General features: G+C 40.0%; 2 protein-coding genes across 11 annotated transcripts; one reads left to right on the top strand and one right to left on the bottom strand.

The window, feature by feature from the left end:
• Positions 1 to 82,390: 82,390 nt before the first annotated feature.
• LOC122552831 (N-lysine methyltransferase SMYD2) lies at positions 82,391 to 142,133 on the top strand. 4 transcript variants are annotated; one of them, XR_015758435.1, is made up of 12 exons: positions 82,391 to 82,719; positions 89,837 to 89,900; positions 100,670 to 100,780; positions 104,427 to 104,487; positions 111,306 to 111,430; positions 123,803 to 123,870; positions 126,326 to 126,428; positions 129,031 to 129,141; positions 131,962 to 132,082; positions 135,201 to 135,375; positions 136,382 to 136,496; positions 138,823 to 138,931. XR_015758435.1 is itself a non-coding variant. In XM_043695833.2 (12 exons), exons 1-12 carry the CDS (start codon positions 82,571 to 82,573, stop codon positions 141,922 to 141,924), a joined length of 1,278 nt encoding a protein of 425 aa, XP_043551768.1. In that variant the 5' UTR covers positions 82,391 to 82,570; the 3' UTR covers positions 141,925 to 142,133. The 4 variants fall into 4 exon arrangements, 2 of the variants coding, with proteins under 2 accessions (XP_043551768.1, XP_043551767.1); XR_015758434.1 differs by having other exon boundaries at positions 138,820 to 138,931; XM_043695833.2 differs by lacking the exon at positions 136,382 to 136,496 and adding an exon at positions 141,844 to 142,133.
• A 2,074-nt stretch (positions 142,134 to 144,207) lies between these two features.
• LOC122552829 (tyrosine-protein phosphatase non-receptor type 14-like) lies at positions 144,208 to 416,246 on the bottom strand. Of its 7 annotated transcripts, XM_087991330.1 has the most exons (21): positions 415,774 to 416,246; positions 410,410 to 410,534; positions 316,100 to 316,409; positions 283,464 to 283,633; positions 248,267 to 248,364; positions 237,756 to 237,823; positions 213,336 to 213,406; positions 208,132 to 208,219; positions 204,589 to 204,677; positions 204,005 to 204,092; positions 193,678 to 193,760; positions 187,508 to 187,567; positions 184,366 to 184,429; positions 182,168 to 182,246; positions 179,091 to 180,562; positions 178,230 to 178,379; positions 167,473 to 167,691; positions 164,035 to 164,163; positions 160,115 to 160,349; positions 156,695 to 156,858; positions 144,208 to 152,600 (listed from the first exon to the last, which is right to left on the bottom strand). In XM_087991330.1, exons 3-21 carry the CDS (start codon positions 316,271 to 316,273, stop codon positions 152,472 to 152,474), a joined length of 3,630 nt encoding a protein of 1,209 aa, XP_087847456.1. In that variant the 5' UTR covers positions 316,274 to 316,409; positions 410,410 to 410,534; positions 415,774 to 416,246; the 3' UTR covers positions 144,208 to 152,471. The 7 variants fall into 7 exon arrangements, with proteins under 7 accessions (XP_087847456.1, XP_043551756.1, XP_087847459.1 ...); XM_043695821.2 differs by lacking the exon at positions 410,410 to 410,534; XM_087991333.1 differs by lacking the exons at positions 410,410 to 410,534; positions 415,774 to 416,246 and adding an exon at positions 413,921 to 413,937.
• Between the last annotated feature and the right edge of the window lie 6,395 nt (positions 416,247 to 422,641).

Genomic DNA, 422,641 nt, shown 5'->3' with positions numbered 1-422,641 from the left:
TTACAGAGAAGTGCACTCAGTTCAAAACTCCAGAAATAGAAAATAGGTATGAATTTTTACAATTTTTGATCATCTATTTAGAAAAGGTCGGAAATGAGTTCAATTTAAGTTGTATCTTTCAAATAACATCAACTTAACATGCTCTTTCGATATATGTACTGTAGCAGCCGAGACAAAATCGAGTTCAAGTTACCGAATCAGGCATTGACTGAGCTTACACAATAACTCAGGCTCTTATAACATGCACTCTTCTCATTTAGAGTCATCATCATAGCGCTGTTCAGCATGGAAACACACCCTTCCGACCAACTCGTAAATGTCAACCAGATATCTTAAATTAATCTAGTCCCATTTGCCAGCATTTAACCCATTCCCCCTCTACCCTTTCTATCCAAATTTTTTTTTTAATGTTGCAATTGTACCAGCCTCCATCGCTTCCTCTGGCAGTTCATTCCTTACTCTCACCACTTTCTGGTTTCCCCTCTCGCCTTAAATCCATGTCCCCTAGTTTTGGAGCCACCTACCCTAGAGAAAAGACCTTGGCTCTTCACTTTATCCATTCTCCTTGTGATTTTATAAACCTCTATAAGGTCACCCCTGAGCCTAATGAACACTGCCTGAGATGTTGGTTTTAAAAAAAATTCTTGTGGGGGTAACATGGAAGATGTCCAGGCAAAGCACACCATTCCCTACAGTCAAATAATTTGAGAAATACAATGTTTAAGATCAATTAGTGTGGTAAGGTGTTGGATGTTTGCTCAGATATCAAAGGAAAATTCACAATGTCAGCAATAATCAAAGGTGATCAGGAGAATGTTCATTAATTTGAGATTCAGAACTACTGCCTCAAATATCTTATTTTCCTTAATAAGGAGGTATTTGAAATTGATATGAATTTATATTCTTATTATGTACCATCCCTTGTGTGGCTAACTATTCATATCTGGCATCATCATATAAGAATATTTTCAACCAACTACTGAAAGATTGGAATAGAGAAGATGGGAGGACGAATGAAAGGCAAGTTTACAAGATGCTGTAGTCCCCACTCTTCCACTTTCCACTGAGCTAAAAAGTCAAGATGGTGGCTGCTGACACTCCCCAGCTGCCATGTATTAATGAAATGGCCAGATGGCCATTAGGTGAATTGAGGCAGGACTTCAGCTCCTCAGGAGCAAGAAGTGCCACCACACATGGGTGCTGGCAAAACCACCAGCTGCTGGTGTACCAGTAAGGGCCTGACACATTTAGGACTTGCTGGATGTTTGGAGGTGTAACAGCAAAGAAGGTTGCATGATCAGAATTTGAGGCCAAAAAGGTTGAAGGCAAGAAGATGATGATACCTGCACCCATTACCATCCCTCCCTATTAGCATCAGACTTACCACAGAGGAGGACACAAGATACCAACACATGGTGCGAAGTATGGTCATAGAGACATCTGTAAATAAGAAGGTGAATTTTAAGTACCATGACCTGGAAATGCCCCAATGTGAGCCACTAGTTCGATTTCCTTTTCCATGCCCTTCAGCTCCAGTAATTTTCCATTGCAAATTGCTGGAAGTGCAAGTTGATAATATGGCAAGGACAACAGGCCATTTGGAATGATGAGACTAACCATTTATCTGCTAATCACATATAATTTAAGGATAAAAAAGAAACTAAGGGGATAGCAAAGAAAGAAATGGGATGAATTAGAGTCATAGAGTTGTACAGCATGGAAGCAGACCCTTTGGTCCAACGCATCCATGCCATGCGACAAAGAACCAGAACTAGGTCACAGAAACTTAGGATTTAGGAAAAGACAGGAATGACCAGTAAGAAAAATAAAAAATCACTAAGAACCATTTACTAATTATAGAAATGAGATTTGGTACTTTCAAATGTTTTCTTTCAAAACTAGAATAGCATTACAGGACAATTAATTATTCCAGGAAGAAGCTTCTTATAACATGAAAAAGAAGTCCTCGTGTTCTGTGGTGAGTTTGATTGGTATTTACACCACAAACTTAGCATTTTCCTGAAACTCAGGGAGGTTCATGGGAAGGTGCCATGAGCTTTGAATTGCCCCAAGTTGCAATCATTTGGCAATTTATGGTGATTCACAATACACGTAACATTTTTGATACAAATTGTTGTTTACATACTAGTAATAGTGTGCATTGTAAACTATTAATTTTCTACTGAAGTCTGAGTTGATCCATTGGAGGACCAGAAGCTATTGGAGAGCTGTGAAAATGGAGGAAAGTGATGACAGCAGCATCTGAAGTATTATCTGTTAGATGCAGTTGAATTGTGAACAAATTCTTTGCCTCTGTTAGTATTTCAAACTATTAGTTTTAAATAATGTCAACACCAATGCTCTAACTCGTTACATTTTCACCAAAATGCTTCATCTGTTTTCAATAAGTTATTTGAAATCAAAACCTGTTTCGTGAGCCAAACTGTTTACCTTGATAATTGTGAAGACAGGATTGACTTGATGTACTCATACTTTCATATAGGTACAGTGCCTTCTTACTCAGCAGACATCAAAACAGGTTACTGAAGACATAATGATCAGAACAGTTACAATACAATTTCTTCTCACCGTCAGGGGCTTGAAGGGATTTTGTGAGCTGATTTTCTTTTCTTCTTTCTTCTTAAAAATAGCTGGTCAAGTACAAGACTGATGCTAGTATGTTTTTAAAATATGCAATTACAGTTAACAATGGAGGAGGGATTCTAGAGTAATTAATTATTTAAGTAGTGAAAATGCAATGGCAGTTCAAGTAATGTGTTGCTATTACAGCATATGGGAGCTGCTGGACGCCAAGGTGAACCAAGGTGTAAACACCTGTGACAACTGGTGTTGAGGTGGTGAAGTCTGTGTTGTAGACATTGTGCTATATCAGGGATGGGGGCAGATTTACAAGGACACTTTGCTCAAGGGAGCGGTCGCACCCCTCAGACTGGGTAATTTATATTCAAATTTGGTCTCTGATCAAGAACAAGAGGGCCACTGTGGCAATGCACATGGGAGCTGAGGGAGCAGCAGTCAAGGGGCCTCCATCTACAATTGTCCAACAGTAGTAGGTACGGTCTTACAAGCTCTCTGAATGAGAGTTGGGATAACAGGGAGATTGAGCGAACTGACCTGCAGCACCTTGGTACAGAGAGCTACTCAAGTGGGGAAGAGGGGATAGGGACGTACTAGGGATAAGGGATAGTATAGTTAAGAGAATATACACATAGTTCTCTGCAGCCTTAAGTTTGCATTCTGAAGCTTATTGTTCTGTGCCCAGTGTCAGAGTAAGAAGCCTGGGTCAGTAAGAACTGTGCTAACCTTAAATGAGGATATTCTCAAAGGAATGAGGGCAGACCTGACTGGAGTGGACTGCGAAAGGAGTTTAACAACAAAGGCCAATAAGAAACAATGGCAGACATTCAAGAAAATTGTTCATGAGTCATAGCAAAGATGTGTCCCAGTGAAGAAGGATTCTAGGAAAGTAATAGTATGATCATAGTTAACCAGAGAAGGTAAGATCAAATTGTAAAAGAAAAGACAGCATAGCAGGTTAGTGGTAAGCCAGGGGATTGTAAAAGTTTGAAAATCCAACAAACGATGACTTAAAAGGTAATAAAAAGGGAGGAAACAAATTTTGAGGGTATATTATCAAAATAGACAGCAAGGGTTTCTTTAAATATATAAAAAAGGAAGAGATGGCCCAAAGTGAACATAGGCCTCTTAGGAATTGAGGTGAGGGATATAATGGGGAACCAGGAAATTGCAGAGGAATTGAATAATATTTTGCATCAGTTGTTAAAAGCATTCCAAATGTACTAAAGAATCTAGCTGAAAGGAAATAAACGTAATAACTATCACTCGACAAAAATACTAGGGACCTGATAGAGTGCACCCAAACATATTAAAGAAAGTATCAACAAAGATAATGATTGCACTTGTAGTAATCTTCTAAGAATCCTTAAATTCTGAAAAGACCCAAAGGATTAGAAAACTGATCAAGATAATACTCTTTCAAAAGAGAAGGCGACAAAAAAACAATAACTATAGGCCAGTTAGCCTAACCTCTGTCATTGGGAAAAGGTTAGAGTCTATTATAAACGGTGTAATAGCAGAGTATTTAGAAATAATATTGGGTAATTAAGCAGATTTAATATGGCTTCATGAAGGGAAACTCATGTCTGACAAATTCAGCAGAATTCTTTAAGGTTGGAACAAGCAGAATAGTGAAAAGAGAACCAGCAGATGTAAAATATTTGTATTTCTGTGTATTTGATAAGGTACCTGACAATATACAACTCCATAAGGTAAAATCACTTGGTGTTGGAGGTAATACATTAGCATGGACAGACAATTGGTTAATTATTAGAAGACAGTGAATTGAGATAAGGGGGGGAATAAGATTTTCAGGATGACAAGCTGGAACTCGTGAAGTTCCAGTGCCACAGGGTTCAGTGGTATGACCACAATTATTTACAGTACATATTAATGACTGAGATTGAAGGAGGCAGGGTGGTCATTGTTATTCAGGTCAGGGGTAGGATCAATTAGCGGGTTGGGGACAGTGATACTGTTATTGGGTTGGGGTTGGGGATATGTATATGGGTCTGTTTTCTAGATTATTCCCTTCCTTTCTAGATGTATATTCTGTCTTTCAGGCTGAGCTTGAGGGCAGCTTGGACTTTAGTTGATGGATGCTGAATTGGTTTTATACTCTCATCATCTTCAAGATGAAATTCTCCTTAATCCTTAATCTTCTTAATCTTCAAGATAACATCCTAAATCTGAAAACACAGTCTTGTATGCTTTGATATGTTCCACAGTAAATGATTTTCTGTTCTGTGACACATTGCAAATCTCTTGGGATATTGAAGTTTCTCGTTCCAAGGTTTTGACTTGCTCCAGCTAGGATGCGTGTCTTCTGCTTTCAATCTTCAACTCCAGATCTTCATTCTGTCATTGAACTGGGCTGTCAGAATCATCTTTCCTCTCAGCATAACTATGTCATTATGAAAGCAAAATACTACAAATGCTGGAAATCTAAAACAAACACAGTGGAGAAACTCAGCAGGTCTGGCAGCATCTGTGGAAAGTGAAACAGAGTTAATATTTCTAGTTCATATGACTATTCTTCAGAAGACGGTTCCCTCTCCACAAATGCTGTCAGATTAGCTGAGTTTCTCAACCACTCTCCATGTTTGTTATGGTTCCATCATACAGCCTCAATCCTACTTTGGAGGCTTTCATTTCTGGAATCAGTTATTGATTCACTTCACACATGTCTGTGAAGTTAATGATATTGAATTATGCGTTGGTATCTACCTAATACTTTGTGTGAACATATTGGTCTTCTTCTGCAGTCAACACTCCAATAGTAACAAAATATTCATCACCAATCAGCCTGACTAAATAAACTTGGTGTAGAATGATTTGTCAGAATCCTCAGCTGATATCTCTCCAGAAGCTGTCTGTCTGTTTGTGTTCTTTTAGTCAATACTTGTGCACAAAGTGACTAGCTTTTTTGCAGTGAGAACATTGCTTTCCCCTTGTTCGGCTTTGAACGTTTATCAGCATAATGCAAGGCCTGGTCGGTCTGCCATGAATGTGCTCTAGCTGATGATTTACAACTTCAGCATTTTTGTACATATTGATCGCTTTGCTGAGAATACATTTCTCCTGTCACAGTAAATGTCTTCTCAGTATGGGATTTGTTCTCCCTCATACAATCCAGTCTTTAATTAGATCATCTTTTAGTTGTGCAAATTCTTAGTATTCTGCTAACTGTGCTAATGCAGTCACATATTGATTAAAAGACTTTTTCATCTTGGACACTACTATTGGAAAAATACTTTTCACAATATGTTCGCTCAAGATGTACAAATTGTGCTGTCAAGGCTTCCAAAATACTGGCTGCCCAATTTCTACTTCATTCTTCAGTGAGAGTTAAGGTAAAAAAAATTGCAACAATCTCTCCCCAGCAGTGATAAAAATATCACCACCTGTGGCTACTTTGGTTTGTTAACTAAATTTGTCACAATTCTGTTTTGTATCATGTTTCATTTGACCGGTGTCATGAGAAGAAAATTCAAAATCATTTTGACTTACCCAATTTCTGTTTCCTTGGTCTATTTCTTTGTTTTTTCTCTGCTGCTTTCAGCAGCTGTTAGTAACTCTGAAAATTGCTGTGTTCCTCTCTTAGTAGCTATACTTCTGTACAGCATTTTGACACTCGATCTCACTCTGACAGCATGTTACAAGCTCACTTTGTATAGTCTTTGTTGAATTGATTGTAAGATAGATGTCTGCAGAGAGTGCTTAGAATAGAGATCACATACCACAGCATAAGGAGGTACATTTGTACAGTATTATAATTTAATCTCTAACAGTACTGATCTGAGGAGAAAAAACACAAATGTTAGTAAAGCTTGTGTCCTAATATGGATGTTTGGAATGATCTCTTAATGATAAAATAATAGCTTAACATAATAGAGTTCAAGCAGCTTTTGAAGGAGGAATAAATACTGCATCAGTATGATCTTCATATGTAAATATTTTAATTAAACAGACTCACTCTTATAGATGAACATGATTATGTTTTCTCCTGGTTCATACACTACGTATACATTTGTTGATTAATGGTCATTATGTAAGAGAAAACCCCTGATGATAAATACGTAAATAATTTCACCCATGTTCTGAGCTTAAATTAATACTATTACATAAATTTAAAGCCAATCTAAATGGGTATCTCTTCCTTCCAGAGAAGGGAAATCAGAAGATTATTAGTGTAATTGAATACATTATTCTCAAAAAGTTTCATTGTTATCATGCAATTTTTTAAAAAAATCTCTATTACATGGGGAATTTAAAATGATAATGTTCTTTTACTTAGAAATGTGTGTGAGGCATTCATGGTGATACAAACATTGAGGCAAGGAATAGATGAAGCTATTGGATTCCTCAAGCCTACTCTACATTCAATAACCTCAAATCCACATTCCCCCCCCCCCACCCCCGACATTCCTGATAACCTTTCACCCCATGCTTAACAAAAATCTATCAACTTTAAAAATATTCAGGAACTTACTTCCATCACCTTTTCAGGAAGAAACTCCCACAGCTTCACAAGCTTCTGGAGAATGAAACCACCACATCTCAGATTTAAGCGGGAAATCCCTTATTTTTAAACACTGACTCCCATAAGAGGAAACATCCCTTTCACTTCCAATCTATCAAGGCTCCCTCAGGTTCTTACATGCTTCAATCAAGTCATCTCTTACATCTCTAAACTTCAGTCAATTCAATGCCTAGCCTCTCAACTTCTTGTTGTAAAACAACCTGCCCATTCCTGAAATTATTCTGGTAAACTTGGTTTGAACTGCTTCCAATGCATGTACATCCTTCCTTAAGGAAGGTGACCAGAACTGTACACAATACTTCACGTGCTTTCATCAGTATCCTGTACAACTGAAACATAATCTCAGTCCCATTTGCAATAAATTATAACATTCTATCAGCTTTCTTAATTACTTGCTGTAGCTGCATACTAATCGGTTGCAACTCATGCACTAGGACATCTGGATTCCTCATCATCTTGGAGCTCTGTAATCTCTGACCATTTAGATAGCATACTTGTACTTTATTCTTCCTGTCAAAATGGGCAATGTCACATTTTTCCATATTAAATTCCATTTTCTGCATCCTTGCCTATTCACTTGATCTATCCATATTTTCTTGTAGGTTACTTTACAACCTTATTAACTTACATCCAAAATTTATCTAAATAGTAAACTGTTGAGGTTGAGTGCCAATCCTTGTAGTACTAGAGGTTATTTGGAAACAATAGTAAAGGTTACAAATTTAAATGTTGATATTGTAGTATCTCACTACTGCTTTTAAATATGAACGAATGCTTGCTGGTGTCAAATGCATGAAAATTCTTCAGTGCTTAAAAACAGAGCTAAACATTTCCCATTTCCAAAGTATACTAAATTCACTATTTCTTTATAGAAGGTAATGACCTAGGAATAGTTTTGATTGATAGTTCCATAAACCACCAGGCAAAACATGAATATAAACAAGACAGTTATCATGTTCAGGTTTCTGCCCAATGAACTCTAACAACATGGGTGGCACGGTGGCACAGTGGTTAGCACTGTTGCCTCACAGCGCCAGAGACCCGGGTTCAATTCCCGCCTCAGGCGACTGACTGTGTAGAGTTTGCACATTCTCCCCGTGCCTGCGTGGGTTTCCTCCGGGTGCTCTGGTTTCCTCCCACAGTCCGAAAATGTGCAAGTTAGGTGAATTGGCCATGCTAAATTGCCCGTAGTGTTAGGTGAAGGGGTGAAATGTAGGGGAATGGGTCTGGGTGGGTTGCGCTTCGCCGGGTTGGTGTGGACTTGTTGGGCCGAAGGGCCTGTTTCCACACTGTAAGTAATCTAAACAAACCATCCCTTCAAAAGATAATTTAATAAACAAAGTTTACTGGGAGTCAGAAAGGGTTAATTTTTCAAATAATTGCATTTCAAAGAACATGGTTCCCTTTGGTTTTTTTTTAAAGCAGATTTGCTCACAAGGAGAGAATCACCTTTTCATTTGCGAAAGGACAAAATACAAATCTGTCTTTTTTTAAATTTAAAACACGAATCATGGCAAAATAAATAGTAGTAAACCTTCAAATCTGTTAAAAATATCAACATGACAGCCACCAATAATAGAAAAAAAGCTACAGAACATGATAAATTGTATGGAGGTTTATATTGTCTGTGTGATAATTCTGTTGCAATTCGGTAATATGCCAGAGTTATGTCATGATCTCGAGCAGTCATGTGGCACTCTTCCTCCTGTTTCATTTGTCCACCAATGTAAAAAGCACTTACATAAACCAAATGACATAAAAACAAGCACATATCAATGATCAGACCTTGTTCTCATACTGAAATTAAAAATTATATATTGTCGTATAATATTTAAATTTAGGAGATCTGAACTTCAGAAAATTGAATTTTTTTTATTACAATAAGCACTGCTTAAAACTCACCCCAATTAAAACTTTAACCTGCTGCTATAGTAATGCCAGCACAATTAATATAATATCTGAATCCAGTCCAGTCCTGTTATTTAAGGATTATGAGATCTCTTCATTCCCTGGAGAGAATCAACATCCCACTGCTGCCTAATAGATAGAAAATAGATATAATAGATTTTTATCTGTATGAATACACATTATGATAATGTCTGATTGAAATCTGAAGAAAGGCCATTCTCAATTTCTCTCCAGCCTGCTGCCATCTCAATTACCAATGGTCCCTTTCACTCCAAATTCAAATTTAAATCTAAATTGGAGAAGTACCTTGTAAACAGAGCTATTGACGCCATGGGTGAATTTAGTGTCACTGTCAAACACAGCAGCCAGAAGCAGACAGTTTGAAACGACACCACCACTGGAACCACCTGCTTTCTAAATTTCTCTGAAATCTTTTCTACTACCACTATCTGAAGCGCCTCATGTATGGCTGAAGCAGCATCTTTGTATTATACGAACAGTCTGCTCCATAATCAAATACCATCTGTCGCTACATCTGAACCTAGTTTTAACATCTGTGCTTTCTGGTTTTAACAAAGCTTTAAAAACCAATTCACAAGTTTCACAGTCCACTGCCTGGATACAAAATTGCAAACTCAAATGTGTGTTTTCAAAAATTTGTTAATGTATTCTTGCACTAGACTTTGCAAATCGTCGAGGTGTTCGCTCTCCGAGGTATTTGCGAGATTAAATACTATTCGCCTCAGCTTGGCCAGCCAAGTGTAAAGGAACAACACTTGTTCCTGGGAGCTGCAGCAACCTTTGCCTGTGCCAATGGAATTTGCACATGCCAATTGAGAAGCGGCAAGTTGATCAGCACTGCAACCCTCTCATTTTGAATATGACTATAAATGCAATCATGATGGGGCAGTACTAATTGTTGCAACTACTTTATAGGACTGAACCACAGAATAAATGGAAATGTAAAATCTACTGAAAATTCTCTGAAGGCTGTCACAATTGAAAGCCTTTTATTTTTGTAGCTGGTACTTTATTCCTTGTTTATTCCCTTGTGCATACCAATCCCCATTTCTGTGCAGTCCTTCAGCAGATGTGACTGATTGTAAGTTGACCAGCAGGAGGCTGAACAAGTCAGATAGAAGAGAATGGAAAAAAACAATGGCTACAATATTAGGTTATAGCATGCACATTTGTTTTATCAGTTCAAATCCCAAAATGACATCTGTGTCACACATGCACATTTCTGGTACAGGTGGAATTTTGGGATCGGTCTTAGGTTTGGTCATCCCAGAGTCCAAACTAAAGAATGCAGAATTGACAAACTATATTCCTAGCCAGTGTGTAACATTGACTTAACCTTAGGGATGTGATTTTAACTTCATGCATTACATAGTGATAAAATCTGATTCTAGCAAAACACTCTAGTTAATGCCCCCTGTATCACAGAGCTGTGTATGTAGTAAGTAACAGGAACACCACATCTCCCAGCACTATTTCAAGGAATTATCAAATACTTTCAACCTATTTGACAGTGAATTTCTATTGAGAATTCCTCAATCATTCAAAATATTTAGAAGATTGTACTTCACATTGATGAATGTCAGAAGGTAAAGAAAGACTAAAATTGCCAGAGAACCATTCGGCTGCTCTCTCATTAGAGAGAGAAACGGCAGTGATGATTTAACCTGAGGATCATCACACTTCAGGCAAGGGATAAAGTCTGGAAGGTGGGACCTTCATGGTGACCTCAGCCAATGTGGAAATTGAACCCATGATATTGGTGACTTCTACATCATAAACCAGACATTGGGGGAATGATGTGGCATCTGGTGAAGGCCTTGCTTCTCAATTTAAAGGTTCTGCTCCGATGCAATTCCAGCTCCCACCCCACTCCCCAGCCTACCACACGACAGGGACAAAGAGTAGGGGTGGCACAGAAAACAACAAGCTGATCCAAGAGGGCAGAGAGGGGAAGAAAGGATACCAGCAGGATCTACCTCCATGCAGTGGCTTCAATTCCCCTAAATCAAAGGAATGCAACATCTCCATTTCACTCACTGAAACCTGCTATCTGTGGCAGGCAGCATTGCAGCCTTAGAGCCAGGTATTGTCAGGATTTGTCAATGCAAATGTAGCCATCAATCTTTTCATGTCCGGCTCCTTTCAGGCTTGGACAAGTGATATTTCCAAAATCTCACCATCCAGAGCTACATAAGGGACATCATTGAGGCTGTGTAGATACTTAAAGGACACTTAATTTCCTCTTGCCAGATAGAAGCAGGAAGAGCCAACATATAGCTTTGCCGGAAAGCAGGATTCATGATGACATTATTGGTTATACCACACGTCGTTGCGGTCCAGCAATATTCAGTGACTCATTCTTGTCAATGCCCGGTATCTTGGCAACCATCAGGATGTCTTTATTTTGCAGCAGTCCACCATACCTTCAATGTTTGTGCCACCACAAGTAACCAGAGGGTACCTACTGGAAGACAGGGATTAACCTAGCTCATGGCTTCATTGTGCTATCCACAGTTTTGCGCAGTAGCATATAATAAGAGCCATGTCGCAATTTGGAATGTCATTCAACAGTTCATTGTGTGCTTCTAATGCTTGGACCACTCTGAAGGAACCCTAACAATAACCTCCGGAGTTACGTATCAAGATTTGACCTGGTCTGCTCTAGCCTGAATTACCTTGCTATTATGAAGACATATTAGCACTCTCAGCGATGTGTTGCAGGACTGAATGCTAGATCTGAGAGACTCTGGATGACTTCTGCAAATATTGCAGTTTGAAAGATTAGACACCAGTGATCAGATAATGCATGGGTTGTTGTATTATGGACCATATGTTTGGCATTGGATTTGGCGACAATCTGCATGCTGGGAAGGATGTACTCAACCTCTGAACACCATCCTGAAACACCAGTTTTCTGGCAGATCTGCTAATGCATTGAACAATTCTGTGTCCATATCCACCATCCAGTCAAAGTCCTCATCCGAATCCTCTGCACAGAACATACTTGCAACCTTGTCCTGCCTTTAGGTGGCATAGATTTACCCTCTCCCTCTTTCTGCAGATGCTGCAGGCTACTTTTGACCAGGGTTTCACTACATGTACATCCTGCCAGTGTGCTACCCTTGAAAGTACAGTGTTAGAAACTTAGAAGGGGACTGCGAGTGTGAGATCGAATAACTGTGTTTCATTAGTATCAATTACTTCTTCCTCTTCTACTTCTTGTCCCTGAAATAAAGCCTTGTCAGATTCTAGCTCTTTGGGAAGGGGAAAAAAAACATAAGTGTAAATTGGTAATGAGGGCAGCATTTTCACCATTGCTTACATCACTTGCAATTCTTAAATCAAGAGAGGTTGTGGGATGAGGAGGAGATGGGATGTGAGAAACAGGATTAGATATGAGCAATCACCATCAGCAAATGGTTCAAACCTTGTTGCTGGCCACAGCCTGAGTTGTGGCAGTTCCAATGATCGTGAACACTCTCCTCCCTCTGACTGAGGGCATCCTGCCGTGCCTGTCCTCTATTGGCTCATTAATGCTCACTGAAGTTTGTGCATCACCTCATCGTGCAAGGGACCAGCACGTCCATCAGTGCTATGTGTTTGGGTGATAAACTTTTCATTGTTTGTTCTCTCTGGTAGTGTGTGCAATCCTATCCTCTGTGATTGGTGAACATCTCTCTTCCTCATCACATCCTGCTCCAAGGTCTCCCAATGCTGCGCTGTAGCACCTTGAAGCCTGCTTTCTGCTTTTAAAGACTTTAAAGTCTTTCTCAGATAAGACCCACATTTAAAATGACTTCCAGCATGCGTTACAGTCAAAGTGAGTCTCTAAAGGTGAAGGCTGGCTTTAAATGGTACTGAGTTGTGAGTTTGAGATTTGCAGCAGGATTACACATGTAAAGGTGAGGTGATGAATGTGAAGTATGAATCTTCGTTGATAGAGATTGTTGGTATCTGAGTGATGGAGATGTGGTGCATTCAGCATTTTCTGAGGCCACTGATGCTATTGGTGGAAATTTGATGATGCATTCCTGACTCTTACGAAACCATTGAAACTCTTTATCCAGGTCATAGACATTTAAAGCATAGAAAGAGACCCTTCAGCCTACTGTGTCTGTGCCAGTCATCAAGCACCTATGGACTCTAATCCCATTTCCCAGCACTCAACCAGCAGCCTTGTATGCAATGTTTTTTCAAGTATTGATCTAAATATTTCTTAAATGTCGTGATTGTTCCCACCTGTACACCTTTCAGGCAGTGAGTTCCACATATCCACCACCTGCTTGATGGAACTGTTCCCTCTTCAATTCCCTCTAAACTTCCTGCCCTTTATCGTAAGTCTATGCTCCACAGGCATATATTGCTACATTGACCACCATGGTTATCTACTTCTATTGCCTCCACAGTATCTGTCTGGAGGGCTTCCTATCCTCTGTGATTGGTGAACATCTCTCTTCCTCATCACATCCTGCTCCAAGGTCTCCCAATGCTGCGCTGTAGCACCTTGAAGCCTGCTTTCTGCTTTTAAAGACTTTAAAGTCTTTCTCAGATAAGACCCACATTTAAAATGACTTCCAGCATGCGTTACAGTCAAAGTGAGTCTCTAAAGGTGAAGGCTGGCTTTAAATGGTACTGATTTCTTGAACCCATGCTAGCATCTCACAATTTCATATCTCCTGCTCAAGTGTACAGCCACTCAACAGCACACTTTGACTTGTCTGCATGTGACAATTTTATAAATGAACACACAGCATAATGTTTCTTGCTGCCTGCATCAGAAAGAGCCCATTTTCAAGAAGTATTCAATATTTTGTCCATTGTTAAGTTGCAGGTGCCATGGTTAAACTTCAACTCTCATAAGGTTCAAGATGAGACAAGCTCAAAGCCTCTGAGGGCCACAGTAAAAACCTTTGTCATCGATTCTGACCAGCTTCTTGTCAGTTGTTTGCCATCAGTTGTATAATATGAAACCTGCCCTTAGTTTCAGGTCACCTTGATTAAATACCAGCAGAAGGATACCTAATTTGATTAAATGAAGTCTATACGTGTAATAAGCAGCCACATGCTCATAAAGAAACAGCCACTGATAAAATTTATAAGCACATGGAATATGTAACTAACTTTAGGTTTCTCCATTTAAATAAAGCCAAGATTATTCTTTAATATATCCTTGTTACATTTAAGTCATAATTTCAATATGTTTTGTGTGGTTTGAACAAAGACTTGTCTTATTATACCAGTTCAATTCAATTGGAAAAATGACCATCTTGTGATGGTACTCTGGTTAAATGTTCATAACTTAGGTTTAGATGGACAAAACTTTCACCCTCTCAATCTCATGCTTTGAGGAGACCAGTTCTCCCATTTTCCAGTTACTGCATCTAACTGTTGCTCAGAATATTCTAGCCTCTTGGTCTCAAATTCACTTTATAATGATCCATTCCAGCTGTTGACCAACCTGTAAAAACAAATACTCATGAAAATCTGTTCCAAATTTGCTCTTTGCAATAGTGGAACTAATTCCCTTATTAGTTAACCCAACTTGAACTGTCCAAAATGCTTATCCTGTATTTACTTTATCTGTCTTATATTCACCTATAACCCCTTTATAAGACATCACTTTTTGAGGGTGAAGATCCTGAGCTTATCAAATTACTTCCATTGGCTGTTACTTTAAAACACAAACAATCAATTTTACTGTTTTTACACTACTTGTAGATAATAGGTAAGCCTTTAATTTAAAATGCCTGAAATGGTCCACAATAATCAAGGTGCAATTCTAAAATGGTTCTGGAGATTTGAATTCTATTGGCAATATAGAATGAGGACAAGCTGTTTCATCGTTCATAATATCAGAAGGATCACCATTAATCAGGACTTTACGCTGCCAAGGAATGAAGGAATAGCACGGAATTGCTGAAAATGAGTCCACTCTATGGTAAGACAAATAATAAAGTACAACAGCATCTGAGATTTTAAAAAAACTAGTAAACACTCTTTGATAGCGAATACTACAAACTTTAAATGGTCATATCCACTCTTTTATCATCAAAGGAAGGCATGCAAGGAAATATGTATTCAATGAATGTTGTGCATATTAAATACATTGTCTAAAGACCAGGTTTCCTTTAGTAGCACAAGGGTTTAAAAAGTGCAACAGCTGCCCCAGAATTGAATCAGACTTGTGAACATCTATTGAATAAGACGATGGAAGACGGGAGGAGAATTGATACACAAGGACCTTTTTAAAAAACATCCGTCAAAACTGACAGCCGAGAGGGCAGACTAACTGACAGAAAAACAGCAGATTGAGAAGCAAGGAATACAAAGAGCAACAAGTCACAAAAGGAAATGTGAAGTGAAAGATTTGATTAGACTTTTAACATCATTATTTTCAAACTGATGGAAAGTGTACTTACAAATAGAGGGTAACAGCTATCTCAAAATAAACAAGTGAAAAAGGTTTCATCACCACAGATGTCCCTTTGTGCTGACTGTTGCTGAAGTCCGATCATTCTCAAACAAAATCTGCCATTTAATTTCCAATTGTTGCAGTTCTCATAATTAATTTAATTTGGAAAATCATATGCAGATAAATACTACGCCCTCTTTAAGCTTACTTGTTTAAATGGAAGTGAACAGGGAGTGCATGTGACTTGTTATAAAGGGCTTGGACAGTTCACTTCATAGCTACAATTATAATTCTTAAAGGTTTCACTCATCCTTTATTTAGCTTTCTTAACTCTGGAGTGTTTGAGGTCTCATCTTAACCTAAATAAAATATTTATAAGCTAGTCTGATCTTGTATTTCGATTTCCACTGGTGAGCTATAACCTGGGAGTGAAAGAACAGTATTTTCTGTGGAAGAAATCTTTTTAGCTGTCCTTGATTTCTCTTTCAAGTACAAGTATGATTGTTATTGTATTTTCCAAAGGATAACCGTAATCATGTAATTTAACACAGTGTGGAACTTGTTATTATGTCCATAACTTCAGTGTGATTTAAGATACTCTGTAGCTTACTGTCTCCAATATTAGCATATGAAAACAACACATTTATGAGGCAATACTCTTCTAAATAAATTGGCACCAAAATTAAAGTATCAGGCATGCAAATATCAAACAAACATATTAGGAGCCTCTGTGCTAAGGCCATAAACATTAATTTCGAAGCTAATAATAAAAACCAGATAATAAATTGGAATTATTTGCATCAATTTCTTTAGGTGCTACAGTGCCTATAGAATTGCAAAATGGCAGCTACAGCCTTTGTGCACAATTGTGCAGAAAATTGTGCCAGATGCCAAGTTGGTGACAGTCTTGGCACACACAGTAAACATTCACCAGAATAACGCAAAGCAGGCAAACCATGGCATCAATTAACAATGCTTCATCCGGAGGCTCAGTGATGATGTTACCAAGTAGGGTGACGCAACATCTGAAAACAAACCTTCCAGCTCAGTGAGCAAACCTACATCCAGAACCTCAACCTGAGCTATAAATCTTCTCAAAACTCGCTAACCACTGATTTGTCACTAATAGTGCTATTTTGGAAACCAATGCTCCAGTCAGTGTCCTCTCCTAACCATGAACAATGAGCATGTGTTCAGAAGCCAGTGGAACACCTAACCAGTCAAATTTAATGGGATCAACAATTACTTAAAGATTAGTTACTGCTTGATTTCTTCTATCTGTTACTTCAGATTTACCTTTGTTTGTTGCTTTCCAAAGCTAAAGTTAAAACTGCAAAAGCCTACAGGGAGTGGTCAGGCAGTTGAAGGTGTTATGCTGACTTGTAGGCTTATAGACTAAGCATAGATGTAGGTGCTGTACTAGTCATTCCTCTTGTGATACAACATGACTTGAAAAATCAACTGAGGTCATACAGCATAGGACAAGCTGCTTGAAGAGGGAGGAGAAAAAAGGGGAAGAGGGCTCATTGTTTAAAATTCATTCATGGAATGTGGGCATTGCTGACTGGCCAGTATTTATTGCCCATTCTGAGTTGCCTTTGAGAAGGTAGAGGTGAGCTGTCTTCTTGAACCATTGCAGTCCTTACAATCCAGGTGTCCATCTTATCAAGTATTGAAATCATATCAGCCCAGAGTGGTCAGGACAAATTTTTCTACTTGACTTCAGCTAGAAATAATCTCTGAGATGTCTGCACTTCAGTGAGGGTGTTTGCACTGAAATCTGGCCCTTGTTGTGCTACAACTGAAACTTCAGAGCAGAACAAAGACCACATTGTCAGTGGCTATGCAGGTGACTGTTGCAATGGATTTCTATGCAAATAGCTGCTTCTGAATTAAATCTGCAGATCTTGGCAACATGTTGCAGATTCTTGTCGACTAGAATGTGGAAAATTGTTGGGAGGTAAGCTTTTTTGGGTATCAGGATTACAACAGCGACTCAGATTATCAGCACAGTTGGCAGAATATGTCATTAGAATATTAATTTACTGACCCTAACAATTCATGTAAGCCTCTGAAGCTCTTGTGATCCTGCACTCAGCTCCTCACAATTAGATTCCCAACACTGACAGTACAGCTTTTTCCTTTCACTGTCTACTGAACATGTTTCTGAAGGGTCTCCTGTCCCCACCCCCATGTGGTCAGGAAATCTCTCCTCCTTTCCCTCTCCTCCACAAAGACCCATAGCAGTGTGTTGGAAAGCCTGCCAGGCTTCCCCTTATTATTATGCCATTATTCACGGTTGCCCAGGGTCAGAGTTACATTCTACTTGACCATCAACACCTGATCCAGCTACAAAACACCTCCCATTTTCAAGGAGTAGGCTGGCTTTAAACAGTGTAGGCTAGCTCCAAGTGGTGCTAACCACTCATGATGTTGTATTGTCTGCTGGTACCTTCAACCAATCATCAGCGACATTAGCGTTGGCCTGACATGAAATAATTCAGATGATTAGGCAGAGCAAAGGTGATGTGCTATCTGCAGGCATGAGTAATTCACACAATGACCATGTCATTTTCAGAAGTTACCATTTCAATGCGGCAGTCATCGCAAAGCATGTTTTTGCATTATCATGGATCCATAAATAATATGGGTGTTATATTTTAAGGTATTTAACAGCACATGGCTATTAGTGTTAATGTCAACATAAAATAGAGAATGTAGAGGGACAGAAATGTTTTTGAATTCTCAATGAGTTGATCATTATTTCCAAAAAGCTAAAAAGGAGTGCAAAATGCCTTTGGTTTCACACAATTCAAACTCTTCCAGCTAAACCCAGAGTCAAAGTATCCAAGGACAATCTCTTGTTCCATTTATTTATGTCCAGAAAGTAAATAATGTTATTTGTTTAGTTTAAATATGAATTTGAAAATCAAAACATAATTTTGTGAAAGCGTTTGATACCAGTAAACAAATTGTATTTTACTTAAACCAAAGTGGGTTTTGAGGAATAAAATTAAACCAAGACCATGAGTAACAATGGGAATGAACTTGCTGAGAAAGTCTTTATTTATTCATAAATTACTACTTCCTTAATTAAAACACCATTGACAATAAATGAGGTGGAAAACGACAATAACAACAACAAAAAATGCTAGTATAGAATTCTCCTCTAAAACAAGGCATTAACTTTTAGAGCTAAGTTTTCATCTTAGAATAAGGTGGAGGCAAAATATTCCCAGCATCTATTCTTCACTTTTGGAATGATTTTAGAAGTTACATTAGCTAATTTCACAGTGAGTTCCAGAACTCCATTATCTAAGCTATTTAGAGAAAGGAATCGTTCAAAAATTTGTACTAATCATGCCCCCATTATGATGCGAATGTTTTCCATTTACGTTTCACTGTCTTTATTTGCAGTGCACTGTTGAGGGCAATAATAAAATCCAATCTGGTGTATTAAGCAGAGTCACAATGAATGTGCAAAGCAACCTTTTTTGTTTTTATAGGTCAGGAAACATAGATAGTGCCACATCTTGCATGAATTACAATTAGAGACAGATGTTGGCTGCTTAAGGATATATAGGTGACAATGTGACAGTGCTGGTAGAGTGAACATGTTGTTAGTCAGACAACAGATGTTTCTCAGTTTCTGCTCCAGAATCATAGACCTGACTTTGCCATAACCTTATGCCGGGGTATAAAAGTCTACTGTTATGTCAAAACTGTTAACATGCTTCCTAATTCTGCACCATGCAGTCTTAAATGTAAAAAATAATAAGTAGTGCTTACAGTTGAATTTGTTTTGAACCACATCTGAATTGTTGGTCTGTTCATTTTGATTGATAAATAAAGCACAAGCTCACATTAAGATAATGATCTTCATAATGCCAGAATGCCCCAAAATGTAATTGCAGAGATGACAAATGTTAAATATAATGTAAATGAGTTTTGGTAGTTCAAAAATAGGCAGGAACTTGCTGAAAAGTGCCAATATACTGCTGAGTTTTAAAAGACAGCTATATGGTCATGCATTTGTATGAAGTTTCCCTATGTTGCAACAATACCCCCCTTTCAAAACATTCAGATGAACATGCTGATATAGTTAAGGGGCAGCAATGGCCTATTGGTATTATCACAGAACTGTTAACCCAGAGACCCAGATAATGGGCCTGGGTTTGAATCCTGCCACAGCAGGTGGTGGAATTTGAACTCAATTTTTTTTTTATAAAAATCTGGAATTAAGAGTCTAAAGGATGTCAGTAAAAACTCATCTTATTCACTAATGCCCTTTAGGGAAGGAAATCTGCCATCCTCACCTGATCTGATCTACATGTGACTCGAGACCCACAGCAATGGTGGTTGACTTAACTGCCCTCTGATAAATTAGGAATGGGCAATACCTAGTGACATCCTCATCCTGTGAATGAATATTAGAAGTTGGAAAATATGCTGAATTGCAACAGAGACTCTTATATCTTCAGATACTATCTTTGATACAGGCTATGAAAGTAGCATCAGTAACTGGCTATTAAGGTAATTCTAACACTTTTAATTTCTGTTATAGCTCTTTAGATTGTCCTGAAGCACTTTGAGACTTTTTATAAAAGCGGTGTTATTTTTTCCTCAGTATTCAATAATGAACACCCATTAGACTGTCAACTGGGGCTAGAATTTATGTCCACAAACTCGACCTGGTAAAACCCTCCTCCCACCCCATCTCCACATTCCCAAGCCCACCCAACCACCACTACCATATACCACCACAGAGTTCAACAGTGGCAAAATTGACGCCAATTTGCCAATGCAAAGTCATCACATCAGTATCCAATATTGCAGGTGAGCAGACGTGGAAATTGGCAACCTATCTGCCATTTTGAAATCACTAATTAACAAGCTATAAACCTCTGTTAACAATCTAACTTTCATGGCACACTACATTTTTTGGGTGACAGCTGTGAAAACATTGGGAGAATTTTAAGTCAACTATGATGCGACGCCAGAGTGACTGGTGACCGAGACCATAGTTAAATGTAGCATTAGACTCTGCTGGGGAAGATGGCAGCATCTACATGTTCGCTTTTAAAAGCTATCTTAAGCCTATAACAAAAACAAAAGCCTGAAAATTCTGGCCAGCAGCAATGTTGCACACATTGATACAGGTTGTTCTGCTATAACACAACAGTTGTGTTCCTCTACAACCCCGTGCTATAGAAATTCACACTGTAGATGATCACTATAGAAAATTGATATACCATTCAGCAGAAAGTTAACGATATCTAAACAGCATCCACATTTCGTCAGTCATGTTATAGCCCAATTCGCGTTGATGAAATGCACATAATACCAGAAAGACCTGTATTCCCGACTTGGCATTATCACTCAATTTTTCTGCGATCTTCCTATCTCAAGTACAGCAGAAATTAGTAGCACAGTGCCTTCCATATAAGTCAAATGGATCACAGTAGAGCTAGGGGAAGGAGAGAAGATGCATCTTTTTAATGGAACTATACCCAGAATTAAATGTCCTTGAACAATCACACAGAATCAAAGAATTGTTGTTTCAGGGGCAGGCCATTCAGTCCATTGAGTCTGCACCAGGTCTTTAAAAGCATTTTGAATTGGTGCTATTTGCCTACCTTTTCCCCCCATAGACTTGCATATTGCTTCTACTCAAACAATTTTCCAATGCCCTCATGAATGCCTCAATTGACTACCTTCATGTCTCAGCCAGACACGCAGACCACTCACTGTGTGAAAAAGGCTTTTCTGATGTCACATTTGCTACTTTTGTACAACACTTTCAATCTGTGCCCTCTCATTCATAAAACTTTATGAGCCAGAACTGTTTCTCCTAATCTACTCTATCCAGCCTCCTTACGATTTTGAAACCTATTCAAATCTCTTAGCTTTTTTTCCCCCAACAAGGAGAACAGTTTTAACCTCTCCGATCTAACCTTATACCTGAAGTTTCTCATTCCTGGAAACGTCCCTACAGGTCCTAAACCCCCTATTGATGTACTCAGAAAAGTTTGGGGTTCCTCTTTACTTATGTGCGGTTTCAATTCAATAAGAAATGGCAACAGGAACAGGCCCATCAACTCCTCAAGAGCTCCGCTATTCAGTAGGATCACAGCTGATCCAACTTTCCCCACATCAACTTTCCTGCATTTTCCCCATAACCACAAATTCCACTACTGATCAACAATCTACTTCCGCCTTAAATATGCACAAGGATTTATTAATATCATTAAATGTGCTTGCCATCAGCTTCCATCGTTAGATTTGAATCCAAGTCCCCACAGCATTAATGGGGGTCTCTGGATTACTAGTCTAGTGATGTTAACACTACACTACCTTCTTCCCTGGTCTTTGAGACTGGGAGAGTGAGTGACTGTATAGATGACAAGCTGTCATGGCAGGGACAGAAACAAGTGGTTCTGCCTCCCTTACTGCATTGCAAAATGTCAAATTCAGCCTACACAACAAATTAAATTGATTGGTGAAAAACTGACCTCACAAGAAATCATTTCATTAGCAACTGCTGAAAGGCAGTATTCAAGTTATAAATTGGTAGCATTTTCAAAAATAATTTGAATTTTGGAGATGTGTACATAAACTAACAAAATTCAGCAATGCGTTTGTATGAAAACGATTGACCATGAATAGAATATCTAACACAATGACATTTATTAAATCATTGGTAAACTTAAGAATTTACAGCCTTCTGAACTCAAACCTGAGTTCAACAACTTTACGTCATAACCTCTGAATCTCTTTTATTCTTTTTTTTTTCTTTTTTTGTTCTTTGGCTTGATGCTGTTCTTTGTTTTCCTTCAATGTCTTATTTCAGATTTTTTTCATTATGTAGCCTCATTTGGACACAACCTTTGTATCTTCACCTTTATTCCTACCACTCGCTTTGAATGTTGCATTATGAAATCTTATGTTTCTTCTTTCACCCTGTGGTCTACCCTATCACAGACCTTCCCCTTTGTTCTTCCTGCCAACCAGGACCATCCCCTCCCCTATCCCACCTCCATCCAACCACCTTCACTGTCTTAAAACCTTTTACATTTCTTTCTTCAGTTTTCAGGAGAGGTCACTGACTTGAAACTTAACTCCATTTCTTTCCAGATGCTGCTGATCTGCTGAGCTTTTCCAACATTTCTGTTCTTATTTCTGATTTCTAGCATTTGCAGTATTTTGATTTTGAATTAGGCCATGAGTCTGTTCCAAAACAGGATTCTCAGTTCGACTAATGTGATCACCAGCTTTTCCACTGAAATAATATAATGAGAGTCAATGTCTGAAAAGATACCCTCTATACATATTTTCAGGCCTTTACATCCTCGTGTTTCAGCTCATGCCTGTTGTGTACTTGATGTTCCATAAACTGCCAGTAGACAAAGATGACGCTGTTGTTTTGCACACTGACTGCCACTTATCAGAAACTGTCAAATCACTGAAACCTACCTTCTTCCCCGGACCATGACAGACATCACCATTTCAAACCAGAAACTTTCATCCTGTTTGCTGACAAACATCTATCCTTCCCTCACCTAGTCAAATGGTCCAGTTGCAACTCTTCCCTTCCACTAATTCCATAATATCTCCATCTCAAATTCTGGAGATAAGTTATCAACAAATATTCACTATAAACCCATTTACTTGCACATCGAACTTGATTACACTTCTTCCAATTCTGCTTCCTGCAATGACTCTATTCCATTCTTCCAGAGTTTGTTTCTGTCATATTTGTTGTGATAATATCCATATCAATGCTCCTGATAGGTCTTCTTTTCCTCTCAATTGGGAAATCATCACCATTATAGTTTATTGGTTCCTTGACTGTGTTCCATTTCCTGAATGTGTGCTCTCACCCTTCACTCTCACTTCCAGTTTCATGACAGGATTCCCCTTGTCTTTCACTTCCACCCTCAATCCAATCTATCAAGTTACTCCCAACATTAGTGACAACCGCATATCTCTCAGGACTGTACCCACAACACTAGATGGATCATCCTCTGCCATTTCTACCACCTAAGATATTGTCACAGAATGAGATTCATGTAAATCGTGGTGACATGACTCTGACATCAGTAAGACAGAAGATACCGGTCTAGAACAAGCAAGTAAAGAGAGAAATCTTAGTGCAGTAGATGGCTGTATTTGAGAACCTACCATGTACAGATGTAAGTGTTACAGTACATAAGGAATTAAAGACCCTTACATAATGATAAGGAACAAACAGTCTTAGGGACAGTTAATATCTAGGCCTACATAGCCCAGATACTCTAGATTGACATCTCAATATACAGGTAGCAGGACCTCCTTAAAACACAAATAAACCTGATGTGTTCCCTTACCCTTTCCGGAAAAAGATATTTCTGAAACATCTTGTTCCACTCCGCACTCAATCCCAAAGTCTCCTCCACTTCCCACTCGGGTAAGTGCGGAGAAGATTGTAGCAAACAGCTAGTGCAAATGGACTAGTAGTGTCAGGTGGGTTAATCTCCTGGCGTCATGGATTCAAGTGTGGAAGCTGGCAGACTTTTAACCTCATAAATAAATCTGGAATTGAAAGCTGGTGTCATCAACTGAAATCGTGTCCCCAGTGAACCCGAGTGGGAAAATTGGAGAGGTGGTACCGATTCTCAAATCATTTTAAATTTCATCTGGATTGCAGATAACAAATATCAAGCCAGAATCCTTAATTCTTCACCTTGAAAAATAATAATTGCAATAACTATAAAAAGCAATGACTTTTAAATTCCTTTTTATATATTTACTTCTGATCATTTGACCATAATTAGCATATTTTGTCAATATCAGTGATAGATAACTACTTCCACTTTGGTTCCAAAATCTAAAGCAAGGCAGTACCCGTGCTGCTAAAGGGCAGTTCAGGCCTACATGACAATATAATTCTCCTCCAGTCTCAGACTCAGTTCCAGGAATAATATTTTAACACATTTTAGGGCAATAGATTTAGAACAGGGAACATGTTTTGATTTTGAGGAAACCATATCAAACTATGACAATACCCTAATAAAAGTAAGATACTCTGGATGCCAGAGATCTGAAAGAAAACCAGGAAGTGCTGGAGAAATTCAGCAGGTCAGGCAGCATCTGTGGAGAGAGAAACAGATTTAACATTTGGACTATTCCAAACAATTGTCATTAGACCCAAAATATTAAATCTGTTTCTCTCTTCACTGATGCTTTCAGACCTGCTGAGTTTCTCCAGCACATTCTGTTTTCATGACAATATCCTGCCTAGAAGTGAAATAGTAGGTTTGAATTCAGTTTGGAGAACTTGGTTATGCTCCTCAATAACATCCTTTGGATAGTGAGGAGATTTACATGATCAATATGTGGATCCAAACACAGTTCTTAAATGCACTTACATAAGAACCTGTGGTCCAGAATGGAAGGATGCCAACTTCATTTTGAATTTTAAAATGCATAATCCACTCTAATTACCAAACTACAAACTAAATAAATTATAATCGGAATTTTAAAAAAATTCTTACATAGCACATGGACATCACTGACAAGACCAGCATTTTTTATCCATTTCAAAATGCCCTTGAGCTGGTTGACTGTCTCAGGCCATTAACCACATTTCTGTGGGTCACATTCCAGCCAGACCAAGTGAGTATGGCAGATTTCCTTCCCTAAAAGCCATTAGTACACTAGACGGGGCTCTTTATGACAATGACATATTACATGGTCACAATTAGATAAGCTTTTTTTACAGTTTCATTTCTTATTGAATACAAATTCCATTATCTGTCATGGTGAGATCTGAACCTATGCCTCCAGAGCATTAATCTGGGAGCTCTGAATTAGAAGTTTACCAACAATGTCACTAAACTGCCATCTCTCCCAATAACATACATAATCCAACTGAGGGAACCAAATAATTTCAAAACTTCCCAATTACGTTCTCAGAAAATTCCATCCTTGATTGAACTTGGCACACACTTCTCACATAAAACTCACTATAATATATTGATAAACAATTATAGCCATGGGTTTTTCCAGAGGCCTAGCTATGATAACAGGTGATGTCCTGCCCAAATATTGGTGCAACAAATCCTCACTATGACGACTAGCTGAATTCAAAGATCACTATCAAATAATCACATCAGTGCTCATCTTGGTTTTACTGAGCAAGTTTTTTGATTTGATTTATCATTGTCACACGTACCGAAATACAGTGAGAAGTGCTGTTTTGCATGCTCTACAGGCTGATCATACCATAGAAAGTGCATCAGAACAGAGTGCAGAATACAGTATCACAGCCGCTGTAAAAATGCAGAGAGAGAGAGAGATCGAAATTAATGTTTGTGAGGTCTATTCAAAAGACTGATAACAGTGGGGAAGAAGCTTGAATCTGTTCATATGTGTATTCAATCTTTTTTATCTTCTGCCTGATGGAAGAGGGTAGAAGAGAGTATAGTATCTATGGAGACAGAAAAACAATGTTACAATTTCAGTATGTGAAAGGTCATCAATCTGAAATGCTAACTCTGTTTCTCTCTCCTACAGGGTTGTCAGATCCATTGTTTGCTTGCACTCCTTTAAGCTTTTACTTCAGATTTGCAACATTCTCAGTATTTTGCTTTTGTGTCTTCTTAGTTCTAAATGGGTTTCATAGATAAACAGAAATGCATAATATTTGTAGGTTTCAGTTCTGCACAACAGACTGCGTTCTCAGGGACTATCCCAGGAATTTTTTTTCTCTTTTAAAGGAGAAGTGGTAACTCATTATATTTGACAGCGGATCTCACCCAAGTAATTTGCATGCCTGTAATGACTCACAGGAAGTGATTTCCCAGTGATTTATTAACTTTACTGAGTAATGGGCTGAGCTAGATGGATAAGGTCTGTGTCGGTTTTGCTTATTTCAACTGGAATGGGCTGAAGAAAGTTACCATTGTCACATTTACTTGGCAGAAAACAATTGACTGGAATTTCTGTGCCACAGCCACGGACCTGGAGGAGGAGGTGATGACATTGTGGTAATTTCAATGGATCCAGAAGTCCAGGCTGTTAAGCTGGAATTGAGAACTATCTTCAGTAATCTTCAGTCATGAATTATTGTAAAGACCCATCTAGCTTACTGAATGGTCCACCCTGGGAAAGAAAATCTGCCACCCTTGCCTGGTTTCACTTACATGTGGCTCCTGACCCGTAGCAATGTGTTTGACTCTTAAATGTCCTCTGGGCAATTAGGGATAGACAATAAATGCTCGCCTAGCGAGCATATGCCCTCAGCCCACGCATGAATAAAAAAGCTCACAGCAATATGGTTGCCATTTGAAATGGCTTTTATTCCATGTTAAAGTAGTCAGACAACAATCAGTGCCAAAGTTCACGCATTATCAAAGGTCACTTTGGACAGATAACACAAGGCATTGTCCATCGCATGGACACATTTCCAAAAAAGAACTAATACTCTTGCAGACCCATTTAGAACAGCGTTGACAGAGGGGGGGAAAAAATAAAGAATAGAATTCTCATGCAATTCTCACTGTTTTCCATGGAACTACTGCCTGTGAATTTTCCGCTGAGGATTCAGTGAAGAAGATAAAGGATACATCGGCATGTGTTGCAAACAAGAGCACACAGTGGAAAACATTGATATCAGACATGCCATTTTTAAAGGGCTTTCATCTTCAGGATAAATATTTTGAGACACCAGTTGAGGTTCAGATAAGGCAAGAGCCATATTGTGAGACCAACTCGCAACCAAACCAGACTGTCATGGGAACAAAGCAACAGAGGCAAAGAACTTGCCCACAGGTTTGGGGAGATGGGTCAAGTGAATTGAGCTAGCTATCAGGAACTTCTGATTTTCTAAAGTGCTAAATTGAGTGGGCCTTTTGCAATCCAGTTCCTAAGGTGTGTGAATCTATATTAGACAACAAGTCACAATTCAGCAGAACATGTCAAAAAATTTGCCCTTGCATGGAAAAAAGTCACAATGTTTTTACTGGTACAGTAAGGACTGCTCTTATAAGGTTGAGATTAGGACAGATGGAGGTTTAATTTGCATCTGGTCCAAGCTACCCAACCTAAGAATATTTGTTGTGGGCCTTAAATGCCCAATGTAAGTATCAGTTAGGCTTGCATCAGCTGCAGTTTTATTCATGTAAAAAATACTTGGCACCCCTTCTTCACAGTCAGTTCCAAGATACTTAGGTTTACTCAGGGAGAATATGATTTGGGAACAGTGGAGTAAGCTAACTCCGTCTGATACAGCTCAAATAATGCAAAGGCTGTTTGATCAATTTGAGGAAGAGGGAGTGAATCTCCTTGGGGTTTCTTCTGCTTCAGCTGCATACCTTCAGCAGAAATTAAGCAGAAACCTGGTTTGCATGTGTAAGTGGGAGTTTGGCCAAAATACAGCCGCAGAACATGAGAGGCTCAAAGTAAATTTTACCCTGGTCTCAGACTGTTGGAATAGTATCAAAATCATCCGGAAAGCTTTGAAATATACTTTATAGTATACGTGAGAGATACATGTCATTGCCTTTCAATGAGGTTTTGATGCTAATAAAAAATACAACCTCAATCATGTGAAATTTCCTGTGCATTTGCACCCTCAAAGAAAGATGTCTGAATATAAAACAAATACTCGGGTAAACATGATCAAGGAAACTTGGCCCTTGTATGATGCAGGTAAGAATGCAGCACCCAAATTTCCTTGATCTGCTGTGCGTGTCTATTGATCACAACGCCTGAATGCTCTGAACTCATGACTGTACTCCAGAGCTAAAGAGGCAAAGGCGTCAATTTCCTGCAATTACACAGCTTCAAAACAGATGTAAAATTACATCCAGAATTTTAGACACAGCAGGAAACAAAATGATTTTTCTGATGTCATATTATGATCTTTTAAAAATGTTGTTTTAAAATTTTCTCACTGAGACCTGCACTGCATTTTCTATTTCTTTGAATGTTTTTTTCAAGGCTTCAAAATGAACCACATTAAAGTGTTAGAAGCTTCGATGATTGCATGTTCTTGAACATGCTGTGCTTAATGTGCATGAATGATGGTTAGCTGGCTTGAAACTTTAATTTTCATACTTAAAGAAGGAATATATCGCCTGATTTCTGCATTTTCCTTCAGCCCCAATTGTCTGTATTGAATGCCATCACTGAATACCAAATTTTATCTTCCAGCGTATGCTAATGAGAAGGGGGAAATTTAGGCAAAAATCATTATTGGCACATGAATTGGTGTAACTTTGTGTGGAATTTCCCAATTATAAACTCATTGGAAATTCATGCCAGAAGACTGAACTTCACAAACACTTTTCAAGGCTCACAATACTGCATAGACAGACAAGCAGCGCAGAGGGGTCTGCTGGAGGTTTAGGTAAGACAACAGTGATCCTTGACCAGATGCTGGCTACAGTAGACCTGGAGCTGAAGACTCCTGATAAAGGCGTAAGATGTATGGATACCCAGCAAAAACATACTGTACAGTGCAACATGCAGGCAGAGTGCAACAAAGAAAAGTTAGAAAGAACATCAAAGTGTGGGTGATGATACTATTTGAGAATATGATGATCTGTCATGATGTTGGTTAACAATGCTATTCTCCAGACATTGAGTTCCTGATCTCAGCTACGCTCTTGGGAGAGAGAACCAGTCCAGAGGGAGAGAAGTAAATCACCTGGGCCTAAGGTCTCTGAACAGTTGGCTCAGAACCAGCATCGGCAGAGGCCTGGGAAACATCACCTGCAGAACAGCTCAGTCTAAGGATGGGAGGTGCACGCATTTAAAATTGGGCAAAACATTTTGTACTGGCCACTGCCTGCAGTAAGTAGCACGCTTTACCTTGAAGACAGGAAGTTCCACAGTCTGCAGACGTCCGCTAATTGCAGAATACTCTGTTGGTTAGTCAAGAAGTGCATTGATTGGCTCACCCACCACTTAGGAATAAAGGAAACTGCAAGGAAACGTTAAACCTTTGTGGAAAGACCATGGGAAATTGAAACAAGAAATAGTATTATTATCATAATCTTAAACAAGATGGAAATATTCACACTAACCTATAACTCCCATTAAATATTCTTTATGCATTTGTTCCGTGTAAATGTTCATGTTAAGCAATTTTCAAGAAGCTTTCGTGTATAGTGATTTTTTTTACTGAAAACAATACAACTCCATTCTCTCCAACTCAGGAACAGATGAAGCTCACTTCTAACTTTTTGCTGCCATCATGTGGTTAGTTGGGAGAATGATGATGATACTTGCAAGCAGTGTTCAGCTGTTAAAAATGCAGCTTGCTTTCTGTCTCTTAAAGTTTGCCGTTTTTGTTTTGATCTGTGGACTGATCCCTGGCTGTCTGTACAAACAAGTATGTGGACTGCGATGAACATTTCAGGTGCAGTGGCTTCAGAGCATTTTATTTGGTTTTCATTCGTTTCCGGTAGGAATCTTGAAAGGATCCTGTCAATCAGATCAAGCAAGAACGAGAGAAAAAAAGCTGATCCTAATTGAATTAGACCAACGTGTCTTCTGATATTATGTATAAGTGGAGTGTCAAGGGCAATCAGAAAAAATCAGTAACTTCTCAAGAGTGTTTGAGAAATCAAATCATAACATTTTTTTTAATGAAGTCACAGCCCAAGAGAAACAAGAAGGTGACCTTTAATTTCAGCTGGCAGTCCATCTTCATGCTAATAAAGATATGCAAACAAGAAAGCATTTACGTTAGAGAATGCCTATCAGGTTTAACCTTCCATGGTTCCATGAGCTCCAACTGCTTCCTCATGACACATTCCAAACTGACAATCCCAGAGTTAGAAGCAATTTGAATGAGTGTGTTTTGGTAATCAAAGTAAATACTCATTGAACTTCTGTGGTGTTGCTCACTGTGAGTTGGACGAAATGCTGATTGGTAACTAACAATCAATCCCTAACAATGCCAGAGCACACTGGGACAGAAAGATTTCTCTCGATTACCACTATCTGCAAACCCCCAACTCCACCCCTCTTTCCATTCAGCGTGTGAGAGAGAGGGGCAGAGATTCTCACTCTCTGTTCCAGCAGCCTCTCAGTGTTTTCCCCTTCCACGGGTTGCCTCCACAACTGAATATTGTGATTGATGATGTTCTGTCCTTTAGATGTAAGCCAACATTCTGCACCAATTCAACATGTTGCCCCTGTTGCTAATAATTGACAAATATTTGAGCCACTTCATTTCCATTGTTCCTTGTTGATCTGTAAATATTTTAGCCTGATATTGCACCTTGAACCTTTGCCCTCTCTCCAGGAATCATGAAGTACAAAGGGATAAGGCTCAGCTGGGGGCAGACTTAACATTGATACTGTCCAAGTCCTCCCCTCAACAGAGAAGACAGCTGTCCCAGCTGTCAGCATGGCATCAGCAGCCTTTACTTATGTACACATAGCCTTGTTGTGGTCAGCAGCCTATTCTTTTTACCTGGCAAAATTGCTTAACTGTCAAATTACTCCTTCCTTCACAGTACCACATATATATCAAGGCTACTCCTAAAGGTGTTGGGGGTGCACTGCAGACTTTTCAGCCAGTGTGTCAGCACAATTGGTGTTAAACATATGCTATTGGTGTCCAAGAGTCGCGAAGCTGTTGGTGGCACTTTGCTCTTGACAAACAATTTCTCCTCCTGCTCTCAAGCTGCTGTCCTCAATTGGCATGTTGGAACCTGTGGTTTCATATAGGGATGGTTCAATATGACAGATCTCAATTTCTTAATTTTATTTGTATGCCAAAACTACAAACAGGATTCAAATGCAAGAAAATAACGTGAGCTATTAAAAATAATCAAAATGATGCAACAAAGTCTCCACAAAGAACACTATTATATGATTGTCGCAGAGGTTAAAAACAGTAGCAGAAATCAGGTGTACCAATCATTAAAAATGGTGAGAATAGATAAAATGTAAACATTTGGTCTATCTGCTGTTTGAGGTGTTTGCAGAAAGGAGAAAGTGAGGACTGCAGATGCTGGAGATCAGAGTTGAAAACTGTGTTGCTGGAAAAGCGCAGCAGGTCAGGCAGCATCCAAGGAGCAGGAGAATCGACGTTTCAGGCAGGAATCCTGAAGAAGGGCCTATGCCTGAAACGTCGATTCTCCTGCTCCTTGGATGCTGCCTGACCTGCTGCGTTTTTCCAGCAACACAGTTTGCAGAAAGGAGGCAGCTCTAATGGAGCTAAGCTTGTATAGTGGGTGCTATCTATGGACTAATTTATATAGTGTAAACCCTTTGAGCATATCTATAATGTCAAGACATTCTTCCCTTCAAACCAAAGTACCTTTTATAAACTATCATCTTTGAAAGAAACATTGAAAGGACAAAATGTGGATTTGGAGAGCCAGCCAGGACCAGCAGCTAAGGTGCCAGAGCATACACAAACAGACAACGGTGCAGGGTGACTCCATTAGGAAATGGAAGACACAAAAACAATGCACAAGATAACCTAATTAAGAAATGGGGAAGGCCATTGTCAGTGGTTTACCCTGTGAAGCTTTTATGCAGGATATACACATATTCTTTACTGTCTCCAAAAAGAACAACACCAAAACCCTGCAATGCAATTGACTACACAGGAACATAATTATTTCCCACCAGAGCCATTTGTGTTGTTGCCTTCATCTACTTAATACGTTAACTTGTAGTTGATAATGAAAACATACATAAACTATGCTCATTTGAACCTCAGTGGAGAAGCACCTGGAATGTCCAGTGATGGCTCCCTGCATGCTTAATAAAGACAGCACTTGAACATTGCAACTAGACTTCGAGTGTTGAAATTTTACTGAAACTTTGGGAGCAATTTTAACCCTCACCCAGCTGCCAGAAGAATGAATGGTCAGTTCAAATTGTCTGAGCATTTACTCTCAGCTGTTGGAATCTGACAGTTCCCATTTCTAAAATACTCAACTGAAGCTGATAGTTAATTCCTTACAATTGCACTTTTGAGTTCTGATGACTGGTCAGAGCAGGAAGCCACATTGACATTATCATTAGGTAACAGGAAGAGCGGGAAAGAGGATCGAGGTCTGAACAGGCCAGATTGATATCTTCTTGCAACTTTAATTAATGAATGGAGAAACATGAACACTTACCTGAGCCCCAGCAGGGATGCTTAAGTCATCACCTGCTCCCAACCTCAATATCTAGATTGGAAGAAGAAAGACAGAGATGGCCTAGGAAGGCTCTTACTCAAACCAGACCTGAGAAACAGAAAAGACTGAAGAAATGTTGCGATAGAAGCGTGCTATATTTCATCCTGCTACCTCTTCGAAGAAGGGAAGTAAATTACGCAATAGCAAGCACAGGGAATACTGGAGTAACTCAGCAGCTTTGACAATATCTGTGGAGAGAGAAACAGCGCTAACATTTCAAATCTGTTCTGACTCTTCTTCAAAATTGGAATGGTGTTCTCTCTACACAGATGCTACCAAATTTGCTGAGTTTCCCCGGTAATTTTACTATTTGTTTCAGATTTCTAGCATTCACAGTATTTTGCCTTTATTCAAATGATGCAATAATTTGGTTGCTGCCAATATGACATATTTGCATATTTTGGCAGTAGAATGGTGGGGATATTGATTCCATGACTGCACAGGTAATACAATTACTAAGATCCTGCCAAATGGTAGTTATTGAATCTAAACTAAATGTTATTGACCACTCTATATTTCAGTAGTGAAGAATATCTGCAATAACAATGGATGCCATCATTCTGCAGCAATGAGACTGATACTGGGTGTACCTCAGATTATTTTTAACCATGTCAATTATTATTTGGTAAAACAGTAAGATTAGCCTGAAATCAAACACTAGGATAGTATACTATGTATCCTTTCATATATGCCAAGATAATAATTTAAGCAATTCAAAGAAAGAATCAACAATGCTGGAAAGACTTGAGAATGTTAAAAACACGATGTTGGTTCAAGTATTAATAAATTTATTTTAGTTACTAAAGCCCCTCCAATTGTAATGTGTACGTAAAGTATAGTTACTATTTTATAGTTACCATTTAATTACCAATACCTATGTCACTTCAAAGGGTTTACAAATTTATTTTAAACCAATGGCTTTTCACATTAGGTAGGAGCAGGATTTTTATACAGTCATAGAGTCATACAGGACAGAAACAGACCCTTCGGTCCCCTCATCCATGTCGACCAGGTAACCTAAACTGAACTAATCCCACTTGCTTGTCTTTGGCCCATATACCTTAATAGAAAGATCAGAACATAAGAACTAGGGGCAGGAATAGGCAATTCAGCTACTTGAGCCTACTCCACCATTCAATATGTTCATGGCTGATCTCATCTCGGCCTCAACTCCACTTTTCTGCCTCTGTCTATAATTCCTTAACCCACTACTATTTAAAAATCTGTCTAAATCCTCCTTAAATTTATTCAGGACCATTTATAAAAGATGCAATAATTGATATTTTGTCATCGTAGATTGTTGTCTCCGCACTATCATTGACCACACCTCCTGCTATGTTTATCCTATACTGATCCAAGGAAGTATCCCTCCCCTCTACCTTATCTGTAGTGTTGCCCCTCAGTTACATCATCCAAAAACACTGTGTCAATTTCCATATGTTCACTAATGACTGCCAACAGTACCTCACCATTACCTCTGCCAACCCATCCACTGCCTCTAAGTTGTCAGGCTGCTTGTCGGGCTTACCATACTGGGTGAGAAAAAAAAAGCTTTCCCCAACTAACTATGGGGAAAATGAAGCTAATGCTTAAGGCTCCTGCCATAAATTCCATTCCATAGATGCCTGTTTCCTGCCTAGCATCTATCTAAAGTGGAACCAGACTGGTGTTATATTTGACCCTGATTTAAACTTCCAGCCTTATAATCTTTCCCTCATTAATACTTCCGATTTCCAACTCTGTAATGTTGATCAATTCTGACTCTGCCTCAATTTATCCGCCATTGAAAAACCTCATCTATGTTTCAATCACCTCTGGATTTGATTGTTCTAATGCACCCTCAGTCAGTCTGGCACATTCCACTGTTTTTAAACTTGTGATTATCCAAAACCCTGTTGTCCATTTCCTAGCTGTCACTAAGTGCTATCAACCTTTCTGCTCATTGACCTACATTGCCTCCTGGTTGAATAACACCTTAAATATAAAATTTTCAATTTTGTTTGCAAAGTTCACAACGCTTTTTTTTTCCTTATCTCTGTAATTGCTGAACAACCCTCAGGGATATCTATATTCCTCTAATTCTGGCATCTCCAGCATTCCTGATTCCCACTGATGGTGCTCCTTCAGCTGCCAAACACCAAAGGTCTGGAATTCTCTCCCTACATCTCTCTGCCTCTCAAATTTCTTACCCCTTTAAAATCTACACCTGCACTAATCTCTCCTTGTGACACTTGGTGTCAGATTTTGTTTAATAATGTCCTGTGAAGTTACTACTTCCCTATCAACCGCTCTCTGGGGAAATACCAGACCTCTGCTAAGTGAGTTACTGTAACAGTCAGACTGTGAGATCAAACAACGACTGTTGAAATTACTCAAACCATTCCATTCCATGGTAGTGCTTTGTCACTAGACACTAGGGCCTTGATTTTCTGCTTGACTTTCTGGGTATTAATCCCACATGGACACACATTCCAGAGAAGAGTAGAACTCAAGGAGGATTGAACTTATCTGATGGAGAGTGCCATGCTTTCTGCAGGATGTTTCTGACCAAGAAATATTAAATGTTTAGGCATTAAAAATCAACATGTAGCCCAATACATTTTTCAGAAGGAATATTCTTAATAAGTTCAGGGGAATTTTACAAGTACGCAAGGCTGTCCTTTTCATCCATACTTCTAGCAACTCCAGCTAAATATTTGGCCTTAGAATTATCCTGTTCTTTGGGTCTTATGCCACTAAAACCTAGCTGAGCTCTTTGAGCAGCTATGTGGTATTTGATGTATAATTAGGAAAATAATATTTGAACATGTATCCTGTTTCTCATCCAATCAATGGGAAATGGAACCTTATGACTTGGGACTTTTGCTTATGATTTCACCTGTGAATCGATACTTCATGGAGGGGGAACCAGCTTACAGTTAGAGAATTGAAAGTACCTGTCTGACTTCAAACAAATCATTGATGTTGGTTTGGAAATATGTTGCACAGTATAAAACGATCCTGTTTATGTGGAGTGTACTGAAATTGTACACTCCTAACATGGAGTCCAGCCATGTTTCTTGTTTGATAATGGTCTGCACGTGAGCTGGGAGTTTCTATATGAAAATTCTAAGGGTCTTAATATGCTCTATATGCCACATTCTTTGACTTGTCCTAAGTTATGATTGTTTGAATCAGTTACTTGTTTCTCTTCAGATCTGAAGTGGTGACTGGGCAGTTACAACTCTGTAATGTAGTGGATGATAGCAGGTGTTGAAGAGACAGGAATATGCATGTGTCACCACATGACAACCCTTACAGGGATGGCATTTGCACCAGGCATGAAAGTGGGATGGGCACAGCAAGCTGACATATTCCCACCTCCAGGGGCATTCTTGCTCAAAGTGGAGCATTACCAACAGCATCTAATCAGCTGGCATGGACACATAGTCAGTTTGAATCACAGAATCATAGAAGCCTGACAATGCAGATAGAGGCCATTCAGCCCATTGAGTGTGCGTTGACCCGCTGAAGAGTATCCCAACCAGACCCAGCTCCCCTACACTGCAATTCCCATTGCTAATCCACCTTACCTGGACTCCCTGGACTGTGGGAGAAAACCAGAGCATCCAGAGGAAGTCCATGCAGAAACAGGGAGAATGTGCAAACTCCACACAGACAGTCACCTAAGTCTGGAATTAAACCCTAGTCCCTGGCGCTGCGAGGCAGCAGTGCTGATCACTGTGCCACTGTGCCATCCATTTGAATAATTAACTGGCCATTTTTCCATATGTTATTCAACCTATTGAGGAATGTTATGGCACATCTCTGAAACAAATGGAACTTGAACCTGTGCCTCCAGGTTCAGAGATAGGGACATTACCACTGCACCACAAACACCCTACAACAAAATATATCTTGAATCAACCTCTTCTGGCATATTGTTTTTTTAGATTAGATTACTTACAGTGTGGAAACAGGCCCTTCGGCCCAACAAGTCCACACCGACCCGCCGAAGCGTAACCCACCCATACCCCTACATTTACCCCTTTACCTAACACTACGGGCAATTTAGCATGGCCAATTCACCTGACTTGCACATCTTTGGACTGTGGGAGGAAACCGGAGCCCCCGGAGGAAACCCACGCAGACACGGGGAGAACGTGCAAACTCCACACAGTCAGTCGCCTGAGTCGGGAATTGAACCCGGGTCTCTGGCGCTGCGAGGCAGCAGTGCTAACCACTGTGCCACCGTGCCGCCCCAATGGCCTCTATCTGCATTGTGATATATTGAGCTGATTGAGAAGTCACCCGGATCTTCCAGGCAGTGAGCAGGTCCTCTATATCTAGCAGCTATCTGGAGATGGCTTGTCTACAGAGGTCTCATGTACTGAACGAACACACACACAGCATAATGTTTAAAATTTACAAATCTATTTGGAGGACAGTCCCAATCTGGCAACAACCTCCGATTGGACGCTCAGCCTCACATAACCATCTTTGTCCACAGTTGGGTGGTGAAGCCCGAAATAGCCATTTTGGAGGCTACCTTTTAGAAGATAATGCTGGTGGGTGCTTAGGGTCAGGCCCTGGAATTGGATCCTGGCCCAAAATTATTTTTACAGGTGACAAGATTCCACCTACTGATCCCCAGTCTAACTGGATTCGACTGAAGTGTTATCACGGTAATAGTAAGGAAGTCGAGACCTTTGGCCACTGGGATCGAACTAAACACAGCATGACAGTCTGAAAAAATGTTCAGATTTTTAAAGAAACTGATTTTCTTGAGTTTCCGTGAAATATGTGAAAAATGTGAAAGAATCAGCTGAGTCATCCTAACCAGAAAGACATCAGGCTGCAAAAGTGGACAAGGCTATGATAATAAATGCTAAGATCATAAGTTAAACTCAAAATTAGTTAATAAGTAAGAGTGTTGAGTCTTATAACATAAGATTGCTTTCAAGAAGTGCAGTTCCAGCTAAAACACTCTGACCCCAAAACATCAGCAGAGCACACTCTAATCACAGGAGATGTACTCTGCTAAGCCCAGCCCTCATCAGCTGTGCAGACCCATTGTAATGAATATGAAAATTAAATCCTTTTCAGCTTTGAGACCAAGAATATTTTCATCTTTGGCCTGAAGGGAAAGCTTCAGACAGTGGCAGGATTACAAGGTGAATTCACAGGTCACAGGAAAACCATTCCTTTTCTCATCAAGGAAATCAATTTCAGAGCTCAAGTCTTTTAAAATAATACATTCTTCCAACTCATGCACAGCTTTTATTCATATCTGGTATGGAAAAAAAATAAGCTTGCAGAAGATGTAAAGAGGATCAGAGGTGGGGATGGAATATTATTATAATCTGCCACACTCACACATCAGCCTTTTACTGAGTAATCACAGATAAATTGAGGATTTACATATTTAAGAGAGAGAGAGAACTGCTGTATAAAAAATTTTAATTCAAAGATCAGTTTCCAAGACTTTAACTCTTGCCATCCCTAGTCATCTCAAGCTCTTTTTACCAATGTGACAATGGGCAATTTCCCTCCTGTGCCTGAATAAAATTTCTAACCATCTTTTTTCAAACAAAATAGGAATTTCGCTTTAGTAATTTTCTTAACTGAGGCAATCATTTAAAATGCCATCATCGAACATTCACTTCAGGTTTGTCCTTTTGAGATGCAGCATCCTGTACATTAGAGTCTGCCTGTCAATTTCAGGCCTTTGTAATAAATTTAGACTCAAATGAGCAGTTGCCTCTCTGCCCTTAGATGTTGTGTGGGACTAACAGCAGGTGACTTCTGCTGTGAAAAATCCACAGATGCAGAAAGGCAATTAGTTGGAATGCACTACTGATGTAACAGATGATTCAAGGATGCACATAATCAAAGATGAAAATCAAGAACATGATGCACTGCCAACAGAGTTAATACAATGGTCAAAAGTAACAGTGGCTCAATCACTTACTTATTTTAATTCCACTTATTTCTTTTTAAACCCCATGTTATAAATACTATGGTCATTAAAAGGCATTTACATTGGTTTCTAAAGCAACATTGCCAGAGGCACGTCTGTCTATATTTTCTGAAAATTTACTCATGTAAAATAAGTGCAAATCAGCAAGATCAAGTGGGGCCTAAGAATAAAATGATAATCATAAGCCAGCTTCCTTCTTTTGGTCCCTCCTGATAATATTATGAAAATTAAATTGGAAGCCATCACTTATACACATTAAGCACAGCATGCATAATAAAATACAACATGTAGGCTTTACTTTTATAAGGTAACAAATTGTAATGCCTTGAATATGCATTCATAGAAAATACACTGCTGGTCTGAGTAAAGGGAATAAAGAGATCCCTATAAGATATCACAAGAACAGTCTCTTCAGATTTGAATAAATATAAAATCTGAATCACAGAAGAATTACAGCACTGAAGGAGACCATTCAGCCCATTGTGTCTGCACTGGCTCTTCATATGAGTGTCATTATCTGCTGCTAACCTCCTGCTTTTTCCCTATACCCTTGCAAATTGTAAGTAATCACCATTGCCTTTGAGTGCCTCAGTTGAATCTGCCTCAGCCACACTTCAAGACAGTGGACTCCATACCCTAACTACTTGCTACGTGAAAAGGTTTGTTCCTCATCTTGCATTTGCCCTTTTTGCAAATCATTTTAAATCTGTACCCTCTGGTTCTTGATCCTTTTCTGAGTGGTGGCGGTTTCTCCCGATCTATTATATCCTGCCTGATCATGATTTTGAACCCCACCATCCCCCAATTTTTCTTTGTCTTCTTCTCTCCTACGATAACAATCTGAACATCTGCAATCTTTCTTCATAACTGAATTTCCACACCACATCATTCTTGCACTCCACTTCTGCACACACTCAGTGTGTTCACACCCTTCCTCTCATGTGATACCCAGAACTGTACACAATATTCCACCTGAAGTCTAACAAGTACTTTTTCAAGTTCAACATTGCCTTCTTGCTCTTGTACTCTATGCACCTATGCAAAGTATGTGCTACAACCTATTAACTGATCTCTCAACCTCTTCTGCTTATTTCAGTGATTTGTGCACAGATAAACCCAGGTGCCTTTGGTCCTGCCCCTTTTATAATTGCATGACATTGTAACTTTCTAGAAATGTTTCCTCAGTGAGACTTACTCCTGGCTGAGATTTCTGGAAGCTTGATATCCAGAAATGCTCACTTTTCTTGTCACCATTGTTTCAACAATTGTTTAATCCTGCTGATGCCTTGTGCCATGGTTAGTTCTGGTGTTACCAGTCCTGTCACAGATACTTTTGATGCTCCTGTGTACCATCTCCAGTCCTTACAGATCGTACACACCTCATTCACTACAGACTCCACCCATGTGGATTCTATATAACTTGCACAACCACCTCCAGATTCATCCCTGAGGTACCGTGCCCAACTGTCTCACTCCACACCTGACAAATGTCACCCTTTTACCAGCTGGCTGCAAATTGCAGAAACTGTGCCAGTACTGCAAAACCCTAAGGCCCTTCCATAATGCTCTCAGACTCTAAGAGCTGAAAATTACATTCTTTCCTTTTGGCTAAGTGGAGAGGAAACCCAGAGATGCAGCTGATCCAGTTGATGAACTGGGTGCGTGTCCCTGAGTGCACTGTATCCTTACAGCAGTATTACATTGATAAGTGCTGTTGCACCCCCAAAGTGCAGTATCAATCCTGTAACTAAATCAGAAATATGCCATTATGGTTCTTAGAGGCTGGCATGTGATGGATGCCAATGTCCATGGATATGAAGTGTACATGGCTAGCGTCTATGAGGCATGTTCTAAGAGTTTTATCCAATATGGAAATTCTTCAGTGCAAGGGGCAAGCTGAACTTGCCAGTACTTGCTTTGAGGTACATTCCATGTCAAGAATTTTTAGTTCTAGTTTGCTTGTAGCAGTTATCAGTAGGAGGGAACTCCATACTAATGAGGTGAGATGTGCAGTTTTAAAGGTTGTTAACAAACAATAATTCCCCTTAAAATGCCACTTGCCTCTGCCTACCGAAAATTTTGCCTTCATGCCTGGAACTTGGTTAAAATATGCAGCAAGTTGTATCCGTGTTAGGATAGGCCTCACTGGATTTCTGAGCACTTCTGTCTCAGTTTTCACTCAAGCCCACGGCATTCTGGCCTCTAACCAATTCTGCTTTACATTTCTGTTTTTCCATTGCTACCAAATACTCCTTAGTACCTCAGGGTTTTTTAAAAAAAATCTGTTGTTTGGTGAATAAACCAAATTCTTGAGGAGGTTAGACATTGAAATTTCGAAAACAGGCCCTTAACAAACATCAACCAACTTTCACAAATTTGGGATATTTAAAAACAAACCCCATGAAATTTATAGCAGGATTGACCCCTCCACCTATTGACAGCAGGAAATCCCACAGCAGAATTTATATTTTTAGGGTGAAAAACAGGAGCAACACACCAAGGTCTTCCCAGTACAGCAATAAAAATTAAAACATTCATCTTGTTTTCCTCAACATTCAAGCGCTGTAAAAATAATAGGAAGTGCCTGAAAAGGCAAAATAAATTATGTGCATGACACACAAATGATAGCTTGCTTCTGACCTCACAGCATGAGTTTACATAAAGCTCCAACAGTGATGTGTAAAGGTTTATTAGTATCATGTTTTAGAGCAGGGTGATGAGCTCTGAAGGAGGCCACATTTTGAGAGAATTACAGGAACAAATTTAGCCTTAATGAAATATATATAACCCTTTGGTTAAAGGGCATTAGTTCACTTTCACTGGAATTATCAAATCTGTTCAGGAAACCTTCATTATGATATTAAACAAGACTTAATAAGGGAAAGTGACTTGTAGTGATAATCATGAAAATTAATCAAACGAGCTTCTGTCTCTCCCCCTCCAACATGTTCAGTGCATTACTGTAAACCTCTTGCATATTAGGATTTCTTAAAGCGAATTTTTAATGAATTACACACATTTAATGAAGAAAGGGCAGCTATTTTAAAGTGATTTAATTTCAGATTGTGAAACCTAATTCTATTCTTGGCATTCTATTCTCTTCACTAAACTGGAGTCGAAACTGCACAATGATCCCTTTGTTTCTCAGGCAGGAAACAGGTAAAACAGCGACAAATTTAGCAGTGCAATGGTCTAGGGCTCATTTGTGCATGTCCCAGGGCCAATGCTGAACAATTCATGTTCAGATGTTTTAGGCAGCCCCCCCCAAGGATGCCTATAAAGAAATCAGCATTGGTTTATATATTAATGTAATGGACCTGAGAGTGAATGAGGACTTGTATGCTAAATACATAAGAAGAAATACCTGATTCATTGAGCTGCAGCAACATGTTTTCAGGCTTGCTGGGGCAGGCGGGGAGGGGGGGGGGGGGGGGGGGTCCACTCTATTTTACCTATTTTTCTAATCACCCTGTTCAGAGATGTTATGACACACCACTGGAAGAATTGGCTCTTGAACTCAGGTCTCTGGTCCAGGAGTAGGAATACTATCAATGCACCACAGGAGCCCATTTCCACTTTATTTTCATTGTAGCATCTCAGTTAATTGCAATTATAAACTGAGTTTGAGACAGCCAATCTAAAGGTTTTCGCGTCCTGATGAGAACCTCTGGGTACAAGTAACTTTCTCAGAGTTTTCCCATAATTGGTTAAGTTTAGAATAAATACAAAATAAATGTGTTAATAGCTAGTGCTTCCAAATAAACCTGTTGGACTATAACCTGGTGTTGTGTGATTTTTAACTTTGTTGACCCCAGTCCAACATCGGCATCTCCAAATCAATATTAAGACAGTGGTTATCAATTAGTTTCATCAAAACACCAGTATGTCACTACTGGCTGACTGGGTACAGCACAGAATCATACAGTACAGATGACATTCTTCAGTTCATGGACAGCACCAACAAAAAACATTATCCTAAATCTCCAAATATCATACCTTACATTAAGGGGACTAGCTGATTTCAACCCTCCCTGTCCATGCCCTTCATAATCCTATGCACTTCAGACAGGTCCTCTTGCAGTCTTCCCTGCTCTAAAGAAAGTAATCTGAGCTTTTCCAGCCTCTCCTCATGGCTAAACTGCTCCATCCTGGTGAATATCGTGTGCACGCTGTCCAGTACAATCACATCTTTCCTATAATGCAGTGACCAGAACTGCAAACAGAACTCCAGCTGTGATCAAAACAACTACCAAACTATTCTAAACCATTACCCAGCACTTTGCCCATTGCCTTGTATGCCTTGGCACCACAAGTAGACATCTAAATATTTCTTAAACGTTACAAGGGTTTCTGCCTTTACCACCCTTACAGGCAATGGGTTCCTGTCTCCTGCTATGCTCTGGAAGAAAAACATTTTCCTCACATCCCCTCTAAACCTCCTGCCCCTTTCTGTAAGTCTATGCCCCCGGTCATCTTTCCCTCCACCAAGAGGAAAAGTTCCTGCCTGTCTATCTTTTCTCATAATTTTCTACATCACAATCAGCCTCCTATGCTCCAAGGAAAACAATCCCGGTCCATCCAATTCCCCTTCATAACTAAAACTCTCCAGTCCATGTAATGTAAGAATTATGAACAGGAGTAGGCAATTCTGCCCCTCGAGCCTGCTCTGCTATTCAACATAATCATGGATGATCGCATCACGGCCTCAACTCCACTTTCCTGTCTACTCTCCATAACTAATTAAAAATCTGTCTCTCTCCTTCTTAAATTTACTCAATATTCCAGTATCCACTGCACTCTGTGATGTGAATTCCACAGATTCACAACCTTTTGACAGCAGTCACTTCTCCTCATCCGTTTTTTAAATCTGCTACTCTTTATCCTAAAACTATGACTTGTTCCAGATTGCCCCACATGAGAAAACATCCTTTCTATATCTACTGTGTCAATCACCTTATTTACTTCAAATAAATCTCTTCTAATTCTTCTAAACGTAAGGGTGTATAGGCCTAAACTGCTCAATCTCTCTTCATAAGACAAACCGCTCATAGAGTCAGAGATGTACAGCACGGAAACAGATCCTTTGGTCCAACTTGTCTATGCCAACCAGATATCCTAAGTTAAGCTAGTCGCATTTGCCAGCACTTGGCCCATATCCCTTTAAACCCTTCCTATTTTTATACCTATCCAGATGCCTTTTAACTGTTACAATTGTACCAGCCTCCACCACTTCCTCTAGTAGCTCATTCCAGACATGTACCACCCTCTGTGCGAAAAAGTTGTCCCTTAGGCTCTTTTAAATTTTTCCCCTCTCACTCCAAACCTATGCCCTTCAGTGCTGGACTCCCCCAATCCAGAGAAAAGATCTTGACTATTTACCCTATCCATGCCCCTCATGATTTTATAAACCTCTGTAAAGGTGACCCCTCAGCCTCTGACACTCCAGAGAAAACAGCCCCAGCCTATTCAGCCTCTCTCTAAAGCTCAAACTCTCCAACCTTATCTTTGGAATCAATCTAGAGAACTGTTCAAGTAAAGGGACCATAATTGTACTTTACTACTCGAGATGTAGCTTCACTAATACCAAGTAAAGTTACAGTAATACCGCGCTATTTTTATAATCTGTTCCTTTAGCAACAAATGCCAAAATTCTATTTGCCTCCTTATAACTTGCTGTGTCTACATGCTAGCTTTCCATGATCAATGCATGAGGAGACCCAGATCCCTCTGCACAGAGCATTCTTAACTTACTCTCTATTTAGCTCCCTTTCCATTCCTCCAATGAAAATAGATGATGTCACACATCCACATTAAACTTTAACTGTTGTCCCATTCACTAACTTACTCATATTGATTCTTAAATTTCCTATTTGTTCATTGCAATTTACTTTTCTACCTATTTTAGTGCCATCTGTAAATACAACCCTTTCTATCTCTGCATCCAAGTCATTAACATAGATTGTAAATAGTTAGGGTCTGCGGAAAGAACCCTGTGATGCCCCATTAGATACAGATTGCCAACCAGAAAAAAAACATTTATTCCCCTAAAATTCAGTATGGAATCTGTCTTTTATTCCATCTTACAGTAATGTGGCAATGGAATTTTCTGTGTCTACTTTGCACACCCATTGATCCCAATACCTGTACAATATTTATGGGTGCCCTTATTAAGATGATGCACATGAATGCCTAAAACTGCTGGAAGTACCTTTTGTTCTATTGGGCTCAGGGTACCAACCGTTGTCAACCCGTAGTTGGGATAGTTCACTGTCACCAATGCTCCTTTCTATGCTGAGTCTAAGGGCTTGCCCAGGCATCGGTGGTGGAGGATAAACCACTGCTGGGTCTTTAAAAACAAACTGAGCACCTGTCTTACATAAGAAGTGTAATTTGCAATAGGTATAATTCACATTAACTAGTTTGTCATAATTACAGTTATCAGGAGCCAGAGATGACATATCTAACTCATCAAGACCTTATGCTAGACTGTTTGATTCTCCATCTAAACACACTAACAAATCAGGGCGAATGTGAATACTGCAGATGCTGGAGATTACAGTCGCGAGTGTAGTGCTGGAAAAGCACAGCAGGTCAGGCAGCATCTGAGGAGCAGGAAAATTGATGTTTCGGGCAAAAGCCCTTCATCTGGAAATTTTGCTTTGAGAAACAAAGAATTGAAATGCCCCTGGATGATGAAAAGAATGGAATAAAACTCCACTAGTCCTGTACATCCTATGACTTCTTTCCCGTTGATAGTATGAAACAATTCTCCTAAGCCAAGGTAGGTACTCTCAATAGATTCTTTCCTTTTTTTGGGTTCCGCCATGAATCTAGGAAGCCTAATGAAATTTTCTACCAGCTATTCCTTGACTGGCTGTTTGACAGTGATTTGTTTCAGAACTAAATGTTTTTGAGGAACTCAACGAACTGCTACTTCTGTAAGGATGTTCAGGCCAATGTATGCATGCACTCAAAAGTGAGGAATATTGATTGTGAACCACATGAATATTTCTAACTCTTGTGCACTGTTTGTGTTGCAATGTTACTTGGACCATATCTTTAATTTTAGTAATTGTTCCATCTGGCCCACATAGCTCCATGTTTGTCAACTGTTTTTTCTGTTTCTTCAGCTACGGTATCTGATCATACAGCAGAATGACACACATTCCTGTAGAACCTTAAAATTAACATGGTATGTATTGACATAGATAAGTTCTCTGAAAGTCCATTTGGATGGAATCACTAATCCCCCTCCCCAAGAATGCCTCTGATATCTCTTTTAATGGAAGCAATATTGCTAATGAAGCATGGAATCATATATAGAATCTCCACTGTGCAGAAACAGGCCATTCGACCCAACAACTCCACACTGACCCTCTGAAGAGCATCCCACCCAGATCCATCTCCCTACTCTATCCCTGTAACCCTGTATTTTCCCATAGCTCATGCACCTAACCTATATATCCCTGAACACTGTGGTTAATTTAGCATGGCCAATCCACATAATGTATATATCTTTGGACTATGGAAGCAAACTGGAGCATCTGGCAGAAACCCAGGATTCTAAAAGAGGGGTTCTGTTGCATTAACCTCTTTTTATGAACAAGCATTTTGCTTTTGATGGAGTGAAAAGGTGTCCTACTTCTGCACATCATTTGGATCTCACCTATAATTTAAACGTTGTAACTTGCTTTTGTCATGGCTATGTCTCTTAGGCTTTATTGTTCCACAGCATTGACATATCTGCTATTTGGTTGATTCTCTGTTGTTTTTTTGTAGGGTTGTTCTTTTCTCCTCAAGACATATCTGTGAGATTTGCTGATCTCTCTGCCCTCTACTTTGAAACCAATTTGAAAAGCATTCTCTGAAGGTAAGTTTTCCTTAGGCTTAGGAAATCTCAAAAAGATTCAATGATTCTGACAACTATTCGGTTTCTTATGAAACAAGAACAGAAAATGTTTTAGAAACCCAACAGGTTTGGCAGAGCTCTGAACAGGAGTCATACTGGATTCAAAATATTAACTCTGTTTGTCTTTCTACAGATGCTGCCTCATCTACTGAATTTCTCCAGAAGTTTCTGTGTTTATGTCAGATATCCAGCATCCACAGTACTTTGCTTTTATTTGTCTCTGATGAATTCTGATCTCAAATCTCTTTAATCATAGTTCTCCACTAATCTGTAGAGGTTGTTGATTAATTACGCAGCTTCCTCTTCTGTTAAATCTTAGTAATTCAAAAACATAGTGTTATCAGTTTGAAATCAAAAGCTGTTAGAACTTCTTCAAAAATATCTGTGCCTTCTTATATATATTGGCAATTTATAATATAATTTGTTATAGGGCCTTTTGAATACAATAGTGTATTAGCATGTTCAGCTTCACAGTGGCCTTTAATTTTGAAGGAATTCTGTATCTTAAGAATTGCCATCTCCAAGATGCCCAGTCCTGTTTTGTATTTGACCCACTTCTGACATCAAATCATTACAGCAATATTATTTCTCCTGCTCTTTCTTGTTTCTTAATTTATTCCAACTCTTTTAAAACTGTAACATCTCAATGCTGTTTGTAATTATCTGTCATCAGGCTTCAAATCTTGCATTAAATCAATGCTGTTTTAATTCTACTGTCTTAAAGTTTCTTCAAACTTTTAAACTATATAACGCGGTATATTAAATTGTTGTAAGCTTTTAAATTCTGCATTTTGGCAATACTGTACAAAACTCTTTCAATAAGCCTTTAAACTCTGTTAGCCAGCAATCTCCATTGTATCACTTAGTTCAAATTTTAAATGGTGTTAAATGATAATAGTGTATCTCTGTACTGCTTATTTGGGTTAAATCAGCATTTTTAAAAATATCAACATAGTGGTTTCTGGTCTTCTGGAAGGTCTTCCAACCTTCTGCTGCCAAGATGGAGGTTTCCCATTTTTTTACAGGTGAAATGGATTTTTTTTGTCCTGTCTCTCACTGTGCAATACGTAATGCATGCCCCTTTGTAAATCTTTAAAAATAAACTTGTTTGTTTGCCACTTTAATAGATCTTGCTGTCAAAATCATGGTTTAAATTGTGAGTGTCTGATTTCCAAAAATCATGAAATTCTTCTAAATTTCTTTTTCTGTTAGAACCTACCTTGTTAACTTGTATTTTATCCTTCAAATAAATTGTCAATTTTCTGATATATGTTATAAATCACTGCAGTCACTATGCATCATGGTGTCTACGTTCGTTGTAGTGGCCATGATTGTTTTGAAGGGTAATTACTCCCTTTCACTTCTTTCCTGACTGGTTTCTTGCAACTTTAATATAAAGTGTTTTCTCCCTTGTCCTCTGTAGTCTCTAATTTTACTTCCAGAGCTGTAACAGAAGGTTTCTGTCTCTTTTCCATGGCTAGCTTTTACTCTGCCTGCACCTCTCACCGGCTCTGAGATGAAAATATCTTTCTGGAGTGCTACTTCCACCCCGTTGCTGCTCTAACAACTGCTGCTGACTGTTGGCTAGTTTTGGCATTTCAGTTGCTGACTAAACTGCCTGTATCTTCTTGAAGTGGCAGTGTACTTAAAGTGGTAAACTTAATTTTCTTCTAATTGTGTTTTTTTTTCCCTTGGGTTGAATGGATTTGCTCCACCATTGTTACTTGAGGGAATTTCACCAATGGTGCCTACCCCAATTACCATAACATAATGGAATCTGGTAATCAGTGGCTTGTGGATGGGATAATTTACTGCAACTAATTCTCCTTTCAATGCTGAGTATAAGGGCTATCTATCATTGGTAGAAGATGATCCACTAGAGAATCTTAATGTGTAGAGGCAGTTGTCTGACATAACAAGATGTTGTTTATTTCATGATAGCAGCCCGTACAATTCACATTAACTAGTTAGGTCCGACTACAAGTATCAGAGCTAGAGATGACGGTATCTGTTGTATTGAGCTCTTGTGATTGATTGTTTGATTCTCCACCTAAGGACTGTGGTACATCATCAGATTTGAGTGAGCAAATTCATCTGCAACATTAACACTTTCAGAACCATCAGGTCAAGCTGTTGGGATTCTTCAGATCCATGGGAGTTGTGATTCCCATCCTTACACTCCTCCATGAAAAACTGCAAACCCTCCCACCCCAACCTCCAAAAGCCCACACCTCCTATATTTCAGCCCCATGGAGTTCTGATGGCTGTAACTAGGCCTTCAATTGCCCAGATATATCCTCTATCTAGATAAGTTTGCTAAAAGTAAGGTTGCCTGAATCCTTGATGTGGTGAGCAGTGAAAATGATAAAGTTGACAATGCTACATGAAACACAGTACTGTTATTTACTCATAGCTTTCCATCTTCCTTTAAATATGTGTGTTCCCCAGTAACTGCATCCATTTACTGCAGCTTGTAAACGTCACGCTGACTTTGAAATAAAACAATCCTCTTAGTACACACCTCACACAGCAGCACATCCATTTTTCCAGCTGTGAGCCAAGGCACCTCTCCACCACTTACCCAGATTTAATATTATGCTTAGTTTTATTCCTTTATTTCAATACACTGTGCTGTTAACTAGATTAGTACCAACACCTAGAGACAAACCTACATTTAGTCCTGTCCACAAATTTGATCTTTATATCGACCTCTATTATTTAACAGTCAAAAAGTAACAGGCACAATTAATCAAATTATCACAGTCTTCATAATGTCACAAATAAAATCTCAGAACAGCATGTGTGATGGACACAACCTTATATAATTATTGTTTTGATATGTCCAGAAATAATTATTCATAAGTGTAGCGTATTGTTATTTTTGATCCTTATGATTTTCAAATAATGATTCTCTAATTTTCTCATATAATTTTTCATGTGCTGATTTATGCATATGATAGGTTCAAAATGGGTCAATCAATCCTGTGACAGATGCAAGTCATTTTGGCATCCAAAGCCTCACCATTGGCAGCCAGCCTAGATCAAGCATTTAATTTAACAACGTTTATGAATGTCTGAATATTTCAGTAATTTCTCACTGAAGGTCAAATAACAACAATCCAATATCTATTCTGGTTTCTCTGTAAAGTTGCAGGAAGAAAATGCAATTTGCTGAGAACAGTAACACAAGCAGACAATTCACTGTGTTATTGCTTGTTAAAATGTCATCAGAAAATAAGGAAAGCAACTGAATTTCTACATGTTTAGTCATTGAGGACAATAATGTGAACTTGTCCAGTCTTTCTTAGTTGCACAGTTTAATGATGTTGACAAAATATGGACAACTGATTTATGAATTTCACCCTCTAAAATCAATATGTTGGAATTCTATGCACTAAAACAGTTTTCAACAAGGGACAAAACACTGACTTAACATGAACACAGCAAACACCTCACTACACAGGTTAGTCAAAATTCATGAAACCAATGTGAAATAAATTAAACCACCTGACCTGAAATTAAAAACTATCAAAAGGCCCTGAAACTAGTCGATCCAGTCAGTCATAAAGAGATCCTCATTTCTTGATTTGATTTACACAATTACGGGAAATTTTGATAATGGAGACGGAACCTCAACTAGAATTAGCAAACTTAAAAACAAAACCTCAGCAGACAGAACATACAAAACAAGTTTGCATTTCAAGCTGGAGGAATCATTCTCATGACCTCTCAAGAAAGTAAAGTGCCTGGTGACAGTACTGACTGGACAGAAGCATCAGAGAACTTGAGAACTGAGAAATTGAAAAGTATCTCTGCAATTTTCAAAACTGCTGATGACTCTTCACAGGTTAAAATCTTATGCTTTAAAGATATCCTAAGGACTTCAAACTGGATATTCCTTTCATCGTCCTTTTGTACTAGAACCATTCCTTTTTAATTTTCTTTATTGATTCACAGGATGAGGCTGTCATTGTCTAGGCCAGCATTTATTACCCATCCTTATTTGCCCAGAGTTCAATTAAGTGTCAACCATATTGCTGTGTGTATGCATGCATTCTAGATATCGTAACTTTGTCATTTTTCTTGGGATTAGCAGGAAATAAAATTGTTCTTGCCTTTACTCAAGGAAACCTTGTAATTGGCTCCTTATTGTTTCTGGTTGAGGCAGTTAACTCCATTTTAATTGCCAAGAAGTGTAGCCTCACACTCTAAAGAACACGAATCTTTGCTAAGGATGAAAAGAGATAACCAATTCAACCGCCATCTTGGCATAACAAAAGTAAAAGAAAAAGTGATTATTTTATTCTACATAAGGACTGAAGTTAGTCTTAATTAAACAATCGTCTGAAACTCAGGACAAAATGGGTGACTTGTTCCAGTTGTGTACTTGTTTATGCATGCTTTGCATGAAATAAGCAAATCTTCTTTGGCAGCTTGCCTACCCATTTGAGGGCGAGGGGAGGAGAAGAACATTGGATGTCAGTACAGTATATTAAAGAATGCACTGTGCATTGTGTCTGCACAAGGCTAACTTACACACAACTACCAGCAGAGGGAGTCTGGAGAAAATAAAGGCAACATTAACAGCGCATACACTTTTGATATGAATGCATCTTACTGTTTCATCTCACTCAGTTCAAGACAGCGATGAGGTGAGAAATAACAAAACCAAATTGCTTTTAGATATGAAACTTTTGGAAGGAATTTGTCTATTTTCTGCTGGCAGCATTTTAAGTTGGAGATTTAGGGAACCTGTGTTAGTTGCACAAGAGACGCTCAAACTTCTGAGTAACTATCAGGAAAGCTTGTGCATTATGAATGCAAACACTGATCTCATCAAAATAACCATCCAATAACCATCCAACTGCTCTTGATCATCACAGAGCAGTTTTCCGTTAAAAGGAACGTGTTCCTGGTTCCTTGATCATACGCTACCACTGTATTGTTGATCAAGGTGACAGTGTTTCTGCCCAATCTAATGCCTTTTGATGTGCTTTCAGGGCCATCATCTCTATTTTCAGATCACCAAAAGCGGCTGCAGAGTTTCAAAGCATGTGCAGTGTTTGCAATAATAGATGGCAAATCAGAAAAGGCCTTACTTCCCCACTACAGAAGTGAAGAATTATAAGATATTCTTGGGACATTTCTGTCTGAGAAAAATAATTTAGGGCTGAAAATTCCCATTTTGACTTAAATTGTTTCATCGAGTTTAATTCATGGTGCCTTGTCTGTCATGGCTCAGACTGACTCTTCTCACACAATATTCTGCATTTTAATCTCATTAACTATGTTCATTAATTACCTCATTGAAAGAGGCTTTTAGGTTAAAGTAAAAAGCACAAAAAAGGGGAAGGCAGTAGTTGGGTGTTTACTGTAGGTCACCAAAACAGTCATAGAGTCATAGAGATGTACAGCACAGAAACAGACCCCTCAATTCATCCATGCTGACCAGATATCCCAACCTAATCTAGTCCCACTTGCCAGCACTTGCCCCATATCCTATTCGTATACTCATCCAAATGCCTTTTAGATCTTGTAATTGTACCAACCTCCATCACTTCCTCTGGCAGCTCATTCCATACATATACCAACCTCTACATGAAAAGATTGCCCCTCATGTCCCTTTTAAATTTTTCCCCTCTCAACCTAAACCTATGCTTTTTGTTCTGGACTCCCCCAACCAAGGGAAAAGACCTTGTCTATTTACTGTATCCATGTCCCTCATGATTTTATAAAGCTCTATAAGGTCACCCCTCAGCCTCCAATGCTCCAGGGAAAACAGCCCCAGCCTATTCAACTTCTCCCTATAGCTCAAATCCTCCAACCCTGGCACCATCCTTGTAAATCTTTTTTGAACCATTTCAAGCTTCACAATATCCTTCCAATAGCAGGGAGACCAGAACTGCACACAATATTCCAACAGTGGCCCAACCAAAGTCCTGTACAGACGCAATATGACCTCCGAACTCCTATACTCGATGCTCTGACCAATAAAGGAAAGCATACCAAACACCTTCTTCACTATCCTATCTACCTGTGACTCCACTTTCAAGGAATTATGAACCTGCCCTCCAAGGTCTCTTTGTCAGCAATACTCCCCAGGACCTGACCATCAAGTGTATAAGTCCTACCCTGATTTGCCTTTCCAAAATGCAGCACCTCACATTTATCCAAATTAACTACATCTACCCCTCCTCAGTTCATTGGCCCATTTAATCCAGATCTCAATGTACTCTTGGATAACCTTCTTTACTGTCCATTACACCTCCAATTTTGGTGTCATCTGCAAACTTACAAACTATACCACCTATGTTCACATTCAAAACATTTATATAAATGATGAAAAACAATGGACCCAGAACCAATCCTTGTGGCACTCTCCTTATGAAAGGCAACCCTCCAACACTACCTCTGTCTCCTACATTTCAGCCAATTCTGTATCCAAATGGCTAGTTCTCCCTGTATTCCTTGTGATCTAACTTAACTAAACAGTCTACCATGAGGAACCTTGTCAAACGCCTTACTGAAGTCCATATAGATCACATCCTCCGCTCTGCCTTCATCTATCCTCTTTGTTACTTGTTCAAAAAACTCAGTTGAGTCAGAGAGAGATCAAATGTATTAACATATTTCAAAAATATCTAAGAAAAATAAATGCTATAGTAAACGCAGTGGGGGATTTTAATTACCCAACTATTAACTGAGATAGTTTTAGAGTGCAAAGTAGGGAGGGAATAGCACTCTTAAATTTCATCCAGAAGACCGTTTTTTTAGCCAATACATGGAAAGCCAAAAGGAGGGAGGAGGCAGATAGAAGGCGGAGGAAGGCCTCAACCAGAGGAGTATTAGGTAGGCCCAGATTCATGAGTAATGTCCTCCGTTGGCCCACTGATGTTAACATAGACAGTTTCACTGAGAATTAGTGAACATGAAAGCTGCAACTCTCAATCAGTTTTGTAAGAGTAGGTAGATTGGTGCAGATACATGTGAGAAGTTTCGACAAATAATATTGCTGGAGGTTTCTTCAGAAGCACCTGTCTTACAAAACATGAAGGTTTCTGAAGGTCTAAATAATTAACAGCAAACCTGGCCCAACTGACTATATCCGCAAATAAAAAATCCACTAAATGTATCTGCAAACATTTCTGTTCCTGTCTAACAATAGCTGTGGGAAAATGTCTTAACAAACTCTAGGTCAATAGAGAGACCAATGCAAAGTATGCCATCTGATGCTAGGATATCTGTAATAACATCCAGCAAAATTGCAATAAGTTAACTGTGGTTTCTCATCTGTTTTCACACCATTCAGGACCTGTTGGATAGCTGACTTATGGAAATCTAATATTATATAGGGATAGATAGTAGAAGTTGGGACTGTTCTCCTTGGAGACAGGAAGGCTGAGAGGAGATTTGATAAATGTTTTCAAAATCATGAACGGTTGGATTGAGAAGATAGGGTGAAGCTGTACCTGCTTGTAAAAGGGGAAAAGAACAAGAGGGCATAGATTTAAAATAACATGCAAAAGAGAAAAGGGTGATGTGATGAAAAATGTTTTCAAACAAAGGAAAATTAGGATTTGGAATATAGTGCCTGGAAATGTGATGAAGGCAGATTCAACTGAGAACATTCAAGAGAGCATTGGATCATTATTTGGATAGAAATCATGTACAAGGATAAAGAGGAATGGCTGGAGGTTGGCACTAGATAACAACACTTATTTGAAGAATTGATGCAGGCATGATGGGCCAAGTAGCCTCCTTCAGTGCTGCAACAATTCTATGATTCCATGATACTAGATGACCAATCAGTCCACTCTATTCACAACAAGGGAGAATCGTTGTCCCTTGATGTTTAATGACATTACCATTGCTGAATTCCTAACTACTACATCCCAAGAACTATCAGAAACTGAAGTAGTCAATATTGTGGCTTACAACAGTAGGTTAGGGGCTAGTAGTTATGTGGTGTATAATTCACCTGTTTCCCCAAAGCCTGTCCACCAAGGCACAAATCAGGAATGTGAAGGAATATTCCATATTGAGCTATAGATGAATTTAGCTCCAACAACCATTAAAAAGCTGGACACCCTGAAGAAGAAAGCAGTCCACTTGAACGGTACCACATTCACCACCTTTACACCCTTCACTATTGATGCACATTGGCAGTACTGTGTACCATCTACAACATGCATTGCAGTTTTACTCCAAGGTTCCTTGGACAGTTCTTTCCAAGTCAATTCATTCTACCAGCCAGAAGCACAAGGGCAGCAGATACATGTGAACACCACCACCTACAGGTTCCCCTTCAAGCCACATACCATCCAGACTTGAAATTATATCATTGTTCTTTCACTGTGTGAGTCAAAATCCTGGAACTCCCTTTGTGACAACATCGTGGGTGTCCACACACCTGAAGGACTGCAGTAGTTCAGGAAGACAGCTCACCACCACCTTCGCCAGGACACTTAAGGATGAGCAATAAATGCTAGCCCAACGAGTGACACCTACATTCCATAAACGAGTATTAACAAAAAAAAAAACCATGGTTCACTGTCACTTCCGCAGCCATTAAACAGGGGAGTTGGTTCTTGCCTCCTCCATTACATCGCTGCAAACTCATGTTTTTGAGTTTCCTTCAGTTTTATTTACTCTTGTCATTTTTCTGCCTCTAGCCTCAAAACACACTGTCAGTAGTTTGAAATACTTTTTGAACCTTTCTAAAGACTTGTAAGAATTTAAACCCCTTGTTCCTAGAATTTCCCTTTAATTATCCATATCCCTTTAATTTGCAGCTGTCTGCAATTTTCCACCATTACTGCAACTGTGCTCCTTTACCCATCCAAATCTGTACATGGAGCTGTGCATAATTTTGAGACTATAGTGACCATTGGAATTAAAGTTATTTGAACACATTATCATTCTGCCAGGAGTCGTGCCCTTCAATCCGAAATAGCTTCATTATGTTCCATGAAGTATTTCATCACCTTTGTGTATACTTATCTCTACTGTTCTCCTTTTGAAGTAGTTAATGTGAATTCTTTTTCTTGAAAGATTTTTTTCTGCATATCCACCACATGTAATTAGACTCAGAGCTAAACTATTTCCTTCAGTCATAGTGGAGCAGATCAAACAAGATACCACCTTATTAGCATTCACTTGATAAGAAACCATTCGGCCTGCAAGTAACGTGACTTCCAGGCAGCTGTTTTATACTGGTCTGATTCAAGAGGTACGGTAGCATGAAGCCTACAGCTGGAGAATCCATTTTCTGTGCCAGTACAACTTGCAAGGGAATACTCTGGCAGAGGTTGCAGCTTACATCTGACTCTGGAATTGGATCTCTATAATATAGCAGTATCAGTATTTATCCAGGCAAGTATCAAAAATTACTTCTTGTAAGTGAAAATGTGTTGGTACTGCAAACTGATTGATCAAACATTTATAGGCTGTCATTCAATATGCAGGAATGAAGGGCTTATGCCTGAAACGTCGATTCTCCTGCTCCTCGGATGTTGCCTGACCTGCTGTGCTGTTCCAGCACCACACTCTCGACTCTGATCTCCAGCATCTGCAGTCCTCACTTTCTCTTGTCATATTATATGTACTGGTTCATACAGGAGTTCAATGAAAAAAATCATGCATCACAGTGAGACCCAACAGCAATGTCTTGCCCTTAATATGACTGGTATAATGTAAAATGTCAAGGTACTGTTGGTGGGCAACCGTCCTTACAAAGACAAGAGGGACATTGGCTAGGTCAAGGTGGGGTCATGCAGGTTTTCAAAATCCAGCATTAATTAACTTCAGGGCCAAAACAATGCTGAATCCAACCAGTGTCAGCACTCCTACAGCATGGAGATGGCCCAAGGTGTAGAATGATTAGTGAGGAATGAGAGTTGAATGACTTGGAAGCTGCCCCTGCACAAGACAATGATTTACCAAGGGGCAGCAAACTGGATCCACTTTTGTTTGTCATTCGTACAGTTTGAATGAGAATATAGAAAAGATGGTGAGCAAGTTCGCAGATGACACCAAAATTAGTGATATAATTGGACAGTGAAGAAAGAAATCTAAGATTACAAAGACATCTTGATCAATTTGTTTCATTTGATTTGTTTTATTATTGTCATGTACCTAAGTACAGTGGAAAGTTTTGTTTTATGTGCAGTACAGGCAGATCATAATATGCAAGGACATACAGATCATACGGTGATTAAACACAGCAAGGCATACAAAGTTACAGCTGCACAGAGGATGTACAAAAAGCAAGATCAACTTTAGATTTGAAATCTGAGAGGTCCATTCAGCAGTCTAATAAAAGCGGGGAAGAAGCAGTTCTTGAACAGTTGACACATATGTTTAAGCCTGATGGAAGAGATTGGAAGAGATTATAACCGGGATGAGAGGGGTCTTTGATAATGTTGGCAGTCTTTCGCGGTAATAAGAAATGTAGATGGAATCAATGGATGGGAGGTTGGCTTGTATAATAATCTAGCTGTGTTCATAACTTGGGCCAATGGGCTGAGGAGTGGCAGATGGAGTTTAATTTGGATAAACGCAAGGTATTGCATTTTAGTAAAACAAACAAGGGTAGGACTTATGCAATTAATGTTATTGCCCTCGTTCGTGTTGTAGATCAGTGAGATCTAAGGGTTCATGTATATAATACTTTGAAATTTGCATCACAGTTTGACAGGTGGTTAAGAAGGTATTTAGCACACATGTTTTCATTGCTCAGACCATTGAGTATATGAGTTAGAACATTACGCTGAGCTTGTATATGACATTGATGAGGATTTCTGGAGTACCGTGGGCAGTTTTGGTCATCCTGTTATAAGAAGGATATTATTAAATTGAAGAGGATTCACAGAAGATTTACCAACATGTTGTTGGGAATGGAGAGTTTGAGTTATAAAAATAGGCTGGGACTGTTTTCACTGGAGGTGGTTGAGGGGTGACTTTACAGACATTTATAAAATCAGGGGGACATAGATAAGGTGAATAGCAAGGTCTTTTCCCTAGGGTAGGCGAGTTCAAAACTAGAGGACATCTTTTTTAAGGTGAGAGGAAAATGTTTTAAAAAAGGACATGAGGGACAAAATTTTTACAAAGAGAGTGCTTTGTGTATGGAATGAACTGCCAGAGGAAGTAATAGATGCAGGCACATTTTGAACATTTAAAAGACATATGAATAAGTTCATGAATAGGAAAGGTTTGGAAGGGCATGGGCCAAGTGCAGACAAGTGGGACTAGTTAATCTTGGAAACATGGTTGGTGTGGACTAGTTAAACAGAAGGGTCTGTTTCCATGCTGTATGACTCTAAGAAAAGGACAATAGTGTTATATTCTCAGAAAGCTGTGTGACTATGCAGGGAAATAATGAGAAACAATTATTGGTGGTGTGCACAAGGCGGCCACTTGTCCTATTGGTGTCTGCTCTCGCTCCTGAGCGTTTCAATTTAGTGCTGTCACCACTTGACCACTGAGCCAATTATCTGTCTTTTCCTCATATTTTCTATTTAGATAATCATCCTATTTCCCCTAGCAATTGAACCAGCCTCCACCATTCTTCTAGACAGTGTACTTGCTTTGTGAAAAATATTTTTAATCACCTTCGTGATCTTTGTACCAAAATGTATTACCTCAACATCTCCACATTAAACTTCATCTGCCAACTATCCATCCACTCCACCAACTTGTCAATACCTTCTTGAAGTGCTATACTGCCCTCCTCACTGTTTACAATTTTAGCAGCTGTAAATTGAAGAGATATGAATAAAATTAAAATTGTCCCCTGCACGTGAAGATCTGGATTATTTACATAAATCAGGAAATGCAAGGGTCCCAACATTGACTCCTCAGGAACTCAGCAACCTTTCTTCCAGTCCAAAAAGCATCCATTAACAATCCTTCAGCCAATTTTGTATTTGTGCTGCTTCCATCCCCTTTATTCTATGACCTATAACTTGCCTCACAAGCATGCTGTTCAACTTTGTACCAAGTGCCTTTTGGAAGTCCATATATAACATCAACAACCTTCCCCTTATCAGCTTACCATCACTTCTTACAAAAGAAAACTCCAGCAAGTTAGTTGGAGTTAATTTTCACTTATGAAATCCATGCTGACTCTTCAGAACCAACTCATATTTTTCCATATGACTATTAATTCAGTTTCAAATAACTGTTTCCTGATATTCTGTCACCACTGAAGTTAAACTGACTGGTTTATAATTACTGAACCAACCTTTGCAACTTTTTTGAAGTTCCTGACTATTATGTCAAGTTCATATTTGACTAAGTAAAACAGAAATTGCATAACTACAGTCCAATGGGACCTGGTGACAGAGGATGTGCAATATAGGAGGAGGTCTCAATCATTCACATCCAATGGTGCTGATAGATCAAAGAGAACAGGTAGGAATAAGATATTATTGGGTGATGCATTAAAGTGTAATATGCAACCTTCTAGATGCTATTATGAATAGTTGGGAATGAATGAACTTTCACTGAGCAGAAGCAGACACTGATCAGATGGGCCGATAGGCTGAGAAGTGGCAGATGGAGTTTAGTTCAGATAAATATGAGTGTTGCATTTTGGTAAGGCATACCAGACTGTAACTTATTCACTTAATTGTAGCGTTCTGGGGAGTGGTGCTGAATGAAGAGACCTTGGGATATAGGTTCATAGTTCTTTGAAAGTGGAGTCACAGGCAGACAGGGTAGTGAAGGTGTTTGGTAGACTTGTCTTTATTGATCAGTGCATTAAGAATTGGAGTTGTGGTGTTACAGGGCATTGGATGGCCCCTTTTGGAATACTGTGGTCAATTCTGGTCTCCCTGCTGAACTTGTTAAACTTGAAAGGGTGCAGAAAAGATTTACAAGAATGTTGTCAGAATTTGAAGGTTTGAGCTATAGAGAGCAGCTGAATAAGCGGTGGGGGCTATTTTCCCTGGAGATTCGGAGATTGAGGGGTAACCTTACAGAGGTTTATAAAATCATGAGGGGCATAAATAGGGATGAATAGCCAAGGTCTTTTTCCCAGGATAGGGGAGTCCAAAACTAGACAGCACAGATTTAAGGTGAGAGGGGAAAGATATAAAAGGGACCTAAGGGCCGTCTTTTTCATGTAGAGTGTGGTGCGTGTATGGAATAAGCTGCCAGAGGAAGTGGTGGAGGCTGGTACAATTACAACATTTAAAAGGCATCTGAATTGTACATGAATAGGAAAGGTTGAGAGAGATAATGGCTAGTAAAAGGGACTAGATTAACTTGTGAAGTGACAGGAAATATTTAGAAAATGAAGGAAAATCTAAATGGTTTCAAGTTTTAAAATTTTTGATACGAGTTTTCACATCATTGTGATTAAAGTATTGTGAAGTTATGTTCAGCTCACGAGGAATTAAGTTACTGGTAGAACTTCCACTTCTGAATCATATAGTCATGTAGCAGAGAGTAAACATGTAATCTAGGCTGACACTTCACTGAAGGGTGAAAGGCTGTGCTTTATGTCTGGATGTGCTGTCTTTCAAATCAGATTTTAGACTGAGGCCTCTCTGCTGGATCCCATGGTATTACAATCGAGGGTTTTTTTAAAAATCAACTAAGATGAAAATTGAATGAAATGTATAATGAGATGGCTAATCTGGCAATGCCCAGTTTAAAACTACCCCAATATTGTACTCTTGTTTTTTGAAATATTACAATAAAATACATCCACAAGTTCATTTACAATCACCTCATTTCGTTTGTGGATTATATACACTGTGGAGGATATGATGAACGTTAGATATCTAAATTTGTAGATGTGGTAAAGATTGACATCATTCTAAATAATGCAGATGGAAGAATAAATAATAACAATAACTTTTATTGCTAGAAGATTTGCAGGAATAAAGATATCTTCCTAAAATTCTAGACGTGGGTTTTTCATAGAGGTTGGCATCCTTACCGAATGAAGGATAAACTTGCAATAGAGGGACCACTATGAAGGTTCACCAGACTGGTTCCTGGAATGACAGGTCTCTCCTGGGAAGGCAAGCCCTGTATCATGTCCAGTTTAGAAGAATGAGAGGTGACCTCATTAAAAACACATAATTCTTACAGGGTTTGACAAGGTAGCTGCAGGAAAGATGTTTCCCCAGGTATGTTTAGAACCAAGGAACACAGCCTCAGAATAAGAGGTAGGTCATTAAGAACTGAGATGAGGAGGAATTTCTTCAATCTGAAAGTGGTAAGTCTTTGGAATTCTCTACCCCAGAGGATTGTAAACACCCTGTCACTGAGTACATTCCAGACAGAGATCAATCAATTTTTATCTAAAAATAGCCATGAAGGATATGGGTTACAGAAGGAAAACAGTGTGGAAATGGAAGGTCAGCCATAATCATTAAAATGCCATGAACTTAGATTAGATAATCAAAAAGTCCATTGGATTGCTGGCCTTTATAACTAAAGGACTAAGAAAAAAAGGCCTAGAAGACATGTTTCAACTATACGAAGTGCTGGTTGGAAATATCTGGAGTACTACAAATAGTTCTGGATACTATTCGTTAGGAAGGAGACATTGGCTTTGGAAGAAATCTAGCAAAACTACACTAGAATGATATTTGAACTTTGATGGCTAAATTAAGAGGTAAGATTACACTAACTAGGGTTATATTTCTGGAATTTGGCAAGTTACTGAGTTACTTGATTGACACTTCCAGGATATTAAGGGAAGCAGACAATCTAAATGAAGAGAAACTCTTCCTATTGGTTCCAGAGATTAGAATTGGGGAGGTATTCTCGAAAAGAATTAGAGCCAGATCTTTCAGGAGTGAAAATAGGAAATACATTGAGACCAATGAGTTGTGGGAAGATTGGAATACTCTTCTACAAATTTTAAGTCTGAGATTGATAGGTTTTAGTTATCAATAGATATTAAGAAATATCAGGCAAAGGCAAGTATTGAGATTCTGGTCACAGATCAGCCATGATCTAATTTAGGTGGTGGAATAGGTTTGAGGGGCAAAATGGCCTCCTTCTGTTCCTATGTTTCAAAGACCACCTTCAGAAGATATGAAAACTTATCTTCAGGTCAATGCAAGATTACATCATTCTGTTCACATATTAAGAGTGTTCATGTAGTATACATGTAGCACATATCATCCGATAAACTAAATGTTAGGTCATAAAGGATGGGGTGTGACAAAGTCTTGAATCGGACAAATGAGCAGCTTTCCTTGTTTATTCTACTGACGACCAGTAGATGGCAGTGAATTAACACTAATCCTCCTGTGAACTCCCAGCTAAATCATCCCAATGAAATGAGGAGCTGGGATGAGTTCCTCAAGATAATTTAACTCATTGTTGTGGCAAACTGTTCAACTGATGCACAGCTTGCATTGGACAATGATGTGTCGTAAATTTGATGTTGAATGCAGTGTTACAGGACTGCTACCTATTGTAATGAGACCTGTTTTTCGATGGTGCAGACAGCTATTAATCCAGTGGAGATAAAAAATTTCACATCGGGTTCCTATGGAATCTGCATCACAGAAGACTCTAAGGGGACTGCCCTGGAAATTGAAGATTCCGCTAAGCAATTCCTCTACTCATGAAAGTCTGTATTTAACTCAGAGAATCTGATGAAATTAAATAACTTCAGGAAAAGTTGGACTATTTAACCATATAGTCTAATTAAGGAGTAACTATTCAACTAACCCCATGACTACACACACACACACACACCCCCAGTTACACCTACTCCAGACTCTGACCAGACACCACCTCTCTCCCCATATTTCAACACCTGGACCCACTCTGCACCTGGCATCTCCTCTCACCTATTCCCACTTGATCTCCCCTTCCACTTTCCCAGGATCGGACCCAGCTTGCTCCTGACCCTACCTTCATTCCTCAGCAGCAAACCTGACCTCCCCTCTTCCTGCCACCACCTCTCCCTTCCTTGGGACCGAGTCAGCCTCTGTCACTCCCTGTCAGGGCCACAGCCTGACACCTCCTACCCTCCTGGTACACTAACCTCATACTCATGAACTTTGACAGCAGCTGTGACAGTGGCTGAATGTGGTTGCCACCCTTTTAATTCCAGAATACAGCAACTTCCTGTTGTGAAAGGAGGGCATGGTTTGGCTTCCCCCACAGTTGTGTGCTGCATAAGAATTGTCAGAATGAAGCATGACTCTGCATTCCTGAAGGCGTCCTGAATGAAATTTCCTGTCAGAAATGAGGAGCTCTCTACTTCCATAAAGACAAAGGACTGGGAGTGGCAATCTGTATCTACACAGGGATTGGTGCTGGGTCTACTTTTGTTTATAATTTATAGAAGTGATTTAAATGAGAATATAGCAGACATGGTTAGTTTACAGATGACACCAAAATTGGTGGTATAGTGGACAGTGAAGAAGGTTATCTAAGATTATAAAGAGATATTGATCAATTGGGTCAATGGGCTAAGGAGTGGTAAATTGTGTTTAATTAGGATAAATGTGAGATATCGCATTTGGTAAAACAAACTAGGGCAGGACTTGTACAATTAAAAGTAGGGTCTTGGGTAGCGTTATAGAACAGAGAGACCTACAGATTCAGATACATAATTCTTTGAAGTTTGCATCATATATAGACAACATGGTTAAGAAGGCGTTTACCATAATTGCCTTCAATGATCAGACCTTTGAGTATAGGAGGTGGGACATCATTTCGAAGTTGCTGGTGAGGCCTCTTCTGGAGTACTATGTGCAGTTCTGGTCATCCTGTTAGAGGAAGGATATTATTAAGCTTGAGAGAGTTCAGAAGGAATTTACCAGCATGTTACCAGGTCAGAAGAGTTTGAATTGTAGGAAAAAGCTAGATAGGCTGGTATGTTTTTTTCACTGGAATACAAGAGGTTGAGGAGTGACCTTATCAAGGTTTATAACATCATGAGGGGTCTAGATAAGGTTAATGGCAGGTGTCTTTTCCTTAGGGTGGATGATTTCAAGACCAGGGAGAATTTTTTAAGGTGAGAGGAGAGAGATTTAGAAAAGACAATTTGTTTACACAGAGAGTGGTTTGTGTGTGGAATGAACCTCCAGAGGAAGTGGTGGTGGATGTGGGCACAGTTATGACATTTAACAGAAATTTGGATAAGTACATGAATAAGAAATGTTTGGAGGTCAAGCGCAGATAGGTGGGGCCTAGTTTTGTTTAGCATTATGGTCGACATGGACTGATTGGGCTGAAGGATCTGTTTCTGTGCTGTATGACTCTTCTCACTCAGAACCAGAACGATCATTGCTTAAGCTCCAAACAGAGCTTGAGCAAAAAACCAAGTCTGGCACTCCAGTACAATTCTGAGTGAGCATTGCACTGTCAGACCTGCTATCTTTCACATGAGACATTAAAATGTCTGCTTGGGTGATCTTTTACTGTGGCACTCTGGTAAGAGCTTAACCATATACTATTAAAGTCACCTACATTAACTCAACATTCACTACCCCTTCTCCAGCAACTCAGAAACTTTAACAACTTTCTGCAAATAATGAAAGTTCTGAAAATGCCAGTTTAAAATGTACTGAAGTGGCTTTAGGTTTACAGGAAAGAAAAACACACAAATACCAGATCTGTACTTTGTGCCAATGTTCGCATACGTCATGGTGAGGCAAGGTGACCAGGAGAACTTAATATCCTACAATGAGGATATCAGTACATTGTGTTTTACAGGAATCTGAAAGAGTTAACATTTACTCACGCCATAAGCACCACCCATTGCAATAATGACAGTTGAACTCTTGGGCAGAACAGTTTAGGATTGAAGGAGTAAGCCCAAATAGCTGATCCTCCTCAAGGTCTCTGGAACAGTATCACAGAAATGTTACCTTGCAGAAGTAACCCATCTGTCCTTTCAAATCTGCACTGGCTCCCTGAGCATTTTTACTTACTGCCACTCACCTGCCTTTTCCCCATAATAGAGTCATAGATTGTTAATAGCGTCATACAGCACGGAAACAGATCCTTTGGTCCAACCAGTCATGCCAACCATGTTCCCAAACTAATCCCACCTGGCTGGTATCCTTTCCAAGATCTGATCCCTATTTCTGGCCTGGCCGGGCCTGGGAAACAAGATTCTCCTATCTGTCTCATCCTGGATGTTTCTATCAGATCTGCTGTCAATTTTCTAAATGCTGGAAAATATGGGCCTATTGTACATCACTGCCTCTTTAGAGAGCTCTCTTAACTCAGGATCTATTCCAATCAAATTCAGTTGTTGCACATTGCTTCGGTTTTGATAATCACTCTCAGGCTGCGCTTCTTGCACAACAACAACTCATATGTGGAAAGTTTTGTCTCACTTCACATTAATTTCTTCTTCAAAACACATTAAAACTGCGCCCTCCAGTTCTCAATCTATTTAAAAGTGGGAAAAGTTTCACCCTATCTGCTCTGTCCAAACCCCTCATGATTTTAAAATATTCTATCAAATCTCCTCTTGGCCTCTCCTTTCTAAGGATAACTGCCCCAAGTTGTCCAGCCTTTTCTTATAGCTAAAGTGTCTCATTCCTGGCACCACTCCCATAAACCTTGACTGTTCTTTCTCCAGTGAAATCATCCTTCCTAAAGTGTGGCACCCAGATCTGTACACAACATTCCAGCTAGGAAAAGATGCAAATTTGAGAGCTCCATTCTTTAAGAATCCCACCAAAATCCTGCCAGAGACACTGAAAGAGCAGGGAAACACTACTTCAGCCATTTTGAAATGCTCCCAAAATAACTCATCCCAGAGCAGAAGGCCCAGCAGGGGGTGCCAAACATTTTCTCTTTCAATCAACTTTACAGATCCAAAAATGCATTTAGAAAAGAAAGTCTGAAATATGCTTCCAACAAGTAAAGAATGCACAGAAGCAAAAATAAATAAATTGAAACTTAAGATTTCTTAGTGAAATAAAAAAATAACCATCAGAAGTTCTGGTTGGTAGAACTGGAAGTTAAAGGATCCTGGAGACAATTCTAACTTGACACAGGGGCTCGAGTCTGACTTGGAATAGCTGTATGAAGTCAAGATGCAGCCACCCAAATTAAAACATCAAAGGCCAGGAGGCACAGTCCTCACATTCAAGGGCCAGATCACTATAACCATCCAACTCAAAGGCAAGGAGATTAATTAATCTCACAGAAGCAGTAAAAATCCTGCTCAGGCAGGAAGTGGGCTTGAATCCATGGATGGAGCTTTCCTCACCCTGGTGTGGAGTGAGTAATGGTGAGGAAAGACCGAAAATACATTGAGAATTCTCAACATCAAGAAAAAGTTTCCCAAATTTCCCCTCTCGCCTTAAATGGTGACTTCAGAATCTCGTCATTGAGCAACCATTTCATTATTTTCAAATATTTGCATCTCATTAAAATTCCAACTTGCCTTACTTGTACTCCATTTCCAATTGACCTCTCCTCCTCTGAGAAACCAGATGACTTGAATTCCTGAGCATGTACCCAACAGCTACAGCTCACTGAATGCTTACGCTGTTCATGATGCAATGGCTTCTTCTGCACAACATCGCAGCATGCTCCATGCCACCAGCCACCTCAACCCTTTAGCCATACAAGTCAACACTGGAAAACTACCAACCTCACCACATCCTCAAGCCTGTTCTCAGAGCAACTCTGACATTGCTTCAGCCCTTCAACACTTGAATTTGGTGTTCGGGGTAACTTTGTGCCAGGTGAATTTGTGAGCACTTATATAAAATACTTTGACATTGATAACATCACACATCACATGGTCCTCAGCTTGTTTTTTTTCAGCACTCACATACTTTGCTGCTTTCTTGGAAGCTTCCAAGCTCTGTGTACTTCATAGGACATAGAACATAGAAAAGTACTGCACAGAACAGGCCCTTTGGCCCACAATGTTGTGCTGAGGTTTAATCCAAATATAAAATATAATAACATAACCTACGAACCCCTCAATTCACTGCTATCCATGTGCATGCTCAGCAGTCGCTTAAATGTTCCTAATGACTCTGCTTTCACCACCACCGCTGACAACACATTCCATGCATTCACAACTCTCTGTAAAGAAGAGGCGGGATAGACTGGGAATTTGCCTCGGAGGTTGAGTGGTGACCTTATAGAGGTTTACAAAATTATGAGGGGCAGAAATAAGGTGAATAGCAATTGCTTTCTTAGCCTACGCCAGCACTACCTTACAGGCTGCCCATCTCTATGTGATTCTCATTGCCTTCTTGGCAGATAAGATCTTTAACACTCAACTACAGGCTGCCTGCCCTCTGTGGCTTGGATTGTCTTTCAGTGCAGAGGAAGAGACAAGCAGATTGTGGCAGTAGACATCACTGAACATGAATCTGCCACTTTTGGAGTACTGCGTACAATTCAAAAGGCCATCCTGCTACAGGATGGATGTTTTTAAATTGGAAAGGGTACAGAAAGGATATACAAGGATGCTACCAGGACTGGGAGGTTTGAGTTATAAGGAGAGGTTGGATCGACTAGGAATTTGCCTCAGAGGTTGAGTGGTGACCTTACAGAGGTTTACAAAATCATGAGGGGCAGAGGTACGTGAATGGCAAAGGTTTTTTTCACTTGGTTTGGGAGTTCAAAACTAGACGCTATAAGTTTAAGGTGAGGGGGAAAGTTTAAAATGGACCTGTGGACAACTTTTTCACACAGAGGGTGCTTCGCATGTGGGATGAACTCCCAGAGGAAATGGTAGATGCAGGTACAGTTACAACACTTAAAAGACATTTGGACAGGTTTAGAGAGATATGGACCAAATGCTGACTAATGGGACTAGTTTAATTTGGGAAACTTGGTCGGCATGGTTGGAGGATCTGTTTCTGTGCTGTATGACTATGACTCTGTTAGTCAGACAGGGGGTTGACATGTCACTATTCTGAACTGTATTATGTCAACATCAGACGACAGTGTGTGACACCGATCAAACAAATGGAATATATTTGAAGCAATGATGATGTGTGAAATCCAAAGGGGAGCAGTCATTCACAGGGCAAAGAGAGACTATAGTCAGTCACGGAGTATTGGCACAGTCAGTCAAGGGGTTTGTCCAGGAACACTACAGGGAGTTGGTCATAGTCAGTCAGGCACTTGGTCCTCCTCGAGTCTGGGAATCCCATTGATCTATGTTCTTGGCGTCCAGGAATGGTCGGCGTGGTCAGTTCTGCAGGTCAAATACAGGCAGGGATTACAAGCCGGTCAATCAGGATGCTGTACAGTCCGGACGCTGGGTTCTGGTCATTAGGGGATGTCTTGCCAAATCAATCTTCCGGGGGTAATGGTGGGCCACGGTTAATCCTGAGGGATTGGCAATGAAAGTCAGGAGGCTGCCCAGTGGCAGTGCATGGAGTACTGTGAAATGCAGCAATTCAAGGCTGGGGATATGCTTCAGTGTATGGGTCTTTGTGGGAATGATACCAGTGAAAGAGGGAATTAATGATCATACAGTCAGACCTCCGAGAGAATGGGGAAGAGAATGAGAGCTCTCGGAGGAGGGTTCAAACAGGACCAGTCACTCTGGTCTCTACATGAGGATTGTGCAGGACCAACAAGGACTCGAGAATTTCCAGAGTCATGGACGCTGGGGGGTTTAAGGTCAGTACATTGATAGTTATGTAAAGGATTCACCTCAATGGCTGGAGACCGAAAGGACTACAGGGCATAGATACAGCAATAGAAAGGGGAATGTGAAAGAGATAAATTCATGGGTCACACCTGAGCTTGCAAACCACTCACACTAACACAAATTTGGAATCTTGCTGTGTCTGATCAAAAGTCAACCACACAATAACTACCCAGAATGGCTGTGACCATATACAGAGTGGATGGAGTAAGATACTGTATATTTGGGGGAGGAGTATGGCATAAACCTTGGATTTTGAGCCCCTGTTAGGGACAATTATACTAACCATGCATCAAACAGAGTTGTGGAGTCATAGAGATGTTTAGCACGGAAACAGACCTTTGGTCCAACTCATCCATGCCAACCAAATATCCTAAATTAATCTGGTCCCATTTGCCAGCACTTGGCTCATATCCCTCTAATGTCTTGCTATCCATAAACCCATCCAAATGCCTTTTAAATGTTGCAATTGTACCAGCCTCCACCAATTCCTCTGGCAGCTCATTCCATACACGCACCACCCTCTGCGTGAAAAAGTTGCCCCTTATGTTCCTTCTAAATTTTTCCCCTCTCACCCTAAACCTATGCCCTCTAGCTCTGGACTCCATGACCCCAGGGAAAATGCCTTGTCTATTTACCCTATCCATGCCCCTCATGATTTTATAAACCTCTATAAGGTCACCCCCTCACTGTCTGACCCTCCAGGGAAAACAGCCCCAGCCTATTCAGCCTCTCCCTGTAGCTCAAACCCTCCAACCCTGTCAACATCCTTGTAATTGATTAGACCTTGGGTGGCACAGTGGCACAGTGGTTAGCATTGCTGCCTCACAGTGCCAGAGACCCGGGTTCAATACCCGCCTCAGGCGACTGACTGTGTGGAGTTTGCACGTTCTCCACGTGTCTGCGTGGGTTTCCTCCGGGTGCTCCGGTTTCCTCCCACAGTCCAAAGATGTGCAGGTCAGGTGAATTGGCCATGCTAAATTGCCCGTAGTGTTAGGTAAGGGGTAAATGTAGGGGTATGGGTGGGTTGCGCTTTGGCGGGGCGGTGTGGACTTGTTGGGCCGAAGGGCCTGTTTCCACACTGTAAGTAATCTAATCTAATCTAATCTAAAACATCCTTCCTATCCTCACAATTTGTTTTCTTGTTGCTGGTTGTTATCACTCAACATTACATTTGTCATCTTTGGAGTGTTTTTCTCACCTGTCTTTGTTCATGATTAGTGTGTAGCTTTGCCAGTGCATCCTCTGTACGATCAGTAGCTTTCTCCTCAGAGGTGGAAGTGGAACATAGAGTCTCCTTTTTGTCTGTGTCACTTTCCTTTCTTCCAAATACAGACAATTTTACATGCCCCTTTGCCTTTAAATTATTGCAGGTGTCATGTCCAGGTCATGATGATCTCAGCTAATTCCCACATGCAGTAGCTGTGAATACAGCTGACCTTCCAAGAAAACCTTGTATTACTTAATTAAATTAGATTTTTAAAGAACTCCTATTTTCGTTGTTGCAATTGCCATTTCTTTGCTTTGTTCTTGCTTTTTGCTTGTTTTGCAGTTCCTAAATTTAACCATTTTTAGATTAGATTCCCCACAGTATAGAAACAGGCCCTTCGGCATAACAAGTCCACACTGACCCTCCGAACAGTAGCCGACCCAGACCCATTCCCCTACCCAATATTAACCCCGACTAATGCACCTAACTAATGAATTGGCAATTTAGCATGGCCAATTCATCTGACCTGCACATCGTTGGATTGTGGGAGAAAACTAGAACACCCAGAGGAAACCCATGCAGACACAGGGAGAATGTGCAAACTCCACACAGACAGTTACCGGAGGTGGGAATTGAACCCAGGTCCCTAGTACTGTGAGGTCGCAGTGCTAACCACTGAGCCACATGCCAACCTTTTTGTTTCCCTCTTATTATTTCTGCTTGTTAGCTTTAAATTTACTGAAAATCTGGAACTCTTTAATGTTCATCTCCTCTATTTAGATCATTATGATCTAATCCCCCAAGGTCTAATCAATTAATTAAACAGTAAGTAATTAAAACACTAATAACTTATATATATTTGACTTGGTGAGAAAATAAATTAATCACATATCCAAGTTGCTTGGGCTCCTATTCTGAAGCACTTCTTCAAATTTAGAATTTTTTCCAGAATGTTTCCAGTGTCACAAAGCCTGAATCTTACCAGAAATCAGGTAGGTGTCTTATTCATTGTGGAGAAAGTGAGGTCTGCAGATGCTGGACATCAGAGCTGGAAATGTGTTGCTGGAAAAGCGCAGCAGGTCAGGCAGCATCCAGGGAACAGGGCTTTCCTGAAGAAGGGCTTATGCCCGAAACGTCGATTCTCCTGTTCCCTGGATGCTGTCTTATTCATTGTATTTCATAGGGAGTTTCTCTCACGTATTTACTCATATTATCATCCCAAATTCATCTCGTTAACTAGATGCCATGCCCTTATGGTGCCCTGCTCATCCAAGGTTAGCCTAATGCTCCTACTCACTGTAGGTGGGAATACTCACCAATGCTTTGGCGATCCTGGGGTACCTGGCACTGGCACCATATTTTAAAAGGCCATCACGTACTCAATAACTGGCAGTTCAGAGCTGTCCTGCATGGTTTGAGACATTCTTCCCCTGGTACACGGCAGACAACTGGAAATGGGTGCCATGCTTTGCGGATAGAGACCGTGAGGTGCTAGTGGATGGGGTGGTGAAGGGGAGGGTTGTCCTCGTCACTCCAGGATTGTCGGAGATGGCCCCAATCGGGGTCTGAGGCTGTCAGCTGGATCAGTGCAGTAGTAGACATTGGGAGGAATACCCAGGAATACCCAGCAATGCTGCACCAAGGTGATGATCCTCTTCACTCCATCAGGAATGCCACTATCTTCTCACTGCTACCTCAAACTCACTCAATCTCTGCTACTGGACTGACCTCCTACCAAAGTTCATACTCTACCACTCTCACTATTTCATGCAGAATTTTCCCTCACTGGCACTCTCCTAGCCAAAACCCCCTCACACTAACAATTTTAAAAATCACACAACACCAGGTTATAGTCCACCAGGTTTATTTGGAAGCACTAGCTTTCGGACAGCGCTGCTCTTTCTTCAGGTGGTTGTAGGAAGAAGGAACAGTGCTCCGAAAGCTAGTGCTTCCAAATAAACCTGTTGGACTATAACCTGGTGTTGTGAGATTTTTAGCTTTGTCCACTCCAGTCCAACACTGGCACCTCCACATCATAACTAATAATTTTGTATGCTTTCTGCAATGCCTACTCACTCATTCAAGTCACCTCTGCACCCAGTCCAGCACAGTGGCTCAGGGGTTAGCACTGCTGCCTCGCAACATTGGGACCCAGGGTTTGATTCCAGCCTCGTGCGACTGTCTGTGTGGAGTTTGCACATTTCCACCGACCCCATTCCCGTGTCTACATGAGTTTCCTCCCACAGTCCAAAGATGTGCGAGTTAGGTAGATTGGCCATGCTAAATTGCAGTGTCCAGGGATGTGGAGGTTAGGTGTGTTAGCCATGGGAAATTCAAGGTTACAGGGATGGGGTGGGTTGCTCTTTGATGGGATGGGCTGACTGGCCTGTTTTCACACTCTGGGGATTCTATGATACACTTTCCACCACTAAGAGACACTCCACCTACTTCCATCTCGGCTAGTTCTTTCTTTTGCCTCTATCAAGGGGAAAATAGCCCAATACAGGGCTCGATTGGAATGGTTAGCAGGGTGCCCAATATTTGGCTCCTCGTCCCCTATCAGGAGAGATTGGTGGACCTCAATATGAGGGCAGGGACTGGCTTGTGAAGTCACTGAAAAATGCATGTCCTGGCAATCAAGTTAGAAACATTATCCATTGTTGTGTTACTCTGCCATTATCTCCACTGTGAATGTATTAATAACATGCCACAATGTCTTTCCCTCGTCTGGGATGCATTGTCTGCCCTGTCTCCATGTAAGCACCAGCAGCAATCCAACGGTTTCCACAGTCAAGAGGACAGTGCCACAAGACATTCCCTCCACCACCTCTGGAGGAAGAGAGCACAGATCTATCAGAGGAAGCCCTGCTTCCTGCCCCACAAAACCCACCCACCAGCTCAGATACTGACGCCACCACAGGTATTTCAGCGAGAGTGGAATCAAGAGCACACAGTGGTGAACACTTCACTGCCACATTGTGTGCAGCTGGCCAAAGGAGAAAAGCTCCAGGTTGCGGGCACACTGAGGATTGCTGGAGATCAGGCATTGGCTGAGCCCTGGTCAGGTGATGACCCCATGGTGTGACTTCATCAAAATGCACAGGAGCGACAGGCAGGTTTGTTAGAGGCACTGTTCAAACCGTCACGGAGTCTGGAGTACTGTGGATGGATCTCTACTTCTTTAGGGTCATGAGCATCTGCCTGCATTGATCAACAGATTGGTGGCTGTCATGGAGAGCCAGGTCCAGTTCCCTCAGGACCTGCTGGATCAGTGCAGTCTTGCATTGCTCTAGCCATTGGTGCTCAACACTTACTGGAAGGCATGAAGGGCATCGGGAATTTTGACCACACAGCCAGTGTCCCTTTGTCACAAGGAGTAAATTGGCTACTTCTACTAGTCCACTGCCCCTCATCAAAACCAGGGAGCTGCTCACTATGAATGATCCTGCTCCAGCACCAATGCCCTATCATCTCCCCCAACTATATACTGTTATCTCCCTCACAATTGTGATCCCCTCTGCATCGCGGCATTCTGCCTCCAATCCACACAATTAGGTTCCGTCCCTACAGCAGAATCCCTTGATACCTGCCATTGACCTTTAATGGCTAGACCCTTAGGACTGACCATGACCCCCTTCATCATAGTTTCCCTCCAATGTGTAAAGAGTCTTTTCAGCCCATCGAGTCTGCACTAACTCTCCAAAGAGCATCCCACCCAAGCCCAGCCCCGCCTACCCTATCCCTGTAACCCTGCATTTACCATAGCTAATCTACTTAGCCTGCTCATCCTTGGACTCCAAGGAGTAGCTGGTGATTTCTCTGAAAGTGCCAAAAGGCATGGCAAGGCAAGGTATGGATGCTATGATCGTTAATTAGGAATAAATCACTAACAGTCTGCACAAGGATTCCTGAGAGGCATCAAATCCAGTCCAAGAACTGGGAGCATGTCGCTTTGTGCTATGTGTCCTGGCAGCAGCATTCCAATGAAAGATGTCAATGTGCTCCAGATTGTAACAATAAAGAGCAGAAGCACACTGTAAGTAGATTGGAGATGTACCATGTTAATATGGTGAGGTTGGTACGTGTCAGACGTCAATGTCCATGTCATGGGATTCATGTGGTTGATGTCTTGAGATGTTGGTGATTGATGTCTGAGATGGAGGAACATGCAGAGTTCCAGAGCTGGAGTTGTCAGGTCCCAGCTTGACATTTATGTCAAGAATTCTCAATGTCCAGTTTCTAGCTGCATATTATTGAGGGGAGATTAGATAGTAATGAGGGTGATAATGAACAATAATTCATGCATAAAGGCCTATCATCACTAGTTAGTGAGATTCTCAACTTGCTATCCAACACTTGTTTGGAAAATGTGGCTTTTTGATCTTGAATTCAGGAAGACCCTTGCTGCATGTCTCACCCAGTTTTCCCTTACTTCTCACTGTGCCGCACCTTGTACAGGAACTGAAAAGATTCTGCCAACAGTAGTTTCTCAAAATCACTTCTGCAGAGCTTTATGCCCTCTTGTGATTGACAAAGATTTGTGACTGTCAGGTGGATTGCCAACTGTCTCAAGTTCCTATCATCCTGGATTTGTGGGAAGCAGTCAGAACTGCAAACCCAAGGATCCGTTGTTGTTGCAGGTGAAGTTCACGTAATTGACTTCCCAGGCAACAATCCATCAGTAACTTGTCTTACATGTTTATGTGTAGTCAACTGTAAGACTCTGGATATGTCACCAATAGTGCCCTGGAAGGACAGAGAGGTAAAGGTATTGACAGTAGTGGTCATTTTTACAGTCACTGGTAAGGACTGGCCACAAGGTCCAGCAAGCAACAGGTCTTTAAAAGACTGCAAATCCTGCCATCTGATCTAACATCACAGCCATCTGGCCTTTCCTTGAGGTGAAGGAAGTCAAGTCTATGACTGTCCACCCTATTCTATTAGTGCCTCCTGTGACCTCAACATTTCCACAAGCTAATGTGTTCTTTCTGTTCATTCAGAGACTGACTATACCTCGGTTGAAAAATGTGATGCTGGAAAAACAAAGCAGGCCAGGCAGCATCCGAGGAGCAGGAGAATCGACGTTTCGGGCATAAGCCCTTCTTATGCCTTCTTATGCCCGAAACGTTGATTCTCCTGCTCCTCGGATGCTGCCTGGCCTGCTGTGTTTTTTCAGCATCACATTTTTCAACTCTGGTCTCCAGCATCTGCAGTCCTCACTTTCTCCTAACTGACTGGACCTCCCCAACACTCACTTTCAAAGGTAAACAAATTGCAACTCCACAAGCTCTACATCAAGACAATACATGTAGGTCTCACTGGTGCATATCCATAAAGTAAATCTATACAGTGGCTCAGCATTAATAAGGGCATCGATCAACTGATCAAGTTGTGTAAAATATATCATATCTATCAAACTCAACAATCCCAAGCTACGCTCATTCCACATTAGATTCCCTCGGAACCATTGTGCAAGTGTGAAATTGATATTTCTCATATCCACGGAGCCAAATTATTTTCTGGTGACTGACTATTTCACCAAGTTCCCTTCTATGTGACATATCAAAGATACGAGTGCAATTGGTCGTTACCATGCCGATTGCTATGTTCAGTATTTTTGGTGTACTTCACAAGTTGTGTCTGGCAATTGTCCTGAAGGTGGCAGTAGTGTACTCTTCCTGGCCATGTGCCGGAAATAGGGTTTTCAACATCTTCTTGTAATGGACCTTCCAGCAATAGGTGGCAATGGTGATAAGGGGCTCTAAGGGAGCTGAGCAGTTCACTAGGACCTCCAACCAGTAGATGGTGACAGTGAGGGATGGCAGTTAAAGCAGTCAGTCAAATGGCCTCTTGCTGGGAATGAAGGTGTTGTTGGTGAAAGGAGGAATGATGGGAAAGTTATGATGCAGATAGACAAAGCAATCTGCAGCTTAATATAACATAAACATTTTGTTCCATGCATGCACTGTAAGCAGTTTCCTTTTTATCACTAATTTCCCTTGCTCTTTGTAATGACCTGATACCAGTGAAAGAAAGAGTCTTTGCTCTGTGATCTCTGGACTTTCCATATGTTTGAATGTCTTGTTACATCTTCTCTACCTTCTGTTGGAACTTTTTAACAACACAGTTTCTGTCCTGCAAAATCCATTATCATGAAATATCAAGCAACTTAGTCAAGATTTTCAGATAGCTATGTTAAATTCACACACTACTCCTTCAGACAATGGGTTACCTTTATCAACAGCCCTCATGTTTAGGTGACAGATCCATATGGTTCATAGCTCCCACAATCTCAACATTCCAACCACATGTTCATGATAGATTGTTGGAAAGAAGGGGAAAAAAATTACAAGAGTCTGATCAGTAAGTATGCAGATAGGTGTCCAAATTGGAAATGGAACAAGGCCTTTGATTTGGGATTTCCTTGGATCCATGGAAAGACATTATGTCATTTTGTGCAGCCTGGATCATACAATGTAATGAACAATGGTCAAGCTAAAAGCAGATACCAAGGGCTTAATACAGCTGAGTAAATAAAATGCAGTTAGGAACTTTAAAAGGAAAATAGGAAATCTAGAAGAGTGACAAAAATAGAATAAAGGTAAGTCCAGAAAGTTTTTTTTTTCAAAATATATAAGAACAAGAGAAAATCTAGTGAAAGAACCAGGCTCATTAGACACCAGAGAGGTAATGTGAGGACCTCAACGATTACTTTGTGTCAGTTTTCATAGTAGAAAAGGATAATGCAGATATAAATATCAGAATGGAGAGCTGGGAAATAGTGGACTGAAATAACATAGAGGAAGTACTAATGGGTTTAGCAATCTTAAAATGGATAAATCCGCAGTCCTGGTTCAGTTGTGTCCCAGGTTGTTGAGGGAGACAAGGGAAAGGATATCAGTGACCTGGCAGTAATTTTCAAATCCTCTCTGGCCACAGATTGGTGCTGAAGGATTGGAGGACTGCTAACCTTGTCCTATTAAATAAAACCAAAGGGTGGATGGGATAGACTAGGAAATTACAGGCCAGTCAGTCTAACTTCAGTGGTGGGGAAATCATTAGAAAGAATTTTGAGGGACAGAATATGGAGAAACATGGATTAATCAGGGATGGTCAGCAAGGATTTGTTAAGGGAAGATTGTGTTTGACACATTGAGAAAATGTTTGAAGGAGGTAACCAGAAGTGTTGATAAGAGTAATATATTTGACATGGTTTCCTTGGACTTTAGCAAGGCTTTTGATATGGTTTGTCATAGCAGACTACTCAAGAAATTAATAGCCCATGGCATCTAAGGCAAAGTGGCATGATAGATCAATGCATTATGGTAATGCATTTCATGTGATCATCTTGGACTTCAGTAAGGCTTTTGATAAGATATTTTTGATCTGGCAGATTGTCTCAGAAAGTAAAAGTCATGGGATCCAAGGCAAACTGGCATATTGGATCTAAAATTTGCTGTGAGGCAGGAAGCAGAGGGTAACATTTCTGCGACTGTGTGTTCTCAGTGGGGTTCTGCAGTGCTGGCACCCCTTGCTATTTGTGATGTACACAATTTGGACTCAAATGAAGAGACTATGATCAAGAAGTTTATGTGTGACACAAAAATTAGTAAAGTGGTAAATAGTGAGGAGGATACCCTGGTCAGCTTAGCAGAGCAGTGGCAAGTAAAATTAACCAATGCCTATAAAAGCTGAGGCATATAGTGCACGTATAAGAAGGCTGTGTTGGAATTGTTGATTAAGCTGCTAATTAAGTCTCTGTTGGAGTACTGTGTGCACTTCTGGACACCACATAAGAAGGATATGATTGCACCAGAGAGGGTGTATACAGGAATTACCAGAATGCTGCCTTGGCTAGAGGGTCTGAGATATGAGGAATGATTGGATAGCCTGGGATTGTTTTCCTTATCATTGCAAAGGTTCAGAGGAAACCTGATACTAATATGTATAGGATTATGAGGAATGGAGACAAGTTGGATAGCAGGGCACTTTTTCTGTTACTGGAGGGTCAATAACCAGGGGATATTGATTTAAAGTAAGAAGTAGAAAGCTAAGTTTTCTTTTCATCCATAGATTGGGTGGATGTCTGGAACTTACTGTCTGAAAGGTTAATTGAGTCAGAAACTCTCAAAGCATTGAATCTCTATTGAGATATTCACTTGCATTGTCATAGCCTGCAGGACTATAGGCCAAGATCTGGAAAATGGGATTAGTGTAGCCAAATTTCTGAAGAAGGGTCACTGCAGCTGAAATGTTAACTCTGCTTTTTCTCCAAAGATGCTGCCAGACCTGCTGAATTTCTCCACCAATTTCTGTTTTAACCCAACCTTTGTTGACCAGCATCGATAATATGGACTGAATGGCCTCCTTTTGCACTGTAAACAATCCATGAGACTGTATATAGTGATAAAAACAGGATTACAACTGGATACTGAAGGTACCATGCCAAACAACAGTCACGCATCTACAACAAATGATACACATCCATCCATGACAACAAGCACATTGCAGCTTGAAACTACACCACTAAGTTGTGATTACTGTTTAAGTTATCAGAACTCCTATACAGTAGTTAACTACATTAACTACTATATAGTTATCAGAACATAGAGGTTGTTTATAAGTATCGTTGTATATATCATAAAATAATCCTCCTCCTAAACAAAAAAAAGAGAAATGCTGAATTATGGCATCAACCACACCTGTACCTCTTAAAGAGTTACATGGTATCATGGCATGTGACATTCTGGTCTAACGGTACCACCTCACCTGTGTCATGCAATCAGTCAGTTTTGTGTGTATAATGTACAGTAATATCCAAAATCACAGAATCCCAACAGTGCAGATAGCGGATTTGGCCCATCGAGTCTCACCAGCCCTCTGAAGAACATCCTATCCTGTCTCCATAGCCTCACATTTATCATAATTAACCCACTGACCAATCCACCTAACCTGTATATCTTTGGACTGTGGGAGGAAACCCATACAGACACAGGGAGATCATGCAAACTTAACACAAATGGTAGCCCAAGACTGGAATCAAACCCAAAGGCCCTGGCACTGTGAGACACAGTGATAATCATTGAGTCACCAGGTAAGCACAGAAATCACATTATGTGTGTAAAATCTCTAATAATGTACCCTTGTAAACAAACTTTTTAAGATATTTGACTATCTGGGGTATATATTACACAAGCTAACACACAGAAAACCATAAACCACATTGATAGGTGTTTATCACCATGCACATTCTCAGCTTTTCTGTTCAGCAACACTGACTTGCTGCATTTCAAAACCATTCTAGGACATAGTTCTATTACATTATTCTCTTCAGCTGATGCTTTAATGAAAATCTTTTCTCTGCTCTTTCAGATGTCAATAACCACAAGCTTCAAGAATTCAAAATTAACAATTCCCTCCTGGAGTCTTTCCTCTGACCCCATCCATCCTTACAATTTGACCACTCGTCATGCCTTCACTCAGTATTTCTTGACTTTTTCTGCACTGACTCCAAATTTAGTCTTGTTCATTTCAGATCCTTCCCAGAAAAGCCTTTCAAGTTGGACACAAAGTTTAACTCTTCTTCCTTTGCCTTCATCTCCATACCTGCTTCTTTGGCCAGGAGTCACTCTCCTCACAGCAGACCCTTTCTTCAATCTGTTGAAATAAAAGTATTCTTTTTCCAATGATTCACTTGATTAAAGTCAATTGATGTTGAGTCATGTCGACCAGAAAGATCCTAGATTCTATCCATAGTCTGTGCTGAAGAAAGTGTCTTCAGCTGAGCAGAGATGAAGATATTCTTTATTAGCCTTATTGCGTGAGAGTAGGAAAGAGCAAGAAAATCAGGGATCTTATTCCTGATCATTATCCAAAGATTCCAAATTAGAAATTACTGTTTCTAGGTATCAGGTAAGGATGTAATAGGATTTGCTGAAAGATCTCTCGTGATGGAATAGCATACTGACACTTATGGAGGACTCTTAATAGCAAAGACCACACAGATTTGAGTTGAGGAGGGTCTTCAAATCCAGAAACTAGCTCCAATATAACAAAATGCAGGTTTAACTCGAGCGCACGCCAATGCTTGTGTGTAGCTTCCTATAGAGAGGCAATCTATAAGATTCAAGTAATTTGGATAAAAACTTCACAGACATTTAAATTGAACATAACATTTACAGGACCTCCTGAAATGAATGGAGAGCAATTTATGGGGCTCATTAAAATTCTAGTGTCTGGGCATTAATAAATACTCATCTTAAATATTTTCAAAATTTAATACAATTGCTGGCAGAGCCACAAGTTTTACTCAAAATTGCATACATCTTCAGAAGTTTATTTTTATACAAATTACCACCCAAACCTTGTTGCTTATTGCCAAATACAAAATCTTCCATGAATCAGTGCAATTGGGTAGCATTTTAGGGCATTATTTTGTTTGCATTGACTGTAGTCCTTGATATACTTGAAGGAGGTAATCTAGTTGCATTTTATTTGTATAGCTGAAAACATGTTTATCACAAAAAGCTAATAATTTTAGTCCAAATGTCAAGACTGCCATCTGTGAGTGACATGGTATTAAGTTTAAAGAAACCTACTTTTGAAACAAACTGCGTAGAACAATTTTTAAAATGTCTTCATGGGATGTGGGTGTCGATGTCAGGACATCATTGAAGGAGTTTTTCAGGGTTGTGTCCTAAGCACAACCATCTTCAGCTTATTCATCAATGACCTTCCTTCCATCATACAGTCAGAAGCGGGGATATTTGCTGATGTTTTCACAAAGTTCAATACTATTCACAACTCCTCACATACTGAAGCAGTCCATGTCCATACACCAAGAGCTGGACACTATGCACGTCCAATTATGCACAGGCAGGAAAACTCACTGGACTGCTAACACCTGATCCAGGTGAGATCAGTTAACAGTAATTAACAGTAATAGAACATAGAACAGTACAGTACAGAACAGGCCCTTCAGCCCACGATGTTCTGCCGACCACTGATCCTCATGTATGCACCCTCAAATTTCTGTGACCATATGCATGTCCGGCAGTCTCTTAAATGTCCGCAATGACCTTGCTTCCACAACTGCTGCTGACAACGCATTCCATGCTCTCACAACTCTCTGTGTAAAGAACCCGCCTCTGACATCCCCTCTATACTTTCTTCCAACCAGCTTAAAACTATGACCCCTCGTGTTAGCCATTTCTGCTCTGGGAAATAGTCTCTGGCTATTGACTCTATCTATGCCTCTCATTATCTTGTATACCTCAATTAGGTCCCCTCTCCTCCTCCTTTTCTCCAATGAAAACGTCCGAGCTCAGTCAACCTCTCTTCATAAGATAAGCCCTCCAGTCCAGGCAGCATCCTGGTAAACCTCCTCTGAACCCTCTCCAAAGCATCCACATCTTTTCTATAATAGGGCAACCAGAACTGGATGCAGTATTCCAAGTGCGGTCGAACCAAAGTTTTATAGAGCTGCAGCAAGATCTCACGACTCTTAAACTCAATCCCCCTGTTAAAGAAAGCCAAAACACCATATGCTTTCTTAACAACCCTGTCCACTTGGGTGGCCATTTTAAGGGATCTACGTACCTGCACACCAAGATCCCTCTGTTCCTCCACACTGCCAAGAATCCTATCCTTAATCCTGTACTCAGCTTTCAAATTCGACCTTCCAAAATGCATCACCTCGCATTTATCCAGGTTGAACTCCATCTGCCACCTCTCAGCCCATCTCTGCATCCTGTCAATGTCCCGCTGCAGCCTACAACAGCCCTCTATACTGTCAACGACACCTCCAACCTTTGTGTCGTCTGCAAACTTGCTGACCCATCCTTCAATCCCCTCATCCAAGTCATTAATAAAAATTACAAACAGTAGAGGCCCAAGGACAGAGCCCTGTGGAACACCATTCACCACTGACTTCCAGGCAGAATATTTTCCTTCTACTTCCACTCGCTGTCTTTTGTTGGCCAGCCAATTCTATATCCAGACAGCTAAGTTCCCCTGTATTCCATTTCTCCTGACCTTCTGAATGAGCCTACCATGGGGAACCTTATCAAATTCTCTCATCTGAATATGCAAATTGTGCACTCAAGTCCCACTGTATGACCTAAGCATTGTAAAATTAAAATACTCAACATGTTGATAAGCTCCTACTGTCTTCATTTCAAAGAAGCTAATTTTTGTGAATGAAATTAATTTGCTTTTTGTATAAAAAGTTTGGCAGTTCTGAAGTTTTTGTGGATGTTGCCTTTTTGATGAAATATGGCCCAATCTGAACTCTCAGGTGGATGTAAAAGATACTATGGCTCCATTTTGAAGATGATCAGGGAAATTCACCTTGGCGTTCTGGTAAATTTTTATCTCTACATCACGGAAGCAGAGGATCCCAATCCAGAGCTTGTTATATACAAAATGGTTGCTGCATTTACTTCATCCCAGGGACTATTCTTCAAAAATATTTCATTGGCTGTCAAGCACTTTGGGACATGATTATGGATGGTGTAAAACAAATGCATATTTTCATTTCCCTCAAATCTACGAGTCCCCTCTGCCCCCGCCCAAACAGGAGGAACAGAACAAAATTGAAAAACATGGTGTTGGGGAACGTGCTGGACAGGATGAACGCCAATACTTTTTTAAAAAAAAGTTAAATACACATTTTTTTCAATACAGATCGCTTTGTTCCTTTTAATCCCCAAAACTGCACCGATTTAAACACTAAGTTTTGAATCTCTATTTTTTTTAAAGAAAGAAATCTTGTAGACACATGGTTTTTAAACATACTCCACTTTGTTCCTTTTGAGCACCAAAATTGCACCGATGTAAAAACTAGGTTTTGAACTTTTCGGTGAGATTGAGAGAGAGAAAGAAGTCAATGAGTTGTAGTAAATACCCCCGGGGGGTTATCCTAGCGCAGGAGGAACATCCTGGATAGAGGCGAGCGCTTGGACCTGGGGAGGAGCAGGGAAGCGGGAGGAGCCCGTCACTGCAGCAATCAGCAGGGAGCGCTCAGCCGATTCCATTTAAGTAGCTGCTGCTGGTCGCCGCTGAGTGTGTGAGTAAGGCCGGCAGCTATGGAGTGTGCTCTCTGCGGAACAGACTGAAGCAGGGTTGGGCTGAGAGAAGGCCTGCGCTAGCTGCTGCAGAAGGAGCCCGTGGCGGTGGCAGCAGCCGGGCCCATGGAGAGGTTCCTGAGCGAGGGGAAAGGACGGGGGCTGCAGGCTCGCAAAGAGTTCGCGATCGGAGAGCTGGTCTTCACGTGCCCAGCCTATACCCATGTCCTGACTGTCAACGAACGGGGAAATCACTGCGAACTCTGCTTCGCTCGGTATGTGGGTTGTATTGGAACCTCTGGCGTTGCAGCTGCTGGGACTGTGAACAATGTTTTCTCAATAGTCAGTGGGATCCCATAATATAACTGCAACGCTTTCACTCTGGTTCCTACTACGTGGAGTAACCACACTAAGTTCACAAAGGTTGCCAGTGCTGCAAAAAAAAGAAGCATTTTAGTGGAATTTATCAAGTATTGTCAGAGAATAAGTACTTGCAGGTCTAATTGTTACTGTAGTATCATAATGGGATGTTTTAACTCTATATGAGCACTGACTCTTCTAAATATGATCCTTGCTCCTTATATTGCTTGGAGTTTTTTTATTTGTATTGTGTGTTCGTAACTAGAACTGAAGTGGGTTTCACTCAAATTGCAACTGGTATGGAATCTGAGGGTTCATTTAAGTTGAAGACTTGGAGAGGTTCTGAATGTGAAAAGACGATTCATATGATAAAGGTTTTTTGAAAACTGTTTTGCAGCAAATTAAATGCTTGCTCTGAAGGGTAACTGCTGTTGCAATTCTTAATAATGTGAGAAATGAGGAATTCGTGTGAAAATGATTCTGGGATGAGGAGAATTCAGATAAATTTATAAGACACTTATATTATTAAAATCCTTCATGATTTCAGACAATCAAAATGTTTGTAGTGGCAGGTGGTAGCCAGTAGCTATATGTTTAAAGTAAGCAGATCAGAGATGAGAATTTTAGAGATGTTATGATCTTGAATGCACTAGTGATGGGAGTTAGTTTGAATAGTAATTTTCAAGAGAGTTGGGTAGATATCTGAAGTGCAAAGAATTAGCTGGGCCATGAGGAAAGAGCAGGGAGTGGAACTGTTTGTAAGATCTGGCACGTTGCAAGCGTGATGGGCTGAATTATCTGATTCTATGAATTTTCTACTTTTGATGTTAGATGGACACTTTATTTATTGCCCTCTGGTGGCAGGGCCTAATCCCATATCGATGCAGCCATATTGTAAGTGCAGGTTGGCTTTTGTAGTTGTATTAAAGCTTGACTTTTTTTGCCTAAGTACAGTTGATGTTGAATCAGTACCTGAAAATAAGCAACCCTGTAGGAGTACTGGTTCATAAGATTGCTGCAGCAGTCTTTTGGTCCATAATGCCTATGCTAGCTGTTTTAAGAGCTATTGAATTAGCCTAATTTCTCTGTATTTCTCTAGAACTTTGCAACATTCTCCCTTCAAGATTGATGTAATTCCATTTTGGAAGTTACCATTGAACTTGCTTCCAGCATCCTTTCAAGCAGTACATTTCAGTGAATTTAAAACTTTTTTTTTCTTTTTCTTTTAAATTCTGTTTATTGGACCCTCTGCATTTTTTTTGATAAATTTTTAAATCTCTGCTGTGTAGTTACTGACACGTTTTGCTTCATTTACTCTTAAACCCCTTCCATTAAATCTTCCCATGAATGTTTCTGCTTTAACAGAAGCAGCCCCAAATGCTCTTGTGTCCCTTAATTGTATTTTTGCAACTCTGGTACTATTCGAGTATGTCTTCTGCCATCTGTCCCAAGTGACATCATTTCTGCCAAAAAAATGGTAACCTGAATTAGCTACAATGCTCTAACTGCGGCTGCACCTTTTTTTTTCAATTAAGAAAGAATAAACACCATTTCTCTCTTTTTGTAATCTATGATGATGAGGAGATGCTGGTGCCAGACTAGGGTGGACAAAGTTAAATATCACAACACCAGGTTATATTCCAACAGGTATATTTGGAAGTATCAGCTTTTGGAGCACTGCCCCTTTGTCGGGTAGCAAGTGGGGCAGGATCATAAGACACAGACTTTATAGTAAAAGATCATACTGTCATGCAACTGATAAGATATTGAACAAACCTAGATTGCTGTTAAGTCTCCCATCTTTTAGAATGGGCTGCAGGTTTCGAATAATATGTAAATCTCAGAACTACTTCCAAGTCACATTCCCAAGATAACTTAAAATTCTGCTTATAAAGCCAATAATTCTGTGTCCTTTTTAACAACCCCATTCTTCCTCAATACGTCTCTCTTTTAAATTCTATATTGCATCTGTCGTGTTGGCTCATTTTGCCAATATATCCTCCTTTTTACTCGGCTCATATCTTGCAGCTGTTTGAGCTACACATCGTCCAGCAATTTTGCAATTGTTCCGTTTTCATATATCCACATAAGAAAGTAAAGAGTAGTCATGCTGACATCTGGTCACTCTACCCTTCCCTTTTATGTTTTCTAAAATTTTAAACCGTTTTTCTCATATGTTCTGATATGTTAGTACACACCTCTGGAGCAGGTTAGACTTGAAGCTGGGCCTCGAGATCCATCGGTAGGGATATTACTGCTGCATCACAAGAAAACATGATTTACTGATATTCTCTGTTTTCTTGTAGCCAATTTTATATCACTATTGCCACTGTCCACTTAATCCCTTGCACATAATTTTTCTCATAAGCTTATTATACAGTACTTCACCAAACACCTGTTGAAAATCGATATACGCAATATCAACTTCAAAACTTTCAGTTCTCTTTGTTTTTCAAAGAACTCCGGTTCTGTTTGATGTGATTGACTGCTTTTAACAAACCCATGCTGGCTGACATTATTGACACACGTTTTCAAGTGAAAGTTTTTTTTTCGGAATATTATCTGTATTAGTTTACCACGAACACTTGATTGACTGACTGGTCTGTAATAGCTGTGTTTACCTCACTCTCTCTCATTTTGAATATGAATATGCGAGCCCCATTTGCAAATCTATGGCTCTTTCTCTGTATTAATGGATTGTAAGATTATGACTAGAGTTTTCCTCTTCCATCTTGTGCTATCTACCCAGATAGGTGACTTCTTTGATTGTGGATAACATTTTAAATACCTCCCTTTTATCCATCCACTTTCTCTGTCTCCTTGTTGTTACATTGGCAGCTATATCTACAGTGAAAACAAAGTGCTCATTTTCATATTGCAACCATACCCTCTACCTGCAGAAGAATTCTCCATATTGTACCTAATTGGTCTGACTCTTCCCCAAAACCTACTTTTGATATAAGGGAGTCAAGTCATCTGGGAGTTCCTTTTCACATTGCCTATTAATCTGTCCCGATACCTTTTCTCTCCAGCACCTTCATTTATTCATCTCTTCAATTCTCCTCTGTTCTTTTTATATATTCAGTTTAGTTGTCTACTGAATAATTCAACTAAAATGTTCAGTCAGCTTTTTTTCTCCCCCTTCTTTGTTTTAAGCTCTGTCTTTGGTTATCTAGGGAGCCGAAGCGCAGACTCCTTTTCCAGTTTGAGTTTTTTTTTCTCTGCTTCTTTTGTTGTTCTTTTTAAAAACTTAAACTGAACACAGCCTCATCCTGGGAAGTGATGTGTTGCTGCTATAACTGTTGATGGTCAGGTATAGTCAGCAGCACACCTGCAGTGTTCTCAATTGGGTCATGCTGTGGGGGGTGCTTATGCACAACTGAAATGCTGATTTTTGTTTTTGTGGAACTAGAGCAAATAGACATGTTTGTTTTTTCTAAGTCACTTCTTTTCCTGTCTTCTCTGTAAATTTTACTTTCAGATTTGATCATAAGAAGTGCCACCATCTTGACAGGGAAAGTGCATTTTCTTTAAAAGCCAGAGAATTTCTGCTACAGCAGAAATTTAGTGAGCATCGAAATTTGGGGTTAAAGGTTGGTTAGCAAATGTATATCTGTTCATTCTCTGGAAATGTTTCCAAAATAAAAATTTTCGTAGGCTTGTATCAATCTGCAATTTTTTGTCAGACTTCTATCAGCCTTCATTCTATTTTCTTTCTCACGTATTGCTCAAAAGGAACTTGCAGAGTCATAGAGGTATGCAGCACAGAAACCGGCCCTTCAGTCCAACATGCTGACCAGATATCCTAATTAAATCCAGTCCCATTTGACTCTTCATATTCATATGTTCATCCAGATGCTGTAAGTGTCCCAGCCTCCTCCACTTCTTCTGGCAGCTTATTACATACACTCACCAGTCTGTGTGGAAAAGATCCCCACCTTAGGTCCCTTTTTTAAAATCTATCCCCTCTATCCTTGGATGTTCACACCCCAGGGAAAAAACCTTGTCTGTCTCCCCATCCATCTTCTGGATCAGTGGTGCTGGAAGAGCACAGCAATTCAGGCAGCATCCGACGAGCAGCCTCATCCATGCCCATCCTGATTTAATGCTGAAAGATAAATTTAGGATGGTTACTGTTTGCACTTTTTAAATCTTGTTGAGGTTGCTATGATTGACTATTGAGAGGACTCTTATTAAAATTGTGTGCTTGAGTAGAACAGAAGAATTGTAGCATTGATGCAGAATTTGATTTTACAAGTGTTGAAGCTGCAGGTTGAGGAGTGCCCTGGTTCTGATGGACCTTTTGACAGTAGAAGAATTTCAGTCATAGATGTGGAGAGATTTTAAGTTTTTTCTTTTTCTTCTTAATTCTAGAAAAGACTTGTTAGAAAAGACTTCTACTTATAATGATTTTGGGATATGCTTTCAAAGACATTTTAATGGAATCTGATTTTGGAGCGAATGAATAATATTCAGGGATGTATTAGCTTGGAAAAGGTAGTGAAGGATAATAGGGAGGAAGGTGGGGTGGCAAAAAGTAGTGTTGGAAATAAGGGTATCCTTTTTGAGGAGTGAAAAATTGAATTATTTTGATTTAAATTTGAGGATGACTGGGGATGTTCGATTAAATCTGAAAATATTGAAAGGGAAATCAGATGTGCAAGTAGTAGTACAAGGGGACTTTTAATTATTCCAATTGATATTTAAATAGTTCAAGTAAATGGAAGACAGGGAGTAGAAAGAATTATAAAATGTATTCAGTAAAACTTCCTTGAGCAATATGTTTTCGGCTCAAATAGGAGAGACACGTTGGCTGAGGTTGGGGATTTAGGCAGGCCAGATGATGTCTGTGGGTGGAACAGTGGCTCAGTGGTTAGTGTTGCTGCTGCTCAGCACCCCCAGGGACCTGGGTTCTATTCCAACATTGGGTGACTATCTCTCGGGAGTTTGCACATTCTCCCATGTTAGCATGGATTTCTACTGGGTGCTCCAGTTTCCTCCCACAGTCCAAAGATGTGCGGATTAGGTGGATTCACCATGGGAAATGTGGGGTAACTGGGATAAGATGGGATTTGGGTCTGGGTGGGATGCTGTTAAAGAAATTTAGAGCAAGGCATTTGGAAAAGTTCAAAATAATAATTAGGCTGAGTCAACATGGTTTTGTGAAGGGCAAACTATGTTTGAAGGAGGTCTTTTGAGCAAATAACCTGCTATGGAAAAGATGAACCACTGCTTAGATTTGCTGAAGGCCTTTGATAAGGTGCCACGTGAAACATTCCTATAGAGAATAAAATCTCATGGTGTAGGGTGTAACATTATGGAAGATTTGGCTGGTGATCAGGAAGCAGCGACTTAAATGTAAATTCTTCAGGTTGGCAAGATATAATGAGTGGTGTTCCACAGGGATTGGTGCTGGGATCTCAACTGTTTACAAATGATAAATCATGAGAGATTGCAGAGCAATGAAATGGATGAGTATCTTTGTCCCTGTATATGCAGGTACAGTATTTAATGAGCAAATCTAATGAATGTTATCATTTATTACAGGGAAATGTAATATAAAAGTAGAAAGCTTACGCTTCTGTTATGCAGAGCACTGCTTCATCTGGAGTACTGTGCACAGTATTGGTCACTTCAGCCTTCGATCCCTCTGTAAATAGGAATAACCTCTTTCCATCAATCTTTGGGCATCAGATTCCATCAATCTGATTTTAAAAATCATCAGTTGATTTACCATCAGTTGCAATTTTTGGGAAGGTTCTAAATTTTGAATGCTCCTTGTGTTTTTTGCATTCACTAGAATCTGTGGTTGGTGGCTATTATCCTGAATTGTCACAAAGTTTACTCACCTTTTGTAATGTATCTTACTTATCTCAAATATATTTGTAGCCAATTAAGTACTTTAGAAATTTAATGATGTGGCGGTGCCAGTATTCCACTGGAGTGGACAAAGTTTAAAAATCACCACACCAGGCTAAAGTCCATCAGCTACTTGACAAAGGAGCAGTGCTCCGACAGCTTGTACTTCCAAATAAACCTGTTGAACTATAGCCTGGTGTTGTGATTTTTAAACTTAGAAATTTTGTGGTGGATTGGAAATAGCTGTCAGTGTGCACAAGACAAGATCTCTTGTACAGCAATGTAGTAATGAACAAGTATGTTTTATTTACACTGGTTGAAGGGTAAATATTGCATGGGAGAAACCTCTGAGCCAGAAAGTCTGAGTTCAAATCCCACCTATTCTAGGGGTGTGTAGTAATATCTGAGCAGATTGGTTAGAGAATGCCTGGTTGTGACAAGAGTGCTTTCCACTTTTGTCAGCCGTGGTTCAGTGGTGGCTAAGTCTGGCAATGCTGTTTGCCTCTGATTTTTGAATGTTGTACTTCAGTGGGCGGCACGGTAGCACAGTGGTTAGCACTGCTGCTTCACAGTGCCAGAGACCCAGGTTCAATTCCCGCCTCAGGCGACTCTCTGTGTGGAGTTTGCACATTCTCCCCGTGTCTGCGTGGGTTTCCTCCGGGTGCTCCGGTTTCCTCCCACAATCCAAAGATGTGCAGGTTAGGTGAATTGGCCATGCTAAATTGTCCGTAGTGTTAGGTGAAGGGGTAAATGTAGGAGAATGGGTCTGGGTGGGTTACGCTTCGGCGGGTCGGTGTGGACTTGTTGGGCCAAAGGGCCTGTTTCCACACTGTAAGTAATCTAAAGTCACTGGTGACTACACTTGAGCTGGAAACTCCAAGATGCTCTTATGTTTCTGCCGTTTCCATATGTCTAAGCTTTCAATTTTTCCTGTTTTGGGATTCCTTGGTTAAATTGGGTCAGACTTTTTTTATGTACATTGGAAGATAAGTTGTACAAAATTTATAACCCTCAACTACTGGATATGGTTGTGCTGGTGATTTTCTGGGTGCAGACAATTCAGACTCCACCGAGAAAAGTAGGGAATTGCAGTGTGCCAAATCATGAGCCTCACCACTAAGCTGCTTCTGTAAAGCCTTTGACCCAGTTCATGTGTCATCTCTTCTCTTCCAGAAAAGAGGGTTTGGCAAAGTGTGGTCGTTGTAAACTGGCATTCTACTGCAATGTAACCTGTCAGGTAAGATTCAAGTTTGTGCTTTATTCAGAAATAATACAGTATGAAAATGACATCTGTAAGTGTGCCAGGAACCTCCTTCAAGTAATTTAATTGGCTGCGTTGCTTTGTATCCATCACTAAAGCATGCAGTATGCAAGAAGTGCTTCTCTCTGGTAAATTTAGGAATCAGTGAGGCAGATTAGAAATTCACTCCGGAGGTGTGGAATGTCCCAGATAGTTAGCTATCCTCCGTAAGAAGGACAGTGGCATATTGCAGTTAGTCAGTGTTCCATCAGTGGAGAAAAAAAATTAACTTTGGATTATTCCTGGTCATTTAAGAAGCAACTTCTCTTTTAAAGAGGATATCCAGAGGAAGTGCAACATTCATAAGCTTGGCTTTGATGTCTTTGGCTTTGTGGTAAGATAACCTTTAAAGGAATTTTACTTTTTTAAGTAAAGACCATAACAGATTTTAGAAGATACCATTTATCCACTTCTTATAGATACGCACATATGTAAGAGAGACCAACTGTGATCAGGTAACCGTTTTGTAGAACACCTCTGCCCAGTCTACAAATGTGACCTTGAATTTCCTGTTTGTCATTGCAGTTCTCCACCTTGTTCCCACTGATTTGTTTTTTTGTGTTAGTGTTCCAATGAAGCTTCATACAAGCTTGAGGTACAGCATCTTTCTTTGCTGTACTCCTTTTTAGCCTTGTGGACTCACCATGGAGTTCAACAGTTTTTAGATCATCATCTTTGCCTCTCTTTTGTTGTTTAATTTCTTTCTTTAGTCACTAGTTTCCGTATAGATGGCTGCTGTCCATTTGAGCTTATCTTTTTGTTTCTTTTGCTTTAACCTCACTGCAAACCCTATTTTGATCTTTTAATCTCTCTTGGCTTCTACTACAATCCAGGTTTTTTTTTTTGGTTCTTTACCCAGCCCTTTTTTTATTTGCATAAAACCTGTTGTATTTCTTTTTCCTCTGTTATAATGAAGGGTTTGTTGTCAACCTGATTTGATAGGACTGGCAGCTTAATGTTCCAGAGTATATATGTAAGAGAAAGGGGGACGAGGGGAGTGGCGTTTTTAATTAGGGATAGCATTATAGTTGTGCTTAGGGAGGATATTGATGGGAGTATGTCCAAGAACGTTACTTTGGATAGAACTGGGAAATAAGAAATGAATGGTCACCTTATTGGGATTGTCTACGTGGATTTTGTCCAGTTGCTCTGGTTTCCTCCCACAGGCCAAAGGTTTGCAGGTTAGGTGGATTATCCAGGCTGAATTACCCATAGTGTTCAATGATGTGCAGGTTGGGTGGATTGGCCATGGGAATTGCAGCACTGCAGGTAGGGTAGGAAGCTCTGATGGTCACTTTGGATGTGATGGGCTGAATGGCCTGCTTCCACACTGTTGGGATTTTCTGAATTTCTGATTGCATGTAATGTTGAATTGAATGCTGTTAAGTTTGACATTGGTCTAGTTTTGAGGCCAGGCGGTATGATAAGTTTAAGATAGCCTTTCATCCCAATAGGCTCACCAAATAAATAAATAACTTGCTACAGCTGCTGGCTGAACCGTTCAGTATTTCCAGCATTTTCTGTTTTTATTTCAACTTGTGGATGTTCATCATGATGTAATGTGGCACTACTGTCTTGCTAAACAGTTTCAGAACAGTTCTGGAAGCTGCAGATGGCATCAGAAGGCATAGTGGAATTGTATTTGATTGCAATTGATAAGCTCATGGACCAGCTTATCCCTCCCTCTATTATTATCAAGTCAGAGTTGAGTGTGGTACTGGAAAAACACAGCAGGGCAGGCAGCATCTGAGGAGCAGGAACAATCGACGCTTCGGGCAAAAGCCCTTCATCAGAGGTCAAATCCAATCTCCACGAGGAGAGCGTACCCTAAACAGCACCAGGACTCTCCCAAAATGAGGTACACCTTGTGAAGCCACAATACACCACTATTCATGCCATCATTGAGAAGTCAGAGATGTATGCTCTTGTCGGATGTTGGAGTTTAGGGAGAGTTTACGGGTTACTGAGGATTATATTGGCAATAAATGCCATTGGTTGTGAATCCTATCTGATCGAATGGATTGGTTGGAGAGACAGTTGGAGGCAATGAAGAATTTACAAAAGCAAGGGGATGTGATGGATGGCAATTATAGGAAGGGAGAAAAGGCGCAGATATAGTCACAGGTTAACCCCATGAAAAGTAAGAGAGGTAGGCAGGTAGTACAGGAGTCGTATGTAGCTATCCCCACTTCAAACAAGTACGTTATTTTGGAAAATGTAGGAAGTGAATGGACACAAACAGCCCCAAGTTTCTGGGATTGAGATTGGCCCTAATGCAATGAGGAGTACATCTGATTCCAAGAGATCAATTGTGTAAGGGGACCCTCTCGTCCGAGGCACAGACAGACGTTTCAGTGGTCAGCAGTGAAAAATCAGAATGGTGTGTTGCTTCCCTAGTGCCAGGATCAAGGATGTCTCAAAGGGTGCAGAATGTTCTCACGGGGGAGAGGGACCAGCAGGAGGCCATTGTACACATTGGAACCAATGACATTTGAAGGGAAAAGGATGAGATTCTGAAGGGATAATAGAGTGTTAGGCAAGAGTTTAAAAAGGAGATCCTCGTGAGCAGTAATATCTAGGTTACTCCTGGTGCTGTGAGCTAGTGAGGATAGGAATAGGAAGACTGAGCAATTGAATGCATGGCTGAGGAGCTGCTGTATGGGAGAAGGATTCACATTTTTGTATCATTGGAATCTCTTCTGGGGTAGAAGTGACCTGTACAAGAAGGACCGATTGCACCTGAATTGGAAGGGGACTAATATACTGGCAGGGAGATTTGCTAGAACTGCTTGGGAGGATTTAAATTAGTAAGGTGGGGGCATGGGATGGAGGCAGATAGTGAGGAAAGAGATCAATCTGAGACTGGTACAGATGAGAACAAAGGAGAGTCAAACAGTCAGGGCAGGCAGGGACAAAGCCGAGAACAAGGTAGGACTGATAAAACAAAATGCATTTATTTCAATGGAAGAGGCCTAACAGGGAAGGCAGATGAACTCCGAGCATGGTTAGGAACTTGGGACTGGGATATCATAGCAGTTACAGAAACATGGCTCAGGGATGGACAGAAATGGCAGCTTAATGTTCCAGGTTACAAATGCTCCCGAAAGGGAGGCAAGAGGAGGGGGAGTGGCCCTTTTGGTAAGGGACAGCATTATAGCTGTACTTAGGGAGGATATTCCCGGAATGCATCCAGGGAAGTTATTTGGGTGGAACTGAGAAATAAGAAAGGGATAATAACCTTATTGTGATTGGATTATGGACCCCCCCTAACAGTCAGAGGGAAATTGAGAAACAAATTTGTAAGGAGATCTGTTATCTGTAAGAATAATAGGGTAGCTATGATAGGGCATTTTAACTTTCCAAACATAGATTGGGACTGCCACAATGTTTAAGGATTTAAATGGAGAGGAACTTAAGTGAGTACACACAAATTTTCTGATTCCGTATGTGGATGTGCCTATTAGAGAAGGTGCAGATCTTGACCTACTCTTGGGAAATAAGGTAGGGCAGGTGACTGAGGTATCAGTAGGGGAGCACTTCGGGGCCAGCGACCATAATTCTGTTAATTTTAAAATAGTGGTGGAAAAGGATAGACCAGATCTAAAAGTTGAATTTCTAAATTGGAGAAAGGCTAATTTTGACAGTATTAGGCAAGAATTTTCAAAAGTTGATTGAGGGCAGATGTTCACAGGTAAAGGGACAGCTGGAAAATGGGAAGCCTTCAGAAATGAGATAATGAGCGTCCAGAGAAAGTTTGTTCCTGTCAGGGTAAAAGGAAAAGCTGGTAGGTATAGGGAATGCTGGATGACTAAAGAAATTGAAGGCTTTGACAAGAAAAAGAAGGAAACATATGTCAAGTATGGACAGGATAGATCGAGTGAATCCTTAGAGTATAAAGGCAGTAGGAGTAAATTTGAAGACACTCAGCTGGTTAGAGTCACACTTTTGGACAAAATATTGTACTACAGTTTTTGTCGGTAAGAGAACCTGCACAGTTACCGCCTTTGCTGTTTGAATTAGTGTATCACTGGACATCTGAGTGCATCTGGGAAAGTTTAACAAACAGTGAAATTCACAACTAATCTTGGAGGAGCTATTGAGCGAAGTTCGCAGCACAGAATCGGATAAGTTAATTGTTGTTTTAAGTCTGTCCAAGAGAGAGGCTGCAGTAGTGAGTATAGTTTTTGGAGATAAGTCTCTTGATTAAACTGAAAATATAAGCCATAGCTATTAATTTAACCTGGGGCAGTGTTTGGAGAGGAATAAGATGGTGTTATTTTCTGGGTCTGTAGATTGTGAAGGAGCAAAAATGGTCTTTGCAGTGATCTGTACTACTTGTCAGATGTGGGAGGTTAAAGAATTTAAGGGTTACTGTGGATTATATCTGCCATAAATGCTGTTGGATGCAAATCTTGTCAGATCGAGTGGATTGTTTGGAGAGACAGATAGAAGCGATGAGGAATTTGCAACGGTATGTGATGGATGGCAGTTATAGGAAGGGGGGAAAGTCTCAGATCCAGTCACATAGATGGGTTAACTCCAGGAAGGGTGAGAGGTCCGCACCTAGGGCAGGAGTCTTTTGTGGATATACCCATTTCAAACAGATGTGCTGTTTTGGAAAATGTAGGGGGTGATGGATTCTCTGGGGAACGTAGCAGGAACAGCCAGGTTTCTGGTGTTGAGACTAGCTCTAATGTAACGAGGGGTACGTCGGCTTGCAAGAAGTCAATTGTGTTAGGGGATTCTGTAGTCAGGTACAGACACCTGTTTCTGTGGCCAGCAGAGAAAAAGCAGAATGGTGTCGTTTCCCAGTTGCCAGGATCAAGGATGTCTCAGAGGATGCAGAATGTTCTCACGGGGGGGAGGGGCCAGCAGGAGGTCATTGTCCACATTGGAGCCAACGACATTGGAAGGGAAAAGTTGAGACTCTGAAGGGAGATTACAGAGAGTTAGGCAGAAATTTAAAAAGGAGGTCCTCCAGGCTAGTAATATCTGGATTACTTCCAGTGCTACAAGCTAGTGAGGGCAGGAATAGGAGGATAGAGCAGATGAATGCATGGCTGAGGAGCTGATGTATGGGAGAAGGATTCACATTTTTGGATCATTGGAATCTCTTTTGGGGTAGAAGTGACCTGTACAAGAAGGACGGATTGCACCTAAATTGGAAAGGGGACTAATATACTGGCAGGGAAATTTGCTAGAGCTGCTTGGGAGAATTTAAACTAGTAAGGTGTGGGGGTGGGACCCAGGGAGATAGTGAGGAAAGAGATTGATCTGAGACAGGTACAGCTGAGAACAGAAGTGAGTCAAACAGTCAGGGCAGGCAGGGATAAGGTAGGACTAATAAATTAAACTGCATTTATTTCAATGCAAGGGACCTAACCGGGAAGGCAGATGAACTCTGGGCATGGTTAAGAACATGGGGCTGGGATATCATGGCAATTACAGAAACATGGCTCAGGGGTGGACAGGACTGGCAGCTTCATGTTCCAGGTTACAAATGCTACAGGAAGGAGAGAAAGGGAGGCAAGAGAGGAGGGTGAGTGGCCTTTTTGATAAGGGATAGCATTACAGCTGTGCTGAGGGAGGATAGTCCCAGAAATACATCCAGGGAAGTTATTTGGGTGGAACTGAGAAATAAGAAAGGGATGATCACCTTATTGGGATTGTATTGTAGACCCCCTAATAGTAAGAGGGAAATTGAGAAACAAACTTGTAAGGAGATCTCTTCTATCTCAGAATGATAGGGTAATTATTGTAGGGGATTTTAACTTTCCAAACATCGACTGAGACTGCCATAGTGTTAAAGATTTAGATGGAGAGGAATTTCTCAAGTACGTACAGAACAATTTTCTGATTCAGTATGTGGATGTACCTACTAGAGAAGGTGCAAAACTTGACCTACTCTTGGGGAAATAAGGCAGGGCAGGTGACTGAGGTGTCAGTGGGGGAGCACTTTGGGGCCAGCGGCCATAATTCTATTCGTTTTAAAATAGTGATTGAAAAGGATAGACCAGATCTAAAAGTTGAAGCTCTAAATTGGAGAAAGGCTAATTTTGACGGTATTAGGCAAGAACTTTTGGAGGCAGATATTTGCAGGTTAAGGGACGGCTGGAAAATGGGAAGCCTTCAGAAATGTGATAACAAGAATCCAGAGAAAGTATATTCCAGTCAGGGTGAAAGGGAAGGCTGGTAGGTATAGGGAATGCTGGATGCCTAAGAAATCGAGGGTTTGGTTAAGAAAAAGAAGGAAGCATATGTCAGGTATAGACAGGATAGATCAAGTGAATCCTTGGAGTATAAAGGAAATAGGAGTATACTTAAGAGGGAAATCAGGAGGGCAAAAAGAGGACATGAGATAGCTTTGGCAAATAGCATTAAGGAGAATCCAAAGGGTTTTTACAAATATATTAAGGACAGAAGGGTAACTAGGGAGAGAATAGGGCCCCTCAAAGATCAGCAAGGTGGCCTTTGTGTGGAGCCACAGAAAATGGGGGAGATACTAAATGAATATTTAGCATCAGTATTTACTGTGGAAAAGGATATGGAAGATATAGACTGTAGGGAAATAGATGGTGACATCTTGTAAAATATTCAGATTACAGAGGAGGAAGTGCTGGATGTCTTGAAATGGTTAAAAGTGGATAAATCCCCAGGACCTGAACAGGTGTACCCGAGAACTCTGTGGGAAGCTAGAGAAGTGATTGCTGGGCCTCTTGCTGAGATATTTATATCATCGATAGTCACAGGTGAGATGCCAGAAGACTGGAGGTTGGCAAACGTGGCGCCACTGTTTAAGAAGGGCGGTAAAGACAAGCCAGGGAACTATAGACCGGTGAGCCTGACCTCGGTGGTGGGCAAGTTGTTGGAGGGAATCCTGAGGGACAGGATGTACATGTATTTGGAAAGGCAAGGACTGATTCGGGATAGTCAACATGGCTTTGTGCGTGGGAAATCATGTCTCACAAACTTGATTGAGTTTTTTGAAGAAGTAACAAAAGATTGAGGGCAGAGCAGTAGATGTGATCTATATGGACTTCAGTAAGGCGTTCGACAAGGTTCCCCATGGGAGACTGATTAGCAAGTTTAGATCTCATGGAATACAGGGAGAACTCGCCATTTGGATACAGAACTGGTTGAAAGGTAGAAGACAGAGGGTGGTGGTGGAGGGTTGTTTTTCAGACTGGAGGCCTGTGACCAGTGGAGTGCCACAAGGATCGGTGCTGGGTCCACTACTTTGTGTCATTTTATATAAATGATTTGGATGTGAGTGCAAGAGGTATAGTTAAGTTTGCAGATGACACCAAAATTGGAGGTGTGGTGGACAGTGAAGAGGGTTACCTCAGATTACAGTAGGATCTGGACCAGATGGGCCAATGGGCTGAGAAGTGGCAGATGGAGTTTAATTCAGATAAATGTGTGGTGCTGCATTTTGGGAAAGTAATCTTAGCAGGACTTATATCAGCATTCCTTAAAGACCACTCCCTCCATGACTCCCTTGTCAGGTCTACACCCCCCACCATCCCAACCTCCACTCCCGGCACCTTCCCCTGCAACCGCAGGAGGTGCAAGACTTGTGCCCACACCTCCCCCCTCACCTCCCTCCAAGGCCCCAAAGGAAACTTCCATATCCGCCATAGATTTACCTGCACTTCCACACACATCATCTATTGCATCCTCTGCACCTGATGTGGCCTCCTCTATATTGGGGATACAGGCCGCCTACTTGCGGAGCGTTTCAGAAAACACCTCTGGGACACCCGGACCAACCAACCCAACCACCCTGTGGCTCAACACTTTAACTCCCCCTCCCACTCCACCAAGGATATGCAGGTCTTTGGACTCCTCCATCGCCAGACCACAACAACACGACGGTTGGAGGAAGAGCGCCTCATCTTCTGCCTAGGAACCCTCCAACCACAAGGGATAAACTCTGATTTCACCAGTTTCCTCATTTCCCCTCCCTCCCACCTTGTCTCAGTTAAATCCATCGAACTTCCTAACCTGCAATCTTCTTCCCGACCTCTCCGCCCCCACCCCAGTCTGACCTATCACCCTCACCTTGACCTCTTTCCACCTATCACATTTCCGACGCCCCTCCCCCAAGTCCCTCCTCCCTACCTTTTATCTTAGCCTGCTGGACAAACTTCCCTCATTCCTGAAGAAGGGCTTATGCCCGAAACGTCGATTCTCCTGTTCCCTGGATGCTGCCTGACACGCTGCGCTTTTCCAGCAACACATTTTCAGCTCTGGTCTCTAGCATCTGCAGACCTCACTTTCTCCTTATACACTTAATGGTAAGGTCGTAGGGAGTGTTGCTGAACAAAGGGACCTTTGGAGTGCAGATTCCTCGCTCTTTGAAAATGGAGTTGCAGGTAGCTAGGATAGTGAAGGAGGTGTTTAGTATGGTTTCCTTAATTAGTCAGAGTATTGAGTATAGGAGTTGAGGTCATGTTACGGTTATATAGGACATTGGTTAGGCTATTGCATGCAGTTCTGGCCTCCTTCCTATTGGAAGGATGTTATGAAACTTGAAAGGGTTCAGAAAAGGTTTACAAGGATGTTTCTAGAGTTGGAGGATTTGAGCTATAGGGAGAGGTTGAATAGGCTGGTGCTGTTTTCCCTGGAGGCTGAGGGGTGACCTTATACAGGCTTGTAAAATCATGAGGGACATGGATAAGATGAATAGACAAATCTCTTCCCTGGGGTGGGTGAGTTCAGAACTAGAGGGCATTGGTTTGGGGTCAGAGGGGAAAGATATAAAGAGACATAAGGGGCAACTCCTTTTTTCACACACAGGGTGGTGCTTATATGGAATGAGCTTCCAGAGGAAGTGGTGGCAGCTAACATATTGCAATATGAGTAGAAAGGGTTTGGAGCATTTGGGCTGGGTGCTGGCAGGTGGGACTAGATTAGGTTGGAATATCTAGTCGGCATGGACGAGTTGGACGGAAGGGTTTGTTTCTTGTGAAGACTGAATTAAATTATATTGCATTCATTGAAGTGGGCAGTAATTGTTGGGCAATAAATGAAGAAGAAATTTCCTTGATATTTCCATCCTCAATTATTGTAGCGTCTAGAGCAACTTCCTGGAACTGTTGCAATCCATTTTGTGTAGGAACGCCCACAATGATCAGGAGGAATTCCAGAATTTTTAAGTGAAGGAATAAGGTCCAGTCTAAAAAGGGGCCATGCGTTTTTTAAATGTTAAAGCCAATGCATTAGCTATATCATGGTTCCATTTTTTTTAAAAAGGTTTTTGGGAGGAAGTCCATCACTGAATCCCATTCTGTCCACTGGGTCTCGAGGGACCCTCCATATGCATCCCATCCAGACCCAAATCCCTGCTCTATCCCCATAACCCCACATTTCCCATGGCTAATCCACCTACCATGCACATCCCTGGACACTACAAGGCAACTTAGCATGGCTGATCCACCTAACCTGTACATCTTTGGACTGTGGGAGGAAACCGGAGCTCCCATCAGAAACCCATGCCAACGCAGGGAGAAAGTCACCCAATGCTGGAATCAAACCCAGATCCCTGGTGCTAAGCAGCACAATACTAACCACTGTTCCACCCACACATCATTTGGCCTACCTAAATCCCTAACATCAGATCCTCAGCCATCAATGCATTCCTCCTATTTGAGCCAAAAACATATTGCTCAAGGAAGTTCTATTGAATAAATTTGACAAATTCCTTCTACTCCTTGTCTTCCATTGACTTGAACTATTGGAATAATATTTAAATATAATAATAATCAATTGGAATAATATTTAAAAATCCCCCTTGTACTACTATTACTACTACTACTACTACTACATCTGATTTTCCCCCTCAATATTTTCATATTTATCGAACACCTCCTCCTCCTCTTTCCCACACAAACACACACACACACCCATGTAGTGCTCAAATTTAAATCAAATGGTTCAATGTTTGACCCCTCAAAAGGATACACTTCATTTCCAAACTTCATTTTGCTACCCCACCTTCCTCCCTCTCCATTATTCCTGCTTCTCAATGTCCCAAAGTTAGATGGGATTGTTGCTTTTGCTCATCTAATGTTTGGTGCAGTTGACCTTCCATGGATACTGAGTAGGGACAACATTTGTGTTTTTTTTTGTGTTTTTGTTGTGATGGTGGCCATGATCAAAATGCCCTCTGCTCACTTCAGGAGAGTCACCACTCAAATCTTATACATTTGTGGGCTTCCCTCAACTTGCAAACAATCTACCTTGAGAGTAAAGGTAGAAAATTGGGAGAGGGGGCAAACCATACTGTGCAGACAGTAAAAATTTAAATAGTGAGTTGCTCCAAACTGTAAATATTCTCTCGTGATTTTTTTCCTAGTGTGCTGGACTACTTCATCTCTTGCTTGCGTTTGAACTGACTGTTGCAAAGTTGAGATTCCTATATATTTAAGTGGAGTAACATGATCTCCACGACCCGTTTTGGAATGTATGGATCACACTTTGGGAATTGAACATATTCATTCCAGCTGTTCTTCTTGGGATGCGACAGAGAGAGAGTGTCAAATATTAATGGTTGAATCAAAAGCTCATTATGGCATAAACCAATTTTGAGTCCAAGTGTTATGTTGGAATTCTGAAAGTTAGTGCTATCTAGCTGTTATTTAAAATGTTTGGATTCTTCATGTTAAAATGTATCTCTCCTTCCTTTCTTTCTTGCTTTCTTTCAGAAAGCTGATTGGCCAATGCACAAACTGGAATGTTCTTCCATGAGCAAATTTGGGCAGAACTGGAACCCCTCTGAGACGGTCAGGCTGCTGGCAAGAATCCTGGTCAAACAGGTGAGGTGGATGAATTGACAGTCCTAGTCCTCGTCCTCGTCCTCGTAGCCAGCAACAGCTGTGATCTATTATACTTTGGAAATGTGACTGGACAGTTTGCTATCTCGGCTAAATTAGCCTCTCTTGGCATGGCATGAAGTTGGATTCCAGTTTGTGACTATTACTCGGTAACTTGTGCTCCAAGTGCATGTTAGCTAGTATCTAGTCAGGACAGGATTGTACATAATTTCCATTGTCTTTCCTTCCTTCTGATGATCATAACGATATAACTTGCTGAAATCAATTGTCCCAACTCTGCATGCTACTAGTCCCCAAATTACAAAAGGATATCGGTCAAGGTACAAAAATAATTTTAAGGATCTGAGAGTTTGTACCTATTTAAAAATGACTGAATACATTAGGGTTGACCTGATAGAGGTCTTCAGGTTTTTTTTTTGGGTTGATAATGGACTGTATTTTGCAGTTAGTGGCACAGTTGATCTTGATGTGACCAGAACACATCTCTGAAGTGGATGTTACTTTTTCCTGACAAATTCACACTTCCAGACATCCCAGCAGTGGGAGTTTTGGTGATTAAAGATTTTGTTTGTTTGCCTGTCTGTCTCTGGTAACGTCAATAGTGCAGAATCACAGTTAGTAGCCATTAACCGTTTCACCATTATAACAGCAAAATCTTGGCTATTAATTGGTATGGCTTGGTTTTCGTTGCCTGCTGGACATGGGTATGAAGGTGGGCAGGCTCAGAATTTCACAACATCACTAGGTGGCAGTTTACTGCTGTCTTCCCACTTCTAAGCTGTTTTTAAGGAGGTAGGTAGGTTCAAGTTCTTCTGAGATTGGAAGCCAACTGGAATACATCACTCAGCGAGTGCCCTCTACCCCCACCTCCATGGCAACCTGAGTCCAGTGGATGACTAGAAATGATTTAAAGGATGGACTCCAGAATCTGATTTAACCTCCGTGCCCCTGCCAGCTGCATGATGTGACTGGTTGGTTTTTTGGAATATCAGGAGCATATTTTTTCTTTCCCTTATGTCCATAGCCTGCCACACTTCCTACAATGCTCAAAGCCCTTCTATTTTCAAGTGCCACCTTCTGGAGCCCATCTGCTGTCCTTATTTTGACACTGGAGCAAATTATGTCACCTTTTATACCAAAGTCATGGTGTTGCATATCATGTTGATGTCGTGAAGAGGGAGATGGTAGAAGCAAAAATGAAAGCCGAGCCCCTGCTTGTGTTGGAGGCCAAGATTAAAGGATAATTAGCAAATGCAATAGACAATTCACGTGGAACATTAGCAGGGAGTAGTTAAATGTAAAACAAGCTATCGTAAGGATATGTTGAGCCAAATAGTGTAGACACATTTTAAAGAGAAACCGGAAAAATACAGCTGGGTGAAAAGGGCTGATCATTATGATGATCGGGATGGGAAGAAACTCACAATTACATGCACTGAACAGGCCCTAGTGGTTCTGCACAGGATAGGCTGTCTGATCTGATGCTGGAAGGCTGTAGCTACCACCTACCAAATATTGGTTTAAGTCATTTTGTCGTCTTGGACCAATGGGTGAAGGGATAAATGGGGAGGAAAACTAGGAAGTCAGTAAATTATACCCCTATTGATAAGTTGTCAACATATATACAATTAATTATCACTTTGGCCTTGCCTGTTTTTTAAAAGCAAGGTCTTTGCATAATAGACAAAGTGATCTTCTGTTCCCTAGATGCTGCCTGACCTGCTGTGCTGTTCCAGCAATAAAGTTTCAGCTTTGATCTCCAGCGTCTGCAGACCTCACTTTCTCCTCTTTCTGTTCTCCACAATTATGATTTATTTTTAATTTCCAAGCAAAATAACAGAAACCAAAAGCTAGGTCTCCATGGTGTATTTCTAAAACTAAGTGTTAGAGTCCAAGAGATGTATAACACAAACAGAACCTTTTTGGTCCAACTTGTCTATGCCTACCAGATATCCTAAATTTAACCTAGACCTATTTGCCAGTACTTAGCCCATATCCCTCTCAACCTTTCCTATTCATATATCCATCTAGATGCCTTTTTTAAATGTTGTAATTGTATCAGCCGTCACCACTTCCTCTGGCAACTCATTCCATGCACCATCCTTTAATTTGCTTTTGAATTGCCCCCCCCCCCCCCCCCCCCCCCGCTTACCCTAAAGTATGCCCTCTAATTCTGGACTCCCCCATCCCAGGGAAAAGACCTTGATTATTCACTGTATCCATGGTGCTCATGATTTTATAAACCTCTAAGGTCACCCCTCCACCTCCGATGCTTCAGGAAAAATAGCCCAAGTCTATTCAGTCTCGCTGTCGCTAAAACCCTCCAACCCTGGGAAAATCATTGTAAATCTTTTCTGAACCCTTTCGAGCTTCATAACATCCTTCCTATAGGAAGGAGAACAGTGTTGTTCACACTATTCCAAAAATAGCCCAACTGATGTGCTTGAGTGGATCTGTGATTTTAGACATTCCGTAAGGTTATTGTAATGTTTTGGTTGTCTAAAGGATATGTGCTGACTAACATTTCTATTAGGAGTAGGTCAGTCATCTCCTTCGGTTTGCCCTGCCATTCATAAGATTGTGATCTGATTGTGGTCTCTGCTTTCCTGTCAGTCCCTGTGTCCTTTGACCTCTTTGTCAGTGAAGGTTGTATCTAACTCTGCCTTCAAAAATATTCAATGACTTTACCTCCACTGGTCTCTTGGGAAGAGAAATCCACCAACTCTTAGAGAACTTTTTTCCTCATTCCTATCTTAAAGTGGAAGACCCCATTATCTTTAAATGGTGTATTCTTTTTTAGCTTTAATCTTTTCCTACAGGGGTAAACATCTATTTATCATCTGCTTTTTAAAAACAAAATACTGCAGATGCTGAAAATTTAAATGCTAGTGAAACTCTGTTCTGGTGGTATATATGGAGAGAGGATAGAAGTAATGTTTTAAGTGCAAATTAACTTGTCTGTAATGTCCCTTTTAGGATCATAAGTTTGTTTTTGATTTCCAGTTAACTCCCCTCTGGCCCTGTTCTTTGGAACTTTGCGGGTATATTCTGAAGTTTTTGCTGATCTTTAAAATTCAAAAATCCATAAAGGTAAAGTGTACGGAGTTCAAGTTAAGCTGCAAGCAGCTGGGTGACATAGTGGAGACTGAGGCAGCAACAGCGAGCAACTTAATGAGGTTTTTTCCCCCATTGTACAGTGATTCTTTTCGAATGGACAAACTTCTTAGATGTATGTCATATCAGAATTTCAAAGATTTGCAGCAAAGCTAAGTGAATGGTGTTACCTGTGATTTGTTGCTCAATGTGATGGATGTGTGCTCACTGCATAGAAAAAAGCCTTCAATTCAGGAAACAGGTTAATTTTAACACTAGTTTTTTCTTAATCCAGAGGGCACTGGTGACTATGACTAATCTCTGCCTGATCTTCTTATAAATATTCCTGCTGTATAACTTAAACCCCCCTCCCCCACCCAATACATATAGCATCTTCTACTCCAGTCTTTTTATATAATGATTAATACTAATTGCTGAATGAGTTAATGTCAGATGATTGGTTTTCTCTGTTGACATATTCAAACCTTGCTGCAGTTAATATGCTTCTAAATTCTGTTTCTATTTCCTTGTATAGAAAATGCACCCAGACAAAACTCCTTCAGAGGAATTACTAGCTGTTAGTGAATTTGAATCACGTAAGTATTCATTACAGAATACAATAATTCAGTTTTAGTTTCACAAACTGCAACTTTCCAAAAGAGGACAGTTTTTAAGTTCAAAGTTAAACAGATCTAGAGTTTAGATTAGAGTGGTGCTGGAAAAGCACAGCATGTCAGGCATCATCTGAGGAGCAGGAAAATCGACATTTCAGGCAAAAGCATTTCAGAGGCTATTAGTACGTTGCGTTCATAGAATTTGTATAAATATATCAGAGTTTCTCTATATTTACCCTTTATAAAAGATTGACCTGATTCCTGCATCATGTAAGAGAAAAGTATGATTCTAAAATTTCAGACTTCAGAGTCTGGACTTTGCTCTGAACAGTGATCGGTTTTTGAGACTGATTTTGTCGTGGAGAAATAAGTTCTTGAAGTCTACCTCCTAATCCCAAAAAAAATGAACTTGAATTGTCTTTCCAGGTTTTTAACACGTCCCCTTTTTTTTTCCAAGTCTGCTTGGACCTCCATGCACCTCCTATCTGAAATTACGACGACTGCACATGCTCATGCAATACTTCCTATGGAGTGCTCAGAGTCAGTGATGACTGATTATGGAATGTCATAATGGTTAACAACGCAGGAAAAGGCCCATTGAGTCTGCGCTGGTCAAAAATAATCATTTTAACTATTCTAATCCTATTTGCCAGTACTTGGCCCATAGTCTTGTATGCATGAGTTCACAAGTGCACATTTTTAATCCTTTTCTCAGTGAGGATTTCTGCCTTTATCACCCTTACTGGCAATGAGATTAAGACTCCCACCACCCTCTGAGTGAATAATAGCTTCATCATAGCCCCCTCTAAACCTCCTGCACCTTGCTGTAAACCTCTGTCTCTGGTCACTTACCTTTCCCTGCTCCAAGGGGAAAGGTTCCTTCCTGTCTACCCCATCCATGCCTCACATAACTTTTATCATCACTCTCGGCTTGACGGAAAGCAACCCCAATCAATTCAATCCCTCTTCATAACTGAATCCATCCTGGTAAATCTCCTCTGCAAACACTCTACTGCTATCGCATCCCTAATTTGCTATTATACTGTTTTAAAAGCATTTGGATTAGCCAAAGTGGGATCTCTGTCTTGTGTGAACATATTAAAGTGTTTTAGATTGTAGAGGCTTAGTTGGACAGCAGAAGACCTTTTCTGAAACGAGGATGTTACAAAAGCTACAGCCTGGATTGTTTCCTGACTGACAAGATTTCAGTCCTACGAAGTTAGACAGGAAGAAAAGGAGTATGAACCAGGGAGATGTGGAGATCTGGTTATCTGTGTTATTGAAAATCTAACTGTTAAGGATGAAGTTCAACAAAATGAAGCTCTTGTGTTTAGCCACCTTTTTAGGATAAGTACATCAAATGGATTTTGAATTGAAAGTGTTATACCAGCCTACTCCAATCGCATCTGAAACAATACGTCTTATTAGTTGAAAGACAAAGTATTTAATGAAGCTATGGAGACCAGCTCAAATATCAATTTGAGGAATGGAGTGTGGTCTGTCAGGTAGCTGTCCCTTTGGAATATCAAAGTTTTACAAAGGACTCAAAATTCCTTTGCGAGGTCATTTAGATGTTGGGATAACGGTAAAATGCTAAAACATTTTTATTAGCTTTAATTACTTAGAGGTGTAATTACTCTTGCCTTGACATGCCATTTGTGGTCGGTAGTGGAGAATTCCCAACCTTCCCTTAACCCTACAACTTTAAACTCTAATACAGGGTACCAAAACTTTTGGAGAACTGTTTAGAAAAGGCTTAAGATAGTGATCTGAGACAGTACCTAAAACCAGGAATGGGAGTCATTGTATTTTTGTACAATTTTATGGATGTATACATTCCTGAAGCATGACTTTCAGGATAATTAGAACAAAGAAAATTACAGCAGAGGAACCGGCCGTTTGGACCTCCAAGCCTGCACTCTATCTAAATCTATTGCTTAATTTCTAAGGATCTGTATCCCTCTGCTACCTGCCCATTCAAGTATCTGTCTAGATGCATCTTAAATGATGCTATCGTGCCTGCCTCTACCACCAGTGTTGGCAATGCGTTCCAGCCACTCGCCACCCTCTGCGTAAAGAACTCTCCATGCGAATCTCCCTCTCACTTGAACTTGTGACCCCTAGTAATTGACTCCCCCGTTCTGGGGCAAAAGCTTCTTGCTATCCACCCTGTCCAGACCTGTCATGATTTTTGTAGACCTCAATCAGGTCCCCCTTCAACCTGTCTTTCTAATGAAAATAATCCTAATCTGCTCCACCTCTCTTCATAGCTAGCGCCCTCTATACCAGGCAACATTTCTGGTGAACCTCCTCTGCACCCTCTCCAAAGCATCCACATTCTTTTGGTAATGTGGTGACCAGAACTATGCAGTATTCCAAATGTGGCTGACCCAAAGTCTTATACAACTGTAACATGACCTGCCAACCCTTGCACTCAACACCCTGTCTGATTAAGGAACGATTGCCATATTCCACCTTGACCACTCTATCAATCTGCATTGTCACCATTGCTACAAATGTGGTAGTGGAATAGTTGTTTTTTCTTTGAAACAAGATATTGTCTTTTTTATATACATAATCAATCTGAGGCTCAAATTTTATGTTGGAAGAAATGATTATTACTTTGGGGCTAAAATCATTTACATCTTCACTTTTCACCCACAATCTCTGTGCTTTGGAAAGAGTCTTCAAACTTTGAAGACTGATTAGAGCCAAGATTGTCATAGCGATTAGTATAAGGAAATTAGTTTGTTGCCATTAGGGACACTGTCAATGAGTCCTCCAGATTTAGTTTTAGTTTTTGTTTTGAACAGATAAATGAATGTTAAGTGAGAGGCCACTTAAATTGTAAACCAAATCAACAACACTTTCAACATCAGTTTGAGAGAAACTGACAAAAGCCTGAGAGTTGGAGGGAAGCATTTGAAGGATTCTAAACAAACAATGAAAAGTAGAGCAGATTTTAAAAGTTTAAAGTTTGACATTTTCTTTCAGGAAATGTGTTTTTGGTCCTATTTTAGTCTGTTTGGAGCCATTTCAAAAGCAAGATTCACTGGACCTTTTATCAAATCAAAAAAAAGCTTAAGAATGTGAATTGTGAGAGTATTTCAGACAGGAGTGAGAACCAGCATTTCAGGGTAACACATTGAAAAGATATGGTAGGGCCAATAGACAACAAAAAAAATGAATTTAATGGTATTGGAGTAAAAGGTGAAGTCTAGAAATCTAAGTAGTTGGAGAATGAATCAGCAATTGAAAAATTATCCTCCAACAATCAGCTTGGAAAAAACACACTAATGCTTAAAAGGTTAGATAACATGTTTTATCTTGAAGACATTTGAAGTGATTTAGGAAGGCTATTACTGATCCATAAATCTTTGTGGGAACGGATCAGGAAAGTTTTGTTTTGATCATGTTAATGTGGGTGATATTGTCTATAAAGCAGTTCCTGTACAGACTCCATCCAGGGAGTGTAGATCAAGTGAGGGAAGAAACTAAGTTAATTGTGGACAATGACATTGAACTGTCACAGTAGCTGGACGTCACCTGTCAAATGATGCTGAAACTGGATGAGTTACAACAATTCTGTTAACTTTGTGGTAATTAACATGGTAGTGAACGCCGATTTGCATCCAGTCCTAGACTGGTGGACTGTGTTAAATAAATCTTACATTCATCATTTGTCAAACAAATCCATTGTTAAAAGGATGTCAATTCCATTAACTGATAAAGCTGATATTTCTTTAGTTCTTGTAATGTGGGATGAATATTATCAGTGCAAAGTCCTTTTGTTTGGAATGAAAAATGCACCAGCCACATTTCAATGGCTAATCAATGATCAAAAGACTTGGTAATAATACTGTTTACATTGACAATTTGGTTGCAGTTTTGCTAAACCAGGGAAGAGCACTTGCACCATTTTGATCAGCTATGAAAAGCCAATTTGATTATAATGAATTTGCTAAAGTTAAAGTGACCTTACTTGGGTCATATGGTGGGACAAAGCCAAGTAGCACACAGAAGTAAAAGTGCAGGCTAGGATAAACTGAGAAGTTGGCATGAGTGAATTTTTATTGCAGATTTGTTCTGAACTTGTTCACTGACATTGCACCTTTTGAACAAAGTTGTTGAAAAATGTAAGAAAATCTGAATGGACTTGAGTATCAAAGTATGAAAATGTGGAAGTAGGGCTGACAGTTCTGCCTAATTTATGGGAGACCATTCAAAGTTGATGCCCGTGACATTGGTCTGGAGGCTGTTTTACTGCAGGATGACCTGTTGGTCAAGAAACTGACCCCATTCCCTGTCGATAAAAATGTTGAACCATTGAAAAACCAACATTGAGCCTTATGATGGCTGTACATCATTTTTAAATATATGTCAACAGGGAATAAACTGTTATTTATATAGACCACAATCTTTTAACTTTTTAAATTGGAAATAATCCCAGGCCCTTGTCCTGAAGTATTATAAAGGAGCTTGCTTCCCTAGCTGTATATTGTATAAAAGAAACCTTTTTAGTGAGCACATTTGATGGATGGTTTTGTAGGTGCAATGAATTTGTGTAAAATATGGTTACTATGTAACTCAGTATGTTTAATGTCAAAATGTTAGTCCTGTTAAGGTGATATGGCATTAGTGTTAAGATTTGTTAGTAAGGAAAATGCCTCTTAAAGATTTTCATTCTTTTGTGGATAGATGGGATTTATTTAGATTTTAACATCATTTATCCTTGTGCTGGACTTTTCAATTTGAACTAGAGACATATGGATTTCTGGTGTCTGAAGCATCTTCCATAACTTCTGTATCCATGGTAATGTCTTTTGAAAAATATAGCTTGAGACCGGTAGTTTTGGGGACTAATTGGAATTTGTATACGTTTGCTCAGACTCTCCAAAAGAAAACCGTGTAGTGTAGTAGGTTTTCAGATTCTGAAGTTTTGTAGCGGAGATGAGGGGAGTGATGAAAACACCCCAGAGCTTGGAAGAAATTAAAGATTTTTAAAATTTCAGTTCCTGCAGATCTGCACAATTCTTTTGTTTTACATAGCCAGCTTCAGCTCTTGTTTCTGAGACCAGAGGAAGAAGATGTCTTTAGCTTACACTTGTTAGGAATACATTACCTTTGGTAAGGAATTGCATAAAACATCCAGACCAGAAGTGTTTAGTTAAAACTCAGAAGGTTGTTTTTTGAAGCTGAATATAAGATTTTGGAGTCGAAGGAAGGCCATTCAGCCCATCGAGTCCACTCCGCCATTTAATCATGGCTGATGGCCGTTTCAATTCCACTTACCCATACTCTCCCCATAGCCCTTAACCTGTTTTAAGCTCTGCCTGATCCTTAATTTATCTTAACTGCCAGATTCTCATGACCAGGAATTGAAGCCACACCAAGTCAAGCCTAAGTGGAATGGCAGAAAGCTTTCTCTCTTTAAAGAGTCACCAGATTTGAATGTTATCTCTGTTTTCTCTCATAGATGCTGCCAGACCTGTTGAGGTTCTCCATCAATTTCTGTTTGTGTTTCAGGGATGTGTCTGTGGTGTTTGAGTACTGTAATGGAATACTGTTGGGATTAATGAGATTGAGTTTTGAAGTCTTTAGAAATATTATAATAAACTTTTGTGTACTTTCTCAGTGCTGCAGGTTTGGGTTATTGTTTCAGTAAAAGACTGCCTTGTTTAAAAACAAAACCATCTAAGTCTGGGGATCTGATTTGCCTAATAATCTGATCCATTACCATATTCATTCTGCCATTTGAAGTGAGTTTGAGAAGGATTTTCCTGTTAATCTCTATGTACACAATCCTTATCAGTTGGCAGTGTGCCCATTATACCTGGTCGCCACTCCAAATATAATCAAAGTGCATAGGAAATGACCCAGTTTGAAGAATTTGAAGTATTATTAACCAATCTTACCAGATAAATAGCATGTGCCACTTTTATTTGTTACCAGCATCAAAAATAGGTTGCATAAAATGTCCTAAATTGTTTCAGCAGGAATGTGACCAACCAAAAATAGTTTGTGAAATGAGGTAATAGAGGGATGACTAAATGCTTAGCAAAGAAGTAGGTCTGAAAGGAAGATGATTAGTCAAGAGTTTGGAGAAAACTTCAGACCACTGATAACTCAAAGGGTGGCAGCTGTTATTGGATGATAAGAAGGTTGTGGCATGGCAATTATAATTTTTCTGATCAGCTGTGTGATTTTCATTCACAAGCATGTGAACATCTTAAACCAGTAGAGCTGGACAAACAAGACAGCGTGGGATTAGTGGAAGAGTCTTTAGTCAGCTGAATTTTAATAGTGTAAGATTGGGTCCCATTTTAGAGCAGGCATACCTTAAGAGGCAACAAAATAAGTTTATCACTAAATTTGTCTGAGAAATTTGATTTTTTAAATTTTAGAAGTGAGAAAAGGATGGTGAGTATTACTAAATGTTTTTAAAATTTTAGTGCCTACAGAATGTCTCCTTTCATTCGTTTAATGAATGAGAAAGAGTAATCCAGCAGAAATACTGTTTGAACCATTTTAAAAACCTAAGACTCCAGAGTTGATTATGATGGCTTGCGTACATGTAATGAGCAAAATCACTAAAACTGGAGGTCGCATAGAAAATGTCAGATCTCCTCACCTAGTTCAGTGCAACTTCCATATTGCATATTTGATCATTTTAATGCATGGCTCTGCAGAGTTGATTAATATCTCAATCCAATGGATTTAATAGCAATATAAAGATTTCAGAACTACTAGGGTTTCACTCCAGTCTCTCTCAATGTTTTTAAAATTTCTCTCTGTTTCAGACCTTGATAAATTGGATAATGAGAAAAGAGAGCTGATTGAGAGTGACATTGCTGCCCTTCATCATTTCTACAGCAAGCACCTTGACTTCCCTGACCGGGCAGCCTTGATTGAACTCTTTGCTAAGGCTTGTATCAGATTTGTAAATACTGTTTGTGTTTTTGTTTGTGGATGTGACTAGGTAACTTCAGAATTGTCGCATGTACATTATAAATAGTGTGATTTGCCACATAATATTTATTATTCTGTTAGAGTTGTGAAGATTCCAACAAGTATTTTCTTCAGTATTTACTCAGGAACAGGGCATTGTTGTCGATGAGAATACTGAGTCACAAATAAGTAGAATGGATGGCTTTGAGGTATGTAGAGAAGAGGTGTTGGAAATCCTGGAAAAGGTGAAAATAGATAAGTCCCCTGGGCCTGATGGCATTTATCCTAGGATTCTCTGGGAAGCAAGGGAGGAGATTGCAGAGCCATTGGCCTTGATTTTTATGTCCTCTTTGTCTACAGGAGTAGTCCCAGAAGACTGGAGGATAGCAAATGTGGTTCCCTTGTTCAAAAAGGGGAGTAGGGATAGCCCTAGTAACTATAGGCCGGTGAGTCTCACTTCTGTTGTGGGCAAAGTCTTAGAGAGAATTGTAAGGGATAGGATTTATGCACATCTGGATAGGAATAATGTGATCAAGGATAGTCAGCATGGTTTTGTGAAGGGCAAGTCGTGCCTCACAAACCTTATTGAATTCTTTGAAAAGGTGACGAAGGAGGTTGATGAGGGGAAAGCGGTAGATGTGGTATATATGGATTTTAGTAAGGCGTTTGATAAGGTTCCCCATGGTAGGCTACTGCAGAAAATACGGAGATATGGCATTGAGGGTGAGTTGGAGGTTTGGATTAGGAATTGGCTGGATGGAAGAAGACAGAGGGTAGTAGATGATGGCAAAGTTTCTTCATGGAGTGCCGTCACTAGCGGTCTTTCGCAAGGATCTGTTTTGGGACCATTGCTGTTTGTCATTTTTATAAATGACCTGGAAGAGGGGTTAGAAGGTTGGGTGAGCAAGTTTGCGGATGATACGAAAGTCGGAGGAGTTGTTGACAGTGAGGAAGCATGTGGCAGGTTACAGCAGGATATAGAGAAGCTGCAGAGCTGGGCAGAAAGGTGGCAGATGGAATTCAATGTAGCTAAGTGCGAGGTGATTCACTTTGGGAAGAATAACAAAAAGATGGGGTACTGGGCTAATGGTCGGATACTTGGTAGTGTGGATGAGCAGAGGGATCTTGGTGTCCATGTACACAGATCTCTGAAAGTTGCCACCCAGGTAAATAGTGCGGTGAGGAAGGCATATGGCGTACTGGCTTTTATTGGTAGAGGAATTGAGTTCCGGAGTCCTGAGGTCATGATGCAGTTGTATAAAACTCTGGTACGGCCGCATCTGGAATATTGTGTGCAGTTTTGGTCGCCATACTATAGGAAGGATGTGGAGGCATTGGAACGGGTGCAGAGGAGGTTTACCAGGATGTTGCCTGGTATGGAAGGAAAATCGTATGAGGAAAGACTGAGGCACTTGGGGCTGTTTTCACTAGAGAAAAGAAGGTTTAGGGGTGACTTGATTGAGGTGTACAAGATGATTAGGGGGTTAGATAGGGTCGACAGTATGAACCTTTTCCCGCGTATTGAGTCGGGTATTACAAGGGGGCATAGCTTTAAATTAAGGGGGGGTAGATATAGGACTGATGTTAGGGGTAGGTTCTTCACTCAGCGAGTCGTTAGTTCATGGAATGCCCTGCCAGTAACAGTGGTGGACTCTCCCTCTTTATGGGCATTTAAGAGGGCATTGGATAGGTATATGGAGGATAGTGGGTTAGTGTAGTTTAGGTGGGCTTGGATCGGCGCAACATCGAGGGCCCAAGGGCCTGTACTGCGCTGTATTCTTCTATGTTCTATGTTCTATGTTCTAAGACTTTGAGTTGTATATCCATAGAATTAACCGAGAGCTTCGGATGAATTCCAAACGGGTTTTTTGTTTTCTGTTTATCTGCTGTGTGGACCTAACTTTTGGCCTACTGCAAAATAGGGGATGTATTAGTCCACACCATTAGTTCTTGATCTACATTTTCTAGTCAGTCAGAGCCAGAAACCTAGTACTTGCAACAGCTGTTGGATTTGAAAGTGCAGGAAATTATGACCAATATGGACTTCAGGATCACTCTTCTCAAAAGGTGATGGCAGATTGACACTAATTGAATCCCTGTCATCTAAGCATTTTCAATTTCAAAGATTTGTCTGAAATTCATAGATACTTAGGCACCAACTTGAATTGTGCTTGGCATGATTGATCTTTGAGCAGGTTCAGATTTCAAAATTTTCTGGCTGAAGCCAAGCCTGAGTGTCCAGAAGCAATTGAGGAAGGCTGGTAAGTTGCGAAGTCTTTTGTCTCATCAGCCTCCTTTTTGGTAAAACAGAAGTTTCCTTTTTCTTTTTGTATCCTATTCTGTATCTGCTAGAGGAGGGCCTTTTAATGTTTATGGTGAGTGTCTCCTCATTCTCTTGCCATTTACCTTGCTAACTTGGGCAGAGGACCTGCATCTCAGACCTTGTCTTGATGTTATGCCAGAATTGTGCATGATCTTAATGGCAGCTCTACAAGGCAAGCAGTGTTGCCAGTAGATCTTACACCAGAATTGAATTTCTTATTTCTTGTTTTCTGGGGATGAAGGAGGTCATTAGCTGCATTAGACTGTGTAATATACAGTTACAAAACAAAATGGATTTCTTGTTTGGTAGTGCACCACCTTCCTTGGTGATAGCAAGAGGAAAATAGCTGCTGGACCTCAAAGAAGCAGATCCAGGCTCGTCCTATCACCCACTCACTCTCTCATTCTGACGTCTCTCCTCTTAAGACCTTGGGTTTGATTTTTACCATTTTGTGCCAAGGGGTGTTTGAGGACTGTTGCAAGCATTTGGAACAGCATCATTAAGTTGGTATAATATGTTGGGTTTTCAGATTGGGGCGGTATGGCCTGGCCCATAAAAGATCAGGGGCTTTTTGTGGGGTTTGCTTTATAGTTTGGATTTTGGATTAAGGTGGTTGGACTCGAACCTGGCAAGTGGCAGGTGCGAGTGTCTTTTCTTCCAGATGTTGAGTTTGGTTGGTTTAAACAGTGCTTAGCTGAAAATGTGTTGCTGGAAAAGTGCAGCAGGTCAGGCAGCATCCAGGGAACAGGAGAATCGACGTTTCAGGCATAAGCCCGAAGAAGGGCTTATGCCCAAAACGTCGATTCTCCTGTTCCCTGGATGCTGCCTGACCTGCGCTTTTCCAGCAACACATTTTCAGCTCTGATCTCCAGCATCTGCAGTCCTCACTTTCTCCTTAAACAGTGCTTTGGATAGCAATGGCTCTCAGTCACCAAGAGTTTTTTGTGGGGGTGGAAGACATGATTTTGGGGGTTTTATAAAAGGTGGTTAAGGCCAAGCTGCTGGAATTGGCAAACAAGCTGGAGCTGCATCCTTCTGTGAGGAAAGGAGAGAATTACAGCAATAGCTCAGCATTTCAATTTGATGGAAATGCCATGGGAATCTTAATGGCTAAAATTCAGTTGAAAATGAAGCAGCTTCATTTAGAACCAAGTGACGAGGAATTACAATTAAAAGCAGAAGAGAGAAATAGAGGAAAGGAAGACAGGGAGTTTGCACTTAAGAAATTCTCACCTTAAACAGGAAAAAGTGAGGACTGCAGATGCTGGAAATGAGTCAAAAAGTGTGGCCCTGGAAAAGCATAGCTGGTCAGGCAGCATCCGAGGAATAGGAGAGTCGACGTTTTGAGCATAAGCTCTTCTTCATGAAATTGAAAAGTTGACTCTCCTGCTCCTCGGATGCTGCCTAACCAGCTGTTCTTTTCCAGTGCCACACGTTTTGACTTGGACAGGAAAGTCAGTTTAAAAGCGTGGAGATGAAGGTTGAAGGTAAGCTGAGTGAGGGTGAGCAAACCCAAGGTAGCCAAAGGCCTGTTGAGCAACTGTTTAGATATATTCGAGCATTGCCTAAATTTGAGAAGGATGTGGAAGCCTTCTTTTTCATCTTGATTTGGAAAGGTGTCTCAACAAATATAGTGGCCAGTGACCATGTGGGTTTTGTTGATCCAAACAAAAAACTTGTAGAGCTAGTGAGGTGTTCACATCCCAAGCAGAGGAGATATCTGGGGCATAAGAGGTGGTGAAGAAAGCCATTTTAAATGCAAATGAGCTTGTGCCAGAAACCTACAGACAACACTTCAAGAACCCAAAGGTGGGATCCTGGTCAAATGCTACATTGAGTTTGAAAGGATCAAACTCAGTAATTGTGATAGGTGGATAGGGCTTTAAAGATAGAGCAAACCTATGATGCTATTAGAGAAACGATTATTTTGGAGTTCACAAATTCACGTCCTGACATAGTGAGAACTCTTGTGGCAGAGCAGAGTTAAATCAGCAAAATTAGCAGCTGAAATGGTTGATGATTGAGTTGGTCCATAAGTCCACATTTGGCTTCCAAAATCCGTTTCAATCCGTGAGTGCTAGAAATTGGGGAAAAGAGAAATCCTAGTGTGGAAAGGTAGATCTCTGAAGATCATAAGGAAAACTTACCACAGGGTGAAAAGGAAACCCTTGCCAGGGAAAGAAGTTAAAGTCACTGCAATAAAGTAGACCAGATGAAATGAGTGTTGGTGGGTTAGGAAAAGCACTGGGAAGCCAGATGTAGGAAAACAGGGCAAGCCAGTGAATTTTGTTGGCGTGGAAATGGAAAGCTGCAGTGGAGGCTAGAAAGCTGCACCAGAATGTACAAGCTGGTCAGAGGTTGGTTAAGGAGGAAGTGCCAGATCATCTTAAACCATATACCTGTGAAAGTAAAGTTTACTCTCATAGGCCAGGAGCAGCAATTAGAGGTTACAATATTCAGAGATACAAGATCCTCTCAATCTGTGATGTTGAAAGATGAAGGAATGTGTACCTCTGAAGGACTATTGCCAGTAAAGGTGCTAGTATCGTGAGTTCACTGAGACAAGGAGCATTCAATTATGTAGAGTGAGGTTAGAGTGTCCAGTGAAAAGTGGAAAAGTCATGGTAGGAGTACTGGACAAATTGCAGGAATACAATTTGTCCTTGCTAATGATATAGCTGGTTCACCAGTAGGAGTGTTGCCTACTGTGGTTGAAAAGCCAGTGGAAACTCTGGCAATTGAACTATCCCAGGACACATCCTGGGATTTTTTTGGACTGTGGTAACAAGGTCACAAAGTCGCCAGTTCAAACAGGAGACATCAAAGAGTACAGATAAAGTTTTTTGAGGTGGAATTAGTAGAGACCCTGTTTGATCAAATAGTTGAGACAAACCAGGATAAGAGAGATGACAAAGCAGACCCCTTTAGCTCAGATAAATTAACTGAGTTACAACAGAAAAATGAAAATTAACAGCAATTGTATCAAAAGACATTTGGATTCTGTAATTGCATCCCTGAATGCTACTATCTTAAATGATGATGTCTTAATGAGGAAATGGAGATTATCATGTATTCAGGTAGATGAAAAATGGGCAGAAGTTTATAGATTAGATTCCCAACAGTGTGGAAACAAGCCCTTCGGCTCAACAACTCCACACCGACCCTCTGAAGAGTAACCCACCCAGACCCATTCCCCTCTGAATGGCAGTAGGGGCAATTTAGCATGGCCAATTCACCTAACCTGCACATCTTTGGATTGTGGGAGGAAACCTGCGCACCCGGAGGAAACCCATGCAGACACTGGGAGAATGTGCAAACTCCACACAGACGGTCGCCCGAGACTGGAATCGAACCTGGGACCCTGGTGCTGTGAGGCAGCAGTGCTAACCACTGAGCCACCATGCAGCCCTTATTTTTTTAAAAGATTAGATTTAGATTGCTTAGTGTGGAAACAAGCCCTTTGGCCCAACAAGCCCACACCCACCATCTGAAGAGCAACCCACCCAGACCCATTCCCCTACATTTACCCCTTCACCTAACACTAGGGCAATTTAGCATGGCCAATTCACCTAACCTGCACATTTTTGGACTGAGAGGAAACCGGAGCACCCAGAGGAAACCCACGCAGACACTGGGAGAATGTGCAAACTCCACACAGACATTTGCCTGAGGCAGGAATTGAACCCAGGTCTCTGGTGCCGTGAGGCAGCAGTGCTAACCACTGTGCCACCGTGCCGCCCAAGTTCATCAAATCATAGTGAGCGGGTTATAGAAATGTGTTGAGTGGTGCATGAGCTACTAGTAAGGGGTCATTTAGGGGAAGAGGAAAATCTCTAGCTAAAATACAAAAACATTCTTGCTGGCCTGGACTGCACAAGGATGTAGTTAAATTTTGCCAGATCTGCCATACATGTCAGGTAACTGGAAAACCACAGACAGTAATAAAACCCACACTTTTTAAATATCTATTCCTGCATTTGAGGAACCTTTTACTAGAGTCTTAATTGATTTGCGTAGGGCCTCTATCTGAAACAAAAAGTGGGAATCAGTACAGAAGAACCTTGATCATCCAGCATTCAATTATCCGATATTCGGATAATCCGGCAAGATCGCAAGGTTGCCCAATGCTTGGCTAAACTGGTATCTGGCACTTGATTATCCGGAATTCGATTTACCGAATGAAATACACCCTCCGCTCATGCCCTTTGGCTAATGGAGGTTCCTCTGTATTTGTTGATAATAATGGATGTGTTGATTTCCAGAGGCTGTTCCATTACATAATGATTAGATTTTTTTTTAGATTACATTACAGTGTGGAAACAGGCCCTTCGGCCCAACAAGTCCACACCGACCTGCCGAAGCGTAACCCACCCATACCCCTACATTTACCCCTTACCTAACACTACGGGCAATTTAGCATGGCCAATTCACCTGACCTGCACATCTTTGGACTGTGGGGGGAAACCTGAGCACCTGGAGGAAACCCACGCAGACACTGGGAGAATGTGCAAACTCCACACAGTCAGTCGCCTGAGGCGGGAATTGAACCCGGGTCTCTGGCGCTGTGAGGCAGCAGTGCTAACCACTGTGTCACCGTGCCGCCCACTAATATCACAGCTAATAAGATCGTAGAGGAATTACTCAATTTGTTTGGACCAGATATGGTCCACCCACAGAGATACAATCAGATCAAGGGTCAAACTCCACATTGGAATTATTCAAGGAAGGTATGGACAGCTAAGGAATAAAATAATTCAAATTTACTGCATACCATCCAGAATCGCAGGGATCGCTAGAAAGGTGGCAGCAGACATTAAAAGACCATCTTGAGGGCTTCTAGTCAAGACAGTCTGGTGATTGGGGTAAGGGAATTCTGTTTATACTTTTTGCGATCAGCGATGTCACCAAATGAATCAAATTGTCTATTTGAATTAGATTAGATTACTTAGTGTGGAAACAGGCCCTTCGGCCCAACAAGTCCGCACCGACCCGCCGAAGCGTATACCACCCAGACATACTCCTATATTTACCCCTTCACCTAACACTATGGGCAATTTAGCATGTCCAATTCACCTAACCTGCACATTTTAGCTTTTGGGCATGAAGTGAGGGCGACTAAAATTAAGGAGAAATTGGCAAGTCAGAATTCAGAGACCACATGATCAATTTAAATAGAGCGGGGTAATTGGCTAGACAGCATTTTAAAGTAACAAAGGATAAAATGAAACAGGAAGCAGACAGGAATCAAAAACTTGCAATTTTGTTACCAGAGATAAGGTGTTAGTGTTACTTCCAGAGATAGGTGAACCTTTTAAAAGCAAAGTTTAGTGGATCTTACCAAAAGGAAATTGTGTGGTTAACTATTTAATAAGGGCTCCAGATGCAAAGAAATCAGTGTGTCATGTGAATAGGGAAGGAAAGCGAGAGGACAGTGCTAATTGGTTACAGCATAGAGGGAAGAATCCAGTTCAGAGGATTCTGAATTGGCGATTCCTAAAATTAGGCTGGACAATGAACAAGGTGTCAAAAATTGGGATATATTATTGAGTTACCTTCCAGAGGAAAATCGAAATGAGCTGAAAGAGTTATTACTCATGGGAAGATATGTGGAAATTAGCTGGGAAATACTAACCTAATTATGCATGATGTAGATATAGGAGATGCTGTTCCAATTAAGCAACATCCGTATAGGCATAACCCTCAAGTTGACAGTGGACTGTCAAAGGCATTTGACAGCCTAAAAGCTGTGTTAACCACTACCTAGTATTAGCCACACCTAATTACACAAACCGTTCAAGGTGGCTATCGATGCAAGTGATCTGGGTGTTAGTGCTGTGCTCTTTTAAGAAGATGATGAGAAGATAAACCTGTTGGGTATTTCTCCAGGAAATTGAGCATTCATCAGCAAAAATATTTGGTTGAGAAGGAGAGAGTTTGATGTTGGCGTTACAATGTTTCAATATTTGTTAGGAGTAACATATTTGAGACAATCCTATACACTGATCATAACCCATTGAAGTTTGTGGAGAAATTTAAGGACAAAAATGCCAGACTGTTTAGATGGAGCTTGTGTTTACAGCCATTCAATTTGAAAATTGTACATGTAGCGGTACGAGAACTTAATTCTCAATGTATTATTGAGACTAGAATGGGACATTCAATGGGAGGAATTCAACAGACTGACTATAAACATGCACAAATACATTCCGGTTCAATGTAATGTGTATGTTATAGGGTACTAACAGTTTAAAATTAAGGGTTTTAAAGTGAAACCATCTTTGGATATTGATAGCCCTTTTAAGGGGCGAACGTGTGACAATGCTATTCCTTTTTAACAAGGTTATGTTGCCCTCTTTTTTTTTTTTGGTTACAAAAGACAGACTCAAAAATCTAAGTTGAAGGGTTTCAAGGCCAATTTGATTATAGCTAACATACTGCCTCAGGCAAAAGGCTTTTAAGTTTAAAGAAAACACTTGTACAATGAAAGGGGAGTGGCCGGTTCTCCCAGCATCAATGACTTTGGTTTGGTTTTAGCACCGTAATGTTTAAAAAGCTGTTGACCTCGAGAGAAGCAGATCTAGGCTGGTCCTCTGTCTTTGTGTGTCTCTCTGACGTCTCTCCTGTAAGACCCTAAGTTAGGATCTGGGGCGCTTTCTTGAAATGTTTTGACAGGGTCTGGCCTGGTCCATAACAATTGTTTTAACTAACTAAAGTCCCCCAGACCTTTTTGTTCTGTGGAGATAGGAGAGGGGTTAAACATCTGTTAAATTGTGGCTGTTATTTATGATGAGATTAAGTGTGTCTGTCTGCTTGCATAATTGAGGTGTTTGTCCTTTCTTTTGTTAGTAAAAATATATTAGGCCTAAATACTCCAAATTAGATATTATACCTGTGCTTAAAAGAATACTGGATATTAAATTGATTCCATAGCTGGATTGTGAGATTTGTCAGTGTGAGTTTCTCGCATTCATTCATGCAGGTTCACTTAAGCACTGTTTTTGATGGTTTATTTAAAAGGATAACAGCCCACTTAAGGTGTTTAACAAGTACATACTAAATGGGGAAAATGTTTGCTGTTTTGTAATCTGGTCAGGTCCAAGAGACAGTTGGCAAGGGCTGATTAATATTATAATATTTCCATAGTTTCAGGTAAGTCATAGAGACATAATGGTGGCGATGGTATTGTTCTGAATAGGTTAGTAGTCTCTGGTATTTATTCAGAGGTAGCTTTAGATGTAAATAGGTCTGATAAGGGTTGATGGTGTGAAGGAGAAGTAAAGAATTTGGAAGTATTACGGGCCATTGCTTTAATTTAAGTCTATTTTGCAATAATAAAATGCATTATAAAACCACAGTTTATGAATGATAGTGTTTATAGTAGGCAATTATGAATGAATACTGGTCTACGCTTGAGGGTTAATAAAAGAATTATGAATGAGTAAATATAAAGTGCTTGTGACTGGGTTAGTGAAGAGACCTATAATACAATATCTCTGAGGGGTAGCAAAAACGTGCTGTTATGACCCCAAGAGAAATTTGTAAACTATTTTACAAAGCAAAGATTCCTCGAAATTGTTTGAATCACATAAGATTTGATGTTTACTGTAACTAACAAACTCAGATCAACATCAAGTAAGTATTACTTATTGAATTAATAAATTACAGAAAAAAAACTTTTTTTTCTATTGATTACTTAAAACAGTTGAAAATGCCACATTCTTAGCCAATACATAATCTGTTGATTAAAACTGCAGGCTCCTTCTGGATATTCAGTCGGTTCCGTTCTCATTCCTGGGTGAGGCTGTATTTTCCAGGGTCCCCTGTTGAGAAGTTCCCTCACCTAACTGCATTGTTGGAAGGAATGAGTTTCATGGCTCCTTATTTAATGTGCCTCTATTTGGCTTTGAAACTTAGCAATGCTTTCAAATCTGTAAATGCCAAGTTGGAATTGATCTAGATTGAGCATGCCTGGGTTTATTCATCCTTTTGGTAAATACTAATTCAATTGTTTGATTTTTGTCAGCGGGAAATACCAATACAATGACTAAAAGTCCAAATTTAATTTAGAAAATGCTACGTAATGTCCATCATTTTTATCTTTAATGGCCATGTTTCTGCATTCAAATATAAAGTGATTTCCTAAGCTGCATGCCTTCAATTAGCCAACCAGATCATTAGCTTGCTGTGCCTTTCTTTCAAGCTAGGGATTATCTGAAATTGATGACAGCAAGCCAGAAGCAGTAGTACAGTTGTGTGCTTGGCTGGCGAATGCTAGATTGCAACTCTAGGACTCTGTTTGTTTGGCAGTCACTATTCCTGACACTAAAATCTGGGTGGTCAGGTACCTACCTGTTGTGGGTCATGTTTCAGCACCTCTTGAGGCCGAGAGCTCACTGAACTTGTGCTGAATGGAGAATGCTGGCTACTTTATGCACTGTCTGCTTTTCGAAAGGAGAAGGAATGGTGATTAGTTCAGCACCCATGAGTGAAAAAATTGTTATCCTGACGAAAACAATAACTCATTTCAAGAAAATCTTTTGTGCAGAAAGAGATTGCGAAATAACTTTGCAGACCACAAAAATCAGCCTTTCATTCATTAATTTCTAAACGTTGTCTGTGACTGCAGTTCTGATTTGCGACCATTTTCTCCCTCTAGCCTTTATTAGGCAGCACCAGGTTATAGTCCAACAGCTTTATTTGAAAGCACTAGCTTTCATAGCGCTGCTCCTTCTGGTAGCTATGGAGCCAGATCATGAGACACAATTTGTATCAAAAGATTACTGTCAAGCAACTGAAATGATATTACAGTACTGTTAAGTCTTTCATCTTTTAGAATGGGTTGCAGGTTTTGGTTCATTAATATGTAAATCCCATAACTTCTTTCAAGTCACATTCCTGAGTTAAGTTAAGGTTTTATGAAAGTGTGGTCAGAACTGGTTCTATTTCCAAATGTATAAAGTATTGCACGGATTGACTGCCTGCAGGGTGTCTTTCTCCCCCCCCCCCCCCCCCCCCCCCGGGGCGTAACGATGCTCATGGTCACCTGAGGATCCACGGCCAAATGTCCCTGACCGCTGAAGTGTTCCCAGGTCGTCGTTGCCTCCACTCGGTCCCGCGAATGTACCGTGCCTCAGGGCATCCTTGCCTGCAGCATGAGCGACAACGTCAGCAGAGTACCTGCTGCATACATAGTGGCTGGTGTCCCCATGTGTAATGGTATCCATGTTGACACTGACATGTCATGCCATGACAGGGTTGTATGGTTGTTTAAAGGTGAGAAATGGAGGCGTAGGGAAAGTCTTGGTGAGTTGCTCACTCTCCTCAATGTGTTGCAGGCTGCCCAATGAGAGTGCTCTCACTCGCTCACACAGACCAATCTATGGGATGAATTTATATTTGCAGATGCATTCTATTTTGCTCACAAAGCGCACAAACTGCAAGCAGTCAATCCATTTAATATTTTATAAATTCCTACTTTTGGAAGTAGAACCAGTTCTGGCCCCAGATTGGGATACAGACCAACTCTAACCTCACACCTTTAATGCATTGTGTGAGCTGAGATTTTGCCTTTTTGTTTAATAAAACCTTAAATTATCTTGAGAATGTGACTTCAAGAAGTTCTGGGCTTTACATACTAATGAACTGAAACCTGCAACCCATTCTAAAAGATGAAAGACTTAAAAGCAATCTAGGTTTGTTCAATATATCATTTCAGTTGCATGACACTGTGTAATCCTTACTATATTAGTTCTGTATCTTATGGTCCTGTTCCACTGCTACCTGATGAAGGAGTGACGCTCCGAAAGCTAGTGTTTACAAATACACCTGTTGGACTGTGACCTGGTGTTGTGATTTTTACCTTTTAACCACCCCAGTCCAACATCAGCTCCTCAACATAATGTTTATCAGGCAGATTCAAATTGACACCAAAGCATAGGGGGACACTGGTTAAGCTCTTATCTGTAGGGAATAACTTGAAGCAATTATTTCTGCAAAGGTTTTAGTTTTTGGCTTTTTTTTTTAAAGGTCAACTGTAATGGGTTCACAATTGAGGATGAAGAGCTTTCTCACTTGGGTTCTGCTATCTTTCCAAGGTGAGAACTGTAATGCAAAGCTTTGTTTTCTATTGATATTTAATAAGATTGTTCTAATATAAGGTAGTCCAGTGCAATTGTTTCATCTTTAAAGTTATAGATGAGTTCCTGATAAGACTGCTTGCTGCTAATCCCCTCTGCCTGTTGTACTCAATAGTATTGTTATTGCTAGCAAGATATAGGTTACAATATAAGAGCTTTCAAAAGTAAAAGCAGGTTTCATCCAATGTAATTTGCGCGGATAATCACAGGATCAGTGACCTGAATGTTTCCAGAAATTTCTTTCTATCACAATGCACCTCAACTGAGGAAGCAAACATTATTCACTATATTGGGCCAACTGATGGGGGAAGCAGAGGAATGTAATGCAATATACTAACTGATTTGGGGGTGGGCAGACGAATGTAATGCAACACACCAAGCAAGTTAACGGTTTTAGACCCGGCCTTTAAAATGGGCAATGCAGTGAGAGGGTTGATTCACTTTAAAAAGTTGGTTCCACATACACATCCTCCAACTTCTATTTTGTGCAGCTTTACTTTGGGTTTTTTTTTCTATCCCCTTTTTCAGATATAGCTCCTGTGTCTTTTTTTTAAATGCTCCTGTGCTTTTTTTCTCTTCTGTCAAAGGCCATTATCCAGCTGAGAGGCAGCCAGGTACCTAATGTTAAGGCAGTGTAGCTGGCAATACTATATCAATTAAAATAGTAGTAATTATTTATTGGTCGCTAGATTGGTCATGGCCATGGAATAATATTTGTGCAGGTGAGTTTGAGTAGCCACTATGTAATATAGAAAACACAGAACAGTATGGTGTATGAATTCAAAAAATCACCTAGGATACTGTTGCTTTACTGCGATTTTTAATTTCTTTATGCAGTGCTACAGAGATCAAAATTTGGGAGTTTTCCAACTTAAATCAAAAATTGTTCTACTATTATGGATATTTTTTGTATATTTTGTATGAGACTTTGCTATTTTGTAGACTGAGGAAAAATACACTTGATTCAGTTAGTCCAGAGAGCAACATGATATTTATGCAGTTCCTTACTTCAAACATAAAAACTGAGATCTCAAATGTATTCAGGATAGGGCACTGGTACACTGTCTGTACTGTAGGTGAAAGCTGAACTCCCACTCTATTCTGCTCTGTGCTTTTTTGAATATAGATTATGGCATCTTTAACTAAAGGGGGGTAATGAAGAGTTTGATAGGAAGATGAAGGCTGATCTATCCTTGATGTCCCCAGTTGAGTTTCTTTTTTGAGATTGGAAGCTGCTGATGGTGTCTTGGGGCACTAGCCTTGGAAGACTCAAGCCTGACAGTGTTGTAGCACTGTAATTACACATCCTTGGACTGACCTAATTGCTGAAGCTCTCTGCATTAATGCCTGCTGAGTATTTATTTAGTTCCATTACTCTGTCAGATTCAGTAACTCCTCCAAGATTGTTACTGCAGTGATGTGGGTTGTATTTGGCACTTACAAAGCGATCAACATCTTTTATATACATTTTAACTATTTGTAAGTATTTTGCACGTGTTGCTAATGTGAGGCACTTCCTCAAGAAGTATTTTGTTAAGGCTACAAGGGCAGCTAAAGATGGGGGGGGGGGGAGAATTGTAATCTAATGCTGCATCATCAAAGCAAGCAAAATCTCTAAGTCTCTTCAATGGCTTGGTTTTTTTTTTGTTTCTTAATGCTGACGTGATTAAGAACCAAAAACAGAAGTCGCTGGAAAAGCTCAGCAGGTCTGGCAGCATCTGTGAAGAGAAGTCATAGTTACCATTTTGGGTCCAGTGACCCTTGGAGAAATCAAAGGGCCATTGGACCCAAAACATTAACTTTGAGCTCTCTTCAGATGCTGCCAGACCCGCTGAGCTTTTCCAGCGACTTCTGTTTTTGGTTTTGATTCGGGAGTATCCACAGTTCTTTCAAATTTTGCTTGTGATTTAAACTGTGTAGTTTAGTACAGTAAAAGACTTGCTTGATAAATTGCAGGACATAGTTTTCTCGATCTGAGTTGATTCAAATTCTAATTTTCTGTGCTCATCGATTTTTGGGAGGTTCTAGGGGGCTATCTGTAAACTTTGCACTCTAGGAGAGGAAGACCTCGACGTACCATAAACCAGACACACACATCCTGGAAACAAAACTGTGACTTGCACAGCCCCCTTGACTACATCACCATCACAACAACTGTGCTCATTATGCCAGTCACTTGAAGCATCTCCATGTCTTGTCTGAACTTTTTCTTTTTTTAAAAAAAAAGGTTGCAAATACAAGTTATAACATTTATTTACTAGTTTTTTTATAAATTTAGTTGTTGGTTGTACATTATGTATTTCCAACTTGTAAATGTTTTATCCATTTTAAGTTGAGGTTTTGAAACTGAACTGCTAACTTTAGAGTATTGAAATTCCTGATATACTTTGGTTTTGTTCCTTTTTTTTTATAGCGTTGCCTTGATGAATCATAGCTGCTGCCCAAATGTGATTGTAACCTACAAGGGTACAACAGCAGAAGTCCGAGCTGTGAAGGAGATCCATGCTGGGGAAGAGGTTAGAAAGAGAAGGATTTTAAAATCCTAGTTGTAGTAATTCTATGTTGTTGTGACCATACCAGGAATGTCTGTAGTGTGGCCCATGCACTCAGGAATTAAGTAGCTTGTGTTAACACCATTTGTTTCAACGTTTAAAAATAACTGACTAATGCTTTAGCTTTAAACAAGATAAAAGCTTAGCAACTTTCATCAACAGTTGAATAGTAAACTAAGCAAAAGTTTCTTATTGTTATTAGATAAAATAGATGCAAATTTGAAATGTACTTGTGAATAAAAGATACTTGAATGAAAATCTGTTTAGAGCTGAAAATGTGTTGCTGGAAAAGCACAGCAGGTCAGGCAGCATCCAAGGAGCAGGAGAATGGACGTTTCGGGCATGAGCCCTCCTCCAGGAATGAGGAAAGTGACTCCCACAGCTACCTAGACTACACCTCCTCCTCCCACCCTGCCCCCTGTAAAAATGCCATCCCATATTCCCAATTCCTTCGTCTCCGCCGCATCTGCTCCCAGGAGGACCAGTTCCAATACCAAAAAGACCGCAATTTCCCCCCAGACGTGATCGACGATGCTCTCCACCGCATCTCCTCCACTTCCCGCTCCTCCGCCCTTGAGCCCTGCCCCTCCAATCGCCACCAGGACAGAACCCCACTGGTCCTCACCTACCACCCCACCAACCTCCATATACATCGTATCATCCGTCGTCATTTCCGCCGCCTCCAAACGGGCCCCACCACAAGGAATGTATTTCCCTCCCCTCCCCTATTAGTGTTCCGAAAAGCCCACTCCCTCCGTGCACCACCTTCCTAACCTGCAATCTTCTTCCTGACCTCTCCGCCCCCACCCACACTCCGGCCTATCACCCTCACCTTAACCTCCTTCCACCTATTGCATTTCCAACGCCCCTCCCCCAAGTCCCTCCTCCCTACCTTTTTTATCTTAGCCTGCTTGGCACACTCTCCTCATTCCTGGAGAAGGGCTCCTGCCCGAAACGTTGATTCTCCTGCCCCTTGGATGCTGCCTGACCTACTGTGCTTTTCTAGCAACATATTTTCAGCATTGTCAGTGCAGACCTGTTACTTGTAGATGCTCTTTCTTGCAGAAGATGAAGTCAATATTTAACAGCTGCAATGGTTTCAGTATTGAATAGCTTTTGAGGCCATTTTATTCAAGTGAACTTTATTAGAGCACAGTATATGAGAGCAGGTTTTCACCTCCTGGAGCTACATGTCCGAACTCTGGTTGAACTCCAGAAGTATCTTTTTCTTTTGTCTTTTTTATTCTACTTTACCTTTTTTTTTTTCTTCTTTTTTTTTTTAAAAAAAATTTTTTCTCTTTTTTTTGTCTTTTCCTCCTCTTCTTTCTCATTAGTCCTTTGCTCATTCGCTCATTAGAGGGCGACATGTTGGCTCAGTGGTTAGCACTGCTGCATCACAGCACCAGGAATCCGGGATCGATTCCACCCTCTGGCAACTGTCTCTGTGGAGTTTCCACATTCTCCCGTGAATGTGTGAGTTTCCTCTGAGTGCTCTAGATTCCTCCCAAAGTCTAAAAATGTGCAGGTTAGGTGGATTAGCCGTAGGAAATGCAGGGTTGGGGGATCTGCATGGGATGCTCTTCAGCAGGTCAGTGTGAACTCGATGGGCCTGGTGACCTGCTGCCACACTCTAGGGATTCTGATTCTATGATTCTGTTATCCCCTGTTGCCCTGTACTCTGCACTCTGGCGTTGCTCCTTCTCTACTCTCGCTTTCTTTCCTAACGTGGAAATTGAAAATAAGCAGGTATGTAAATGATATTATAATCTGGTTTATATAAAGTCATAGAGATGTACAGCATGGAAACAGACCCTTCAGTCCATTGAATGGTGAGTTTAAGGTAGGGTTCCGTGCATTTTTTTTTTAACTTCAGTTCTGATGTGAATTCCAAAAAATGTATTATTGCACTATATGGGGCTGTTTTCCCTGGAGCGTCGGAGGCTGAGAGGTGACCTTATAGAGGTTAACAAAATCCTGAGGGGAATGGATAGGGTAAACAGGCAAAGTCTTTTCCCTGGGGTCGGGGAGTCCAGAACGAGAGGGCATAGGTTTAGGGTGAGAGGGGTAAGATATAAAAGAGACCTAAGGGGCAACTTTTTCACATAGAGAGTGGTACGTATATGGAATGAGCTGCCAGAGGATGTGGTGGAAGCTGGTACAATTGCAACATTTAAGAGGCATTTGGATGGGTATATGAATAGGAAGGTTTTGGAGGGATATGGGCCGGGTGCTGGCAGGTGGGACTAGATTGGGTTGGGATATCTGGTCGGCATGGACGGGTTGGACCGAAGGGTCTGTTTCCATGCTGCACATCTGACTCTCTCGTTCTATGATTTAATCCTTCATGTGCTTATTCAGTAGGAAAAACCAACTTGAACCAAAAGAGTAGTACTTTCAAACAAAACCTGTACATCCTCAAAGTACTAAGCCATAGAGTAGTCTAGTCATAATATTTTTCTTGGTTGCTTATGATGCAAAGGATTCTCTTTCCCTTTTGAATAAAACTGTAGGTTTATGGAATGTATAAGTTTTTCATTGCACATCTCTTTGATCTGCCACCTTTCAGATTTTCACTAGTTATATCGATCTTCTGTATCCAACTGAGGATCGACAGGATCGACTGAGGGATTCCTATTTCTTCACTTGTGACTGCAGAGAATGTGCAACAAAAGCAAAGGTAACCTTTTTTTTTCAACCACATCTTCTTTTCTGCTTTTTTTTAGTCTCTCGCTCTCTCTACCCTCCCTCCCCTCATGCAGTTACATGTCAGGGTATTGGTTTTCTGTGAGCAGAGCCCACACCATCTGTGCTCTGAGGATAACACCAATATTGTCATGTTATGTAGGATGCAGCAAGGCCTTCCAAACCTGGAGGTCCTTGCCTCTCGAGATACTGGAGCAGGATATGACCATTCCAGTGACCTGGCTTTGCTGTTGGCATTTGGATCTTGCTGAACCTGTTTGCAGCTCCTGCAGTTTGATTTCTTTAAATGTGACTTTGGCCATGTGCCTTACTTGCTGATTCCACCTGTAAAAGCAACCTTCAACTGCAGAAGGCATTGCAGCAGCTCAATTTTGACTTCAAGGTTTCAACACCTTTCACCTTTTTTGGAAAGGGCTTCCAAACAATTAACAGGTCTACAATCTGTAATGGACTGATCTGACTTTCATAATTACAAGTATCTGGTATCTGTATTTACTTTTAATCTTCTGTATCTGGTAGCTCTTCCTAGTTTCCCTTATTGTGACTGGGGAGTGCTGCTTTGCCGGGTTGCTTGTGAATCACAGCCATTTCCCAGGTGGCTCTCACTGTACAGTTTGCACCTCTCACTATCTAGATATTTGGAGAATGAAATCTTGTGCTGCTGAAGTTGATGGCCCTTTCATTTTGGTTTTTGTAGCTGCAGGGTAATTATCCCCGACACAATTACTCTAGAATTCAACCACTCAGATGGTGAAAACTTTCTGAATTTACTGATTCTAAGTGAATGGAATAAACTCTGGATGTACAGCCCAAAAAATACACCTATGGCCTGTTAATAGATGACCAAGAAATGACAAATTAAGTTATGGATTAAACTAAAACCCTCAAAACATAACCAGGAGATGGTCAGACCCTAACTTTTATCATTATTTAAAGGCAAGTGTAAGGCGCTGTGTTCAATTACGCCAAACTACTAGATTTTAAGCAAAACCCGTTATTCTTGCACCATAGTTAAAAGAAAAAAACTGAACTTTTATTGAATTGATTACAAAATAATATTATTTAATTATTGCTCATCAACCGTTCTAGTATAGCACCATCCCATAAACACACCCTTGGCAAAAGCAAATTCATCAAAACTGATTCCCCTTGCATGCTATCTCTAGTCCAGGAGAAAACAGAAAAGCCTGAATCCAGCAGTAGAAAGTTAGCTCTGGCTTTTGCAGTAGCTCCAAAATTGCAGCTTCAACAATTGAAAGAAAAAACTAAAACGTGTGTCTCTCCACCCACTCATGCATCCTTTGACTGGGTAGTTTTTTTTTTAAAATATGTAAAGTTATTTACTGTGTTCCCTGGAGCAGACGCCAGGTTTTCTTGTTTTCAAGAGAAACAGGGCAGAATAAATGCCTCTTAAAAGCACATTTTATCACTATGAATAAATATTTTGCTTTTCTCTTCACCATAGGTGATATGAATTAATCTCCTTAATTAGCTGTAAAGCAAAAGGTGGGAGGAAGAGTTGAACAACTTGAAATTGTCATCCCTGGGGAAGTACTGGGCATACAGATAGAGCTGCAGATGGCTAAGCCCCTGGGTCTAGATAGATATCATCCTCAGGCCCTTTTTTAAAAGGTGTGACTTATGATGTAGTCAATGCATTGACATGAACTTTGCCCAATTTGCTAGATTCTAGAAAGGTTCTATCAGGCCGGCAAGCAGCAATTGTAATGTGCCTCTTCAAAAAATGAAGGAGGCTTGAAATTTTAAAGTTGAGCAGGAGGCTGGAAGAACACCACAAGCCAGACAGCATCAGGAAGTGGAAAAATTGATGTTTCAGGTGTTACACCCAAAACGTTGACTTTTCCACCTCCCTGATGCTGCCTGGCTTGCTGTGTTCTTCCAGCTTCCTGTTTGTCTACCTTGGATTCCAGCATCTGCAGTTAAATTTCATGAGAGATGAAAATAATATGAACAAGTTAGCTTGGTATTTGTCATTCGTAGGGTGTTAAAATCATTCTTAAAGGAAGTCACTTAGAAAAATTCAATAATTGAGAAGAGTCAGTGTTTCACCAAAGTTTTTGGAGTGCTTTTAAGGGGTGATGGGCGGTGGATATGAGGGAGCTTGTGGACACTGCTTTTTGGTTTTGAAAAAGGCATTTAACAAGGTGCCACAGAAAAAAAGGTTTTTGAGCAAAGTAGATGCAGAGATCGATTTTTCCTTACTTAGCAAAAATCTATCTAAGGTTCTTGGAAGTAGATTGGAAAGTGAAGTTTGAGTTACAAACAGATTAGCCATGGTCTTATTGAGTGGTTGAGCAGGCTGGAGGGGCTGCTTGGTTGATTTCTCCAAATCCATATCTCTGATACAAGCCCCATGACGCAATGTGTATTTGTGCAGGGCTTTTCATGTCATTGGGATGTTCCTTTGTATTTCTCTGCCAAAAGAGCATTTTGCGACATAACTCCTATCAAAATGTGGCGAATGACTTCCTGCCTGATGCAAAGTAAATGTTTTATAAAGGGGGAAATGAGGAAAACAAAACAAAATGGGGATGGAGATTGCAATCTAATGTTGCAGAACTCCATCTTGACACAAAAAGGCTGGAAAGCTGTGGTTGTACTTTCCAACTGAACGGAGATGTTCTGACAAATGGTCACCCAGTCTATGCTTTGGTTCCCCAGTGTAGATGAGATGACATCACGAGCAGTGAATACAGTATGCTAATTTGCAGTTATAACTTCAACTGTTTAATAGTCTTTAATATTAAATAAATATTCCCATCCATCTCTACAGGATAAAGAAAAATTGGAGCTTACAAAATATGGTGAACCACCAAAGCCAGAGGTCATCAAGGACATGATCAAATATGCTCGGAATATAATTGAGGAATTCAGAAGAGCAAAGCATTACAAAAATATCCTTTTTTTTATTTTTGCTATGAATTGGTCATACGCCATACCCCTCTAAAAACCAAACTACTGCAGATTTCAGTGGTGCTGTTTTCTTGTGTTTAATTATTTAATTTCAGTTATTTCCGAATGCTGTTCAAACCCTGTATGATATTAGCTATTTACTATCCTTGTTCCTGGTGCATAGTATTTGGACCTGGGAATAAACAGCTGTTAAAAATTGCTGAAGGCACAAAGTCGAAGACTTATTCAGGAAAACTACACTAAACTTGAGACAGGAGCCAGCACAATAGACAATGAGCAGATTGGCAGCAGGAGTAATTTTGATTGTAGAGAAGTGAGGTGATAAATTGTGGGAGGGAAAATAATGAAAGCAGGTACGAACTGAACAACCACTGAATGTGACGAGAGCCATTTATTTCAAACACCATTCCTTATGAGGCAAGTTTTTTTGAGTATCTTGGGTTTTACAAAACGAGCGAATGGGGACAGGAGAAGGCCATTCGGCCAGTCAAGCCCACCCTGCACATTCAATATGCTCTTGGCTGATCAAACACTTCAGTGCCCTTTTACCATCTCTATAACCTGGTACACTGTTGATAATCCGAAATATATCAATTTCTATTTTAAACAAGGTGGAAAATGGAGCTCCCATAGTCTGCCGGGGCAGAGACTCCTAAAAGGTGTCCCCGTTTGTTTTTAAATGGTGCCCCTGGTTCTAGACTCCCAGGGTAAACCTCTTGCCTGTATCCACCTTGTCTATCACTATATTTAAGAACTTTGTAGGTTTGTGATATCACCTCTCATCCCTTGAAACTGGAGAGAACAGACCCAGTTTGCCTAATCTCTCTATGGCATTGTCCTACTATCCTAGGGGCAAGTGTAGTGTGCATTCATTGCACTGTCTCTGACAATATTTTTCCTGCGATGAGGATGCCAAAACTGCACTCAGTACTCCAGAGACTGTCTAACCAAGCTCTATGTCAATGAAGCAAGACTTTAATGCAGATCCTCTTGCAATAAAAGCTAACGTTCCATTCGGCTTCCTAACAGTCTGCTGAATGTGCACGTTAACCTTCAGTGACCTCTTGAGAAGGATGCTTAAGTCCCTCTGTATGTCTGTACCTTCCAATCTCTGGCCATTTAAGGAATACTTTGCACATTTTGTTTCACTTATTAAAGTGGATAATTTCACATATTTTTCACAGTATTTTCCATCTGCCATGCTCTTGACCATTCACTTAATCTGAGAGGAAGTGCAGATGCTGGAGGTCGGAGTCAGAGTGTGGTACTGGAAAAGCACAGCTGGTCAGGCAGCATCCGAGAAGCAGGAGAATCAATATTTCAATTTTGAGGGCTTTTGATAAAGACTCCATAGGAAACTGCACTTGCTCCCAGGATAGTAGGACTATACCATGGAGAGAGATTGGGCAAACTTGTCCTGTACTCTACAGTTTCAAGGGCTGAGAGGTGATATCACTTAAACCTACAAAGTTCTTGATGAAGAGTTTGTGCTTGAAATGTCGATTTCTCCTGCACCTCAGATGCTGCCTGACCAGCTGTGCTTTTCCAGCATCACTCTCCAACTCATTCACTGCACCTGTCCAAACCTTCCTGAAGGTGCTTCACATCTTCATAACACGCATTCCCACTTAGAAGTTTATCACCCACAAGTATGGTAATGTTACATTTGGATCCCATCTTGATATCATTGATACTTATTGTGAATAGCTGGGTCCACAAGTTTACTGATCCTTCTGCTATCCCACTCGTCAGTCTGCTAACATGAGTGACCCATTTATTTCTGCTCTCTGGCTAACTGATCGAAATTGATCATTCATCTGTGCCAATACATTACATCCTATCCCATGCTTTAACCTTTCTAACCAGTCTCCTGTGGAGTCTTTATCAAAAGCCTTCAGAAAATCGTGTTGATGGATATAGTACTGTTCCATTAATTTTGTTAGTAATACCTTCAAGTTCATCACAAATGATTTCCCATTTTGACGTAGTGAGCATGTTTGCAATCAGATCATTTTCGTCCAAGTGTCTGTTTCCCCCATTCTTTGTAATAGATTCTAGTACTATCCCTAATACCGTGTAAGACCAGATCCGTAGTTCCCTGTTTTCTTACTCTCTCCTTAAATAACGGGCTGATGCTTGTTACCTTCCAACTACAGGAGTCATTTTAGAAGAGAATTCCTCAATGTCTTACCCACTCTGTAGTCACTTCCATAGCACTCCAGACTTTGAATATCACATCCTGGCAGTTTTATTGCATTTCAGCCCCATTAATTTCTCCAGTTCATTCTTGCTAATGCTAATTTCCTTCAACTCCTCATTCTCCTTAGCCATTTGGATCTCTACATCTGAGGGGTTTCTTGTATCCTCCGCAATGAAAACATATACAAAATAATCCTTCAGCTTCTCTTTCAGTAAACATTAATTAAAACACCTAAATTCCCCTCTGCTGCAAATTTCCAGTTAGCACCTCTGTCTCTGTCTTGCTCTGAAATCTCCCTCACTCTGACCATGCGAACATGAGTACAGGATCAAAAAGTGACAGGCCATGATTAATGCTGTTTGCTGTTTTGAGTGTATAATTAAACAAAGGATATTAAAGCTGCAGTGTAGTATCAAAATGAATCTAAGTGATAGAAACTTTGACTTGAGAGGTTATGCAAGATGTGTTGAGTCAGATTGGAAAAAGATTTGCAAATTAAATTGACTGCACTACATGGAAATAATTGTATGTAGACCAATATGATAGTGACTTTTTGTCACCATTGGAGATATCTTTGTGTTCCTGGATATGAGAAATGATTGGTTCTAACAGTAATAATTTCCAGGATCTCAATGTTAGTGAGAGAATTTGGTTTTTAAATGGTTTTGAAGGTCTTGGATTATTTCCTCTGGGTTGTCAGTTCATCTTCACAGATTCCACAACCAAAGTTCTCTGAGTAAGAGAAATGTCCTTGTACAGACCCAGCACTGTGAAGGACACAATTTGTGCGAGAGAAGCACTATGAATTTTCAAAGTGAAGTATTTGTTTTAATCTTTCATTACAGAATAGCTTTGAGCTCCATGATATTCTTTTTGTACAGTTCTTAACTATCTGGCACCCCCTAGTGAGCTGCTGGAGATCTGCGAGTTAAGTCTGGATAAGATGGGCTCCACGTTTGAGGACAACAATGTCTATATGCTGCATATGATGTACCAGGCCATGGGAGTCTGCCTTTATATGCAAGACTGGGATGGAGCCTTGCGCTATGGTCAAAAAATAATCAAACCTTACAGGTGATCGAAAGAACATACAGTTAATGCAGTATTTATTTCTTGTAATCTTTCTACAGGATAATTTCTAAAAATAGTTCATTTACTTTGGGTTTTAGAGCAGATATTAATAGTTTAACATCTGCATGAGTCACTTGTGTACAGTGCAAATTTAATCCTAAATTGTTGCATGGTGCAGTATAATGCAACCACATTACTTTTACAGAGCACTTAATTTTAAAAATGTAATAACTACTTTATTTATATCTAATGACTAGCAATTTCCATGAGGGGAGCCTACATTCAGGTAGCCAGAAGGGAGCAGCAGACTCTCCTCGTGCTAAGATGTTGTATATTTTTGTATTGGCAAGCATGACAGAAAATGCAGGTGATTTCAAATTTGGGAGCCGTGGAGTTGTGAAAATGTAAGCCAGGGAGCTCTGTTTGGATTTCCTGTGTAGAGAGAAAATGGCCTACAAGCTAGATGTGGAAAATAACTTGTGATGAGCCAAATAAACAGACCCAGGTTCTCAGGAAGCTTTCCATGGTAGAGGTGGATTTGTGTCTGCACTTATGTGTGGCAAGTTTCGAAATGTGACAGCGATGCACCAGGCTCTGTGCTCTTCCATGTGGAGGGAGGGGGTGGTTTGCACCTCATCAAATAATTAGCTGCCTGCCCTTATCTTAATGCACAGTCAAGATGAGGAAAAGTAAATTATACTGAACATTCTATCCTTCATGTTTCTCTTTTGTCTACAAAGCAGGCACAGTCACAGTACCCATCAAGTGATGCCTTGTCTTCAGGCTCTAAGCTGCTCCTGTTTTAGATAAATTTAATTTGTTGTTGTAACATACTTTTTCTTTTGTCCTCAGCAGTAGATTGTAGTTGTATTTAAAACTTTCTAGACAAGCATTTTTTTTTTTCTTCTTTTAAAAAGTGGATCTGGTCATTCAATTTGGTCGTACCTGGTATTATCACATTTTAACCACTTTTTGATTCTCACATCCTGGATGCTGTTGCTTTGTGCAGGAAATTATGGGTACCCTGATGTGGCAGAAAGCTCCTGGGGAGGCATTGTGACGGTGATGTCTACAGAAGGCAGTATCCTTCTGCAGGGACTGGAGTCACATGTAGGCCAAACTGGGTAAGGATGGCAGGTTTCCTTCCCTAAAGGATATTCCTTTCCGTTTTCTGCTGTTAATTACATTTGAGACAAAATGTACAATCAGGATCAAATTGGTGGCATGGAAGCTGTCACATTATCATTCAACAAATGATAGTTTTAAATAGGGTGAAGTGTAAAATGGACTGTCTATTGCCATTTCCCAAGGCTAACATTGTTCCTTCTCAGTCCTCTCAGCTGTTCAAAGCAATTTAAATCTGAAGACCGAAACAGACTATTTTGAGGTTATTATCACACCCGAGGGCTGAGTGTGTTTATTGCAGACAGTGTTTTTGAATCCTACAATTAGTTGAATATTGTAATTGCAAAATATACTTGCAGGTAGCCCTTGACTGTGCACAGAACTGTCATCAAACATATCCTACCAGTGATTGAGAAATATGTTTGGCAGTTCAGTTCGTTGTGCCCTGCAAGCATTTCCATTGCAGAAACTTCGTGAAACTGACACTGTCTGAGCCAAGGAGTTGTCAATTTAAATACTACAATCTAGTGACTGTATTGATGTATGGTTGCACATTACCATTTACTTTTAATAAACCTGAATATTTGATTATAGCAAAAACTGCAGTTTTTAATATGTGACCTTCTTTATGAATGAAGACTGATTTTGACTTTGGATCCTGGCCCTGAAGATGAATACTGGAATAATGTATAATACAGAGCATTATTATTGTGTCTGAGTCTAATTTTCTATTACGCAATAAGTCATTGTGACTGACTAACTCAGATTTTCTGTTGGGATATTGTTCTGTAATATTCTACATTATGAAGATTCACTAGTGACAAACCGATTCAGCACCATTTCTTTATTTTTCCTCCTAATGTCAAAGACAGAGTCCAAGGATGTGCAGGTTAGGTGGGTGAGCATGCTAACTGCAGGATTACCGGATAGGGTGGGATGATCTTTCAAGCATTGATGCAGACTTGGGGGGGGGGGGGGGAAATGGCCTCCTTCTGCACTGAGATTCTGTGACAAATTTCAGAAAGCTGAGCTTGCAAATTGGATGTTCACTCACTGGAAACACTTTGGGAATCCATGAGTGAACTAAACTTAACTATGCTCTCAGTAAAATGAAAACATGATGTGCCATGATTTCCTGATGTGCACTGCTGATGGATTTGGCTTTTTGTTGGGACAACATTTTTCATAAAAGTCAGCATTTCCAGGTCTGGTTAACCATCAGAGTCATACAGCACGGTCTGGATAAAACCTTCTCCACTGTGTGCACATCTGTAAGAAAAATAAACGCACTTGCTGTTATCTTTGAGCATCTGGATTTTCCACATCAGCCTTTCTTTCCAATTGGAATTCTTAATTTGAGCTCCGATTATAGATATATTTGTGAAATGGTGACCCATTCATTTAACACCTGAATTAAGATTTGTGAGAGAAAATAATTTTATCAGTCTTTCATCCAATGTGTTTGAAATGATTTTGACCTTTAGATTTAAGTGACTATAAAAAAGATTACACATTTATCCACTGAGACACTTCAACAATGCCAGGGATATTTTACTTGAAAACTTAAATATTGTTTCATCAGTAACAATTGTTTCTAATGCTGAAAACTATATAAGGGTGTCTAACTAAAAGGAGATGGTCAGGAAAGTGATTAAAATCTTTCTTGAAAAGATGTTTCACAGACAATCTTAAGAACAGATCTTGGTGGAGAGGATGAGTGTGTTTAATTTCTGAACGTTGGCCATGCCTTCAGCTACAATAGAGGGCTGGAGAGAGTGAGAAATGCACATGCTACAGAGTTAGATGGAGTAGCGTTTTTGCAGATAAAAAAACAGCAAAGGAGGAGCGGTTAGGCCATAGAGGAATTGAAAACTTCTATGATTTTCTTTTCAATGTAAGCCTTTTGGGATGAGAAAACATTGAGTTTGGAGAGTAATGTGCAGTTCTGATCAAAGTTTGTTATGAATTGAGGCAAAGACTGGAACTTTGGATTTGTTGAAGTTTATGGGGGATGAGAAGTTGGCAGAGGAGCAATAGCACGTTCAAACTTTGACAGGCATGACTGAAGCTTTAGAAGGAGCTGGGCTAAGCGAGGGATGGTAAAGATTAATGTGGAGGTGGAAGGAGGTGTTCTTCTTGTAGTGGGGAGAATTTGGGATTAGAAGCTTGCCTTGCAGTTGGAAGCTTTTAGAATCCTTGGGGTTATCCCACTCTCAACTCCCAGTTGCTAATATACAGATTGAGAATGAAAGGAGGGCAGAAGAAAATTAGCATCTTAATTTTGAAGCTTTAAAAAAAATATTGCTTTTTTTTTTCTTAAAGCAGTAAACATTATCCAGCATATTCTCTGAATGTTGCTTCAATGTGGCTGAAACTAGGACGGTTATATATGGGCCTGGAACATCATTCTGCTGGAGCTAAGGCACTAAGGAAGGTAATAAATTTACCCTCATGCTTTCCTCATTGCCACCAAGCATTGATTTTATAACAGATATTTTGTGTTGTTGATGGCTTGTTTTTAAAGGAATGTTCCAAAGGAAGCTCTTGTGTACTTTACATAAACTAAATTACTGGATAAGAAAGAGTTTGAACTTATGTCTGCCTTGATTTTGTTAGATCATGCATATTGTGTAATGTAGGCTGTTCCTGAGTATTTTCAAAATGCTTGATGGAAAATATCCCACTGTGCATCACTTATTAAAGCTGTAGATGCATTTCCAGAACTTATAATGCATTGAAACTGGTATCTAAAAGTGCATCCTTTTCTGAACTTCAACTATTTATTTCTTCACTGAAAATAATACTGAACAAAAGTAACACTTTATTTTCTGCCAGAATGCACTGAGCTTTGTGGGTTTTAGGGTAACTGTAATCAAACAATTTGCACAAATTTATTTTTATTTCAACAGTTCAAAACGTGCTAATCTTAACTCCCATGTTTATAAAGTTAAATGTGTATTTTTTTTGTGTGTTTACTTAGTTTCTGATAGTCACCAAAGTTTAGGATTCTAATATGAAGTTCATTGCCTGCACAACTTTTTTGAAGGTTCTTGTCCAGCAATTGGAATCAGTAATTTTGACTTCATTTAGAATGATGGCTAAGAAAGTTGAGCTGCACAAGTTGTGCCAGATATGTCTCAAAACAGAACACTCCCTCCCTCCTTCAAAACCTCAGTTATCCCAAAAGAAACCCTGAGCTGGATGGAAGTACATCAACATGAATTAAATTGTTTCCATCCACATAAGGCTTGCTGCATATTTCTAGCATCTTGGGTACCATAAGACACAGGAGCAGAAATTAGGCCATTCGGCCTGTTGAGTCTGCTGTATCATTCAATCATGGCTGATAGGTTTCTCCAAACCCATTTTCCTGCTTTCTCCCTGTAAACGTTGATCCCCTTGACAATCCAGAACCGATCCATCTTTGTCTTAAGTATACTCTATGACCTGGCCTTAACAGCCTTCTGTGGCAGTGAATTCCATAGAATCACCACTCTCTGACTGAAGATTTATCTCCCCTTCTCTCTGTTCTAAAGGGTCTTCCCTTTACTCTAAGGCTGTGCCCTTGGGTCCTAGTCCCTCCTGCCAATTGAAAAATCTTCTCAATGTCCACTTTGTGCAACATTCGGTATTCTATAATTTTCAATTAGAACCCCCCCCAATCCTCTTAAACTCCATCGAGTATAGACCCAGAGTCCTTCCATGTTCCTCATATGTTAAACCTTTCATTTCTTGGATCATTCTCTTGAACCACCTCCTCGCCCTTCTGCAGACCCATTATTCTGGAGGTATGGGGCACAAAATTGATCACAATACTCTAAATGTGACCAGAACTTTATAATGCCTCAAGAGTACATCCCTGCTTTTATATTCCGGTCCTCTCTAAATAATAAATGCCAACTTTTGTATTTCACTTCCTAACTACTAGACGTTTACTTTCCAGAATCCCAGATTCCGACTTCCAAATTCCTTTGCACTTCAGATCTCCTGAATTTTCTCTCCATTTAGAAAGTAGTCCATGCCTCTATTCTTCCTATCAAAGTGCATGACCTTGCACTTTCCCCACACTGTATTCCATTTGCCACTTTGCCCACTCTCCTAACCTAAGTCTTTCTGCAGCCTCCCCGCCGCCTCAATGCGACCTGTCTCTCCACCTATCTTTGTATCATCTGCAAACTTAGCCAGAATGCCCTCTGTTCCTTCATCCAGATTACTTAATGAATAAAGTGAAAAGTTGTGGTCCCATCACCTAACCCTTGTGGAACACTGACCTGTTACCGGCTGCCATTCTGAGAAGGACTCTTATATCCCCACCCTCTCTTTTCTGCCAGACAGCCAAGCTTCTATCCATGCTAGTACCTTGCCTGTAAACCATGGCCCTTATCTTGCTCAACAGCCTCCTGCACAGCCTTCTGGAAGTCTGGGTAGATAATATCCATTGGCTCTCCTTAATCTACCTGCTCATTACCTCCTCAAATAATTCTACCAGATTTATCAGGCAAGGCTTCCCTTTGATGAAACCATGCTGACTTTGCCCTATTTTACCATACACTTCCAAGTATTTGGAAATTTCATCCTTCACAGTGGACTCCACAATCTTGCCAAAGACCGAATTCAGGCTAATTGCCTTGTAATTTCCAGTCTTTTGCCTTACTCCCTTTTTAAACAGCAGGTTTACATTAACAATTTTCCAGTCCGCTGGGACCCTCCCTGACCCCAGTAACTCTGCTTTTCTGTTGTAAGATGCAGGTTTGTTTTCAAATATCAAATCTCTCTCAAGTATCATTAAAAATTTAAAGACCTCATTCAAAGTTTCGTAAATAAAAACTGAAAGCACCCGGATGCTGTAAATCAACCAAAAACAGAAATTGCTGGAAAAGCTCAGCAAGTCTGACAGCATCTGTGGAGAGAAAAATCAGTTAACCTTTCCAGTCGAGGAACACTTCAGAATTGAGGAAGGTCATTCAACCAAAACGTTAGATGCTGCCAGACCTGCTGAGCTTGTCCAGCAATTTTTGTTTTGTTTTATTCAAGGCTTAATTGTCCCTTCCATATCAGTAAAGTACAGAAGCAGTTAGAATGTTATAAATTACATTTTTTTTTTAGAAATGCTTGTTTTAATTTTTTAGCGGTGATGTAATAGCTGACCTGTTTCTTTAATAAAAAAACTTTTGAATTTTGAAACAATCTTTCTAACATGAATGTTTGTAATTATTCATTTTCGTATCATGTAATTACAATAGCTTGTAAAATTTTAGTTTCCCTCTTTTTTTTTTTAAGAGCCATGTTTTAGAATGGATCTTGCAAGAAATGCTAACTGACTTAAATTTGCCTTTTCGTTCACAGGCATTGACCATTATGGAAGTGGCGCATGGCAAGGATCATCCATATGTTCTTGAAATTCAGAAAGAGCTGGAGGGAAAATGAATGGTTTCCTTTGATACTTCAATTCCTTGCAATCACAATATGAGACTGTGTGTATGCTGGTATCTGTCAACAAACTGATCACTTCAGATCAGTTGGCGTGGATATGAACAATTCTGAAAATAATAGCATGAAGATCACAGGAATGCTATTTTTATTTTTGTTTTTAATATTTAAATGCACATTACAATAAATGTTGTAAAAGCTTTGAATCATGTGGATACTATTAATTTATAGAACCTTCTCACTTACAAGTATCTTCAAAACCGAATTCAAATTGAAAAGGAAAAACAATATTGGTTAGACTACACTGCATGCAGTTCTGTTGCCATATTGTATAAAAGGAGTAAGTTTAGGAAAAAAGTAGAGGGGTAATTCTAATGTGGGGGGTGGAATTGAGAGCCTGAGCTGGGGGTGTTGTGGATAGGTGGTGCTCTGGCACTGAGGCAAATGATTTCTTTGGGCTATAACCATCAAACTGTAGTGACACACAAATTACACTCTGACGTTACTGAATCCGAGCTGATCTCGGGGGCTGTTCTGCCTCAGTGCTGTTCCCTTGGAGAAGGAACCTACTTCTGACCCTGGTTTCTCAAGGAGTAATGTCCCATAGTTTGGAAACTCATGGCTTGGGTAGTAAATTCATCATAGTAGAAAAAAATAGACTTAAGAGGCATAGTAAAGCCCTGTGTAGCATGCACATGCTGGCTGCATAGTAATACCTCCTAATTTGGAGAGTGTATTTATTTATATGACTAGAGGAGCAGGTATTGTTTCATGTCCAGGTTAACAATCTACTAAACTGCTTTATCTGGCCCAATGAATTGTAGTGGCACCCAGGAATGGATCTCTCTAGGCAGAAGTTCTGTTTTGTGGGTGATGGTCTGATAAGGGTGACCATGGTGACAATTTGAGCTGATCATGTTCCACTCAAATTAGGGGCATTGGTAAGAGTGGAAACTGGGAGAATGGTAGTTTGCAGGAAGTCCTATTCCCATGCTGACTGACTTTTTGGTTCCTGGTCTAGCAACATCTGAATTTCCATCATTGCTTCCAAATTCTTGCATGGCCTATCTCTTAGTAATCTGTTTACAACTCTACACCAGTTCACAATGGATATCTGTCCTACTCTAATTATGGCCTCTTGTGCATTCCCTGTATTTGAAGGCACAAGATTTTTTTTAAAAAAAAACTAGCCTGTAGACCAAGACTCTCTCCAGCTCCCAGTGCAGACCAGTTAGTTAATTTAAGCAGAAGAAAATTGCCTGTTTCTTACACAGTATGCACTTTGTTCTGTCCAATTCTGCTTGGATTGTCTGGATGCCGAAACTGTTCCAGAAAGTTCTTGCGAATGAATAATTGTTCAGAATGTGGAGCATAATATTAGCATGGATCAGCGCAGGACAACTGGCCTATTTTTCACAAGATGCTATCAATCAATTATTCAAACTTCCCCTACCTGAACCTTTGAAAATATGCATTGTTAGGCTGGACTATTCAAATTAGAAAATCAAGCTTTTCAGCTAGTTCAAGGACGACTTGTAGGTTTCTGTGTGAATTTGACAGGAAAACGAAAGACACCTGCATTTTGAATAAAAATTGTTTTTCCATGTGTATAGAGTTTAGTTTAGGCTCCTCTGTGCACAACAAAACCAAGTGGCTCAAGAATAAATAGAAATTGATTCTCTGGATTTATCAGCAATCTGTACGAACTGCTGGTACTGGCTAAGTCTTCAGCCACATCTCTTTGCCAGCAGTGACCCTTGGCTAAGTCTGCCTGCAATTGCAGCAAAGGCTGCTGAAGAACTTAAGAACATGGTGCTGATCACTGACCAGGTATGATGTCGCTTGAATATATAGATTAGAAACCGAGTTTCCCAACAGCGTTTCACCGAGGATGGTGATGACTAGCTAGCACGATGGGACATAGCTTTAAATTGAGGGATGATTAGATATAGGACAGATGTCAGAGGCAGGTTAGATTAGATTCCCTCCAGTATGGAAACAGGACCTTTGGCCCAACAAGTCCACACTGACCCCCTAAAGAGTAACCCACCCAGAACATTCCCCTACAGTTACCCCTGACAAATGCATCTGATACTATAGGCAATTTAGCATAGCCATTTTGCCTGACCTGCTCATCTTTGGATTGTGGGAGGAAACCAGAGCATCTGAAGGAAGCCCACACAGACACTGGGAGAATGTCTGTCTATATGGAGTTTGCACAGTCACCTGAGGCAGGAATCTAACCCGGGTCCCTGGCGCTGTGAGGTAGCAGTGCGAGCCACCATGCCGCCAGATAGTTTCTTTACTCAGAGCAGTAGGGGTATGGAACACACTGCCTGCAACAGTAGTAGGCTCAACAACTTTAAGGGCATTTAACTGGTCATTGGATATGCATATGGATGAGAATGGAATAGTATAGGTTAGTTGGGCTTCAGATTGGTTCCACATACTGCGCTGTAATGTTCTGTGGTTGGAGAGAAGGAAAGAATAGCTCCCAACAAATTTAGCAATGGAATTACCACTTGTTTTTTTGCATTGCTAAATTCCTATGCTTTGTGCTTGAATTTTGTGTGTGTAGCAGGCAAACAACAATCCAGACAAATAGGTCAGAGTGAAAGTCAAAATACTTTTACACAGGCTGACCATCTTCATGGTGGTGAGCTCTGAAGAAATTTGTAATTTGCCACATTACAATAAATGAATTGTCCTAAAATGATTACAGTGTAGTTGTAGTCTAACCAAGGAGATGAAGAATTAACTAATTGCAGTATCAACAACACTGCAGTTTGATCATATACAGAATCAACTGATACTGAACAAATAAAGTTTAAGATCAAACAAAATGAAGCAGTATTTGAAGACCTTATTCCAGCACAGCTTTCAGTGCCTAGAGTTCCTATTGGCAGTAATAATTCAAGCAAATTTGTACAATGAAGTTTCGCAAACAATTCCACACAACTTAATTGCATTCAAGTAAATTACCTCGAGTGGGATTCTTTGATTGCTTGCAGTTTTTGGGTGAATGTAAACAGACACTTGCCCTGGTCCATGAAAGTTGAATAAATTGCCAATTGCACAAGTTGTAAACACAAAAAAATCCTCGTCTTGCAACAGGATCATGCAGTTTCAGATAGTGTTAGTAATGCATTAGCATGTGTTGTTCATTTTGCTCTACTGCACTATAGTTCTGCTATTGCCTGATGTGGTTTGATCAGTAAACTTTAAGGTGTGTATTGGAAGCTGTCAACACTGATACATTGAGATTACCATCCTTATTGTGAACAGTGGAATTTTTGGAAAAAATGCTTTATTGTGTATATGAATGATAGACAATCTTTTACAAAATGTTTGATACATTCATAAGGAAAATTTATCACTGAAAAGCATATACAAAATAATTATTTACACAGGAAACAAGTGATAATTTTGTTCTGATGAGTCATGTGAAGCAATGCTGAATGGTCTCAGTATCCACAAAAATAACAGGCAGCAAGATCAAATGTAAAATACTGTCATGTAGTATCACAGTTTTATACAAACTGGAAACAAAAGCTTATACACTTATTACATCAGGTATATGTATTCTGATAAGCATGCTGTTAGTTTTCAAGCAGAAGATAGTTTAAACAGAACATTAGGACAATTCTACTCATTGTAGTTAAAACCATTGTTTTGTTGCAATTGTATGGTATGGACTTAAACTTTCTATCACAAAGTTACATATTTTTCAGGCATATACACACAATAGGGCCCAAATATAATTTATAACGGCAGATGCTCTTTCACTGAGTTAGTATAACACACGCAGGCTTTTTGTGCTAATTAAAGGTTTATTTCCAAATGAAATGCAGAGCAGTGATTTAGAACAAGTAGCTATTTCAATTGAATCCAGTATCACCACGTTGCTAAAAATTAACTGCATGTGGCCAGAGATTAAAATAACAAACTGTCCAGTTGATATCTGGGGAAGCTACGGGAAATTAGTAGAAACTACATGGGCATTGTCCTAAGAGATCACTAAGGCAAAATTAAGATCGTTGTTCATTATGTACCTTTGAACCTTAAAATGTTCAAAAATATCCTTTCAACAGATCTAGGGAACCAGTTACTACAATAGTTATCACTCATACTGCATTAGTTTTTTTTTAATCCAAGTAAATGTGCATCTCTAGTTCTGAACTTCGTGCTAGTTTCATTACTAATGAGTGAAATCGGGTGTGTATCAATTGAATTTGGCAATTGATGGCAACATGCTACTTGGTAAAGATAGGGACCAGCATGCTTAACACAATGAATGTAAGTCTTACTGACTTGCATTCACAGCTTAGGTAAATGTCCATATGTATCAAAGAATATGACAGGAATGTTCCCTATAAACAACATGTTTATTCCCTAATTCAACACCTATCAATTCAGAATACTTGTAATACAAAATGGACTTAGTAAATTTATTAAATCGCGTCCATTCTGTCAGTAGTTAAATGAAGTAAGTGTGGTCAGTTCAACCTTCTGGTGAATTCCAGCATGAAGCTCTTTCCAGTTTTATATAAGAAAGAGTTAGTTGGTACATTTAAAGCTGACACAAACAAGGTGAGATATAGTTATATGAAGACAAATTTCACTCCTACTCCATGTAGTGTACAACAAATTTTGTACTTGTTTTATAGCAAAGTTGTTGTCATGATTTTATTTTTATAAGATAAATTAATGATTTTATATTGGTCTTGCATGACCACTTTTAAACTTGCTGTTTTAAATAAGATTTCCAGAGCTTCTTGTGGTAAGTATCCTAATATTTTGGCAATAATACACAGCTAACTGTGCAGCACCTGATTTCCAATTGGGCCTAAGTAACTTTGAATATAATTAGCTGGTCAAAGTTTAAGCCAAAAATTGAAAAGGATTCTGGTTGCACCTCAAACCTACAGTGATAAATGCATTTATTCATATATAAATATAAAAAAAGCGCCTTTAACATGTTAAAGAGTCCTAAGACACATCACAGAGGCATTAAAAAATGTGTACATTCAAAAGTATTTTAACAAAAAGCAACAAACAAACAGGTTTTGGCGCTTGATTACTGCTCGTAACATATTAAGTCGAGAATCAGAACAATGTTAAAAATTGGTCAACCAACCAACCATTCAGCATTTCCAAACATCAAATACAATATGCGATAGGTATCGCAACAAATGTGTTGCAATTTCAGGTATGGCAATCATTTGGCAATCAATATAGAATATTGTTTAACAGTACGTGTTCCAACAATTCATACCTTAGCAATATTGAAAAGCCAAAAAAATACTGAAACACAATATGGATATTAGCATATTAAAAACTCAGACTGGACTTTTTAATCCATCCTGTTAACTGATCTTAATTTGTGTATTTATATAATTTAACAGTATTAGTCAGTGGAAGGAGCTTGCAAAGTCACAGTCAGCCAGCCATCTTAGATTAGTCAATTAAAAAATAGTTTTCCGAGAAGGGTTTTTATTAAATCTGATAATTGTGAATTTACTTCTCATCAATCCACTGAATATTGTGTGCATCTAAACCATTCAAAGTTATTCCATTCTTCCTTTCTTTCTCCCTTCAACTATAAAGCACTGTCTGTGAAATTTAGCTGCTAGGAGGTGGTCTGAGAAATATATTTTCAACTGTTGATTACTGATAACCAACACACAGTTTAGGCTAATCTAAAATATTCGGTTGAGCTACAACCCTGAACTTCCTTGGGGCTTCTGTCTATCACTTATCATAATTTTAGCGAGACTCCGTTTTCATCGGTAATTTCCAAATGCCTTGCTAAAGAGTGGAATCTTACAGGGCAAATTACCAGGGAGCTGAGTCTATGCTGTGACTCCTAATGTTGCATAATTCTAACTTGTCACAACCTGAATATTTTTAGAGGTCAATATATTAAGTGATTTACGGCATAAGTTTTCAACTGGATGAAAATGAGTAACACCCAATGGATACAGAACAGGGGAACATTTTTCAATTATTTTCTTACACAGGGTATTGGAAGGCAAATGGCCCGATTTGCAAAGAGGAGCAGAGCTTTGCTGACTATGCCATCCCATGATAGGCAGACCCTGAATTTTCAAACTGCATGTAGTAGGCATCAGCAATTTGCCTCTTGTAGTGCTAATGCACATCTGCCCCATAAGAATCAGGTGCCTTCCTATTAATCCTAGCAGTCCTTACAGGGTAATAAGCAGCATAGCATGGCACTCCAGGAATTTCAGAGCCTATATGTCACACATTTAGTTTACATACTAGTACCCAGCACCCTGACTAAAACTGAAATAGCACAATCCAGACTTACAACTTGTTTAATCTCCAAACTGAATTTTGATTAAACTTAACGTTAGTGATTAAGGAAGGGATTATAGCACGTTCACTCAGCTTTCATCTTTTGTATTATTTTACATTCAAATCTTCAAAATATCTCCATTTATTTTTGCCAATGACTATATTTTTTTTATTAACATTATTTCTTTTCAATTCTAAAAATTATACAATTTCTGACATTGTTACTTGATCATTTTTGTATCTGGTGGTGACAGATGCAGGTGGCTTTCTTCGGCTTTTGCTCATAGGTTATGTCATCTCAAAGTTATTTAAAGTTAGTTTTCTAATGTTATTTCCACATAAGTATATTTTGTAATTGGAGCACCATCCCCTCTGTAAAGTTGTTGGGAGCTTATCTTCTTTCCCTACCACTAATAAAAAAAGTCATTTGCCTACTAAAATTTAAATAACTTATTGTACCATCATGCTAAAAGAATTCTCTGCCCAATGTCTAACTATCAAAGTTGTGTGATCCATTCCATCAACATGAAGGTATGAATACCTAGTCACAGAAGTGACCCAGTAGTACGCGAATAGCTATTATGGCCTATCTGGCTTACTTTAGTCAGTCCCTATTCTCTACCTCTGCCACCTTTATTAACCTTTATAAAACTGGTGCAATATTTTGCCATCAAGATTAAAAAAAATAAATCTATTCCATGATTCTATTGATGAGGATCGTTTGATGCTTCAGTATATTTCTTTAAATCACTCAACACTATCACTGATGTGCAAGAAATAATTTATAGAATTGTTCATGAACAGATAACGTTTATTTATAAATCCTTATTGAAATGCAACATAATAATGAATCAAACTAGTTTTCCCCTTACAATTAAGAAAAGACCTTCCCAGAGACCAAAATAATTTGTCCTAATATTTATAGGAATGACCATATTACAAACAATAACTCAACAATCAATTTTAAATTGGACTTAACCTCCAGCTATGTAAACATCTTTTTCTCTGCAGTGCAGAGGCAAATATAGTTACTGCAAAAAAAAAGTTTCAAAGTAAAAAGAATAACAATGAAAATATCCTTCTGATGTCTCATTTTTGGCACTAGTTATTTGTATAAAAAGTAATAAGATTCAGAAATAAAATTGACCATTTTGTGTTATTTCTGTTTAATCCTCTTAATATAGTATTCAAAAGGATACTTAAACTGAATATATAAAATAAATTAAAATAACACTGTTACTCCACATGAAGAGATTTTTGTTTCTCTTTTATATTAGAGCAGATGAAAATGTTATTCATATACATATTGTTGTACCCTACACTGTCAATTCAATTTGATTGTAGAGGAAGAAATAAAGCAAATCCTGAAAAACTGAAACACAAACAGAAAATGCTGGGTGCACTCAGGACAGGTAGTATCTGTTGTACAAGTAACAGTTAATGTTTCAGAACTCAGAACTGTACTTTTGTGAGAATGCAATGGCCAGGCTAGCATTTACTACCCATTCCCAACTGACTAAGGTAGCACTAAGTCACCTTTTTGAATGGTTGCTGTCCATGTGGTGTACGTAGAACTACAGTCTTGAAGGGAGGAGTTACAGGACTGTGATCCAATGACAGTAAAGGAATGGTGATATAATTCCAAGTCAGCATGGTGTGACACTTGGAGGAGAACTTGCTGGTGATGGTGTTCCAATGCATGTGTTGTCCCTGTTATTCTAAGTGGTGGAAATTGTGGGTGTGGAAGATACTTTTGAAGGAGGCTTTGCAAGTTGTTACAATGCATCTTGCAGATGGTGCGCACAGCTTCCACTGTGTGTCAATGGTTGTGGCACTGAATGTTTAAGTTGCCGGATACAGTGCCAATCAAGCGGTCTACTTTGTCATGTGTTACGTTAAGCTTCTTGAGTGCTGTTGCAGCAGCACTCATCCAGGCAAGTGGAGAGTACTCCTTCAGACTACAGACTTGCGCATTGCAGATACTTGTCAAACTTTGGGGAGCCAGAACATAAGTTATACACTGCATAAATCCCTGCCTCTGAGCTAGTCTTGTAGCTACAGCATTTTTTTGGCTGAACCGGTTCAGTTTCTAGTCAAAGGCTTTTGATGATGAAGGATTCAGTGCTGCTATTGAACATTGAGGCAAGATGGTCATTGCCTGGTACTTGTGTGCCATGAGTTTTTTTTAACACCTATCAATCTATATCTTAGTGTTCTCTAGGTCTTGTTGCACAAATGTAACGACTACAGCAGTATCAGAGGAATCGCAAATTGAATACTGCATAATCATCAGAAAACAATGCACTTTAAACCTTACATTAGAGAGAAAGAGTGACTAATGTTTGAGCCGAGGGCTGATACCTTACCAGATGAGAATTTTCAGCATTTTCTGTAGTTTGTAGGAGTTGCCAGTAGTTTCATTCCTTGAGTAAAGTCTGTGTAACATGCAACTCAGCATAAATACTAGTGCTTGAAGCCAGCTTTAGCAGACAACTCAATTTAATAATAAAAAGAACAGCCTGGTGTGTTAGTCATAGAATAAAAATACTGCATTTACAATTAGGGGACCAGGTAGTTGCTAGTTTAAGGGTCAAACATCTTTATAAAAGTTTTAGAAGAACTTCAAGTAATTTTCCTGTTTTAAAACATCACCCAGATCATAACTGGATAATAGCAACATGCTGCAGGCCTCTTGTAGTGTTGCTTGTGTTTGTGTGAATATACCTCCGAATGACTAATTTTCCTTTTATCCTTCAAGCAAGTAATTCAACATTCCTGAAAATGGGCAAAACTAAAATTGATAACTCACTGGAATTCCACAGGGATAAACCATGTCATGCTATTTAAATATTTCCAATCTTAAACTGTTATACCCATCAATGCCCCACTCCGTAACCCAGGGTACATTTACTTATTAAGTCTTTAAAGATACAAGCAATATTCTACTACTCCTTTGAACAAGTAACAAAGTTTCATCTCTTGTCTCTGACAGAAATATGTACTGTTCTTTGCTCAATAACTGACCAGACAATTATACAGCCAGATAATAATTCAGCCACACATCTGATTAACTCCCAATATAGAAACATTTTCTTTTCCCAGACATATATCTCATTCCTCCAATTACCAGCAGCTGCTGAATATTAACTCTGAGAATTCCTAACAGGTTGCAATGTGGAAGATTACCTTAAAAATAGCGAAATAACACTAATCAAAGTGAAATGTCAACACAGTGCTGACGGTGCCACAGTCAGATGTCTCAATCTCTCCGCAGAATCTCCTGCTATTTATGGGAATAGTATCTCTTTCAATCCTGTCACTAATCACCAGTGAAACCACCAAAATACCGGGGATATCCATACAGCTTCTATTAATACACGAGCTCTGATGTTGCTGTGGTTATAAATCTGTCCTATATTCCTGGAAACTTTGCCACCTTGAGGGTGTGGTCTGTAACTGCATCCAAAATGTTTGCAATCATGCCAAGAAGCATAAAGTGTCAAGGAGAATAGATGTTCAAAAAGGTTAAAGTTTGTGTTGCCATTGTTTTCATATTAAACAATCAAAGTAATCTAACAAATTATCACTGTGTTATTGCTGTTAAAAATAGATGGTAATAATTAGCTCAAAATTGCAAATATAACTATGCAAACCAGTTTTTGTCAATTTTACAAAATTTATAATCTTTATTAAAGGTTTATAAAATCATTGGGTCATCCTCAAGTTGCTATGAAATGGATCAGTCCCTCTGATATTTTTAGGTCTTTTAATGATGAGAGTAAGGCAATGTTAAAGGAATATTGCTCAAGTTAATACAGCAGCATTTCCAACATACGTTTAGCTCTTGAACGTACGTCTTCTTTACAAGTCTACAAGGTGGACAGTGCTCCATTTGTTTAATTGGAAAACATCATTCTGGACCATCACTGTGCAATCAGAAGCACAGCAACTGCAAAAGAATGCCACCATTCACTCATGTTAAGTGTGCACACAGAATGTCCTGTTCTTTGCTATTATGGTCAGTATTTTAGAATTGTATGGAAGGATTCAACAGCAGCTTTAAAATCAACAAAACTCACAACATAAAGGGCACAGTTCCAAAATTCAAGGTATCACTTGACAAAAACTTGATGGACTGAGTTGCACTTTTTGTGGGAAAGAAAGCTAGCTCCATTTCCACTGCTAATTGTTAAGGTTGTTTAAATACAGCGTTTGTGAATTCACACCTAAATCAACCGAGAGTTCTTCAGGAACTGAATGAGCACCTGGTAGACAAACTTGTACTGAGCTATTGTCTGAACCATTAACATTCTCTGTTGTCGGAGAAATCCCAGCATTGCTGGCACTTCCAGCTTCTGAAACAGAACAGCAATGATGATATGTTAATACACAAACTGATACACTGGATTTTTAAAACAATCTAATATGGGAAAATGGATTTTTTTTAAAAAGTACAAACAAATATACATATTATTCCCAAGAATATGAGCTTAGAAAAAGGCAGTTATTGTTTCAGATTCAACAAATACATTTTTCATAATTATTCCAAAGTTGAATAATAGTTTGACTAAAATTTTGTTGCTTTTCTCATTTATTTCAAGGGTGGATTGTGGTATTGGATTACTAGTACTGACTTTCAGAAACAACATATTCAATTGAAGAACACAACAATGCACTCTAGATGGGGTGCAGAGTGTGTGGAGCAAGATATGACACAGCCCAGACCCTGAAGACACAGCAGTTGCCTTGAAATTTTAAAGCATTTCCTCAACATTAGGGACTTCTGGTGTATTAAATACTTTGCTTTTAAGGAGTGGGAGGGAATGACAGAAGGGACAAGGAAGAAATACTCAGTACTGTCTTCTTACATTAAGTTAAAGAAAAGAATACCCCAGAGAAATATTCTCAGTCACATCCTTGATGGTTTCACAGCCTCTTTTGAAAATAAAATTCTGATGAACAGTCTTGCCACCTGCTTATATAAGCATCCTGGATTAGTGGTGCTGGAAGAGCACAGCAGTTCAGGCAGCATCCAAGGAGCAGCGAAATCGACATTTCGGGCAAAAGCCCTTCATCAGGAATAAAGGCAGAGAGCCTGAAGCGTGGAGAGATAAGCTAGAGGAGGGTGGGGGTGGGGAGAAAGTAGCATAGAGTACAATAGGTGAGTGGGGAAGGGGATGAAAGTGATAGGTCAGGGAAGAGAGGATGGAGTGGATAGGTGGAGAAGGAGATAGGCAGGTAGGACGAGTCTGGACAAGTCATGGGGACAGTGCTGAGCTGGAAACTAGGGTAAGGTGGGGAAAGGGGAGGCTCCTGCCCCACTGAACTCATCTCTACCTACCTCGACACCGTCCTATCCCCCCTAGTCCAGGAACTCCCCACGTACGTTCGAGACACCACCCACGCCCTCCACCTCCTCCAAGACTTCCGCTTCCCCGGCCCCCAACGCCTCATCTTCACCACGGATATCCAATCCCTCTACACCTCCATCCGCCATGACCAGGGCCTCCAAGCCCTCTGTTTTTTCCTCTCCAGATGTCCCCAACAGTACCCTTCCAACGACACTCTCATTCGTTTGGCCGAACTGGTCCTCACCCTTAACAATTTCTCCTTCGAATCCTCCCACTTCCTCCAGACCAAAGGGGTAGCCATGGGCACACGTATGGGCCCCAGCTATGCCTATCTCTTTGGTGGCTATGTAGAACAGTTGATCTTCCGTAATTACACCGGCACCACTCCCCACCTCTTCCTCTGCTACATTGATGACTGCATTGGCGCCACCTCGTGCTCCCGTGAGGAGGTTGAGCAATTCATCAAATTCACCAACACATTCCACCCTGACCTTAAATTTACCTGGACCATCTCTGACATCTCCCTCCCCTTCCTGGACCTCTCCATCTCCATTAATGACGACCGACTTGACACTGACATTTTTTACAAACCCACCGACTCCCACAGCTACCTGGATTACACCTCTTCCCACCCTACCTCTTGCAAAAATGCCATCCCGTATTCCCAATTCCTCCGCCGTATCTGCTCCCAGGAGGACCAGTTCCACCACAGAACACACCAGATGGCCTCCTTCTTTAGCGACCGCAATTTTCCTTCCCACGTGGTTAATCTCGTCCACATTCCGCACCTCCGCCCTCAGACCCCACCTCTCCAACCGTAACAAGGACAGAACGCCCCTCGTGCTCATCTTCCACCCTACCAACCTTCGCATAAACCGTATCATCCGCCGACATTTCCGCCACCTCCAAAAAGACACCACCACCAGGGATATATTTCCCTCCCCACCCCTTTCCGCCTTCCGCAAAGACCGTTCTCTCCGTGACTACCTAGTCAGGTCCACGCCCCCCTACAACTCACTCTCCCATCCTGGCACCTTCCCCTGCCACCGCAGGAACTGTAAAACCTGTGCCGACACCTCCTCCCTAACCTCTATCCAAGGCCCTAAAGGAGCCTTCCACATCCATCAAAGTTTTACCTGCACATCCACTAATATCATCTATTGTATCCGTTGCTCCCGATGTGGTCTCATCTACATTGGGGAGACTGGGCGCCTCATAGCAGAGCGCTTTAGGGAACATCTCCGGGACACTCGCACCAATCAACCACACCGCCCCAACATTTCAACTCCCCCTCCCACTCTGCCGAGGACATGGAGGTAGTGGGCCTCCTTCACCGCCGCTCCCTCACCACCAGACGCATGGAGGAAGAACGCTTCATCTTCCGCCTCGGAACACTTCAACTCCAGGGCATCAATGTGGACTTCAACAGTTTCCTCATTTCCCCTTCCCCCCACCTCACCCTAGTTCCAAACTTCCAGCTCAGCACTGTCCCCATGACTTGTCCAGACTTGTCCTACCTGCCTATCTCCTTTTCCACCTATCCACTCCACCCTCTCCTCCCTGACCTATCACCTTCATCCCCTCCCCCACTCACCTATTGTACTCTATGCTACTTTCTCCCCACCCCACCCTCCTCTAGCTTATCTCTCCACGCTTCAGGCTCTCTGCCTTTATTCCTGATGAAGGGCTTTTGCCTGAAACATCGATTTCACTGCTCCTTGGATGCTGCCTGAACTGCTGCGCTCTTCCAGCACCACTAATCCAGAATCTGGTTTCCAGCATCTGCAGTCATTGTTTTTACCTATATAAGCTTCCTTGTCCATCTTAACCAGTTAGCTTCAGAAAATAAACATTTACTATTTTAGCCTGGATTTTTAGTTTTAGCTCTATCCATAATAAGGGTCTAACAACAATGACAAAACTGCACTATGATGCTCCAATCCTTTGTAGGAGCTATGGTTTAAGTTGGCAGTTTACAGGTTTAGCTACATAATTTGTACTAATTGATTTCCAAATAGGTAAGAGATGTTATGTGCAATAAAAATCTGATGCTTCCAATTTCACAAATTTCTTCAGATTTTCTACGTTATATCCTGGTTACCCAGTTCGGAAGCTGGTAAATGTGTACTGGAATCATCAAGCCAAGAAACAAGAATTAACTTCAACCTAGTATGATTGTTGCTAGTTCCTAATGTAACATTTTCCATAATAATTCAATATCTTCCAAAACAAATAGGGCTAAAATGATGATTTTAATATTAGATAATGACTTTAATGCAAATGTCAAGAAACAGATGAAAACTGATATGCAAAATGGGTTGAAAGTGGAGAGCTTTTTTTAAAACAAGTGCTCATGGAATTGAGCATCAGTGGCAAACTAACACTTATTGCCAATTCATGGAGAAGGTTCACTCACTAAAATACTAACTTTAGAAAAGTGCATGCAATGAATAGTCGTACTCAACAGAAAAGAGCATCAGTGCTCAGGATTGCAGGCAAACAAAATAGCTAATAAAACAGTGGGCGGCACGGTGGCACAATGGTTAGCACTGCTGCCTCACAGCGCCAGAGATCCGGGTTCAATTCCCGCCTCAGGCGACTCTCTGTGTGGAGTTTGCACGTTCTCCCCGTGTCTGCGTGGGTTTCCTCCGGGTGCTCCGGTTTCCTCCCACTGTCACAAAGATGTGCAGGTTAGGTGAGTTGACCATGCTAAATTGCCCGTAGTGTTAGGTTAGGGGGTAAATGTCGGGGTATGGGTATGGGTATGGGTGGGTTGCGCTTCGGCGGGTCGGTGTGGACTTGTTGGGCCGAAGGGCCTGTTTCCACACTGTAATGTAATCTAATCTAAAAGTACAAAGTACTGATGCCACTGCAGAAGAAGAGTGGTCAACGTTCTCCGCCTATCTTCAGTCTATCTCGACTTGTCAGGAAGTAGAACCCAACAATAGCATATTCCATTTTTATGCAACATACATGGTTTGGAAATATTGTGTAAAATTTGATGAAGACATTTGCACTTGACAAATTAACTGCTAACTAGCACACCATGGATCAAGAAGTTTATCAAATGCATTTTCAAAACCATCTGTTGCATTCACCTCATTATGCTCCAGACAACCAACCATAACTTCTGTTAGAATCACCACTCCTGTTCGTCCAGCTCCTGCACTGCAATGCACAACTATTGGTGGGTTGCAGCTCTTGGTAGAATCCAGCATGCTGTTGGTGTGTCGACGGACAGACTGAATTTCTTCGAGATAAGCTGTAAAATTAAAACAGAAAGGACTAATGGTAACAAACAAACTTGGCTCTGTCAACAGGCAAAAATGACCTCCAGGAGGATGAAACAGTTAAACTGGTTATAATTTAGTAAAAAGAAATGCCTGAAATCCTGAATATAAATTATGATTTAGTGTTCTTCCACCCAGATTCTTTACCTATTAGCATCTCTTCGCATCACTGCAATCCTATCCCCTACACAACACCTCCTTTCAAGAGCATCTTTCCAGTAACTGAAAGTAGTTTGTGAAGGCAAATGTTTAATGACAATTTAGGGTATTTTATTAGCATTAAACTCTTGTCTACAGCAATATCATTCAATGAAGTGACGATGAATTCAGATGGTTGCAATCCAACAGTTGGCGTTCTAGAGCAGATTATGTGAAATGCCTTGAATTTCAAGGACAGAAGAGTTTATACACAAAGCCATGGTTAGCCCAGTGATAGGAATCCGATAGGGAGCTGAATTTTTCTCTATATCCTGCATGCTATATTTGACAGCTGGTTTTAGATTGTATCTTCCAAGGATGAAGCTATAATGCAGGGTTCAGTTAACAATATTTAAAACTGAAGTTCAGTCTTTAGGTTTTTTGAGTGAATTTGTTATAAATATTTTCGTATGATGTGCAAATGAGTGCATATATGAATTTGGAACAACAGCAGGGCATTCAGTGTATTCAGGTGAACTGCAGTGTATTTCTCTGTCATATCAAGAGAGCTGTTCATCTCAAGGCAGCTTCTTTACGTCATGGCATAACAACTTGATTATCTTCAGTAATTTATTCTTTCAAAATATTTGAAAATGGGTAAAGCATGTGATGATTGGTCATGTACACAGGTAAATATTTAGGGCTGAGAATCTCTGGCTTTATCAGGTTTTCATCTCTGGCACACTTGTAATGTTCCATCATCTGTAAAAACAGATGTTATACCCACCTATCTAACTGCCTTTATGTGAATAAAGTTGTCAGATGGCCTCATTATGAATGTGTGGCTGAGCTTTAAAAATTACATATCCACTTAGCTCAGCAAATAATATTAATAGCCAAAGAGTAGGGGCTGGAAGCTATTTACTACCTACATCCTTGCAATAATTTATTCTTTCAGAGGTTTTTCAATGCCTGTGTTTATTTATAGAAGATTAAAAGGTAAAATGAATAAAAGCTTTTTTAGTCATTGCTCCCGTGCTGTGGTTGATTGACCTTTTCAAAGATGCAAGATTAGCTGTCCTTGCTTTCAGCAAATTTTCAAAACTGCTGATTTGATGTTTTTAGGACAATTTTTGTTTATTATGTCAATTTCATGTGCATTTCAAGAACCTTTTAGACTTGTCAATGGCTCATTTCTGGTGTATATAGTAGATTATGGGGAGAGTGAACATAGTGGATGCAAGAGGAACACTGGGGCATGGACAGTCCCATCGATAAGGACTTAAATTGATGATCAGCTGTGCTGATATCCTACTAATAAAGCAAATCTTCTAGCGTGCTAGCCTCCCCATCCTACACTGCCACCTCAGGCCTGCCTCGGCTGAGAGTGGTCCTGGAATGAAAATATGGTATGTTGAGATTTTCTTATTGGGAATGGATTTGTGGGGTCTAGACTTCTCCTGACTCCAGTATATTCATCTTCTTGATGAAAATCCAGCTCGATATGTCTACAGGAAGGTGCAGGTTCCAGAGAATGAGAATAAAATTCAGAGTTCACACAAATGATTATTCGGAAGAGAAAATTAATTGATTGAATACTTTAAGACTTGTGTTTTGCTTATTCTTTGCATTTCACAACTGGCTCATACTGGTATGGTAGGATTTATTTGCATTTTCAGTTGTCCTAAAAACATTAAATCCTGTTTAGCTTATAAATATTCGCTTGTACTAAGTTCTTATAATAGCCTTTGAAAACCAGCAATTAAATGTTAAATCGTATCTAAAATAATGAATCTATTTCTACTGCACAATTAGGCAAGCAGTAATGTCATTCACAATCAAGACCACCTATATAACATTCCTGGCATGGAATTATATGAACCATCCTTCCTTATGCGACATCCTCTAATTTTAAAATGATTTACAGCAATTTTTTAATTACATCATTCCCATATGAAAGGAATAACCATTTTAAAAAGAAAAGATGGTGTATCATTTAATGATATTCCTAAGACTCATTGTGGTTATGTGTACTTGGGGATGAAGTATAGTTATCAAATTGCTTAACTCTGGAGTTTTGCCGAGTTCTGTCTCTAAGATCAATTTGAGATGGTATCAAGAAAAATCTTATACCTTGTTGTTACAATTGTGAGTAAGCACAACATTTGACTTTGCAAGTTCTAGAAACCTTGTCTAAACCATGAACTAAAGTTGGCATTTCCTGAGAGATACCAGAAATTCAAATGTTCTGGAGGGGGGAGGTGCATGGTGGTTCAGTGGTCAGCACTGCTGCCTCACAGCAACAGGGACCTGGGTTCAATTCCGGCCTCAGGCGACTGTCTGTGTAGAGTTTGCACATGTTCCCCTGTCTGCATGCGTTCCCTCCCACAGTCCAAAGATGTGCAGGTTAAGTGGATTGTACCATGCTAATTTTCCATTGTGTCCAGGAATAGTCTGGGAAATGTAGGGTTACAGGGATAGGCTAGTGGGGGATGAGTCTGGTTGGGATGCTCTTCAGAGAATTGGAGTGGACTTGTCAGGCTGAATGGCCTGTTTCCACTGTAGGGATTCTATGAACAACAAATTGTAATGTAGGGTAATGTGGCTGTGTCTCGAATTTTGAAGCATAAATGTTCAAAGTTTTTATTTGACTTTGTCACAGGTCAGTATTTACCATGGAGTCTAAACGGTCATACATAAAATATAGACCTATTTGCTATTAACTTACATGTTTCTTGATTAACTTTAGCTAACCAGGCCAAATTAGAATTTATCCATCATCAAGTCTAAGAACAGCATTTTTCCCAAAATCCAGCCGTTCAACATTTAGTGGGTTAGTAACTGGTAAGTAAAACTGCAGTCTGTCGGTTACTTGAATCAGGTTGCCAGCTGTACATAGGCCACAGCTTAAATATTATTATATATAAATATCGCTGCTTTAAAGCAAACAGTGATGTTTAGTATACAAATGCTTCGCACTGGATTCTAATTGAGGCCTATTTACAAAAACATTCTTGAAATGATAAAGTTAATGCTTTACTCTGTTTGACACACAATGTAATATATGATCATGGGTATTGTGATACTTACATAAAAAACCCTGTACATCTTCTGGACAGCCATGGTCTGGCCAGTCTGTGTATTGCAAGTGCCACACAGTCCTCTCCTGTCCAGATAAAAGGTGCTTGACCTTTAAACCTGTTGTTGCATAGCAACCAGAATCTGTGCGGAATTTGGTTGTCACCTTAAACTTCCCATAAGTTGCTGAGCTGTGCTTTGAACCCAGTTTGGGCCAGTATCGATGAGTCTTTGGTTTTCCTCCCTCCTAAGTGACAAAGGTTAAGTTCATTAATGTTAGAAAGCTTAATTTCAGGGTTTTCATTTTAGAAGAAAAGATATAATCAATGATAATTTCCTTCAAGCAGAGTCCCTTTACACATCACCAATCTCCACGTAGAAAGAACAAACGCAACTTTTTCATACTAAGATTACGGTAAAAGAATGGACAAAATCCTGTTTCCTGTGACAGTTTACTTCTAAAATATCAGAGCAATGATATAATTTTATTCACAGGAAGAATGAGTTCACCAAGACCACCTGAATGAAAATTAGGAAACAAAAATCTGTCACAGTGGCAGTATAAGTGGGCTACATGATCAATTTGACAGAAGAATGAGGATCAGCAGAGAAATAGCTTGTGTATTTGAAGGAGGAATGTGCAATTAACACACTGAAAGGAATCATCATACCAATTTGCCTCCTCCCTTTCTAGGGATTGTAAATTATCCCCTGGGTCATGTTGTTACTGACGACATGCATTAGTGAAAGATTTAATGTGGTTCAGATTTATGGAGACTGGAACAAGAAGTGATCATCTACCTTCATTCTCCACAGGTTCCTCACCATACAAGTCTTCCACAAAACTCCTGACCAACAGCAACACTACATGACAGAAGCTACCATATAGTTTTAAAACAGCAGGCATGAAACTAATGGTTCAGGTTTCAAAATTCAAAAGTGATAGGTGACATTAGGTCTGCATACTGCTTTGGCCCATATGATGCTCCATATATACCACTGAGTAGAAATATAATGGACAGTCACCATCAATATCTGATGTTTTTGTTTCTGATTTACTTGAATTTGATACTGGAGATTAGTATTAAACCTGGCTTGTTTATCCCACATCCAAACATCAAGCCATTGTTGTCAAGATTGTCACTGACCTCATTACCTCCACAAATCCTCCCCCCCTCCGCTGCCTCCAACATTATAGTCTCCCAATCCCAGACAGCCTGTTCCTACCTCCTTCTCAAAATCCACAAAGCAGTTTGCCCCTGGTAGGCCAATTATGTCAGCCTGTTTCTGCCCCACCAAGCTCACTTCTTCCTACCCTGACTCCATCATTTCCCCCTTGTCCAGACCCTGCCCACCTACATCTGCGATTCCTCTGATCTCCTCCACCATATTGACAGCTTCCAGTTGCTGGGCCCTAACTGCCTCCTGTTCACTACGGTTATCCAATCCCTCTATCCCTCCAGCCCCCACCAGGATGGTCTGAGAGCTCTCAGCTTCTTCCTCAACCAGAGGCCTCAGCAATCCCCATCCACCCCGACTCTCCTCTGCCTGGCTGAACCTGTTCTCTCACTGAACAATATCTCCTTTATTTCATCTCACTTCGGCCAAGTCAAAGGAGTGTCAATGGGCACCCACATGATTGCCAGTTATGTCTTGCCTCTTTATGGGGTATGTGGAACAATCCTTGTTCCAGTCCCCTCCTATAACTCTTTGTTTGGTACCGGACGACTGTTTTGGTACCACTTCATGCTCCTGCCAGGGCCTTGAACGATTTGTTCATTTTGCCTCCAATTTCCACCCCTTTATAACTTTCACATCGTCCATTTCCGGCACATCCCTTCCTTTCCTTGACCTCTCTGTCTCCAATTCGGGGAATAAACTGTCCATGTCCATTCACTATAAAGCCACTGACTTCCATAGCTACCTTCACAATAGCTTGTCACACCCCACATCCTGCAAGGACTCCACCCCATTCTCCCAGTCCCTTTGCCTACATCGCATTTGTTCAGATGATGCCACCTTCCAAAACAACGCCATTGACATGGCTTGCTTCCTCCATAACTGTGGTTTCCCGGTCACTGGCAAGGTCCTCAATCGCATCTGACCTATCTTCCGTGCATCTGACATATCAGCTGTACCTCCACCCTTGCCTCTTCCCATCACTCACAACAGTGTGATTGGGTCCCCCTTTGTCCTCACTTTTCATCCCATCAGCCTCCGTATTCAAAGGATCATTAGATTAGATAAGATTAGATTACTTTTTAGATTAGATTACTTACAGTGTGGAAACAGGCCCTTCGGCCCAACAAGTCCACACCGACCCGCTGAAGCGTAACCCACCCATTCCCCTACATTTACCTCTGCACCTAACACTACGGGCAATTTAGCATGGCCAATTCACCTGACCTGCACATCTTTGGACTGTGGGAGGAAACCGGAGCACCCGGAGGAAACCCACGCAGACACGGGGAGAATGTGCAAACTCCACAGTTAGTCGCCTGAGTCGGGAATTGAACCCGGGTCTCTGGCGTGTGAGGCAGCAGTGCTAACCACTGTGCCACCGTGCCGCCCAGCGTGCCATTATGCTCTGCCATTTCAGACAACTCCAGCAGAATGTCACCACCAAACACATCTTCTCCTCACTCCCCCATCTGCATTTCACAGAGATCATTTCCTCTGGGACATCTTAGTCCACTCATCAATAACAAATACCACCCCCTTGCCCCCTGGCACCTTCCCATGTAACCGCAGAAGGTGCAACACCTGCCTCTTCACCTCCTCCCTGCTAACTATCCAACGACCTAAACAGTCTTCCAGGTGAAGCAGTAATTTCAACTGTACTTCCTTCAGTTTTCTGTATTGTATTTACTGAATCCAATGTGGCCTACATTGGAGAAACCAAACACAGACTGGGTGACTGCTCTGCAGAACACCTCTGGTCTGTGCACAAGCCTGACCCCAACCTTTCCGTAATATTAACATAGCGTCCTGCTCACATGCTCACTTCTCTGTCCTCAGCACGCTGTAGAGTTCCAATGAATCACAGCACGAACTGGAGGGACAACATCTCATCTTCAGACTAGGCACTTTACAGCCTTCTAGACTTAATATCGAGTTCAACACCTTCAAATTGTGAACAAACTCCCATTTCTTTCCTTTCCTTTAGATTTACTTGTTACATTCTCCATCATCATGTCCGCTCTCCCCTCCCCCCACCCCAGTGGAACTGTCTTCTCTTTCCAGTCTGGCAGTTAGACACACCATTGTTCTGCCATTCTCACATTCTGATCACTTAATCTGAACTTCCAATATTCTTTCTCCTCCAGCACTCCACACTCCAACCTGCATGCCCCTAACTACAGCATAAATGCTGCCCCCTCCACACTTCACGTCATGAAGAGTCATCTAGACTCAAAATGTTAGCTTGCTCTATCTCCATGGGTGCTCTCTGATCCACTGTGATCTCCAGCATTTGTTGTTTTCCGTCTGGCTAGTTTAAACTTTTCTTTAAGATACTTTGGTTAGTCCATACTGATATCTTCACACTTCAATTGGGCTTAATCTGCTCAACTTTCATGACTTCTTTCCCCTAAATGAAGTCTTTTTTTTATTCTAAATTTGAAACGAAGAACGGCAGCAGCAATGTGATACCTGGTCATATGTTCCCAGTAGAAATTTAATTTTGTACCATTCTTGTGGCTAAAACTCAGCAGTTCACTCTATCCATTAGTTTTACTTATGTTGGATATGGTGCTTTCTGTACTTGAGACAACACAATGAGAAACTATTCCAAGTGAGTTGAATGTCTTCAAACCATCACGCATATATACCCATCAACAGGCGGCCGTAAGAGCAAAATGAATATTGAATTCAACAATTTCCTGCACAGTGTCCTATGTTAGAAATATTAAACACAAAAACACAGAACTCACTTCTTCTGCTGTAACCATGACAATAACATTCACTCCTTGCTCCCAAACCATTTGCCAGAAGTCATGGCATGTATGTGGCAGGGGTCCCTGTGTGGCAATATAATGCCAGTCTTCTCCAGCAACTGTAACCTGTCAATTAGAAACCACAAGAATGTATAAACAAACAGTCTGCATTAGTTAGTATTCTCCATTATATGCTTCAAAAGGATTAGCCCATTCCAAGTGCAAAAAGCACACTAACTGTTTTAAAAAGTAATATTCTTGAAAGACTGTGCAGCACAATACGTGAGCACATCAGTTTGCTAACTTTGGCGCCTGGATCAGAATGTAATGCAGGTTGATGAAATAAACCTTTCTAACTTATTGGCTACAGCGGTCCTTTGTGTAGATTGAGTTGCGGTGATTAACTCCTCTTCCTAGTAGGCATGGGACCAGAAGATAAAATGAGCTGGAATTTGTGACTGCTGGCATATGAGCTCAGAAATGTCACATGGCAAATGATAATGAAACACGACACTGCATGCAACAAGCAGTGTTCTTGTGATGCTGGCATCCTGATGAGTTGCTGGTTATTGAATAGCCAGCCTACATCCAGCAGACAGGCAGAATTTAATACTGACCCATGGTTGGGCCAGAGTTGGGGGCATGAATCTCACACTGCTTAAAAAAAAATTGAGGAATCCTGCAGCACTTATTTCTGGGAGACCAGATGCAATAGCCAGACAATTTGGCGTATACTGTACCAGGACAGGATGCTGCCTGACCTGCTTTGCCAGCACCTCTCTAATCTTGTACCAGGACAGTGTTCAACGCCATACGTGATCAAGTTCCCAGTAAGGCACAAATCCCACCTCTAAGCATTGTGGGTTAGAGGCTCGCAGATCTCCAATACCAACAGTGTCACCAGGAACAGGACCACTGCTAGTAAAACACTTGTGCCGAACTCCAGGACTGTGGCTGGATCCCCAGATAGAGGTGATTGTCGATAAGTTGAGGTCTGCTGGGAGAAGGCTTCGAGCAGTGATTTGGAGGTAATGAGGGTCAAAAGCAAAAGTAGGTTGGTTGCTTTCAAAGAAACTCCTATCTTGATGTGGTGGCCCTCAACTAGACTGAACGCCTGAGAACAAAGGACCTACTGCACTGAGGCAGCAGGGAAATGGTATAGTCTCCTTTTATGACAAGTCCCTGTCTGCTTCCAGAAAGTGGCTACTTAAGACCCACTCAATTGGCCTTGTTGAGGCAAGGAGGTCATCCTCCAGCCTCCCATCCTGAGACTGACAGAGTGGAGGAATTAAGGTGCTGTGGTCCATGTCTCACACCCTCATGTCCAATCCAAAGGCCCCTCCCCAACCTCTGAGCCCACTTCCAGGAGAGGGAGTGATTAAATTCTGCACAATATCTGCTGTATTAACAGACTCCTTTTGTTTAATTGGCGTTAATATTGCAGAATAATATTCCCTCTTTAAAATGGGAAAGTTTCTGGCTTTATTAAACAGCATATGTTATTCAACAACACAACAATGTTATTAATCTATTTTCATTCTCTATGGGATAGTGGTTCACAGAATCCATTGAAGTAATATATATACTGAATGTCATATGTAGAGATGGCAAAAAGGCTTTCATGAGTAGGATGTTGGCATAACATAATACAAACAGGAATGATTCTAGTTTTATCAACAGTATAGATAAATAGATAAGATGAAATATTGGGTGTTTAGTAGTATAAAAGTAAAGGTTGATAACATACCTTTGACTGAAACCAGTCCAATCAAAGTACACCCTTAAGTGGTAACTAGCAGCTTAAGACCTGCCTCCTACTTTGTGGGCCAAGCAATATAAAGTACCAATGTAAGTTGAAGTTAAGAACACAAAGAAAGTTTTTAAATTTATGTTTCATGTTCTATTTGTTAACAGTCTGTGTGGCAAACATGCAGTTAAGACCTTCAGTGATTATGAATCACTGTATCTCACTTGAAGGTATATTCAATATAATGATCTCTTTGCCTGCTTTGTAAGTTAACACAATATCAGATAGTTAACCAATTTTGAGACATTAGTTCATTTGATCAAGTTTTGCATCTGAGTAAATTGAACAGAAGTTACAGAACCACAGCAATAAAAGGATTTAGGCAACATATTTTTAACTTGTGCCAGTTTCAGGACAGAGTTTTACACCTGATGTTAGCCAAAAACAGAATAGGCATTCACATCCATGGTTCCTAAGGTCCCAAAATAGCAGTTCTCTGCTATTACTGGACTAATGACATTTGGGTTAGTCACAGTGCTGCTTATGAAGGAATTGTAGAAGAACCTTCCTGACGACAGTTTAAAATGCACCTACAATTGTGTCACATAAATATAAATTGTGAGGTTTTGCTTTGATGTACCGTGCAATGTTACATGGAGTACTGCCATTTTTATAATGTCTGGATAGGACTGAGAACCAGTGAAATCATTTTGTTGCTCTCTACAGCTGGAATCATTGTTCTTATGAAGGTCTACTGTTGGCAGTTTTTGTTGCTAAATAGTGCAACTTTATCAGTTGCTTTTAAGTACAAGATCAACAGCATTTTGTGAGATTGACAAAACATGGGAAATACGTGAGTTCAAGGAGTAGGATCCATTACAATACAAAGCATCACTGACTGCAGTGTAAATGTCTATGTGCAGCAGTAACCTAAAGACTGTTAGCCTCTAGCTGTTGGGACAACAATTAATAGACAGCAAACACTTTCACAGATATAACAAAAATGAGGAAAGCAGAAACACTGTGTAGTGTTTGGGACCCATTAAAATTCATTCTACAAATCACTCAGCTGCTGGTTTCAGGTCACAGGCCTACCCCTTGGTAATACAGTCTTTTCAGAGGGTAAGATTTATTGTATCTATGTTTAAGAATAGATTTCTAAAAGTTAAGGACTTTTGTCATGACTGAAGGTGCACAACTTTCACTCGAAATAAAAACTACAAGTGAATGCTCAAATAAAAATAAAGCCGCCTGAGGGGATGTAATTCCAGCAATCCACCAGTTAATAAAATATTTTTGGAACTGCCCACCTATTTAACAGAATATTATGTATTCAGGATGCATAAGCAAAAGAGCCACTATTGAACATGAACAGACCCTAATCCATCAAACTTTGAAACAGTTACCAACATCAGTATGGGGCAATGAAATGATGGTGATTCAACTCATGTCTACAAAAATGTGATAATCTGATTCTTTATGAAATATCATTTCAGACATTACTTCACAACTATTGTTCAAAAATATACATGATCAAAAATAAAACAAATGTTTTTAAATGTACAGCACAAGTTGAGGCTCTTGTCTGACCATGATATATTTAGAAGTTCTAATATAACATTTACTGTAATTTATGGAAATATAAATTGGCACATTGCCAAAGCCTTATTCTTGAAAAACATTCTCACCTTGATGTGGGAGGCATTGACATAGCCAGTATTGTTTTCTTTGGTTGGCACAAGTTCCACCCTGTTCTCCTCATATGGAACAACATCCCTGAAACGATTCCGTTCTGCATTTTCTGGAAGAGTTGCTGTGGTGAAAACACCATCTACCATCTTCTTTGGGATCTGTTCATATTCTGTAAACACCATATCCTCTTCCAGCTTTTTTTCCAGCATTCTACACTGCATTTCCATGGAAACAAATGCGATATTAGTGGAGTTCCATACAATGTCTTGAAAATAAAGAGTAATTGCATAAACAGCAGGCATAGAGGGAGTATTTTATCATATTTGCTACTAACTAACATGGTACAGAGGCAATAGATGGATTGATACCACAAGCTGGAAAACAAGCTCTCGACAAATCTTCTAAGGTAGTTTGACCCACACAATCTTTCAACAACACAGTTACACACGGAGACAACCTGAAAAGTTACTTTTTTTCCCCACTTCGGAGTGGTATAATTTTACTTCATTTCATTTGGTTTAGCTTTTGAGCCTTTTCCTGTCTGTCTTATCCGATGTTGTTTGTAATGAAAATATTGCTTTTATTTTTTATGTACTATGGATTATGGAAGAAAGCTAAAATATTTATTTTAATCTCATCTATCCTGACATCTTGGTGTCTTTCCAGTTTAATTCAATAAGGACGAAGCTATACATTTTGCAATTATCTGACATGATATATTTGATTCAAGATTTGTGTGAATGGAATACATTTTTTAAAAATGCATTTATTAAACAAATAAATACTAAACATCCAAATTGCACAATACTTTTGTCCAAGAAGATTTGGGTGTAAAATTAGTCTATGACAATCATGTGACAGGCTCAGAGCTAATCAGCAATTATTTGTGTTTCCGCAACACTTTCCAGAAAAGTTCAAAAGACATTAGTTCAACCTATTTTTGGAGAATTGTTCCATAGTCTCAATGTTGATTTTATTTGGTTTGAAATTAAAATTCTTCACAATACTTTTCCAGGAAATGGAATATAAAATATAAGACTGCCGATTTGTTCCAAACCCATCTCTCTGGTACAGACCAATGTCACCCTCTCAGTATTTAACTCTCAATGAAATTCATAAAAAAACACTCACTAGATGGCGCCAGGGCACACATTTCGGAGTTCACAAAATGTCAGGGCCACTAACTTATGAAGTTTTTTTTACAGTCAATTTATTTTTTAAAATTGAAAAACAGCTTCCTTGCACATAATAACTGAAATCTATGGATATCAACGTTCACTGACATGGACTAGTTACACTAATACTTAATACATCAATGGCATGCTTCAGTCAAGGAAGTATCTGAATGATAGATTTCTCAAACCATTAAGTAACACTTTTCACATCTGCTCTTTTTAAGTCATAGTTAGAGAATCACTTTTCAAAACAAAAGGTAAGCTCGTTGTTTGTTGTTATTCTTTTACGTAACATCCAGTATAATAAATTTGAATAGCCAGTTACTTTCAAAATTGTTATGACATTATTACCATCAGAGCTAAAAGCTTAAAGGCTCGGATTATTCAGTAGACTATTTATATAGAATTTAAAAATGTGTTGCTGGAAAAGCGCAGCAGGTCAGGCAGCATCAAAGGAACAGGAGAATCGACGTTTCGAGCATAAGCCTGACCTGCTGTGCTTTTCCAGCAACACATTTTTAAGCTCTGATCTCCAGCATCTGCAGTCCTCACTTTCTCCTATTTATATAGAATGTAATTTTAGATTAGACTAGATTCCCTACAGTGTGGAAACAGGCACTTCAGCCCAACAAGTCCACACTGACCCTCCGAAGAGTAACCCACCCAGTCCCATTTACCTCTGACTAATGCATCTAACACTATGGACAATTTAGCATGGTCAATTCACCTGACCTGCACATCTGGACCACCCGGAGGAAACCCACATAGACACGGGGAGAATGTGCAAATTCCACACACAGTCACCCAAGGCTGGAATCGAACGTGGGTCCCTGGCGCTGTGAGGCAGCAGTGCTAACCACTGAGCCACCATACCACCCCAAGAGAGGTTGTGAGAAGTGGTCAGATATCCAATGCAATAACACAGGTGCACACAATATGCTTGATAGTATCCATCAAGCAAAGAACAAGATTATCTTGGGTTTGTGATATTACCCATTGCTACAAATGGTTTCTTAAACAGTGCCTAGTCAACAATAGAAATATGTTAACAATTCATACATCTTCTATCATCCAATTACAAATAAATTGAACACTATTTAAGTGACACTTCATATCAAAGATACTTTTAATGCATTTTGTATTAGCTCAACATTGAATCACCACTGAAAGCAGAAGCAAAAACATTGACCATCAATTTGGCTTCTATTTAAAATTAAATATATCTTTTATTGATTTACCATAAAATAGTATGAACCAATATATGACAAAGAACTACATATAGTACTGACCATATACCTAAAAATTACCAAGTTGAAAGCAAGCTATCTGGTCAGGCTGATTAACTGTTAAACACTAATGTCCGAGAACTGTAAACTTATCCAGATGGAAACACACCACCCACCAATAAACAGGTGGTCATTTTGACAGATTGTTGTGTCATAGCAGAGTCAAATCTTTATCCAAGCACAGAACTAGTCAGCATTTCACAGTAAATGTATTGCTAGAATTTCACCCCACACATACACACCTCTCACAGCAACTATCTTAACTTTCCATTGTCTTACCAGACCTCATGGCTGCTCTCTCTCATTAGAGAGAGATGAATGGTTATGGTTTAACTTGAGGGTCACCACGCCTCAGGTGAGGGGAGAGGTTCAGAACAAGAGGCTCTCATGGTAGCCTCGTCTGGTGCAAGAATTGAACCCACGCTGTTGGAAGAAGTCTGTATGGCAAAAAAGTTGCCCAGCCCACTGGGCAAACCAACAACCCCCACCCCCCTCAACCCTCAAAAGGTTATATTACATGACCTTTCGTCAACTATAAACATTAAAATTTGACCTTAACAGTGCTAACAGAAATGATGTAGGTTGGAAAAGCTATAAGCAGCCTCCTGGTATTCTCTCCAATGGTAATTTGTATTCAAGGAAATTTACAGCTGCTTCGAGCAGTAAAAGTACAGCCCTGTTTATCAGGTTGAAGACAAACCCATTTCTAAGCTAATGTAGTTTAATGTCAAATGATTAACAAGCTCATGGAGTTAACTACTCCATGTTAGTCTGTCCTCTGCGACCGTAGAGATGGATCTGGGATGTAAAATTCCTAAGTTATCACTGATACTGTATTGATATAAAAGTTATGATTTGGAGGTGCCAGGGTTGGACTGGCGTGGACAAAGTTAAAAATCACACAATACCAGGTTATAGTCCAACAAGTATATTTGGAAGGACTAGCTTTCGAGGCACTGCATTTTCACCAGGTGGTTGTGGAACATGACCGTATGACACCGAATTTATAGCAAAAGGTTAAAGTGTCACGGAGTTGTAATATTAAACAAACTTAGATTAAGTCTTGCATCTTCTAGGATGGGATATGCTGGTTTAGGCTTTTAAATGTGCAAATTCAAAAACCTTTAAGTTACATTCTGATGATGGCTTCAGTTTATCTAACAATAGGTGTTATTTTAGCTCAGACAATATATTAAAGGTGTGAACTTAAAGTCTGTCCCAATGTGAGTCAGTTTTATTTCTAAAGTAGGACTTTCAGAATCCTACATGGATTTGTGCAGCTTTTGAGCAAAATAAAATATAATTCTGCAACTAAAGTTCCACCCCACAAATTTGTGTGTGCGCGCATGCAGGAGAGACAGAGCGGGTGTGTGCATGTGGTACGAGTACATGTGGTACGAGTACATGTGAAAGAGTGTGTGTACGTGTGTGTAGGCTTGGCCAAGTATGTACGTGAGTGTGATGGGGTGTAAGCCTGTGAGAGGGCGCGTGCATGGGTGTGAGTGCGGGGAGTGCATGTGTGTGCACATGAGAGGGGGGGTTCTGCATGAGTGTGTGTGTGTATGTGCGCGCACTATATTAAAGTTGCTAGCAGTAACCAAACTTCCATGTTTATTCCAGAACTACAAGAATTGCAGAAGTTCCACCTCAATATTGTACATTTTTTCCAGCTGTAGAACTCTTTTCAACAATGAAACTTCATTCCCTTGTATGTAAAGATTTCTCTGTTGAATTAGGTTTGATGTATATAAGTTGCCTCAATCCCTTTCTCAGCTCTTCTGCTGTTCAAAAACTCAACCATGCCTTGTCAGACCCACTCTCAACTATTCCAATATTCTCCTGTCAGGTTTCCCACTCTGCATAAACCTCAACTGAACCAAACATACAGCAGGCAGCTTCCTATAAAAGGTCATACACAGCTACTAGTCCTTTAACCTATTTTGCTTGTAACCTTTCTCCCCCCTCCATTGGCAGTGGTTCAATCTGCCATTTAAGAGCCATGTTCTGGAATTTTGTCCCTCAAAGCCCTTAGCTCAGTCTCCTCCTTTAAGACCACACTCACTAAAAATTGCACCTTTCAATTAAGCTTTTGATCACTTTTCCCAATATCTCTTTCTTTGGTTAATCCCTGATTTTTAGTTTGATTACACCTCTCCGAAGAACTTTGGGATGCGTTTATGCACAAAAGGTGCCATATTAAAGGTAACTTAAGTGGAACTCACTCAGAAAATGCATGGAATTTCCGAGACTACAACTTCAATTGTCACATTTTCTGAACAGAGATCAGTTGTTTCGGAGTAAACAGGTTATTATAAAGGATCCCCAGAACTATTTCAATATATACACAAGTATAAAGCAGGTGTTAGCAGCCATATTCACAAACTGTATTTATATTACATCTTTACCCTAGACAATGTGTCAAAACTCTTTTATTACTCGGTTTCTCTTAGAAATTTGAAGATGAATTGTGAAACACATTGGGGACTTCTAGACATATTGTAAAAACGTCATCGGCACACTACTAAAACTTATTCTGTAAATTCTCTTCAGGACTTTGTTGAATAAATTATAAATTTGCTAAATATGTCGATTGGGCTGCAGGGCAACATGAGGAAGAAATTAGGTCAATTAGAGCAGACCCAGCTTTTGATCAAAGAGAGCACAATGTGAGGACAAGATGGATTCCATTTCCCTACAAAGAACAAAGAAAATTTACAGCACAGGAACAGGCCCTTCGGCCCTCCAAGCCTAGCTGATCCAAATCTACTGTCTAAACCTGTCACCCAATTCCTAAGCATCTGTATCCCTCTGCTCCCCACCTACTCATGCATCGGTCCAGATGCATCTTAAAAGAATCTACCTTGCCTGCTTCTACCACCTCTGCTGGCAACGTGTTCCAGGCATCCACCACCTTCTGTGTGAAGTACTTGCCACGTGTATTCCCCTTAAACTTTTCACCTGTCCCCTTGAAATCATGATCTCTCGTTACTGAATCCTTCACCCTAGGAAAAAGCTTATCTCTAGCCACCCTGTCTATACCTTTCATGATTTTGTAAAGCTCAATCAGGTCCCCCCTCAATCTCCTTTTTTCTAATGAAAACAAACCTAACTTACTCAACCTCTCTTCATAGCTAGCACCTTCCATACCAGGCAACATCCTTGTAAACCTTCTCTACACCCTCTCCAAAGCATACACATCCTATTGGTAATGTAGCGACCAGAACTGTACACAGTATTCTAAATGCGGCCAAACTAATGTCTTGTACAATTTTAACATGAGTTGCCAGCTCTTATACTCAATACCCCACCCAATGAAGGCAAGCATACCATATGCCTTCTTTATGACTCTATGACCTGTGCAGCAACCTTCAGGGTACAATGGACCTGCACTCCCAGATCTCTCGTTTCCCAAGGCTCTTCTGTTCATTGTATAATTCACTCTAGAATTAGTCTTGCCTAAATGCATCACCTCACATTTGTCTGGATTGAACCCCATTTGCCATTTTTCCACCCAACTCTCCAGTCTATCTATATCCTCCTGTATTCTTTGACAGTCCCTTATGCTTTCTGCTACTCCACCAACTTTGTGTCATCTGCAAAGTTGCTGATCATATCAACAGTACCCTCTTCCTGATCATTTATGTATATCACAAACAACAGTGGCCCCAACACTGACCCCTGTGGAACACCACTGGTCACCTTTCTCCATTTCGAGAAACTTCCTTCAACTACTACTCTGTCTCCTGTTGTTCAACCAGTTCTTTGTCCACCTAGCTAGAACACCCTGCACTTCATATGACTTCACCTTCTCTATTTGTTTACCATGGGGAAACTTATCAAACGCCTTAAAGTCCATATATATGACTACCTCAGAACCATTCTCACCCAGTGTCCTACCTGAACAAGTCTCGATTGGTGGATGAGTCAAACTGAAATTTACTGCAGTAAGGCCATCATCACACTCCACATTTTCAGGTGAGAGAAAGTGAGTGGAGCCTAGATAAACCATTCCATAAAATGTAAGATCATTAGACTTGTATTCTAAATCACAAAGTTTCTTTGGTTTATTTCCCCTAGGCAAGTTGAAATTCTGGATAATTCAAACTAAAATTACATGCTGAGTCAGACTCTCAGGTAGATTTGTCTCATTAGAATGGCTCTGGACCTTTCATTAAATAACAGGATAAAATGTAAGTCACATTAGGTGTACCAGCCCTATAATAACAGGCTGGTAATGTGAGGGGGGAGGCACTGGGAGAGAAGCTCAAAATCTTTGGATAACCTTGATATATTATTAGTAACAGGCACATCAACATCACAGTTGTTATTCAGGTGGCCAAATGAACTATCGAGGCAACCAAATAAGGATCATTTTCCTCATACATCACCATTTAACTTTCACCAGGAGGCTGCCACCATAGCAAATACATTTGCTCACACCCTTCACCCCTGATTGTCAGGACTAGCTCAATCGCCCCAGTTTTCTGCAACAATTCCAGATTTTCCAAATTCCTTCCAGCAAGGGGTCAGTTCCCACTTTTGATCCTGGTAGTGCTACTTCTCAACACCTGACAAGACTCATCCTGAGTATGTGTGAAGTTGGAGAAATGGAAGGGGAGAAAAGAGATGGGCAGATAGGACTGCAAGGCAGAAGATCTCCTTTGAGCCTGTTTGACCACTCAATATAAGATCATGGCCATCTGTCAATCTTCTCTGTTCCATTTTCCAATCTGCATTCAAAAACTCTTGACTCCCAATGGGTCAAAAAAGATAGATAATGGGTCAACAGCACCTTGTACCCAAAAATGTCTTACATCAATTTCACTTAACGTATCAGTAACTCACACCCTCTTTTGTCGCATCACATTTGAAAGCAAACAATCAATAGCATGTATTGTTTCAGCTCAGATATTTTTGCTAACTCAATTATTTTCCTTCAATACTGGGCTGTAATAAATTCATGTTTTAAATTGTTTAGTGTGTTGACAAGTCTAGATTCATATTAATACTGCAGATCAAATGGAAAAGGGAGAGAAGGTATAGCAATTATTTTCATTAATAGCTATACCTTTACACAGCACAGAAAACTGATCAGAAATACTGCCTAAAAAGGATTAAAAAGTAAAACATGTTGTGAAATATTTAAATTGGCTTGGGAATGACATGTCTCTCATACCAACACTTATCCAAAAGATAATAATAATAAAAAGTAATTTGTTCAAGGCTACAAGATACTCCTTTGGACTGAGCCTTCATTTGCTAATGTTTTCGTAACGATTCAAAATAAAGATAAAGAGACAGAAGAGTGGGGCGGGGTAAAAAAAAAAGCACCAACCTGGAAAATATTTTATTTGCAACATTGGGAGCCCTTTCACCTCAAACCTAAAAGAAACTGTCCATTTCCACAGGCAGAATATAAAAAAAGACTAGCATATTCTCACAATGGTAAGAGATTGCAGAGCTCTGGGATGCCAAATGCATAAAAAACAGGTTAGTGTGTAGGCACAGCAAGTAGATCAGAAAGTAAATATAATGTTTGTTTTGCAAAAAAAAAATGAATACCAAAGTAGGGAGGCTATTCTTCATTTATAAAGGGTACTTGAGAGAAAAAGATCTAGAGTACAACATTTCATCTTCCTATATACGGTAGTACGGAAATACATTGCAGGCAGTTCAGAGAAAGCATTTTAGGCCAATCCCTGGAATAAGCAGTCATCTTTTGTGGAAAGGCTAGTCAAGTTAGGCTTGTATGCACTGGAGTTTAGAAGAGGAAAACATGTCTTCATTGAAACATACAAGATTCTGAGGGGGCTCAACAAGGTGGATGTGGAATTGTGGGAAGGATGTTTCCTCTTCTGGAAAAATCTAAAAACAGGGGTCACGGTTTAAAACTTCAGGTCACTTATTGAAGGCAGAGACCAGGAGATTTTGTTCCTCAGAAGGTTTCAAGTTTTTGCAACTCTCTTCCTCAAAAGGAAGTGAGACAGTGAACTAGCCTATCATTTCCTGTTTTCTGTGTTCCTTCATTTTGGAATAAAGGAGCTACATCAGCTATTTTCCAATCTAATGGAACCTTCTCCAAATCTAATGAATTCTGAAAAATTACAACCAACACATAATTATCACACTAACCACATCTATTAAGACCCTAGAATGGAAACATCAGAACCTGGGGTCTTGTTGGCCCATACTTCCAATAATTTGATAAGTACTATTTTCTTGGTGACTGTTATTTTCCTGAATTTCTCCCTCCCTTCCAGTTCTTTATTGACAGCTATTTCTGAGATGTTGGTTAGATTTTTATTGTGAAAACCAACACAAAATACCAGTTTGATTCATTTAGATTTCACTCCTGTTTGATCTTTTTGTCATTTTTCTGTATGTTCTGCCCAATCTTCTGACCTGCCACCCTATTTTGTACAATTATGTCCTTTTCCCTCAAATATAACCTTTAACCTTTTTAATGAACTATAGATATTGAGTCCTTCCCAAGGAATTGTTGGATTGAATCTATTCTGCAAATTCTGCAATATGGCCTTAATTATCTGTGGCTCTGAAACTAGCATTGATTATTGCAAAAAATCTAAGTAGTTCACTAATGTCCTTAAGGAAGGTTATCTTCCTATCTTTACCTAGTCTGGCCTACATTTACCTTGAGACCCAGAACAAGTGGTTATCTCTTAATTTTCCTTTAAAATGGCATAGTCCTTACTCCATTCAAAGGCAATTAGAGATGAGCAACAAATACTGTCTTTGGCAGTGACAGCCTGATATCATCAAAGAAAAGAAAACTATTCTTAAGACATGGATGTAGGTTTGCTCACTGAGCTGGAACGTTCATTTTCAGATGTTTCGTCACCATACTAGTGGTGTATTCTCGTGCAATCCGAGAAGCATGGCATTCCAACCAGAACTCTATCAACAAACACATTGACTTGGATCCCATCTACCGTCCACTGAGAAAAAGAACAGGACATACATCACCATAGAAAGCAACGTCACCACAGGAAATGACATCACCGACCCAAGGAAACCCAAACATATAAATAGAAAGCAGGAAATACCAGCAATGCTTCGTCCAGAGGCTCACTGAATATATTACCTAGTATGGTGACAAAAACGTCTGAAAATGAACCTTCCAGCTCAGCAAGCAAATCTACATCCAGAACCTCAAGCTGAGCTACAAATCTTCTCAATACTCGTTAATTCCTAAGACATTTTTCTGACAATTGGGACTTAACAAACGAGGTCTATATGGTTGTGTCAATAGGTCAGCAAAAAGATAGGGAAATTGCTACACAAGCCTTGATGAAGGAAAGATCCTAAGAGCCACAGGGATAACTTCAATAAAAATAACAACACAAATGGTTTTCAAATATTCAAATCCAGTACTATGAGTCAGTTGTGCTACAAATATATAAAGATTACAACTTTTTAGTCATTCCTCTTTGGTAATTTTATTTAAAACAGCACATTATGTAATGTCAGAGCAGAGTAAAGATTAAATCATTTATAACAGGAGGGAAAACCTGTTGTTTTGCAACCAATGTAGGGCTTATTATTTTATGCAATACTTACATGTAAAGACACAGAGTTATACAAAGAATACCTATAGAAGCTGTAATACCAAAACAAAATATTTGACATAACTGGGTGGCTTTACTGTTTACTCTCTATTCAACAAAACAGTCCCAATCTCAGGTACGATGCCAGTTACCTTAACCACTCTTTCCATTATTCAACCTAACCTTCAATGTTTACTTGGATTCTACCTCCATGACTAATCCTGGAAGTAAATTCTATATTCTTGACTCACTGTATAAAGATATCGTAAATCTTTCATTACGTCTTGCATTAATGGCTGTTAAATGACCAAGTCTGCTTTTATATAAGCTTATCTCAGCCTTTCATGGCTTTAAACACTTTTATCATATTTTAACATAATTTCCGATAGTCTTGTGAGGAAAGGTCCTAAGTTTATTTTACATTTGTGTTATCTCGAACCAGGTGGCAACCCTAACGTATGCTATCGCATCACCTCAATTATAACTCAAAGACAACATGACATGTTTAGCAAATGACAAGCAGAATGATTCCTCAGAACATAATATGTTTAATGTGAACTACTGATGTTATTACTTCTGCTTTTGTCTTCAGTAATATGTAAATAATGTTCAATCCTGAGTCAATGAATGATCAAACAAGTCAAATTGAGCAACATAAAAAGGCTGCAAACAGGAAGGTTATTTTTGTAAGCATTACAATTTCTTTCACTACTTGAAATATGCTCACCCTTTCATCCATTGGGACCTTTGAAGTGTCATCTTGGCTGTCCTCGAGCACTGGAACCCTGGCCATTGATAGTCCATTGAGGGCCGCCCACTTCAGTGGCCCTATCTTTTGGGCTTCTGCTGCTGCTGCTAGTTTCTGCTTTTCTAAATTCTTTGGATGGGGAAGAAGAAATGCTAATGTCATTGGCACTGATATTCGAAAGTAAAAATAATACCAAATTTTTTATCTTTCAACAATTGGCTTAACAAAGATATTGAACCCAGGTGACCATTACAAATAACATTCTTTTGACTCCAAAAATATCCATAAAATACTGTTCTGTTTATCAAATGTTAAGCTTTACAGAATTAAGCACCATTTTTCACTTTTTATCAGCAAATGAATATAACCAGACTAGGAATGAAAAATGTTTAGGAATGGCATAGTGATTTCATTTAGCTGAATTAAAACAATTAATTGAACTCAATGATTTATGGGAGCATTGAACTGACTTTGGATTTTAAAAAAATGGAGATAAGGCAAAGAGCTTTTAAAACAGATTGTGCTTAAACCCAAGAACACAATTTCCCTTGTTCAAGAAGTGGATCTGATTTTAATATTTTAAGTATTAACTTTATAAAGAAAAGTAAACTTTAAGAAAATTATAATATGATTGTTGTATTTTTTTCTGCAGGAACAACACACTAAAATCTCTATTAATACAGATAATTATCTCTCCATATAACAAAAGATATTTTATAATTTTTGGCTATACAATATGGATATGGAACAAGGTATCTCTAACCCTTTGATAAATTCTAAACCAGCATTTTTCCAGTTGCATAAATATGCATCCATGATATTAGAAATAAAGAGAATTACCCTCAACATGATTTCCCTTTCCACAATGCTGTCTTCAGTAGAAAACAGTTCCGATACAGGCCTTTCTTTGACTGGCTCCTTTTTGACACGCTCTTTCACACTGGTGAGATCAGGCTCAGAAATGGATGGCCCAAGTGAAGACCCATTAAGTGTCATCTGTTCATTTCGTGAGAATGTATCCAGTTCAGGACCTGGCAGTTTGTTCCTGATAGCAAACTCTGACATTTTAGCTTGTTCCTGTCTTAAGGCACCATTGCTTATACTTTTTTTGTTGCCTGGGTATTCAGGAGGGGGTTTGTTTGGTATTTTTGCCAATGCTGCCTGCAGCTGGGCTCGATAGTCTATATTGTGATTAAATGTTGGTATTTGGACATCATAGTCAGGGGTCTCCTCTTCATCTTCACTTTCACTGCTGTGAATTAGCATTGTGGCATCCGACAGTGTCTTCTTGTGATGATATGAAGGTTGCTGTTGAACCTCTTGAACCTGGTCGTCTTGACGGCGTTGGTCACGCATGGTGTTCCTACGTTGAGGGACTGAAGCACTTAAAGTTTTCAGTGCCATGGCCTCCATACCTCGTACCATACTACTGATTACCTCTAGGCTGTGACGTTTGTTAACAGCTGCATGATGTTTGGCTGTTGTGAGGGGTTCACTGACCTCCTGCAAGGACTGGTGTACGACAGGTGAACTGTCCTCTTGAAACGTTTTCACAAAGAGCTGGACCCGCCGACTGACTAAATCAGGGCTACTGCCACTAACGTACTTATGGCGGTGACTGGCAAGGTCTGGTGTACTAGTGGCAGGCCGAGGACGTGGATATGGAGGGGGTGGTCTACAAAAATGGTTTCTCAACATGTGGGTAGTACTGTAATTCTGAGTACCTTGTAATTGCATATTGGCAAGCTCTGGTGTGCTTACTGTGTGTGAGATTGCACTATTTGCTGTCCGGGTAGATGCTGGATGGCTGGCATTTTGTTGAGCAGAAGTGGCTACAGGTTTACTGTAACTGTGCTTTGACCCATATCGAGAGGGATATTGCGATCGCTCCCTAATCTCCGGTTGACTGTAAACCATAGGTTCTGGCTGATTGTATGCATGAGTATTTCCAATATTAAGGTTTCTCAATGACTGACTTTGACAATCCATATGAATGATGCCTCGTTTCATTTGCCTCATTACAGTCTCGTAGTCAGGCGTAGGCCTATATGAGGGGACAATGATAGCACTGTGCCTGTGGCTGGGGATGTAATCTGCACGCATGATGTCACTTCCAGGAATGCTGAGATTAGAAGACACTGGTGATGCCTGGATGAAGTTTTGTGAATGATTCAATGAGTTCATGCTAGAAGCACTATATACACTGCCATTTGGCACAGTTCCATTCATGTAATTATATTCCACTGGACATCTGTCCAAACTAGACTGAGATCTGCAGTAGAATCTTTCCTCATTGCCATGGTAAATGCTATCTAAAATAAAGCATGAACAATTAAAAATTGTGATTAAATGACTGCAGTTTAAAGCTTTACTATATGCAAGATCACAGAGATGATACCTCAATCTACAATAAAATCACTGCCTTTATATACACAATCTGTGTTACATCTTTCAGGGGGCATGTTAATATAAAAATAGGGACGATATGCTTCAGTTATACGGGGTATAACTGAGACCACACCTGGAATAGTGTGTACAGTACTGGTCTCCCTATTTAATCTAAAATGTAAACATGTAGGAGGCATTTCAAGGAAGTCTCCCAGACTAATACCTGGACTCATTAAGTCTTCTTATGAGGGAAAGTTGGACAAGCTTGGCTCATATCCATTAGACTTTGGAAGATTAAGGATTAAAACATCAAAAGTGAGAGGTTTTGATTGCTGTGGAGAGGATATCGCCTCTTGTGGGAGAATCACTGTAATAAAAATTAAGGGTTGTCCAGCTAAGACAGAGATAAGGAGAATTATTTCTCTCAAAGTGGTTAGTGTCTTTGGCACTCTCTTCATCAAAAGATGGCAGAGGCAGAAGATTTGAATATTTTAAGACAGAGGCAGACAGACTCATGATAAGCAAAGAGGTAAAAGGTTAACAGGGGAGGAAGGAATGGAGAGTTGAGGTTAAAGTCAAATAATGATCTTACTGAATGGTGGGGTAGGCTTGAAGAGCTGAGTGAAGATTAGAGTGGTGCTGGAAAAGCACAGCAGGTCAGGCAGCATCCGAACAGCAGGAAAATCGACATTTCGGGCAGGGGCCCTTCATCAGGAATGAGCCCTCATTCCTGATGAAGGGCTCCTGCCCGAAATGTTGATTTTCTTGCTCCTCGGATGCTGAGTGACCTGCTGTGCTTTTCCAGCACCACTCTAATCTTGACTCTGATCTCCAGTATCTGCAAGTCCTCACTTTCGCCTGAGTGGCCTATTCCAGATCCTATTTCCTATGTTTGTGTGTAATAAGACATGCTTACATCTACTGCAAGTGAGTTACAGGAAAAATTCTTGATATGTCAATGGTATGAATAAGGCATCTTCTCATGATAATTGATTCTAAATGCGTTTGCCAATGTATTCACACAGCTTACAGCACACATTAAAAATACATAAAACTGAAGTGAATAAAACTAAATACATACTCAATTCAAATAAGTTTTTCACCAGCAGAAACTGATGTAATGAACAAGAGACCAGTTTTTCCCATTCATCCAATTAAATCCAGTTACATGTTCTTTCCTTTTCCAACTTTTCTCCACCCATTTTCTGAATTATTGCATAGTTATTATGGGTCAAAATGATGAACATCCCTGAGTTATTTTGATAGCCATTCAATTGCAGGGCTTCAAAAAAAAAGGACTGCGGATGCTGGAAATCAGAAACAAAATAGAAACTGGGCAAAAAACTCAGCAGGTCTGGCAGCATCTACAAAGGAAGCAGAATTAATATTTTGGATCCAGTGACCCTTCTTTAGGGCAGTAAAAGCTTCACTTAAGCCACAACATTGTCATTCAGCACTGTTACAACAGTAATACCACCTCGAGAAATAAAATAAGATATACTAGATACACCAGAAACTAAAATAAATACCTTGTGAGGTGTTTGTTTCAGTATAATGCTCTCCGTACTGTACATGCATTGGTGACATTATAAATGGCTGTTGCCTTGGCTAAAATCAAGCAATAAGAATTATATGAAAATTAGAAGCAGCACTATTTGCACTTAAGTACATTCGTATAGCTATTAATTTTGTACTGTAATATCTCTCAGAAACGGATATGAAAACTGACAGTATTTAACATCTAACACTTTTTTTGAAAATTAAATCCATTATATTGTCATAATATCAGAGGTGATCTCTCTCTTTGCCCTAATAACATGAATGTTTGAATTAGGTTGACAGGTTCATTGTGGTTCAATAAATTATGAGCTGGACGGGTTTCTTTATCCATTGGAAACATTAAACAACTTCTCTGCTGAAACAGGACATAGATTGAATCAGAAAATGAGAAAAGCTAGAATATTATTTCTTGCAAGATAACATATTCTTGGAACCTTCATTGTAGGCAGATGTATTATTTTAATTGCAAGAGAGTGAATTTCCCTTCCATTTCTTTTATTCCATTACCATAACTTTGCAAAAACCCCACAGAAGTGCCATCAATGCAAGGACTGCAACTATAAATGAGTATGACCATCACTAGCTCAGATTAATTGGTGACTGGACACCAGTGAACCTTATCAGAGTCCCCACATCCTGAGGAGAAATTTGGACAGGTGCTGATATGTATAATTTTTAATGCAAAATACTAAGCTGGCGAGGATCATGAATTAACAAAAGTGCTCGGTTGAAAATCGAATCACACGTTTGTTCTCTGATTATTATGAGAAGAGGTGCTTAAAAGTTAAAGATGCGACTTTAAATGTTATCCAGTCTTACATCATTGGTAGAAATTTCCAGTAATACATAAATCAATACAAATTTTGAAATCTGAATTTATTTATACAAATAACCTCTAGAAAATCATGACCCAAGGATGGAAGATGCAAGAATTAATTTTGTTAATGGTCTTCATTGAATTGCTCTAATGATTCATTTGGTAAATTAATGCATTGAGTTAAACAAATCGAGACCTCCCAAATTAGCAATCCCAGTGCCACGCCTACTACTCATACATATTGAAGCTAGTGGCAAGACCACAGGAAATCACAATTGAGCTTCAGAAAGCATTACAGCTGGCTGGCCCAGACTCACGAGGTGGAGCAGATAATAGGACATAAGAATGAGATGGAAGGATTTCTACTGAAATGAAGCAAGCACAGGATCTTTAATTTAACATGGAGCCAGGTGAAACGGGAGCCGGTTGTGAAATAATGCGCTTTCCAGAGACAGGCACTGAGAATACCGACCACCGATTAGCCACATTCTGTGGCTAAACACCAATTTGTTTTGCAAAGAGGAGCCTCAACCAGCTTTAGGCCTCCCTGCACCCACTCCTCTGAATTGAAGGTGCTCAGAATCTGTTCCAGGCATAAGCCACGGACTCCAATACAGTTCGGGTCAGTGGCACACTTTCACTGCGAAATGGGTATCTGCTAGTCCCCACTTTGGTGCTAGTTTTGGGCCAGTAAAACAGGCTTTTATCTGTGCCATCTTAATTGACCTCAGTGGAGATAGTAGTGTAGGTGACCACAGTACCCCTGAGTGAGGAAGGGTAAAAACAGCTATTGCCCTGATCCTGATTTTCTATTCAATTAACTGGACAGTTAACGAAAGTTGTCCTAAACAAGTTCGTATCATTTCAACTCTATCCCTTCTAGCATTTTTAGTAAATAGATCATATCTTAACAAAACATAATAAAGATATTCATCACATTATTACATCAATTTTATAAAAATTTTACTTCTAATTAACACAAAAATCATGGGTGGGACCTTTCCTAGAATATTTTCCAGTGAATTAAATCCAGGAGACAAGCTAACTGCAAAATAAAGCAATTTGAGAGACAGTATATTAGTGTAGCAAAAGGAAAACAAAAATGATATTTTCTAACTGTTTATGTTTAGAAAAAAAGTGAAAGCAAACAAATCAATCCAACTTGATGACTTCTGAGCTCCCGATGCTTTAAACATGTGAATTATCTATAGGATTGTACTCACAGGAAACACTTTACAAAATAAGATACAAATGAGAAGGTTAAAACAAAGTTAGTAATATAAATAAGCCACTGTTTAATTAATCATTGCTATCCAATGCCACGTATAGTACTGGTGATAGTAAGCATACCAAAGATGATCTGCTCCATGTGGGTCGTCTCCTGATTGGTGTCGGAGAACATGACTGTGTTTGTCTGTGAGAAAATACCACAAAGTGTTAACAGTCCAAGAACGGAACTTGAATAATCCTCCTCCTTGAGGGACTTATTGCTCTGTTACAAACACATGCTTCATAGGTTGCAAATCTCCAGGGAAAGAAAGCCATTCTTCACACATATATCCTCGATGCTCAAAATGCAAAAGGTAGCTTCAATAAATAAGTAAATTTCTTAAAAAGATTCATTGAAAGGATGCAGGCAGTACACTTAATACCCATCCCTGTTTGCATAACTGAGTGCTTGTTAAGTTATTTCAGAGAACAGTTAAGAGTCCATCACATCGCTATATATCTGGAATTGCAAATATATCAGCTGGTGTAAGGACAATGGTGTATATTCCCAAAAGGATATTAATGAACTAGATGTGTTTTTTATGACATTTGAGTAGTTTCATAACTACCAATACTGAAACTAGTTTTTTGCTTCCAGGTTTATTTAATTAATTGGATTCAAATTTTCCAGCTGCCTTAGTAAGGTTTGAACTCATAGTTCCGGATCATTAAACCAGGGACCTGGGATAGTAGAACAGTAACATGACCACTATGCTGTCATACTCTTGTAATAAAGTATTCTAAGTATTAACCTTTAGAGATCATGCTCCAATGGTCTTTCTCAATCAGTTCATGCAGAGAAACCTTCGTACTAATGAAAAACACAACTTTTCTTTAAATCAACAAAACAAACACCAGGGACAAATAAGCTATTTTCCCATTGCTTCGATGCCGTGTAGCTTTTCACTGTGGCAAACCACAACAGGAAGTTACTTTTACTAGGTCATGGCAAATGTTATAACACAAAATCACACACCTTTTAAAACATTAATACCTGAAATATATCTGGTTGAGTTCAAAGGCACATTATTCTAGTAAGCTGCATCAATAATCTAGATTTTTAATTTCAAGAATTCTACAAAAATGGTTAGAATCAAATCTTTAAATGACACAAACATTCTTGGAAGTACCACTGGGTAATTGCGGCTAACCTTGCGCCAAAACCAAGACATTGACCATTATCACTTAGTGATAATGCAAGAATGCAAAAAAATTAATGTGTAGAGCTAGATTGCAGGCATATGTAGTACTATAAAGATGCCTAAGTTCTCACATTTACATCCATATTAAGCAGGACCTATTAAATTTCCTCTGCTTTAGTGCTATAAAGGGCTGTGAAGCTGATTAAATCTGAAGTTTTACTTTTAATCAAAACTGCCTTGCAAATAACAGGAAGATTCCGGTCAAACACCTGACTTACTTCCCACTAAGATTCAAAACTACTTTTGTTTAAGACTCTTTGAGATTTAGTTGAGGGCTCTTTTTTGATTCTTGGGGGCTACTTAGAGTCATAGCATCACATAACACAGAAACAAACCCAACGTTTCTGTTCACAGTCTCATCTTTTTCATTCTGATTAACTCCTTCATCAGATGGTGCATAACCAATGTTCCCTCTTAGTTGCATGGAGATCACTGCATCATTGCTGTTTGCAGCATTGATTTCTGGTTCCAGAAGTTGCTGCTACGCTTGCACCTCAGAGGGCCATGCAGAAGAAATAGAAATTATTGGGAATGCTGGCAGTCATGTAATGGCATCAGGAGCTGAATGGCCCTGATGGAACCCAAACTGTGTGTCACTGAGCAGGTTATTACTGAACAGGTGCTGTTGATAGCATGGATGATGACTTTACTGATGATTGAGAGCAGACTGATGGGGTGGTAATTGGTCAAGTTGGATTTATCCTGCTTTTTGTGTACTGGATATATCTGGGCAATTTTCCACAATGTTGGGTAGATGCCAGTATTGTAACTGTACTGAATGACCTTGACTAGGGGAGTGGCAATTCTATCTTTTGAAAGCCAAGACAGCATAAACACCAAAGATTTCATACATACAAACATTACTAAGTTTGGAATCTAGAAATTTTTAAAAACATTTTTGAGAAATAACTCCACCATTCTGTATTGAAAATGGGATCATGGAAACATCTGAATGATACAGGTGACGAATGATTCGAATTTGACAGACTGTAGTCTGGGTCTGGACATTCCAATTAAAATTGCCCAACTAATTAAGTTCTGAATGAATTGCAATCATTTTCTTAGATAATGTATCAAATACTCTTACAACCACATTATAATCAGCCCCCCCCCTCCAAGCTATCAAGGTATACACACGTCTCCTCCAAATCACAGCCCCTACTCATCAGCTGATGGATTCACTTAAATCTCTTTAATCCCTTTTGCAGTTCAAAAGTAATCGATATAATGTTGGACACTGCCAAATTTTTATTCACTTAAGGAAATGCTCTGCATAATCATTCGTTGATCTTTACGAGGTGTTACAGAATACCTAGACATCCTCCCTGTACATGCTCTTTTGAAAAAAATTTCCAAATTGTATCTTTCTTTCTTTGCTAATAGCACTAGGTTAACTGCCCCATTTATTGCTGAGGCTGAGCACCAATCTGAGAGAGCCTGAACCCAATCAGCACTCATTGGTACAACGAAGACTGAGACTTCATTCATCTTGGTTTCATTTTCTGATTCTTATCCTCTGCCTTCTGAAGGATATCCATCGATTGGTAGCGATGCAGCCAAAGTCTGCTCTAGATCCTCGAATTATAGAATTTCTGTCACCTACCATGTCTCTTGTCCAATTAAACGTCCTGAGGCTCAATAAGAGCAATGGAGGGGGAATCTATGACTGGAGCAGCATGAGAGGCAGAATCTGTGATTGGACAAGGTCCTCCTCCCAGATTCTGTTGTTCTCACATAAGCAGACTACCCTTTTCTCTGTGATTGCCCTTGTAATTGCTTTCTCCTCAGTGTTTTAGGGATGAATGTGCCCACTGCACACATGGATTTAGAGGGTTCCATCTATCTGATTTTACGTTTCATTTCATTGGCTTTTAGACTCTGTTTATATTCATAATATATAATACATAGATTAATGCAAGAAATTATAAACCTCAGAAAAAACATGCTATTAGTGGTGTTAGCCCTGAAAACAAGGTACAGATAAATTAAAGGGAGGTTAGGAACATGGCAGGAATGCTTACATGTAGGTAGAGAGAGTGGGAAATTTCTTCTTATCATCATATTGAATGTTAGAACCAGAACTGAAAGCAAGAATACTTTCTGATTAAAAGTGCTGTTATTTGGATTCTTTCTCAGCAACCATGAATCATTAAAGATACAAGTGTGAAACTGGATACAAGAACAATGAATCAAGAGATGTCCAGTTCAGAAACATGCAAATGCATGAAGCCCAGCTTGGGATAGATGGCTCAAACATAAATCCTATGCTAGTCAGAATTCCAAATGGGCTAAGAAATGAAAGTGATTGCCTTAAAGAATTAAATTCAAAGATAACTACCACTATTTGTTATAACGATCGAGATGATGTGTTCAGTGGTTTCCTCTCTTTCCCTTAGCCCTGCTGCCTAAACCTGAAACTCTCATCCATATTTAGTTTCTGTTTCATCTCCTCCCATGCCATCTCTAAGGTGATTCTGTCTGTGACAACAGCCTTTTATTTCCTTCACAATGAACTGATCATTCAACTTCGCTTCCAGTTCTAGTATTGGCCAAATATTGTAAATAGCTTCGTCTCTCCAAGGACTGTCCCATTCTTCTCCATGAATGCCATAAACACCTGTAAGTAAAAAAAAACCTATACTTATCCCTTTGCTTTGCTATCTAAATGTTCACCCCATATTCCTGTTCCTCTCTAAACTCCTGCAAGTTCTGATACCTCTGAACATCATTCTTATCACTCAACGTTTTGTTTGAATTGCTCTGTCACTACCCCACATCACTGAAATGACTAAAAAAAGCCTTGAACCACATTCTCTGTGACTATGACATTTAACAAATGTGAGTCAGGGTTCCCTGGATCCTAGCAGCTTAAACAAGGTGGGAATTTCCAAATCCAGCCAGCAAATGCTTTACTGACACTTCTTATAGGCCAAGGGCAGCAGGAACACTTCCCCTGAGCCATCCTCCCAGCCCAAGTTCAACAAGTGTAATCTACTCCCCACCCCATCTATCGTACATTGATCTGACATTTAAACTTCACCCACTGCAAATATCCTCTGCCCTTCCTGCTCCCTAGCTATCGCATTTTACCCGAAGCCTTCCACCCCGACAGTTAGCCAGTCTTCCAACTTGGTCAGCTGTCAGGTAGAAAACAAAGAGAAAAATCAATAAAATGGAAATATAGTCACTTCAGTAGATTGTCTACATTTCCTAGCAGATAAAAGTTTCCTTCATGTTAATGTCAGAGTATTTACTCCAAAGTTCTCACTGAAATTTTCCCCTATCCTCTGTGCTGTGCAGAGATGCAAGAAATTTATCAAACTATGCTGGGTTTCTGACCTGGCAAAATCTATGGAGAAATCTCCACCATGTTGCTTTCAAATTGTCTCTTGATAGTCTGCACCCTGGGGCATGCTTTTCAGCTGGCACTTTTAAATCAGGATGTCCAAACTTTCAACATTACTTCTCAGAGAAGCAGCAATCATGTACAAGATATCCAGAGCTTGCAAAATCTATTGACATTTCTTCTTTATCTGAGAGTTAAATGGCGAACAAGCATTCTTCCAAGGCCTGAGCTAAATGCAATTTCTAGAAGAGACAGCAGATTCAGTTCTGCTCAGCTCTGTACTCAGCCAAGTTCCAGAAAGTCATGCTGCAGCTACTTTTCTGAAAACTATGTCAAAAACAATAGTTAGAACTACAGAATGAACAAAGTGAACTGTGATCTGCTTTAATCACTTCACAATTAAATTAGTTCTGATGCTATGACTCCAAATCAACAATAGCCATTAATGTGTCATTTTGTAATGGTTAAGTCAATCCTGATTTAATTCTAATTAAATTCCCAATTCAAGGTAAATTTCTGATTTATCTCAATTTCAATAATAGCTTAAAATATGTTACATCGCTTATTTGAGGCTGTTAAAAATGGTTTCATGAATCTGATTACTTTCAGTCTACATCGTGCAAACAAAATCAGCCCTAGATATTCAATTCACCAGGACACTAGTCTGTTTAGGTGAAGCCTGTTCCAGTGGAATAGCTCTCCTTCTACACCCATATTAGTACCAGTGTTGCATGAACTGAAGCCCATTCTTCCCACATTTGAGACACACATTTAACTCCTTTTAAATTTATTGTGCCAATTTGCCTGTGGCTCCAGTAGTAAGCCTGAAATTATGACCTTAGAGGTTCTGCTTTTCAGTTTAGTCACTAACTGGTAAAAAAAAATGTCAGCAGAACTTCCCTTCCAGTCCTATCAAAGTCATGAGCACCATTGTGGATGATGCCAACTGGATAGTCTCTCTCCCACTCCAAATTCCATTCCAGACTGGAGTAGATATCCTTAACCCTGGCAGGCGACATATAGAATCATAGAATCCCTACAGTGGGGAAACAATATCCTTCAGGACTCTCTCTCAGCTGCAGAGAACAGTACTAACTTTCTAACTGAACTGTCCCCTACCACTACTCTGTTCCTAGTTCATCCTGCCACCTGAGTGGCTTCATGCACCACTGTGCCACGGTCAATTTGCTCTTCCTCCCTGCAATCAAGACACATCCACACAGCTTGAAAGCTTAGTATCTGTTGAACAATTGCAGGGACAAAGGCTTCTCAAGAGCCACTCCTTGGGTCCCCATACTTGCTTGACTTACAATCACACCCCCTGTCCTTGAACACAAGCCAAGTTTGAATTACGTAATATAAGGACTGTATCTTTGTAGTTTCCTGTATTGTTGATTGTGCACTGAAATAAAAACAGGACTGTTTTAAAAATCAAAGATGGTGGAAATGATCACTGCTCTTTTGAAAATCAAGACACGCATTTTGAATGCTGTTTATACTGTGGTTTTTCAAGCAGTGGGAGTGGTTAGCTGGAGCCAGGAGGTGAGAATGAAGGGAGATTTGGCTGGCAACAACTAGATGATTGACAATTGGTCACTACTCCACAGACAGGTGACAAGTGCCTTCTGCCTGTAACAACTATGTGACTGGCTCCCAAGCAGTCCTTTGCATAGCTTTGATTATAGCTTAATCTGCGTTCTCGTATTATCTGCAAGAAGTCCATCCCCCATGCCCTGCGGGAAACAAGGATTTAGTTTAACAAAAAAAGGATTGCTGGAGAAACTCAGCAGATCTGGAAGTATCTGTGGAGGGGAAGTTGAGACCAGTTCTGACGAAGGGACACTGGGCTCGAAATTTTAACTCCGCTTTCTCTTTGCAGATACTGCTAGACCTGCTAAGTTTCTCCAGGATTTGTTTTTGTTTCAACTCTTCAGCACCCACAGGTCTTTGCTTTAGCTTAAGGACCTGTATACTTTTACCAAATCGTTTAACTTCTGTGACTACTCCAGGAATATCTGGGCTTTATTTCCAACACACTACCAGAGTGAGATACAATATAAATCCAAGGGGGAGCAAAGCATCCAGATAATGTATCCCTCCTTGATTTGGTGCAATATCTGGACTCCAGCTCAACTCTGATTGGAAGCTGCTCAAGCTGCAAATATGCAGCAGATATGGGTCACCTCTGTGTCCAGGAACTCCAATATGCTGCAGCTGCAACATATCAGTTAAATTTGGATTTCAACCTATATTTTCTTTGTTATTAATTGAATCACATTATCCTTGCTCTTCACACCTGAAGAATTCCTACTCTGAACACTTTATAATTTTTATTTCCTTTTCTTAAACCCTGGTATAGTGTTTAGTTTAGGTTTAGCTATAGTGATTGCTGGGTGCATAAAAGTTGAGGAAATTATAGTTAAAAAACATGGATTCAGAGTTTCCTATTAACTAAAGATACTACTTGGCTTTAACAATAACAATGGTCATAATTACACAATTGATTCCCTAAAGTAAGAGTACAAGTTCAATAATATGATGTAATAAAAATGGGTTTGGACTGATTGGTCACGATCAGCCAACAGCCTCATCAATTGATTAATATACTCTCTATCAATCTTAATAAAAGGCACATTGAATACTTGTACCAAAGTGCATTCCACATTTCATTTGTAAGTTATATGAACAGTTTGCAATACAAACTTCATCAGGAAATCACTATAAGCTCAATCATAATGCACAAACCCAACCTGGTGACAATGAAGGAAGAATTTCTCTAATACTAAAAACAAGGGGAGAATTTATTCCAGGGGACAGGCTCCTGTCAGTGGACCCAAAAGTTAAGATTCCCTAGCGGCTGGGGAAGAAAGGTGAAATGCAGGGCCATTCAATGACATGGTTTGGACTGGATATTTTGCTCCTCCAACCTTCTGATGAGGTCACTGGTTCCTGCAGACATATCCCTCAGCATCGATCCTTCCACCTGTGTTCAGTGATAGAGGGACATGTGATCTCCACTGGCCTGACTCAAGTGCTTTCACTGGCTGCTGATCCTGGACTTAGAAGTGCCAACATACGTCCCTCAACCTGTACGTTCAGACCATCCTCCTCCAGATTATGACCTTCAGACTGCCCTATCAGTCTTTCTGCTCTGCTTTACACCCTTGTGACCATAATATCAGACCACCCCTTTGATCTACTCTCAGCACTTTCATATTTTTCAATCTTGACATGACAGTATCACTGTCTGGGCCTGTACTTATTGCATATCCTTTAACTGCCCTTCAGAAGAGGGTAGTGAGTTTGTTTTGGAGCCACTACAGTTCACTTCCTGTAGGTAGACCCACAATGCTCTGTGGAAGGGAGTTCCAGGATTCTGAGCCAGCGACACTGAAGGAATGGTGATACATTTCCAAATTAGGATGGTTGAGATTTGCAAGTGCAGGTGTTTCCAAGTATTTGTTGCCCTTGTTATGGATGGTAGTGGTTTTGTAGGGTTCTATCTGAGGAGCATTGGTGAGTTTCTGCACAGCATCTTGTAGATGGAGTACATTGCTAATACTAAGTATCGCTGATGAAGGAAGTGGATATGATGCCAACCAAACAGACGGCTTTGTCCTGGATGGTGTGGAGCTTCTTTAAGTGTCATTGGAGCTGCACTTATCTAGTTATGTGGCGACAATACAATCACATCCTTGACTTGGGCCTTGTAGATAGTTAACAGGTTTTGGGGAGTCAGGAAGTGGACAGGAGTCAAGACATAACAACAGGCTGTTGACAGTGGGGGATCAGCGATCCCATTGAACGTCAAAGGGTTTTCATATTGGAAAGGGTCAATGCTTGGCACTTATACACAGTGAATGCTACCTGCCACTTGTCAGCCCAAACCTGGATACTGGCCAGGTCTGACTGCATTTGGGCAGGGACTGCTTCAGGATTTGAGGAGTTGCAAAAGGTGCTTAACATTGTGTAATTATTTCTTGGGACCAGTTTCAATGTTTATCACAGCTAATATTTAAGATTTCTTGGACCTTCCTTCCATTAGTACCCAGTAAGTTAATCCCTTTTTAAATAATAACTTTCAGAAGATGCAAGCCAGTTCCATACTAACCCCCTTATCTCTATGGTAACAGAAAACATCTGGGATATCTGATAAATATTTATATTAACTGTTAGTTTCAAAGCTAAGTCATTGCTGAGTTCAAACAGATCCTATTTTTGCTGACCTTATTAAATAAATAGAGATAATCATGTTAACTGACATTACTTAAAGTTGCCCCAAATTTTTAATGTCCAAAGGCTGGGTTACCTTTCATACGTAAAGTTTAGTTCCCCTAAACTGATAGGTATACATCCAAAGATTGAAAATCCTGAAATTTAAAGTGTTCACACCATGCTCCTTCAGATTTTGATGCATTACTTTACATTTTGTCTGTGGTTTGAAATAACTGAAAAAACTTCTTCTCATACCTCTCCAATTAACTCTACTTAATCAATAATGTCAATAGACGTGAAAGATATCTTCCTTATAGGCTACTTCACCTAAGAAAACAGCTAGTATTTAGTTATGGATTTAAAATCTCAATGTAGAATTTCTAAAATTTGCATGAGCAGTGAAACCTTGAAGGAAAACAGAAAAGCATAACTGTAGTTGAGACAAAGTATATTAAAAGTGCAATATTGAAATATCTTTGACAAGGACGAATTGGGAAAAACAAATCTTAGCAATCTCAAATTTTGCCAACCTTTGACTGTCACTTTTGAAAGAGAATAATATAATTGAAAGCAACTCCACTCTTAAATAAATAATGTTCTAAAAATAAGTGTAATGATCAGAATACTCACTCTGTGCAGATTTTATTCTGTTTATAAAATTTGTGTCTTGCTGTGAACAACCGTGAGATGTATTTAGCCATTTCCATATCATCCTAAGGAAAAGTAAAAGAAAAATAATACTATATAATATCTAAAATAATGGATTTCGTACCAACATGATGAACAAGTTAGTAATTTCCACCATATAATTTTGGTGCATACCTCACCACAATGCAGCAAGACAGAGTGGTATTGCACACTCTTAACATAACATCTCTCACCACTACACTGACAGCCCAGGAGAATTTACAGCCTACAACAAACTTCTCCCCACTCTCAGCAGGGTTTTTGGCCCAATCAACTTGCAAATTATGTGTACATCTTGTAATTAGTTGGGAATCTACTATTTCCATGCCTTCCCACTCGTGTATCAGTGATGCCACATACATTTAAGGCAAGTTGAAATGCAAGGGGCTGTGGGAATCTTGTTAGCGGGCATGCCAGAAAGATTTGACGTCAAAGTAGCCATGCCTCCCTCTCATCTTTATCTTCAACTGCACTAACACTCTCAGCAGTTTATTCAGAACTAGGTTAGAATTTTAAATAAAATCCTTTTTGCACCTCTCGTCCCTTTTACTTTCCTTTTTTTACACAATGCAACTGATTTTCCTTGTCGTCAATGGCAAATTCTCCACTGATGGGCAGCAAACCTGCAAAGAATCTGCTCTGAATCAAACCTGAGCGATCTACATTGAGATCTGACTCAGTAAAATGGGTTCGGATAATGACTAAGTGTAAGCAACAAGCATTAGCTCTTGCATGAACCAATTTCGGCAGCTCACCCATCAGCCCCAAAATGAAATTTCAGTCCCTTTTTAAAAAAACCAACCTGTTCCAGGATGTCATTATGAACCTCTAGAGCAGGTGGGACTTGAAGTCAGACCTTCTTGCTCAGAGGTGGGACAATACCACAAGAGCCCTAAATCTGACTGCACCTGGTACTCGCAGGCCATCTCCCAACAACGTACTAACCAGGTCTGAGTCTGCTTAGCTTTTGAGATCAGAAGATATTGGATATTTTCAGACTAGTATGCTGCTTTGTGTCTTGTATAACACAGGCTCGCATTCTTAAACTCCTTAAATCACCCCATAATATAATTCACATTATTTCACCTGCACATATACATACATATTTATAGGAAAAATCACATTAACCTTTGTGGGTAAATTTAATTGATCCAAGGTTCCCATAAATGGCAGTAGACATTTTTAAGACCATAAGACATGGGAGTGGAAGTAAGGCCAATCGGCCACATCGAGTCCACTCCGCCATTCAATCATGGCTGATGGGCATTTCAATGCCACTTACCCGCACTCTCCCTGAATCCCTTTGTCAGATGTGTTCAAGAGGGATGCAGCATCAATAGATCCTTAGGCTCTTTATTTAATTAGTATTCAAGTATTAGTTTTATACTTAATTTGGTAAGCATTGCATGAGGTAATGAAAACCACACAAGGAACATTTTTACTTTAACATTTAAAGTCTGCAGACACCCAATATTAAACTCAAACTTTCGTCACTCCATGTGGAAGTCAAAACAACATTTTTTTTTAAACATTAGCAAATAATTATTCAATCAAAGCAAAATATTATTAGAATATAATCAGAATACCTGCCCAACGCAACAAGCAGCATAATCTAAACTTAAAATAAAAACTTGAACTATCAAGTAGTCATTGTCATGTGGAAGAGGTACAGTCAAATTTTTATCAAAAACTGCCAGTGATATAATGAAACCAAATATATTCTTAAAGAATATTTTTAAACAATGATGACACTCTCTTGAATCAGATATTGTTCTGAAAATTGAATTATTAGCTATGCAACCTGTTATTTTTCAGAAAAGAGTCATTGCACTCAAAATGTTAATTATTTCCCTCTCCACAAATATGCCAGATCTGCTGAGCTTCTCCGGCATTTTCTGTTTTTTTTATTTTCTAGCTGTTTTTCTAAAATATTTTGTCATAAAAAAGAAAATTTAAAAACTTTTAATTGGAGATGGTAGAAGAGTTTTGGACTCCCCTACACTAAGAAATAAAATCGTCTTTTGCAATCTAGCCAGTTATCAAACTGACAAGGAGTAAATTTTAAATTTTGTACTTATCATACACGAGAAGAAAGGAGAAATGAAAAGCAACCATTTTAATTTTTAACAGTTACAACATCAGTCATGGTACGTTCATGTTCCATTGCAATCTCTTTGTAGCTAAGTATTTTATATTGAAGTGAATTGAATTGAATTGAATTTATTGTCATGTGTACCGAGGCACAGTGAAAAGCTTTGTCTTGTGAGCAATACAGGCAGACCACAGAGTTAAGTAGCATAGATAAGTAAATAATAGGTAAACAGCGGCAAATACAAAAACACAGGTACAGGCGAATGTTAAGTTTGTGAGTCCATTCAGTATTCTAACTACAGTAGGGTAGAAACTGTTTTGATACTGGTTGGAGTGTGTGTTCATGATTCTGTACCTTCTCCTTGATGGTAGAGGCTGTTGAAAAGCATTGCCAGGGTGGGATGGATCTTTGAAAATGGTGGCAGTCTTTCGTTGACAGCGGGTCTGGTAGATGGATTCTATAGATGGGAGGTTGGCCTTTGTGAGTGTCCGGGCCGAGTTCACCACTCTCTGTAAATGTCTCCGATCTTGAATGGTACAGTTGGCATACCAGGTAATGATACACCCAGACAGAATGCTCTCGATGGCACACCTTTAAAAGTTGACAAGAGTATTCGCTGTCATGCCAAATTTCCTCAGCTGCCTGAGGAAGAAGAGACATTGTGGGCCTTTGTAACCAGTGCATCCACATGAACATTCCAAGAAAACTTGTTGTGGATGACCACTCCCAGGAGCTTGACACTCTCCATTCATTCCACCTCTGTGCTGTTAATGTGTAGGGGGGAATGAGTAACATCCCACTGAAAGTCAATAATGAGTTCCTTGGCTTAGTCAGCATTGACAGCTAGTTTGTTCTCAGTGCACCATTTTTCCAGGTCTTCCACATCCCCTCTGTAGTCTGTCTCATCGCCATCTGAGATTCAACCGACTATAGTGGTGTCAGCAGCGAACCTGTAAATGGCATTAGTCTGGTGTTTGGCGACGCAGTCATGGGTATACAGCAAGTACAGTAGAGGGCTGAGTATTCACCCCTGAGAGGCTCCAGCATTGAGTGTTTATGAGGATGAACTATTGTCCCCAATCTTCACTGATTGTGGCCTGTGGGTCAGGAAACTGAGGATCCAGTTGCATAGAGTGGGGTTTATTATTCTATATCATATTTTACAAGTCATCAGCTCTTCTCAAGATGTTTTATGTTTTGTCTGGTATGTTGCTAAAAGTAATGCAGCATTGCCAGATCAGAGTTATTCTGCAAGCTCCATATTGGGAAGGGTAAATGATGCTGCTAGACCTCCATAGAAATATAGCAGGCTTTGCTTTGATACAACAGCCTACAGTTTCAAATTGCTGCGATTTTAATGCCACCATTGTTTAATATAAATTGGTGAAAATAATGCTGAATGGAACATCCAGCTAACTGTGCAGTACTCAGTGTTTAATAAATAGGTTTATATGGCTACCTGGCATTCATCTAATGTTCACGAAAGACATAGGCACAGAAAATAGACCGTTTGAGCCTGCTCTGCTTTTCAATATAATTGTGGATAATAATCCAGACCCCTGTTCCTGCTTTCTCTCAAATCCTTTCATCCCTTTAACTTAAAGAACTGTATCTTACTCCTTTTGAACAAGTTCAAATGTTCTGGCCACAACCGCTTTCTGTGGCAAAGAATTCTACAGCTCACCACTCTTTAGATGAAGATATTTTTCCTCATCTCAGTGCTACATAGCCGACCCTCTATGCTTAAATTATGAGCCCTTATTCAGGACTCCCTAGTCATTTACAAGATGCTTCCTGCATTTACCTTGTCTTGCTAGACCTTTATAGGTTTCTATGCGACCCCCCTCGTTCTTCTAAACTGCGTGAAAATGATCCTAACCAATCAAGTCTCTCTTCATTCTTCAACTCTGTCATCCCTGGAATCAGTCTGCTATGCAATCTGTCCATAACCTGAATGTCCTTTCTCAGCTATGGAAACCAAAACTGCACAGGTGTGGTCTCACCAAGGCCATGTACAACTGCAGCAAGACTTCCCTGCCCGTGTATTCGAATCCTCTTGCTACGAAGGCTAACATACCATTTGTCATCTTCACTGTGTGCTGCACCTGCATGCTTGCTTTCAGTGGTGGGTGTACAAGGACATTCAGGTCTCATTGCACCTCTCTGTTTCAGACAAAAAAAATTGAAAGAACCGTGGATGCTGGAAATCTAAAACAAAATCTCAGCAGGTCTAGCAGTTTCTGTGGAGAGAAATCAGAGTTAATGCTTTGGGTCCAGCAACCCTGCCTCAGTACTTCTGCCAGACCTGCTGAGATTTTCCAGCAATTTCTTTTAAGATTCACACTGAAGCCTCTCTGCATCCTCCTCAGTTTAACCTCTCACCCAACTCTGTCTTCTGCAAACTTGTATATGTTACATTTAGTTCCTTCATCTAAATCATTAATATATGTTGTGAAGCACTGATCCCTGTAGTACTCCACAAGATAATGCCTGTCACATGGTAAAATGAATAACTGTTGCAGTTCCTCCGTGCACTCTTTAAATAAATATTTGTCATTGCCTACTACCCTCATCTCTTTAAGTAATGTTCTCAAATTTATCATAGCTAGCACGCATCTCATATCATCAGACTCCTTGATTAGGATTCAGAACCATAGTCTCAGAATGAACTAAATCACTCTCCATTTTAAGGAAAACCTCTATCATATTAATTCACCCTTGCAATGTTTTGCATAGCTAGACTGCCAAATATTCCTTTCTGATTACACAATAACCAATCTAAGATGGCTGTTCTCCAGTTGGTTCCTCATCATATTGATCCAGAAAACTATCACGCACACACTCTGAGAATACCTACCATTTAGTTTGCTATGCCCAGTCGATGTGCAGATGAAAGTTGCCCATAATTACAGCCATACCCCTATTGCTTGCATGTCTAATTCCCAGATTACTGCGTTTCCTAACATTACCACTACAATTTGATGGACTATATATAACCCTTATTATTTTTTCCAACGCTTGGTGTATCTAAGCTCTGCTGATCTACAGATGCCACTTCACTGCAGCTAAGCTCCTTCCTCACTATTGTGTTAAATCCCTCTTTAACTAGCAATGCTACCTCACCTCCTTTTCATCTGTCCTTCCTAAAAGTGAATACCCTGGATATTCCGCGTGTGCAATCTCACCTGTATCATACTTGTTTATATCTATTTGTGTAAATAATTCATCTGCTTTATTGCAAATGTTCTGTGCATTAAGGCACAAGGCCTGAATGCTCATACTTTTAATATTCTTAGTGTCATTCACATTTCACATGTTAGCCATTTGATTCTTGCCCTTGAATTGACTTTTCTTATTTCCCCATTCAGTCTTTGTTCTTGCTTTTGTTTCCCTGTCTTCTGACACCTTGTATAGGTTCCCATCTCCTCGCCATTTTAGTTTAAATCCTCCCTGATCGCATTAGCAAATACTCACCCAAAACATCAGTTCTAGTTCTGCCCAGGTGCAACCCACTCAGTTTGTACTAGTCCCAACCACCCTAGAACTCTGTGGGAAGCTAGGAAAGTGATTGCTGGGCCTCTTGCTGGGATATTTTTATCATTGATAGTCACAGGTGAGGAACCGGAAAACTGGAGGTTGGCTAACGTGGTGACTCTGTTTAAGAAAGGTGGTAAGGACAAGCCAGGGAACTATAGACTAGTGAGCCTGACATCGGTGGTGTTCAACTTGTTGGAGGGAATCCTGAGGAACAGGACGTAGTTGTGTTTGGAAAGGCAAGGACTGATTAGGGATAGTCAACATGGCTTTGTGTGTGGAAAATCATGTCTCACAAACTTGATTGAGTTTTTTTGAAGAAGTAACAAAGAGGATTGATGAGGGCAAAGCAGTAGATGTGACCTATATGGGCTTCAGTAAGGCGTTCGACAAGGTTCCTCATGGTAGATTGGTTAGCAAGGTTAGATTTCATGGAATACAGGGAGAACTAGCCATTTGGATACAGAACTGGCTCAAAGAAGACATAGGGTGGTGGAGGAAGGTTGTTTTTCAGACTGGAGGCCTGTGACCACTGGAGTGCCGTAAAGACCTGTGCTGGGTCCACTACTTTTTGTCATTTATATAAATGATTTGAATGTGAGCTTAAGAGGTATAGTTAGTAAGCTTGCAGATGACACCAAAATTGGAGGTGTAGTGGACAGCGAAGAAGATTACCTTAGATTACAACAGGACCTTGATCAGTTGGGCCAATGGGCTGAGAAGTAGCAGATGGAGTTTAATTTAGATAAATGTGAGGTGCTGCATTTTTGGAAAGCAAACCTGAGTGGGACTTATACACTTAATGGTAAGGTCCTAGGGAGTGTTCTTGAACAAAGGGATCTTGGAGTGGAGGTTCATAGCTCCTTGAAAGTGGAGTAGCAGGTAGATAGGATAGTGAAGAAGGTGTTTGGTTTGCTTTCCTTTATTAGTCAGAGTATTGAGTACAGGAGTTGGGAGGTCATGTTGTGGCTGTACAGGACATTGGTTAGGCCACTTTTGGAATATTGCTTGCAATTCTAGTCTCCTTCCTATCGGAAAGATGTTGTCAAACTTGAAAAGGTTCAGAAAAGACTTACAAGGATGTTGACAGTTGGAGGATTTGAGCTATAGGGAGAGGCTGAATAGGCTAGGGCTGTTTTCCCTGGAGGGTTGGAGGCTGAGGGGTGATCTTATAGAGGTTTATAAAATCATGAGGAGTATGGATCGGGTAAATAGACAAGGTATTTTCCCTGGGATGGGGGGAGTCCAGAACTAGGGGGCATAGGTTTAGGGTGAGAGGGGAAAGGTATAAAAGAGACTTACGGGGCAACTTTCTCACGCAGAGGATGGTGCGTGTGTGGAATGGGCTGCCAGAGGAAGTGGTGGAGGCTAGTACAATTGCAACATTTAAAAGGCATCTGGATGGGTATATGAATAGGAAGGGTTTGGAGGGATATGAGCTGGGTGCTAGCAGGTGGGACTAGATTGGGTTGGGATAGCTGGTCAGCATGGACGAGTTGAATCGAAGGGTCTAATTCTGTGCTGTACATCTCTATGATTCTAAATGGCCCCAGTATCCCAAGAGATTGAGTGTTACAGGCATTCATTCCTCTCTCGTTGTAAATGTGTTATTTTTATTTTGCATGCCATTGTGAAAGTAACACCCTGTAGTGCTGCCTCCCACTCACTTATTTGAATTACTGTAAAGGGAACTGTAAGTGGACCAACAGGAAGCAAGAATGGGTTTGAAGGAAAATATGTAAAAACATTGTGTACTGAAAACAAAAATGGATAATATTGTTAAGTTAATAGATTCAACAACCTTTTCTTGTTCCTCTTTTTGTGCCATTACAAATAAGAAACAAACTTAAAATACAGCTAATGTTTCACTTTCTGCTGTGTCTATGACTTCAATAAATATCTTCCTGTGAAACAACCACTTGTTCTGTCCAAATACAATAAAGCACTAATATTGGCAAGCCATTCTTTTAGCCAGTACAGTGCAATAAATGTTCAGCTGCTCTCCTAAGAGAGACTTTCATCAAAAAATTAATAGATTTACAATCCCCTGATTTATAAAACAAATTGGCATATTCAGCAATATGCAGTAAACAGTTAATTAATATAAATGGGTTTGAATGTTCACATGCATTCGAAAAGAATTGTGACATGGTTTTATCACACTAACAAAAATTTTGTACAGTTATTGCAAGAAAACTTTCTTAAAACAAAGCAGTGAATGACAAAAATAAAAGCAAAATGAGAACTTATTTAAAAAATTGCAGACAAATGGAATTTGAAATAGCAAAACAAGTAGTATATACTGACTTAGACATGAAGAACTATTTAACTCCCGTGTATCCTATAGCCACTAATGTGCTGTTTTCACCATACACGTTTAACACAAATGACCTGCAGGAAGCACCAACTGTAGTGGTGGGTTTCCTGCATGTTTAAAGTACAGTTACATTTGTTGACTGCAGTTGGATTGCTCATCAATTTGCATTGTTTCTGCGTTGAGGCTTCTGTTTACACTCACAAGAAAATTTAACTAAATCAGGCATTAGGGCATTCACCATTGAAAGGTATAGAATCAGAAATGCACCTCCTGACAAGAAACAAAGATTTTCAAATATCTCTGTTCAACCTGAAACAACAAAGACTTAGAGCTTTTATGTAGAATTCCAGATATGTACAGGAGATTGTTCTATTAACAAAAGAACAAAAAAAAAATAATTTAATGAAGATGTGAAACACCAAAAGTGGCTAATGATTAGTTGCCAGAAAGGGGAACCGAAAGCCAGACATTCTGCTTAAGACTGGGAAAGTCATCACACAGCACACTGCAGAGTGAGGCTATTTAGTCAACTGCACCTGTGTTTTAGGGAAAGCTATCTGATTAGTCCCAATACTCTCCTCTTCTCCCACAGACTTGTGATCTTTCCCCGTCAAGTACATTATGAATGAGCTTTCACCAGCCTTTTGGGCAATGCATTCCAAATAATGACATCGCATGGTGCAAAAAAACATTCTTCATCTTGCTACTAATTTTTTCATCAAATATTTTAAGTTTGTTCTTCTGACACTGGAAACAGTTTTTCTTCATTTACTTCATTCAGCAAAACCCTTCAAGATTTTGAAGACTATCATTAAATGTCTCCTTAATGTTCTGCACTTTAAGAGAAACAATTTATCTGGATTCCATATATCACTGATACCATTTAAATATCTCCTCTGTCAAGTTGTTGACATCCTTCCTGAAGTATTGCAGAACTGGATGCAATACTCCAGCTGGGGTCTAACTAGTGATACATAAAAAGCTTTATGTTGCCATCCTTCTGACTATGCCTTATGGCAGTTTATTCAGCCTATCTGCCTGAATATATGAAACCATCATGGAATTCCTACTTCGGACTTCATAATGGACCCTTTCTAATACTTCAAAGAAAACAATCAAGTTAGACAAATATGATTTGCTAAATTTGGTTGTCATTTATTAATCAAATCTTTTCAAGCAATAATTAATTTTGTTCTTGATTATTTTAACATTATTCTCACAACCAACATCAAACTGAGTGGCCTTTTAGTTGTCAGGTTCATTCCTCTCCTCATTATCGAACAGGGTGTAAATTTGCAGGAATTGCTTCATATGTGCTAATAAGCATTGCTCTTTCCATCCTCATTTCCTTCATCTACTTAGAACAACTGTCACCTGGAATGGGTGACATTTCTCCTGGTCAGCTGTTAAATATCTTTATTTATGTTTAACCAATATAAATTTCCCAGTACTATCTCCTCTACTGTCATATTGATAACATCCTATAACAGGTGAATAAGATTTCTTAAATACTGTCATAAAGAGGGCATGGGTGATTCTGAATTGTACAGTCTAACTGGATAGCTATATTTGCAACTGGGTCTTGGAGGGAGGGTGATGAGGCCAGAAAAGATTAATCAGATTTCCTGAAGCAATCTTTTATCCTTGATTAAGTTCAATGAATTCAGAAGGAGATGCTGTCTTCGATTTAGAAGAAGGAGAAATTTGAAGAATGAAGTTAAAAATCACACAACACCAGGCTATAGTCCAACAGGTCTAACTGGAAGCATTAGCTTTCGGAGCACTGCTCCTTCATCAGGTGGTTGATGATCACCTGATGAAGCAGTAGCGCTCCAAAACCTAGTGCTTCCAAATAAACCTGTTGGACTATAACCTGGTGTTGTGTGATTTTTAACTTTGTACACCCCAGTCCAACACCGGCATCTCCAAATTTGAAGATGTTTGTAAATGCCTTAGATTAAGCTTAAATTTGTTTAATTCAAATTAATAATGGATGTGATAGCTTCTGTTGATATCTGGAAGAGTACAATTCACAAGGCAGTTCAATATCTGGAAACCATAATTCAACAGGCATTCAATTGATGCATTTAGGAAAAATGTGAAAAAAACATTGCAGCATGGGTATTAAGAAGACATTTGCTAGAAATTAGAATAAGATGATCACAAAAGATTCACAAAGAAGGAACTTTACAGACAACTTGCTGAATAAATGCCAGAGGTCAACTCCAAAGTATCTAAGAGGATAACAATGATTTTTAAATAACTATTAAATTACTATAAACTCAAAGAAGTTTGTAAAGCAAACCACTATAGCTCCAGGTACATACAGTGTAAAATGGAACTGTTTCTTCTTTGTTCGTTAGCTCCACATTAATTGAAGATCTGTTGTGTGTAATATTTCCAATTTCATTCCATCTGTAGGTTAAAAGACATTTTGCATTATCGATCAGGTTTCAGTTTTATTCTTTTGTATCAACTCTGGTTAGCGCTAAATATTTCGGGTGAAAATCCACATAAACTCCTCAGCCAAATTCATTGGGTGATTCATTGAAATGAGGTGGAAGAGTCCATTCTGGGGCGTGGAAGAGTCCATTCTGGGGCAAGGAAAATCTGAAACCTATCAATCAATGTAAAATTAATTGTTTGGGCACGAGGGGATACAGAGGAAAATTATACAAAAAGTAAGACTCAATTTAAACTGTTCTTGCACATACTTTTCAGTTCTTGCACATATTTCAGTTCTTAGGAGGAACTAATGATAAATTCCTCAGGATTAAGGAGCCGCATTGTGCATGAATATCAAAAACTGCCTCAAAAATGTAACTGGGGAAAAGGAAACAGGAGGCTATTTCCCATAGCTTTAAATCTCAGAAGTTTATTGCATTTGGTCCAATGCAGCTTATTTGTTTACCTGTAAGTTATAGTTGGCCGGCTATTCCTGTGCTTTACGAATATTCCCATAAAAGAAATACCAATAACAGTGTCGTTTCCAAGGTTATCCTGTTCAAGGGAAACAAATGTTCATTTACAAGGTGAAACGTACATTACACCCCGCACTCATACAAGTACTACCAAGTTACTTTAGACGTCTCCAAGCAAGGCCCCTATTAAATGTCTTTAACCATAATTTGTTCCCTAATTTGTACACGAGTAATTTAGGTCTACTTCAGATACTTTCATGGGTACAATGTTCCCAAGAAACTGGAGTGTCTAAAATTTAGGAGCGGGTCCACATTAGCTAACGACAATGTGATTTTTCAACCTAGTATTCCAACATTGTAGTTTTGTCTTTGACATGTGCTCTTACATGTACATTTCCAATATTCCTGAAGGTGGACTGAAAAGAACAGATATTACAATGAAATCACGTGCCAATGTTTTAAGCTGTTTTCTGTTACGGTAGGGATGGGGAATGTTTGAGAGGGGTTTCAAGCTAATGAGAGTAGATATCCCCAGGGAATACAGGCCTGGACTTCAAAAGAAACCAGAGGAGCCCTCCTATTCCATCTGGCCTCACAAAGGAAAGTCTTCTTCTTATCAATACATACTACTGAGGGCTTTATTCCTTCCCCATCGGCTTGTCTTGGCTGATGGCTCATGCTGAAACCAGTCAAACACATCAGAGTCTCATGTATGTCAGAGAACCACACAATTTGTACTTACTAATTACATTCTCACTGCATCTGTTCTTTAGGTGGAGCAGTCAGTCAGTGTTTTATCCATAAGCACTCAAAACTGGTCACTGGAATTGGCAAAGATGCCAGAGTGGAGAAGGTCCTCTCTTCTGACTTCTAAGCAATGGCTTTCAATTTGTCAAAAGACTCACAAGAGGCTTCATGATTCTTAAACAGCTCAAATGGCCATGCTAGCCAATACAGTACCAGAGTGAGGGTGGGATAGTATCTCTTCTTCGAAGATTTGGAGGCTCTTAATCCAACTTACAAAAGCTTTGTTCATCCCTGCCATCCAGGTACTAGCTAAGAGCATAAGATTATATCTAAGTAGGAAAATTATCTCAAAAGTGATTGGAAAATAATTTTGACTGCATTAAAGCATTTAGACATTGTTCTTTTAGGCTTTGAATGTTGCTTGAGGGCTGTATGATATATGGCTGACAAAGAAGGTTCTCTGGATGATGATATTTTACTGGTGAGAAGAGGAAATCTGGGAAATACTAAAGGAAATAGATAGATTTGGTAGTCTAATTAAAAGGCTCCTGTAAGGAAATGGATAAGGAAGACCTCACTTGTATCCTTCAGTGTCCAGAGACCATGAATGTAAGGTCTAGTTCAGTGTTAACAGTCAAGCTTCCCTCAATTGCTCTGGCATCCTTCTCTTCGAAGCGGTAAATGCCATACAGAATTTCCACTAGAAAACCCACTACACCCTGACCATTGAGAGGAGCCACTATCACAGAAAATGGGAGAAGGACCAGGGAGAATGGAATGAAAAGACAAAAAAAGAAATAAAATAACCTAAAAGCTATTCCCCACTGTCCCCGGTTCTTAATATTAGCTCCTACTTTCCTCTTGCACCAAGCTAACCCGGATATCTGTTGTTTATCCTTTGATTATAATGGAACTTAATTGAGGCAGGAATGACAGCATAAGATTAGCATATTGCTACACCCTCATTGTCTCAAATATGCCATTCATTTCAGTAATGAAGATTCTATTGTTCAAAGGAAATTATGACAGAAAATGTGTCCAGCTGTAAACTCTGTTCAAACTGTAATAATGGGGATCTAGTAGAGTAGGCCATTGTATGAACTCACAATCAATCTAATAAACAAGAGCAAGTTTTGAAATTGTAGAGATTATTTTCATTTTTTAAAAAGCACTTATTAGAAAGGTGGACACTAAAAGAGTGGAAATGAACCAATCAAAATTTTCAAATGTTAATTGCCACAAGATACATCATTCAGTAGGCTTTCTTGGACAAAGTCCTTAAGTGTTTGCTTATGATTTTTCAGCTTTGTGATTGATTTAAACAAACTGAGCTGATGAACATTTCATTATTTGACTTTTGTTTCTGTCAACCCCCTTAAAGAACAAGCTGTTGGTAGGTCGGTTGTGGGTTGCGTCTACACAAATGATGGATTACTGTAATTCCTACATCTCAAAAATGCTACAGTCAATCACAGATATTTTATAAGGGAGATTGTTTACATTTGAAAATTATGTCCCATTACAAACATAAACTCACTCAGTTTCAGGATCTGATGAGGACTCTATCTCCCATTAGGCTCCCAGGAGTCCTGCACAGGCTTGCACAGAGTGAGACAGGACACCATGCTTTGCCAAGCATTCCTTTTAAACATTTAAAAGAGCTCAGCCATCTTGGTCATCCGGCATTACCTGCCAGTTTGTACAGCAGGGAGACCACTGGACTGGGAATGGCACAGAAAACATATTGCAGGTTCCAGGGCAGCCATAAATTGTAAGTTGTCAGTTTTGGGAGTTAGGCAGTCGATTGCACAAAGGATGGGCTCCAATCCAAACAACGTGCTGCCAGAGTAGGCTCCAAACAATTGGAACTTTGAGTACTACTGGGAGACATTGAGGCTTGAAAGTAGCTTTGATATAACTCAACAAGACTGGAGCTCAGAGAAACTCAGGACCAGTACTAGCATGGTAAAGCTTGCTGGCTATGAACAAGCTGGAACTATGCCTGTCAGTAGATGCTGTGAGTACAGTTTTATGAATTGAGGCAGGTACAGTGCCAAAAGGAGTATGAACACCAGGACGGGAGCAGTTTGTGTGGCAGTCTGTAACTGAGCTGCTATTGAGAGAGTTCTGAAGCTACATCTTTGAAAAGAAGAATCGGAGCACTTTGCAAAGTTTTCACGTGATTTTATGACCTGCAGTGACATTACCATCTGGGGAGTTGCTGAGAAATCTGTGGGAAATGTCTTGATCACATTTGCCATTTGATGTGCTCTGAGTGGTGTTTGACCAGTTTGCCATTGCACATATTTACATAATGCTAATTCTGTTCGTTAGAGCATAAAAATATATATTATAGATTTGTTGACTGTTCGATCTTCAAACAGCAAATTTAAAGTGGGTTATTTTCCAATTCTGTAGGATCTGTGGCTTTATTCCCTTACTGTCCTAGTAAGTACCTGGGTCTTGCACATTGTCTATTTTAAAAATAAAGTTACTGTTCCCTGTCAGACCATAGCATAAATTTGCCAGTTTGGTCTAGAATCAGAATACGCCTTTGCAACATTGAAGTTACTTGCATCACAGTGCATCAATGTCACTTTTATAAAATAAAGAAACCCTTGCTAATGTACATTTAAATTCCATTTTCTCTTTAAAACTTGTGTTCAATTGCATCAATCCAACTTGGAAGGAAGTTAAGCATGTTCAGAACCAAACTAAAAATACAATAAATACATAAAATATCTGAGAAGTTATCTTTCTAAATCAATGTGATAATTTTGATATACCTTAGCAGGGAAACTTTCTTGCCCAAAGCCTTCAAGCTGTTCCACTTCCTTTATATAAAGCAACTCAGCTTCTGCAGCTGGCATTCCACTTGGAAGAGAGAAAAATTTAATTCAATACACCCAAAAGTCCTTCAAAGATAACACTTTCCCTGTCCAAATACAGCTCTAGCTGCATTGATCAAGTATGGACTTCGGACAACAGCAAATAATACATTTGAACCCTCTCAAAATCAGCTTGGAGAAGCTCAAATACGCCAGGCATATGGCAAACCATGGCGGATATCATTTCCACGATTTGAATCTAAGACAACATGGACAAAGGATTGTAAGAAAGGTGCCGGTCTGTAGTCCTTCTAAGACATGAAGAAAAGAGAAAAGCAGGAAACACAAAAATTAAGTCAAATTTTATAAAATTAACCTTTCACAAGCCAGTTTAATAGAACAAATATCATGAATATTTGGGCATTGATACAGAAATAGCAAACTTGCTTTTACTTAGCACGTCTTTTAGGATTGCTTCAAATCCAATGCATTGTTTTGAATTATAGTAACAATGGTTGTGTGGGTCAATTTGACACAGCAAAGCCCCATTAACAGCAGGTGAGATGGATGACCTTTATCTTTGGTGGTTTTGAATGAAGGGACAGTGCTAGGTAAAGTTTCAGAAAATTGTAAGGGCAGAATTCAATTGGGGTCCAAGTGATTTGCGCTATGGCAAGAGACAGTGAAGAGTAAGGGGTCCACCTTGACACAGAGGTCAGCTTCCTACATCTTTTCGGCTTTTCGCAAGGGGCTTGGTGAGATTCTCACTGGGCAGCAGTGAAATGCTAACTGATGCTCATTATTGCTTGCTAAATGTCTTGTTAACTGCCCAATTCACCTCAGCAATTTTCGGAGTCCCAGTTTAGCAAACTTGCCAGACTGATGAAAATAGACTGGAAGCAGAGCCTAGCAGGGAAGACAGTAGAGGAAAAATGGCAGGAGTTTGTGGGTAAAATTGAGGACACTGTACAGAGGTTCATCCCCAAGAAGAGAAAGATTATCCAGGGAGGGATTAGACAGCCATCGCTGACAAAGGGAGTCAGGAAATCTATCAAAGAAAAAGAGAGAGCCGATAAAGTGGCCAAGAGCACTGGGAAATCAGAAGATTGGGAAGGCTACAAAAACAAACAGAGGATAACAAAGAGAGAAATAAGAAAGGAGAGGATCAAATATGAAGGTAGGCTAGCCAGTAATATTAGAAATGATAGTAAAAGTTTCTTTCAATACATAAGAAACAAACGACAGGCAAGAGTAGACATTGGGCCACTTCAAACTGATGCTAGAAGCCTAGTGATGGGAGATAAGGAAATAGCAGGAGAACTTAATAAGTACTTTGCGTCAGTTTTCACAGTGGAAGACAGGAGTAATATCCCAACAATTAAAGGGAGTCAGGGGGCTGAGTTGAGTATGGTTGCCATTGCAAAAGAGAAAGTGCTAGAAAAGCTAAAAGGTCTTAAAATTGATAAATCTCCTGGCCCTGATGGGTTACATCCTAGAGTTCTGAGGGAGGTGAATGTGGAAATAGTGGAGGCGTTGGTTGAGATCTTTCAAAAGTCACTGGAGTCAGGGAAAGTTCCGGATGATTGGAAGATCGCTGTTGTAACCCCCTTGTTCAAGAAACGATCAAGGCAAAAGATGGAAAATTATAGGCCAATTAGCCTAACCTTGGTTGTTCGTAAAATTCTAGAATCCATCATTAAGGATGAGGTTTCTAAATTCTTGGAAGAGCAGGGTCGGATTAGAACAAGTCAACATGGATTTAGTAAGGGGAGGTCATGCCTGACAAACCTGTTGGAGTTCTTTGAAGAGGTGACAAGTAGGTTAGACCGGGGAAACCCAGTGGATGTGGTCTACCTCGACTTCCAAAAGGCCTTTGATAAGGTGCCACACGGGAGGCTGCTGAGCAAGGTGAGGGCCCATGGTGTTCGAGGTGAGCTACTGGTATGGATTGAGGATTGGCTGTCTGACAGAAGGCAGAGAGTTGGGATAAAAGGTCCTTTTTCGGAATGGCAGCCGGTGACAAGTGGTGCCCCGGAGGGTTCAGTGTTGGGGCCGCAGCTGTTCACATTATATATTCATGATCTGGATGAAGGGACTGGGGCATTCTAGCGAAGTTTGCTGATGATACAAAGTTAGGTGGACAGGCAGGTAGTACTGAGGAAGTGGGGAGGCTGCAGAAGGATCTAGACAGTTTGGAGGAGTGGTCCAGGAAATGGTTGATGAAATTCAATGTGAGCAAATGCGAAGTCTTGCACTTTGGAAAAAAGAATAGAAGCATGGATTACTTTCTAAACGGTGAGAAAATTCGTAAAGCCAAAGTACAGAGGGATCTGGGAGTGGTAGTTGAGGATTCTCTAAAGGTAAACATGCAGGTTGAGTCCGTGATTAAGAAAGTGAATGCAATGTTGTCAATTATCTCAAGAGGGTTGGAATATAAAAGCACTGTTGTGCTACTGAGACAGTATAAAGCTCTGGTTAGGCCCCATTTGGAGTACTGTGTCCAGTTTTGGTCCCCACACCTCAGGAAGGACATACTGGCACTGGAGCGTGTCCAGCGGAGATTCACACGGATGATCCCTGGAATGGTAGGTCTAAAATATGAGGAACGGCTGAGGATCCTGGGATTGTATTCATTGGAGTTTAGAAGATTAAGGGGAGATCTAATAGAAACTTACAAGATAATACATGGCTTGGAGAGGGTGGACGTTTGGAAAGTGTTTCCGTTAGGTGAGGAGACTAGGACCGGTGGACACAGCCTTAGAATTAGAGGGGGTAAATTCAGAACAGAAATGCGGAGACATTTCTTCAGCCAGAGAGTGGTGGGCCTGTGGAATTCATTGCCACAGAGTGCAGTGGAGGCTGGGACGCTAAATGTCTTCAAGGCAGAAATTGATAAATTCTTGATGTCACAAGGAATTAAGGGCTACGGGGAGAATGCGGGTAAGTGGAATTGAAATGCCCATCAGCCATGATTGAATGGTGGAGTGGACCTGATGGGCCGAATGGCCTTACTTCCGCTCCTATGTCTTATGGTCTTATAAGCTAGTCACCAGGATAATTCAATCAGGAAACCAGAGGCAAGCAGCTGGCAAATTCGGCTTGCCATTTGCTTCAAGTGACCTCCACTGTGGAAACTAGACACCAACATCTCAGGGCATGCTTCAAGAGTACCAACCACTTGCACCCCATATCCACAGACATTGGCAACTGACATATGTCAACCTCTATAAACCTTCACCGCATTTCTTTGATCCACTTCTGCAATTCTGTCTCAACAAGAAACTAGTGTTGCACAAGGACACTGTGTGCTCAGGGGGTCAAACCCAGGTCATGGACTGAACCAGGATGCATCTCTTGTCTCTCTGCTCATTGACATAGTGCTCACTTACTTTGACTCAGGCAAAGATACCAAGGGCGTAATATTGCTATATTGCCATGCCATTTAGCACAGATACAAAGCCAGCAAGCTGGTCATAGTCATCAGCAGGCCTTCATTCAGAATCCTGGCACAGTAAGTAAGTGCATCCAATACTAGGTTCTGCATGATTTGGTCAGTATCAAGATCTTTTACTCATTAGGGTTGAGGAGCCAGATGAAGACAGCACACTACTCATCTTGACTCTTTCTGCTCTATTAAATCTGTCTTTCTCATGTAATGAGCGAGAGGTATATATTATGGAAAACAAAAGTGAGAGTCACAGCAATTACTGTTTGTGCAGGTGGTGAGGTGTGCCAAATGAGTGTGTAAGCAGTGCGGAGGGTACGCAGGATTCATGGTAGTGCAGTTGGGGTAGATGAAGGTGAAGATGCAAGCAATTGAGAGTATGGAAGAGCAAGAGACTTGGTGGGTGGGAGGTGCAATAGTAGAGATAAAGTGAGTAGAAGTTAGTGGAGAGAAGATGGTGTCGCATTTGCTGATGGAGTAGAGAAGGACATTGGTCTTCTTCTTACAGTGCTTGGAATTAGTCAAGATGGCTTTAAACTGTCTGGCATCCCTGGGCCAGGCTAATATGGTCAGGTCTCGTATCCTCCACTGCTACTCCAGGCGCAAAAGGAACACCTGCCTGTGCACCAACCCATCCAGCAAAACCTCCAGGACCCTGCCTGCTAAGTGGAAGCCAATTTTCCTGTCAGTCACATCAGCTCCAGACAGTGCTTTTCAGAGTGCACAATGGGCTTTTATAGATGGCGCTTGAACAAGGAAGATTGGTGCCACATGGATACACACAGACACACACACACACAATGTGAATCAGTTATCCAGCTTGTGAGGTTGATTAAACATGTAACATCACAACCACTAAGAATTTCAAATAATCACACCCAAGATGCTGGAATGCTCCATACTTCACAACACATAAGCTCAGCACAATTTACAAAATTAAAGTACAGTGGATGGTGCCATGATCCAAACCTCCAATCTGGAAAATGCTGAGGGTAGATTGGAATAGGTGTTCAAGTCACATGGAAAGCCTGTTCTAGAATTTGAATTGCGTACAAGGAAATGCTGAGCTACGAACAGTGGGACCGCTACCTATAAATTGAGAAAAATAAATGACTGGGTTGCAGTTGCTGCCCCAATCATATGAGGTACAGTTGGCCAATGCTTGTTAGGGTTCTTATACTAGGTACTCAGTAGATTTTATTCTGCATGAGCATTAAAAATTGGGTGAACCAGCTAGCACATCTGAAACTCAACTAAAACCAGCTTCAGAGACAATCTGATCTATGATGCAAAGCGCAAACAGAATACAGTTTTACATGGTTAGCATATTCTGCTGATACCATTAACACCAGAAGTATCAACATGAGATTCTTGAGAATATCCTGAAATCTGTCACTCTAAGACACCACACAGAATTACACATGGTCGTTATCACCAATACCGACTGATAACTGTATTGTTTTGTAGTAACATTATATTTGACCTTACTAAAACATGAGTTCAAATCTGTGATCCTGTTTGTAGCAACATAAATGAGCAGTGAGCTTACAGAGATATGTAATCCAATGTCAGGCTCTATCTTGGCAACAATTCGTAGATGACTATTAGTTCAAAACTGAAGGAATGGTTCATCTGGAAGAAACCAAGCTCTTGTATAACATAATTAGGGGTTCCTGATTTCAGTTAAGAGTCCAATGGTACTAGAAACCTAGCTTACCTGTAGGCCTGGTGCTGCAGTGCTACCTTGCACGTCATTTCTTCCAGAACCCGTTGATCCTGAGCCCAGTCCTGTGAACAGATCACCACAATATTGTACAAATTTGGCAGCTAATCATAGTTATTAATGCTATAAATCATTTACAGCCTTGTAAAGTTGCTACTCATAAACAGAAATTGAGAGGTTTTCTTGTTAGTTTCAGGCCTTATTAGTTACAAGTCAAGAGAGCCATGCTTGTGTCAAATGAGGTAACACGTTGTAAAGCAAATTCTTCACAATAAAACCATAAGTTTCTCTTGGCTGGAGAGGAGAAAAAAAAACACTCCGTGTTGCTATCCCTGATTTTTATTTGGGATTCTTATTAGGTTAAGATACGATATCAATATAAGTTGTTCTGTGTGCTGCTGTAAATTCAGGCAAAAATATAACTGGGTTTCAGAGAGGTGCCCTCAATTATACAAATGAATGGAATTTTTGGGATTTCTCCCAATCACTTGCTGCTGGTCCACGGTTTCTGCTGACTTTCTGAATTTATAACAAGAATTGAGCAGGATTCTGCAGATATTCTACTTGGACACATGATGATTGACCCTTCTGGTTGCGATTATCAATCTTTCTCCATGCGATCCTGCTTTCCCAAAATTAACTTTCCACAGATCCCCTAAAGTACAAGTATGCCTTTTGCATGAAAATGCAATTAAACATATATTAATTTTGCTTGCTGACTTAATGTTAAATTTGTTGCTGGTGCCAAGCAACAGTTCTCACAGCAACATTCAAGTTTACTGTCACAAGGCCTGTCTCCCCAATTAAAGCATACATTAAAAATATCAAAAGAAAATTAAAAACACTGACACTCAGTGTTATAATCTGTCTGTATCTTTTTTTCAAAATCGATCAGGTATCGGATATTGGATACAAAATTGGCTTAATGGCAGGAGACAGAGTGGTGATGGAAGGTTGTTTTTTGGACTGGAGGCCTGTGACCAGCTGTGTTTCACAGGGATCGGTATTGGGTCCGCTTTTGTTTGTCATTTACATATGATTTAGATGAGAATACAGGAGGCAATGATTAGTAAGTTTGCAGATGACACCAAAATTGGTAATATCCAAAGGTTATCTAAGATTACAGAGGTCTTGATCACTTGGGTCAATGGGCTAAAAGAGTGGCAGACGGAGTTTAATTTGTATAATTGTGTAGAATTGCATTTTGGTAAAACAAATAATGGCAAGACTTGTACGATTAAAAGTAGGGCCTTTGGTAGTGTTATAGAACAGAGAGACCCCAGGGTTCAGGTACATAATTCTTTGAGGTTTGTGTCACATATAGATAGGGTATTAAGGAGGTATTTAGCACACTTGTCTTCATTGCTCAAACCTTGTAGTAAACAAGTTGGAACATTATGTTGAGGTTGGAAAGGATGTTGGTGAGTCCTTCTCTGTTGGGACTAATTTAGTTTGGAATTATGGTCCGCATGGACTAGTTGGACTGAAGGGTCTGTTTGCATGTTGTATGACGCTATGACATTTCTCCAGGTATGTTTACTTCTGCCTAACTGAGCATTACTGTACATCAGACTGCCACCTGGAGGCAGTGGGAGATCTAGATCAGCTGACTGATGCCTTCATAGTGGCACATTTTTTAAAAATTCACGCGTGGGACCTAGGTATCATTGGCTAATCAGCATTTATCACCCATCCCTTGAGAAGGTAGTGGTGAGCTATCTTCTTGAACTGCGGCAGTCCATGAGTTGTGGGTAGACCTACAAGGTTTTGACCAGTGACAGTGAAGGAGTGACAATACATTTCCAAATCAGTATGGTGAATGGCTTGGAGGGAAACATGTGGGCAGTGGTGTTCCCATGTATTTGCTGTCCTTGTCCTTCTAGATGAAAGATTGAGAGTTTGGAAGGTGCCAATGGTGGATTTCTGTAGTGTGAAGTGTAGATAGTATACACTGCTGCTACTCAGTATCAGGGGAAGAGGGAGCAGATGCTTGTGGATGTGGTGCAAATCAAGAGGACTTTGTCTTGGATCGTGTCAAGCTTGAGTGTTGTTGGAGCTGCATCTATCCAGGCATGTACAGAGCATTCCATCACACTTTCCAGACTTGTGCCTTGTAGATGGTAGACAGGTTTGGAGAGTTAGAGGTGAGTTACTGCAGAATCCCTAGTCCCTGACCTGCTCTTGCAGCCACTGTGTTTATGTGATGAGTCCTGTTGAGTTTCCGGTTAACGGTAACCCCCAGGATGTTGAAAGTGGAGTATTCAGTGATGGTAACACCATTGAAAGTCAAGGGGCAGTGGTTAGATTGTCTCTTATTGGAGTGATAGTCATTGCCTGGCATTTGCGCGACATGAATGTAACTTGCCACTTATCAGCCCAAGCCTGGATATTATCCAGATTTTGTTGCATTTGAACATAAATTACTTTAATATTTGAAGGATCAACCCATTCTGACCTTATGATGGAGAGAAAGTCATTGATGAAGCAGCTGAAGATGGCTTGGCTTGGGGAACTCCTGTTGAGATATCTTGGAGCTGAGATGACTGACCTTTAACAATCACAATCATCTTATGTGCCAGGTATGACTCCAACCAGCAGATAATCATTGATTCCAGTTTTGCTCGGGCTTCTTGATGTCACATTCAGTTGAATGTGGCCATAATGACAAGGGCTGTCACTCTCACCTTATCTCTGGAATTCAGCTTTTTTGTCCATGTTTGAACCAAGGCTGTAATGAGGTTAGGAGCTGACTGCCCTGGCGGAACCCAAACTGAGCATCATTGAGCAGGTTAATGCTGCACAATGTCATTTGATACCACTGTTCCATCATTTTAATGATGACTGAGAGTAGACTGATGGGACAGTAATTGGCCAGGTTAGATTTGTCCTTTGCTTCCTCCTCCGACTAATCACTCTGGTGGTGATCTCCAGCTGAATTTAACTTATATCTTTACAGTATTAAAAGATCTGTCATGTTCTCTACCTTTCCAAATATTTCTGAGTGAATCACTTTCAAAATAATGTATCTCCATCTAGACAGGAAAACTCATATAAATGTAAGCATTTCTTCTGAGTAGCAAGCAGTTACTTAAGAAGGAGCTGTTGCATTTTTTTCTCAAACATTCTCTGATTATTTTTGAGACCATTTTGCTGACATCCAGATGAGAGCCTGAGGACAGCTATGCCTCACCTCTGTACTTTAATTAAAAGCAGTGCCTTCTGGAATTTGGGAAAATGAGGAGGAGAAGAATGGTAATAAAAATGCATTATTGATGAAATACTCCCATCAAAATTACCAATTAATTTGTTTCCCTACATAAGCCCAGTGACAGACGTTTGAAAGTGGATTAAGAACTGAAAGAAGAACTGATGTCACAATTCATCCCTTTATCCTTAAAAAACACATTGTGCAGCGATGAACAGAATAATTAGACTAAATTATTTTCCATTGAATAATTTTCCAACAAGTGCCCGTCACCAACCAAGCTGTTTTGTGCATCAGACACCATACTGCTTCAATGCAGAACAAGTCTTTGAGAAAAAAATGCCTTTTTTGTTTAAAAAAATAGGTTCAGTAGTGCTAGACATTTTATTGCCTATAACAAGGGCAAAGAGGCCACAGCTGTGCCCCATTAATTATGTAATAAAATGAACTCCCACCCCAACCTTCATAACCTTTGCATAATTGTAGTTCACGGATTCTGAGGGTAGCTAACTTATTTGAGAAATATGGTATTGAATTAAAACAGTGAGATACTCTCACATTTCTGACATCAATGATATGCTCACAATTGAGATTTGTAAATACCTTTGAAACTCATCTTCAATATTGACATAATACAAGCAGTCCTTAAAGCAGAATTTCTGGTTTGCTGACAGTCGTGGGGAAAATTAACTAATGAACTAATCTGAGACGTGGCTTGTTTAGATCAGGTACACCTGCAAAGTCAAAAAGATTTTTCTTTTATTAAAAAAAAGGCCTGAAAGGAATCAGATGTGTTTGATCTTCAGACAAAAAAAAGCTTCAAATGAGCAGTCCTGACTTGGCTTGGAAATTAGAAACAAAAGATAATGCCCTACAGGGTGAGGGATGGCCTGCAGGCACAGAGTGTTGCTTTGTCTATTTATTTCTGATCGAGCTCTTGCATATTTCATTGACAGAAACAAGTATTGAAAGGGAGGACTTGGGATGTGAAGCTGGTGGCAAATCAGCTGTCGTGTTTGAGAGCTTTTCTGGTGCACAAGAAATCAAAGATTTTGATTTATTTCAACCTCAGCATTTTAGCAACTCTCAAGGCACAAGAGATTGGCAGCTTTTATTCATTTAACAGTGAAGAAATAGTACCATAAAACATTAAGATGACAACAAGTTGACAATTACTGTGGGTCTGATCATTTAATTGATTTAGCTACTGACAGTGGATACATTTATCTTGAATTTCTAAAATTCCTAGGATTTGTCACAAATTGAGCCATAGAGTCATACAGCATGGAAACAGACCCTTCGGTCTAACTCATCCATGCTGACTAGGGTTTCCCAAACTAAATTAGTCCCTTTTTGCCTGGGTTTGGCCCATAATCCTCTAAACCTCTACTATTCATGTACCTGTCCAAAAGTATTTTAAATGTTGTAAATGTACCACCACTTTCTTTGGGAGTTCATTTCACATACAAACCACCTTTCTGTGTGAAAAATGTTGCCCCTCAGGATCTTTTAAATCTTTCTTTTCTCTCCTCAAAATTTTGCACTCTGGTTTTGAACTCCCTACCTTGAGGGAAAACCTTTGTTATTCACCTTATTTATGCTCCTCATGGTTTTACAAACATCCAAAAGGTCACCTCTTAACCTCTCATGCTGCAGTGTAAAAAATCATAGCCTATCCAGGTGCTCCTTATAACTTAACCCTCCATTTCCAGTAACATCCTTGCAAATCTTTTCTGCACCATCTCCAATTTAGTAATATCATTCCTACAGCAGGGTGACCAGAACTGTACCTAGTACTCCAAAGTGGCCTCACAAACGTTCTGTACAAACACAACATGACATCCCAACTCCTAAACTCAACGGTTTACCATCTTGTATACCTGTGACACAACTTTCAAGGAACTATGCACCTGAACCCTTAGGTCTATGTTCAACAACACTCCCAAGGGCTCTATCAACTAATAGCTAAAAGGCCATATTTTGCCAACCCAAAGAAGAACAAACCCACATTGGTATACTTAAATGGAAATGAGGTGAACCAGAAATCCAAAGTTATGACCTCATTGCTGTTGGCTGCCATTTTCATACATGGTGGAAATACAGCAGATTGTGTTCTGCATACATGCAAACCAGTGTCAGGACTCCCATTTTTCTGCTGACCTCTATTTAGTATTTCACTGTGTTTGGTATTTAAAGAGAGATGGATGCTTTTATGAAGCTTGTGTGAATCAGGTCATATGAGTGGGGTTACATGATTACAGGGAGGCCTATGCTGGCTTTTGATACTGTAATTAATAATAGAACTTTGTCCTTAAAATGCAAATGACCAGTAAATTGACCAATACTGTGCAAGATATACTGGAGTAATTTCTAGAGGAGATAAAGGACTTCTTGTATTCAACAGTATTGTGACCCAGGTTTTAATTTGCCAATTGGACAATGTACTGTGTTCTTTACATTGAAATGCAGGTCATCTGCTAAGCCTTTGAAATAGCTGATCAGATGGCTGACTTCTGTGATTGCCACTTCATTCAGCTGTTCGGCTTTTGAAGTAACAGAACTCATAGTTATTCATTTAACTACTTGAAAAGCTTAACATGTTAAGCTCTGGAGATTTTGTTGCAAAGCTCTACAATCTGATCATGTAATGAATGCTTGGCTTAACTCCAAACCACATTACAGAATTCAACTCAGCAGGGCTATTAAATGTGCTGTGCGTGTTTTTGAAATGCTGGTAGTGTGAACTCCCAGGAGGATTATGTTTCTTTGATTGGTTTTTGAGTGGCTCTTCATTTATTTTAACTATCTAACAGCATTTGAGAGGATTACGTTTTTGATGCTAAATGGAGCTTCTATGGCAGCTTGATTATCAAAAATGCTTAATTCTATGTGCTCCTAATAGAATTAAGCATTTTTGATAATTTTGAAAAATATTCATTCACAGGATGAGGGCACCGCTGGCTCTGCCAGCATTTATTGCCCAGAGGCAGTTAAGAGTCAACCACATTGCTGTGGGTCTAGAGTCACATGTGGGTTAGACCAGGTAAGGATGGCAGTTTCCTTGCCTAAAGGACATTAGTGAGCCAGCTGGGTTTTTCCCACAATCAGCAATGGATTCATGGTCATTCGATGCTTAATTCCAAAATTTTTTAAAATTCAAATTCTTCCATGGCAGGATTTGAACCTGGGTCTCCAGAACATTTTCTGGGTCTCTGGATTAACAGTCCAGCAATAATACCACTGGGTCCTCACCTTCCCCTGAGTTTGGTTGGTTGTTTGCTTTGGCATTTTTATAAGCATCCCAAATATTTCTGAATGTTATTTTGGGCTTATGATTAGCCTAATGTAGATTTTGGTGAGTGGGGATAGAAGTATGGAGAGACATGAAGCTAAGGTGCCTAATACTCATAACTGGGTTGATATCATCGCATCATGTGCCACCTCAGGCTTGCTTTGAGAGGTGGCAGCCCTAACTGCAAGCTATCGCTTATACCCCACTACAAAGATAGCATGGGTGGCAGAGCCAGGCAGGAAATGCAAGCCCCTGACTCATGAGGAAGTACAGTCTGAAGAAAGCAGGGAAACAAACTGGAGAACTACCAGCCAAGTAGCCAGGAAACAATAGTAGAAAAAATGCTAGAATTTATTATTTGGGGAGTGGTAACAAGGAATTTAGAAAATTATAACATAGCATACCAGAGTCACACTGGATTTGTGAAAGGGAAATCGTGCTTGACAAGTCTGTTATAATCTCAAACCAATTCTATGAGGGTAGTTAAGAGGGAACCAATGGAGTTATTTGGATTTTCACATTTTCTCGTGCTCTGTAAGATGCCGCACTAGAAGTGATGACACAAAGTTAACGCTCATGGGATACAGATAATATATTAGCATTGTTTGAAGATTGGTTAACAGTAAGGAAATAGAAATAAACGAATAACTTTCCAGCTGGCAAGCTATAAATAAGGAGTAATGCAAGGGCCTCAACTATTTATAATCTCCAACAATCACATGAAGGAGGGGACATGGGTAATGCATTCAGGTTAATTGATAATTAATTGCAGTGAGCAAGTATCAGCAAAGAATTGATCAAGAACGTGATAGATGGAAAATAACTAGGGAATTGTGAAATAATCCAATAGTGAAATCTGACAAATAATAGAAATCTGAAATAAAAAAAACAAAAAAAGTTAGAAAATACTCAACAAATGAGGCAGCATTTGAGGACAGAAAGAGATATAGTTCATGTTTCAGGTCAATGACCATTCATCAGAATTCCTTAGTTAGAAAAATTGAATGAGCAAATTTATTTTTTAAAATGTGTAAGGTTAAAAAATGTTACTATTAATTTGAACCGAGATATCCTTGTACAAAATCACAAAGTTAACATGCAAGTACAACAAGCAAGGAAGGAAGGCACTTATTACAAAGGGGTTGCAGAGTGAATTATGTAAGCCTTTGGTGAGACTACACCTGGAGCACCATATATAGGTTTAATCTCCTCACTGAAGGAAGTATATAGAAACTTTAGAGCTTTAATGTTTTATAGAAGCTTTAAAAGAAGAAGGTCAAAAGGTTCAATAGATTGATTCCTGGGATGAGGGGATTCTATTACAAGAAATAAAACTGAATGAATTAGATCTGGATTAGAACTTCTCACATAAAAGAGTAAGCAGCTCTCATAATAAAATACTTATTAGGTTATGCTAAAAGGACAGTTCTACTGGCTGGGATTTTGGGGAGTGGCAGTGCAGTACAGAACTAGGGAATCACAGCCCACAACCTCAGAATAAGGATCTTCTCTTTAGGACTGGGATGGGCAGTGAATCAACACACTATCCCAAAAGGTGAAGGATGCTCAGTTATTGAGTATATTCAAGACAGAGGCTAAATGATTTTCAGATACTAAAGAAATCAAGGGATCTGGCAATAGTTCGAGAAGATGGAGTTGAGGTAGAAAAACTGCCAGTGTATTTAATGCTGGCACAAGTTCAGAGGTGATATGGCTTATTCATGCTCCTACTTCTTGTGTCATATCTTTCTTTCTCAAGCCACAAGATTACTACACTTATACTCAAAAGTGGATTCGGCAACCCCCATACGTTTGTGAGACTTCAAATTAAATTGGCTGCCCAGATATGCTGAGTATGAACGGCAAAGCAAGGCTCATGTGGCAACGTGAAAGTTTACTACAGGTCAGTCTGAGAGGGCATAAAGCTCAAGCAGTCAATGGTTATAACCAAGGCTATTACCATAGTAGGAGTGCCAAAGTGGCAGAGGAACAGCCTTGGACACCATTGATATTTATTCAGCAAACTGGAAAAAAAAAATTCAAGAAGGTAAAACACAATATTGCTGCAAATTTTTCACTTTAAAATAAGTGGCTAATAGAAATCTGATTATAATCCAATTTCTTCCCTATCAGTACACATTACGAATATTTTCAATCACAATGTACGTACCAAGAATACTGACAGTCACTCCATCAATCTGTGTCCATCAACAAATGGGAAATGTTCATTTTGTACTATGTACTTTGTTCATTGTCTCAAGAAGTGCAGGCTTCACAAAGCCAGCATTTATTTGCTATAGAACATAGAACAAAGTAGTACAGAATAGGCCCTTCGATCCTCGATGTTGCGCCGACCTGTGATCTATTCTCAGCTTGTCCCCCTACACTATCCCATCATCATCCAACGATTGTTTAAATCTCCCTAATGCGGCTGAGTTAACTACACTGGCAGGCAGGGCACTCCATGCCCTTACCACTCTCTGACTAAAGAATCTGCCTCTGACATGTGTCTTAAATTTATCACCCCTCAATTTGTAGTTATGCCCCCTCGTACAAGCTATTGTCACCATCCTAGGAAAAAGACTATCACTGTCTACCCTACCTAATCCTCTGACCATCCTGTATGTCTCCATCAAATCCCCTCTTAGCCTTCTTCTTTCCAATGAGAACAGACCCAAGTCTCTCAGCCTTTCCTCATAAGACCTTCCCTCCAAACCAGGCAACATCCTGGTAAACCTCCTCCGCACCTTTGCCAATGCTTCCACATCCTTCCCGAAATATAGCAACCAGAACTGTACACAATATTCCAAGTGCGGCCGCACTAACATTTTGTATAGTTGCAGCATGATATTGCGGCTCCGGAACTCAATCCCTCTACCAACGAAACCTAGCACACCGTATGCCTTCTTAACAGCACTATCAACCTGGGTGGCAACTTTCAAGGATCTATGTACATGGACTCCAAGATTCCTCTGCATATCCACACTACCAAGAGTCTTTCCATTGACCCAGTATTCTGCCTTCCTGTTATTCTTCCCAAAGTGCATCACCTCACATTTAGCTGCATTGAACTCCATTTGCCACCTCTCAGCCCAATTCTGCAGTTTATCCAAGTCCCCCTGCGAACTGTAACATTCTTCCAAATTGTCCACTACTCCACCAACTTTAGTGTCATCTGCAAATTTACTAATCCATCCACCTATGCCTGCATCTAAGTCATTTATAAAAATGACAAACAGCAGTCATCCCAAAACAGATCCTTCTGGCACACTACTAGTAACTGGACTCCAGGCTGAATATTTTCCATCAACCACCACTCGCTGCCTTCTTTCAGAAAGCCAGTTTCTAATCCAAACTGCTAAAGCACCCTCAATCTCATGTCTCTGCATTTTCTCTAACACCCTTCCATATGGAACCTTATCAAAGGCTTTACTGAAGTCCATGTATACCACGTCAACTGCCCTACCCTCATCTACATGCTTGGTCACCTTCTCAAAAACCTCAATGAGGTTAGTGAGACACAACCATGGCTGAATATCCCATCTTTGGCCTAAGGTCACTGTTGATAACTGTTTTTGAGAAGTTGGTAGTGAAGCATCTTCTTGCACAGTTTCAATGTATGTGAGGAAGTATTCACTCCCATGGTACTGCTTGCAAAAAAGTTAAGGTTTTGATCTAGCCATAAAAAAGGAATAGCATCACAATTTCAGGTCAGTATTGTGTGCGACTTGGATGGGAACTTTCAGGTGGCGACTTTTCTATGTTGCCTTTGTCCTTCTAAATAATAATTGTGGGTTTAATGGTTCTGTTAAAATCTTGACAAGGTACTGTAGTGTACACTGTCTATGAGATACATTAAGTAAATAATGGAAGGAGCAACTTTTTATGGTGTTGGATGCAGTACCAAATGGATTCTTTTTTCCTGGATGGTGTCAAGTTTCTGGAGCATGATCAATGATGTTCTTGTCTACACAAATGGAGAATATTCCATCACACTTACGCCAATGGAATTGAGTTACGTGGCACTGTATTCTTGGCCTCTGATCTGCTCTTGTATCTACATCATTTCTGTGGCTAATCCAGTTAAGGTTCTGATCAACAGTGACCTTAGGACGAAGGTGGGATATTAAGCCATTGTAATGTTGTTGAATGTCTTGGGCAACTGCCAATTATCAGTCCAAGGCTGTGTATAGTCCAGGTCCTGCTGCAGATACACTTGGACAGAGTCAAACACTGTGATAATCAATGAATGTCTCCAGTTCTGACCTTAATCAGGTAGTCATCAATAAAGCATCTGAAGGTGGTTGGCTCGAGGATAGAGTAACACAATTGTAATCACACAGCACAGATCCATGAAAGAGCTGTACTGGTTTTCTACAGCTCTGCAAATTAACTTTCCTTTATCCATACAATAAAGACATTAATAGCTTCAGGACACATAATGCAGAGCAAATATTTCTCAATGGAAGGGAGACAAGTTTCACAGGCAATTCAAATGCCAGCATTGCACTTATGTCTGGATTTTTATCATCTCACTAATAACTAGAACTATCAATATCTACATTAACATTCACTATTTTTGACTGAAATATATCTAAAGAATATATTGAAAATGGTAAAGTAATCATAGTGGACCACAGGGCTGTTCTCTTATTAGAGAGATGACAACCTGGAGGTAATTTAGGGTCACCATGTCTCAGGCAAGGGGTGAGATTGAGATGGTGGGATCTACATTGTAACCCGAGTCAGTACAGGATTTATAACAGATAATCTGGCCATTTGGCCTAATCAGCCTATGCCAACATTTTTAACCTACTGAATTCTTCTCCCATAATTTCTCAACCAACCTTTCAGCATTCTCTTTCCCCTAATGTACTTATCTTGACTCCCTTTAATTGCATCTAATTTTATTTATTTTGACCATTCCCTGTGCTAGTAAGTCTGCAATCTCATCACTCTCTGGGTCAGGGGTTGGTATTTGTCTTTTAACCTGAAGGTTTTTTTTTTAGCAAGGAAGTTGCCTAAAATACAAACGGTTTGCAGCTGCAAAATAAGATCAGCAAAACAGTTTATTTTCAAACTCAGAACAACAAAACAAACCTTCTTATGATATGAAAAAAAATGTCTGTGGTTTTACAATAGACTTAGAAATACCCTAAATTATATTCTTTTATTGTAAATTTGTTGATAAGGTAATCTTTAAAATGGGACTTCTACTTAAAATGTTCAGAACAAAGACAATTTGCCAATCCATAGATTCCCATGACACAAAAATAGCTTATAACTATATTTAGAATAATTTGTTTTCAACTACTTTTGAAATATTAATTCTGCAAAAATAAATCTCGATCCGTGAACACAAGGACTAACATTATACTTGAGGTTTATAAGATCACTGTTTTAGGACTGTAGTTTCAAATTTAGACAAAATGAAGTCATGTGACCTGTTCTGACAGTAAGCCTGGCTTTTTTAATTGTTAGAGATGGAAGGAACGTTGTTTACCTGAGAAGGTAATAAAAGACGTTTCCAATTTACACTTGGTAAACTTGGAAATTATCTGCCATTATCTCTGAAAGGGATGACCTTTGTGGTATTTTCAGCACTCCAGAACCATTAAAAAAAAAAGAGTGGGATCTGATCTTGGGATTCCCATCAACTTCAGGAATAATGAGGCTTGGTCGAAAACCCAGACTGCCATATGAGGATTTTCTCTTTAGACACAGCAGGCAAGAAAGAAAGAACGAATCTACTTAATTGAGACTGTATGATGTCATAATAAGCAATTTTGTCATTGATCTCTTTTGTCAATGGCTTGATGTTTACTTTCAGAAGATAAAGAGGGATCAAATGCTTATAGTTTCTGGTATTGGTATTTTAAAGGCATGTCTCATTATCTTTTCTACAGGGTTTTAGCAACAGCAGTTTGTTTAAAACAAAATTATAATTTTTTTTCAGTAGCTCCATGTATGCCATTGCTACTATAGGGTTTATTGGTTCTGTGTTTGCAGTATATACTGCATGAATAGATATGAATGTCATTGTTTGGCATGGAGGGTATGGGGTTCTATGGAGGATGACTGCTGTAATAAGTTCACATGTAAATGATATGGAGAGAGTGTGGAAGTGTGAGGGTGAGGCTTGGAGAACCTAAAAGTTTAGCTTACAGCTGGCACCAACTCTCACAGAGCCAAAGCACACATTTCAAATGGCCTGCCTTGGAATGCAGCTGCCGCTGATCTGCTTCCCAAAGTGGTGGGCGAGACTACAATCTCCGCCTGGCAAAATTTGGTATTTTCATCTGTAGAAATGATACAGAACAAAAGAGGGCCATTTAGCCCATCTTTTCCAGGCCAACGCAAAGACATTCAGATGCCCTTTCTAATCCCATCTTCCTAAACACGGCCCATAGTCCTGCAGCTTACAGAACTTAAGGTACAGATCTGGGTACTTCTTAAAAGAGTTTAGGATCTCTGCCTCTACCAGCAACTCAGACAATGCATTCCAGACACCCACCACCCTCTGCATAAAAAGGTTTTTTCCTCACATCCCCTCTAATCCTTCTGTCACTCAGCTTGGATCTATGACCCCTAGTTTTTGAACTATGCCAAGGGAAACAGGTTGCAAATTGGGCATACTAGGTCCAGAAATTCCCCGATTTGAACCATCCATCTCAGTAGTAAAAATCTGTCCCAGAATATCCCAAAGTCCCTGAAAGGCACTACTGAATTTGGGTTATGGATAGTTGTGCTGTTAATGTTGTTCACAATGTAATGAGGAATAAGGCAGAGGATGCCAATTTTGAGTTCAATTTTCAGGCTTCCCTACAAGCCAAATATTATCATTGATAGACAGCAGAGATTGTGTGTGACTTTGCAAGATACCACAAGTGGATGTGGGAGCGAGGCAGTCTCTCATTGAAGAAATCATCCTGTAGCTATCTATTGATCACAAGAGATTCATCCTGGAATTGTTATGGGAAGAAAAATCATTGGAACAGGCTCTATAGCTAGGGGTGCGGGTCTTCTACAACTAAGGAAATTCCCTGGAGACAGTTTCTCCAAATTATTTTGTGCTGAATTGAGAATACAGGAATCAATTGGAAACTTAAAGCAACCATGTCAGCTAAAAGGATTCTAGTTCTGTGGACAGTGAAGTGTGTTATCAATATAAAAGTGGAATGTTTCTCTCTTTTGTTTAACACATAAGTTACCAATAAAAAAGTGTTTAATCAACAGTTCTTTTATTCATTTCTTACATCAAAAGTTTTGAAAAATAAGTCTTGATGTATTACTCTTTCAGCTATTAACTGAAAATTTGAGTTTGTTTTTTAACATTGATCTTCAGGATAATCCTAACACATATGTGTAACTATTCTGTAGGCATCTTAAAATAATGCTAGAGAGGCCAGTATCCTGTGACCAAGTCACTCTGTATTAACACATGGACAATCCATGATACTGATCCAGCTTTCTTGGAGCCAACTGTCAGAGTAAACAGAACCTTTGACACTCCCGTTTTTATCAGTCAGCCAGGACTTCCTGATTCGACCAGGTTAACAGCCCCAATCAGGGAACATGTATTCTATGAAGTCCATTGACTGACCTTATTACAACCACTACATCCCTCCCACTGAGTCCAAGGATATAGATTGGTTCTTTCTCTTGTAGCTCTTGCTGGGTCATGTAGTACTGGGTCAGGTTCCTCCAACTCTGCCTCTGATACGGATGGCATGTAACACACAGTACCCCGCCTCTTGCATCTACAGCATCTTGCAAGAAATTCATTCCCCTATTCAGGCGGCAGGGTCACTGAGGTAGAGACATCTGCCATGTCCATCTCAGATTCCGAGAAGTCCACGTACTGTGAAAGAGGAGCGCAGTTGTTCTACTGTCCTCCCTGTGTTTGGCAGATGAACTCTACGCACATGCAGCCACTTTCAGTGGGCATCCACAATAACCAAGAATGCTGAGCCCATGAAAGGACCTACATAGTCAACATGTAACTGAGTCCAGGGTTTACCCAGCCATTCCCACAAATGTGGGAGAGCTGATGGTGGTAATTTTTGTCCTTGTTGCTCTCTGGGCACTGTCCCACCAACTATATCTACAGCCAAACCTGGTCACCAGGCATAGTGTCTCACCAACATCTACATTTTGGACACTGTTGGATACTGTAGGAGGACACTCCTCCTACCGTCCCCTTGACCATGACCCCACCCCCCACCACCAAACCATCATCTCCCAGACCATCCATAACCTCATCACCTCAGGGGACCTCCCATCCACCGCCTCCAACCTCATAGTCCCACAACCCCGCACCGCCCGTTTCTACCTCCTGCCCAAAATCCACAAACCTGACTACCCCGGACGACCCATCGTCTCAGCCTGCTCCTGCCCAACCGAACTCATCTCGGCATACCTCGACACGGTCCTGTCCCCATTAGTCCAAGAACTCCCCACCTACGTTCGTGACACCACCCACGCCCTCCACCTCCTCCAGGATTTCTGCTTCCCCGGTCCCCAACGCCTCATCTTCACCATGGACATCCAGTCCCTGTACACCTCCATCCCCCATCACGAAGAACTCAAAGCACTCCGCTTCTTCCTTTCCCGCCGTACCACCCAGTACCCTTCCACCGACACCCTCCTTCGACTGACCGAACTGGTCCTCACCCTGAACAACTTTTCTTTCCAATCCTCCCACTTTCTCCAAACAAAAGGAGTAGCCATGGGCACCCGCATGGGCCCCAGCTATGCCTGCCTCTTCGTAGGGTATGTGGAACAATCCATCTTCCGCAACTACACTGGCCCCACCCCCCATCTTTTCCTTCGCTACATTGATGACTGTATCGGCGCTACCTCGTGCTCCCACGAGGAGGTTGAACAGTTCATCCACTACACTAACACCTTCCACCCCGACCTCAAATTCACCTGGACAGTCTCGGACTCCTCCCTCCCCTTCCTAGACCTTTCTGTTTCTATCTCAGGCGACCGAATCAACACGGACATCTACTACAAACCAACCGACTCCCACAGCTACCTGGACTACACATCCTCCCATCCTGCCCCCTGTAAAAACGCCATCCCATTCTCCCAATTCCTTCGTCTCCGCCGCATCTGCTCCCAGGAGGACCAGTTCAAAATACGTACAACACAGATGGCCTCCTTCTTCAAGGACCGCAATTTCCCCCCCGACGTGGTCGACGGTGCCCTCCACCGCATCTCCTCCACTTCCCACTCCTCCGCCCTTGAGCCCCGCCCCTCCAACCGCCACCAGGACAGAACCCCACTGGTCCTCACCTACCACCCCACCAATCTCCATGTACAGCGCATCATCCGCCGTCACTTCCGCCACCTCCAAACAGACCCCAGCACCAAGGATATATTTCCCTCCCCTCCCCTATCAGCTTTCCGTAGAGACCACTCCCTCCGCGACTCCCTTGTCAGATCCACACCCCCCACCGACCCAACCTCCACTCCCGGCACCTTCCCTTGCAACCGCAGGAGGTGCAACACTTGCGCCCACACTTCCCCCCTCACTTCTCTCCAAGGCCCCAAAGGAAACTTCCATATCCGCCACAGATTCACCTGCACCTCCACCCACATCATCTACTGCATCCGCTGCAGCCGGTGTGGCCTCCTCTATATTGGGGAAACAGGCCGCCTACTTGCGGAGCGATTCAGAGAGCACCTCTGGGCCACCCGGACGAACCAACCCAACCAACCTGTAGCACAGCATTTCAACTCCCCCTCCCACTCCACCGAGGATATGCAGGTCATTGGACTCATCCACCGCCAAACCACAACAACCCGACGGTCGGAGGAGGAGCGTCTTATCTTCCGACTGGGAACCCTCCAACCGCAGGGGATGAACTTGGACTTCACCAGTTTCTTCATCCCCCCTCCCCCCACTTTGTCTCAGCCGGATCCCTCCAGCCCGGCACCGCCTTCCTGACCTGCAGTCTTCTTCTTGACCTCTCCGCCTCCATCCTACTCCGACCTATCACCCTCACCTTGACCTCTTTCCACCTATCACATTTCCAACGCCCCTCCTCCAAGTCCCTTCTCCCTACCTTTTATCTTCTCCTGCTGAACACTCTCTGCTCATTCCTGAAGAAGGGCCTGTGCCCGAAACGTCGAATCTCCTGTTCCCTGGATGCTGCCTGACCTGCTGTGCTGTTCCAGCAATAAAGTTTCAACTTTGATCTCCAGCATCTGCAGACCTCACTTTCTCCACACTGTTGGATGACCCTGGTGTAGTTCAGCCAGTATCTGGCAGTGAACTTTGCTGATGGCAATCACTCTTGTTCTCCTTAATAATATACTGTCCTCTATTGTGATCTAGTCTCTCCAGGTCCAAAAAGGTTTCAATTTCAGTTGTGACAGCCCTACTGTTTCCTCCATTACCACCAGCTCTTTCAGTTTTGCCAGGACCGGATCTTCCTCCATCCAAAATCTGACATTGTCAGCTGTGACTGGAAGTGTGCCTAGAAAATTTAAAACCACTACAAAGTGTTTCATGTCTGTACCACCAGTGGGGTATCTGCCAGTGAGAGGCAGCTCAATGCATCCGCATTTGCTAACTGGCCTTCCAACTTGTAATTATACACACATAGTATTAGAGCCCACTGCTAAATTCGGCCTGGGTGACACTATCTTCTCCTCTTTAAGTGAGCCTAGCAGAGGTGTGTGGTCTGTTATTATAACAAATTTACATCTGTAAAGTTATTGGTGGAACGTCCTGAATCCAAATATGTCAGCCAAACTCTCCTTCTCTATCTGGACATATTTACACTTTGCATTAGCCAAAGTCCTGAATGTATTTAGGTGTTCCTCACCACAGGGCCACTTAAGAGCTAATACTACCCTAATGCTGTACAGGGAGGTATTGCATGTCAGCACCAGATCTCATTTGGGATCATAGTGTGCTGACACCTTACAGAATGATAGCTGTTTCTTCATTTCCCTGAAGACTATGACTTGGCTACATGCCTATTTGCAAGTCTGACATTTTATTTTATTTTAAAAAAATAATTGATGCAAAGGTGCCAGGACGGAGGCCAGGTTATGTATGAGCTTTCCATAATAATTCACCAGCCCAAGGAAAGACCTAGGCTCCAGGACAGATGTGAGAGCTGAGGCATCTTTAATCACCCTCACATTATCTTCCAATGGGTGTAATCCGGTCTTGTCACGTGGGCTGACCAGGGGTGCCTGGAACACATACCTTTCACTTCTAAGGCGTATGTCCACCAGGGAGAAACGTCTAAAGACTATGTCTGAGTTCTCTAAGTGCTCCTTATTAGTCTTCCCTGTTATTAGCACACCATTTGGATAAATGGCAACATGGGGTAGACCTTGTAAAATATTCTTTATCGTTCATTGAAAAATTGCACAGGCCGATGATACATCAAATGGCAGTGTTGTACATCGGTACAAAACCCTTTTGGGTATGAACTGCAGCATACCTACAGGACTCATTATTTAATTACAATTGCAAGTACGCATGGCTCATGTCCAGCTTCATGAAGGACATTCTGTCTGCCAGCTTTTCATATAAATCCTCTATGCCAGGGACTGGGTATTTAGCCAGCAGTTTACTGTATGTTTAAAATCCACACAAAGGCAAATCAACTTGTCAAGCTTCATAAATCGGTACGACCAACGCTGCCCATTTTGCAAACTGGTTTGATGATTCCTTTGCTTGCCAGCCTTCTGATTTCTGCCTTTACTTTTGCCCACAAGGCAAATGGCACTAGGCAGGCCTTGCAGAATCATGGAATTGCTTCCTGGTCAACAGGCAAGGTAGCCTTGGCTCCTTTGATACTCCCTAGACGTTCCTGAAGAAACTCCCAGTACTTAGCTAGTCAGGCAGCCTTTTCTAATTGAAAAATGTTGAGCCAATCTAGGTGAATCTTTCTCAACTAATTTACCTCATTTACCTTCATTACAATCAGTGGTAACTAAACCAGCTGCTTCGCATAAGAGACTGTAACCAAAGCTGTACCCTTAATTTGTGAAGGGTCCTCAGTATAGATTCTTAGTCGAGCCAAGGTCTTCTGCAAACCCAAGGGTTGGAATCCAGAATGAACATTGTTAAAGATTGGTTCTACGATCACTGAAACTGGTATTAACCTCCATTAGAACCAGATGACTATTTAACCAGAGGTTTGTTTTGACTGATTCTAATTTGGATGTTGCTATGCAATTTAACTGTTGCAAACCAGATGTAGGTGGACTTTTCAAGGTGTGTACTCTCCTGAATACCAGCCCAGGAGATATCTTACTCAATTTAGGTCAAGTTGGGCTCTTTTGCTGTCTCAGGTTCACATATCAGCAGCAACTAAAAAAGCATGCCTGGATCCTTAAGAAATATTGAAACATTTGGCTGAGGCTTGGCTTTGTTTCAGGGTTTTGTTGTGGGCTGACCTAGAGTCCCTCTGTTTAGAATATGTACTGAGTGAAACTATGCAATTGCCTTCACTCAAGTGGTGTTCCACAGCTCAGCCCGCCTGGCGAGGGTATCCACTTCTATTGGATTACACCGCAACTCATATGCTCAATTTGCGGCATTTTCCAATGACAAAGCCAGTCCAGTTGGACTTCAGCTAGTGGGTACTTTTGCATGGTTATATAATTACTGTCATATAGCAAATTGTCTCTTAGCATCTCATTAAGAGTTAAATCAAAGTCACCTATCTCTGCTAGTCATGTTAACATAGTCAAAAATCCCAATATGGATTCCCCTGGTTCTCGAATTGTTGAATTAAATCAATAGCATGTCCAAATTAGAGGCAGTTTGGGGTCATAATAATCCTTAACTAAATGATCAACTCTTGAAAAGTTTTAGTATCTGGTCACTCAGAGAGAGTTAGGTTCTTCTTTACCCAAAGAGCTGCGGGTCCACAAACAGTCAGGAGAATTACTCATTATTTTTAATCTGTCCCAATGTAATTTGCCCAGAAAAATTTCCACATACTTGGCCCAGTAGTTGATGGCAGGATTGAATGAGTCAAACTTCACAAATAAAGGCATGACGCCAGAAATGCTTACCCGAACTCAGAGATGATTGCTGTGAGCGAATTTCTTCAGGAGTGTGCTTTAATCTTGTTGCCACTGACATGACTCCATAGAGGCCAGTATCCTCTCACCAAGTCATCCTTTATTTACACACGGAGAGCACTTGACACTGATCCAGTTCCCTCCAAGTCAGCTCTCAGAGTGAACGGAGCCTCTGAGAGCTGGTTTGGAGGGAACTGGATCAGTTAAATGGATCAGTTAAATCTATCAGCCAGGGCTCCCTGAGTGGGGCTGTTAATCAGGTCCAATCAGAAAACTCATTCTAGACTTGGCTGACCTCATTACAATCACTACACATGACATGAACACATCCATTTGAAGTATAATGCTGTATCATTAAAAACATTTGAAAAGTTGAAATGCAAAATTATTAGCCTTTGACTCCCACAGGAGAATGGTGTTAGTTTTTAGTTCTTTGCATTGCCAGTCTCAAAAATTGTATCCATACTTTTTTTTCCCAAGACTGACAACTGGCTAATAAAAGTTGCAAGCTGCAAATGAGCTCTCAAGGTACCATACTCAGCTACAGACCCCATGATGAAGTAAAATGAGTTTTTTTGAATTCTTTAATTTTTTTGTTACTGTCTTATTAATGACCTCTATCTTTGCTCTTCCCCACAAATGAAAACATTGTATCTGAATCTAATTTATAAAATCCTCACTCCTCACCCCGGTCTATTCTGAAGGAAGCAGACACAGCCTGTTAATCTTTTCTTGACATCATCCTTGTAAACATATTCTGCACTCTCTCCAGTTCCTTTATATCTTTTTTTAATAATATGGAAATCAAAAATGTATTTGATACACCAGGTGCGGCCTAACCTTGGTTAGGCTCATGTTTAATGTAAGTCTTTGCTTTTGAATTCTATCCCTCTAAAAATAAATCTTAGCACATGGTTTGATTAAATAAAAACATGAAAATACAATGTTTCAAAGTGTCATGATTTGTGTACTTATACTCTCTTTACTCAATGATGGAGTGAAAAAAACTGTTGCAAAATGCTGTTGTTTGTATAGCATTATTTGATATGATACACAATATATGAAGATTAAGTCTTTAGAAATGTTCCTCTTACAAATGTAACAACTGAGGTTACAAGATCTGTCCAAGTACAAACTGATCCAGAGCCTAAAAGATCAGGCTACATTTCCATAAATGATTTACTGAGTTAAGCATTTTAATACTGCACTGCATGGTTCCTCAGAATGCCTGAAGCTTCAGATTTGTTTAAATCAAAAGTTAGCTTTATTTACATGGTAATTCTCTGGGTTCATCACCTCCATAATATTATCCCATTTCCAATGCTGTTCTATAACCAAATAGTACTGGAGTCTTATTCAAAGGAAAATTATCTGCAATTTTCTTTCTATTTGTTGGTTTCATAGCCCTGACAAAAATGAGCAATACTAGGGAATGTTCACTATTCTCAGTCTATTTCACAACACAGGCAGCTAGCTTTTTGTTCATACCTCTAATGACTGTACATCAGCAGGCCAATAATTTCTTCAGTACAAGAAATCATGATGACCTTTTTTCAAAGAGTCTGCTTTTATGAGCCAAAGTTAATTCCTTAAGCTTTGTCACATGGTTAAACAAGGCAAGTTGCCTGTCCTGTATCAAAACAGCATTAGACAATTATGTTTTTGAGGCAAAGCCTACAATCTACAAACCATGGTGAAACTCAGTTGCTTTCCCAGGTTCATGGAGTTAGAAATGCAGAATATTTTGAGTCAGTTATGTTTAATTACATTAAGTAGGTTCCTCAGTTTAGAGTTTTAGCTTATAACACTAACATTGGATTGATATACCACGTTTAATGTAATGATATATCTAAGGTGCTTCACAGCAGCATTATGAAACAAAATGTATGATACCAAATCATAAAAGGTAGTGCAGGGCCAGAGAACCAAAGAACTGGTGGAGGAGTTAGGTTTCAAAAAGAGTGACTTAAATTCAGAAAACAAGGCACAGGACTGTAAAGAGTGAACCCATCAGCATAGAACTGATGCAACCAAAACATAGTTTCTACCAGGAGTGGAGCGATTAAACTGGAGAAGGTGAAACGGCCATAATTAGATACGTATAAATACCTTGGATCGTTATGGGAGGGGAGGAAGTTACAGGGAAACGGAGAATTGGAACCATGGATAAATATTAAAACATGGGTGAGAATTTTGAAATTATGAGGGATCTCTTTGGGTGACTGTGCAGAGTCTGCATATTCTCTCCTTATCTGCATGGGTTTCCTTCAGTGCTCCGGTTTCCTCCCACAGTCCAAATGAGGTGTTGATTATGTGGATTAGCCATGGTAAATGCAGAGTTAAAAGGAATAGATTCGGGTGGGTAGGCCTGGGTGGGATGCTCTTCAAAGGGTCTCAATGGGCCAGATGACCTGCTTCCACACTGTAGGGATTCTGTGATGTTGCTTGACCAAGAGCAGGTCCCATCAATAGTTGATCCTATTGATGGGACCTGGTAGTGTTAGGAAACAGAGCTTTGGAGGATTTTACATAGGCAGGCTAGAACGTAGCACATAAACCAGGAGCATAAAACCATTCAGTATGGCCAATCACCTCAGGATTTCAGCAGCAATAATAATGATTCTACTATCCTATGTACAAATAAACATCATAGGCTGAGAAATGTAGGGGCTGGGGGGGTTAAGCAATGTTAAAAAGATAGAAATAGGCAGTCTTAGTGAAAGTCTGAAAATGGTTGAAAATTCATGAGGTCAAAATGACACAGTGTGGTTTAGTTTCCAGACATTTGCCAGGGAGAGGGATGGAGCTGATAACTAGAAAAGAGAATTTGAAATGTACGTTGAAAACAACGATTTTAGCTCTCTCAATATTTCAAATGGAGAAAATTTCAATGGAGAAACAGATTCTTGGGTGACACTAAAAGTAATCAATTGGAAACAAGAGGAGCAATAATTGGAAGTGATGCTTTTGATATGGTAGCTATCTAGAAATGAAACCAGGTGAGAGCAAGCTCACCCAGCTGGATAGGATAGTTAATCATGTCTAAAGCTACATATTGGTCAAGAATTAATGTCACAGTCCCATCACGTGATCCTTAACTTTGCTTACCATTTCCTTCCTCCGCCCAGCCCTTTCTTCAACCAGTTGAATATTTGCAACCTATACTTGATGCCAAGCTGAACTTCCAATAACATGTCATCATGAAGATTGCTTGCATAACATCACGCAACTCCATTCTACCTCAGCTCATCTGCTGTTGAAATCCTCATTTCATGTCATTTTAACTTCTAGGCTTGACTGCCCCAATTGACTTCTGGTTGGCATTCCACGTTCTACCCTCCATAAACTTCAGAGAGTCATAGAGATATACAGCATAGAAACAGACCCTTCGGTCCAACACGTCCATGCCGACCAGGTATCCCAACCCAATCTAGTCCCACCTGCCAGCACCCAGCCCATATCCCTCCAAACCTTTCCTATTCGTATACCCATCCAAATGTCTCTTAAATGCTGCAATTGTACCAGCCTCCACCACTTCCTCTGGCAGCTCATTCCATACCAGTACCACCTTCTGTGTGAAAAAGTTGCCCCTTAGGTCTCATTTATATCTTTTCCCTCTCACCCTCAACCCTGGCACCAAGTTCTGTTCATTTATCAGCCCTGTGCAAGTTAACCTGTGTTGACTTTCAGCTAAACAATACTTCTATTTTAAAATGTGTATCCATGTTTTCCAATTTCTCCATGGCCTCATCTTCCCAATCTTTGAAATCTCCTCAAACAAACCTCAAAGATATCTTTGCTCTGCTAGTTCTTGTCTTTATAGCATTGCCAATTTTATTTGTTCCACCAACAGTGTTGATGTCTTCATCTGTCAAAGCTCTCTCTACACCTCTCCACCTGTGTTATACTCTCCTTCTGCACAGTTTGTTTCCTAAAGCTTTTGTGAAGTCCCTTGGCATATTTTATTGTATTGAAGGTGTTTAGAAATGCATGTTATTGCAGAAAGCCCAATTTCTGCATATTGGCCATTTGCTGAAACTATTAAAATAAATTTAGAAAATAAGTTCATTGTTTAGGAAGTTACTTTTTTTTCACTTTGGGACTCAATTTGAATCCGGTCCCAAGAAACTGAATGAAAGTTGGCTCTCTGTGCTGATGGCATTCATCCTAAATAAATCTAGGCAATTCCTGTCCAGTGCTTTGGAGGAAAAGGCCCATGACACAGAAATAGCTCATAATCTAATAAAAAGAAACAGCATATTTAAAATGATCAAACAGTCTCATGGTTGACTTTATTCCCCAGAACCACTATCTTCCATTATGTTGATATCAGAATACTGTTGGTGTGTAAGGGGAATTGTCAGATAATCTTAAATATAAATGGTGGGCTCGTAGATCTGAATGAATTAAATATGACATAATCCTGACAGTGACCCTGATATAAGTTTAAGGTTTCTAACCCTTCTCAATTGTCCTGAATTAAGGCCTTATGAATTGATCTCCTTGAAATTGCCGGCTGAAAAATTGTAGGGCACTAAAAAAAAGGGTTTCTCTCAATATTTTGTGAAAGCATTTCTTTGAGAAGATGGAAACACCTAAAATTAGGAAAGAAAAGATTGGTTGACTTGGCTAAGTGTTTGGAAGTCGTGTGATGAAACTTCAGGACTATGTTGAAATATACCGATATACTGTGAGTCTATTTGGGTCAATATTATAGAGATGCCTTCATTTATGAACTTTTATGATCCCAGGGAGGGTTAGACATAAAAATATTTTTCATTACATAACCATAAATCTTTAATCAATACAATTTATGATCTATATATTTCATATAGCTTATATTCATTTCACTTACCATTGGGAACAAAACATATTCCTGGAGGAAATCCTGGGATTCATACTGTCCATAATCTCCAAAATCAGCTACGAGAAAAGATAAAAAATGGGCAATAATTATTCTTATTGCTGCTATTAGGTTGTCCCTTTTGTTAAAAAAAAATTCATAATTCATTCTGGCTTGGACACTAAGATTTTCCTAATTATATAACATTTGAGAGCATAAACCATTTTGCAACTGACAATGAAAAGATTTCAAATCATAAGTTGGTCGGATGCAAGTAATGACTCCCCTACTGCTAATTTAAGTTTTAATAGTTCTTCTACTTGTTCACTTGGTAAGGCTAATACGCACCTGAACCCAACAGGTCTGAAAGCTTCTAGGTAACTCTCCTTTTCTTTACTGATTTATTCAATCTTCATTGGGTTGGCAGTTAAACTGCTATAATTAGACGAACTGGCAAATTTAAAACATCAGTCAGAATCACAATCAGTAATGCTCTAAAATACATGTGTACAGATGTCTTACATGTTTAGAAATGGCATGTAAGATACTCAAGTACATTTCTAGGATTTCTGGCACTACAAGCATCATTTTGCTCATAACATAGTGTCCATGGTCAGCATTGCGCTATTGGTGTGAGCTACATCTGATACTATTCCAGTCAGATGATTATGATGTGTAAATCTAGCAGAAATATGCAAACTAGGCAGACCCTGGTGCCAATCATTATTAAAAGTTGATTTTGGTGCCAGTATGTATAATTTGAAGTTAGCTTCTGGCTAACATATTTTAACTACACACAGCTAAACAACCATTTAGAATCAGGAAATGGTTCCAACACTATTTGAAAGGGATTATTAACTACCTTCAAGTCAGTTGCTAATTCATTTTTACTGGCTCATAGTGAAATTGTACATGCTTGTGATGGTTTTCACAGTTCTTTTACATGTTTGGAAGTTTGAAGAGACTGAGATGGGACCTATTGTGGGCCCTGATATCAAGGATTTTGTCTATTTGCATTCAGACCTACGCGCCGTAGTATGCGTTAGCCTTGGACTATAGCATAACAGTAGAGTTGACAGTGGCATCACAGAGCAGAAAAACTGCTGTAAGAAGGCAAAGGAAGAGATGGAGGTGGTGGAAATTGGGCTCTCAGCAGGCCATCAATACAGGTGGTTCAGTGAGCAATTCTTCTACCTCAACTCCAGCCTCAAACAGGCTATTAAATTACTCTACTTCACTAAAAACGTCTTTATGGAAACTTGATATCTGCCACAACCACAACTACAGCCTCGCAGCAGGACAAAACTGGCTTTGCCAGTGGCTGTGAAAGTAACTGTGATCATGAACCTTGATGAATATGGCTCCAATCAGGCTTCAACCAATGACATAAGCAACATCTCCCAGTCTGCAGTCCACTGCTTCATACAGAAAGTAGCTGAAGCTCTATATTCCAAGAGAGAGTTAAAATTGTTTCATTTTCTCTTATTGGAATATAGTATGGGTCTAAGCATGAGGCTTTCCCAGGATTGCAGGCTTCCCCAGGCTGCAGAAGGCCATTCATTGTATATACATTATATTGTGGGCACCACAAGACAGCTCTGAGATGTACCACAACCAATAGGAGTCCAACTTCCCATGTTTCAGTTGGTGACTTACCAGGAGCAGCATATCATGCAGGTTAAAGCTCAATTATCCTGAAAATATTCACGATGCTTTCGATCTGCTCTATTTTACTGTGCTAATGGCTTTTGCCAACTCAAACATGCACATGCTACTGGGCTTCACTTTGACAACTTCGTTCATGACTCCGGTGCATACTTAAAAAGAAGCGAGCATAGAATAAAAGCTCCACTGCCGTGCGAAATGTAATAGTGTAGAATTACAGTGTTTAAATCATGTTTATTCTGCTTGGATTATTTGAGATGGTGTAGTTCAGCCACAAAGCCACCACAAAATAAATATTTCAAGCAAAGTTCATAAATCAAACCATGACATTTCTTTGCAAAATGTCAATTAATCACCCACATATATTTCCTTAATGCCACACATGCAAGTGCCTTTACCTGTCCTAGTGTTGCTATGCAGTGTGGAGCAGACTGAAGATGGCTTTAAAGAATGGCTTTGAGCTGCTGTGAGCCTAGAAAGTTTCAGCTTATACCTTCCTGGCAGCAGTGACAGGCTACTGCAGGGAACTGCTGCAGTTGCAGTAAAGGGTAGATAAACAGCAGTATCCGAAGAGAAGACAGTAGGTTTGAGCACCATCAAGCCTGGGGTGCAGCCTCAGCAATCCCAACAACTTGGAGGGAAGATTGCTGGATTGCTGTTATACTCTGCAAGCCCCATGTACAGTGGTATCTGCAGGTACAATAACAGCAGAATGTGCAGGTTAGGCGGACTGGCCATGCTAAATTGGTCATAGTGTCCAGGGATGTGTAAGCTAGGTAGATTAGCCATGTGGAATGCAGGGTTACAGGGATAGAGTATGGGGTGGGTCTGGGTGGGATGCACTTTGGAGGGGCGGTGTGGACTCAATGGGTCAATTGGCCTGCTTCCATACTGAAGGGATTCTATGATTCTAAAGCTTCCAAAGAGCAGTCTGAGTTTGTGCAGCAGAAGACTAACCTTGCATGATGTCAATCCATTGCTCCACTCTGCAATGATATGAAAAAGAGTTTGGCAGTGCTACACTGGAAGCTGAATCAGAGATCATCAGACACTGCACCACGAATGGTCTGCAGGTACACTAATGCAATTGGCCACCACTACCACACTAAAAAGAATATTGCCATGCCATCCTGTACCCTGTTTGCCTACATGCAACTCACACCAATATGTCATCACATCAAGATCTGGCTCAAAGACAGCCTTTAAAGTACATGCAACATCAATATCTGAGCTGGTGGCTGAGAGTGAGTGCATAGATGATGTGGCTTCTTCATCTTCACTGTCTTCAATTCTTCCATCGTGACTTGGCTGGACTGAAGGTCTTCGACATCTTCATGAAAAAGCTTCAAATTAGGGTAATGATGAGTTTATGTGGAGGGAAACAAGAAGTGCAGACTTTCACCATCTGCAACTTGTAAGTCAGAAGAGGAGTACCGAGTAGGAAAACACTGTCATCTTTTGTGATTATGGTCGAACCAGAGGCATTGGCTTAATCATATTTACTTCCATGATGTCCCTTCCTGCTTCTGCACGTGCCACATTGTTTTATAAGAAAGGAATGAATGTTGTGCAATATGTGTGAATAATGCGGTTGTTATGATTGATCAGCTGGCTATGTACAAGTTGTGGGATGTGTGTGTAAGGCTTGTAGCAGTGCTAAGTGTACGATGGGGAGATGAAGCTGTTAATAATTTTAGAGTCATGATTGATAAGAGACTGTTGATGGGTTAATGATTGGGTGCGAAACACTGTGTAGTGTGAGGGAGTCATAGGTTGTGAACAATGTTGAGAGCCATTGCTGCCCAAAGTGACATGCTAACTAAAATCCAAACATGGAAATTGCATTTTTGCCTGACAATGTGTAAATAATGTGACATTGATGATGGAATCCAATATTGACTTCAATGCACCAGTGCAACTGTTGGACATATGAGGAACAGTGTCCAAATTCTGAGACCTCAAACCCAGAACCAAGTTCATGGTTGACAGAGCAGCCTCCTGTATATATCAGAAACCTGGACCATGTACAGCAGACACATTAAATCTCTGGAGAGGTATCACCAGCAGTGCCTTTGTTAAATCCTACAAATCCACTGACAGGATAGGTGTACCAAGATGAGCATCCTCTCCCAGGCCAAAATATTCAGTAAAGAAGCACTAGTCGCCCATGACCAACTGTGATGGTCGGGCCACACTGTTTGCACGCCCAACATAAGACTCCCTAAACAAATGCTCCACTCCAAACTCCACAATGGCAAGCAATCATGAGAAGGACAGAGGAAACATTACAAGGACACCCTGACAGCATCCCTGTGCAAATGCAACATTCCCACTTATACATTGAGAATCACTTGCCCTAGAGTGCATGAATTGGAGAAGCATCCATAAAGCTGCCAACTACTTCGAACGGCATCGAGTGGAGGTCAAACAGAAGCAGCGGAAAGATTGTGCTGAATCCAGAGTATCCCACTCACCCGCCTCCTCAATCAGTACCTGCGGTAGAATCTGTGTCTCTAGGATTGGACTAATCAGCGATCGCAGAACTGCCATCCCTGCAGTGGAAGTACGTCATTCTTAACTCTGAGGGGCTGCCAAAGGATTCGAATGTGTAAAAGTGACAAAGTCATCAAGCATGTCATCTTCACAGCCATATATACATGATACATGTGCTTTTGTATATTTGTTCATTCAGCAAGATGATTACTATGTGGACGTGCTTTCTTTGGTTACTGCTTATTGGCCACCTGCTAAAATAGTATGCAACATCATTGAAAATTCATCATGCAAACACCCGCAACTTTGTTGAGAAAGGGGAGCAGTTATCATAGTCAGCTCAACTAATTTGAATAACTGTACCAAGGCAGCAGAGGAAAGCATGTCCAAACAATAAAGAGCAATACCAACAAGACAGAGCAAAGGACTCAGACCATCCAGTTGCATTTGCATAGCAGAATAAGGGCAAATGTAAAATCAACAATCTTAGTGCTTACTCTGATAAGTCAATGTGCTGCTCAAAATTATTGGACACAAATTTAGAAGCTTTATTAAGATATACTGTGCCTAATCAATTAATGTGGAATTCTAATCTTTGGTGAAAGAGAATGGCTGCGAAGATTTGCACTGCATGGTGCTCGATGTTTGTTAAGTAACTATACACTTGTAATAGATTTATTCATGGTATGGATAAGACATTTCCCATTGAAATTGGTGCTTTCTAATAATATTAGCATGTCTGACTAAAATGCTGTCACAATTACACTCCAGCAGCAAGTCCATCAACTTTGTAGGGAACACTGGTAACTTTAAGTGTTTAAACATACTGAATCTAAAACTGGTTTATTACTGCTTACATTTTACCACATCTTCAAATATATTCTGCAAAATAGCCTCATATAAACCATCTTAACAAATACAGCTCTTGTTCCACAACCAATAAACCAGATTCTGAAATTTCCTAAGACTCAACACAGCTGCAGTGCACATTCCAGAGTCTCTTCACACCTACACACCAGTTTCACACTTTGTAGGTGCCAGGAATTCAATTCATTACAATTGGATTTCATCCCTCAAAAAGGCACTTGTAAATTCAAGGGATTGTAAACACTGTTTGGCTTATTCACCACATGTTCCACCTCATAAGCTTGGAAAAAGCAATGGCTATGGTCTAATATAATTTATATCAGATATCAATCTACAAGAGTAATTTTGCATGATTTCCTTGTCAGTACAAATCCCTGCCACATGCAAGAACAGATTTGAATAAGGCTAAAACTGTAATTCTGATTATCCAATACACTTTTACTGGTTGCAAGATTCTGTGGCAAAATAAACTTTCCAAAAATGATCTATTATCTGCCGTCGCCAATTTCATTGGAAAATCTGGGCAAAAATGTTTGTGTCCAGTCAATGTATTCCTTTAACCACAAAATCTCTTCCTTGAAATTTAGTACAGCTAAAGTCTAAATATTGATTTATGGCACAGAATAAGGAAACCCTGAAAAAACATACTTTGTACACAAGTTGGAGGTTTCTTTCAGAATTTTTAAAATTGGATATGTGATATGAGCATTGCTGCTTTGCACAGCATTTTTGGTCTCCCTCTAATTGCCACCAATGAATGTATTGGTGAGTTGCATTCTGAAATCACTGCAGTCTTTGGGTGATAGAGACATGCACACAGTTGTTAGGAAGGGATTTTCAGGAGTTTGAACAAGGAACAATGAAGGAACAGTGACAGCTCCAAATCAGGATGGTGTGTAACTTTAAAGAGAACACCCAGGTGGTATTGATGTGCATTTGTTACATTTGCCCTTCTAGGTTGTTAGTGTTGTGGGTTTCAAAGGTACTGTCAAAGGGGCCTTGCTGAGTTGCTGCAGTGCATTTTGTTGGTGGCATGCATGACTACCACTGTGCATCGGTGGTGAAGGAAGTGAATGTTAAAGATGGTGGTCAGTGTGCCAATCAAATAGTCTGCTTTGTTGAATGGTGTCCATTCTGAGCTTCATCAGCATTGCTAGAAGTGCACCCACCCTGCCAAGTGAAAAGTATTCCATCACACTCCTGACTTGTACTTTGCAGATGGTCGACAAGCTTTGGCAAACAGATGGCGAGTTATTCATTGCAGAATTCCTAGTCTCTGACCTGACCTTGTAGCCATGGTATTTACAGTTTCTGGTTAATGGGAACTCCCAGAACGTTGATAGGGGCATTTAGTGACAATAATGCCATTCAATTATGCTTAGATTCTCTTTTATTGGAGATAGATATTCACTCATACAAGAGCCAGGTAACATTATTTATCAGCACACACCTGGATGCTTTCCAGGTCTTGCTGCATAAGGAGACAGGCAGCTTAAGTATCGGAGATGTCATGAATGGTTCAGAACTTTGTAAATATCAACACCAGTCCTACTTCTGATTTTAAGATGGAAGGAAGGTCAGTCATTAAGCAGCTGGTGATAATTGGGCTTAGGACATTATCTTTTTCTGATGTCCTTGGACTGAGATGATAACCTGCTTACAACCACAATCAATTTCCTATGTGTCAGGTACAACTCCAAACAGCTGGGTTTTCTCTTTGATTTCGACAGAACTTAGTTTGCTCGGGCTCCTTGAAACCCTATTTGGTCAAATCCTGCTTTGATACCAATCTCACCTGAGTTGCTTGCGAGACCATTTCATGGTGGTGCTAAGAAGGCAGCAGGTAAGTCACTCCATTTGGAGCTCCACTCTGCTCCCCAGTTCCCTTCCTTTTCCTTCTTCTCTCTTCTCAAATTTTGTTTCCCTCACTGCCCCCACTTTTGAACTATCCCCGACCTAAGGAATCGGGGTGCAACTGGGAAACGCATCGTGGGTTGTGTCCTGCAGCGACAGTGGACCAAACGTGGTTTGGAGTGACAGCAATGAATCAAGAGTGGGCCAGTTCAGCAGCAAAAGTGGGCTGGTGAGGCAGCAGCAGTCAATGGAGAGAATGGGCTGGACAACGAGCTGCGGCCGAACACTGAGCAGGTGGTCAGCAGGCCGTGACCCACATTATCTTCAGGCAATCAAGGGCTGAGGTCCCGGCAGCAGCAGGCCATCACCGGCTGAGGTCCTGGCAGCAGCACAGAGTCCCGGTGGCAGCATGGAGTCCTGGCAGCAGCAGGCTATCCCCAGCCAAGGTACCAGTGGCAGCACGGAGTCCCGGTGGCACTAGGCCGTCATGGGCCGACATCTTGGCAGCATGGAGTCCCAGCAGCAGCAGGCCGTCATGGGCTGAGGTCCCGGCAGCAGCGGGACGAGTTAGAGTTTGGATAGACAGCAAGTGAAGGTGGTATTGCCTCATGTTTGGCAGCCAGCTGGACACAGACTTACGTTGGAAGAGACTAGAACTTCTAAAACTTACGTCCTTTATAGTTTCTTTATTATCATTCTTGACTTTTAAACGCACTGCCCATGCTCAGCTACGTTATTTATTTTTTACTCTGTACCTCTGTAACAACTTAAACTATCAAATACCTTGGTACACTGTACCAGAGATGGCGCTGCGAGGCAACATTATACACTTTTCACTGCACTCATTGAGTGCATGTGACAGTAAAGGCTATTCAACTCAAAAGAGTCAATCATGTTTGTATGGGTCTCAACTCACATGTAAGCCAGACCGAGAAAGGACACCAGATTTCCTTCTCTGAAAGGCATTAATGAAGCATTTAGCTTTTTAAACAATGATTACATGGTCACCGTTTATAGAGCTTTTATCTCCAAATTTTAATTGAATTAAAATTTCACTATCTGCCATGATGGGATTCAAACCCACACAATCATACAAAGTAGGAACAGAAGTAGGCATTTACCCTCTCAACCCTGCTCTTCCATTTAATAAGATCATGGTTGATCGGTTTGTGTTTTGCATTTCCACATCCACATCTATCCTGATAACTTTTGATTCCACTACTTAACAAGAATATATCTATCCAGTTCTTAAAAATATTCAGTGATTCCGCTCCACTGCCTTCAAAGGCAAAGAATTCCAAACTCATACATCTACAAGGATGACCGCTAACTCAAAATAGTGTCGTCTAGCTCTGGATCTATCCACACTTACCTCGCCAAGATCTTTCGGAAATTTATAGTCTTCAATCAAGTCACCCCTCACTATTCTAAACTGCAGTAGAAATAAGACCAGCATGCCTAACGTTCCAAGAGCATTAGAAGGGGGATATGGATTACTTGACCAGTGACATTAACACTGAGTCAGCACCCTTTTTTTATACTCTTACTATTTCACCAGAATATCCCTTCTATTTCAGATAGCCTGAACAGTAACTGTCCGTGGACAGTAGTGTAATATAATTAGATGTGATTATGCTAATAGTGATGATGTAAGTTGTCATAATACTGAGATCAGAAGAGCAGGAGAGAGCAGGGAAGAGTGAAGCATGTAATAGAGCAGCACTGAAGCACTGTACTAGAGAGCTATATCCAGTGATATGTATATCTACATGTAAATAAAGATTTTACTGTTCTCTAAAGAATGAGGAAGCCTCTTCTCTAGGATGAGGACAAACTACTGATGCTCGAAATGAAAAACAGTAGCAGGCTAGTAAAACAGAGCAGCCTTTAAGAATGCAAGTGTGGTCACTCAATGCTTCAAAGAACTGAAAGCGTAGAAATTTATGAAGGGACAAATGCCGCAATTCATGGTAATGTGCCAATATGGAGGAAGAGAAGGATCTGCCAAACATGCAAACACTTTTACCTTGACAAAAAAAACTACAGATACTGGCGATCTGAAATAAAAATACAGAAGGCAGAGGAGGAGTTGAGTGAATATGGCAGCACCTGTTGAGAAAGACAGAGACTCTGAGTCTACCATGACTCTTCTTCAGAATTTTTATACAGATAGAATCACTGAATCTCTACAGTGTGCAAACAGGACATTCGGCCCAACAAATCCACACCGACTTGTCTAGATTTATTTCCAGGAAAATGGCAATGCCAGAACTGATATATGATTGAAGCTGCTTGTTTATGTCCACCAACAGAACTAAATCTCAATACATCTTCAAAAAAAATTGAAGAACAAAGCCACATTGAATAGGACAATTGATGGCAGAAACCTCTCAGGATTGCTTTAGAAATGTAAAAGTACCTGCAGGTTTTAGATGAAGTTTTCATCAACATTTATAGTGGACAACATCCCACATTCCTCCTGAAGTCACAAATGTGGGAGGTAGATTGTTTAATAAATATGTTTCCACAGGAAGTGAATCTGAGATTTGATTCTTGGTATAGGCCAAGTGTAAACATGGCAGTATAAATGTATAGAGTGACTGAGCTAGGAAGTAAGAAAATTAACCCAAATTTCCCTTCAATATTTACTGAAAGGGAACTAGAAACAGGAAAACATATATGTGACTGTACCCATAGGTATGCTGAGTAGAGTGAATGCCTCTACTACAGCAGACTGCCACCATTTACAGCAGAGGTATACACAGGAAGAATGCACACTAGGGAAAAAAATCAAGCATCCAGAAGGTGAAGTGAATTTTACGAGCTATCCAAACCCATAAATTTGGAAAGTCTGCTGCTCATTCACCCAAGTCTGAATTGAGGCTCCAATTGGTTCAGTTAGTGGCCACCTAAGGGCCTTTTTCTGACACAACCCAGAATTAACACGTGACATGAAAGGTTGGTGTCCAACGTACAGCCAGCTAGGTTAACCCTGCAAGATGCTGATCAGTGCAAGGGGTGGGGGGTTATCTCCTTCCTGGGTCCCTTGTGTCAATCTGAGACCCTTTCCCCAACAGGTTTTCCTTGCCCACCACCGTCCTCCCACCCCATCAACAAGACCCTCGCTGGTATCTGCTCATCTGCCCACATCACAACCTGGGATTTTCCTTGAGTGGGGGCAACCATGTTTCTTCCTCCTTCCAGGCATCTTACCATTCCAAGTCACGGTTACTGAGACATGTAGCAGAGAGCTGCTGACCTCCAACTGGTAGCTAGGATGTCCTTCTGGAAGTCCGCCAGCAATTAATCCAGCCCATGTGGTCCATAATGTTGTGTTATTGATCATTTATTCAATGGCTGGTCTTGTACCAATAAATGGAGTATATAATAACAAACACTAGTCTTTGGAACAGTGTGTCAGTTCTAGCTCTTACAAAGTAATTTGTTTCACTGAGAGTTCATCACCTGAACTGGTTTTCAAGGTGATGGTGGTCCTGAGTTAAAAGAAGTCCTGTGACTACATTCACAGATATCAAAGTCACATTTGCCTTGCTGTGTGACTAAAGTTCAGAGTATACACAAGAGCAACAGTTTCCCAGAGCAGCATAAACAGAAAGACAAAGACTCTGCCATTGTACACTTACCTTGCACAGCTAAACCAGCTAGCCGAATGCCTTGCTCTAATGTACAAGGAAGCCGTCCATCAAGCACATCTTTCTTTACTTGCAGGTAATACTGATACCTAAAATAATGAATAGAGAACATTTTCATAAAGTGGTATCGACCCATTTTATTGCGTAAATTAAATACCATCTCCTAAATACAAAATTAGACACGCGACAATTTGCAATTTTACTTTGGACAACTCTTGGTTGTGGAGACCAATAGATTCGTAATGAAAACCAGCAAAGAATAAAGCAAGAAAACTGTGTGCATTTAAGAGTTTCCATGTGGTTCAGTCTGCAATGCAAAGAAATGAGCAATCAAGGTACTTTTAAACTCAGTTATTTTGGGAAACTGACCTTAACATGTGTTTCAACACAAGTGGCATTTATTGGAGGAAGAAAGACATGGGGCTCCCGCTTGTGAACTTTATATGTGCAGGAACATGTAAACTTTATAGAGAGAAATGGACAAGGGGATATTTAGCTCAATGTTAATTTCAACCTCATTTCCCAACACATACAATTAAATGGTATTCCAAGCATGAACAATGCCTGAAGAGCTGTACATCCTTGCTTACTATGACCTGTCTGTCTTGTGAACAAAGTTTTTCACTGTACTTCGATACACATGACAACAAGTAAATAAATCAATCAACTTTGTCAAGGTAGCAGACCATTGCTAGCCTGAGCACAAGTCACCTGCTTCAAAAGAATTTCTCAACAATTAGGAGGAACATCAAAGGGGAAAAAATGCTGTTTTCCACATGTTAATATAAAGGTTTATTACCTGAGGATATTGGATAAACAAATGGACTCCGGTTGTCAATAAATATTTACCACCAAACAAGTTTTAAAACAATATTGGAAGAAAGATATTTTTTCCACAAAGCTACACTAATATTTGTAATAAGTCCAATGTTCAGATCTAATTTTTAAACAGTGAGACCATTTACACGGAGATACAGTCAGTTCTGCTATAAAGTGTGTTTCTTCAATGCGAATTGGCTTTAAACATGATTGAAGAATTTAGATTGTTATTTATAGAATATGAACTTTCTTTACCTGTATTGGCTATAATGCAATTCCGGCTCCATTAGTTTAAATGGTGTGGCTATTGCACGACTTTCTTATAACGCATGGGACTATCGCGTTATATCAGAACCGACTGTACAGTTATGTTGATGGTTGCTTGCCAAGACCAAACAAAGAGCCACCTTATGCTGTAACATATTGTGGCTAAACACTATTGTTCCTGTAGAAATGTGCTTTCACTGATTGTTATCACTAAGAATTACTTTACATACCATAGTGTGGCACTAACACATTCATTTTTTAAAAAATACAGAACAATTACAATACAAATACTACCAAGTTGCAGGATTGTCAGTCCATGTGTTAGTTACGCAAAAATAAAACAAAGAACTGTGGTTCCTGGAAATCTGAAACAAAAACAAAGTGCTGGAGACACTCAACTGGTCTGGCACCATCTGTAGAAAGAACAACCACAGTTAATGTTTCGAGTCCAGTGACCCTTTGTCAGAATGCAGCACTGCCTTCCATTTACTGAAATCCAAGACTTAAGCCAGCACAATTTCTCTCAGTTATTCTTCCATTATTTATACACAAAACTGCACTGTATTGTCTATTAGTATATTCAGAAATTATTGAATAATAGGTGATAGCTTTTCATTTTAACAAATCATATATTGCATGAAATTTCCAGCCATATATATCAGCTAACCTCTGCTAAAAGCTAAATGAGGCACCGTGTCTTCATCCAATTCAAAGCCATAGTGGAAGCGGTAGGATTTAAGGTGGGGTGTGCGCATCTGAGAGGAAATAGAGTAAGATGAAAGGTTAAGGGAAGTTTGCTGATTTTGCTTCGAGCAGGGTATTTTAGTTGGTCTTCAGAGGGTCGGTGTAGACATGATGGGCCAAATTGCTTCTATTTGCACTGTAGGGATTCTATGAATCTAAAGGATGCCAAATTCAGGATGCATTCGAACAGAATTTCATCTTTGTGACTGTTTACTGCATCAAAAGGAGAAAGCATTCAAAAGGACACCATTGCTAAGGAACCCTGCAGAATTAAAATGTGCAATATGAAGATGGAGGATTTGGTTATTTCAGTTGGCAGGTTTGTAATACTGAATGATCCCAACAGCACAGTTCAGTTTCTGCACCAGCTGAGGTCACCTTGAAGGCCCAAATTCTCAACCTTTCCTGAGGCGTGGTGGCCCTCATATTTAACCAGTCATCTTTGGTCCTCTGTGAGCATAGCAATTTTCACTTCTGTCAGCTCATTTTGATGTCTACTCAAGATTGTGAATTTCTGCCATGGGTCTTTACATGACTTAACTGGCCAATTATCAATCCATGCTGTTCAGCATGTGAGGCAGGATGTCCCACAAGGTAGTGGGACCTGGAGGAGACTTCGGTGACCAAAAGCCAAATAGTGGTGATGTTGGAATTCCAAAATAAAAAGAAAAGCTGCTGGAAATGCTCAGCAGGTCAGCATCTGGGTCAGTGGAAATATTTCAGGTCAAGACGATCTACCAGATTTGAAAAATATCATGATTATTTATATTAACTAATGACTGTTAATTAAAATTTCATAAAATCACATTTTTTTGGGTTTTCAACCTCTTTTTTGTTGTTTAACATCTTATATGCTTCTATAAAATCTCCTAAATCACATTTTCTCTGCTATTAAACAAAAATTCTATGTCTCAGACAATAGGAATTACAATTATGATTCTCAGGACTACTTCCAATGTACGAATATCTATATGAACAGTTTAACTAGAGTGTTATTTGATTTGTCCATAATTTCTTTTGATAAATATATCCATTCTTTGGCCTGTACTCATTTCTTTGTTAATTTCTGTTCTGTAGCATTGCATATGTTGAGGGTAAAATCTATTAAAACTCCTAAATCATTTGAGTTTAATTACACCGTTCTTAGATACTAACACCATCCAATTTTTCTACTTAAGTAATATTATTTTAGTGCTTATTTCAACTGATTCGCTTAAACAACAATATTCCCTGAACACAGAAATGAATTGAGAACCAGAACTATGATCAAGGTTGACACCAACCCTCAAAAATCCAACAATGTCTCTGGCATGGATCTCAACTTTTCTATCATTAAGTTCATTTCATGAACAGTGTTTCGGGGGGCTGGGTGGGTAGTTAGAGGGTGAGGGCTCAGGATCAGGAAGTAGAAGTGCACTGATTATCCTTCACTCTTTAATCATTTTAGAAGTAGCAACATAGGACTGGGACATATGTATGGGACTAACACGGAAACAGATATCATCTACTTCAAAGTAAAGTTTTTTTAAAAATCAATTTTTTTTGTCACAGTGAGGATATTTGACATATCACAGTGTAAAATCAGTTTTTTTCAGGGCCAGAGAGGCTGTTGAAAAATAATTATGACTTATAATGCTGTTAAAATTCCAGTATGTTTCAATAAATGTTAACCTTTTCCTTTGCATTTTGGTGACAAACAGCATGTGTGAAGTTCATTTCAAAATAAGTGATTTCTAAGATCTCCATCTGGGAGGGTGTCAAAATGTTTTCCCGGTTGGAAAACAAGGAACTAATGACAACAACTTCTGGATTTCCAAATTTTATTGAACAACTGCATACGCCAGGAGTTGTTGTCAGTTTCAGAGTAATAGTGGCAAACATAGAAAACTTCACCACCATTAAAATGTCTGAGCCTATAGCCATTTGACACAGATTAGAACACATTAACAAGTATCCCTTAAACACAAAGTAAAAAAAAACTCATAAAAGTAATAAGTGGCCATTATAATATACTGAATGTGAAGTATTTAAAATGTACACAAGACAGCCCAAACAAAGCGCTGGGTGTTTGAACTGCTAATCAGAATCTTGGTTTAAGGATGATGTCCTTGGTTAGTGTTTACATACATGATTGACAAGGTTCTGATAACATGCCTGAACAAAGCTGTAATTACATGGATCTCATCGTCCTCCTCCTCATAAGGCAAACAGAGGTGGGGGATGGGAATTGCGGAATGTATCCATAGCTGGGAGGCTTCTTCGCTCTTACACTGTGGGACAACATGCGTTCCAGCTTTCATTAGTCTGCTGATACCAGCTCTTTAACTTTACAGCTTTAATATCACTTCAAACTGCTGACTGGGCATAAATAAACCTTCAAAGGAGGGAATCATTGAAGTCACTTTGTACAAGTTTTTCCTTTAATCAAAATTCATTTCACTTTACATTTAACTTCAGGTGTTGAAAAGTAAAATTATTGTGCAATATGCGAGAGGAGGGGAAAAAAGAAGTTGCAGCCTCCGTTACACTTCCAAATCTCCAAGTGACTGGACAACTGCGAGATGAAGAAATATTGACCTGAAGTATGGGGCAGGTTAGCTTCCAATAGCAAGCATCATGCATGTAAACACACACCATAACCTGGAAGAAAACTGGTTGGTGATCCTGTTCTTGTCAATAATAGGTCAGCTGGAGAGAAGTCCCTGTACATTTTTAAAAATTCATTCATGGGTTGTGGGCATCTCTGCATTTATAGCATCATGGATTGCCCAGAGAGGAGTTGAAAGTCAACCAGGTTGCTGTGGGTCTAGAGTCAAATGTAGGCCAGACTAGGTAAGGATGGCAGATTGCCTTTCCCAAAGGACATTAGTGCATCAGATGTCATTAAACAGCAATGGACAATGATTTCATGGTCACCATTATAGAGTCTTAATTCCAGATTCTCATCGAATTTGACTTTCATCATCTGCCATGGCAGTACTTGAATCCGACTCCCCTGAACATGTCCTGGGTCACTCTGGATTAATATCTAGTGATAATGCCACTAGGCCATCACCTCCTCTGGAAAAAGGACAAAGGCAGCAGGGCACCACCTCAAACTGCAAACACATTTACTCAAGAAAGCTAACAGGTATACTTCATCACAATGCTCATTCTAGCTGAAGCAGCATTTAACCTTTTCGAATTCATTCATGAGGTTTGGGCATCTTTGGCTGGGCAAACATTTAATGCGCATTGCTAATTGCCTTGGAGAAGATAGGGTGGGTTGTCAGAACTGCCGCAGTCATTGCAGTGTAACTACATCTGCAGTGTCGTTAGGAAGAGAGTTCCAGGATTTTGATCCAGTGACCGGAATATAGTTCCAAGTCAGGATGATTTATGGATAGAAACTTGCAGGTGGTGGCATTCCTATGCATCTCCTGCTCTTGTCTTTCTTTGTGGTAGAGGTCACAGGTTTGCAAAATGCTGGCAAAGGAGCCTGGGTGAGTTATGGGCAGTACATCTTGTAGATGGTACTCACAATTGCCACTGTGCATCAATGCTGAAGGGAGTGAATGTTCAAGTTTTGAATGGGGTGCCAGTCAAATGGGCTGCTTTGTTCAGGATGATATTGAGCTTCTTGAATGTTGTTGGAGCTGCTCCAATTCGGGCAAATGGAGAGTATTTGATCATATTCCTGGCTTGTGCCTTGTGGATTGTGTTGATGGACATGCACTGGTGAGACAGGAGGCAAGTCAGTTGCTACAGTGTTCTTAGTCTACACTGTATTTATATGGCAAGTTCAGTTTCTGGTCAACGATATTCCCCAAGAAAATGATAATGATTGGTAAGGGATTCAATGATGGCAATACACTGATCATCAAAAGGAGATGACTAAATTCTCTCGTGAACTGATCAGTGTCTGCCATTGTATGGTGCAAATGTTACTTGCCACTTATTAGTCCAAGCCTGAATGTTTGCTGGTACTTGCTGCTACAGACAAAAACATCTTCAATATTTGAAAGCATGTGAACGTAATTACTTCTGACTTTAGGATGGTGGGAAAGTCATTGATGAAGCAGCTGAAAGAGGTGAATCCAGGATATTACCCTGAGGAACTCCTGCAGTTATATCTAGGAATGAGATGACTGATCTCCAACAACATAATGATTTTCCTTTGCCAGATATGGAGAGCTTTCTCCCCAGTCCCCACTTATTTTGATTTGATTTGAATTATCATTGTGACATGTACAATGATACAGTGAAACGTTTTGCTTTGCATTCTATCCAGACAAATCAAACCTTTCATAAAGTACATCAGGGCAATGAGAACAGAATGCAAAATACAGTGTTACAGCGACAGTGAGGTGCAGAGAAAGATTGACTCTAATGCATGAGAGTCTGATAACAATGGGGAAGAAGGTATTCTTGAATCTGTTGTTACGTGTTTTCAAACTTTTGTATGTTCTGCCAGATGGAAGAGGGTGGAAGAGATTACAACCGGGGTGGAAGAGGTCTTTGATTTTGTTGGCTACTAACTCCAGTTTCTTGATAGTCTATTTAGTTAAGTGCTGCCATGATGTCAAATGCAAGTCGCTGTTACTTCTGGAGTTTAACTCTTTCATCCATGTTTGGATGCAAACTGTAAAGAGGCCAGCAGTTGTGTGGCCACAGCAAATACAATATCAAGAAGCAGATTATTGCTGGAGGACTGCCATTTCATAGCACAGTCAACAACCTTTTCTGTCATGTTGGTGATGATTGAGAAGGGCAGGGCAATAACTGACTGGATTGGATAAGTCCTGCTTTTTCTATATGGGGCATGCCTAGACAATTTTCAACATTCAGAATCAAAAAGTATGGTGCTGGAAAAGCACAGCCGGTCAGGCAACATTTGAGGAGCAGAGAGTTGACATTTCAAACATAAGCTCTTCATCAGGAATACGCTCAAAACGTTGACTCTCCTAATCATCGGATGCTGCCTGACCAGCTGTGCTTTTCCAGCACCACACTGTTTGACTCTGATCTCCAGCATATGCAGTCCTCACTTTCTCCTTCCAATTTTAAACACTGTCAATACCTGCCAGTGTTGTAGCTGTATTGGAACAGGTTGGCCAGGAACAGTAGTTCTGGAGTACAAGCCTTCAGTATTCTTGTTGGAATGCTGTCTGAAGCCTTTGCAGTACCTAGTATCAGATATTTCTTGATGTCATGTGAATTAACTTGGCTGTAGACTAGCATCTCTGATGCTGGGACATTTAGGAGGAGGTCAAATTGGATCATAACCTTGGCATTTCCTTCCGGATATGGATGCAAATATTTCTGTCTTATCTTTTACATTGGATACGCTGGGCTTTGCTCTTCACTGAGGATGGGGATATTTATGGAACTTGCTCCCCCTGTTGATTGTTTAATTATCTATCACCATTCACAATCAAGTGTGCAGAACTGCTTTTGATTGTGGGATTGCCGATCCTTGCCCAATGCATGTTGCTTGTGCTGTTTAGTGTGCAAGTTATCCTTTGTCGTAGTTACACAAGTCGGACACTCCATTTCTATGCCGGGTGAAGCTCCTGCACTTTTGCTTGAACACGGTTGATCTCCTAGCTTGGTGGCAATGGCTCCAGACTGTCGTTGAATGCAAATCTGTTGCTAATGGTCCACAGTGCCTCATGTATGTCCAGTTTTGAGTTACTAGATTTGTTCTGAATCTATCTGACTGAGCACAGTGACATTGTCTCACAACATGATGGAGGGGATCCTCAATGTGAAGATGAGGATTCATTTCCTTTCATTTCATTTCATGGTCTCTCCTACCAACATTGTCATTAACAGAGACATCTATGACAACAGTTTTGTGAGCATGTTCAAAGTAGGTTTCTCATTATTTTTGGTTTCCTCACCACTGCTATAAACCCAGTCTACAAACTATGTATATTAGTCTTGGCCAATTTGGTCAGTAGTAGAACTATCATAAAGCTTCCTGAGATAGCCCACCACATTGGCCACAATTTCTATAAATTTGTAGCTCCCCGCTAATGAATTCTGTATCCTATTTTCTCTGCCTTAATTGTGAGCTGACCAGTGCTCTTATGAAGGTATGCAGCTGCAAATCCATATTCATTGCACAAACTGAAAACTTGCTCCTTAGGTCTATTTATTAACTACTGGGAAAGCACAGTTTCCCAGTTCTGTCAATACCACTTTGTGCCGCTACATGTGAGTTTCTTTAAACTTTTGCTTTACCTCCATACATGTTTGCCTAAAGCTTCTCTTGGTCACTAACATAACATTACACTTTGCTCAGGCAAAAATGCAACTTGCATGACTTTACTGGTACAAATTCAAGAATTTGCTTGCACACATGTACACTCATATTTTAGGTGTAACACTGTACGTAACACAGTTTGATAGCGTTTTTAACATCATTATATTCACTGATGTTTTGTGACTGAAACCTTTTCTATTTTTAACCAAAGTGTAATGAATTTTGACATATCTGAACTTTTTCTGGTCACCATCATCCCTGCACTTTCAAAGAACTAAGCAACTAGTATGGTCTAAGTGAAATGCTTCGGTCTACATAATAATGAAAACGGGGAAAGAGAAGCAGCAGAGACAGAGTGAGATGTCAAGGAAGACAACAGCAGTCCATCACTGTTACCTCTATTGCTGACACTGAGGTTGCGCTTACTTTAATACAGAATTTAATGTCTTGTAGGCAAATATGCTTTGCAGGAAATTTAGCCTCAGGTTTCCTTTGGCACAAGTCTCAGCATTAAATTTAACGAAGGAAATTCTAGACGAAGAGATATACGTGGCCTCCTTTTACTGTAATATGCTTTTTTATAAAAGGTACAGCTAAGATACCTCAAATAGGGTTACCTAGCAGTGTCTGAGAACCTGACATTTTTATAGTATTCAATGCACCAATTTTTAATTAAATAAAATTTAAAAGAAATAACAAACCTGAACAATCCAGTTAAGTATTGCATTGGTGTGGTTTCAGACTGGTTACAGGTTTGCCACTCTCCACACTCCAAGTCACAGTTAACCCCACCCCACCACAGGGTGACTCAAATTGACCTTGGCCCAAACTACCCAAATATAAATGATGTATATCCAAATCCGCCACTGTCTCATTTACAAGCATGCTGGATTTGTAGGACTTTGCCTGTATTCATATTTTTTAAGGGACTGGAACTATCCCAGCCTAATTCAATGGAAGTGATATGATTGAAGTTTTCCCAAACTTGAGTAATGTTAGCCTTTCTGAAGATTTGAAATTATAATGGATTCTCATTTCAGCTTTTAGTTAATGTAATAATGGCAATCTATTACTATGATCACTCTTGCCTAATTATTCAACAAACTTGCTTCTATACCCAATTGTATAAGAATGTAACTGGGCTCAATTTTACTCCTTTCAAACAACTAGTGCCAAACGGGGCACTCATTCAACCTGTTTTCCTCTCAAGTTTGTAACTTGCTGGACAGAACAGGCTGGAGTGGTAATACTGGGCAAAAGTGAGGACTGCAGATGCTGGAGATTAGAGTCAAGAGTGTGGTGCTGGAAAAGCACAGCAGGTCAGGTAGCATCTGAGGAGCAGGAGAATTGATGTTTCGGGCAAAAGCCCTTCATCAGGAATGAGGCTGTGAGCCAAAGGGGTGGTGAGATAAATGGGAGGGGGGTGGGGCTGGGGGGAAGGTAGCTGACAGTGCGATAGGTAGTGGTAATACTACTACTCATAGGTTTACTGCCACTGCATATAAGGGAAATTAAATAGTGCAGTGCTCAATATGCTGTAGCTATTTAAAAACAGGGGACAGTTTTAAACACGGTCAGATAGAAACCATGGTGTCAGCAGTGCAAGGCTCATCTCCCTTGCACATGTATTGGTGGAGGCACTTTTGACAGAAAGGTGATTCACAGGAATAAGATTTTAGGGATAATTTCAAATTTGATATTCTTCCATTTGCACTGATGTGCTCAAGATGAAAATCCTTGACAACATGTCACCCTTTTCAGCAATCTCCATTTTCTCTCTCTCTCTCATACACACCTTTCACATGTGAAGCAGAGAAACCTTTTCAATGTTAAACCAATCCTTTCACCTTCTGAAAGGTATAATTCTTTCTTCATTACAATATTATGCAGAAGGTAGCAAGCTATGGTGATTCTAGAAACTCTAGCAGAACTGTACTGCATAGCTCCAGCAGTTATGTCCAATTCCTAACAACTAAACTTCAGAATGTTCAATAATCTTTTCCATCATTCTTATTACAGTTGCATGTGCCTTCTCATAATGGGCTTTTCACATAGTGCATGGAAAAGACTCACTGGAATCATGAGCTATTATGATGAATATCAGGAGACAGCAGTGATGACCAATCAACTATCCTGATGCATGACTTGGAAACTTCAGGACTAATGTTGTAAACTAATAAAAGATGGGAATTCCTTCGCAAGTGTCATTAGAAGGAAACCAGCAACAAAACTCGCAAGTACCTAATAGTTTGATGTGCAAACTAAGTTCTCCCAATATTCAACAGTAGTAACCTCAATACGGTATCCACTTCAAGGAATCCTTGTACTGTGTCAGTATTAATTAAAATAGGTTTGGACTATAAATCAGGGGTGGTGAACAGAGTAATGTTAGAGGGAGTGGTCATGCCCAAAGGTTTAAAGACAACTAAGTAGACTCCTGTTGAGTCTTTCAAAGGTCTGTCCACTTTTCATAGCAATGCTAATGAAAATTAAGCTAGTGTGTTCTAGCAGCAGCCTACTTTAATTCATTTACAAACTCCAGCTAACGGAAAATTCAAATCTCAGCTGCTGAAAATTCAGGGAAAATGAAGATATAGCTCCACTCTAATTAAAAAGAGAATTAAACATTTGCCTGAATTTTTAACATCTACTGATTTTGATTCTTCCAGGTTAAATTATTTTTGTCTTCAGATAAACAAATATTCACTGCCACCAAAAGATGGTTAATACACTAATAAGGTCTTGGGAGAAGACATTACTCCAAACCTCTAGAAAATTCATTGTATATCCTCAGTTCTCACAATAGTTCCTTTGAAAACTCAAATTTTCCATAGCAAAAAACATTTTTGTTTTTCTCTTTAATGCAACTGATGGATGTATTTTGGTATGCTGATAATTAAGCCACAGTATGCTCATACACCACTACATTCTGTCAGTACTTGCTTCTGCATGCCATAGACAATGCCTTTGGGTTTAGGATTTCAACTTTAAATAACACCAAGCATTAATTCCAAGATGCAACAACAAGGTTTTTAAAAGATTTTTTCTATTAATTCAGAAGTTGAGACATCTTCTGAACCACTGCAGTCATGTGGATTATCATTTCTCATAGATTGCTTAGTTTTAACTGTTGGACTTGCTCTGACTTACTTCAGAGGGCAGTTAAAGAATCAACCATACTGCTGTGGGTCAGCAGTTACAAAAAGGCCACATCAATTGGACAATAAGTTTCCTTCTCTGAAAGAACATTAGTGATCCAACTGAGTTATTATGACAAATGGGCATTTTGTGATCACCATTGCTAAGATTTTTGATTTCAAACTTTTTAAAAAAAAATTTGCTCATGGGTTATAGGCATCACTACTGTGTGGAGTCTGTGTGGAGTTTGCACATTCTCCCCGTGTCTGCGTGGGTTTCCTCCGGGTGCTCCGGTTTCCTCCCACAGTCCAAAGATGTGCAGGTTAGGTGAGTTGGCCATGCTAAATTGCCCATAGTGTTAGGTGAAGGGGTAAATGTAGGGAAATGGATCTGGGTGGGTTGCTCTTCGGAGGGTCGGTGTGGACTTGTTGGGCTGAAGGGCCTGTTTCCACACTGTAAGTAATCTAATCTAATCTAATCTAAACTAGCATTTATTGTCTGTCACTATTTGTCTTTGGTGATGAACCTCCTTCTTGAACTTGTGTATTCCATGTGTGGTAGGTACACTCACCGTGCTGCTGAGAAGTGATGTCAGAATTCTGACCTCGTGACAGTGAAGGAGTGATGACATTGTTCAGGTCACGATAGTGTGTAGCTTGGAAGGGAATTTACAGGTGAAGGGGTTCCAATGTATTTGCTGATTTTCTTTGAGTGGTGGAGTTTACAGATTTAGACGGTTTTGTTGAAGGAGCCTAAGTAAATTGTCTCAGCTCATTTTGCAGATGGTACACATGTTTGCCACTGTACATTGATGGGACAGTGAGTCAATCCTTAAGGCTGTGGATGGGGTACCAATCAGGCTGGCTGCTTTGTGCTGCAGTTACTCATCTCACAATTTCTAGCTTCTGATTTTCTTTGTAGCCACAGTATTTTTCTGGCTGATCCAGTCCAGTCTGTGGTCAATCAATAGTAACACAGACAATGTAGAAAGGGGAGGGGGATGGTGGTGAAATCAGGGACAGTCATGCCACTGAATGTCAAGGTGATATAGTTAATTCGCTTTTGTTGGAGATGGTATTTCAAGACACACTAAGTGCCAGACAATGTTACTTGCCACTTATCGGCTGAAGCCGGGATTTTGTCTAGATAATTTTGTATTTTGAAAAGGACTGCTTCAATATCTGAATGAGTTGTGAATGGTGCTGAATTAACTCAATTTAAAGTCTAAAACTGCTGTGTTGAGGCTCAAACTCAACTCTGGATTGCTGGTCCAGTGACAACCATGATGTTAGCATTTCCAATAAGTATGATCTTCAAAACAATGATTATAAATTCTGAAATCCATGTAATAAAAGCAGCATTGAACCTGACTGGCCATTGTAAAGCAGCAAACCTGATCATAGGCTTGTATGCACATATATTTTTCAAACTTCCTTTTGGAAAGTTGCTAGCCTGTCTTTAACAAGCTGTGCTAGATTATTCGAAATGGTTACTCAGCTTGTACAAATTTCCCTTTTACAAAATTAATTTTTTTACAAATTTTATTTGTGCTGATACATCGGTGAATTTGAGAATAAAACTCTAAAGCTCCTCGAGGTGCTGACATTTTTTTTCATTAAATATTCAGCGGAAACGTTATGTTAAAGGTACTTTAGCACCTGCAACACCTTCACCTTGCAAAATAGCAAAACACCCAGCAATGACATCTGCCATGGAGAGTGCTTTCTCAAATTAGAACAAGGATAAAGTTAACTTCCCAACACAGTCAGCTGTGCACATGTCTTACACTGAATTGAAAATTAGCTATGCATAACACAATTTCCTTATCATTTCCCTTGTGTTTGAAAAGATTACTTCTAGAGGTTGCCCCTGCACTAATATACCAGAAAGTAAGAATACGTGCATCATGAAAGCTGAATAGTTTTACTTAGAACAGCGCAACAGTTAAATGCACTTCTTGTTTGATGGATTGGGCCACGTTGGTCTCTTAACACGATTCAGACTGGAAAAGTATTTTACCCACTCAATTCTAAAGGCACAAAAACATTCACAAACAAAGTAGCCCTTTCTCTAACAGAAGCCCTCGACCATGTGTTTCTGCACACCTGTCTCTCTCTCACCACACTGCAAGCTAGTACAAGTGTCAGACCCTTGCTGAGGCCTGTCCAAAACACAACATTCCTTCCACAAAGGGAGCCCTAGAGATTCACTTCTCCATCAGTCATTCCAAACACAGAATGTCTGCTGCCTTCTCAGTTGGTGCCTAACGGAGGGGTGGCAGTAATATACACACTGTCAAGGGACTGACATTGAATTTAAGGGATTTTCCTTGAACAAGTTCAGTTGCAAAGCACCCCCTACATATGGTCTTTGAGAGCTAATACCAGCACATTAAGTGCAATAGCCTACCTGCAAACTTTGACCTGATGCATTTTTGTTAAACGTTTAGATATAATCAACTCACAACATACATCTTACGAACAACTGTAACACAGCACTGAGCATTGTAAGTCCAAGTTGTATTGTGTTTTTTTTGAAAAGAGGATTTTCATTGTGAGGCCTGGTGAGTTCTCCCACTATATCTTATCAAACTTGCCACTTTACTAACCCACCTCAACCCCAAGGCATCTCTTAAGTCCAGCTCCAGACCCAGCCTACCACATGCCACTCAGAGGATACCTGCCCGAAGACACGCCTCCCTTGCAACCAAGAAACCTTTAAAAGGCCACTACGTAGCTGCACGAGCACTGCCATTCTGGATGTGCCATACTCATTAACAGCCTGAGCTGGAACATGGCAGAGAAAGGGAAGATGGCACCACAATTCTCTGACAGGAACCTAGAGATTTGCAGTGGAGAGGAGCCCTCTTCCCAGAGGATCATCGGAAAAGTTTCCACCACCACATCCTGGAAGCCCAGTTAGCGGTTGCCACATGAGTCAGTGTGGTTTCTGGGCTACAGAGAAATGATCAATACCATCAAAGGAAGGTCAATGACCTTCTCCACTGCCAAGACTAAGTCCCACAATCTTTTACATGCTACTACACACTCAGTATGTCTGCTTCAGTATCCATCTCCCACCAGGGCTTGTACTCTGCCATCTTCCCTCACTCAGACTAACTCTGTCCAACCTCCAGCATTGATCCTGTGTGGCCTCTGTATTGGCTCCTGACTCCACGCAGTACAGGGAGACCGAAAGTGAGACATAAAGAGAGAGAGAGAGAGAGAGAGAGAGACAGAAGAGATGGAGAGAGAGGGAAGGTGGGGTTGGTGGTGGTATTTGGGGGGGGAGAGAGAATTGTGAATCTTTCAATAACTAAACGTGCCTTAACCATATATCTTGATGTTCATCCAGCATCATTCATGGCCATAGATGAGGCTCCCATGGCTGGAGGTCTGCACTAAAGAGCTGGTGGCATCAAGTGGAAGGAATATGAATAATGCATATATATGGCATTGCATCATGCTCTCACCTTTGACCTCCTTGTGCAACATCCCTATTACTCCAGAGCCTCTGTGCCTAAGGGTATAGCTGTCAATGAGTTGTCCAGCAGTGTCTAGGCAGGGACAGCAACATGCAGAACAGGCCAGTGCTTTAGGATGGCTTGGCAATAGGACCCTGCAAGTGCTTTCCTTTAAAAAGCCCCATCATTGGTGGGTCATGCAGCCCCTCACCCTAACAGGTCATCTTATCCCACTCACTTTGATTTCAGGAGGATGGAAGGCAACAGTGAATGCTCCTTGACTAGTGGCTTGCAGCCTTTAACATAAATGTGTCAGTGAGTGCCATCCCTTTCAGTGTAGCCCATCCTGTAAAGTCCACAAGCTTCACATCGCTCCATCCCACCTCCCAACCCAAACTGTCTAGGTACCTACTCTTGCTCGCCCTTCCCACCCAGTCCGAACCATCCAAACTGATTGTGCCAGGTGTGGTCATTAACTGTCTCCAGAGGCCAGGATTGCTCCTCACCGTAGACAACCCTCCCTTCTGCATTAACCCCTTCCAAGACCCGCTTTACTATACTTTCCCTTGCAGATCCTGCTACTTCCAATACAAATGTCATCATCCCTTCACCACAGCTTGCTGCCCTCACTGCCGAAGAATAACTTCTGAGTCTCATTCTCATGGTAACGCCTGCCCATAGTCCTACCAACCCCCATCCACCTTTCTCCTCAGTCTCATTGATAGCCTTGATGGACTGTTCAAGGTCCACCCTCAAGTGACCTGACTACACAGATCCAGATGAGAAGTGCCCAGACGCGTACAGTGTTTGTGCATTTGCTTGACAGTGTTAGACCTTAGCGACTGGCACTACTGGAGCCACAATACTGACGGGGATCTACTCCCCAAACTGCCAAAGAACAGACTACCCTGACCGGATTCAGGCCAACCAGATGCCAGACCATGACTTTGACCAGTTTCTCTGCAACCCCTTGACTGACAACCATTTCCATTGATTTCTGTGAAGACTATTCATTCCCCGAGACTTTGAGACCTCACTGCTTGTTTGCAGACCATGCCATATGTTTACTGCATAAGCTACTGGCACATGGAAAAGATATGAGATGGAACTAAAATATTGCTGTTTATGAAAAGGGTAAATGATGGCTTCTCCGGATGTCTCATTCAGTTCAGCCACAAATCTCACTACAGCCCATGTTGCTGAGACCCCTATGCCTTTGAAATATTTGGGGCTGAAGATATTGGGAAAAATGCAATACAGTATTCAGTTTTACTTGCAAACTGCACTGTGAACCATTATTGTTAAATTTGTAGGCTGCTGTGTTACAGCAAGGCTCAGGAAATATTCTCCGTTTTTGGCTCGAATTTTAACAAACAAGAAACTGTACTAGCCAAAACACAATATATTTTCAGCAATAAATTCAACACTAATGTCAGCAGTGGGTACAGGAACAATGTTATGAACAACACTGTACTTGCAATGTCAAGCTAGTCCAAATATTTAGCCATGCATTTACAAACTCCATATGGAATGAGACAAAAATATAGTCATCTGCTAACACAACATTTTGAAACAGTCCTTTCAACTATCAAGCTTTCCCCTGCTTAACTTATTTCACAACTGCAGCTGCTTTTAAAAAATGACAGCTTACTAATTGCACCTGGAAAACCTCCATTCTATTTCTGTTTATCCATTAACTTGGTATCACTGTGCTGAAGAGGGGAAAACAAAGGGCTTTGTTTTGGAACGAGCATTGAGAAGCCGATGTAGGGGCCATTTCCAGCCTTGACATTACACCTTTCATCGATTTAACTTTATGGGGGCAGCTAACTAGTGGGCTGCTTCCTTGTTAGTTATCTGAAATCGGACTGTGGATGGGAAGTAGTACCAAAATTCCTCATGTGTAGGGCAGCCAATAGTCCCTTTGTGAAGACTGTGCTGCTCGTTATCTGATGGAACAGGAAGAAGCTTAGCAAGGTGTAAGCACGATAATGCTGATGTGACCGTTTGAAAATCCCTCCCGCCCAGCTTGATCCAGTGGCTCTGTTGCAGATAAAATGCATCTATATGTGAACCTTATTGGACAGATGACCTGACGATTGCCAGTTCGTATGCTTCAAAGTTTAAACTACGCATTCACCTCATGGTGTCCTGACCTCCTGCTCTGTGCTTATTATCTCTTGTGAGTAGCAAGCTGTAGACAGAGCAAGAGGCTGTTGGCAAAATGGCAGTCCATTCGCAACATGCCAGCTCATTGTTTCAACAATTGTCTCAGCTATCTGTCCATCGCAAGATATCTTGCCTCTGGCTTTACCTGGGTGGGTCTGAAGGACAGTGAGGAAAACTTCTGCAAATGCTGGGCAGCCATTTCAACGTTCAAATAACTCATTAATTTCGGTTTTCAATCAAAGTTTCTGGCATTAAAAGCCAACAGAGTTAAATCCTGAGCTGTTAGCAACTTACCAATGTCAACGGGCAAGTGCAGAGCAGAAAGAGATACTTCAAGTAACAGGTGAAAAGACGTTGACCAATGAAATAGAGAAGCTGCTGCCCACAACACTCCTTCAGTCACTGTGTTTATCTGCTCGGCAGGTGATCACCAACTTCTTAGAATTCATTTCACTTGCTGTGCACTTTATTTAACTGCAGTGGCAGGACTTTTCTGCCAGACTTCACTGTGGCATAGGAGCAGTTTATGCTGCAACACCTTGAGCCTTAGACATACAGTATTAGGAACAGTAACACCGACAGCAGAAGCAAAGCCAACTTTTCACGTAGCCATATGCCACTTCACAAGATAGAGTGGTTGAATACAGACCCAGCTCCAAGGCAGTGAGATGCCAAAGACAGGGTCGACAGGCAGAGGCAAAGCTCTCTTAACATGTTTAAGCTTAACAGCTTCAGGCAGCTCAGGTTTTCATGCAGACTATTGCAGATATCTGCAGCTTCAGAATCAGGTTGTGTGTCCAGAGGGCCAGGTGCGGAAGTTTTGCCAATGTCTCTCACAGCAAGGTCAAATGCCCCAGTAACCCCTCCCAGAGCATACGGCATATGGCTGAGAGAGAGGGGAATAGAAGGAGGACACATAACAAAATAAGTGTCACTCTGTTTGTGAAGTACTTCAAGAGTGAAGAATGACTGAAGTAGCAAAGTTTGTATGTTTCAAAGAGTGCTGTGCAGGAGAAAGTCAGTGTGTGGGGACACCCAACTGAAATTTGCCACAGAGCTGATTTTCCCAAACTGCAGAGATCCTGATGATATACTCACTCCAACTTGGACTAACCTCACTTCCATTCACATGTGCTTAATTAGAAAGGTTCTCCTTTCCCTCGTTCCTACTGGGAAAGATCAACTCACTGCAGGTTCAGCATAGCCTCTGGGCAAAAGTGAAGGGCCAGAGGCATCAGCATCTCCCCTTTATTACTGTGATTGCTGCAGCCTCAAAAATCCATTCCCACTTCAACCACTGTAATCCATGTTAGGTTACTTTAAGTAGGGGTTATTCCTTTGACACAATTGAGGGCCCGCTTGTGATGCAGTGGTAGTGTCCGTTCATCCGGACTAGGAGACCCGGATTCAAGATCCAACTCTGAATAACATCTCTGAACAGGTTGATTAGAAAAGTTGACAGAGTTGATGCACCATCCCACTTGCCCCCACTCTTTAACTTGTGAATTTGAAAGTATGCGGTTTATGTCAAGGGTCAAATAAAGAGCTCTTGCAAAACCTGCCCCAGCCATCAACAGCTGCCAGACCAGTTTGTGGTCCTGTCATTTCAACAGGTTGAAAATACATTACAGTGACCCAGTAAGTAAATGTTACTTGGAAGAAGAACAAAGAAAATAGCTTTGTATACAGAGGAACCTCGATTATCCGGCATTCGCTTATCCGAATTTTGGATTATCCAGCCAAGGTCGCAAAGTCCTGATGCTTGACTAAACTGCATTATCCGGCATTCGATTATTGAACATCTGATTAGCTGAACAAATACCCGTGTCATTCGAATAATCGAGGTTCCTCTGTAGATAGTCTTTCCCTTCACCATTCCCCACATTTCAGAGAATGTACAGTGTCTACCTTTTCACTATCCAATTAGGATTACTGTAAATAAAGACATCATTGTCTTAGCAGACCATAGGAGACTCATTAGAGATGACTGATGGTGGTTTAATCTGAGAGTCACCAAGTGAGGGGAGAGGTTGAGAAGGAAACCCTTTCAATGGGTAACCTCAGCCAGTGTGAGAATTGATGTCACTCTACATCACAAACCAGCTGTCCAGCCAAGTGAGCTAACCAGTCCCTAATATTGAATGGTGCAACTAGAGCACCATACTATCTTTACATTTCCTAAACTCTAATAGAATATTTTTGAGGAGAAGTGTTATGTGTAGAATTTAAATCTTGAATAGATAATAATTATGAGTGTTTTAGGTGAAAACGGGTATTGAATGCATTTCTCCTTAAAACTCTTCATAAACTTTGTTTATTCAGGGTTTAGTTGCAGATTTACAGAAACCTTATTGGCACTTTTATTGCATTCCTTAACAGACAATAAACATTTCTCACTTTCTTTTGGCAGTGAACCAATCTTTATTTTAGTCCCTATTTTATTGATACTAGCAGTCAACAGCTCTATGTCCTTGTTCCTGTTAAGCAACAAATATGCTTCACTACAGCCTCCTCCTTAACACATCCTAAGTAAATTCAACACTCATTAGTTTATTTCTGTGACATTGTTGAAGTGCCTATCACAAAACAATCTTTAGTCCAACAATGCATCCTTTCAAAATCCAAGCAAAGCACCCTCTAATCAAAGCATATTGATAATACTTTCCCTCATATCTTACACAAAAATTCAAAAAGCTCTACTGCAAATGTCTCTCATGCTGATTTTTGAGCACCTAAGAAGGACAAAAGGCAATTGTTGGGCAGACGTTACGAAGTACAAAGCCCAGTAAGCAGACTGCAAAGTGAGCACTGGAATAAATGCAAGCATAATGATGTCTCATCCAAGTGTATTTGGAACCTTGCAGTGCTGAGACTGTGATGACTAAGTGCTGTAGGTTCTATACTTGCATAAGAAAGTGCCTGATAAAGGGAGACCAGGTGACAGCGTGATGGGAAAATGGATAAAATTATCACAGAGTCCTAAACCTGGAGGGATAGACAAAGTTAAAAATCACACAACACCAGCAACTTTGTACATCCCAGTCCAACACCGGCATCTCCGAATCATGGAGGGATAGAGATAGTGGTGTGATCATATTGATGCTGATAGCAATTGTTTAGTCGTATGCAAATATTAGTTTGATGAAAAATGAGGATAACAGGAAAGGATAGATCTCGAGTGCAGCTACATTCTACTTTTGAGCACAAAGCATAAGAAACAGGAGTTTGTTATATATTATCTTGAGATTGTGTCACTGTTCGATAAGATCATCACTGTTCAGCTCCACGTTTCCTCCCAATTCCAAAATCTCTTGATTGCCTCAAGTGTCCAAAAAGTATCGAATCAAGTTTTGAATATATCCACAATTGAGCAACCACAGTCCTCTGGAATATTGTATTCCAAATACCAAAATCATCTAAGTGAAGAAATTCCTCCTCATCCCTGCCTTAAAACTTACCTCCTTGTCCTATGACCCTCTAGCTAGGATAAGCAGCCTCTTAGAACTTGCCTTACCTTCCTCTAAAAAAATGTTTATGTTACAATGAGAACCTCTCATTCTTCTGAACTTCAGAGAATATAGGACAGTTTTGCATAATCTTTCCTCATAAGGCAATCCTCTCAGTCTAGGAATGAATCCAATGCTCCATTGGTGTAGCCTATCCAAGGCAAGCATGTCCTTCTTTGGCAAAGAGATCAAATCCATACAGACATCAAGGTGCAGCTGTACCAGAGCCTTATGTAATAGCAACAACAGGTTCTAATTTTTATCCTGCAAAGACTTGCATACCATTTGCCTTCATAATTATTTTCTGTGTCTGTTTGTAAATATAGTGGGAGTTGTAAACAAAATCAACTAAATTCCTCTGTATATCAGCATTTTTAAATATTATGATCTCCTATTCTTTTACCAAAGTAGAAAATGTCACTTAACTCTAAAGGTATGGATTTCTGATCACAACTTCCCAGTTAATGAAATTTCAATCTTGGCAATACTACCGACAGCAAAATAAGTGGAGTGTAAATCATATCAAACAACATTAAAAAATCAGTAGGAACAGACAGGAAAGAAGGCAGAAACACAACAATGTAAAAATGTTGCTGCAAAGGTACTTTCAGCATTAGAGAATGGGGTATCTAACCAAGTCAATAAAATTTAGAATGGTTGGGGTAGATGTAGGGCAAGAGGAAAAAGAATTTCCTCATCTGTTCCAGTGGTCATGCCTGTGGAAGCACAATTCGGGATCAGACTGCTTCTGCTGCCCAATTGCAACACCCAAGGTAGTGACAACCTTTTCATATAACACTAGAGCTTCTTAAAATAAGTGCAAGAGATACTGGTTTCAAATAGTAATCAGTCATAATAATGTAAGCACTCATAAAAAAAAACAATTTTGCTGAACAATTCTTTGAAGGGAAATTCTTCCTGCTGGAACTAATAATAATCAGCTTTGGCAATGTCCTTGAGTGCTATATAATGAAAAACCAGCATGATGATTTTCCTGATTTTACTGTAGACAGTTCTGAACCAGACTTCTATCATTAAAATGTGGAACATGTTATTAAGTAAGCTGACAGCACTCGATTGTGGTTAATGGGCTCCTCAATTTTGGTTTGACAACCAAGCCAATCAAGACTTTATCTCAAGTCCTCGTCCAGCACATCCAGCTAAATTTGGCGAATAGTATCCAAGAGAAGAACTTTGATGATTGCCCTCTCTTTACCCCAATATCATTGCAGTTAATTCTATACAAACATATTCCTAATCTGTATGGTTCACTTATTCAGTAAGTAAACCCAATGAGTTCTCAGAGATAATCTCAATGCTTTTTTTTAAATATGGAAAAACTTTCTGCCATAATTGTCCCTTACCAAAATTACTGAACTAGACAGGTTTTTGATTGTCGAAAACACTCAAATAAGTTGAAGGGTTTCATCCAATTAAACACATTCTGGACACTTTGTTCACATATTATACATTAGTGAGGGTAATATCCGAATGAAAAGGTACTGTAGGCCTGCAACCAATGAGATCAAATTTGTTCTAACTACTTCATCAATTCTCTTGAATGACTGAACTCAGTGTTGTCCAATATAAATTGCTGACTAGCCATTTGTGGTGGCCACATGCATTAATTTCAGTAGAAAATACCAATCATAATAATGAATGAGCCACATCGAGATTCCCAATTATTCAAATGGTTAACACATGAAGAACAGAATAACATTAACTGTCTAACAATGAAATGAATTTAAAAACTGATATTATAACCATACAAAATCATAATTAATCATATATTGTGATGGAAAAAATCACTGTTGATTAATTGGCTGGAGCTGAATAAATAGCATGTTTGGTAAATATGAAAATCAGGTAATAAACTGAACATTAATAATTCATGAAACCACTTCAAGGGATAGTTATCATAATTCAACTAAGCAAACTAACTGGATGTTCATCTCATGACCATTTGTGGGACTTCAAAAATGCAAAATAGCGATTGCATTTACCCATTTAACACGAAGATTTAGAGTTATAGTTACACAGCAAGAGACAGACTCTTCAGTCCATTTTGTCCATACTAACCAGATTTCCTAAACTAAACTAATTCCATTTGCCTGCATTTAACCCATATACCTCTAAACCTTTCCTTTTCAAGTAGCTATTCAAGGGGTGGCACGGTGGTTCAGTGGTTAGCACCAGGAACCAGGTTTGATTCCAGCCTTGGGTGACCATCTGTGTGGAGTGTGCACATTCTCCCTGTGTATGCATGGGTTTCCTCCGGGTGCTCTGGTTTCCTCCCACAATCCAAAGATGTCCAGGCTAGATGTGTTGGCCATGCTAAAATTGTCCATAGTGTTCAGGGATGTGTAGGGTAGGTGCATGAGTAAAATGTAGGGGAATGGGTCAGAGTGGGATACTCTTCGGAGGACTGGTGGGGCCGAAGGGCCTGTTTCCACACAGTAGGGATTCTAATGCCTGTTAAATGTTGTACTGTACTTGCATTCTACCACTTCCACTGGCAGTTCTTTCCATGTATGAAACACCCCTTTGTGAAAAAAAGCTGCCTCACACGTCCTTTTTGAATGTTTCTCATCTCACCTTGAAATTATTCCCTCAAGTTTTGAACTCTCCAATTCCAGGGAAAAGACCTTTGCTACTCACCTATTTATGCCCCCTCATGATTTTATAAACCTCTATAAAATCACTCAACGTCCTACGCTCCAGTGAGAAAAGTCCCAGCTTATCCAGCCTTTCCTTCCAACTCAAACTCTCCATTTCCCATAAAATCCTGGGAAATCTTTTCTCCAATTTAATAATGTCCTTCCTATAGACAGGTGACCAGAACTTTACACAGTACTCTAAAAGTGGCCTCACCCATGTCCTATACAACTACAACAAGATGTCCTAACTCCTATACTCAATGGTCTGAGCAATTGAGCGTGCTAAACACCTTCTTTACTGCTCTCTATAAGGCAACTTTCAATGAACTGTGTACCTGAACCGCTATGTCCCTCTGTTCTACAACACTTCCCACAGCCCTACCATTAACTGTCTAATCCTGTCCTTGTTCATCTTACCAAAATGCAACACCTCACATTTACCTAAATTAAACTCCATCTGTCACTCCTTGGCCCAAATCATCAAGATCCCTTTGTAATCTTAGATAACATTCCCTACTGTCTTCCATACAAGCAATTTTGGTTTTTACCGCAAACTTTTGCAAACTACTCACCATACTTCTTATATTCTCATCCAAAGTGTTTACCATAAATGACAAACAACAGTGGACCAACACTGATTCCTGGGGAACATCTCTGATCAATGGCCTCCAGTCCAAAACAAAAACAACCCTTCACCACCACCCTCTGTCTCCTACTGTCAAGCCAACTTTGTATCCAATTGGCAAGGTCTCCCTGAATTCTATGTGATCTAACTTCACAAACTAATCCATAATGCAGAACCTTGTCAAAGGTCTTGCTAAAGTCCATTTCAAACATTCAGTTTCAGATTTCAGTTTTGATCCCCATCTAAATGCAGGGGAGTTACAGGTACCAAACTCGACTTCTGCTGAGGACTCTTTCTCCTCCTGACACCATATATATTTAAACAAAACACTTATCTATTATATTTTTAGTTTTTAACTCAAGGACCAATGGTTAAGCTACTCAATACCTTCAAACTTCAGCATAATTAAACCACATCCTTTTGCACACAGACAGACAGATGTGCTATTTGCAATCCATCTCAAAATGACAACAGACGAATCTAGGGCATTAACAGGACAGGCACCCTCACCCCATTTTTCAACTTTTAGTGACTTGTTCTTAGATGAATAATGTCCATCAGCAATTGAAAGTTAACCTCATGGTACAGCACTAAACACTGATGCTTTCTAATTATATTTACAGCAGTTTAAGCAGAACTTTAGCTATAACACATGCTTATCACTTTTGTGAAGAGCAGGAAACAGTAACAACCATGAACAACTGCAAGGCAAAAACAGTCTCACTAGTATTGAGACTGTCTCAACACCATTGAGACTACCCAATTCTGGAGGACTAACCAACAAGGTGTCTGTTCTCGCAAAGCCTTCTCAAAGCATGCACTTACAAAGTGAAGAATGGGCATTTGTAGATCAATGCATTTGCTACTGTATGGCTTTAGCTCGGGGCAGTATAATATACATCTAGCTCTATTGGATTTGCTTATAAATATGAGATGGGAAATTAATCTGCAAGTTAGGAGTACAATATCCTCCTGCAGCCTTATTTGGTACAATTCACCCAAAATTGGAATAAAAGCTTTTACACAAATGCAAGTTGATATTTCCAAATAAAATGTTGGCACTCCTTCCAAATTTGAGGTTCATTCATCTCTTGTCATACATGAGATGAAACAGCTTGTAATCAGTATGACATTAATATGGTACTAGTAAGATTCCAACTATCCTGATGATGTAGCACTAGTTGCGCATTCCTGAATCTTGCTTACAAATGATTCCTGAATTTTCTCTCCCATGCCTGTAATTTGTTCTCTTTCATAATAAGAATCCTGGAAGCCATAGTTATGAGACAAAGTGTCCCATGTCTACTCTTCGTCAGTTTAAATACCATACTACTGATCCGTCTGGAAATGGATCCATAGTGACAATTATATTAATGTCTTGATTCACAACATGACACACATATATAGGTAAAGCAGGTACCACCTTTAGCCAACTCATGAAACATGCAAAGAATAACATCAAACTGGCTCCTAGGACCAAGATGTTGCTTTCTGAGATACATGTTCTCTGCAACGTTTTGGTATGGCTGTGAAACATGAAAGACTTACAATCATCAAGAAAAGCAATAAAACAATTTTAACTTCACTGTTTGAGTGCATTCTGGGCTTTTAAATATTGTTCACAAGGTGAAGATATCAATGAACATTTACTCCAAATTCTTAATTGCTGTTCAAAAAGTAGTGGTGAGCTGCTTTGGTGAACCACTGCAATCTATGTAGATATACCCACAGTGCTGTTTGGAAGGAAGTTCTTGGATCTTGACCCAGTGAAAGAATAGTGATATAGCTACAAAAATCAGAATGGTGTCAGACTTGGAGAGGAATCTCTGGTAAAGGTGTTCCCATGAACCTTTTGCCTTTTTCTTTCCAGGTGGCTTTAGATTTGGAATGTGCTGTTGAAGGAACTTGATGAGTAGCCAGAGTACATCTGGCAGTGTGTCAATGGTGGAGTAGGTGAATGTTTAATCTCATGGAAGGATGAAAACACTAATTTTTTTTCAGTGGCAAATTTCTCAAGTATATTCGCACTTATCAAATAGCAGTGACTTTGATGGTTCAGGAACATTGGCTGGATGGCAGACAGTATTTTTTTGTATGGTGAGGTAGCCAGATACAGAAGTTGAGTATAGCACTTAAAGTTCTGCTTGGAGGATGAAATGAGGACTCCAAAACTCAATATTCACACTAAGGAGACATTAACTGACAACAGTGAAGAACAGTGACATCAACTGTGGGCAGATGTGCACCACCACAACAATCAATGGATATTGCAGCTTGGAACAGACACCTACACCAAGAATAACAACATGGCTGGTAGCTTTAAACTATTATATTCAGGATTGAAATATCTAAACATAAATGCTGCATTCTGCAATAAATCCAAAACTATGAATGACTGAAGATCTCCATAAGCAAACATGGTGTTAACATTTTGTGATGGGAATCTCTGAGATAAGCTGCTTATCCGCAACCGAAAATTAAAGCTGAAAAATATTTCCTTCCTGTGAAAAGCACAGCAGAACTTCAAACTTTTAGAAGGACAACAAATGCAACCTGAGATGTCATGCACTGCCACATGCACACTCTGGACCTTTCTCGCTCTCATTCAGCTGTTCCCAGTCTCATTTCAGTATTATGACTCTATTCATCTCATTTGACACTTTAATAAACTTTTTTTCTTCCTTTCAGGTGTTCAGGAATGCAAGCTCCAAAATATTTCAAAGAACAGTCATACAGCATTCGAAATGTTAACTCTTTTTCTCTCCTCATGGATGCTGCCAGGTCTGCTGAGTTTCTTTGTTCTTAATTTAGATTTGCAGCATCCACAGTATTTTGGTTTTAAATTAAGAGTGAGTCCCTAACAGGATTAGGGCAATACACAGATGAACTTGGAGAATTTAAATGGGCCGTGGGATCATTAAGGTCCAATTCTACGAATTATAATACATGTTGTCATGCTCCCCATAAAATGTGCCTTTTGGTGTCTCCACGTTTTGTTTTTCTCTATACTGCTGTTCCTTTGGTGATTCCTGCAACACTATATTGTAAATGATTGGCAAGACAAATGCTGGAAATCTGAAATAAAAATAAAAAATGCTGCAAGTATACAAGTCAGACTGATGAAGAATGATGTCCAATGGCTCAGGTTCATTTCCTGTACTGGCTTCAGAGTTCATGGAGGAGATCTGCCTCCTCATCTTGTCCCCATGCTTGCAGAGTCAGTACATGTAATCTACATATAACTAATTGTCTCTAAATGAAAGCGATATCCCAATCTGGTTTGCTAATTATGTACTTAGGTCAATAAGAATTTGGAGAGAACTTTGATGGCACTATAAAGGTGTTAAAAAAAAGTAACCAACTGCATTGTTCACATGAAGCCAACAGGGTGTGCCAAGAGTGCAAATTTGTTTTCATTATAGCACATAATTCATTATTATAATAGTATAAATTATGTAAGGTTGTATGGTTATTTGTACCTAAGTGTTACTTTATTGGGATGTATGGCCATCACCCCATAAAATTTACACATCCAGATGCCACCCTATGGTCAAAATGTTTGCCCATCTCTACAGTATAAGTTTACCATCTGCAGAGGAAATTGCTTACAAACTAAATTAAAATGTATCTCCTCAAATATAATTACACATTTCTGCAAACTAGCCCAACAAACTAGTTCAACTCTAGTTGTGTTTTCATGCTTTAGTGTACATTATTTGATAATATAATTTGACATCTGCAGAAGAACTGAATGTGTTAACTCAGTGGTAACTTGTAAAACAGATAAGACAAGAGCTGTAACACCTCATAACCCAAGAATTTCACATATTGCTCTGCTAAACTTAATGCCAAATTCTTCCAAGATTTTCAACCTCATAAGGGCCTCCACACAAATGTTTCTTTTAAACTCCTGCACAACACTCATGATTGTGTTAACATTCAACTACAGCTTTTAAATTTACAGTCTGGCAGCAGGAGAAATTCTTGAGATGTTTAGCGATGTTTAACTGGACCTTTTCTTGATTTTCTCTCATCGTGATCAGAATAGCGTGTTGGATAGTAGGGGCTAGAAAAGCGTCTAAGAATGAATAGGACAATATTCAGAAGCAATTATTTCATATAAAGCAGGTCAGCATCCATGAAAATAAGGCACCAACTTTTTTTTACCAGTCTTACAATTTTGTGAAAACTTCTGCTCCCTCAATAGTTAAACTAATTTTAAACTGTAATCTTTATGAAACAGATAAATTAGAATTTCCAATAAAGTAGATCTCATATCACTTTTACACAACTTATGAGTTGATGAGCATCTCTAGTGAATAGAAGATTTTAAAGCAGTTGCATTAAACATATTGTTGAACTAAGAAACTTACAGGCATATATTAAATGTGAATATGCAAAAGTTCAGGAAAAGTGGCAGAAGTTCAACTTGAACTTCAAAATGTATGTTTTTGGCAAAAACATTAGTTTATGTTTCTCTCAAGAAAGTAGGGGTTTGACAAATTCAGGACCAAGGGCTTCATTAAGAAATATTTTTCAAATTTAGATCAACTTATATTCTTAGTGGAAGTAACTGGACAATGTACCATCAATCTTCTCCTTCCAACTAATCTGGAATGCCCCGCCTGGAAGCGTGTTAGAAATGATGTGCAAAAGATATGGAGAAAAGGCAGGAGAAAGGCACTAGTTCATGATGCTTATCTTTAGCGCTGCTGCAAACGTGATGGGTGAGGGGCCACCTTGTGGGCTGTAACTTTTCTGTAATTCTGTGAATTAGCTCATGTAGGGAAGCTTCATCTCAAGAAATGGACTGAAAACAAATTAATCTGAAGGGATGTGAAAAAATGTATTCATTCCTGTGTTTTCTGTTTAAATTGGTTGCGCATTTCAAAACATCTTGATGATTTTGAACTGATGATATTTACAAGGTGTAAATACGAATGCCGATGAGGTCTCATTACTAACAAGGCTCTAATAAAATGACACAGAAAAACACGCTGCTGTTGTATAATCCACCGAGTGCTGCATTATTCATTCAGGCTGAACAGAAATCAATAGGTCTTGTAATCTGAATTCAAAATAAGAGAAAATATGACCGGCAAGTCATTCTACTGAATTCATGAAAACTATCTCTTCATATCTGCAGAATTGAATTTTGTTCCTATATTCTGATGCCTGCTAGTGCCCTTGAGTTGTTTGTATGTTCTTTCTAGTTCTTTCAGTAACATTGGTGGTATAGTCAATAGATCCCAATCAATTACAAAAGCTTTTACATAATCACCAACTTTCATGTATGATTAAGATCTTTTGTTTCTTTACAGCAGTGGAAAGAGAAGGTATTTTTGATACTGAATCAAGAGATCCCTATAGATTTGAAATTTCACCAAACTGTTGCTTTTGACTTTGATAACAAAATATACAGTCTTTATCTATTTTCTCTAAAGCTTGTTGGAAGTAGCCTGTGTTGACAACAGATATTTGTTGAAAAAAATATATTCTATATGGTTTGGAATTTAGAACTGACAGAACAATCTTGCTCTCAGTGAGAAACAGAAATGAGCTGTAGTAATGGGAGGAAACTAGTATGGTGTGCTGAAATATTAAGCTGGAGGAGGAAATGCACATTTACTATAAATATTTCTCTTTTGAGATTATAATTTGCTTTGTGGGCCTTGCTGCCATGGGCATATAACCTTGGAAAGGCTGGCTCTTGGATCATTTGCATCCTGAGTCTTTTTGCTAAGTGGATGACTGGCTGATTATGTCTATAAATGCGGATAACTGTGTAACCTATTAATGTTTATTTCTCCTTTGGAGAAAGAAAATCAACAATGACTTTTGAGACTGTTCCATTCTCTAGCTGACAGTTTCAGTTTAAAGCAACCAATATCAGCATCAGGCATTTGTAATGCAGGTAGCAACTTAAGACAAAGCTGTAAATGCTCTCCTAATAGAACCTCATTCTCAAGAAAGCAACCATCAATAAAGCAGTGTGTCCTTTACCAATTTCCCATCAGTCAGCAGAATAATTTTGTTTGGCCCCCATGAGAAACATAGTATCCTAAGAGCAAATTACTGCAGGTGCTGGAATCTGTACCCAAAACAAAAAGTCATGGAAATCACAGCGGGTCAGGCAGTATCAGTGGAGAGAGAATAAGCTATTATTTTGAGTCTAGATGACTCTCCATCAGTTTTTGTTTTCAACATAGTATTCTGAGACACTGATGGCTACATTCAAAAGGCTTTGTTGTCCCAGAAGTGTGGCTATCTCTGAGTGAATGCCTACCAATGTCTATGGTTTGTGGCCTGTCAGGCAACCTCTGCTCCACCTCTTGAGCTTCCTTTTCAACCTAAAGGTGAATATGTCAAGGACATCCTTGCCACAAAGTAATACTGCTAAACTCAAAATTAAAGGCATTAATCCTGAAACAATGTTTCCGCATTGTCTTAGTGGAATGTGAAGTTACAGATAATCAGATATGATTCTCAGAATTTTACCTACATGGATGGTCTTCAACACTTTCACTTTCTTACTTCTACCAGCAATGCCTTGCTTATTGCAAATTGTTTTCCATGGAAGATAAATATTTCACATCAGACCCACATAAATAATTTGTATTGACACAAGTATTGATTATTGCAAACACTGTAGGACTCCAATGTCAGGATAAAGGGTAAATGAAAAAGGCCACTTCACCAGAATGGTCTTCCCTTACTATCCCATCCTCCAAAGGCATGAAGAAAAACCTAACACAATGTGTCTGAGTTGCAATGATTTAGCAAATCATCTGCGTATGATGACTAATAAATGGATGCAGCAGTACATGTGTTAGTAATGAAGTGAGCTGACTTACAAAATCAACATAATGTGGTGGTAGCAGTCACTACACTAACGTTGAAGTAACTTTATTTCCTTCAGCTAAAAATGTTAATCTGTTGACAAAATAGACACAAAAGGAACAGTGAATCTTTCATTGGAAGACAGAAAGTTGATAACGTTGGAATTTAAAACTTCTTTTCCCCTTGAGTAAAAACATTTCCTTGTAAGTTATTGAACAATAAATATTCAACTCTTCTGCATGATGTAGTAGGAAAGACTTTGTTTTTACATTTAGAACAACAAAATCTTTCTAATGTGAGCTCATTCAGAATTCACAGTTTCCATGTACCGTGATCAAACATCCCAAAACCTTTTAGGGTGCAGTGTGGGTGGTTAGTGAAGCTGACACTGGTAAAATAATATTTTGCCATATACTCATTACTTAAAAAACAAATATTGAACTATTTTGGTAGCAGTCAAGGAGATACAAAGTTTTCTCAGCATTAGTGTTACACGTTTGTAAACTTCTTAACACAATCGTTTTTCCTGGAGAGTTGGAGGCTGAGGGGTGACCTTATAGGAGGTTTATAAAATCATGAGGGGCATGGATATGCAAAATAGACAAGGCCTTTTCCCTGGAGTAGGCGAGTCTAAAACTAGAGAGCATAGGTTTAATGTGAGAGGGGAAAGGTTTAAAAGGGACCAATGGGGCAATATTTCTTCACAGAGAGGGTGGTGCATGTATGAAATGAGCTGCCAGAAGAAATAGTGGAAGCTGGTACAATGACAATATTTAAGAGGCATTTGGATGGGTGTATGAATAGAAAGGGTTGAGAGGGATATGGGACAGGTGCTGGCAAATAGGACTACATCAATTTAGGATATCTGGTCAGCATGGATGAGTTGGACCAAAGGTCTGTTTCTGTACTGTACATCTCTATAACAACAGAAATATTTAAATAAATTTCTGATGTTGTAAAATCCATTTACCATTGTCAGTGAGTATTCTGGATACTAAAACATTAGAAACACATAACTAAATAAAAGTGATTACAATGTTGCAAATTAAGCAGTGTGACTTTTATAATGCCATTAAGTATCCTGCCCAGAGAGGTGTCAGCAGTGGAGAATGCATTCCACTGGCTATTTTATGATTCTTTGTTCTGAGATTGATTTCATTTGAAACTCTTAATCAGCTGATCAATAATTGTTAGGTTTGATGGGGCAGTGTGCAATGTGCTTGGATCTCTCCAGCATCCACATTGTGGAAGTTGATTCAAGTTTAAGCTAGCTAGAGTCACACAGTACGGAAACACACCTTTTGGTTCAACCAGTCCATGCTGCAGATAATCCCAATCTAAACTAGTCCTACCTGTGTGCTCCTAGCCCATCCTTCTAAACACTTCCTATTCATGTACTTATCCAAATGTCTTTTAAATGTTGTAACTGTACCACTTCCTCAGGAAGTTCACTCCACATGCAAATCACACTCTATATCAAAGATTTGCCCCTCGTGTTTTTTAAATCTCTAACCTCTCACCTTAAATATGTTGTTGTACAAGATTAGAATTTTTTGTTCCAAATGGAAATGAGAAACCTGCCTAGTAGAAAACCTATCTGTCTGAACAACCACATGTAATATCCCTAACATTGACTCAACATCACTTTTTCCGTGTGTCTGTGCAGCCATTGGGATACAATGCTACAGTAATGGTCTTCCATAAATGTAAATTGTTGTTGTTGTTCTTGAATGGAACTAGGTCTCAATTTGGAAGGCCTGTTAAGATTTAATTCTTGGACAGTTAAAATGCCAACTGGAAACTGGTTGTGTGGATAATCTAACCTTTGGAGAAAATTGCCTTTTAATACATGACAACCAAGTTACAAGGCAGTTTGAGTTTACCACAATATTTTCAACCCACTCGTTCTGATTTAATAGATTCTTTCAAGATCAAGGGAATTGGAGGAGGAAACATTTGTGTTTCCAGATGTGGGTGAAACCTGTCAGCTCAGCTACAATATTTGAGCAGAAATACAAAACCTCAGATGATTTATATTAACTTGGTTCAATGGTCGCATCTGTATTCTTATGTTGAAGCTCCACTTCAGTATTCAAATACAGGCTGAGTTGTCATAACAGACCTACTTTGGTCCACCACAGGCAGTCATTAAAAGCAATTAACTGTAATGTATATTAACAGATCAAACTTTCAGATGAGACATTAAACCAAAGCCTCATTTATCTGTTCCAGTGGTTTAATTGGACACTAAAAGCTACTGCAGCACTACTGAGAGAAAGAAACAAGAACTCTCCCAGTGTCTCACAACATTCTACTCCAGTTCTGTTTAGAAAGCGCTGGAACTAGAAGAATGGAACCGTTGCAATGAATTGTTTCAGAAGAAGGAAAAAAAAAACACTAAAAGAAAAAGAATCATGTTGAGATAGATGAAGTTGAGCTATCGGTCAGAATTTTACTAGCCTTCTTGCGATGGGCTAGGAGAAAAAAAGGTTTGTAAAACAGCAACAGAGGGGAGAGATGCCTGACATGTTCCCATCACCATAGGTGATTAGAAAGGGTAGCTGGGTAGATGCCAATCTACCGGACAGCCAATTAATTCAGTGAATTGGACAATTAGCCACCATTATAAGTTGCTACCAGCAATATTCTAGCAATACTTCAATGTTCCATTTGCTGGGGCTTGTCTGGTTAACCCTACCAATAAAAAGAATCTCAGAGTGAAAGTGCCCTCTCGTACTTTCTGATCCTTGACAGTGGTAACCTCAATTGTGCCCTACCTGATACTGGCAAGTTGCAAGTTTTCAGACCAGGCCTCAATTCTGATCATCCCATTCATAGTTTCTTACAAGATTGCAGCCAGTACTTTTACTCTGGTATCCAACTGTTCAACTGGACAGGCTTGGATCTGACATCTATCCCAGAAGTGGAATGTCCTGAGCTCTTGTAAACTTCTGGCCTCGAGGACAGAATAGCTAATGGATAGTTCTTTAAACAATAAAGTAGATGGGAACATGCTTCAAACTTCAAACTCTGTTACTTGTGCTGAATTCTGAATCAATCCTAATCTCTTTGTTAGCCAATTCAGGGCTCTCTGAGACAAACCACTCCATCAAATTGTTAAACATTCCACGCAAATCGGCACTTCTGATCAGTTAGACAGAACAGTATTCTGCAGCTGAAGAATTACCCAAGGCTAGTTCAAAATCAAATCTCTAGTTCATTATTTTGGGCTTTTAGGTGAGTTTCCTCTCATTACTCTGCCTGCTGAAGACATTAAATGAAATCATGAGACAAGTGCCTAAGGTACTAGCTTTAAAGGCAGTCAGAGTTGGTAATTAAAACATAAGCAGTGAAGAAATTGCCATTTATTTATAATGGACAGTTGAGCTACTGACTGATTTAATTTGTAGTGTCAATCATTGTAATCTTCAAATCATCAACCACTTTTAAGACTGCAGACTGTTTTTTGAAGCTATGTAGATGATCCCAGTTTGGAGAAGCAGCAAACTACCAGGAAACATTGAACAGGCAGGGGATCTTTTATTGAGGGAATAGATGGTTGGGGTAATCACTTAATAGATGAGTTTAAAATTATGGGGAACCTGTTTGGTCAAGCAGAGAAAATGGTTCTACTTGTAGGGTAATCTAAATCTAGGAGTTATGAAAAAAAGATAAGTAGAATAAATAAAAAGAAGATAATTCAACAAGCAATTTCAGAGAAACTTCTTTACCCAGGGCGGAGTTAGAGTGTGGACCTTACTATACAATATGGAGTAGATGAGGCAAATAACATTCAAGCATTTGAGGCAAGCCAAATGAAAAACACAGTAGAAGGGTTCTGACTTAAAAGGTTGGATGAAGAAATGTACGAAGAGGATTATGTGAACCATAAATATTGAGAAAGAGCAGCTAGGCCTAAACACAAATACTTTGTAAATCTCAGTAGTGTAACAGAATTTTAAGAGTTATTGAAATCATGCATGAGCACTTGAATTTACTGTGAATGTTTCAAAATGTTGCATTTTATACACAAACACTTGAAATGTTCAAAAATCCAAAAGTGCATCCAACATGAAATACTATCTGAAATTTCCCTTCATCAGATGTTTTAAAGTATGATTTAATTTGAAAAGAGACAGGAAAGTAAATATATTTGAAAAGTAAATATACCAAAGATGCAAAAGAACTACGCATCCAAGTGTTTTAGTTTACATCATCGTAAATGCACACATTGGAAACTAACTCCTATCCTCAACACTTCACCTTATTACCTAACTCCTCACATTCAAACACAGCCCACGTAATTTCCTCCATGTCACACATATTCCTCTCTTGTCCGATTTGCTTGCTGCATTAATACTTGTTCAACAGCATGTATGCAACAGCACTACTAAAATAGATGTTCCATTGATGTTTTTGAAACGTACAGCAAATCATTCAATATTCAGAAGAGAAAAAAACATTGCGTTTTAAATTTGACCCTGAAACAGATTGATAAAAGATCTTGCACTAAAATGTCAGTAAAATGAAGAAATGTTTGTAATTTCAAGCATTTTAAAACTTTTACTTTAGTATTCACAGTTATCTTTTTATCTCACAAATTGTATACTTTTGAGGGATGAAAAATTCTGAAACCTCGGAATTCTTCCTTAAGATCATTTCTGTCTCAATTTATGGGATACTAGGAGAAAAATGCTTGTTAGTTTTCTGTACCTTGTGACTTCTTGCTGAAGTCTCGAGACACTGGGCACGTAGAACATCACTCCAAAGAAGAGGAGAGGCTCATTGGCAAATTTGTCTAGTTGTTTTTTCAGGGCTTTTTCTAGCTCCACCCATCGACCCTGTTGAGTCTTACTGAGGAACCACAGTCCAAAATAATGAGTCTGGTGGAAGAAACAAGAGAGTTATATGTCAACCAAGTATTTCCACAACCCTAAGAATCACTAAACAGGAAAACAAAAAGATTCACAACATATAGTTTATTTGTATTAATTTGAAGTCATTTCCTCATGAAATTAAATAATTTGAAGTAAATATGCAATGACACAACAAAGAAATAATCTACTGCTGAAAAAATAATCTCTGGATAATTTAAAGGGTTTTAAATCAAGAGCAGATTATATACAAGATTCTCTTTACTTTCCAGAAATAGAGTAATTTCTGATGCATCACTGAGCAGATTGGTTCTTCATGTGATAAAGACATGAAAACAGTGACAATACCAGGCAGAAACTGACTTCCTTCAAAGTAGAAGCCAAAATCTTGCATATTTCTCAAAACAATCTCAGTTATTTCAACTAATGAACTGGTGAGCAGGATTTCAAATAAACTGTGATTACAATTTTTAGTATTTTCATGTACTCTCTTTCTACAGGTTTACCCCGCGAACTGTCCAATGGGCAAAAGTCAAGTTCAACAATTTTTTTTTAAAGTGTCTTTAAATTGTACACTACAAGGAAAACTGAGTGCAGAATAACCTGTTTATTACATATTTTTTGTTCTCTTTGTATGGCCTAATTTATACACAGCTGAAAATGTGTTGCTGGAAAAGCGCAGCAGGTCAGGCAGCATCCAAGGAACAGGAGAATCGACGTTTCGGGCATAAGCCCTTCTTCAGGAATGAGGAAAGTTTGTCCAGCAGGCTAAAATAAAAGGTAGGGAGGAGGGACTTGGGGGAGGGGCGTTGGAAATGCGATAGGTGGAGGGAGGTCAAGGTGAGGGTGATAGGCCGGAGTGAGGTGGGGGCGGAGAGGTCAGGAAGAGGATTACAGGTTAGGAAGGCGGTGCTGAGTTCGAGGGATTTGACTGAGACAAGGTGGGGGGAGGGGAAATGAGGAAACTGGAGAAATCTGAGTTCATCCCTCGTGGTTGGAGGGTTCCCAGGCAGAAGATGAGGCGCTCTTCCTCCAACCGTCGTGTTGCCATGGTCTGGCGGTGGAGGAGTCCAAGGACCTGCATGTCCTTGGTGGAGTGGGAGGGGGAGTTAAAGTGTTGGGCTACGGGGTGGTTGGGTTGGTTGGTCCGGGTGTCCCAGAGGTGTTCTCTGAAATGTTCCGAAAGTAGGCGGCCTGTCTCCCCAATATAGAGAGGGCCACATCGGGTGCAGCGGATGCAATAGATGATATGTGTGGAGATGCAGGTGAATTTATACACAGCCCCAGTTTGCAATTTCAAGACAAAGACAGGCTGAACATTTACAATCATGTTCAGTCAGCTGTTCTAAGGAAATGATCCCATCTTGGCCTCCTCCTCAGGTTGCTAGTATCACAGATGCCAGCCTTCAGCCCGTTCAATTCATTCCACATGATATTACAAAATGGCCGAAGGCACTGAATACTCCAAAGGCTTTGGACTCAGCAGTAGTACCAATGAATTGTGCTCCAGAACTAACTGTATCCCAAGCCAAACTGTTCCAGGGCAGCTACTAGATAATATGGAAAACTGCTCAGATATGTTCTGTCCACAAAAACTGAAGCAAATTTAACCCGATCAATTGCCAGTCCATCAGTCTATTCTCAATCATCAGCAACATTATGGAAGGATGAGTGTATTGCTGGCTGGGCCAGCATTTATTGCTCATCCTAATTGTCCAGAGGGCAGTTAAGAGTCAACCACATTGCTGTGAGTCTGGACTCACATGTAGGCCAGATCAGATAAGGATGGCAGTTCCCTTCCCTAAAAAGACATTAGTGAACCAGATGGGTTCAACAATGGCAATGGACTCATGGTGAATTCCATGACTGTAAATTCCAGATCATTTTTAAATTGAAATTATATTCCATCACCTGCCCAAGCAGGATTCAAACCTGGGCCCCCAGAACAATACTTGGATACCTGGATTAACAGTCCAGCAATAATATGACAAGGCTGCCACCTCCCCTTGGCGGTGATGCTCTTTGGAAATTTAAAGAATAACTAAATTGGGTCTTTTGAGCCTTCTTTTTATTCGAGACCTTGTTCTACCTTTTAAGATATATCTAAGTCAGAGATAGAAATAGGATGATGTTGTAACTTTCTGTGCTACATCAACTCCCCTCTGACCTAACATGCTCTCCCTCACTTGTCCAAACGAGACTTACTTCTGTACTGACTGCATTCCTTTCTCAACTGCAAGGTCTTCCCACTCATTTCCTGTTGCCACCTCCTCAGGCCTCTTTAAGAACAAGGGAGCCTCATTGCTCTTTAACACGCTTTTCTGCTGTTTAAGGAGAATGGAAATGCTGCCCCAAAAACTATTCACCCTATATATTTGAGACTTCTTGCCTCAGTGGATAATAATGGTAAAAAGTCAGCTTCATAGCCAGTTGTCTCCCAGAAACTAATAACCAAAATACAATTAGCTGAAACTATTAGAAATCTGGCAATAGTTCATTTTTCGTATTACAAGTCAGCCAAACTTTAAGGCATTGGAAATTCCTTTTGACGATATCTACTACAAGGTTTATTGATGTCAATTATATCTTACAGTATGTCCCATCAGCACTCTGGCTAAGTCAGCCACAGCATTTGACTTTTACCACACAGCCAACATTTTACCAGCACTCATGGAAAAATGGTTAAAGGCAAAAGTTTAATGGGACATATCATAGTCAGCTCCTAAATACTGATTTTCCTTCCCCCCTCCCCCACCTCAAATACTGTACTAGAAAACAAAATCCTGAGCCAGTGCTGGGCTGATTGACTGAAGCTTTGATGTAGGGTAATGGTAACATTTCATTAGGTAAGTGTAGGAAGATATTGGTGACCTAAAAATATTGTTGCTGCTGATTTTGGCAGACAGTTGGTAGAACATACTTACGTTAAGATACAGATAGGATTACATTGGCTACACTTTTGTGATTCTACATAAAGTTAGGACTCTGACTACTCTGGGACCTTAATTGTAAATAAATATAGTTCCATTTGAAAGGTTCCTTTCTGGTGTTTTATTATGCAATCCATTAAAGTATTTCCAACTCATTCCCTGTGAATTCTTTATGTAATCTTACTCCATTATCTAAACACATTAACAGGTAGCACAGTCATGCGCTTCTAATTTATTTTTATAGGATCACATTATCAGCCTGAGATTGTTTTTAATTGATGCAAGAACTGTTGGAAGCAGTTAATATCAGATTTTAAAAAGGTAAAGCTTTTTATGTAATGCTGGGTGCAGACAGACGCTAAAATCTACCTGTGCAAGGTTAAATGCATTCTTTGTTTGCAAGGACTTGGACTTGGGTTTCACCTTCATATGTAAGTTGGGTATTTCAGCTGTGACCTCCAATCTGTTGCAGTTATCGAAGTCTGCATCTATCACAGTAGCTTCTATTATTCTTATTCCTGACATTTGTTTTTTCTTATTTCTTTGTGCTTGTCTTTCCCTCATTCTATACTTTCTTACTATTCTTGATTTTTATTTTCTCCTTTCTCAAAACTGGCTACTAGTGTTTCAAGCTTGCAAGCAAACGTCGGTTTTCTTTTAATTCCTGGGTTCAGTGTTTCCACTTCTAAATCACAGCTGCTATGCGTTTCTCTAGCATTTGTTTTCAAGTCAATCCAGTTACATTTTTCTCTCTAAACTTCTTGCTTCCATTATATGGACTTTCTTAATGGCACAATGTATTGTTTTCAACCATTACCTCTTTCACCCCCATTGTGCTCAAACAGATCGTGATCGTTTAGCTCACATTTAGTCTCAGCAGAGTAGACATTTCCTCTCATTCAGTATGGTGAAGATCAGTATTTTAAACCCTTCACCTCTGACTTCATCCCTCATTCTGGTCACTGACGAGAGGCTGAATCAAATGGTTTGTAGCCTTGGCACCCGACATGACATTGAGCTGAGTTTCTGATGACAAATGCTCTCAAACACTATAACTGCCTACTTCCATCTCCATCTCTGCTCTTTCACCTACAGCCAGACCTTTTCCAACACCCTCGTGATTGGGCTTTTCATTGTCCATAGCATGGTGAGCTTATCTAAAACTCTGTTCCTTACATTCAAACTTGTTTCAAGTCCCACTCGCCAATCACTGCTGTACTCCAGCAATGCAACACATGTTACAGTTCTCCTTCTTGCATTCAAACTTCCTCAATAACCTCATCTCCATAACCTCTTCCATCTGACCACCTCTGAGTTCTCTGCATTCCTCAGTTAGGACTTCAGTGTATTCTCTATGACACTGCTCTATCAATAGTTGTGCTATTAGCTTTCTGGACACTAAACTTGGCATTCTCTCGCTAAAACTTATCATCCTTGGATTGCTCCTTAAAACCTATCTCTTTGAAGAAGCTTTCTATCACCTGTCTGAATATATACAAAGGCACCCACAAGGCAGGGAGATTTTTATCAACACTAAAGAGGCGGTATGAACTGCAATGTCATTTCCATTTTAGTCCTGTTTCAATGTTTCACTTTCTACACTTAAGTATTTTTATTTCCACTTTCAGGGTTAGATTTCTCTTTGGCAATAGGAGAGAGAGATGGGGAAATTTTCCAGGGCTTGCCCAACTTCCCATTATGGGAGAAAAGTCATTCATTGGGATTTTAACAAGGCTATGCTTTTAACTGGTAAGAAGACAGATTCTACATCCAATTAAGGAAGGCAGTTGGGGTCTCAGAGTTGGATGGCCAAGAGAGGTCTTCTAACTTGAGAGGAATGTCAGGCTGTAATGGAAGGTAAGGAGGGCACAGGGTTCTCAAAAAGAACAGCACCTCTCTTAAATTTGCTTAAACTTTTAACCAAAGAACAATTTCAGCAGCCAGGCACAGAAGTTAAGAATGAGCTGCTCCTCATTGCCTTTATCTTTAAGCCTGGCCTACTGGTGTTTAGATACCTCATCTGGTCTCTGCAAATATGGAACTTGGAAGCAGACTGGAAAATTCTAGTTCGCCACAACTGAGCTCTTAATAAGGCTAACTGTCAGCTAGCACTAAATGCCGGAGGAATTATCACAGAAGCGCTTCACAGGAGGCTCCCAAGCACTGAGGATGTCACCTAGACAGGGGATGAAACGTCTGCAACACAAATTCCCAGCTCGGCAAACAGAACCACAACAATGAGCACCCGAGCTACAAATCTTCTCCCAAACTTTGAGCACTGCATGTCATTCTGCTGGCCCCAATCACTTCTCTACAAGAAAATGGAGTTAGACAACTGGCCCAGAGTTAGACAACTGGCACAAGTTCAGCTCTGCCTATAGTGGAGAACACTAATCCAATTCTTTGTATTTTGTTGCTCCCCCTTATTTTAGAGCACTACCTGCTGCTTGGTTTCATCCCACTTCTTTTGGAAAGAAACTTTCACATGGTGGGGGGGGAATTAAAAAGTGAGACTTGCATTTGGGTAGCACTTGTTACAACCTAAGGATGTTCCAAAATGCTTTACAGTCAATTCAGTACTTTTGAAGCATTGTCACCATTTGTAATGTAGGAGACACAGTAGCCAATATGGGCACTGCGTACGCCTATGTACAGAAATGGTATAATTATCAGCTTGTGTGTTTTTTGAGAAGGCTGACTCAAGGATAAATATTGGCCAACAACCTTACACTTGTTAAAAATGGTGTCTTTGGATCTGTTACATGTACTTGAGAGAGCAGTGGGACCCAGGTTAAGGTAACACTTGAAGGACAAGACCTCAAACAGTGCAGCACTCTCTCAGTACATCACTGGGGTGTTGACTTGATTTTTATATTTAATTCTTAAGGTGGCATTTCACGTAAGCAAATCTTGCCAGCCAGCTGGAGTGTTGGCTAGAGTCCCATGTTGCACTTAATGACTTCACAGAATGAGGCAATCCGACACTTCACTGGGCAACAGAGGGCCTTCTCTGGAATCAAGGCAGATGATCCATCCATTGGCAGCTGCTAATTCTTTGTTGCAATACAACAGCTCCCAGAAAGTGGTGATTTCTGCTCTTTCAAAATTATAACTGCAGAGGTTCACAGGTTAGTAATTGCAGGAGAGGGAAACCAAAAGGCAGGGGTTTACAAGAGAGAGGATGGCTCAGGATCCAACGTCAGGTGGTATTAAGTGCTAGGGTTTGCTGCTTAGGCGTCCCTCAGAGAGATTCACTAACCCACTGCTAGATAAGTACCAGCAGCCATGGAGTCTGGGGCTTAATTCAGCAATTAATACCCACTTTACGGCCTCAATTGGAAGCAGGGTGGAACACCACCCACAAATCTCTCCATCACAGACTGATATGGGGTAAATGTGGGACAGTCGCAGGATCTAACCCACCCATCACTAAAATCACCCAAGCGGAGGGCATCAAATTCTGCCCCTGAGAGTGGACTTGAATCTATAACCTTCTGACTCATCCACAAGATTGCTGCCAATTGAGCTACAGATGACATGTGAAGTTCTCAAACTTGCACAAATTCCAATCCAGCTATTTGAACTGTACACGACTTTCAACTTTTCTCGTGACTTATTTGTTCATCATTCTCTTCACCTTAATGGCTGAAGCTCCATCTTTCACACTTGCACCCCATCCTAATATTTTCTTGCACGAAAGTCGCTAACGCAAAATTCTCTAGAGCCTATCATTTCCTGCTGATATTCCAATCCTTCATCACTTACCTTGTATCTTCAATCAAGGTAAGTACTTGCCCCACTCATTACCATTAACTTCTCCACAGTTCAACTGCTTCTGGCAATGTTGCCTATCTCCACATTACGCAAATTTTATTCAATCTACCCCTGCAAACGTCCAATTTCTCACACAGTCAAAACAAATAAGCACTCTCAAAAGGTAATGCTTAATTTTTAAAAAACCCAAAAAAACTTTAGATGCTGGAGGCATGATGGCCAGTTTGTGTTAGCAAACTCAATCACAACATTATGATGTAGAAGGAGGCCATTTTCCCAGCGTGTCTGCACTGGCTCTCCAAATGGGCGTTATGGCTTAATGCTATTCTCCTACCTTTCCCCTGTAACCTGCACATTCCATTAATTCAAATAATCAATAATGCCTGAACATCTCACTGAGTTACTTACATTATAGTTACAGGAATGCAAAGCAGATCCAAACCACTTGTACAAAAAAGTGTTCTCACATCACATTTGCTTCATTTGCAAATTACTCGAAATCTGCGCCCCTTCCCACTCAATCCTTTAATGAGTGAGAACATTTTCCTTCATCTACTTTCCTCATGGTTTTGATAGCTTCTATAAAATTTTCTCTTAGCCCTCCCCTCTCCAAGGAAAACAGTCCTAACCTTTCCAATTCATCTTCCCAACTGTAGTTTCTCGTCTCGAGAAACATTCTTGTGAAGTTTTCCTGCATCTTCTCTAACGTGTTCACAATCTTCCTGTGCTCAGAACAGTGTATAATATTCCAGCTAAGGCTGAACTACTATCTTACACAAGTCCAGCAAGTTCCACTCCTATTCACACTTCTTACAGTCTCACCGAGCCTATACTTTGACTGAAGTACACTCCAACCAGCTTAAATTTGCCAAATGCATATTCCAATATAAGGGGTAGAATTTGCTATTTGTGAATCAGCAGTTGTTTCACTTTGTGGTATTAATTAAAGAATAACAAAGAAAAAAGAAAAGAACATGGAAGATTACAGCAGAGAAACAGGCCCTTCGGCCCTCCAACCCTGCGCCGATCCAGATCCTTCATCTAAACTGCTGCCTATTTTCTAAGGGGCTGTATCCCTCTGCTCCCTGCCCATTCATAACTTAGAGTAAATGTCTAATTTGACTATGTGGTGTGACAGACAGACCTGAAAGGCTTCAAGTTCAATTGTTCATAAAGTTAATTGGAAAAATAAGTTATGAAATTACATTTGTTCAGAATGCTACTGACTCGTGGAAAGGAGAAACAAATAAACAAGTAATATTTCTGTGCTGTCCAGTAACTGCCAATATCTTGTGCTAGAAAATCTGCTTGTTTGAAATATTGGAAAGAACAACATCAGGTTTTTCTGTGATAGTTCTGTACCCTCTTATTATACACTGTAAAGGACATTAGTTCTCAACTATATTCACAGACAAGATCCATTTGGCTTGGTAACCAATGAAAGACTGATAGGATGTTACTTTAATTCTGTTTATTTTTTAAAAAAAAGTCAACACAAATAGCACTTTACTATTCCAAACCTATAACCATCCCCACTTTTCTTCCATTCTGGCTGTTTCCTCCATTGCTGTCTCCTTTCTGAATTACTCTGTATACCTCTATGTTTGCTCTTCTCTCATGTCCAATGTTCTGCATCTTTCTCATTCTCTACTTCCATTACTTCCAACCAGTGTATTTGTAACATTTCCCTTGTCTGTTACTTCCATTCTTTCTTGGTCTCTGCTGATTAAAGCATCGCTGTCATCACACAGTACATCCCAATAGTGTACTGGTTAAAATGGCTTTGAAGCTTGAACTCCAGCTTGCCATTTTGATACTTCTTGTTGAAGGTCATAATTAATGATCATTTGGGTGAGGTTCCAGAATGAGTTGGCATTGAAAAAACCCAAGAAAAAATTAGTTTAGAAGTGAATCACAAGGTGCTTCTAGCAAAATTTTAATACAAAATGCTAGTAATTCATAAGACGTCAATCTAATATAAAACAATTGTGTAACAATTATATTTTGAAATTGTTGAGACACTGTGTCAGCATTGTAGAGGATGTCACACAGACAGAATCACTATAGTAACGACTTACACATCTGTAAACACCCACAAACAATCCTACCTTCCCCAAAGTTCTTTAGGGATGCATGTTTTAAATGGAACAAATTGTGTTTAAACCGTCCCACTTATTTCAACATCATAAAGAGAGATGTTTCTGGCATTATTTCAAAGAGTAATTGAAATAACATGTTATTACAACAACATTTAATACATTAACGTGGACAGGAACGTGGGGATATAGGTTGTCTACCCTGCAAGAACCTGTGTAATATCTGCCCCTCACACGGCAAAATGAGTGAATGATTAAATAAAGTTAAAAATCACACAACACCAGTTTATAGTCCAACAGGTTTATTTGGTGGCACTAGCTTTCGAAGCGCTGCTTCTTCATCAGGTGATTCTGAAACAGGATCATAAAACATAGAACTTATAGCAAAAGATTATGGTGTCATGCAGCTGAAATGATATATTGAGCAAAACTAGATTAAGTTTTTCATCTTTTAGAATAGGTTTGTTAGTTTCGGTTCATTAATACATAAATCCCAGAACTTCTTTAAGTCACATTCTCAGGATAGCTTTAAGTTTTATAACATAAGATGTCATATCTCAGCTCAAACAATGCATTAAAGGGGTGAGGTTAAAGTCTGCCTGTCTCCCAATTTTGACTCAGACTGGTTCTAAAATGGAATTTACACAATATTACATGGATTCACTGCCTGTAGGTTATGTATTTTTTTGAGCAAAATAGGATGTATACGCAAATATAATTCTGCAAATATAAATTCACCCCATAAACGTGTGCGTGCGCATGAGTGCATGTGAGAGTATGCTTCATGTGTACAAGCTTGGTAAAGGATGTGTGTGGATGTGATGGGGTATAAGCCTGAGAGAGGTGCCTGTGTGGATGTGAGTATGGGGGTGTACATGTGTACATATGAGAGAGGATCTGCACAAGTGTGTGAGAAAGTAAGTGTGTGTGTGAGAGAAAGTGAGAGAGTGAGGAGAGAGAGTGAGAAGAGAGGGAGAGGGGAAATAGTGCAGTGGGGTCACCTGTAGTGTGACATGAACCCGCTTGAGGCCATCCTCATGGGTACCAAACTTGGCTATCAGTCTCTGCTCGGCCACTTTGTGTTGATGCCCATTGTCCCCACACATTCACCCATGCACGTACCCTCTCACAAGCTTATACCTCAACACATGCATACATATACTTTGCCAAGCTTGCACACTCGCAAGTACACACTCTCTCACATGTACTCACATTCACACACACACATTCACTCTGTCTCTCTCTCTCTCCTGTGCACACACACACACGTTTATGGGGTGAATTTATATTTGCAGAATTATATTTGCATATACATCCTATTTTGCTCAAAAAATACATAACCTACAGGCAGTCAATCCATGTAATATTGTGAAAATTCCACTTTAGAACCAGTCTGAATCAAGATTGGGAGACAGGCAGACTTTAACCTCACACATTTAATGCATTGTCTGAGCTGAGATATGACATCTTTTGTAATAAAACTTAAAGCTATCTTGAGAATGCGACGTAAAAGAAGTTCTGGGATTTAAATATTAAAAAACCAAAACTAACAAATCCATTCTAAAAGATGAAAGACTGAATTTAGTTTTGCTCAACATATCATTTCAGTTGCATGACACTGTAATCTTTTACTATAAATTCTATGTCTTATGGTCCTGCTTCACAACCACCTGAGGAAGGAGCAATGCTTCGAAAGCTAGTGCCACAAATAAACCTGTTGGACTATAACCCGGTGTTGTGTGATTTTTAACTTTGAGGAGAAAGTGAGGTCTGCAGATGCTGGAGATCAGAGCTGAAAATGTGTTGCGGGAAAAGCGCAGCAGGTCAGGCAGCATCCAGGGAACAGGAGAATCGACGTTTCGGGCATAAGCCCTGGATTTTTAACTTTGCCAACCCCAGTCCAACACTGGCACCTCCAAATAATGAACAAATAGTAATTTTTCAGACAAATTGTTTACATCTCAAGAGAAGCTGAGTTAGTTGCATGTGTGACTTGTGTGGAGTGCAATGGGACAATAAAAACATTTTAAACATTTTGAAACACAGGATTAGGTAAATTATTAGCCACAGTCCACAAATAACCATAGGCATTCCTCTCCATTAGAGAGAGGGACATACACAATTGATTATACATAGCTTGAAGGGCAGGGGAAGGAAGGAGGACCCCGAGGAAATGTATGAAGATTGATCCAGTGCCATTGACATTGTGGTACTGGCTTTGTTGTGTTAATGACCCAATGCTCCTCCCTATTTGCTTCAATGACATTTAACCTAATGGGTCTGAGTTTAAAATTAACCCTTCAAGTAAACCTCTGGAGGAAGGCGAGATTTGAAGGAAAAAGCTGCTCCCTGATTTAGGTGCTGAAAAGTAGATCAGCAATCACACATCTTTAGGTTACCTGGATTAATTCACTGAAAGGTAGAAGAAAAAAGGTGAAAGGGAAAGACGAGAAATTAAAACAATGCTGAAACAGTTGTCAATGTCTTTAATACCCATTTTAAAAAAAAAATTAAAACTTTGTTTCCCATGAAAGATATCAGGCTACACTTTTGCAGAATTAGTGAGACTCCACAGATCCATAAATGGAGTCCCAGAGTAGAATCTGGGATTCAAGGTGGGATGAAGGTGAGGGCTGGTACTATAGTGATTCTGTCTGTGTGACATCCTCTACACTGCTGACATAATGTCCCAACAATTTCAAAATCTAGTTGTTACACAACGGTTTTATATGTAGATTGACATCTTATGAATTGACATCTTTCTCATATTAAAATTTTGCTAGAAGCCCCACCTGATTCACTTTTGAACTAAGTTCCTTTGTTGGGTTATGTGTTTGCATCCTGCATTCCTGATCTGAGTAGCTCCACTGCAGAGAAAAGCCATCCGCTAGTGCCAAATTCATGAAAATTGCAGGGGGCTGTCATGTTAATGATAGTAATGTAATAATCACTTATCAAGGTTCAATTAATTCCCTGGGCTAGTTTCGTGAAAACAGCAAAGCACAATACAAGTTATGAACCAGACATTGAGGTAAATCAACTGATTTCTTTTTAGCAGCTGCAAACTCAAAGATAGACTGTCAGCAACAATCTCAACATTGCATACACATAAACATGAAGTCCTTCAAGATAAGCTCTTTTTAAAGGAAAAAGAACGGTACACACACAGCATCCCTTCCTTTCCAAAAGGAAATGTCTAACTTTTTATAAGAGAACCTATGAGTCTTTACAAAATGTGCGTGATTTGCTCGTGAGCAGCTCTCGTGATGATCACTTTGTTGTCAAGTTCCACCCCCCAACCAATGGATTGCAATTGCTTTCCAGAATTTGATATGGAGGAGCCAGTGTTGGACTGGGGTAGACAAAGTTAAAAATCACACAACACCAGGTTATAGTCCAACAGGTTTATTTGAAAGCACTAGCTTTCAGACTGCTGCTCCTTCATCAGGTGGTTGTGGAATAGGACCATAAGACACAGAATTTATGGCAAAAGATTACGGTGTCATGCAAGTAAAATGATATATTTAACAAACCTCGATTGTTGTTAAGCCTTTCATTTTTTAGAATCTGTATTTGCTGAATTATATTTACAGATACATTCTACTTTGCTCAAAAAATACACAATTGGTAGGTAGTCAGTGCAAACAGTTAATCCATATAATATTTTGTGATTTCCACTTTGGAAATAGAACCAGTCTGAGTCAAGATTGGGATACAGACAGACTCACACCGTTACGGCATTGTCTGAGCTGAGACGTCACTTTTTAAAAATATAAAACCTTATCTTGAGAATGTGACTTAAAAGAAGTTCTGGGACTTACACATTATTGAACCTAAACCTGTAATCCATTCCAAAAGATGAAAGACTTAACAACAATCGAGGTTTGTTAAATATATCATTTTACTTGCATGACACTGCAAGCTTTTGCTATAAATTCTATGTCTTATGGTCCTACTCTACAATAACCTGAAGAAGGAGCGGCGCTCCAAAAACTAGTGCTTCCAAGTAAACCTGTTGGACTATAACCTGGTGCTGTGCGATTTCCAGAATTTGTTTCTCCTGATGCACCACAGCCAGTTTTGGTTTCAGATTAGTCACAGACTGTTCTTCTTTTACAAATGGAAGCAAACGTTAATGGCATTTACTGTCTTGTCCCTTGAAAGCTTCCAGTTCATTTTGAAGTTTCTGGTTTTGTAGCCTGGTTTCTTCAAATTCTATCAAACTTTAGCTCTCTGGTGGACTAGTATATTTGCTCTTTCAGAACCAGCCTTAATAACTGTCAGTCTCTCCAACTTTTTTTTTGAATTCCTTGAAGACCAAACCTCTTCCACTCGCTGTTCCCCTGCTTGTTTGGTTTCTTCCAAGTTCTGTTACAGTTTTTTTTACTAGAGTAACATTATTAGCATTTTTTTCTGAAAGCACTGACATTTTTTGTGTTGTGCTAATGCATGTTTTTGCATGTCTCACATTTTCTTGAGTATTCCTTTGAGCATGAACTGTAGTTGCTTTTGCTGTGCTGGATTTTTCACATGCAAGTTGCTCCAGACCATCCTATAATCTCACATTCCTTTCATTGGATTAGTGATACAGAGTTTGGTGCCTAACCTGTTTCCTTTCTTGCTCTTTCAATTCTTCATTCAGATTTAGGAGCTGAATGGAGATGAATCATAAGACGTACATTGGAGGTGGTTCAGAGGAGACTTACTGGATTGAGATATGGAATGAACAGATTGTTTTATTAGGATAGATTACACATGGATGGCTCATCTCTACTGGAGTTTACAAGAGTGCAGGTGATTTGATTGAATTTTACAAGCATGGAAAATCAAGGGTAATCAAAGGTAGATGAGGATGTGGAATTTGAAACACAAATAGATCAGTATGATCTTTCCAAATGGCAGAGCAGACTAGGGGCCAAATTATCTATTTCTGCTCCTATTTCATAAATTTAGTCACATTTGGGAAAAAAAAATTATTAGGGATTGTTGTGGGGGAGGTCTTATCTCATAAATTTGAGCGGTTTTTGAGGATGTGGCGAAGATGATTAGTGAGGGAAGTGTCTACATGGACTTTACAAAACATATAACAAGGTCCCTCATGGTAGGCTGGTTCAGAAAATTAAGTCACCATAGGATCCACAGTGAGTTGATAAGTTGGATACAAAATTGGCTTGGTCATTGGAGACAGCGGTTAGTTGCAGAAGGACATTTTCTGATTAGAGATCTGAGATCAGTGGTGTTATGCAAAGATCAGAGATGGAACCTCTGTTGCTTAGAATATATATAAATGATTTGAATGAAAATGTAGATAGTCTGATTAATAAGTTTGCAGAATCGACGAAAGTTGGAGGAGTTGTGGATAGTGAAGATGATTACAGCAAGATATAGATCAGTTGGAAAGTTGGGTGAAGAAATGGCAGATGGAGTTTATCTGGATAAGTATAAAGTGATGCATTTTGGAAGGTCAAATACAAGTGAAATATATACAGTAAATGACAGTACCCTCTGGAATATTGATATTTAGAGGGATTTTTATGGGGCAAGTTCATAGCACTCTGAACGTGACAACTCAAGCAGATAAGGTGGTAAAGAAAACAAAGCATGCTTGTCTTCATCATGCGCAGTACTGAGTATAGAAGTTGCCAAGTCATGTTGCAGCTTTATAAAATTTTACTTAGACCACAATTTGAGTATGTACACAGTTCTGGTTACCGCACTATATGAAAGATATGGAGGCATTGGAGAGGGTGCAAAAAAATGCTTATGAGGATGTTGCCTGGATTAAAGTTCATTTGCTATAAGGAGAGCTTGGACAAACTTGGATTGTTTCTGCTAGAGCATCAGAGCCTGATATAGTTATATAAAATTATGAGAGGCATAGACAGGGTGGATAGTTTGTGTTTTTTTGCCAGGGTAGAAATGTCAAATACTAGGGGGCACAGGTCTAAAACGAGAGGAGAAAAAAAATGTTAAAATAGATGTGCAAGGAATGTTTTATCCCCCCGCACTGAGAGGGTTGGGGTAGTTGCCTGGAATGCACTGTCTGAATGTAGTCCAGACCCCATGTGGGATCAGTCCATTCTGTAGGCAGGCACTGAGGAGGGAGGTGTGGCTGTTGTAGCTAGTGTGCTTCAGGATGTGGTTGGTCAGCTTAGAGCAGAGAAGATGTCCTGGGGGTTGCAGTGTGAGAGAGAGAGAGAGACAGACAGACAGACAGACAGAGAGAGAGAGACACACACACAGAGAGAGAGAGAGAGAGAGAGAGAGACTCAATGAGATCATTGTAGAAAGAGGAGGAGAACTTCTTCAAGGTAGGCATCCTTGGAAGAGGTTTTGCAGTAAAGTTAAAATCAACTAAGTGAAAGTGGGTACTGCAGATGCTGGAGATTAGAGTGGTGCTGGAAAAGCACAGCAGGTCAGGCAGCATCCAAGGAGCAGGTAAATCGATGTTTTTGGCAAAAGCCCTTCATCAGGAGGGCATTTATGTATTCCTCCTGAGTGGGATATCTTTACTGTAGATTGAAGATACTGATTGCACACCATTTGTTTCGGTCAACATACAAGTATTTGTAGCATTATCAATCTTTGCTCTTAGTGCATCGCCTCTGCCAAAGCCATACAAAATTGTTTGAAAGTTGGCATTTCCTATGCGTGCAAAAGGCTGCAACTTCCACTTGTCTTGCTAGATTTGGGAGTTCTAGTGATTGCGTCAACTTTTGAATCAGGATCTCCAAGCTTAGTCAATCTGCAAAGATTACTTTATACTTACATTCATTCACTAGCTCTTCACTGCTAGAAGTCTTTGGTTTGTTTAGAAAATTTTACCGTAAAGCTTCCATGAATGTACATACAATTATCAACCCAATAATTCTGTTTGCTTGTTTCCCAACTGAAAAATAACAATCAGCCTCTTTCTGTGCATCAGCTAATGAAGTGATATACATATTCTGTAGGCTTCTATCAAAATTACATGAATTCTGGTTAATGAAAATAAAAGTTTAATCTGACTCTGGATTAATCTTCTAATTTTAGAGGCATTTCAGCTCTTTTTGACTGTTAATGTTGGCATGAGTCTGTATAGACCTTTGTTCCCAACTGCTAAGAAAATCTTAATGGCTTGCTTTTCTGTATTGGACAGACCTGAATCTAAAAAAAAAACATAGTTTTTAAGGCTGTTTAACCATACCACATTCTGTTGGGAAGTATTCTGTGTCCCAATTTAAACAAGGGAATGTTATGGACATTTTGACAATACGTTTTTGATCTTTCCTTGACTACTACCAATCTAGCACAAAACCTCATCAGTTGCCTTTTTCAAGTGAATTCATCTGGTCTCTCAATAGGGAACTGTCAGCTTACCAGTGAGCTGCGTTTTCAATACTCTCTACAAGGAACAAAGATATCCAGTATTGTTCCATATAGTTTAGCACAGTTTAAGACTGTCAATCAAGTATTTCACTTGCAAATTACTTATTCTGACTTTTCATTCACAATAATGACTCTTCATTCTAATAACTCGACCATGGAGGGTGGCACGGTGGCTCAGTGGTTAGCACTGCTACCTCACAGCACCGGGGCCCAGGTTCAATCCCACCTTCGGGTGACTGTACGTGTGGAGCTTGCACATTCTCCCAGTGTCTGCATGGGCTTCCTCCGGGTGCTCCGGTTTCCTCCCACAATTCAAAGATGTGCACGATAGGTGAATTAAATTTAGATTTAGAGTGCCTGTGCTAAATTGCCCATAGTGTTCAGGGATGTGTAGGCTGGGTGCATTAGTCAGGGATAAATGTAAGGGAATGGGTCTGGGTGGGTTACTCTTTGGAGGGTTGTTGTGGACTTGTTGGGCCAAAGGGTCTGTTTCCACAATGTAGGAATTCTAACTATAATAGGCCTCACCAGCATGAAGGTTCCCACCACTGTTCATTGTATGTGTTAATAAAAATGGTCTAATAACTCAACCACTCATTAGGGGTTATATCTATGGTCTAATTCATTTGAAACAATAAAACACATTGCAAGCTCTTAAGCAACTATTCCAGCAAAGCAACTGATAATGTATGAGCAACTTGTAAACGCAAGTCAGACTAATTGCCAGGAAGATGTTCAACATGGTATGCCCAATGTCCTTAAAGGCAAACTCTTCATAATGAATGTACAACAGGGCCAGCTTCTCAAAGAATTGTGGTTCAGTGGACCTCTGATGTCATGGCTGAGGGAACCATTGGAAAGGGATGTTCTTTAAAGGTCTTACACATGACATCTTTGTACCTCCACCCATCAGTTATTGTCCACCCACATCCTCCATGTCAATGCACTTCCATGTCCATTAAGCAGTTTACAGAAACAATTAGTCTTATCAAATCAACTACATGTATGGGAAAATTTCAAATCAGTCATTACTTTGTTTTATTTCCTTCCGGAAAAAACTGCTTCTCCTAGATCCCTAAAAACATGTCAATCATCTGGACCTTTAGTGAAGTCTCAATAGCAAATCTAGTGATACTCAATAGGTGTCTACCTTTTGAAAATAAATAATGTGCAATTAACAGGAATTGTCAATGAACAGCATTTTCTATGGATGCAGAATTTAAATAGAACTGATTTTAACAGACTAATGGAGGTCTGGCCTCTCAACTAAACCTCATTAAACACAGTGGGTTTCATGAGTTGGTAAAGGGACTCTGTGGGGAAGGTGTAAGAGCTAGATGCTGTTGTGTGTTTAATTACCATATTACAACTGGGACAAAATCTTAGAATACCAAGTATATGAACACTTTCTAGGGGATTGGGCCCAACTCTGATTATCACTTGAATTCCTGGAAGAAAAGTCCTGCTCCCAAGATGGGAGCATCAAGCCAGGAAATTTCTGAACTCCTACTACCCACTTCTATAATAAAAGTACAGCTCCTGATCACTACTTTGACACTAAATGAAATAGGGACATGCAGAGATCTGCTCTCAATGTAAAAGATAATTTAGTTTAAAAAAAATTGTATCAACAGAAATAAACAGAAAACTACTGTATTTTTCCCTTTAATAACAATGATGCCTTATTTTTTATACAACTGAAAAATATCTTCCTAAAAACATTGCAAATAAGTTATTAACTCATCCCAGCAGAAAATGCTTAAACAATATGGTTTTTGGAGTAAGGGTAATGTAAAAGATAATACAGATTCAGGGGTGAGGGCCAACAGCAAATACAAAGACCACGGCATGTCTATCAAGAGAAATATCTTGGGCTTTGAGAGGGTTGCATAATCTTCATAGCATGTCAGATGTAATCATCCTGGTACCTGGCTTATATCTTACTTCAGTCATATCCATGGACCTTGTCAAGCAGATGCTGCAAAGGTAGCAGTGCACACAGCTGTTTGTGATATATCATTTCTAATGCCTATATGATTAACACTGAATTGTTTGCTAAATAAATGTATGAAACTGCATGTGAATACAAAGTTCATATCTCATGCCCTATATTGCAATAGGTCACTTATGCAGACAGGCTTTACAAACTGAAGAAAATGGTTGGCAAGGTGGTGGGGGGGGGGGGAGGGGGAAGCTTGTGGAAAAACAGTAGTATATTCTCCTGTAAGGGGAAAAGCTAGCTGTTTCTGCAGCTGCTTAAGGCCAGCTTGATATGTTGCTTTCCATGTTCCAGGCTCAAGCACATCACTAAGCAGTTGCAGGACATTATGAAGGAGAAGAGCAAATAGTTAGAGGTCATGATCCATGTCAGACACAGTAACATGAGTAAAAAGAGGGATGAAATCCTGTGTACACAATACAGGAACTAGCAAATAAATTTAAAAGCAAGAACTGGACGTATTGATCATTGGGTTACTCAGTACCGTATGGTGACCAATAGGACTGGATTTAAGGGTACTGAATGTTTAGGAAGGAGGCATATCATTGTTAGTAAAGATGACATCAGTGCAATAATGAGAAAGGGTATTGGTTTGGAAAGCCCAGATATAGAATCAGTGAGTGAATGCAAGAAATTATAAGGTGCCGAAAATATTAATGAGTATTTGTCTCTTGCTAGTGTGGAGAATGGCAGAAAATGCAAAATTAGATTTGCAGGTAATAAAGCTACTACAGTGATGATTCGAATTTGCATATAAATTGGGCATCCACATTGCAATAATATGGTGGCAAATGCATTCCTAGATGGTGTTCAAGTTTTTTAGACCATTGATGAACCAACTGCAGTACAAGGAATCCAAGATTTGCTACCGTGTAATAAGAAGGATTAATTAATGAAATTACACAAATAGTATTGTTACAGTGCGAGCCAGTATCATAGGCACAGGTGAGAGAAGGATGTATTCATAATGTACTGTAAGCTAACATTTACCTCTCAGTTATGCTATGGATCACTATTAGACAACTGCATTCAGAGTGAAATTAATTTTCATAGAGTCAAGATAGTTGAAGCTTTGGCAGACCAACAGTTTATAAACTGCCTGCTGATTAATTTCTTGAAGTTGACTTTTTTAAACTAAAGACAAGAAAATTATTCTATCAAATATTGAAATATGGAAGAATGCATTATCAACTAATCCAGCACAATGAAGCAGACTGTGGTGAGATTCCTCTCCCTTGTCCAAATTGTTGATAACTGACCCATGGTCAAAAAGACAAAGTTTACTAACAAATCTTGTCAAACTGACCATGATGCAAAGCTAGTTTTGGGGACAGTGTTAGCGAAAACTAAATCCCCAAACTGCCATCTTCACAGCCAGCTGATGTACCACCATAAACAGTTAGGTAATAAGATGATGGGAAAATGTAGATGTCAACCCCTTGAAAATAGCAGGGTATTGACTTATGCACCCACCTTTTGGTGAAACATTTGGTGCCACAAACCTAACTTTAATGTGTAGAATAAAGCTTCTCTCTTCTTAAATGAATTATATCAAATAATCTGCTTTTTATTCTCACATAATGAGCTCTTAATCAAGGGAAAGGAAGGGAACAATAGTCAGCTTAATTTAACTGTAATCATTTGAAGACCATAAGGTTAAAAATGCAGAAATTTTATTTTTTGACACATGAAAACAATGAGGCTGGGCCAGGCGTTGGTAAGTGTATTGATTTTATTTTGAAAAGGAAAAGTAGAGCTTTATTAAAAGTTGTTACAAATTACAATGAATAAGACATTTTTTTCATGTTATCAATGTCCACCTTAAAATTACAGGATCCCTGTGGTAATTCTTCCCTCAAGGGATTGAATGCTGTTTTTGATAAAACACAACAGCAAATTTGTGGAACCCCTAAATAAGCAGAGATCAAAGTTTTGAATATGGCTACTTGCCAAAATCACTTATACAATTGTTCTCAATGATTATTCTTGACTTCCCTCTCCTTCGGAATTTCACCTTTGCACCAAGAATTATTCATTGTATCGACACTATCCTCTTTGGTCAGAATGATGAGGTTATTGTAGCCAATGTCTTTGCCAGAGAAATTACAAATGTTATTCATTTCTTGAAGATGGAAAGAAAGTTTCTCTTCACAAATTATGCCAAGTTCAGAATGAAAATCTTGAGAATGCTCATGTTTTTTAGGGCACAAATAGTTTTTGTTATAACTACCATTCTTTGCTGGATACCAAGATTTTTGGTTAACAATTTTTTTCTCACTCTTTCAGCAAACATTTTAAACACAATCCTGTCCTCCTTTGGTGTTAATTGTCCCTTGTTCAGGAGAGCTAATGTATTCCTAAATAGCACCATGCTGAATGGAAATGCGCTGTAGAAAAATCATAGCACCTCCCCCAATAAAACACATACAAGGAGGATGGGTTACCATGCTGACCTATAGTTTTTACATTAAAAACCGATTGGCTGTCTGACTCTGACTCCACCAAAAAAAGCTTCTCATTCATCTAAATAAGCCTTTTTCTACTTGTTGCCTTTTAAAATAATGGTTTTAAAAGAGTGAATGTTGAACTTGCATTTGCTCCACACACAATCTGTGGACGTCAGAGTCTTTTGGAGTTAGGGAATTTTACACCAACCTTCACAGGAAGCAGCTATTTTCTATAGAGCTACTAATAGTCCTTACTAATTATGCTTTACACGTCATGCAAACTGCACTTATTGCTAACACACAGGAAAACATGATGCTAAGACAAATGCCTCTATCCTCAACAGCGAGTAGGAAGGGGGAAGTCAGGAGTAGGGAGAAACAAGCAGCAAGAAATTAGGCTTTATGGCGTGGGGGTGGGGGGGGGTGAAGAGAAGAGGCAAGTGAGAAGTAGCAATGCAGATAAAAAAGCAAGTGAGAGGGAGTTGGGAGAGGGGAAAAGAGACGAAAGGGATTAAGAGAGGGAGAGGAGGGGGTTGATAGAAGCAATGTGAAGTAGCAACGAGTGTTTAAATGAAAACAGGTTAACTATGCACAGTAATCATGGAAATTTAAAAATCATTCTAAAACAAAAATGTGCTATCAGAACACACTTCAAACAGAGAAACCTCTGTACTGGAGTTGCTGTCACACATTGGCTTGAAACACATGTTGAAAATGTGTTGCTGGAAAAGCACAGCAGGTCAGGCAGCATCCAAGGAGCAGGAGAATCGACGTTTCGGGCATGAGCCCTTCTTCAGGAATGAGGAGAGTGTGCCAAGCAGGCTAAGATAAAAGGTAGGGACTTGGGGGAGGGGCGTTGGAAATGCGATAGGTGGAAGGAGGTTAAGGTGAGGGTGATAGGCCGGAGTGGGGGTGGGGGCGGAGAGGTCATGAAGAAGATTGCAGTTTAGGAAGGTGGTGCTGAGTTTGAGAGTTGGGACTGAGACAAGGTGGGGGGAAGGGAAAGAGGAAACTGGAGAAATCTGAGTTCATCCCTTGTGGTTGGAGGTTTCCTGGGCGGAAGATGAGGCACTCTTCCTCCAGCCGTGGTGTTGCTATGGTCTGACGACGGAGGAGTCCAAGGACCTGCATGTCTTTGGTGGAGTTGAAGTGTTGAGCCACGGGGTGGTTGGGTTGGTTGGTCTGGGTGTCCCAGAGGTGTTCTCTGAAATGTTCCGCAAGTAGGCGGCCTGTCGGATGCAGTGGATGCAGTAAATGACGTGTGTGGAGGTGCAGGTGAATTTGTGGCGGATATGGAAGGATCCCTTGGGGCCTTGGAGGGAAGTAAGGGGGGAGGTGTGGGCGCAAGTTTTGCATTTCTTGCGGTTGCAGGGGAAGGTGCCGGGAGTGGAGGTTGGGTTGGTGGGAGGTGTGGACCTGACAAGGGACTCACGGAGGGAGTGGTCTTTTCGGAACGCTGATAGGGGAGGGGAGGGAAATATATCCTGGTGGTGGGGTCCGTTTGGAGATGGCGGAAATGACGACGGATGATATGATGTATATGGAGGTTGGTGGGGTGGTAGGTGAGGACCAGTGGGGTTCTGTCCTGGTGGCGATTGGAGGGGTGAGGCTCAAGGGCGGAGGAGGAGCAGGAAGTGGAGGAGATGCGGTGGAGAGCATCATCGATCACGTCTGGGGGGAAATTGCGGTCTTTGAAGAAGGAGGCCACCTGGGTTGTTCGGTATTGGAACTGGTCCTCCTGGGAGCAGATGCGGCGGAGACGAAGGAATTGGGAATATGGGATGGGGTTTTTACAGGGGCAGGGTGGGAGGAGGTGTAGTCTAGGTAGCTGTGGGAGTTGGTTGGTTCATAGTAAATGTCCGTGTTGATTCAGTCGCCCGAGATAGAAATGGAGAGGTCTAGGAAGGGGAGGGAGGAGTCTGACACGGTCCAGGTAAATTTGAGGTCGGGGTGGAAGGTGTTGGTAAAGTGGATGAACTGTTCAACCTCCTCGAGGGAGCACGAGGCAGCGCCGATACAGTCATTGATGTAGCGGAGGAAAAGGTGGGGGGTGGTGCCAGTGTAGCTGCGGAAGATGGACTGTTCCACATATCCGACGAAGAGGCAGGCATACCTGGGGCCCATGCGGGTCCTTTCGTTTGGAGGAAGTGGGAGGATTGGAAAGAGAAGTTGTTCAGAGTGAGGACCAGTTCAGTCAGTCGAAGGAGGGGTCAGTGGAAGGGTACTGGTTGGTACGGCGGGAAAGGAAGAAGCGGAGGGCTTTGAGTCCTTCGTGATGTGGGATGGAGGTGTACAGGGACTGGATGTCCATGGTAAAGATAAGGCATTGGGGCCCGGGGAAGCGAAAATCATGAAGGAGGTGGAGAGCGTGGGTGGTGTCCCGAGCGTAGGTGGGGTGCTCTTGGAATAAGGGGGACAGGAGTGTGTTGAGGTATGCAGAGATGTGTTAGGTGGGGCAGGAGCAGGCTGAGACAATGGGTCGGGCGGGGCAGTCAGGTTTGTGGATTTTGGGCAGGAGGTAGATACGGGCGGTGCGGGGTTGTGGGACTATGAGGTTGGAGGCGGTGGATGGGAGATCCCCTGAGGTGATGAGGTTATGGATGGTCTGGGAGATGATGGTTTGGTGGTGGGAGGTGGGGTCATGGTCAAGGGGGCAGTAGGAGGAGTCCAAGGACCTGCATGTCCTTGGTGGAGTGGGAGGGGGAGTTGAAGTGTTGAGCCACGGGGTGGTTGGATTGGTTGGTCCGGGTGTCCCAGAGATTTTTTCTGAAACCTTCCCCTGCAACCTCAAGAAATGCAAAACTTGCGCCCACACCTCCCCCCTTATTTTCCTCCTTCCGTGACTTCCTTGTCAGGTCGACACCTCTCACCAACCCAACCTCCACTCCTGGCACCTTCCCCTGCAACCACAAGAAATGCAAAACTTGCACCCACACCTCCCCCCTTACTTCCCTCCAGTAGGAGGAGGTGTCCGCGAGCTGGCGTTTAGCCTCAGCGGTGCGCCAAACTACTACCGCGCCCCCCTTGTCTGATGTGGCCTCCTCTATATTGGGGAGACAGGCGGCCTACTTGCGAATGTTTCAGAGAACACCTCTGGGACACCCGGACCAACCAACCCAACCACCCCGTGGCTCAACACTTCAACTCCCCCTCCCACTCCACCAAGGACATGCAGGTCCTTGGACTCCTCCATCGCCAGATCATAGCAACACGACGGCTGGAGGAAGAGCGCCTCATCCAACCACAAGGGATGAACTCAGATTCCTCCAGTTTCCTCATTTCCCCTCCCCCCACCTTGTCTCAGTCCCAACCCTCAAACTCAGCACCACCTTCCTAACCTGCAATCTTCTTCATGACCTCTCCGCCCCCACCCCCACTCCGGCCTATCACCCTCACCTTAACCTCCTTCCACCTATCGCATTTCCAACGCCCCTCCCCCAAGTCCCTCCTCCCTACCTTTTATCTTAGCCTGCTTGGCACACTCTCCTCATTCCTGAAGAAGGGCTCATGCCCGAAACGTCGATTCTCCTGCTCCTTGGATGCTGCCTGACCTGCTGAGCTTTTCCAGCAACACATTTTCAGCTCTGATCTCCAGCATCTGCAGTCCTCACTTTCTCCTTGATACACATGTTAACTAACAGAAAAAAATCACTAATAACTTAATTGTTGAAGCAAGGTTAAGTAACCTCATAGCCCAGGCGCCTTAACTTATGATTCTTCAAGTGACCAAGCCAACAATTTCACAGTAAAGAGAATTCTGTGCACTTTGTCACTTCTTAGAGGAGGATTTATCAATTTCTACAATAGATTCACCCAGTTAATAATATCCATAACAGAGCTGTATGCACAATCACAATGAGGTCTAATCTAATCACTTTCTCCCCTGCCTGAAGAAAACAGGCCTGGAGCAAATACCTCAAATGCCACAAGATGGAATTAGAAAAGGGAAATAACAGCTAAACAGAATGATTAATACAATTTAATCATTGCAAAAAAGACCATTACTCTGACACTGGATAGCTTACTCAGCTAAACATTTAACTGCCTCAAGGCAAGAATGAGTGTTTTTTCAACAAATAAGCAATTGGTGAAGAAAACTTTCAGCAGCTCCTTTGGGAATGCGTAGAGCAACTCGAGAATGTTTACAGGCTGAAAATAGTACTTGACATAGATGAAATTACATGATACAAATGGTATCTCTTGGCAATCACTGAGTGAATTACTGAGAGTTTATAGCTGAATATCTTCTAATCCTAATCTCTTATAAGGATACCATGGTGTGTTGACTGTATGGAGTGCCTGGTCACCACTATCAACCATTGCAAAAGCTGAGTGAATCTAACTAAAGTTAGTCAAGTAAATTCAAAGTCTGCATTGTTAAATTGACTAAAATACATGGTTGTAATGTCTAAACGTTAATTTCATTATATAGTTCAAACTGTAAAGTTATGAACAACAAGATGGTTTCATGATTATCATCTGACTCCCATCAATTGCCTGAAGTATTTTTTATTTGGTGAAGGCTCACATAATTGTTTACGCTGAATATTCCTTTCAGGTGTGTCTAATAGAATTGGCAGCCAAATTGAGTTGACAAAATAAATAATTCCAGGTGTGGTTTCCCGAATACTTCCCCACAGGAAATTCCATCCTGAAAGGGTATCGGCCAGTTTGATTTTCTTTTAGTATTCTGCTCCATTGCTGCATCGAGTACTGTGCAATGACAATGCATTCTGGCATTGCCGTATGAGAGAAAAGTAAAGTATTCAGACACTAAACCTATTTGAATCCTGGCTGCTGTTCGTTAACCACAGAATGATCATAGCAACAACCGTGGCTGAAATCCTATGGGCTTTCCAAGTGCTTGTATTGGCAAGGGTTGAGAGACTGGGGAGTGTACTGCACAACTGTAGTGCTGGAGAAAAAGAGAAAAAAACCACATTTATAAATACCACAACGGGACAGGAATTATACTTGGCACTCTGCACTGCATAGGTTTTTAGATAGTTTGACACCGTAGCACAGAACTGGTTGGGCTCTAGCTCTTGACACACTCTAGTCAAAGTTACTGGCCCTCTCGTTATTCTCTTAGCGCAGATATTGGCACTTGTCTCTCATTGCAACCTCAGCTCATGTATTGGTCATCACCGTTTGTCACTCTCTAGCCCTAATTACTGGTTTTCATTGCTTGTTATTTCCTGTGCTTTGGTACTGACCCTTACTACTCTGTGGACTTGGGCACTGGCTGCTCATTGGGCTCAGGTTACTGACTTCTGGCCTCAAGGCTACTTCCCCTCAGTTACTGCACTATGTCCCATGCTACTCCCAAGTGTTGATCATTGACCTCCAGCTAGACAGGTGTGGAATGGATAGTGGGGATAGGTTGGCATGGGAAGAAAGTACATAGTTGAAAGAAGTGCTTTTTTCACAAAAATACTGATTTCAATGTGTCCATGCTAGCTTAAGGTGAGGTTGAACAGCAAATTCCAGAAACCACAGAAATCACAGTTAAGCACAGAACTGAGGAAGCTGCTGTTAAGCTGCCCTGCTTCTCTAGAAACTGTGCTAGAGTGGTATTTTCTCCATGACTCAAATGATCAAGGATTCATGAATTTAAACAAACGGTCGAATGAACACATCAGTCTATTAATGCAGAAATGCTGCAATGTCTGGATTCTTATCTTTCAGAACACATATTAAACCAAAATCCTTCCTGCCTGATCAGTCAGATGTAAAAACACCCAATAACACAATCTAAACAAAAGAGTTGGAATACTTCCCTGTGTCCTGGCTAGCAAACTCAATTTACTTTCTTGGTCTTAATTCAATCATCACTCATTCCTTTACTGTTTGTGGTGCATGCAAACTGACTGTTGCATTTGCCTATACAGACTAATACGTTCCATAGAGTAATTTTATATACACGGAATGCCCTGTGATGTCTTGAGGTCATAATAAATCACAAAAACTGATGCAAGTTCATTCTTTGCATTGAGCAGGAGATCCAAGTCCTATTCTTGAAAAACTCCAGTTGCTTCCTCCCATCTGGACAGAATTCAAAAGATCCCAGAGAGCCCACCCTTCAGACCACCACCTACCCACTACTACACCTAATAGCTAGTTGAGTAGCTGGAACCTGTCTGTCTCCAAGGGCATCACAGCATAATCAACCCTGATAACTATGCCTGCACTTCCCAGCACATGCCATTCACTAGTGATCCAGAGTGGCAACCTCAAAGCATTATTTCTTTCCTTGACAGATGACACTGGATCAAAATGTACTCCAACCAGGCAGTTGTCAGGTTACTCAGCACAACAAAAGATTAAATTTGGGCATTTCCAATAATGAACAAGCCCCACACTGTGTTTACTTACTCAATAAATCGGTTAACGCTGGACATATTGAGGAATCCACTGGGCATGCTGTGACTGCAGTTGATAAAAATATTAATGACCTCTTCTAAAAAAAAGCCAAAGCAAAAACATTTTCCCGAAGGATGTCGTCAGACAAAAGATTATATATAAGTTTACTTTATCTGTATCAGCTATAAGAAAAAAAAAGTAGATTCCATTCACTGAAATAAAAATTTGAAAGGAAACAGCAATGGTCCAGGTTTCATGGTAAACATATCAGTGAGACTATTAGCACTCATTAAAGTATAAATTGGACAGGAACTTCCTTCATTTATCTAAGCATTATTAAATGCAGATATCAGGAAGTCACTGTCTTGAGTTAGCCTGCTTCTCCACACACGTTTTTACACTTTTAACTCGCAGAGAGACTTGGCACTGAAACAGTGTGAAGTTGCAAAACTTTACAACTGAACTCACCAGAAAAAGTTGGGAGTTATTCATTGGAATGAATAAATATTAGCAGTACAATGGAGTCTGAATTTCTGACAAGCAAACTCTCTGGATGGAAAATTATCTGAGTCTCATTCCTTCACATTTTAATTATTGATAGAAAATTGTATAAATGAGTTGAAATAAGCTTCAAGTCTTTGCATATTTTATTTCTCTCCCATCATTCTTTTCGATCTCTTCCTTTGACTTTCTGCACATAACCTGGCAATGAGTTAACTATTTTAGTTTACATTTCCCAGTTTTGAGGGTCTGCCTCTGCAAGGATTCATTAATCTGATTGGTTCAGTAGATTGTTTGCACTGACATCAAATCTCCTGTAGAGGGTACTGTGTTAAAACAGCTTTATAAACAAAGAATTCTAGTTAAAAATTAAGCCTATGGACAGTTTATGGCCAAGTGTAACTGTGATGAATAATTAGCAGTATCAGCTTACCTCTGGCAAATTTGAGTTATAGGAACATATAGTCACCATTTATATTGTCTATGTGTTTATAACCACAAGAAATTAACTTTCAAACAAAATTTTGTTCTTGAGTAAAGTATCTAAAAATGTGCTTATTTCGGTAGATCATGTTTCCACAAACTACAATAATAACTATGTTCAAGATATGCAATGACAAAAATCAGCTTTACTATATTAATATATCTTGCATAACTGCAAATTCAAATTCTGATGCTATTGTTAGGAACATTCCATTTGATACATTCAATCTAAATAGGCCAACTACATAAAATCTCTTTTCGGGAGAGATTTAATGTCTACGAGCACCCAATAGCATGATGTCTAAAGAAAGGTCAACGGTAGGTTGAAAAAAAGGAAATCATAATCAATCAATCATTCTCAAGCCACCACCATTTGTAAAATATCACAACATGATGTTTGTCAACAGTTTTTACGGAGAAGACATCATTAGCAGATCCATTACCAGGATGCTGACACCATGAGTTTTAAGGAGGAAGTGAGGACTGCAGATGCTGGAGATCAGAGTCGAGAGTGTGGTGCTGGAAAAGCACAGCCGATCAGGCAGCATCTGATGAGCAGGAGAATCAACGCTTCAAGCATAAGCCCATCATCAGGAATGCTGATAAAGAGCTTATGCTTGAAACGTCAATTCTCCTGCTCATCGGAGCCTTTTCTAGCACCACACTCTTTGACCATGCACTTTAATGGTTATAAATGCACAAATAGTTTCAATTGCTGGTTATTGAAAGTAAACTCTCCTGATCGGAGGGAAAAACTTTAAATAAAACATGTTTTAAAAACTATTCAAAAGGATTATTAAAATTAGAAAATGCGACCATGTCACAATCAGAAAATCTTATTTGTTGAAGAGACAGCACAAATCAAAAAGTGTACACTGACATAAGCAGTGAGGCATGGGAAAAACCCTACTCACAATCTGTAAACACAGCTGATTTAGTATTGAAAATTTGTAATTTAATTTGGAAAAATATTTGCATCTATCATCAACATTTCATCAATTTTTCAGCCTACCTCACACATTAAAACTGCAATCAGTCAAGATTAGAGTGGTGCTAGAAAAGCACAGCAGGTCAGACAACATCTGAGGAGCAAGAAAATCAACGTTTCAGGTAAAAGCCCTTCATCAGAAAACGTTGCTGTCCAAAACGTCGATTTTCCTGCTTCTCAGATGCCGCCTGACCTGCTGAGCTTTTCCAGCACCACTCTAATCTCGACTCTGATCTCCAGTATCTGCAGTCCTCACTTTTGCCTTAAAACTGCAATCGTCAGTCACAGCACATGCCCAAGAGGCATGGCTCGCTGACTCTTCCTGACCTTTCATCTGTCTTCAACATGGACACTTGTAAAAATAAAGCACCTTTAATTGTTAGGCACCTCTCAGATGCTTTATAAATCAAAATTTCACACAGTCAAAAAGCTTAATTAAAGGGGTAGGTTTTAAAGAAAGTAGATAACAAAGATAGAGAGTCAGAAAGTTCCAAGTTTAAACTCTCGGTAACTAAAAACATGATCACCACTGGTGGAGACAACCACACCACTATCCTCAACCTATTGCTACCACAATCCACCTCTGCATTATGCCCACTCATCACTCTGCTTTTAACCATTGCATCAAATATCCACCACAGGGTCCTCTGTTTAATGTTCATATCAACCAAGGGTTGAATCCATAGATTCACCTCATGATTTTCATAGCTAGTTTTAAACCATTTAAATCAGCTTCCTGATAGGCACACCAACTGTTATGAAGGCCTCATGTTTAATAATTTTTAATTACTCTCTTACCACAGAGGAGGTGCCATTGCACTAGTGGTTAGCTAAGATGGTTCCACTTTTCAAAACAGGCGGTAGAGATTAACCAGGAATTACAGACTCGTGTGTCTCACATCATTGGTAGGTAAACTAGTGAAGGAAACTGAAGGAAAGAATTAATGTCCACTTGGAGAGGCAAGGTTTGATCAGGGATAACTAAGCATGGCTTTGTCAGGGGGAGATCACACCAAACATGTTTAATTGAATGGGAGGTGAGCAGGTGTGCAAATAAGAGAAATGAAGTTGAAGTATTTTATGTGGATTTCAGATTAGCCTTTGACAAGGCCCCACATAGGAGACTGAAAAAGAAAGTAAAAACATATAACATCTGGTGTACTTAGCAAGTTGGATCCAAATTGGCTTTTTGTGGTAGAACATTGAGTGTGCTAATAGAAGGCTATTGTGTGATAGGAGTCCAGTGTACAGTATTTCTAATTGTGATATGTGTAAATGATATAGAAGAAACTAATGGGGTTGGGGATTAAGCAAAGAGAGGTGTCAAGTTTGTAGATGACACAACGGTTAGCTGGGTGGTTGAAAGTGAGCAAGTGGCCTTAGGTCACACAAGCATGGGGGCAGATTGATCTGAAGTCAGATGAACAGATAACTGACACATAGCATTGAAGCATAAGGTGATGCATTTTGGAAGAAGGAACAGGGAATAGTCAAATGGATGGCAGGGCACTGGGAAGCTCAGAGAAACGGAAGAACCTTGCGGGGCCTTGTCCATGCTGTACAATTTACAAAAACAGGGAGGTTATGTGAGAACTGTACAGCACTTTGGTTAGGTCACATTAAATAATCACTGTGTAAGAGTATGAAAAAAACAAAAAAAGTTAGTAAGTGATGGTGTTCCTCTGGAGAGTGCAGAAACAGAAGCTGAATAACCTCCTTCGAAAGTAAAACACTTTGTGATTCTGTGAGAATGGAAGACCTATCCTGGAGTGATTTATGAAAAGTAACCAAAGCTAAGCTATTAGCATTAGCAGACTAGTTGAAGTTTGAATTTTAAAAAGAGGTAAAGAAAGCAGACACTGGAATATTTACATAGCATTTGAAATTGGCTAGGGACAAGAAAATTGAGTCAAGATTAGAGTGGTGCTGGAAATGTACAGCAGGTCAGGCAGCATCCGAGGAGCAGGAAAATCGACGTATCGGGCAGGAGCCCTTCATCAGGATGCTGCCTGACCTGCTGTACATTTCCAGCACCACTCTCATCTTGACTAATCTCCAGCATCTGCAGGCCTCACTTTTGCCTACAGGAAAATTGAATCAAATTAGACAGAATTCAGTTGCTGATGAAGGAGCTTGAATTAAAAAATGAAAAAATAAATTTAAAAACCTTAAATATGGAAAAAGTAGAGAATTTAAGAGAAATGAATGGGGGAAAGAAAAAGGAAAGTGCTTAAAAGGCTGAAATTGGAATTATGAAAGGAAGAGAAAGGAAAATGAAGAAGCGAGGCAGGAAAGAGAAAGGGAATACCTGCTTAGAAAGCTCAAAAAGAAAAAGCTGAATGTCTTAAGCTCAAGAACATTCCCTAATGGGGCAGAATGTAAGGGCAACCCAAAACGTAGCAGGAAACTGTATCAATTTGTGCAAGACCTCTAAAAGTCTGACAAAAAAGGGACTTTAAATGATTTTTCACCTTGTTTTGCCAAGTTAAACAGATGAGGTGGCCAAAAGTTAACCGGAGCTGGTCATGAAAAGTAGGGAGAACAGAAGTTTGTGCTTTGTTTTCCAAGGAGGCTGCGACACAGATTATGGATGGCAAACAAAAGACTACTCTCAATGCATATAGTTGGCCTGAGACTTACAGACAAAACTTTAATCATGGGCCAAAAGATCCAGGTACAAGTTCCACCTGCCTTAGACAGATGCCTGAACAGGTTGATTAAGAATAACCAGAAATAGAATGCTTATTTAACAAGCGCTCCTGTGGTGCAGTGGTAATTCCCTTGCGCTGGATCAAAAGGCCTGGCTTTTAAGTCCCACTGTTCCAGGAGACATGTTACAACATGCTTAAACAGGTTGACTAAAAATATCAATAATTGTTATCCAGGATAGTAGTAAATTAGCATCCAGCACAAATTTGAAAAGTCAAACATAATTCCATAATAAAACAAATCAAAGTAAACAGAGTCCAGAAATGTGCAGTTAGCTGGATTGGACATGCTAAATTGCCCTGTACTATGCAGGGTTGTGCAGGCTAAGTGCCGTAGTAAGTGTGGGGTTATGGAGACAGGTTGGGAGTCTGAGTGGGATGCTCTTTGGAGGGTCAGTGCAGACCTAATGGGCCAAATAGCCTCTATCTGCACTGTGGGGATTCAATGATTATATGAAATATATTTACTGGAAGAATGAATGAGTAAAAAAAACAGTTGGGTGCATACAAATACCAAGACTTCTAATTAATATTTTACTTCAATGCTTGCAGTTCCTCTCCCAACACCTTCACTCAAATTTCTCCTCCTTAGAAGCAAAAACTTCCCTTACAAATGTGTTGATGTTGAGAAATTACTGTATTACCATCATGCAAAATAGAATTGACATACATGATGATTCATTACATCTGACAGACACATCATTCACATTTTATCAAGTTCTGAAAAAGCCTGGTGTATAATTCCAAGGAGTTCCTTTATTTACGAATTACAAAGTTATGTTTTATTATTACATGATTCACACATTAAATTCACCTACCTCACGCAACTCCAACCGTTGAGACACGGCCTCCAAGCATTCCTGTCCAGTACTCTCCATGGAGAACGTGCATTCAATGACACTGCTATCCAGCAGCTGTATGCGTGTCACAAAGCAGTTCTTGCTCAGAACATTGTACCGTCTGGTCCTCCTCAATTTCAGCCTGAAAGGCATGGCTCACTAGCCTCCAAAACTGCCTCTCCCAGAATGGAATCCTTCAAACTGTTTGCCTGTTGTCTCACAGCTCCTGTCCTGCTGAGGGTGAAAACAGCTACCCCTTTCCTGGTGACATTTAAATATTTCAGACTTCCTGTGAACAACAAGATTGGGATAAGGTTAGAATCATGTTTGAAAGGGCAGTTTTGAACATAATGTTAAAGCTAGAAACAAAGAATATTGAAACATCTACAAGACTCATCTTAATACAGGGAAATCCAATTCTTGCAATGAAAATAGATCTTTCTTTCATAATGAACATATAAACTCAATACATACGTGTGCCATAAGATAGTTTACGAACAAGTACAGGTTGCTTTCAGAAAAGGTGATCAATTCTGGAGAATTCATTTCTTGAGCACTTTTTGAATCCGGTGTAGAATTTAATGCACTTAACAGTCAGTTTGGAGAATTATCAGGGCACTTCAGCACTCGAAGATGTTTGTCTCATCCCAAATCAATCGCAGGGCAGTATAAATTGGCAACAGCAATCAGGGAAAGTCACTGGAGGTCAGCTTTTGAGGGGGAAGAATATTCACTAATATTGTAGTGATGTCTCAATAAGACAAGATAGCTTTTTATTGTTCAAAAGAACTTGGTTTCACCAGCTAAGCCAGCAGCTGTTGCTCATTTCTAACTGCTCAAGAGACACAGAGAGAGACAGAGACAGAGACAGAGACAGATGGACAGTCAGCTTCTTAAACCACTGCCATCCTTACAGTGTAGAGATACATAAAGTGCTATTAAGAAGGCAGTTCCAGGATTTTGACCCAACAACAGTGAAGAAACAGCAATAAAGTTCCAAGTCAAGGCAGTAGGAGGCTTGGAAGTGAACTCATAGGTGGCACTGTTGTCATTTATCTGTTGCCCTTCTAGGTCGGAGCTGACAGAATTGGAAGGTGCTGACAAAGTTGTCTTGATGAGTTACTGCTCTGCAACCTTTTGCTTGCACACACTGCTGCCACTGTGTCGATGATGAGGGAGTGGATGGGATGCCAATCAGTTTGGTGAGGGGGGGGGGGGGGGAGGTGGAAATAGGGGGTGAGGTTACTGTGTCATAAATAGTGCTGAGTTTCTGGAGTGCTTTTACAGCTACATCCATCCAGGTACATTGAGAGTTTTCCAGCACACTTGAACTCTGCAGATGATGGACAGGCCATCATCTCATACAACCACTGTTTACATGGCTGGCTCAATTCAGTTCTCCTGATCAATGGAAATCCTCAAGATGCCGATCCTGGAATATTTAGCAACCAAGGACAATTGTTGGGTTCTCTTTCTGGAGATGGCCATTACCTGGAAAATATGTAGCTACTTGCCATTTAATCACCCCAAGCCTGGATGTTGTTCAGATCTTGCTGCAATTGGACATAACTGCTTCAGTAGCTAAGGAGTCATGAATGATGCTGTATATTCTACAATTATCAGGGAACATCCCAAAGTCTGACCTTATGATGGAGGGAAGGTCACTGATAAAGCAGTTGAAGATAGTTGGGCCGAGAACACTGCCCTGTGGAATTCTTGCAGAGCTGCCCTAGAGCTGAGATAACTAACTTCAACAATAACTATCTTTCTTTGGTCAGATAGGAGACCAACCAAAAGAGAATTTTCCCTTCAATTCCCATTGATTCCAGTTTTTCTAGAGCTCCTCTATGTCAAACTCACTCAAATATTGTCTTGCTTTCAAATTGTCAAGACTTGGACCAAACTGTAATGAGGCCAGGAGCTGAGTGGCCCTGCTGGAACCTAAATTAACATCAATGAGCAGGTTATTCCTGAGCAAGTACAGCTAGATTGCACTGTTGGCATATTCTTCTATCACTTTGCAGATGATCGAGAGACAGAACAGTGATTGGTCAGGTCGGATTTATCCCACTTTTTGTGGACAAGTCAGGCAATTTTCCACATTCCCAGATAGGTGTTGGGCTTTAGGTTAAAAACAAAGTTTGGCTAGAAGCACGTCTGCCATACACATTTTGAGCGCAATTGCCAGAATGTTGTCAAGACATGTACCCTTCAAGTATTTAGTGCCCTCAGCTTTTCCTTGATGTCACATGGCATGCATCAAATTGATTAAAGACTGGCCTCTGAGGCAATTGACCTCAGGAGGAGACGGAGATGGATCATCCACTCAGCATACTTGCTGAAGGTGGATGTAAATAAATTGAATCTCATCTCATCTTTTGAGCTGACACAGGGTTCCTCCATCACTGATGAATGGGGACTACTTGTGAAGTCTGTTCCTTCTGTTAGTTATTTATTTAAATTGTCTACCACCACTCACAACCGGAGGTGGCAGGGGTGCTAAGCTTAGATCTGATGTATTGGTTGTAGTCAGAGCCAAAAGGTAGTAGACTGGTTTAATGTTGATATTAACAGTAGGGCAAGATTTTAAATGATTCAAAACCGATCCATTAACTAGGGTTATAAAGCACATTCCTGTGTAAACATGTTCCATTCTTAACCCACATTCTTTATGCATTCTAGTAACCTATCATATTAACTGCATATCATAAAGCTATAAGAAGTCCATTATAAAGTCCTGTTAGATGTTGAGAAATGTTACAATACCATCAAAGGATTTTTAAAATACTATTGTGTATTTAATGAATTTGGGGTAAGCTAGCTTGAATAAATGATTTATCAGGAATTATTTTCTGTCTGCAAATCTTCAATTGCCAACAATGGTATGGCATTAGATTATTAACTCCGATTTGATAGCTCAGGTGGTGGCCCTTTGGCCCATCATGTCCATGCTGGTTACCAAAAGATCTGAACACACTAATCCCGTTTTCCAGTTTTTGGCCTATAGTGCTGGAGGGTATGGCAACACAAGTGAAGATCTAAGTGCTGCGTAAATGTTGAAAGTGTTTCTGATTCAACCACGTTTTCAAGCAGTGAGTTCTAGCCTCTCACCACCCTCAGTGAAAGTATTTCTGAACTCTAAGCCTTCTACATCTTACTCTAAATCCATACCCTCTGATTATTAACTCTCTACTAATAGAAAAAATGCTTTCCTATCAACACCATGTCTCTCAATCGTATAAATCTCTATCAGGTCCTTTCTCAACTTGTGCCTCTCCAAGATTCATGCACACTAAGTGCCTCTGACCATTTTGGGAAAGCAAATCTTAGCAGGGCTTATACACATAATGGAAATGTGTTGCTGGAAAAGCGCAGCAGGTCAGGAAGGCCCTAGGGAGTGTTGCTGAACAAAGAGACCTTAGAGTGCAGGGTCATAGCTCCTTGAAAGTAGAGTCACAGGTAGATAGGATAGTGAATGCAGCGTTTGGTTTGCTTTCCTTTATTGGTCAGAATACTGAGTACAGGAGTTGGGAGGTCATGTTGCAGCTGTACAGGACATTGGTTAGACCGCTGTTGAAATATTGCGTGCAATTCTGGTCTTCTTCCTATTGGAAAGATGTTGTGAAACTTGAAAGGATTCAGAAAAGATTTACAAGGATGTTGCCAGGGTTGGAGGATTTGAGCTATAGGGAGAGGCTGAACAGGCTGGGGCTGTTTTCCCTGGAGCGTCGGAAGCGGAGGAGTGACCTTATAGAGGTTTACAAAATTATGAGGGACTTGGATAGGATAAATAGACGGAGTCTTTTCCCTGGGGTAGGGGAGTCCAGAACTAGAGGGCATAGGTTTAGGGTGAGAGGGGAAAGATAAAAAAAAAGTGACCTAAGGGGAAACTTTTTCACGCAGAGGGTGGTACATGGTGGAGGCTGATACAATTGCAGCATTTAAGAGGCATTTGGATGGGTATATGAATAGGAAGGGTTTGGAGGGATATGGGCCAGATGCTGGCAGGTGGGACTAGATTGGGTTGGGATATCTGGTCGGCATGGACGGGTTGGACCGAAGGGTCTGTTTCCATGCTGTACATCTCTATGACTCTGTTTATGTGGCTCGTCAGCTAAGTTCCAAGTCAACAGTGAACTCCAGATGTTGATGTGGTAATTCAACAATAGTAATACCATTGAACATCAAGGGAAATGGTTATATTCCCTCAATTAAAATGGTCATGACTAGGCATTTCTGCAATACAAATGTAATTGGTCACTTGCCAGCCCAAACTAGAATGTGTTACATTTCTGTACAGACTGCTTCAGTGTCTGAGAAGTTGTAAATGGAACCAAACACTCTGAAATTGTGACTGAGAAATCATTGATGGAAGAAAATAAGCTGATTGAATCTCGGTCACCAACTGCATAAAGTTCCTCAGCGTGATGTCCTGGGATTGAGATGATTGACCTGTAACAACCAGAATTGTTTTTGTATTGGCTATAATTCCAACCAGTTGAGAAATTTTCCTTGGTGATTCTCATTGACTTCAATTTTACAAGGTCTCCTCGTTGCCCCATTGGGGTCAAATATTGCCTTGACATCCTGGGCAGACACAGCAGGCCAGGCAGCATCGGAGGAGCAGGAGAATCGACGTTTCGGGCATAAGCCCTTCTTCAGGGATGAGGGTTGGACCGAAGGGTCTGTTTCCATGCTGTACATCTCTATGACTCTGTTTATGTGGCTAGTCAGCCAAGTTCCAAGTCAACAGTGAACTCCAGATGTTGATGATGTGGAAATTCAACAATAGTAGTACCATTGAAGAAGGGCTTCCTGAAGAAGGGCTTATGCCCGAAACGTCGATTCTCCTGCTCCTTGGATGCTGCCTGGCCTGCTGTGTTTTTCCAGCACCACATTTTTCAACTCTGGTACTCCAGCATCTGCAGTCCTCACTTTATCCTGGGCAGACACTCCAATCTCACTTATCTATGGAATTAAGCTCCTTTTTCAATGTTTGGACCAAAGTATTTTCAAGGTCTGCAATCCTGTGGTCTAGGCAGAATCCAAAATGAGCAATGATGAGCAAATTATCACTAAGTTCCTGGTCCTAAACAACTGTGTCAATAACACCTTCCACTGCCTTCTTGATGACTGAGTAGACTGATGGGGCAGAAATTGGCCATTTTGGATTTGCCCTTTTTTTGTGGCTAGGATAGAAGTTGGTGATTTTCCACTTTGCTGTCTAGATGCCAGTGTTGTAGTGTACTGGAACAGCTTAGCTGGAAATGGAAACTGGTTCTGGCATTCAAATCTCCAGCATTTACAGCTAGGTTGCTGTCAGGACTGATAGTCTTTTCAAAATAAGTGTGCTTAGCAGTTTGTTAAGATCAAGTGCAGCAAATAGAATTGGATAAAGACTGGTATCTGTGATGAAAGAGAAGTTGGAAGATGGCAGAGATGCATCATTGATTTGGCAGTTGTGGCTGAAGACAGCTGAAAATGCAGTAGTCAGGTGTTTACTGACTTCCAATTTTGAGGATAAGGATGTTAATGAAACCTCCTCCATCAACTATTCAATTATTCATCACCACTCATGACTGGCTGCACCAGACAGGAATGCAGAATTCAGAGCTGGTCCATTAATTGTGGGATTTCTTGGCTCAGTCCACAACAATCCACTACAGCTGTTTAGCATGCACATGATTCTGTGTTCATCAAGTTACAACTCATTTTTGGTAATGGAATAAGTCAGAGTGCGGGGACTCCTAACTCTGGTAGTCCTGAAGCATGAATTCCTTGAGGCCCGGGTCACATTGCAAAAGCCCTGGAGCTGGTTTTGAAGATCCCTTGCACAGAAGATGAACTCTATTAATGTAATTTCTTTTCATTCTTTTGTAGCTCAAAATGGGACTGTATTATGATAAAAAAAACACCACTGTATTTTTCTAAATATAAATGTTACAACAAATAACTTATAACTCAAAAGAAAATGGATGGGAATGGTAAAGTGATGGACATGCTGCTCCAGGTGGTTACAGACTGTAATTCAACAATCATTCCACTGTTCATGGTCCATAGTAACTCAGATTCACAGTTTTGAACCACAAATCTGTTCAAAACCTATTCTTTCTTTTTGTATAGAACATAATGGCATGCATTCTCAGTGCAAAAATGGAAATTCATCAAGGAAAGTATGGTGGTCACTGCTACTGGCCTTGTCCTGTATGGTTCAGCTGTGACAGGCAGGTTGCAGAAGATGAAATCATGTAGATTTTTCCCTCCTGTTGGTTATCTCAACATTTACTGCAGGCCCAGTTCAGCAGATTTACAGGATTTAACCGGCTAGGTCAACAGCACTGATCTTGAGCCATTCATGGTGTATGAAATTCACCACCAAGAGTACATTCTGTGCCCTCCCATCATCAGTGATTCCTTAAATTTATATTCAATATGAAGGAGTAATGATTAATCAGTTTTTGGATGTGCATGCATGTGTTGGTTAACAACAGAAGCTTTCCTTACTGATGTTTGCTCTGATACCATGTGGCTTCATTGGGTTTACAGTCAACGTAGAGGATTCCTGAAGCCATACTCACCTGGTTGTAAACCATTCTGGCACCAATTGTTGTGGTCCAACTTGCTGGTCGGCCAAGACATTTCCAGACAAAAATTGGCAGAATCCAGGATATTAGTTGAAAGGTATGATACAGTATTACTACATGGGACAGCTCTCCGAATATTGGCACACGTGTCCAATCATTATTGTTGGAGGACTACTAGTGGGATTGGTTCTCACGATTAGTTTATTTTACTTATAACCATGCAACTGAAGTACACTCATCAATTAACCTATTATATTTTGCTTACTTGTTCCTGGAGATGTTAGTACTGTAATACGTGGCTCAACTTAGCTCAATTTGACAAAGAAATACACAGAGTTTGAACAGAAGGAACACACTCATGGGTTGAGTACAGGGCAAATGCCAAGAGATCCTATTTTAGCCGATTTTTATTTCAGAGAGCTACACTGAGAGCTTCACATTCATATGCGCTCAACCCATTAAATCTAAACACCAAGTTTTTGGTAATCAATAAAAGGAGAGCTAGAAGTGGTATTACTGCCATAAGGCAAGAAAAAGTAAGTAGCAGCTGTATTGTGCATTATCTTTGTTTTAAATTCAAAGTTTTAGAAGAGAAGAGGTTACAGTTAACTGATTGTAATCTTTGTATTAGAGTTAACTTTGTAACAATAGTTTAATTTGTAATTGTAATCCTTTTATTACTTAAGTCGATGTAGTGACTAAATGTATAGCATCTCACTACCTCAACATTTATACATTGTTTATTATGTAACATTACTTTACACATACTTTGTAGAACCTAAGTAGTATCTACTTCGTAATTTGTCTTCATTTGTCCTTCGTAGACTTTTGTAATTGTGTTTTATAGGATTAAGACTACAAACAACATTTTTTGCTACGTTCTTGGTTTTAAAAAGAAAAGTAACCCATTCCAGACAGCAAAAATAAAATTGCCTAACAATTGGGGCGGCATAATGGCTCAGTGATTAGCACTGGGTCCCAGGTTCGATTCCAGCCTCAGGTGACTGTGTGGAGTTTGCACATTTTCCCCGTGTCTGCGTGGGTTCCTCCGGGTGCTCCAGTTTCCTCCCATAGTCCAAAGATGCGCAGGTCAGGTGAATTGGCTCTGCTAAATTGCCCATAGTGTTAGCTGCATTAGTCAGAGGGAAATGGGTCTTGGTGGGTTACTCTTCGGAGGGTCGGTGTGGATTGGTTGGGCCGAAGGGCCTGTTTCCACACTGTAGGGGAATCTAATCTAATCAAATCAAATGACTTCTTAAATTTGATTTAAAGAAAGGCTTGCACTAATTAAGCAAACCCTGAGACTATGACTTCAGAGTATCAATCATGAGGACATGACAACATACTTCAGTAACCGAAACAAATGGGCAAAGAGATCATAAAATATCTTTTACTTTAGCAAGCAATCATAAAAGAATAGAGACTGACTATAAATGAGAAATGTGGTCCTGAGTAATGGAGCTTCAAAAGGGAACCTATCAGGATAGGTTGGGGGATGACAACATCATCTTAAAGGGACCATTACAGATTGATCCTGCACTCCTAACCTAATTAGAAAGGAGTTTTGTCTCACCTAGGCCATTCAGAATGCAATAAAGTCATTGATCATGTTGCGGGTGTGGTGTGGAAAGAGTTAGCAACTGTAACTTCCAGTGCAAAGGTGCACACCTAGTTTGAATTTGCTATCCAATTAAAAAGCAGAACTGCCCAGAGGAATTGGAACAGACCAGAGGTTGTGTCAACCCTGCATCTTAAGCCAAACTGGAAAGCAAGAACCACAGTACACCCAAAGAGTCCTGCTCTGTTAAATGTTACTTTATGAAATTAAGTAACAATTCCTGAGTTACCTCATTAGACTGTCTTTTGTTGCCTGAATAATTAGTCCCAGCCAGACATATATAAAAAATGGGATTTGATTCTAAATTGTAGTCTAAAACTTACAATGTGGAGGATTTCACAAGGTGAACTGGGCTGGGTGCCCTGTACTATGCAAGATGATTATCAAGTTCTATTCTTATACTCTTTTATCATAGTTGTCCTGCATGACACAAAAACTCATCTTACAATCTGTGCTTTGCATTCTACAACTAGGGCTTTTAGATTGGATACTTTGCATACAAAATTGCCATTTGTTTGATTATATATTAAAATGAAATTAGAGTACATCATGGCATCCAATTTGACTTTGCACACTTCATACAGGTGACAGACAACTTTAAAATATCAGGCGCAATCTGAAACTTCAATTTCAATCTGCAAAATTATTTGACCATACAACAATCAATTAAACAACAAAAACAAAGATCTGTGGATGCTGGAAATCAGAAACATAAACAGTAATTCCTGGAGAAACTCAGCAGGTCTGGCAGCATCTTTGTGGAGAAAGCAGAGTGAACATTTCAGGTCCACTGACCCTTCTTCAGAAGTGTTCTGAAGAAGGGGTCACTGGACTCAATGATAACTCTGTTTTCTCTCCACAGATGCTACCAGACCTGCCGAGTTTCTCCAACAATTTCTGTTTTTGCAACAAGTGATTAACCTAACCTCAGGCTATGTTTACTTTCAGCAATTAGATTTGCTAGCTTAAATAACGGCCATCTTGTGCTCCAGGTTGGCAGCACTATGCATTATGTTTCGTAAACTAGTACGATTCAAATATAGCAAACTACCACTGCAATTCTAAAACCATATAAATTTACTTTATACAGAAAACATTACATATTAAGTGGCATATCAATACATTTTAGCATGCTTTCTGTTGCATGTTTCAATGTCATATTGCATGAAATTTGTTGCAGTGATTATGTTCCATTTTATTTCACAAAACAACGTCTGATCACAGCTAGATATACATCATTAAGCAGTAGGAAATGAAAACCAACAACCATCAAATAAAATGGTAAGTAAATGGGTGAACTAACCTTTACAATTGCAAATATTTTGATTATTTTTCCTCCCTTTAGACAAATGACTGGTTTTATCCACAGTCAAATCTCAGTAGAGACAATGTAGTAAATTTCTAGTCCTGGACTAATAGTAGTATATCTTTAGAAATTCATTTTACAGGGGAATTGAAGAACAGGATTTACACACAACCAATTCAAGTTAGAAAATCAATAACAAGGTAATTAAGCTGAACTGACAAGATAATAATTCAGCTTCAGCTGTTGTACTGCATCCAGTTCTAGGCATTGCATTTTCAAAAAGGATATGAAGCTGTTAGGGAACATGCAGTAGAGGTTTACAACAGTGAAGCTTCTCATCTTTGGAGCCAGTTATGAAGATAGATAATCTTCTCTTCTTTGAGGAGAACAGAGCAGAGATCTGATTAAAGTATTCAAACTTAGGAGCAATTTAGTCACAGTAACTAGGGAAAGAATGTTCCCACTCATGAAATTATTAAGAAACAGAGGGTACATATTTAAAGTAATGGTTGAAAAATGCAAGAGGTACTGTGTGTGAGTATCTGGATGGTACTATCCAAGCATGTTCAATTGATGCATTCAAGAAATTTGAAGATTACAGGAAGAATAATGTAAGCAATGGCACTAAGTGAGAATCTCATTTGAAGAGTTGGCGCAGACTTGATAGGCTGAATGGTCTCCTCCTATGTAGCAACTGTGATATACCAGTAAAAATGTTGAGAATAAATTTAACTGTGGAATCGTTCATTATACCTATGCATTCCTCCAATACATTTAAATCAAAGGCTTTGATCTCTGAAATACTTAGTTTTGGAGCTGAGATTATGTTCATTGTTGAACAAGTAGTTACAATGGTACACAGTCTGAATATATGAACTACTAAGTTCCATAGCACATTGACATTACTCAAAGGCAGATTTTTCACAGGACAGATTGTAATTTAGGCATTTGTCAACAAGAAAAACTCTAGCTCCCTTACTTCAAGTATTCCACAAAAACCCCTACAAATATTGTCTAGAAAAATGTATTAATACTTAACTCACTAGCATTGTAATTACCTATCCAAGGGATATTTTGCCTTACTCCCTCTGAACAGAGAAGCATCTTCAGATTAAATACCTGTATACACACACACTTTAAAAAAAATCTTATTACCCCAGCTGAACACTATAAAATGCAGCCTCTTCAGAAAGGTTTTTGTGAACAGAATCTTTCACTGCATAGTATGTACGATGTAACTATGTTCTAACATGAGCTCTAATGAGCATCTGTACATATTATATAACCATCACATTTAGTTAGAACATGACACAACAAATACTTTCACTTAAAATTTGAGGTACATTTTGCTGAGATGCTCCAGAATTTTTATCAGCACAGCAAATTAAAAATGCTTTCAATCCACTGCCATCAAGACATAGATTTTTTTTTTGTTTGTCTACAATTCATTCAAATATGAAGGTTTGGTTCTAACACACCCAGAACAGGTTTTCTTTTCCATTGCCGTTGGCACATTAGACACCTAGGAATTTCAAACTTGGAACCAAGCACTCTGCAATGTACTATATAAAATTGTGTTGTCAATTCAGAGTACTCAAACAGCACAAGCATCCGCACTTATTAAAAATATTTCGGTGGAGAACAGATGGCTTGTCCAAAGAACATGGATGTGGAAAAAAACAATGATAGGATACCAGTCAAACTTTTTAAAGGAGATTAGAAAGAGAAAATAAAATATTTAGGCTACATTCTTTCTGATCAATTTGGAGACGTGCATAGAATCTTGTGCAGCATTTCACAAAAGATAGTGTTAAGTTTGAGTAGAAATTGGGCATGCAAAACAAATCCTTCAACATTGTAACCACTGGACTAAGCCTGATGCGATTTCAAAGCGATTCTATCAGGAATGGGCTGCCCACCAATTATATTCTGCAATGTTGGCGAGCTACTCATTTCAAGAGCCTATTTTCAAGTGGTAATGCACCACCATTTTTTTTCTCTCTAGATCTCAGCAGATGCACAGTACACAAGCCCTACACACTCGCCACAGTCTCAGTTTTAATAGCGGATTGGAGACTTGGGCAGAACTCGTGCTACTTTGTGATGGCCAAATGACATCTTAGGACCAAACTTCATAAGTAATTACGGATCCCTGCCTGCGTCTGGAGGAAGCCAATTATAAAAATTGCAGTTGACATAGCAGTCATCAGGGAAAACCAATGTAATTATGCAGGAAGTACTTGGTTATAGTTTTCAATGTCTCACACAAGATGAGCTTTCTTCAGCAGCCAGTAACTCAGAAGTTGGAGGCTATATTGACCTTTAAAAATAACGAATTTAATCAATAACAGCTGTAAAGACTGTTGCCCCTTCCTACACATGTGCAAGTCCTGATCAGAAACTGCATTTCACACCAAGCACCATTATGTAGTTAAGCACCTTGGCAGATTTATGTCAATGTTTGATGGAGAACCCCAATAAGGCAGCAACGTCTATCAATCCTGATTTTGATCATATGAACAGACATTCTTTCACTTTTTATCATGCATTTTTGGCAAGTTAAATTTCCACAAATCTGTTATTTATTTTGTTTTCTAACTTAAGAGGAATGCATCGTCTGCATACAATATAAGCAACACAAATGACAGGCAATTGTGCTAACTAAAGGCATCTATGTTGTAATTGTTCTCAAATGGTGATTGGAAATTCACATAAAGCTGTGTTTTACTGGAGAAATATATTGAAAACTCAATCCAAAGATCTATTAACTAAATGTTTTCTGAACTAATTTTTCAGACAGTCTTTGGATTCAGAGCAGATGAAACTGTCTCAAACGGTCATCCTAACTCTTCAAAAAGATAAATATTTTAAATTAGTGGCCAATATTGTTAAAGAAACAAGAGATTGGTGAATGTACAGAAGCAATAAATAGCTATCAAAAATTTAAATTCCATCCAAGTAATGTTCAACCACAATCTAACTGAATGGTGGTGCTGGCCCAACAGGCTGAATGGCCTGCTCCTACATTCCGATGTAAGAAGCATTTCAGCCAGCATTTAAAATGTCGAAAGCCATTGTTATTTTGAATCAGTCAAATAAATTGGGAAAGTTCAATAAAAAGATATTTGTTTAAGCGAAAGCAAACCTGGAACCATAAGTCACCCAACTGACAGGTCATAGTTATAGTTTGGTCTAAGTGGCAGTAGCAATCAAAGTCATTAATAACCCAGAACTCTAGCCTAAAAATCTGAAAAACGAGTGAATGTTCAAATTCCATGATAGGAATATTAGAATTTGCATTCAGTGAAAACAAAATGTAGAAAGGGAGATCGAAATACAGTAAAAAGCCAACCAGTTAATAAAGGTCCTTTATGGAAAGAGACTTACCATCTTTAATTGGTTTGAAATTTACGACTAATTCTACAATGCCACCTTTGGCTCTATCCTCTTCCTTGCCAGCAACATCCGAAGAATTAATTTTCAAAGTTAATTCAGCAAATTGGACATTAAATATATCAAGGAGCAGAGCTCAGAAAATCAATGTTACACTGTTTCATCAAGATTCAGACCAGACCAATGCAGAGGATGTCAAGACATTTGTGTCTTGTAAATAATGGCTTGAATCATCTGTGTTACAATTTTTCAGAATCTCTCTGCTGGTGCACATAATGCTCTATTACAGTGGTACAGGCAACTATATCATACAAAGCAGAATATCCAGAGCATTAAAATAAATAGTCTGCATGACAGTTATAATTTTCAATAACTCCTCTAAACAAATACATAAATCAAATTGTAATCTCCCAATTAGTACTCGATAGTGCATGTAATTTCTGTACTTATACCACAACCATAGAAAGTAAAATATTTCTAATAGAAAGGTTGAAGTAACACTGTAGACAAAGATCTTACACTTTTGTGATTTTTAATAAAACAAAAAAGTGAATATACATACATGTATATGCAGCTGCAATTTACATGATTCCTTCTGTTTGGAATCTGCCTTTTTATTACAGTGCTTTAATTCTGATCTGTTGCACAAAGTATTTATGTCGTTACTTCAAAAGTAATTCTGTTTGTATGCAAAACATAAATCAGAAGTAAAATACATGCCGCAAAGAAATCAACAATTCTGTTCATGCACTTGGACCTCACATGCTGTGGCAGATCGCAATGCTAGTAAACTGATGTCAATACAGAGATTCTGTAGCAAACAATTTCAATACCTTCTCAGGGGTGTGGATTGGCAACCTCTCACCTTGCGAGCAACTGCCTGAGCAACGCAATTATGTTATTCCACAGGAAACTCCTCAAAGCTACAGCATAGCTGGCTCCTTAAAAACGTTAACACCAATCGGTATGCAGAGATTTAGCCAGGAAGTAACAGTCTAATCGAATAACACCAGTAGCACAACTTTGTCCATGGCTAGTTGCAGTTAACTTATGCCTGTTACTGTATGTCTCTGCAATGAGCAGTTTTACAATTTCTCTCTCCTAGGGGGAAAAACGATCCAGTTTCAGGTGTCGTGCCTGTTCTTGTTGTACCTTCTGTTAATGGAATGCTGCTCTGGATACAGTCCAGCATTCCACTTCAGTCAAAACAAACAGAACAGCAACTAAAGGTAATGTGTCATCCTGCAACAGACAATTTGGAAAAGCAACCGGTGAGACCAAATGTAAACATTCAGTGATATTTGTGCTGTGTGCAACTTTCATTCATATGATACCACAAAAAGAACGGGTCCGATATCTAACCACCTGGAGGAACTATAGTTTCTGAAGTTTCAACAAAGTGGAAGGTACTTCAATTTCCTATGTTTCCAGACACATCTCATCAATTACATTCTCCAAAAGTCATCCCCTCCTCCAAAGTGATGTTTCCTCATACTTTTCTCCTCTCATGAGGAAAGTGACATTTTCCCTGCCATAACATTGAATTAATACAATAATTTGGCATTTGTATATTAATAGTGGCTTCTAAAAATACAATTCTATCCTCCCCCCTCTTCTATGCAGCACCACAATTGCACTTTCAATTTTCCTTCTTTTCATTGAGAAATGAAAGTGTGCAAATATTTTGCATGTAATAGTTTAAAAACCACCAAAGTAGCTGATTTCTCTGCAGCACCAAATCTTTTACAGCATATGACACGGAGGCCCTGTCGAGGATGTTGTCTCTGAACATTTTACATCTTTTTTAGGGAATACAACAATGCATAAGGTTATTTTCTCTAATCATATATTTCTTCATCAAAATTCTTTAGAGGAAAAATATTTTCTTTATATGGTAGGTCGTCAATCAAGTCAAGACAGGTGGGATACTTTCCGATATGAAACCAGGCATTTTACACAAGACTCAGAAAAAAATACTGTGCCAATTTGCTACACCTTTACTTGAGAAAATTGACTCCACTTCCAAGATGATTCCAGAAACAACAGCTATCTGGACATAACTTCTTCAGAAGGCATCCTTCCTTCCTTCCTCCCCCCACCCATCACCCCTACCCCCCCCCCCCCCCACCCTCCATTTTTTAATTGTCTTCATTATATATAATATATTTTGATTATCAAGTGTGACCTTGGGAGTGTTTTGGAATTGTTAATACTGGTCTGAGTTTAGGATGATATATTTTTTGGTAGGTTCCCCCAACACTTAACTCACTGATTCCTTGTGCAATCTCTGGCTCAATTCACTTTTACATGTGATAGTAGACCGAACATGTGAAGGGACCCCAACTAAAGCTCCCAATTTAGCTTCATCACCTTCACACAAAACCTGAACCCAAACTAGACTTCTAAGGATAAAGAAAGAGAGATCGGACCCTTGAAAATGCAGCACTCTTGGGAGCCTAAGTGTGCTTTGGATAGTGCAGACCAATGTGACAGTAGTTCCAAAATAAATACTACCAAGTTTCAGCATTATGAGTTACAGGTAGAATATCAATGTTTTACACCTAAGATTACCATTTACATATGGCTGAGTTATTTTACTACTTTTGGCGAAATCTGTGTGTTACCAATATTAGTCTTGGTTAGGGGCAGAATTTTGGTAAGTCATTATTGACTTTTTGTGTTTCTGGGATGTGAGCATTGCTGGCAAGATTAGTATTTATTGCCCATCCCTAACTGCCCTCAAGGTGGTCATGGTGAGCTTTCTTCAACTGCTGCAGTGGAGGTTGTGTAGAAACATCTAGAGAGATATGAGGGAGGAAATTTCAAGATTTTGATCCAGTGAAAGTCAAAATGGTGTGTGAGCATGGGGATAATGTAGTGTTCCATGCACCTACTGGTTTCATTCATCTTGCTGGAAGAAGTTGTGGAATGGAAGGCCTGTACAAAAAAAAAGATTCAAACCTTCCCCACCCCATCTCTTATCCTGCCTTCCTCTACTTTGCCTGCTTCCTGGGTTCTTGAAATTTCTCACACAGGCTTTCAGGGAGCTAGGTTGGAAGCTTGGAGTTAGAACAAACAGAGTTGTTGTCTCTGGTTTGTTACCCGTGCCACGTGATAGAGATTTGAGGAATAGGGAGAGAGAACAATTAAATGCGTGGCTTCAGGGATGGTGCAGGAGGGAGGGGTTCCAGTTTTTGGATAACTGGGGTTCTTTCTGGGGACGATGGGACCTCTATAAACAGGATGGTCTACACCTGAACCTGAGGGGAACCAGTATCCTTGGGGGGAGGTTTGCTAGTGCTCTTGGGGGGGGTTTAAACTAACTCGGCAGGGGCATGGGAACCCAGATTGTAGCTTCAGGGTGCAGGGCCTGGAGTGTAGGGAGGTGAGGAACATGGCATCAATTTCCAAGGAGGGTGCCTGTAAACAGGGAAGTGGCTTGAAGTGTGTATACTTCAATGCAAGAAGTATACGAAATAAGGTAGGTGAACTTGCAGCGTTGGTTGGTACCTGGGACTTCGATGTTGTGGCTATTACGGAGACATGGCTAGAACAGGGACAGGATTGGCTGTTGCAGGTTCCGGGATTTAAATGTTTTAGTAGGGTCAGAGGTGGGGGTAAAAGAGGGGGAGGTGTGGCATTGCTTGTCAAAGATAGTATTACAGCGGTGGAAAGGACGATGGATGAGGACTTGCCATCTGAGGTAGTTTGGGCTGAGGTTAGGAATAGGAAAGGTGAGGTCACCCTGTTAGGAGTCTTTTACAGGCCTCCTAATAGTCCTAGAATCATTGAAGAAAGGATTGGGAAGGTGATTCAGGAGATGAGTGACAGTAATAGGGTGGTTGTTATGGGGGACTTTAACTTTCCTGATATTGATTGGGAAAGCTATAGCTCAAGTTCGTTAGATGGGTCAGTGTTTGTTCAATGTGTGCAGGAGAGTTTCCTGACACAATATGTAGACAGGCCAACAAGAGGTGAGGCCATACTGGATTTGGTTCTGGGTAACGAACCAGGCCAGGTGTTAGAATTAGAGGTAGGTGAGCACTTTGGGGATAGTGACCATAATTCGGTGATTTTTACACTCGTGATGGAGAGGGATAAGTGTGTACTACAGGGCAAGAATTATAGCTGGGGTAAGGGAAATTATGATGCGGTGAGGCATGACTTAGGATGTGTGGCTTGGAAAAGTAGACTCCAAGGCAAGAGTGTAAATGATATGTGGAACTTGTTCAAGGGGCAACTATTGAGTGTCCTTGATAATTATGTACCTGTCAGGCAGGAAGGAAAGGGTCGTGCGAGGGAGCCGTGGTTTAATAAGGAATTGGAATCCCTTGTTAAATGGAAGAGGGCGGCCTATCTCAAGATGAGACGTGAAGGTTCAATTGGGGCGATTGAGAGTTATAGGGTAGCCAGGAAGGACCTGAAGAGAGAGCTAAAAGCAGCAAGGAGGGGACATGAAAGGTCCTTAGTAGATAGGATTAGGGAAAACCCTAAGGCTTTCTATAGGTATGTTAGGAATAAAAGAATGACTAGGGTAGGAATAGGTCCAGTCAAGGATAGTAGGGGGAAGTTGCGTGTGGAGGCGGAAGAGATTGGGGAGACACTGAATGAATACTTTTCTTCAGTATTCACTCAGGAACAGGGCATTGTTGTCGATGAGAATACTGAGGCACAAATAAGTAGAATGGATGGCTTTGAGGTATGTAGAGAAGAGGTGTTGGAAATCCTGGAAAAGGTGAAAATAGATAAGTCCCCTGGGCCTGATGGCATTTATCCTAGGATTCTCTGGGAAGCAAGGGAGGAGATTGCAGAGCCATTGGCCTTGATTTTTATGTCCTCTTTGTCTACAGGAGTAGTCCCAGAAGACTGGAGGATAGCAAATGTGGTTCCCTTGTTCAAAAAGGGGAGTAGGGATAGCCCTAGTAACTATAGGCCGGTGAGTCTCACTTCTGTTGTGGGCAAAGTCTTAGAGAGAATTGTAAGGGATAGGATTTATGCACATCTGGATAGGAATAATGTGATCAAGGATAGTCAGCATGGTTTTGTGAAGGGCAAGTCGTGTCTCACAAACCTTATTGAATTCTTTGAAAAGGTGACGAAGGAGGTTGATGAGGGGAAAGCGGTAGATGTGGTATATATGGATTTTAGTAAGGCGTTTGATAAGGTTCCCCATGGTAGGCTACTGCAGAAAATACGGAGATATGGCATTGAGGGTGAGTTAGAGGTTTGGATTAGGAATTGGCTGGATGGAAGAAGACAGAGGGTAGTAGTTGATGGCAAAGTTTCTTCATGGAGTGCCGTCACTAGCGGTGTTCCGCAAGGATCTGTTTTGGGACCATTGCTGTTTGTCATTTTTATAAATGACCTGGAAGAGGGGTTAGAAGGTTGGGTGAGCAAGTTTGCGGATGATACGAAAGTCGGAGGAGTTGTTGACAGTGAGGAAGCATGTGGCAGGTTACAGCAGGATATAGAGAAGCTGCAGAGCTGGGCAGAAAGGTGGCAGATGGAATTCAATGTAGCTAAGTGCGAGGTGATTCACTTTGGGAAGAATAACAAAAAGATGGGGTACTGGGCTAATGGTCGGATACTTGGTAGTGTGGATGAGCAGAGGGATCTTGGTGTCCATGTACACAGATCTCTGAAAGTTGCCACCCAGGTAAATAGTGCGGTGAGGAAGGCATATGGCGTACTGGCTTTTATTGGTAGAGGAATTGAGTTCCGGAGTCCTGAGGTCATGATGCAGTTGTATAAGACTCTGGTACGGCCGCATCTGGAATATTGTGTGCAGTTTTGGTCGCCATACTATAGGAAGGATGTGGAGGCATTGGAACGGGTGCAGAGGAGGTTTACCAGGATGTTGCCTGGTATGGAAGGAAAACCGTATGAGGAAAGACTGAGGCACTTGGGGCTGTTTTCACTAGAGAAAAGAAGGTTTAGGGGTGACTTGATTGAGGTGTACAAGATGATTAGGGGGTTAGATAGGGTCGACAGTATGAACCTTTTCCCGCGTATTGAGTCGGGTATTACAAGGGGGCATAGCTTTAAATTAAGGGGGGGTAGATATAGGACTGATGTTAGGGGTAGGTTCTTCACTCAGCGAGTCGTTAGTTCATGGAATGCCCTGCCAGTAACAGTGGTGGACTCTCCCTCTTTATGGGCATTTAAGAGGGCATTGGATAGGTATATGGAGGATAGTGGGTTAGTGTAGTTTAGGTGGGCTTGGATCGGCGCAACATCGAGGGCCCAAGGGCCTGTACTGCGCTGTATTCTTCTATGTTCTATGTTCTATGTTCTATATGATACCACAAATCCCCTATTGAAGATATTCAACTGCAAGAGACCCAACCTCCATATAATCATATGTCACATGGTCAGAATGTCAAGTAAGCAAGACTTCAGGAGTACCTTAAATCAGAGTTTGAACCCCTACAAATGTGCAGGGGATGAATGGATCTCACGTAATCAACTTGCGTTCAATTAGGGTTCACACATTTTCCATCAGGGATCTTGGCACAACCCTCAGAGGAAAAAAAGAATTGGGTGTGATTTTCCTTCAACCAATTCATATGGGAACCAACTCAGAACGCTGTTGGTCTGAAAGGTTCAGTTACATGACACATACAGATTCACTACTGGAGGTGCTTAGGATTTTTAAAACAAACTAAACACAAGCACAGCAATGTAGTTGACCACATTACCCTACAGGGTATATGAATATAGATTCATTTGTGCAATTTCTCGCAAGTTGCATTCTTGCTCATCGAACCAAAAAGAGTTTAGAAGACACTCTATGGAACTTCACACTTTGGTGACTCAGTAATAGACGTAATATGGGCTTTGAAATAGACTGTTTGACCATCTTTCTGTTAGATGGACGTGAAGAATAACACAAAACCTTATGAGGGTGTAATTACTTTGAATATCACTTCAAAAGCTTCACAATTGATAATACTACATGTAGAAGAGAAAAAAAAATAATTGAAGGGTTCTGCTTTTAAAGCCTACCCTGTAAAATATCCCAGATTCTTGGCACTTAAATAGCTTGTACATTGGTGGTGGTGGTGCAGAGTGTACTGAGACACATCAAGAAAAATTCGAAGGCAGTACATGTCACTTAGATTATTGCTCAGTTTCCAAAAGAAACTTGCCTTATTTAAGCAGACAGTGAGACAACTAATAATTACTTTAATGCTTGCAAAGTCTATTAGGAAAACAAACTCAACTGCAGCCAGTTAATAAAGCAAGAATTTTAGATTAATCGCATTCCAATATATTTGACAAGTTTCAAATTTTGATAGATCGCCATTTCTTAACCACTTCCATTCCTGAGCTCTTGTGGGTGCAATGGAGATGATAGCTGTTTACGGCCCTGAGAGTAAATTGTGTGAAACCCAACAATTGCAGATGGTAATAAAAATTGTCAGATTATTTAATCACTTTATAAAACCATCAGATTAGCGTTTACATTTCTAATCATGTTATTCTGGTAAACATATACATGGCTTATTCCTTCAGGAATAATTGGTGATGCAAAAAACTGAAAAATCTGAGTCTATAATTAAGCTTGCAATCTTTTGCACAAGTTCCTAATCTCTGCAAAAGGTTAATAACAACACACCTTATTAACTAATAAAACAAAGTTTCCATGGTGCACTAGTCAGATTAAACTTTTTTTTTTTAAAATTACTTTTTGTGTAATATTTTGTCATAGTGAAGATGGTAAATCTTATGAGGGACATGATAAAAGAAGCCTCTGCATCACTACCATTAGGAGACATACATAGCAGTATACTGCATAATCTACACACAGTTAATGTATGCCTGTCATATTTATTCAAAAGATTTGTTTAATCAAAACATAAATTAAAGTCCTGAAGCAGAACATTGTAAGAAAAACTAAATAATTTTGATCTGTTTACATTTTACCAGCATACACTGTTACAGAAAGAATTATTAACCCAATCAACCAACAAAAGGTTCACCTTGTTTATCCATTAACAGTTTCTTCATACTAATGTTCTTGCTAATCGATTTCTCCACCCACTCTCTGATATTCTCTTGAGTTTAGATAATTAAGGCAAGATCTAACTGAGGTATATAAAATCAGCAAGAGATTTGACTAGATATTGAAAAAAAAATCCTCTGAACTGAAGATCCCAGGGCAAGGGGAGCAAACTTAAAGTTAAGCAACAGTCAGTCAGTCTTCAAGAGATCATTAGTGGTGATGACAGAAATTCAAACAGTCCCACGTGAAGTGGGTAAGGAACGTTTGGTCATGTTAGGGAAGGGGGTGGGAGAGTAGGCTTTGGAGACCAGGCAGGTGGGAAGGAAGGAGAGAGGAGGTCTTACCCATGATGTGCAAAGAACAATCCTCCAAATTATAGTACTGTATCTGCTTTCTTCTTGTCCTTCTAAAAACAAACCGTACCAAAACGTGGGCTGCCCATTCTCACTTGAATGCCCACACCATTGTGGTATGGCACTATTATTCAGATCAATAGGTTTGTAATAAGTGTAATTCACATTTAAAAGAATCATTAAAAGTGACAGGATGGCGACCCATTCAACGTTGAGAAGGGTATTATTCTGCTTATGAATATAATAGAGAGGCCGAGCTAAATTTACAGAAACTATGCCTATAGACTTGGGAAAACATTGCTGCCATCCCTAACCTGTGCTAAAATAAGTGGTTTCATCTGGCCAAGGTCCATGAGGAAGAAAAACAAAAATCAGGAAGATTACCAATTCTGATGACATGTGCATGGACATCAAAGTTGGCTGTACCTCTCATCATCTGACAAATGACTTCCCACCATTCAGCTCAAACCATATCCAAACAAAGAGAAGTGAAGAAAATTACAAAGAAAATGAAGACATAAGAACAAAGCAAAGAAATACAAAACTATTACAGCACTCTACAATGTCAGGAAATTTACTACTTTCACAGGGAGAAAACTTACAATTCTATATAAACAGCATTATCTGAAGTGAGTAAAGAATACCTTTCTTTTAAAAGTATAAACATAAATATCACTAACAAGTTAAAACTAAAATTATTAAATTCTCAAAGTTTATCTAAAGTACTATTTAAAATAAACTATAAAATCAGGGTGAAACTGGGCATTAGCAGGAATATGAAACAAGATATCACATTCATCTCTTTTACAATCTGATAGCCAGTTGGTGCCAGTGACTGTGGTAAAACTGGATGTTGATTGTATTGTACTACTATCCCCCAACTCCATTCTCTAGGTTTATTCTAGCCCATTTTCAATTTCACTCCAATATCTTCTGACTGCAATTTTAGACTCAAAGCTGAGTATTATGGGGCACTACAGTCTTCATCCCAATAGCTAAGTGTGTATGAGAGTTGGAGTTGTCATCTACCATTCTGAAGCCAGCCCTACCACAATTTAATGATCCTATCCTGGGAGGAGTGCTGACCAATGCTAGGACCGGATGTAGGCCCACAATACCTAAGAACCCTGTTAAGAACAGAATTAGTGTGTCAGTGATGTGGGGTGAGGGGCCTGCATCAGAAGAGGCCCCAGGGGCACTGTAGAACAAATCCCATCCCCACCATCACTGGAATCATTTAGTGTGACTAAAACGATGAAGTGGGCTCTCCCAATGAAAGAAAAGAGACTCACAGCAGTAGGATGAGACCTGCAATTGGAACTGGCTGCTTAATGGCTTCTATAGGTCCAAGAATGGGCTGACGCTCATGCCTTGTGTAAAACATCAGACAGAGAGTGGGAAGATAGATGGCAAGAAGACATCCCACTGGACTTTACAATCCCCTTGTCTTCAAGGGAAGGTTACCATCCAGCCTTTAGTTCACAAAAAAAAAGACAACCAGAAACTGGCCATTTCCTTTTGAATGACGAGAAATGTTTTTAACTAAAATAAAGATTGCAACACAATTAAAACCAAAACAGATATGAATAAAAAAAAGTACACAATACTTTAACCACAAATAACTTTTTAAAAATTTCATAAAAGAATTCAAACGTGTCAAGTATAGGCATGTCATTTAGCTCCATCTACACAACAAAATATTCATTAAGTTGATGTAATCATGACTCACTAAAGTCTGGCTACAGTTTAGTGTGTTTAAAAATCCTAACTTCAAGAATGCCTTGTTAAAAATGATTATGAGAGCATAAGGATAAACAGACATTCTATGCTGACGTTCATGAGAGAATGATACAGATGAAAGTAACACCTTATTACGAATCAATACACTACATTTGTTAATCTGGCATGGAATTTTCTCAACTCCCACTACCTGTTTCAAAGGTGAAAATGCAAGCCTTTGTGCTAAAAGCACATGCAATCCTGTTCCACTCCAAGTTTCTCTTCATAAAAAGGCACTGACAGCCATTTGCGTGAAAAAGCAATAATATGCATTTTTGTTGCAAACAAGCACATTGAAAAAAAATTGATCCAAAGAACAGTTCTCTATCCTCCTGTTTTGTTATTGTTACACTGTCCCTGCCTTGTTAACTCATTTTTATTGATGACACAGGCAATATGTTGGTGTGTTTGCCAAAAAAAATCAGGAGGATGCGTGAGACATTCCCTTTCAGGAAAAAGAGCTTAAAGAATAAAAAGAAGTAGTAAAAGAAAGTCAGTGAGGCCTCAGCCATTGACAATAGAATCACCAATGGGGAGATGCACAAGAATTGGGAATCAGAATGATTTAGAGTTTAAAGTGCAGTGAATGTGTGTAGGCCTGAAAAGAGGTTCATAAATAAAGAAGCAGTTGATATTCATGGACAAGCATCATCATGGCAAGATGACATGTCAAATTTCAATTGTGTACTATTAGCAGATAGTTTATCTACTTTGACAGAAGAATAAAGCAGCGGATGGAGATTTAATTTTTGAATACTGCATAAACTGATGTTCCTGGATGGAGTTTTCCTAGGTTCTGAATAACATGGGATTTGCAAGAAAATGGGGAAAAAAATCAGCAGTAGGGAGTTTCTTGCCATCAAGAGCAAAATGTTCTATTTGCCAACCAGGTGTTGAATACCGAGGTGAGAATCTCACTACAGAATGGAGAGAGGCCTCTTTACATGTCTTACTATAAATTAATCTCATCTCATTTACACATAATTTCTTATCCTCCAGCTAGGACTAGGTGGCAATTCAAACATGACAATCGGAGTGACAACCTGGCCATTCCAACTCTCCATCTTGATACCAGTTACTAACATCTCAGGACACTCTCCATAAGCAGCAACCACAAGCACTCCCATCCACATACAGTGGCACTGGATATGTAACAGCCTCAACATACATCTCTGATTCACAAACAACATAATTCTGCACTTCAACATTGCATTTTGGAGCACATAGGCAGCTTACATTGAAATGCTGCTCCCAAGACACTTTGTTTCCAGGGATAAGCACCAATTTAAGGATTTGAGCATCCCTTACAATGCTCTCTTCACTTTCACACATTTTGCACCTAATTGGATGTTTACAGCGTCCTTGCTTTGCTTTGCCATTTTGCCCCTCAACTAGAGCTTAAAAAGGTCCATGGTACTTGTGTTGACTTGCCTCTTAGCACAAACACAAATTCAGGCAGCTTACACATAGTTGTCAGTAGCAAGTCAAGGAGTGCACATGTTGCTATACATTGTTGCATTACATCAATCTCATACCTTTTTAAATTTCAGAAATATGCTTTACTCATAAGTCTCTTTGAATATCCATTGTCAAAAATGCAATTTGGTTCTGTACAGTAGAAAATCAAGTATACAAACAAACATTTCAGTTTCACTCAACCAGAGAAAACAAAAGACATCTCTTACATGCACAAGATTATATTTACATGCACTTAGGCACTAGGAGGGTCTGATAGCAGAACACAGACTCCCGATTAACTTAAGCAGGAAGACATCAGACCGTGGTCTTTGTCCACTGCGCCTTGCCAGCAATGCCCAAAGCTTTAGTGTATCCAACAGCACATAGTCATGGACCTTGGAATGTGCCAGTCTGCAACACTTGGTCAAGGTGAATTCCCTGTTCTGGAAGACTAACAAGTTTTGGGCAGACCAAAGCGTGCTTTTCACCAAGTTGATGTTTCACCAGGTGCAGTTGATGTCTGTCTCGGTGTATGTCCTCGGGAACAGACCATAAGCATGGAGTCCTGCGTCATGGAGCAGCTCGGGACGAATGGGCCAGACCTGCACCACGTACAACAGACACAAGTGCCTCACACCTGATGATCTCATACCTGCACCATGCACATGTATCAACCAAATGGTCATGCATCAAGGACTAAGGCAAGTAGTCTTCAAGGTGGTAAAAACAATGACTGCACATGCTGGAAACCAGATTCTGGATTAGTGGTGCTGGAAGAGCACAGCAGTTCAGTCAAGTCAAGGGAGACATTCTTCAGTCATGGGGATCCCAATACAAAGTCGGGGGTCGTTTCTGATAACAATCCATTTTGTTGGACATGGTCATTCAGTTACTTGGCGTGCTTAGGGTCAGGTTGCTCTCCTCTTAGGAGAAGAGGAGCAAAATGCTGGGCACCTGTCACATGTTTTGGTTCTTTGTGCTCTGTTGTGGCCCTTCTTTTCCAGAATAAGACAAAAAGAGGGAATGAGTGAGGTGGAAGTGTCTGGCACAGCTGTTAGGTGCAGATGGGACAAAAGTGGTAAGTGAGTAAATGGGCACCATGGAGTGCAGGTAGGATTAGTGTTGTGGGGTAACTGGATGGATCAGAGCGAACAAGGGAATATGTTGAATACAATCTTGTGAGCCTTTGTGGGAAATGTACACAGCAGGAGAGGTGAAGTGACTGTGAAGTAGCAGAAATAGGATGGTGGCACTTATTTCTGCACAGCAGAGATGATTACAGATCTTCTGCCTGTCTCGCTGGGCATTCGTCCAGCTCAGGGAAACATCACTGACCTAAATGAATGCCTCAGCCCAGGCTGGTAGTGTCTCCTGTATTTGTGGAAAAAGGATGGTTCTCCTCTGTATTAAATCATTCACCAGGACCTTCAAATCCCTGTTGGCAAACGTTACGCCAATTTCCCTCCTCCAACATGTTTGGAGCAATACAAATGAACAGTGCACGACAGCTCTGGAATGGCAATGCTTGACTGTGCACAGGCGGCAGGAATCCCCAGAGATCCTGTCAGTGGCAAGAACTTCTGCCCATGACAAAAGGGTGGACACAACAAACAGGGTGCCAGAGGGTTGTGGTGCATAGGCCATGAGGTGGGTTTCGGAAGAGACTACAAGAAAACTCACTAGGACTCAAAAATTCCTCCATGGTGGCACACTAGCTCAGTGGTTAGCACTGCTGCCTCACAGCGCCAGGGACTCGGGTTCGATTCCAGCCTCAGGTGATTGTCTGTGTGGTGTTTGCACATTCTCCCCATGTGTGTATGGGTTTCCTCCAGGTGCTCCAGTTTCATCCCGGTGTTCAAAGATGTGCAGGTTACGTGGATTGCCCAGAGTGTTCAGGAATGTGTTGGTTACACGCATTAATTTGGGTAAGAGTAGGGGAATGGGTCGGAGTAGATTACTCTTCGGAGGGTCGATGTGGACTTGTTAGGCCAAATGGCCTGTTTCCACACTAACGATTCAATGATTCTATGAAAACTCACCAAAATTGACACCTAGTCAATTTCTGGTAAAATTCAGTTACTTTGCATGTAATCTGAAGAAATGGATGTAGTACAACAGTTTGATGCTTTGCAATGAAAAGGCATTGGGGTCATTGAATGGAATGAATCATAAGAGTTTTTTAATGTTATACTCAGTATTGAGTCTGGGAGAAAAAAAAAGTCTGTGGGAAATATGACTATAAATTTTCCACAGGAAACTTGTGTAAAATGTAAACCACACCAAATTGAGATTCTTGTTACAAAAATATGGAAAAACTTGAGGCTCATTCCTAAAACTGGGAAGACAGCCAACTTTTTTTAAAAAGGTCAATCTGCATTATTCTTGGATTTATTTCTCTTCCATTTGATTTTCTATCTCCTAATATTTGTCACCAAATTCAAGGTCACAGCAGCATTCCTCCCACTGACCAGATCTATTTTGCTTCCGATACTTTAAATGTCCTCTGCCACCCAGTCCTCACTGCATCCTCAATTTCTCCTGTGAAATACCTAAACACAATTAAATGAAAAATAAAAAGACTTGCATTGTACACCATTGGTCAAGACTACCAAAGGTTTCAAAGCACTTCATTAAATGAAGTATTTTTGAAGTACAATCAATTTTGCACACAGCACTCCAATAAATAGCAACTCACTAACCATCGACCAATCTGTTTTTGTAATGTTGATTCAGGGATAAATATAGGCCAGGGCACCAGGCAGAAGGCTTCAAAAGAGTGCATGGAATCTTTTACATTAACATGCTTAGGATTATTCTGGTATTTGATATTCAAACTTAAGGTTCTGCACCTGATCCTTGAAAACAGGACACAACAATATTTAACACATAAGAGTTACTGAATATTCAGAATAACTAACACACAAATTAATGTTTTGTAAACCATCTGCCTGTAAAACATTTACTATCCTAGTTCACAGGTTAAATCAGAAGCTTTAAATGGTTGCAACACAGGATAATAATGCTCATTTCGTGATGCACCAATGAATCGTGAATCAAGTATTTTTTTCTCCATTATAATAATTTTAGTAAAAGGGAAAGAAAGGAACCTCTCTTTAAAATAGAAGACAAATCTGTTCATTGAAGCTCGAGAATGTTCTGAATTGGATACCTCCTGTGCCTTTTGACTCATGGTGTTGTTCTGTTCCACAATGTACCAGGAGTCCAAAGTGGCCACAGTTCTTCTAGAAACCCTCACAGTATGTGCTGGGAGGCTATTCTGAACATGCTAGATGTCACTATACTATAAGAATATAAAAGTTTTGCACTCCTTAGCGTAAATACTATTATTTCTTATTTTTCTTTTTTTTTATTGTGGACTAAAATGGGAAAAACAATATTTCAAAAGTCAAGGATTGTTGAAGCATTGATGCATTTTTAAAAATAATTAGGAAAACTTCAGATACGATATGGGTCAAATGCAGGAAAATGGGATTAGTTTGGGTAAGCTGGTCAGCATGGATCACTTGGACTGAAGGGTCTGTTTCCATGCTCTATGACTGCTAATATGCAATCTTGGGAAATATTGAATACTTGTAAATTGCTCTCTTGAACCAAGCTGCATTTAAGCACCAGCCATCAACTCAAACAACTCAAAAGGAGGAAAGTGGCTAAAGAGTTGAAGAGGTATAGGGAAAGGAACGGATTTTACGAATGAGTATCAAATGGAGAAATAAAAATCAGGGGATACAGGAGGTAAAACTTGAGAATGGGGATGGGAGGAGAAATTCTTGGGCTAAAGTGAGTAAGATAAGACAGGGATTTAATTTGGAGGATGAGATTAGCAAAATGGAGATATTGCCAGACCAGAAGCAAATGGTCAGTATGCGTAAAAGATCAAAAAGGTGATGGATGAATGAGACTTAATGAGTTTGGACAGATACACCAGATAACATTATTTATTCTTATGGTTTGAGAGAGGGTTTTTGTAGCACATTGATAGCATCCTTACCTCAGAGCCAAGAGGCCCAGGTTCATTGATTCAAAAATATTTATGGCTGGTTTCCTTTTCTGTGGAACAATATTACTTTTGAAAGCAGACTGAATTGATGAAAATCTCTAATTTATTGATCCACAGAACCACATTCAAAAGGGTCCTGAGAATCCAATTTTCCACCATAAACTGTTTCAATAAAAATGTTTCACTATTTCCAGAGTCAAAAATGCATCCATGGCTGACTTGAAAGGCATGTACATGTTCACTGCTCAGCAGACAATGGTCAGTCACTAGTGTAATCTTTCTGGTGTTTCTATAATGTGCAGAATTGCCCCAGTCTGTGTGTGAATAATGTATCATGTTGACATCGTGTCAGCTTTCACTTGAGTAAGGAGAACATAGATTTAAACTCTACTTCAAGACTTCAACATATATAATAAGAGTGGTTACACAGCACAACAGGAGACTATTCAGCTGATTGTGTCTGTGCCAGCTCTCTGTAACAGCAACTCATTTCTCCCACTCCCCCATCTTTTCCTCAGACGTAGAAATGTCTCAGACACAGTTAATTATCTAATTCCCATTTGAAAGCTGCAACTGAATCTGCCACAATCACACTCTCAGGTATTGCATTCACTTTGTCTCTGGTTATTTTATCAACCAGTTTAAATTCTAGGTTGACAGTTCTATGGAATACTAAAAGGAGTTATGCATTGACGGGGCATTGAATCAAAGTGGAGTGCCCCCTTAGAGATATACTAAAAATAATACAGAAACATTCAAAAGAAGAACAAGCCATTTTCCAGTACCCCAGCAAATATTTTATCGTAAATCAACATGAAATAGATGTCTTGTAGTCAGTGGGATATTTTTATTATATATTAAAATAATAAAATATAAAACACTTTGCAACATGCTTAAGATGTGCAAGGTGCTGTATTAATGCATGCCATTTCTTTCTTTCCTTAATCTCATCACCAGTTAAAACAGGAAATTCACAACCTAAGCAAATCATTACAATATGCAATGTTCTATGCGGTAGCATGGCACATTACTAGACAAGTATTCTGTGATTCCACAAAATACCTGCAGATGTTTAAGCAAACAAGGTGATGAGTATTCATTGATAAAGACAGAACAGTGTCGCAATGATGAAGTCAAATCAAGGATGACTATAGCTGGTAAGAAGTTAGGTGATTAATGTATACAATGCTTGCCAAGAAATATTGATTGATTAAAAAAACTGCAGATATTCAATGGAATAATATTGCTTTGGCAATATAGAGGAACCTCAAGTATCCGAGTGAGATGGGCAGGCACTAATTGATTTCCTCAGGGTCTTGGAGTTTTCTGTGAAGTCTGCTCCCCGTTCAGGAGACTAGGCAAAAGCACATTGCGCGCAAGACCCCACCCGTTCCCACTCCAGACCCCGCCCGCCCCCGCCTGCCCACCCACAAACCCATCCACTCCCACCCCCGCCCCCAACCCTGTCCAACACCATGCCCTGTCTGCCCATCCCCTCCAAACACCCGAACCCCATCTGCTAACCCCTCCCCCCCCACCCCGGACAGCCGGACTGTTCACCAACAGTAAGACCACTGCTGCCTTTGTGGGGTAAGTCTCCAAATAGCGCACGCATACACACACACCCCTTTTTGACAGGTTCAACCTCCACCTTGTGCAGGACAAATGTTGGCGAGATTACCTGGGGAAGTGGGGTTTAGCGTTCACCCCTGCGTAAAACTCCAGGGAAGAAGTGTGGAGGGAGAGAGTGAGAGACGGTGACTGGTCGGTCCAGGACTGTTCTCGGCAGCATTTCAGTGAACTGAGTTTGTTTTTAATCACTTTACCTGTAAACAAAAGACGCGATCAGGGTTGAAACAGCTCTTTGACGTAATGTTTTTTGTCAGGACCTTGAGAGATCCCCTTTGGATAATCCGATATTCGAATAATTAAGGTTCCTCTGTATATATTGTAAATTTTCAATTAGATCATGTAAAAAAAGGTCCAGAAAGCAGGTATCACAATTTTGATACAAGCTATTAAACGCAGATGCCATGTCATTTTCAGTTGTGTTTCATAGAGTCATAGAGATGTACAGCATGGAAACAGAAACTTCGGTCCAACTCGTCTAGATATCCCAACCCAATCTAGTCCCACTTGTCAGCACCTGGCCCATATCCCTCCAGTCCCTTCCTATTCATATACCCATCCAGGTGCCTTTTAAATGTTGCAATTGTACTAGCCTCCACCACTTCCTCTGGCAGCTCATTCCATACACGTACCACCCTCTGTGTGAAAAGGTTGCCCTTAGGTCTCTTTGATATCTTCCCCCTCTCACCCTAAACCTATGCCCTCTAATTCTGGACTCCCCCCACCCCAGGGAAAAGACTTTGTCTATTTATCCTATCCATGCCCCTCATGATTCTATAAACTTCTATAAGGTCACCCCTCAGCCTTCAACGCTCCAGGGAAAACAGCCCTAGCCTATTCAACCTCTCCCTTCAGCTCAAATCCTTCAACCCTGGCAACATCCTTGTAAATCTTTTCTGAACCCTTTCAGGTTTCACAACATCTTTCCGATAGGAAGGTGACCAGAATTGCACGCAATATTCCAGTGGCCTAACCAATGCCCTGTACAGCCACAACATGACCTCCCAACTCCTGTACTCAATACTCTGACCAATAAAGGAAAGCATACAAAACGCCTTCTTCACTATCCGATCTACCTGCGACTCCACTTTCAAGGAGCTATGAACTTGTACTCCAAGATCTCTTTGTTCAGCAACACTCCCTAGGACCTTACCATTAAGTGTATAAGTCCTGCGAAGATTTGCTTTCCAAAAATGCACCCTCAAACTAAATTTTTAAAAAGTAACAATTCTGATTCCAAATGTAGCTGAAACTTTATTGCTGGAACAGCACAGCAGGTCAGGCAGCATCTAGGGGACAGAAGATTCGACGTTTCGGGCACATGCCCTTCTTCAGGATTCCAAATGTAATCAATCTTGCTCCAGCTCACCAGTACTTTCAGCAAAACTAGAAACATTAAAGTGGACATCCTTCAAAAATAACATACTGTAATTAAACTGCATCTATTGAATCAATTACAGGCACACTGCCACTTTGCACTGCTGCTCATTATAATGATTTCTACATATATCATGTGCTATTCATTGGCTGCACACAGCATAGGGCCCAAAATCATATCTTCATGTCATGCTAGGAAGTTACTTTGTACTGCTGAAATGGGTGACAGAGTGTGGCTGAAATAGCTAATGGGAGTCATTCAGGAATTAATCTATATTGGGAAACAGTTTGGAAATGGTACAACATTCAGAGCTCATCCAAAGGTTTTCAGATATTGTACTGGAGGTCTGATAGAGAAGTTGAAAAGAAGGTGGGAGGTCCACAGAAAACCAAGAGGCTCATCACTCACATGATCAAGCAGTGGGAGCAGCTAACTGTACAGGCCATTACTAGGAACTGTGCCCCAAGGACTTGGATGTAGAACTACAAAAGGTGTTCAACAATCTCGAATGAGTAGTCAAGGCAAAAGGCAACTTCAATTGCCCTATCTTTGCACCAGTAGTTTTAGCCCCAGCTCAGTTCACTGCATACAAACAAATTCAATTACATTTGCATACTTCATCTCATCCACACACAGAATTGCTTCATGCTTCATACTCACATCTGAGGTTTCATGACAACCACATTAACCCAAGACGACTAAGCAACACTCATCGACATACTTCTTTCTTTTCTAACACAAAAAGTGGGCACTTTGGGAATACATTGCTTTATTTCCCCCTCCAATTGCGCCAGTGAACAGCTTGCTCTTTATCATGAGGATGGGTTGGACATAAGAGCAGATAGTGGCTTTCGGTCACCATCCTTCTGCCCTTATTGCACTCAGGTTGAAGCAAGTGAAGCGCAACCAGCAGGCAGGCACCCTGGTTTACCTGCTGGGACACAAGGCCACTTCTCTCATCTGCCAGGGAGACATGTAATTGAGCCAGAGACATTTTGAAGTCCCTAAATTGCCATTAATTGAATACTGAAGGGCGATTATTGTGGCTTATTGAGAGGGTTGCCCATGGATTGGCTTATCTAGAATTCAAATGGAGTGGTGGTGTAAGAAGGTGGTGATCACTCTGGGCCACCCAATAATTATTTGTCCATCATGCCACATCTCTTGCTCTTTCCGGGCAGGGGCGGAGAAAAGAAAGAGAAAATAAAAATCACACCCATAGCTCTGAAAACATTAGAATAATATAGTAATATAAATAGGCAGGCAAGCTAAGATCAGGGAGAAGGAGATGCAGAGACACAATGCGAAAAATTAATAATGATTGGGAGAGCAAAAGAAGATAGTAAGGTGTTATGACTGTTCGGCTTTACAAAACTGGTATACTCTAAAATGTTTCTTTTAAGTAAGAAAAAGCAGAATTTCATGTGGAGAGGATGGTGATCATTCTATCATAGATGGATCGAGGTGATTTTTTTATTGAAAATCAAGTGACAGTTTTCACCTTGATGCAAAGAGAAACAAATACTTTTTGGACACTGAGACAAGGTAAGAAAAAATAAAATGATTCTGGGAAAGCAGCTTCTGCTGTGAAGAGCATGGTAAATTGTTTTTATGTTAGCAAACAAGTATAATTCTTGGAAAAGTTTGTTTTCTATTTGCAAGTGATGGAATTTATTGCTCTGTGCATAAAGTGTCGGGGTGGGCAACTTCAAGTGAAAATCCCATCCCTATCAGCAAGAAAGTTCATAAGACCAAACAATTAAACACTCAAGTGCTGTTCACGATCATCTTGCTCATTCAGGAGCCTCTCGGGAAATTCTATCCTGTTAAATGATGTTGGATTTGTTGATTTTAGTTTGTTAGTTATCGTACAAGTGTTGTCAAAAGAGAAATCTTGTCTTCACTTGCTGGGAAATTCATCTTTTAAAACAAACAAAATGGTCTCGGAGGGCATCGTAACAATAGAAAAGACAGCTAGTGGGAAACGGAAGAGGATGGAGACAAGATTTTCAAAATTAAGTGGCATTAGTTTGGAAGAGCCACTTCCAGTTAAGTTGGGTCCATATATGATTTTCAGATTAGTTGCAAGAAAAATCAGAAGAAATGTAACTGTGGTGGGAAAAAACTGTGATACTTGCATTAGCATTGAAGTCTTGATTGTATTATGGATAAATAATTTAATTGAAATCAAAGTCAATAATTTATTTTTATACATATAACTCAATGACATAGGGCCTCTATTTTATCTTTGCTATTCACTCAATTTACCAACCTCCAATTTACTCCAAATAACTGTACATGCAATAAAAATATTTTTACATCAGTGCTGATTTAGTTTGAATAATGGCAGAACATTTTGTCTGCCAGCTCTAGGGATTCTGACAGCTATATTGCAGATGTACATTTTTAAATTCTCACTATTCAAACTAACATATAAAACTGATCGGTCTCACATCTGACCCCACTTCCTGACTAAAGCTTGCTTACAATCCATTATTCAAAGCTTTTTAAGTAATAAAATTTAATCATCAATATCGTGGCCCCAGTACAACCTCAATTTGAACTCAATAATTTAAAAAGCGCAGGTCGTATCATAAAACAAAAATAAAACTGCAGGAGCAGTGTTCTGAAAAAGGGTCACTGGACTTGAAATGTTAATTGTTTTCTCTCTGCAGATGCTGCCTGAAATATTGAGTTTCTCCAGCAATTTGTTTTTGTTTATCACAACTCAGTATGTACATTATGATGGTACTAATCACTTTTTCAGCTCAAGTTCTTGCATGAACCTGTATTTTCTTGATTTTCACTCATGAATCAACATGGGCCTGTTCCTGAAAAACAGTTTACATGTCTTGCATTTTGAATTGCCTTGAAACGATCAGATAAATCAACTTTTACTGGGACCATCCTAATTAACAGCTTTAAAGTGCATCTATTATTATCCTAACAGGTGTTCTGCAATGTGTGTGGTTGGTTACAGTAATGGCTTTAACATGCCTCAGCAAATCTTACTAAGTTACCAGCCACAATTAGCACAGGTTTGAAAAAAGCCAAATGCTTATTTAAACTTGCACTGCACATAAGATGACATTTGCACAAGGGGAGTAGTACAAACTTCAGTTTGGAAATATTATGTTCTCAGGCAGTATGGTCTGTAGAAATATGCAATACATTCTCCCACACCCCAGATGATCACTTTTGTTGACTGCAATTTCCTTTGTAAATGTTGATTTCCTTGAGACTATGTTTTGCAAAATGTTTGGGGTTGAATTTTTTTCCATGAATAATATTCCCACAGGTTTACATAAGACTAAAAGGGTCATGGCAGACTGAGACTGGTGGGGCTCTGCAAGCATCAATACTTGAACCCTACCTGTTCAAAACAGGGTCAGAGAGGTCTATAGCACAGGAGAAAGGCCCTTTGGCCTGTTGAGTCTGCACCGGTCAAAAGAAAAACCCGAACTATTCTAACGTGATTTTCTAGCACTCGACCCATAGCTTTTTATATTTAAAAATATACTTTATTCTTTACAAAATGTCTTTGCATATATACATATTCACAAATGCAGTTCAGCTCTGAAGAGTTGCAGATCAAGTAAACAAACAAACATTTCAATTTGACTTTATCCCAACAAATCCAAGGCATCTCCTACAAGCAAGACTATATTTATATGCATTGAGGCACTAGGAGGTTCCAATAACTGGACGAACCCCCAATTTAGTTCAGTAGGAAGACCTCAGACAGTGGTTTTTCCCTTTGTATGTCTTGGCAATGAAAACACATATATAAATACTTAAAATGTTGAGTGATTCTGCCTCTACCGCCCTTACGGCATTGAGTTCCAGATTCTCACCACTCCATGGAAAATGTTTCCTCTAAACCTCTGGACCCTAACCTTATGGGTGGCATGGTTGCTCATTAGTTTGCACTGCTGCTTCACAGTGCCAGGGACCGGGGTTCAATTCCAGCTTCGGACTACTGTCTGTGCGGAGTTTGCAGATTCGCCCTGTGTCTGCATGGGTTTCCTCCGGGTGCTCCACTTTCCTCCCACAATCCAAAAGACGTACAGATTAGGTGAATTGGTCATACTAAATTGCCCAGTGTTCAATGATCTGTAGGTTAGGTGCATTGATAAGGGATAAATGTACAGTAGTAAGGTAGGGGAATGGGTCTGGGTGGGTTACTTTTCAGAGGGTCAGCGGGGACTTGTTGGGACAATGGCCTGTTTCCACACTGAAGGGATTCTAAATTCTAAATCTATGTGCCCAGTCATTGATTTCTCCACAAAAGGGAAAAAAAGTTCCTTCTGGTCTATCCTCTCTGTCTCTCAATTATATGCATCTCAATCCTGTTACCTCCCCCTCCACACTCCTCTGCAGCAAGGAAAACAACTCCAAGTCTACTTAATCTCTTCATAATGGAAAATCTACAGCCTATTCAACATCTTGATAAATTTCCTCTACACCCTATCTAGTGCAATCATATGCCTCATGTAATATGGATTATAGATGGAAATGTGTTGCTGGAGAAGCGCAGCAGGTCAGGCAGCATCTAGGGAACAGGAGAATCGACGTTTCGGGCATTAGCCCTTCTTCAGGAATGAGGAAAGTTTGTCCAGCAGGCTAAGATAAAAGATAGGGAGGAGGGACTTGGGGGAGGGGCGTCGGAAATGTGATAGGTGGAAAAAGGTCAAGGTGAGGGTGATAGGACAGATTGGGGTGGGGGCGGAGAGGTCGGGAAGAAGATTGCAGGTTAGGGAGGCGGTGCTGAATTTGATGGATTTGACTGAGACAGGCTGGGGGGAGGGGAAATGAGGAAACTGGTGAAATCCGAGTTCATCCCTTGTGGTTGGAGGGTTCCTAGCCGGAAGATGAGGCGTTCTTCCTCCAACCGTCGTTTCGCTGTGGTCTGACGATGGAGGAGTCCAAAGACCTGCATATCCTTGGTGGAGTGGGAGGGGGAATTGAAATGTTGAGCTACAGGGTGGTTGGGTTGGTTGGTCCGGGTGTCCCAGAGGTGTTCTCTGAAACGCTCCGCAAGTAGGCGGCCTGTCTCCCCAATATAGAGGAGGCCACATCGGGTACAGAGGATGCAATAGATGATATGTGTGGAGGTACAGGTGAATCTGTGGCGGATATGGAAGTTTCCTTTGGGGCCTTGGAGGGAGGTGAGAGGGGAGGTGTGGGCGCAAGTCTTGCACCTCCTGCGGTTGCAGGGGAAGGTGCCGGGAGTGGAGGTTGGGTTGGTGGGGGGTGTGGATCTGACGAGGGAGTCACGGAGGGAGTGGTCTTTACGGAATGCTGATAGGGGAGGGGAGGGAAATATATCCTTGGTGGTGGGGTCCGTTTGGAGGTGGCGGAAATGACGGCGGATGATGCGCTGTACATGGAGGTTAGTGGGGTGGTAGGTGAGGTCCAGTGGGGTTCTGTCCTGGTGGCGGTTGGAGGGGCGGGGTTCAAGGGTGGAGGATCGGGAAGTGGAAGAGATGCGGTGGAGGGCATCGTCGATCACGTCGGGGGGGAAATTGCGGTCCTTGAAGAAGGAGGCCATCTGGGATGTGCGTTTTTGGAACTGGTCCTCCTGGGAGCAGATGCGGCGGAGTCGAAGGAATTGGGAGAATGGGATGGCGTTTTTGCAGGGGGCAGGATGGGAGGAGGTGTAGTCCAGGTAGCTGTGGGAGTCGGTCGGTTTGTAGTAGATGTCCGTGTTGATTCGGTCGCCTGAGATGGAAATAGAAAGGTCGAGGAAGGGGAGGGAAGAATCTGAGACTGTCCAGGTGAATTTGAGGTCGGGGTGGAAGGTGTTGGTGAAGTGGATGAACTGTTCCACCTCCTTGTGGGAGCACGAGGCGGCGCCGATACAGTCATCGATGTAGCGGAGGAAAAGCTGGGGGGTGGTGCCAGTGTAGTTGCGGAAGATGGATTGTTCCACATATCCTACGAAGAGGCAGGCATAGCTGGGGCCCATGCGGGTGCCCATGGCTACTCCTTTCGTTTGGAGGAAGTGGGAGGATTGGAAAAGAAGTTGTTCAGGGTGAGGACCAGTTCAGTCAGTCGAAGGAGGGTGTCAGTGGAAGGGTACTGGTCGGTACGGCGGGAAAGGAAGAAGCGGAGGGCTTTGAGTCCTTCGTGATGGGGGATGGAGGTGTACAGGGACTGGATGTCCATGGTGAAAATAAGGCGTTGGGGACCGGGGAAGCGAAAATCATGGAGCAGGTGGAGGGCGTGGGTGGGTAGAGGTGTTCTCTGAAACGCTCCGCAAGTAGGCGGCCTGTCTCCCCAATAATGAGGAGGCTAGAGGTGTTCTCTGAAACGCTCCGCAAGTAGGCGGCCTGTCTCCCCAATATAGAGGAGGCTACACCCGGACCAACCAACCCAACCACCCTGTAGCTCAACATTTCAATTCCCCCTCCCACTCCACCAAGGATATGCAGGTCTTTGGACTCCTCCATCGTCAGACCACAGCGAAACGACGGTTGGAGGAAGAACGCCTCATCTTCCGGCTAGGAACCCTCCAACCACAAGGGATGAACTCGGATTTCACCAGTTTCCTCATTTCCCCTCCCCCCAGCCTGTCTCAGTCAAATCCATCAAATTCAGCACCGCCTCCCTAACCTGCAATCTTCTTCCCGACCTCTCCGCCCCCACCCCAATCTGTCCTATCACCCTCACCTTGACCTTTTTCCACCTATCACATTTCCGACGCCCCTCCCCCAAGTCCCTCCTCCCTATCTTTTATCTTAGCCTGCTGGACAAACTTTCCTCATTCCTGAAGAAGGGCTAATGCCCGAAACGTCGATTCTCCTGTTCCCTAGATGCTGCCTGACCTGCTGCGCTTCTCCAGCAACACATTTCCATCTCTGATCTCCAGCATCTGCAGACCTCATTTTCTCTTCTAATATGGATTATAGAACTGCACATAATACTCTAGCTGTGGTCTAACCAACTTTTTATACAGTTTTAGCACAGCCTTCCTGCTTTTAAACCTTATGCCTCAGTAATAAAAGCAAGTATCCTATATGCCTGCTTAACCACTTTTATCTGCCTATCCTGTTACCTTAAGGGACTAATGGACAAGCACACTAAGGTCCATCCGATCTTCAATACTTCCCAGCATCCTACCATTCATCAACTATTTGTTTGCCTGGTTTGTCTGTCCCATTTTATCACCTCAGGCCTATCTGGACTGAATTCCATTTGCCACTGATAAGCCCATCTGACCTGCCCATCTATATCCTCTTATCTAAAGCTAAGGCTATCTTCCTCATTATTTGTCAACCCACCAATTATTATATCATCCACAAACGTATTAATCAACACTCCTACATTCAAGTCAAAATAGTTTATATTTACTGCAAACAGCAAAGCCCCAAGTCTGAACCCTGCAGAACCTGGCTGGACATAGATTTTGGGTCACAAAAACACTCCCACCACCATCATCCCCTGCTTTCTGCACATCCTAGAACTAATTACTCAAAATTTCTTAGATCCCATGGATTCTTGCTTTCATTATCAGTCTTCCATGTAGGACCCTATCAAAAGCCTTGATGAAGTCCAGTTAGATAACATTGGATACACAACCCTCAACTACAAACCTGGTCTCTTCAAAAGAATTCAAGTCAACCTGGTCAGACAGGACATCTCTTTAATCAAAAATAGTCAGCATAGCTTTGTTAATCTGCACTTGGAGAGAAAGGGATTAATTTCATCCCTCAGAATTGCTTCCAATAGTTTCCCCAACAGTGATTTTAAATGGAGTGGCCTGTAATTTATTGGTTTATGCCTTGTTCCCTCCATTGGCTGTGCTCCAGTCATCCAGTAGCTCTCCTGTGGCCAAAGGGAATTGAAAATTATTGCTAGCATTCCTGCTATTTCCTCCCTTGCCTCACTCAATAGCCTGGGGTACATTTCATCTGGCCCTGCTGATTTATCTACTTTTAAGCCCATCAAACTACACAGAACCTCCTGTGCATGCTAATTTTTCAAATTATATCAGTCTTTCTGCCCGATTTCTATGCCCCTATTATTCCTCTCACCAGTGAACACCAACTCAAAGTATTCATTACCCTATGTCCTCTGACTCAATGCACAAATCACCACTGTGGCTCTTAATAGGCACTTTCCTATTATCCTTTTACATTAATGTACCTGTAAAATAACTTAGAATTTCCTTTCATTTTACCTGCCAATATTTTTTCATGTCCCCACTTTGCTCTCTCAATTTCCTTTTAAAGTTTCCCTTTGCACATTCTGTATTTCTCTCGGCTTTCAACTTTTTTGAACCCTTGGCATGTGCCATAAGCCTCCCTTTTTCTCTTGATCCAATCCTTCGATATCCAGGGTTTACTGGAATTGTCCTTATTAGATGATGCTGGCCCTGTGCTCTCCTATTCCCTCTTGAATGTATCCCACTACTCTGACACAGATTTACCCAAAAGCATCTGATTCCAGTCTACTCTAGTCAAAATTATGTCTGATCTTATTAAAAATCAGCCATCCGCCAGTTTAGAACTTCAATTTCAGGCCCATCTTTATCCTTTTCCAAAATGAATCTTGAATCTAACAGAGTTATGATCACTGTCTACAAAACTTTCCCCACTAATACTTCAACCACTTGGCTGCCTTCATTACCTAAAATTGAGTCTGGGACATTTGCCTCTTCAAGGCCCCATGTCCTATCTACATTTTTGTCCTTATTTATGAAAGGTATCAGCATCATTGAGGGATTGCAACAAAGGTTCACAAGATGGGAGTGTGCTATGAAGAATATGGGAAAATTGGGCCTGCATTCTCCACTGTTTTGATGAATGATAAGTGATCCCATTGAAACTTACAAAATACTTTTTTTTAAAAAAGTGAAAACGTTGCCCCTTAGGTCCTTTTCAAATCTTTTCCCTCTTATCCTAAACTTATGCCCTGTAGTTTTTGACTCCCTCACGCCAGAGAAAATACCTTGTCTATTTACTCTATCCATACCCCTTGTGATTTTATAAACTTCCAAAAGGTCACCCCTCAGCCTTTGATGCTCCAGGGAAAACAGCCTCAGCCTATTCAGCTTCTCCCTATGGTTCAAACCCTCCAACCCTGACAACATCCTTGTAAATCTTTTCAAAACCCTTTCAAGTTATGAATAGGAAGAATTTAGAAGGATATGGGCCAAACACTGGCAAATACGACTGGATTAATTTAGGATATCTGGTTTGCATTGACAGGTTGGACCGAAGGATCTGTTTCCATGCTGTACATCACTAAGACTCTATGATAGACAGGGTAGTTTCAGCTAAGATGCTTCCCTAGTTGGGGAGTCTAACATCAAGGAACACAATTTAAAAATTCAGGGGGATGCAACCTGTGTCCAAGATGAGGAGAAATATTTCTACTCAGAGGTTTTTGAACCTTTGGAATTCTCTACCATAGAGGGCTGTAGAGGCTCAGTCTTCAAATATGTTTAAAATGGAGATCAACCTATTTGTGATTAGCAGCTGTGTACAGGGTTATGGGAGTGAGATGAGTAGGAAGCACTGAAGTGTTCAATCAGCCGCGATTACACTGAATGGCAGAACAGGCTTGGCAAGCTGAATGGCCTACTCCAATTCCTAAAGCATTGTGCACATGGATTAGCTATCTAAATGTGTCCAGGAGTTTGGAAATTCCTCCTGGCCCATTGTTTCAACATCCAACAGAACATTGTTGGAGACAATATTCCCCAAGATAGCCAAACGTTTGGACTGAGTTGATGGATGTATGTTTGATTATGAATGTGGAGTTTTGTGGCTGAATAGTTCTTTTTTCAAATTTGTTGGCAGGTCAACATGTTTTAAGGCCTCAGTGCACCAGCCAACAAGCATAGATTTCATATAGAGTACATGCCATAGTATTCAATCATTGACAAGCAAGACCTTCAGCCTTTGAAGATTGATGAGGTTCAGGACAAATTGCAATCTCTTCGACCTTCAATATAGACTATGTAAGCATGTAAAATAAAAGCTGCTCTAAGGTCTTCTGCTGGCCAGTTAAACAATATTAAAAACAGGTTTCCCATTAAAATCAATTTAATAGTAAAACAAATGTCATAAACATTTTCTGTATCTATGGGCCACTGTTTAAATACAACAGTATATGTTATAACTGTGACAAAAGTAAATTTACCTCAAAATTTAGTGGGATGAGGGCGAGATACATCACTGTTTAGTTTATCTGAATATTCTGTTCTTTCCAGACTCCAAATTTGCCATTCTACTCACATTTCATCTATTTGCCTCTCTGAAAAGTAGTCTGAAGTTTAACTCATTGCTGTCCAGAACTTCAAAACTGTAGAATTTTTAAGTCTGTCAAGCTTCCCCATCTTCTCCAATCTAAAGGCATTTAACAGCAAACACTGAAATCACTTCTTGATTCATCAGATTCTTTTCAATCTTGGTGATGACTGACAGTCAAAACATGTTGGACTCAAAACATTAACTATTTTCTCATTCTATAGATGCTGCCAGACGTGCTCAGTTTCTCTGACATTTTCTGTTTCTGTTTCTGAGTTCCAGCACCCACAGTATTTTGTTTTTATATTGCTTTTAACCTTTTACTCAATAAATAAAATGCTACTTTAAAAGAATGATTTAAAGTACCATTGTACCACATTTCTGAAACAAGATGTGATTTGATAACAGACTTCTACCAGTCTCATAAAGACTTATTTAAGTAGAGTGAAAACAATTTGACAGTTATCCTGTCCTTCATTTAGAAATGCCATCATACCCTAGAAAAAGAGAATGTTAATTAAATGGTTTTGTTAGCCTGCAGAAACTAAATTAGCAATGTTGTGGCTTTAGATTTAGTTAAGTTAAAATAATGCAATAATTTCACAAGAACAGCCACAATTGTAGGGATGAGCGAACAGTTGGGTCTAGCTTGCAAATCCTTTGAAGCTCTTCCTTTGATGTTCTTGGCCCTCCTTTGAACAGGGAGCACTAACTTTACTGAGACACCTCTTTTTTGGAAACCAAAAATGAACACAGAAACATCAAAAGAGAAAGCATCAAAAGAATAACACCCTTGATGGAGCAGCATACCTTAAAACTAAGAGAAGATTTGATACCAGTAGAATTACCAATTTGAATTGACTGTAAGAAAGCAACTTAAGTTGATTGAAGAAAGCAACCTTTTTTTAAAAAATGCAATTCAAAGAGAGGTCCAGTTACTGCTCAAATTTTCATCCACCTTTGCTTTTCCTTCACCCCAAAACCACACAACACTACAGCTTTCCATGATAACGGAAGTTAAAAATGCTCAGTTCTTTTATGTGCTAATGAAGAAAAAGTCTGAGCTTCTATTTTCAAAAGGGTGCAGAATTCTTGCTAACTTCTAAAACTACATCATTTTTCTAATGCTTTGCTCAAGACCATGGATACAGAAACTTAGTAACATTAACATTTTACAGAAGGCGCAGCGCAGATGAGAGTAAGTGTTTCCACAAGAAGAGACAAAACTAAGTCTGTGTCTGCAAATGGAGCACATTGTCTGTCTGGTTGGGGTCCAGAACTAGACAGCATAGGTTTAGGGTGAGAGGGGAAAGATTTAAAAGGGGTCTAAGGAGCAACTTTTTCACAGAGGGTGGTACATGTATGGAATGAGCTGCCAGGGGAGGTGGTAGAGGCTGGGACAGTTCCAACATTTAAAAGGCATCTGGATGGATACATGAATAGGAAGGATTTGGAGGGAGTGGACCAAGTGCTGGCAAATGGGAATAAATCAGTTTAGGATATCTGGTCAGCATGGTCAAGTTGGTCCAAAGGGTCTGTTTCCATGCTGTAAATCTCTATGGCTCTATGACTCGATGATAGGTCAAGCACAGTTTGTTGAGGGCTGTGCTGGTAAGATTGAATTGTCTACTAAGTCCTGGAACTTCAGACCTCAAGTGTTTGAGCCAGGGCTCCAAAAAAATTCCTGGGAGCTGTGGGCACTCAGCAGAGGCCACATGCCATTAACAGCTCAGTGAAACTGAGGGGGAGCAAAGGAAACCACAGCAATATTTGCTTAATGCAACTGAGCAAGATAATACTTCACGGAGAAAAAAAATGAAGGATGAGTTCTGTTTAAGAGAGAGTTTGCCCGTAGATATTTTCTAATCATCTTTCAGAGATGTTAATACACATCTCTAGAGGAAATCAAACTTGAACTAGGGCCTCCTGGCTCAGACATGTAGCACAGTGGTAATGCCTCTATCAGCTCCCCACATGCTTTGTGCATACAATGTTCCAACTCTTCATGGAGGTCATCTACCACTGATTTTTGTGTGTGGAACTTGTAATGTAATGCTTGTTTCATAATTTTTAATGTGTTTTACTATTGTAAACAAACTAACCATGGCATTGATCAATCCTGGATGATCAACTGCTCAGCAAATCATCATCATGACAAGGTGAATAGCAATAGAAAACATAATGATGATGCCCATGCTGTTTGGAGTTAGTCTTGCTGAAGGTGAAGCTCATGGTTGACCACATGCAAATCATGCTGAAGTATTTCACACAATCCTTAATATCTTTGTTAATTGCAACACAGTGTGTGTTTAAAACACAGTTTGCTGGTACGCAGACAAATCCTTCATCAAAAGTCCAGTTTAATTCACTTAAGCAAGGCAAATGATTAGGTTTTGTGCTGGATTGATAGCAACAGGTATATTGTCAGAATGTCCAAAAATTCCCTTTTCTAAATTGGGATACAGCTCTCCTTACAGAATATAAAACTTTTAAACAACCTTCAGAACTACGGTTCCTAGATTAATGAGTGTTTGTTGCAGAAAGATCATTAAGATTTGATCAGCAATTAGGAATGGAGGTCTACACAGTGCTGAAACATCAGGCTGAATAGCTTATGACCTAAAAGATCTAAACTAGTTATACAAAAACAAGCTATAATCTTCAGAGAAGAAAATATTGGGCCACATCAGCATGGCTGAACAAAACAAAATTAAAACACCTGTGGCCACGAGCGGAAGCTGTGTGAATGCAACAAATATGAAGAAAGGTCATTAGGGATAAAGCACAGTCACAATGAGCGACAGCACATCCAACTGTGGGTGAAGAAGGTCTGTTCACCATTACAAATAGTTGCCCAATTTACAACTTCTGAAAGAAATGAACAGTCCTCTTTGATGTGATATAGCTGCCTTTCATTACCAGAGACAACCCATTTCAAATAGCATTTGTCTGTCAACTCCTCCTTTATTTCCTTTCTCTTTTCCAACATATTATGTGGTTTGAAGATTGGAAAAAGTATCTTTTATCAAAGAAAAATAAATTAACATTTTTAAGCTATAGAAAAAAAAGACTTCGTTTTCATGGTCCCAGTCCACCACCCACCCAACATTTAACCTATTGATTCCTGGAGCTTTTGTGAATTCTGCAGAGTATTTCCCAGTGAACAAAATACCTTGGTTAGGTGTCGTCCTATTTGATGAATAGACAAAGGGGAGGACACAGCAGTATGTAGTTGGCCAGCCTTGGACCTCAAAGTCTGCAATATGGACACTGGATTCTTTGAAGCTTTCTGGGTTGTTGAACAAGACTAAGAAAACCTGCTGTTCTCAGTACCCATTGTTTGGCAGCATTCCATTTAGAAGAAGAATTGTGAAAAGCAAAGGCACAGGGTGTAAATCAGACTTCAAATGTTTACAGCCCAGACTGCCGAACCACCACGAACTAAAAACTGGCCCAATCTTGAAGCGTAGTACTGCAAGATCATACCTGTCTCAAGTAAAGAAGGATCCAACTTGAGGAAATGCCTATTTGATCTCATCCTCAACCATTTGGCTGTTTGGAAATCCTTTGGTCCACAACATTATAAAGGAGTAATCATCATATAAATCTTTTGAAGACAAAGAAATATGATATTATGATGTCAGGCAAAGAACAGAGCTTGCAACTCATAATTGACATCCATGCAGCTTCTGCAGAATTATACATAAAAAGTACAATTTCTAGTGCGATAGCACTAATCCTCTATCATCACCAGCTGGAGAATAGCTGTCAATGTTTGGAAGCCAAACATTGCAGGACTTGAATTGCATGATATGACCTCTCAAGAATGTCTTCACGCCTAATTATTTTCAGCTACATCAATGATCTGCCAGTCGTAATATCAGGAGTATGGCTGTTAATTAAAAATGCTATGAATTTTGACTCTATTCACATCTTCAAATGAGAGAATTTTTCAATTACAATTGGACTAGAAACTAATAATTTTGCAGCGGTGTAAAATTTCACAGGCTAACAATCCAGAGGCTTTGAGGTGGAGATTTAAGTGCAGTTTGGCTTGGCCAATTCATTACCAAATTTTGCTTAAAATGCTTTACAATCACAACTATGCAATCCTGAATTTTTTTTCAAATTAAGCTATTTTTATGTAAAACTGCAGAACACAGCTCAACACAGGCCCATTAGAAGTAGTTTTCTTAACCAAATATGTTATGTACTGCAAAGCAAAACACTGCAAATGCGGAAATCTGAAATAAAACAGAAATGTTGGAAATATTCAGCAGGTCCAGTAGTATCTATGGAAAGAGAAACAGAGTTAATGTTCAAGGTAAAAGGTGGATTGTGCATTCACAGCAAGTTGCCATAGCTGCTGATAGATGAGATTAGATTCCCTACAGTATGGAAACAGGCCCTTCAGCCCAACAAGCCCATACCGACCCTCCAAAGAGTAACCCACCCAGACCCATTCCCTTTGACTAATGGGCAATTTAGCATGGCCAATTCACCTGAACTGCACGTCTTTGGACTGTGGGAGGAAACCAGAGCACCCGGAGGAAACCCACGCAGACACTGGGAGAATGTGCAGACTCTACACAGACAGTCACCCGAGGCTGGAATCGAACCCAGGTCCCTGCTAACCACTGAGCCACCATGCCGCTCCAGTAATATGTAACCAGTGTGACTTTCTGCTACAGTAATCCTTCAGACTTCTTCAATGTGTCCAGAACTAAAGGGCACAGGTTTAAAGGTGAGAGGGGAAAGATTTAAAAGCGATGTAAGGGGCAACGTTTTCACACAGAAGGTGGTGAGCATATGGAATGAGCCGCCAGAGGCTGGCACAATTATATTTAGAAAGGTATCTTGATGGGTACATGAATAGGAAGGGTTGAGGGATATGGGCTAAATGCTAGCAAATGGGTCTAGGTTAATTTAGGATATCTGGTCAGTATGGATAAATTGGACTGAAGAGTCTGTTTCCATGTTGAACATCTATGACTCTACAACCTTGATTCCTGTCTTGTAAAGCTAACAAAAAAGATGTTATTTTTTTAAAACCGATTTTGCAGCCTCAGTAGTGCCTGATTTCCGAGATGCAAGTTTCACACAGTGGCTGGCAACAATTCCAAAATAAATTTAGACTAGGTGTTGTGAAAACAGGGTAGTTTTTCCTTTAAATTGGTTACTCCCAGTTTCAGGTTTCATAAATCCTGAACGCTTGCTTTGAAGTTGAAACTAAGTACACTGGATTTATATCTGGCACTAGCACAGCACAATCAGAATTTTAAAAACTAATACAAAGCAGCTCAACATGAACAGGTTTCAGTTTGTGAGCAGGATATAAAATGAACATTGTTTCCTTGAAAAACAGCCTATTATGTAAACTTAAAACAGAAGTGATATAATGTAAATATTTAATACAATATTTAGTGAGTTCAAAGATTGTTGAATAGACAGTAAATAAATGATCCCAACATTACAAATAAAAAGTCAGAGGAAGATGGGCAGAGCATGGAGCAGAGAGGTGAGATTCAATATGTAGAAAGAAGAAGTGCCAAGATTGGGATAGTAACTAGTGAACTAATCAGCAAAGAAATCCAAAGTTAGCAGGGAGCAGTACTGGAGACAAAGGGCATGATGATCTGGCTTTTGTTGAGGTGGGGAGAGTAAGGAATGGCAGTGACCTCATGCCAGCAGCCTGGAGACAAATGCTTGGGAACATGAGTGCCTTGGTGGTACAGTGCTCACTACAGATGCCTCAGAATGCTCGAGAGCCAGGTTCAATCTCTCCATTGGGTGACTGTCTGTGTAGAGTTTGCACATTCTCCCTGTATCTGCATGCGTTTTCTGCCAGGTGCTCTGGTTTCCTCCCACAGTCTACTAAAATGTGCAGGTTAGGTGAAATTGCCCTGTAGTGTCGAGGGATGTGCAGGCTAGGTGGATAACCCATGGTTAATGCTGGTTATGGGGATAGGGAGGGAGTGGGCTGCTCCTCAGAGGGTCAGTGCAGACTCAATAGAATCATAGAGCCCATTTGGCCTATGAATACCCAGTCTGGTAGTATTCTATTGACGCTATTTTGCTTGCAGGTTACACAAGACAGCAGTTTAAAAAATAAAAACTATAAAAAGTCTGTTACATGCAACATTTTTTAAAAATCTGACCCAGCGAATGAAGCAAGAATTCAGAGTAGACTGAAGATTTCAATCTTAATGCACATATCTCAGTGTACAGCCCCCCACTAAGTAAATATTTTCAGATTCTACTTAGTTTATACAAACGTTTCCCCTCATAAAAGATCACAATGGAATAAAAAGTGATAACTGCAGGTGGGGGAATATATCTAACAAACAGAGAACGTTGGAGAAATTCAGCAGGCATTTCTAGGGAGATATAAAGTTAACATTTTGAGTCCAGCACAATTCTTCTGAATTGAATGAAAACCCATTTTCAAACACTTTTCAGTTCTTAAGAAGAGTCATACCAGACTTGAAATATTAACTTAGTTTCTCTCCCTACAGATTCTGCCAGATCTATTGATTTTCTCCAGTATTTGCAGTGTTTGTTACAGATGACAGTTACTGGACTTTGTTGTTGTGAAACCATTCTTCACATGACATTAGTCATATTTTACAACATGTAAAATGATAGTCACAGGGAGAGATAGAATGGAGCTTCCTATTATTTGGGTTTTATGCATGCTGGCATGGTCAATTACAGCATAACAAAGTGTTGGTTGTCAGACAAAATCTCAGACTGATAAAACAGAAAAAGAAATCCCTGGGAATCTTGAAGATGAAAACAAATTTGGCAGGCCTTGGAACTGTACTCAGATAAGCAAGAAAAAAAACCAAAACAGTTCTGTATGGTTTGAATCAAGCCAATTCAGGACTCCTACAGCTGTTGCTGAAAATAGACAACACAGATGTGAAAGGAGATAGTAATACATAATTGTCTCAATCTCCATGGGCATGACAGAACAGAGTGGGAAAAAAACATCACCCTGGATTCTTACCACAAGAATTCTAACCCAAGTGTTATGCATTTTTGTAAACCGGAACACTTGGAGAATAGGCAATAACCAAATATTCTGATTACTCAAGAACATGAAATAGGAGAGGAGTAAATCTGTCAACCTTCCTTCACCACTTGATATGATCATAATAAATTCAACTCGATCTTCATGTCCGATTCCCATTTACCTCGATTCCTTGAGACACCCAAAACTTGTCTATCACAGCCTTACATGTATTCAATAAGTGAGCTTTCACAATTCTTCAGGAATCCTAAATGATCAGCCCCTTCCATTGTGACTGCATCTCTGTGTTTTGGTTCTGCTGGGAATCAATCTCTAAGCATTGATATTATCACGACCCTTCAGAATTTATGCCCCAATAAGACCGCCTCTAAACTGAACATGATGCAAGGCAAATTTAGTCAGCTTCCAATTGTAGGACATCCCCCTCATCCTAAGGACCAAGTTAGTGTACCTTTATTGTATGTCTCCAAAACCTTCAAAACACTAGGACCAAAATTGCAATGAGCACTCAAAATTTGGTTTCAACAAAAACAAGTGTACAACTTTAGCAAGATATCTTTCTTGTAAAGGCATTGGGTTACAGGAATAAAGACCAAATGGTTAACAAGGAGTTGTATGCCTCTGGACATAAGACAATGTGCTCGATCTTTTAAGACACAAGGAGAGAAGAGAGCTGGGCAGCAGGGATTCACCATAAAACCACAACAACTGAAGACCGTTGAATCCTAGCTGATTTTTCATTGTTTTGTTTTATTATTTTATTAATTTTGATTTGGAAAAACACAGCAGGCCAAGCAGCATCCGAGGAGCAGGAGAATCGACTTTTCAGGCATAAGCCCTTCTTCAGGAATCCCTTTTGCATTGTAGGTAACAACTTGTGTTAAAAAGGAAAGCGGATCAAACAAGCTTTTGTTTATTCACAAGGCCAGGCCTGGAAACAAATTGGAGGTTGGTACCTGATCAATAATCTTACAGATGCGTCATCAACAGGCAAGAACATTACATTTAAACAGATAGCAGAAGTGGTTTGTCATTTATATAAATGATTTGGATGTGAACATAAGAGGTATGTTTACGAAGTTTGCAGATAACCTTCGCTATCCACTACACCACCAATTTTGGTGTTATCTCAGAGCGCAATAGGACCTTCATCAGGTGGGCCAATGGGCTGAGGAGCGGCAGCTGGAGTTTAAGTTAGATAAATGTGAGGTGATGTATTTTGGAAAGGCAACTCAGGGCAGGATTATACACTTAATGGCAAGGTCCTGGGGAGCATTGCTGAACAGAGACCTTGGAGTGCAAGTTCATAGTTCCTTGAAAGTGGAGTCACCGGTAGATAGGATAGTGAAGGTGGTGTTTGGTATGCTTGCCTTTATTGGTCAGTGCACTGAGTTCATGAGTTGGGAGGTCACATTACGGCTGTCCAAGACATTGGCGCGGCCACTTTTGGAATACTGCATTCAATTCTGATCTCCCAGCTATAGGAAAGATGTTGCAAAACTTGAAAGGATTCAGAAAATATTTTTAAGCATGTTGCCAGGGTTGGAGGATTTGAGCTACAGGGAGAGGCTGGTTAGGCTGGGGCAATTTCCATGGAGCATCGGAGACTGAGGAGTGACCTTATATAGAGGTTTATAAAATTATGAGGGGCATGGATAGAGTGAATAACCAAGGATTTCTCCCCCCCCCCCAAGGGCAGGGGAGTGTAAAACTAGAGAGTGCCTAGTTTAAGGTGAGAGGGGAAAGATTTAAACGGGATGTAAAGGGCAAGGTTTTCATGCAGAAGGTGGTCTGTGTGTGCAATGACCTGCCAGAGGAAGTGGTGGGGGCTGGTACAATTCCAACATTTAAGGGCATCTGGATAGGTACATGAATAGGAAGGGTTTAGAGGGATATGGGCCAAATGTGGGCAAATGGATCATTTAGGATATCTGGTCAGCATGGACAAGTTGGACCAAAAGGTTCTGTTTCCATGCTGTACATCTCTATGACTCTAAGTTAGCTATTAACCAAGTCAGTGTCTGGGAATTGGTTCCAGCAAGTCTGGAAAAACCTTATGCTCAAGCAGATGGCAGATGCTGAAATGCTTTTGTGGAGGTGGCAGTTAGTTTGCCAGAGAATGGCCAGAGCTCAATTTGGGCTTTGGACTGTGTTATGAGAATGGAATCTGGCTGTTGATACGATAGGATGGTCCTGTATCTGAAAAGACCCCCATTGTACTTTAGTAGAAAGGCCTCAGATGGTGGTCTTTCCCCACTGCACCTTGGCAACAGCTGCCCTAGGCTTTCATGCATCCCTCAGCACAAATTCCTGAACTTTGGAATGTGACAATCTGCAAAACTCAGTCAAGGTCAACTCCTTGCTCTGGAAGGCAAACAAGTTTCAGTCAGACCAAAAAGTGTATCTTTCAAGGGGTTTTTGGTCCACGATTTGCAGATTTGTTGTGATCCTGGGGAACAGACGGTTGAGTACAGTGTCCTGCATCATGGAGCTGCTCAGAATGAACCTCGAGAAAAACCACTGCATCTCTCTCCAGACCGCCTATGCAAAGGCACATTCCAGATGGAGTTGTGTGACTCTTCCATCCCCCACCCCCAACCAAAGCTACTTTGAGCACAGCTTGTGGTGGCACAGAGGCCTCCCAATGCCTCAAAAACATGCAAATATAGTCTTGTTTAAAGAAAGAAAAGCCTTGGGTCTGTTTGTTCTCCACATGTAAAGACGCTGTACAGAATCAAACTGCTCTGTTCACTATGTATATAAAGATTTTCATAAATTAAATATATTTTTGAAATATTAAAAAAAAGTTGACGCTTCAAGATGTAGATTTGAAAGCTTCCAAGTACTATCTCCTGGGAAGTTAGACAGGGAGCTCAGAATAAAAAAACTAAGAATTACTGCCTTTATGAGAGCAAAATGTAAAGGTTACTCTGATTGACATCTTCAGAAGATTAACCAAGAAAGCATTATCTATGCCTGTGGAACAATGCATTGTGAAAACCATTTAGGTAAGCTGGCCAGTTTTGTTATTTTATTTTACTTATCCCTTAAATATATTTGCTTACCTGTTTGTCGTTTGTGTAAATGGGGCTGAATATAAAGAGATTTTTGAGTTTGAGTTTATAACACAGACCAATTAGAAAACATTGTTTAAAAGTAATTGCATCATTAACAAATTGCAAAGTCTTTTGTTTAAGCTACAAACCAGTATCATGAAATGATTATTTGCTAAGTCTGGGATTGTTTATTCAAAAATCTGGTTAAGAACCATTGCAGTCAATTTTGAGGGTCTTTTGAAGATTGCAATTTTACTGTATTATGAACACAAAAGTAGAAAGGCTCATTTGATGGTCTCAATTTCATAACAAGGCCAAGATAATACTGTGACTTTCAGGTTAGCTTTTCAAAAAATAAGAATAGAGTTCTTAATTTCACTTGCAGCTGCTCCAATCAATCCATCTTTGTTCTATCACAAAACCCATAACCAACATTTAATAATTGCAATTTAAAGCCCAGGAATAACTTTTGCAAATTTACAATCTACTATTAGATTTTTTAAAAATCTTCTGAATACTGAAAAAGAGCAGCTTTTTAAAAAAATTGCATTGTCAGAAATTCCAGTGATTGTAGAATTCTAATTGGTATTGAGCCAAATAACAAAGTCTGCCAAACAATACCCACAGATCAAAAGGAATTTATTTGTGAAGGAGTGTTTGGGAACACTAAGGAAAAGAAGCATGCTGTCTTTTCTTTCAAAGACCTGGTATGGCCATCAGAAATCCTGGGTCTTTTGACCTATCAAATCTGTGCTATTGTTTCTCCCTCCCACTCACCTGGTCTAGTTCCATTCTCCTGCTTATTTCTTCCCAAGCACCTAACTCAAATTTTGATCAAAGTGAGATAGACACAATAACCACTTTATGCACAAAACTTTGTTCAAGCACCTCTAATTATTTTCATGACTGATGCAAGTTATATTCAGTTGCTCCTGTTTGCACTGACTAATGGGAATAATTATTTATGTATTCTTGTACACTTTCAGAGACATGAAAATATCAATCATTCAGCCTCTGAAAAATGTACAATTTGTAAATGTTATATTCCTGTAATCTCATTCTTGGTAGCATCATAATTAACCTATTCTTCATCTTTTCCATCATTTTATATCGTTGCTGGCAGAGAATGGTTCAAACAGGGCACAGTATTTTAAATGCCATCTGATCCTGTGCAAGTTTAGCATTACTTCTTTTTGTATTTTAAATCTCTCAATATAAATCCAAGCATTCCATCTGCCTTTTCAACAATTTATTTGTTTACTTTGCTGTTTTAATAACTGGTGTATTGGTGTATGAGGGTCTATCAGCTCTGCTACATCATTGAGAATAAACACTGAAAATATAAGGAATAGTCAGTGAATTTTAGAAGGGAAGGTCATGTTTGATTACATTTCCTGAATGCTTCAGAGTAGTAACAAAAAAAAGTAGACCCAGGTAATGCAGTAGATCTAATATTTTTGAAATATTTTTAAAATACTGTATTCTGAATTCATACCTGACGTTACGACCCCGGATTACACTGTCAAATTTGTGTTACAATCTGGTTAGGGCTAATAAATTTATCTTGCTTGAAAAAAGTTTGATTGAACCTTGGGTACTTGCTAAGAGAACAAAGCCACAAATAAAATTTGAAAATCATAAAATGTTAGAAGATAGAAGAAATCTAAAATACACACACAGTTTATACTTTAAAATCCACAATTAATATGAGTTAATAGTGGATTAACAGTAAAACTGTGGTCAAATAACTCAATAGGTCATCAATAGTAGGTATGATCAAGACTGGCTGCACAAATTCTGTAGTAGCCCATCCTGTGCTTTCATATTGTACAGCATAAATGGATACAAAAATCAGATTTCATTACACAGTGGAAAGGTAGCAGAAACTTTGAGAGGAAAGAATTAAAGGCGATTCAGCATTTGCTAGAGAAACTCAGCAGGTCTGGTAGCATCTTGCACTGAAAAGAGACTTAACGTTTTAAGTCCCGTGAACCTTCATCGGAAGTAGAAACAGGTCAGAAAGGACGCCATTTTCCTGAAGATGGGGGAGTGAGCAGATAGGTGGAGAGGGAGCACAGAAAGAGTGACAGATAAAGACAGTAGGTAGACAAAGGGATTGTTGTTATTATGCCTGGAAAGAAGAGAAGCTAGATAGATAATAATAGTAGTTGAAAATGGGTTGGCTGTACTGAAGACAACCCATTTCATGACAGGACCTTGAGAGATGGGGTAGGTAACAGACAAGGAAGAGAATGGTTACACTCAAATTAACAAACAGCATGCTTACCAACATCGGTCAGGGCACAGAGCATAAACGTCAGTGAGTCATGTTGCAGCTGTATAAAACTTTATTCAAGTCACATTTGGAGTATTGTGTGCAGATGGGGTTGCCACACCATAGAAAGGATATGGTAGATTTGGAAAGGGTGCAACTTGGATATTGCCTGGTTTGGAGATTATTAGCCATAGGAGAGGTTGGACAAATTTGGATTATTTTGCAAGTGTATCAAAACCTGATTAAAGTACACAAAATTATGGGAGACACAGATCGGGTGTACGGTTGGAGTCTTTTTCCCAGGGTGGAAATGTCAAATGCTGAGGGGTTAAGGTTGAAGGTGAGAGGGCAGAAGTTAAAAAAAAGTGATTTGAGAGAAAAGTGAGTGGTAGGTGCCAGCAACATACTGTTAGAGTGAGAACGGTAGAAGCAGGGATGATAGCAATCTTTAACAGGCACTTGAACAGGCAGGGACGCGAGGGATATGGACCATGAGCAAGCAGATAGGATTACTTTAGAAAGGCATCATGGTTGGCACAGACATGGTGGCCGAAGGGCCAGATCCTCCGCTGGACTGTTCAGTGTCACCATTGAGTCCTGAAAGCTACAAGCGGACGATGAGGTGCTGTTCCTCCAGCTTGTGTCGAGCTTTGCTGGACCACTGTAAAAGGCCTGAGACAGGGAATGAAGGTGATTCCTTAGGCTGACAATAGTTGGGAAGCAAGTTCCATCGTGTTTAGAATTTACATGAACAATTTGGACCCAGGAATTGGAGCTAGAAATGCAAAAGGTAATGAACCACAAAAATAGAATGGTGTTTTGTTAAAATCTAAAAGAAAAATGTAATAAAATACAAGGTGATGATGTATAGGCTTGCAGAAAAGGCATGTAATCATCAACTGAATATCAATATAAAAAGCATACAGAGTGCTTGGTCTGAAAAATAAGAAGGCTACATACTATGTGGAAAGCAAACAGTAAATGGGTAATAACAAAAATCTAAATGTAGAGATTTACAAATCACAAAGTAATGATCAAATTAATAAGGTCATACAAAAACAATCATATTTGAGATAATTTCTAGAGGGATACAACTTAAGAGGACAAAAATATTTGTGAAACTTTCAATGAACCTTAAAATACAAAAGGACAGTTCTGGTTCCCACAATATTAAAAAGATGATATAGAACTATTGTCAGTAAAACAAAAAGGCAAAAAAGGCATTCTCAGAAGAATAAAGATTCTAATCCAAGCATTTTATCAAGAAGATATTTATTTCAATGGATAGCTCACTATCTTTAAGCTTAATACAGTGCAAGTATCACTATATTGCCTAATACCACTGTTGAAGAAGTTGACACAATGCAATTACATGGTGCAGGAGGTATTGCTCTCAAAATTAAAAATAGATCTTATGTTGCAACTAGGCAAAGGGATTATATATAGCAGAGAACGCATATATATTTCACAACAAACAAATCTAAATCTTGAGGATTCATGTGGGTTTTGACATCAATCTTCATTGAATTATACATGCAGTACAGTTAACAGACAATAGAGTCAGAGATATCCAGCACAGAAACAGACTCTTCAGTCCAATTCATCCATGCTAACCAGATATCCTAAATAAATCCAGTCCCATTTGCCAGCATCTATCTCATATCCCTCTAAACCCTCCCTATTCATTTACCCATCCAGATACCTTTTTAAATGTTGTAATTGTACCAGCCTCCATCACTTCCTCCAGCAGCTTATTCTATACGTGCACCACTTTCTGCATGAAAAGGTTGGCCCTTGTGTCCCTTTTAAATCTTTCCCCTCTCGTTTGACACCTATGTCCTCTAGTTTTGGACTCCCTTCCTCTGGGGAAAAGAGCTTGTCTATTCAGCATATCCATGCCCCTCATGATATTATAAACCTCTATCTAATCCACACTGACCATGTTCCCAAACCAAGCCAGTCCGACTTGCCTGTGCTTGGCCCACATCCCTCCAAACTTTCCTATTCATTAACTTATCCAAATGTCTTTTAAATGTTGTAACTGTACGCATCCACTACTTTCTCTGGCAGTTCATTACTTGTAAAAAATGTTGTCCCTGGTTTCTTTTTAAAAGGTTCTTCTCTCATCTTAAAAAAAAATGGCCTAGTTTTGAAATCCCCCAAGCTAGGGAAGACCCTTGTCATTCACCTTATCTATGTCCTTCATATTTTTATAAACTTCTACAAGGTCACCCCTTAACCTCCTACGCTCTTGTGAAAAAAGTCCCAGCCTATCCAGCCTCTCTTTAGAACTCAAGCCTCCTATTCCCAGCAAAATCCTAGTAAATCTTTTCTGAAAGCTCAATTTAATAATATCCTTCCTATAACAGGGTGACCAGAACTGCACACAGTATGCCAGAAGAGGCCTCACCAATATCTTGTACAGCCTCAAAACATGACATCCCAATACCTATACCTTCATGGCTCAGATCTTGAAGTGTGCTAAACGCCTTCTTTCACCAAAATGCAATTCACATTTATCCAAATTAAACTCCATCTGCCACCCTTCAGCCCACTGATCAGGTTCCCTCTGTAATCTTAGAGGATCTTCTTTATTGTCCACTATATCACCAATTTTGGCATCTTCCGCAAATGTACTAAACGTGCCTCCAATATCCTCATCTACATCATTTATTATAAAAAACAAACAAGAGAGGGACCAATACCAAACCTGCTGGTTAGAAGTCTCCACCACTACCCTTTGTTTCCTATCATCAGGCCAATTTTGTGTCCATTTGGCAAGCTTACCCTGAATCCCATGTGATCTAACTTTACTAATTAGTCCAACATATGGAACTTAATCAAAGCTTTACTAAAATCCATGTAAACAATGTTTACTGCTCTGCTCTCATTAATCATCCTTCAAAAAACCCTATCAAAATTGAGAAATTTCCCTTGCACAAAAACCATGCTGACTATCTCAAATCAGTGCCTGCCACGCCCCCCCCTCCCCCTCCCCCTCCAATTGCACATAAATCCTATCTTTCAGAATTACTTCTAACAACTTATCCTCCATGATGTCAGTCTCACAAGTCTATAGTTCACAGATTTCCTTAAATAAAGGCACACCATTAGCCACGCTTCAGCCCTCTGGCATCTCAACCATGGTTGTAGATGATCAAAGTATTTCTGCTCAGGGTCTTGCAATTTATTTTTCAAACCGTTTTCAAACATCAATATCTATTTCCCGAGTTCTCTAGACTGCACTTCTTTCTCCACAGTAAAAAATAATGCAAAATATTCATTTAGTATCCATCCCATCTCCTGAAGGTCAACATATAGATGACCTAATTGATCTTTAAGGGACCCTATTCTCTCTCCAGCTGTTCTTAACTCAAATGTGAAATCTCACTGGATTGTTCTTAGCGTTATCTGCCAAGGCTATCTCTTCTTTGCCCTCCTGATTCCCTCTTAAGAATGCCCCTCTCCCTTTATTCTCTTCACGAGATTCACTTGATCCCAGTTGTCCATAGCTAATGTGATTCTTTCTTATTCTTGATAGAACCTCTATAGTTCTTTGTTGTTCCCTACTCTTACCCATCTTCACCTTCACTGTAACAGGAACATATTGTCTCTGAACTCTCATTAGTACACTTGCAAAAGCCTCCCACTTGTCAGTTTTCACTTTCGCTGCAAACAGTCTATTCCAAAAAACGTTTGAAAATTCTTGTCTCATAGCATTAAAATGTGCCTTACTCCAATTAAGAATTTTACCTTTAATGGAAGGCTTATCCGTTTCGATAACTATTTTAAAAACTATTAGAATTATATTCACTAGTCCCAAAAAGTGTTTTACGACTAACATTTCAGTCATATGCCCTGCCTTATTTCCCAAGAGAAGATCAAGTTTTGCTCCTTCTCTAGTTGGTACATTTACCTATTGATAAAGAAAATTATCTTGGACATTTGAATTCCTCATCATCTACGCCTTTAACATGACAGCAGTACCAGATAATGTTTGGAAAATTGAGGTCCCATACTATTACAATCTTATTATTTTTTACATATAATTTTGGGATCTCTCTACATATTTGCTCTTTAATTTCCCTCTGACTATTGGGGGGGGGGGGCGCAAGGTGTGGTAAAATCTCATCAAGGTGGTTATCCCTTTCTTATTTCTAATTTCTACCCATATAGTTTCACTGGGTGATCCCTCAGAAATATCCTAATTACAGTAGTAATGTTTTCCTTAATCAAAAATGCCACCGCCTCCCTTTCTATCCTTCCTGTAGCATCTAAAATGACAACTGGCTAAGAAACAACCAGCCAGTCATGGAACCACAGATCAAGAAAATATTAGATTGTGAACAACTGGTCAAGACACAATCAGTGGAAGAATTAAAAAAGTATTTTCTAGACCTGTGTCCAAACCGAAAAAAAACAGAATTGACTGACATTCTCCTATGCCAACATAGCTAATTATTTCACGTTGTCAACAAAATCAAAATCTATAATTACAAAATTGTTTACTACTCCTATCATACTTAAGAAATTTCAGACAGCAACAATCAGCTAAGTTTGAGAGAAGACGCAAATGCTCAGAAAACTATTGAGCATTTTATTTCATTTGAGCTCATTGTTGGATATTTAACTGAAATTATTCAAACAGCCTGGGGATCAAATAGGTATGGCAAACTTGAATACAAAGTCAGAGGCTGGCAGAGTGCAAGTCTTAATAAAGCTTTTCATTTCTTAATCTTCCAATAACGAATCAGCAGCAGTGATAGAGATCATGCCAAGTAAAGAACACAATCGTCTATTCATTTAATCACTCACTTTTATGAAATGCTCAGCTCTTCATTCCTCCTGCCAAAGTGGACAACCTCACACTTATGCACATGATGTTCAATATACCATGCTCTTGCCCACTCACTCAGTCTTTCTAAATCCTCTTGGTGCCTCTTTGCATCCTTCTCATAACACACATTTCCACCAAGTTTTGAGTCATCTGCAAACTTCCAAATATTACAATTGGCCCTCAGATCTAAAATCATTGATACAGGCTATGAACAGGAAGCACTAATGGTTAGGTTACCTCCTTGTCACAGTGTCCCAATCGGAGTATGACCCATTTATTCCTACTCTCTGCTTTCCACCCATTAACCAATCCTCATTCCATGCTAGGATATTATTCCCAATTTCATATTCTTTAAATTTGATGTATTAACCTCCTGGTGGGACTTCAAAAGCCTTCTGAAATTCCAAATATACACACTCACTGGTTCACCCACATTGACTTTGGTAAACCTCAAAATAGCCTAAAAATTGAAATGCCATCAGGTTTGTTAAATATGACGTTATTCCATAATCACATTAATTACAATAGATAGGAGTATTTTCCCCTACTGTTGATATTAGCTTAACAAGGTTGTGTTCCCCCTTTTGCTTTACTTCCTAGGACTTAAAAATTAAGTTTTTTTATGTATACAGCATTGCAGTACAGACTATGATTGCATCTAAAACATTTGTTTTACAAAGGATACTGTTAGTATACTCATTACATGATCCAGTTTAAGCTACAGCATAATGGTCAATAGACTAGGGACTAAATTTATTTGTCCCAACCTGCTGGGCAAGTGAATTTTCCTAACACAGTCTTGAGGAACCTCTTCATTATAAATACTTTAACTGGTAATGTCTAGCCAGTTATATAAACCAGACATGGGTTTGATTTTGAATTTGCTTCATTTGGTAAATCATGCTTAACCACACAATAAAGCTATTCAGTCTTGGGTAGCATTATACACTTCTTCAGACACACAGCTATAACAGCCCCTATAATTCTCTGCAGATTAGTACTGTGCATTATTTAGCATAAGCACAATACATTATTCTCTCTCTGTCAATAGAGAAAACCTAACTTAAGCTGCACTTGCCATATATCTTCTGATGCACAAATACAATTATACTTCACGACAGCAAAACTAATCTCTGCTCTTACTTGAGTCCAGAAGAGCATTTAATTAGTGGCTGGTGGCAAACCTGAATCCTCCTGCCTTCTTGTATCTGCCACAATCAAGTTCTGGCTAAGAAAGCCCATGGTCTAGCTTCCCACTCCAATTAAATCACTTAAGGGCCTTATCCCACCACCACTGAGATTAACCCAGCTACACAGCAATCTGTTTGCCATCAGCACACACAATGAAAATGTGAAACCTGCTCATCAGTTCTGGCTCTGGACGTTTCCTTCATTGCCTCCTTAGGTGAGGCTGCTAAGCACAAGAGCTGCTGTTGCCAACTGGCCATCATTTCACTCTCTCTAGGTGAATAAAGGTTTGATCCCAGGGGAAGGCCTACCAGTGACCTTTCCACAGACTGTTTGGTGCATAATTCATCAAGCCTTCCTGGAAAAAGAAGCACTGCCAATCTTCCTTTTCGTGCTTTTAATCAGCTGCTAAACAGAACTGGAATCCACTTTAACAGTATCTGAATTTTCTCACTGTCACGTCACTAAAGTCTGATTTAAGTTATGCCCAAGACAAAGTTGTGCTTTAAAGTTTAGGAACCCCACCCATCCTTTGATTATCAATGCTAAAATTCATAGCAATTTTCCCCAAGCAAGAATCCAGTAATGTCCCAGAGGCACCAATATCCTGGCCAAACTATTGAAATATTACCAACTCTTTAAACTGTACTTGTCCAAATCAACTCAGAAACATCGCAGTTTCCATTTTCAAAAAAAATAATGTTATCCTCAAGGACATGGTGGTGAAGCACATTAGTATAGTGTTTTTTTTCCCTGGAGATACAGCTTAGAATTTAGTCCATAAATTGAAAGACTCTTCATCTGTGGGCTATAAAGAAAATGTTTGAGCCCTGATGGATACAGGAACACAGCAAAAGTTTGCAATCATATTCAGAAAGGCCTTAAAAAATGATTGGTGTTAAAAGTTAAGAAAATACATCATTACTTGTACAATAACAGGCAACTTTTGATGATGAACTCAAGAGACATTGCGAAGCTTTAGATAGTTGTGTTTTGCGTGTGGAAATTGCAGAGATGTTCAATGTTAGTTCTGAGTTTCAAAAGTGGATGAGCTAAAATAACATATTTAAATGGTTCATCCACAATGTTCCAAGTGCTTCACAACCAGTGAAGTACATTTGAACTACAGTCACTGCCATAAAATAGGGGAACTATGGCATAATAGTATCCGTGCAGAATTGTATCCTGCACTCTTCTGTTACCCTGATGCAGTTGTATAGAACGATCTGCCTGTAAAATATGCAAGACAACACTTTTCACTGTACCTCTGTACACATGACAGTAATAAATCAAATCAAATCAGTTACATAATGTCACTGAAACAACTAAGATCAAAGAATTGACATTAGATGTCACCATTTCCTGCTGGAATACAGCTGGAGAGATTAGACAGTATTTTTTGTTAAGATTCCCAAGCAGCTCCAGGACACAGGACTCTGTGCTTTGCAGTCTGTTCCTCAGGACAAAAAAAACAAGACAAACATCAACAGTTCCGGAAGATCATCAACTCCATGATGGACACTCTTTGGCCTGCCTGAAACCTGTTGAACTTTCAGTGTAAAAAGGTGACCTCGTCCAAGTGTTGCAAACTGGCACATTCCAAGATCTAGCACTACGTGCTGAGGGATGCACTAAAGCTTGGGGCAGCTGCGACCAAGGTGCAGTGAGGAAAGACCACCATTTGAGGTCTTTCTACCAAAGTACCACGGGGGTCATTTCAGTTGTCAGATGTATGTTGTATGAGTAAGAAATGCTTGTGGTTTTTGCAATTGCAGGGAATACCAAATTTCAACGTTTGTTTCTCTTGATACACAGATTGCACACAACTGCTTTAGTATGCTTTGTATGCAGTTAAAGGTGTTTTATTAATAAACAATACTTCTGCAAAAACAAAAGGGTGTTGCATCAAAATTGGACAGGACACCTGGAGAATATTCTGATCATCCTCATCGTGTTATTAGATTGCTTGCATCAAAAGACACATGTCACTATTTTAATGTCGCATTTTGAGAAACAGGAGCGCCAATGGAACAGCACTATCCAAATTATGCCATGAATTGCCAGTCTAGCTTATGTACTCATCATTTGGGCCCACATCTTGCTTACTGGTAGTTTGAGCCTTGGCTACATCATATCACCACATACTTCCATCAATTTCCAGACTGTTTGTCAAAAATTAACTCAGAAAAAAATACATTGGAAAAAAAAAGTCAAGAGAGCTCCATTTGCAGAAGAATGTCTTTGCTGTTCAAAGTTATAACACTAACTCTCACACAATCTCCAAAATTCAACTCCTCCTTCCTTAAGGATGCTGAATGAACTATAGCCTCCATCTCACATTTTCTGATTTCGCCCCTGTTGTAAGCGGTGCTTAGAATGACTGTCATTCAGAATTTAACCCTCATTCTTGAATTGTAACTTGGACAGACCAGACATACCTCACTGGGTATCCCCCATCCAAGACAAGTTATAGGCCTGATGTTACAGCATGAATGAGGCAACTAAATTGAGAACTAAACCCTCAGATCCCCTTTAGTAGGTTCTAAATCAAGACAAAAGTACAAATATTTTCCAGAAATTGTTACTTAGAGTCATGGGATTTTTACAGCACAGTCGACTGTGCCCACACCAGACATCAGTCATCCATGAATTCTATTACCATTTTCCATAAGGCCTATTGCCTTATGTTCTGTAGTGTTTCAACTGTTCATCTGAATAGTTGTTAAATGTCTTGAGGGTTTTCATTTCAACCATCCTTTTAGTTAGAATCTCATTTGCCTTAACTAGCTCATCTACTTGTCCTGCTGTCTTCAGGGATGGTCATGCACAATAATTCTATTCTATTCAGAAATGAACACAAGATTTTTTTGGAAGAATAAAAAAAGGTTGAAAAGATCAACATACAGCATGGAGAAAGAATTACGACTGGTATCAGAAGCAACCAGTTGAAGAAGGGCATGTGCCCGAAACGTCGAATCTTCTGTTCCCTAGATGCTGCCTGACCTGCTGTGCTGTTCCAGCAATAAAGTTTCTACTTTTAAAGCATGTAAAGTTTAGTAAAGGCAATCCTTTTGTCAAAGATGTGACCTGTAATAAATACCACGGCCTGTCCAACAACTTGAATCTGTAATCAAACATATCAAAAGGTGCTTTAAAGATTTAATCAGACTTCTTTTTGACTGCTTTTGCTCCCTAGTTCACTGTCCCATTTAACTTAGTTTTTTTTACTTTTGTTTAGACTCCAGGAAGGAGCAATTATAATATTGTTACAAAACTTGAATTCTAAACAAGGACTTGGTCTTGGAACAACAAGAACGGTAGTTAGAAAGCAGTTTAAATATGATGCTGAAATTTAATCATAAAATAATTATTGCAAATAAAGTGTTTACTCCTCAAATAACATTGAGCTCATCAAATGCAAACCTGGTACAAGAGAAAACAGTCCCCAACTAGATTTTCACATTCTATGATTATAATCAAATCACATGAATAGATTCTTAAAATATTGTTAGGCTAATTGTTATTAAAAACCAACAGTTTTAAGTCATTTGTTTCTAGAATTTTTGAATATTTAAAAAGGTCTGTCAAGAAATAGTGTTACAATAAATATCCTAATTTACTTGCAAAAGTTCGATGACTTTGTCAAAAGTGCTTGTACCTTACTATCATATCAGCTGCACTTCAAAGTGGAAATGTTCCATGATACTATGGACCAACAACAAACATGTGTTTAAGAATGGATTACGAAATAAATAGGAGGAGCTGGTTCCCACATTTCCACTAATAGCACAACAGGGCGTCTGCATTCCAAAGTGAAGCTCAATACCACCAGCATTAAATTTAAAAATAAAAGGCAAGGTGGAGACCACCAGAACAGCTTTTGCTGGATAGAAGGGAAACAACTGGGCAACCAAAAAATGTTAATAGATGTCACACAATCGTTTATGATCAGGTTATGTTACAGAGTTAGAAATACATTTCATCAGCATCATAAATTTTTATTTCCGATGTTGGACGGTGATGGGTGGTGGTGGTGGCGGTGGCAGCGGCGGGAGGAGGAGGGAGGAGGAAAATTGGATTTTTTTGGGATGCAATTTGTAAAGATGATGCTGTTTGCATCTTGTGTGTCTGAAAACTAAGAAAAAGACTTTGTATATACTTCCCTGCTTTAAAAAAGAATGCTAATAATATATTATAGGCATCTGACCTTAAATTTGGCAGTAGTAAGTTCTTGCCAAGCTTTAAGCATAATGTTAAAAATGAAAGTCTTAGTCGGGATCCAGTCAGGAAGTCATTAAGCAAGTAAAAGTTGATTCCATTACATTTTTGGGCAATTCCCCTTAATAAAAATGGGTCAAGACTATTTAGCAAGTAAAGCAATTGTGCTAATACTTTAAACTATTTAATGTAACAAATGAAAAACAGAAGAATTAGGGCAGGTACATCAGATCATGAACTACTGATATAAATTTAAGCTGCCCATCAGATATGCTTTTAAAATAAGAAATGCCATGATTTAAAGATACTGATATGATTTAAAAATAACTAACAAAATAAATTAAAAAGTATTAGAGTTGATCATACTGAATAATGAAAAAGAAACATGAAGAAAAAAGGCAGGGAAGAATGAAAAACAAATGGAAAGATCAAAGAAAGGCGATACCATGAGAAGCTAGCCAAACATACTTTAAAAATGTTTGAAATATGCTAATGACCCATTTCTTAGTTTTGACTATTAGCTCTTATTTTTATATAACTAAAAATAAAGCCTGTCCTATAGATTTTGAGCCTAACTGTTAAATGGTTGGTGGTGAATCATATTAAAAAACTGAATGTCTTTACTTCAAGATAGGAAAAAATAGATGGTGGCTATTAATTGTCTGAGCACATATGGAACACCAAAACTAAAGGAAATAGGAGGAGTTGGAGGGCTGAGTATTCAATAAACTTTATCCACAATGGTAGGTGTCTTGGTGCTTTCATCTCACTGAGGAGTCTGAATCCAGATTAACACAAACTTTGTCCTCATTAAACCAAAAAACATAGAAACATAGAGGTTAGGCCATTGATCCCTCGAGCCTGTTTTGCCATTCAATCTGATCATGGTTGATCATTGAGACTAACCCTAACTACCCCAATACCCTAACTACACCCTTCCTCCAAATCCCTTCAGCCGTAAGAGTTATATCTACATTTTTCCTGAAAACACAATGCTTTAGCCTCAATCACTATCCATGGTAGTGATAACAACAGGCTCACCCTTCTCTGGGCGAGTAACTGTTTCTTCATCTCAGTCCTAAAAGCTTTTCCACCTTCTCCTTAAACCATGACTCCTGTTTTTGCACTTTCCACATCAGGAACATCCCTTCCTACATCCAACTTCTCTAGTACTGATACAATATTGTAAGTCTTTATGAAACTTCACCCCCATCCCCCCACCCCAATCATCAAATTCACCCCCCCCACCCCCATAACTTCTTCTAAACCCATGAGTACAATCCTAACTGATTCAATCTTCCCTCATATGTCAGCCTTGTCATCCCAGGAATCAAACTGACAAACATTCGTTGTACTCTCTCTATCATAAGGATATCCTTCCTCAGATAAAAAAAGACCAAAACTGCACACAATGTTCTGGGTGCAGTCTCACCAATGCCCTGCATAAATTGTAATAAGTCATCCTTGTTCCTGTCTTCGAATCCTCTCGCTATGAGGGCAAATAAGTGATAAGACAATGTAATTTTGTTAATTCAAATGGTTTTAAATTGTATATAGTGAATGTTAATCCTGCTTCCTTCACTTCATCTGGTGTCTCCTCCTAGGACTTGGTTTCAACTTTTGCAATTTGGTATATTTTTACTATGTTAAAGATGCTACATAACCAGCATTCCCTCCTAATTGTTTTGTGTGGCAGCAGCCTCCAAAAACGCAAGCACTAGCTTGTCAACTGGTGTGCACAGAACCTCCCAATGGCTGTGCAACTAAGAAAAAGCATTGTATACAATTCCAAGCTATTATTGTTATTTCTCATCATAACTGGCCAAGTAAATACTGCATTTATGGACTACTGAAATGGTTCAATGCAGTTGTGGTTGGCCACGAGTTCACCTTTAACATGAGACATAGAGCATTTTCTCAAACAACCTGCACATCAGGAAACAAATGCTGATGTATTATCTAAAAGCAGGATATTACTAAGCCCTACCCTCATTTTTGGAGGTTTGTAAACTATGGCATACTTCGTTCGTTGAGGAATCACTACTAACAATTTACTGCTTCAGGCCAACCTTGTACACATGCAGCTGCATAAAATATGCCTCTGGCCAAAACACATTTTTTTGGCTATTTGCAGCAAAAAACAAAGCACCAGCAACCACTGTTCTTTCTTCAGCCACTGTCCCCACCAAACACTTGCCACCTCTACCCACGAAGTTTATTCATTATACCATGGTGCTACTGCTAGGCCACCGAATGCCTGACATTTCCCGAGCTTGCATAGATTGGTCAAAATCCTCCTATCCCATTTATTTGTCTCAGCAGGATATTTTTTCAAAATGGGTCAATAAATTTGCTTCCGAAATTACAAAATACACATTTACCAGAGAATTTGTCTGGAGAAGCGTGGAAACAAGCTGTAATACTCGCACAGTTTTCCTTGCACATCTATATAAATCCTCCAATATTGTTGGTACCTTATAATCCTAGCTAAATCATCAAATTTACTGTATGCTGTTTTATATGGTGTTTCCAACCTCAAACAAGGAGGTAGTGAGAAACAATATTTCTTACTTATAAAAGAAACTTTCTAGCTGAGCTCCAGCTCAGTGGGATTTCTGTTTCCTGCTTGGCCTATATATTTTCTACAAGTGTCTTAAGAAAGAGGATAAAGTTAATCAATACATATTCGAGGAACTGGAAGTTTGCACTTATGACATTGGCGAGCTAAGTAGAAAGATTGGAGGCAGGAATAATGGCACAATTTCCTCCCTACAACCAATCAATCAACAGAGATACTTTATTGTACACAACAGAGGACTTCCTGAAACAGTATGCCACTAATTCTAATGTCAGGTTCTATATAGAGTAAAGATACAAATCTGCTCACCATTCACAGTAATTGCAATGATTTTTGGTGAACAATATTTGAGGAAATAGCTTTTCAAAATTTGACAATGCAAGTCCAAAACAGATGTACACTTTGTATAAGAGATACTAAGCATCACGGAAGTCATAATAAAACTGCCATGTATGTAAAAGGCAGCCAAATTTGCATTCACTCTACAATGGTAGGGTTGAAGAGTAATCATTTAAAGAATCCTGCTTGAAATGTTACTGCACAGAAAACGTAAAAAAAATGAACGCAAATCGAAACACAAGCAAGCATTCAGAAGGTGACCTTTTGAAATATGAGAGTGGAAATGGTCAAATAAGGACTTATATTGTGCTCGTGCTTTGTTTAGTACAGAGAAGGGCTTTGACAAGGAATGGTGTGGGTAGTGGGGTGAAGAGTTGAAAACTTGAAAATGTTATAAAATTGGGAGCTAAGCTGCACAGTAAGCAGAGTGGTTAATCTTTTGCCTTTACTGACTGAGTTAAAAGGACTATATTTGGCCTCAGTACCTCTTTGAATTCTGAGCAGCTCTAATTCCGTCCTGCTCTGAACCAATGTCCTCTCCTGTGGGGAATCTCATTAGTGTAAGGCATTTAAATCAGGCAGAAAAGTGACAGGTGAAGACCTTGCTGCCTTCCTGACTCCACTATCATTGATTCAGCAGTGGACAGGCCTCGAGACAGCCCTCCTTCCTTTATTGTTGAATCCCATAAGTAGACAACTAATGCTTCCTTATATCTTCAGCAGTGGACTCTGGGCTTAACATGGAGGAACCACAAGAAGAATCCAGTACCAGGTTTCTTAAGGGCCCCCTGCTTCAAAAGGCACTCAGTGCCTGATTCAGTGATACAACATCAGCTAGAGGGGCCTGCAGGGAGCCATCCAACTGCCCTTACTACTGCCTTTTCATTGTGATACCCAATCCACCATCACTCATCTGACGCCTAAAATCCCATAATGAGCCTGCACTGGGTGGGTGTTGCACCCAACAACCACCACCTCTTCAGTGACACTGGCTGATTGTCATTTAATACAGCAATCTCACCCCCAGGGTTACTGAGCTGGAATAGACCAGCGACCTGTCCAGCCATGATCATATTCAGGTTCAATGGGCTGAATGGCCTATCCCTGTTCCTGACTGGAAATGCAAGGTGGGACAGGAATGAGTAGGTAAGCAAAGTGTATGAGGAGTTGGGTACAAGGGCACAGATTGGATATGGGGAAAGCATGGGCACATTTTCTATTTTGATCTTTATTTTTACATTTAAAAGTGGTGCCCGAAGGTCGGATTTCATTCTAGCCTACCTCTAGAGCTGGCAATATCTTTTTTTGACTTTTCCTGGATCACCCAGAGGGCAAGTCCCAATCCAGTGCAGCCCCAACCCCAGAAATTAAATTTAGGACCCAGGGTCTACAAATGAAAACAGACAAAATCTCTGTTAATAATCTCTGCTTTTCCTGTGTTTTGCACTGTTAACTCACCAGACTCGCTAGCTCGTGTCTTAATACTAGCTTTAATTCCTCTTTTCTGTTTAATTACTTGTAAAAACTCTTCCCATTGGGTTTTAGATTACCAACTAGCTTTCTTCCAGACTCTACTTTTTCCCTTTGCCAGTTCATACCAACCTTTTACTTCACTTTTTAAAAGTTTTATTCTTAATGTCCTTGTTTAACCATGGACAATGCATTTTTTTTCCATTCATGGGATGTGGGTGTCATCGTATAGGTCAGTATTTATTGCCCATCACTAATTGGTGATGAATTACTTTGTTGAACTGTCACAGTCCTTGGGGCGCAAGGGTACCCACAGTGCTGTTAGAATGAACATTCTAGGATACTGATCCAGAGACAGTGAAGTAACAGTGATGAGCGTTTCATTCGGATCATGTGAGTGAAGGGAAACTTGCAGGTGTTGTTCCAATGAATCTACTGCCATTGTCCTTCCAGGTGATAGAGATGGAGAATTTGGAAGAAGTTGAAGGAGTCTTGCTGAATACTGTTGTGCATTTTCTAGGTCGTACATAGCGTGCCTTTCAGGTGGGCTGCTTTGTCTGGAAAGGGTCATCTTCTCAAGTGTTGTCAGAACTGCACTTATCCAGTCAAGTGGACTGTATTCCATTAAAGTGACTTGTGCCTTGTTTCTTCAATACCTGACCACCACTTACAAAAGGGATAGAATAATTTGTTAGACAATTCCTGACCCTCAAGTCTTTCATTCTCACAGGCATAAGGCTTCATTAAATACCCCCATTGAAATCAGTCACTACAATGCTTCACATTTATCTTTTAACTTTGTTTCAGAGTTCACTTTAGGTACATCTGCCCTCAAATCTTTATAATTATCTTTATCCAGGTTTAAAATACAAGTTTTAGAATCTCACTCTTCCCCTTTCATTAAACCAAAATTGGAGGTGTAATGGACAGCAAAGAAGTACAACGGGATCTTAATCAGATGGGCCAATGGGCTGAGGAGTGACAGATGTGAGGTGCTATATTTGGAAAGGCAAACTTAATTGTAAGGTCCTGGGGAGTGTTGCTGAACAAAGAAACCTTGGAGGGCAGGTTCATAGTTCCTTGAAAGTGGAGTCACAGGTAGATAGGATAGTGAAGGTGGCATTTGGTCTGCTCTCCTTTGTTGGACAGAGCAATGACTGTAGGAGTTGGGAAGTCATGTTGCGGCTGTAGACGAAATTGGTAAGGCCACTTTTGGAATATTGCGTGCAATTCTGGCTTCCCTTCTCTAGGAAGAATGTTGTGAAACTTGAAAGGGTTCAGAAAACGTTTACAAGGATGTTACCAGGGTTGGAGAATTTGAGCTATAGGGAGAGGCTGAATAGGCTGGGGCTGTTTTCCCTGGAGCATCGGAGGTTGAGGGGTGACCTTATGCAGGCTTATAAAATCATGAGGGGCGTGGATAGGGTAAACAGACAAGATTTTTTCTATGGGGTGGGGCAAGTCCAGAACTAGAGAGCATAGGTTTAGGGCGAAAGTGGAAAAATTTAAAAGGGCCCTAAGGGGAAACGTTTTCACGCAGAGGGTGGTGCGCGTATGGAATGAGCTGCCAGATGAAGTGGTGGAGACTGGTACAATTGCAACATTTAAAAGGCATCTGGATGGGTATATGAATAGGACAATTGCTGGCAAATGGGACTAGATTAGGTTAGGATATCTGGTTGGCATGGATGAGTTGAACCAAAAGGTCTGTTTCCATGCTGTACATCTCTAATGATTCTATGACTCTATGATTCATGTTATGATCACTGTCAGACTCCTTTACCAGAGGATGATGCTTAATTTGTCTCTTTGCTGAGCAGGAAATTTTATATCTGGTAGCTTCTAGAATGTACTAAGAAATTATCCTGAACACCTTTTCTGAACGAATTTTCTAGGCTGCACTTGTTTATCTGGTTCACCCAATCTACATGAATGGTTATCATGTTACCTTTCTTACATAGCCTGTTTTGGTCTTTTTGCATATTCTGTTCTTTAGTGTAACTACTGTCAGGGTTTCTATATGACTATTACCTTCCCCATATTTACCTCTACCCAAACCAGTTTCAAATCTTGCTCTTTCAAGCTAAGGTCACCTCTCACTACTCCATTACATGTTGTTCTTAAAATGTCACATGCGATTCAGGGTCAGCTTGCCAATTGAATACATAATTGGCTTAACGGGAGGAGACAGAGTAATGGTAGAGTGTTGCTTTTCGGACTGGAGGCCTTTGACCAGCAGTGTTTCATAGAGATTGGTTTTGGGTCCTCTCTTATTTCTCATTTATCTATTTAATTTGGATGATAGTAAATAAGACGTGGTTAGTAAGTTTGCAGATAACACGAAAATTGGTGGCATAGTAGCCAGTGAAGGTTTTCTAAGATTACAAAGGGATCTTCATCAAATGGGTCAATGGGCTGAAAATGGCAGATAGAGTTCAATCTGGATACACACCAGTTATTTCAATTTGATAAAACAAACAATCGTAGGGCTTATATAATTAATAGTAGGGCCTTAGTAGGCACCAAGGGGTTCAGGTACATAATTCTTTGAAGTTCGTGTCACATATAGACAGGATGGTTAAAAAGGCATTTGGCACACTTGCCTTCATCGTTCAGTCCCCTGATGATAGGAGTTGGGTCGTCATGAGGTTGTACATTAGAACATAGATCAGTACAGCACAGAACAGGCCCTTCAGCCCACGATGTTATGCCAACCATTGATCTTCATGTGAGGTAAACCTAACGTACGAACTCTCAAATTTCTGTGACTATATGCATGTCCAGCAGTCTCTTAAATATCCCCAATGACCTCTCTTCCACAACTGCTGCTGGCAACGCATTCCATGCTCTCACAACTCTCTGCGTAAAGAACGCACCTCTGACATCCCCTCTATACTTTCCGCCAAACAGCTTGAAACTATGACCCTCGTGTTTCTGCCCTGGGAAATAGTTTCTGGCTATCAACTCTATCTATGCCTCTCATTATCTTGTATACCTCAATTAGGTCCCCTCTCTTCCTTCTTTTTTCCAATGAAAAAAGTCCGAGCTCAGTCAACCTCCCTTCGTAAGATAAGCTCTCCATTCCAGGCAGCATCCTGGTAAACCTCCTCTGAACCCTCTCCAAAGCATCCACATCTTTCCTATAATAGGGCGACCAGAACTGGACACAGTATTCCAAGTGCGGTCTAACCAAAGTTTTATAGAGTTGCAACAAGATCTCACGGCTCTTAAACTCAATCCCCCTGTTAATGAAAGCCAAAACACCATATGCTTTCTTAACAACCCTGTCCACCTGGGTGGCAATTTTAAGGGATCTATGTACCTGCACACCATGATCCTGCTGTTCCTCCACACTGCCAAGAATCCTGTCTTTGATCCTGTACTCAACTTTCAAGTTCAACCTTCCAAAATGCATCACTTCGTATTTATCCAGGTTGAACTCCATCTGCCACCTCTCAGCCCATCTCTGTGTCCTGTCAATGTCACGTTGCAGCCTACAACAGTCCTCTATACGGTCAACGACACCTCCAACCTTTGTGTTGTCTGCAAACTTGCTAACCCATCCTTCAATCTCCTCATTCAAGTCATTAATAAAAATTACAAAGAGTCAAGGCCCAAGAACAGAGCCCTGTGGAACACCACTCACCACTGACTTCCAGGCAGAATATTTTCCTTCCACTACCACTCGCTGTCTTCTGTCGACCAGCCAATTCTGTATCCAGACAGCTAAATTTCCCTGTATCCCATTCCTCCTGACCTTCTGAACAAGCCTACCATGGGGAACCTTATCAAATGCCTTACTGAAGTCCATATACACAACATCCACCGCTCGACCCTCATCAACTTGTCTAGTAACATCCTCAAAGAACATTGGTGAAGCCTCTTCTGGAATACTGTCTCCAGTTCTGGTCGCCTAGTTATAGGAAGGATATTATCAAGGTGAAGTGGATTCAGAAGAGATTTACCAGGACGTTGGCAGGTGTGAGTTATAAAAGAAGGCTGGAAAGGCTGGGACTTTTTTCACTGGAATGTACGAGGTTGAGAGGCAACCTGATAGAAGTTTATAAAATAACGAGAGGTACAGATAGAGTTAATGATGTTGCGTTTCCCCTAGGATTTCAAGACTAGGGGACACGGTTTTAAGGTGAGAGGAGAGAGACTTTAAAAAGCCATAAGAGGCAATTTTTTATATAGATGGCGTTTCGCACGTGGAATGAAATTCCTCACAAAGTGGTGGATGTGAGTACAATTACAAGATTTAAAAGACGTTTGGATAGATACATGAATAGGAAAGGTTTGGAAGGATGTGGGTCAGGAGCAGGGAGATGGGACTAGTTTAGTTTGGGATTGTGTTCATCATGTACTGGTTGGATGAAAGGCTCCATTTCCATGCTGTATGACTCTATAACAGAGCAGCAGGGTCACCTTCTCTGCGAGCCTTATGTCAGCAGTCAGGAAATTATTGGAAAAGATTCTTAGGGACAGGATTTACTCACATTTGAAAAAAGGGGATTTCTAAGGGCAATAGGCAGCATGGCTATGGAAGCTCCTATGTCATTTCCTCTAAAAATACGCAATGATGATTTATGAGGGCAGGGCAGTAGAAGTCTGTATAGACTTTAGCAAGGCCTTTGAGAAGGACCCATATAGCAGGCTGATACAAAAGGTGAAGCGTAGCCATAGAAGACAGTGAGTAGCAGTAGAAGGGTGTTTTTCTGACTGGAGATCTGTTACCAGTGGTGTTCCATAGGAATCAGTGTTGGGACCTCTGTTTGTAATGTAAATATAAACATTTTGGAAGAGAATGTAGGTGGCCTGATTGTCATCCGTAAACTTGCTAAAGACTGGGGGAGCTGCAGTAATAGACGAGGATTGCCAGAAAATATACATAGGCGAGAAACTTGGGTGGGAAAATGGCAGATGGAGTTTAATGTAGACAAATGTAAGGTGACATTTTGGAAGATCTAATGTAGGAGGGAATATTGTGTAAACAGCAAAATGTACAGAGGGATCTAAAGTGTACAGATCCACAGTTTCCTTAAAGTGACAATACAAGTGGATTAAGTGGTCAAGGAGGCAGGTGCCAGACTTGCCTTCAGCTGCGGAGGCATGAAGTACAAAAATCAGCAACTCATGTTGCAGTTGTATAGAACTTTAGTTTGGTCACATTTGGAATATTATGTACAGTTCTGGTTACCACACTACCAGAAAGATATGGTGGCTTTGGAGAGGGTACAGAAATGGCTTACCAGAATGTTGCATGGTTTAAAGGACATTAGCTATGAGGAGAGATTGGACAAACTTGGTTTGTTTCACTTAACATCAAGGAGTGAGGGATGATCGAATGGAAGTTTACAAAGTTATGAGAAAGTTAAAAATCACAACACCACGTTATAGTCCAACAGGTTTGTTTAGAAGTACAAACTTTGAGGGCTGCTCATTCATCAGGTAGCTGTGGAGCAGGATCGTAAGATACAGAATCTATAGCAAAAGATTACAGTGTCATGCAACTGAAACAATACATTGAACAGCAACCTAGGTTTGTTAAGTCTTTCATCTTTTAGAAAAAGAGTTGCAGGTTTCAGTCCACTAATGTGTAAGTCCCAGAACTTCTTTTAAGTCACACATTCTCGAGATAACTTAAAGTTTTATTAAAAAAGAGACATCTCAGCTCAGACAATGCATTAAAGATATAAGGTTAGAGTCTGTCTGTATCCCAATCTTGAGTCAGATTGGTTCTATTTCCAGTGCTTGGTAGAGTGTGTGCTGAGTGTGACGGAGTAGAAGCCGGTGAGAGGCTCACAGGCTTATACTCAGTCACATTTCACCAACATGCTGTACCAAGCATGTACACACGCAAACACACACACTCTCTTGCGCAGTCACATTCTCTCTCCCTCACATACATGCACACACATACAAGTCTATGGGGTGAATTTGCATTTGCAGAATTATATTTTGCTCAAAAAGCACACAATCAGCAGGCAGTCAATCCATGTAACATTTTATAAATTCCTACTTTGGAAGTAGAACCACTTCTGACTCAAGATTGGGATACAGACAGACACACTCTGACATCACATCTTTAATGCATTGTCTGAGCAGAGATGTCACTTTTTTTAAAAAATGAAGCCTTAAGTTATCTTGAGAATGTGACTTAAAAGAAGCTCTGGGGTTTACATATTACTGAACTGGAACATGCAACCCATTCTAAAAGATGAAAGACTTAACAGCAATCTAGGATTGTTCAATATATCATTTCAGTTGCGTGACACTGTAATCTTTTGCATTAAATTCTGTGTCTTAGGATCCTGCTCCACAGCTATCTGATGAAGGAGCAGCACTCTGAAAGCTAGTGCTTCCAAATAAACCTGTTGGACTATAACCTGGCACTGTGTGATTTTTAACTTTGTCCACCCCTGTCCAACACCTGCACCTCCACATCAAAGTTATGAGAAGCACTGATAGAATGGATAGTCGAATTTTCTTTTCCCCCCAGGGTAGAAAGGGCAACTAATGGGGACAAAGGTTTGGTGTAAAAAGGAGATAAGTTCAAAGGAGGTGTGAGAGACAGTTATTCCCCCCCCCCCCCCTTACGGAGAGGGTGATAAGTTCCTGGTATGCATTGCCAGAGGAGATGGATACAATAGCAACGGTTAAGGAGGCATCTTGACAGATACATGAATAGCCAGGAACAGAGGGATATGAATTGTTGAAGGCAAAAGGATTTAGTTTAGAAAGTTGGTGCAGCCTTGGTAGGCTAAAAGACCTGTTCCTGTGCTGTACAGTTCTTTGCAATTCCATAGGGACTATGGTATGTAATAAATATAAAATCTGCAGTTTCAAATATAAATTGTTTAAAGGAAAATAGCATTTACTCAATTGTTTTCCTAGTCATGTTAAGCTAAAGTTTTAAAAATGTGAAATCTTATGTTATCTTTTCAGTTATTAAGTGGAAGTTTTAAAAATATTTAAACCTATAGAATCTCTAAAGAGATTATAACAAACTTGATTATTTTCAGAACCTCCTTCCCTTTACTTCCCGATTCCCTCCTATTTTTGGTATTTCTTACAGGGAAACAAATACAAAATGCATGTTCAAAAGTCTCGTTATTTCTTTGCTACCCATTATTAATTCCCAAGTCTCATCCCTAATGGGACTTCAGCTAAGTTGAATTGCTTTCTTTCTTTTTATATACCTTTAGAAGCTTTTGTCTATTTTAAATATTTCACACTCGCTTTCTACATACTAATTTCTCCTTTTCCTTTTTACAGTAGACATCTTTTGGGAAATTTTTCAAAAGCAGCTGAATTCTGACCTAACAATATTCACAGATTTGCATGCCCTTTCTTTCCCAAATTTGACAACATCTTGATATTCCTTAATTACCAACGAATGGGACATTATTTGCGGTCTTTTCTTCCTCCTCAAATGAAACGGTTGTCATTGTTTGTCTACCAGCAAAACCTCACCCTTTTAACCTGCTTTTCAGTCGACTTTGTCCAACTGTCTTCATACACTTGTATGAAGTTTTTAAGTTTTATTTAAAACTTAAAAAGCTATTCTTAGACACTCATTTCTCACTCTCAAACTGAATTTGAAATTCAGTCATGTTATAATCACTCTTGCCTGGGAGGTTGCTTTACAAAGTCTCACTGCTATTGGAAATATGTTGTGAAACTTGAAAGATTTCACAAAAGATTTACAGGATGTTGCCAGGATTAGAGGGTTTGAGCTATAGGGAGATGCTGAATAGATGGAGGCTGTTTTCCCTGGAGCATCAGAGACTGAGGGGTGATCTTACACAAAAATAGAAATTGCTGGAAAAGCTTAGTTCTAATTTACAGCATTCGCAGTTCTTTTGGTGTTTATTAGGTGATCTCATAGAAGTTTATAAGATCACGAGGGGCATGGATAGGAAGAATAACCAAGGTCTTTTCCCCAGGCTAGGAGAATCCAAGACTAGAGGGCATAGTTTTAAGGTGAGGGGAGCAAAGATTTAAAAGGGACATAAGTGGCAACCTTTTCATGCTGAGAGTGGTGCATGTATGCAATGACCTGCCAGAGGAAGTGGTGGAGGCATTTAATTACAACATTTAAAAGACATCTAGATGGGTACTAGAATAGGAAGGGTTAAGAGGTATAATCGGCGAAATGCTGGCAAATGGGACTAGATTATTTTAGAATATCTGGTCGGCGTGGACCTAAAGGTCTGTTTCCCAGCTGTACATCTCTATGACTCTAACAGGCCTTTAATTGGTTGTCTCTTATTACATATTCTGTTAGCTGGTTATGAACTATTGTCACCAGTAGGCTTCTGTTACAGAACTATAGACCATCATCAATGACTTCCTTCCTTTACTACTTTGTATCAGTTTTCTCTTTCTACCACTAGACAAATGTTTAAAAATATAATTTTTGGGATAAAGTCAAAGCCCTAAGCAACTTGAATATACATCAAGGCTGCTTTGGAAATTATGCATGCAGGAGCTTTCCTCTCCCCTCTCCAGTAAAAGATTTTAAAAAATGAATACTAGATAAACTTGCTAACATTTCTCATATATGCTGGAACAATATGTATAATCAAGCAATAGTTTAGCCAAGAATAGCCAAACATTTCTCTTGAACTGCATGGCAACACATCAAATCCTTTGGAATTCCCTTCCAAAGAGGGCTGTGGGGGCAGAGACTTTGTGTATATTTAAGGTGGAGATAGATTCTTAATTAGGAGGGGAAATCAAAGATTATGGGGAAAAAGGGAGGTAAGTTACATAAAGGAATTTCAGATCAGCCATGATCTTATTGAATGGCAGAACAGATTCCAAGGGACAAATGCCTATTCCTGCTTCTCTCTCTCTCATGGTTTTATTGTTTTGGACTAAAACATTAGTGATTACATTTGAGGAGAAAGTCAACATTCAAAATGTTTGAAAGGAATATAGGGGCAGGGTAAATTCTTACACAATCTAAATGCTCAGTAAAATGTACTTCTGTTAAACTTTCAACATAGACAAATGTCTCAAGATCAAGATTACAGTTCAGAGATCTTCAGTTGATAGTTTGCACATCTGGATTTAGGTTTTACATGGGGAAAGTCAAAGTCAATGATGCAGGAAATCTAAAGTTAAAGAGTATAAATAAATCAGTTAATTATGATGTACTAAGACTGATGAGGGGCAAAATTCCTGCAATTTTTGAGATTCAGGAGAAGAATTACATGTTTTGAGATTGAAAGAGCAAGTCAGCATGAAAAAGGGAGGCATGGGGAAGAGAGAGGCATACAAAATAGGGAAAAGAAACAGACAGCATGATAGCAAGCGAGAGAGTGCACAAGAGAACGCGTGTAGGAAATAATAACACACGTAAAGGTTTAGGTGAATTACAACCAAAAGTTCAGAGCAACTTTGATCATCATAGAAAAACACAAGGAAGGGCTTATCAGCTACAGACTACAGCAATTGCTCATCAAGCAACAAGCTTGTAACTTGTTTAGGAATGCAAAAAGGACTTTCAAGACTGAAACAGTTGCCGAAAGAAAACTGGTGTTAAACAAAATCACTAATTAAATGGCTCTCTGTATTGACAGAAAATGCACTTAGCAACAAGGAAGCCACATGAAAAAAGCCAAAATTGGCAGGTCAGATTGATGCACTCTGCAACCAAGAAAAAAGTTGAACAAAAAAAATTACAGTGCATGCTTTTGTTCAACAGAGGGCTTTTGTTCAGTTACATCACACCGTAAACTTTTGGTATAAGTTCTGTGCCTTACAATTATGTCCTCCACAACCACCTGAAGGAGCAGTGCTCTAAAAGCTAGTGTGCTTCCAATTAAACCTGTTGGACTATAACGTGGTGTTGTGGGATTTTTAACTTTGTACTCCCCAGTCCAACACCGGCATCTCCACATCAAATCATGACTAGGAGCCATGTTATTGATATTAGCTATCTAAACCCAACCTTTAATATTTGTTTGAATCGGAGGAGAAGCACCTTGCAAATGCTGAGTGTACTGATCGTGTGGGGCACTGATCTCAGAATTCCATCAGCCTTTAAGAAATCAAAAAGAAATTTTGGTCTGTACCAGCAACTTAATTGTATTCTGTCATGTCTCTTTTATTTCCAGAATATTCCAAAGTTTGGAGTATTTCGAAATATATGTACCAATGTTGTAAACCATGTCTGCTCATGCATAAGTATTAAAGTGTACAAAAAAGCAGCTAGAAAATGTTAGGTCAGTCTGGAAAGGAATAAAGCAATGCAAAATTAAAAAAGGAAATTAAAAAAGGAATTTCAGGAAAAAGTGAAATTCTTTTAAAATTGATTTTGGGCAGGGACATAGGATTGGATTCTGGAAAGGAATAAAGCAATGCAAAAGCAACTTTTTTGTACAAAAGTAATTTGGATCCATAATATAAAAATGGAGAAATAATTATGGTATCTAAAATAACAAGATGGCCAACTTTGCAATAGATAGTACATTATATGCAGTTGGAAGCTCTGCTCAAGGGTGAAAGAGATGCTGAGGTTGCTAACGGACTGGTTTAGGCTGACATAACGATTCAGGAGGGGGATGATGTGGTAGCAAGGTTAGAGTGCTTGCAGCAGTAATTGAACACAATTCTTTGATCATCCTAATGTTTAACTGCAGGAAACAGGAGTCCATCCTAACTAGATAGTGGTATAACAATGCCATATGCACAATAGAATAGTCAAAAGAGGTAGTATAGAAGTGCAGCTAGATTTCATCAACAAAAAACTCATTTGACCTCTGTAGACGATCGTGCTAAGAGTAATGCATGGATAAAGGAAGAAGAGAAGCTTGAGGATAGATTCTGAGGAGACTTAGATGGCAAATGGAACAGGTGATGGGTTAAAAAAAAAAATTGCTGAAGTTTCTCTGTAATAACTGGATAGATAATGAAAAGCTTAAGTCAGAGCAACCCTACAAAGCAGGGCAAAGGAGAAAAGATGTTGGAGGGTGATCATATCAAAGACTACACAGATGCTAAGGTGTGGTAATGAACCCAGTCGCAACCAGAGAGAACTTCATTTTATTTGTGATTTTATATAAATTGCTTCAGTGCCATGACAGGGAAAACCATGTGACGAGAGACACAATTAAGTGTTGCTGGGAAGATGGATTTAGAAAGTGAGGCTACATTCTTGAGTTCTGAACAGTAAATGAAGGTTGTATTTAAAAAGCATTATAAACAGTAATGTAGATCAAGCTTTTCTTTAATTTGGTTGAGGTACTTTATGATTTCTCCAGTCGAAATACAAAAGGAGATTGAGAAAATAGTGAAGTATGTGAGAAAGGAAATAGGCAACTTTGGGATGGTGGAGAGAGAGAGAGAGAGAGAGAGAGAGAGAGAGAGAGAGAGAGAGAAAAGCAGACAACATATCGATGCTAGTCCATATGTATGAAAGAAAGTCTGGAAATAAATTACTAGTTGGTTTAGTGTTAGGTTCATCAATACAGAAGCAAAGAAAAAGTAAGGAAATTTCAGCTTTCAACTTAAGAGCATTGTGCAGCACTTTGCAAAAGATTGAAATGCTAATAACAAAGTAACTACTATAATAATCAGTTTCTAAAAACAAACAAACAATTAAGTCCCCAGTGGACAAAACTGTGGACACAGTAATTTTGGATAGATTCTTCTAAAATATTACAAATGTTGTCAATGTATGGTATTTCACTTTCAGTGATATAGATTTAAGACGTGGATTCTATGAGACTGCTTGAAATCATCTCTTTAATCTGTTTCTATCTTCTTGACTTGTCCACCCAAAACAATGTTTTCCAATATTTTTGATTATTTACTTTGAATTTAAATAGTAGAGATCACACTAGCAACAATTCTCATGTATTAAATTTCAACCTCACGGACTCTGAATTTCACCACACTGAAGAGAATGTTAATTACTCGTTTTATGTTTCAAGCAATGCTTATTTTAATCTACTTAGTAACGTTAAGCACTAAAAACTATAATTACTATTGGACATGAAATGATGATTAATAGGAAATGCATGTCTACTACCAAAAAGAGCAAAAATAGACCTGCCATTCTTTTCCAGAGAGATTAAGTATCTACAAAACAAGCAAAAGATGGATTGATTGGAGAGTGGATAATCACCTTTGAGGCAAGCCCAACCTAACTGCAACCTAAACAAAAAAACCAAAAGAGAACGGCAAATGCTGGAAATCAGAAACAAGAACTTAGCAAATCTGGCAGCATCTGTGGAGAGAAAGCAGAATTAATGTTTTGGGTCCAGTGACCCTTCTTCAGAACAGATGGTAGCTAGGAAAATGCATTTATGCAGAAAGACAGGGTTTGGGCAGGAGGAGTAAACAAAAGATGGTGATAGAGCCCAAACAGAAAGAAAGCCAAAAACAAATGGCTGGAAAAGCAGAGGGTCTGGCATCACTTGTGGAGAGAAATCAGAGTTAGCGTTTTGGGTCAAGCAACCCTTCCTCAGAACACCAGTCTAATTTACAGCATTAGCAGTTCTTTCGGTTTTTTTAGAGAAACAGTGGATAGACAAACGATAGACAAAGTCAGGATGGCAGAATGAATAGCTGCTAATAGGGAGTATTAGTAGCTAGCAATGGGTTTTGTATAGTCGTAGCCCATGTGATAACAAAGCCTGGTGTGTGGGGGTTGGTGTAAGGACATGGGAGAAGATGCCTCAAGCCCTAAAATTGTTTAACTCAATAGAGTCCAGAAAGCTGCAGAGTTCGAGTGGAAAATGAGGTGACTCTTCTTACAGCTTGCACTGAGCTTTGCTGAAGCACTACAGCAAGCCTGAGTCAGAGATGTTTGGTAGCGAACATGGTGTGTTGAACTGGCCAGCAACTGGAAGCTCAGGAATAGTTTGGAGGACAGAACATAAGATGTTCTACAAAGTGATCACCCAGTCTGCATTTAGTTTCGCCCATGAAGAGGAGAACTTAGTTTTTACCTATTCAGAGTTATCTACCTTGTTTTCAATCATGTTACATAACAACCGGATGGGCTCTCTCAATAACAAAGGTCTACATACACAGAAAAAATAATAAAAGCTATCCAACACCAATAAAGTTGTGGGCCAAAAACAGCATTGGGAATCTAATTTTTAAATCACAACACCTCAATTATTCAGTTCAAAGCATAATATCAGATGGAATTTCAGAAAATCTGAATTTACATATGCAAATCAGAAAACTCTAAAATGTTGTAAATTGAAAGGAATAAATTAATCAACATCCAAAGTTAATGTGAAGTATTATGAATCCTAAAAAGGCATCCAAATTCAGTGGGTAATATGGAAGGAAAATGGATTATCAGCCTTTATTTCAAAAGGAATCAAGAATAAAGAGTGAAGCACTAGTAAAACTATACAAGGCATCAGTCAGAGTACACCTTGAAAAGGAGGGCAGTTTTGATCACCTGAAGGAAGGAATGGTATATTGCCATTGGAGAAGTTCAGACAAGGCTTAACAGGCTGATCTTGAGTTTAAAGGGATTTTCTTATTAGGGGAGGTCAAACAGTTTGGACTTGTATCCATTAAAGTTTAAAAGAAATGACGTGACCTTATTGAAACATATACAATTCTTAGGGGGTTGAGAGAATGGATTTTGAGTTGTTTCCCCTTATGGGAGAGTCTGAAGCCAGAGAGCATAATCTTAGGGTAAAGGGTTGCACATTTACGACACCACAGATGAGGAGGAATTTTGCTCAGAGAGAAGTGAATCTTTAATTCCTTACCACAGACAGCTGCCAAGGGTGGGTTATTCTAAGTATAAGTATTCGAGGATGAGATAGACAGATTTTTAAACTGTAAAGGAATGAAAGGTTTATGAGTAAAAGGCAAGAAACTACAGTCAAGGATTATCTAATCAACCATGATCTCACTGAATGGTAGAACAGACTCGATGGGCCAATGGCTTACTTTTCATATGTTTTAGGATCTTAAATTCAGATTGCTAATAGTTATTATTCTTAGTATGTTTATTTATAAATATATGCAAAGTGTAATACACTGAAGTGTATATGTATATGTAACCATATTTTCCAAATATCTCAGAGGTACAGCAAACACAAATTTTAAGATCTACATGAACTAAACACGTGTGCACAATAAAATGAGGAAGAATTAGATCCTTTGCCACAAACACTTTCAAGAGGAACTAACACAAACATGACAATTGTAAATGACTTGCTAATCTGTACCGAAATTTCCTTTTCCCATAAATAATTCAATATAGATAGCAGCAAACACTTGCAGCTTTGCAAGTACACCACTATCTATAACATATCAATAGTTTAGCTTAAAACTATCCATAGTCAACAGACTAGGAACATCTATCTTAATACATATATCAAAAGGAACAGGAAATGAAGGGGTCATGGAGGGACAGGGAGCTAGATAAAGTGGGATGAGGAAAAGAACAAGACAAGGAAGAAAAGTATTTTGAGGGAATAAGTCACTTTGATTGCTGGGATTGGAAAAATACACTTTCTTAACAATTCACATTTGTTAAGAAGGGTTATTAAATATGGTGGGGGCAGGGGTGTGTGTATGAAAAAAGAGGAAAGAGGAGAGGAGTGAAGACACCCCAATCCTTCAATGATTAGAATCGGTTATGTTTCAACACTGAAGAATTTTTTAAAAGTAAATGTATCTGAACTATATACTTTAATAGGGCATTTTATTTCAAATGGTAAATCAGTTTCCTTTTTAAATCAGGTTTTATTATCAGAATGAAGAGGCTTGTTTTGGGATTTTATCAATCACATTTTAAACCACAGAAAGGGACTATTCCATCCAATTGGTCTCTGTGAATGATTTTACTCCACAAGAGCTTCTTCCCCATTCTTATTACCACTTAATGCCCACTTCTCTCTCCCTATTCCCTTCTTCCTCAAACCTCTCCTTTAATACATCAATACTGTCTGTCTGTTTCAGCCACACCCCATTCCCAAATTCTGTGTGCAAAGAAAAGCTCCTTAAAATTCTTTAGGTAAATCAGCAATTAGTAATTTCATACTTATGTCTCCTTACTCAGATAAGAGTGAAAAAACTTTCTTCATATTCATAATTTATCAGACCATGAATAGATCTCACCTGAGCATTCTTTTCCATTTAAAACAAAAAAAGCCTCAGACTCAATTGTTTGACAGTTGCTTCCTCACCATGCTACTAACATACAATAGTGGCTACACGTTTTCCTGTGCTTTAATATTCTTTTAGTGTGGAAACCAGCATTGTACACATTATGCAAACGTATGGTCAAAGCAAGATTCAAATAAAAGAAAATCCTACATTAAATGACAGGTTGTTCATGCATCTGATCAAGTGTTAATTTCTCTAAGTTTGTTTATAACCAGATATTATGATTTAAGATTTTAGTAAAGCTTATCATTGTAAATTCAAATCAATGAAATAGACAATATAGGCTAGTATGGACAATTTTATAATGGAATTTTTGTTTACAATTTTGGCATAGGATGTTTTGCATTTTTAAAATAGGCCATTCCATTTTTATTTTGAGTAATATGTATAATGCATTTAAAGACAGGATTTCTCTTCCTTCTTACCTAATTGCATGGATTCACTTTGGGATATAGTTCAGTGAATTCAAGCTCGCTATTAGCACCTTACTCAGCCATCCACTCCGTTATGAACCTAGAAAATGATGAGCAGGAGGCTATTCAATGCAGCGTTACAGTCGATGAAATGCATCCAAAATCAGTACATTTACACTTGCCAATAGCCACAGGATATATAAACTTGGTGGACATTTGTGCAGTAAATCTCTAAATTGCATTCATCGACACCAGAGCTAACTTGACCATAAACCTAGATTTTTCTAATCTAAAGAGCTCAGTATTAAACTGGGTAATATATTTACCAGCACATCAAGAAGTTGGGAATATTGAAGACAATTTCACACACATACACAAAAAACAGGTATTGTTTATATGCTGTAAAAAATGCATTTTCACAGAAATCATAGAATCCCTACAGTGTGGAAACAGGCTATTTGGCCCAACAAGCCCACACCAACCCTCTGAAGAGCAACCCAGCCAGGCCTATTCCCCTATCCTACTACTATTACATTTAACCTGAGTAATACACCTAACCTACACATCCCTGAACACTCTGTACAATTTAGACGGCTAATTCACCTAACCTGCATACCTTTGTGATGGTGGGAGGAAACCCATGCAGACATGGGAAGAATGTGCAAACTCCACACAGACAGAGTCACCAGAAGCTCGAATCGAAGCCGGGTTCCTGGTGCTGTGAGGCAGCTGTGCTAACCACTGAGCCACCGTGCTGCCCTTTTTTTATAGCCTACTGAAGAGCCTACTGGCACCAGCTGAGAAAAATTGCCACATGAAACTGTAGATAGAATCCTGTTCAAGATTATAAATAGTTGATTGTTCAAGAGAAAATTCTAATGTTTCTCAGTACTGAAGTCACCTGAAGCAATTTGGATCATAAATATCATTCAAAATTCTTAGATTTTTCAACATTGAAAATCAAATGTTTATTGATCTGAAAAGAGTGTATGACTTTCAAATGACCTGTATGGTTTATAAAGCAACATTGTCAAAGATCAAAGATCTTATCTCAATCCACATGTAAATTAAATTATTGAGTTTCAAACTAATGTTTGAAAGATGAACATAAGAATAAAAGCAGTCATTTGTTGTATCACTACTTTTGGTGTTCAATCCACATGTAAATTAAATTATTGAGTTTCAAACTAATGTTTGAAAGATGAACATAAGAATAAAAGCAGTCATTTGTTGTATCACTACTTTTGGGAGACCCCCTACATTTACAATTGTGGGAATTCCCCAATTCAGACTTCCAAAATGAAAGTCTCAGCAACACACAACAGTGCTTCCAATGCTTTTCTTTCTGATTTTCCTAAGATCAGTTTGAAAAGGCATAGGCTTGTCAGGAAATCATTTGCAGAAGGTTAATGGGCAACACTATTCCCACGGTTCCAAAAAAAGTCATATAGGACTTCAAACAAAAATCAAGACACAGATCTCAATAAAACCTACAACCAAAAAGAACCCACTCTAATCACTTAAAAAAGACAGCAAGGTTACACTTAAAAACCATGCACTTATCTGCTCCTGTGCTGCGAGCTCTCCCACATACTTCCTCCAAGGTCAGCTGTGATTTTCACTGTTTGTTAAATTTTCTGAGACACATTCTGATGTCCAGATATATTTAAACTCAAAACAGCAAAAGGTAGTAGCTGTGCAGATTCACTGCTGCATCAGACAGCAGCGTAGGTTTCTTTCCCTCTCATTGATCATGTGGTCGCTGCCTTTGTTCTCTTCCTCCTTTTTTACGTGCTGTTGTTTTGATATTTTTTTCCTCCAAAGTTCCAAAACAATGCAAGAGCTTACAAAACAGTAATTACTGCTCCTGGAATTCGAGAAAATCACCTCAAACCGCACCTCTTACAGCCATAGTTTTTTCCCATCCCCAATCTTGGATTGCCCAGAATCTCATTAACGTACTTGAGATTTTTTTGAAGTACCAAAGAGGATTGATGAACATTTGACAAGGTTCCTTATGGTAGACTGGTTATAAAGGTTAGAACACAGGGAGAACTAGCCATTTGGATACAGAACTGGCATGATGGTATCAGAGAGGGATACATGGAAGGTTGCTTTTCAGACTGGAAGCCTGTGACCAGTGGTATGGTACAAGGATCCGTGCTAGGTCCACTGCTTTTCGTCATTTATAGAAATGATTTGGATGTGAACATGAGGTATAGTTAGTAAGTTTGCAGATGACACCAAAATTGGAGGTGTATTGGACAGTGAAGAAGGTTACCTGGGAGGACAACAGGATCTTGATCAGATGGACTGATGGGCTGAGGAGTGGCAGATGCAGTTTAATTTAGATAAATGAGAGGTGCTGTATTTTGGAAAGGCAAATCAGGACAGGACTTCCACACTTAATGTTAAGGCCCTGGGGAGTGTTGCTGAACAAAGAAGTCTTGGAGTGGAGGTTCATAGTTCCTTGAAAGTTGAGTCACAGGTAGATAGGATAGTGGAGAAAGCATTTAGTATGCTTCCCTTTATTGGAAGAGCATTGAATACAACCTACACAACATTGGTTAGGCCACTTTTGGAATAGATGATGTGGAGAAACCTGTGTTGGACTGAGTGGACAAAGTTAAAAATCACAACACCAGGTTACAGTCCAACAGGTTTATTTGGAAGCACTAGCTCTCGCAGTGCTGCTCCTTCATCAGGGAGCTGTGAAGCAGGACTATAAGACAGAATTTATAGCAAAAGTTTACAGTGTCATGCAACTGAAACGATATGTTGAATATATTGTTCAATATATCATTTCAGTTGCATGACACTATAATCTTTTGTAATAAATTATGTGTCTTATGGTCCTGCTCCACAGCTACCTGATGAAGGAGCAACACTCCAAAGGCTAGTGCTTCCAAATAAACCAGCTGGACTATAACCTGGTGTTGTGTGATTTTTAGCTTTTGGAATAGTGTGTGCAATTCTGGTCTCCCTGCTATAGCAAAGATGTTGTGAATAGGAAAGGTTTAAAGTGATATGGCCATATGCTAGCAAATGTGACTAGATTAATTTAAGATATCTGGTTGGCATGGACTAGTTAGACTGAAGGGTTTCTTCCCACGCTGTACATCTCTATGGCTATATGACTTCAAATATTAACTCTGAAGAGAGAAGTAGAGATACTGCCAGACCAGCAGGATTGCTCAAGCACTCCTATTTTCAACCATCAGTATCCACAGTATTTTACTTCTACTATTCCTGGCATCGCTTTAAGTTTCCAAATTGAGATTCATACAATAGGTAGGGCACAATGAATAAAAATTCAACTCCCCCAACTCTCCACCATCCCATTTCTTCCTCACTCATTTGGCCAGACATAAATGCCTATCACAGACAATGTCCTTAATGTCCAAAAATAGGCTTTTAAGCATGAGCCATAGCACAACAAACAACAATGGAGCTTTTTTTGCTGCAGCAAACCAAATATGAGCTAAAGCTTGAATCCAAAGCACAGTGCCACAGCAGAATGCATGAATTCATCAAGTAAAATGAATTCAAATACATAATTTTATTTCAGGTTTGTAATCCAGATCCTCTTCAATAAATACTTTAAGACTACCTCTACATGTGTGCCATACATGGAAGTTTTCATCCCATTTAAAAATTTCCTGAAGAATGTCTGATGTCTAGCGCAGGTTCACTTTCAAAAGGGCATACTCAATTTAATTTGAACAAATTCACAAAAATTAGGTTAGGGTGACAGGATCTGGAGGCCTGTGACCAGTGGTGTGTCACAAGGATCGGTGCTGGATCCACTGCTTTTAGTCATTTATATAAATGATTTGGATGTGAACATAGGAGGTATAGTTAGCAAGTTTGCAGATGACACCAAAATTGGTAGTGTAGTGGACAGCGAAGAAGGTTACCTCAGAGTACCATGGGATTTTGATCAGATGGGACGATGGGCAGGGGAGTGGCACATGGAGTTTAATTTAGATAAATGGGAGGTGCTACATTTTGGAAAGGCAATCAGAGCAACAGTTTTACACTTAATGGTAAGTAATGGGAGTGTTGCCAAACAAAGAGACCTCAGTACAGGCTCATAGCTCCTTGAAAGTGGCGTCACAGGTAGATAGGATAGTGAAGGTGACGTTCAGTATGCTTGCCTTTATTGGTCAGTGCACTGAGTATAGGTCATGATGCAGCTGTACAGGACATTGGTCAGGTCACTTTTGGAATATTGTTTGCAATTCTGGTCTCTTTCCTAGCGGAAGGATGTTGTGAAACTTGAAAGGGTTCAGAAAAGATTTCCAAGGATGTTGCCAATTTTGGGGGGGTTTGAACTATAGGGAGAGACTGCATAGGCTGGAACTATTTTGCCTGGAACTTCGGAGGCTGAGGGGTGACTTTAGAGAAAATCATGAGGGGCATGGATAGAGTAAATAGCCAAGATCATTTCCCCAGAGTAAGGGAGTCAAAAACTAGAGGGCAGAGGCTTAATGTGAGAGGAGAAAATTTTAAAATGGATCTAAAGGGCAACTGTTTCATGTTGAGGGTGGTGTGTATATGAAATGAGCTGCCAGAGGAATTGGTGGAGGCTGATACAATTACAACATTTAAAAGGCATCCAATGGGTACATGAACAGAAAAAGTTTAGAGGGATATGGGTCAAATGCTGACAAATAGGAATAGATTCATTTTGGATATCTGGCCAGCATGGACAAGTTGGACTGAAGGGTCTATTTCCATGCTATAGAACCCTATGACTTAAGCCTTAAAGAATGTCCAGGTATATGGTGGGAGTTACTTAAGTTTAATATTTGCATCAATCACTACATGCTTCTCACTGCTAGTCACAGAGGTCACCTTACCCATTAGGGTATTGGCTTGAGGGTTATTTGCAGCCAACTGGACAAATTCCAATCCTTTGTGCAGTCCAGACTAGCAGCCAACAATGTCCCAGAGTCCTGTTGCCCTTCCTGGTTAAAGTATCAAATTACAGAGTTTGCACAGATGGCTGCCTTAATTTTGAACGTCTTTGAAGCAGTCAGGTCACCTTAAACCCACCGCGAATCTGAAGAATTCTCTTCATATTTGAGATCACAACTTCTTTAAAATTCAAGATTAGATTGCATAGGTCGATGAAGCAAAGACGTGGAAGAAATGTGGGAACAGGGCAGGCAAATATATTAAAACAGTACTTGCTCCCTTGTAGGATAGATGTTGACATGGACCAAATGGCTTGTTGCTAAGTTCTAAGTTCTGTGCATCTATTCTGGTTTGCTGGGTACCTGAATGAAATGTAACAAATTAAATTATTCAACCATCTATACTCCACCTATTTAAGTTGCTAAAATATCATACATCTAAAGCTATTTAAACCAGTTCAACCTTAAACTGCAATGTCAAATCATAGAAATCAGATTAACTATCATAGCAGTGATAGGGCTGAACTGTGCCATTCTCCTAATGTTACTCTTGATAACATTACAGAGTCAAGAGAGTGTAGTGCTGGAAAAGCACAGCAGGTCAGATAGCATCCAAGGAGCAGGAGAATTGTCCTTCATTAGGACACTGAGTATACAATTAAAGGGATGCTTTTCATGTGAAATGTATCTCTGCATATAGTCATATCAATACAGAGCAAGGTCATTAAAGTGATCCAGTGAGCCAATATTCTCACTAAGACACTCTGAAAGTCATACATTTGAAATAGTACCTGATCAAAAAGAACCGTTCATCCACAGAGATTTGATGTTTAAAGGTCTCCTTCATGAGCTAATAAGAGTCAATACTTACATTAATAAATTTTAGTCTATCATGTACACCATTATTTTATACCAGTATTTTATGAAATACCTGAGCCAATTCCTGAATTAAACAGCTTGAAAATTCAACAAGGTGGTTAATATAGCATGAAAATATAATGAAAAATAAGCTAGGCTAAGGCAAAAGTTAAAAAGGAATAAGTTAGATAAAGGTAGTGTAGGTGGCACGGTGGCTCAGTGATTAATACTGCTGCCTCAAAGCACCTGAGTTCAATTCCACCCTCAGGAAACCGTTTAAGTTAAGTTTGGACATTCTCCCTGATGTCTGCATGGATTTCCTCTGGGTGCTCCAGCTCCCCTCCCCAACAGTCCAAAGATGTGTAGGTGGAGTGGATTGGCCATGGTTAGCCATACAGGGTTACGAGGTAGGAGAGGGGGTTAGCTCTGGCTGGGATATTCTTTGGAGGATCGGTGCTGAATGGATGGGCCAAACAGCTTCTTTCTGCACTATAGGGATTCTATGATTCTAAGGAAAGAAAAGCCCCTTTCTGAATTTGCAATAATGGGACACTTACAACACAATGTATATAGGAAATTCTAAAATATTCAATTTTTGATCAAAGAACTATTCAAAATAGCAGCAATGACACCTTTATAAAAGGAGATTTTTGAAATCATTAGAGATTATATTCTGAAGTTTTTATGAGAAGAATCTGTGATTAGTAAGTAAGTTATGAATGGTATAAACAGAGAAACATTACACCATGTTGCAAAGGTTAGCATGGCTCAGAAGACTGGGAAAAATTTTAGAAATCAGCAAAGGATGACTAAAAATTGAGGGAGAAATTGGAGCATGAGAGAAAACCCAAGGGAAATATAAAACAGACAGTAAAAGCTTCCGTTACTTAAATAAAAGAGAGGAAAAAGTAGCTTAAGTGTTGGTCCCTTCAAGGCAGAGGTTAGAAAATTAATAATGGGACCAGCCTTGAAGGTACCCTTGTAGAAGTGAAAAAAAGCATCTGCTCCATGCAACACTGACTGAATTTTATAACTGTTAAAATAAGCAGGCACTGTATGAATTTCAAATCAGCAACTGCCATGGTAAATATAGTATAGACAGCCAACAGGAGGAGTATATTCTTCATTTAGTCATTCTTCCAGGGCAACATCAGTTGGTATTAACAAAAGAAGTCTGATCATGTTTCTTGCATGTGTGATGGGTCTGCCATCTAGAGTTCTACATGGGCATTCTGGAGACCAGTGGATCAGGTGATTTACCAAAGTAATAGTTCAATAGTTGGTCATAGTGCTGACAGAAGCAGAACAGAAGCAATTGTAGTAAAGAAAGTAAATTTACAAAAACTTGCACTTATTATTCCTAAAAGGCCTAATAATAGAGAAAGAGTATAGTAATTTCATAATTTTTTTAACTCATACATAAATCCATTGTTGCTGTAACAATTTGAAGCAATAACAATCTCAACTGGTTCCAAATTTAATAATTAGTCAGCATATTTTATTTCTGCACATGATTATTTTGCAGAAAGCCACATTTGTATTGTTTTTATTACATTGTTTAGAATTACACTCCAGAACACTATTTTGCTTACTCAATTTAATACAGTGAATCAGCATTATTTGGCTTTGAAATTAATACATTAATGTCGATTTTAATACAGGTAACAAAATAAAATTGTAATCCTGACATTTCAAGAGGATGATATGGAATGACTTGGATCTTAAATTGCTAAAATGTAATGATTTATTTGCATGCAAGTAAAAGAGCAAAGTTGCAATAAACATGGCTTGTAAATGTGACTTCTCATCTGAAAGTTAAATAGTCATGACTTGGGAGGTGCTGGTGTTGGACTGGGATGTACAAAGATAAAACTCACACAACATGGTCATTCTAAAAGATGAGAGACTTAAACAATCCAGGTCTTTTTCAATATATTAATTTCAGTTGCATCACACTGTAAACTGCTGCTATAAATTCTGTGTCTTACAATCTTAACTCGACAACCGCCTGAAGGAGCAGGGTTCCAAAAGCTAATGCTTCCAAATAAGCCTGTTGGACTATAACCGGGTGTTGTCTGATTTTTAAAGTTAAATAGTGCTGCTAAAACAAACTGCTTGTCAACAGAACCAAAAGGGAACTCAGCTCCCCCGTGGAAACAAATAAATTTCAAAATTCACAGGCAGGGGTAGGCTCTCAGTCAGTCAATCACTACATACAGAAAATGAATAGGCATGTGCAAAGTTGTGAAAATGTACCTACTAATCATATGCAAAATCCCACACAAGGAGTGTAGAAAGAGTTTTTTTTAAAAAAAGTTAAGTTCCTTACTCTGTGATTCAGTGTGAATTACTATCATTTGGCTTTTGTGCCAATCACTCCCTAGAACTGACCTATGCCTCATTAAGGCAATTACAATGTGAAAACAAGAGTCTTAAACTGTGTCAGCATCTACACAATTTCACAGCACAGCTAAGATAGATGCTGTAGCCCAAATGAATTCGACACGATCACCTTGAAAATCCAATTGGCAAAGTAATGGCTGCATTCTAAACAAAAGATAATGTCACTGACATTATTCTGCATTAAAACTTTTCAGAATATTTAAACTGACCACAGTGCAGATTATTAACTAGCACATGAAACAGTCTTCCATTTACTCAAACATTTAGTCACCTGATTTATAAAAGTTGGCAACACCCCCTTGCCAATACGTGGGCAATGCAATATGTCACCTTCTTTCATAAACACAGAAATTGCTATCAATCTCTATTCAAAACAGGCATAAACAAATAAAAATACCAGAAAAGTTAAGCCAAATTTCCGTCAACAGGACTTTTCAAACTCAATGTGCATTTATGTATCACGTACAATCACAAAACTTCCCTAGGTTCATCAAAGGTGCTGATCAGTTTTAAGATTTGTAGCTCAGGTTGAGGTTCTGGATGTAGGTTTGCACACTGAGCTAAAAGGTTCATTTCCAGACGTTTCGTCATCCTACTAGGTAACATATTCAGTGGGCCTCAGGCGAACCACTGCTGATAATTCCTGCTTTCTAGTTATATGTTTGGATTTCTTTGGGTTGGTGATGTTGTTTCCTGTGGTGAAGTCACTTCCTGTTCTTTTTCTCAGGGGATGGTAGATGGGGTCTAACTCGATGTGTTTGTTGATAGAGTTCCAGTTGGAATGCCATGCTTCTGCCAAACAAAGACATGCACGAGAATTCGTAGAAGTATGGCATTCTAACCGGAATTCAAACAACAAACACATCGAGTTAGACCCAATCTACCATCCCGAGAAAAATAACAGATAGTCACTTCACCACAGGAAACAACATCACCAACCCAAAAGAAACCCAAACATATAAATAGAAAGCAGGAATTATCTGCAGTGCTTCGCCTGAGGCCCACTGAAGATGTTACCTAGTCGGGTGAAGAAACATCTGGAAATGGATCTTTCAGCTCAGCAAGCAAACCTACATTCAGAAGGTGCATGATTAAACAACATTTGGTATCAAGGCATGCATAGGGATATTGTGGCAGACAATTAAAAGTTTGATCTACATTCAGCAAACAAAAGCAGGAAAGGCATAAAAACAGGTTTTGGATTAAAGTCCAAAGTTTAGGGCTTTTCAGTCAAAGACATTGCTACAAAAAAATCAATTAGAATCAGAGATTCTCAAAAAGGTAAGAATTAGAGGATCGTAAGTATATTGGAGAATTGTGCAGCTAAAAGATTTGCAGCTAAATTTTTTGTTTTGAGTTTTGGTTTATTCCTATTAAAATATTTATCTGGGTCTTATTACATTGCTCTTTGTGGGAGATTGTTGAATGAAGACATTGTGGCTAAGTTTCCTACATTATAACGTTAACTACAGTTTATTCACTATAAGTTTGAGATGAACAGGTCGTGAAAGTTTCAAGACAAATCCAAGTTAATATTTTTAAACACACTCGTTGTTGAAGGGCATCACACCTGATCTGCACAAAACAAATATGGCTGCCAATATAATTTCAGAAAAATGAATTTGCATTTTATTGAAGTGTAAAAAGATCTTAAAGCTATATTCTCTTGTACTAAACAAAAATCAAATAATAGTCAAATTGTGTTTAAGCATTTTGGACATGCCTGGCTTCACTGGAGGAACACCCACCACATCACAATTTAAAAATACCTGCTGACACCTTAACAAGATGAGGAGGCGCCAGTGTTGGATTGGGGTGGTCAAAGTTAAAAAATCACAACATCAGGATATAGTCCAATAGGTTTATTTGGAAGCGCTGCTCCTTCATCAGGTAGCTGTGAAAGAGGAGCATATAACACAGAATTTATAGCCAACGATTATAGTGTCATGCAACTGAAATGACATAATGAACAAACCCAGATTGCTGTTAAGTCTTTCATCTTTTAGAATGGGTTGCAGGTTTTGGTTCATTAATATGTAAATCCCAGAACTTTTTTAAGTCACATTCTCGAGATAGGTTAAGGTTTATTAAAAGAAAAGTGTCATCTCAGCTCCAACAATGCATTACAAGATGTGAGGTCAGAATCTGTCTCTATCCCAGTCTTGAGTCAGGCCGGTTCTATTTCCAAAGTGGAATTTATAAAATATTACATGGATTGACTGCGTGCAGATTGTGTGCTTTTGAAGCAAAATAGAATGTATCTGCAAATGTAATTCTGCAAATACAAATTCAAACCATAGACGTGTGTGTGTGTGTACGTGCATGAGAGAGAATGTGTACGTGCATGAGAGAGAATGTGAGTGTGCATGAGATTGTGTGCGAGTGTGAGAGCGCGTGAGAAAGTCGGTGTTTGCATGCTTGGTAAAGTGTGTGCGAGTGTGATGGAATGTAAACCTGTGAGAGGGTATGTGCGTAGATGCGTGTGTGTGCGTGGATGTGTGTGTGTGTGAGTAAGAGACTACATGAGTGTGTGAGTATATATGTATGAATGAGTGAGTGTGTGTGAGAGCGAGGGCGAGAGCGAGTATAGTGTAGCGGGGTCAACTGTAGTGTAGCCAAGTAGGGAACCCATGAGGGTGGCCTCAACCAAGATGTTAGGTTCATGTCACACTACACGTGACCCCACTACACTATACACTCTCTCTCTTAGGCGCACCACACACACACTCTCTCAAGTTTACACTCCATTCCAGAATTTCAGTTTCTTGTGGCAATTGAGTGGCTTTCAGGAGGTCTCAGACCTCATCCCCATTCTGAATGGGTGTTCCTGCTGCAGTAATGAATCCCCTTTTTTTGCCATGGAGACCCAAAGTTGTGCGCCACCCAAAAAGCATATCGAGAATCTGTATCATGTTGGCTGTTTTCCCTTTGGCTATCTTACATATTTCCCTGAATGCTCTTAGTTCTGCCTGTTGGGCTGAAGTGTCTGTCAGCAAACTTCTTTGAACTATTACTTCATGCAAGCTGGTGACAGCCCATCCTGCTTTTTGCACAGCATCGTCTTCAAAGGAGGACCTGTCCATTTAGAGAACGAGGTCAGGGTTTTGCAGAGGCTCGTCCGCCACCTGAGCTGTTTCATCCAAGGGCTGCAAAATTTTCACACAATTGTGTTCTTCATCACTATTGTTGGCCTCTTCCTCACCTCCCCCCTTCTGATCCCATGAAACAGAAGGATTAAATGAGCTTGCATGGACCAGATGGAGTTTAATTCAGATAAGTGTGAGGTGCTGCATTTTGGGAAAGCAAAGCTTAGCAGGACTTATACACTTAATGGTAAGGTCCTAGGGAGTGTTGCTGAACAAAGAGACCTTGGAGTGTAGGTTCATAGCTCCTTGAAAGTGGAGTCGCAGGTAGATAGGATAGTGAAGAAGGCGTTTGGTATGCTTTCCTTTATTGGTCAGAGTATTGAGTACAGGAGTTGGGAGGTCATGTTGCAGCTGTACAGGACATTGGGAAGGCCACTGTTGGAATACTGTATGCAATTCTGGTCTCCTTCCTATCAGAAAGATGTTCAGAAACTTGAAAGGGTTCAGAAAAGGTTTACAAAGATGTTGCCAGGGTTGGAGGATCAGAGCTACAGGAAGAGGCTGAACAGGCGGGAGCTGTTTTCCCTGGAGTGACGGATGCTGAAGGGTGACCTTATAGAGGTTTACAAAATTATGAAGGGCATGGATAGAGTAAATAGGCAAAGTCTTTTCCCTGGGGTCGGGGAGTCCAGAACTAGAAGGCATAGGTTTAGGGTGAGAGGGGAAAGATATAAAAGAGACCCAAGGGACAACTTTTTCACGCAGAGGGTGGTACGTATATGGAATGAGCTGCCAGAGGATGTGGTGGAGGCTGGTACAATTGCAACATTTAAGAGGTATTTGGATGGGTATATGAATAGGAAGGGTTTGGAGGGATATGGGCCGGGTGCTGGTAGGTGGGACTATATTGAGTTGGGATACCTGGTCGGCATGGTCGGGTTGGACCGAAGGGTCTGTTTCCATGCTGTACATCTCTATGACTCTATCTCTCTCACACACACACATTTCTATGGGATGAACTTGCATTTGCAGAAACATTTCATTTTTCTCAAGAAGCACACAATCTGCAGGCAGTCAATCCATGTAGTATTTTATAATTCCTACTTTGGAAATAGAACCAATTCTAATTCAAGATTGGGATACAGACAGATTCTGAGCTTACACATTTATTGCATTGCTTGAGCAGAGATGTCACTTTTTTTTTACAAAATAAAACCTTAACTTATCTCGGGAATATGACTTAAAAGAAGTTGTGGGAGATACTGAAACCTGCAACCCATTCTAAAAGATGAAAGACCTAACAGCAATCTTGGTTTGTTCAATATATCATTTCAGTTGCATAATAGTGTAATCTTTTGCTATAAATCTGTCTTATGATCCTGTTTCACAGCTACCTGATGAAGGAGTAGTGCTCCAAAAGTTAGTGCTTCTAAATAAACCTGTTGGACTATAATCTGGTGTTGTGTGATTTTAATCTTAACAAGACATCAAGGATTTCGTAATAAATGTAGGATCAGTTAACATCAACTGAAGAACTTGTATTTTTAAATCAATAGAAAAAGTCCTGTAGAAATTTAGCACGCGTGGAGAGAGAAACAGATTACAATTTGAGCACAATATGACTCTTCAGGGAGGAAGAGCCATGGGGCTTGAAATGTTAACATTTTTCACTCCACAGATGCTACCATATTTGCTGACATTCTCAAACACTACTGTTTATTTCAGATCTCCAGCATCCACAGTAATTTGCTTTTATTTGCATTTTTATCATGCCTTTCATAACCTTAGAACATCCCAAAACACTGCAACGCCAATTACATGCTTTTAAAAGTTTAATCATTTTTGTAATGTAGGAAATCTAGCAGCACTTAAAACAAGGTCTTCATTCAACAGTACCATGAGATTTTTTACAACTGCTCAACAAGTAGACACAGCATCACTCTGACATCTCATCGAAAAGAGATCATTTCTAATTGCGACTTTTATTTTAAAATATCCACTCACAGAATGCAGTTAGCATGGCCAGCATTTATTATCTCATCACTAGTCCATGAGCAGGTGGTAGTGAGCTGCCTTGTTATTCCTTTGCAGTCTGCATGGTGTAGGTATGCCCACAGTGTGGTTAAGAAGGGAGCTTTGGGATTTTGACTCAATGAGAAAGTAACAGATACACACAGCATGACTGGAAACTCACATCTGGGTGGTCTCTAATGCCTACTGGCAGCTGTATTAGTGATGGCCTACAAACTGATTTTGTATACAATTTCAGTTGCAGGCATGAAATTAGGTGAATATATGTTAAATAAAAACCTAAAACAAGGAAATTGCATAAGTGCAAATTAGTTGAAAAAAGGAACACTACATTGAACACCCATATTTTTAAAATTAAAGAATGATACACAATGATATTGTGCTTTCCATGTGCAGGAGACATCTCAATGATTTACAGCCAATGAAGTACATTTGAAGTGTAGTTGCTGCTGTAATGCAGCTGATTTACAGTAATATATTTCTGCCAAATGTTTCAGATCCCTTAGATTTTACAAGAAAGCCAAGAAGAGCTGAAGATATTGGGTTCTGGTTTTTAACAGTGAACATTAATCAAAACTAAGGTCATCCAATAGTGTCGTAAACATAACCTGATATCATAACAGGTTTACTTTAAGAGGTAGTGTTATCTCAAACACTTCGTAAAGAAACATAATTCCAATATATAAACAATAATCAGATTGTCCAATATCTTTGACCTTATTGCTTCAGTCCAAAATACTATCGCTTTTCATAAGAGAATTACCATAGTGCAAAGTCTAGGATTCCTCAAGCTGCTGGATCTTCTTGAAAATGTGACAGCATTAACTCAAGGTTAATTTCATCTGGTGTTTACACCACATATTTCCCCTGAATTTGAACTCCGGCATATCCATAGGTCATATGCTTCAAATTGCAAGTCCATTACAGTTGATTAGTACATAAAGTGGATCAGAGGACAAGTGGGAATTCAGATCAGGTTGTTTACACTACTGGTGACTGAATGTTGTCAATTTTAGTCTGTTTAAAAAGGCACATTGAATCTATGTAAAATTCAACAAATATGAAAATATAGTTAGAAGCTTCATTCGAAACTTTAGACAAAAATTCCAACATTTTTATGCAAGTGTCAAAATTAAATCGTAGACCTGAAAATTGTAGAACAAGATGCATTCACTAAGTGAACTGACTCCTCAAAGTCAACGCTATCCTTTGTCTCCACTAGGGTACTTCAATCAGAAAAAAAGAACACGAATTGTAAAGATGCAGAAGCCAACTTGGAACAAAAAAAATCATATTTTGACAAGTTTAAGCAACAATCCAACATCAAAATGCAGGTAATTCATTTAAAAGTCATATTCTTATTTCAAATTTTGCTTTCATGGTTTGAGAAATCATCTGAACCCATCAAGTGGATCAATTCCTCGTAATTAGGTAAAATTTAACCCTCGTCTCCTGCACAAAGAATTATCGCGTTTATCTCTCAGTTTATCTTACATTTAAAAACACAGCTTTGAAACTTTAAAAAAATGTTAATTCTAGTAAAGCATCTTTTAAATAAGATGTGTCGGCGGTTATGGCATTATTACATTTATTTCATTAGCTCAATCGACCACCGAAACATGAGACGGTCTCTTTAAATATGCGGCAACAAAGTGCAGCCTGAAGTTAGCCTTCTTGCAGGGCGGGCCATAGATTTCAGTTATAAGTACTGTATGATGCAGAATTGAATCTGCACAATAAAAGCTGTCATACCTTGGCTTGAACCTTCCCCTCGCCATCAAGGAGGCTGTAAAAAAAAGGGGGCTGTCGAGGAATGCTGGCAGTTGAGCCAGAGTGTAAGGCAGACAGCCTCCCTTTAATAGGCATGTCTGACTTACTCCTTCAAACCACTCAAGGACGAGTGGAAATCTTGGATCAAGTAAAGAGGCTACATTTCCCTCTCTCTCTGGTGTATCTATCTTCCACATTCAATCAAATAGGCAAGCTCCTGGAATTAGGAATCTCCGGTTCCCTTACCTGTTTACATGTCTTTATCGTGTCCGATCAGTCCATTAAAACCACAAACTGCACGCGTCCCTTCAAACTTTCCAAACGTGTTTCTTTCTTTGGGGGGGGGGGGGGGGGGAAGTTTCCACAAGCGGAGACTAGCACGAAATCCTCCTGTCTAGATAAAGGATCCACTGGTCTAAAAGACGTCGGGACCGGGATCCGTCTGCTCACCAAAAGTGTTTGAAGTTACACGGAGAGCCTACCTCATCCGCTCAAGAACTACTTTTGTTTGGTGAAACTTTCTTTCTGCCCTCTTTCTTGTTTGTTGTTCCGAACTCTAAAGCAACTGCCAGCGGTCCGAGTTGCCTTTATGGTCGCCAAGTTGTTTTTTGGTTTGTAATCTCTCTCCCTTCTTTTTTCCTAGTTGCAGCCGAGACTATTTTCGATTAAATAACATGGTCACAGTTTGTGGGTTTGAAAAAAAAAGATCTGCGCCTCGTGACATCAGAAATGTGGAATGTGAGGAATGCGAGCTGATGAAGGGCTGAGATGTCGTTGCTTCTTAATGGTCACACACCGAAAACACACCCAGCCAACGTCGATTTAAAGCTGTCCTGCAACTCTTTAATTATGTATTGATCAGGTTACTTTTCCAAAGCAATATTTTTTGAGTAATCAGTGGGAGATTACTTTGCTAACCTAGTGTGCTTTTCCTCTTGGCCGAATTAAAATCAAAATTGTATTCTTTTTACCTTAAAAGTACACTACATTGAACACCTGGAAGGTAATGAATTCTCACAGTAACGTATTTGCTTTCGTTGGGAATTCACAGAGTTGGTTAATCGGGCTATGGGATTGTTATGCTATGTGGATCTGCTGCCAAACCATGACACTTATTTGTTCAGACCAGCTCACGAGTGACACCATGTGGGGATGATGGACTTCAAACGTTTCAACTCCTTTACGTTTGTATTTACTGTATATAGCTCTAGACTTTAGATGATCCAAAGCATTCCACGACCAAATAGGTACAAATATGACCAAATATTATCATAGAATTCCTGCTGTATGGAAGCAGGCTATTTGGCCCATCAACTCCATACCGACCCTCTAAAGTCAAGGAGAAAGTATCCCATTATCTTGGGCTGCACCAGGTACATCTTAAGCATCTCTCTGCACTAACTATTGTGAAATCCTGTTTTGGTGATGGGTCCAATAAGAGTGACTGGTGCTCCTGGAAATATTTGAAATAGGGTTCAAGCCAGTGCCCCTGTGGCTTGATGACCTACATTGATCCCCGATTTTGCCCTGAAGATAGTAAGTAAAGTAGGACAGCAAAGCCATTAAGAAGAGAATTCCAAAGTACAAGGATAAAAGTTCTGCTAATACTGATGGCGAAGAAGAAAAAAGCTTGTGATTTCAAATAAACCTGTTGCACTATAATCTGGTGTCATGTGATTTCTGACCTTGTCCACCCCAGTCCAATACCGGTACCTCCATGTCATGACCCTATAAAGAGCATCCCACCCAGACCCATCCCAGTAACCCTGCATTTCCCATGGCTAACTGACCTAACCTGCACATCTTTGGATTGTGGGAGGAACCCACAGAAGCCCACACAGATACAGGGAGAATGCATAAAGTCCACACAGTCAGTCATTTGAGAGTGAAATTGAACTTGGGTTCCATGTATGTTATGCAACAGGGCTAACCACCCCACACTTTAGCGCTCATAAGTTGTCCTTCTATCTGAATGTCTATTTTACAATCCTCTGAGTTACAATTTAGACAACACAAGCTCATCCAGAAGGGCACCAATGAAAGACATTCCAACTGAAACATTGAAAACATTTTGAATTTGAATACCTCATTCAATGTAATTCTAATACATTTAACTAAAAGTGTTATTGCACAAAATTTGGCACCAAGCTGTATATTGATACATTCAGACAAGTGACTAAAAGCTTTGTCCAAGTGGAAGATTTGAAGGAGGTATGAAAGAAAGGGAAAGGCAAAGACATTTTGGGAGGTTAGGGCTCAGTTAACTGAAGGCATGACTGTCTGATGAAAATTGAGATTGTGTAAGTAGCAAGAATTTGAGATGAACAGGTATGCAAACTTCAGAGAGTCGCATACAGTAGTTTGAATAATTTAGAGAAATAAAGGGAGCAAAGCCATGGAGAAATTTGAAAATAGTGGTGAGAAAACTGAAATTCTTTCCTAGCTGGAAACCAATGTTGTTCAGTAACTACAAGTATGTTGTTCAGTAACTACAAGTGAATCTGTCGTGATTTAAGATAAGGGCAGCTGAATCTTCACGCAAGATTTTTGAAGGGACAATCTGTAGGACTCCACATTTCTGACTCTGGTTTACTTTACACATTTCTGCCCTCATCTCCACCAATAATAGCAGAACCTTTACCCTAGCACTTCTGAGTTCTCTTGTCAAAGTCTTTACTGTCCTACTTTACTCACTATCTTCAGGGCAAAATCAGGGATCAACATAGGCCATCAAGCCACAGGGGCACCGCTTGGACCCTATTTCAAATATTTCCAGGAGCACCAGTCAGTCATTCACATTGGACCCATCACCAAAACAGGATTTCACAGTAGTTTAGCACAGAGAGATGCTTAAGACATACCTGGTGTAACATACATGACCATAGGCCCAAGATAATTGTACTTTCTTCTTGACTGCATTCTCCAGTAAGATTTGACTCAATGGATATTGGAAAGTACAATTCTGAAGTATGTGCCAGAATCAAAGTCCATGGAATTTTGGGGCTGCCCACATAATTTTCAGGTGAACTCCATTGACTTAATTCTCAGCTTTAAAACTAGGTGCTGCAGCCTGAGGGTTTATTGTACACAGGCTAGACTAGAGAGGCAAAGAGCAAACAGAAAAATTGGGGTGTGGACAACATTTCAACAAGCTACCACACACTGCAGCATCGAGGAAATACGAACAGCAGAGGAAAATCAGCTATACAGCGAATTCTAAAAGAACAGGTACCCAATAACAGTCCACTGATTTCTCAGCAACAAAGCCAAACAAGTAGACAAAATATGCCCAGAAACTCTCGCCACTCTCCCCTACATCAAAGACATTTCAGAAATGACTGCCAGACCTCTTGGCATCATAGCAGCCCACAAATGCACCAAAACACTAAAACAGCAGCTGATGAACTTAAAATGCCCTATACAGACAACAAGCAAAACAAACATAATTTACAAAAAACCTTGCAAGAACTGTAACAAACACTACATTGGACAAACAGGCAGAAAACTAGCCACCAGGATACATGAACATCAACTAGCCACAAAAAGACATGACCCACTCTCACTGGTATCCTTTCATACAGATGAGAAAGGACACCACTTTGACTGGGACAACATATCCATCCTAGGACAAGACAAACAGAGACATGCACGAGAATTCCTAGAAGCATGGCATTCCAACTGGAACTCTTATCAACAAACACATTGACTTGGACCCCATCTATCATCCTCTGAGAAAAGAAAACAGAAAATGACATCACCAACCCAAGGGAACCTAAACACATAAATAGAAAATGGGACATAATACCAGCACTTCACCAGAGGTAACACTGATAATGTTACCTCGTATTATGATGAACTGTCTGAAAATGAACCTTCTAGCTCAGCGAGTGAGCAAACTTACATCCAGAACCTCAACCTGAGCAACAAAGCTTCTCAAAATTTCAGAATATTTAACCTATACAAAAATATAATATTTTGTGCAAAGTAAATGCATTTTTATAAAATTATAAAATAATTTATGCCTATAATAGGATTGTTTAAGAAAAAGTATATTACTGTAGGGTATTTCAACTGTGGTAATGTTATCATTAAAAAGTTAAAGTACTTTTAGGCCCTTAGTTATAAACACTAAAACTTACACAGAAACATCATTGTCACATGGCACTTGAGTTTCTTTTTCACCATGATGAATCAAACGCTATAATACAGCATAATAAGAGCACTAATCTTAGTACATAGTTTTGGTTTTGAATGCCCTTTTGGCTTTTTTATAGTTGCATTAAGATTCCACACCATTTAGTACCTTTGTAATAGGTCAAGGTGGCAGTGGTGTACATAGGCTGAGCCCAGGGATTGCCTTTCTTTCTCTTTCTTTCCTTCTTCTCATTCTTGCACTGTTTTCTTTGTTTTTTTCTTTATTCTTCATTTTCATTTCTTTAAAGTCTGGAGAGTAGTGGGTGAAGAAGGTGGCTTTGGGTGGCAGGAATGCCAGGACAAGCCGGACATGGCTTTATCCCAACCCGGGGTCTCCTGGCGAGTGAGGAACAGGTCATGGGCTGACTCCCCCAGCCCAGACCTGCAGGCTAGACCTAGGCTCCAGGTCTACAGCTAGGCCCAGGTGTCTGAAGAAGGAAAAAGGCAGTCTTGGCCTGGCAGGGGGGGTCTCCAACTGTAGCAATTTTTTCACAATTTTTTCGACCCCAGTGAGGAGATTTTCTTCGTCTTTGGCATCCAATGGCTTTGCAGTTCGTTTCGTCCAGGTGTAGCAGTCTCAGCCTGGAATGGCGGTCTTCTTCGATGGAAGATTCTGGCCCAGGACTCTAGTGGCTTGGTTTGGCAGTCTTGTCCTGGCTGTGTCTTCAGGGTATGCCATCATTCCTTAATCAGCTTTCCCTGAGCCCAAGAGCCATTAACTGAACTGTGATGAACTTTGTCTTAATTTTACATTTTTTAATCATGTAAAATTGATGCAGGTGCCGCGATGGGGTGACCTATAAAACTTTTCATTGTAACTTTCATGTAAAAGAATATATGACAATAAAATTCTATTCTATTCTTTGAAGTTATCAGCAAAACAAGTGGTATGTTTTGACCTGATTGAAAAATGTGTTGTGCAATTATAGCAATATTGTGACAGCTACCTGTCATATCTTACTGCTTTTATAGTTATTGTCGGAAATTATCACACTCTTGAGGAGTGACTTAAGGAGTACCTAATTAAGTGTGAAAAGTATTTAAACACAATTGTAAGTAATGGAGAAGGAGTGTCGCGCTGTGGAGTCCGAAAAAAAAATAAACAGGGGATTCACTTAGGTGGTAGTGTGGGGGTTAATATTATAAACAGGTGATAATAAGCACTACCGTACTTAGGTGGTAGTGTGGGGGTTAATATAAAAAAAAGGGGGGTGTCCATAGGTGCTGGGGAAAAAATAAGCACTACCGCCCTTAGGTGGTAGTGTGGGGGTTTAAAAAAAAAATGAATTGTGTGATTAAGGTTTGACTGAAGAATTATAAAATGGTGCTAGGTAGTTTACTAATTCCCATTGTGGCTATTGGCCTGCTTTTAAAACTACAGTGTTTTCTTTCTTTTAGCCAGTTTGTTAACTGGTATTCTTTTTTTTTCTTTTTAACCCTCCTCCTCAAAAAAAAGCAATAACTAACAGTAACAGGAATGCACTGACTGTGGCCCAGCCAGCACAGTTGGTCCCCTAAAACTACAGTGTATATTTAGTCACCAATCAAGTGACTTGGTAAGTCATTGTAAAATAACTAAAACATCAATTTTCAGAAAATTGGGATTGCTGGGCATTGAAATAAGTTGAATTTGTAGTGATTGGAAACAGATTGACCTCGTTGACTACGAGGTTATTGATTGGCCCAGGTCCCAAACTGGAAAGCTCTGGCTGACCAATATGACCAGGGGATTCAAATCTCCCCAGTTGAGAGAAAAAAACCCCAAAAGATTAGAATCTCCTCAGTTGAGAAAAAAAAACAGTTCAGGTGACTGACTCTGAGCTGGCTGGCAACAGCCACTGTACTGTGCACAAGTACATAAAGGGTGACTTGGTGACGGGATACCGGCCCCTGTGCATTTATTTCAGAATGTAATAGTTTATAAACAAACAACAGAATTTTATGTACAATTTCCAAGCTAATGGTTATTTGAACATTTTTAGAACCATTAAGTACATAAATGCCACAGAATAGAGTCCATAATCATTAATTACTACTTCAAATCAACCATTGGTATATCCAACATAAATACAGGGGTAGACTTTGCAGCACAAATTGAATGGAATATTAGTACAAGGACTAATGGGTGCAACCTAATTCAAAACAAAGTCACACAATTTACTTCAGACTATATATCATTTCTAACTTTCCTTCATGGTTCTTGAAAGTGCAATCAGAGCTATCATTTCCTTTCATGGATTCACCCTTTGTGTAATAATGCACTTGGCTTTATTTTCTCTGTCTTTCCAGTGGAATTTCCAGAGCAAGATGCAGAAAAGACTTACAAGGATATTACCAGGACTGAAGGGTTTGATTCTAAGGAGAAGCTGAATAAGCTGGGGCATTTTTTTTTACTGGAGCATAGGAGGTTGAGAGGTGACCTTATGAAGGTTTATAAAATCATGAAGGGCATAGATAAGGTGAATAGCAAGGTCTTTTTCTAGGTTGGGGAGTTTAAAACTAGAGAACATAGTTTTAAAGGGACTGAGAGTCAACTTTCTCCCACGGTGGTTTGTATGTGGAATGAGCTGCCAGAGGAAGTGGTAGATGTGGGTACAGTTACTGCATTTAAGAGATATTTGGATAAATGACTATGGAAGATCTAGAAAGATATGGGCTAAGTGCAGGCAAATGGGACTAATTTATTTGGAGAAACTTGGTCGGCATGGACAAGTTGAACCAAAGGGTCTGTTTCTATGCTGTATGACGATCTATCTCCTTCATAGTTTAATTGGATCATTTATTGTCATGTATATTCAATATGAAATGCAGTAAAAAAATGTGTACCGTTGGCACATTCTCATTCATAGTATCATAGAAACCCTACAGTGTGGAAACTGAACATTTGACCGAACAAGTTCACACTGACCGTCCAAAGAGT

This window comes from Chiloscyllium plagiosum, unplaced genomic scaffold (genome assembly GCF_037043375.1).
Source record: "Chiloscyllium plagiosum isolate Xiang-an unplaced genomic scaffold, Cpla_swu_hap1 HiC_scaffold_10, whole genome shotgun sequence".
Lineage (NCBI taxonomy): Eukaryota > Metazoa > Chordata > Chondrichthyes > Orectolobiformes > Hemiscylliidae > Chiloscyllium > Chiloscyllium plagiosum.
Note: the sequence above shows the minus strand (reverse complement) of the source record. Positions and strands in the feature narration are given on the sequence as shown.

Coding starts and splice junctions, on each gene's coding strand:
- LOC122552831 (XM_043695832.2), top strand. CDS start 82,571: ATGGAGAGGTTCCTGAGCGAGGGGAAAGGACGGGGGCTGCAGGCTCGC. Junction 123,871..126,325: donor GGTTCTGCTATCTTTCCAAG/GTGAGAACTGTA, acceptor TTTTTTTTATAG/CGTTGCCTTGATGAATCATA. Junction 132,083..135,200: donor AAGAGCAAAGCATTACAAAA/ATATCCTTTTTT, acceptor ACTATCTGGCAC/CCCCTAGTGAGCTGCTGGAG.
- LOC122552829 (XM_087991330.1), bottom strand. CDS start 316,273: ATGCCTTTCAGGCTGAAATTGAGGAGGACCAGACGGTACAATGTTCTG. Junction 248,365..283,463: donor CTTCAGCAAGAAGTCACAAG/GTACAGAAAACT, acceptor TCATTATTTTAG/GTATCAGTATTACCTGCAAG. Junction 152,601..156,694: donor GTTGTCTGGAGCATAATGAG/GTGAATGCAACA, acceptor GTTCTGTTTCAG/AAGCTGGAAGTGCCAGCAAT.